The 576716-nt window shown below is 41.9% G+C and overlaps 8 protein-coding genes, 1 long non-coding RNA gene and 2 pseudogenes across 27 annotated transcripts; 3 read left to right on the plus strand and 8 right to left on the minus strand.

The window, feature by feature from the left end:
* The first annotated feature begins 5277 nt into the window (after positions 1 to 5277).
* SLC7A9 (solute carrier family 7 member 9) lies at positions 5278 to 36116 on the plus strand. Of its 2 annotated transcripts, XM_059903940.1 has the most exons (13): positions 5278 to 5344; positions 5967 to 6080; positions 7591 to 7738; positions 8018 to 8260; positions 8695 to 8820; positions 9057 to 9156; positions 9929 to 9973; positions 10462 to 10585; positions 11423 to 11526; positions 24206 to 24302; positions 25302 to 25451; positions 33707 to 33881; positions 35746 to 36116. In XM_059903940.1, exons 2-13 carry the CDS (start codon positions 5994 to 5996, stop codon positions 35808 to 35810), a joined length of 1464 nt encoding a protein of 487 aa, XP_059759923.1. In that variant the 5' UTR covers positions 5278 to 5344; positions 5967 to 5993; the 3' UTR covers positions 35811 to 36116. The 2 variants fall into 2 exon arrangements, with proteins under 2 accessions (XP_059759923.1, XP_059759924.1); XM_059903941.1 differs by lacking the exons at positions 11423 to 11526; positions 24206 to 24302.
* A 460-nt stretch (positions 36117 to 36576) lies between these two features.
* Positions 36577 to 117640, minus strand: TDRD12 (tudor domain containing 12). 4 transcript variants are annotated; one of them, XM_059905021.1, is made up of 32 exons: positions 117391 to 117640; positions 109026 to 109184; positions 102951 to 103087; positions 101270 to 101389; positions 96367 to 96422; positions 94884 to 94969; positions 90404 to 90593; positions 89846 to 89935; positions 80077 to 80174; positions 78562 to 78638; positions 75621 to 75701; positions 74143 to 74203; positions 73693 to 73800; positions 71353 to 71538; positions 69588 to 69744; positions 68978 to 69105; positions 67096 to 67287; positions 66722 to 66850; positions 65710 to 65827; positions 64967 to 65106; positions 64615 to 64835; positions 61680 to 61779; positions 50585 to 50772; positions 49650 to 49860; positions 48357 to 48449; positions 46208 to 46380; positions 40882 to 40991; positions 39722 to 39782; positions 39520 to 39633; positions 39280 to 39433; positions 39121 to 39195; positions 36577 to 38678 (listed from the first exon to the last, which is right to left on the minus strand). In XM_059905021.1, exons 1-32 carry the CDS (start codon positions 117412 to 117414, stop codon positions 38673 to 38675), a joined length of 3843 nt encoding a protein of 1280 aa, XP_059761004.1. In that variant the 5' UTR covers positions 117415 to 117640; the 3' UTR covers positions 36577 to 38672. The 4 variants fall into 4 exon arrangements, with proteins under 4 accessions (XP_059761004.1, XP_059761007.1, XP_059761005.1 ...); XM_059905024.1 differs by having other exon boundaries at positions 39111 to 39195; XM_059905022.1 differs by lacking the exon at positions 89846 to 89935.
* On the minus strand, positions 115039 to 115506 carry LOC132353695 (2-iminobutanoate/2-iminopropanoate deaminase-like; annotated as a pseudogene).
* Positions 117641 to 126340: 8700 nt separating the features above from the next.
* Positions 126341 to 133637, minus strand: NUDT19 (nudix hydrolase 19). The gene is made up of 3 exons (XM_059904171.1): positions 132748 to 133637; positions 128300 to 128507; positions 126341 to 127411 (listed from the first exon to the last, which is right to left on the minus strand). The coding sequence occupies exons 1-3, from the start codon at positions 133459 to 133461 to the stop codon at positions 127206 to 127208; spliced, it is 1128 nt and encodes a 375-aa protein (XP_059760154.1). The 5' UTR covers positions 133462 to 133637; the 3' UTR covers positions 126341 to 127205.
* An 8240-nt stretch (positions 133638 to 141877) lies between these two features.
* Positions 141878 to 144571, minus strand: RGS9BP (regulator of G protein signaling 9 binding protein). Its single transcript, XM_059905052.1, has one exon. It carries the CDS (start codon positions 143679 to 143681, stop codon positions 142968 to 142970), a length of 714 nt encoding a protein of 237 aa, XP_059761035.1. The 5' UTR covers positions 143682 to 144571; the 3' UTR covers positions 141878 to 142967.
* Positions 144572 to 144791: 220 nt separating this feature from the next.
* ANKRD27 (ankyrin repeat domain 27) lies at positions 144792 to 196946 on the plus strand. Of its 8 annotated transcripts, none has more exons than XM_059905839.1 (31): positions 144792 to 144902; positions 146288 to 146499; positions 151536 to 151608; positions 151764 to 151895; positions 159111 to 159221; positions 161136 to 161292; positions 162043 to 162197; positions 162642 to 162701; positions 163176 to 163229; positions 163336 to 163401; positions 163489 to 163565; positions 164385 to 164506; positions 165578 to 165656; positions 166156 to 166288; positions 170923 to 171015; positions 172079 to 172206; positions 172711 to 172793; positions 173624 to 173739; positions 174735 to 174827; positions 176240 to 176437; positions 178087 to 178146; positions 178237 to 178356; positions 179423 to 179467; positions 181453 to 181575; positions 189592 to 189789; positions 190476 to 190595; positions 191786 to 191947; positions 192992 to 193103; positions 193985 to 194063; positions 194252 to 194324; positions 195587 to 196946. In XM_059905839.1, the coding sequence occupies exons 4-31, from the start codon at positions 151794 to 151796 to the stop codon at positions 195818 to 195820; spliced, it is 3153 nt and encodes a 1050-aa protein (XP_059761822.1). In that variant the 5' UTR covers positions 144792 to 144902; positions 146288 to 146499; positions 151536 to 151608; positions 151764 to 151793; the 3' UTR covers positions 195821 to 196946. The 8 variants fall into 8 exon arrangements, with proteins under 8 accessions (XP_059761822.1, XP_059761821.1, XP_059761828.1 ...); XM_059905838.1 differs by having other exon boundaries at positions 146288 to 146430; XM_059905845.1 differs by having other exon boundaries at positions 146288 to 146430; positions 195591 to 196946.
* A 2673-nt stretch (positions 196947 to 199619) lies between these two features.
* Positions 199620 to 206274, minus strand: PDCD5 (programmed cell death 5). The gene is made up of 6 exons (XM_059905099.1): positions 206108 to 206274; positions 205155 to 205192; positions 202651 to 202712; positions 201080 to 201171; positions 200123 to 200194; positions 199620 to 199813 (listed from the first exon to the last, which is right to left on the minus strand). The coding sequence occupies exons 1-6, from the start codon at positions 206171 to 206173 to the stop codon at positions 199766 to 199768; spliced, it is 378 nt and encodes a 125-aa protein (XP_059761082.1). The 5' UTR covers positions 206174 to 206274; the 3' UTR covers positions 199620 to 199765.
* Positions 206275 to 206377: 103 nt separating this feature from the next.
* LOC132354052 (uncharacterized) lies at positions 206378 to 359738 on the plus strand. 5 transcript variants are annotated; one of them, XR_009499156.1, is made up of 7 exons: positions 206378 to 206539; positions 210502 to 210566; positions 211871 to 211968; positions 285053 to 285115; positions 295900 to 296052; positions 300810 to 300905; positions 359500 to 359738. It is a non-coding gene; the product is annotated as an uncharacterized LOC132354052 (long non-coding RNA). The 5 variants fall into 5 exon arrangements; XR_009499157.1 differs by lacking the exon at positions 300810 to 300905; XR_009499159.1 differs by lacking the exon at positions 211871 to 211968.
* On the minus strand, positions 294779 to 365998 carry DPY19L3 (dpy-19 like C-mannosyltransferase 3). Of its 2 annotated transcripts, XM_059905624.1 has the most exons (19): positions 365875 to 365998; positions 363961 to 364102; positions 361576 to 361709; positions 343447 to 343537; positions 337117 to 337238; positions 336223 to 336368; positions 334652 to 334775; positions 333977 to 334111; positions 323853 to 323984; positions 322373 to 322474; positions 319795 to 319868; positions 319474 to 319632; positions 315653 to 315775; positions 315161 to 315272; positions 314474 to 314530; positions 310048 to 310130; positions 302617 to 302749; positions 300041 to 300199; positions 294779 to 298538 (listed from the first exon to the last, which is right to left on the minus strand). In XM_059905624.1, exons 2-19 carry the CDS (start codon positions 364061 to 364063, stop codon positions 298377 to 298379), a joined length of 2151 nt encoding a protein of 716 aa, XP_059761607.1. In that variant the 5' UTR covers positions 364064 to 364102; positions 365875 to 365998; the 3' UTR covers positions 294779 to 298376. The 2 variants fall into 2 exon arrangements, with proteins under 2 accessions (XP_059761607.1, XP_059761608.1); XM_059905625.1 differs by lacking the exons at positions 343447 to 343537; positions 361576 to 361709; positions 363961 to 364102; positions 365875 to 365998 and adding exons at positions 338533 to 338560; positions 339489 to 339523.
* An 11467-nt stretch (positions 365999 to 377465) lies between these two features.
* On the minus strand, positions 377466 to 424486 carry ZNF507 (zinc finger protein 507). Of its 3 annotated transcripts, XM_059905622.1 has the most exons (7): positions 424346 to 424434; positions 422795 to 422888; positions 415059 to 417193; positions 413490 to 413607; positions 409742 to 409856; positions 381400 to 381534; positions 377466 to 381263 (listed from the first exon to the last, which is right to left on the minus strand). In XM_059905622.1, exons 3-7 carry the CDS (start codon positions 417189 to 417191, stop codon positions 380897 to 380899), a joined length of 2868 nt encoding a protein of 955 aa, XP_059761605.1. In that variant the 5' UTR covers positions 417192 to 417193; positions 422795 to 422888; positions 424346 to 424434; the 3' UTR covers positions 377466 to 380896. The 3 variants fall into 3 exon arrangements, with proteins under 3 accessions (XP_059761605.1, XP_059761604.1, XP_059761606.1); XM_059905621.1 differs by lacking the exon at positions 422795 to 422888 and having other exon boundaries at positions 424346 to 424486; XM_059905623.1 differs by lacking the exons at positions 422795 to 422888; positions 424346 to 424434 and adding an exon at positions 419306 to 419385.
* A 95128-nt stretch (positions 424487 to 519614) lies between these two features.
* LOC132353627 (bolA-like protein 3) lies at positions 519615 to 520103 on the minus strand (annotated as a pseudogene).
* Positions 520104 to 576716: the final 56613 nt, after the last annotated feature.

Genomic DNA, 576716 nt, shown 5'->3' on the forward strand with positions numbered 1-576716 from the left:
ATGATCCTATTTGAACAAATGTTTTAAAACCTTCTGATATCTTTGATAAGCTTCCCCAAATCAAATTCTAAATGAAGTCCTTTTGACCTCTAGCAAGCTTTGGGATTTTTCAGAGGGTCCCTTAAACGTCTCAAAGAGAGATATTAAACTAATTAGCATGTTAAATTACATGGGAAGCACTGTCAAATAAGTGGTGATAAACCATCTTAGGTTATATTGCATTGATGAATATATATGTTCTAAAAATTATGTGAAATTCCTAAAAATCTATGTCCTGATAAAATCCTATCAGTCATAATTCTAGCTATTATCTTAAAATATTGTGTCATTGAAATAACAAAATTTCCTTGTCAATTGCATTGTAATTAGATCTTTAACCATGCCATTTTGCCTTTGTCATTTATAGACAGTTATTATTTTACTCTGATGCTTCTGCAAAAATGCTCCATCTTCAAGAAGATTCATAGAAAGGACTTTTTGACAAATATCGGTTTCTGATAACTTTTAGTTCATACCATTGAACTGGGTAAGATTACAGAACTCTAATGGCAAGCCTGATGGCTTCATAAAACTGCTAACAAATGATCAAGATCAACAAGAATTACTTACATAGGACTGAATGAACTGATGAATATGATTATAATTTTTATGACTTTTTATCTGAAATGTTATACGGCTTTTTAATGTTTGTTTTCCAGATATAAGAAAGCCTTTCGTCTTAACGCTAACTATGAATCAGAGCAGTTTGGTAAATTATACCTTTGCAAGCAGAATTGAAACATTTATCTTTCTCCCTGGTCCCTCCAGAATTTGGAAACTCTTAGTAAGCATTCTTATTTTCATGACAATATAGTTATTTATATAAGTTCACTAAGAATCTGTTCTCTTTGTAACAGGACACATTAGTTGTATCACCATGGCTTTGACTGGAATGTCATATTTGAGAATTTGCATAGAATCAGATTTGACAGACAGCTTTAAGGAGCTAAGATTGACTGTGGAGCCATAAAGGCCCTTGGAAAAACAGCCTGCTTCCTTGCTTACACAGTTCCCAACAGCCTTGCCAGGTGAGTAAGGAAGGTCACTTTCTGGCAGGCACAGGAACTTCAGGATATTTGGGGGAACTTCAAGAAGAGAGAAATTCACCCGAATCTATAGGTATTACAGGCGAGTCTGATGACAAATCCTTGACATGGCTTCTTAGCCTAAAGAGGCTATTAAAAGTTCAATCTGGGGCTTCCCTGGTGGCACAGTGGTTGAGAATCTGCCTGCCAATGCAGGGGACACGGGTTCGAGCCCTGGTCTGGGAAGATCCCACATGCCGCGGAGCGACTAGGCCCGTGAGCCACAACTACTGAGCCTGTGCGTCTGGAGCCTGTGCTCCGCAACAAGAGAGGCCGCGATAGTGAGAGGCCCGTGCATCGCGATGAAGAGTGGCCCCCGCTCGCCGCAACTAGAGAAAGCCCTGGCACAGAAACGAAGACCCAACACAGCCATAAATAAATAAATTAATTAATTAATAAAAAAAAAGAAGATAAAAAAACAAACATTGACATAGAGAAATGTTCATGAGTGGTTGCAAAAAAAAAAAAAAAAGTTCAATCTGGAGGTTCCTTATGAAAAGTTCCAGCAAATCAGATTTAAAACAGCCTATATGGTCAATTGCTATTCTTGCTGAACTTATGTAAATAATCAGGTCAAGTTTAATGAAACTAAACTTATTTTGAAAACAAATGAGTGTGAATTTGGCCATCTTTGGTAGAAATGAGAGTGACTTTAGAGAAAAAAAAAATATGCTTCAATAGAAACTATAACATCCAATACATATAAAGAACACATACAACACAACAGCAAAAAAAAAAAATCATCTAATTAAAAAATGGGCAGAGGTATCTGAATAGATATTTTTCCATAGCAGATGATATACAGATTACTAACAGGTGCATGGAAAGATGCTCAACATCACTAATCATCAGGGAAATGCAAATCAAAATCACAATGAGATATCACCTAACACCTATCAGAATGGCTATTATCAAAAAGACTAGAAATAACAAGTGTTTGCAAGGGTGTGGAAAAAAGGGAACCCTGTACATTGTTGGTGGGATGTAAATTGGTGCAGCCACTATGGAAAACGGTATGGAGATTAAAAATAGAACTATCATATGATCCAGAAATTCCACTTCTGGGTAAAAACACAAACTTGAAAAATATCTGCACCACCATGTTCATTGCTGTATTATTTATGACAGCCAAGATGTGTCCAACCTAAGTGTCCATTAATGGATGAATAGATGAAGATGTGATATATATACACATATATACATATATATAATGCAATATTATTCAGCCATAAAAAGAAGGAAATCTTTCCATTTATGACAACATGGATGGACTTTAACAGCATTATGCTATATGAAATAAGTCAGAGAAAAACAAATATGAATGCTCACACTTGAATGTATCAACAGGATCCCTCCCCCCCAAAAAACCCCAAAACCAAATAAACAGAAAAACAAACAAAAAACCCAAAACCCAAACAAACCCAACTCATGGATGTAGAGAACAGATTGGTGGTTGCCAGAGGTGAGGGGTGGGCAAAATGGGTGAAGGTGGTCAAAAGGTACAACTTCCAGTTCTAAAATAAATGTCTTAAGAGATGTGATATACATCATGGTGACTATAGTCAATAATGCTGTATTGTTTGAGACTTGCTAGGAGAGTAGATCTTTAAAGTTCTCATCACAAGAAAAAAATTTTGTAACTATGTGTGGTGACAGATATTAACTAGATTTATTGTGGTGATCATTTCACAATATATACAAATATCGAATCATTGTACACCTGAAACTAACATGTCAATTATATCTAAAAAAAATGATGGACAAAGTTCTAAGGTAGAATTGCACTCTTCCAATAGCTCTTGGATACATATAGATAGAGATTGTTTCCCAGCTAAGATTTTTTAAATTGTGCTTTCCTTGCTGATTGTTTTACAGTCAGGCTGTAAATCCTTGACATTTAAAGACTTTGCACATTCCACTGGCTCTTTATGAGTTCTTTTGGTTGGGATTTTCATAGGTAAGTGAACACCTGCTATATGGTCTTTTGGGTCCCCCGCAAAGCTCTGAACTACTGTCAGCAGCAGAGGGAAGGAATATAAGATGAGTAAACTTAGGAACAGAAGAAAGTTTGAAAACTTGAAGCCAGGTCTGGGACAAGTTTTAAGTGGTAAAGGAAGAATTGGCATCTGTCCTGAAGGTTTGACTCTGCCCCTGACTCAGAGGACAGTGACTCAGAGGATAAGATGCCAAGAGGCTGTGGGGATATGGATTTACACTGCCGGGCTAAACGTGTCTTCATAAACCATTACAGGACCAGGGAACCAAATATGTACCAAATATAAGACGATAAAATGCAAATGGTGTTACCATCTTCAAACTGCAAGCATTTGTGCAATTGGAAAAAGCACAGTTTGAAAGTGAAGGTCGGGACTTCCCTGGCGGTCCAGTGGTTAAGACTCCACACTTCCACTGCAGGGGGCTTGGGTTCGATCCCTGGTCGGGGAACTAAGATCCCACATGCCACGTGGCTCAGCCAAAAGAAGAAAAAAGAAAGTGAAGGTCAAGAGCTTTAGCAGAAACTTAAGAAACAATGGAGTTGTATGAAAAAAAAAAATATATAACATGAAACTTCCTAGGAAATTAACTGTGAGAGGGAATTGACTGCAACGAGGTAAAACTTCAGCCATGTGGTAGAAGAGCTGGATGCACAATGAGCCAAAGGTCTTAAAGAATTGGGGAAAAAATTGTGAAGGCAAATCCACATTATTTTCCCTGAGGGGGGAAAAAAAACCTTATGATAATTGGTTGAACACTCACTCTGCTGGGGAAAAACGAAACAAGAAGAAACCACAGATTCAAGAAAAGAAATGCACACCAAGGACCAAAAATGAACCGAAGTAGATTTCTGACCCTCAGCAAGGATTCTCATGCCCAGATGTTCCAAACTCAGCACTTGACAGAGGCCCAAGAAGCCCACGGGATCCTCTGCATTAACAGAATGCTGACGCTTAATGCATAACCTTCTGCAGTTCTCACAGTTCTGTGAAGGGGAGTGCCAATACTAGCCCATTTTACGGATTCAGAACTCAATGCTTGGAGAGAGGCTAAGTAACTCTGAGACCATGTGGCTGGTGTGGGCTCACAGGACCCTCCCACTCCCTACCACCACCACCACCCCACCCTGCTTTCCTCAGTGGTTTCGGTTAGAATATCAGCCCTCTGGGGCAACCTTGACCCAGGGAGCTCTGCAAGTACAGATGGGCCAGACCTACCTCTGAGTGCTGCACTGTTGGCAAATGCTTAAGGGGTGCATCACGCAAGCCTGTGGGCAGGTCCTGCCTCCATGCTCTGGAGAGACAGCCCGTGAATGACCACTCTGCTCGGGCTCTGGCCATGGCTGGCAAGAGGATCAGGTGCCCTGATGAGCAGGCATGGCCCCATCAAGGGGGGCAGGTAACAAACTTCTACGTCAGGACCCTGACTCTGGGGAAGCAAAGGTCCCCCACATTCTCAGTAGGCTTTAAGAGATGACCCTGAGAAATCTGCCCTCCTCTCAGGTCCGCCTGTCCCAAAGTGCCCCCAAAGTGCACCTCAGTGACTCACCAACTCTGTCCTGTGACCTTTGGTCTCATCTGGATATCTGGGATGCTGTTAAATCTACCCCAGTGCAAAACTGCCAGAGGAGATGGGCGATAAGGAGCAATGCTTCAGGCTGAGCTCTTCCTTCCCAGATAAGGTCTCAGCAGGGGCCAGACAAGCTTGGTCAGAACCAGGGGGAGGCAGACCAAGGACCCTGGAGGAAATTCCTCAGTGGGGAGGGGAACGGCTCCCCCCATCCTGTGAGTTCTGAGTGCAGCGTTACTGTTTGTGCCACCTGCCTGGAGTTGTAAATAGAACCTATTAAGATAATAAAAGAGTGGGTTCCAAAGTTTATCTCCTCTGGTTCCAGTCTTTAGAGAGATTTCTCCTTCCAGGATGTAGCTGATCTGGGGGGAATCTGGTTAATTTTAAAACAAACTGGTCTGGACACAAATGAACAAAATAAGAATAGTTTGGAGAGAAACTGGCTTGCCCTACCCTCCTTTTTTTGTGTGGTGTATCCAAGCTTCATTGCTTAAAAAAAAAAAAGGTGTTTAATAATTACCTTTGTTGACCTCTGTACCTTCTGGCTTCCTCCTCTCCTGGGCACGAGACATGGCCATTCCTAGGGCACTACTGTGCAGAGGAAGGTGGTCAGCTGCCCCGGGCAGGTCCCTGGGCTCCTTGAGGTCAAGGAGAAGGTAAGGCCACCAGGTGATGGGAAGGCTGGCTGATCCCCTGGCCAGGGACCCGAGAGGGACTTCATGTGGAGAAAGGGAACAGGGAATGAGCACTAACTAGTTCAGCCTTGAACTGATTTTCCTCAGCAACGTTCCTGGCATCACTCAATGAAAAAAATATCTGTACCGTGGATCTATTGTGAGGTGCCTTCATTACTTGGGAAGTAATTATGAGCAAAGCCTTCCTTCCTCAGACTTGACTCCACTAAGGATATTCCAGTATGTTTTTAAATATTTCTTTTTAAAAGCCTTTGAAAAAAATGAGGTTGGGCTGTAGAATGACTTTCAGGCTTGTCACTGCTGAGGGTTAGGGCAAACAGGATAGGTGAGGGGGCATGGGGGTACCGGAGTAGTTTGGAAAAGATCTTGGAACCCCAGTTGCCCAGGGTCTGAACGGCAGTCAAAATTTTGCTGGGACTGAGCAAATTATCCCTAAGGAGTCGACAGCTGCATTTCCCCCAAACTGTAGCTAATCATCTGCTCATAGAATCAGTTCCCACAACCCAGGTGCGACAGCTCAGCCCCCATTTGCATCTTGTCCGATGGAGCATTTGCTGAGTGAACACCTGTGTCCTCCTCGCAGCCTCCTAGAATTGGCAGCGGGTGGAAAATGGAAGAGACAAGCCTGAGAAAAAGGAGAGAGGATGAGAAGTCGATCCAGAGCATCGAACACAAGACCACAAATCTCCAAAAGGAGGTAAGGCCGTCCTTAGAGGCAGGCCCTTCCCAGGTCCAGCCACGGGGTGCACAGCCAAGTCCCCCCACCCCATCTCTGCTCGAACGATTCCTTGTACTCACCTCTTTCCCTCTCGCCAGTGAACTCAGCATATTCTTGTGAGGTTAATACATGTGTGCTTCTGCGTGCTGGGTAAGCACCTGGAGGGGCTGCTGTTTGCTCAGACCAGTGGCCTTTTCCGGGATGGTCAGAGAGGACTTCTGATGTGGAGTCCCCTCTACAGCACCTTCACCAAACGTCGGTCCCTCTTACGTTCGAATACCTCCAGTGATAGGGAAATCCTATTCCTTCTTTTTTTTAACATCTTTATTGGAGTATAATTGCTTTACATGGTGTGTTAGTTTCTGCTGTATAACAAAGTGAATCAGCTATACATATACACATATCCCCATATCCCCTCCCTCTTGCATCTCCCTCCCACCCTCCCTATCCCACCCCTCTAGGTGGTCACAAAGCACCGAGCTGATCTCCCTGTGCTATGCGGCTGCTTCCTACTAGCTATCCATTTTACATTTGGTCGTGTATATAAGGACACGGGGAGGGGGAAGGGTAAGTTGGGACAAAGCGAGAGAGTGGCATGGACTTATATATACTGAATCAGACTATTTTATTCCTTTAAAATTTTTTTTCTTGATTCACGTATGATTTACATAGAGTGAAATGCACATCTCTTCAGTGTTCAGTTTGAAGTGTTTGACAAACTGGTCGCCCCAGAAAGTTCCCTCTTGCCCCTTTCCAGGAGGGCTCCACCCCCCGAGTTCTATCTCTGCAGATTAATTTTCCCTGTTGTGGAATTTCATAGGAATGGAATCATACAGGGTGTGCCTGAGCAGGGTCTCGTTGGTAGGAAGCGCATACTCTACAGAATGGCATGAGAGAAAGGTCACAGCCCCCGAATGTTTCTGTCCCTGGAGACATTGCTGCTCACCCCCTCACCCCCACTCCCCTGGCCAGGAGCCCCAAACCCTGACTTCACTCTTTGTCTGGGGGGGGGAAGCTCTGTTCTGCTCTGCCCACCTAAGAGGCAGGTCCCAAGGGCCTTTCCTGTTGGTGATTGATTGTCAAATCAGCCTTTATTTACCATCTGGGCCCCCTTTGTCAAGGGTGGTAAGGGTTGGCGCATGGAACCTCAGCCGGGCCTATGAACCGTACTGGATGTGAACCCTGGGCAGTAACAGAATCTTTCTGTTCCTCTATTTTTTCCTCTGTAAACTGGGTATGATAATGGTGTACCCGACTCATGAGGCTCTAGTGAGGATTAATTGACTTAATCTATACAAGCGAAGCCCCAGGAGCAGCTTCCTGGTGCTCTCCCTGCAACAGCACAGGGTGAAGGTGCCTGGGACACTTGGGGCTGCCCTGGCCACACCCAGAGTGGGAGGGAGGGAGGGAGGAAGAGGGCTGCGTCCAGGCCTCTTGAGCCCCACCGGGTGGCAGCACTAACTCTCCTCTCCCCTTCTCCACACCCTAGCTGGGCCTGTTCAGCGGCATCTGCATCATTGTGGGCACCATCATCGGCTCTGGGATCTTCATTTCCCCCAAGTCTGTGCTCAGCAACATGGAAGCCGTGGGACCCTGTCTCATCATATGGGCGGCTTGTGGGATTCTTGCGACACTGGGTAACAAAGATGCCCCGCCCTGGCGAGCACCTTCTGTTGAGTGTGGGGCTGCTATTGGAGCTCTATCTGTGCCTGGCCTTGCTGCTGCCTGGATCCCTTTCAATGCTTGTGCACAGATAGGTGTAAATCGGGCTTCACAGAATGTCCAATGGCCAGAGTTCAGGATGAGAGGCACCGTGATGGGCTCCGGGAGCATGTCCTCCACAGGGGAGAGGGGTTCCCTCGACCAGGGCAATGCCTCACGAGGGGCCCGGGGCCCCCTTCCTCTCTGTATTCCAGGCGCTCTGTGCTTTGCAGAGCTTGGCACGATGATCACCAAGTCGGGGGGCGAGTACCCTTACCTGATGGAAGCCTTTGGCCCCATTCCTGCCTTTCTCTTTTCCTGGACCAGCCTGTTCGTCATAAAGCCCTCGTCCTTTGCCATCATCTGTCTCAGCTTCTCTGAGTACGTTTCTGCGCCCTTCTACTCAGGCTGCAACCCTCCTCAAGTTGTCATTAAACTCCTGGCTGCTGCTGCCATCTGTGAGTACATGTGTGAAACACTGGGCAGGGGTCAGAAGAGACCTGGCACAGATGGTGTGGGGAGACTCGGCTCCCGCACAGCCAGAAAGAGGCCGAGTGGGCCTGGAGGCGCTGGTGAGGAGCAGGGCCAGGTCTAGTCTTGGGCCCGAGCCTGATGCCCTTTGCCGTCCAATCCCTGCTCTGCGGGGCCATCGGAGCTGTGAGGGACGGCTGGCAGCAGGCTGTCCCACAGGGGCCCGGCTGCTTCTCCATTGCTCCTGGGGGGAGGCAGCCAGGCCGGATTTCAAAGGTGCGTTTGATGGATGTGGCGGTGGAGAGGGGAGGCTGGAGGGGTGGGCCTGGGAGTGGAAAGGAGACTCTTTCCAGGGCCTTAAGAGAGGAGGGAGCTGTTGAGCCCACAGACACAGAATGTCGCCCACCTCTGACTTCCGCAGTGCTCATCACCACGGTGAACGCGCTGAGCGTACGGCTGGGGAGCTACGTCCAGAACGTGTTCACAGCGGCCAAGATGGTGATCGTGGTCGTCATCATCATCAGCGGACTCGTCCTCCTGGCCCAAGGTGACCTTTGGCTGGAGGGGAGTGTGGTGCCACACAGCACAGACCATCTGGAAGTCTTGCTCCTAAGCGTATCTTTAAGGCAGGAATTCAATAGAAACAATCTTTAGTTTCCCAGTTTTTCAGAGTGTGTTTAATAACCTGAGGTCATTAGTCATCCCCTGCCTTCACAGGCAGATGATGCAAAGTTCCAGTCTGGTCAGCTGACACCCACTTTTCACTGTCTGGCTTAATTACAGGAAATACAAGGAATTTTGAAAATTCTTTTGAGGGCACGAAACTGTCTTTGGGAGCCATAGGTCTGGCGTTTTATAATGGACTCTGGGCGTATGATGGATGGTAAGATGGCACACGTCTGGCTGTGGGTTTCTTTAGGCTATTTTACCGAAACCGTGTGGAAAGCAATGACTTCTCCTTTTGGGGGTTTGGTGGGAGCCTGACATTTACCTTCGCATCTCCCTTTTGTTAAGCACCCCACCCTCACGCTTCGGTTCTCCTTGGACCCCAGAGACACTGAGGCACCTGCCCCTTTCCCATTCGCTCACGTGCCACCAGCCCTTGACACGGTGGCCCGTGAGCCCACAGTGGTGGGACCCTGTGCCAGAAGCTTCACCAGACACACACGGGCTCAGCTGGGTTGGAGGCACTGAGGGCTGCCAGGCACTGCACAAGGCAAATATTCAGTAGCACTTCTATTTCCACCGTGCAAACACTAGGTTTAGTCGATGAGATTCTGTTTATGTCCACTGGCCATCCGGGATACTGGTCTTTCCCTCATGCAAAGCATCCGCAGGCTTCATTCCCTTTTCAGACAAAGAATCTTCCATTTTTTTCAAAGCACTCTGGGGACTCATTACTCCCAATAATTGTTGAAAATTCACACGATTCCCATGGAGGGCAAAGACCTACCAGCTGAAAGATGTGCAGATCTTAGTAGTCCCACCACCACCAGGGCTCTCTCCGAAAGAAATTGCCCCGAAATTCCTACAAGGGGAATTTTCTCTATGATGGAGTAGCTTAAATGAGACCTACATTTATTATTTTGTGTTTCATGATCTTAGCAAAGAAAGTCAAAGTTATGTTACTCACGTTACTTTTTTTTCCCCTCTAGGAATCAACTCAACTATATTACAGAAGAACTTAGAAACCCTTTCAGGTAAGAAAGCTGAGTCAGGGCCGGAGACAGTGGACAGGTGAGGGTATTTCTCTCCCCCAACCATAAAGTGGAGCTGCTCCCCCGTCATCACCCACCACCCCCTTCCACGCAGCGGATGGTTTCCTCATTTACACTCGTTAGAGCTTGGTTTTGTTTGGGGTAGTAGAATGGTTGCTAAGAGGAAGGAAGAACTCTAGCTTATTTTGCTTTATAACCAATTCAATTTTACTGCCGTGGAGTCTGAGAGAGGGAGAGTTCTTTCTCATTTGAAAATGTCACATGTCCCCACTGGGGCTCTGCTGTCCCACAAGCCCCCTGCTTCTGGGTGGACCTCAGGAAGGGCAGCTGTGACCCCAGCCCACCCCAGGGAGCAGGTGGAGGGCTGGCCGGGGCGGGTGGAAGAAAGGACTAGACGAAGACAACAATCTTGTGAGTCTCTAACAGGATGCTCTGGTCTGACTGGGTCCCTGGGTCCCTGCCCCTCCCAGAAACCTGCCCCTGGCCATCATCATCGGGATCCCGCTGGTGACAGGGTGCTACATCCTCATGAACGTGTCCTACTTCACTGTGATGACAGCCACCGAGCTCCTGCAGTCCCAGGCTGTGGCCGTGGTGAGTGCCCAGGGTCTCTGCGGGAGGGTGCCTGGTCTGTGGGAAGGGGACAGGCAAGGGATAAGTGCTCAAGTTGAAAGGCCCTCACCGCGGGGGAGGGAAATAATCGTCTAGGAGACCAGACACGGAGAGGATGAGCAGGTTAGGGCAGTACCAGAGACCCAGCTGAGGTTCCAGGCTGCCAGCAGGTGGCAGGTCCTGCTTTCCCAGCACACCCCGCCTGCCCGGGGAAGGCACAGAGTGTAGCTGCAGCTGGGCTGGACTTCACCAGGGTTGGGGCTTTGACAGGCAAGTGCAGGGGAGAGAAAGCGCAAAGGAGTCATTAAAAGAGGGAGTTATAATAATGGATTGTGGAATTCAAACTGGGGGAGGAGGGAAGAGGACAGAGGGATGGGTGTGAGGGCCAGGTGGAAAGGTGGGTGGGGTCCACGTGCTGGAGGAGGCCTGCGGAGCTGGAGCGGGACAGGAAATGAAACTAAAAACAGGCAATGAGGTGACAAGGATGGGGAGCGTGGAGAGATGCCGCTTGGTGACGGGCCACTGACCGGAGAACAGGCGGCTCAGGTGGGAGGGAGACCAGGTCATTCCGAGGGAGGGAGAGGCAGGGGCGTCAGAGGTTGCTGCAACACTGCGAATTATGCCAAGGAGCGGTGGAGAAGAGATTTCCATCACCATCCGCAGAGGAGGTCGTTTCCTCCCGACGGGCGCTCCACTTGTTCCTCCCGGAGGTGTCCGGGAGCCCAGCTCAGCGGGGCCGCTGGGAGGGCACAGCAGCTTGCGGGGCCGGTGGCTCCTGGGGGCGCGCGCGGTCTCAGGACGCACCCACTTCTCTCGCAGACGTTTGGCGACCGCGTCCTCTACCCCGCCTCGTGGGTCGTTCCACTCTTCGTGGCGTTTTCAACCATCGGCGCCGCTAACGGGACGTGCTTTACGGCGGGCAGGTAGGGCCAGGCCCCCACCCCGGGGCGGAGCGCGCACAGGGCGGTGCCAGGCCTGAGTTGGGCTGATGGAGCCGAAAGCGTGCGCGGACCGGCGCGTGGCGCGGGCCCGCGGTCCCCGAGCGAGGGAGCGAGCGAGCGGGGGTCAGTGCCGCCCGCCCCAGCGCAAGGCGGGGCTTCGCGACCCGGGTGAGCGAGGTTGACCCGTGGGACTTTTCACCGAATGAGCTTTCTTGAACATCTTCTCAGGTTAATAGATAACACAGTCTAGATCAGGGATTGGTAAACTTAAAGGGCAGATAGTGAAGGTTTTAGGCTTGCAGCCCGTGTAAACCTGTCATGTTCTGTCTTTGCAGTAGAAAGGCCAACAGCTGTGGCTACGGCCCACTAAAACTTTATTTGCATAAACAGGCAGTTTTCCAGCCCCTGCCGAGCCTCTGGACCCTATCCGGTGTAGAGACGGTTGCTTTGGAATCCCCTTTACGATGGAGCATAGTTTCACATCACCTCCACTCACGGGCTAGTTGGGGGTGGTTTTTACAAACACTGCGACAGGGGACATTCGTGAACACGTCTTTGCCCAGCTGTCCAGCGTTCTGAGTGGATAGAGTTCTGAGAGTGAAATTGCCAAACGTTAAGCACGTATACGCTTAAAAAAAAAGAGAAATACATGCCACAAAATCATTCCTTAGTGCTAGCCCTTTCAGTTCTTCAAAAGTGTTTTGTCTATTCTAGATTCTTTGCACTTCTATCTGAATTTTACAATCAGCTTATCGATTTCTACAAAAAAGCCTTCAGGGATTTTGAGTAGAACTTCACCTAATGTATAGATCAATTCGGAGAGGACCGCCATTTCAAAGTATTGATTCTTCCAATCTACGGGCATGGACTCTCTCCCCGTTTATTTAGGTCTCCTTTAATTTTTTTCAAAAAAAATTGTTTTGAGTAGCAGCTTTCAGTATACAGTATACAAATTCTTGCACATATTTTGTCGGATTTACTCTGAAATATTTCATATTTCTTCATGCTATTGTAAATGGTATTTTCAAAAATGTAAACATTTTCAGTTTCTGATGGTTTGTTGCAGGTATATAGAAACACATTTTAAACAGCTCTACTGAGGAATAAATACCATAAAACTCACTTTGTAATTCGACAATTCAGTGATTTTAGTAAATTTACAAAGCTGTGCAAACATCAGCACAATCCAATTCTAGAACATTTTCATCATTCCAGAAAGTTCCCTCATGCCTAGTATAGTTAATCCCCTTCCCACCTCCAGCCCTAGGCAACTACTGATCTGCTTCTGTTTCTATGACTTTGCTTTTTCTAGACATTTCATGTAAATGGAATGATACAGTATGACATTTGCATCTGGCTTCTTTCACTTAGCATATTATTTTTGAGGTTCCTCTATGTCCTAGCAGGTATCAGTTCATTCATTTTAATGGCTGAATAGTACTCTATTTTATAGATGTATATTTCATTTACCCATTCACCAGCTGATGGACATTTGGATTGTTTCCAGTTTGGGCTATTGTGGGTAATGCTGCTGTGAGCGTTCATGTACATATATGTCTTTTTTTTTTTAATGTTTAAGTGTGCTTTTATGGACATATACTCTTTTCACACAAATTCGATCATGCATTGCATTTTCGTCTGCGATTTGCATCTTCCTTGAATTAGCGATATATCATGAACATCCTTCCAGGTCCTCACATGTAGATCTTTTGCCTAGCAGATTCAAAAAAAATTGTTTAACATCAGTAATATCCAGGGAGACTGAGGAAAAAGATGCTCTCATCCACTGTTTATAGGGGATAAAAGCTTACATTTTGAAGGGAGAGAATGATGTACTCTCTGTTCTGAGGGAAAAAGGAAGGTCCATTACAGGGCATCTTCTCTAGTAGCAGCGGATTCTATCACTAACACCAAGTCCTCTCTCGTGAAAGAGTTGAATTCCGGTGAGTCCCTGGTTCCCTCTCATTTGTCTGCTCATTGCAGAAGGACCCATAACTTATGTTAGAGATCTCTGAAAAGGCTTTTCTAGCACAAATCCATGCCCGAAAACCCGGGTACCTTCACAGTGGAGCTACCCCAAGTGCCATGCGTGGCGACATATAAGTATCTTCTGCTTGGGGATATTTTCTCAGTAACAGAACACTTTTAATGCTATAGAAACAAAGTTGCCTTGAGTGCAGACCTGGAGGACGCTCTTTCTTTGCAAGTTCTATGGCCTATCTGCGGAAGGAAATTAGTCTGGATGAAGCTCCAGGGTGTCTCTGGGAACTCTGAGGGATGGCATTCCTACTCGTATCTCATTTGGCTCTGCTGCTAGTGATGGAGTGTCTCCTGCAGAGGCGGGGAGTGGCTGTGGCTCACCGCAGGGACAAGGGCACTGGCAGCAGAAGTTCTGGGAAGTGCTCCGTGGCGTGAGCCCTCCCGGAGTCCGCCATTAGCCCCACCAAAGAGCTGTCCATATAAGTCTTTGTGTGGACATAAATGTTTTCATTTCTCTGGGGTAGATTCCTAGGAATAGAATTGCTGGGTCATATAGTAACTTTGTGATTAACTTTTTTTTAAAAATTATTTTTAACATCTTTATTGGAGTATAATTGCTTTACAATGGTGTGTTAGTTTCTGCTTTATAACAAAGTGAACCAGTTATACATATACATATGTCCCCATATCTCCTCCCTCTTGCGTCTCCCTCCCTGCCACCCTCCCTATCCCACCCCTCTAGGTGGTCACAAACCACTGAGCTGATCTCCCTATGCTATGCGGCTGCTTCCCACTAGCTATCTATTTTACGTTTGGTAGTGTATATATGTCCATGCCACTCTCTCACTTTGTCCCAGCTTACCCTTCCCCCTCCCCATGTCCTCAAGTCCATTCTCTAGTAGGTCAGTGTCTTTATTCCCATCTTACCCCTAGGTCCTTCATGACCTTTTTTTTTTTTTCTTAGATTCCATATATATGTGTTAGCATACGGTATTTGTTTTTCTCTTTCTGACTTACTTCACTCTGTATGACAGACTCTAGGTCCATCCACCTCACTACAAATATCTCAATTTCATTTCTTTTTATGGCTGAGTAATATTCCATTGTATATATGTGCCACATCTTCTTTTTTTTTAAATTTATTTATTATTTATTTATTATTTATTTTTGGCTGTGTTGGGTCTTCGTTTCTGTGCAAGGGCTTTCCCCAGTTGCGGCAAGCAGGGGCCACTCTTCATCACAATGCGCGGGCCTCTCACTATCGCGGCCTCCCTTGTTGCGGAGCACAGGCTCCAGACGCGCAGGCTCAGTAGTTGTGGCTCACGGGCCTAGTCGCTCTGCGGCATGTGGGATCTTCCCAGACCAGGGCTCGAACCCGTGTCCCCCGCATTGACAGGCAGATTCTCAACCACTGCGCCACCAGGGAAGTCTGCCACATCGTCTTTATCCATTCATCCGATGATGGACACTTAGGTTGCTTCCATGTCCTGGCTATTGTAAATAGCGCTGCAATGAACATTTTGGTACATGACTCTTTTTGAATTATGGTTTTCTCAGGGTATATGCCCAGTAGTGGGATTGCTGGGTCGTATGGTAGTTCTATTTTTAGTTTTTTAAGGAACCTCCATACTGTTCTCCATAGTGGTTGTATCAATTTACATTCCCACCAACAGTGCAAGAGTGTTCCCTTTTCTCCACACCCTCTCCAGCATTTATTGTTTCTAGATTTTTTGATGATGGCCATTCTGACCGGTTGTGATTAACTTTTAAAGAAACTGCTTAACTGTTTTCTAAGTGGTTGCTCCATTTTAATTTCTGTAAACAAAGCACGAGAGTTCCAGTTTCTCCACATTCTCACCAACACTTGTATTTGTCTTTTGCTTAAAGGCATTCCACTGGGTGTTAGTATGTCACTGTGGTTTTTTTTTTTTTAATTAATTTATTTTTGGCTGTGTTGGGTCTTTGTTGCTGCACGCGGGCTTTTCTCTAGTTGCGGTGAGTGGGGGGCTACTCTTCGTTGCAGTGCGCGGGCTTCTCATTGCGGTGGCTTCTCTTGTTGCGGAGCACGGGCTCTAGAGTGCAGGCTCAGTAGTTGTGGCTCATGGGCTTAGTTGCTCCGTGGCATGTGGGATCTTCCTGGACCAGGGCTTGAACCCATGTCCCCTGCATTGGCAGGCAGATTCTTAACCACTGCGCCACCAGGGAACCCCTGTCATTGTGGTTTTAATTTGCATTTCCCTAATGACTAATGATACTGAGCATCTTTTTGTGTGCTTATTAGCTATTCATATATCTTCTGGTGAAATAGCTATTCAAATCTTTTGTCCATTTTAAAAATTGGGCTTCCTTTTATCTTCTTATTGAGTTGTACATGTTCATCATATATTCTAAATACAAATCCTTTATCAGGTATCTGATTTGCACGTATTTTCTCCCAGTCTGTGCCTTGTATTCTCATTTTCTTAGTGGTATTTTTGAACACCAAAGCTTTTAACTTTGACAAAGAGCAGTTTATCAGGTTTTTGGGTTTTTTTTCATGTGTCATGCTTTCGTTGTCATATCTAAGAACCTTCGCCCAACACAAGGTTACAAAGATTTTCTTTTCTGTTTTATCTTAGATGTTTATTAGGTTTAGCTCTTACGTTTAGGTATATGATCCATTTTGAGTTAATTTTGTATAGTTATGTACCTGTGCAGCTTGGGGGTTGGCCAGGGACTTGTGCTATATTGAATTATGTTGGATATCATTTTTATGAGGTCAAATCTAAGATTTTTGCTTACTGGTTTTTGAGTTTTCTATCTCACATAGACAGACCTTCCTCTCTCCTTTCAAGAATGCCCACCTATGTTTTCTTCTAGCATTTTACTTTAGCTCTTTGATCAATCTGGAAAGCGTCTTGACGTGAGGCATAAAACTCACTTTTTTCCACAAACATTTACCTATTGTCCACCCTTTCTCCTACTGGTTTGAAATCCAGCATTATCATTCCAATGTACTTGATTCACTTTGTTTCACTGTTAGTTTACTGTGCTATTATCATACTTATTACATGTTTCACAGCTTCAGTAATGTAAAATCTGGTAGGACTGGTGCTCCCACATCAGACTTCTCCTTGCCTGTTTAGCATTCCAGATGAACTTACAGTAATTTTGTCCAGTTCCGAAAGTTGTGCTTGCATCTTCAGTGCGTGGAATTTATATATTGATTTGTGGAGAACTGATGGAATTTAAAGAGTGAATTCACAGCATCATCTTGAGTCTAAGTCTCCCCTCCATCTAACAATCCCTTTCCTCCCAGTTTCACTGAATTGTTCTGGGAATTAATACTATGTTTATATCTTTTCAAAGTTCAAAAAGTAGTTTTTAATAATGAGTCTTTTTGGCCTGTGTATTCCTGACTTCTAATGTTATTGTATTGTACTCAGAGAGTGTGATCTTTACAATATTACTTCTTCAGAAGTTTTAAGACTTCCCTTATGGCTTACCACCATTTTTATAAGTGTTCCCATGGTCTTGAAAATAATATGTATTCTACTAACTTCTAGGTTTTTATGAGTTTTTATAAGTGTTCCCATGGTCTTGAAAATAATATGTATTCTACTAACGTCTAGGTTTTTATGTTATCGTTAAGCTTGTACCTTGACTGTTCAAATCTTATGCTCTCACAGTGGATTTGTCAAGCTTTGCCTCCTATGTTTCATGGGCTCCTGTTTTTTTAAAATTTATTGAGGTATAGTTGATTTACAATATTATATGTCCCACGGGTAAAAGTCCCAGGTGTACAACATAGTAATTCACAATATTTAAAGATTATACTCCATTTATAGTTATTATAAAATATTGGCTATATTCCCTGTGCTGTACAGTAAGTATATCCTTGTAGCTTATTTTATACATCGTAGTCTGTACCTCTTAAACCCCTCCCCACTTTCCTCTCCCCACTAGTAACCACTAATTTGTTCTCTATATTTGTGAGTCTGTTTCTTTATTGTTAAATTCACTAGTTTGTTTTATTTTTTAGATTCCACATATAAGTGACAATGTACAGTATTTGTCTTTCTCTGTATGACTTATTTCACTAAGCATAATACCTACCCTCCAGCTATATCCACATTGTTGCAAATAGAAAATTTTCATTCTTTTTTATGGCTGAGTAGTATTCCATTGTGTATATATGTGTGTGAGTGTGTGTGTGTGTGTATATATCATACCTTCTTTATCTGTTCATCTGTTTATGGACACTTAGGTAGCTTCCATAGCTTGGCTATTATAAATAATGCTGCTATGAACATTGGAGTGCATGTATCTTTTTGAATTAAGTGCTTTTGTTTTCTTCAGATATATACCCAGGAGTGGAATTGCTGGGTCATATGATAATTCTATTTTCAGTTTTTAAAAAATAATTAATTAATTAATTTGGTTGCGCCAGGTCTTAGTTGCAGCACGTGGGCTCCTTAGTTGCGGCCAGTGGGCTCCTTAGTTGCAGCTCATGGGCTCCTTAGTTACGACTTGCTGGCTCCTTAGTTGTGGCATGTGAACTCTTAGTTGTAGCATGCATGTGGGATCTAGTTCCCTGACCAGGGATCAAACCCAGGCCCCCTACTGGGAGCACAGAGTCTTAACCACTGCACCACCAGGGAAGTCCCTCTATTTTTAGTTTTTTGAGGAACCTTCATACTGTTTTCCACAGTGGCTGCACCAGCTTACATTCCCATCAACAATGTACAAGGGCTCCCTTTTCTCCACATCCTTGCCAACATTTGTTGTGGTCTTTTTGATGATAGCCATTCTGACAGGTGTGAGGTGATAGATATCTCATTGTGGTTTTGATTTGCATTTCTCTGATGATTAGTGATGTTGAACATCTTTTCATGTCTGTTGGCCATCTGTATGTCTTCTTTATAAAAATATCTATTCAGTTCTTCTGACCATTTTTTAATCGGATTGTTTGTTTTTATGATGTTGAGTTGTATGAGCTATTTATATATTTTGGATATTAACCCCTTATTCATCGTATCATTTGCAAATATATTCTCCCATTCAGTGGGTTGTCTTTTTGTTTTGTCAGTGGTTTCATTGCTGTGCAAAAGCTTTTAAATTTAGTTCCCATTTGTTTATTTTTGCTTTTGTTTCCTTTTCCTTAGGGGACAGATCCAAAAAGATATTGCTACAATTTATGTCAAAGAGTGTTCTGCCTATGTTTTCTTCTAGGAGTTTTGTGGTTTCTGGTCTTACATTTAGGTATTTAACCCATTTTGAGTCTATTTTTGTATATGGTATGAGAAAATGTTCCAATTTCATTCTTTTACATGTAGCTGTCCAGTTTTCCCAGCACCACTTATTGAAGAGACTATCTTTTCTCCATTGTATATTCTTGCCTCCTATGTTGTAGATTAATTAACCATAAGCATGTGGATTTATTTCTGGGCTCTCTATTCTGTTCCATTGATCTGTTTTTTTGCCAGTTCCATAGTGTTTTGATAACTGTAGCTTTGTAGTATAGTCTAAAGCCAGGGCGTGTGGTATCTCCAGCTCTGTTCTTCTTTTTCAAGATCATTTTGGCTATTTGGGGTCTTTTGTGTTTCCATACAAATTTAAAAATTATTTGTTCTAGTTCTGTGAAAAATGCCATTGGTATTTTGATAGGGATTGCATTGAATCTGTAGATTGCCTTGGGTAGTATGGTCATTTTAACAATATTAATTATTCCAATCCATGAACATGGTGTATCTTTCCATCTGTTAGTGTTGTATTCAATGTCTTTCATCTATGTCTTATAGTTTTCTGAGTATAGGTCTTTTATCTCCTTAGGTAAGTTTATTTCTAGGTGTGTTATTCTTTTTTTTAAAATGCAATTGTAAATGCTGTTGTTTCCTTAATTTCTCTTTCTGATAGTTTGTTGTTAGTGTATAGAAATGCAACAGATTTCTGTATATTGACTTTGTATCTTGTAACTTTACCAAATTCACTGATGAACTCTAGTAGTTTTTATTTTTATTTTGTAGTGTTTAGGATTTTCTATGTATAGTATCATGTTGTCTGCAGACAGTCACTGTTTTACTTCTTCCTTTCCAATTTGGATTCCCTTTCTTTCATTCTCTTTCTTTCTTTCTGTCTGACTGCTGTCGCTCAGACTTCCAATACTATGTTGAATAAAAGTGGCAAGAGTGGGCATCCTTGTCTTGTTCCTGATCTTAGAGGAAATGTTTTCAGCTTTTCACCATTGAGTATGATGTTAGCTGTGGGCTTATCATATATGGCCTTTATTATGTTGAGGTGTGTTTTCTCTCTACTCACTTTCTGGAGAGTTTTTGTCATAAGTGGTTGTTGAATTTTGTCAAAAGCTTTTTCTGCATCTATTGAGATAATAATATGGTTTTTATTCTTCAATTTGTTAATGTGATGTATCACACTGATTGATTTACAGATACTGAACCATCCTTGCATCCCTGGGATAAATCCCACTTGATCATGGTATATGATCTTTCTAAAGTGTTGCTGAATTCAGTTTGCTTATATTTTGAGGATTTTTGCATCTATGTTCATCAGTGATATTGGCCTGTAATTTTCTTTTTTTGTGATATCTTTGTCTGGTTTTGGTATCAGGGTGATGCTAGCCTCATAGAATGAGTTCAGAAGCATTCCTCTGTATTTTTTGGAATTGTTTGAGAATGATAGGTGTTAGCTCTTCTCTAAATGTTTGGTAGAATTCACTTGTGAAGGCACCTGGTCCTGGACTTTTCTAAATTACTGATTCAATTTCATTACTGGTAACTGGTCTGTTCATATTTTCTATTTCTTCCTGATTCAGTCTTGGGAGATTGTACAGTTCTAGGAATTTGTCAGTTTGTACTTGGTTGTCCATTTTATTGGCATATACTTGTTCATAGTAATCTCTTATGATCCTTTGTATTCCTGTGGTGTCGCTTATAACTTTTCCTTTTTCAATTATGATGATATTGATTTGGGCCCTCTTTTTTTCTTGATGAATCTGGCTAAAGGTTTATTGAGTTTATCTTTTTAAAGAAACGGCTCTTAGTTTCACTGATCTTTTCCTTTTTTAAAATTAATTAATTAATTTATTTTTGGCTGCATTGGGTCTTCGTTGCTGTGCATGGGCTTTCTCTAGTTGCGGCAAGTGGGGGCTACTCTTCATTGAGGTGCACATGCTTCTCATTGCAGTGGCTCCTCTTGTTGCAGAGCATGGGCTCTAGGCGTGCGGGCTTCAGTAGCTGTGGCACGCGGGCTCAGTAGTTGTGGCTTGCGGGCTCTAGAGCGCAGGCTAAGTAGTTGTGGCGCACAGACTTAGTTGCTTCGCAGCATGTGGGATCTTCCTGGACCAGGGCTTGAACCTGTGTCCCCTGCATTGGCAGGCAGATTCTTAACCACTGCGCCACCAGGGAAGTCCCTCATTGATCTTTTCTATTTTTCTTTTTTAATCTCTATTTCATTTATTTCTGCTCTGATATTTATGATTTCTTTCCTTCTACTAACTTTGGGTTTTGTTTGTTCTTTTTCTTGTCCTTTTAGGTGTAAAATTAAGTTGTCTGAGAGTCTTCTCATTTCCTGAGGTAGGCAGTATAAACTTGCCTCTTAGAACTGCTTTTGCTGCATCCCATAGATTTTGGATCATTGTGTTTTCATTTTCATTTGTCTCAAGGTATTTTTCGATTTCCTCTTTGATTTCTTTAGTGATCCATTGGTTGTTTAGTAGCATATTGTTTAGCCTCCACGTATTTGTGTTTTTTGCAGTTTTTCTCTTGTAGTTGATTCATCTCATAGCATTATGGTCAGAAAAGATGCTCACTATGATTTCAATTTTCTTAAATTTACCAAGGCTTGTTTTGTGGCCTAGCATGTGATCACTCCTGGAGAACACTGCATATGCACTTGAAAAGAATGTGTATTGTGCTGTTTTGGGATGGAATGTTCTATATATATTGTCCATCTGGTAATGTGTCATTTAAGGCCAGTGTTTCCTTATTGATTTTCTGTCTGGATGATCCATCCATTGATGTAAGTGGGGTGTTTAAGTCCCCTACTATTATTGTGTTACTGTCATTTTCTCCTTTTATGTATGTTAATATTTGCTTTATATATCTAGGTGCTCCTATGTTGAGTGCACATTTTTTTACACTTGCTATATCTTCTTGGATTGATCCCTTGTTTGTTATGTAATGTCCTTGTCTCTTGTAATAGTCTTTATTTTAAAGTCTATTTTGTCTGATATAAGTATTGCTACGCAGCTTTTGTTTTGATTTCCATTTGCATGGAATACCTTCTTCCATCCACTCACTTTCAATCTGTATCTTTAGGTCTGAAGAAGTGAGTCTCTTGTAGGCAGCATATATATGGGTCTTGTTTTTGTATCCATTCAGCCATTCTATGTCTTTTGATTTGAGCATTTAGTCCATTTACATTTAAAGCAATTATTGATATGTATGTTCTTATTGCCATTTTGTTATTCGTTTTGGGGTTGTTTTTGTAGGCCTTTATGTTCCTTCTTTTGTTCTCATCTCTTGTGATTAGATGACTATCTTTTTTTTTTTTAATTTAGATGACTATCTTTAGTGTTATGTTTTAATTCCTTTTTCTTTTTTATGTATGTATCTAGTATAGATTTTTGGTTTGTATTTATGTGAAGTTTATATATAGCAAACTGTATATATATATATGATTGTTTTAAGTTGCTGATCTCTTAATTTCAAATGCATTTAACAACCCTGCATTTGTACATTCCTCCCCTTACGATTACTGTTTTTTTTTTTTTTTTTTTTTTTTTTTTTACTATTACTGTTTTTGACAACATGTTTTACATCTAATTGTTTTGTGTATTCTTTAACTGCTTATTGTGGATATAGATGGTTTTACTACTTTTGTCTTTTAACCTTCCTACTAGCTTTGTACGTGGTTGATTTTCTACCTTTACTGTATATTTGCAAGGGCTTCTGTTTTTTATATCTTCTGACTGTTCTCTTTTTCAGTAGGAATGCTCCCTCTTTTGCCTTAAATTCTGATACTGATATTGCTGAATCAGCTGTCTTTCAGGCTGCTACTTTTGGTAACATGTCCCATCCCTTTTATTGTCTACTTCTCAGTGTCATGGGCTGTGGCTTGTGTCTCTTTCAACAAACCCAACCCGAGAGTCTCCAGCTGGGCAAGTGGAATCTGATCACACTGGATGTGATTACTGCTAGATTAATTTCTAACGTATTCCTTTGTGTTTTCTTGGCTTAAAAAAATCTTACCCTGATTTATTAACCATCAAATGTCCTTTATTCCTTTTTTTTCTTCTGCTGATGTGGATGGAAGTTATATTTCTATTCTTTTAGCAATTACCTTTAAAATTTAACATGAATACCTAGTAGAGCCTATCAGTATCTCAGTTCTCTTCCCTCTCTTGCAAGGGCTCTCCCTTTCATATCATCTAGTGTATCAGCTACACCTTGTTTATAATCCCAACCAACCCTCCAAAAAAATCCATCATGACAGAAATAAAAATCCAATACTTACATACATACCAAATGTGCTTTTCTGCTATTTCCTTAATGTTGCTTCTTCAATCAATTCCTTCTCAGTTCAGTGTCCTCTTTTGTTGTAGACTTTTTAATAGTTTCCAACAAGGACTGAAGAACTGTAAATGTCTCACAGTTATTATCTACAAATGTATTTTGCCAGTAGTCTTGAATGATAGTTTAGCTGTGTAGTATTCTAATCTGAAAGTCAAATCAGTTTTCCCTCATCACTTTGAAAGTGCTGTTTCTCATGCGATGGCTGTTGTTCTGATTGTCCTAATTTTGTAGCTATCTTTTAAATTCAGTAGCTTAAATTTTTTTCCCTTCCACTCTAATGTTTATATCTGGGCATGTTTTTATCTAGAACAGGATTCAGTCTGAAGGCTCAGTGTTTTTTGATTGTGTAGTCTCTCTGCTCTTCTTTGAATTTCTTACCCCATTCAATATACTTGAGCTTCTTCCTAGGTTTCTTCTCTTAATTTCATGTCTACATTTTCCGCTTCTCTATGCTTCATATTCAGTCTAGCTTTTACTTTTTTCACTTGTATTTGTCTGTTGTTGATTAAATTTTTAATTAAAGTAACTTTTTGTTTCCTTAGGAATTCTGTTTAGCCCTCCTTTCCTTTTTCTTTACCATTTTAAAGATAGCCTTTCAGATTCCTAAATCATCAGAAGTTCTTGGGGGGTAGACGGGGTGGCTCAGCCATTTGTTTGCATCTGCTGTGACTCACCCTTGATTTTCTGATTTTTTTAAAATACGGAGTTTGGATTTAGGAAGTGCAAGGCATGTGTGTGTTGGCTTCTGTCAGGTGCATGAAGCACTGAGGTCCATAGGCCCTGGACTAGTTTTTACATTTGTTTCTTGCATAAATTTCAGGACTCAGATCAGGTATCTCCTCCTTGAAAGGGGATCCCCAACCTCCCACTCCACCCCACGCCCCACAGGTGACCCCACTGCACCAGGATGCATTCCTCATTTAACCACCTCACTTACTTCTGCAAAACGCAGTCATCTCAAGAGGCTAGACTCCTACCTGAAGACACCAGGGTCATAACTCAGTCCCTTTCTCTGTGACCTGGGTAGTGATGCTCAGGACACACTTACATGGTGATCATACAGCAGCCTTCACCCTCATCAACTGACTTCCTTATTACTGCCCTTTCAGACTTGTTTACGTTGCAGGCCGGGAAGGCCACATGCTTAAAGTGCTCTCTTATGTTAGCGTCAAGCGCCTCACTCCAGCCCCTGCCATCATCTTTTATGTAAGTATGAATTCTGCCATAAAAACACCCCCTTAGGTCAGAGGGTCCCTCAGTTTGGATGATGAAGTAAGCTTGATCACTAAGCTCAGTGATTTTCAAATGACCCAGGTTCCCCCAGCCCTCAGTTATATAAATAGGTATATAAAAAAGTTCAAAACAATTCAAATAATTTACCCAACTTCTGCTCCTTGTTCTGAATTTATCCACGAAAGACACTGTTTGAATCTTCCGAGCTTGTACCCTCTACACTTCTTACATGCACATTTGTATGTTCTGAGTCCCTGGTAACGAACTGTACAAAAACCCACTAGCTTATGAGGAAGGAGAATAAGGCATTTTACAAGGTGGCTAATGACAACAGCTTCTCATTACGGTCCAATGATTCAGAAGTCATGGGACCCTTGTGATTTATAGGCGTTTGACATCTTCTGATTGGAATTTCTCAGTGAGGGACAGTCCTTGGCTGTATGCAACTGTTTTGGGCACCTCTGGACCATCCACACCCCAGCCTCAGGGCTAGATTCTTCCTCTCACCCCCAGAGGAGAGCCCCTATTCTCTGTCAACCTACTCCCTTTGAAGATGAGAAAAAGGACCCAGAATTACAAGGCCCTTGGAATTACAAGTCCAAGACTGTGCAGCTAACGCAGTCAAGACCAGACCTAGACAGCCTGGGTTTTATGATGCAGGGCCCTTTCCCCCAGTGAAAACTCTCTGGAAGGAAAATTCATAATTAGGAAGCTGGTGCAATATACATACACATTTTGTTTCTCCCCCGCTTAGACGAGCTACACATTTTCCAAGTCCTTTCCATCACACCTCGAAGAGCTGTCATAGCACCAGTCTGGTTTAACCCCAAATATAATGGGATACATAGGAGTTTGCTTTCACATTAAAGTGTTTATCCACAGAAAAAAACGGCTTCTTCCATCTTTTGTGAAGTGATAAGGTTAATGTTTTCATGTACTAATGACCTAAGAATGCCTTCTTCTTTCTTCCAGGGTATCATAGCGACCATTTATATCATCCCTGGTGACATAAACTCATTAGTCAATTACTTCAGTTTTGCTGCATGGCTGTTTTATGGCTTGACCATCTTTGGACTAGTTGTGATGAGGTTTACGAGGAAAGAACTGAAAAGGCCTATCAAGGTATGTTTAGTTCCCCAAATGTCACAAGTGGCTTTGATTTCCTGAAATGAACTAGGTAGAGGTGACTATTTTAACTTCTAGGAGCATGCTTTCAATTTTCAACCTGACTCTTCTCTTGAACATCATACTTTAGAGTGGAGTTTGCTCTTACTCATTTCATATTATAGATTATGATCCAGTCAGCCATTTCATAATTAATTAATTAAAGTTAGCAACAATACCTGTGACCTGCCTCTCTAACCAAAGTGAGATGTCCAGTTCTGATAGTTCCAGGACCTCTCATGAATACACTTTCTGGCGACCGATGGGGACTTCTGATTCTGGCCCAGACCCATTCCTATGCATGCAACCACTAATGGTCCGTGTTTGCAGTCTGTTTTGGGCTCCTTCCCACCTCCCTCCACGGCTGATGTGGGTCCATATACCAACGAGGAAGAAGAATGTATTTTATTTTGCTTATGTTACAAGATTTTTTGGTTTGTTTTTTGCTTTTTTAAGAAAACCTATGCTATTTATTCTTATGATAACAAGTGAAGATGTAAGAAAAAGGTAGGCAAGAAGAGGGCTTCAGTAACTAGAGCAAGAATAAAGATAATGTCTTTAGCTTCGGAATGTTGTTTCACAAATCTGGTTAAAAGTCTTTCTGGCACAGTAGCTTGACTATCACCAAGTCGCTGAAGTCAGAGAAGGCATGGAGCAGCCTGCTGGAATCTGGCAGTTCCATGTCAATCAGGGCATCAAGCAGGCAAAATCATTATGGTAGCATAGATTTTTTTTTTTTAAAGAATTTCACTTTTTTTAAAAAAAATTAATTAATTAATTTATTTATTTATTTTTGGCTGTGTTGGGTCTTCGCTTCTGTGCGAGGGCTTTCTCTAGTTGCGGCAAGCGGGGGCCACTCTTCATCGCGGTGCGCAGGCCTCTCACTATCGCGGCCTCTCTTGTTGCGGAGCACAGGCTCCAGACGCGCAGGCTCAGTAGTTGTGGCACGTGGGCTTAGTTGCTCTGCAGCATGTGGGATCTTCCCAGACCAGGGCTCGAACCCGTGTCCCCTGCATTGGCAGGCAGATTCTCAACCACTGCGCCACCAGGGAAGCCCGGTAGCATAGATTTTTAATCTGCGCAAAATCTCTCAAACAGAAATAAAAAGGATTTGAGAGAAAATAATGAAGTAAGGAGACAGGAAAAAAAAAAGAGATTAACATATGTACAACTGGAGTCCTTGAAGAAGAAAATGAAAGTAACAGAATTCTTTAAATTTAATTTTATTTATTTTTTTATACAGCAGGTTCTTATTAGTCATCAATTTTATACACATCAGCATATACATATCAATCCCAATCGCCCAATTCATCACACCACCACCACCACCTCCCCGTCGCTTTCCCCCCTTTGTGTCCATACATTTGTTCTCTACATCTGTGTCTCAATTTCTGCCCTGCAAACCGGTTCATCTGTACCATTTTTCTAGGTTCCACATATATGTGTTAATATATGATATTTGTTTTTCTCTTTCTGACTTACTTCACTCTGTATGACAGTCTCTAGATCCATCCACGTCTCAACAAATGACCCAATTTCGTTCCTTTTTATGGCTGAGTAATATTCCATTGTACATATGTACCACATCTTCTTTATCCATTCATCTGTCGATGGGCATTTAGGTTGCTTTCATGACCTGACTATTGTAAATAGTGCTGCAACGAACATTGGAGTGCATGTGTCTTTATGAATTGTGGTTTTCTCTGGGTATATGCCCAGTAGTGGGATTGCTGGATCATATGGTAATTCTATTTTTAGTTTTTTAAGGAACCTCCATACTGTTCTCCATAGTGGCTGTGTCAGTTTACATTCCCACCAACAGCTTAAAAGCTATGATTCAAGAAACATTTCCTGAAGTGGGAGGGAATGTGGGAGGGGAGACCACAAAAGGAGGGGGGACTTGAACCAACACGCTGAAAGGCATACAGTGTAACTGGGAAATCCGAACTAGACTGGGCAACAAAGAAATATATTCTGATAAAACTATGGAGTTTCTTTTAAAAAAAATGCTTTGGGTATATCTACTTCCCCTTTCCTGTCCTCCTTCACCCCAATTTGCTTATAAAGTAAAGGAAATAATACAGGCATCAGACTTCTCATCAGCTACACTTCATGCTGTAAGACTGTGGGCAACTTATTTAAGATATTCAAGGAAGAAGAATTTAAGTCAAGTATTTTATATCCAAATTGACCTTGAAGAATAAAGTTACCAACGAAATAACTCAAAGCATATATTGTTACATGAGACCTAAGGAATCGCTAGAGAATGAGCTTTAGAAACCAAAAAGTCATTGGCATAAGGTGAATATATTTAATTAAAGAACTAAGACTAAATGATGGGAGATAAAGATAGCAAAACAGTATATAAATATTAAGCACTGACAACATAATACAACAAAAATGGGAGACAAATCATATGAAAGTATGCCAGTTAAGGAAAGTATGTCAGAGAACCTGCCTTTGGATATGATTTAAAATTAGATGCTGGGGGGAAAGAGAAGAAATCCTAGCTTATTTCATTACTGCTTATTATAGATAATATCTAAAAAAGAGGAGACAAAGGTATTAATACCTACTATTTATAATGGTAACTCTCAGAACAAAAACAGTGTTTATAGATAGATATATCCAACACACATACCCACACACAAACACATCCACGAAACCATATCATAAAAGAACCTATATATAAAGACTCGAATAGGGAAACAAATGAGAATATCTTCCTGGTTGACAATTTCTCGGTAGAATGCTTATTAGAGTTTTTTGTTGTTACTGTTTTTTGCTTATTGATTTTTAACATCCCCAAACTTTATAGAATCTATGAATCTCTTAATACTCTTATTTCTAGTTGATAGTTATATGGAAAAAAATGAATATTTAAATTCCCCAAATGCAATACAATATTTTTAATACGTATGTGAGGAAAGTTTCAAATGGCATTCCAAATCCAACACAAGTCACAGTCGTATGGAGGCATATTGGAAAGTGTGAGGCATGTGTGTCTCAGATGTTGGGAAACATGTTATTGCATTAAAGGTAACCATTTACTAACAATCATACTAACTGGTCACCAGCAAGTCATTTTTAAAGCAGTTTACTTCCAGGTTAACACATGTTGGATATATATATGCATTTACTGTTTTTTGTTATATCTGAAAACACTGGTTAGAAGTCTGGGGTTTCATATGATACATGGTAATTTTCCCACTTAAAGGAAGTAGGCCCTGGTAAGAGTTTTCCCACAGAATGTCACTCTTTAAGGGCAGAAAACTGACAGCAAGTCAAAGATACTTTATATAGAAATATGAAGCAATATGGAGACCAAACTTATCAGTTGTATGAATAAACCAGCTTATTCAGTTTAAATGGGTTTAAATCAGCCACTAAAAGAAAAAAATTTTCAGGCAGGTTTACAGAGCTGTGAAAAATGCAAAGTAAAGGGATAGGCAAAGAAAAATCAAGCAAATGAAAATACATAGAAAACAGGGGTTGTGATCTTATCAGACAAGCACTCAGGCCCAAAACACAAGACAAAGACCATTTAGTAATGCTAAAGGCTAAAATTCACAATAAAGAGATAACAGTTATGAAAACCTATTCACCACGCCACACAGTAATTACTTTTACGAAACAAACTATAGGAAATACAAGGAGAAACAGACACACAAACTAATAGGAGACTTTAAAACATCTCCCTCAGAACAAGACAGATCCAGGCACATCACTAGTAAAAGTGACTGCAGATCTATAAAAACATAACAAGGTACATCTTAGAGATTCATTTCAAATTCTGAATCCCCAAAATAGCAAACATAGTGCATATGGGACAGGTCTGACCACTGACAATCTTTAATACCACAAAGAAAAACCCTGATTAAAAAATCAGAAATGGAGCTTCCCTGGTGGCACAGTGGTTGGGAATCTGCCTGCCAATGCAGGGGACACGGGTTCAAGCCCTGGTCCGGGAAGATCCCACATGCCGCGGAGCAACTAAGCCCACGCGCCACAACTACTGAGCCTGTGCTCTAGAGCCCATGAGCCACAACTACTGAGCCCACGTGCCACAACTACTAAGGCCCAGGCGCCTAGAGCCCGCGCTCCGCAACAAGAGAAGCCACCGCAATGAGAAGCCTGCGCACTGCAACAAAGAGCAGCCCCTGGCTCACCGCAACCAGAGAAAAGCCCGCGTGCAGCCACGAAGACCCAACGCAGCCAAAAACAATACATAATAAAAAATAAATACATTTATTTTTTAAAAAATCAGAAATGATACAGATCACATTCTCTGACTATAATGCAATAAAACATGAAATTAATTTTAAAAATTAAAACTTTTGGTCCAAAAGGAAATAGGAAATGAAAGTACATAAATTCCTAAAGATAACAATAATGAAAACAAGACATATAATCTATGATCAGTACTTGAAGGAAGTGCCACTACATTACTTACATCAATAAAAACGAAAACAAATTAAATAGGCAACTCAGAGGGCACGAGAAAGAACAACAAAGAAAACCAAAAGAATATAGAAGGAATTAATAAACATAAAGAAAGCACTTAAGGTTCTTAACTGGATTATCTGAGTTTTAGAATTTCACCATGAATTCAGATTCTGCTGGGGTTAGTTTTAGTAAACTATATTTTCCTAGAAAACTGTCCATTTCATCTAGGTGTTTGAATTTATTTGTATAGAGTTATACAAAATAGTTTATGATTTTTTAAAAAACTTCCTGTGTTCTGGAGATTATTTCTCCATTTTTGTTTCCTATTTGTGTGTTTATGCTTTCTCTCTTTTTTTTTAAGGTAAGCTACAGGATGTTTTACTGATTTTTCAAATTATTTTTATGGACTATAACACTGATACCAAACCTTGCAAAGATAGCACAAAAAAGGGGAGGAGAGAAAATCACAGACCAATCTCACTTTTGAATATTGATATAAAAATCTTAAATTAAATATTTTAACAAATAGAATCCAATTATATTAAAAACATATCATGACTAAGTCAAGTCTGTGCAAGGGTGGCTAAAGATTAGAATGAACTGGATTTAATTCATGGGGATATAATTCATCATATTAATATACCTATGGAATAAACCCCTATAATCACCTCCCACAGTTGCCAAAAACCACCAGATAAAATTCAACATACATTAGTGATAAAAACACAAATAGGAATTTATAACCTTTTCCTTGACATGATGGCACACACAAACACGCCCTATGGCAAAAAAGCAATTTTAATTGATAAGGTAACACTAGAGAGATCTCTGCCAAGGTGAAGACAAAAATGCCTTCCTTCTATTTCTGCTGTCGGTTAACACTGTTCTGAAGATATCAGCAAGGCAATTAAACAAGAGAAAGCAATGTGGAGCTTAAGGATTAGAAAAGACTTTCAAAAGTCTAACTTTCTCCTTTCAAAGAAAATAAAACTGTACATCTGGAAAACCCAAAAGGATCAAAGAAAAAACTACAAGAAAATATAGTGAAGTAATATGACATAAAACTAACACACTGAAATCAACAGCCTTCATTTATAAAAATGATATCCAATTAAAAGATAATGAAAGAGGAGTACTCATCCCCAAACCAAAAAACACCAAGCCATAAACTTAACAAGAGGTTAGACATCACAGTAGAAAAGTAAAATTCTCCTGAAAGACAGAAAAGATAACTTGAACAAATGGAAATCCATCATGTTCTTGGATAGGGAAACTCAGCATCATTGATTTAGATGTTTAATGAGATCGCAATAAAAAACACCACCTAATTTTTTTTCCTAGAGTTAGACAAGTTGATTATAAAGTTCATATTGAAGAACAAACTAGCAAAAATAGCCAGGGAAAATCTAAAAATAAGAAAAATATTAAAATATAGATTCTAAAATTGAGACACAGATGTAGAGAACAAGCCAAGGGGGGAAAGTGGGGGTGGGGGTGGGGGTGTGGAGGGTGGTGGTGGTGGTGGGATGAACTGGGAGATTGGGATTGACATGTAGACACTAATATGTATAAAATGGATAACTAATAACCTGCTGTATAAAAAAATAAATAAAATAAAATTCAAAAATTCAAAAAAAATAAATAAAATATAGATTCTAAAATTTAAATATCATGGTGCTGATGCATGAAGAAAATATAAATTGCTTTGCAATTCAAGAATGAAGAAAACCTTTCCCATGACTCAAAATCAAGGAGTAATTTTTTAAAAAGGGGCAACCATAACCCCCCGAAAATAAAAATGAATGCATTCAAAAAAAGAGAAGAAAGTTGAAAACACATATACATAAAATATCGGGGAAAATATTTGCAATCATATCACAAAAAAGGATTAATATCCCTAATTTAAAGAGTTACTAAAATTGAGATGGGAGTTACTAACAATTGAAATGGACAAAAGATATAAATGGACACAAGAAAATAAAATGACAGTTCAATGAAAAAAATGCAACGACACTTAAACATGAAACAAATGAACCCCAGCAAACTCAATTTTGTTTCTAATAAGAGAACGCCCACCAAAATTCTAACGAGATACCATTTCTTGCCTATCAGATGGGCAGAAATCCCAAAGTTTGGCCACACTCCATGGGAGAGGCTATGGGGAAACAGCCTTCTCAAACACTGCTAGTGGAATACAAATGGTATGGCCACTACAGAGGGAAACCTGGCAATATCCAGCAATATTACATATGCATTTACCTTTAGACCCAGCCATCCTGTTTTGAGGTAGTCTATCCCTAAGTGAAGTCGACAAAAATATGAAATATACATAAGCTTACTTGTTGCATTAATTGGTAATAGCAAAAGGTTCAACACAACCCAAATGTCAATTAATGGGAGACTGGTTGAATAAGTTTTGATACATCCACAAAGTAGAGTGGTATGCAGCAGTAAAAAAATGAATGAGTAATTTTATACAGTACTGTGACTCTCTGGAATATATTAATGGAAAAAAGCAAGGCGCAAAACTGTGTTTTATGCGTTTGCTACCTTTTATGTAAGAGGAGTGGAAGATGAACATGTGTATGTACATTTGTGCATATACACGTGTTTATTCTGAAAGAGAAATAATGGAAGACTAAAGCAAAATCAGGAAAAAATTTATATTAAAAAAATCAAATAAAAAAGGGAAAAAGCAAACCCCTAAAAACTGGAAACAAATGGAGATAAAGAAACCTTACTCTGTAACAAGTAGATGACATAACCACACAGAGAACATAATCACTAGAACTGATATTAAACTGCAGGACTTTGAATGCATCTCCCTTGTGGCTTATACTGTGCAGTTAAAAAGAACTGCAAAAAACTCTTAAACTTCATACTACTACTTACAGTGGTAGTATTGGTACAGTTATTTTGAAGTTTATTATAGGCACATTGTAGGATAAATAAAATAATTATGTGAAAGCCATTGAGAAGATTTTCAGAAGCATAAGGAAAGAAGGCATAAGTCTAGAGAAAGTAAGGAAAAAAGTGCAATCTTACATTTGAACGGAAACTATCAGTAGAAATTTACAAATTTTTTTCCCTTCTTGAAAAAAACTTTTTTTCTCTGTCCTTGTAAAAGAACACTGAGTACTCCCAACCACCCAGATTACGGTTTCTAAATGCCATTTCCTACCAAACGCCCTGGAGAAATGGGTGAATCCAGATCTGCTGGGACTGGATTCCTCTCCAGCCCCTGAATCCACTGATTGACTTTAGGGATTCAAAAGTGTGACAATCGGACCTTAAGTGCCTCATGATGTGTTACAAAAGGAAGTGCACTGCTCCAGCTACAAAGTATTTTTGCCTCCACAGCTAACTACTGGTTTACAGGAAACAAGAGGGACAGAGGAGCAAGTTATCAGGCAAAGCTAGAATGAAGACACTGTATAGGATAAACCATCCAATTCCTACGAGTTAATGACAAGGTAAAGAGAGGAGGGAACAAACAGGTTAAAAACAAAGTCGTCATCAGTTAGAGATGTATAATGCGTATTTTACAGGTAAAATGACATGATGGCATTTTCTTTACAGTCTAGGGAAAAGAAAAAGATGAAATAAGGTTGGCAATTTTACTTACAAATGATTGAAACTGGAGGAGGGGGGTGCATGGAGTTCATTATATTCTTCTTTCTGTCAAGTGTTTTGTTTTGAATGAAAATTTTCGAAAAGGAAATGAATGCACATGGCCAAATCATGACACCACTCTGTTCTGCCTACAGGTGCCCATTTTCATCCCCATCTTGGTGACTCTCTTATCCGTGTTTTTGGTTTTGGCCCCAATCATCAGCCAACCTGCATGGGAGTATCTCTACTGTGTGTTATTTATGCTGAGCGGCCTTATATTTTATTTCCTTTTTGTCTACTATAAGTTTGGATGGGCTCAGAAAATCTCAAGTAAGTATCAACTGAGGGACTGCTTTGCTGTTAGTAAAAGTGAGACAGGCCCGACATCCTGTCGCCTCATCTGTCCCGATTCTACCAGGACCTTCTTATCACAGGGTCTTGCGCAGCTAACAAATTTCATCTCCTCTTTGGGAGGAGGCATGACCTGTTCTCCTCAGTGTGACACCTCTGGGGTCCACCTGTGGCCTCTTCCTTTGTTCCCATCAATTCCTGTAACAAGCAGGAGAAGGAAGCACCGGGTTGTTTTCTTTTTTTCAAATGTAACATACACATAACATAAATCTTGACCATTTTTAAGTGTACGGGTCAGTAGTGACAATACATATTCACATTGTTGTGCATCCCATACCCGAGGCACTGCCTCCTTGTGCCTGATACCCAGACATCATCTGGGAGTCGCAGCAGCATCCCAGAGACACCCAAAAAGTGAGAGCTGGGACGAGGGCCTGAGCCTTCCAACACCAAGGCCACGGCTCTCGCTTTTCACTCAGCAGTACTGATTCCTTGTGTATTTTAGGAATGTTGTTTAAAAGTTCAGCTGCATTAGCCATTTTCATTTTGAAAAAGAAAGCAGTGATGGCAGAGTACATCAGAGGACGCTGAAGTACACCCAAGGGTGTGTTATATTCTACATGGCACAGCCAGCTGCACGGAACTCCATTCACAAAAGCCTGCCAGGCTCCCGAGCCCCTCACCAGACCAACAGTGACCCACAGCCTTGCCTGGTCTCCCTCACCCTAAACATGAGCTCCCCGGAGGCAGGAACTGGGCTGTGTACAATTTAATCCTGGGTCTATACAGCAGCCACTTAGTATCTGAGTAAATGTGATGAAAAATCTGCCTTCTTTCTCCTTCAGCTCGTCTCACCAGGGAAGTACAGTCATTCCTCAGGCACCCCTAGGTGGTTTTTTATTTAGATGCATACAACTTAGGGAGACATACAAGGTAGCGAAGAGCAAAAGCCAACTGGAAGCGGGGGAAGCTGGCCCTGAGACTCCATTTAGACTGAGCCGCCAGCGACGGGGATGCCTGCCTCCACTCCCTCTGCCTCTGTGTCCCCACCTGTGAAACTGGTACCACCTCTCACCTGACGGGAGTGTCCTAAGAGACAGAGAATCTGTTTCACGTTCGTTAACAAAGGGACAGCAAAACCAAAGTATGGCTTTATTATTTCCCAAGGACTTTCCCCCTTTCTTGAAATAGCTCCCCCTACCCGTAACCTCTTTACGCTGATCTAAGCCCGAAGCTGAGAGGGGTTGCAGGGACACTACTATAGAAACGAAAGAAAAGGTATTTTACTACCTGAAAAATGGCCACTTTTTCCCATGCCTCTGAAAATGGACTTGCATTTGATCACACGGACAGAGAATCTAGCTAGGATGACTTACAACCTAAAGGCCCGACATATGTCTTATTTCTCAGCTTTAGAATATTTAGCCAAGCTGTTCCCTACAGAAACTAAAAAGAAGTTAAAATTAAGGAGGTAAAAAGAATTAACAACCTGTATTTTAAACAAGATGCAGACTTAGTGACTTCAGACCAAACATTCAATCTTTGGTCAGTGGTAGTTAAATATACACATATAACTGAGTCATTCATATTTTTCCTGTAAATGTTTTGGTGGCAGTAAAATATTTAGTAGGTTCCTAATGCTTTAATGGGAAATAACTTATCTCCAAAGAACCACCGTAGCTCCCAGGATGGGTCTGCCCACCTCTACCCACTTGTGTCCCCTGAGCACAGGCTCTGATAGGAGACATCACCAAGGGGTAGTAACAGTATATCACTGCTCATTGATAAGCAAGGCGAAGCTAATTTTAAATTACGGTTTTCTGACTGCACTTCTTCCCTCCAGATCCTCTCACCATGCACCTTCAGATGCTGATGGAAGTCGTCCCCGCAGAGCAAGCTCCAGAGTAACAAAGCTCAGCCTCCTGTGGCCAAGTCTAAGCTGTGAAGAATTTATTTTTGTAAGCAATATTTGCGGTTGTTTCTTCCTGATGTTTTTCTTAAGAAAACAGTGTATTCACATGTGTATAATACTGTTATTTTTAGCTATCCTTAGTTCTCTGGGTGGGTGTTTGCTGAAGTTAGCAGGTGAGGGTGTAACCCAGCAGCAGGCTGGTGGTCAGGGACGGGCTGAGTCAGAACGGCCCCCACCACACGGTGACTCTTTAACAAGGGGCACATCACACCTACTTCAATAAAGGGAATTCTTTAAACTCAGTGATCAGAAAGGTGCATTATGTGTGTGTATATATATATACATACATATATATATATATATATATATATATATATATATATATATATAAATATAAAATTGGTGGAACTTTTGCTTTGATTGATTGAAATAGATTTTTAAAATACTAAAATACAAACGCTTTACTGCCTACCCATATTTCACCTCGGATGTATGTAGCAGGTCTGTCCCAGGCTGGATGTCAAGGCCCCCGGTGCAAAGCTGGCCGTCCGGAACCATCTGCAGCCTGTGTCCACAGGGGGCTCCGCATCACAGGTTCCCTGACAGCCTGTACTGGCATTTTGGTCAAACCAGAAAGTGTGGTGTATAAAATTCTATTTTGCATTGGGCACTCATGGATTTTCCTGACAAAATACGGTCTAAAAAGATGGAAAAAAGTAACATTTCTGTGAAAACACTGAAATTTTATTGATATACTGCAGAAGACATTCACACCAAAATTTACTAAGTATGTGAGCAATTTTAGAAGCATAGAGACGAAAGTACTTTTACCATGCATTTCAGAAATTTCCCCAAAACGTGCAATCAGTACATATTAATAGTAGAGAACCAAAAAAGCGATTAGTAATTGTTTACATTTCACAAGCCAGTGTCCTATGTCTTACAAAATGTTATTCAGAACTTCAAATAACAGTAAATGTCTGAAAAAAGAAACTGACATTTAAACATGTACCCTCCTCTGCCCAATACTTTCATTTAGCTGTCAGTGAACCACACGAGAGAATCAGTATTATATCTTCTCTGAGAGCACACACATTTGTGCAGCTCTACTGCTTGCTATTATTGTGTGCTGTTTTACGAAAGAGACAATACAACCGAGCACACACTGCAGGTGGCCAACAATCTCAAGGAAAGCCAGTGCAGTTCAGGAGGCCTGGCTGCCGACCCAAAGCCCTTCCCGGTGGAAGCAAAGTAAACCGGATGAGGCCATTAAAAGAGTTTTGCAGAATCAGAACCTTTGCCAGCAAAGACACCAGAACTTCACACTTCCCAAAGAGCCTGCCCTATTTAGCCAAGAAAAAGGAAAATCACTCCCCGTACACTTCATGTGCCAATCGGACACCTGCCAGTCAACCCACGGGAGTCACGGCGGCAGCAAGGATGCGCTCCTGGCAGCTGTCCAGGCTGGATGCCGCGTCCTCCCACCAGAGGGCAGCGGCCTGACCCCGCCCAGCAGCGCTCCGGGCCCCCGAGGCCAGGTGAGGCCCCACAAGGAGCTGAACGTCTTATTTTACAGATGAGGAAACTGACAGCCAGAGAGTGATCCATGCCTGCTCACGGGACACGACAGCTTGACGACAGAGTTTACCTCTCGTTTAATACCTGGGACATACCTGGTGGTTTCTACCTGGGACATACACAAACTTGGGCACCTGTGCTTTCTGATGTGTAAAAAGAAGAAAGATCTTGCGGGCAGTTCCAACAGCCTACCAATGCTCTTTCCCTCTTCTAGGCAAAGCCGCCAGACCCACACTGCAGCAGTGCACAGGGTGTGAATTTCCCAATAGCTCGCCTGTCTAACTTTTCCAGTTACCATGGAAAGTCAGGCTCTGGGCATTCCCCCACTTAAGCGGCAATGGCAATACACATTTCTTGATAACCTCGTGACCTTATTAAGGCACCGCAGCCTCATGCCAGGACGGCGTCATGAATGTTTTCAGGGCTCACCACATCCAGGTATTCGGAGGGTTACCTCCAGGCACCCCACATGACCTTTTCAGTTTCCACTGGAGAGAAACCTGTGTCCTATTTGTCCAGGACTCTGCAGGTTCCAAGAGTTCTTCGGAAGCACTAGCTTTACCTCCAGAAAGCCCTGGGTCAGGCTGCTATTGCTGAGGCAACCCCATTCTCATCCTTGGACTATCTCTTCACAAGAAGTAAACTTACCCTGGGTGGCTATCAATATCTAAAGAACACTAGGAGAATTAGTACACAGACAGTTAACATTGAATCTCAACTAACTCATGGTTGAAAAGGTCTGTTAAGCAGTGTGGGGTATGAATTTTAAGAAATCTCAATTTATATGCACAAGAGCAGGTTTTAAGAATGTACCAAACACAGGTCTAAATGAAAAAAATGAAAAACGAACTCCAGATGGTACAGTTCATTACCTGAACGCCACGGCGGGCGTCACTCAGCCTGAGGGCTGAGGCGGGCTTCACACCAGAGGCGAAGGGGGGGGCAGCCCCGCACTCGCTGTGTCTCTGCTTCCACCTTCCTTCCAGAGTCTCATCATCGGCCCATTTTTCAATCGGTTAAGAATTTCTCACTGTTACTAATCCCAGTGCCACAAGGTGGCACTTAGTAATACGTGATCCCTGAAGTGACAAAAGGTCTGAACGTGACTGCCTGTCTTCTCCGCTTTCGGTCACGAAGCATCATCCCTTTCTGTTCAGAGCCCTCTGGCCGCTCTGCAGGATTTAATTCACATTCTCATTCACTCTCGCTTTCGTCTTCATCTGAAGCTTTGTCACTGGTCTCAACCAACTCTACCACTTTGCAGGACGGGTTTTTAGAATTTACAGCTAAGAGAGATATTATTAAAAATATGTTACTAATTATAGATTAATTAGCAAGTCTCCCCCACCCCTCACCCCCCCATTATTTTGGTCATCGCAGAAAAAGTCCCTTGGGTTCTAGCTCTATATTTTGTGACCTATTTTATATTTTCATTATTTTAAGCAAGAAACAAGCAGGTAAAATTTGCCTGCTTATGAATAAATTATTTTCCTAGGAGAAATATTTGTAAAAGTGTTAGGAGGTATGTTTATAACCAAGAGTTGATACTTCCTCAAAGCAGAACATTTAGCACCAAGATCAACCACAAGGAGAAAACTAATACCTAAGAGCTTTACATTAAGACCCATTTCCACGAAGGCCACATTCCTGAAGTCAGCTGAGTGACTGTGTCCACCCCCATGGTGCTCAGGACCTACGACTCTCCAAGGGATGGGTGCCCCCTCTTACCCTGGAGAAGTGGCTATCCTCCTTATCCTCGTCACATTCTTCCCAGTGATCAAAATCAAAAGCCACGTTAGGATTCTGTTCAATATAACAGTTTACATTAAGTGAGAGAATAAAACATGCTCAGCGTGTTAAGCCCAAGCACAGCTGCTTTCAACTCACCCTCTGTCTGAGTAAGCCACACCAAGACTCCTTTTTCTCTTTCGGAAGAGTGATTATTGGTTCATCATTTTTCACTATGCATTTGCAATCATCTTTTATTATGTTGGCCTGCAGCTCCAAATCAGCCAAGTAAAATTTCTCTCCCACCCAGGCACTAGATTTACAAAAAGAAATGATGTCAGCCTTTTAAAATGTGAGAAATTATTTCTCTTTTACTTTATAAGCTATCCATAAACCCACCTGAAAACAACTCTATCTCTAAAGTATTTACATTTGTAATCTTTTACATTCCTTATGCTTATCTTCAATATGACCACATCCTCTTTTTGGAACCATTTTATTTGTGGGTGGAAGCTAGAAGAAAGGGAAGAGGGTTATACACTCATCTCTGTTTATTCACTAGGCAAGGAAGGAAAGCAGACCCCAGCAATGGTGAGCATACCTTTTCAGAGGCTCTGTAGTTTTGTTAATGGAAGCATCTCCAGTGTTTTCAGGTAAAGTTTCTGTACAAGAAGTCAAATTTTCCTATAGGTTATTTATATGTGACTCCATAATATATGTATATATATGTACTTTTTTGCATTTTATGCAACTTTTAGTTGAGGAACTACTCACTAAGACTGTAAGAGTATAAACTTCATAGTAACCAAAGTATCCAATTCCAAAGAATAATTTTAAAAAATTAAAATGCAGATCACTTAGTATAACTAATAAAACAAATATCAGACTAAGAAAACAAATATTTGCCTTGTTAAATATTATGATTAAACAATTGGGAAAGTAAACTCTCTGAAAAGGAACCATATATAATTATTGGCCACAGGATACAAATGCTCCAGTGTCTCTGCTATCTTAACCTGCTAGGGCCCCACTAACGATGACTTCCAGAACAGTAGCCAGTACACAAGGAACCACTGCTGAACGTAACATTGCCTAAAACAGTGCAATTTAAATTCTCAATCTGAAACATTTGAAGCTTCCAAAGACTTGAGCAAAAATGTTTATAAGCAGCTTTGTTAACAGTAGTCAAAAACTGAAAACAATCAACGTCTTGTAACAGGTGAACAGCTAAATAAACTGTAGTATATGCATATCACGGAATACAACTCTGCAATAAAAAAGTACCACTGCTACTTGCAATAATCTAGATGAATTTCACAGACATAAAGTTGAGTGAAAGAAGACACAAGAGTGTATACCGTGTGCTTCCAATTCAGCAACACTGATGGTGACAGAAGTCAGAACAGGGGTTACGGGCAGGGTTACAGACAGGGAGGGTGCGTAAGTAAGGGAGACCACTGGGGTTCTGGAAATGTTCAACAGCTTGATCTGGGTGTGGGTAATGGTAATACACATAGGAAAAATTCTGACGAGCTGTACACTTAAGATCTGTGCACTTGTACTGGATAAGCATTATACTTCAAATAACAAAAAAGAAAAAAGTTACCAAAAAAATTGGAAGCCGTACTGTCAAGAATAGAAAGTTAGGTAATATCAGTTTATGTCACCTTCTCTCTAATTCATCTGAAAGTGGAAACCCTAAACATTAGAAAATTTCCAAGCATTAACGATTTTAAGTTAACCGTCTTTTACATAACCAACCGTGTGCTGGGCTTTCTGAGTGTGTCTGGGAGTCAGCACCTCTCCCTGAGCCCTTGTCCTCTCGCTGTGTGCTCTGCAGACAAGCAGCTTCTTCTGTGGAAGAAGGCATCCTGGGTAGAAGAGGCAGAGGTTAACTGTGAGACAAGGAGACAGGCAAAATCTGGCTCCCTACAGGGACTTCCCGGCAAGAAGAGGGAGGCAGGCCAGCAACACACGTAGGAGGTGAAGTACCTCCTACCACGAGTCAGACCCGCACAGAGCTTACGGCTCATTTACAGATGATGGACAGGTCAGCCAGCTCTGGGCACTACTGCGCCCCTGGCAACGGGTGCAGAGTAGCTGATCGACACACACATACCATCCGATAAAGGCAGGAACTCATTTACCGAAATAAAATTCTTTCCAAATCACTTAGAGGACAGTATGCACTGCTCTCCACTTCAATGAGGATAACACAAGCCATCTCCTTTCCTCTCCTGCCCTAGCTTCCCATAGATACCCTCTTACCAGTCTGGATCTACTGCTAGAAACATTCTTTGCATGAAAAGGCAAATACTGCCATCTGTATCTTTCTATCTAAAACACACACACAGACACACATGCAAGTTTAAACACATGGGAACCTACTACATTCATTTTTCTACCCCTTATTTTATTGTACTTAATAAATGGAGATTATTCCATATCAGTATATAGAGGGCTATCTCATTCTTGTAAAACTTTTTAATTGTGCTTTTCTTTTGGTTGTTTGAACAGGTAACCACATGCATGTGGTTCAATATTTTAAAATAAATAGAAAGGTCTACACAGTGAAAAATCTACCTCTCACCTCTGTTCCCCAGCCACCAATTTCCTTCCTCATGGGTGACAATGTAATTCATTTTTTGTGCATCCTTTTTGAGATAATTCAAGCCTAAAGGAGCAAACCTATTGAACACATGTGTACACACACAGACACACACACACACACCTGTGGTTAGGGAGTGTGCGTGTGTGTCTCCAAGGGGACGACTGACGGACACCCATGAAGCCTGTGGCGTGCAGGGCAGTGTCCCATGTTCCAGCCACCCAGGCAGGGACCCCTCCTCACCGCTGTGCAGCCCCAGACGCTCTGCTGCCCACCCTCTTCCGCCACCACGGCTCTGATCTCCCCTCGACCCTCATCTCCTGGGGTCCTGTTCCCTCCACCTCTCACACTTACACAAGTTCTGACTCTCCTCCGACACCAGCAAACCAGAGCCTCCCCAGCCGCCTTCCCGAGCTCCAGGCTTACACCTTCACTAGCCTGAAACTCGTGTCCAAACCCACTCAGTACCTCCTCCTCTCCGAGCTGGCTGCTCTCAGTCATGAGGGCTCAGAATTATACAATCACACGGCCCTGTGTCTGCCAGCCACTCAGCCCTACGGCTTCCAGGTCTTCAAGCCCCCAGACTCTGTCCTCTTTCCCAGTCCGCTGTAAGAATGGCGCCATCCTCCTCGTCTCTGACCCAGACAAGCATCACAGCCCCCCTACCATCTCCCCAAGTGGAGTCCCTTCTTGGAGGCGGGCTCCCCCCGTAGATCTCCAGGCCTCTGCACGCCCCTCTACCTGTGATTATCACCGAGGTGCGCGGCACTCCTGTGCAACAACCACAGAATCACGTGTGCAAAGGGACTGAGCAGAGTGCTTTGTGCGGAGCTGGGGCTCAGCAGTCGTTGCGGTGTTTCCTATAAGCGATCAATCTGTCCTGATTAAATCGACGGAACTGCAGTCGCGTCTTCATTTTTAAAAGACTATCTTAAAAGTAAGCATGGAGCAATTTTTGTTTCCTGAAAGTGTGTAGAAAACAAAACATATCCTAATTCCACAGGTACCCAATTTTATTAAGATAGAAAACTCTACACACTTAAGGCTATTTTAATCTCTGCCATGTTCTTTGAAATTCTCCTACTGTCAGCAGTAATTCAGGAACCCTTCAAGGTCTCCAGGGGTCACAGCATTAAGTCCACTGGTCAGTTCTCAGTCCTCATTTCATTTGGCCTCACAGCACCTGGCAGCTCATGGCTCCCTGCTCTGCGAAACCCTTCCCTCACCCGCGGTCCTGGATGCCCTCCCCGCCCCCCAGCTCCAGGCTGCTGCTCAGGCTCCTCCCCCATGCCCCCACTGCCCGCCACCCCTCAACATTACAGTCCCGGTGCTCAGTCCCTCGCGGCCTCGTCCAGCATCCCGGCTCTCAATCCCAGGATCTGCCGACCAGGCCCCCTGAGACCACACGCCCACTACAGTTACATTCAGAAACCCGCTGCTCCTCACAACCTCCACAAAACCACCCTAGTCTGAGCCGCTGTCATCCTGTCCTGAACTCTGGGCACAGACTTTGTCTCCCGCTCCGGTTTGTTCTCAACACAGTAGCCCAGAATGTTCTGATTAAGCCGTTCCTCTGCTCAAAACTCTCTCATGGTTCCACCTCCTCCTCCTCCGAGCCCACCCTTGCAATGGCCACAGGGTCCAACAAGATCTGACCTCCACACCTAGATTCTCCCCTTCTTTGCTGCTCTGGTCACTGCACCTTCCTCTCTGTTCCTGGAACCAAGGAATAACCAAGCCTTCCCTCTGCCCACATGGGTCTACGCCTCGGTATCTGCCTGGGTCAGGCCTCACCTCTTGGGTCTTTGCTCACCGTCTCAGACCCCAAACTACCCTGTCTTCCCTTCTGTGTTAATCAGCTCCATCTCACATACCACCACATTATCCACTATGTATTTCTGTAACCTGTTTATCGTTTGTCTCCACTGAAATGTGAGCTGGCCCTTCATCTGTTTTGTTCACTACTGTATCCCCAGTAGACAATCAATAAATATTTGCTGAATAAATGAACAAATTTTAAAATTTCAACTTCACCTATTGGCAACTTCAGTTAAAAGTATTTATCTATTAATTAGGTCAACTGAAACAAAGTTAGACTGAACAAAATATTCCAGCATCCAAAACACACACAGAGCAAAATGGCGGATTAGGAAGCTCCAAGTTCCCATTTCCCCATAGACACACTGAAAGAACCACCAGAAGCTGTGTGAACCACCTTCCTGTTCCCCCACCCCCCCACCCCCAAAACCAGAGAGGGCAGAGCAGACTTCGTGTGTGAAGCCATCTGGGGGATACCTGAGGGACTATAATGCAAGATGCTCACCTCTGTTTCATGGAACTCAGAACACAGGCAGGAAAGCTGTGGGCACTGCTCAGAAAAGGCCACTACAGACCCATGGACACCCGAGGCAAGGTATGACGCAAGGAGACACACAACAGACCATCGAAGGCCTGGAGAAGCTAGGGGGAGACTCACTGGAAATTAGGACATTCAAAAGGGGACTGAGAAAGCCATGTGCAGCCGAGGCAAGACGCACGCTCAGAAAAGTCCTGAGAGGACCCTAAGCTTTCACTTCAGGCTGATTTCTAGCCGAGGACGTGGAGAAAACAGGAACCTTGTACACTGCTGGTGGGAACATAACACACAGCTGTTGTGGAAACAGTTTGGCAGTTCAAAAAATTAAACGTGGAATTGCCGTATGATCCAGAAATTCCAAAAGAGCTGAAAGCAGGAATTTAAACAGATATTTGTACACCAATGTTCACAGCAGCACTATTCACAACAGCCAAATATCCACTACAGATGAATGGATAAACAAAATGCTGTATATCCATACAGTGGAGTATTTTTCAGCCTTAAAAGGACAGAAATCCTGACACCTGCTACAACATGGATGAACCTTGAAAACATTATGCTAAGTGAAATAAGCCAGACACAGAAGGACATATATTGTATGATTCCATTTATATGAGGTACCCAGAACAGGTAAATTAATGGAAGCAGAAAGCAGAACGGAGGTTCCCAGGGGCCGAGGGAATGGGAGAATGGGCATTACGGTTTAATGGGTACAGAGTTTCTGTTGGGATGATGAAAACTTCTGGAGACTGTGGTGACAGTTACACAACAATGTGAACGTACTTACTGCCACTGAATTGTATACTTAAAAAACAGTTACTGTGATAGATTTTACGTGTATTTTACCACACTTTGAAAAAACAAATAAAAATGAGAAATTCTGTTATGTATTATATTTTAACACAATTTTTAAAAAATGCAATTTAAGAAATTACCGTTCACTTTGTTGGCTGTGGTAACAGCACTTCAGTCAAGTTTTTTAAAGGCTTTTGTTGCCCCACATCGTTGCCAACACTTGGTGTTTCCTTTCTCTCATTGCTTGTGGCTATGAAGCGGTATTGCTCCATTGTGGCTTTAATTTACATTTCCCTGATGAGTCATGAGTCTGAGCACCTTTTTGTACATTAATTATTGGACAATTAATGAATTGGACATTGTGAAGTGTCTGTTCAAATCTTTTGCCCCGTTTTCTATTAGGTGTCTGCTATTTCTTCCTGACCGAAAGGAGCCCTTAATGCGAGTCCTTCGGTGGATGCACATGCTGGGTCCATCCTCCCCTCTGGGGGTGGCCAGTGTACTTTCTCAGAGACTTCCACAGCCTCTCATATCCTGCTTGTGGATGTGAAAACTGGTACAACCAATTTGGAAAACTGTTGAGCAGTAGTCTAATTATGACTCAACAATTCCATGCCATTCGTAAGAAATGGAATACATTTATTTGTAAGTGCACCAAAGCACATGTAGGAGAATGTTTAAAGTGCCACTTGAAGTGGCCCAGAACTGGAAATTTCTCCCCTCGACAGAATGCGTAAATAAATTATATTCATACAATGGAATATGACGCAGCCATGAGAATCTATAGGTCTACAGCTGCATGCACAACATGGATGAATTTCACAAATAATGCTGAGTTAAAGAAGCCAGATATGAAAGAGACACATTGCATGATTCCATTCAAAGTACGAACCAGGGAAGAGCCACCCATGCTGTTTTGTGTCTGGAAAGCAGCTGCCCTTGGGGAGGGAGCAGGAGGTGTCTCTGAGTCATGCCCTGTTTCTGATCTGGGGCTGGTTTCTGTGCTCAGAAAATCCACCAAGCCACACTTATGACACGTGTTCTTTTCTGTATGCGTGCTGTCAATAAAAAGCTAACAAAAATTCATTCTGTAAGAGATACAGATGAAATATATTTGGAATTTGTTTTATAATAGTCAAACAAAAACAAAAATGTGGGCTGGGGTTTGGATAAAATAAGACTCCCCAAATACTGGTAATTATTGAAGCTGAGTGATGGGAACGTAGAGACCCATTAAACTATTCTACTTTCAGAGAAAATGTCCCTAACGCTTGTGAGTTACACCGCCACAAGACAGCTCTTCCAAAAGGAGACAAAAATCCACTTACGGGGTCTGGCTCACGCTTTCTTCAAAAGTTGGCACTTTAGCTCCTTTGTATAATTTTTTCAGCTGTTCTACATGCTCTGAGTTATCAATGCCCATTCCCGTTGACAAAATTTCAGCTCGAACATTATAATCAATGACAGAAGTTTTCAAGTTTGCAAGTTTTGTAATGTGCACCTTGAATGAAAGAAAAAATACGTTTGCAGGAATTACACTTAGAACTTTAGATGAGTCACAGACACCTGCACCGTGGCCTCCTGATCTCACTGTGCAACGTCTGATGCACCAGGGCATGTGCCACCACAAGGCCCTCCTCGTTGGAATCTTCCAGAACCCAGCCCCGTACTGGAGAAATATGATCAGCTGTGGGGCTGGGGCCAAGATCAAGTCCTGAGGTAAAATCCCAGACAAGACCCGTCCGTGATGCTGTAACCACACACACAATTCTTAGATCTTTCTGATTCTCCCTCCTGTGCTTTCACCTCTCCTAACAAGAAGGCTCCGGGTCTTCAGATGCCCAGAAAGCGCCCGCACCAAGGCCCTAAATCCTGCGTCCTGGACAGTTTCCTCCACTTGTTTTTTTCTGCAACCAAAACATTCTCATCCATTTCAGTTTACATAAAATTAAGTAAAGCACGAAAATGTGCAATTGTCTGATTCCTGTTGGTGGGAGGTGTGGCCCCAGGACTTTCACGGGGGTCGGAGTAGACCAGGCTCGCGCTGGCTGGGGTGTCTCCCCAGGGAGCGCGGGAATAGGAATGCACTCCCGTCCAGCGACAGCAGAAGAGCCTTTCTCCACTCAGCCTGGGGACCGAGCTGGTGCCGGCGGGAGAAGGCGGCAGGTGTGGGCTCTGCCTCCCCTCCAGCGTGCCATGAACACTGCTACACTTTGGAGCTGCGGAAGCATGTTTGCCAGGTGGGTTTTGGTTTTTTTGCTTCATTCTCTTAGCTATAGTTTTAAAAATCCTTGCTTAATAAAGTTTCCATTTTTTTCTCTGATGAAAAACCACGACAATATTGACTGTTATGACATTGACTAAGACCCCCGAGACCTCTTCATTTACCCGCACTGGTAGTCTCCACCTTCCCTTCTAAAAACCATATTCTCCTCTTACTCTTAAATCTTATACCCAAACTCTTTGTTCCACGTTAAGGCTTTTTTACTCTTATAAAAATAACTTTCAACAAAACAGTTTTAATGAACTGAATTTCTTAAAATCGTATAAATAATCATAATAATTAAGATTTAAGTCTAACAGAGCAAAACTCTGAATTGAAAAGTAAGAGTTCAGGGTGCCAGCAGAGCGGGGATGGTGCCGGCCTCAGCAGGGACGGGCTGAGGCCCCGAGTCACATGTCCTGGCCTCATGCTCAGTCCCACCCACCCCCACAGGGTAGGAGTCTGCTCACGGATGGAATTCCAGTGCCCCGTACAGGTCCTAGCACCCAGTAGGTGCTCAATAAATATCTGGTGGATGGACGAGGTAGGAACCGTGAACATAATAAAATCTGTCTTGGAAAAGCCTGAGGACCGGAATCCTCCACATTACTGACCACTCTAAGATCACTTACAGCTACGCCAGCGCACGGCCGCGCTTCTGCAGGGCGGTTCCTGTCCCAGGGCTTCCCACCTGTGCAGGCAGCGGATCCTGTCCCAGGGCTTCCCACCCATGCGGGCAGCGGATCCTGTCCCAGGGCTTCCCACCCGTGCGGGCAGCAGATCCTGTCCCAGGGCTTCCCACCCGTGCGGGCAGTGGACTGTGAAATCGGATACCAGTGCACAGCCACCACTTGGAAGAGAATTATAAATGGCAGAGACTGTCGCGTGTGCTAACAATAGTTTCATGAAGTTTCTGTCTCGGCTGTATGTGTGACTGTGTGTGATTTACACACACACACACACACACACACACACACACACACACCTGTGAGTGCTGGGTTACAATGTAAAAGGTCCCCTTAAACCAAAAAACCCATGACCACATTCATGACCCAAATAACATGGAAAAAGCTCTCCTTTACACAGAGCCTTTACCAAATAAGCCTCCGTTTATGTGAGGCAAATAGTTATTCAGGCAACAGGTTAGAATAATTTGGATAATTTTAGGGGCCCATTCAAACACATGTTTCTTTTCAAGAAAACTGCATACTTACCATTGGATCAATCCAAACCGTATTTCCTAAAGCCAACATCACTTTTGCATCATGCAGTTTCCCATTAATTTTATGATGAATGTACCTAGTAACCTGCAAAAAAACAAAACACTTAAGTAATTTATCTGAAGCTTTAAGAAAATACTTTATTCTGTATGTGCTCTATAGTTTTTCAAGAAGCTTTTCCATGCCTTTCATTTGAGCCTCACGACCACCCCACGAGGCAGGTTATGGAGGCCATCACACCCCTTCACCGACAAGGGTAACCGTCAGTGGAGACGAATGAGGACAGGTGCAAAGGTGAGTCCCGAGCACTGGGTGTTCCAGCTGCTCCAGAGGACGAGGTCACACACTGGGGCTGAGGGGCCCTGGTCCCCACCAACAGCAGAACTCTCTCTCCTCACTCTCTCACTGAGCTTCCAAAGAAAGAAACATCCATCCTTTAAAGACAGGTTGACAGCTGACAGAGGGGATGGGGGGCATGCACCCACGCTGGGAACCACGTGGTGTGACGAGTCCACAGCACAGACCTGTGCTTGGGACTCACCTCTGCACCCATCCTCATTCAGCTCCACTGTTTATAAGTAAACTTTTTGCCTTGCCAACTGCAATGGCTTCTGTCATATCCTGTTCATCAGACTGTATGAAATTTAGCCTTCCTTTGAAGAATCAGGAGCCTCGTTATGAACAGGACTTACTGCTCTGGTGATGTCCCTGCCGCGCCGAGGGCTGGGCCTCTCCACCCACCCGAGACGGCATGTGCCCCATGTCTTGGTACAGGGAGGCTTCTTCGCCTTCACAGAGCCTTATCCGCTCTACTTGGTGACATCCTAGTTACCCATTCTGAAGGACCCAGAGGGAATGGCCCCTCCTTTGGAAGCTTTTCTGGACTCTCTCTCTCTTTCCTTGCCCATCTTCCCAACCCCAGTGGAATTACCTGGTCCCTCCAGAGAGTGTCCATCACCTATGTGCCCCGTGACAGGGGTATCCACTTTTCTAAGTGCGTACACTGTTTATTCTCTTTAAGTAACAGCCAGTTTATTTTTAGCATAGTGCATATTTTACACCCAAAGTGTGTGAGCACTAATGACGACCATGGCCAATCACGCCCGGCCTCTCTTTGGGCTCAGAGCTAGTCTACACATAGCGCTGTTAAGTGCATTCCTGCCCAGAAACATGAAGCAGTTAACCCAAACCCAATACTCCAAATTCAAATACACCTCAATTCTGTGTATATTCTGGGTTAAATAAATTCTGAAAGTCAACAAAATATAAAAAGCCAAAATAACTCACCTTTGGATTCCATTCAATTTCATTGTCCGCGGGTTTCACTCTACAAACGATAAACTCCACAGCTTGCGGGGGCAGAGTGTGGAAACTTTCTGGGAGGTGAAGCAACTGGTCTCTTGCGATGAGTTCGGTCCTGCCTTCATCTATGAACTTCACAAGGACATTATCCAGGGCCCATGTGTCCTCCTTCTGGCTTGTCTCCAACACCTGAACCCTACAGGACAACAGTGGCCTCGGTCTAACACAGAGACCCAAAGGGACATAATCGTCGCCTCGGCTTCCTCGTTAGAAGCAAACCCCACAAAAGTTCCCTAAACTGCATGGCTTTACTCCATACTAGAAATAAAATAACTGGAGTCATCAAGAGCACTTAGCCATGATTTATTTAATTCAAGTATACCTATGTTGAATAAAGGAAATTCCTTTATCTGACAACACAAGAAAAATTAACATAGCAAATTAAATGTTCCAAGGTTCTCAATCTGGGCTATCACCAAGCGGGGACGGGTGGGGCATTCGAGGGACGTCGGTGCAAACAGGCACACGAGGCAGGATGGAACGCTGACAGCGCCACTTCTTGAGCTGACCTAGCGAACTTACGTAACCTCACCAGGGCTCAGTCTGCTTATCTGTAAAATGGGAACTGTGCCCACCTTATGGGCATTTCGTAAGAATTAAGTGAGTCGATGACGGTCCATATGTAAATGTCACACTGTCATCCACGCTCTGTGCTCAGCAGCCCCAGGGCAGATGAGCCTCGAGAGCACAGCTGAGCCGGACTAGGGTGGGCACGACCCCACCAGCACCCTCCTGGGAGGCAGCCAGGCTCAGTATGTGTACACCGGTCAGATGCACAGAGATGAAAAGAGGAATTCAACGCCACTTGAAGTTACCTTATGCTTCACAACCTCTTGAGATGAAATAAAGAGACATTTTACCTGTGGAAAACTACTTTTTCTGCTAATCCATATAATCCAAATTTCTCCACCTTTTCAACAGTTGTTTTATTACTGGAATCTTCAAAATACTCTTTCATTTCAGCGGTAAGAGTTGCATAAGGATCCAGATGTTTATCAACTACACGACCAAAGTAATTTGTTGCATTCAAAATATAAAAGGGTATTATCTGAAACATAAACAGTAAACATATTCAGAAAACAAACTCACTCTAACACACCATTGTAAAGCACTTGTACTCCAATAAAGATGTTAAAGAAATAAAATAAAATAAAATCCCTTCAAAAAAAACCTCACTCTGAAGCAAAGAGGTATCTGCAGAAGTCAGCACCTGACCTAAGAGCCCAAAGCACACAACAGGGATTTAAAAATAAACTAGGAAACTGACCAAAACACAAAATAAAAACCTTAGCATACACACAAATAATTATAGTTTCACTTTAAATCTAATGGAAGGGGTTTTGGGTAAATATTAGTCTAAAGCTTTATTATTAGTAAGTGTTCCTTTGTTTACTTTTTAACTGCACTTTATAAAAATCCTTAAAAAAAATAGCCTCCTCATCTCTTGAGCCCTTTCTGAAGTATTTCAGTAAGAGCCTGCTGTGTATGAGGCACGAGGGACACAGAGAGGAAGCATGTCCTACAGGGACCCTAAGCAACCATGGGTGGACAGATGTGCCACAGCTGGTGTGTGGTCAAGAAGATAACTCTTCACAGGCAAGCGTACACAGGGTTATTGGCATGTGTCGGGGTGTCGGCGTGCACAGGTATGCAAGAGTACGGAGGAGGCCTTCCAGACGGGGGGCAAACAGTATGCATTAGGGCAGGGAGCCCTGGCTACAGAGCAAGAGTGAGCAGACGGCAGGAGTGAGCAGTGGTTATTTGGTGGGCAGTGCCATCTGGGAGGCAGGGCAGGCAGGGGAGAGGTCAGCCCTTGTGACCAAAAGGTGCTGGATCTCACAGGGCTGACAGCCTGTGGCTCTCCCCTGTGCTCCCCTCCGCCCCAGCTTCATTGCCTGCCCCCCTCACACTCGCCATAAGCCTTGTCCTACTCCACAAACATTCCACATAACTCCTACCTCAGGGCCTTTGCACTTGCTGCTTCCGCTGCCTGGAATTTCTTCCCTAGATAGTCTCATGGCTGGATCCTTCTTATCATTTGGGCCTCAGGGCAGCTGACCCCTCCTCAGAGGGCCCCTCCCTGCCTCTAATTTCCAAAGGGCCCCGTGTCTCCCAGCACACACCGCAGAACTTCACTGCATTTCATCCTCTCCGCAGCACGGTCACCATCTTACTCACTGCTGACCATCCCCACTGGAAGGAGAGCCGGGAGAGGACAAGTAGCACATCTATCATGGTTCCCAACCCAGCCGTCCTCCAGCCCGTGGAGAATCTGCCTCAGTGAACCCCCAGTGCTCTTTTAAGCCGGCCCTCATCTTGGGCAGGGAATTCAGTATTCCTTCTAGCCTGGCACATGGCCTCTCCCAGGGAGTCTTCTCCCCTATGGTTTAGGGGCCCCAACAACCTGGCATCCCAGACAGAAGCCCACTGGGTGACAGGAGTCAGTGGGGAGGAGATGCAGGGGATAGGAAAAACTCTCACTACAATGTTATGAGAGCTTGGCAGGATATAACATACACTCCAACTGCAAATATATTTCCTGAAAGATGCACAAAGAAAAGTAACAGAGAAAATATACTAAGATGCCAATGGTGACTGTTTTAGGATGACAGGAATAAGGGGAGAGTTCCTTTTCCCCCACATTTCCTACGTTAGAAGGCTTTGTGTTCACCACACACTGATGAACAAAGTCCAGGCCGAGCAGGCATCAGTCTGTGGCAGTCCCCTCCACACGGCATCAGCACATCCACGACACACTGAGCTGGCAGAACGGAGGTGGCAAAAAGCAGCTTGTGGACTGGACTCTCCCGACAGAGGGGCAGAGCGTGAGGCCTCCAGATGGGTGACCCACTCGTCCTGGTTCCAGCACCGAACGTCCCGGGTGGCGGGAAACCCCTCAGTCCTGGGCACGTGGGAGGGTCCCTTCTGGCCACACACCTCCCCACCTGTTTCGATTCCCCTCTCACCAGTAATTCAGTTTGTTAAGGTTGCAGGACACAAGGTAAGATACAGAAATCAATCGCATTTCTAAAACAATTAGAAAATGAAGTTTAAGGAAAAACAACAATGACATCCAAAAACATGAAATACTAGGGATAAGTTTAACACAAAAACTAAAAGATCTACTGAAAATTGTAACACATTGCTTAGAAAATTAAAGATGACCTAGACAAATGCAGTGATATACCACGTTAATGGACTAAGAAGACTCAGTACTGCTAAGATGTCAATTCTTCCTGTACTAATCTATAGACTTGAAACCGAGTAGGACCCTGTGGGGTCTTCCCATGGCAGACCCCTCCCCCATATCTTCTGCTTTAGCTTCTCTATGAAGTACCCAGGTAATTGTATCTGTGCGTGTTTCCTGAGTTGTTTTACAGATGTGAAAACCCCACACCAAATAGAAGATGTTAACTACTTGATGACCAATGAGCACATAGCCCCCAGGCCTACTGGGGCCTAAGGATTGATAATGTTAATCCCCGTGACACCACTCTGTTATCTCACCATCAACCAATCAGAGAATTGTGCAGGAGCTGATCACCTACCCTCTCACTCCCCATCCCTCACCTGGCCTTAAAAATGCTTTCCTGAAACCCACTGGGGAGTTGGGGGTTTTTAAAGCATGAGCCACTCGTTCTCCTTGTATTGGCACCTTACAATAAACGCTGAACTTCCTTCACTACAACCTGGTGTCAGTAGAGTGGCTTTACCATGCACACAGGCAAGTGGACCCAAGGTTGGTTCGGTATCAGACTCAATGAAATGCCAATCAAAATCCCACCAGGATTCTAAGTATAATAGATATTGGTAACCTGAGTCTAAAATTTTATATGGACATGCAAAGTAATAGTCAAAAGGATACCGAAGAAGACAGGCAAAGTTGGAAGACTTACCCACCAGTTTTCAAGATTATAAAGCTACAGTAATCAAACCAGTGTGATACTGTATAAGGACAAAGCAACCAAGGAGCAGAATAAAGAATTCAGAAATCAGGACTTCCCTGGTGGTCTAGTGGTTAAGAATCTGCCTTCCAATGCAGCGGACGCAGGTTCGATCCCTGGTCAAGGAACTAAGAACCCACATGTGAGGGGGGCAACTAAGCCTGCGTGCTCTAGAGCCTGCGTACCACACCTAGGGAGCCCACGCACTGCAACAAAGAGCTTGCGTGCTGCAACTAAGACCTGACACAGCCAAATAAATAAATAAATAGTAAAAAAAGAATTCAGAAATCACATATATGGTCTCCTAATTTTTGTCAAAGGTGCCAATGTAACTTAGGGGAAGAAGAAGGTCTTTATAGTAAATGATGCTGGAGCAACCAATTATCCAGAAGAAAAAACCTTGCCTCCTTTTAAAAAACTCTGCCACATACAAAAGTTAACTTGAGATGCATCACAGAGCTAAATGTAAAACTATACAGCTTCTAGAATAAAAACGCTGGGAAAAATCTTTGCAACCATATGGTAGGCAAAGATTTCTTATGGCATGAAAAGCACAAAATACAAAATAAAAAAGTAAAAAACTAGGCTTCATCAAAATTAAAAACTTTTGCTTTTCCATTGGGAGAAAACATTTACAATATATCTGACAAAGGATATCTAGAATATATAAAGAACTGTTAAAATTCAACAGGAAGGAAACCCAAATAAAAAATGGGCAAAAATTCTAAACAGAAAGTTAACAAAAGAAGAGATACAAATGGCCAGTAAGCAGTGGAAAGATGTCTAAGATTCTTTATCACCAGGGTAACACAAATAAGATACCAGTGCAAATGCAACAGAGTGGCAAAAATTACAGACTGAGAATACCAAGTACTGATGAGAATGTGGACCAGCTGGAATTCTTGCATGCAGTGCTGGTCAGAATGTGAAATGGTACCACCTCTTTGGAAAACTGTTTGGCAGTTTCTTACAAACATACACTTATCATATGACTCAGCAATTCCACTCCTAGGTCTTACTCAAGAGAAAAGAAAATGTACTGTCAAAGATGTAACACAAATGATCAAAGCAGCCAGAAACTGTCAACAACCCAAATGTCCACCGATCTGTGAACAGACAAACACACAATGGAATCCTACACAGCAATAAAAGAGAACAACACAGGCGAATCTCAAAAGTAATACACTGAGTAATAGAAATCAGACTCAAAAGACCACATACTGTACAATTCCATTAATATGAAATTCCAGTAAAAGACAAAACCATAGTGACAGAAAGCAGATACCCTGGGAACCAGGGGTATGGGGGTATGTAATTTAAAAACTCCCTGCAAACAAAAGTCCAGGACCAGATGGCTTCACTGGGGAATTCTATCAAACATACAAAGAACAACTAATACCAATCCTTCTCAAACTCTTCCAAAAGATTGAAGAGGAGGGAACACTCCCAAAGTCATTCTATGAAGCCACTATCACCCTGATACCAAAAGCAGACAAAGATAATACCACAAGATAAAATCACAGGCCAATATCTTTGATGAATATAGTTGCAAAAATTCTCAATCAAATATTAGCAGACTGAATCCAACAACACATAAAAAAGATCATACACCACGATCAAGCTGGATTCATCCCAGGGTCACAAGGATGGTTCAACATACGCAAATCAATAAATGTGATACACTCCATCAACAAAAGTAAAGATAAAAACCACATATGGTCATCTCAATAGATGTAGAAAAAGCATTTGATAAAATTCAACATCCGTTCATGATAAAAACTCTTACTAAAGTGGTACAGAGGGAATATATCTCAACATAATAAAAGCTATTTATGACACATCCACAGCCAACATAATACTCAATGGTAAAAGCTGAAAGCCTTCCCGTTAAAATCTGGAACAAGACAAGTGTGCCCACTCTCACCACTTCTATTCAATGTAGTATTGGAAGTCCTAGCCACAGCAATCAGACAAGAGAAAGAAATAAAAGGTATCCAAATTGGAAGAGAAGAAGTGAAAGTATCATTATAGGGAGATGACATGATACTGTATATAGAAAACCCTGAAGACTCCACACAAAAACTACTAGAACTGATAAATGAACTCAGCAAGGTAGCAGGATACAAGATTAATAACATACAGAAATTTGTTGCATGTCTTTACACTAACAATGAAATATCAGAAAGGGAAAGTTAAAAAAAAAATCCCTTTTAAAAATAAAATACTTAGGAATCAACCTGACCAAGGATGTGAAAGACTTGTATGTTGAGAACTATAAAACACTGATAACGGAAATTGAAGATGATTCAATAGAAATATATCCCATGCTCTTGGATTGGAAGAATTAATATTGTTAAAAATGGCCATACTACCCAAAGCAATTTACAGATTTAATGTGATCCCTATCAAATTATCCATGACATTTTTCACAGAACTAGAATAATCCTAAAATATATATGGAACCATAAAAGGCCCAGAATTTCCAAAGCAATCCTGAGGAAAAAGAACAAAACTGGAGGCATAACTCTCCCAGACTTCAGACAATACTACAAAGCTATGGTAATCAGAACAGTGTGATACTGACACAAAAACAGACATATGGATCAATGGAACAGAATAGAGAGCCCAGAAATAAACCCACACACCTACAGTCAATTAATCTTCAACAAAGGAGGCAAGAATATACAATGGAGAAAAGACAGTCTCTTCAGCAAGTGGTGTTGGGAAAGCTGGACAGCTGCATGTAAATCAATGAAGTTAGAACACACCCTCACAACATAAACAAAAATAAACTCAAAATGGCTTAAAGACTTAAATATAAGGCATGACACCATAAAACTTCTAGAAGAGAACATAGGCAAAACATTCTCTGACATAAATTGTACCAATGTTTTCTTAGGTCAGTCTCTGAAGGCAACAGAAATAAATGTGAAAGTACACAAATGGGACCTAATCAAGGTTATAAGCTTTTGCACAGCAAAGGAAACCATAAACAAAATGAAAAGACAACCTATGGAACAGAAGAAAATATTTGCAAATGATGCGACTGACAAGGGCTTAATTTCCAAAATATACAAACAGCTCATACAACTCTAAAACAAGAACAAAAACAAATAACCCAATCAAAAATGGGCAGAAGACCATTTCTCCAAAGAAGACAAAGAGATGGCCAAAAGGCACATGAAAAGATGCTCAACATCACTAAATATTAGAGAAATGCAAATCACAACTACAATGAGGTACCACCTCACACCGGTCAGAATGGCCATCATTAAAAAGTTTACAAACAATAAATGCTGGAGAGGATGTGGAGAAAAGGGAATCCTCCTACACTGTTGGTGGGAATGTAAATTGGTGCAGCCACTATGGAAAACAGCATGGAGGTTCCTTCACAAACTAAAAATAGAGCTAGCATATGATCCAGCAATCCCACTCCTGGGCATATATCCAGAGAAAACTCTAATTCGAAAAGATACATGCACCCCAATGTTCATAGCAGCACTATTTACAACAGTCAAGACATGGAAGCAACCTAAATGTCCATCAACAGATGAATGAATAAAGAAGATGTGGTATATATACACAATGGAATATTACTCAGCCATAAAAAAGAATGAAATAATGCCATTTGCAGCAACATGGATGGACCTAGAGATGATCATACTGAGTGAAGTAAGTCAGACAGAGAAAGACAAATATTATATGATATCACTTATACGTGGAATCTAAAATATGACACAAATGACCTTATTTACATATCAGAAACAGACTGACAGACATAGAAAACAAACTTATGGTTGCCAAAGAGGAAAGGGGGTGGGGGAGGGATAAATTAGGAGTTTGGGATTAGCAGATACAAACTAATACATATAAAACAGATAAACAACAACAAGGTCCTACTGTATAGCACAGGGAACTATATTCAATATCCTGTAATAAACCATAATGGAAAAGAATATGAACAAGAATATATATATATATAGATATATATATATATATATGTATCTGAATCAGTCTTTGCTGTACAACAGAAACACTACATTGAAAATCAACTATACTTCAATAAAGTAAAAAATAAAAATAAAATTAAATAAAAAGAAGGGTCTTGGTTAGAGGGGTTCTGGGAAGGTGGCCGCAGTGAGCTGTTATATTTTTTGACTCTCTCTGAATCCCCCACATAAAGACAGACAGAGCAGTGAGACAGCAAAGCCAAAGCCAGGGACATACTGCAACAAAACGTAATTAACAAAATATCCCCATGGACCCCAAAATAAAAGCAGATGAGGATGATAACATAGGAGAAACTCCAGGTGACCCTGGGTTTGGCACTGACTCTTTGGATACAACGACAAAAGCACAATCTGTGATAGAAAAAATTGGAAAGTTGGACTTCATTAAAATTAAAAATTTCTGCTGTCCAAATGACACTATAATCATCTTTTAGTATCCATGGAGGATTGGTTCCAGGACCCCCTGTGAATACCAAAATTCTTGGATGCTTAAGTCCCTTACATAAAATGGTGTAAGAATTTGCATATAACCTAAGGACAGCCTAAGGATATACTTTAAATCATCTCTAGATTATTCATAATACCTAATACAATGTAAATGCTATGTAAATAGTTGTAAATACAATGCAAATGCTATGTAAATAGTTGCTGGACCACTGCAAATTCAAGTCTTGCTTGCCAAATATTTTAGATTTGAGGTTGGTTGAATCCACGGATAACAGGAGCTGACTATATAAAGAAAATGAAAAGACAAGCCAATGGCTGGGAGAAAATTTTTACGAAACACATATCTGATAAGACTAGTATCCAAAATATACAAAGAACTCTTAAAACTCAATAATAAGAAAACAAACAACTCAATTAAAAACTGGGCAAAAATCCTGAACATATTATCTCACAGATATTTCAGCAAAGAAGACATACAGCTGATAAATAAGCATATGAAAAGGTGCTCAACATCACATGTCATCAGGGAATTGCAAATTAAGACAATGAGATACCACTACACACCTAATTGAATGGCTAAGATCTAAAACACTGACAACGTCAAATACTGGCAAGGATGTGGAACAACAAGAAGTCTCATTCATTCATTGCTGGTAAGAATGTAAAATGGTATAGTCACTTCAGAAAACAGTTTTGTAGTTTCTTACAAAGCAAAACATAGTCTTACTATATATAATCACACACAACAGTCACACTCTTTGGTATTTATTTACCCAAATGAGTTGAAAACTTCTGTCTACACAAAAACCTGCACTTGAATATTTATCCTAGCATTATTCATAATTGCCAAAAATTGGAAGCAACCAAGATGTCCCTCAATAGGTGAATGGATAAACAAACTGTAGTATATTCAGCAATAAAAATAACCTATTAAGCCACAAAAAGGCATGGAAGAATCTTAAATGCAAACTGCTAAATGAAAGAAGCCAGTTCAAAAAACCTACACCCTATATGATTGCAACTATATGACATTTTGAAAAAGGCAAAACTACAGAGACGGTAAAAAGATGGGTGACTGCTAGGAATTCTGGGGAAGAGGTAAAGGGATGGACGACGGGTGGAGTGCACAGGGGATTTTCAGGGCAGTGAAAGTATTCTGTGTGATACTGTAATGGTGGATACGTGTCATCATACACTTGGCAAAGTCCATAGAACATACACTACAAGGAGTGAACCTTAACTTAAACTGTAGGCTTTAGTTAATAATAATTATCAGGGGGGCTTCCCTGGTGGTGCAGTGGTTGAGAATCTGCCTGCCAATGCAGGGGACACGGGTTCGGGCCCTGGTCTGGGAAGATCCCACATGCCACGGAGCAACTGGGCCCGTGAGCCACAACTACTGAGCCTGCGCGTCTGGAGCCTGTGCCCCGCAACAAGAGAGGCCGCGACCGTGAGAGGCTCGTGCACCGCAAGTGGCCCCCGCTTGCCACAACTAGAGAAAGCCCTCGCACAGAAACGAAGACCCAACACAGCCAAAAAAATAAATAAAGTAAATAAATAAATAAATAAATAAGTCAGGAGCTCTTTAAAAAATAAATTAATATTAAAAAATAATAATAATAATTATCAATATTGGCTCATCTATTATCACACATGTACCACAATAATGAAAGATGTTAATAATAGGGGAAACTGGTGGGGGGTGCCGGGGGAGAGTACAGGGGAACTCTGTATTTTCTGCTCAGTTTTTCTGTAAAACTAAAACTGCTCAAAAAAATAAAATCTATTAACTTAGATAACAACAACAAAAATAGCAGATGAGTAAAACCCACCCACATCACAAGACCTGCATGGCATCACTGTCTGTGCAGGAAGCAGCAGTGGGAGGTATGAGCTCGTCTGAAAGACTAGGACCAGGAGGATTCCACAAGAGGCAGCAGGTATTCACCGAAAACACGGTGGGCCGGGCTGACAAGGGCAGCTGAACCGGAAGGCTTTCACGCATTCTGATAGTGGGTGAAGGCTGGGCCCCTGTGAAATCTCCTAACTGTCCACCCAGGGACAAGAAAAATGAAGGAAGAAAAAGGCCAGATATACCTGGGTGAGGGGCACAGAGCCAGGGCATCTCAAAATTCTCAGAAACTGTGTTTTCATTTTTTTTTTTTTAACAAGACATGGAAACAACAGAAATGGAAACTCTGAAATTAGAAAAGTTATCCTGACCCACACCTCCTCCTTAAATTTAAGGAAAAGGAATTTTGTCAAAAAATGAGCAACAGCAAAGTATCAAGGTCAAATCCCATGTTAAGTTACAATAATAAAAAAGGGAATAAGAAGCAGAATAACAGTCCCTAGAGACAATGAAGGCCACCAGAAAAACGTACCCACAAAACAGATTAAAACTGTACTCCAATTTCAAAACTAGCTGCCTTTTAGATTAAGAAAATGATATATGATATAAAAGAACCACATAAATCAGAATTTTAAAATGTAGAAATGAGGTGATAGAACTTGGGAAAGAATCAGAAATTAAAGAAAAAAATCATTTCATCAATGAAACCTGTATTGGGTTGAATGGTAATCCATGCCTCCAGCCATGCCCCCAAAGAAAACTATCTCTGTGCTAACTCCCACGATCTGTGACTGTGACCTTATTTGGAAAAAAGGTGTTCGCAGATGTAATTAAGTATCTCTGGGTGAGGAGATCACTGTGGATTATGCGGGTGGGCCCTTTATCCACTGACAAGTGTGCTTTGTAAGAGGCACAGAGAGAAGAGGAGAGGGTGATGTGAAGATGAAGGCAGAGACTGGAGGGACGTGGCCACGAGGTGAGGACAGGCCAGGGAACGCCTGGAGTCAACAGCAGCTGGAAGAGGCAGGAAAAGGACTGTCTTCCAGAGTCTTCAGATGGAGCACAGCCGGCTGACACCTTGATTTCAAACTCTGGCTCCCAGGACTGTGAGAGAATAACTCTGTGCTGTTTTAAGGCACCCAGTTCATGGTATCTGTACAACAGCCCCAGGAAATGAGTACAGCACAGCCACACAAGGAGGAGCACAGGCATGAATGAACGTAACAGATTCGCCCTAAGGGAAAGGGAAGGTGAAGGCAGAACACTCAAACTCAAAAAGAAAGGAAGAAATAATGAAAAAAAAAAAGAGTCACAAGAAAGTGACAACTCAACTCAGCAATTCTATCTGCATCTCAGAATATTCCCCAAAGGAATAATCACGGATGATCTGAAAAGGTTCACGTAATCATCACATTATTTTTAATAGTCCCCAAAGGGAAACAACTTTCTAAAAATATATCTAAGAAATCCCTAAATTTAAGTGGTTTATCTATCTTCCAATTTGATCTTGGTTTTCTGAACAAACTGGCACCTTGAAATACGGCACCATATAAGAACCCTTAAAATAAGTGCCTACTGTCAGATTAACGGTGGTAATTAATACTGCCATAATTGCATTCTATTAAATTCTACCTCTTAAAGAATGAAAGTTGTTCATTAAAATGACCATTAATCATTGGACAAGTTCTTTAATAGGACTTACTTTTATGTATCCAGACACTGGTAGAGTTTGGTTGGATAACTTCCTTGGCATGTCTACTTCTGGATTAACATGGTGTCGATCAGGACAGATCCTTTTGTCTCTGAAAAAAAAGGAACAGGATTTTAAAACCAGGAAAAAACAATAACAATTTTCAACATGAATTTTAAAGTATTCACCAGGAAAATTAATCTAGAATCGAAATCAGAGAACTTGTATTCCAAATGCTGTAAAGTTAAGTAACCAAATGCTGTAAAGTTAATTAAATCCTTCAGATGACACTAACAGTGTGTAAATAAGTGGAAAGGGATCCTAAAATTTAACTGGCACTGAGTAAACTTAAAGGACAGAGTTGGGGCTTCCCTGGTGGCGCAGTGGTTGAGAATCTGCCTGTCAATGCAGGCGACACGGGTTCAAGCCCTGGTCTGGGAAGATCCCACATGCCGCGGAGCAACTAGGCCCGTGAGCCACAATTGCTGAGCTTGTGCGTCTGGAGCCTGTGCTCCGCAACAAGAGAGGCCGCGATAATGAGAGGCCCGTGCACCGCGATGAAGAGTGGCCCCCGCTTGCTGCAACTAGAGAAAGCCCTCGCACAGAAACGAAAACCCAACACAGCCATAAATAAATAAATAATTAAATAATTAAATAATTAAAAAAAAAAAAAGGACAGAGTTACTGCATTATTTCTCCAGACAGTCTTAAATGCAGTACGTAAATGAACAAAACATACTTCCAAAATAAAGACTGAATCAGAAACACATCACTATAACCCACAACAGAGGCCAATGAACCTCTAAACCAGGAGCCATTCCGTAACCCAAACTGAGAAATAGTTAAAGCTTCAGTTTTAAAATTCAGTATTTTATTTAAAGGCATAATGGAAATTGCTGCTAATAACCTGGATAATGTACATAATTCAAAGAAGCTAATTTCAATAGTTATATTAAAATTAAATTCAATCCAGTAGATATCTAACAGACATCTACTACTCAGTCCCAGAGATCCACTGATCAAGTATTGGCATCGTGTCTGAATCCCTGACTTAGGGATCTCCTGACTGTTAAGATATATCCATGTTCTCCAAACTGATTCATATAATCAATGCAGCTATCAAAATTCCAGCAATGTTTTTGAAGAAACTGACAACCCTTTCTAAAATAAACATGGAGATGCATTAGACTTAAAATGCCAAAACCACCTTGAAGGAGAGCAAAGTTGGAGGACTTAAATACCATTTCCCAAGACCCACTATAAGCTACAGTACTTAAAAAAGTGTAGTACTGGTCTAAGAATAGACAAATAGACCAATGTAACAGAGAGAGTCCAAAAATGGATCACATATACTATCGTCTGGTTTATGTCAAAGGCACCAACTCAGTGAGAACACAACAGTGTTTTAAATAAAGAATGCTGGAGCAAGAGATTATCCATACAGAAAAAAGTAAACCTTGCCCCATATCAAACACTATACATAAAAATTAATTCAATATAGATTATATGCCTAAATGTGGAAGCTAAATCTATAAAACTTCTAGAAGAAAATATAGAAGAATGTCTTCATGATCTAGAGATAGGCAAATTATTTCTTATATTAAAACGCAATAAAACAGTAACCATAAAACATTTCATCAAAATTAAAAATGTCTGTCCATTGAAAGACTCTTAAAAGAGTGAAAAGGCAAGCCACAGACTGGGAGAAGTTTCTCAATGCATATATGCATATCTCTGACAAAGCAGTTGTATCTAGAATAAACAAATTATTCCTATAAACCAATAAATACCCCATTTTAAAAATGGGCAAAAGACCTGAACAGGCATTTCACAAAAAAGGATGTCAAATGTCCTACAATCATGTGAAAAGCCATTCAACGTCATGAATTCTTAGGGAAATGCAAATAAAAATAACAATGGTTTCCCCCTACACCCCCATGAATACTAAGTGTTGGTGAGGATACAGAGCAACGCAAACTCCCTCACACACACCTGGTGGGATCATAAGATGACCAACCGCTCTGGCAAAGTTAAACACACGTCTACCCCATGACCCAGCAATACCACTCCAGAGTATAATATATACCCAAGAGAAACAGGTGCATATTTCCAGAAAAAGACACGTACAAGAGTGTTCATGGCAGCTTCATACATAATACAACTCACAGGCCCATCAAGAGTAGAATGGATATATACATCATGATATATTCATACAAAAGAATTTTTAAAAAATATTTATTTATTTATTTTGCTGCGTCAGGTCTTAGTCGCAGCACACGGGATCTTCGTTGCGGTACTTAGGATCTTTTGTTGTGGTGCGCGGGCTCTTCGTTGTGGCACGCGGGCTTCTCTCTAGTTGTGGCGTGCGCGTTTTCTCTCTCTAGTTGTGGCGCGGGTTCCAGAGCATGTGGACTCTGTAGCAGTTTGTGGTATGCGGGCTCTCTAGTTGAGGTGCGTGAGCTCAGCACTTGTGGCACACGGGCTTAGTTGCCCTGTGGGATGTGGGATCCTAGTTCTCCGACCAGGGATCGAGCCTGCATCCCCTGCATTGGAAGGCGGACTCTTTACCACTGGACCACCAGGGAAGTCCCCACACAATAGAATTCTGAGCCACAAAATAAATAAATAAATAAAATACCAATACGTGCAACAACATGGATGAATGCCACAGACAGTATTGATAGATTGAGCACACTACAATTCCATTTATATAAAATTCTAAAACAAGCAAAATTAGTCAATGCTGGTAGATAGAATAAGGGTGGTTACTTCCGGAGGAAGAGCAAATTGGGAAGGAGCAGGAGGGGATCTTGCAGGGGCTCCCTCAGAGCTGGGTAGTAGCTCACATGTGTTGCATACGCATATAACAATCATCAAGCTGCAAACTTATCATCTGTGCAGTTTACTGTATGTTACATGTCAGTTATAAAAAAGATGACTGGCTTACTTGCAAAAACCAAAAGCCTTAAGATACGGACAAAGAGGGCTTCTGGCTTTTTTATCTTCTTTGGCTTCCAGAACCCCTGCAGTAAACTCGTACAGCTCTGAAGGAATCTTGGTATCTGCTCGCTCCAAGTAGCGCAGGACACCAACTGCGTGGCAGGCATTTCTCTCCGTCAGCAGCAATACAGATTTGGTTTTTTTATCTCCCTGTTCTGCAGGAGAACCCTTAAAATTGGGGGTGAATAAAGGAAGTGGATCATCCATACCAGTCTAAATGATAAAACTTTCTGGACTCTGAATGTCATTATGTGGAAAATGCCAGTGAAATATTAAATGATAATATAAATCAATCAAACCTGTTCAGCTACACTCTGAAAACGATCAGACATGCAATACAGGCGTCCACCAAAAATTTTTGGCGAGGAAGGAAAGCTGAAGTGAATCACACACGTGGCATCGGTGATGGCCAAGAGTGGTATGCAATCATCTGTTAAGGCTGGAGAAAAGGATTCAGACAATTTCAAATGAAGCTGGAATTTTACTGCACATACTTTGCAGAACAATTCCAGGAACCATACTTCAAAACATTTCTTTACTGCATTTTACTTTTCAGATGCAAAGAAACTTCCTTCCCATTTCTTTTCCCAAAATTTCAAAGCCCAGTAATTAAATTCCAGAGAAAAGTGGTCTCCTTTTTAACTCAAAAAATGCCTCTATTACAACTCTTGGCTGCCCATATGGTTTTCACTTATTTTATACATTTTGACTTTTATATTTCCAATATTAAATTTAACAATCATTTACAATGCGCTTCATCATAGGCATATACATACGACAGTGATCCTTAAGCTGGAATTGCAGGGAGCACGGCTAGACCAAGGGCCGCTGCCTACGAACCTGAGACACTTGGATTCCACCTCAGTATCAAAATCTTAGTCAAGGTTAATTTTCACTTTGAAATTCACATTACTAATACATTCTCAATAAATCTGGGAAATGACGAGAAATTTGGAGAAGAGGTAAATAAATTAACGAATTGAAGACATAATTCCTATTAGCTCAGCCTTCTCTAAATACAAGTAGAAATTAAAATACTTACCTAATACAATGTGAGAACCAGAACTTAACTTCTTCTTCCACTGTTCTGAAACACTTTTTAAATTAAAAATCATTTCTTTATGCATTTTCAAGCAAAATATGGAACTGCTTTCTACTACCTAAAGATGAAACCAAAGGGGCCAGTTCACAGTCAGGAACATAAGCTTGAAGATAATTTTTCATCAATAATTATCGATACAAATCATTTAAAATTATCTGTGAGGGTCTTACCTCACTGATCCACTAATTCTAAGAATGAAATGGTTGTAAATTTAAAGAAATATATTTTCAAAATTCTATGGTTTATATCTAAAAACTTGCTCCAGTGAAGCACACATTATTTTGCTAGAACTATTTTCCTTCCCTTTAAAATAACATGTACATACATATATGTGCATGTATACATACTTGTGTGTATGTATATTTACCTACACAGATTATCTGTAGAGATATGTATACGTATACATGAAATTTATGGTACTATTGTCAAGAGGGTACTGTTGTTTTTCACTATACCTGCTAGTTCATTTTTGCTAAAGGTGGATGCACTACTGATTCTTTTGTATTTGGCCTCATTTCTACACATTAGCATTAATTTATATACAATTAGATTAAATAAATCTTTAGCCAATTTATTTGGCTTTTCTGGCTAAATGATGATATATTTTAGCATTATCGTCTCTATTTTCTTAAATAGAGGGTTCAGAAGATGTTGGCACTTCTTCATGAACCAGATCCTTTTCATGCCCTGCCAGGTTCCCCTTGTGGACCATTGGCTTCCGTGGGAAGGCTCCTCCCACACGCCTGGCTCCTCCTCTCAGGGTCAGGCCTCCTGCTGTCCTTTGTTACTGCCACCAGTGCTCTGTGGCAGAGCCCATTCTGACTGATACTGAACTTGTAAAATTTTACTTCCCTGTCAAATACGTAACTACCCCAAGTAATTCTCTGGTGACTCAAGATTCAACCACAGTTTAAACAAGCAGTAAGAACGTTTCATGTGTGGAAGGGCTCACCTTACACACTATTTCTGTTTCAGCTACAGAACCGGTGAAGATCAAGGTCTTTTGTGCCTGACTTGGAACGAAATCAAGCGTTTGGAGTAAAGTAGAGGTCTTTTCACATTCCAGGCAAAGATGTACTACCTGTTAATGAAATGCAGAAACAGTGGGATTTTTAAAAAATGTTCAAGGTGCTCCAGTTTTACTTTTTATGGCAAAGTCATAATTTTAATAGAAAAGAAGATATAGAAAAACAATATAAATTTAAATACACAATTACAGATTTGTATGTGAAATTAATGCTATAATCTTTTAATATTAGGCCATGAATAAAGGTTACTTGCTTGTGCTCACCAACCCCCCTACCACACACACCCAGGACTCTTTACCTGCTGGACGCTGCCATAGAGGGCAGCCTCCTCCATGGCTGTGATCACAATGTAGGGGTCGTTCATGAACTCTTTGATTAACTGCTCTATATGTCTGTTCCAATGAACTCCAACTGCAACAATCTGATGTGGGGCAGATTCTCTTTCTTCAACTTCAATATTTTTTTTAAAGTTATCTAATATAGGAAATATCTAAAAAATCAGCATAATTAATTTCATTTTTATTTCAAAAGAAACTAATAATTAGAACATAAAAGGTAAGGAATGTATATTTTCCGTTCTCAGAGTGGGAAAGGTCTTTAAACATGAAAGCAAAAGAAAAAACTAAAAAGGAAAAATGTTTATGTACAGACAAAATTAAAACAAACATCTAGGTAAATACGGGCAACACCGGTAACAAAGGATGAACAGCCTTATATAAAAACTTCTACAAACTAGTTAGAAAAAGATGATCCCAGTGAAAGAAAACAAGCGAAGGAAATGAACAAGCAGCTCCTAGACGAATGGGTACAAATGGCCAGTATGAATTAATGCTCAATTTAACAAAGTAATCAAGGAAATACAGATTAAGCAAATCAGATGCCACGTGTAACAATCAGCCTAGAAAAGAAAGCTGGACGAGGGCCTCCTACTGCCAGGGGTGCAGGCAGTGTGGCACGGAGGCACACTGCCAGAGGGAGTGCAAACCCATCTACACTTTCAGAGTGCCACTGAACAAGGCAGTGTTCCAGATACTAGCTTTGCAAATAAGAACTGAGACAGTCAGTAAGTAACAAAGCCTGGGCTTGACCTTGGGGCCACTGCTGCTCCCAAAGGAATGCTCCTGATCTTCATGTTACACTGCTTCCAACAAGTGCCTTAGAAGAATTCATAGCCTTTGGGGTTTCCCTGGTGGTGCAGTGGTTGAGAATCTGCCTGCCAATGCAGGGCACACGGGTTCGAGCCCTGGTCTGGGAAGATCCCACATGCCGCGGAGCAACTGGGCCCGTGAGCCACAACTACTGAGCCTGCGCGTCTGGAGCCTGTGCTCTGTAACAAGAGAGGCCACGATAGTGAGAGGCCCGTGCACCGCGATGAACAGTGGCCCCCGCTTGCCACAACTAGAGAAAGCCCTCGCACAGAAACGAAGACCCAACACAGCCAAAAAAAAAAAAAAAAAAAACAACAACAACAAAAAAGAATTCATAGCCTTTGATCCATTAATCCCCTTCCTAGGAATTTATCCTAAGAAAACATGTGCAAAAAGATGTTTCTTCAGCTACACACATACACACAAATGATGCTAAGTGTCCAAATATTAGACAATCAGAAAATAAATTATGTTATGTCCACAGGGTTCAATACCACACGGCCAGTAACAATCATGCTAGAGAACAGTTAGTAGCAATAATCACAATGCTGTGCACTGAAATGCAAGTTACAAACTAATACATAAAATAAGGTCCTGATATTATTAACTATATGTATCAATAGACACAGGAATTACAAAAAGGAAAGAAATACTCTAAAATCGTAACAGTGGTTACCTCTGAGCATAAGATTATGGATGTTGGGGTTTTTCAAGTGTTCTTCTCTATTTCTCAAATTTTCTAAAATAAAATTATTGCTTACATAACCAGAAAAATATTGATTATTTTAGAAAATTTCCCTGGGAAAGAAATTTTGCTCTTCAAAGAGAACTTCAACATTGGGTAGAAAATTCAGATAAACGTTCTCTCCTCTTAATTACAGCAGTTAAAGGGAAAAATGTTTTAGATTAACCAGCTTCTTCCCAACTAGACACGTTTCCTGACTCCTAAAAGACTTTAATTTTACATATATATATATAAAATATATATATATTTCTGCGTAGTAATGACATCTAAATAAATGCCATACTTACTTGTTCATTAGCTTCAGAGAATAATACTTCCACCTCATCCAAAATCAGGTGACAGAGTCTAAGAAATAACAAGCTTTGATATTTGAGAAGTCTCAGGAGGCTATGTGGTGTCGTAACAATTACATTGCCTACATTTTAAAAGAAAACACAGTTAACGCCTTAGATTTTCCCCAGGTTTTTCTAACATTTCCTTTGCTAAGATTCCACATACTTTCTAGAAATGCCTTTCAATGAAATAAACCCTGTGTTTCTTGCTCAGGTGGGTGTGAGAAGAGGCCTGCCCAGGCTGCCCCTGTGCTGTCTGACTAAATACCTGCGTTCCCACCAGGTTCTGAGCTCCTGAAAGGCAGGGGGTGGTTTTAGTCAACAGCTAATAAACAGTAAGTGTTTAATAAATAGTTGATAAATGAATGAAAAGGCTTAGTTTTCTCAGTAAAACAGATGTTAAGCCAAGAGTAAACCTTCACCACCTACGCTGATCGGTAATTGACAAGTGAGGTCTGGCTGATCATCACACAAGCCCGGGGTCAGTGTTGGCTCCCAGGTCTGCCTGAGCAGGCTTCCACTGCGTTCTCTAGGGAAAACCAAACAGCTTGGAAAGGATGCTTACACCCCCTTGGAAGCTTCATATTTTTGGCTTCGTCTTTGTGGAGTCCGATTGTTAATACCACGGGATGAACAGGCCTGGAGGACACGCTATAGTCTCCCAATAATTCAAAAATTAATTGGGCCTTTTTCCACCCAGGGCACACGATGACTGCCAGAGGCTGCAAAGACAAATAAATTCACACAATTTTGGACAAAGGTTAAGAATCAAAGACAGTGTATGTAAAGCATGCAGAACATCTCCCTGTACAGAGTAAGCACTACAAGTTTTTGCTATCATCACTGTCAGGCAGGTCAGAAAAGTCAAAATATCATTTCATTAGAATGGATTCAGACACACTGACTCAGATTCTGCTAGGGCTTAAACTATGCACAAGTATTAAATCATTTAGTCCTTAAAGTCCCCTTACAGGGTGAGACCTATTACTACCTCATTTCACAGATGAGGAGCCTAAGGGACAGAAAGGTGAAGTTTGCTGCCCAAGGCTGCACAGCTAATATTCAGTAGAAGCAGGATTTAAAGCCAGGCAATCTGGCTCCAGACCTCCTGCTCCCAAGCACAAGGATGAACTGCCTCCTGAAAGGGGCCTTGAAAAAGGTTAACATCGCTTCCTTAGGAGATTAAGTTCCCTATTGCACCATCTGACTCCTGCCCTCCACTATCCCACAGATATCTCTCGATATCTGCCTGCCAAACACCTTCCTGGACACATGCCCTCAATTAACTGAAGACAAGAATGAGTCTCCTCTTTCTTTTATGCAGATGCAGGCAAGCGCCAGCTTCCAGGGCTCACGCCTAAATGCAGACTGACCCTGGAGATGCAGAAAAAGCAGAATGGACACAAGGGGCAGACCTGGACCTTCCTTTCTGGCCTGGCCAGGGGTCTATCTCAACACAAGCTGCATCTCGTCAATGGGCTCAGCTGCTACCTGACTGAGTGATATAAATGTATCCATTTAATATTATTAAGTCAATACATCATAACATAGCCAACACAGATTTCCAAAGAGAACTCATTAAACTACACGGCATAATCAGAAAAATAAACTAGTATCTTTTCTAAGATGAAATTCTAATTGTCTTTTGTACTGCTATTTTTCACCTTACAATGAGTGATGGAACCATCTGTAGTGTATCTTGGGAGAAGATCTGAGATGGGTCTCATACACATCAGTTCACCTAACAGCCAAAACCCCTCACCATCATTTGACCCTCACATCCAATTTCTTTCCTTTCCATCATCCTTCTCAGCTATTATCTGATTCTTATGAGTGGGAAAAATAAAGTGGGATTATAAAACAGTGTGGGGTTCTGTGAAAATAATTTAAAGAATAAGGACAAGATGACAGAAATTCTAAATTCAAATCCCACTTCTTGTCACACTTGTCAGCAGGTAAGAACTTTTACCAGTAATTTTTCATGAGCTTAATTTTCTCACCTATAAAATAGTGAAAACAATACACAGCCTGACCATCTCAAGGGTTTGCCATGATAATTAGGCAAATCGAATCAGTGAGATAATCCTATAAACTGTACAGTCATCACTAAAAGCCAGGACTCTCCCAACTCAGCCGATGGCTCACAACTAGGGGTTCTCGGTAAGAATCAGTGTGAGAGAATCAGTGACTGTGTTGAGAAAAGAGTTTCTCATAGGACGGTCTCTGTTCTGCCAGTTTTAATGTAACTTAAACTTGACCAAAGGTTAGTGTCAAATTTAAAATAAATATTTAATCCACTTTGTTGTTAAACAAAAATGTCTTCAACTTACTCCATTTCTACTCGGTAATGACTTGTAGCAGCCCGTTGTTTGCAAAATCGTAAGCAGTGGTGGAAGGTACAACAAAGGGTCATTTCCACAATGAGAAATGACCACCACGTCACAGCCACGTGCTATGGGAGGCCAAGAGTAAGATTCAGTGTGGCTGGGGCCCGGAAACTTATTTCTCTGAAGAGCCTACAAAACAGCAACAACAACCAAAACAACAATAAAGCCCAGAAAACTAATAAACTCCTTCTCATTGCTCACTTTACCCCAATAACGAGTATACATTGCTTAATCTGGTAGTTTCCAAGACCTAACTTAGTAAGTCCCCCCTGAATCTTTTCCAGCGGCAAACTCCTGCTCAAAGACTCTTGCTTTTCTGGGCTCCAAACTGAAAGGATCCAATCAGCAGTCTGTTGAAGCACCAGGCGCTTAATGCTCACCAGAGCCAAGACGTGGCTTCTCCTCCTCCTGACCAACTGCTGGTGCATCAGCTCCACTTATAAAGTTTTTTAAAAACTTGCCTTTGTTTGTTTATTTTTCTATGTAATTCGCTGTCATCGAAACCTCCCAAATGTTCCACAGAGGAGAGTTCTCCAGCCACCCTGATGAGATCTGCCAACAGGCTGAACTGATCAGCACCGTCCTCTCTCTGAAGGTCTCATCCCCTGGCCCTGAACCCCAGCTGCACTCGGGACTGGGATCCCCCTGCAACATCACCCTTTTTGCTGCAACTTTCTCGGTTGAATTTCTTGGTTTGGTGGAGAACAAATTTTGGTAGCTTCTCGACAAAGGGTACAGGGGAAGGAAATTTGAGATTTTGCACGTGCGAAAATGTCTCCATTCTATCCTTACACTTCAGTAATGCTCTGAGTACAGACCTCTAGGCTGTAAATAACTTTTCACGAGAATTGTGGAGTCACTGCTCCTCTGGTGAACCGTGGAGAAGTCTGAAGTCATCCTGATTCCTGACCCCGCTGTGGGATGGGTTTCTTCTCTCTGGAAGCTTTCACGGTCTCTGAATCCCTCCAGCTCAGATGCTTCACAGCAGCGTGTCTACACTCTTGCTCCTCGGTTGTGCTGGGTCTGCGGTCGGCAAACTCTCATAATTTAGGAAGTCATATCCACTAAGTAAGGAAAGTGTCCATGTGTTATTCTCAGAATTTTCGGTCCTCTGCCGTCATTCTTTCTAGAAATTCCACTCAGATAGGAGACCTCAAATTGACCCTCAAATTCTCTTTTCCCCCCATTTCCCTCTCTTTGTCTTTGTGTTCTACTTTCTGATTGTTAACTTCTATTTTACCTCTCATATCTACTGTTTTTTATTTCTATGGCATTTTTAATTTCTAAGAGCCCTTTTTATCTCTGACTGTTCCTTTTTCTTTTCTTAATAGCACCCTATTATTGTTAAATCCAAGCAATATCTTCCCTTATCTCTAAGGATATCTATTTTCTAATGTTTTCTTCCACTCCTAACATTGTTTGTTTCTTTCAGAGTTTTTTTTTTTTTTTCCCCTAGGTTAAGGCTTTCTTCCAATGTCCAAGGATCCCTGATGTCTGCTCACATCGAGGACACTGAAAGCTGACTATATCCGCAGGCAGGCAGAGCTCGTCACTATGTGAGCGTCACACCACTGCAGGGGGACAGGCAGCAAGCATGCATTTTTACTGTGAGGATTCAGAAACAGCATCACCGCAAGGTCATTCTCTAGGGCCGTTCAGTTTCTCCAAACAGAGCCTCCAATCTCCTTCCTGAGAAACTGGCTGAAGATGTTCAGGAAATGAGGCAGGGAGTTCACTGTCCTCCCCATGTCACTCCTCCCTCAGGTGGTCAGCCATCCTCGGCTGCTTCTTTTCTGTCTTCCAAAAGCCTGTAAACATTTCTTGTCCAATAAAGGCTCCGCGCTCATTCTATTCATCCTTGTAGTTTTGGGTTTTTTTTTTTTTTTACTTTTTTTCAATATCAAGAGGGAAGTAGATAAAGATTTATGATCTAAACTGATGATCTAAGTGAAACCACAGGTCTATAAAGCAATTCTGAAAAGAATACTAAGAAGTACATTCTAATTGCCCTGACTACTTGTGCTCTTTCTAAGCCCCTTTTCAGAGGTGCATTTGAAAACTTATTTCAGAAAAGCACTTAGGTTTCTCCACAAAAGAATTATTCACTTATAAGAAGTTAACCTGGACTTTAAGAATAAACGAGAAATTAATAATAAAATCTTAAAAGAAAATTTCAAAAGCAAAGAAATTATATAAATGCAAACTTAAAACTGTTTTATTAAAAATCTTTCTACGTCAGAGCAGGTCAGTACTCCTTCACAAGTCTGGTCTGAGCCCCGTCACCTTTTTCAGGTCTGCCGAGAGTGGCGCCGTGTTGATGGACAAGCAGGGCTCCACCCTGGTCCGCAGAACGACCAAGGGCAGCCGGGAGCCCGACCTCAGCTTCTGCAACTAAGAACACAGATGTTAGATGGCTCTGCCCTGCGGTGTTAGCACAGAATACCAAGAACTTTATGGAAATAAAGAAGATATAAGAGTTTGGTTTCGGTGAAAAACCCTAAGTTTATATGCTTATAAAAACCCATCAAAATTACCAAAATAAAAGGAAGATTATCCACTACCCAAAAGAGCCATGTCTCTAAAGCAATAATTCATTAGATAATTTCTAAAAGGATGTCTTCAGGCAAAGTCCTCCATGCAAGGAGTTTCTCTTCATATCTCAAATCTAGAGGGAGGAAGGGGAAGGATTTAAAAAGTAAACAGTTTTCTTTCTCTTGCGGGTGTTTGCCATACCTGCTGCAGATCAGAGACTCCATCGGCTCTCAAAGGATCAGGATTTAGAAACTGCAATAATCTGTAAAATAATTAAAAGGATAATTTGAAGAAAAAAGGAGTGTTTATATTTCTTCAGTTGAGCTATTATTCTAATTCTTCCTTGATAGAGGTAAAATGAACTCTGTCTCCCAAGGCATGGCTATGACATTACTGCTTGTTCTGTTTTGCCTTGTCTATTGCTACATAAGGGGCCATGGGGGTCTTGCCAGTCTCATGCTTGCCCCCTCTCCCTCCCGCACCGGGCCCTGCTCTGTGGACACAGCACTGCCAATCCCAGGACCACTTGCTCTGGACATGGAGAAAGACTGCATGATCACTAGGTCATCTCATGTTTCTTCTACGAAACCCACTGCCTCCTTCCTTTTTTGCTGTTCGATCTTTAATCACTTCAAGGTTCCCTGGAACCCACCATAGACTGATAGAACAACTGATGTCATTTCACCAGTGGGTTCTAAGTCAAGGGCATGTAGCTAAAAGAAATGAGCTGCATGGATAACGCAAGGTCTTTGGTTCCAAGGAAAATAACCTGTTGTAGCACCACGACTTTCAGGTGTTAGGTGGAGGGATGCCTGGGTAAGAGGATGTCAACTCTGGCACATTAACAGCCACCCCCAGATCCACGGGCTCCATGGCAGCCTTCAGAGCCCTCGGCCCTGGACACGGTGAGGACCTCCTGCTGGGCAAGGGGACATCACAGGGCCACAGAGTGGCCTCTGGGAAGCCGGGACACCATAATGGCTGTCGGGTCAACACCCTCTCCCCAGTCATCTCAGGCCAGTTAGTGGACACAGTACAACCTACCCGCTTCTGAACTGTCTTAAACACTTTGTCACTCTGGTGGTTTCAGAGCAGCCACAGTTACTTGGAATGTAAGAGTGTTTTTAAGCTAGTAGTGTAAGAAATCATAAAAATCGGTATGAAAATATTTTGTGGATTAAACAGGTATAAAATGAAGTGATCACTCTATTGTTAACACCTTGTAAGTGAATACTTTGTGAATCTGGCAGGACAAAAAAAAAAAAAAAAAAAAAAAAATCCTGAAGTTCTACACTGCAAATAATTAAACAGTTTCTCCAGCAGGTGGCAGATCTATTTAACATCAGAAAACTGGGAAGCAAGCAAGCACCAACCCATATAAAATCAACAGCCCCAAAAGATCGACTATATATTATTTGTTTCATATAACTGTTCACTTGACAAGAGAATCAGGAACAGGAGGTAGAGAATGACTATTTACAGTGGAACAAAGCTTTAAACAGAAAGATCTACTCTAGTAAATGGAAAAGAAAAAACTAACTTGTGTGTATATATATTTATTTACTTTATGGGAATGCAGGTTTGAAATTAATAATAAAATCATATTTAAACTCTTCCTGCTTATACTTTTTTTTACAATTATTTCAATTAAAACTTTAGGCCAAGAAAAAAATCCGTACTTCACACAGCCGTTCTTCTCATTGTATTCTTTCTTCTCAGCCAATCTAAGTGGTTTCTCATTTGACTTCTGACATAAAGCACTAGAAATCAAAAATATTTATTAAAATTTCTGAACCCATTTATCCCAAACCTCAAAATACCGTTATTTTCTGGGAGAAAATTTAAGAAGTTCCACTGGAATAAGCTGATCAAGTTAAGTAAATTCTGTGAGAACTGCAACTGAGTCCTCTGAGTATGAAAACCATTTTGACAGTCCTGGGGCTGCCAAGAGGGAGCAAGCCCACTACATCCTCTCTTCCTTACTGATTACAACTAGAAACTTGGGATGAAGTACGCAACTACAGCGGAGAGAAGTCAAAATGTGAAAAGCCACCAGAGCTATGGAGAGTTTCCTGGCTTTCTCTTGGTGTTGGGCTGAGGGCAGCCTGAGTTGCAGAATGGCGCTGAAGATGCAGACATCAAGAACCCTGAGAGAAACTCTCTACCGTCATCCCTTAGTATCTACAGGGGACTGGTTCCAGGAGCCCTGAGGATACCGAAATCCACGGATGCTCACAGAAGATGGTGTAGTACAGTCGGCCCTCCGTACCCAAGGGACCTGTGTCAGTGCGGATGCAGGAGCTGTGAATAAGGAGGGCCGGCTGTATTTCAAGCCAGAGAACAGAGAAGGGCCTTAAACCAGAAGATGTAAGGAATCCCGACTTTCTCTCCTCTTTTCCTCTCCTGGCCCTGCCCCAAGGGCAGCTCTGATCACGGAGCTGCATGCTGCAGTGGTAATGGCAGTGCGGTCACTTAAAACCCTGAGAGAAAACTTCTCCCTCCCTCTAAGGAACCAGGAAATAGGGACCCAGTAGTCTAAAGCCTGTACAAGGAAAATCCCCCTCTTTTTCCCTCTCTTATTTCTATTGCTGTTTTATTACACAAGCAGCCCCAGTCACACAGAACTGCATGGTAGCTTCTCCACAAGAAACCATCTATATGGTCAGAGGAACAGGGAGAGAGAGCATCTAGAATATGGCGAATGTGAGGAAAATCCTGGAAAAAAAAAAGAGATAGAGAGCTGGGTGGAGGGGGGAATCCCTTATTTCTGTTTATGGCCCCAAAAGAAGTCCCACGCTCACCCCAAGTTGAGCATATTCAGAACAAACCCAAAACAGTGTACCAAAGACTTGGAAACAGTGCCGCAATCACCACCCACGGCAAGTGAGACAGAGTTTGAGGTCTGAACCTTAAGGAAGTGATGACCTCCTGCTAAAACAAACAACAAAAACAACAAAGTCAACATTCTCCAGAGGATTCTAAACCAGAGTCTCATACCATAATATCCAAAATATCCGGAATGCAATCCAAAATTACCTGACATACAAAGAATCAGGAAAATCAGATAGACTGTAGAGAGAAAAGATAATCAACAGGTGCCAACCCCAGCGCAGCTCAGAAGTGTGAGTTATCAAGCAGCTATGATAACCATGCACCATTAGAAAAGGAAAGGTGAGCACTGTTGAAAGGAATGATAAGAACCTTCCTTTCTTCTCAGCAAAAAAATACAGATTAGAAAAAAAATTAAATAAAAATTTTATTTAATTATGAAATATAATACATCAAATAAAAAATTCACTGGATGGGCTTATTAGCAAAGTGGAGATGACAGAAGAGTCAATTAAACACAGATCAGCAGAATTATTAATATGACAAACAGCAAGAAGAAAAGGTTGAAAAAATGAACAGACCCTCAGGGACATTTGTCTCATAAGAGTCTCAAAAGGAGAGCAGAAAGAGATGAGTGCAGAAAAAATATTTGTAGAATAATAGCTGAATACTTACCAAATTTGATGAAAAGACAGAAACCTACAAATGAAGAACCCTAATGAACCCCAAGCATAAGAAACGTGAGCAAAACTACACCAAGACATGTGATACAATAATTAAATTGTTCAAACCAGCAATAAAGAGAAACTCTTAAAAGCAGAGGAAAAAGACATGTTGCAAACAGAGGAACAAAGAAAAAAGAGGATGGTAGATTTTGCACTGGGAACAATATGAGCAAGCAGATGGTGGAGCAACACCTTTAAAACAAAGGGAAAAAGAAATTTAAACCTTGAATTCTAGCCTAGCAAAGATTTTGTTTTTTTAATGAAGCTAAAATATTTTTTCAAACATACAAAAGCTGAAAGAATTCATCACCAGCAGACCCATAATACAAGAAATAGTAAAGGAAGTCCTTCAGGTAGAAGGAAAATGGTACCAGATGGAAATCTGCATCTACACAGAAAGTGAAAAGCATGGATGGTAACTACATAGGTAAATACAATAAGATAATTTTTATTATTACTTATTTAAATCCCTCTAAAAGAAAAATCACTGTTTAAATACAAACAATAATAGATTCCAGCATTTATAACACATGTATACATAAAATGTATGACAACACTAGCATAAAGTCCAGAAGGGGAGAAATGGAAGCTTCCCATTTTAAGATCTTACACTATATGTGAAATGTATAACATGACAATACATCCTTTCTGTGATCTCATTAGTATCACTGACATGGATCTTGATGAGGACAGGGTTACAAAGTCTTTGATGCTCATCTTCAAAAATATAACAGACCATTCTTTGCTTTCCACCAACTTGAACTGTCATCTGGCCCTCATTTACCCATCCTTTACATCAAGACAATGTCACTGGACCTGCCTTACAGACACAACTTTGTCTGATAAGGTAACAAGGAGACGAGAATCACTACCACTTTTTGGTCAACTGTGCTGCTAGCCAGTTGTCAAACATTTTAATTTTAAATTAATATATGTTTAATCGATATTTCCAAGGTCACTCTTTTTTTGAAATTGAATATTCTTCTATCATCAATCTTATAGAATGCTGTATAAAACAATATTATACTTAAGTCTTTAGTCAATTACACTGGTTTTCAAATCATACCTTGCTGCTGGTATATCTGGATCGGCATATATGGTTATGCCTCTTTTCATTGGCCAATACACTGAAGATTCAGCACACTGTAAAAAATTTTTTTTCAGAAAGAATAATTATGCTAACATGATATACATTCTTGAGGAACCAAAATTCCATGGGAGATATTCTCATAGACAACCATCCCAGATAACATTCAGGCAACACAGATATGAAGAGACCAAGAACTGGAGAGCTGGGTGATTATGCCACTGCTATAACCACTAGATTGAAATGTCTAAATAGCAGGCAGCTGCCTTTTCATATAATCAGTATTTAAAATGTCCTGGAATTATTTTCACCTGTCTTTTCAAAAGACCTGGAGGGACAGGTTAGACTTGACCTTAACTATCAGAGTGTCCCATAATTCCAGATTTTTACACCCTTGTTAAAATGAGAATAAACACCCAATTTTGTAGAGTGGTCAGTAAGCCAAGAACAAGGATTTGAGTTTAAAAGTGTCTCCCACTTGGAAATTTTATTTGTAAGCCATGATTACTAAATCTTTATAAATTTAAGTAATTTATAAAAGTCTCTTCCGGACTCACATATTCCTTTTGGGAAACCCTCACATCATTTTATTCAAGGGAAAGCAAATTCAGGTAAATTTCTTATATTGCCCTTTGTTTTAGGGTCAAAGGGCATGCCTTTTATTTTTGTTTGTTTTTAAATACATGTTTTTAGTAGATAATACATGCATCTGGTATGAAATACATAAAATACAAAATCAAATACAGTGAAAATTAAGCCTTCAAGAAAATTAAACCACCCAGGTTTTCTATGCCTACCTAGAGCTATCTCCTGATTTTCAACATGGACTTGCAGAAATACTCAATGCATTTCAAGAGTATATAGTATATGTAACATGTTTTTTAACATGAAGAATAAAGCATGCTTTTTCTTTTCACTTAGTAATATCTCTGGGAGATAACAGTAAACATTGCAGCTCATTAATTATTTCCAGTTCTCCTTCTGGCTAATCAGCAGGAACGTACTTCTATGACCCTTTGCAGTTACATGATCATATGACTTGCTTTAACCAATGATACATAATCAGAAGTGATCACAAGTGACATGTGTCACTTCTGGGTAGAAGGACTTTATAGCAGGTTCATAATTCTCTTTTCCCCTCATCCCCCGCCACTACGATTATGATGTCCTAGGTGATGAACCCAGGTCCTTGAGTAAGGATTATGTGGAGCAGAACATCCCCCTGCTTCAAGAACGCATATTGTATGACTGCAAAATAAAGTTTTGTTGTGTTAAGCTACTGAAGTTAAAAAAAAAAAAAAAGAACAAGGACTTGACAAGGGAGGAGCTGGAGTTACCCTGTTCTTTTGAAACAGAGCAAACATGTAAACTTATATTTTTTCATGAATGAAACTATCACAGCCCTATTTTTGGTTCCTAGTAGATTTTAAAGGAGAATATTCTAAAATGAACATTATATGAACTTTGTATTTAATGAACATTTAAAAATACCACCTTATTTACATCTTTTAAGGAGATGCACTGTTGTTTCTTTTCTGATTTTTTTGGGGGTGAATCTCTCAGTGAATCCATATTACATTTTATAGCTGTATCTGCAAAATACAAATAGTAATAAAAATTATCTTAGAAAGTGTTATTAATAAATAGAAAATAGGACAAAAAGGATTATACTAGGGCTTCCCTGGTGGCGCAGCGGTTAAGAATCTGCCTGCCAATGCAGGGGAGACGGGTTCAAGCCCTGGTCCGGGAAGATCCCACATGCCGCGGAGCAACTAAGCCCATGTGCCCCAACTACTGAGTCTGCGCTCCAGAGCCCACAAGCCACAACTCCTGAAGCCTGGGTGCACAGAGCCCGTGCTCTGCAACAAGAGAAGCCACCGCAATGAGAAGACCGCTCACCACAACCAAGAGTAGCCCCCACTCACCACAACTAGAAAAAGTCCGCGCAGAACAACAGACACAACACAGCACCCCCCCAAAAAAAACCTTTAAGAAAAAAAAGGATTATACTAAAAAAATGTACTATTGTAAAACCTTAATATATAAAATTGTTATGGAATAGGATTTTTTAAAATTTAATTTAATTTATTTATTTTTAGCTGCGTTGGGTCTTCATTGCTGTGCGCGTGCTTTCTCTAGTTGCGGTGAGCGGGGGCTACTCTTTGTTGTGGTGTGAGGGCTTCTCATTGGAGTGGCTTCTCTTGTTGCGGAGCACGGGCTCTAGGCGCGGGGGCTTCAGGAGTTGTGGCTCGCGGGCTCCAGAGCACAGGATCAGCAGCTGTGGCGCACGGGCCTAGTTGCTCCGCGACATGTGGGATCTTCCCGGACCAGGGCTCGAACCTGTGTCCCCTGCACTGGCAGGCAGACTCTTAACTACTGCGCCACCAGGGAAGCCCTGGAATAGGATTTTGTGTTATACTTTACTTGAGGGGATTAAATTTAAAAATCTTGTTTCAACCCTTATTATTAAAAACTGTTTTAAAAATTTCTTTAATGGCTAAAAATTAACCATAATTTATTTTCCCAACTTGGCAGAATCTATTTTGCAAAGAAGGTCACAACGTGACTCCCAACGCATGCTGTTCTTACAATGTGACTTTCACACTTCTGCCACAGAGAGATGAGCTCACACTCCTTTCCCGATTGCCTGGGTGGGCTTGTAGACATGGAAGGGGTGTTATGGGACTTCCAAAGCTAGACCACAAAAACATCATATACTTATGACTTGCTCTCTTTGATGCTCACTTCTGAAACCCAGCCGTCAGGCTGTGAGGAAGCCCAAGCAACCACATGGAAAGGCCACTATACGTATTTCAGATGACAGCCCCAGCTGAGACAAAGCAGACTGCAGATCAAAGAATATTATCTGAGATAAAAGTGTCATTTAATAATGACACAGATCAATTCATCAAGAGGACATAAAAGTTCTAAACTTTCATGTACCTAAGTAACAGCTTCGAAATACATGAAACAGAAACTGATAGAACTGAAAGGAGACAAAAATAAAACAATTGCAAAGTTGGAGATATCAACACCCCTCCTTCAGTAGTTGATAGACCGGTTGACAAAAAAAATCAATAAAGACGGAGAAGACCTGAACAACACTATCAACCAACATGACGTAACTGACCTTTATGTAACGTTCTCCCCAACAACAGCAGCACATATATTCTTCTCAAGTACACACACAGCCTTTTCCAAGTGAGACCATATTCTGGGTCATAATACACGTTTAATAAATTTTAAAAGATTCAAGTCATACAGATATATAATACCCAACTGAGAATCTGGAACAACTTAAGGAGTCAATAAAGATAGATAATATAAGCAGGAAAAAGAAAAGCGATTAGAATCTCCAAGAAAAAATAAATGCTGTAATCTTATATTTACCAATCTTACATTTCAAAACTCAATTTAACTTCCAGGGGGCTTCCCTGGTGGCGCAGTGGTTGAGGATCTACCTGCCAATGTAGGGGACACAGGTTCGAGCCCTGGTCTGGGAGGATCCCACACACCGCGGAGCAACTAGGCCCGTGAGCCACAACTACTGAGCCTGCGCGTCTGGAGCCTGTGCCCCGCAACAAGAGAGGCCGCAGTAGTGAGAGGCCCGCGCACCGCAATGAAGAGTGGCCCCCGCTTGCCGCAACTAGAGAAAGCCCTCACACAGAAACGGAGACCCAACACAGCCAAAAATAAATAAATAATAAATAAATTTTAAAAAAAAATCAAAAACTCAATTTAACTTCCAGTTTTGATTCCAGCATGTAAGGAGTTTGGAATTCACCACTCCATCATAACAATAAGTAAAAAGCTAATCCAACTGAAAAATAACAACTCTTATTAGATCTGACCTAAAAAATGAGGTTGCAGGGCAAACCTCTTCCCCCACAACTGGAGAGACAGACGGGCGAAACAGAGAGTCACAACTGATGTCAGCAGAAATCTCCACAGGAACCAGCACTGGAGCAGGAAAATCTGAACTGTAATTGACCATTTCCTGGAGGCTCAGGGTGGGAAAGTAAGTTAACAATTCCAGGAGGCCCCCAACACTTTTGTGAATCTTACCTACTGGAACTCTACCAGGTTCTCATAGTGAAGATCATATAACAATCCCCTTGGGGCTGCCAGCAGGGGAGGGGAAAATTAACCAATTTGAAATATGCCACAGCATTCTGTTCTCAACAAGGCTGGGCCTCAGGAGAAACTAACCAGAGCCTAAACTACTGGGGCTTTACCAGAGACTAATAGCCTTGGGGGAGGGGAAATACCCCACTCTACCTATCTACCTCCTCCAGCCATCCTGTCCCCCCTAAAGCAGGAGAGGTGGAGGACTGAAAAGCACATGTGAAGGTCACAGCCCAGGGGCACAGGCTCGCAAAGATGGAGATCTAATCGTAGCATTATAGACTGCTTACCCTTCCTCTACATCATGTATTACAACCATTTCTCTAAAGTCCTACTTTTCACCCAGTATATCATGTCTGGTTTTAAACAAAAAAATAAATTACAAGGCATATCGAAAAGCAAAGAAGGTGACAGTTTGAAGAGATAGGGCAAATCAGAACCAGAGTCAGATACAGCAGGGATGTTGAAATTATTACACCAGAAATTTAGTACAACTATGATTAATATGCTAAGGGCTCTAATAGAAAAAGTAAACAATATGCAAGAATAGATGGGTAATATAAACAGAGACATGGAAATTCTGAGAAAGAATCAAGGAGAAATGCTAGAGATCAAAAACACTAATAGAAATGAAGAATGCCTTTGATGGGCTTATTAGTAGACTGGACTCATTTGTGGAAAGAATCTTTGAGCTTGAGGATATGCACATTAGAGAAGGAATAAGTGAAGGCAAATTAAAATTTTTTCTTTTTGAAAATAGATGTAATAGATAACAGTTTGTTCAAAATAATAGCGACAATGTATTTAATTACTTATGCATATACATATAAAAATATATAAATATACATAAATTACACACACATCTATGTACACTTATGAATGCATGAAATGAATAATAACAATGATACAATGGACAGGAGGGAGGAATTAGGAATACTTTGTTATTATAAGGTACTAGCAACTACCCGTAAAGAGGTATAGTGTTATTTGAAAGTGGACTTGGATTGGTTGTAAATGTATATTGCAAAATCTAAGGCAACCATTCAGAAAAGTGAAAAAAGAAGTACAACTGATATGCTAAAAAAGAAAACAGTATCACACAAAATGCTAAATTAAAGCTACAAATGACAAAAAGTGGAAGACAAGAACAAAAACAAAGGGAATGAATAGAAAATGGTAACAAGTTTGGCAAATATTAATCCAACTAAATCAATAATCACCTTAAACGGTATTGGTCTAAATACACCAAATAAAAGACAGAGATTGATATAAATCCTAGCAATGTTTTCTTAGGTCAGTCTCCCAAGGCAAAGGAAACAAAAGCAAAAATAAACAAATGGGACCTAATTAAACTTACAAGCTTCTGCACAGCAAAGGAAACCATCAACAAAACAAAAGACAACCTACAGACTGGAGAAAATACTTGCAAACAACATGACTGATAAGGGCTTAATTTCAAAAATATACAAACAACTCATACAATTCAACATCAAAAAACAAACATACCAATTAAAAAATGGGCAGAAGACCTAAAGAGACTTTTCTCCAAAGAAGACATACAGATGGCCAACAGACACGTGAAAAGATGCTCAACATCGCTAATCATCAGAGAAATGCATATCAAAAGCACAATGAGGGACTTCCCTAGTGGTGTAGTGGTTAAGAATCCGCCTGCCAATGCAGGGGACACAGGTTTGATCTCTGGTCCAGGAAGATCCCATATGCCACGGAGCAACTAAGCCCGTGTGCCACAACTACTGAGCCTGCGTTCTAGAGCCCACGAGCCACAACTACTGAAGCCTGTGCGCCTAGAGCCCATGCTCCGCAACAAGAGAAGCCACCTCAAAGAGAAGCCCATGTACCGCAACAAAGAGTAGCCCCTGCTCGCCACAACTAGAGAAAGCCCACGCATAGCAACAAAGAGCCAACACAGCCAAAAAAAAAAAAGAAAAAAAAAAAAAGCACAATGAGGTATCACCTCACACCTGTCAGAATGGCCATCATTAAAAAGTCCAGAAACAATAAATGCTGGAGAGGGTGTGGAGAAAAGGAAATTCTCCTACACTGTTGGTGGAATGTAAATTGGTACAACCACTATGGAGAACAGTATGGAGGTTCCTTAAAAAACTAAAAACAGAGTTACCATATGATCCCGCAATCCTACCCTTGGGTGTGTATCTGGAGAAAACCCTAATTCGAAAAGATACATGCACCCCAATGTGCAGCAGCATTATTTACAATAGCCAAGACATGGAAGCAACCTAAATGTCCACTGACAGATGAATGGACAAAGAAGATGGGGTACAAATATACAATGGAATACTACTCAGCCATAAAAAAGAATGAAATAATGCCATTTGTAGCAACATGGATGGACTTAGAGATTATCATACTAAGTGAAGTCACACAGAGAAAGACAAATATCATATGATATCACTTATATGTGGAACCTAAAATATGATAAATGAACTTATTTACAAGACAGAAACAGTCTGACAGACATAGAAAACAAACTTATGGTTACCAAAGGGGAAAGGGGGAGGGAGGGATAAATTAGGAGTTTGGGAGCAGCAGATATAAACTACTATATATAAAATAGATAAACAGAGAACTCCCTGGCAGTCCAGTGGTTAGGACTCTGCTCTTCCACTGCAGGGTGTACGAGTTTGATCCCTGGTCAGGAAACAAAGGCCCTGCAAGCCTTGTGGCACCAACCCCCCCCCCCAAAAAAAATAGATAAACAATGAGGTCCTACTGTACAGCACAATACAGTAGGCGATATTTCATTTTGGAATCTGTCTCCTAAGGCAAAGGAAACAAAAGGTCTTTAATATATATAACTAAAAATAGAACTGCCATATGATCCAGCAATTCCACTCCTGGGTATATATCCAAAGAAAACAAAAACACTAAGTTGAAAAGAAACATGCACTCCAATGTTCACAGCAGCATTATTCACAACAGTCAAGATACGGAAGCAACTTAAGTGTTCATAAACAGATGAGTAAAGAAAGTGTGGTGTATATGTGTGTATGTGTGTGTACATACACACATACACACATATACACACAATGGAATATTACTCAGCTGTAAAAAAGAATGAAAATTTGCCATTTGCAGCAACATGGATGGATTTAAGCTTAGTGAAATAAGTCAGACAGGGAAAGACAAATACTGTATTATATCATTTATATGTGGAATCTAAAAAAATAAAACTAGTGAATATAACAAAAAAGAAACAGACTCACAGATACAGAGAACAAACTAGTGGTTATCAGTGGCGAGAGGGAAGTGGGGAGGTACAAAAAAAAAGGTAGTGGATTAAGAGGTACAAACTACTACATAAAAAATAAATAAGCTACGAGGATATATTGTACAGCACAGGGAATACAGCCAATATTTTATAATTACTATAAATGGAGTATAAACTTTAAAACTTGCGAATCACTATGTTGTACACTAGAAACTTATATGTATTGTACATCAACTAACTATACCTCGATAAAAAAATTTATAGCTTAAAAAAAAAGCTGAAGTAGCTGTATTAATTTCAGACAGAGTAGACTTCAGAACAAGGAAAATTATGGATAGAAGCAGTATATAATAATAAAGGACCCAGAGACTTCCCTGGTGGCGCAGTGGTTAAGACTCTGTGCCCCCAGTGCAGGGGGCTGGGGTTTGATCCCTGGTCAGGGAACTAGATCCCACATGCATGCGGCAACTAAGTTCACATGCCACAACTAAGCCTGTGTGCTGCAACTAAGGAGCCCTTGAGCCACAACTAAGGAGCCCGCCTGCTGCAACTAAGACCCAGTGCAACCAAATAAGTAAATAAATAAATAAAATAATAAAGGACCCAATTCTTCAAAAAGACATTACAGACCTTAATGTGTATGTGCTTAACAAGACAGCATCAAAATACGTGAGGCAAAAACTGATAGAATTGCAAGGAGAAATAGATGAGAACACTGTTACAGTTGGAGACATCAACACCCCTCTATCAAAAATGAACAGATCCAGCAGGCAGAAAATCAGTTAAGAATACAGCTGAATTCAATAGCACCACCAATCAACTGGTCTTAATTGATATCTACAGACTACTTCATCCTACAGCAGATTATACCTTCTTCTCAAGCTCAAATGGAACTTACACCAAGACAGACCACATAAAACACACCTAAATAAACTTAAAAGAACAGAAATTGTACAATGTATGCTCTCAGACCACAGTGGAATTAAACTAACTTAATAACAAAAGGATAGCTGGAAAATCCTAAAATACTTGGAGATTAAACAACACACTTCTAAATAATATATGGATCAAGAAGAAATCAAGAGAAATTTTAAAATATTTTTAACTAAATGAAAATAAAAATACAACTTATCAAAATCTGTGGGATTCAGCAAAAGCAGTAAAGAGCAACTGATATCATTAAATGTTTATATTAGAATAGAAGAAAAAATTTTAATTAATAATGTAAGTTTCCACCTTGGGAAACCAGAAAAGAACAGCAAATTAAATGTAAAGTAAGCAGAAAAAAGGAATAAAAATCAGAGCAAAAATCAATGAATTTGGAAACAGGAAATCATCTGCCACAATTGATGACATTCCACAGAATAACTGGTCCATAATCTTCAAAGGTGTCACAGTCAGGAGAACCCAGGGAAGACTGATGACTGCTGCAGACCGAGGGAGGCCGGGAATTGCACCACGTGGTGCTGAGCTGCGTCTTTCTCCCACAAAGGAATTAGTGGGACAACTGGCAAAATTTCAATGGTAGCTGAGGGTTAGATGATCACAATGTATCAGCGTTAATTTCTGATTTAGATGGGTTGTACTTTGAATATTTTTGAGAGTACCCTTATTTCTAAGAAAAACACACTCAAGTATTGGAGAGAGCTGGGGCGTTCCAGTCGGCAACTTATTCTCAAATGGTTTAGGATAAAATCAAGTTCTTTGTAATGCTCTCCAACTTTTCTCGAAGTTTGTGATCATTCTAAGATAAAAGTTTTATTGAGAAAATGTAAGTAAACTCCAGGAAAACAGATTTTGATTCCTTTTCTGATGAATCCTAGAACAGTGCCTGACACACAGTAGGTGCTTCCTGAGTATCTGAGGACCTAAGACGTGTGGAACGGGGGTGTGAGAGCTAACCTGCTGCAGAAGTCAGGACAAGGTCTAGAATGCATAAGCCTGGGCAGAGTAAAATAATCATAAATATTTTAAAACTTAAAGATAACTGCCAAGATAAATAGCTAAGAAAAAATAAACGGTTTGCCTCTAGGGAGGGGCCTGGGTGAGAAGAAGCTGGACAAGAGAAAATTATTTTTCATTACAGCCTTTCTATACTATTTGACTGTTTAGCCAAGTATTAAAAAGTACTACACTTTGATTTTTGAAAAAATAAGGCAACTTCAAGAAGTATCAAAACTTAATAAAAATATAATTGAAATAGCTCCTCATAATAATTAACAAGAAAAAGGAAATCTTTGCTTGAATAAGTAACATCTAATAATTTTGTTTCTTACATGATAATCCAGTCACATCTCACATTAGCTTTCTTTTGTTTACCATCAACCTTTTCCTTTTCAAAAATATGCAGAGTTCATTCCAACACTGATTGTAATAAAGAAAAGTAGGAAACAATTATTGCCCAGCAATCTGGGGCTACTTGAAATAATATGTCTATACAATGGAAAGCTGTGCAGTGGTTAAACACGATCTAAGTGCCTGGTATTTTTCTTGCTCTCGTGGAAATGGAAAAAACACAGACGGAAATAACACATTCCCATTAGTAATGGGCTCCTCTCAGCAGAAATTCCCATCTGGGACCCCTACAGGAGGCACATCAGAATATGGGTGGGGGCCACACGTGCCAACATCCACCACACAAACTCTGCACAAGGAGAGCCCGTCGGCCCAACTCAGCAGGAGGGAATAAGGCCTCCCGGTGCCACAGAGGAGGGAGTGGACTGACAGAGTCTCACCTCAGAGAGGTTATACTGGATGCATTTGACCTAGAAAGAAGTGAAAAACCACTACAAAGAGGTAGGTATAGTAGGATCCCATTTCTGTAAGACACACCCTCACATCTGGAAAACTTTGGAAAAAAAAAACTGTAAAATTTTAATAAGTAGGTACATCAAAGGTGACAGGCTTTTAAAACTACCTGTATTTTTCTATGATGAACAACATTACCAAGGTAATTTAAAAAATTTAAGGTGCACGGAATATTTTAGTTGACTAAAGCTTTACTTTACCTGAAGTTCACAATGGATATATCTGAAATATCAATAGGTATACATACACCCAATGTAAGAGTGATCACAGAGGAATCACCACAGAGGGTGAGCCAAGCATCAGAGTGGCTGGCATGTTTCACCCTTGCCCAACAAATCCAATTCATTAAATACCTTGGAGATATGGAATTAAAGACTGGATATTTCTGATTTCATAAATGCCTCTTTCTTATTATTTTTCTAAATAAATTTATTTATTTATTGTTGGCTGCGCTGGGTCACTGCTGCACATGGGCTTTCTCTAGTTGCTGTGAGTGGGGGCTACTCTTTGTTGCGGTGCGCGGGCTTCTCACTGCGGTGGCTTCTCTTGTTGCGGAGCACGGGCTCTAGGTGCACGGGCTTCAGTAGTTGTGGCTCGCGGCCTCTAGAGCGCAGGCTCAGTAGTTGTGGCGCACGGGCTTAGTTGCTCCGCAGCATGTGGGATCTTCCCGGACCAGGGCTCAAACCTGTGTCCCCTGCATTGTCAGGCAGATTCTTAACCACTGCGCCACCAGGGAAGCCCCTGCCTCTTTCTTATTTTTATGCATCCTATTGCTTAAAGTAAAAATCAATCATAAATCCATATGTGTATTCTGAAGACAAATAATAATCACTGGCCTATGGATGGGCTGCAATAAATCAGTCCTACACATGAACAAGTGCCTGTTATGTTCTTTATGTTATGGTAAAATCCTATGGACTGCAAGGCAAATTATCTTTGTCAGCATCTACATCATAAATTGATTCCATTAAATTAAGGGAGAAAGAGAGAGAATTACCACAGCCCTTCTAAACAACCCCTACAATCTTTAGAAGAGTGTTCTTTTACGTTGCCTATGAAATGGAGAAGAGAACTCACCCAGGATCCTAGCGGTTGGCCCGAGGTCACCGACACCCTTGGGCCACGGATGCTGGAGAGACTTTGCCAGAAAAGTTAAACCACTTGACTCTGACAGAAAGAATACGTTTCAGGGTAAAAGCATGAAATAAAACCCAAAATACAAAAGTGGATGTAGAGAGAAACATTTAAAGTTGTTTGCATTGTCCGTGACTGACTCTTCTCATATTTTCATGCTAATAAATGGCTCTTTTTTAAAGTATCTAAAACAGTAAACAAAACCTTGTTTTGATAATATCTTTAAATTATGAACATATGGACTTCTGAAAATATAACTCCATGTTAATAAGAAATTGACAATAGTTTTTTATCCTGTTCTCATAAAAACAAACTGCAGCAGCTCTTTTAGAACCTCAAAACTTGTAACAAACTCACCAGGATTAAAATTCAAATATTAAATTCAGAGTCGAAGTCTCTGCCTCCATACGGGGAAAAGTCTGTACAACAATTTATATCAATACACTAAGATTCCTATAAATAAGACAGTTTAAGAGAAACATATTGGTGAAATCCACTCACTTTCCATCCTTTGAGAATCTTTTCCTTGCAAAAACATTGGCCAAAGAGCAAGTGCTGGATTGAGTTTACTGGAAAAGGATGCTGACTTTATACTCAATCTTGGTTTCTCTAAAGAATCAAGGTTTTTATTCTCCGTGGGTGACACATAACAAGCGAAGTTCTTTGCAACCAGATCATCGTTAACACAAACCTGTATAATTTTAAACATTTCATGAATAAGACAAATATACTCAGGTGACTGTTCAGAAAATAGGGCAAACTTAACCGAAAATTTCAATCTTCAGAAAAATTATTTTATAGAACATAATTTGATAGAAATTGATCTCTTGACTTCTGCTCTAGTAATGGTGAACTAGATACTTCTGACCAACCTTCCTGATAAGAAAAACAGTAAGAAACGGTACAAAATCTAAAAAACGTCTATTTGAAAGTGCTTGAGAACTAACATGACTTTGCCAGGCAAAGATCTGGGAAGAGGGTGAAGACAAAACACAAATCATAAAAGAAAAAACTGATAAATTAGATTTTATCAAAATTTTAAATTTCTGCTTTTCAAAAGATACTGTAAAGGGCAAACCACAGAAAAGGAGAAAACATTTTTAAATAATATATCTGGATGGACGTGTATCCAGAATACATAAAGAACTCTCAAAACTGAATATAAAGAAAACAAAACCAATTTTAAAATGGACAAAAGATACTCATGAAAATAGTATGGTATTGGCATAAAAACAGACACATAGATCAATGGAACAGAATAGACAGCCCAGAAATAAACCCACACATATATGGTCAATTAAATTATGAAAAAGGAGTCAATAATATATAATGGGGAAATGACAGTCTCTTCAAAAAACAGTGTTGGGAAAACTGGACAGCCACATGCAGAAGAATGAAACTGGACCACGTTCTTACACCATATACAAAAGCAAACTCAAAATGGATTAAAGACTTGAATATAAGATCTGAAACCATAAAACTCCTAGAAGAAAACATAGGTGATAAGCTCCTTGACACTGGTCTTGGAGATGATTTTTTGGATTTGACACCGAAAGCAAAGGCAACAAAAGCAAAAATAAACCAGTGGGACTACATCAAACTAAAATGCTTCTGCACAGCAAAGGAAAGCACCAACAAAATGAAAAGACTCTTAATGAGAGAAAATATCTATAAGTCATTTGTCTGATAAGGGGTTAATATCCAAAATACATAAAGAACTCATACAACAACAATAGCAACAAACAAACAAACCCCCAAATAATCCAACTCAAAAATGGGCAGAGGATCTGAGTAGACTTTTTTCCAAAGAAGACATACAGATGGCCAACAAGTACAAGGAAAGACGCTCAATATCCCTAATAATCAGGGAAATGCAAATCAAAACCACAATGAGGGGCTTTCCTGGTGGTGTAGTGGTTAGGAATCCGCCTGCCAATGCAGGGGACACGGGTTCGAGCCCTGGTCCGGGAAGATCCCACATGCTGTGGAGCAACTAAGCCCGTGCACCACAACTAGAACCTGTGCTCTAGAGCCTGTGAGCCACAACTACTGAAGCCCACGCGCCTGGAGCCTGTGCTCCGCAACAAGAGAAGCCACCGCAGTGAGAAGACCACGCACTGCAACGAAGAGTAGCCTCCGCTCGCCACAACTAGAGAAAGCCCGCGCGCAGCTACAAAAACCCAAGGCAACCAAAAGTAAATAAATTAAATAAATAAATAAATAAACCACAGTGAGGTAACACTTCACATCTGTCAGAATGGCTGTTGTTAAAAAGAAACACCAAGTGCTGGCAAGTATGTGGAGAAAAAGGAACCCTTATGGTGGGAATGTAAGTTGGTATACTCACTATGGAAAACAGCATGGAGATTCCTCTAGAAATTAAAAATAGAACTACCATACAATCTAGCAATTCCACTTCTGGCTATTTATCTGAAGAAAATGAAAACATTCACTTGAAAAGATACATGCATCCCCATGTTCACTGCAACATTATTTACAATAGCCAAGTTAATGGAAATAATCTAAGCTTTCATGGGTGGATGAATGGATAAAAAGAATGTGGTGTAAACGTAAAATATATAGCTAGTGGGAAGCAGCCACACAGCACAGGGAGATCAGCTCAGTGCTTTGTGACCACCTAGAGGGGTGGGATAGGGAGGGTGGCAGGGAGGGAGATGCAAGAGGGAGGAGATATGGGTATATATGTATATGTATAACTGATTCACTTTGTTATAAAGCAGAAACTAACACACCATTGTAAAGCAATTATACTCCAATAAAGATGTTAAAAAAAATGTGCTGTATATACATATACCCAATGGAATATGATTTGGCCACAAAAAAAAAAAAAATCTTTCCATTTGTGACAATACCTTAAGGACATTATGCTAAGTGAAATAAGTCAGAGAAAGACAAATGCTATATAATCTCCACTGGTATGTGGAATCTAAAACCAAAAGAAAACAAAATAAACAAAAAAAACACCTAAGCTCATAGATAAAGAGAACAGATTGGTGGCTGCCAGAGCTGGGGTGGGGGGGGAATATGGGGGGAAGGTGATGAACTGGGTGAAGGGAGTCAGAAGGTGAAAACTTCCAATTATAAAATAAGTAAGTCATGGGCATATAATGTACAGCATGGTGGCTATAGTTAATAATACTGTATTGCATATTTGAAAGTTACTAAGAGTAAATCTTAAAAGTTCTCATCACCAGAAAAAAATTCTGTAACGTGTGGTGTAAATGTTTGTGTAAGTGGGTTAATGTACATACATGTCTTTCCTATCTGTCTGCTGAGAGGGCCTGCAATCAATGACACCCCAGTAGTAATAATGAGCACACCTAGTGCCCTGATCTTAATATCTGAAGACCATTCTTCAATAAAAGGAACCACTTCTTGGAGAAGTGGCTGATTCTAGGGCTGGGACTGGAAAAGGACAAAATTAGCCTGGAGCATCCTGTGGTACCAGAAAGTAAGAGTTTTCAACTATGATGGGGCACGTAGAAAGGACACATCAGCCACTTTGAAGAAGCTCCTAACAACTAAATCTGCAACAACTTGAGCAGGAAAATAATGATAATGGTGGATTATATCCTCAGAGTAAAATAAGTATCCAAAGAGTCTATACTAAGATAAATTATTGAATCAATTAATAAATGGGAAGAAGGGTCAGTTCTTCCTCATAGATTCCAGTTAAAAATGCAGAAGGCATGATGGAAATGGGCAAACACCACAGAAATAAGTTTTGCAGACAAGAGTCATTGATGGCTATCTGCATGGTCTCCAAGTATCTCCCCATAAGATACTTAATAATTTCAAAAAGGAATAAACAGTAACTCTGTTGAGGAAAAACCTAGCAGACACCACCCTAACCAGGTGATCATGATTAAGATGACAAATAATAAAACATTATCAACATCATAAGCCCTGCTCTGACGTACTGAGACGGGCATCACTTCTGTAGCATTCTTGCTAAAAGCATGCAACAACTCAAGCTAAATCATGAGAAAACATCAAATAAAGCCAATTTGAGTAACATTCTACAAAATAACTGGCCAGTACTCTTCAGAAGTGACAAGGTCTTAAAACAGGAGGAAAGACAACTGTCACAGATTGGAGGAGACTAAGGAGATTTGACAGTCAGATGCAATGTGGGATCTGAGATCAGATCTGAAACCAGAGAGAGGAAATTAGTGGAAAAACCGGCAAAATTCAAATAAGGTCTGTAGATTTTTTTAAATTATATTTTATCAGTGTAAATTTTCTGGTTTTAATCACTGTACTACTTGTTTGTACGGTTAACATTAGGAGAACCCAGGTAAAGCACATACAAAAATCTCTGCACTATTTTGGCATCTCGTCTGTAAGTGTAAAATTGTTCCAAAACAAAGTTTTAAAATAAATACAGGTTTTAGATGCCCTCTGTGGGCCCTGAGCAGCCCTAGATCTGCAGCTCCATCCACCTCCACACAAGGTACAGAGCTGCTGTGTCCTCATACCACCCTTCATAAAGGGCAGCCAGCCAAAGGTGAACAGCTAATAACTGGGTGGAGGAAAGAGGGGGTTCACAGGTGAGGCCCACTTCCTTTCTACTTATGGTATCTGAATTCTTTACAGTGAGCATAGTCTATACAATGAGAAAATTATGGAAAGGAAAAAGCAGGGAACTAAAACCACACCAAATGTGTGTATTCAAGAAAATTACGTCCTCTTACAAGAAAATAACATTTCACACTCTTCGCTATAGGAATAATTTCTTGTCCATTACTAAATAAAATGCTGTCTAAATAAAATACTAAAGTAATTTTTTAAAGTATTAAAAGAAGAAAAACAGTCCTGGCTAACTTCTGATCTAAGCCAGACCTTGAAAGATTAAGAAAATTTATATGCTGTGTGAATGACATTGTTTTCCTAGGTGTGTACTGTTTTATTAAAATAAGCATTTTAAATAATATTTTAAGAATACAATTCTTTCACTTACCTCTTCATTTTTTGTAGTTACATAAAGGAAAACCTCAAAAGTATCTTCTTCCACAGCACACAATTTGGCTTCCACCTGGGTAGCTGCTAAATAGCATAAATCAAAACATAAAGTAGCTGATATTAAAAGTATGCTTGAGGGACTTCCCTGGTGGCCCAGCGGTTAGGACTCCACGCTTCCACTGCAGGGGGTGCGGGTTCGATCCCTGGTCAGGGAACTAAGATCCCACATGCCACACCGCGAGGCCAAAAAAAAAAAAAAAAAAAAAAAAGTATGCCTTAAACAACTATGACTATTTCTCACCTATTAATCTCTGCTAACCACTCACGATTACCCAGTGCCACAACATTCAACAGCTTCCTCCCGCAGAAGGGGTCTGGCACTGGGCAAGGCAAGGTGCAGGCTCTCCCAGCACGAAGTCAGCCATGTGTCCTCTGTCCCCCTCAGCCCGCCATCCTCCTCCTGCCACCCCGTGACAGCACCTCGAGCACAGTTCTGGGCCCTCTCTTCTTTTCCAGTGACTCCCAAACCCACGTGCCGAGTCACAGTCTTTCACCCGAGTCCATTCCACCCCTCCAAATGCCCCACAGAGCAGCTCCATGTGTGGGCACCAATAGGCACTCCGCTCCGTCCTTTACAAACGTATTGCATTTCACTCTTACCACAACACTTTGGGGTAAGCGCTGTTATCACTTTACAGGCGAGGAGGCTATGCAGACGTAGCAGGATGGTATTCAACCCAAGCACTCTGCCTCCTCCAAACCTGTGTCTCCCGGGCCCCCTGTGGGCTCACAAGGGCCCAAGCTACAAAACCAGAGGCGCCCCTCCCTCCCATTTCTCCCAGGTGCAGCGCCTCTGGTTGCTCCTTTACCCGGACAGTGGGGCAGTGGAGGAGAGGGGCCAGCACCCCAGGCAATGCAAACTCACTACTCCTCAGAACAGCCCTGGAGTTCGGCACAGTTATTTGGCTCAGACTGCCAGGGGTTAGGACAGATGTCACAAATGAGAGTCTACTTTACAGCCAAAGATATAAAATAAAAAGAGCACACTAAATAGGCGCTGAGACATTCTACACATCTTCATTAGCAATGATGGTGATCACACAGTAAGTATCCATTTACTACCCCTTGCTCGCTAAAAAAAAGTTAGGCATTTCATCAACTGTTGGTTCAATGAAATGCACGTACATTTATTTTGCAGTGCTGCAGCTTCTATGAAAACTAAGAGACAGGCATTATTATTGTGTAAGGGTCCTCACCCACATAGCTCCTTCCTGATTTCACCTGTCAATTACTGATGCCCACATCCACCCCAAAAATTCCAGGGGTGCAGAGTCACTGTGACACTTGGGGTGGAAGAAGCTCCAGGTCACTTATGAACTCCACAAAGGGGGTCAAACACCTAAGCACGCACATCTCAAACCCCCTCATCAACAGAAGGTGTCAGTTCAGAGCAGGCTACAGGGATCATGCACTTGCCTCACCTTTTAGGATGTTCTGAAAGTACCGAATAGCTGCACTGTCCCACTTCTTGGCAGGTCTGGAACAGAGAACAGAGGCAACTTCATTAAGTAAAAAGCTGAGGCCAGTACGCTAACATCATTTAGTAAATTATACACTGGATGTTTCTGATATTACACGTTGAACATATGATGCAGGTAACGGGGAGTCTGGCTCTGGCCTGGGGGTGATGATCCCAGCTGCACCCCACAGCAGACTTCTCTTCCATGCCCGCCTGTGCCAGTGCAGAGACTCACTGAGAATGGGCCCCTTTCTGGGGCTTCCTGAGCTACCGTGCCCACCTCCACGGCATCATCTGTCCCAACACCATCGTCCCATTACCTGCGACACCTGTCTCCCAGCCAGAACGCTAGCTTCCCAGGACAGGGGCCCTGAGTGAGGATTGCTCAGCACAGGCTGGCACAGAGCGAGGGCTCCACACGTGTTGGTTAAACCAACATTCCAAAAGTGGCTGTGGGAAACGCAGCCACTACTGTCTCGTGGTACCCCTCTCACCGTGTCCCATTTCTCCCTATCATCTTGTCCTTTCCTATGTGTGATATTGTGATTTATGATAAGAAATATATATTTTGTCATTGTCCCTGTTTCTGGCACAGAGTTCAGTGATGAGAGTGACAAGGTGACGAGTGGAAAGCACCAAGGTAACTTAAGAATGGGGGTTGGTTGCCAGGGGAACCAACCTTGTGATTAGAGGGTTGGAACTTTCAGTCCCACCAACCTGACCTCCAGGGAGGAGAAAGGGGCTGGAGGTTGAATCAATTGCCAATGGCCAAAGATTTAATCAATCATGGCTAGGTAATGAAGCCTCCATAAACACCAAAAATGGCCTAGGTTGGGAGCTTCTGGGCTGGTGAACACGTGGAGATGTGGGGGACAGGTGTGCCTGGAGAGGGGAGGAAGCGCCTCTCCCCACACCTTGCCCTGTGCATCTCTTCCATCTGGCTGCTCCTGAGTTATCTCTTTTATACTAAACTGGTAATCTAGTAAGTAAAATGTTTCTGAGTTCTGAGAGCAAATTCATCAAACCCAAGAAGGGAACCTCTCATTTATAGCCATCCCAGTCAGAAGCACAGGTGACAACCCAGACTTGAAATTGGCATCTGAAGTTCGGGGGGGCTGGGGGAAGTCTTGTAGGGTGGAGCCCTTAACCTGTGGGATCTGATGCTATGTCAGGTTAAGCTGCCTTAATTGCTTGGTGGTGTGTTAAAACACACACACACACACACACACACACTCCCAAACTGGAGTCAGAGTCATACTATGCTTTGGAAAGAAAATCGCAGGAGAAGCTATAGGCAGTGGAAGATCATGAAAAACCAGTATTTGGAAGCATGGAACAAAAATCAAATAAAGTAAGGTTGGAGTGACATGTTTTCTGTTTCTCCACTGGTTTTATGTATCAGAGACGCCATCACCATCCTCCAAGGGTTGTTTCAAAGATCAAATGAGGTAATGTACATAAAGCACTCAGCCCTGTTATTTTTATTTTTACTAAGATACCAAGCACATTACTTCAAGAGAATCACAAAGGGTTTCCGAAGGGAGGTATAAACAAACAAACAAACGAATACAGTGGTTTGAAAACCTTGCTGTACAAAAAATTACCTAATAAGCTTTTTGTTTTTTAACAAAATGTAGTAGATTCCTAATAAGGAAAAGGCCCAAGAGAAAAATCAATCAATCTAGTCTATGAACAAGTAAGTCAAGTCTGTCACAGGTTAATCAATGAGTCTGTGTGTCTGTGTATGTGTGTCTCTCTCTCAACACAGGCGTGCGCGCGCGCGCGCACACACACACACACACACACACACACACTAACTATGTGAAGAGATACCCAACTTCACAAGTCAGAAAAATACAACTTAAAACAAAATAGCATTGTCCGGCAAACAAGCAGAAGTTAAAAAGCCTGATGATATTCTGCGTTGTGTGGGGAGAGCAGCCCTTTCTATACCCAGTGATGGGAGTATAGACCACTAGTCCTTTGGAAGAGCAATTTAACAAAAACCGTAATACACATGTTAAGACAGACATTCCAGATGAGGCGCAAACACAAAACCAGCAACATCAAAGAAGGTGATCAAAACCCAGTAAGATCACTTACCTGAAGCCCTTCTTCGCCTACACTGAGGGTCTCCTAGGGTTGGGTGAGTCCATGGCTGGGAAGGCCCCTGGGGAGCACTGTGGTGGCGCTGGGAACGGGGTAATGCAGAGGGGGCGTCAGAAAGACAGGGGTCTGCCTCTGAGGAAGGGCTGGGCACAGAGAGCTGGCTGCTCTGCAAGAGGGACAGGAAGGGGGCAGGCGCTGCTGGCACCCTGGCGGAGCAGCGGCCTCAGCAGAGACCAGCTGGCTTATCAGTGTGGATTCCGAGGCAGCCGCAAGAGTGATGCATTCATCATCCCAAGGGAGCTACAGGTGATGAGGGCTGGGGGCGTGGAGGTGGGAGGGTCTCCACAGATCCCACAAAAGCATCCGTAAGAGAGGCAGCTTCCAAGTTCAGAGAGAACTTAGAATGCAACATCACTGGGACGTGCAAGTTGAATCAAAATCGTGCTGCTTCCCATAGCTTCTTCTCCCACAAAGCCACAGTGTTGGAGGCGGAGGATGGGGCTACCCCCAGGACCTCAGGTAGTGCTCATTCAAGACAGCAAAGATCACAGTCAGAACTCCGACACAGCACTGCCCCATGCAGGGACCCATCCTGTACAAACACTGGCAATGTGGTCAAATTACTAGACAGGGGTGTGTGTGTGTGTGTGTGTGTGTGTGTGTGTGTGTGTGTGTGATACATGTGTACACATGTGCATGCATGCATGTATACATTTCTGCATCTATATATCTCACTTTGATTTACCTATATTCTTATGAGAATGTACAGTGCAAAATGGTTTGGTAACAATCTAGCTGGTTATCAAGAGGGGAGTGGTTAAAGACAGCAAGTATGCCAACTGTATTCACCCAGGAAAACGACTGAAAGTAGAAGGGAATACGTGTACTGGCAAAGAACTTCAAAATACTAGGCTGGCCAAAAGGTTTGTTCTTTTTTTCCATAAGATGGCTCTAGTAGCACTTAATTGTGTTTAACTTCATTCGAAACAATTTTGTTAGATTGTATTGTGACAGCTGTCATATCAGCGTGCATTTAAAAAAAAATCAAAATTTTTTGGTGAATTTTTGTGTAGCCATTTTAATATTGAAGATGGAAGAAAAAAAGCAACATTTTCAGCATATTATGCTTTATTATTTCAAGAAAGGTAAAAATGCAACTGAAACGCAAAAAAAGATTTGTGCAGTGCATGGAGAAGGTGCTGTGACTGATCGAATGTGTCAAAAGTGGTTTGTGAAGTTTCGTGCTGGAGATTTCTCACTGGACGATGCTCCACGGTTGGGTAGACCAGTTGAAGTTGATAGCAATCAAATCGAGACAGTGATTGAGAACAATCAACGTTATACCATGCAGGAGATAGCCGACACACTCAAAATATCCAAATCAAGTGCTGAAAATCATTTGCACCAACTTGGTTATGTTAAGCACTTTGATGTTTGGGTTCCACATAAGTTAAGCGAAAAACACCTTCTTGACCATATTTCTGCATACGATTCTCTACTTTTTTTTTTTTTTAAACATTTGGCTTCCACTTTTTTAAAAAAAATTTTATTTATCTTTATTTTTGGCTGCACTGGGTCTTCGTTGCTGCACGGGGGCTTTCTCTAAGTTCTGGCGAGCGGGAGCTACTCTTCGTTGCGGTGTGCGGGCTTCTCATTGCGGTGGCTTCTCTTGTTGCGGAGCACGGGGCTCTAGGTGCGCCGGCATCAGTAGTTGTGGCATGTGGGCTCAGTAGCTGTGGCTCACAGGCTCAGTAGCTGTGGCACATGGGCTTAGTTCCTCCGCAGCATGTGGGATCTTCCTGGACCAGGGATCGAACCTGTGTCCGCTGCACCGGCAGGTGGATTCTTAACCACTGTGCCACCAGGGAAGTCCCAAATGCATAATCTTCCATCAGGATAACACAAAGACTGCATGTATATTTGATGACCAGGCAAAAACTGTTACAGCTTGGCTGGGAAGTTCTGATTCATCCGCCGTATACACCAGACACTGCACCTTCAGATTTCCATTTATTTAGGTCTTTACAAAATTCTCTTAATGGAAAAAATTTCAGTTCCCTGGATGACTGTAAAAGGCACCTGGAACAGTTCTTTGCTCAAAAAGATAAAAGTTTTGGGAAGATGGAATTATGAAGTTGCCTGAAAAATGGCAGAAGGTAGTGGAACAAAAGGGTAAATATGTTGTTCAATAAAGCTCTTCGTGAAAATGAAAAATGTGTCCTTTATTTTTACTCAAAAACCAAAGGCACTTTTTGGCCAACTCAATACATTCTTAAGTTAAATTTGCCAATAAGACAGTGTGTTCTAATTTTCATTAAAAGCTCCACGCATGTGAATATGGTATAAAAGCACTGAAAAAGGTCTGCAAGTTCAGAGCCTGAACAGGTCACAAAGGCCTCCCAGGAGGGAGGGAGGGAGGAAATGGGGCTGGAGAAGGATGTCATGGACTTTCTTTTAATGCTCCATGATCCGATGTATAAATGTTTCCCTTTACACTTAATTTATCCCTTTTTGTAAGTTAAGAAGCCAAATAGCTCAGAGCTCAGACCATACTCTAACCCCCTCACACCACAGCCTCTGGAGATGGGGCTACATGGCCAGGTTTGACACAGTGACTCAGAAGACACCTCCTGAAGGACAAAGAGACCTTTGAAATCGCTTAGCACTTCTCAAGAGGATCTGATTTCACATAAACATCATACACTCAATTTAAGACTTTTACTAATGATTCAGCATATGTTAGAAGCTGTACTTACACAATCTCAGTGCTGTCTTCACAGAAGTCAATGTGCAATGTGACAGGTTTTGTGCAGTATAGTCTGAATTTTTTTGCTCTGTAGGGAAGCCGCATAAAAGTTTCTACTGCAACTCGGATGCTTAACAGTGAAACAGAAACAGTTCCATGATTAAAAAAATTATATATAACATATTTCTTTAAAGTACACCTACATAATTAAAATACTTAACATGAAACAAAACACACAAAACATGATTATTTCTGTTTCTATTATAGCCACCAACAGCAGCAAGTGCTTGGAGACATTTGCCCAGCAAGGTGAAAACTGGTTCTTGGGGGCTGAGAAAAATCTTACTTTTTTATGTATAAAGCACAGATATACATATAGTACATAAAAGATACTCAGTAATCTTTGGCATTAAAATTTCATGGCATGGGGGCGGGGAGGCATTAGAAAAAACACTGTCTCCTTAGATTGAGAAACACTGGGTAATAACGAACAAACCTGGAAGCAAATTCTATTTAAGTTTTTAAAATAGCAATTTCAATACACGACCAGAATTACCTTGAAGCTTCTGTAAATAAGCAGATGTTTTAAGAGTTAGTATTTGTCAACTTTGCACAAAAGAGCTGATGGACTGAGGTTTCATAAGTTGTTCAGCGTTTTTATTTCCATTCTCCTTCAGGCAAACAACAGAGCACGTGAACATATGGTTTCGACATCAACAGGTTCTCAGGGGCCGTGTGTGGGCAGCCTGGCCACCTCGGTCGCGGACAGTTTAGAAAAGGCGGCTGCCCTAACCGCCCCTCCGGGCCTCCCTGCTCTAATCATACGACTCTCTTGCCCAAAACACACTAAACTTAAAACTCCAAATACTAAGAGGAAATCTCTCCAAACCATTAAATACGATGTTATTTTTAATAACCACTATGGTTATAAGGGTGCAGAACCACAAGCTGGAAAGGCACCTCCTTTTCCATGAAGACCTGCCAGCCCCGCTGTGGGAGCGGCTCCCTGACACAGACTCCCCATCAGGGCACCCGCCTCCCCTGCAGCTGGGACCGCGCTTTCTCTTTCGGAAGAAGGGTCCTCATGTTTATTATTTATTATTTATTAAACTGATATCCTCTGATTCTGGGATAGGAAACCATGAAAAAATTACCACAAACACCAAGACTGACTTGCTGACAGTGTTTTCTAGGGAACCGTGGTGTGTGGTCCTGGAGTCATTGAGGGTCACTCTGAACGGCCTCCCGTCTTCTGTGACAGTCACACCCTCACTCTGTTAGGCAGGACAACGAGGGACACATGCTCTGCTCTCTGCAATCTGAGGCTGTGCCAGCAAACCATCCCTTCTGTGGCAACAAGAAGAGTTTCTCTCTGCCTCCTGGTAGCCAGGTAACCCGAAGGACCCATTCCATCACCTGAGCAAACTCAGGGGACATGCCACGCCAGGCCAGGAGAGCAGCTGACAGAGAACACCTGCACTTTCTAGGAAGGAAGGCAGAAGGAGGGCCGGAGCCGCCTGCTGAGTCCTCATCCTGAGCACCTGCTCTTACATTCACTGCTTGTAAAACCTGAACCTGCAAGTCTTCCCTTCTTGAAGCTCTCGCCCCTTACTTTGAAAATTGACATTCTCCTTGAAAACTGACATTTGTCCCCTAAAGAGCATAAGGCAAAATAAATAATACATACATACTTTTTGGATTTCACTGGAATGTACTTGGCAAAATCCACAAGGAAACACTCTGTGAGGTAATGGTCTGCTGAAGACACTATTGACTTAATTACAGCCCTGCACCAGCACTTCAGTTCCTCACAATAAACCACACAAACCTACAAAATAAAAAGAAAACTTCAGTGTTAAAACCTCTAGTCATACTCAGAAAATTGTAAGATACTAATGAAAGAAATCAAAAATGACACAAACAGATGGAGAGATATACCACGTTCTTGGACTGGAAGAATCAATATTGTGAAAATGACTATACTGCCCAAAGCAATCTACAGATTCAATGCAATCCCTATCAAATTACCAATGACATTTTTCACAGAATTAGAACAAAAAAACTTACAATTTGTATGGAAATACAAAAGACCGTGAATAGCCAAAGCAATTTTGAGAAAGAAAAATGGAGATGGAAGAATCAGGCTCCCTGACTTCAGACTATACTACAAAGCCACAGTAATCAAAACAGTATGGTACTGGCACAAACACAGAAATATATATCAATGGAACAGGATAGAAAGTCCAGAGACAAACCCACACACCTATGGTCACCTGATCATTGACAAAGGAGGCAAGACTATACAATGGAGAAAAGACAGTCTTTTCAATAAGTGGTGTTGGGAAAACTGGACAGCTACATGTAAAAGAGTGAAATTAGAACACTCCCTAACACCATTCACAAAAATAAACTCAAAATGGATTAAAGACCTAAATGTAAAGCCAGATACTATAAAACTCTTAGAGGAAAACATAGGCAGAACACTCTTGACATAAATAACAGCAAGGTCTTTTTCAAAGCACCCCCTATAGTAATGAAAATAAAAACAAAAATAAACAAATGAGACCTAATTAAACTTAAAAGCTTTTGCACAGCAGAGGAAACCATAAACAAAACAAAAAGACAACCCTCAGAATGGGAGAAAAATATTGGGTTGGCCAAGAAGTTCCTTCAGTTTTTAAGTAAAAATAAGAGACACATTTTTCATTTTCTCCAAGAACTTTATTGAACAACGTATTCACCCTTTGGTTCCACTACCTTTCGTGATTTTTCAGGCAACTTCATAATTCCATTTTCCCAAAACTTTTTATCTTTTTGAGCAAAGAACTGTTCCAGGTGCCTTTTACAGTCGTCCAGGGAATTGAACATTTTTCCATTAAGAGAATTTTGTAAAGACCTAAATAAATGGAAATCTGGAGGTGCAGTGTCTGGTGCATATGGCGGATGAATGAGAACCCAGCCAAGCTGTAATAGTTTTTGCCTGGTCATGAAAGAAACATGCAGTCTTTGCGTTATCCTGATGGAAGATTATGAGTTTTCTGTTGACTAATTCTGGATGCTTTTTGTCGAGTGCTGCTTTCAGTTGGTCTAATTGGGAGCAGTACTTGTTGGAATTAATCGTTTGGTTTTCCGGCAGGAGCTCATAATAGAGGACTCCCTTCCAATCCCACCATATACACAACATCACCTTCTTTGGATGAAGACCAGCCTTTGGTGTGGTTCGTGGTGATTCATCTCCCTCGCCCCACGATCTCTTCCATTCCACATTATTATGCAGTATCCACTTTTCATCGCCTATCACAATTTGTTTAAAAAACGGAACACTTTCAATACGTTTCAGTAGAGAATGGATACGGAAATACGGTCAAGAAGGTTTTTTTTTCGCTTAACTTCGTGGAACCCAAACATCAAAGCGATTAATGTAACCAAGCTGGTGCAAATGATTTTCAACGCTTGAGTTGGATATTTTGAGTATGTCAGCTATCTCCCACGTGGTATGACGTTCATTGTTCTCAATCAATGTCTCGATTTGATCGCTATCAACTTCAACTGGTCTACCCAACCGTGGAGCATCGTCCAGTGAGAAATCTCCAGCACGAAACTTCACAAACCATTTTTGACACGTTCAATCAGTCACAGCACCTTCTCCATGAACTGCACAAAATCTTTTTTTTGCGTTTCAGTTGCATTTTCACCTTTCTTGAAATAATAAAGCATAATATGCTGAAAATGTTGCTTTTTTCCTTCCATCTTCAATATTAAAATGGCTACACAAAAATTCACCAATTTTGATTATTTTTTTTAAATGCATGCTGATATGTCACAATACAATCTAACAAAATTGTTTTGAATGAAGTTAAAGACAACTAAGCACTATTAGAGCCATCTTAGGAAAAAAATGAATGAACCTTTTGGCCAACCCAATATCTGCAAATGAAGCAACTGACAAAGGATTAATCTCCAAAATATACAAAACAGCTCATGCAGCTCAATATAAAAAAAAAAAAACCCAACCCAATAAAAAGTGGGTTAGAAGACCTAAATAGACATCTCTCCAAAGAAGACATATAGACAGTTAAAAAGCACATGAAAAGATGCTCAATATCACTAATTATTAGAGAAATGCAAATCAAAACTGCAATGAAGTATCACCTCACACCGGTAAGAATGGCCATCATCAAAAAATCTACAAACAATAAACGCTGGAGGGGGTGTGGAGAAAAGGGAACCCTCCTACACTGTTGGTAGGAATGTAAACTGGTATGGCCACTATGGAGAACAGTATGGAGGTTCCTTAAAAAACTAAAAATAGAACTACCATATGATCCAGCAATCCCTGGGCATATATCCGGAGAAAACCATAATTCGAAAAGACACATGCACCCCAATGTTCATTGCAGCACTATTTTATTGAGCTCAATATTGAGCCAGGACGTGGAAGCAACCTAAATGTCCACTGACAGAGGAATGGATAAAGATGATGTGGTATACATACACAATGTAATATTACTCAGCCATAAAAAAAGAATGAAATAATGCCATTTGCAGCAACATGGATGGACCTAGAGATTGTCATACTGAGTGAAGTAAATCAGACAGAGAAAGACAAATATCATATGATATCGCTTTTATGTGGAATCCAAAAAAAGAGTACCAATGTACTTACCTACAAAACAGAAATAGAGTTATAGATGTAGAAAATAAACTTATGGTTACCAGGGAGTAAGTGGGGGGGGGGTGGAGGGATAAGTTGGAAGACTGGGATTAACATATACCCACTGCTATATATAAAATAGATAACTAATAAGGACCTACTGTATAGCACAGAGAACTCTACTCAATACTCTATAATGGCCTATATGGGAAAAGAATCTAAAAAAGAGTGGATGTATGTATAACAGATTCACTTTGTTGTACACCTGCAACTAACATAACGTAAATCAACCATACTACAATAAAAATTTTAAAAATTAAATTAAAAATCTCTAGTCAATAATGAGAGAACTAAAAGGTACTCTCAACATCATCTCATACCTTTTACCTCAAAGATGCAAGGAGGCTGGATCACCCCAAGCTAAACGCTGCTTATTGGGAAAACAAGAACTCAGGGCACCTGAATTCTATTTCATTGGTTTTCTTACTACAATCACTTTGACTTCTTAACTAAGGAGAATTTTTAGGAAGTGAAATAAGGAAAATGCATTGCCTTACCTTCTTAAATCAGAAAACAAAACTTACAAATAATTGTCAGTCATGTGCCAGGACAACACGAAATCACAACCCCAGGCTCATCTTCCCGGTTCTGCTTCCCATGCCTGTTTACCACCCTCTAACATTTGTTTGCTATCAGCCACAACTGGACGTCAGTGCCATGATGAAGGGGATTTTTGTCTTTTTGTTTACTGCCATATTCCCAGCACCTAGAACAGTGCTTGGCAGGTACTGTGTCTTCAAAAACTACTCAGTGAATGACTGCATAAATACCTGCAGCCCCCTTTTAGGGAAACTGCCCTGCTAGAGTGACAGTGCTTGGCATCCTGACTGTCCCATGGGACTGCCAGGCCACAGACAGGCAAACCATATGCTGACCACAGGCTTATAAAGTGGCTCAGCAGGGAGAGCTGTGCCCAACAGGGAAGAAGTGGGACAGTGGAGATCCCTGCCCTTGGGAACTGAAGTTGGAAAACACAGGGCAGCTATTCTGCAAGGGATGTGCTCTTGAGAGCCTCACATAATTCAGGACTCAAATAATTCAAGAGAAATTGTGCCAAAGGATGGAGGGTATTTCTGTTTCATGCTTAAGTCAAAGACACCTGTAGCTAATAATTCACACAGTCAGTTAACTTTGAAAAGGTGGTATACTAGGGCTTCCTCTAGCCAATAAAGAGATAATTTAAGCATCAAGAAAAATGATTACAGCTGATGAATACATTAAAAGCCATGAGTTCAATATAGTACTTAAAAATAACAAGGAGAGAAAAACAAAACAAACCTCTAGATGTAAGTGTAGATAACTAGGCACAGGAAAATTAATACGGGAAAGAATCAAGCAATTTTTCCACCTTTCCAGTATTACTTCAGGAAGCCAAACAGTTCTAACAGATGAGGGAAAGTTCTCTATGGAAGAATTCCAGCTCATGAATGCAGAAGCAATGTGAAAATGACCATTTTGCAAGCATAAATGAAAGAGCTGATTTGGGCGGTGGTGGTCACTGGACAGCATTACTAGCTGACAGGAACCACAGGCGGCACTTAGGCTGCCGCCATCTGAATGCAGCAGTCAACCTCAGCATCACCAAAAGTGAGATTCTCTCCCAATTCAATACAAGAGGAACCTCACAGCACCAGTCATTCTTGGGGAAAAAAAGTGACTATAAATGTAATCAAAGCTTTATATTTATCAGTCTGCAGGAAATATAGGGGATGAAGGAAAAAGTTCACCACCACCACAAGGAAGCAACCAGGCTATACAGAACGTGGAATATTTTAAAAGGACAACTTACCTGGTTTCGTTTCTTCAACAAGTAAACGGTGGACTTCCCTGGTGGCACAGTGGTTAAGAATCCACCTGCCAATGCAGAGGACATGGGTTCGATCCCTGGTCCGGGAAGATCCCACATGCCGCGGAGCAACTAAGCCTGTGCGCCACAACTACTGAGCCTGCACTCTAGAGCTTGCGAGCCATAACTACTGAGCTCACGTGCCACAACTACTGAAGCCCGTACGCCTAAAGCCCGTGCTCTGCAACGAAGAGTAGCCCCCACTCACCACAACTAGAGAAAGCCCGTGTGCAGCAACAAAGACCCAACGCAGCCAAAAATAAAATAAATAAATTTAAAAAAAAAACAAACAAACAAGTAAATGGCATGGAAAAAATAATGTTTTTTTTTTTAATTTTTATTTATTTATTTTTGGCTGTGTTGGGTCTTCGTTTCTGTGCGAGGGCTTTCTCTAGTTGTGGCAAGCGGGGGCCACTCTTCATCGCGGTGCGCGGGCCTCTCACTATCGCGGCGTCTCTTGTTGCAGAGCACAGGCTCCAGACGCGCAGGCTCAGTAGTTGTGGCTCACGGGCCTAGTTGCTCCGAGGCATGTGGGATCTTCCCAGACCAGGGCTCGAACCCGTGTCCCCTGCATTGGCAGGCAGATTCTCAACCACTGCGCCACCAGGGAAGCCCCAAAAATAATGTTATTAATGATTATTTAGGGTGGGCTGAGGAATTCAAATCATTTCTAATTTTTCTCATAGTTTATAAATCTTTTCCTATCACACTATTATAAAAATTCAAATTCTTCTGAGAAATGACTAACCTGCAGAGAGGAGCAGACAATGGGCACAGAGCTGAGGGTGCAGGAAAGGAAGGAGGGGCCACAATGTGGAGTAAGGAAAATAAAACACCACGAGTTGGTCAAAGTCACAAGCAACCAAAAGGGAGGCACTGGCCCTAGACTGGAAACCCCCATGCTCCCTCTGCTAAGGTCCCTGTGACGGATCTAGAATGATCCTCTGGTTCCCAGCCCCAGGACGATGGCTCTATGCCTGAATTTAGATGACACTCCATCTCCTCTTGCCCCATGTGAACCTGATACAAGAACTGTCACTTTCCATGACTAGCCCGACTCTTATGCAACCAAATGAACCTAACACAAGGCAATGATCATAAGCAGTTGAAATACTCTAAAAGTTTTTATCATCTGAGTTGCTAAAACAGTCTACATTTTGAGTAGTATTTCAAGACATGTTGTTTAAAGCACATTTAGATACATACCTGCTCTTCTTCCAACATTAGTGGTTTCATTTCTAAATCTTGACACATGCTGTTATAGAAGTCATTCATGGCACTATTTAGTTTTTGATAGTCAACTTCACTATCTAAAATGGGACTACGTCCTTTTATAATAACCCAGAAGCAACTTGGATCTTCGATCTGTAAAATTTTTAAAAGACAAAACAATGCATGATTTAAAAGTGGAACCATAAAATAATAAACCTTAGAATCACAGTAACTGTTTCAAATTTAAGTGCTCTAACAAATTCTTGACAAGTACTTCTGTCTTAAATGGTCAGATAGAAAATAAAAGACCCTCAAACTATCACCTTGTATACCTTAAACTTATATAATGTCATATGTCAATTATACTTCAATAAAACTCGGAAAAATGATAAAAGATGCAAAGATAAAACTCTAAAACACGTAACCAATAATATGTAATTTAGAATCATGTGCTGTGACTGAAAAAGCAAACAGAGATCAATGTCCTTGATCTGTACTTTCAAAATATCCATAACAAAATACAAAAGCAAGGTTCAGAACAGCGTTTTTTGTACTCTATGTCTTTCATAAGAAAGAGAGGGAAATGTGAATGTATGTACATTCTGCTCATGTTAAAATAAAGAAATGGCAGATAAACCAAAAACATACAAATTATTACCTACAGAGGAAGCCAGGAATGGGGTAGAAGGAAGAGGGATGAAAGACTTCTCTGAATGTATCTTATTATCTATTAGTGTTATTAGAAACCAAGACTTTCATCATTAGAGAAAGAATACAAATATAAAATGAAAAGTTAAATTTGAATTGAAAATATCAGTAAGAGCTCATGATTTTTCAAACGTACTGTATTTCCTGTCTACTGAGAGAGCCTAAAAGCAATGACATCCCAAGATTTTGGATCCCAGATACCAGGTGACAGGAGTACATAAGCATTCTATTTTTCTGAATGTTTGAACATTTTTATAATAAATAGTTGGAAAAAAGAACAGCTGGCCATTCTGGTTCCAGTAATGGCAGAGTGGTTCATATGGACTAGCCCACCTGCAAGTAACAATGATAAACCCTGGAAAAAAAGAAAATGACAACCTGAAGGCACTGAAGAGTGACCAAAAGCAGGTGGGAGATTCAATCCTTGAAGGGAGGCAACATGGCTGGGTGAGACCCATGTTCATAAACAGCTTTTCCCCTGAAAACAGCCCCAGTCCTGGGGGTGCAGAACACAACTGAAGCAGAAGCCACCCTGTTTGTGGCTTGAGAAACCAGAGAACGGAGTCTGGGGCTGCCAGAGCAGCTGTACATGAAGGGGAGAAATGCTGAGCCACAGAGGGGAGAGCCCTGAAGTCTGCACACAAAACCCCTCAAATCCTCGGCAGAGCCTGAACTGCACGGTGAGACTCCAGGGAGTCCTGGGAGAAGCCACAGTCGGGAGGCTGATGGAAATACAGTTTCAGCTTCTGCCCACGAGAACTGCAGGACTCTGGGCACAGAGTGACTGCTCAAACCTCTGCACTAAGAGGCCACCCAAACTCACAGCATAAGGCCATGTCCCCTCTACAATGCCTGCCTGAGAAAGAACTACTTTTGTCCCAGCCAACACCTGACACAGGCCCTTGACCTTCCCTTGTCACAGAACTTACTGAAAAGGGCCTCAGCTGTGGAGCCTACCTATCCCTTTGGGATGTGTATGTATCTCCTACCACTCTGGAGTATTCCTTCTCAAGGACCTGATAACCAATTCCTTTGGGATGTAACCATCTGGAAGGACAGGGCCCCGGCCTCCCAGTCTCTGCGGGAATTCAGAAGCCTGGCCCCAGAGGCAGCGGACACAGCTGCCCCACCACAGTGACACTGACCCACCCTCTGTCATTTTCCACTGGAGCCCCTCCCCTCGTCCTCCTCACTCTCCCTTTAAAACGTCCGGTCACCTCCACACAAATTGGAACGGAACTCAGCTCCCTCCCTTACATCAGCAGTCACTGAATACAATCTGTTTTCACTGCTTTAACCAATGTCCGGCTTTGATTCTGTTTGACACTCATCACAGGAAAACGGAGTTTGGAGCAGGAGTTAAGGAGGCTCAGTAAACACCTCAGGCTCCCTGAGAACCCCTGCAGTGCCAGGCCTGAGGAGTAAAGACCATGTTGCAGGACAAAGAGAATGTGCTCTGTCAACAAAGGCAAAATCAAGAGGTCTCCAAAGAACTATAAACCAAGCCTCCCAAAGCGCTGACAGAGCACACAGTAGTTCCCAATCACCACAACCCCCAGTGTAGCATGAACAATACTAGACAGGCAAAGAAATGAGAATGCAGTGCACAGCCAAGGCAAAAAACAGCCAACAGAAAGTGAACCCAAGACTGCCCGGATGTTGAAGTGAACAGGTAAGGACTTAAAAGCAGCTATTATAAATACCATGTTCAAAAACTTAAGGATAAGATGGCTATAGTGAGTTTGTTTTTTAAAAAGGAGAATTTCACGTAAGGAATGGAAACTATTAAAAAAAAATAACCTTTGGAAAAGGGTAATTCTAGAACCAAAAAGTGAAACAAACAAAATAAAAAATTTATTAGTGGTGTGCTTACCACTCCTACTCAACATTGTGCTGGAGGTCCTAGCCAGTACAATAAGAAAAGATTGTCAGGAAAATGGGAAAAGAAGAAAGAAAAGTGTCTCTATTCACAATAAGAATATCTATGCAGAAAATTCTAAGGAGTCTACCAAAAATATACTAGAACTAATAAGTGACTGTAGCAAGATTCCAGGGTAAAAGGTCATATAATAAATTCAACTGCACGTCTATATTCCAGCAATAAAAATTGGAAATTTAAATTTTAAAAACAGTACCGTTTGCAATAGCACCAAAAAGCAGGAATTACTTAGGAATAAATCTAACAAAAAAATGAACAATTTGCATGCTGAAAGGTACAAAACACTGGTGAAATAAATCAAAGAAGACCTGTAATGCAAATATACTATGTTCATGGAACGTTAAGATTTTGACTTTCCCCAAAATGGTCTATAAAAAGGACTCAATTCCAGCAGGAGTTGTGAAATCAACAAACTATTCATGAAATTCTTATTGGAAGGGCAAAGGAACTAGAATAGCCCGTATAATTCTGAAAAAGAACAACATAGTTGGAAGACACACTATCTGATTTCAAGACTTAATGTAAAGCTGCAGTAATCAGAACTGTGTGGTACTGGAGAAAGCATAGATACATAAATCAATACAACAGAAACAGAGTCACGCATGTGTAGTCAAGTGATTTTCAATAAAGGCACAAAGGCAATTCAATGGAAGGAGGATAGTTTTTTCAACAAACGATGCTGGAACAATTAGATATATGCAAAAAAATGAACCTCGATCCATTCCTTGGATTTTTTCCATACAAAAATTAACTCACATGGATCATTTATCTAAATGTAAAATATAAGACTATAAAAAATGTTTGAGGAATACATGGGGGGAATCTTTGTGACTGTGGTTAGGCAAAGATTTCTTAGATAAAACACCAAAAGTATAATTCGTATAAGCAAAAATTGATAAACTGTACTTAATCCAAATTTAAAACTTCAGCTCTTTGAAAGACATTGTTTAGAGAAGGAAGAGATAAGCCACCAACGGGGAGAAAATATTTACAAATCACATATTCAACAAAGAACTTTATCCAATATATATAAAGAACTCTACAAAGTCAATAATAAGAAAACAAACCACCAAGTTAGAAGAATGGGCAGATCTGAACAGATACTTGACAAAAAAAGATGGAAGGATGGGCAAACAAACACCTGGAAACATGATTAACACATCTGTCATTAGGGAAATTAAAATTAAAACCACAATGAGATACCAGTAAACACCTACTAGAATGGCTAAAATGTATAAAACTGACAATATCAAGTGCTGGTGAGGATGTAGAGCACTGCTGATGGAAATGTAAAGTGGTACAGTTACTTTGAAAAAGTTTCTCATAAAATTAAACATACAGGTAATCCTACTGATTTACCCATGAAATAAAAACTTGTATTCACACAAAAACCTGTATGCAAAGTTCCTAGCAGCTTTATTTATAATCTCCCTGAACTGGAAACAACTCAAATGGCCTTCAACTGGTGACTGTATAAACAAATTGTCACATGTCCATACAATGGAATCCTACTCACTCCTAACAAGTGCCACAACATAGATGAGCCTCCAATGCATTACAGTAAGTCAAAGCAGTCGCACTCAAAGGCTACATACTACTGTATGATTCCATATGCACAATCCCATTTTTATGACATTTTGGAAAAAGGCAAAACTAATAGGGATAGAAGACAAATCAGTGGTTGCCAAGGACTAGAGGTGGGGGAAAGAAATGACTACAAAGGACCACAAGGCAATTTTGGGGGGTGATGGAACTGCTCTGTATTTTGACTGTGGTGGTGATTACATGACTATGCATTTTTCAAAATATCACAGAACTCTACATAAAAACAACAAAATAGTTTATGGTTAAAAAAGATATGTAGCAAATATGGCAAAATGTTAAAATCTGGCAAAGCTAGGTGATAGATGTCCAGGTGTTTATAATATTTTCTATACTTTTTTGTATGTCTAGAGTATTTCCTAATAAAAGTTGGATTTTTAAATTATTTTTCATCAAAAGTAATGATTTTTTTTTAAAGCTTCTTGTCTTCTGACGTGGCATCACCTATGCAGTATTTTACTAAAAATGTTTAACCTGAACACAATCATGACGAAACAGATAAATCCAGCTTGAAGGGTATTTTGCAAAGCAACTGCCCTTTCTCTTCATAAATTTCAATGACATCAAAGATACAAAAAAGCCAGAGAACTGACCCAAACTCAAGGGGAATAAAAGGCCATGACAATTAAATGCAATGTATAATTTTTTATTGGATCCTGGATCAGAGAAAACAAGTTACAGAATACATTATTGGCACAGTTGGAGAAATTTGAGTATGGATTTTATATTAGTGTATCAATGTTACATTTCTCAAGTGTGATAATTATATTGTGGTTATGTAAGCGAAAGTCTTTGTTCTTAGGAAACACACGCATAAGTATTTAGAGTTTACAACTAATTCTCAAATGGTTCGGCAAAAGAAGTCAACAATTTTATATACATATATTATTAAGAAATATGCAAATATGACAAGATGTTAACAATTGTTGACTCTAGGTATAGAGTATATGGTTATTCTCAATATTGTTTTTGTAACTTGTTTTCGAGTTTGAAAATCTTCAAAATATTAAGATGGGGAAAGATGTTTAAAAATATTTTTAAGGCATCATAGATAATTTGAAGTTTCTAGATTGTTTCAATTTTTTTTTTAATCTGCTACTAAAACCTAAAAAATGTAGGCCAGGTTCAGTTTTACCCGCCAGAAGAACAAGTGGCTCAAGCTGCAATTTCTTCCATGTGCTTTACCAGGCAGGGATGGGCTCACAATTCCTCCCACCCCGTCTCTTACACCAAAGTTGGGGCCTGCTGCTTCCCGCCAATGCCATACCAGCCAATGCAGTCACCAGCCTTACACATTTTTTTCCCTGCATGTCTACGTTATTTCCATTAGAAAAGTAATATCTGTATAATATTTTGGTCCACTTTCTTCTCCTTACCTCTACCATTCAAACTTGAATACTTTATTTTTACTCAAGTAAAAGTAGAATCAACTATCTGGCATGAGAACTAAATATCTCACATCATTAAATTAACAGGATTTAATTGAATTAAAGTGTGTTCTTTATTATTTCTCAGGAATAGTAACTCATGTTTCCTACATGTTATTTCCCTTTACTTTCATTTATCTGGGTAACTATGGAATGAGTGTCTCTTTTCCCACATTCAGTAACATGAGTGGGTGTGAGTATAATTTATAACATCAGTAATTGGACTCATTGTTAATCATCAGTTCATGTTCAATTCCCCTTAGTATATGGTATTTGCATAATAACTTCAGATATTTTTGTCAAGTTTACTTTCCAACATCAATTATAAAAATTAAGATGTTAATTTTAAAACGTTATGAAAATTCCAGACTAAATAGCACTTGGCCCACTTTTGGTCATACTGTCGTGAGAGGTCCCTGGGCAGCTACTGCTTCAATCTCAATCCAGTCTCCTCAGAACAAAGCAGCAACCTGGTAAGCAGCTCCAGCAGGAAAACCACTCCTGACATTCTGTTTGTGGATTTCACTGACGGTCCTGAAGTCATACACTCAGCCAGCAGAACAGCTGCTTCTACCACATTATTGAGGTCACAGCCTGCAGCTTTCAGAATCTCACCCCTATTTCCAAGCCTTGTTTAGCTCCTTCTGTCACCCCTCCTGGCACAAGCTGTCCCTTTGAAGGGTCCATACCTAGCTGTCTTGAAATGTAAGTGATCCTTTCCACTAACAAAGCTTGACTGCAGGACCAATGGCCTTGGGGCTTTCCCTGTGCTGCTCACCTTTCTGATCAAGGATGACATGACATCCCTTTCTCCCGCAGTGCTTCTGGGTCTCACTGCATTCTGCCTTCCTCACTTCTGACACAACTGCATGTTGCCTGGGCTGCTTCCTTTATATATATTTTTAATCAACACCTTTTTTTCCCTTAGCCGCATCCTAACAGGTCTGTAATGCTAGTTATGATGTTTTTATTTCTAAAATATATTACAAATACATAACTGTTAAAATTTTTTAATTTATTTTTAATCGTGATAAAATACGCATAAAATTTACCATCTTAACCATATTCAGTAGCATTAACTACATTCATATTGTTGTGCTACCTTGATCACCATCCATCTCCAGAACCTTTTTCATCTTGCAAAACTAAAACTCTATATCCATTAAACAGTAACTCCCCATGCCCCCACCCCAGCCCCTGGCAACCACCATTCTGTTTTCTGTCTTTATGAATTTGACTGCTCTAGGAACCTCATATAAGTGGAATCGTGCAGTATTTGTCCCTTTGTAATTGGTTTATTTCACTTAACATGATGTCTTCAAGATTCATCCATGTTGTAGCATATATCAGAATTTCCATCCTTTTTAAGGCTGAATAATATTCCATTGTATGTATATACTACATTTTGCTTATCCATTCATCTGTTGGGAAAAAATTTATCCACGTAAAAGCTAAATTAATCTGGAAAACTACAGCTGGTAATGGTACCACACTTGAGGAAATACTCCTATATTGGATAGAAAATTTGCTCTGAGTGTGAGCAGGGTAAGAACCGGCAGTGGGACCAGACCAGAGCTGAGGGGGTAGAGAAAAGGGTTCTTGGGTCCAACTGAGAAAAAAGGGGTTCCCAAGTTAGAGACAGTAAGAGTCCAGCAACTCCTTCCAAAGTTCTGCCCCAATGGATTTGCACATGGCAGCATCTGTACCCCCTGGAAGAGCCCTGTCTTTCTAAAGGAGAAATCAGACTATTTAGGGAAGGTGGTGGAGAGGAGCTTGCCAGTTACATCTCAAAACCCTAAAAGTCTCAGAGCAAATCCTCTGTAAGAATCAGCTGCTTCAAACGTTTGTGAATCTGTTGGTATAAACTACATAAAACAGGAGCAGGAAGGTTGATTTTTTTTTTTTTTCCTAAATGCCATCATGCTTCTCCTCTGCCCACTGAAGTATGATCTTTTCCAAAAAGTTCTTTATATTTCCTTTTCCCAATACCCACCCCTTTGCTCTGGTTTGTAAACTCCTTCCTGCAAGTACACACCGTGAACACACTATGTGCTTTCCCGGTCTCTGGCATCATTAAGGAGCACGCACCTCACTCAAAGGAGAAGCTGCAGTTCGGGTCACTCTGCGGGCCCCCTCCGGGGCGAACCCCCGCTGCGCCCCCGACTCCAAGGTCTCGAGTCCCGAGGAGCCCGCGTGGGGAGGGGGTGGCCGCCAGAGTCCTGGGGCGCGAGCGGGCAGGGGTCGCCACGAGTGCAGCCGGGACGGGCGTGTGTTCGGAGAGATACAGGTCACCCACGCCCCTGTCCAATGCAGGTGGGGACCGGCCGGAGAGGACCCGCGTCGGGGGAGAGTAATAGGTCAGCGGACCGGGGGCGCGAGGGGGGCCTCACCCAGCGCCGAACCGGGACCGGGAGAAGAGGTCAGAGTCCGTCCCTCCCCCTGAGGTTCTAGATACAGGACACCTACTTCAATCCGAATTTCGGAGAAACAACGAATGATTTTTTACTCTAAGTATATCCCAAATACTGCATGGGGCAGCCTTGAACGAAAATTTCCCGTTGTTTATCTGAAATTAAGCGTCCGGGATCTCATCCGGCACCCCTTCCCGCAGGTCCCCACCCGGGGCGGACCCTGCACGGGGAGCGGGTGAACGGCCGGGCTCAGGGGCTTCGCGCTCGCTCACCTTCAGCACCAGGACCTGGAGCATCTTCCCCGAGCCTCGCAGGCCACCCGGCAGACTCGCCCCGGAAAAACGCGCAGCGTAGCGGCCGCGCCCGGCTCCTGGTCTCCCCGTCGCTACTCCCTCGAGATGAACTTTTGGGGGCGAAAACGGAGTCTCCTGCAGGGCCGGCCTCCGCGGAGGCGCGCCTCCTCCCCAGGTCAGCGCCGCGGAGCCCGCGCGCCCAGCCCTGGCCCCGCAGGCGACGCGCCGTCCTCCAACCTCGACGCCGGCGAGGGCGCGCTAGGGCTCCCGCCCCGCCCCCTGCGCCCGCCCCCAGACAGCGCACACCTGGAGGATTCCAGAAACCACGTGGTGCGCCAACCGTCAGCACAACTGGCCGTCGCCCTGCTCACAGCGCTCGGGGGCGGATGGGGGGCGGAGCTGCGTGGGGCGTCACGTGGCTCGCTCCCTGGGTCCTCGCGAGCGATCACATGGAACCTTCAGTTTTAAATGTAAGTTTGAGTTCACGAGGTCAGGTAAACATGTGCTTAAAGCCCCAAGCAGGAAAAATGTGCTGCTAGTCTGAAGGAAAGCACAACGCAAGGTACATGAAGTTCACATGTTACTGAATGGGGCTAACCAGGCCTCGCCCCCCCAGTCACCCGGCCCAGATCACCTGAAAGCTCCAGACCTTGTCAAAAAAAAAAAAGGGAAATCACCAGGTCGAATTTAAACAGGAGGTCTCAGAGGCAGTTCCCAAGCCCCGAAGAAGATGCAGAGTACAGCCCTCTCCCAGTTTTTTGTTTTTCTTTATTTTTTACTTTTCAGCCGCACTTCAGGGCATGCGGGACCTTAGTTCCTCCACCAGGGATGGAACCCTTGCCCCCTGCAGTGGTAGCACACAATCTTAACCCCTGGACCTCCAGGGAAGTTCCAGCCCTCTCCCAGTTCTTTGTGTGGGGTTAACACTTTTTTCCTTTGACTAGGTACCATGCTACAATATGGTGTTTCCCAAACTTTTCACAGCATGCCTCACAGAAAATGAAAATATTTATATATCACACTGAGATGAAGAGTCAAGATTGTTGAAATGGGAACTCACTGCATGGCGCTCCAGCCACCCAGGCCTCTTGAGGCTGAAGGGGGTCAATATCTGTACCTGTCTCCCCACTCCCCCAATTAGTGGGAAGCACTTTTAAAGTAATGAAAAGATAAGAAGATGAAACATAAGAAGATGAAAAGATTTTAATAAGGTGCATTTTTATAAGATGGTTAAATCCTGGTACCAAAACCTGATCAAGATAACACAACTACAGACTAATGTAGGTGCTGAAATCCCATATAAAATGCTACCAAGTAAAACCCAGGACAAATTAAAAAAAAAAATTTAAGCCATGGCCAGGAAGGCTGTAAGGCTTATTCCAGGAATGCAGGAAGGTTTAATATCCGTCAGTCAGAAACATGGCTAGCTGATGGCACAGCAAGCAACCAAAAGCTGTCGTGAGCAGACTGGCTCTTGCAGGCACCATGGGGGTGATGATAGGTCTCTCCCATCACAGGAATGATATTCTCGTTCTGCAAAGGGCTTAGTGGAGAGTGATCTGTTCTTATATTTTTTTGCTCCCCACCCCCAAGAGAAGGGAGAAAAGGAGAGAAGACAAAGCGTTAGGAATGGCAAGAGGGGGAGTCTGAGATAGCAGGACCTGCCGTCATGCTCAGACCAGTCTCTCCTGTTGGTGTGCTCATGGTAGGGTGAGAGGTATCGGTAGGAGCTGATCTAAGTTTTCCAGTACTGACATAATTCTGAAAAATGGGCACCAGGAGGACACTCTTTGCTCCCCTCCCTCCCAGATCTCTCCCCCACCAAATGTAGTTCAAACGATCTTACCCTGGAGTCATCAATTCTCAAAGGCAGCCTATACTTGCCCCATTTTAAAATATTCTCCTTTTTACAAAAGAGGAATAAAAAACAAGTTTGGCTTCATCATTTTGTCAGCTGATTTTTTTAAAATTAATTTATTTAATTTATTTTTGGCTGCGTTGGGTCTTCGTTGCTTCGCGCAGGCTTTCTCTAGTTGCGGCGAGTGGGGCCTACTCTTCGTTGTGGTGGGCGTGCTTCTCATTGCGGTGGCTTCTCTTGTTGCAGAGCACGGGCTCTAGGCATGCAGGCTTCACTAGTTGTGGCACGCGGGCTGAGTAGTTGTGGCTCACGGGCTCTAGAGCACAGGCTCAGTAGGTGTGGTGCACAGGCTTAGTTGCTCCGCGGCATGTGGGATCTTCCCAGACCAGGGCTCAAACCCGTGTACCCTGCATTGGCAGGCAGATTCTTAACCACTGCACCACGAGGGAAGCCCTAGAAGAACTTTTAAAGTTGTATTTATTTTGCATCAGTTGAGAGGGAATGAACTTTTGCAGTTATGTCATTCAACCCAAAAGCAGAAGCCTGATGCCTGTCCAGGGTTTTTCCCAGACGCCTCAGTTATCTTTTATGGACTTGTTCTGTGCATCAGAGAAGGCATTTGTCATGGTTCCCACTAATAGTATACATCTGTCAGATTATCCTTGTTTCTAATGTATTTTTTCCATAGCTTAATATTGTGTTACTCACTGCAAGATTCTCGTATCTTCATTTTTAACTGTATATATCAAACTAAAATTAACTTTTATTTATTGGTTCCTATGATGAATTCCATCTCATCTGATTAGTACTCTCTAAGCTCTTCTTGCTTGTGTTCCCCTCTTTTTATTTTTAGCCCTCATGCAGTATTGTTTTTAAACAACTTATAATTAGATTTAATTTTTTCCAGTTTTGAGATATAATTGACATAGAATATTGTATAAGTTTAAAGTGTAAAACATAATGGTTTGATATATGTATACATTGTGAAATGATTACCACAGTAAGTTTAGTTAATATCCATCACCACCATCCATCCATCAGTTACAAAATTTTTCCCCTTGTGATGAGAACTTTTACCATCTACTCTTTTAGCAACTTTCAAATACATAATACAGTATTGTTAACTATTCTCATCATGTTGTACATTACATTCCTAGACCTTATTTATCTAATAACTGGTAGATTGTATTTCTGACCACCTTCACAATTCCCCCAACCCTACCCCCACCTCTGGCAACCACAAATCTGATTTCTGTTTCTAGGAGGTTTTTTTTGGATTCCACATATAAGTAAGATAATACAGTATTTGTCTTTCACTGTCTGACTTATTTTACTTAGCATAAGGTCCTCAAGGTCCATTCATGTTGTCTCAAATGCCAAGATTTCCTTTTTTTAATGACTGAATAGTATTCCATCACATACATATATAGAGATAAATAGGTAGATAGATAGATACATATATCTTTATCCATTCATCTGTTGATGGACACTTCCATCTGTTGATGGAAACAACTTAGGTTGTTTCCATGTCCTGGCTGTTGTAAATGGTGCTTCACAGAACATTGGGGTGCTGATATCTCTTCAGAATTTCTCTCAGATATATACCCAGAAATGGGTATCATATGATAGTTCTATTTTTAACTTTTTGAGGAACCTCCTTACTGTTTTCCATAGTGGCTGTACCAATTTACATTCCCACCAACAATGCACAGGTGTTCCCTTTTCTCCACATCTTCGCCAACACTTATCTCTTATCTTTTTGATGATAACCGTTCCAACAGGTGTGAGCTACTGGTATCTCATTGTGGTTTTGATTTGCATTTTCCTAATAACTAGTGATGTTGAGCACCTTATCAAGTACCTATTGGCCATCTGATACCTTCTTTGGAAGAGTACCTATTCAGGCCCTTTGTGCATTTTTTAATTGGATTGCATTTTTGATATTAACTCGTATGAGTTCCTTATATATTTTGGATATTAACCCCCTTATCAGATGTGTGGTTTGCAAATATTTTCTCCCATTCATTTGGTTGCCCTTTCACTTTGTTGATCATTTATTTTGCTATGCAGGAGCTTTTTAGTTTGGTGTAGTCCCACTTATTTATTTTTAACTTTGTTGCTTGTGCTTTAGGTGTCATATTCAAAAAATTATTGACAAGACCCATGTCAACAAATTTTTCCTCTATTTTTGTGGTTTCAGGTCTTACATTTAAGCCTTTAATCCATTCTGAGTGATTTTTGTGAGTGGTATAGGATAGGGGTCTAGTTTCATTCTCTGGACTCTCAATTCTATTCTGTTGGTCTATGTGTCTGTTCTCATGCCAGTACTATGCTGTTCTGATAGCTGTGTAATATTGTTTGAAGTCAGGAAGTCAGGAAGTGTGATGCCTCCAGCTTTGTTCTTCTTTCTTAGAATTGCTTTGGCTATTCAGGGTCTTTTGTAGTTCTATATAAATTTTAGAATTTTTTTTCTATTTCTGTTTTAAAAAAAAAGGCCATTTGAATCTTGATAGCGATTGACTGAAGCTATAGATGCCTTTGGGTAGTATGGACATTTTAACAATATTAATTCTTCCAGTCCATGAATGTGGGATATCTTTCCAATTGTTTGTGTCTTCACTTTTCTACATCAATGGTTTACAGTTTTCAGGATAGAGATCTTTCACCTCCTTAGTTAAATTTAGTCCTAAGTATTTCATTGTTTTTGATGCTATTGTAAATGGGATTGTTTTCTTTGTTTCTTTTTCAGATAATTTGTTGTTAGTGTATAGAAATGCTACTGATCTTTGTATGCTGATTTTGTACTCTGCAACTTTACTGAATTAGTTGATTAGATCTAACAGTTTTTCAGTGGAGTTTTTAGGATTTTCAATATATAAAATCATGTGTTCTGCAAATAGAGACAATTTTACTTCTTCCTTTCCAATTCTAATGCCTTTTACTTCTTTTTCTTGCCGGATTTCTTCTAGTACTATGTAGAATAGGAATGGTGAGAGTGGACACCCTTGTCTTATTCCCGATACTAGAGGAAAAGCTTCCAACCCTTCACCACTGAGCACGATGTTGGCCGTGGGCTACAAAAGTCATCTATGGCTTTTATTATGTTGAGTTCCTTCTATAACTAATTTGTTGAGTTTTTTTTTTTTATCATGAATGGATGTTGAATTTTGTCAAATACTTTTTACACATCTATTGAGTTGCTCATATGATTTTTATCTTTCATTTTATTAATGTGATGTAGAACACATTGATTTGCGTATTGAACCATCCTTGCATTCCAGGGATGAATCCCACTTGATCATGGTGTATGATCCTTTTAATGTGCTGCTGAATTCAGTTTGCTAGTATTTTCTTTAGAATTTTTGCATCTGTATTCATCAGGGATATTGGCATGTAGTTTTTTTTCTTGTAGTGTCCTTTGGTACCAGGGTAATTCTGGCCTTGTGAGTTTGGGAGTGTTCCCTCCTCTTCAAATTTTGGAAGAGTTTGAGGATTGGCCTTAATTCCTCTTTAAATGTTTGGTAAAATTCACCAGTGAAGCCATCTGGTCCTGGGTTTTTCTTTTTGGGGAGGTTTTTTTTTTTTTTAAATTACTGATTCAATCTCCTTACTCATTATTGGCCTGTTCGGATTTTCTATTTCTTACTGATGCAGTTTTGGTAGGTTCTATGTTTCCAGGAATTTACCCATGTCTTCTAGGTTGCACAGTTTGTTGGCATACTGTGTTCATTGTAGTTTCTTATGATCCTTTCTGTTTCTGTGGTATCAGTTGTAATGTCTCCTCTTTCATTTATAGTATTATTGATTTGCATCCTCTTTTTTTCTTGGTTAGTCTAGCTAATGGTTTGTCAATTTTATCTTTTCATAGAATCAACTCTTAGTTTTGTTAGCCTTTTCTATTGTTTTCCTCTCTCTATATCATTTATTTTTGCTCAAGTTTCTATTATTATTTCCTTCCTTCTGCTAACTTTGGGCTTGGTTTATTCTTTTTCAAGTTCCTCTAGATAACTAGGTTTAAAAACATTTAATCTAAGATTCTTTTTCATTCAATAAATTTAACCCATTTTCATGCATCAGCATGGTTGATATTTATTCCTACCTGAACTGTCTTATTCTAAGCTTTTGTTTTGTTGCCATTTTCATATTTTCTATCTTCTGCATTAGGGGTTGTGCTTTGCTTTTGACTGATTTGAAAAGTGACCATTCTGTTTTAAATTCTAATAGCCACTGTTGCATTTCAAAACACTTAAACAGGTATTATCACAAACCTGCAGTTATTGATTCCCTCCTTTCATTTTTTTTTTTTATTCCTCCCATAGCCACTTCCTGTTAATGATAACATAATCTGGGATTTTTTTTTTTAATTAATTAATTATTTATTTAATTTATTTATGGCTGTGTTGGGTCTTCGTTTCTGCGCGAGGGCCTTCTCCAGTTGCGGCAAGTGGGGGCCACTCTTCATCACAGCGCGCGGGCCTCTCACTATGGCAGCCTCTCTTGTTGCGGAGCACAGGCTCCAGACGCGCAGGCTCAGCAATTGTGGCTCATGGGCCCAGTTGCTCCGCGGCATGTGGGATCTTCCCGGACCGGGGCTTGAACCCGTGTGCTCTGCATTGGCAGGCAGACTCTCAACCACTGCGCCACCAGGGAAGCCCAATCTGGGATTATTGAACCAAATTATTTTTATAAGAAAGTTACTTTTTTTTTTACAAAATACATTAAAATTTGAATTATTTTTAACATTTGCAGTGCTTTTTAGCCATATTTAACTATTCATACTTACTTCCTGTAGTTTATTTCCACACTCACCATTAGGACTTCTACCATGCATTTCTACTTCAAAAGTTTTTATTTCCAATAATCAAAATTTTAATTATCTATAGTATTTCTATCAAATCAAATTTTTCAGAGCTCTGGAATCTTCAGAGTCCATATATAAACAAGGACTACTTCTGTGGCTTTCACACATGGTTGATATAAAATTACTGACCACACACGTCCTTTTCCCCTCAGAATATTATATATGCTGTCCAGTTTATCATGTTACTGTGTGATACACACTAAGAAGATTTTGTGCCTTTGTGAGTAATCTTTCCTTTTTCTCCCTGAAAATCTATGCATTCTCTGTCTTTGAAATTCAAAATGTCATCCAGGTATTGAACAATTTTTCTTATTTTTGCTTTGACCATAGCAGGACCTTTTTATCTGAAGATCAATATTTTCCTTCAGCTCAAGAAAACTTTGTTCTCTAAATAATGCTTTTCTTCTATTTATTTGTTCTGGAATTTTCATTTAGACATGCCAATAATCCACATATTAGATGCCCAACCTCTGTTCTTAATGTCTGTTTTTCTGAAGCTACAGTAACAAGGAGACCCAAGAACAAAAACAGTTCAGAGATCCAGGTTTGTCTCAAGGCAACAGAATGTGCAAAGGTTCTGAGGTGGGAAAGAACTCTGAGCAGTCAAGGAAGAGAAAGAAGACCCTTCTGATGGGATTATAGAGGGAGAGGGGTGTATGATGACATCAGAGAGAAAGGTGGCACCTTGTAGACCACAAATTTAGTGTTTAAGTGTCAGGAAAAGCCATGGAAGGGCTTTAATGAGGGCACTGACAGGACATGACTTAAGTTTCAATGTCAAGTTCACTTTTTCAGGAGGAATGCATTGTGAGGGGGAAGAATGAAAATGAAGAGACTGGCTCTGAAGCTGTTACAGTTGGCTAAGAAACAACTATGGTTTAGACTAAGGCGATAGCAGTGCAGAGGTGGGCAGATGGGAGTTTCAAGATAATTGTGTTTAATAGATCAATAGGACTTACTAGTCACCTGGATATAGGAATGAAGGAAAGGGAGGAATCATGAACGACTCAGATTTTTACCTTCAGTAACTGGTAACTTAACTTCCCTTCTGATACAGGGAAGGCTATGCTGAGGGAACCTGCTTAGGAGGGAAAAGTATAGATTAGGGAACAAGCTAAACTGTTTTAACAAAGAGATGATAAAATATAGTGGTTTATATAAAATATAAGTGTACTTTCATTTTCACATAACAAGCAAGAGGTGAGCAATCCAAGTGGCAGGCAGTTATGCTTTAACATCTGTCTTCTGTCTCTGGGTCCAAGGTAGCTGCTCCAGTTGCCACCATTTCCAGCCAGTGAGAAGAGAAAAGAGAAAGTGGAAGGCAAGCAATTTCCTTTTTAAAGAATGTGACCTACATATGCCCATATATGAGGGCTCCCCCCACAAATCATCCCCCAGGAGAGAAGAAGTCCCCTTACATTCAAGTCCTTATTATATTTCCCATGTTATAGGGCACTCTTGTTTTATATTAACAAAGAACTGTGAGGACAAGAACATATTAGCCTGATGCCAGCCCAGTTTTGGATTCTTACGGAGGTCATTCAAAAGCTGATCTTGCTCTGCCTCTTTATGTGAGGAAAGCATTGTTTCATCCAATGCTTGGCTGTGTTGTGGTTTCCTTGGCGACTGTAATACCAAGATGCGATGGGCAGACATATTCAGACCTCTGCTTTTAGTGACAGGCAACAGATGCCACTTGCTAGAAAAAGAATCAGGTTCTACTCTTGGCCATGGCACTAACTAACTGTGTGAATCTGTTTCTCAGTTTTCTCATCAGCAAAATCATGGTGTTCTTCCAATCATAACATTCTGTTTTCTGTGAGAATGAAAGAATAGTATGCCCAAGGCCAAAAGTGAGTAAGGAGAACGTCTATAGATTCAGAAGCCAGATTGAATGCTAATTCTATCTGTGGCTCTCAAAATTTTCATGTTGGAACCATTTACCAAAGACAATAGATTTTCCTCTAGATCAGAGTTCTCAAACTTGGCCAGATAATTCTTCACTGTGGGTGGCTGTCCTGTGCATTGCAGGATATTAAACTGTAACCCTGGCTTCTCGCCACTAGATGGTAGAAGCATCGCACTCTCAGTTGTGACAACCCAAATTTATCCAGACACTGCCAAATGCCCCTGAAGGGCAAAAGTGCCCGGATTGAGAACCACTGATCTAGATGTATTCCTCTAATCAGGATTAAATAATACACATAAACTTTAATTATCAATAGCTCTATTTTATAGGTAGGAAAACCAGAACATTTCATGAAAAATGAAATTCAATGTACAATGCATAATATAGTCAGAGATCTAAAATGAACTAGCGTCTAAACCATTTCCCATCTTTAATCAATAAACATTATTCCTCTTAAGAGGAGGTGAAAAAATTACCCATATTAAAAACACTGAAAACAAACACCATTAGTAAGCACCATTAAATGATGAATAGTTCTACATCCCTCTAACCTCTTTGTATTCTGTTAACTAGCCCTCCAAGGTAAAAATAATTATGGCTTTTGTTATGGCTTCATATTTCTTTACAACAGTCACTGAACTAATTTCCAATTTGGTAAACCTAATAACTCATGCCATTTAGTTTTAAACAGAATTATTTCTTAATCATCAAGCTAAAGTCATAAGAAAATAATGACACTGTCACTTGAAGGTCATCTCAGTCTACTGTTCACCATGTATCTAATCATACACCCTTAAATTAATTCCAACAGAAAGTCTAAGGAATTCATGGATCAATCTCCCAGCACATAAGGCAGAGTGCTAATACAGTTGAAAGACAATACAGTAGAACATCTTATTTAAACTTTTGATAACAAAACAATACAGAAGTGGAAACCCTCGTGAAAATTTTTTTCTCGTTTTGGTAACAAGATCATTAATACTTTATACTTGTGTGATACTGTAAGGTTTAAAGAATAAAATGAGAGCTCCGTAATACACTTGAAATATGAAAGACAGTATTAGAACTTACAGGCACAAAGTTCCTTAAGTTCCAGGCACGTCTAGTCAACCCTCATTTTTCATCAGGACAACTTCAAGGAGGCCAGCTTACAAAGAAGCCATTCTCTACAGACGGCTCTTACTCACTACATAGTTCTTAGGGTAAACATGTTTATACTTTGACTGAACTGTCACGTGGATGTTATAATCATGGCGATTGTACATCACTACTCGGTGAAATTTCTTGCCTTCTTTCATGATTTCTTCATTCTTTTTTTCAGTGGACATAAGATTTTCTAAAAAGTTTGAATCTTCTAAGTACATCTCATCTCCTGAAAAATAATATTTTAATTTTAGTGTTATTTTATAAAACATTCCAATATATTTGTGATATATAAATCAGTGTTTATTTTTATCTATTTCAGGTGTTTGGAACTGAGATAGTTGTTAAAAAATCCTAATTTTTTGTGCTTATCTCAATTTATTTCTTCTGTTTTTAATACCCCCCTACACTCCCCAGTTCTCCATTTTCCAGCCAAGAATTTTCTTTGGGTACATAAATATTTATGACTAGTATTTTTTCATCCTGAACTATAATTTTTTATACTAATTCATGACTCTCTTTATCCCATTCAATGTTAATGTTGGCCTTGATATCCATATATTTTTGGTGTTTCAATGTGGGCTGCTCTAATCATTTTAAGGTTAAATTACAGAAATTATTATTTACACATCAAAACTGCTAAGCTGTCCCGCTGTAGGATGAATAACAAATACTTTCACAATTCTGAGAAGTGAGATAAGCAGCCGTAAGTGAGACAGGTCACAAAACTCCACTGTTAAGTGGCTACAAAACCTCTATCCTGTACTCGCCCAACAACAATTGACCGCCAACAAACTCTCTTTCAATCAAATAAGTACAATTTACAAGTTTGCATAATTTAAAATTAAAATGTAAAAAAGTGAGCTAATATATGAGAAAGAACTTTGTCAGTGTCTAGGAAATATATTTATATAACTGTATATAAAGTAATGTATCCAGAATTTCTGGTTATAATAAATACTATGAATATCTTACAGACCTTGATCTTATTTAATTAGTACCTCTGTAGTATGTAAAACAGAGACTAATTCATGTCTCTGTGTGAGACAATACTGCCATACAGCCCAGAGCATTAAATGTGATTACTAACGAAAACATTGATAACTCACTGATTTACCTGGTAAAAGCTGGATTATTCCATCAGCAGTTAATAATGTGATCGGCAGCCATCTTTCCACCCCTTCTAATTCACGATCCAAACAAAATTTGTGCAAGTCAGAGAGAGAGGCAAAGTGTTCTAGTCTTCTTATTTCATAGAACTGTGGAGGTGCAAGCCAAATTTCCTTTGATATGAAGCTTTCAGTTGCCTCCGACGGAGATGACCACTGCGGAAGACAAAGGTAAGGCTTCCTGAAGTTTATCCTATAGACAACACAACTCGAGATCCTTAGATCAGTACCTAAGAGCTAATTGAAAATGTAATATTAATTCATTAATGTGTCTTGCTAGATTCCTCTGAGACAACATGAAAAGATTTGGTGAAGAAAGCTGGGTTGATCCCCTTCAGAGGTTGATTATTGGGACATTGATCCTGAGAACTAGTAAATAAACCAGGATAGATCACAAAGGGTTGACCTGGGAGCACTGTTCAGCATAAAAGGCAGGAGATGCTAGGAAGGCAAGGTGGTTCTGGTCACTCCTAAAGGAAGACCCTGAAGTATAAACTCATGACAGCAGATTGAGAATTTAGTGCCCATTCATTCCTCCCATAAATGGGCGCCTTGGCTAGGCACTGAGGATGTGGTGGTGGGTGAGACAAAGATCTCTCAGGCCCTAATAGGGCCTTCAGCAAACAAAATGTAGCGTGATATGTGCCATGTGTTACAATGAAGGTAAAGAGGCCGGAGCAAGAGAAGCTTTCAGGAAGGTCAAGAGACATGACTCAGTCTATCATCCCAGGAGTGTAATAACTGCATGGTATCAACCAGATAGCACTTACCCATTTCACTTAAGTGGCCTCACTGCTGTGACCTGCCCACTTTCCCAAGCCTTCCTTCCATACGCATTTAGATAAAAAGAGCTGATTCAATTAATATGAAATAACCCCAACAGGTCTTTCTTTAACTGGTTTACTAAATATCTCCTTACACTGGGGAAACTGATTCTCACACCCAAAACCGGGGAGTTAAGATTGACTGCCTTGAATAACTACAGGCCCAAAGTTTACGAGCTTGTATGAGAAACCTGAGAAACTTGTTAAATCTTCAATCTATGGGGCCCAGCAATCTATGTTTAATAAGCACCCTAGATTCTTCTAAAGTTGGCCAAGGCTACATTTTGAAAAACAAAGTTCTGGCCTCAAAGGACCACCCAATCTCTAAGGTATCCATGTGAGTTCAGTGGTAACAATGAAGATAAAGGGTTAAACAATAGGCATTAACTCACTTAATTCAACCTGTTCAGGTTGGTCTAGACCATAGGCTAAAATAACTTAAATAACTTATTGTTTATTGGTTACTTGTCACTAGTAAAACATTAGTTTTACTAGTTACTAGTAAAAGTATTTTGAGCAAAAATACTTTACATAAAATATTTCCAATCCTTAGGATAACTCTGCATACTCTCATTTTACAGATGAGAAAACGAAGGAAGCTCCTCTAATGAAAAAACCTGGGCTTCAAACTCACAGGGTGGTGGGGGGGGGGGGTGGTGCTGGCTATAAATTCCACTGTTGCCCCTCAGTTTCTGAACTTAGGCAGTACTGACACTTTAAACCAGATAATTCTTTGTGGAAGGATATTCAGCAGCATCCTTGGGCTCTATCCAGTAGAAGCCAGTAGAAGTCCCTGAGTTGTGACAACCAAGAATGTCTCCTGACACTGCCAAATGCACCTGAGGGTGGGATGGGTAAATCATCCCATGTTGAGAACCACTGCATTGAGAAGCCCGCACACCGCAACGAAGAGTAGCCCCCGCTCGCCACAACTAGAGAAAGCCTGCGCGCAGCAACAAAGACCCAACACAGACAAAAAAAATAAATAAAATAAATACATTTATTTAAAAAAAAAAAGAAAGAAAAGGGAGAAAATTTGAAAACATAGCAATAAATCTATTCAAAATAAAGCAGAGAGGAAAAAAGATGGAAAAAAATGAACAAGGCATCAGGGACCTGTGGAACATTATCAAGTAGTCCAACATACATGGAGTCCCAGAAAACAGAGGGAGGTGAAAAATATTTGAAGAAACAAATAATTAAATAATAAAACAAAAAGAAAACCACACACATCATAGTCAAATTACTGAACACCAATAATTAAGAGGAAATATTTAAAGTAGCCACACACACCAAAAACACAAACACACATTATGTACAGAGGAACAGAGAGTTAAAAGCAAACTTTTCTATGAGATGATGGATGTTCACTAAACTTCCTGTGGTAATTATATCATGGGATATGTAAGTCAAATCATTATGCTGTCACCTTAAACTTACACAGTGCTGTATGTCTATTATATCTCAATAAAACTGGAAGGAAAAAAAAGCAGACTTCTCAACAGAAGATTATGCAAACCAGAAAATAATGAAGCAACATTTTTAAGTACTGAGAGAGAAAAAAAAAAAAAACCCAAACTGTTAACCTACATAGAATTCTATACCCAGCCAAAATATCTTTCAAAAACCAAAAGCAAAATATTTTCAGACAAACAAAATTTAGAATATTCATTGTTTAGAATGAATTTAGATTCATTCATTCTAAACAAATTTAGAAGATCTGAAATAAATGACATATTAGAGGAAGTTCTTTAGGCAGAAAGATACCAGATGTACATTAAATCCACACAAAGTAATGAAGAGTGCTAAGAATGGTACATATGCAGGTAAACATAAAAGACATTTCCCCCTCATTTTCACAGTCTTTAACAGATTGACTGTTTAAAGCAAAAATAATCAGAGTGTATTATAGAGTTTATAATAGAAATAAAAGTCAAATGTATGACAACAAAAGCATAAATGACAGGAGGGGAGAAATGGAAGTATATTATTTTAAGGTTCTAATACTACACGTGAAATGAGAGATGTATATTGCAAACCCTAAAGCAACCACAAAGAAGTATAGTTAATAAGTCAATAATGGAGATAAAACAGAGTCCTAAAAATACTCAATTAATCCAAAAGAAGTCAGGAAAAGAAGAAAAACAGTGCAAAGAATAGAGGGGACAGATGAAAAAACTAACAGCAAGATGGTAGATTTGAAGTTAACCTTATTGAGAATAACACTGAATACAAATGATCTAAACACTCCAGTTGAAAGGCAGAAACTGTCATACCGGATAAAAAAGTAAGACTATATGCTGCCTACAAGAAACATACTTTAGGGCTTCCCTGGTGGCGCAGTGGTTGAGAATCTGCCTGCCAATGCAGGGGACACGGGTTCGAGCCCTGGTCTGGGAAGATCCCACATGCCGCGGAGCGGCTAGGCCCGTGAGCCACAATTACTGAGCCTGCGCGTCTGGAGCCTGTGCTCCGCAACAAGAGAGGCCGCGATAGTGAGAGGCCCGCGCACCGCGATGAAGAGTGGTCCCCACTTGCCGCAACTAGAGAAAGCCCTCGCACAGAAACGAAGACCCGACACAGCCATAAATAAAAAAAAATAAATAAATAAATATTTAAAAAAAAAAAAAAAAAGAAACATACTTTAAATATAAAGACACAGATTAAAAGTAAAGAATGGAAAAAGATACACTATGCTATTGCTAATGAAATGAAAGCGGCTATATTAGTATCAGACGGTAAACTTCAGATTTCAGAATAAGGAACATTGCCAGGGATAAAGAAAGATATTTCATCACAATCAAAGGCTCAATCCATCAAGCTTGAATAGTCCTATGCAGCACCTTACAAGGGAGCTTCAGAACACACGAAGCAAAACCTAATGGAACTGAAAAGAGAAAAAGACAAATCCGCAATTAGTCTTTGAAGATTTCAGCATTCCTCTCTCAGTACTTGATGGAACAGGTATATGATATGGAAGACCTGAGGACACTATCAACGAACTTAACCTAACTGACAGTTCTACAAACACTCCATCAAATACAGCAGAATACACATTCTTTTTAGGTGCAGAGGGATCATTCACCAAGGTAGACCATATTCGTGGCCATAAAACAAGTCTCAAATGAAACAGCCTCAAATAAATTTTAAAAGACTGAACTATGAGGAAACACTTAAACTGCTGGGGGTTGAAATGAGTTAATGCATGGCAAGTGCTTAAGAAGGAGCCTGGCACCTGATCAGCGCTAGCAGAGCTCCCAGCGTCTCCGCTGGCCTCCCACTGGAGAAACCGCGTGGGGAGACATCGTCGAGGCCCTGGGACTGTGAAGCCGGGGAAAGTAGAAAGCAGTTCACCAAGGTCATGGCTTTGGCCTGCTGGGCCGGGGGCCGGACCACCTGGGTCCCATGCCCGCTCAGTCGCGTACTGGCTGTATGTCCCTGAGCAAGCGAATTAGCTTCTCTGGGCCCAGCCTATCTGGAGGTTCCGGGTGGGCCTGGGCCTCCGGCCGCGGGTGGGGTCCTCATTCCCAAGCTCCCGTGGGTCCCCACTCCGCGCCGGGAGGACGCCCTACCTGGCAGTCCACCACCTCCACCAAGTCGGGGAAGACCGGGGGCGGCTCGCACAGGCAGCACAGAAAGAAGGTGGTCTCGAAGCGGCGGCCACGGCGCTGCGTGAAAGGCGTGAGCCAGGCGCTCCACTCGTGCAGCGCCCAGATGTCGGGAGTGCAGTCTAGGTGAGCGCACAGGCGCAGGAAGTGCTGAGGGTCTCGGCGGACGCGGGCACGCCAGTCGGCCAGGGCCGGCGGCGGCGCGAGGGCGCGACCCGGCTCGGGCGCGGCGGGCCCGGGGCCCCTGGGCCGCAGCAGCAGCACGCCCGCCTCCTCGAAGGCCTCGCGGATGGCGCAGATGCGGAAGGCAACGTCATCCGGCAGCGCCGCCTCGTCCCCGTCGGGGGCTTCGGGCCTGGCCTCGGGCAGCACCGGGAAGGTGGAGCGTCGGGGCGGCGCCGGGCCCAGGCCAAAGCGGGGCGGCCGGTGGTGCGGCGCGAAGAGGCGCAGCCAGTCGGCCGAGCGGTCTGCCGCGTCCAGCACCCCACCCGGGAAGACGTGCGCCCCGGGCAAGAAGCCTTGGCGCGCGGAGCGCAGCAGCAGCAGCAGCCGGAAGCCCTCGGCGGGCGGCGGGGGCCGCGGCGGGGCGGCGGGGACCGGGAGCGTCCAGCCCGCAGCCAGCACCACGGTGGCCGCCCGGCGCCAGCTGCTTGGGCCCGGCCGCAGGGGGCCGCTCATGGCGGGTGGCGGCGCGCGGCTTCCGGGCTCAGGGTTCTGGTGCGGCTGGAGTTTTACCCGGGCTTGAGGACGGAGGCCGGCGTCTCGCTGGGTGAACTCCCGGCAAGGTGCGCGCTGGGCGATCGGTGAACCCGGGCTGTTTGGCCTCACCCGCGCCTGCCTGTAAGGGGGATGTGCCAGCGCGGAGAAGCTCCGCCTCGAGTGCCCTTGTTCCCAGCCAGGTCACTCTCGCGGGGCAAGGGCTGTCACAGCCGCTTGCTAGGAGGGCCTCAACACCCTCACTCAGGACACTTGGACCAAGAGCAGGAATGCTTATGATCGCACAATGACCTGTCGAGGTAAAAGTGCGATGCAAACCTAGGCCTGGTGACACCTCCCCGACCAAAACCTGAGAACTAGGACTTTCTCAATTAAACAAAGAGGGCTTGTTTCCTTTGGCGGGGGGGGTGGGGTGGGGGTGGATATGGGGGGCATCCAAGGGCTAGGTGTCCGAGCTTTGCAGGCTCACATGAACCCCAGCAATGAGAAACTGATGCATGAACCAGATACCAAATTACAAATTTCACACTGCACAGTCTGAGTGTGAAAGGTCCTCCTTGAATCCCCAGACAAGCTCCTATCTTGTGATCTGGACACCTTTTATTGTCAGGGCACCTGGGAACACCTTAAGCATCTTAGGTCATTGGATAATTTCCACTTTCATGGGAGAATTTTAATCCAAGCCTAGAGATGGAAATTTCGCTCTGCTCCACCTTTAGAAAGAGCCTGTTAAAGCAGTCTTCTCTTTTATAGCTCCTTATTAGTTACCAACAGTTTCTCCACAATTGCTATTATAGTTGATCACGCATTTGTTATGTGTCCGGATGAACATATAGACTACTGTTGAGCCTCATTTTCAAACTATCATTTTAATGTGGGATATTCCCTGGGGGAGAATCCAGAGATGGCACCAGCAGTATTTAGGTTGATTTTTGTTGGCATCATTTTCTAAAGATGCAGATCCCTGTGTATTGACCACATCCCAGAAACAGGAAACAAGACCACATGTTTAGAAAAACACACAAGAGGCCAAGGGAGCACACATGTACTGGCAGGTTGGGGGAGGGGGGTGGAGTCTGCCAAATTTCATCCATCTTGAGTCTCTACATAATCCACAATTAGGGACCCCTCCCTTATCTGCTTTCCCACTGCATGGGTCTCTGCTCTGAGACAATCACTTCACAGTCTATTGTGGAGTCTAGGATGGCACCCTGGAGCCTGTGTTTTTAACAATCCCCCAACTTCTCCAGGTGATTTCAGTGCTTTAAGCCATGGGAAGCCATAAAAGGTGGTGACATGATTAAGTTCATATCTTCAAAGGTCACCCTGACAACAGCATGATGACTCAATTGGATGGGGCTGTTCTGGAAGCCCGTGGAATGTGCTGGGGAAGAAATGGTGAGGGTCTAAACTAGGAGAGTGGCTGTGAAGAGGGGATGAGGTGGGAAGAAGGGAATGATTCACTAGAGAGTATTTAGGAGGTAGACTTGAGGTAATGTGGTAATTGGTTGAATATGCAGAGCAAGGGAAAAGAAAGAAAGTTTTAGCTTGGGAGGTTGAAAACTCGGTGGCTTCAAACAATAAACATTTATTATCTCACAGTTTCTGTGGATCACGATTTCAAGAGCATCTTAGCTGGGTTGTTCTGTCTCAGTATTTCCCATGAGATTGTGGTGAGCATGTCAGCTGGGGCTTGATTAGGGGCTGAGGGATCCATTTCTACAATGGCTCACTCATATGGCTGTTGGCCAGAGGCCTCAGTTCCTCACCATATTGGCCTCTCCATAGTGCTGCTGGGATGTCTTTGAGACATGGTAGTTAATGATTCCAAGAGAGAGGAAGGAAGAAGTCATGATGCATTTCCTGACTCAGCCTCAGGAGTCACATTCCATCATTTCCACAATATCCTATTGTTACTCTGGTCAGCTCTATTCCGTGTCAGAGGGGACTACATGAAAACACCAGGTGGTGGGGACCACTGGTGGTCATCTTGGAGGCTGGCTACCACAGTGGATAAAAAACCATCGAAGCATTAGGAGAAAATAGGTAAATTCCTCTATAGTCTTTGACTCAAAATCTAGAAGCATAAGGGAAAAGATTGATCAATTTGACACACCATGCATATTTATAACTTTATTATGACAAAAGACACCATAAGAAAGTCCAAGATATAATAAACTGAGAAAATTATCTCTAATGCTTATCACAAAGGACTGAGAAGAAAAAACCTCCAATTGTGTAGAAAATGGGCAAGAGATATGGAAAGGCAGTTGATTGTGATTTATTTAAGGTCACATGTGCAGCAAGTGTTGGTTGGAATCTGTCTCCAGACCTATTGGCGTGTCCTCCGAGTGTCCTGCCCTGCCCTGTTCTGCCAGGGGCACAGTGCCAGCTACCCCAGGCCTGACAGTAAGTGCACACAACCATCCCCTACTAGGGCTAGCAGTTACCATGTGCCACTTGATCACAAGAGTTGAGTCACTTTGTTTATGACAACAGTTGCTTACTTCAGAGAAGGACACTTGAGTCTTGGTTCTTATGTTCCACTGGTCTGGTCTTCCCCAGCTATCTTTACAATAAGAAATGTTCTTATTTGATTTATCAGAACATGCATGATCCTAAAAGAAAAAAAAAAAACAACTTTCCAAACATGTCATATTGTTTCTTACCCATAGCTCCAAGTGGACTTTTATTTCAATCTCTACTTCACTGAGCCCAAATTCATTTCTGTTATCCATTATTTATCAAGTTTTTCAGTGGAAAAAGAAAGGAAGAGAATGCGGGGGCTAGCCATGGAGAGATGACTTCAGCTTGGAGAATCCACACTAGCAGGAGAGTTTGTTCAACCTGCCTAGAAACGAAGGCATGTCACTGCAGTTAAATGGAATTCACCTATGAATGACCAGCAACATCCAGTGCACCAAGAATCATCACATAAAAATGATTTCTCAAAATGTTTTTTGAAAAGGGTTTAGAAAAGGTTCACAATATGTTTTCTCAAAAATGCATAGATTCCACTTAGGTGACATTCTGGAGAAGGCAACACTGTAGGGACAGAAATCAGATCAGTGGTTGCCAGATCCTGGGGTGAGAGGAAAGGATTGCCTACAAAGGACATGCGGGAACTTTTGGGTGGTGATGAAAACATTCTGTATCTTGATTGCAGGGGTGGATACATGGTTGTACATATTTGTCAAAACTCAAAACTGCACACCTAAGAAGGGTGAATGTTACTGTATTTAAAATATACCTCAATAAGTTTGACTTTAAAAATGTACAGATTCCAACTTCTAGATCAACCTGAATTTCCCTCTGTAACCTTGACCTTTTTATTACATACCTTCTTTCATTGACAAGTTTATCTAGTTTTAATCTTCAAAATGATTTCCAGCAGATTTTACCTAAGTTATAGAAAGTTAATGTTTTCATATATATTGCTTCTTTTGCCCAACCGTCCCATTTTAGGCAGCCAACATTTATTGAACCCTGTGCCTGAAAAAAGTCTTATCTCAATATCCCTATGAAGTATACCCTATTATTACTCCCATTGTAAGGATAAGGAAATTGAGGTCAGGGAGATTAATGAAAATCTTCAATAAGAATGGATCTGAACTCAGGGGTACCCTATTCCATAGTCAGTGCTGCTAACCTCGATGCTATTCTGTCTTGATGCTGCATTTCAAAACGTGCTTCTGATTCCCTGCAGGTAAGATTCCAAAAGTTTTGCTTTGCCTGTCTGTGGCGCCTGGCGGGGTGGGGGAGGGGGTGTGTGTTCTGAAATTGTTTCTCATTATAAATGAGACCCTAACTGTTAAAATTTATATTTTAATAACTAATATTTTCTAGATGATAAGAGCATTCAAACTTTTATTGTAAAAACAATGTAACAATATTAAATAAAAATATATTGAAAAAATACCATTCATAATTCCACCACATTAACATACATTTTCATTTCTGTATATTTCCTCTTAGATCTTCTCTATGTGCCTAACACATACCTACAGACAAAGGACATTCAAATTTGCTTTCTGACAACAGCATGTTAGAAGGACTCTTGAAAATCGTTTTGCCAACAGGAGTTCTCATTTGGCTTATTTACGTTTGTCATATAAGCCTTAAGGTTATAACATTCTAAACTGAAACACCAAAGAAGCAGGATGCCCAAGATCTCACAGTACTGCAATGAAAACACCCGCAATCCTCTGTGTAATGAGATGAAAATAAGTAAATGAAAGAGAGGAATGCTTTTCCAGAAATCCATCTTGTGCTCATGGACAGAGGGCTGCAGCATGTGATCAGTTCCTGCACCTTCGGTCAGTTCCTAAGAGCCAAAGAAACAGTATTTGAACATGACTTTGATCTATATTGACCACAGCCAAAGATCGTTTATGTGGAGACCTACTATTCTTCCTGGATTCCATCCTGCATTAAAAGATGAGTATAATTGTATTGTAGAAAAGCACTTGGAGATTTATAATCTTGGAGTCTTTCTGAACATCTCTTTATGTAACGAAATATGTGAAGGGTAAATATGTTGATCAGGATATTCACTTCAATTTAAATGTGCATGAAGGACTTCCCTGGTGGCGCAGTGGTTAAGAATCCACCTACCAATGCAGGGGACACGGATTCGAGCCCTGGTCCGGGAAGATCCCACATGCCACGGAGCAACTAAGCCCTGTGCGTCACAACTACTGAGCCTGTGCTCTAGAGCCCGCGAGCCACAACTACTGAGCCCACGTGCCGCAACTACTGAAGCCCGCGCGCCTAGAGCTCGTGCTCCGCAACAAGAGAAGCCACCGCAATGAGAAGCCCGTGCTCCGCAAAGAGTAGCCCCCGCTCGCTGCAACTAGAGAAAGCCCGCGCGCAGCAACAAAGACCAAACGCAGCCAAAAAAAATAAATAAATAAAAAATAAATGTGCATGAAGAAGATTAAGAATATCTTAAAAAATCATAAGAGTTGATAGCTGAATCATTTGGGGGTGCCTTTTTCAACTAAGTTATAAATGCTGCACGTTATCTTTAATGTTTAATTATTAATAGCCATTTAGTTAGACGTGTCATTCAAACAGTAGACACGGAGCATTTAATTCCAACTAAGATCTGTTGCCACATACAAAACAGCCCATGCTGTGCTAGTTTCCCAACATCAGGCAGCCAATGCAATTATACTTCTGAGGGCACCAGGTCAGTTACAGAATAGGATTCTCTTAGACTCCATGACAAATGATGGGATTTCACATCTGTAATTTACCAGAATCAGTTTAGATTGCTGGGTAAAACAAACTGTTTAATAATCACTAGGCTTTCTTGGACTCAGACTTAGAGTCTGAATTTAAATTCCTAATCTAATTTAAACACTATAAATAAGTAGCATTTATACAAATTTGCTTTTAAGTCCAGACACTAATTCTGATGTGAACTAAAATCACAGTAAGCTTAGTTCATTCTGATTTTTAAAATTCATATGGAATTTTACCAACAGACCAATTTTAGACAAACTAAGATTCCGTTTCCATACACACCAAAACCAACAATGACAACCCCCTCCCCACCAAAACCCCAGACAAACAAAACAACCCTTTTTTGTTGAACTGCATTCTGTTAAATGTTTTAAGCCCTGGAAGGGAACTTTGAGTTAATCAGTCAGCCCCCACCCCCATCCCCCGCCCATTTCATAGATGAGGGAAGTGAGGCACAGGGAGGTCAGTGACTTGTCTGAGGTACTCGGAGAGAAAGGCAGAGCCCTGCCCATCACAGCTGGTCCCACGTTGCAGGAGGAGGCATTCCCCAAAGGAAGGCAGAGGCCAGTCCTACAGCACTTTTCTTTCTTAGCCTGCCTTACAGGCTCACACTTTGGGGCTTGTACCCTTCACAAACATTCATTACAGAACAGAGAACTGCATTCTGAGAAGTAACTGTGTAGCTAAAAATGTATCAATGTGCACATTGAAAAGGAAAATGCAGCATGATCAGGGTCCTCATGCAAACTAGAACTCTCTTCAACCCAGACTGCTTTTTAGTCATTGGACAGCACACATCTCTTATGTAGCTTACTGTAACCCTTAGGTAAATCGTGAAGTTTATGCTCTAATTTGACTTACCAAAAATATTTTCCCTTGTGGCATTTAAAAGCATACATTCTTAGAGAACAGAAAAAAGAATTTGCCAGGCATATTTTTCTTCTACAAACATTATCATGTTTTCTTTTTTTTTCTAATAGGAATAGTTGAAAGTTCCCGTGATAAGTGCCTTGGCGTTCCAAGTTCTTGTCTTCTCAGTATCAGATAAAGTTGTGCTATTTTTCCCAAAAGAGAAGCCAGGCATGTTTTCTCTTACAGGTATTAACTTTACAAGAGAGTTATAATAGCACTTAACTTTTGAGGTAAAGATCTATCCTTTAACTTGTACCTTTAATTTAGGAAAGTAGACTCTAACACTGACCATTATCATATATACCCTATATTAAATATTTGTAATTTTTTTAATCACTTGTATCATGGTATAAGATCATAACAAATATTTTTAGAAAATTAATGACTTTGATATCCAACATCTAAATTGAATCAGGCTTCTACCAGAAAGCAACCTCTTGAATTATACATAGAAATGAGAGCAGGGAGATATTGCTGCTATTGAGCAGCATATTGCTCAAGCAAAAAGTGATTTTGCTTACATCATACAGCAAAAGTCCTGTTAGGCAATGTTATAACTCCAAATAATGCCAAATATTACAAATGCTTAACATTTTCAAAGAGTTGTTTAGGTTAACATGTCCACAGGATAAATATGTTTATTGTAATTCAGCTTTTTTGGTGTGTGTGCAATACTTTATCACTAATTTCAGTAAGCAGAGGATTCTCAGAATCAGGTACACATCTGATTGCACATGTAAGTAAATACTCAAGGATCTGCCAAGTGGGTGGAAAGAGTGAAAACAAAAAAATTTGCTTGTCCCAATTGATCTCTATGGATTACACAACTTCCACACTTGATCTTAGCCAAAAGGCAGAGAAGCAATGGATTACACAACTTCTGATGGGTTGTTTCTTTAATAGATTCTGATGAATCATGAACAAAAACTCGTTGATAAGGACAAAGAATCACAGTTTTAGAGACAGTAGAATATATTTAGGGATATTTTCCAACACTGGGTCACAATATGCCCCAGCCTCCTCTTTTTTTTTTTTTAAAGATTTAATTTTATTTATTTTTGGCTGCATTGGGTCTTCGTTGTGGTGCGCGGGCTTCTCATTGTGGTGGCCACTCTTGTTGCGGAGCATGGGCTCTAGGTGCAAGGGCTTCAGTAGTTGCAGCACTCGGGCTCAGTAGTTGTGGTCTAGAGCACAGGCTCACTAGTTGTGGTGCACGGGCTTAGTTGCTCCACAGCACATGGGATCTTCCTGGACCAGGGATCGAACCCGTGTCCCCTGCAATGGCAGGTGGATTCTTATCCACTGAGCCACCAGGGAAGTCCCCCCAGCCTCCTCTTGCCTGAAAGAAATGAGACTTTGGGGAAGGTGACAGAGCTTCTGTGTTGTGTTGCATGTGGAATGAGGAAGAGGGGAGTTAGAAAACTTTCTATGTCATTTCTGAAGGTACCCTGGGAAGGCAGGTGTAAAAAGAATTTGACATGACCCAATTCAGTCACCCAGACTGGATGAAGCAGAAGGAGTTGCTTTTATTAGTTACTGTGATAGAACTCTTAATCGGCTTAAGACTTCGTGGCTCTTTTAAAACCATTATCACAGAGACACACAAAACAGATCCTCTGCTTTCACTATCTACAGTACTGGAATCTGTGTGCTCAGGAGGAGTGGGAGTGAGAGTGGGTGATCAAGGCTGGGAGGGTGGCCCGTCGGACTGGGTGCCCAGACAGCACTACTGCTGCTATTTGCTTCTGACCCTTGACCCTCCAAACTGCCCTTGTGAAAAATTGCCAATTCCCTCCTCCTAGTCCCCTTTCTCACTTCTGGGGTGAAAATGAGAGAGAAAAAAAAAAAAAAATCCATGTCACTTTTCAGCCAAACCAATCTCTGGGTTTTATTCCAAACTACCTTCAGAGTTAAACGCATCTGTTTTCTCAGCCTTACTTCCCCAACAAGGCTCTCTCTGATCCACAGGTGGGAGCTGGTGGCAGTGCTCAGGCAAATTCCAGCCTGGGACCTAAGGTGTTTTCCACATTTCCTTATTTACTGCCACAAAGAGGCTAGGGCCACCTAACTTCTGTCATCTACATCTGTGGTTCCAGTAGTTTATGCTATGATCTCCTGCCTTAAGAAGACAGATTTTAAAAATAGTTGGAGATGTATGTTTAGCAATCTAAGTATATAAGTAAAGACACTGTGTATGACTCATTGGCACCCGTATGAATTCGTGGCCAAATGTCCTTTATTAAAAAAAACAGTTTTGACAGTACACAATGTGGCTACAGGATTTTTCTAACAAATGATTTTTTTTTTTTTAATCTCCTTAAATTTGAAGTTAAAGCTGTTAGGTTCTAACCCAGTCTCAGGGCTAATTGGCTCAAGACCTCTGTGCCCAGTGATGCCACTTGACCCTCTCAGGGGTCAGCGTCCAGGTCAGGGAGCTGTGCAGCTCCCTCCAAAGCCAGCTCTCCTACTGGCCAGCAAGCAAATTCCAAGGGATAGACAGGATTAAGGGCTCCAAAGAGGATTCCCCAGCCCTCCCCCAAAGGAGGATAAAAAACTCTAGTCTAGTTCTGGAACAAAAATAAGCCCCAACCAAGGAGAAAGTGCCTGTTTAGATAGCCGGTGGCCCTTCCTAAAGCTTGCACCCCTTCCAGGCTGACTGGGCAGAGCCCTTTTCAATAGGCAAGGGTGTGCAGAAGTGTGTAATCGTGTGCTAAAAGAAAGCACGTTGCATGAACTTCTATGTGCACACTCTCCTAAGCTTAGGCCCCAAAGGATTAAGGTAATAAAAACTGCTTACCTCTTATTGCAATTTGTTTTCTTGTCTAGGAAACAAAACCAAGACACACACACAGGCCAAAACACACTTCATTTCACCTCACCCTCTTTCCAAACTGCCCCACCTGGAGAATGGGACTCACCGGCAGGAGTGGGGACACCAAGCTCAGACTCAGTGTAAACACGCCCCCGCAGCACAGGCGGTAACCTATTAACTCGGAGGAATCTCGGGTCACTACGAACGGTTTTCTATTAATAGGGTATAAAGCTCCTGCATACATTAGCGGTAATGACCCGGTGGCCCGCGCAAAATTAACTCCTCCCGGGCCATCAAGAGGAAGCCATGCTCTGCCCAGGCAGATGTGTGCTTGAAACGCGCGTATAAACATACACGTACACACGCAGGGTTTTAGAACCGCTCCCCTTAAACATGCCAGATCCCACTCCCATCCCTAGTCCTGGCGGTTGCAGATGTTCTCCGAGGGGTGTCCCCGGGTAGCGAGTAGTGGCGGCGGAGGTCGTTCGCGTACGGGTCAGCTCAGCTTCGCCACACACACGGCCAAGGCCACAGCCGCCAGCAGCACGGCGCTGAAGATGGTGGCGGCCAGGGCCTTGCTCAGGTCGCAGGGCCCCGTGCGCTGTTCTACGGCCACACCGCGCAACGAGGAGACGCCGGCGCTGGCGCTGGCCAGGAGCTCGGCGCCTGCCGCCTGCCGGGCCTGCACCGTCCAGCGGGGCACGTTGACCTTCATCTCCATATCCTGGATCATCTCGCCCACCTGAAGGATCTCCCGTTCCAGCTGGTGAAGGTCTTCCACGTCGAAGCCGCGCTCTGCCTCGTGCCGCAGGCTGCGGGCGCTCAGGGCGCGCGCCGCTACGCTCGCGGCGCCGCCTTCCACCCCGGTACGCACGAGCGGCCGCCGCGGCGCATGCAGCGGAAACTCGGTGCTCAAGGTCAGCGCACGCCGCATGTCCGCTTCCAGCAGGTCCAGGCAGCCGGAGAAAGCCACCCAGAGGCGCTCGAACTCGGCGCGTTCCTCGGCGCCCAGGCCCCGGTCGCGCAGCGGAGCTGTCAGTCGGGCGCGGATGGCCACCGCCAGCTCTTGCGCCTTCTGGCGCGTCTTCTGCAGCTCCTCTCGCAGGTTCTGCGAGTCCGCGGAGCCGCCGATGGTCAGCACCAGGTGGTGGTAGCACGCAGTCGCCTTATTGAGCGCGTCCAGTAGTGCCTTGCACTCCTCCTTCGTCATGGCGCTGCTCTCCGGCGCAGCCCGGCCGCCTGCGCCCCTCTCAGCCTCACGCCCTCAGCGCAGCAGGACACAGCCAGCCCCGACGGCGTCCCCTGGCCAGGCGGCCCGAGCACTCCTCATGGCCTGAGACGAGCTAGGCGCTGCCGCTGCTGTCGACGGAGCCGCTCAGGATCCACGACGTGCGCTTCCGCGGACTCGGCGCGGAGAGAGAGCCCCGTTAGCTGTTTCCCATCCCCTCGTCCATCCTCCCCAGGTGCGCTGCGTTCCTAGTCACACGCCGAATCTCTGCGCAGCCCTCGCCTCCACGGTAGCCACCTGCGAAGCCCGGGTTGCAGTCGCCATCCTCCTCCGGTGCAGTCGCCAGGGCTAGCCGGCCGCGGAGCCGCGCCCTCCGCCTTAGCTGCTGCCAAGGGCGGCCGGGTCGGATTTCTTAGGATCCGCCCACCCTCTCCCGTCCTCGCTGGGCGCTTCCATCCCCTGGACCAGGGATAGGCGGGGCCCCACGCGGGAGGTCACGTGTAGGTCCCCGTCACCCCCTCCGCACCCCATTACTGTCTGGAATATTAGCGCTCGTCAGATCCAATCCTCCTCTATTTTACGGAAGGGGAAACTGAGGCTCGATAAAAAAAAAGGCGGCTAAGATCACGCCACGTCCATGCAAGTGAAGGGGCTAGAACCCAGGTACCCTGACTCAGTCGGGCGCGGATGGCCACCGCCAGCTCTGAGACCCTGCTAGCGATGGAGTGGTATGCCTCGTAGGACTGGGCACCTCCGTCTCCCAAAACGAGCAGTAAAGGGCGATCTGCGGGGCGGGACGGCTCCCAGAATCTCCCCTTCCTAGTCCAGCCCGCTTTCCAGCAACAGAGCTTGGACCCCACCCCTTGGATCAGATCTGCTCTCGGCCCCGCCCACTCCCGTTCCAGGCACGCGCAGTCGGTGGCTCTGGGCCGGTCCAGCCTGAGTAGGAAGTGCTGTGTGCCGCCTGAGCCCCACCCCCGGCTGGGCGGACTCAATGATTGCTCTGCGCACGCGTCACTCTGAATAAAGACGACCTCTCATTGGGCTGACCAGAGATCTTGAGGCGCGGCTCCGCCCAACGGGGGTGGACGGTGGAGCAGATCCGCCGCGTTGGGGTGGTGGGCCTGAGGTCTGAACCGAGGGGCCGGGAGGGGTCGGCGCAGCTCTGGGAGGAGCGGGGAGTGCAACTATGTAGTCTTTTAAGTAAGTGTTCTCCCTCCTGTCTCCTCCCGCGCCCTCCTTCCCTCGGGACTGCTGCGCCTCGGGGCCCAGAGGCCGGGCGGGGCCCCGGAGCTGGAAGGGGGAGGGGCTCTTTCCTTTCCTCTGCCGGCGCCCCAAGCTGGGCTGGCGGTCTCCGGGTGGCCCCCAGGGCCCCGGCCCATCGCCGGGTGGACTGCCCCGCCCGCGCTCTCCGGCTCCTGTCCTCAGCCGGGCTCGCTCTGCCCCTCTGGTGTGTTTGCGGGGCTAGGGGTGGGGTTGGCGAAGAATGTGCCCTCTGACTCCCGCGGCTCCAGGACAGGTCAGCAGGTCCGGGATCCCGGGAGGTCAGACTTGGGGGCAGTGGGCAGGGCTGTCGCTCACGGACTGGGTGGTTTCCGCGGTTTAAGGGAGGCCTGGCGGGGCGGGTGGAGGGGAGGGTGGGGGTGGGGGTCCGGAGCCTCGGGTCGAGCTGTCGTGGTCACCGCGGTAATGAAAGAGCGGGGGAGAGAGGAGGGAATCCCTGCTAGCCTGCCTCTCATGGAGTGGGGTCTCGTCTTCCTGCTGGGTAAAGATTTCCCCAGGAAAACTATGAAGCACCAAGAGGTGTTCCGGACTCTGGGTCTGTTCAGTTCTTTTCGTTGAAAATAGACTGCCCATAGGCTCGAGAGCAAGGCCGTGCCGCTCTGGCCGCCCCTGGAGGTGCTGGGGACGTGGGCACTCGCGGCCCGTGCAGGGCCACGAGAGCAAGTGGCGCGTCTTCATTGAGGATTTAGGACATTCAGGGAATGAGGGGCAGGGGAGACTGTAGGGACTACTAGTTTGCCATGCGAGCTGGAATTTTTCAAGTTTGTGGGTTTTAGGGAGAGAGGCCCCTATTTTGATTAAGTAATGTACCCTCCCACCAGCCCTAGAGAAGAGCGGCAGATATTAGCAGGATATTTACATTTCCATGCCGCCTTGCCGGGCCTGGTGTTGAGGCAGCCTTCTGGGGTCCAGAGCGCTAGATTCAGGGCTCGCTCTCACTCAGCAGTCTGTCCTTTAATTGGTTGTTTCACTGGTGGTTTGTGGCCAGGGTTGGGTGGTACTCTGGCCCTTGGCCATTCTCTGAGGTGGAGGGTGTCAGCCACCTATGGGCCAGATGGGGCCTTGACAGAGGAAGAGTAGTTTTTAGGACAAAATGGGTAAAAGGAGGGAGAGTGCATCTCTTTGGGGAGCTCTGGAGACAGCAGAGGGAGATGAAGCTGCAGAGGTGGGCAGGAGGCCAGGAGTGAGAGGCCCTCCATGCCCAGCAGAGAAGTTGAGAGTTCATCTGGTAGGGAGTGGAGGGGAAGTCATTGAAGAATCCTGCACAGACTTCAGTGTTGGAAAGATCACTTTGTGTCTTTCAGGTGGACAGGTTTGCGGTGAATCAAGAGGCAGGGCCTGTAGGCCTCGGAGGGAGAAGTGCAGGATGGGAGGAGACACAGGTACTTCTCACGAGCCCTAGTGGCAGGAAAGCAGTTGGGCTGCTGAAGCTGGGTGGACACCTTGGGTGAGTTCTTCTTACCTTGGCTTGTCACCGGAAATAATCCCACCTGGCAGCTCTGCAGGGAGAGCAGCAGTAAGTGTCTGCATAGGGCCTTGGGTCAAGGTCTTGATTGTGCCTCCTTGTGGCTCTTGGACTGTGTTGCCCTCATGAGGGCGGCTGCTGGGGCTTTGTTCTTCACATGTCTGCCTCTGTTGGTGTTTCTGTCCAGGCTGTCCTTCTGTTTATGAAGTGCCAGGATTAGATGGGTGTCCAGTAATGTCCCCCTTTCCTAGGAGAGCAGGGGAATGTGACCATGCGATGATAGATACCAGATCTAGAAAGGATTCAGACCCGAACGATTGGATATGATTTGTCCTGAGGTTGCTTCCACATCCGACAGACACTGAGCAGTGGTCCTTGAAGTTCCTGCCCTCCTGCCCAAAATACTGGCAGGGACGTGGGTGCTGGTGGCTCCCCTGCAATTCTAGGAGCAGGGTGATGGAGTGGCATTCCGAGGGGCAGTTATGCTTCTCCAAACTTCCCCACTCTGTGAGTGGTCACACCCCTCTTCCAGCCCTGAGGCCTTCTCTCCTACCGTGATCCTCCACATTCCAGCAGTCACTGTGTTTAGCCAGCTCTGAGCGTGTTCGTTTTTATGGCTTTTTGCCAGTGCCTGCAGGACCGCCTGGGGCCAGCCCCTCACCCTCCCCTGCATCTGGGCGGGGGATTTCCAGCTCCTGTGAGAGATGATCCCTTCCTGGGAGCTTGATCTTTTTCTAACACGTCACTATCATTTTGTTCAAGTGGACCAGCAGTTACTGCATGCCTGCAGTGAGCCAGGCAGCGAGGCTTCATAGTGCTTTGAAGAAGAGCTTTGAGAGACATATGGACAGGAGCCATAGACATTACAGGCCAGAAGGACACAAGTGACTGTAATACCACACGTTACATCATAAAATTGCTTCCATTTGGTATTAAACATAGATGTATAAAAAGTTTTCCCTTTTGGCCTTTTCCTTCTGAGTCACAAATTAAGCCAGTTGGAGAATATGCCTGGTCGGGGTCTTTGGTCAGGGCCCTGGCAGGGCAGGAGAAGCCACAGCAGTGAGATTTCAGCAGGGAGTGCATCTCTGGGAGGTGCAGACTTTCCTGGGCTGGATTCTGCTGAGCCAGGCTGCACACTGTCACCAGATGGTCCCTGACAACCCAGACTCATCCGGGCTGGCAGGACGGTTGAAGACCACAAAACCACGAGTGCACACCACCTCCGAAAATGCCCAGAACGGGTCTGAGGCCTCACTTGGCTGTCTTGTTCAGAGTAACCTCAGATAACTCACGTGCAGGGTTATTTGGTATCTCTGACTAACTTCACTGGATTTTCTATAAATCATCCCATCATTTGCACTTAGGAAGGGGTGGAATTTTTTTTTTTTAAGGAGTTTTATATATGAGGATTCACATGTCTTTCCACTTTTACAAGGAAAAGTCAGTTTACTTTACATGTTATTCAGTATTTTAAAATATAAAACCAATTCTTACAAGTAAACTTGTCAGATTGTTTTAAAGCATGCACCGCTATATAAGAATTCAACTCTGGCATTAAACATTATTACATATTTTAACACTGGGACAGAAAGGTCGAGAACAGTGCTGGACAGAGGTCTCTGAATCCCTACTCCTGGACAGAGGATCCAGTCATTGGCATCCAGGAGACTGATGTCCAAGAGAAAGCATATGACTTGGATTGAAAACCAGCCAGCTCCATCTCATTCACCAGCAATGCTTGCTGAGAGTCTTGTGTGTTTACACCATTCAAGCATTTGAACTGAATGTTTTAATGTGGCATTCAGGGCCCTTCCCTTCCCATGCTGCCCCTCTCTGACCTACTGTGTTTGGATTCTTATTATTTCTCAGAGCTCATTTTCACATCTAGTCAAAAAACAGTTTATTCTTGAGTTTTCTATGCTCACCAGGAACCTGTTCCCAACTCCCGACCCTTTGGCCCTGCTCTGGTCCCTGCCAAGGATGCCTCCCACACTCCCCGACCCCTTCCCTGTTGCTCCCTTCTCTATCTCGTCCTTACCTCTCCTGGCACTGTTCTGTTTTTGTTTTGTTTTATTATTATTATTTTTTAACTCTTCTTGCTTCCCAGTTAGGTGGTTAGTTCCTCCATCAAAGCCCATCTTGGGGGCAGGGGTGTTGGTGCTCTGCCAGCATCTTGTCTGAGGAGCAAGGAGGAGTGTCCCTTCCCAGCTTTAGTCTGACCTTGTCGCATCCTGTTTCTCATGTGGTTTTTATGTAAGGCATCTTTACTTTTGTGCTCCTCCATGTAGAACCAGCTGTGTCGGGAACCAGGAAGAATTTTGTTTTCTTGTGACTCTGTCCTAGCAAAATTATATTATCCAGTTGTTCTGGTAGAGACTCATAAAAGGATTATCTGGGTTCCAGTAATAATTGAATTCAACAATTCAAATACCTGAATGGTTGCAGAGCTGGGGCCTGTGAAGGGATTGATTATACGTAGCCATTTTCATGCTAGGCTCTTCTCCCTAAGAGGATCTGCAGGGAGCTCAGGGGCCTTCTTTAGGCAGTCCCCAGGATGGCCTGCAGCTAGGACAGCTCAGGCTGGACCAGGCCAAGAGAATTTGATGCTGAGCCTGTGTGGCTGTCATGGGGACTTTTCCTTTAGGAGAAATGAAGTGTGGAGTCTGTGCATCTGTGGCTCATGAAATAACCCCTAATCCAGGCATAATTATTTTACATGATGAATGTAGTGGTTGAAGGGATGGGTGTTAGAATAAATTCTGACATCTGTCTAACCTGGAGTTGGCCAGCTGACCCTCAGTTTCTTCATCTGTGACGTGGGGCTAATGATACCTATGGTTATTGTGAGCATTAGTTATAGTTAATTATCTATAGTTATTGTGAACATTAAAATGGGATGAGGATGTATAGACGTCATCATAGTGCCTGACCAAGGATGCTCTCAAATGGTGGCTGTTTTTAACATTAGCTATAAGGAATAGAATTCATAATGCACTTATGCATACTGTTCTGGTGTTTTCCCAAAGAGGTGTTTGGGACTACTGTTACATAATGAGAAAGTAACTCAGTTTTTCACTCATATTTCATTCATCTGATTGTATCAAGCGTAAGTTTACTTGATGCTCTTTAATAGTTGCTAATTTTCTTCTTTTAATGAAGAGAAGAAGCCTCAGGCTCAAGTTCAGAACCTTTGGCAGGCAGTGGTATGTAGCCAGATTTTAAATAATGTCAATTGGATTTATAACGTTTAATTTTAAGATGATCTTAATGGGAAGTGATACTATTTTTCCATTTAAAGTAGTAATAAGGGTTCTTTTACAAATAAATTTTAAATGGGAGTAGGTGTTTAAAGGAAAATGTCAAACATTAACAATAGGGCCATTGTGTACAACTGTACAGGTTATTTATTGCACAGGTGTCCTGCCCAGGGGAGGAGAGGTGTTGGCAAACTAGGCTGATATATAGCCTATGAGTTGCTTACTAAGCCATGTGCCCTGGTACAGGACTGTACCTACTGGGAAGATGGGGTGCCTTTTTGTAATTCTCACAAAGGCACCATGTGGGCTAGCAGAAAGTGGCGGTACATTGGTGTGCAGTGTGGCAAAAATAGTGAAGGTAGCATGTAAATGGGAATCCTGCAAGACAGGTATTCATATTCTCCATTGTACAGACTGAGATGGAGGCTCAGAGAGGTGAAATGACATGGCTAAAACTCTGACTTCTTTTCTGTGCCCATTTTTCATATTCCTCTCTCACAGTTCAGTAAAACCACACTGATGTATGGTAAGGGGAACAGACCAGGGGCATTGGAGGCCCCATTCACAACAGGAGCAAATCTATACAGAATATATAAATAATGTCTAATAAAAGTTTTATATGATCTATGATCTTTAATGAAGAAAATTTAATTGGAGGACGTAAAAGAGGATGAAGGTGGAAAGACATACCATGTTCATGGATGATAAGATTCATCATTATAAAGACGTTGACTCTCCAGTCCATAAATTTAGTACAGTTCCAATAAAAATCCCAATAGGAATTTTCATGGAATTGATAAGCTGACTCTAGTTCATGTGATATCATAAAGAATTAGGAATAACCAAGTAACTTTATACATAAGGGTATAAGAGCGTTCATTTTAGCATTGCTTTTAATTGTGAAAACGTGGAAGCAACTTAAGTATAGGATATTAGATAAATAAATTGTGTCATGTTCACTTAATACTGTACAGCAGAAGTCAGTGAATGAATGGGAGCCGTATGGATCAGCACGGCTAGAACTTGAAAACATAATGGTGATTGAAAAGCGTATGTTCCAAACTACTTATAGTGTGATACCATTTATGTAGATTTTGGAGCCCATGAAACAAGACTTTAGGACTTCTCTGGTGGTGCAGTGGTTAAGAATCCGCCTGCCAATGCAGGGGACATGGGTTCGAGCCCTGGTCCGGGAAGATCCCACATGCCGTGGAGCAACTAAGCCCGTGCGCCACAACTACTTAGCCTGCGCTCTAGAGCCCGCAAGCCACAACTACTGAGCCTGCGTGCCACAACTACTGAAGCCCACACACCTGGAGCCCGTGCTCCGCAACGAGAAGCCACCACAGTGCGAAGCCCGTGCACCGCAACAAAGAGTAGCTCCCGCTCACCACAACTAGAGAAAGCCTGTGCACAGCAACAAAGACCCAACACAGCCAAAAAATAAAAAATAAATAAATATTTTTAAAAACAAGATTTTATATTATTTATGAATACGTGAGTTTAAAAAGGAGTGCAAACATGAGCAAGAAGGATATAGAAACCACTTCAGGATAGTGGTTGCCTCTGAAAGGGGAGGAGAGAATGGGATGGGGAGGGGCACATGGGGGATCCAGTCTACTCTGATATACTTTATTTCTGAAAAGAAAATCTGAGGCAAATATGGCAAAGTGGTAAGATTCGGTAATTCTGGGTGGTAGGTTAGCATTATTACTCTACTTTTCTGTATGGTAAAAATATTTCATTAAAAACATATGCATATCTTTAAAATGTTATAATTTGGGTCATGTATGATGTTCTAAAAACAGCTATTTTTTACTTTTGCAGTGACTTGGAGTCAAGAAGATTTTCTGAACATAATTTATACATTTAACCTGTAAAAAAAGTCATCTTGGAATTGGTGGGTTATCTTTGATCTTTCCTGATGGCGTGTTAGGTCTGTAGTGTAGAGTAATATGTGTCAGGGATGCTTTTTAGAAATTGTTAGATCAGGACTTTTATGTGTTAGGTCATTCTGAAAGTGGTCATTTACTGCTTTTTCCTCTCTCGTCCCAGGAGACTCTTTTTGCCCCATCTGAAGTCCATATGGCTCTGTATGATGAGGACCTCCTGAAAAATCCCTTCTATCTGGCTCTTCAAAAGTGGCGTCCTGACTTGTGCAACAAGGTGGCCCAAACCCGTGGCATTGTAAGTGCATCGATCCCGAGGGTGGTCCTTCTCCACTAGGCTTGGACCGAGCAGTGCTGACAAGGCCACAAATATGGTAGACTTCAGTTAAGTTTAGAGGGAGTCAGGTACAGGCCTGCTAAGTGCACCAAGCCGCAGACCATGCTCGGTATGTGAACGAGCAGAGAGGGACCGCCCCAAGCTGCTTCCTCCAGGCAGCCTCCTGGGACTGCACCAGCCCAGGGTGTAATCCTTTCTCTGAACTCTCAGCCCTTGTTGTCACTGGTCTCACGGTATTCATCTCTGTTTCTCTTGTTTCCATGGGGACCAGGAGGGCTTCTCCAGGGCAGAAATCATAGGGACCAGGAGGGCTTCTCCAGGGCAGAAATCATATTCCTCCTCGTCTGTGAGATGGGTGCTCACTCCCATAGGATAAGGGAATGTGTATACACACACATGTATGTCGCCTTCAAAGGCATTTCCTAAAGAGAAAGAACCGAGAGAACTTTTGTAATAGAGGCCACAACCTCAGAAGCCTACAGGAGCAAGAGAAGAGAGAAATCATAGTCTGCTGCCTGGAGGGAGGGCAGGCCCTGTGCTGCAGGTCTTTCTGGTTCCCAGATTGGTGAACTTGGCAGGCATCTTACTTACACACCGTGGGACACAGCGAGCTGGGCACCTTTGTGCCACCCATCTGCCTTGGGCCCTCTTCTTTTCCTGCGTTGTCCTCTTTTCTTCTCCTACTTGTGTACCTGCTTCTCTTGCCATGTGATACGATCTTAGGTGTGTCAGGCGGCTGAGGCTTTGAACCAATGGAGAAATCAGTTAACTCTGGTTTCTCTGCAAGCTTGGAACTGGCTTTTCCCCATACCCAGTCCAACCCTCTGCCCTCAGAAACCTGATTTTTTTTTCAAGTCCCTTCTTGTTTTTATGATTGGTTTTGTGATTAATATCTTTTTCCCAGAATTCTTTTACTTTGGATTTTAGAAGTCATAAACTTCGTTATAAAAAAAAATTAGAGAATAGAGCTGTTTCCAAAGAAGAAAATAAAAATCTCATAAAGCTCACCAAAGGCATTCACTGTCATCCATTCATTTCACAGTAGCTATTAAATGCTGCTGTATGCAAGGCACTATGTTTGATGTGGGGATTCAGCCAAAACTATGAATAGGCATCATGATCTTTACCCTCATGGAGCTGAAATTCTAGTGGGAGAGACGGTCACACTGTGGGTACCTATTTACTAATTATGGTAAGTGTCGCAGAGAAAAAGTAGAGGATGCCAAGCCATCATGTTAACTGGGAGGGCCTGACCCCACTTGGGAAATACTTCCTTCCCATCTTTGTTCTATGATATTTAAAAAAAATATTGTCTAGATAAGAGTGTGTCATCATATGTAACTTTCTCTTTTTAAAATGCTGCACCGCAGACCCCGCTGTTCTTTCTCAGGAAGCCCTGGGGACCTGTCTGTCTTGCTCATCACTGTGTCGCCAGCCCATAGCACGGTTCCTGTTGCCCAGTAGGTGCTTTTACAGCTGCAAGTAGTGAAAACCCAATTGAGTTCACTTTAGCAAAAAGAGAATTTTGAATCACTTTGGTCACCTTCCTTTCAGGTACACCGAGGAATGAGAGATGCTTCTTTTTTTTTTTTGGAGCAGAAGGTTTATTGCAAGGCCATGCAAAGAGACAAGGTGGCTCGTGCGCTGAAAAGCCTCGAGCTCCCCGAAGGGTTTTGGCAAAGCATTTTTAAAGGCCGGGGGTGGGGGGCGGGGGGGGGTCGAATGGTATGTGATCAGCTTGTACACAGTTCTCTGATTGGCTGATGGTGAGGCAGCAGGGTGGTGTCACAGGGGTTATCAGTCCTTAGGCTCCAGGAGGCCTGGGCTATGTGCTCGTGGTCCTCTAGTAGTTCTTCCATTTGTGGGGCAGCGTGGTTCACATCTGCAAAACAGCTCAGGAAATTTGCAGAGAGATGCTTCTTAAGCTGTGTCATCCTGCATTCCAGTGGTGCCCTAGGCCCCTTACTGCCGCCCCCACTGAGATCCATGAGGGGCTGCTTGGGGCCCACATTGGGCAGCACTAGATTTCAGGCCTTCCTTGGCCTCGTTCGGTGGACTCGAGAATCAGCAAGGCCAACTCCCCAGCACAGGTCAGCTGTGGGAAGGAGCTAGCTCTCGCCATCCTGCTCAGCCTGGCCAGGTGTTGGTGACTAGCCCCTGCCAACTGCTGGCCGTGTGATGGAGCCCCGGCTCATCCCTGTCTAATCTGTCGTAGTGCTCCTTCCGTGTCCGTTGGTTGAATGAAAAAGTAGAGTATCCCAGTGGCCTCTAGAAGAGCGCTCATCCTTTCTGCCACCGCTGAAGGACCCACGTCGCCTCAGCTGGTGAATGCTGGATTTCCTTCCATGGGGCTTGGCCTTTGGGCCAAGTTTGGCGGCCCCTGAATCTTCCCTGGGGATTAGAGTCCTTTACTGGACTATAAAAATGTGAAGTCACGACTTCTGAATGTGTGTATCCCCAGGGTTAACCGCCTTCCCCCTTCCCCCTGCAAGCCGAGCTTGGGCCCCGCCCTCACACGTCCCTCACACACGGCTGAGGGTGGAGGTTGGCTGGCCCCTCACCTGCCCCAGCCCCTCCTCGGGTTTGGCCGCCTTTGATGGGACTGCCTCCACGTCCTCCACCATCCGCTCTCTGACTGATCCGCGGAGGCTCCTCTCCCAACGTCCCCCCATTCCAATCCCAGAGGCCTGTGACACCCACACACTGCTTCTCGTGGTCACCTGTTCTTGTCACCATCCAGCTATTATGCACCGTGGCTTTTTCAGAGCCAGCTGGGCAGGCCTGCTGTACCCCTGGGTCTCTTGTCCATGGAGCTTTGGCGAAAGTTCTCTAGGTTTCCCTGGTGGACTGCGGGTGGGTCCATTTGCCTGTAGGAAAAAACAAAAATGACAAAAGGGGATTAAATTTGGTCCTTTTATTGTGGCCCTCTAATTATGGGGTACTCAGGCTTCTGAGGGCTAGCCTGAGAACCCAGCAGCAATGGCTTCCACGTTCCAGAGAACTGACTTTCCAGTAAATACCCATGCAGCTCAGCTAAGGGTGCTGAGGTCCAAATTCCAGTTCTCAGGATTTGTTTAGTACAGATTCAGGTGACAGACATTGAACATCTAGGCGCTGTGCTGGGTTTGCAGGGTTACACGGATGAATGGGGAACACAGCATGCCTTCAGGGAATCCCAGAAACAGGCTATTTGCAGCACAGAGGGATGAGTATTAGGACAGAAGTGGTCATGGGCTCCTGTGGAGTGGCTGACCCAGCCTGGGGAGAAGTCAGGAGGGCACCCTGGGGTAATAAGACTAATGCTGCTTCTTGCTTTTATTCTTTCTTTTCTTTAATGACTATTACTTATTTAAAAAATTTTATAAAGGGGCTATAATAAGAAGTTTTATTGTTAAGCTCTGAACTGAGTAGGTCCCTAACTTATGGTCTGCTTGGTCATTGTAAAGTTTGTGTCCTCCACACCAGCTGTTAAAACTCCATGACCTCGGGACTTCCCTGGTGGCGCAGTGGTTAAGAATCTGCCTGCCAATGCAGGGGACACAGGTTCGAGCCCTGGTCCGGGAAGATCCCACATGCCGTGGAACAGCTAAGCCCATGCACCACAACTACTGAGCCTGCGCTCTAGAGCCCGCGAGCCACAACTACTGAGCCCGTGAGCCACAACTACTGAAGCTCACGTGCCTAGAGCCCGTGCTCTGCAACAATAGAAGCCACCGCAATGAGAAGCCCACACACCACAACGAAGAGCAGCCCCCGCTCGCTGCAACTAGAGAAAGCCCGCGCGCAACAACCAAGACCCAACGCAGACAAATAAAAAAACAAACAAAAAAAAACCCAACTCCATGACCTCTGTTCCAGAGGCAGTCTGAACCTCCATCTCACGAGAGCCCCCGGGCGCCTGGCCCTGTCTCCGGAGGGCGGCTTCATAGCTGCTCCACCCCACTCCTCCGTGGCTGGCTTCCTCACCCCGGTCTCAGCAGGATCCTGGTGGAGACGGATGGGGCCACAGAGAGCCAGCCCTGGCTTGTGCTTGCAATGAAATGATCCGGGCAGCATTGTGGGCCTGAAAACTTTGGGGGAGTCCCTGAAATTGGAGGCCCCCAGCGCACTCAACAGATATTGATTGGCACCTACCGTATGGTGAGCAGTGTGCTTGGTGATGGGGATTCAGTGAAGCAGGAGCCGGTCATGCCTCATTCAAGCTAAGGAGGCGGAGAAGGTGTGGTAAACAGGCTCACAGAATGCAGTCACAGGTGTGGTGGGGTCAGGGGTGGGGTGTCTCTGAAGCACCTCAGAAGTGGCTGGTCCCTCGGAGGCCCTTCCTCAGATGGGACTATGTGACTCTTTCATCCATTGAGCTGGAGTGGGGCAATCACTTGGCCTGCGTAAACGTCCCCTAGGCCTGGTTCATGCTGTCCCCTGGCCTGGGGCCAACCCTCGGGTTTCCAAGATCTTCTTTCTGTGTTCACGGCTGCCTTGAGGCCACCTAGGAACCTTGAGGCCGTTTCTCAGTTCTGGCTCATACCTGAGGGCCTCCCGTTTCTTTAAGTTGCACTTTCATTAACATTTAAAATTTTTATGTTTTTCTCCCCCATTTCTTATTCCACATCTGCTACCACCAAGCCCATTCCCACGTCAGGACCTTTGCACATGCTTTCTTCTGACGAAAATGTTCTTCCCTTAGATCTTTAGTTGGTGGTTCCTTCTCTCCATCCATTCCTTGCTCAAAAGCCACTTCCTCAGAGACCTCCGTAACCACTCTACCTGAGTTAGCGAACCCTTGCCCCACTCCAGTCATTCTCTGTCCTGATTTTCTGCTTTATTTTCTGCATAGAACTTACTGATATATGGAATATGTGTTTTATTATTCAGAAATCTGTATCCTCCACTTAGAATGTAATATCCATGAGGACAAAGCACCGTATCTCCAACAGTGCCCAGTGTCATGAATATTGAATGAAGAAAAAACAGAAAAACCAAACTCAAATTTTAATAATTAGTTGAATAAAGTTGGCTATCTGAAAATTTAAAAAAAATTATTATGTTTAATTTCAAACAACCATGTACAAGTGGAACAAATCATACAATGCACCCAACGCCCCCATCACTCAGCTTCCGCAGTGCCCGGCTCGGATGCCAGCACATCTCACTTCTATCCCTGCTGCCCTCTCCCCTTAGCCAGGGGATCATTTTGAAGCAAATTCCAGACAATTATATAAGGTAGTCATGTGATTTCATCTGTAAATATGTAGGAATGTAGTTTTAAATGATAAGGACTTAAAAAAAAAATCACATACCATTACCACAGTTAAAAAATTCCTCAGTAACTCAACTGTTGTCAAATGTCTAGTCACTGTCGAAATTTCCCAGATTGTCTCATAACTTTTTTTTTTTTGTTTTCCAGTTGGTTTGTTTAAATCAGAATCCAAAGGTGATCCACACATTATTCTGGATTGGTAGGCCTTTTTTAAAAAAATTGAAGTATACTTGATTTACAGTGTTAGGTTAGTTTTAGGTGTATAGCAAAGTGATTGAGTTATATATATATATATATTTTTTCAGATTCTTTTCCATTATAGGTTATTACAAGATACTGAATATAGTTCCCTGTGCTATACAGTAAATTTTTGTTGCTTGATATGCCTTTTAAATCTCTTTTCCTCCTAACTTTCTTGAGCTAAACTTTGAGCAGAACAACTAAACTGTACCTACTCAGTGTGTAAAACTGGATCCATTTTGACATGTGTGTAGACTTGTGAGATCATCACCACAGTCTGTTTTTTTAACTATAAGCCCCACTTTCCTCATTTTCCTTCTTTCCTTACAATTCAAGTATCAAGGTCATTCATCCTGTGGAATTTCCTGCCTTCTGGCTTTTGCCGGTTGCAGCCCTGTGGTGGTGGTTACCATGGTCCTCTGGTCTCTGTATTTCCTGAACTTGGTAGTTAAGTCTAGCTCTGGGTCTGATTCAGTCTTGATTTTTTGCAGAGGGACAAGCCCGCTTCATAGACAGTTGTGATCTTCTATCAACGAGGGCCTCCCTTTTCTGCCGTGAGCAATTGGCGTATCCCTCGTGGGGAGAGAAGCTCTTTCTGACCTGCCTGAGGAAGCTCCTAATGACAACTGCTCTTGAAGGCCCCAGAGTTTCATGGTTTCTTCACAGAGGAAACTCTAGCAGATGCTGGGCTGTGCTCCCTGCTCCCAGCACTGGCCTGCAGGAGGCCACAGGACGGGGCTGTGGTGAGGTGGGGGGCAGGAGTTTGAGTCCTGGCTCTGTCACTCACTGCCTGCGTGCCCCTGGACAAGTTGCTGCACTTCCTTGAGCCTCAGTTTCCTTGTCTGTACAGTGGGGATAGTGCAGAAGCTGCTTGCCTTGTGCCAGGCTGCTTTAGGAGCTGGGGCTCTGAGGGACTTCACCACTTTGGTCGTCGTCTTCCAGGTGCACTTGAATCTGAGAGATTCCTCTTAAACGTTGAGTCCCTGGGCCAAGCACAGATCCACGTGTGGTTGCCAGCGCAGGTCCTTGCCTTTGCTGCGTTGAGCAAAGAAGCTTGTGCCCGGTCAGCATGGTGGCCACGGTGGGACCAAAATTCACGTTTCAGGTTGAGCCTGCCCCAGAGACACAGTCTGGCACCTGAGGCATCTCTGGTGGAGGTGGCAGCCTGCAATAGGAAACGGTATTTCTGTGGCTGGTAAAACAAACTGTGATCACAGTTCAGCTTAAAAAAGCATAGAAAGAAGACGGGAAGGAAACCGTCTTCATTTTGCTGCGTTTCTCATTCAGGTGGTAGGATTCCGTGTGATTTTTTAGTTTCACTTTTCTGTACTTGCCAAACTATCGTTTCTTCGTCTGGAATCATTCCTGAGCCTGCTGAGGACAGGGGGCCCCTGGGGTAGCTGCAGGGAGAGCCCAGCGGGGTGGGAGTGAGCCCTCCGGTCTGAGGCCCCGGGATGGAAGAGGCGTGTGCTGCCTCCCTCGGCTGGGTGTGGGCCTCAGCTTCCATCACAGTGACACCAGATCAGCTGCTGCCACTTTGGCCAGTGACCCCAGAGGTTCTCTCTGCCAGCAGGTCCCCGTGGCAGTTCCGCTGGAGCGTCTTTGGATGCCTCGTGTTCTGCTGAAGTTGTAAATGACACGTCTCTTTGAGTGTTCACCCTAATTTTTTTTTTTTCCAGGTGTTAGTACCCTGCAAAGGAAGCCTGTCAGGCAGTGTTCAGTCTGCTTGTCAGTTTGAGTCCTATATTTTGATCCCAGTGGAAGAACACTTTCAGACCTTAAATGGAAAGGTATTCTTTCGTTTCTTGTGGGTCAACCAGGGCCACTCACTCAGTGTTTGGGGGTGGGGGAGGGGAGAGGATCCTGCTTCTCACCCGTTCACGTCTGTGTTACATGATGGCTTTGATACCACAGCAGGCCAGCTGCCTTTGAGGGCGGAGGAGCTGGCGGTGGGGAGCAGGGTCCTGGCCGCAGCCAGGAGGTGAGGCGGGGCCGGGCACCTCTCCCTCAGCCCACGGGTCTTCTGCCGGCGAGTCGGGGAGTGGCTGGGACACCTCCCCAGAGAGGCCCTGTCAGAGCAAGCTGTTTATCCCCAGTGCCCTTGGGATCAGGGATGAATTTCTAATTTAAGAATTTTTTGTTTTGAAATCATCTCAAACCTATAGAAAGTTTCAGTAAGGTACAGAGAACTCTCACATACCTCCTTTCTGCCCAGATTGGTCAACTGTTAGCATTTTGGCCACATCTGTTTTATTTCCTCACCCCTATCCCCATCTAGCCATCTGTCTATCTCTCTATCTGTCTACACACACACATTATTACTTTTTCTGAACATTTTTCAGAGAGAGTAAGAGCTGCAGACACCATGTCCCTTTGCTTCAAAACAACGTGTGTTTCCTATGTAATACAGCATAGTGATCACACAGAAAATTTAGCATTGATAGAATACGCTTCTCCAACATACTGTCCTTTTTAAATCTTTTTTGGTTTTTTTGGCCGCATCCCGGCATGTGGGATCTTAGTCCCTGACCAGGGATCGAACCCACGCCCCCTGCATTGGAAGTGCAGAGTCTTAACCACTAGACCACCAGGGAAGTCCCAGCATACTGTCCTTCAACAAATTCTGCTAGTTGTAATACCCTATTATAGCAAAAAAGATCTATTTTTTTAGATCCAGGATCACGTCTGGGATCATGCAGTGTATTCAGTGGTTAGTCTTTTTAGTTTCCTTCCATTTGGAACGGTTCCTCAGTCTGTGTCTTTCATGACGTTGACATTTTTGTCTTGCTTTGTAGACTCTCCCTCAGTGTGGGTTTCTCTGATGTTTCCCATGATTAGATCGCAGTTATGCCTTTTCAGTAGGAACGCCTCGGAAGGGTGTTTTATCTCTCTCAGTGCATCGTGTCAGGAGGCACGTGACGTCAGTCTGTCTCATTGTTGATGTTAACTTTGGGGTAGGCATTCTCTTATTTTTTTTAAGCGGAAGCAGCTAGGTTCCGAGAGGGGGAGGTTCCATCCCTGGTCAGGACTGGCCGAGGTCCCCAGCCTACCCGCAGTCAGGAGTGGGGGCCCACACTGGTGTAGCTGGGGCCGTGGGCACTGGGGGGGTTGAGGAGGGATGGGTCCAGGGGGGTGGGTGCCAGTACACCAGTCTGGGGTGAGGGGTGGTCTGCAGCCCTGTGGCTCCCAAGCACGCTGCTGTTTTCCTGCCAGGGGTCTGCTCACCACAGCTGCCCGTCAGTTTACTTGTTCTCTTCCCGGTACCCAAATCTACCAAGAGAACAGAGGCACTGGGCTCATCGTGGCTGGTCCTCCCGGGCACCTTGGCCACGGCCAGAGTGATGAGCCATGGAGGGGATGCAGCGTGCATCCTTCGGCGCTGCCGGGTTGCAGCATCGGGTCATTCTGATCTCTTATTCAGAGAGGAGAACCTTCTTACTTTTTCCTTTTGTGGAGGGTACAGTGCTTTTGGGTTGCAACATGTGAAAAGGATCAGGGTACTATGTAGCTGGAGTGACAGGGTGAACAAAGAGGGAAGAAAAGATTTTAGCACCCAAAAGCAAGCTGGAAGAGTGTTGGTGCCCCCCGCAAACCCACACTGGAGCAGAGGCAGGCGGGTGGGGTGAAGTGCCGGATGCGGACCAGGCTGAGAGGGGTCGGCAGTCACACGGGCTGCCGGTGCAGTGACGGCTCTCTTGTTCCAGGATGTCTTTATCCAAGGAAACAGGATTAAACTAGGAGCTGGTTTCGCCTGTCTTCTCTCAGTGCCCATTCTCTTTGAAGAAACTTTCTACAATGAAAAAGAAGAAAGTTTCAGCATACTGTGCATAGCTCATCCTTTGGAAAAGAGAGAGAGTTCAGGTATTCTGGGAGAAAACCCCTTTCTCCTGATTCGGAGAAACGTGCTTGTTGAACTTCCTCCTGACGCAGCTGTTGTAAACATCCTATAAAATATTCAAGAGCCCGCTAGAAACCTGCATAACTGTTTACAATAATTCCCCCTAAAACTTAATCAGAAAGTCATCTTGAGCCAAGGTGATGTGGATTAGGCTGCTGTGTGTGGTTGTACATGTTGGATGTTACACACATAGACCTTAGTGGGAATGTCGCCCCCTGGAGTTGTGCAAAGTGGCAGCCCTGGCTTTGTCTCTGGGCCTCGGCTTTAGGGCTACCTCTTACAGCATTATTACCCACCCAGCCCCACTGCTGTGCCTCTTTGAGATCTCATTATTTTTACCAGATAATAATTCTTTTTACCAGATAATAATTCTTGGGTACCCCACGAAGTTGAGATAACAATTAATGTGCCAAACGCTCCTATCCGAGGCTCTTATTGTCAGGAATCAGGGCTTCCTCACCACAGCCTCACAGGTCATGCCTAGGGTCCCAGATAATTCAGGTTTGGTCCCAGGAGAGGGCTTCAAGAGGACCAGGCTCTCTGGACCCCCAACTGGGCTGCTCTTGGGCGATATCTTGAAATAAGGTCATCCCTCTCCTCCTGTGGAAGATGGAGCCTCAGATCCCAGAGGAGCAGGGCAAAGGGTTGTGGGACTTGCCCTGTTAGGAAACAGTGAAGCCTTCAGCCAGCCCGACCCTCTGTCTTGTTTTCAGAAGAGCCTTCAACACCCTCAGATGCCTTTTCCCTGAAAACCATCGAAGATGTGAGAGAGTTTTTGGGAAGACATGCAGAGAGATTCGACAGGAACATTGCCTCTTTCCAGCGAACGTTCAGAGAGTGTGAAAGGAAGAGCCTCCGTCATCACATAGTCAGTGGCCGTGTCTTGCTTTGCTAGGCGTGCCTTGTCTCAGGCCAGTTCAGAGCACCAGGATCCCTCTTGGTTCACTCTGTAACTTTGCTGCCTCCATCATTGGAAGTTTTGTTTAAATGTTTCTTTTTACCTATAAAAGTAGTACAGACCACTGTAGAAAACTTGAAAATCACAGAGAAGTATAAAAATGAATATCGTTATCATCTATGTTAACCCTAAGGGGGATTTTTTTTCCTACTTTTAACGCATATACCTAAAAAAAGTTGAAAAACAAATCACACACTTGATTTGATAAGCTTGCTTTAGGGTTTAGAGCTTGTCACCCAGGAAATCCATTTTGTGAAATGTTCTCTTTGCCCCAGGGCACGCTACACGTCCTGGGTTTTGTGTCGTGGCCTCGGATCATGAGGGTGACCTCTCTGTCTGCTCTGTGTTGCACAGGACTCCGTGAATGCTCTCTACACCAGATGCCTCCAGCAGCTGCTGAGGGACTCCCACCTGGTAAGCAGCACGACGTTCAAAAGAGAGACTTGCCAGAAAGAGAGACAAATAGCATATATCACTTATGCGTGGAATCTAAAATATGCCACAAGTGAACCTATCTACGATACAGAAACAGACTCACGGACATAGAGAACAGACTGGTGGTTGCTGAGGAGGAGAGGGTTGGAGGAGGGATGGAGTGGAAGTTTGGGGTTAGCAGATGCAAACTATTATATATAGGATGGACAAACCACAAGGTCCTACTGTATAGCACAGGGAACTATATTCAACATCCTGTGATAAACCATAATGGAAAAGAATATAAAAAAAAGAAGGTATATATATGTATAACTGAATCACTGTGCTGTGCAGCAGAAATTAACACAACATTGTGAATCAACTAAATAAACCAAAAAAAAAAAAAAGAGAGAGACTTACAGTTTGCCCACATGCTAGTGCATGCTCTGTAACTGTACTCGTCTTGTCCTCCAGAAAGTGCTCGCCAAGCAGGAGGCCCAGATGAACCTGATGAAGCAGGCTGTAGAGGTAAGGGGCCAGGGCAGCGAGGGGAGAGAAGACGGCAGTGCCGGGGGCTCCTTTGTTGCCCACCCCCCACTCACATGCCTTGAACTGGGTCCCGTTGATTTCACAGATGTATGTCCAGCACGATATTTACGACCTGATCTTTAAATATGTGGGGACCATGGAAGCAAGCGAGGTAGGTTCTCCATCATCATCATCCAGGACGGAAGCCCTGTTCTAAGCCTTTTAAGACATTTGAAGCTTCATTAAAATCTCTTGTTAGGATGCTGCCTTTAACAAAATCACAAGGAGCCTTCAAGATCTTCAGCAGAAGGATATTGGTGTGAAACCTGAGTTCAGGTAAGGGTTTGCGCTGCTGTGGCCGTTGTCCTCAGGGGCTGGGGCACCGTTCGCCATCCCCCCCCCACCCCCAAAGCAGCAGTGGCGGCACTGATTTGACGTGGTTCAGACCGTGGAGCAGGGTAGTTATTTGTGACCAAAGATAAAGGGGCTGAAGTTGGCAGACGACTGTTTCGGAGCTGGCGTGCTCCTGCACCCGTCTGCCAGCATCCGGTGAGTGGGAGCCAGAAGGGGTGGGGTCGTACACAGCTGGTCTCTGGGCAGGCACGCAGCTCACCCAAGTGGGCCCTGCACGCAGATGTCTCTCCTCACCTGCCAGTCTGAGGGACCCCTGCCTTAGGGGCATCTCCTTTTGGATTAAGTTTCATTTTATTACAGAAATGTCTAGGGACTTCCTTGGCGGTCCAGCGGTTAAGACATCGTGCTTCCCTGCAGGGGCACGGGTTCGATCCCTGGTTGGGGAACTAAGATGCCGCATGCCGCGCAGCTCAGCCAAAAAGTAAAAAAAAAAAAAATCTAAACTGTTTATGTCTAAACTCCCCCCCGCCCATTGGCCTATTTCACTCTGGGGCTAAGGATTGCTGATTTTTTTTTTCTAATTTTCTGGTGCAGCTACATCACCTGGCAGCTTGATTGGCACCTTGAAAGCTGCTGGGTTTTGCCAGTGACCCGAGTCAGATTACTTCTGAGTTTCTATTTTTGTTTGTCTTTACTTACGGTTTGCTGTAAGAAATGTGAATCTGAGGTATGGGATTAGATCCAAGAAGGAGGGCCCTCACACCGTGGTCTTATGTGGTCACTTTCCAAACTATTTTGCAGCTTCAACATACCTCGTGCCAAGAGGGAGCTGGCTCAGCTGAACAGGTGCACGTCCCCGCAGCAGAAGCTGGCTTGTTTGCGGAAGGTGGTGCAGCTGATCACCCAGTCTCCCAGCCAGAGAGGTGTGTGCTCGGGGAAGGGGCTGGCAGTGGGGTGGCTGCATACGTCCAGATGCAAACATCTGTTGAGAAGCAGTGCCGTCTTAAAGGGTCACAGAGATGGGTTGTTGTGCAGCAGAGCATTTCCGTGTGAGTGCCCCGGAGTCTGATCTGAGGAGTGGGTGCCTAGTAATGGGGGTCGGGGGGGGGGGGATAGGTGGGGCATCTTTAGGGTGAGAAAATGCTGGCAGAGAAGCAGCGGCCTCAAAAACGAGCCAAACTGGTGATGGAAACATGGGGGTTCAACTGTTAAGTTGTTCTCTCTAATTTTGTAAACATTCAGAATTTTCCATTATAAAAAGTAAAAACAAAATAAGAAAAAAGTAATGAGAAGGCAGATCTGTGTGGGCAGATAGGGGGTGATCTTCGAAGCGTTATTATCAATGAATGAAATGAACAGGAGTGTGTACGGTACCCTTCCAGCAGCATTGCGGAAAGGGGGGCGACTCTGTATCCATATATACAATGGGGAGATCATAGACTGTCTGTGGACAGGTACGGGGGAAGCAACAGCAGTGGCCTCTGGGAAAGAAGTCTGGGTGGCAGGGATGGGAGAGATGTGCACGGTTTGCTCTTTGTACTGTTTGAAATTTTAAATGTGTGAATGGATTACTTAAAATTTTAATGAAAAAAATAGAGTCAAGCTGCAAATCGGCATTAGACTCTGAGGTGTATAAAACAGAAATGATCCCAGGAGGAAAGAGGCTTTTGGCAGTGGCTCTGGCACACCTTCAAGTTGTATCCACCATTGCCGACTTCCTCGGGCTCTTTATCTGTCCCGGGAGGTAGCAAGGGGTGGTCTGCTTGCAGTTTGCTTCTTCTGCACATGTTCTGAGGATGCTAAGCATTCATTTTCCCCTGGAGTCTGACATCTATTCAGGACACTAGAAAGGAAATTGTGCGATTGAATTTCTCCCTGATGTGTCATCTTCCTGGATTGTGGTTTTGTGGGTTGGATGGTGGTGGGGAGTTGATAACACTTGTCGGTCCATTTGAGTCCCAGGATGGCTTTGAACATGTGTTTCTCCCTTGCAGTTAACTTGGAGACCATGTGTGCTGATGATCTGCTATCAGTCCTGTTGTATTTGCTTGTGAAAACAGAGATCCCTAATTGGTAATATTTTTTGTTAAAATGCTTTTTCAAAATGGCAGCACTGCACTGGGGTGGTTTTAGTGTCACTCTAGGAAACTGAGTGCCCCTTATGAGCCAGGTACTGCCCTGCCTTCGTCCTGCAAAGGGTGGCTGTCCTTCCATGTACAGGTGGGGAAACTGAGGCCCAGCGAGCTTACGTTTCTCATTCTGGAGCATGTGGCTAGTCAGTGGCTGAGTGGGAAGCAGACTCCAATTCTGTCTGGCGCCAAAGCCCGTCCTTTTCCCACAGAGATGCAAGTTCCCTTTATAATAACCAGCTTTCTAAAAGCTAGCCCATTCCAGGAAAGTCGCAAGTAGCTTTACTTATTTTCCTAATTGTGCTCCCTCTAAATAAAGATCCAGGGAGAAGCAGCCCTAGCTCCCTGGAGCTAACCGACTTGATGATGGAGCCAATAGCACTGTTTCTGCCAAAGTGTTAATTGGGTATACAACAATAAAACTTTTTTCTTTCTTTTATTAGGATGGCAAATTTGAGTTATATCAAAAACTTCAGATTTAGCAGCTCAGCAAAAGATGAACTGGGATACTGCCTGACCTCAGTTGAGGCTGCAGTTGAGTATATTCGGCAGGGAAGCCTCTCCGTTAAGCCACCGGTGAGACCTCCCTCCTTCTCTGCCCTTTCTTTGTGGGTGTCACGGCGTGTGTGTGATGGGGTTCTCAGGGTGGTGTGGGGGAGGGGCAGTCAGAGGTGCTCTCCCGAGAGAATGGGGCCTCAGCCCAGTGAGTGAACACTAGCACCCGGTAGGTTGTGAAAGTTTGTGCGTTATCTTGGCTTTCACATTGTTGATCTGCTTCATTAATCCTTGTCATCCTCAAAAGCACACGGGCAGAAGGGGAAGCTAGAAGCGGTGAATTGGGGTATCCTGATCACGATGGGCAAGAGATGAGATTACTGACGTCTGCAGTTTTCAGGACTCAGTGGCCCTATTATTATTTTCTTGGTTGGTTGGTGAGCTTTGGCTAGTGGAGGTGATTATGTTCCCATGAGAACTGTGAGACTCTTGAACCAAGATTGCACTGCTGGCTTATTTCACTGCATACCAACCAGCAAAACGTGACAGTACTCACAGAAATTGCAAAGTTGAAATCAATCGAATGAAGAGATTTCTGTATTAAAAACCAAGAGTCCTGGGACTTCCCTGGTGGCCCAGTGGTTAAGAATCTGCCTGCCAGCACAGGGGACACGGGTTCAAGCCCTGGTCCAGGAAGATCCCACATGCTGCGGAGCAACTAAGCCCGTGCGCCACAACTACTGAGCCTACGCTCTAGAGCCTGCGAGCCACAACTCCTGAGCCCACATGCTGCAACTACTGCAGCCCACGCGCCTAGAGCCTGTGCTCCGCAACAAGAGAAGCCACTGCCCCGCAACGAAGAGTAGCCACCGCTCACCACAATTAGAGAAAGCCCGCATGCAGCAACGAAGACCCAACGCAGCCAAAAAAAAAAAACAAAAAACACCAAGAGTCCTGAGGATGGAACATTCACTTGATCTTAATTTTCCCCTGATGTTAGAAGCTCCCAAAGTAATAAGTTGAAACATGTGGAAAAGAACATAGGCCTGTTCAGACAGGAGCACTTGGGTACAAGCAGTTCCCTGAGTTCATTCACTGTTAACATGTTTATATATTTTCTAGTCTTTTTCCTTGCCATGTATACTTTACATAATTGAAATTGTATTGTAGATAGCCTTGTATACTTTTTCCCCAAAATGAATAGTTCTATCTTCTTCTGATTAGAAAACTATTTGCTTATAAATAATATGTGAAATATAAAAAGTAGCAGCGAAGACAACAAAAGCCTCCCATAAACACACTAGTTGGGGATGACTTATTAACATTTTGGTATATGTCTTTTTTCTGCACTTATACAATTATATTTTTAACCAGAATTTGAGCTTATGCTGTACTTGCTGGCACGTAGCCCGACAGTATCATGGTGCTTGCTGAAGAATTAAGTTCTGCTCTGATTTGATTGCCCACACACATACGCAGGTGAAATTAGAGGCTGTGCATCTCATCTCAGATGTGGCTGGCTGTGACTCTCGCGAAAAGTTGTTTCTAATTTAGGGGGAAATCATTAACATTCTAGAATGCACATGTGTGTGTTCACGGACGCCTCTGCATACACACAGGTCTGCAGAGTCAGAAATGCCACTCGGGGCTTCCCTGGTGGTGCAGTGGTTAAGAATCCACCTGCCAAGGCAGGGGACACGGGTTCGAGCCCTGGTCCGGGAAGATCCCACATGCCGCGGAGCAACTAAGCCCGTGTGCCGCAACTACTGAGCCTGCGCTCTAGAGCCCATGAGCCACAACTACTGAGCCTTGCGTGCATGCCGCAGCTACTGAAGCCGGCACGCCTAGAGCCCGTGCTCCGCAACAAGAGAAGCCACAGCAATGAGAAGCCTGTGCACCGCAACGAAGAGTGGCCCCCGCAACTAGAGAAAGCCCGCGCCTAACAACAAAGAGCCAGTGCAGCCAAAAATAAAATAATAAATAGATAAATAAATTTGTAAAAAAAAAAAAAAAAAGAAATGCTACTCACTTCCAGAGTTGGGCAGCAAGATTTCTTAGTTTGAATTGTCTTCTGTGAGGTTCTAGGAACACGTGTTGTTCCCGTGGTGCCTGTGGAGGTTTTCCATCATGGCCCTGCCCTTCTGGTTCTTTCCTTCTGATGGGTCTCCCCTCCTGGACCCACTACCCTGCAGAGGACTTGCCTGATGCTCCTTGCTGGGGCCAGGGGTGCCCCTTGTCACCTGGAGGGAAGTGCCCACCTCTTGAAGGTGCTCCCGTCCCCCCTTGCTGCACCCATCCTGTACCACAGCCATCCTGCTTTCTTACTTTCTGTGGCATGTAGGCAGGAAGTCCAATGCTTGAAGGCCTTTGGTCAGAGAGTAGAGAGGTAGTTGACCAAACTCTAACAGGCAGCTTCTCACGCACACTTTTCCTTCAGAAAATATTCCAAGTGGGCTTGTGGGAGTGTTTGAGGGGCGGCCCCTCTTGCGCTGGTGTTGGTTTGCGTCCAGCCCTTGGGCAAGTCTGTTTGTCTCTCTGAGCCTCTGTCCCTCCTGTCTACACTGGGGATCGTGTTGTGTATTTCACCCCTGCCAGGTGGTTGCGAGGATCAAATGGCATATTTGAAAGTGCCTTTTCAAAGTGTGAAGTGATACTGATGCCCTTCCTTGATCTTGCAACACCTGCATCTGGATGTCTCTGTTTCCTGGCTCTCTGGTGCATCCTGCGTGGATAGCCCCAAGGATGGCCATGAGCTTGGGTGGGCAAGGGGGGGACACAGCCCAGTGCGCCCCTCTTGTCTGGGCTGTCAGACCCTGGTCCTGCCCTCCCGGATTGGAGGGTGGTTGGTCCCCCTGGACTTGCGACAAGGTTGCATCATCCTCTCGGCTGGCCATGGAGCCCCAGCCTTGGGTCTTGAGTGGCTCAGGCCTGAGAGATGTCCTTTTACCTTTATGGACAGAGCAGGTGTTGTGGCTTCCTTGTCTTTTGTGATGCCAGCGTTGGGATTCCGTCTGTGGCATTGCCTGTGCCTTAGTGCAGTTCCATCTAGGAAAGTGCGAGGCCACGGCTGCTTGTTGGTATTGATAGAATTTCCCGGGGAAAGAGCCCAAGTGTATCTCCACACAGCAGGTGAGGTTTCTGAAAAGCATTAAGGACTAAGTGTTAGGAAATCAAATAATGTTTTACTATTGACTCTTTATATACTATAATGTAGTTTCCCAGAAATTTTCTCCCCAAGACATAATCATACTTGAGATGACCGTAAACATTCTTTAAGCATGTTCATTAATGAAGACTTGAGCTTTTTTGAAAATAACCATTACTGGGATGACTCTAGATTTACCTTTGTGGACAGAAAAAAATGGAGGAGAACCTTGAAAGGCTCTCCACCCTTCTCTGCTCCAGCTTTGGAGGTCTTTTTCACAATACTGGGCTTCCAATAAATAGTATTTACCCTTTTCCCGAATTGGTCTTAGCTGATATGCTATCTCTTCTGGTTGCTCATCCTTCCCTGACCAGTCAGTCCTGGAAGACCTGCCTCTTTTCATCAGTGCCCTTCAGTCACCTAAGTGGAGGAAAGAGCCCCAAATTTACCTGAACAATAAGGTCGTTGATGTTTCTCTGATTTACAGCTCAGCTGTAAATCCCTGAATAAAACAGATTGATCGAGCCTTACACAGCATATACCGACTGGGAGCAAAGGTGGCTCTACGTCTGAGGGTTGGTGTTTGTTTGCCAAGACGCCCCCGTGAGGGCGGCTGGCGTGAGGGGCCCTGCTTGGCAGTGGGCCCCAGAAGTGCTGACAGCTCTCTCTTTAACTGGACCTCTTCATCAGAACCTAGGGGGCCACAGAGAGAAATGTTCCCATAATTTTCTCAGGGTTTGGTGAGTTCTTCTGGCAGCAGCTGGCTGGAAACAATTCCATCTGTCTCCCACCAAGATTCTTTTCAAGGAAGTTAATTTGTTACCAATTTAGTCACAGGTGCTCAAGTGAGCATTGAAGTGTCTCACTAGAAATGATTTCATAGAGAAAGGATACATTTTTAGATTTCTATATCTAGGTAAAAATTACCTGCACTATGAAGAACTGAGTTTATTCATTGGGGTGGACCCCATATTTTATTGGATTTTGGGCCAGTGGCCGTGTTGTCTGATGTCTTAGTAAGTATGTTCAAAAAGCAGGACCCTTCTCTCTCTTGCTGGTTCACACTGGGAAGGGTAGACCAGCCTGTCACATGGTTCCTCTGTGGGCCCAGGTAACATGCAGCGGACAGGGGCTCTGCAGGCATTAGGACAGATGTTCTGAGAGGAGGGGGAGGCCGGGACAATCCAGGTTTCCACGTGGGGGATGGTGCTGTGTGCATGCCACATTTCACACTGAGAGATGCCACATTCCACACTTAGAGATGCCACATTCCACACACACACACACACACACACACACACACACACACACACACGGAGCCAGCATGCTGCCCCCTCCCAGATTCCTGCCGGGAAGCTGTCATCAGAGCCCCACTTCCTGGAGAGGCAGACGGGGAGCCCCTCTCCCAGCCTGATGAGGGTCTGTTGTGCGGCTCCCTGGGGCAGAGAGAGGCACTGCCGGTCTTGTTTTGTGGGAAACAGCAGGGATCGTTCCTGGGTCCTCTGTTTTCAAGGATCTGCACTGACAGCTCATGACGTGTGATAAAACGGATTGTCGGCTTTTCCCGCAGGAGTCCGAGGGATTTGGCGACAGACTGTTCCTTAAGCAGAGAATGAGCTTGCTGTCTCAGATGACCTCGACTCCCATTGACTGCTTGTTTCAGGTAAGACACGCAGAGGTCCTGCGGGCACAGATGTGTGAGGGGCCCTCCATCCTCCCACACCTCTGTAGAATCCATCAGGGTGGTCCGCGTAGTTCAATGCAGGAGTTCGTTTTGTGCTCGAGGGAGGGATAGGGACGCTGGATCAGCTCGGCTGCCCGTCTCCCCCGACGTGAGCTGCGCTGTAGCCCCTCTGGGCAGCATAGCGAGGGCACCGGGCCCTGCGTGTGGAACCCTCTGCCCGGCTGTCCTCCTCTCCCCCTTTGGCGAAACATGGCCGGTCCTTCACAGTCAGCTCAGTGGCACCTCACTGGCAGCTCTGCCAGAACTGGTGCCTCTTCTCGGCTCAGGGAGCCCCAGTTGCAGATGTTTGTGTGAGTGTGCTGGGCTGGGAGCAAGGCACGTGGTGGTGGTTTGATCCTCAGGCACAGGCAGGCAGCTCCTTCCTCAGATCTGATCTGCCGCTGGGAGGCTGGCGAGGTTCCCTACGAGGCAGTCGTCAGAGGGCCACCCGGGGCCAGAGTGGGTTCCATGGAGGACCCAGAGCTATGCACCCCTCAGAACATCTCACTCCCTGTGGGGAATACATCCAGGCATCACAGGGGTGAGCCCTGCAGGTTTGCTTGTTGATGGGGTCTTGTGATAATTGCAGCTGTTCTGCAAACCAAGGCTCTATTAGATTACAAGACGATTTGACCCTCTAATGAGGGGTCAAAATCTACACCAAAGCTCAGGATGTATTGCCCCCCTACTCCTGTTGCTCTGGAAATTTTGTCATATTGTTGTTTTTTTTAGTTTTGGAAAAACCCTAACATTTATAAAAATAAAAGAGAGTAGTGCAATGAAGGAACCCCTGCGTAGCCATCTCCCAATCCTGTTTCATTTCTATCCCCCCCCCCCCACTTTTCCCCATCCACCCAAATTATTTTGAAACAAGTCCCAGAGAGCAAATTGTTTCATCCATCCATACGTAGATGTGTGTTTCTGTAAGGAAGCTCAGAAAATTCACACCTTGGAGAGCGAATAGTTCCTTCATATCAGTAGTGCTTTTGATGTCACTTTTTAGCACATCGCATCAGGTAACCAGAAAGAAGTGGAAAGAGTTCTGAGCCAGGAAGACCGAGATAAAGACGCCGTCCAAAAGATGTGTCACCCTCTGTGCTTCTGTGATGACTGTGAGAAACTCGTCTCTGGGTACGAGGGTCCTATGTGGGCTCAGTGCCAGGAAGGGGGAGACTCGGGGCCTGGGCGGAACTTTCCCACTTGTTTGCTGTGAGATTTGGAATAAGGAACTTATCCTCGCTGCACTCTGCTTCCTCTGCTGTGAAGTGGAGAGAGTAACGCCTGCCCCTTTGGAGAATCAGGTGGAATAAAGATTGTAAACATACCTGGCACCCTGCTCTGCTGCTTTACCAGGGGAGATGGGCAGAGGGCGTGCCCCAGGCTCGGAAAGTGGGTTTTAGGATGGGAGGACTGTCAGCTCCTGCCTGTAACCTTTTTGGTTTCCCCTTATCCTTATTGGGCTCTTTTGCTGGTTGTCAAGGCCTGGAGGGGTGGGCGGGGAGAGAGGCCCTGCGGAAGTCGGGGCTTCTGCTCTCTGGGACACGGTAGAGGAGACCCAGCTTGGATCATACCCGGAGATCTGTCTTCTTGTCCCAGGACCCTGGTGTATTTCTCTGTATCCTCTTTCTCTTTTAGGAGGCTGAATGACCCCTCCATTGTTACTCCATTTTCCAGAGACGACAGGGGTCATACACCGCTCCATGTGGCTGCCCTCTGCGGTACGTGGGCAAAGGGATGGGGCCGAGGGCGGCCCTGCAGAGAGAGGGTGGCTGCTGGGTCTCACCGTGTGGATGCCTGGTGCTGCCCCTGGGCTGGTGGTCCAGCCAGGGAAGGCTTGAATCTGCACTATGAGAATGGCCTCAGAATTGGGGTTCTTATACTCCTCCTTTAAAAAAATAACTTTAGTGTCTTTAATTTATTTTATTATTCTTTTTTTTTAAACATTCTTTTCCAGTATGGTTCATCATAGGATATTGAATATAGTTCTCTGTGCTATACTGTCTTTTAAAGTGCACATGCAAAAAAAAAATGTGCGCATTCAAGGTAGAAAACACAAACACAAACATCTGTAGTATCACCCGCCATCCTTCTGTCTCCCAGAGATCATTTTGATTCATGACTGTCTGAAATGTCAGCATGCTTGTGAGTGTGTGTGTATAAAATAGATGATGCTGTGGGGATCATACTTTTCTGTACGGTGCTTTTTTCACTCAGCGACATGCAAAACATTTCTCCATGTCAGTATTTTTTTACTGGTTGCACAATATTCCATCCTGTGGATTGATGCACCATGGACTCTTCTGCGGACGTCTAAGGCTCTTTTCTCCTACCTTCTGTGGCTGGGGGCTGGACTGGAGCCGAGTCCCCTCCAGGGGCCACCCCAGAGTGTTTGGAATCTGCAGAGTCTGACTTCACGTTAGCACTGGTTCCCCCCAAGCAGAAAAATGCCTCCCGGCGTGTCTTGTGCCGGGGGATGAGAGGGTGAAATAGTGCCGTGGCTTCGCTTGCAGGGTTTGGAAAGCCTGCTCTCTTCCCTTCTGTTCTGTAGGGCAGGCGTCCCTCATCGACTTTCTGGTTTCCAAGGGCGCGGTGGTGAACGCTACAGACTACCATGGCTCCACGCCGCTCCATCTCGCGTGTCAGAAGGGCTGTCAGAGCGTGACGGTGAGCAGCTGGGCTCGGACGGGCTGGGCTCTGCGCGCGGCTTGGCAGGGCTGGCCCCTCCTGTGTTCCACGCTGGCTTGGTCGGGCCGCAGGGAGGGCTGGGGTCTTAGGCACCTTGCCGAGGGTCTGCTGGGCAAAAGCTGTTAGGTGTAGATTTGAAATGTCACGGTAATATGGGGGAAGAAGGGTAGGGCTGTAGATTTTTTTTAATCTCTAAACTTTTTTTGGTATCATACTTTTTAATAATGAGATAGGATTTTCCTTCACCCACCCCCAGGATACTAGAAATATTTTAAATAGGGCCCCGAGATGGACTTTGCCGTAGACTTAACACCTACTGATGAGAAGACGGGCCAGAAACTAGAAAGGCAAAATTATTTTGCCAATCAGTGATGTTTCAATTTCAGCTTAAGTTGTTTGGTACATAAAGTGCCTCAGTTACTGCTAGTGATTGATGGGGGTTGTTTTTCTTTCTTTCTTTTTTCTTTTTTTAACTTGTATTGGAGTAGAGTTGATTTACAATGTTGTGTCAGTTTCAGGTGTTCAGCAAAGTGAATCAGTTATTCATAAACATATATCCACTCTTTTTTTTTTTTTTTTTTTTTTAGTAATCTCTAAACTTTTTATCAGGAAGGATGAGAGTGATGATAATATTTTTTGCTTTTGTTTTTTAAAATGTAAAAATTTTTTTGTTTCAAAGTATAGTTGATTTACAGTGGGTTAGTTTCAGGTGTATAGCAAAGTGATTCAGATATATATGTGTGTGTGTATATATATATAATGTTTTTCTCTCTATATATATATAGTATATATTCCTTTTCAGATTATTTTCTATTATAGGGTTGACATAATTTTAATTGTAGTGTAAGTAGATAAGGTTGAAAATGGAGACCAGCGACTTCCCGCTGTGAGGCTGGAGGCCGTGCTCCTGCGGAAGCACGCGCCTGCTCTCCTGGGCTTGCTGGTGCTCACTGCGCTCCCCTCTCCTTTGGAAGCTGCTGCTGCTGCACTACAAAGCCAGCGCCGAAGTGCAAGACAACAACGGCAACACCCCTCTGCACCTGGCCTGCACCTACGGCCACGAAGACGTAAGTGGTCCTTGCTGCGCCGAGGGCGGCCGTGTTTACCCTTTCTCACAGAGAAGAGTGAATTTCCAGTTGGCTGAATGTCGTATTTTATGTCGACAGTTATTGGAGCATTTGGCAGATAATTTTTTTAATTAAAAAATTTAAAAACACATTACAGATGCTGTATTGAAATAACAGAAATCAAAAACGTAATTGTCTTTTCCTGAAATGAAATCATGTGCATTCATCCCCGCTACCATCTGCTTCTTACCTTTCTTCATACTCAATTTTTACATTTTATATTTTTACAGAAATATCAAGGAATTTCATCATTTCCGTGTTTGCTTAATATTTAACTCTGTGTGTGTGTGTGTGTGTGTGTGTGTGTGTGTGTGTGTTACTTTTTTTCCTAACCACTCTCTCGCTTCTCTCCATGGTAATATCCGGGTAGATTTATACAGACGTGGGTTGAGCCTGGGTTAGGTGGTTGATGAGCGAAAACGAGATCATACCCTACACAATTTTATGCAGCTTATTTTCCTAACTTAATCATGGATATCCCATAGGTCAATAAATGTAGATCTAACCCGTTCTGTAATCGCTACACAAAGTCTATGACGTGTGTTGTGTCAGGGACCTTAAGACCACTCCCCAGTTCAGTGGTTTGCTAGGAGGGCTCACAGGATGAGCATATGGTTGTATTCATAGCTGTGATTTACTGCAGTAAAGGGACACCGAGCAAAATCAGCCAAAGGGAAGGTCCAAGGATGAAGTCCGGAGGAAATGAGGTGCAGGCTTCCAAGAGCATCTCCCTGTGGAGTCACTCAGGACAGCTTATTCCTCCAGCAACGAGTCGTTAACAACACGTGCAAAGTGTTTTCCACCCGGGAAGCTCATTAGGGACTCAATGCCCAAGATTTTGGTTGGAGGCCGGTCGTGTGAACACCCTTTTGCCTAGAACATTTCAACATTCCAGACTCCCAGAAGGACAGCAGGTGTTCAGCATAAACCACTGTTGGACAAACTAGGCCCAATGAGCCCCTCTCATCAGTCAGGGGACTGTGAGAACACTCCCCAAATCCAAGCTCCCAAGGAACATCGCAAGTCAAGGGGGCCAGCCTTGCAAGCAGGCCTTTCCAGTGATGGCGGTCTCAGGCCTGCTCTGGTGACTCCTTTCTGCACGTGATGTGTGACAATTTATTCAGCCATTTCTTATTGATTGACAGTTGGGTTCTTTAAAAAAAAAAAAACAGGAACGATGTGTCCTGATCAGGTGATCTGGAACCCTGGAGGTCTAATGTTCTGTTACTGTATGTTTGCTTGGCAGATGGCGCCTTGATCGAATTGGGACGTGGGCCGAGGCTGCGGGCTGCACAGATCTGCCCGAGGCCGGGCGTGTGAGTTCACGGTGGCCTTTCCCATTCTGTTTGCAGTGTGTGAAGGCTCTGGTCTACTATGACGTGCAGTCCTGCAGACTAGATATTGGTAACGAGAAAGGAGACACTCCCCTGCACATCGCTGCCCGCTGGGGTTACCAAAGCATCATAGAGACGTTGCTACAGAACGGAGCGTCCACAGAGATCCAGAACAGGCTGAAGGAAACGCCCCTCAAGTGTGCATTAAACTCAAAGGTAGCCTTTTTCATCTCGGAGCAGCAGTATGACTTTAAACAATATCAGCATCCGCAGCTTGGGTCTTGGCCGTGCTGTTCACACTGTGCATTAGTCCCCAAGGCTAGAACTTGGCCGCATCCTCTCTGCTGCGCTCGGGACCTGGTCGTTCATGGGTTTTACCTGTTCATCTTATTTTCCATCTTAGTAGGCATTTTTCTCAGTGTCATGCCAAGAGCTGCTCCCAGCAGAGTTTGCCCCGGCCTTTGAGTGCTGTTGGTTTCTGGGCAGGTGGAGTGAGAGGAAATGGGACGGTGGCTCCGGCCGGGAAGAGCGGGGACGGGGTGTTGGAAGCAGCAAGCATCAGCTCTGTTTTCCTGTTCCTTCACCCTCAGCGTCTAAAACTTTATTCTGATTTGGCCAACTTCGAACATCGTTGGGTGTAATTTCCTTCATAAATGATTCATTAATGAACTACTAGCACGTCCTGCTGGTAATTTCTGGAAGCACGTAGTTTGGGGCCACATGTCGTGCACTGCTTGCTCATGAGCAGGTGGGGAGCGATGGGAGCTTCCAGAGGCCAGGTCTTCCCAGCAGCAGCTCTGTTGAAGGGGTGTCCGCAGAGAAGCGTGTTTGGCCAACTAGCCAGAGGAAGCCTAGGGCCACGTGCGATGGCCATCCGAGGTCCTGAGGCCCAGAGCATCCCGGCTAGTGGCTCACATAGGTGATGCCGTTTTAATACAGGTCTCCAAGTGTCTCCCTTTGCACAGGCCCTACTTTCTGCCTCTTGATGTTTTATAATTTCCAGTCCTCTTCTAGGGAGTTCTTTTAGTTTGTTTATGTCTTCTTATAGGAGTAGCACAGTTTTTGTTTTTAAACCACTTTATTGAGGGATGATTGACATACAAAAAGCTGTACATATTTAGTGTATACAACTTGATGACCTTGGAGACAAGTCCACACGCATGAGACCAACACCACAATCTGTGCCATAAATACATCCATCACCTCCAGAAGTTTCCTCCCGCCCTCTTTATTTATAGATTATTATTATTATTTTGTGTGTGTGATAAGAACACAACATAAGACCTGTAGGAGTGTGGTTTTTGAAGGTTTAAATCCCTGCTCCTGACCCAGGGGCCTCAGCTGCCCATGCCCTCCCGGGGTCTCAGCTTTGTAGCAGCCAGAGCCACGGAACTGGGTGATACCACCCTTGGCCTGAGATGCCCATGAGGGGCTGAGGGCACCTCTGCACTGGAGCTTCTCCAAAGGCCCTTCCGAGGGAGCTCTGCAGACACAAGGAGCAGACGGCCTTCTGGGCTCAGCTCCGAGCTAGTCCCACTTAAGGCCTGTGGCTGCCAGTGGAACGGTCACACTTCAGGCCCGTGGACCACCAGCCCAGGCTGGATGAGGCAGCCTTTGAGGCCCCTCTGTGCCTGGGCTTCCCTTGTCCACTGAGCCATTCGTGGGGAGCACTGGCTCCTCCTGCTGAACTTAGCGTGGTCCTGAGTAGGTTCCCAGCCGCTCTGGGCCTTGGTGTCCCCCCTGTCTCTCTGAGGGCCTGGCTGGGCCACGTGGCTTTCCGAGGAGGTGGGTGCAGTGGGGCCATAGGGGCGATGAGACCTTGGCGACCCATCTCAGTACTTTTCGCGTCCCCTTTGGCCTCCTAGATTCTGTCCATGATGGAAGCCCACCATCCGTCCGTCGAGAGGGGGCAGAAGTCTTCAGAGGTAAGAGAACGGGGCTGCGCTTGCCGGCCCTACTTGAGACCAGCCTCTGTCTGGCCCTCACCCGCCCCTCACCGGGCTCCCTGGCTGCAGGTGCCTGCGCGGCCCCCTCAGTGCTCCGTGGATTCCATCAGCCAGGGCTCCTCCGCCTCCAGCTTCTCCTCCGCGTCGCTGAGCTCCAGGCAAGAGGAGCCCAGAAAGGACTACAGGGAGGTGAGGCCCCCGGACCGGAGGGCAGAGAGGGGCGGGGGGGCGGCCTGTGTTCTGGGGGCAGCTAGAGAGCCCCGGCCTGGCGAGGGCCACCCCGCCAGCCTGCTCGCCGCCTCTGGGGCAGCGTGTCTGCTGTGGTGAAGGTCAGTGCCCTCGAGGGGAGCCCGGCCAGCCTCACCCTGCTTGCCCTTCACGGACGGACGTGTGTGTGTGTGTGTGTGTGTGTGTGTGTGTGTGTGTGAGAGAGAGATGGGGGGCTATTCTAAGAAAAGTACAGGTAAAGTCACCTGTAGGTCCACTGCTTTAAGATCATTTTACGAAGTAAATTCTCTGCCCTTATCTCCCGCTCCGTCAGCGCCCCTGTTAACCTGATGTGTCTCGTTCCTGACTTCCTGCAGAGTTTACGTAGACGTGCACATGTTCTCACACATTGCGTTTTGTAAACGCTGACTCATAGCCTGTTTTGTTTGTTTGTGTGTTCTTTTCCGTCTAACCTACCTTAGACCTTGTCCATCGTCAGCCCACAGAGCAGACCGTGGCGTGGATGTGCCCATCCCCTGCGGATGGGGAGCCCTCACTGACTCCACCCCGGGCTCCTCCTCCCCTGTCACCTGCAGGCTGTGACCTGCTCTCGGAGGGTCCAGTAAGCCTAGCCCGATGCAGAACCACAGCAGAGAAAGCCAAGAGGCGTGCTCCAGAGCCTAACAGAGGCCTGGAGTCGTTCCTAGGGGGGTGCCTGCCCTCATGGTTCCTGTAGCTGGCAGATAGTGAGAGCTGAATAGATGCAGTTCTGAAGGGTTTCTGCCCTCTTAGGAAGCGCCTGTGCTCCCAGGTGGCTGTCGTCCCACCGTGCCACGTGAATGGCGGGTCATCTTACAGAACTTACACGGAAGGTGCACGCCGGCCCCTCCTGGTTGCCCTCTCTGAACAACTTTGGGGATGTGTTTGAAAGATACTGAATGAGATCAAGAGACAGGAAAGCTACTAGGTTTTCAGAAGGTTGTTTTTATTATTTCTAGTCTTATTGTATTATTATAATTTTCCTTACATTCTTTTTCCTTTTATTAAGGTAGAAAAACTTTTAAGAGCCATTGCTGATGGTGACCTAGAAATGGTGAGTTTTTAGAAGTGAATTTCAAGCAGCTTGCTCTCGGCTTAAGCAGCTGTGCTCATGTGTCTTGTCTCCAGGTGAGTCAGGAGCTGTCAGGGTTCTTTGTTCACGTTCACGCAGAAGGGGTGCATTTCATGAGTACTTGGTGATGGGATGTGACGTGCCCCCTGCAAGTAACGAGGCGGGTGGAATAAAGCTGCAGTGTGAGCCTATCCCTGCCCTTTAGACATTCATATTCCAGGAGGGCAGCGATCTTGGCAAGAGGACCAGCCTGTGTCCAGGGGCACAGAGTGCGGGCTCGGGGCCAGAGTCCACTAGCTGGGAGCAGGGTGAACAGACCGGGTGGGGAAGGGTGGAGGTGGCGAAGGGGAGGCCAGAGCCCAGAGGGCGTTGGTGTGGCCCTGCAGGAGTTGTGGGCGGTGTGAATCCCTGGCTGGGAGGCTGAGTCTCAGACTTGGGGCTCCAAGGACTCACAAGCAAGTGTCCGAACGAGATGGTGCTAAGGTGTCAGGGAACATCTATGATGAGATCACTGGAGACGCCCATGGGCAGTTCCCCTGGCTTGCCTTTGGCTTCCTGAAAGGAATTTGTTCTATCTTCCACTTTAAAAGGAGGGGTGAATTAGCGCTTACCAGATTAGGAGGCCTGAGTGGATCAGATTTACAAGAGCGCTTCACAGGGATGTGTGTTTCAAGAGTGCTTTTTGCCAGTGATGGAGCTTGAGGTGGTGGACAGAAGTTCCTGGCATCTGATCATCACAGCCTCCGGGGTATTAAGAATCGGAAGGTAGTTGGCAGTGTCTTAGCCTCTGCCCAGAGGCCACTGTGAATCCATCAGCCTGACACATGGTTACTCGGTGGGGAGGACACAGGCATCTGGATCTGGCTGTTGCTCCCCTTGAGAGACCAGCCCCAGGGCACCCACTGTTCTTGGGGGGAAGCAAAGGAAGAGTTCCTCAGGCTCCCTATGAGCCGCGGCGAGAGCCAGTGTGGAGAAGAGACTGTGACCATCCCTGTGTCATGATGCGTCTGCTCTGTGCCCGAGGGTGCCGCCCCTCGGCTCCCTTCCCCTGTCTTGTTCCTTCTAATCACCAAGAGGAACTGCCCTCGGTCCGGTCCGTCCCCGCCAGTCTGTTAGGTGAGGTCCCGGTTCAGGTGAGGCCTTTGGTGTTTCCACCCTGAGGAGCATCTGTTGTCAGAAACGTGGAAGGGACCTGGAGCGGGGGATGTTTGGGATTGCACGGGTCTTCCTGGGGCCCTTTGTCACTCCTTGCAGGCTTTTGCTGACTTCCTCAGTGCTCAGAACCAGGCCTAGAAACGAATTTATATTGTTTTCTTTTCTCACGTTTAATATCCTAGAAACTTGTGTTTACCGGAACATAAATTTGACCTCTTAGGGGTCTTTTCAGTGCTTTCACCTGCGGGCTAGGGCCTTAAAGTGGAAAGGACACTGGCGTGGCATCAGAGAGCCTGTGATGAGGTTCTGGCCACCACCTCCTCATCCTGTGGCCTTGAACCAGTGGCCCCCGGAGTGAGTCTCCTCCCCCGTAGGATGAGACGGACCGGTTGTTGAAAGCAGACAGTGAGATGACGTAAGAGGAGGTGCACACGAGATGCTCACGAGATGCTCCAGGACTAGGGCTCTAAAGCCGTCACCCTGAAGCAACACCGCTCTGCCCCTTTTTAAGATAGAAGAAAAGAGTCTAACGCAAGCTGCAGAAATGGGAGCTCAGTCTCTCTGTGTCACTACTGAAAGGACTGAGCAAGGCTTGAGCACAGGTGAACCCTGGAATCCTCAAGAGGATTCCATCATTTATAAGTTACTTTGGTGGTTGAGGAAATGTATCAATAGGTCCTGATTAGAGAAGTGTGTGTGTGTGTGTGTGTGTGTGTGTGTGTGTGTCTGTCTGTCTGTCTAAGATACCATAACTTGTAAAGAAGCTGAGGATGGGTTTTAAGTCCCTATTTCTCCTTACTGCCCGGCGCCAGGTGCGTTACCTGTTGGAGTGGACGGAGGAGGACCTGGATGAAGCGGAGGATGCTTTCAGGGTGGTGGATCTTGAATTTTGTCACCCCTTGTGCCAGTGCCCCAAATGTGCTCCAGCTCAAAAGGTTTGGCTTTTCTTCTGTTGGGGGATGGGGGTAGAGGGCAAATTCTTCTTTTTCCCCTTAGGAAAGTTGTCTGCTTCTCAGCCAGCTAACGGCCGAGTGGCTGGTTGTAGGTGTCCCCTGAGATACAGCTCAAGGTAGAGGAAAGTGGACACTCATGCAGGATCTGGCTCCGGCTGCCTGCTCTCTGAATGGGCAGATCAGGGAACAGGGTCACGAACGCGGGCTTAGTGTTTCAGTGGCTCTCAAGGCCCCTGAGTCACAAGGCAGGAGCTTATGAACAGACATGCCCAGGGGTCTCCGTCCATGTGGCTGTGGTCCCTTGGGAGGATGCAGGCAAGAGCCACTGCCCACTGCCTTTGCTCCCGTTGGTGCACCCTCTGCGGGAGGACCCTCCCTCCAAGCACAGAGGGAGTCCTGTGCCTTTTACCCTGTTTCCGCCAATAGTAATAGCTTGCAAAACACAGTACAATATCCCGACCAGGATATTACCACGGATACAATCCATGCGTCTTACTCATATTTCCCCGGTTTTATTTGTGCTTGTGTGTGTGTGTGCGCACATGCCTGCACGTGTGTTTATTTACGTGTTCTGTCTAGTTTTGTTTTTTTTTTAAATGGGGTATAGTTATTTTACAGTGTTGTGTTAGTTTCTACTGTACAGCAAGGTGAAGTAGAGTTCCCTGTGCTATACAGCAGGGTCTCATTAGTTATCTGTTTTATACATATTAGTGTATATATGTTAATCCCAATCTCCCAATTCATCCCACTCCCCCTTTCCCCCCTTGGTGTCCATACATTTGTTCTCTACATCTGTGTCTCTATTTCTGCCTTGCAAACCGGTTCATCTCTACCATTTTTTTAGATTCCACAAATATGCGTTAATATACGATATTTGCTTTTCTCTTTCTGACTTACTTCACTCTGTATGACAGTCTCTAGGTCCATCCATGTCTCTACAAATGACCCAATTTCATTCCTTTTCATGGCTGAGTAGTATTCCATTGTATATATGTACCACATCTTCTTTATCCATTCCTCTGTTGATGGACATTTAGGTTGTTTCCATGTCCTGGCTGTTGTACATAGTGCTGCAATGAACATTGGGGTGCATGTGTCTTTTTTTAATTAATTAATTAATTTATTTATTTTTGGCTGCATTGGGTCTTTGTTGCTGTGCGTGGGCTTTCTCTAGTTGCAGTGAGCAGGGGCTACTCTTCGTTGCCATACACAGGTTTCTCATTGTGGTGGCTTCTCTTGTCGCGGAGCATGGGCTCTAGGCGTGCAGGCTTCAGTAGTTGTGGCCCATGGGCTCAGTTGCTCCGTGGCATGTGGGATCTTCCTGGACCAGGGCTCAAACCCATGTCCCCTGAATTGGCAGGTGGATTCTTAACCACTGCGCCACCAGGGAAGCCTTGCATGTGTCTTTTTGAATTATGGTTTTCTCAGGGTATATGCCCAGTAGTGGGATTGCTGGGTCGTATGGTAATTCTCTATTTAGTTTTTTAAGGAACCTCCATACTGTTCTCCATAGTGGCTGTATCAATTTACATTCCCACCAACAGTCAAGAGGGTTCCATTTTCTCCATACCCTCTCCAGCATATATTGTTTGTAGATTTTCTGATGAGGCCCATTCTAAGTGGTGTGAGGTGATACCTCATTGTAGTTTTGATTTGCATTCCTTTAACAATTAGTGATGTTGAGCATCTTCTCATGTGCCTCTTGGCCATCTGTATGTCTTCTTTGGAGAAATGTCTATTTAGGTCTTCCACCCATTTTTTTTTTTTTAACTTATTTTTGGCTGCGTTGGGTCTTCGTTGCTGTGTGCAGACTTTCTCTAGTCGCGGCGAGTGGAAGCTACTCTTTCGTTGTGGTGCGCAGGCTTCTCATTGCAGTGACTTCTCTTGTTGTGGAACATGGGCTCTGGGCGCATGGGCTTCAGTAGTTGTGGCATGCAGGCTCAGTAGTGTGGTGCATGGGCTTAGTTGCTCCGCAGCATGTGGGATCTTCCTGGACCAGGGTTGGAACCCATGTGCCCTGCACTGGCAGGCGGATTCTTAACCACTGCGCCACCAGGGAAGTCCTTCCGCCCATTTTTTTTTTTAGAAATTCATGTTCTTTTATTTATTTATTTATGACTGTGTTCTTCGTTTCTGTGCGAGGGCTTTCTCTAGTTGCGGCAAGTGGGGACCACTCTTCATCGCGGTGCGCGGGCCTCTCACCATCACGGCCTCTCTTGTTGCGGAGCACAGGCTCCAGACGCGCAGGCTCAGTAATTGTGGCTTACGGGCCCAGTTGCTCCGTGGCATGTGGGATCTTCCCAGACCAGGGCTCGAACCCGTGTCCCCTGCACTTGCAGGCAGATTCTCAACCACTGCGCCACCAGGGAAGCCCCCGCCCATTTTTTGATTGGGTTGTTTGTTTTTTTGATATTGAGCTGCATGAGCTGTTTGTATATTTTGGAGATTAATCCTCTGTCCGTTGATTCATTTGCAAATATTTTCTCCCATTCTGAGGGTTGTCTTTTCATCTTGTTTATGGTTTCCTTTGCTGTGCAAAAGCTTTTAAGTTTCATTAGGTCCCATTCGTTTATTTTTGTTTGTATTTCCATTACTGTCCTGCGTTCTGTTTAGTTTTATCACATGTGTAGGTTTGTGTGTCCACCACCACATTCAAGGTACAGAACAGTTCTCTCCTTACAAGGAGAATAACTCATGTTGCCTTTTATAATCACACCCACCTCTCTCCCTGTCACCCCAACCCACCATCCCTGACCCCTGGCAACCACTAATCTGTTCTCCAGTTCTAATATTTTGTCATTTCAAAAATGTTATATAAAAGTCATCATACAGCATGGAACCTTTGGGGATTGGCTTTGTTCACTCAGCCTGATTTCCAGGTTGTTGTGTGTAATCAGCGGTTTATTCTGCATCGCTGAGCAAACTCTAAACACACCACTGGGCTAGAAGAATAGTTTTAATTTAATCACAGCATGAAGCAATTTACTTTTGTGTCTTTTTGAGAAATTACAAAAAGAGAAAAAGATAGTAGGCTTTAAAAGAGCAAGGAACATAAATTTATCCAATAAATTCAACAGATGCTGTAATGTGTAATTCAGTTTCTTGCTACAATTAATGAACTGTGAGGTGGGGGAGAGCAGAGTGGGTAAATGACCAGAAGGACAGCAGAGACACAGTAACTGCTTCCAGCCATACAGTCACTGATGGGCCTGAGGGCTGTGCTACTTCATTCACATCACATCCTTTGAAACAGCATCTGCCTTTTTAATCCCTTTGTTTTTCACAGCAGCCCACCTTGGGGAAGTCAGTTTTTGGACTGTATGTATCCAGCAGCATGCGGACAGAAGAAAAGTTGTACATCCCAATGTACACAATACCCTGTAGCTGAAAAAGCTACAAGTGAATGAAAAACTCAGTCATTTCAATATTCTTAGGTTAGAGACATCCATGGTGAAGCTTTTTTAATAAAGTAGTATTATCTTGCAGTACAAAGGATAACACCATTATATCTGTTTTGTAAAGTCAAATTAATTTTCTTAGCATGGGACATACACACTGAGTTAGACAGCTAGCACATGAATGAACACATGCTATGTATACAACGCCATTTACAACTGCTCAAAAAAAAAAATGAACTACTTAGGTATACACTAAACAAGACGTGGACAGGATCTGTATGCTGGAAATCACCAAATGATGAAAAAAGTCAAAGAATGCGTAAATACTTAGATATATCAGATCGTGAAGACTCAACCTAGTAAAGATGTTATTTCTCCCCAGATCTACAGTTTTAATGCAATTCCTATCACAATCCTAACAAAGTTTTTGTAGACAGTCTAGACAAGCTTATTTTAAAATTTATATGGAAAGACGCAGGCCCTAAAATATCTAAAACGATCCTGGCAAAGAAGAATAAATTAGGATCACTCTACCCAATATTAAGGCTAACTGTGTAGCTACAGTAATCAAGACAGTGTGGCCCTGGTGGAGGGACAGACACACAGATCCCTGGGACAGACAGAGAACCCAGAAATAGACCCACACATATATAGTCAACTGAGGTTGACTGACAGCAAGTTGGTGGGGGAAGGACGGCCTTTTCAACAAACAGTGCTGGAGCAAGTGGACATCTTCAGGCAAAAAAATGAACCTCAACATAAACTCACACCCTGTACAAAAATTAACTCAAAATGGATCACAGACTTAACCGTAAAATGTAAAATTATAAAACTTTTAGAAAAAAACAGGAAGAAATCTTTGGAATCCAGGGCTAAGCAAAGAGTTCTTAGACTTGACACCCAAAGCATGATCCATAAAGAGCAAATGGATAAGCTGGACTTCTAAATTACAAACTTGTCCTGTGGAAACCCATGCAAAGAAGCTATACAGGCAGATTACAGACTAAAAGAAAGTACCTGCAAAGCACATATCTGACAAAGGGCCAGAATCTAGAATATATAAAGAACTTTCAAAACTCGATAGTAAAGAAAGAAAACAAACCAATAAGAAGATGGGCAAAGGGAATGAACAGACATTTCATTGAAGAGCATTTAGATGTGGCAAATAAGCACATGAAAGGATGTTCAAGGTCATCACCCATCAGGGAAATGCAAATTATAGCCACAGTGAGATAACGCTATGCGCCTATCAGAATGGCTAAAATAAAAATTAGTGAAAAGTGAAACCACCAAATGCCAGTGAGGATGTGGGGTACTTGGTTCACTCATCCACTGCTGGTGGGAATATAAAAGCCACTCTGGAAAACAGTGTTTGTTGTCAGTTCCTTATAAAACTAACCATAGAATTACCATGTAATTAGCACATGATTCAGCAATTGCATTCCTGGGCATTTATCTTAGAGGAATGGAAACTTATGTTCTCTCAAAAACCTGTAAACAGATGTACACAGCAACTTTATTTGCGGTATCCCCAAACTGGAAACAACCCACGTGCCCTTCACTGGGTGAACTGCTAAACAAAGTACGGCAGGGGCATGCCACGGGGCGCTGTTCAGCGATAAAGAATAAACTGTTGATTACATGCAACACCTGGAATCAGGACATTTGGTAGTCTCCTGTTTGTGGCTTTGTGAATAAAGCAACTGTGAACATTTGTGTACAGTTCTTTGTGTAAATATATTTTTACTTGGGTAATTAACTAGGAGTATAATTGCTGGGTTATGCAGGAGGTATATGTTAACTTGAAATGACCAGTTTTCCACAGTGATTGTAGCATTTTTCATTCCCGCCAGCAGGGTGTGAGAATTCTAGTTGCCCCAAATCCCGGTAAGCACTTGGTATTTTGACTTTTTAACTTTAGCCATTCTGGTAAGTGTGCAGTGGTATTTCATCATGTTCTTCCCTTCTACTTCTTCATCTGCTTGTTTTTGATTTTTTTGAAGTATAATTTATATACAGTGAAATTCACCCTTTAAATTTAGCATAGCTTTTTAAAGAGATAACATTTTTAATCATCGAAAAGTGAACTAGATAACCCAAGTTTTTTTTTTTTTTTTTTTTTTAACAGAGATGCTACATTGCACTCCTTCTGGGTTACTTTTATTTATTTTTTATTTATTTATTTATTTATTTATGGCTGTGTTGGGTCTTCGTTTCTGTGCGAGGGCTTTCTCTAGTTGCGGCGAGCGGGGGCCACTCTTCATCGCGGTGCGCGGGCCTCTCACTGTCGCGGCCTCTCTTGTTGCGGAGCACAGGCTCCAGACGCGCAGGCTCAGTAGCTGTGGCTCATGGGCCTAGTTGCTCCGCGGCATGTGGGATCTTCCCAGACCAGGGCTCAAACCCGTGTCCCCTGCCTTGGCAGGCAGACTCTCAACCACTGCGCCACCAGGGAAGCCCCAATAACCCAAGTTTTAATCCTTGATCAATCACAGAAAACATTGACATTAATTCCACTATCAAATATATGATTCAACATCACAATTTAATGTCTGTTTTTAGTTCTATTGGTTTGTTTTGTTTGCCCTTTTAATTACTGATGGATTGTTCTTATATCCGCATGATTGGTTTTAAAACCATTGTGAATAAAAAGGAAGTTCCATGATAAAAATGAAGGTGAACTTCAGAGATAAGTAGCAAACAGTTTTCTGAGGTTTGACAAACGAATGTGTAACCACCAGCACAGTCAAAATATAGACTATCTCTATCAGCCAAAATATTCTTTCCTGCCCCTTTGAAGTTTGCCCCATCCCATGTTCCATCCCCTGACCATCACTGATCTGCTTTCTGACCCTTTGGTTTTGTGATTCCTGATTTTGATTTGCATTTCCCTGAAAACTAAAGATGTTATTTTATGTGCTCATTGACCGACCATTCAACTGTCTTCTTTTGTGAAGTCTTTTCAAATCTTTTGCCTATTTTTTTTTTAACATCTTTATTGGAGTATAATTGCTTTACAATGGTGTGTTAGTTTCTGCTTTATAACAAAGTGAATCAGTTATACATATACATATGTTCCCATATCTCTTCCCTCTTGCATCTCCCTCCCTCCCACCCTCCCTATCCCACCCCTCTAGGTGGTCACAAACCACGGAGCTGATCTCCTTGTGCTATGCGGCTGCTTCCCACTAGCTATCTGTTTTACGTTTGGTAGTGTATATATGTCCATGCCACTCTCTCACTTCGTCCCAGCTTACCCTTCCCCCTCCCCATATCCTCAAGTCCATTCTCTAGTAGGTCTGTGTCTTTAGTCCCGTCTTACCCCTAGGTTCTTCATGACCTTTTTTTTTTTTCCTTAGATTCCATATATATGTGTTAGCATACGGTATTTGTTTTTCTCTTTCTGACTTACTTCACTCAACATCATTAATCATTAGAGAAATGCAGATCAAAACTACAATGCGATATCATCTCACACCGGTCAGAATGGCCATCATCAAAAAATCTACAAACAATAAATGCTGGAGAGGGTGTGGAGAAAAGGGAACACTCTTGCACTGTTGGTGGGAATGTAAATTGATACAGCCACTATGGAGAACAGTATGGAGGTTCCTTAAAAAACTAAAAATAGAACTACCATACGACCCAGCAATCCCACTACTGGGCATATACCCTGAGAAAACCATAATTCAAAAAGAGTCATGTACCACAGTGTTCATTGCAGCTCTATTTACAATAGCCAGGACATGGAAACAACCTGTGTCCATCAACAGATGAATGGATAAAGAAGACATGGCACATATATACAATGGAATATTACTCAGCCATAAAAAGATACGAAATTGAGATATTTGTAGTGAGGTGAATGGACCTAGAGTCTGTCATACAGAGTGAAGTATTTTTTTTTTCTTTTGCCTGTTTTTTTTTTTTTAAGTTGGATTGTCTTGTTGAGTTGTAAGAGTTTGTTTTGTTTTGCTTTTAAATTCTGGTTGGTACAAGTCCTCTGTCAGATACACATATTTGCAAACATTTTTCTCCCCTTCTATGACTTGCCTTTTCATTTTCTTACTTGCCTCATGCAAAGAGCAAACATTAAACATTTTTATTGTCAGTTTATCAGACTTTTTTTATGGCTTTTGCTTTTTGTGTCTTATCTAAGAAATCTTTGCTTATCCCAATGTTGCAAAGATTTTCTTTTGTGTTTACTTCAAGAAGTTTAATAGCTGTAGCTTTTACATTTAGGTCTGTGATGCATTTTAATGTTTGTGTTTGGTGTGAGGTAAGGGTTGATGGGCAGTTTTCCCATATGTGGATGTCCAGTTGTTCCAGCACTATCTGTCAAACAGACTTTGCCTTCCCTGTTCAATTGCCATGGCATAAAACGGTATCATCGTAGGGGGCTTGCTTTCTTGAAAACGGAAGTTAATCCTTCGATGTATCATACCTTTCTAAAGTAGTAATTCACCTGTGGGCAACCCGATTCAGGACGCCGCTGTAATTCCAGATTTTACAGAGGGGCTGTGAGGGATGGATGGCTTTGGCTCCTTCAGCCGGCTTCCTTAATACTAACAACATTTCCATTTCCACATTCTGCACTTATTAGAAGCTGGCAAAGATTCCTGCCAGTGGGCTTGGTGTGAACGTGACCAACCAGGATGGCTCCTCCCCACTGCACGTTGCTGCCCTGCATGGTCGGGCGGACCTCATCCTCCTCCTTGTGAAGCACGGTGCCAGTGTCGGGGCCAGAGACGCAAAGCAGGCTGTCCCACTCCACCTGGCCTGCCAGAAGGGCCACTTCCAGGTATGGGTCCTGGCTCTTGGGCAGCGTGTATAGGGTTAGAACCTTACTTGGCAGGAGTGCTGCCGAGGGAAGGGTTTGCTTGCTGGCCCAGAGGACGGGCCCATTTCCTTCCTCCCAGTGCCGAGATTCTGAGATACACACGGTAGGACCACTCAGCAACAGAACACAGAACCCTGGGGCTTCTGGGGGTGGAGCCAACCCCCCTCCCACTGGCATTCACGTCTGGCAGCACAGAGGCTGTCATTCTGATTCTCACCCCAGCCGGGAGCTGTCTCTCTGACTCTTGGGTGTTGGTCATCTGTGCCAAACAGTTCAATATCTATTTATTTTTTCATTTTTCCTTATTAGTTCCACTGTAAGGTTTTTAAAGCTAGGAATCATATTTCAGGTAATGCCTAGCATTAGTTTTCTAACATGTGAAACTGGAGTAATAATTACAGCTCTCCACAGAGGAGACGGAATGATTAAATGAAAAACACGCATGCCAGGTACACCACCTCCACACACACAAGACCCTCAGCAAATGTTAATCCCTCCCCCTTCACTGGTCTGCTTTCTTCTGAGGGTCAGACATGGATCTAAGAGTCTTCTAGATAAGCTTACAGAAAAGTTAAAGGAATAGCAAGTTAGAGGATCTCTCCCTGCAAATTTTAATTAAAGTTGAACACTTTTCTTCTCTGGCCTAGGTGGTGAAATGTCTACTAGATTCTAATGCAAAACCCAATAAAAAGGATATAAGTGGAAACACACCCCTCCTTTATGCCTGTTCCAGAGGTCACCACGAAGTTGCGGCACTGTTGCTGCAGGTAAGGACCCCCTCACCCCCAGCCCAGGAGCTGCTGACACAGCTTGGTGATGGGCATACCGCCACGCGGTGAGCCTCTGGCAGTGCACCGGGGAGGGGCAGGAGAGGGAGGCCGCTTGGCTTTTGCTTTAAGCTGGCCCTGGGGTGGGGAGCTTTGCAATAACGGAGTCTCAGCGTCCGAGCTGCATCAGGGATGCAGAGTTAAGGACTGAGACGCCGTTTTGCTGAGGGTTTGGATCTTGCCTCATTTAACCAGGTCAGTTGAATTGTTACCCGCAGTGTGAGCTGAATGTCCTTTTATGTCACTGCTCCTTTTTTCCTCTCTTGATAAAGGGTATATGCGTTGACTGTAGAAGGAAGAATTTTTAGAAGTAGGGAAAAACCCGACTTTTCCATAACCCTGTTTCTGAAAGGCAACTAACTTTGGTGACTTTTTAAAAATGTACATAGTTTAGATCAGTATTGTTTTCTATATTGCTTGTTTTAACTTAACATAGAAAACTGTTTATTTTATTTATTTTATTTTTATAATTAATTTATTTTTATTATTTATTTATTTATTTTTGGCTGCGTTGGGTCTTTGTTGCTGCACGCGGGCTTTCTCTAGTTGCAGCGAGTGGGGGCTACTCTTCATTGCGGTGTGCGGGTTTCTCATTACGGTGGCTTCTCGTTGCGGAGCACTGGCTCTAGGCGAGCGGGCTTCAGTAGTTGTGTCACGTGGGCTCAGTAGTTATGGCTCGTGGGCTGTAGAGCACAGGCTCAGTAGTTGTGGCACACGGGCTTAGTTGCTCCGCGGCATGTGGGATCTTCCTGGACCAGGGCTCGAACCCGTGTCCCCTGCATTGAACAGGCGGATTCTTAACCACTGGACCACCAGGGAAGTCCGAAAACTGTTTATTAAAACCTCAGTTTTTAGTGGTTGCATAATTATGGATGTACCATGGTCTTTTTTTTTTTAAACTGTTTCTGCTCAATACATTTAGGTGACTTTTATTTTTTTCCTGTTATAATGATAAATGCTGCCATGAATATCTTTGTACATAAATCTTTTCTCCTCAGTATTACTCTTACTCCTAACATCTTAAAAAAATTTCCGACATACAGAAAAGTTGAAAGAACGTTATAGGGCACACCCATATAGGTACCACATCGATGCAACATTCCTTCTGATTGTGCCGTTTCTCTTTCTAGCATGGCGCCTCCATTAATGCTTCTAACAATAAGGGCAACACAGCACTGCACGAGGCTGTGATAGAAAAGCACGTCTTCGTGGTGGAGCTGCTTCTGCTTCATGGAGCATCAGTTCAGGTCTTGAACAAGAGGCAGTGCACAGCTATAGACTGTGCTGAACAGGTAGGTGGGAGCGCTTCATTGCTGAGGGCGTCCCAGGCTCCCTTACAGCTCACGGGGATCCCGTGTTTAAACCAGATCTGAAAGAGCAGTAGCCAGACCTCTGACTTGCCATGCCAGGCTGAGTAGGTGTGCTGGAAGTCTGTGAGTGTGGCTGCATCCCTGGTCCTTGGTCACCTGATCAGAGGCGGCCTGCTGGGGTAGTCTTCAAAGGCCTGGGTAGAGGTGCCCCCTACCCACCACAGGCCTCGGCGCCTCTGGCACACAGTCCAGCAGTTAGGTACTCATGGGGAAGGAGCAGGTTGACACAGCATCCTGGTCTCACCCTCCCTGCACTGGGAATACGCCTGTGGTCCTAGCAGCACGAGGGAGGGAGTGTGTGCAGTTAGTGAACAAACCTTGAGTTCTGTAAGGAGAAGTGTGATGCGCGGTTTACCACCCTCCCAGTGCGTGGACGTGCGCCATGGAGAAATGGTGAGGAAATAGGAGGAGACTAAAGGAGGGACCTCTTTACTGTTCCTCTTTTCATGTTGAATCTTTATCTAGTTTCCTACTCAGGTAGACGACTACTAGGCTGTTAAATGACACCACTGACATATTAAAGTCACCATAAATCCAACCTACTTATAGGCTTAGTATATTAATTTCTAATTTTCAATTGTGTTTCTTAACAGAATTGAAAAATTTTATACTTTCAATTTAGCACTTTCTCAAATGATGAATATCTTTTATTGAGCACTTACTATGTGCTGGGCGCTTGATAACCTCATGATAATTCTACAATAATAGATCATATTCTTGTCAACCCAGTTGCACGGAGCAGTGAAACACGGGCCCAGAGTACCACCTAGTAGAGGGCAGAGCCATCCTCCAAATGCAGTGCTGTTCTCCACCACTAGGCTTTATGGCCTCAAAGTTTTGTCTGTAGCTGCTTCTTAGCTTTTCTGCCCAGCCATGCCAACACTGACATTTAGATCAAAAACAGGCAATAACCTGCTAAGAAAGCATAAAAAACATTACTGTTACCTTTTCCCTTTCACACTGTAGAATTCAAAAATAATGGAGTTGCTTCAGGTAGTACCAAGCTGCGTGGCCACGTTAGATGATGTTGGAGAAACAGACCACGACGAGTATGTTACTGTCAAGATCAGGAAAAAATGTAAGAACTCACATCCTTTCTGTAATTCTCAACTTGGGTTTATTTGGAAGTTCATGAGTGGTTGGTTGCTGGTTTTCACTTAATTGTAAATGTAAAACATAATCATGACTGGGGGTGGGATACAGGCACCAAAGAAATGTATGCTATATCCTGTTTCATCCATCCTGTAACATACATTTCATCCAGAAATGTATGTAATATCCTTTTTCCTCCATTGTTTGGATACTGGCTTTCTGCTTGATTGTGATGCTCCCTAAAGAGGTAAGATGGACACTCTGGGCATTACCCTGAAGGTCAGGCCTCCACTCGCCAACCAGGGAGGAGGGACCACCTCTGGTAGTTTCTTTCATGTCTCATGTTCTGAATCCAGGCCTTTTTCTCAGCACTTCCTGGACATCTGGGGTAAATGCTACCTTTAAAGACTTCTTTTTTAATCTGCAGGTGTACAGAGGTAGATGGTCATTAGAACAGCAGCTGCCAAACGGGGTGGGGCTGAAGTATTTTCCTCTTTTTTAAAAAGTTGTTACAGTTTAGATGGGGTCCTTGTTCAACTTTTTTAAAAAATTGCAATTGTAGTTTGCAACGCAGTCATGTGAATAAGCCCGTTCACATATCTGGATAATCCTGAGGCTGTCTCACCCTAGTTGGCTGTGCCTGGGGAATATCAGTGTGTTAAGGACTTATCTTTGTTTCATGGGGGTTCACACAGTAATAAGTAGGTATCTACTAATACGTTTCTGTAATCAAATGCAGTGCTTAATTTCCTAAAGTTTGTTAAACTTTAACAAAAAGAAAGTTGAAAGTTTGCATCTGTGCTATAATTTTTAAACAATTCTTAAGCTAGTTTGGAAGTTTTCAGATGTTTATCCTTTTATCTACAGGGAACTCCAAAATGTATGATCTACCAGATGAACCTTTTACAAGACAGTTTTACTTTGTCCACTCAGTTGGTCAGTTTAAGTGAGTATAAGATTCGAGTTGATTTCTGTGCTTTTGACCTTAGCTTTACTTACAACTCAAGCAGGTTATATGCAGCTTTAATGGGTTATAAATAAATCTCCACTCATCAAATGCTTCCACCTCGTGGCCAACCAGAGTATTTTGCACCACTATCCCGAACGTTTATTTTAGTTTGTTTTGGGTTTCAGGGGAAGGACCTCAAGGGAGATTATGGCAAGAGATAGAAGTGTCCCTAATTTTGCTGCAGATTCTTTGCATGAGGTGAGTTATTAAACACTGGCTTATAATCTTACTTTTTCAAGCCTGAATTTTTCAAAACTAATCCATGGTAAACACATTTCTCATTTCATTATTCCCTTCACTGATAAGAGTTACTAACAATTAAAATGAGTTCCTTAGTGGCATGGTCATTTATTGTTATATTTAATAATGCATTTCTGAGCTGAGAAAGGAAAGTGAAGAAAAAGTGGGAAATAGTTGTAATGCATGGAAAGATGCTGTTTACAGTGTGCATACTAGATGAACTATCTCACATTTTACTATGGAAGCAAATTCACTAATGTGTTAATCACTAATGTAAGGAAGAAAACACATTTGTATACAGATGGGTAAAAAACTTCAAGTATGGTATAAAGTTGCTCATATAGACAATTCTGTATGTGGCCAGCTTCCTATAGCACTATTTAATTCTCATTATAAAAAGAAGCCTGCTTTACATTCTGTGGTGTTTTTAGGTGGCTCTTCTCAGAAAACATGGCTTGGCTTTGCTTTTTTTTAAATTGAAGTATAGCTGATTTACACTGTTGTGTTAGTTTCTAGTGTACAGCAAAGTGATTCAGTTACATATTCTTTTTCACATTTTTTCCACTATAGTTTATTACAAGATATTGACTATAGTTCCCTGTGCTATACAGTAGGATCGTGCTGAAACATGGCTTTTCTTATTGCTGCTTGCCAATATAATATATGCCTTATTTATGAGAAATAGAATTTATAGTATGTGTGGCATAGGCTTGTTGGAACAAATATACTGAAGTTCTAAATCTTTTAGAGAATTAGTGATTTTTGTTAAGATGACTAATTTTGATTTCATAGTTAATCTTCCATGGCTTTGCTAATAGACCTGCTGCTGGCTGGGAAACCTGCAAACTTTGAAGTCTGCCTGGGTTCAATCAAGTGTTAGCTTTTCCCTTGATAGCTGGGGGACTTAAGGCAGATTGCTTAACTTTTGCTGATCCTGTTTCCTCAGCTGTATGTAAAATGGGGATAACAATAGTACACACTTGTTTGTTAGAGTTGTAAAGATTAAATGTGAAAACATGTAAAGCATTTACATTGTGTCTGATACATGGAGTGCGCAAATGTCATACTTTCACTGCAGGGATGTTAAGAGTTGAAATTATGCCTGGAAAGTACTGAGCACATTGGATGGCACATAGAAGCACTCAAGGGTAGCTGTTATTGTGTGGGTTGTTTCAAGTATAGCACAAATGTGAACTGTTTGAATCATACCTTTTCTTTAGCCAGGGAGGCAAAGAGTCACTCGGAAGCAGAATAACCTGCCAGGCCAGAGCAGCTCTCAGACGGCTGACAAAGGAAACGATGGTCAGCCGGAGAGGCCTGGACCGAGACAAACTGCTCCCGGACAAAGGCGAATGCTCCGTAGACACGCAGTCAATGATGCGGTTGTACCCAAGGGCCCAGAGACTACTGGCAACCTGACCACTCCCCAAGAGGCTAGCATTTCCCAACGTTAACAGTAATAAGGAATTATCTACTGCCAAGAAGTGAGCCCTCAACAAGAAGATGCCAAGCATGAGTACAGCTTAGAACTAAATGAACTTACTGTTTGTCTTGAGAGAAAAGCAGAAAGGTCCTGAAAGCTTTTCTGTGGCTGATGGAAAGAATGCAACAACAAAAAGCTATCAATCACTATCTCTTTCATCTTCAAAGCTAATGGATACACTTGAAAAGGAAAGGACAAAAATTCCCGTAGTGTCCAGATCCTTAAGACGCTTCTTCTTATGTATTAGGGTTCCTTGGTTACAGTGAGAGGTTTCATCACCAGATTCTGACCTCCTTCTACTGAAAGGTGCTAGACCTCTGGGATGTGTATAAACTTGCAAACCACAGCTAAAAGGATTCCTCCCTCTGCGATAAGCTGAAGGAAAGCAATTTAGGTTTCATGGTACCGTGGAGGCCGGGCAGAAATGTTGCGTTGGAATGAAGGAAATAATAGGACCTGAAAAATGTCCCTTTGCAAGCAACACTTGAACCCAAAGATGCCTAAATGCCATTTTAATGCTCATTTTAGTTGAAAGGACACATATGACATGTTCTACACTATGTATGTGGGGAAAGTTGGGTATAATTTTTCTTCTAAAAAATTAAGTACAGATAATTGATCACTGCACTTATATACCTGTAGCAGTGTCTCTGGAAAAATCCCTTTCCGTTAAGAGCCTCCCTTAAATGTCACACCTGATGGATGGTTCCTGAACTAGACAGTAGACTTGGCACACCTTTTCTTAGTCTTTTGATTCAGATTCAAAACTTACAGCACAAACCAGGTCAAAGTTACCTTAAATTAGAATTTATTGCCATTTATTCCTTTTTATAAATTTCTATAGCTTATACTCTTATTTTTTTGTTACCAATTGGTCTAGAGCCGCAAACATGGGTTTGTCCAGAGTACATTTTCAAACAACTTTGTAATAGGGAAATGGTTCTGTGCACGTTCTTGGAAACATTTGCATTATGTACAGAAGGGAGGGGCTGATTATTTTTCTACAAAGTAATTTATGATTTTTAATTTTCTAATGTGCCTTGGACATGTGCCAAATGATGGAAAAGAAACAGTAAACTTTATGATTCTTGAGCGTGTCACGGTATACTTTTTTGAGTTTGTTTTGCTAGGGAGATGTGTTTCTCAGCCTTTCTGCTATAAACATGTGCTTTGTATATGGAAACTTCTTCCCCCATTGGATGGAGATACATTTTATTTTTCAGCTACAGATGTAAGTACGGCTGAAGCATGTCAACTGGATCATCGGGAGCAGATCATTACCCATGTGCCCTGAGTAAGGCTTACCTAATCCAGTAAGCCCAGTGTCTAGGGCCCCCACAAGGATGTTTGAATTTCCTCTAACATCAGAAGAGCAAAACCCAATATAACACAGCTTCTTAGCCCAAACAGGAAATAAGCACTGTTGCTTTGCAAGTTTCTTTGTTCCATTTTTACTCCTTTCCCCCACTTTTAAACAAAACCACCTTATTGACTTAAGTTGCTGTGCTTCTCTACCATCCTAATTAAGAAACTTGACCCTATGCAGTTTATCAGCACGGCCATTTCCAAGATGCAAATACGTATATTTGACATCACCTATTTTTGGAGGTGGTGCAATATAATATTGAAAACTTTCACATATACCCCCAGTTAATTTCTAACAATTGTCCTGGCTGGTAGAATTGTCAAATGAGGAGCCAGGTTCATGGAAATAAAGGGGCTAATTTGCTTGCACCGTCAAGAGCTGGGGTCAAGCCCTGGCTGGCGGTGTCACCTGAATTGGCAGATTCCAGCTTGGTGTGCCCTTCATCTAGAGATGTAAATACCATGAATGGGACTGTCAATCTTAGGGGAGAAGATTCCTTCTGAGCTCCTTTGGTAATCAGCAGGGTGAGCAATCTGAAGTGATTACCTCAATTATTTTTAAAAACACTTGTGTTTTTCTCCAATTACTTTCCCACTTAAAAATAAATTTGACAACTCAAATTGGTAATGCCCGAACTTCTATTTTGTGTAAGAATGTTCTGAATTCAAAGTTAAATTAGAAAGTTGAGAATAACCACCCCCCCCCACCCCGTGGACGGAAACGTACCCCACCCCCTTGATGCAGTCAAGAACCTCTATCCTTGTACAGAGTCACTTTCCATTCTCGCGTGTCTCTGAAGGATGGGAGGTTGACAATCTTTAAACACATTCACATCGGTAGCTGCCATCAGGACAGTGGTTATTCTGCAAGAGAAAGTGTGTAGCAAACTTGCTGAGAATTGTCTAGTCTCCCGCCAGCATTTCTATGTAAACGAGACATAAAACAAAATTTACCTGTAACTGGGATTTTTTTTTTCAAAATCCTTGATCACATTTTACTTTTGATGATTTACTCTGTTACTCTGAAAAATTTTTGATGTTCTTAATGGTTCTACTCATTCGTTTATTCAAGAATACTAGACACTTTATTCTAACACTGACTTTCTTCAGCATCTATGGTTACAAATTTCAATTCTCAAACATAGTAAAATCTCAAATATAGTTTAAACATATATCAGCAGTGTGCTAGCTAAAGCAGAGATTGGGATTTAGCTAGATTGGGAGATTGGGATAAACCACATTTCCCATCACTTTCCTGCTACTAATCCTATTCTCATTAAATGTTATGAACTTCCTCGAGGGCTAGGCCTCCCAGGACTAGGACATCTATCTACAAGGTTACACCAAACAGCTCACTTGAGAGTTCAGTTTATTTATTTATTTATTTTTGACTGTGCTGCGCGGCTTGCGGGATCTTAGTTCCCTGACCAGGGATTGAACCCGGGCCATGGCAGTGAAAGTGCCGAGTCCTAACCACTGGACTGCCAGGGAACTTCCTAGAGTTAAGTTTATGATTTAAATTTATGAGCACAGTTTTTCATAACCTGGTGGGAGTAAAGCACAATATAAGAGATGACATTTAAAAAAATATATATTTATTTACTTGGTTGTGCTGGGTCTTAGTTGCAGCAGGTGGGCTCCTTAGTTGTGGCAGGCGAACTCTTAGTTGCAGCATGCATGTGGGACCTAGTTTCCTGACCAGGGATCGAACCCGGGCCCCCTGCATTGGGAGCGCAGAGTCTTAACCACTGCACCACCAGGGAAGTCCCAAGAGATGTCATTTGCTTTAAGTTACCTGCAACCTTATCAGTGAAGACCCAGAACATTTCTACCAAAATGTTTAACCACTAAACTGTCTCAACTGGATTTGAATCATTAGAAATCATTTCTCTTACAAACATGTTTACTAGTGTTGAAGTATTATTACCCACATGTCTTATTTTGGTAATTTTTTTCCAATGGATGTTACCCTCTAGTTACAGAGGTTGTTTGGATAGGGGTCATATTTGTTAGATAATTTAGTCTCAATGCTTTTGAAAAGCATATTATAAATGAAACCGAAGCTAGGAACTTTCCCACATTAAATGTAAGTACTATCTTCAGGGAGAAAAATAGCTTACCTGCTTTCAGAACCTATGTCTTGAAAATATTAAAGTTGACTCAGCTTAATCCATGAGTCTTAAATCCCATGATGTTACCGGACACTGCTATTTTCTTTTTACTGAAGATGACTGAGCAGCTTCTATTTCTGCTGAGGCCATTTTCCCACCTAACACTAATGTCACAATTACAAAGGATATACTCATGCTGCTACACATGTTCAAAAGCTTTTGATAGGAAAGGAAAAAATTGAAAATGCAGGTCTTCTGTTCATTCTGCTATGGTTTTAAAACAAGTCTGTCCAAATTGTTTTATTTTGCATAACAAGTTTATTTTTAAAAGGCATATAGACAGTAAACAAAGTAAACATCCCATCAAGATCTTAACTTCTGCCAAGTATTCTCTGTCCTAGAATTGCTCCATTAAGTCCCAGTCTCTAGACATCTTAAATTCAATAATCGTCATCTTCATCAGAGTCCATTACTTTTCTTCTGCTGAACTGGGGGGAAAATTAAATGAGTATCATAACATGTTTCACAAAGCATAACTCAGATTTTCTGAGAACACAAATTTCTACCTACTACAGTGAGACATTTCTGTCTGTCTTTAAAACAACTTAGTGTTTCAAAACAATAGAAGAGCCTTGAAAATTAGGCCCTCAATATATGCAGCCTTTCTCCCCAAACCTCCCTGTGTTATAAAATGAAAATGTCTATGGGCTGAAGCATGTTTGATACAGTACATGCAGATGCAACGCTTATTTAAAATATCAATCTTTCTTTTGCCGTGTGCATTTGGGGAAACTTACTTTAACTGTTGTTTTCTTTTCTGTTTGTTGGCTTACTTTCTCGAGGATTTCTATTAAACCTTGTTCTGATACCTAGGATAACCATAGAGAAAAACAGTATTTTTTTAAAACAAAGAATTGACCTCAGCAGACTGAATGGTTTTAGTCCTTCCGGGGTGCGGGGGTAGAGGTCAAGAGGGAAGGAGAGTGGGACAGCGGGCTGAAGCCACTGGCTATAACTCTTGGTTTAAGTTCCACATAAAATCTGCTCTGCTAGTCTTCATTTGAGGGAGGAAAAGTATCCATCAGTTAGCTTCCTCGAAAAATACAAAATTAACAGGCACTTAAGAACACCTTCATCACCACTGTGTTAAGTGTCAGGGACAGAGATACACCTCTCTGCCCCTGAAACCTTGAGAAGCTTAAAAGCAGGAGACGAGTCACTCAAAAAAGATGAAGCAGTCGTAGTCTCTTCCACACACATTCTCAGTGTAAGGGGTTCAGGGCGGGCTGACCCCTGTAGGCTGTGGTGGCAGCAGAGGGCTTCCCAGTGCAGGTGGGGCTCATCTGGGTCTTGAAGCAAGGTCAGGGATGCAGAATATACCCATCATGGCATTACAGCAATGCACATAATAACCAGGAATTTTAGCACCTCTTCATTTGCAAAACAAGCGCAACTTTACCTGTTTTAATTAATATTACTGACAAACCATGTTTCCAGTGTAGAAGCAATTTAGGCTAGCTGACCCTAATAGTCACTGGTTCCATAGCAATGTCAGAAAAGGAAAGAAGCAGAGGATTTTAGAAAAGACAATTAGTTATCTTTTAGGAACGATGGTAGAAACAACTATTCTCTCCTTTAAAAACTGCTTCAACAAGAATTCAGTAACCAGAAAGAGATATAATTGACCTTCTGAAAATGTTTTGATAAAGTAGGTAACAACAGGTTAAAACTGCCTCAAGGCAGTCCAAGCTTACCTTCCCACTTAGTTGTCCATACCGTGCCATCTGTATAAGGTAATTCTCTACTGCTTTAGTTTTCTCAGGCTTTACAAGTGCTAAGTTACTTACTAAAAAGGAAAAAAATGTTACTTACTAAAAAGGAAAAAAATATATATATCTATACACACACACACACACAAAGTCAGAACTAAATGCACTTATATTACACCTTGAAACTAAGCACTGACATTTCCAAAGCCCTTCAGACTTACTCATGTCTTGAAACTAGCAAGGTAGATAAGGCAGATGCTATGGTTACTCCTCTTAAAAACGAGGAAAACTTGAGTTCAGCTGTGTCAACGTCAGTCAAGACCACACAGAGGTCGTGGCAGAGCCAAGATTAAACTTGGGTCCTCAGATTCTAAGCTCCATGCTTAAAAAAAAAAATGCACTATTGCCCTCTGAAAAGCAATTTATATATTACTACACATATATAATCATAGTGATTCATCTAAGCCTGCCTCTTCTAAGCTGGGCTTCAAGTTATAATACAGAAGATACTGGTTCATTCTGATGGCTCATTTAATATTTTTTTCTACATGATTTTTATGAAAAATTTTATTATGAAAAAACATACACTAAAATGGAGAATACAGGCATACCTCATTTTATTGAGCTTCACAGATACCGCGTTTTTCACAAATGAAGGTTTGTGGCAACCCAGCTTGGAGCAAGTCTATTGGCATCATTTTTCCAAGAGCATCTGCTCACTTCATGTCTTTGTATCACATTTTGGTAATTCTCACAATATTTTTGAACTATTATTATTCTTATATATGTTATGGTGATCTGTGATCAATGATTTTTGATGTTATTGCAAAAAGATCATGACTTGCTGAAGGCTCAGATGATGATTATCATTTTTTGGCAATAAGGTTTTTTTTTTTGCAATAAGGTATTTTTAAATTAAGGTATGTACACTGTTTTTTTAGACATAAGGCTATTGCACACTTAATAGACTACAGTATAGTATAAACTTAACTTTTATATGCGTTGGGAAACTAAAAAATTTGTGTGACTCACTATACTGTGGTGGTCAGGAACCAAAGCTGCAATGTCCCCCAAGGTCTGCCTGTACAATAAACCAGAGCCCCCAATCACCCACGTCGACTACCAGCAACATTTTGTGACTGACTCGATTTAAGAGTTGTTTCCTATAAATTTTACCTCATACAGTCGTCCCTTCGTACCTGCAAGGACCCCCTGAGGATGCCAAAATCCGAGGATGCTCAAGCCCTTATATGAAATGGTGTAGTACTATCAGCCCTCTGTATCTGTGGATTCTGACTCCACGGATACAGAGGGCCGACTGTATGCACTTGGAGATCATCTCATTGGTAGGAGAGAATGGAGCTGGTACTTCTAATAATGATTTAAGTACATTTCTTTAGGTTTATAAACTTAACATTTCTTACAAATAATCTGTATCTCACGTTTTAAGGTTAAACAAATATTTAATCTAGAGATAGCAACAATTTCATATATATCTCCCCATTCAAATAACTCAAGCCAATTTTATGGAAATAAAGAAAACTGAAGATGCTTACATCGGGCCCGGGCTGACTGATCCAGAACTTGGGCTAAGATACTGTTTCTCATTTCTGCTTCCCTACAACAAAAACAGGTCAAGTAAAATTAGAACTAAGCTGTCAGCCTTCCTGTTGAACATAGAAAAATGTAACGAATCCACTCTTATACTCAAAGGCCAGCATTATATTTTGTGAGTGTATATCTTTATATTTTGTGAGGTTGAAAGGTAAAACTTCACATTTACCTAATCAGAGTGGAGTTTCAGTTCAACCACGATTATAAACATTTATTAAGTACCTAGTGTGTGAGAGGTGCTAGAAATTTATAGTGAGATTTCAGGCAATTACAAGGACCAAGTGATTAATCCCTGTAATTTTCTTAGAGCTAAAGAAGCTGAGGTCCACGGAGGCAATGTTAAGGAGACACAGGTAACTGTGGCCAAGGTAGGACCAGATCCCATATTTCCAGACTCTCAGTTCTAGTTTTTGGGGTGGGAGGGGAGTTAAACTATAACTCTGCTTCTATCCTTGCATCTTCCTACCTATCCAAGTAGGAACTATTTCAAGTTCACAGGACAGTGGTTTCAAACTTTTTTTAAGCAGAAATTGTTTTTCAAATGAAGCCCTTCAAGGAACTTAATACGTAACACAGACAAAAGCAGAGATTCTTTGGCTGAATTCGAAGGGGAGCTCTGGCTGGCTGTGCCTACTAATTGCCCCCATCTGAGAAGCCCTGGGGTTCATGGAACACAGACTGAAGTCCACTTCCATAGGCCATTTCCTTATCACTCCTGAGTACTTCAACCCTGCCACGAACTTACTACATTTCACTAAATCTAAGAGGCCACAGAGTAGAAAACACACCGTAGTATACTGTATCTCCAAGAATGAAAAACACGCTAGATGAGGTGTCTAATAGGAAACCCTCACTCAAAGCTGGGGTATCATCCCAGAGCAACATCCTCAATACAAGGTAAACAAGAAATAAACCCGCTATGCAGAAAGGAACAGCAAGGAAGTGTGCGTGCAACGACCTTGGCCCTGAGTGGAGGAAGAAAAAAGTGTCTCTGAGAATTTGAACTTCAAGCTGTAGTCTTGCAGGTTTGCTGTCTGAATTCACAGCACCAGTGTGGAGAAAGGGGGAACCTCAAGCAGTGAATTTTAAGAGGTCTCAAGTTAGAAATGACCCACGTGATGGCAGAAGCAAAAGTAAATCCTCTTTGGAAGAATCCAGGACAAGAGCAATCAATTATGAGACACATTCGAACGTCAGATATGTTAGCATGTGAAAAAAAAATGCACATCTTATAATCAGTGAAATTCATGCGGTAGTTTTATTTTCTTCTTAGCACTATCCCAGGTGCTTACCATCTGTTTTCTCCCTCTAATGTAAGCTACATCAGGGCAGGAACCTTCTCCACCTTGCCTATCTCTGTAGACACAACACAGTGCCTGACCCAGAGCAGGTGCTCAGTATTTGCTGGATGAATGAATGAGTTAAAAGGCAACCCTGGGGGGTAGGGGTGGGGGCATGGGGAGTTTAATAGGCATAGTTTCAGATTTGCAAGATGAAAAAGTTCTAGAGATCTGTTGCACAACAATAAGAATATAGTTCACATGACTTATACTCTTAAAAAGAGTTAAGATGGTACATTTTGTCTTATGTGTTTTTTTTTAATCAGTTAGAAAAAAAAGGTAGCATGATGGGGTAACTGGCATTCATTCAATAAACCTGCCAAGTGTGAGGTTCTCTGTGATATTCTGGGATAAAATAACATTGAGAATAGAATGATAGTTAATACTATTGAGCACTTACTAAATGTGAAGCACTGTGCCCCTGCAATCCTCACCACATACCTGTGAGGCAGTCCTATGATTATGTTGGTTTTAAGGTAATCACAGTTTAGCAGAGAAACATCTATCAGTAATTGCAATACAGAGTAATAAGTGCTGTGGGGTTCCATACATGTTTATTTAACAAACATAATAACAAACAGTGATGATGATTTCTGGAAAAATCACTATGCCAGAAAGATCTTTAAGAGTCACACATCTATTAAGGTGACTGTAGTAAAAAAAAAAAAAAAAAAAATTGGTGAAACCATCCTTCAAAAAGTTCAGAGTTCCCACAAACATAGAGAACAGACCAAGAGATCGGTGTTGGGAGGTGGGCCAAATGAGTGAAGATTATCAGAAAAGTATAAACTTCCAGTTATACATAAGTCATGGGGGTGAATGTACAGCATGGTGACTATAGTTAATAATACTGTATTGCATGTTTGCAAGTTGCCAACAGAGTAGATCTTAAAAGTTCTCATCACAAGAAAAAAGTTTGTAAGTATGTGCGGTGATAAATGTTAACTAGACTTATTGTGGGGATCATTTCACAGCATGTACAAATATGGAATAATTACGCTGTATACCTGAAACTTACGTTGCATGCCAAGTACTCCTTAATTTAAAAAAAGAGCCACTACGTTAAAAACAAAAAACAAAAAACAGTTCAGAGCTCCAGCCCATACCTTTGCTTTGCTTCCTGTTGTGCTGCATCACCAGGGTCCTGAAAAAACAATTCTATCTTTTAGTAATTTCACAGAGGAAAAACACAGGAACTCCTATTTTCTTTCTGATACCTAACAGGCTCCTGCAGTGGTAGAGACGGCTTTACCAAATAATTAAAAGCCGGGCCTCACAAAAGTCAAACTGATAGCTTTCACTTACTACAGCGTTTTGATAAGCTTCTAAAGTCACAATCTAACAGAGTGTTTTAGAATACAAACCACCATTAGGGAGAAGAGTCCTTGCTCTACGAAACCGTGTTTTACGTGGTAAGAATAATTTCCGTAAAAGAAAATGTGCTTCGGTATTGGGGACGCTGCAGATTCAAACAGCCCTCCCTTCCAGACCATCCCGCTCCACCCCTAACACGTTACTCCCTTCCTCTTTGCAGTAGAGCCCTTACTTGGGCGTTTTATCTACGGGATTAGTTTGGTGCCTGGCCCTCCCCGGGACTGTTAACTCCATCAGGCGATGTTCCCCGCTGTACCCTCAGCACCTGGCACAGAGCAGACCCTTGGGTCGGAACAATTAAATTCTAGAAAACATTCAGCAGGAACGCTAGTCGAAGCAGGCTAGATCCACGAGCTAAGGGCACCGAGAGACCCGAGGGGCTGAGAATTCTGTTTGGGACCAATGCCTGCCCGGGCGAGAACCAGCCCCTGCCCGGGAGAGGCCCCCCCACCCGCCCGGGGCAGCACGTGGTCCGCTGGCCGCCCGAGACCCCGCACGGCGGGGAGAGTGACCGAGCCTGCTCCGAAGCGACCAGGAGGCCGCCGGCGACGGAGGCGGGGTCCTCGGCCGCGGGGAGAGCTGGGGCGTCGGCGCCTGGAGCCTCCGCCCGGGGCCGCGCCCTCCACCTCGGGAGAAGGCGGCGCCCCTCAGGGGACGGGCCTGGCGGAGGGGCGGGCGCGCTCACCCCGTGCTTCGCCTGCAGCTCGGCCAGCCTGTGCTTCCTCAGCGCCTCGAGCTCTTCCTCCGCCATGGCGCGGCCGTCCGGAGCGAGCAGCCGCGGCCAAGCTCCAGCCCACTCGAGAGACCGCTGGCAGCCCCTCAGCGCGCGCGCCGTCGTCCCCACTGCGCAGGCGCCCGCAGCGCCCAGGCATCACCAATCCAGCCCGGAGCCGCGCCGCGCGCCCCAGCCAGGGTGCGGGGAGAGGCCCGATTCCGCGATCGCTGGCCGCGGCTTGCGGGGCAGAACCGCTGCGCGGAGCCTTCCGGACTTCGGTTCCACCTCCCCGCTGCAAATCTGTGCTCTGCGCGCGCGGCCGCCAGCCGGGAAAAGATCTGGCTGCGTGTGGGAAAAGATAGTAACCTAGAAACAGGCCGTCCTCAACAAGTATAATAATAGGTAAAATTTGTTGGTTGCCTGTAATGTGCTAGGCTCATGTTATCTTCATTTACAGATGAGGATCCGGGCGCTTAGAAACGCTAAGTGGAGTGATGGAAATGTTATAAAACTGGATGGTGGTGATGGTTGCACAATTTTAAAATTTGTTCAGAAATACTAAATTGTACCCTTAAAGTGGGTTGGGGGTGGGGCTGGAGCAAATAGAGACTCTCTGGTCATCCTGACGTTATGAAGCCAAATTAAAACAAACTTGGAGGCTGAGAGTCGGCATCAGATGGGCCTTTCCTCAGAGGTTGGCTTGGGGGCTGTGGGATGTGGTGTGAACTCCGGGACACTCCACACATACACACACACACACACACACACACACACACGCTGTCCTGGGGCGCGCGCACACACACACACACACACACACACACGCTGTCCTGGGGTGAAAGCGCGCCTTTGGAGTGGGGACATTGGTGTGTGTTGGCCGGAATGTCAGGTCCCTAACCCTATGTCATGCATGTGCTGTCTTTTCAGTTGTGACAAAATATAAAATTTACCACTTTAACCATTTTAAGTTCACAGTTAAGTAGTGTTAAATGCGTTCACCTTGTGCAATCTCTAGGACTCTTTTCATCTTGTAAAACTAAAACTGTGCCCTATCCCCGCTTCCCCCCAGCCCTTGAACCATTCTACTTTCTGTCTCTGAATTTGCCTGTTATAGGTACCTATACAAGTGGAATCACAACATTTGTCCAATGTCTTCAAGATTCAACCATGTGATACCGACCAGGGTTCTTGGCCTTCCCCAATCAATAGAAATTGATCAGAGGCTAGACAAGAAATTCAGGCAAGGCTTTATTGGGGCCCCTGCTGCAGCAGGGGGGAAAAAGAACAAGTTAACAGTTTCCCTTGCTCACTCCCTGGGGCGGATGCGCTGGTTCCTTATATGGGGTGAGGGTAGGGGCGGGTCCAGGGGTCAGGCCAGAGGGGGGGGCTTAGGTGTTTTGCCCACCCCTTTGGTGGTGTTGAGTGCAGGGGGGCAGGCACAGTGCCCTGCTTATGCTCCCGACACCCTGTTTTTGCACCCAGCTCTTCAGAAGTGGCAGTTGGGCTTTTTGGTCTCTTTGTACCTTGTCCAGAATTTGCCCCAAATGCACAATGTGCACAGTTATTTTTAGTCCCTATAGCTTCTTTGTATTTTGTTGCTTGAGGAGAGGTTTGTCCAGGTGCAAACACTGCAGCAAAGGGTCCCAGGCCCCAGCCTGTCTCACATATTGTAGCGTGTGTCAGAATTTCTTTCCTATTTAATAACATTTCTCTCATATATATATTATATATATAATATATATATATAAAACCACATTTTGTTTATCCATTCATCACTTGGGTTGTTTCCTCTTTTTTTTAAAATTAATTTATTCTTATTTTTTAATTTATTTTTGGCTGCTTTGGGTCTTTGTTGCTGCGCGCGGGCTTTCTCTAGTTGCGGGGTGCAGGGACTACTCTTCGCTGCAGTGCGCGGGCTTCTCATTGCGGTGGCTTCTCTTGTCGCAGAGCACAGGCTCTAGGCGCGCGGGCTTCAGTAGTTGTGGCACACGGGCTCAGTAGTTGTGGCTTGCGGGCTCTAGGGCGCAGGCTCAGTAGTTGTGGCACATGGGCTTAGTTGCTCCACGGCATGTGGGATCTTCCCAGGCCAGGGCTCGAACCCGTGTCGTCTGCATTGGCGGGCAGATTCTTAACCACTGCGCCACCAGGGCAGCCCCGGGTTGTTTCCTCTTTTTGGCTCTCCTGAATAATGCTGCTATGAACATTGATGTATAAATATCTCTTTCAATTCTTGGATATAGAGAATCCATGTGTTTTGAATTTAACATTCTTAAACATTAAGGATGCTTTTTCTCTAATATGTAAACAGGCAAGATTTTGGGGGAAGAGATGATAAAAATGGCAGTCTGGAGTCGACTTCTATTTCCGGGTGTCACGTTTTGAGACCCTTTGTGGACCGGCTGTACAATGGGCCATGTGATGGGTCATGTGACTTCCACTCACAGGGAGGATGCAGCCCTACCTGGGCTGATGCCTGAGTGGCACACACCCATGAAGAGGGAAGGAAACCAGATAAGCAGAGATGGGGCTTCTCACCTCATTCCTTAAATAAAAAATACATTCTCAATGGATTAAATATTTAAAGGTTTAAAAAATAAGTCACAAAACAAAGATAAATTCTTTATGTAGTTGTGTGACTATTTTAGGGCAGATATGAAAGGACTCTCTGTCAGACCATTTGGGCTTCTTCATCAGCCTGTTCAGGTTTTCTGTTTCTTCTCAAGATAATTTTAATTGCTAGAGAACCATTCATTTCATTCAGGGTTTCACATTTTAGAAACATCTGGCTATCACATCTGTATCTGTGGTCATATCCGTTTTAGGGATTGTTGACTTGATTGTTTATTTGGGCTATTGTTTCTTTGTGTTTCTTGATTATGCTTTCCAGCTATTTTAATATTTTGCTGTTTTTCTTTTTTCCCCAAGGAACTGAAATTTATCAGTACTGATTACTTTCTTCTTTGTCTATTTATTTCTACCTCCTTTTCATATTTCCACTGTTAATTTCTTTCTGGTTCCTTCAGATGAATGTTTATTTGTTTATTTTTATTCTTTCTTGTTTAATAATGAAAATATTTAAGGAATGAATTTACTTGTGAGTACAGACGTGTGTGTGTGTGTATAGTGTTTTAAATTGTCTTATTTTTTTCTCTTTCACAATGTCTTAAAACATTTTCTTATTTTGTAAAGGTAATAATAATTTCTTTAAACCGTGGTCAAAATAATATCGTTAAAAAAAGTCAGTTATACGTGAGGAAAAGCAACTATTCCTGGCCCACTCCTACCCAACCCAGTCTTAGTTCCCCAAAGGTAAAACTTTACCTCCAGCTTGCTCTGTAGTTATTCCTTCATTTAGTCTTTTATTAACTATGTATTGAGTGCCTGCCTTCTATGTGCCTAAGTAACTGTTTTAGGTACCAGTGTATATAGAGGTGAATAAAAACAGGGAAGCATCACTGCATCCCCCCCTACATAGTACTGGTGGAGTGGAGATATAGTATAAATAGAAATAAAAGACAGAATATGTATATTAGATGTGATAAGTCAAGTTCTACAGAGGAAAAAAAGTCAGGTAGTGGGGATAGGGAGCGGTGGATCAGCGAAGTGTTCACTGAGATGGTGACTTTTGAAAAAAGACCTGAAGGAGGAGAGACAGAGAGTCACAGAGACATCATATGGAAGAGAATTCCAGGCAGAAGGAACGCAAGGACCCTGAAGTAGGAGCCTGCCTGAAATGTTTAAGGAACTACAAGAGAGCCATTGAGGCTGGACTGTAAACTGTGTGTGTGAGGAGAAGGCAAATGCAGCATCAGGAAATGAGTTAAGAGGCTATTTATTTATTTTTAAAATTTTTATTTATTTATTTTTGGCTGCGTTGGGTCTTTGTTGCTGCGCGCGGGCTTTCTCTAGTTGTGGCGAGCAGGGGCTACTCTTCGTTGCGGTGCGCAGGCTTCTCATTGTGGTGGCTTCTCTTGTTGAGGAGCACGGGCTCTAGGCGCATGGGCTTCAGTAGTTGTGGCATGTGGGCTCAGTAGTTGTAGCACACGGGTGGCTTATTTGCTCCACGGCATGTGGGATCTTCCTGGACCAGGGCTTGAACTCGTGTGCCCTGCATTGGCAGGTGGATTCTAAACCACTGTGCCACCAGGGAAGCCCCAAGAGGCTATATATTTAAATAACATACCTATGCTATGATGTCTTCATTTATATAGTTTAGACATTTTCTAATCCCCTGATGGATAGGGATTTGACACACTCCACAACTCCTATTTTTCTTCTTTAGTTTCCTAATACACATATTACTATTTTCAGTTCCAAACTTGTAGTTTAAGCAACACACTTACACCTTCTCTTTCTTATTCCATCAGGTATAGACAGTGTCTTTTGACTCCCAGCTTTAAAAGATGAAGATGCCAGCACCTCTAACCTTCCAGTAAGTTTGCATCCTTTTTTCTACATTCTCAGCTTCTGTTATCTGTGCTTTTTATTATCTGTGCTACACCTTATTCACATTCCAATCTGTAATCATAATTCAGTCTTTTTTTCCTTTCTTTTCATTGAGATATAATTGACCTACAGCCCTGTGTAAGTTTAAGGTGAACACCATAATGATTTGACTTAGATACATCGTGAAATGATCACCACAATAAGTTTAGTGAACATCCGTCATCTCCTATAGATACAAAAAAAAAGAAAAAAAGAAAAAAGAAGAAAAGAAAAAATATTTTTTCCTTGTGATGAGAACTCAGGATTTACTCTCTTAACGATTTACATACGTAACATAAAGCAAAGTATAATATAATTATATGAATCATGTTGTACATTACATCCCTAGGACTTCTTTACCTTATAACTGGCAGTCTCTAACTTCTGACCACCTTCATCCAATTCCTCCTCCCCTCAAACCCCCCTCCCCCCGCCTATGGTGACCACAAATCTGATCTCTTTTTCTACGAGTTTGTTTGTTTGAAGTATAATTGACCCACAGCACTATGTTAGTGCCTGGTGCACAACATAGTGATTCAACATTTCTGTACATTACAAAATGATCACCATGATAAGTCTAGTTACCGTCTGTCACCATACAAAGATATTACATTATTATGGACTATATTCCCTATGCAGTACATTTTGTCCTGTGACTCATTTATTTTGTAACTGGAAGTTTGTACCTCTTGATGTCCCTTGCCCATTTCACTCCTCCCTCCACCCCAGCTCTCCTCTAGCAACCACTTGTTTGTTCTTTGTATCTGTGACTCTGTTTCGGTTTTATCTATAACTGCTTTTCAGTTCACTTGTTTTGTTTTAGATTCCACATATAACTGAAGTCATATGGTATTTGTCTTTCCCTGTCTGACTTATTTTGCGGAGCATAATACCCTCTAGGTCCATCCATGTTGTCGCAAATGGCAGGATTTCCTTCTTTTTTATGGCTGAATGATATTCTGTTGTATACATATGCCTCATTTTCTTTATCCATTCATCCATTGATGGACACTCAGGTTGTTTCCATGACCTGGCTCTTGTGTATAATGCTGCAATGAAATTGGGGTGCCTTGTTTTTCTTTATCAAAGAAAACTGAACATTTCTAAACTCTCCATCATATCATGTGTTCTGACAGACTCTACTTTTCTTATCAGATACCTGTCTTCCTCCTCTCTCTTTAATCTGGACATGTTCCTCTCTAGGACTGTTGCATTCCTGTTGTTCTGGATTTCCCTTTGTTGCTATTTTAGGTTGTATCCTGTGTTTTGGATTCCCTGTTTTCTTTCCTGGTTTAACCCCTCATCTTTTTGAAGCACATCTTCAAGTAGTTGTCCAAGAAAAAGAGCTGGTAGGTGAAATTTCTATGTTCTTGCATGTCTGAATATTTAATCTTATACTTTAATTGTTTGGTTAATTATAAACTTATAGAAAAAAGAATTTTCCCTCTGAATTATTTTAAATTTAAAAATTTAAAAATTATTTGCTATTTTCCCTTATAGCTTTGTTATATATCGGTTGTATTTCTTAAATTCCTTACTTTTCATTTTGAAAAATATCAAATCTATAAAAAAATGGAAGGAATGGTGGAAAGAACACCTCTATGTCCTTCACATAGATCCACTAATCATTAAGATTTTGCCACATTTGGTATATCTTTCTGTCTACACACATGTGGTGTGCATGCATACACACACACACAAATGCACATACACATGCACAGTTTTTCTGAACCATTTGAATGTAACTTTCAGATATCATGTCACTTCACCCCTAAGTATATATATCCTAAGAACAAAGACATTCTCATGCATAACTACACTACAGTTATTGCACTCAATAGATTAATGTAGATAAAATAATATCATCTAACTGATATACAACCCACTTTTGTCTATCTCTAATTGTTCAAATAAGCTTCTCCACAACTGTTTGTTTTCTTGTCAATCCATGATTCAGTTGTGTTTAGTAGTCAGTCTCTTTGAAGGTATATCTCATCTGTTTTCTAACATTTGGTGTTGGTGATAAAAAATCTGAATTTTGTTCCTTCATAAGTGGTATTTTTTTCCTTCCAGAAGCTTTTAGAATATTTTCTTTTTTTCCCAGTGTTCTAAAATTTTGCAGACATGTGGGTCTTTTAAAAGACCTTGTGCTGTTTGCTCTGTAGGTACTTTCAATTTGAAAACTTGTAACTTTAACCTTTCGGAGATTTTGTTGTATTGCTCATTTGATAATGTTTCCCCTCTGATTTCTATCTTTCTTTATCTGGAATGCCTATAAAACTGGACCTTCTGGAAAGGTCTTCTGAGTCTCATTTCTTTTATGTCTCCCATCTCATGGTCTTTTTGCTCTGCTTTCTGGAAGATTTCTTCTGTTTTATCTTCTGGGCCTTCAGTTTATTTCAACATCATATTTTCATTCTATAAGAGCCCTTTCTTGTTCTCTGATTGTGCTGTTTACTTAGCATCTTGTTTTTGATTTTGAATGCAATAACTTCCTGATTATAGTTATGATTATAATTAGAAAAATATTTTAATTCTCTTCTATTTCCTGAATTAGTTCTCTTTCCTTTGAGGTTGTTTTTTTCCTGTTTGTGGTAATTTTTTAAGGCAGTCCTTAGCAAATTAATACAAATTTCTGTCTCTCTTTCTTTCCCTCCCTTCCCTCCTTCCTTCCTCCCTCCCTCCTTCCCTTCCTTCCTTTCCTTTCCTTCCTTCCTTCCTTCTTTCTTTCCTTCCTCCCTCCCTCCCTCCCTTGCTTCTCTCCTTCCTTCTTCCTTCTTTCTCCTCCTTCTCCTCCTCCTCCCTTTTCTTCTTTGTTATTTAATGGAAGAACTCTCAGATGTTTCATTTGCAGAGTTGATCTTTTGTGACCCTGCATTCTGAACGAGGGGAGGAGCTAAGGACTGGACTGTTTAAGACAGAGCCTTTGGAGTTATCCCAGTGTTTTTGGCCCGGTCTCACTTGCGTCCTCTGTCTTATTCCTCTCTCGAATTCTGTAGGGAAGATCGGCAACCTCCTCTGTGGTGTGTCATCTGTCATTACTTCTGTATCAGCTTGACACAGTCTCACAATTTTTTTTAAAGCTTTCTTCCACTGATGGACAACTTCCTGTTCTCTTTGTCATTGTGGATTTATTCCCATTTTAGTCCTTTACTATCATTTTTGTAGGGTCTTAGGGGGAAGAAGAGAAAAACTGAGTGGCCAGTCCATCATTTTGAAAATAGCACTTGTTTTCTTGTCTCCAACTTGCAGTTTTGATCTTTTTAGCTGGGAAGTTATTTAGGAGGCCTGTATCAGTCAGGATGGCCTAGGCTATGCTGTATAACAAAACTCTTAAAAATATTAATGGCTTAAAACGGCAAAAGTTTATTTCTTGCTCACCGAGGTTGGCTGGGGGCTCTGCTCCAGGTCTCCCCACTCTGAGACCCAGGCTAACAGAGCAGCTGCCATCTCGCTGTTACCAGTTGCCATGGCAGAGATAACCTAGTGAATCGTGCACTGTCCCTTTAAGTTTCCACCCAGAAATGACACCCATCATTTCTCTTCATATTTCATTGGCCAAAGAAAATCATTTGACTATTCTTAACATCAAAGGGGGTGAAGAAGTACAATCCTACCCTGTGCCTAGAAAATGGAAAGCTGGAAATGTCTGTTGAACAGTACAATGAACCACCAGAAGACTGTAAAATTTCAAGTGTTTGAATTCTAAAAACTTTTAACACTTGAATTAAAAAAAAATTGCACTGGAATCAGAGAAAGTAGGCTTGTATAAAATTCCTGAGATTTTTTCATTGCATTATTTGTGACTGATTTTTTAAAATGCTTTATGGGATTGGAAAAGATGTACCCTTTGTTGGTTGTAGACAAGTTTGACACATACACAACATGAAGCTATTTATATCTTCTGTATACCTGTTAATTTTTTTATATACCAGATCTATCAAAGACTAAAGAATTATTTCAAGTTCTTACCATACTATTGTGTTTCTATAGATTTCTCCTTGTTTTTATAACAGTTTTGCACTCATATTTACCTTGTAAGAGTTCATAGTAGATATGTATTTTCTATTTTGTTTAAATAACCTTTGTCTCAATTAATAGGACTTTTATTTTATTTATTTATTTATTTATTTTTAAATTAATTAATTAATGTATTTATTTTTGGCTGTGTTGGGTCTTCATTGCTGCACACGGGCTTTCTCTAGTTGTGGTGAGCGGGGGCTACTCTTCATTGCGCTGCACGGGCTTCTCATAGCAGTGGCTTCTCTTGTTGCAGAGCACCGGCTCGGCATGTGGGCTTCAGTAGTTGTGGCACTTGGGCTCAGTAGTTGTGGCGCACAGGCTTAGTGGCTCCACGGCATGTGGGATCTTCCCAGACCAGGGCTCGAACCCATGTCCCCTGCATTGGCAGATGGATTCTTAACCACTGCGCCACCAGGGAAGTCCCCTAATGGGACTTTTAAATTCTTGTTCCATTGCCACATATCTTCTGTACTCTCTTAGGATCTCAAAGTGCTTTTTATAATTAAAAAATTTTTTTAATTTTTAATTTTTTAAAAGTGATATTGAATTTGGTGATGATTTCCTGGATATGACACCAAAAGCACAGGCAACAAAAGTAAAAATAGATATATTGGACTTCATCAAAATTAAAACTTTCAGGACACTCTCAACACAATGAAAAGGCAACCTACAGAATGAGAGAAAATATTTGTAAATGATATATCTGATCAGGGGTTGATGTCTAGAATATAGAGAACTCCTATAATTCAACAATGAAACAAACAACCCAATTCAAAATGGGCAAAGGACTTGAATAGACATTCTGCAAAGAAGATATACAAATGGCCAACAAGCACACGAAAAGGTGCTGAACATCACTAATTACTAGGGAAATGCAAATCAAAACCACAGTGACAGGGAACTATAGTCAATATCTTATAATAACCTATAATGGAAAAGAATCTGAAAAAGTATGTGTATATATCATATATATATAGATATCATATATATATATATATATATATATATATATATATCACTTTGATGTACACCTGAAACTAATACAACATTGTAAATCAACTATACTTCAATTAAAAAAAACAAAACCACAGTGAGATACCACCTCACAACCATTAGGATGACTACTATCAAAAACACAGAAAATAGCAAGTGTTAAGGAGAATGTGGAAAAACTGGAACCTTTGTGCACTGTTGTTGGGAATGTAAAATGGTGCAGTTGCTATGGAAAGTAGTATGTTGGTTCCTCAAAAAATTAAACATAGAATTACCATATGATCTAGTAATACATTTCTGGGTATATACTCAAAGGAATTGAAATCAGGGTCTTGAAGGGATATTTGCCCACCCATGTTCATAGCATCATTATTCACAATAGCCATAAGGTGGAAGCAACCCATTCACCCACTGATGAATGAATGGATAAACAAAATGTGGTATAGACATACAATGGAATATACTCAGCCTTAAAAAGGAAGGAAATTGGAACAGGTGCTACAACATGGATGAACCTTGAAGTCGTTATGCTAAGTGAAATACGCCAGTTACAAAAAGGCATGTACTGTATGATTTCACTTATATGAAGCACTTAGATGCTATGGACTGAATTGTGTTCACCCTAAATTCATATGTTGACGCCCTAACTCCCAATGTGGCTGCATTTGGAGACAGGTTCTTTAAAGAGGTAATTATGGGTGGGGCCCAATATGGCTAGTGTCTTTATAAGAAGAGACCAGGGATGCATGCACACAGAGAAAAGGCCATGTGAGGACACAGTGAGAAGATGGCCATCTCCAAGCCAAGGAGAGAGATCTCAGGAGAAACCAAACCTGTCAGTACTTCATCTTGGACTTGTAGGCTTCAGGACTGGGAAAAAATAAATTTCTGTATTTTAAGCCACCCAGCCTGTGGTAATTTGTTATGGCAACCTTAGCAGATTAATATACCAGAGTAGTCAAATTCATAGAGACAGAAAGTAGGATGATGGTTTCCAGGGTCTGGGAGGAGAAGGGAATGGAGAATTATCTAATGGGTACAGGGTTCAAGTTTTGCAAGATAAATTCTGGAGATTGGTTGCACGACAATGTGAAGGTGCTTAACACGGCTGAACTGGACATTTAAAAATGGTTAAGATGGTAAATTTTATACTATGTGTATTTTATCACAGTTAAAAATAAACATGTTTTTAATTGTGATAAAATATACATAATATAAAAGTTACCTTCTACCATAGCCCTATTTTTCTCCTCTCCTTTATAGCAAAACTGAAAAAAGTAGTTTCTGTTTGCTCTCTCCACTTCTTCATGGCTCACTTTCTCTTGAACCGTTCCAATTAGGATTTTCTGAAACTGCCTCGTTCAGGGTTAACTGAGATAATTCCAATCCATCAGCAGCAATGTTGCTCTCGCTCCTCCTTGAGATACTTGCCCCGTGACCTCCTGGTTTTCCTCTCGCTTTTCCTTTGTAGGATGGGGCTCGCCCCTCCTCCTGACTTTATCTGCAAGTTACCCCAGGACTCTGCCCCAGGCTTTTTATACTCACCCCCTGGCAATCTCATCCAGTGCCGTCTATACACTGGTGAATTTCAGGTTCTATCTCCAGCCCACCCTCCCTTGGAACCCAGCGCAGAACATCCACCTGCCCACCCCACATCGTCACGAGGATGTCGACCAGGCATCTGAAATGCATCATGCCCCAAATAAATCCTGACTTCTCCTTCAGAACCTGTCTCCCTCCATTGTTTGCCATCTCAGTAAATAGCACCACTTTGCAACCAGATCGAAAAACAGGCACCCTCGTAATTGCGCACCAAAGATCTTGGAGTCACCTTGACCCCTCTCTTTCTGTTTCACCCCACATCCAACTCACCCGAATATCCTGTTGTCTGTCTTCAAAATCTCTCCAGGGCCTGGTTCCTCCCCGCCTCCTCTTCTACCACCTGCCTTGGCCAGGCAAGCTCCTCTCATCTGGATGACTGCGGAGGCTTCTTAGTTAAATGAACAAATGAATAAATGCTATGAGTGTTGAAATTAGTGATATGAAATATAAATGTGTATGCCCGAGGACGCCATCTGAAATGTAATTGAACGTTTTTCTCTGCAGGCTGCGGGTGAGAATAGGTGATCATATATCAGCATATGTAACCCAGAGAACTAGCAGTATCGCCACACCCCTCTCACCCAGTAGCGAATGTATACCTGGTAAAAGACCGCTAGTATCACCAGGAAGTCTGCAGACACACAGACGTGCATCTCTGTTGACTAACTGAAAGTACATTAGCATGGCCGTTAGAACTTTGAGAGAAATCAGAGAATTTGAGATACTGACCACGCGAATAACCAGATTATCGGAGAATGAGCTGCTTTGCTTAGGATGGTTGATGGTTCTGAGAGGAGCAAGTGTGGTCCTAGTTTCAAAGAGTATGGTGTATGACCCCACCACCCCACCCCCAAGCCGCATCCTCTTCCCATACCTATCTATCTTGGTAGCAGAAACAGCTGGAGTTTAATGGTCTATTTATTTATTTAGATTTGGCCAGAAGGGACACATCAAAGTTATGGCACTAAAATGTTTCTGCCCTTGGGGTGGATACTACATTAAAACATCCTGTTGCCGAGAAGAAGCAACTCTTGAAGTTGGACCGGTGGTGGGAGGCTGAGAGTGGGGTGGGACCAGGTGTCTTGAGACGAGTTGCTTACTGATGGGCGGAAGGTGTTAAACCTTCTGGGTGATGCAGTCTCCTCGGTACCACATGAGTCAGGTGCTGGCCATGCTAGGACGAGGCAGAAGCCAGAGCAGTAGCAAAACTGTTGGGAGGGGTCTGAAACAGAACTGGAGGAGCCTCTGGCAGTGGCTGTGTGGAAGGTAAAAAAAGGAGAGAGAGAGAGAGAGAGGGATAAAAGAAGAAGGAGAAGGGAAAGGAGAAGGAGGAGGAGGAGGAGGAAGGAGAGGAGGAGGGGGAGGGGGGAGAGGGAGGGAGGGGAGGGTCGCCACTCGGGGGGAGGGCTGCCTCTCAGCATCACTTCTGTGACCTATTTCAGGACGGACACAGGTGATGTGGACAGGTCATCGTTGTGTTTTCCATCACTTGCAGTGGCCGCACAGATAGTCCCAGTGTCACACAGAGGCAGAGCCTACAGAACAAGTCTGTCCCTCTGAATGTTCAGCCCCATCTTTCTCCTCCCAGGACAGGCCACCTGCTCTGCTCAGGTGCCCAGGGATCCCTTAGTGCAGAGAGTCCTGATATGTCCTGCCAGCAGCAGAGGGAGCCCACACTCTACCGAAAGGGATTCAGTTTCTCATTAGAACACAAAGCAGAAAATACAATAACGGTGTTTTTTGCCACGCAGTATGTCCTTACAGATGAAGCTTTAATCTCCCTCATACATCTCCGTTGCTGTAAATTCCTGCTCTATTATGGTACCATATGCCGTGATTCCCTGGGAGAAAGCCACAGTAAGCTTGGCGGCGAGCTTGGGCTTCTGAGCTGTTTGTGCCGCGTGTTGAATCACATATTATCTCACACTTAAAGGTATGTCTTAATAAGCTCTTTTATATCAGTTTATTAGCCGTGATCCTGCAGTTGATCAGTTTTGTCATGGAAGGGTACCACGGAGCTCAATGACAATTACGAGATGTAAGAGGCAGAAGGAAAGTTAGGCTCGAAACACAACAGAGTGCAGTTCATCTGATGGTCTAGCAGCTGCCGATTCGCCTTCTCGTCTGTTTCTAAGTAATAGATATTGATGCTTCTCTGCTCAGAGCAGACCTACTGTACATGCAGTTGCCCACAGTGCACAGAATGGCATTTTTTTCAAAGTCCTTTCCAGCTCACTGTTAAAGGCACAATGTCAGATGTCAGGACCCGCAAGGGTTACTCTTGGGGCTAAGCCACACCATCATTGTTCCTCACACTGTGCTCTTTCTGGGAAAAAGAAACATGTTCGCCTTTTGCCTCATTTCCCTCCCAAAGCAACTGACCAAGTTCTGAAACCACTCTTAGGAGGAAAAAAACCCCTCAGGTCCTGTATCCTTTATGATGACAGCTGTCATCTGTGCCTGGTGGGAAAGGGGGACCAACAGGAAACATTTAGAAAACAGTTTTTCACCTAAAACCGGTCATGGAGTCTTTGACTTCAGAAGCAGCTCCACTCAAGCTTCTGTGGCCACTTGCTGGGTTGGCAGCTTCTTTCTGAGGATGATCGCCATGCCACAGGGTGAGGGCACCACCGTGTTACCCTGACTAGGACCTCCTTCTCCTAGCTGGAAAGCTAACAGGCACAGGGCCAGTCTAAGAGCTTCCCAGGCCCCAGAGGCTTTTACTTTTGGATCCCCTACTACAAAAAATGTCAAAAAAATGGAAATGCACCCCTATCCCACATCATGATAATGTATAAATAAATAATAGATGACAATATGGGCATGGAAACTAGTTGATGTATTATGTCTCATCAAGTGTATTAATCCTGACATTGCATTGTTTTCTCTATAGTTTTGGGCTGATACGTTTTTTTTTCCTCCTAGGCTGTGTACATATCCTTGGGTCTTTGGAGCTCTCTGAGTTCTGAGCCCTGCTCCTTGAGGGGAGGGAGGGGGGCGGGGAGTGGAAAGGACTTGGTGCAGAGGATGGGTGCTGAATGGTTGGGGGCCAAGTTGAAGTTTGGTCCTAGCCCTCACCTGCCTGGTCCAAAGGGAACCAACCTCAGAGGAAATTAAGAGGACCCTTACCTGTCCTTAAATAAAACCAGAAAGATTCTCACCTGTTTGTAAAAAAGGTGCAGAGAACGGGAATACCTTTTCTAGTAACACGCTCATTCGTTCATTCATTCATCCCCTCATTCAAAAAGCATTTTTTTGGAAACCCTACTAAGTGCCAAGCCTAGTGCTCGGCATTTGGGAAATAAAGGCAGGTAAGATGCAGTGCCTGCCCTCAGGAGCCCAGAGTTCCTCAGTCCCTCTGTCCTGGGGCTGCTCTTGGTCAGCCTTCCAGGACCCACCCTTGCCTCCAAAGCTTCCACAGATATACTCCTGGCTGTTATGAGCTGAGTTGTGTCCTCCAGAAATTCCTATATTGAAATCCTAACTCCCAGTGCCTCAGAATGTGACTATATTTGGAGATGGGGCCTTTAAAGAGGTGATTAAGGTTGAATGAGGTCATTAGGATGGACCCCAATCCAATATGAATGATGTCCTTGTAAGAAGAGATTAGGACACAGATACACACAGAGGGAGACCACGTGAAGACGCTCGGAGACGATGACCACCTACAAACCAAGGAGAGAGGCCTCAGAAGAAACCAACCCTGTTGACATCTTGAATTCAGACTTCTAGCTTTCAGAACTGTGAGAGGATAAATTTCTGTACTCTTGTTGCAGCAGCCCTAGCAAACTAATGCACCGGTTCCGTAGGAGGCCCAGAAGACTCCCTTGACTCTTTCTCAAGAGAAGAAAGAAAAGACACTCAGCCAGCCCCTCCCCGACCTGGTGGAAGCTTCCGCCAACGGGCAGCCTTATTGTGCACTTACCCCAAACCCCCTCAGCCTCATATCTCCTCCGTCTGCTTCCTTCAGGTGCAGACACATCAGCGGGGTTTGGGGGGTTTGCTGAGGATGCGGGGGAGCAGGGTTAGGGGCTCCCTTTCCTCAGTCGCAGTGATTTTTCTCTCTAGAACTTCCTGTGTGTTGTTCTTCGGGGGAGGGGCTTTCACTCTGCTGCATCTACCCAGGCTCTGGGGGACATTCAGTCCTCATTTTTCTTTTCTTCGTCTTCTTTTTTCAAAAATATTTATTAATTTATTTGGCCACGCCGGCTCTTAGTTGCGGCATGCAGGATCTTTAGTTGTGGCATGCGTACTCTTAGTTGAGGCATGCAAACTCTTAGCTGAGGCATGCATGCAGGTTCTAGTTCCCCGACCATGGATCGAACCCAGGCCCCCTGCATTGGGAGCTTGGAGTCTTCGTCACTGGACCGCCAGAGAAGTCCCCCTCATTTTTCTTTTTTCTTTTTTTTTTTCTTTTTAAAAATTAATTTTTTAATTTCAATTTATTTTTTAAAAATATGTCATATATATTCACATCTCAAAATTCCAAAAATATGTAGCACACAATTCAAACTTTTTCCCTTACCTCTGTCCCTCAGTCTACCACCCCCCTCCACTCCCAGAGGAAATTATCTATTTCTTGTGCCAAATGACTTTCATTTTTCTTACAAGTTTGGGAAATAAAATCTCCAAGTTAGATACTATCACGGGAAATATAAACTACATGTAGTATTTAGGAAATCTGTAAATTAAAAAAAATTGCCTGGTTCTAGCATGTTTTTCCTTACCAATAAGATATCAGACTAAGGGGGCATCTCTTTAAAGGTGGTCATAATACCTGTTTTTAGATTGACTGTTATGTCTTTTATTATTAATTCAGAAGTCATTTATGACTTGTCTATTCAAGTTGAACTAAGGATATGACCACAGATTGTCATGAAAAATTACTTTGAATGTTTTTTTCCAAAATCACTTATGTATCTAAACTGACTTTTTCTATAAATCAATAAAAAAAATAGTAACAGAAAAATGGGCAAAGGACAGACAATTCAGAGATAAAATACAAATGTTCAGTAAACATATAAAGATATTTAAGTTCACAAGTAATAAGAAAAATTCAAATTCAGATGGACCTCTTTTATTCACCCGTCAGATTAGCAAAAAAAAAAAAAAAAAAAAAGGGAGAATATCCAGTGGTGGAAGGGTGTGGGGAAATGAACGTCATCACAGCATGATGACTGGAGTATAAGCTGGCACAACTTTTTTGAGGGCAATTAAAATTTTATATCTAGAGTTGCTTGTAGTAATCTCTCATGATCGTTTGTATTTCTGCAGTGTCAGTTGTTACTTCTCCTTTTTCATTTCTAATTCTATTGATTTGAGTCTTCTCCCTTTTTTTTCTTGATGAGTCTGGCTAATGGTTTATCAATTTTGTTTATCTTCTCAAAGAACCAGCTTTTAGTTTTATTGATCTTTGCTATTGTTTCCTTCATTTCTTTTTCATTTGTTTCTGATCTGATCTTTATGATTTCTTTCCTTCTGCTAACTTTGGGGTTTTTTTGTTCTTCTTTCTCTAATTGCTTTAGGTGCAGGTTAGGTTGTTTATTCGAGGTGTTTCCTGTTTCTTGAGGTAGGCTTGTATTGCTATAAACTTCCCTCTTAGAACTGCTTTTGCTGCATCCCATAGGTTTTGGGTCATCGTGTCTCCATTGTCATTTGCTTCTAGGTATTTTTTGATTTCCCCTTTGATTTCTTCAGTGATCCCTTCATTATTAAGTAGTGTATTGTGTAGCCTCCATGTGTCTGTATTTTTTACAGATCTTTTCCTGTAATTGATATCTAGTCTCATAGCGTTGTGGTTGGAAAAGATACTTGATACGATTTCAATTTTCTTAAATTTACCAAGGCTTGATTTGTGACCCAAGATATGATCTATCCTGGAGAATGTTCCATGAGCACTTGAGAAAAATGTGTGTTCTGTTGTTTTTGGGTGGAATGTCCTATAAATATCAATTAAGTCCATCTTGTTTAATGTATCATTTAAAGCTTGTGTTTCCTTATTTATTTTCATTTTGGATGATCTGTCCATTGGTGAAAGTGGGGTGTTAAAGTCCCCTACTATGATTGTGTTACTGTCGATTTCCCCTTTTATGGCTGTTAGTACTTGCCTTATGTATTGAGGTGCTCCTATGTTGGGTGCATAAATATTTACAATTGTTATATCTTCTTCTTGAGTCGATCCCTTGATCATTATATAGTGTCCTTCCCCTCATTTTTCTTGACCCCTGGCAGTACTCTGGCTCCCTAGAGCTCTGGGAGTGCTTTTCGGCTCATGCTGTTTGCTACCTCTTGCTACTTCCCAGTGTCTGTTCAGACTGTCCACTGTGCTAAGAGCATCTCTCCCACTCACCAGCCTATCTGCTGCCCGACCCACTCCAGTCCCATGGGGGATATGCCGGTATCCACCATAACTGTTGTAACAAGGGCTCTTCAAACAAACCAAACTAAAGAAACCCTGATATGTCACATTTGCCACTTTCTGTGGTGTCAATGCTCCCATCGTGGCCAGTTTCAGGCTACCAATGTGAGGTCCCTGAACAGAGGGCTGAATTGGGAAGAGGTGTCCACTAGCACACCATTATATTGTATTCCCACCATCAAGATACAATAGATGTAAATAACCTCAAGAGCAAAGAAGGCAGTAAACCACAACAAAATAAAGTAACTAGGAATGATGTTTGGAGTATATATTACTTTCATATTTGAATACAGTTTATTTAATTGTAAGCTCATATAATTTAAGTTTTCATAATGACTATGTCTAGCTTGCAGATTTTCCGAAAATTTAACAATTGACTCTTGCAAGCCAGTAGGAGCTGGCTCCAGCACACAGCTAGGGTGACAGTCCTCTGGGTGGAATAGGTGGTATGTGGATGTAGCAAACGGGGTGGGCATAGTGAGCCAGTGACCCTCGTCTGCGAGACCATGTGGATTGTGAATAAACACCCAACCATCTGGAAGCCTCCAGTGGGAATGAGTAAGCAGACAGTGCCAGGGCCATGAAACAATTACAAGTCCTGTGGCACAGACTAGTTCCTAGACAGTCCTAAGCCCTGCCTCCATGCCTTGATTGTGTGTTTTCCTAGGTGGCTCTAGGTGGTCTCTCCAGGTGCGCACCTTCATCCAGATAGCCATGGCCTTTCCCCTGGGCTACCCTGACATGCCCAGGCTTTCTCTGGGGCCTAAGTGACTTTCCTGGTCCAGGGACGCTATGGGGCACTGTGACCAGGACTGATTTTTTTTGGCTCTGCTGCATGGCATGCGGGATCTTAGTTCCCCCACCAGGGATCAAACCCGTGCCGCCTGCAATGGAAGCATGGAGTCTTAACCACTGGACTGCCGGGGAAGTCCAAGGACTGATTTTGAATAGTAAGGAGCAGCAAAACTCTGTGCCAGGGGCCCTACATCTCTCCTGTGGGATGCTACAGAACAGGGTAACTTCTGGGGCTGAACTGTCTTCTCTGACTCGCTCACATCTGTTTCTTCCTGGGGTTGTGTCAACATGATTTCATTCATGAGAAACTGATCCCTTATTCCTTAAATAATTGTGCATTAACTACAATTAACTACTATTGTAAAATCACCAGTTTACAATTAATATAAGCTTTATTAATTATTATTAATTAAACATGTAAAGATTCTCTTTGTGGACTTCCCTGGTGGTGCAGTGGTTAAGAATCCGCCTGCCAATGCAGGGGACACGGGTTCGAGCCCTGGTTGGGGATGATCCCACATGCCGCGGAGCAACTAAGCCTGTGCGCCACAACTACTGAGCCTGCGCTCTGGAGCCCGCGAGCCACAACTACTGAGCCCACGTGCCTAGAGCCTGTGCTCCGCAACAAGAGAAGCCACCGCAATGAGAAGCCCGCACACCACAACCAAGAGTAGCCCCCGCTTGCCGCAACTAGAGAAAGCCCACGCGCAGCATCAAAGACCCAACGCAGCCAAAAATAATAAATAAAAATAAATTAATTAAAAAAAAAGATTCTCTTTGTGATAGAATCATTTCAGAGTGAAAATCCAAAGATCAACTGGTTATTAAAATATATCAAACAAAATAGTCCTGGCTAGTATGTATTAATAGCAATAAAGTGATGATTTCAAGGCACATACTTCCTCTGCTGGGTCTAGAAGAGGAATACGATGGAAACAGTGAGCTGGGATTACCCAGGTCAATTAAACAGACACAAAGCAATAAATGCCCATCTTTCCAGGAAGCCGTCATAAACATGTAGTCACTATTCTATGTATACCTGCTGATTGATTAACTGATATTAAACAGCAAGTTATTCGGCGTGGGCTGCTGAAGATAAGACTGATACTAGGATTTTAATTCACAAATAGGCAAAAATCAATTTGTCTTTTTTTTTTTAAATTTATTTATTTTATTATTTATTTATTTTTAGCTGTGTTGGGTCTTCGTTTCTGTGCGAGGGCTTTCTCTAGTTGCGGCGAGCGGGGGCCACTCTTCATTGCGGTGCGCGGGCCTCTCACTATCGCGGCCTCTCTTGTTGCGGAGCACAGGCTCCAGACGCGCAGGCTCAGTAATTGTGGCTCATGGGCCCAGTTGCTCCGCGGCATGTGGGATCTTCCCAGACCAGGGCTCGAACCCGTGTCCCCTGCATTGGCAGGCAGATTCTCAACCACTGAGCCACCAGGGAAGCCCAATTTGTCTTTTTTTTACAACAAGAATTTATCTTGGTATAAAAGCTTGCATATATGATATATATCATATATATGTTTATGTATATATGTATGTGATCATATACATACATACGTGTATGACAGAGGGTTATGGGACTGAAATATCTATCTGGACGAAAAATGAGAGTTTCAGTGGGCTGACTGGCTGTTTCCAAACACTGTGAACATTTAGCTTCATGAAGACAGAGCGTCCTCATCTATGATTTTTCCCTCCTATCTTCTGGACTTGGCTTTCCTCTCTGTGCAGTGGCTGACACGTGCCTCCATGTGAATGGGGTCATTCCTGCTCACCTCCTGTGCAAAGGGCTGGGACTGAAGGGCTGCTCCTGGGGAATTCATCAAAGACTCAGATAAAAGAGGCTTTGAAAAGCGCAGAACACATTTCCTTTACTCTTGGCTGATAATTACTGCAAAGCAATTCATCTCAGACGTTATTTTAATAGACGAGTGAGTTCTTGGATATTCTCAGAGGACGACAGACAAAGGTGTACTAGCTCAGGATGGAGGACCCGGAGCTGCAGCTGTGTGCAGGCCGTGGGACCGGCGGGGGTGGTCAGAGGACGTTCTTCACTTTTGTCTTCTCTGGGCTTAAAGTTACAAAAAACTGAACAAACTGTGCTATGACCCCCAAATGTTTCTTCAAGGCTCAGCTACTATGGAATTCACTGAGACCTTCATTAGCTTATCAGTCAGAGTCTTCAATTTTATATTGTTTTTCTAAAAATCAAATTTATTGAGGTACAATTTGCATACCATAAAATGCACACATTTTAAATATATGGTTTAATGAGTTTTGACAAATGTGTACACCATGAAACCATATCTCCAATCAATATATAGATAATTTCTATCATCCAAAATACTCCCTTGTGCCCAGTAGTATACTGGTAAATATTTAACAGCAGGCTCTCTGGAAAAAATGTTATATATTTAACATCTATTTATTTAGCATATTAATAATTTAACATATTAAAAGTATTATTTAAAAAGTATTATGAATTTTGCTGATACAAAGGATGTTTATTACTAATTTATAAGTAATAACAAAATGTATTTTTTTAATCGTAAATCCCATACAGTCAACTGATTATCACAAAATGTTTTCACTGATTTTTCCAGAGTCTTGTGTCTGTAGCCAACCGAAGTTTGCAGTTAACTAGGGTAGTTCTGACCTGTTGGTTGCTATTTTCATTTACTTTAAGGAGTAAGACAAAAGTGAAACAAGACATATGTTGGAACATCACTTGTTTGTTAAAGACATAAACAACTTCTTTGCTGAGTTAGATTATACTTTTGAATGCCAGAAGAATATTGTCTTCATTTTTTGTGCTAGTTGTAGTGTAACAGCTATACACACTACTCACTTCTTTTTATTAAAGTATAATTGATTTACAATGTTTCAGATGTACAGCAAAGTGATTTACTTATATATATTCCTTTTCAGATTCCTTTCCATTATAAATTATTACAAGCTATTGAATATAGTTCCCTGTGCTATACAGTAGGCCCTTGTTATTTATCTATTTTATTCAATATATATACTAGTGTGTATATACACTAGTGTGTAATCCCAAATTCCTAATTAATCCCTCCCCCGCTTTCCCCTTTGGTAACCATAAATTTGTTTTCTATGTCTGTGAGTCTGTTTCTCTTTTGTAAATATGTTCATTTGACAATAGGCAGTACATGGAAGCAACCTAAATGTCCATTGACAGATGAATGGATAAAGAAGATGTGGCACATATATACAGTGGAATATTACTCAGCCATAAAAAGAAACGAAATTGAGTTATTTGTAGTGAGGTGGATGGACCTAGAGTCTGTCATACAGAGTGAAGTAAGTCAGAAAGAGAAAAACAAATACTGTATGCTAACGCACATATATGGAATCTAAAAAAATGGTACTGATGAACCTGGTGGCAGGGCAGGAATAAAGACGCAGACGTAGAGAACGGACTTGAGGTCATGCGGGGGCGGGGAAGGAAAGCTGGGACAAAGTGAGAGAGTAGCATTGACATATATACACTACCAAATGTAAAATGGATGGCTAGTGGGAAGGTGCTGCATAGCACAGGGAGATTAGCTCGATGCTTTGTGGTGACCTAAGGTGGGGTAGGATAGGGAGGGTGGGAGGGAGGCTCAAGAGGGAGGGAATATGGGGATATATGTATACATATAGCTGTTTCACTTTGTTGTACAGCAGAAACTAACACAACATTGTAAAGCAATTATACTTCAATAAAGATATTAAAAAAATAAGTTCATTTGTATCTTTTTTTTAGATTCCACATATAAGTAATATCATATGATATTTGTCATTCTCTGTCTGACTTCACTTAGTATGATAATCTTTAGGTTCATCCATGTTGCTGCAAAAGGCATTATTTCATTCTTTTTTATGGCTGAGTAATATTCCATTGTGTATATATACCACATCTTTATCCATTCATCTGTTGATGGACATTTAGGTTGCTTCCATGGCTATTAGAAATAATGCTGCAATGAACACTGGTGTGCATGTATCTTTTTGAATTATGGTTTTCTCTGGGTATATGCCCAGGAGTGGGATTGCTGGATCATATGCTAGCTCTATTTTTAGTTTGTTAAGGAACCTCCATACTGTTTTCCATAGTGGCTGTACCAACTTACATTCCTACCAACAGTGTAGGAGGGTTCCCTTTTCTCCACACCCTCTCCAGCAATTATTATTTGTAGCCTTTTAATAATGGCTATTCTGACTGGTGTGAGGGGGTACCTCATTGTAGTTTTGATTTGCATTTCTCTAATAATCCCCAGTGGCAGGTTGACAGCTCCATTTGGTTGATATCCTCACTAACACTTGGTATTTTTAAAATTTTAACCATTTGAGTAGATGTTTAGAGGTATCACATTGTGACTTTAATTTGAATTTCCCTAATGACTAATGACATTGAGTACCTTTTCTTGTGCTTATGGACCATTTGTATATTTTCTTCACTGAAGTGTCTGTTCAAGTCTCTGCACGTTTTTAAAAAGTGAGTTCTGAAAACCACCCAAATGTTCACCAACTGATGAATGGATAAATAAAATGTGATATATCCATGCAGTGGAATATTATCTGGTAACAAAAGGAACAAAGTACTAATACATGCTACAACGTGGATGATGCTTGAAAACATGCTAAGTGAAAGAAGCCAGACGGAAAAGGCCACATATTGTATGATGCTATGTACATGAAATATCCAGAAAATGTAAATCTATAGGGATAGTAAGTAGATTAGTGGTTGCCTAGGCCTAGAGAGGGTGTGTGTGTGGGGGTGTAGGTGGTGGTGGGGTGGACAGCTAAGAGGAGCAGTATTTCGTTTTGGAATAATAAACATGCTCGAGAATTGATTGTGAGGATGGATGCACAGCTTTGTGAATATACTAAAAGCCATTGAATTGTACATTTTAAACGGGTGAATTGTATGGCATGTGAACTGCATCTCAATGAAGCTGTTAGAAATGTGGGTTGTTTGTGTTTTTATTAGTGATTTGTGGAAGTTCTTTATACATTCTAGATACAAGTAATTTGTCAGTGTTTTTTTTTTGAAGAGCAGACGCTTTTAATTTTGATAAAGTCCAATTTATTAATTTTTTCTTTTACATTTAGTGCTTTTAGTTTTGTGTCTAAGAAATCTTCTTTGCCCACTCCAGGTCAGAAAGATTTTTCCTATACTCTCTTCTAGGAGTTTTATAGCTTCAGCTTTTACATTTAGATCTCAGATGTATTTCAAGTTAATTTTTACGTATAGTGTGAGGTAAGGATTGAGGTTCATTTTTCTCCATACAGATAATCCAGTTTTACCAGCGCCATTTGTTGAAAAGATTATCCTTTTGCCTTTAGAATTACCTTTGTGCCTTTGTAAAAACTCAATTAACCATGTGTGTGTGGATCTAATTGCTGGACCTCTATAAAGTTCCGTTAATCTATATACTCATCTTTTTCCAATAATGTAGCTTATAGTAAGTCTTAAAATCAGGATTGTGCATCCTCCAACTTCGTTCTTTTTCTAAATTATTTTGGCTATTCTAAATCCTTTGAATTTCCACATAAATTTTAGAATCAGCTTGTAAATTTCTACATAAAAGCCTGTTGGGATTTTGGCTTGGATTGCATTGAATCTATAAATCAATTTGGGCAGAATGGCCATCTTAACAAATATTGAGTCTTCCAATCCATTTACATTTCTCCATTTCTTTAGATCTTCTTAAATTTCTCTCAGGAAAGTTTTGTAGTTTTCAATATAGATGTCTAGCACAAATTTCATTAAACATATTCCCAAGTATTTCATGTTTATCTGATTACTATCACTATAGATTATCATTGATGCTATTTAAACTGGTGTTTCAAAATTTTGTTTTCCATTTATTTGTTGCTACATTCTAGAATGAGACATTGGTGACCATAAGAAAACTGAGAGTCAGATTCACCTTTGTGTATTTTCATTAAGCACAACATCTTAGTTTATGGCAATAATGTTTGTAAAACATCGTGTTAAATTCTGTTCGTGTGTGTGCATTCATGCATAAGACCTATTCCCTGATTTCAAGAAATTTGTTTGCTAAGACTGATTAAAAAGAGCTGACTTTCTAGAAAAATGGGTTCTCTCTTTTCTCATCCCCCTCTTTCCTGAAGGCAGGAAGTTCTTGGATGGAATCCAATTCTTTTGTCCCTTTATCTGTTTCTGAGCAAAATAAATGTAAGTGGAGTATTATAAAGAAAAACCAGAATATTCTCAGATGAACCAGGGCACTGAGAATATGCACAGGCTTTTCTTTCTTTATCCTATATTTTTCTGATAGGCTCAGAGTCTTATTCTAGAAACTCAGCCCAGTAGGAGAGCCAGCTCTCAGATGGCCTGAGGTCATTGGATGTCCAACCATTTGAACATGCTGTGTGATAAGGATCTTCTGGGAGAGATACTTCCCATATATCACCTGGAGTCCTTTCTGTCTGCCACAGTAGAAGCTCCAGAATGTACACACCCTTTGATACCATTTCCAACATGTAGTAAGTTAGTGCCCAGGATGCTTGGCTGATGTTCTCAAAAAACCCATGTGGAAGATATTGGAGAGAGGCATCCCAGGATAAGAACTAGATTAAGGGATGGGATAGCCAGGCGGCTTCCCTGGACACCAGTCTAGAGGGAATGCTAAGATATCACTGAAACACATCAGAAATGTGGTGCCAGTTAACTCAGGCTTCTATACTCAACTCTTCACATAACTGGCAACGTGTAAATTGCTCCTGTCGTGGTGGGAATTTACTTGATGCAATGGTAGCCTCTTATACTATCAGGCAGGCTACCCCAGAGGCGACAGAACCAAAAGGCTCACAGGCCAAATTAAGATGCTTGTTATATCCATTTTATTGAGTCAATTTAAAACATACAGTGAGAAACAAGGGAAAACAGAAAAGAGGCCCAATATATGGAAGGTGCCTGGGGTCAACCCATACTTGCCCTATTGGAAGAAGGCAGTGGTGTGGCCATAGCTGTCCCTCACAGGTGACCTGCTGAGCAGCCATGACTTTAACCTGCATGTCCCAGGTAGGGGACTCATGGGACCAGAATGCGTGGCATCAGTGGCTGTCATCAGTCGGGCTGACAAAGCTCAATGAGCTGACATGAGCTGTGAATCCTGAATAAGTGAGATTCCCTTGGCCCTTCCATGCTTTTCTATCTAAAGATAACATTGATTTGTTCCATCCTTTCCTTCTATGCTCACGAGACATAGGCTCTGTTCTTCTCTCCCATATCTCACACGTTCCTAATCTACAGACACATTTTAGGAGTTTTCCTACTGCTCTACTCATTTGTGTCTTTCATTCTATACACCAGAACTGAGTATTCTTGGGAATTCCCTGGAAGTCCAGTGGTTAGGACTCCACGCTGTCACTGCCGAGGGTGTGGGTTCAATCCCTGGCTGGGGAACTAAGGTCCCACAAGCCATGCAGCGTGGCCAGGAAAAAAAAAAAAAAAAAAAAGATTAAAAAAATAAAATTAGTTAGTAGAAAAAAACCCTGAGTATTCTCAATAATACAGCAACATCCCTTACAATCCACTCCTACTTATTCAATTCTTTGACTCAAATGCATCTTCCAGTTCAGTTACAGCCCACAGCAGAAACCTGGCATCTTCAAATAATCCACCCAGACTTCCCTGGTGGTGCAGTGGTTAAGAATCCTCCTGCCAATGCAGGGGACACGGGTTTGATCCCTGGCCCGGGAAGATCCCACATGCCGCAGAGCAACTAAGCCCGTGTGCCACAACTACTGAGCCTGTGCTCTAGAGCCCTCGAGCCACAACTACTGAGCCTGTGTGCCACAACTACTGAAGCCTGTGCGCCTAGAGCCCATGCTCTGCAACGAAGGGAAGCCACTGCAATAAGAAGCCCGCACACTGCAACGAAGACCCTGCTTGCTGCTACTAGAGAAAAGCCCGTGCACAGCAATGAAGACCCAATGTAGCCAAAAATAAATAAATTTAAAAAAAAAAGTTTTACACAATCCACCCACAGAACACAGGGTTCATTCAGTCCCAGAGTGAGACCTGGATCCAGACAATGTGGTTCCAGGCATTGTGTTTCTTTTCCATGCACTCGAATTGTCTTTTGAAGGGCAAAGTCCCTCTTTGGTGTCAAGAAACACGTGTTCAATTATCTTCTGTGCTTTATGTTGGAAGCATCATCCTTCTTTATCCGTGATATTCATTCCGGCACCGCGAGTCCCCTGCCCAAGATGTGCAGGTAAAAGGCACGGTGCTCAGAGGGTTGTCGGCCAGCTATGTATGGTCTAGGCCAGGCGTCCTTGCCCCTGTAGCTCTTGATAGAGTGAGTGTGTGCACGCCCCAGGCACCTACCGTCTACCAGCTTGCTCATCCTCAACTCTGGTCCTCATCAGTGGGGAAGGCTGATGCCACTGAGTGAAGCGGGACATGTCAGCATTGCCTAATCCAGGACTCAGGCAGCGAGGTCTTTCCAACCACCTCTGCACCCTATTCCAAGTGTGCTGAGCTGCCCCATCTCTTGAGCTCCAAGGTCTCTTTTCTGTTGTTTCAACACACACGGTGTGATTCCAGCATCTTAATTTGGTCGTCACCTCTAGGATAGGCTGCCATTACATCAGGGCGAGTTACCCAGGAGCGTTGCTCCTGCCGAGGTGGACGGTAGCCAGGAGTAGAAATGGAAAGCCCTCTTCTTGCCAACTGATCTAAGGGGTGTCTTTGACATTCGGTACAAGCAGCACAGACACCTACAGGTGCACAGCTGTAGGCGAGGCCAGCTTGCACTAAGCTGGGATTCTGGGCCTGCTTCACTGGAAACAAATGAGTTACTCTATTTTTTTTTTTTTTTTTTTCTTTTTTGGCTGTGCCAGACGGCTTATGGGATGTCAGTCCCCAGACCAGACATTGAACTTGGGCCATGGTAGTGAAAGTGCCAAATCCTCATCACTAGACCACCAGGGAACTACCGAGTTACTCTGTTTATAACCTATATTTTAATGGGTATAATAATCCTCCAAAGAAGTTGTGTAGTTTGGAAATGTGTATAAACTTATTTCTATATATATATATATATTTTTAAATTATTTATTTATTTATTTATTTATTTTTGGCTGTGTTGGGTCTTCGTTTCTGTGCGAGGGCTCTCCCTAGTTGCGGCAAGTGGGGGCCACCCTTCATCGCGGTGCACGGGCCTCTCACTATCGCGGCCTCTCTTGTTGCAGAGCACAGGCTCCAGACGCGCAGGCTCAGTAATTGTGGCTCACGGGCCCAGTTGCTCCGCGGCATGTGGGATCTTCCCAGACCAGGGCTCGAACCCGTGTCCCCTGCATTGGCAGGCAGATTCTCAACCACTGCGCCACCAGGGAAGCCCCTATATATTTGTTTTGAAAATCAAGGACTATCAGTTTGGAAGGGTGCCTACTTACAGACCATGCCCAGGTGCTCAAGAACCTGGTCTGACCCTGCAGTGGTGACCTCTGGTGCGGTTCCCCTTACGCCTGCCCTTCTCTCCAGGGCCCCAAGGTGGGGAGGAGGTGGGCTAGGCAGCCAAGGCTTGGGAGGGGGTGGGGTGCGTGTTTCAGCCCCCTGCACCTGCCGTCTTTCCCACTGCCTGCCTCTGCCTGGAGACCCCTCTCTGATCTTCCCTTTTCCTGCCAGCCCCTTCGGGCAGGGAAGCAAGGGCAGGATGAGAAGAGAGATCTCAGGTCCTTAGCGCTCCTGCCTTTCGGCACTGGACAGAAGAGCCCAGAACGTGCCAGGCTACAGATCCCGCTGGGGGTCACCGTTTCCGTCTGTGGCGAGGATCCCTGGCCGCGGCAGTCACATGGCAGCTGCGCTGGTCAGGCAAGGCCAGTGCCTGGTCTTGCCTGGACCCTGCCCAGCGCATTTGGGCAGTCTCCTTGCCACAGTCTAGGACCCTGGCAAGCTCTGGAAGAGGGGAGGGGCTGAGACCGCTGGCCAGGTGTCCGAGGCGTTGGGGATGGGCTGCAGCGCGGGGACTGGGAGGGAGAGGGCGCCCCCTCGCTGCGCGGTCACCGCCCGCGCCGGCGCCACTTACCTGGGAAACGCGCCCTTTACCAGCCACTTACGGGATTAATTTTGCAACAGAGACGCTGGCGCAATAGAAACCACATTGGGTTTTCGGCAACACCTTCCACTCTCCGGAGTGGTTAAACCAGAAGTGTTCAGTGGTTAACCGAGGCCGCGGAAAAGAGCCACAGCTAACGCCCGCTCTGTGGATGGAATCAAAACACTGCTGGTGACGCGCTGTTTTCGACCATGGGTCCTCCCCCACGCCGAGTGGGGAGTCAGGGGGTTCTGCCAATGACCCTCCCCGCAGCGGCAGCCCCAGCTCACCAAGCTCGGGGGTCGGGCTCTGAGGGTTCTCCGCGGTGATGGGGAGGAGAGGCTGGGGACCGCTACGCACAGAAACGTCGAAGGGTCTCTCTGTAACATTGGAGTTAACCTTCCTCTGGCCAAACCCTTGTTTCTGGGTTGCCCTCAGAAGCAGGCCTCCCTCCGGTCTTCTCGAGGCTTCTCCTGCGGTGGTCGGGCAAGCAGAGACTGGGCGGGAGAGTCAGAGCAGAGCCGGCCCCCTTGAACCCTGGTCGCCCTGCCCCAAGCAGGGAACATCTGGCATCTTCTTGCTCTAGGAAGCTGCAGAGCTCTTGAAGGACCCCCAGGCATCTGGGGTGCAGGCTTGTCTGTAAGGAGATCCCGGCACGGAGAAAGCCTGGAGGGAGACAGTATTATTTGGCTGCTTGACAGCGACATAAACATACTTGCAAAAGAAAAATATTTCTTTGCTGCTTGCTCTAAATTCAGGGCACATACTCTTACCACCACGGGGGGTGGGGTGGGGGAAGATGGGTTAAACCAAAAAAAAAAAACAATCTGCTAAAATAAATAAAATCATTATTTGAGCAGGAATGATGACCCCCCCCAACCCCCAACTCCACACCTTTTGGCATAAGTCTTGTGTCCCAGTCCCCAGAGGGGGTGAAAGTCAGGGACAAGCTGAAGAGTGCCTCCTTGTTTCCTAGAAAACCAGTAATGTATTTTCCAGGTAATAATAACAATATAGATAATAATACTTGATGAGTACTGAGCACATTTCATGTGCTAAGAACTCCACTCCCAACTCCAGGGGCACAGAGGGTTCAGGGTTGAGCAAATCAGCAGGTCTTAATCTCCTGGCCACAGGGACCCACCTGGAGCCAAGGAGGAAAGGTGAGACTTATGCTGAAGGAGTGGCTGGTTCTCTGTGATGAACTTTGGAAGGCTGGACCTGCTGCAGCCTTCTTGCCCCCAGGTGGAGCCAAGTGCAAGGGAAGTGTCCCGAAAAGTGCTGGGATTCACTGATTGGACCAACTTGGGTTACTGGCCAAAACAGCAGCAGTCCACTAGAATTGCTTCATTTATTTATGATGAGTTCAAAATTCCATGATTTGTGATAAAAACAGTAAGCTATCATCTGCTAACTATTGCTGCATAACAAATCACCCTAAAATTTATGGCTCAAAATGTCAACACTTTATTGTATCTTATGATTTTTTTAGGTTGTCTTGGTGGTTCCTCTGCTGATTTCACTTGGGATCAGTTATGGGGGCAGGTCAGCTGGGCTGGAAGGTCCAGGAGGCGCCACTTAGGTGTCCGGCAGTTAGTGCTGGCCTCTTGGTTCTCCTGCACATGGTCTCTCATCCTCAGTGGGCTAGAAGTTTCCTTAAGTGGCAGTATGGAGGCAGCATTCCAAGAGAAAAAATTGAAATTGCCACGCTTAGGAATTCACACAAAATCACGCTCACACATTCTACTACCCAAAGTAAGTCAGAGGATAACCCAGGTCCAAGGGCTGTGTAAACAAACTACCTCGTAATGGAAGGAGGTATAAAATATCATGGTTTTGTTCTTCAGTGTAGACAGCAATTTTTTCTGAGTATAACTATGTCCCCATCTGACAAATTTTGACATATGTTGCTCTTACTGTCCTTTATTTATAAGATGGTGACTTTTGTTTATTTTCAATTTGACCGGGAGAATGACTTTCAGTTTACAAGTCATTAGATTTTATTTATTCATTTTTTGGTTTAAGCCATCTTTTTTTTTTTTTTTTTTTGGTGGTCATAAGAGTATGTGCCCTGTTATTTGGGGGGATTGATTTAGGTTTTATTTGTAGCTTGGTATATAATTACTATTTTATATGTACCATGGACATTTGAAATGATAGTGTTTTTTTTCTGTTTAAAAAAATACAGAAATTAATAGATTTATTGGTTTATATTTTTCAAATGTCCTATATCCACTCTATTGTTTTCTCTATTTGTCTAGTGTATCATGGCACTTTCCTACAGGATTCTTATGGCAGGCAGAGTCGGGGGGCATTCTGTTGGGTGGGTGAGGAGGAACTGAAATAAAGAAATGATGGTTTTCATTGTAACCATAGTTGACTTCAAGGGGGAAAAACCCTCGAGTTTGTTTTTCCTAGGTCCATGCAAAACCCAAACACAAGCTTTCTGTATTTCACACCCTTAACAATGATCACAACCACAGAAAGAGTGCTTATTTTCAGAGGATGCCATAGAGATATTGAAGACAGTATTATGTGCTTCTTTGTTGGTGACGGACTACATAATTGACTTGGGGAGACAAAAGTAATATAGCAAAAATATAAGGCAAAACACAGGAAGTGGCAAACAGTTGTGAACCAAAGAGAGTGCCAGACATGAAGAGAGCTGTGGGGAGGGTTTGGGGTAGGGGGAGCCTCTGGACTGGGGTGGGGGTCTGGGCTTACAGAGCTCACTTGAAGCCTGGGCAAAGTTTCCTTTGACCTGAGGGAAGGGTTGCTCCTGAAATGCTTAAGGCACATAAGCAGTTAAAGTCGTAGTCACCGTTAGGCTTCCCAGTGAACCAGCAGTTTCCCATTTTTGGTGGAGCCTTGCTTTGAGTTTTTGGTGGCTGCCCATATATCTTATGAATGTTGATATACAGCACAACAAAGGTTGACCTTGAAGAGAGGTGTTGGGGTGGCCGGTTAGTTTTCACAGGCCAGGGACCTCATGGCTTGTCCTTGGTCTTGTAGAATCATGTGGTGATTTCTGTGGTGTCCTCAGAGAACTCATGTTCTTCATGTATAAAAATATTTTTATTAAAACATTAGGGTACAGCTCCAGTCATTGCAAACTGTAACTTACTTTTTTGTCTTCTGAAAATGTTTGCTAGTTGGTGGTTAAATTTGACCCTTTTACCTGCCAGGGTGATGCAAATCTTAGGCCACTTAAGAATTCAGGAACAGACTCCCTGTGGGATGTCTTTCTGTGGCCAAGGTAATGACCAGTTCAGCAAAGAGCCAAGCATAATCATGATATGGAATAAAATGCATTATGCAGGGTGGTTCAAACCCTGAGGAGGTCTTGAACTACGGTGCACATCTTGATTGCTAATTAGAAAAAGGTGTTTCAACCCAGAAACCACTGAAATATGTAAACTGAGAAGCATTGGTTATGGAAATGAAAATCAAAGGCATCAAGCTTTGCATTTTTGATTACATATTCAAATCACACAATTACAGTATATAAAATCAATTTTTACCATAGTCATAAGTAGTAATTAGACATAGACTTTTAAAATTCAAATCATATTTGTGTTAGATGAAATTCCTCCTAAAGATGAGTTCTTTACCCTCAAGCAGAAAAAGATCTGAATGGAAAACTGCTGCCTGCTTCCTTTCTTCATAGATAATCCTTAACATAGTTCAGTTATAACCTCTTTCAGCTTGAGGGTACACGCTGGGAAAGAAATGAAGATGTCGTCTTCCTTCAAATGTTGTACCATCTAGGTCCACATTTTCTAATCTTCAGAGCTTCCAACATTTTGCCAAGGATTTGATGCCAAAGAAGGGGGAAAAGAAAATGAGGGTGGGGTAGAGAAATGAATGAGAGCTGATTAAACAACAAAGACCAGCTCTTTTCCAGAGTGAGTAGGTAAAAAGAGACCAGAAACAGTGAAAACCCCTGGCACCCGGACTGTGGTCTCTAAATACCATTCCCTACTAAAAGGAAACAAAGCTTCTTGGAAAATAGTGAATTTCAGGTCTGGAGCAGAAAATGTGCAAACTGAGGCTGGAATATCTTGTTCCCAAATGCAAGGACATGCTCCAAAATGGATGGGAACGTGGCAAAAGGACACAGGAGCTAACTTGGAGGTATCAGCACTGGGCAAACCTGAGACAATTTGAGCATAACGAATGATGACAGTAATGGATTATAACACACTTAATAAAAAATAGTTTGAGGCAGAATAATACTGCCCCTCATACCCTACCCTATAAAAAAGAGTGGCACTTAATAAATGTAGAAGAAATGGTAAAACTAGAAAATCACTTTTTGCAACAAACTTTATAATTGATTCAGATAAAACTTATCAATGGATGCTAAACCATTGTGTAATATGTTGTTGCAACAGGATAGTCACACAATCTCAAAGTATCACCCCTGAAGGCTTATTAATTACTAAGGGGAAAAAGGGTCATTACAACAGAGAAATCTGGTAGATGCCACCTTAACTAAGTGATCAAACTTTATCACCAATGATGGGACCAGCTGATACCATAAGTCTTCTGATGAAGGGCATAACATCACCTGTGATAATCATTGCCAAAGATGTTTAACTGAGTCTAGTCATGAGGAATCCAAATCCAAATTTAAAGACTTCTTGCAAAACAACAGGCCTGGATTCTTCAAAAATGTCAGTGTCAAGAAAGGCCAAGAGAGATTTGGGGAACTGTTCTGGATTAAAAGAGAGTAAAGAGACAAAACAACTACATGCAATGTGTGATCGTTGGCTGGATCTAGGATAAGAAAAAATGAGTATAAACGGCACAATTGGGACAATCTGGGAAATTTAAATATGGGCTATTTATTAGTTACTAATAAATTTCTTGATGGCCATAACTTGTGTTTTTGTGTCTTTGTTCTAGGAGCTACATGTTGAAATACATAAGGATTGAAGTGTCATGATGTCTACAACTAATTCTCAGATAATTTAGCCAAAAAAAAAAAGTGTGAATTGCTTGTGTACATGTGTATAGAGAGACTGATAAAGCAAATGTGGCAAAATATTAACAAGTAGTAAATCTAGAAGAAGGCCATATGGCTGTTTAACATGCTATTATTTCATATTTTCTGCAGTTTTGAAAATGGCTGAAATTAAAGTTTGAGGGACGAGAGCTGGCCAAATCAGTGTGGCTCTTTTTCTCCATAAGTTAAATGAATTTTAAGTAAAAAGAATAAATTTAGTTGCAACTACATTTTTAAACTAATGTCATTATCATTGTAATAATACTTGCTTTTCTTAAAACAATGCATAATTAATTTTTGTGCATGTTTAATTTTTAAACAGAAGTATGTTCACATGATTTTTTAAAAAAGTATATAAAGAAATTTCTTTCCATCCTTACTCCCATCTGCTCTGTTTCTGCCTCAATTCCCCTCTACCATTGGTTTCTTCTATACCCTTCTAGAGAATATTTATGCATACATAAAAATATAAAATATATATTTTATTTTTCTTCCTTGCTATACAAGAGACCATATTCTACCTATGGTTCTGTATCTTGCCCTTTTTACCTATCAATGTCTTAGATATCTTTCCATATAAATACACACAGAGTTTTGTCATTTTCATTCTTTATTACAGCTGCATAGTACTCTACTATATGAACTTACCATATCTTATTTAACTTTTGACAAACTTTAGATTGTTTCTTGTCCCTTGCTACTGCAAACAATGCTACAATGAACACCCTTGAAGAGATACATTTTCACATATGTACACTGGTGTGAATACCTGTAGAATAAAATGCCAAAGTGGGATCACTGTGTCATAAGGGATATACTTTTGTAATTTTGGTGGCTATTGCTGATGGAGAAATAGAGGCCGCCAAGTTGAAAAAAATCTAACACACTCCACCTTTGTCATCTTGGCATCCATACTCACTTCGTTTATCCGTTCTTAAGTTCCAGATAAAAACAGTAGCAGAATCATGATTTCACCTAACAGGATGCAACTATCCCTCATAGAATCAAAGCACGTACTCCCTGGTCCTCAAAAACGGGTTCACAATCCTGTTTGTCACTTTATCCATCTTTAAGTGATGTTTATTCCTCTTCTACCTGAGTCACAATCCATCTTTGATACCCTGTAACTTAAAAACTGAGATACAGGGTTAACTACTGTTGTAGTCAGTTCGGGCTGCTATAACGGAATACCACAGACAGGGTGGCTTAAACAACAGACATTTATTTCTCACAATTGTGGAGGCCGGAAGTCCAAGATCAAGGTGCTGGCAGAATCAGTGTCTGATGAGGACCCTCTTCCTGGTTTGCAGATGACTGCCTTCTTGCTGTGTCCTTACATAGTAGAGAGAGGGGGGTGGAGAGAGAGAAAGAGAGAGAGAGAGAATGAGTGAGGACACAAGCTCTCTCCTGTCTCTTCTTATAATCCCATTCATGAGGGCTCCACCCTCATGACCTAATTACTCCCCCAAAGGCCCCACCTCCAAATACCATTACATTGGGGATTAGGCTTCAGCATATGAATTTTGGTGAGACACAAACATAGTTACCTATTGCTGTATAACAAACCACCCCAAAACATAGTGCCTTATAGCAACCACCCTTTTGTTTGTTCATGATTCTGTGGATCAGTCATTTGGGCTGGCCTCAGCTGGGTGGTTCTTCTGCTGGTCTCATCTGGGCTCACTCAAGTGGTTGTAGTTACCTGTGGTCCAATGGGGCTGAATGGTCTAAGATGACTTCACTCACACATCTGGTAGGTACTTACTGAATTCTTATTGGATTCTTATATTTTTTCAATTCATTCCCTTGAATTTTCCAATCACATCATCTCCGAATAATGATAGTATATCTCCTCCTTTCTAATTTTTATGCTTCTTTTTTAAAAAAATTTTTATTGGAGTATAGTTGATTTACAATGTTTTGTTAGTTTCAGGTGTACAGCAAAGTGAATCAGTTACACATATACATATATCTACTCTTTTTTAGATTCTTTTCCCATATAGGTCATTACAGAGTATTGAGTAGAGTTCCCTGTGCTATACAGTAGGTCCTTATTAGTTATCTATTTTATATATAGCAGCGTGTATATGTCAGTCGCAATCTTCCAGTTTATCCTTCCCCCCCTTACCCCCTGGTAACCATAAGTTTGTTTTCTACATCTGTGACTCTATTTCTGTTTTATAAATAAGTTCATTTGTACCCTTTTTTAAAGATTCCACATATAAGCAGTATCATATGATATTCATCTTTCTCTGTCTGACTTCACTCAGTATGACAATCTCTAGGTCTATCCATGTTGCTGCAAATGGCATTATCTTGTTCTTTTTTATGGCTGAGTAATATTCCATTGTATATATGTACCACATCTTTTTGTGTGTGTGAGTTTGTTTATTTTGTAGCTTTACTGGGGTATAATTGATATGCAAAAATTTACAGACATTTAAAGTATACCTCTTGGTGAGTTTGGACATATGTGTTCACCCGTGATGCCATCAAGGCAATAGACACATCCACTACCTTAAAAAATTTCCACTTTTTTTTTTTAGTTTTTTGTTTATTTTGTTACATGAGCTCTATCCCCCTAATGTATTTTTTTCTTCCAGTTTTATTGAGAAATAATTGACATGCAGCACTCTATAAGAGTAAGGTGTACAACCTGAAACTAACACAACACTGTAAATCAACTATACTCCAATAAAATTTAAAAAAGAAAAACATTAACCACACCACAGAATTTCCCTTCCAATCACTATTACTATTCCCTTCAGGGTTATACTGATTTGGAACATTGTAAATTAACTTAGCTTATTTTTGAACTTTAATCAAATGTATTGAATTATACTACTGTTTATACACACACACACACACACACACACACACACACACACACAAAGATTAAGGTGGACAGCATGTCTTGACATATGTATATATTGTGAAATTATTTTTTTTCTTGATTCCCAAATTTTATTTCACTTATCTTCCCATTTTACCACAAACTCTTTATAGTGAGAGCATTGCAAGTTAATAGGATATATTGGGGTTAAAAGCTTATTGCCTTGGAAGAGTTTAGGAAATTTTAGAATGTTTCTTAAAAACTCTGTACCACATCTTCTTTATCCGTTCCTCTGTTGACAGACATTTAGGTTGCTTCCATGTCTTGGCTATCGTAAATAGTGCTGCAATGAACATTGGGGTGCATGTATCTTTTCGAATTATATTTTTCCCTGGATATATGCCCAGGAGTGGGACTGATGGATCATACGGGGGCTCTATTTTTAGTTTAATTTTTATGCTTCTAATTTCTATCAACTAACTGCTTGGCTAGTGCTGCCAAGACAATGGTATGTAATAGGGGTGATGGGGCACCCTTGTTTTCTTTATGACTCTAGTGGGAATGTCCCTAGTGTATCCCCACCATGCTGATGCTGGTTTATTTATCATATTAGAAATAGATGGAACTTTCCTTATTTCAGTGTCTCCTTAGTTTCACGGATATGAAAACAAACAACATGGAAGTCTATTCACAGAATTCAAACCAATGTCCCATTTAATATTGGTGATAGACGTTCTCTATAAGAGAGCTAAGTCCAGGCCGGAAATGATAGCTGTCCAGGATCAGGGTCATGATGGTGGTAAAAGGAGAAGTAGATGAATCTGAGTTACATTTTGGGAGTAAAACCATTGATGAATTCAATGTGGAGTGTACAGGATAAAGAGGAATTAAGGATAATTTCTAGGTTTGATCTGACAAATGGCTCAGACAGAGCCAGTAACTCTTGATTGCTAAATGCAATGGGATTTTTCTCACTTTACCCAACACCTGAGCTCTGAGAACCTGCTGACCACTCTCTTCACCTTCTGTTCTGCAGCACTAGGGCTTCCTCCTTCACCGCCCTCACTGTTTCTTCTCAGTCTCTTGCTGGGTTCTTCTCCACCTGCTGGATGCCCAGGTTGAGACCCCCACGCCCAGCTCTGTCCTTAGCCATCTTCTCTCCCTGAGCATCTTTGGATATTCTCATTTCTCCCCAGGGTTTCATGTACCACCTGTGATGCTGATAGCTCCAAAAACTGTGTCTCTATCCCCATCTTGCCCCTAAACTCCCAGGAGAAGACCCAGTTGTCTACAGGATTTCTCTCTACATGGGTCTTCCGTAGGTGTCTCAAATCCTTCATGTTTGAAACCAGACTCCTTATATACTCCAATTCTGAACCAATTCCTATGTGTTTTTCACACAATTTCAAGCAATTCCCCAACACAAGATGGGTGTCCTACAATTCAACTGAATTCTGACGCTATCTACTTGGAGACAGCAACAGATCCCACGGGTTAAGAACTCAGTCCTACAAGACTACCCCCGCCCCCCCACCCTTCAGATGCCAACTGAAAGTTTGTCACTGGTGATTCTGACTGACTGGCTGTAGATGGGAGGTTCCAATGACCCCTTCCTTGGGTTTGATTAACTTGCTAGAGTGGTTCACAGAATGCAGAAAAATATTTTACTTTCTAGATTACTAGTTTATTATAAAAGGATATAACTCAGGAACAGCCAGATGGAAGAGATGTGGAGAGCAAGGTCTGGGAAAGGAAAGGGCTTGGAGTTTCCATGCTCTCTTAGGGTACCATTCTCCCCTTATCTCCACATGTTCACCAATCCAGAAGCTCTCCAAACCCCGTCTTTTTAGAGTCTTTACGGAGGCTTCATTACATAGGCTTGATTGATTCAATCATTGGCCATTGGTGATTGATTCAACCTCCAGCCCCTCTCTCCTCCCCAGAGGTCAGGGGGGTGGGACTGAAACTTCCAACCCTTTAATCACTTGGTTGGTTCCCTTGTCAACCAGCCCCCATCTTTAGGTGCTTCCTCCAAGTCATCTCGTTAACGTAACAAAAGACACTTTCTATCACTCTCATCACTTAGGAAATTCCAATGGTTTTAGGAACTCTGTGCCAGGAACTGGATGAAGACCAAACATACATTTCTTACTGTAAATGACAATATCACATCTACCTTCTCCCAGACATGATGGGGGTGGGGCTTATCATAGGTTCCATTCTCTCTGTCACCCTTTTCCCCCCCCATCAATCAGTCACTAAGTCCTAAAGATTCTACCATCTCAAATCAGTTCCTTCCAGCCTCTTTCTTAGTCTTGGTCATCTCTGTTGGGACTTACATGACCACACCCTCAATGCTGTCTCCACTTCCTTCCTGCATTGCTCCCTTGCATCCACCATTTCTGAACTTCTTTGTTTTCTTAGAGTGTTTTTAAAAAATCTATTGAGAAAAGTTTTGTGTTATAAGAGACACTTCCCTAAGAATGGATTTTTGCTGGAAAAACGATGAGCACAAGGACAGAATGCTGTGTCCTTCTTAGCTCTTTATTCTGACCATGGGAAATTGGGATACCAAGATTCCTTAACCTTGTGACTGGTGCTTTCTGGAACTTCATGTATTTTCAAGAGTATTTAGTTGAGCAGGTCCATTACAAATCATGTGCAGACTTCTAGCTTGAATCTGTCTTGGGCACCTGAAGTACACTCTCTCATTGATGAGGCTGAAATGCCTTGCCATTCCATAAGCTGCTTTCCTAATCCCATCACTTGACTTTCAAGGTTAACATTTAGGAATTTGTATGAGAAAATTTTATCCAGAAATAGTTTTTTTTGGCCGCACTGCACGGCTTGCAGGATCTTAGTTCCCCGACCAGGGATCGAATCCAGGCCCCCGGCAGTGGAAGCGCAGAGCCCTAACCACTGGACAGCCAGGGAAGTCCCCAGAAATAGTTTTAACTAATCACAGATACCAAGAACCACAGTCTTCTGCCACTGGCATTTTGAAAGGCAGAGGGAGAGGTGTGTGTCCTGAAGGCCCAGCTGTGGCAGTGGCTGCCAGCCTGTGGGGCTGCGTGGCTTCTAGAGCAGGATTTGGCAGCCTGGCCGGTGTAGGACTGGGGCAGGTGGGCTGTGAGACTGAGGCAGGGCATTGGGAATGCCAGAGGGAGACTGACCAACCCTGGGATTCAGTGTGAGAGTCGGATAGGGAAGGGAGCGGGGCCAGGAAGTTTGGGAGGATCTAGGGAAGGACGGGGGTGGGGGGTGGTGTGTGGATAGAGGCTGATATTCTCAGGGAGGGGGGGAGGAACCTCAGTTTATGGGAGTTCCTGGAGAGAAAGGGAGAGGGAGAGACAGAGACCCAGATAGGCACAGATAGATTCCATCAAGTGAGGGAGAAACAGCCAGAATCAACAAGAATGCTCACTAGGCAGAGAACATAATTGAAATGTCCCTACCTGTGGAATCATTCTAAAGTGGTAAAAGAAAAAGAAAAGGAAAAAGAAAAAAAACATATACTATATATATTATATATTATTACATATATTTATATATACTATCATAATATGTATACTATTATTACATAATATATATTTTACCACTTGAGAATGATTCAATATGTATTTTTTCTTTTTCTATATTCATAAAAAACAAATAACGTTTATTGAAGGCTCTGTGGGCCAGACACTGTGTTGTGTGCTTCAGGGCATTATTTCTTTTAATCCTACAGCAGTCCCACTTTACAGATGAGAAAGTGGAGTCCAGAGAGGTTAAGCAGCTGGTAATCAGAGGAGCTGGTGTTGCAGCCCTGGAGCCTGAACTGTTAACAGCTGCTCTGGACAAAGAGAGCAGTGACTAATGTTTCACCACTTGGGTAGGTTATTTGGAGGTACCTTGGACAGTTCTATTTCTGATGGTGATGAGTTTGAAAGAATAAATGATGAACTTAGGTGGCCAATTGATCCAGTTCTTGTTGCTGCCTTTGTCCGATTTGGGGCTGTGAAGGTGAGAACTGTTGAGCAGGTGTGAAGACAGTCAGTAAATAGGTTACGGGCATTTAAAAAATGAGGTGCCAGGGACTTCCCTGGTGGCCCAGTGGTTAAGAGTCGGCCTGCCAACACAGGGGACACGGGTTCGAGCCCTGGGCCAGGAAGATCCCACATACCGCGGAGCAACTAAGCCTGTGCGCCACAACTACTGAAGCCCGCACGCCACAACTACTGAAGCCCGCGCGCCTAGAGCCTGTGCTTTGCAGCAAGAGAAGCCACCGCAATGAGAAGCCTGCGCACTGCGACGAAGAGTAGCCCCCGCTTGCCGCATCTAGAGAAAGCCCCACCCAGCAACGAATACCCAATGCAGTCAAAAAATAAATAAATAATAAATTTATTAAAAAATGAAAATAAAAATAGGTGCTGAGTTGCATATGAAACATGACATCCCTGCCCCCAAGAAGCTTCTTATTAAAGTCACTTGAGGAAACAGCTCTTGATAGGAAGCCGATAGCCACATCTTTTTCTCTCCATTAGGGCACCCCAGTTAGGAAACTGGCCTTAAAATCACTTGAGAACTTTGTAAGATTTTAATGTCTAAGAATCCAAATTAACATGTCTCTGTCCAAAGGGTATGAAAAACTAATCTGAGTATAATTATCATATAATGTGATACCGGGGCAGGGACCTGGAGCCTGTGGACCTAAGTTACTAATGAGGGGGTGGGCTGTAGACCACTAACAGCTCCATCAGGGTCCCACTCGGAGCAGCTCAGGAGAGCAGCTGGGATGGTGACCCCTGGAAGGTCCGAGAGGGGTCAGCTGCGGCTGAATGTTGGCGGCCTTACAGCCAGGCCATGCAGAGAAATTGCTTGGAGTCCTGGAAGAAAAGCCACATTTAAAATTCAGGTTTGAGATGCTCTCAGGGGGAAAATGCTTGTTCAATGAGAGGTGTGACCAGGACAGCAGGAGCGGAGGGGGTCTGCGAACTGTTGATTGAAAGCTACCTGCCTCAACCCATCAGATCTGCCTTCAGGCCGCTCCAGGGAGCTGACCTGTGTCTTTTATTTGATTCTAAGGGATGGAGCCCACTTCTAATAGGGCATCAATAAAGCTTCAGGATAATTAAGTGCCTAATTGAGTGTCTAAATTCAGTTGAAGCAATTTACATGCAATCTTGCCATGTCTGGGATGTCTTTTTCACTTATGTCTAAGAAGTCATATTTTTGACCTTTTAGTTTGTTTCTTAAATCCCTTTGATACGACTGTGGCTGCCTTTGCATATTTATGACATTGGATAGGTTGCTGTGGCCACACTGTATGCAAATCAACCAGTAAATGCAGTAGAAAAATAATATGGAAATCTAAAAAGGTAAATAAATGGGGGTTAGAAAAGAGTTTAGACAAGAATCGCAGAAACTCCCTTAGTGAGAATGACCCTCAGTGGAGCACTGGAATATTTGGAATATTGGCACTTATTCCTGCCAGGGAGCTCTTGGCTTTTTGTTGGAAATTATGTACATTTTTATTATAGTCTTTATCAACAGACGTCTTCTCTTACCTCTGGGAAAAAGTTACTGCCTTTCTTCAGTATCTGTGCTTTGGTTCTCATCCGTCCAGTCAAACACTTATTAAGTGCTTACTGTATGCACTGTTCCAGCTGACAGTCTGGTTCTCGCTCTCAAATCTTGCCCCACACTCTCTCCTCCTGCTTCAGTCTCCCCCCCACCCAGCCCTCCCACCGCCAACGAAAGTGGCATCCTGGCCGGGCACAGCAAACCAGCCCAACAAGTGAATCAGGGGTTGGACTTGGTGAGGGGTGCGGGGGGCTCGGGGCTATTTCAGAAGGGTCCTTGGAGCTTTGGGGAGCACAAGAATTGTTCCCTTTTGTGCATTGCTTGTCTCTGTTCTACACCACCCAAGAGCCGGAGATTGCCAGTGGAGTCCACACTTCAGCTCTTCAGAAATTCATGTTCAAATCCCTTAGAAGGAGGAGAATCTGCCCCAATTAAGGCTTTATCTTAAAATTGAACATTACATTTTAAATAAAAAATATAAGATGTCAAAATGTGAGCTGTTGCCACTTAGTGTATACATCCCTATTCTGTGTCTGGGTTTAATATGGACAATTTCAAACATACATACAAGTTGGGAAAATCATATGACCCCCCACATTTCAGTAATTATCAACTTATAGTCAGTTTGCTTTCATCAGTACCCTCTTCCCACTGGATGATTTTGAAGCAATCCCAGACACCATATAATTTCATCTGTAAATATTTCAACATGTATTTCTAAAAAAAGAAAACATAAAAAAATCCACAATAACCCTTCTGCAATTCCTTAAAATCGAATACCTAATCAGCAAATGCTCCAATGATTCAACTGCTTTTTTAGTTTGTTCTAATGGGTTTTCAGAGAAGGTTTGTGATTGGCTGAGATGCCTGTTAAGTCTCAATCTGTATCACCCCCTTTCCCTTGTGTTGATCAAGACTTTTTTAAAATGGTAAAACCACCTGTTGAATATTATCGAAGATGTGTTTTGATGTCACAGAATGATCATCAGTGAAAAATTAAAATTGTTTTTATCAATTTTCACATGGTGGAAAACATACATAGAGAATTGCTTACAGTGGAAAAAGTTCCCCATCTCATCACCTTCCCTTCTGAGTCACTCCTCAGTTTTCTATTTAGTTTCTTTAGTGTTTACATCCGAGAGTGTAATTAACATATGTGGATCTCTGTTCCATGGATATTACACACTGGCTCCCATTGTGAAAGATGGGGACTTGGTGCTCTTACCCTGCAAATACTGTTCACTGGAAGACCTCATTTGTAGTTAAGTGCATCCACATGTAACCTTCTCAGAATGAGTGCTTGGCAGGTCAGTTTTCTAAATCTTTGCATATTTGAAAACACTTGATTGATAGTTGGCCTGGGTTAGGGGTTCTAGGGTGAAAATTGTTTTCTCTAAAAACTTTGAAGTCCTCTTTCCATTAAAAAAATGTAATTTGCAAGGTTAATTTCCTTAGCTATTATTACTATGTGCTCACATTTGAGTACTTATGATTTGAACAGTGCCAACCACTGTTCCAAGTGTTTTAATCAGTATCAAATTTAAACCTTAGCCCTATGAAATTTGCAGTATTATTAGCCACATGTACAGATGAGGTAACCAAGGCATGTAGCTTGTCCAGGCAGGATTTAAACCCCAGAACCTGCGTTCTGAACCTGGCAGCCTTCTTCTACCTAAGGCCACACCTCCTGTCGCGGACCCCCTTGCACAGCCCCAGTGCTCACAGGGTTCCTCCTCTGACCTCTTCAGGCCCGGGAGTAACAGCTTCCCAGGGTTGCTGGTCCCCATACCCCAGCCCACCCCTCTGAAGTCTGTTTGTTGCCAAAACTCAGCTTCTGTTCACTGGTGCCAAATAGAAACGTGGAGACAGAGTTTTGGGTAAAGTAGAATAGTTTTATTGCTTTGCCAGGCAAAGGGGGCCACAGAGGGCTAATGCCCTCAGAACTGTGTGTCCCACGCTGGAGGGGGTTGTGAGGAGTCTTATAGTGTTCAGGGAGCAGGGCGTGGTCAGCTAGTGGACATACTTCTGATTGGTTGGTGGTGAGGTAATCGGGAATCAGCATCACTAACCTTCTGGTTCCAACAGGTCTGGGGTCTACGTGCTTGTGGGCAGCATACAGTTGACTTCTTCCACCTGGTGGGGGTTTCAGTATCTGCAAAACAGCTCAAAGGACATGGCTCAGAATATCATTTATAGTCCTTGAGGAAGAACTAAAGGTTCTTGACTTTGTTTAATGGCTAAAGTATTATTTTGTCTTTCTTGACTGTTTTCCATTCTTTCTGCATTTTTTCACTTCTCTAATTAAATTTATTCTTTGACTACAGATTTTTACCGACAAAAGGCAGGTGGAGGACATGGGTGGCGGTCTATTCTGGGAAGGTCTCAGAGGGTCCTGCTCAGTTACATGTTCATTAAACAGCTTTTCTTAAACCTTCTGAGCACCCAGCAGAGACCACGACCAATGCAGTCACACGTCTGGGAAGTACCAGGGCTCAGATTCAACCTGGTTCTGTCAAGCTCTGGGTGCTTGTTACCCAGAAATAGGTTTAAGACTTAAGAAGACAATAGTTTAGAAGCTGTAGAAGATGAAAATGGAGAAAGTTTAGGTTAGTGTATTTTAATTTAGTATTGAAAATCCCCATATTTTAAAAAAGCAAACCCATTCTAATATTATTATAATTATCACACTGTTCATTTTGTCATTTTTATTACTGCTTCATATCTGTGTAGTAAAATAGTTGATCTAAGCAACTTCTCTTTTTACAAGTGTCATATAACTTTAAGTTCTTGTTTTACCATTTTTGAAGTGTTTTGAATACCAGTGAGGGTCTCCCTGTGGTACACCCCAGGACTGCCAGGTTCCCCCTCCCCAGTGGGTTTTTATTGTCATCACAGAGTGGAATGGCTATTCTCCAGAGTTTAGACAACTGATCCAAAGGGAAAACATTGTTTCTGAAAGAGTTACCATGACAACCTCCTTCTTCAAGGTAAGCATTTGAGTTTTAACAAAACAAAGGACTTGGCTTTGTATTAAATTGGTCCCCATGGCAGTGTTCATCACACCATGCATGCTGTATTAGCCGCCTTCACTCCTGGTATGCTTTTTCCCCTGAGATTTAGGAGCTCAGCTCATGACCGGGTGGCCACCTCCTTGCATCTTGGACTCAGACCAGAAGCCTGACCTCTTCTGTGAAAAAAGACCCATCTTCCTTAAATAAAGAAAGGCTGTTGGCTGGATATGGCTCCTTATCATGTAGTTACTGTTTCCTCTTTGAATACAGGCTCTTAGATTTGGAAAGAAAATTTTTTGCACTGGAATAGATGCTGGCATCTCTCTCCTCTCCACCTTTCTCTGATAAAGTATTTCACTTCTCTTGGTGGATTGGTCCATTGATTAGTTAGTAAATATAGCCTTGGACAACTGGTTATCCATTTGGGAGAAGTTACTTCTCTGCTTTCATGTTATTCACAGAAACCTTGATGGATTAAAAATAGAAGAATTTCTAGAGTAGCAGAAGAAAATATAGGAGCCTATTTTCATAATCTGAGAGATGGAAAGAAAAGAAACCTAGAAGCAATAGAAGAAAAAAAGAGTGGACCCCTCAAATTTAAAACTTATATACACAGCCACATCATAAATAAAGCTAAACAATAAATAACAAAATTGAAAACATATTTGTGACATATGGCAAAGCATTAATATCCATAACATGTAAAGGGCTTCTAAAAATAGATAAGACATATGGTAAAAGGTACTCAAGTTTATGAATCAAAGAGATATAAATAAACTAGCAAAAAAAAAAAAAAAAAAACCAACACTGTTGGACAAACCTAAATGTAAAAATTTAGAAAAAAATTTAGTGTTTGTAGGGGTGTCGGGGAGAAGTATTCCTGCTCTGTTGATGGGAGTGTGAAATTGTTACCGAACCAGGTCCGGCTGCTCACTGCTCAAAAATCAATATGCAAGAGAGAGAGAAAAATGTTGGTAGACAGGAAAGTTGCTTTTAATCAGAATGCTGGCAATCTGGGGAGATGGTGGACTCAGTGTCCTCCAAAAACCACCTCCAAAAGTTCTGCTTGGCCATGAAAGTTTTTAAAGGGAAAAAGGGAAGTAATCTCAGTTAATCATTGAAACGGGGGTCAGAGTCATTGCCATGCCCTACTGTGTGCAGGCTTGTGTGCAGGCTTGCTGACTTCTTGTGGCTTTTCTTTAGATGCTCTCTTGTTCACACAGTTTGTTCGAGAGATTACTGAAAGGGAAGCTAAGGAAGAGATCTGGTCATCTATTAATTACTTATTCTTCATTTCTGCTTCTTTGATCTATGGAAAGAACCAACAGATTAGGCAAGGTATTGTGTGGTCAAAAGATTCGAAAGGTGTGCTAGGGCTGGAGATGAGTACAGCATGGGGGTGCCTTGTGTCAGGTTAGTGACAAGACAAGGGGGCCTCCTGCAGAGAGCTTTTTTCTGCAAAGAACTCTTTCCTTCCAAAAGCTGCTTGCAAAATTACGCCCTCTTTGGAATGGGTAAATGTGACAGTTTTTGTCCATTTAAAATGCCCATGACTTTCAACCCCCAAATTCCCTTCCTAGAAATCTATTCTATAGGAATACTGATACAGATTCAAGATGAGAGTGTGCAGGGATGTGTGTGAGAGTGTGTCTGTGTACGACAGCGTGTGAATGTGGGAGTGTGTGGGTATGTGCGAATGGGAGTCTAACATCCTTGGTAATTTTGCTCACAGTCTCTCTCCGTCACTAGAAGCTCCTTGAGGGCAGGGTTCTTGTTGCTTCCATTCACCCCCTTGTCCCCAGCACCAGGGATGCAGCCCCTGCACCTGGCAGATGATCAAATATTGAAGGAATGAATGAACAAATGAATGTCAGGCGGCTGCAAGACAAAAAAAACTGGGGTTATATCATTAATATGTGATATGGATTTGGGTCAATGTATTAATGATACAGAGGGCATGATTCACAATGAAGATGTTCATATCACCCACACAGATGTAGTAAATTACTGAAGTTGAAATATACAAAGCAAAAAAAAAAAAAAAAGAAAGAATAAACTGTCATTAAGGAAAATCAGAGAGAGACACTTGAACACACGGTTCTCAACCTTTGACAGGTCAAACAGGAAAAACAGAAGGGTTAGAGGCTTTGTATAATGTTGACTTACAGATCCATGGAATTTTGTGCCCTGTGCATAATCACCTTCTTGTCTAAGGGTATGCGAAACTCTCCAGTTCCACACGGCAGGAGTACATTTTCTTTCTTTCTTTTTTAAAATTTATTTATTTAAATTTATTTATTTTTGGCTGTGTTGGGTCTTCGTTGCTGCCCGCGGGCTTTCTCTAGTTGCTGCGAGCAGGGGCTACTCTTTGTTGCGGTGTGCGGGCTTCTCATTGTCATGGCTTCTCTTGTTGCAGAGCACGGGCTGTAGGCGCACAGGCTTCAGTAGTTGTGGCATGTGGGCTCAGTAGTTGTGGCTCCCGGGCTCTAGATCGCAGGCTCAGTAGTTGTGGTGCACGGGCTTAGTTGCTCTGCAGCATGTGGGATCTTCCCGGACCAGGGCTCGAACCCGTGTCCCCTGCATTGGCAGGAGGATTCTTAACCACTGTGCCACCACGGAAGTCCCAGGAGTACATTTTCTAACAACAATGTCATAAAACGAAAAACCAATTACAAAAAGTTTATTTTAAAAATTCAAGGCCTGGAAGTTAAGCAAATAAGTCTTTTCAGTAACCCTCTGTCAAGGGTTAACTTCTTCCAAAAAGCAATTGTTGACTGAAAAACGCACACAACGTAAAAGTTGAGAATTATGTTTTATTTGACCACCAAAACTGAGGACTTACGCCCAGGATGCAGCCTCTCACCTAGCTCTGAGGGACTGCTCTGAAGAGGTAAGTGTCCTCCAGGATGTATAGGAGTTTCTGGCAACTAAGACCAGGTAGTCGGGAACATCAAAAGATTACTGCTAATTCAAGAAAATCAGACATCTCAAGGAATTAAGGAATTTAGCGCTTTTCTATGTATGGGAAATGCAAGAGTCTAGGCTCACTGAAAGCATTCCTTTGATATGCACCTCAGCTCTCTGGGGTCAGCATTCTGTGCTTTCTCATCCTGAGTCTCCTCAGGGTGCATTGTAGGGAGCGGCTGCTGTGGCTGACTGCTTGAGGGCGGGCTTCCTGTTTCTAACCTGAGTTCCCTCAGGGCTCACTGTTGGGGCAGCTGTAATGTGATGGCTTGATGGCTACAGCATCCTTTGTTTACTGACATGGCAGGCCCCATTTTTTCATTGACACAATTATGGACTCCTTAAAAGTTAGGACTGTGGAGGGCACCAGGCACCAGAGCTCATGAGAGATGCAGGCAAACGTTGCTCAGAGCAAGAGAAGAAGTGTTTTCATTATCAGGCAAGAGAGGATGAAAATAAATGAACTAGGGATTCAATAAAAAGCTGGAAAACCAATAAAACAAAGCCAAGAAAAATAAAAATGGAACTACTGGAGACAAAATTAGGGAACAACAAATTAGAGAAAAGAACTAAAATAGGATTTTTAATATGAGGAATGGTTCTCTGGAAAAAGTTAAAAATGACTTAGATTTTAGCAATGCTGATCAAGAAAAAAAAAAAAGGAAAACATTAGTAAATGGTAAAGGGCGTGTAAGCACAGAGATGGGAGGGGGAGATGGATGCCATTATAACACGTTTCCCCCCCCTCTCCCCCTTCTCTCCACAGGCCCAGGCATCAGGAGGTAGTGAGGGCCCTCAGGGCAGCCATCAGTAGTCCCTGAAGTAGTACATGGAATTGCAAATGCCAAAGTGTCACAGCCTGTCCTTATCTTTCAGTGGTCAAGGGGCAGATGCTGGGGTCATACTGGTCGGTCCCTCTCCTGGAAATGTATTTAAGATCCTTGGATTCTGGTCAATGGGGCATTCCTCTAAATCAAGAACATGCAAACTTGAGAGCCGTTTTCCCTAAGGGTGTGGAAAGAGCCATTCTGAGATGGGTGGGGACCTGGGACCCTTTGCTGCAGGACTTGCACCTGGACAAACATCTCCTCCAGCAACAGAGTACAAAGAAACTATAAGGGACTAAAAATAACTACATGCATGCCCAGTTGGGGCAAATTATGAACAAATAGATAAAAAAGGCCAAAACCCACCATCACTTCTTTTTTTTTTAACATCTTTACTGGAGTATAATTGCTTTACATGGTGTGTTAGTTTCTGCTGTATAACAAAGTGGATCAGCTATACATATACACATATCCCCATATCCCCTCTCTCTTGCGTCTCCCTCCCACCCTCCCTATCCCACCCCTCTAGGTGGTCACAAAGCACCGAGCTGATCTCCCTGTGCTATGCAGCTGCTTCCCACTAGCTATCTATTTTACATTTGCTAGTGTATATATGTCCATGCCACTCTCTCACTTCATTCCAACTTACCTTTCCCCCTCCCCGTGTCCTCAAATCCATTCTCTACATCTGTGTCTTTATTCCTGTCCTGCCCCTAGGTTCTTCAGAACCTTTTTTTTTTAGATTCCATATATACGTGTTAGCGTACGGTATTTGTTTTTCTCTTTCTGACCAACTGCCACTTCTAAGGTGCTGGGAGCAAAGACTGAGTACTGCGCATGATCCCTGCCCACAGCGCCACCAAGCGGTGGGCAGGCCACTTAAGCCACCCTTCTGGCCCGACACACTGGTCCTGCCCCTACCCTCGTCCCGTTTAGGGAACCAGCCTGCCCTCCTCGGAGAGGAGAGAGAGCAAGGGCACCTGTTACTTGCTTTTCACACGAGGGGTGCTGCAGCCTGAGTCCCATGAAGCCTTGCCTGAATTCCTCCTCTGGCCTCTTATGAATTTCTAGTAATTAAAGGGTCCGAGGACCTAAGTCAGTAACAACTCTGCCAAGAGGAGAGTGGGGACCAATGGAGAGAGAGAGAGAGAGAGAGAGAGAGAGGGAGAGAGAGAGGGAGAGAGGGAGAGAGACGCCAAGACCCTGTGGCCCAGAGCCACCCCAAGGCAGTGGCTGCTTCAGGACCTCGGCTTCTCTGATACCTTTTTTTTTTTTTTTGCCTTATGCAAAGTGTAATTTATAAAAGATTAAATAACAAGACTCAACAATAATATGAACAAGTGTCCAAGATTTTCTTTAACTCAATTAATGTGGGAACCAGGAAAATGTTCAAACTGGTTCAAAGTGCATTACAGGAACTGGGTATTTTAGGCAACTTTAATAAAGGAGTGTTAGGGTAGGATTGCCGGTTTAGATAGAAAACTGGTTCATCTCCTACAGGACTATACCCGTAGCATCTGGGATTATTTTCTTCACCGTTCAGAGATGATTTGCCTATCTAACTGAAAAAATCTAAATTCAGGTCTGCTGGTACAGAGCTGTAAAATAGCCCAATCCATAGAAGAGCAATCACAGGTGCAAGCCCAGCACTGCACTGAATGCACACTCAGCAAATCTCATTGGTCTATTTTCAAGCTGTGGATAGCTTTTACGATACTGAAAAATAAATCCCTCCTTAACTTAGTCTGAGAGGAGTTTTGGTACTCAGAGCCTAAAGGGCTGGTGGGAAGGAAGGGAATAGAACAGTCAGGAGGAGACAGGTATTTCCTCAGCTGATTGGAGGACCAGCCCCGAGCACACGTACTCCCATACAAGTGTCCCTTCCCACACTTCTAAATTGAGCTCTGTAAAAGAGCAACATTCGGACAAATATCAGTGGATTTTAGTTCATTATAAATTAACCAATCAAACTCAATCCACTTGTGTATTTGAGAGTCCACTATGTGACCACGATCAGGTCGGTGTCCGCGGGTTCCGCATCCATGGATTCAACAATTGATCAGATCCATGATTGGTTGAATCCATGGATGTGAAACCTGGGGATAAGGAGGGACCCACTATGCCTTTTCACATAAGGGACTTGAGCATCCACGGAGTTTGGTATCTGCGGGGTCCTGGAAGCAATCCCCCGTGGATACTGAGGGATGACTGTATACAGATGCAGAAGTACTCTAAGACCACCCTGCAAGACTTCATCGTTGAGGGACTTCCTTGGTGTCACAGTGGTTAAGAATCCGCTTGCCCAATCTCCCAATTGGGATTGACATATATACACTAATATGTATAAAATGGATAACTAATAAGAACCTGCTGTATGAAAAAATAAATAAAATAAAATTCAAAAATTCAAAAAAAGAAAGTTAAAAAAAAAAAGGAAGAAATATGTTTGGGAGGAGGCTATTCCCTCCAAACGCATAGCTGTAAAAATGGACATAAGGTGCTACATTATGTGGTTAAGAGCGGAGGCTTTCAATTTCTTTTTACAAATGGCAAGAAAAAAAGAGAGGAGAAACCTAGAGATAAAAAAAGAGACTTAAGAGATGTGTTAACCAAATGCCAGTTTCTGACATAGACCTTGTTTGGATCATGATTCAAATAACGTACTGTGGGGAAAAAATTATGAGACAATTGGGGAAATATGAACATGGACAGGACATTTGATGATGCTAAGAAATGATTGTTATAGGTGTTGTTATTTTTCTAAAAAGAGTCCATTTCTTTTGAAGATATATATTGAAATATTTACAAATGAAAAGATGAAATTCTGTGTGTGTGTTGGATAGGGGCTGGGTAGGGTATGGATGAAACAAGATCGGCTATGAGTTGGTAATTGTTGAGGCTGGGTGATGAACACATGGTGATTCATTACACTATATTATCTACTTTTTTATGTCTGAACATTTTTATTAGTAATAAAGGCTAGGGCTTCCCTGGTGGCGCAATGGTTAAGACTCCGCCTGCCAATGCAGGGGACACGGGTTTGAGCCCTGGTCCGGGAAGATCCCACATGCCGCGGAGCAACTAAGCCCGTGCGCCACAACTACTGAGCCTGCGGTGTAGAGCCCATGAGCCACAACTACTGAAGCCCGTGTGCCACAACTACTGAAGTCCACGCGCCTAGAGCCCGTGCTCCGCAACAAGAGAAGCTGCCGCAATAAGCCCTCGCACTGCAACAAAGAGTAGCCCCGGCTCGCCGCAACTAGAGAAAACTCGCGTGCAGCAGCGAAGACGCAATGCAGCCAAAAATTAAATAAATGAATAAATAAATAAATAAATAAATAAATAAATAAATAAATGATAATAAAGGCAAAAAAATCCCACAATAATTATTATTTCTCTCGATTCCATGTGTTGGCTGGGCTCAGCTGGGGGATCCTTCTGTTGGCCTCACCTGGCGTTTCTCACATGACTACAGTTATCTGGCAGCTGGAGGGTCCAAGACGGTCTCCTCACAGGTCTGGGGCCTTGATGCTGGCTGTCAGTGGAACCTCTCCCTCCACTTGGCCCCGCATCACTTGGGAGTCTAGTGCAGACTTGCTCACATAGCATCTGGAACATTCCAAGAACCGGAATAGGAAGCTGCAAGGTTTCTTCTTGCCTAACTGCACGTCTACTGTGGTCTATCAGCCAAACTTGCAAAGCCTAGATCCAAGTGCTGGGGAACCAGAGCACACCTCCTGAAGGGAGGAGCTACAAAGTCACATGGAAAAAGGGTGTGGCCTCAGGGAGGCATGACAGATTTGGAGTCTTACTTATCTCTTCTACCACAAAACCATAAAGTAGCTGCTATTTACAATGTTCAGCATGAAACAGGCATTTGGCACCTATGATACCCGCTTAATTCAGACAGGGCCAGGCAAATAGGAGGATTTTAATAAACACTTACTGTATTGAACCAGACTGAATGAATTTAGACCCAAAATGTTTCCTCTCCTTGTTTTGTAACCTTTATAACCTTACTTGGTACAGTCAATGGACCAAAAGCCCTGATAAAGATAGTTAAAGGATTGAGTAAAACCCTCTTCCGAATTTTTCATTCTACTTAATTTTAACAAACAGTGTATATATCAGCTAATGAATATTTCAGTCTTTCATGTATGAACCAAAAATGTAATTATGGATTTGATTTTACCAACGTTTGCTGCTTGCAGTAGTCTGTGATCACACATCGCATTAAATGAAAGGTGAACCCCATTATGGTATCTGGAAAATGGAACTTAATAAGTTATGTAATTATGGGGAAAATCTGTGCAAATTGCAATTTTTATTAGGCAATTTTCCATCTTCATCTAGGCTCTAATAGTCTATTAGGCTTGTGGCAGTTCAGTGCTTTTATTAAGGAAGTTCTTTAACTTCTTTTCTGTTTGGTTCCTTATAATGAAGAAATTGTATTTTGGGGTAAAATGGTCACAGGCCTGCTTTAACTTATCTTTTTCAATCTTATTACAATAGGAAGCTGAATTCTAAGTTAATTATTCAGCTAAAACTCTATTGATCCAATTTATGCTCATCTTATATAAAGACAGAGAGCTTAAGAGAATTTTATGCCAAGAAAAAAAAAATCTTACAATCCAGTTCTTTTCTATTTACTGCACCATGTTGAAATGTTGGCCGAAAGAAAAGAACTTAATTTAAAAATCTTACCAGGTCAGTTTTTCATCCTAAAAATGTTGTTTCACCTGTTTGGTGATTATGAAGCTACAAATCATTATATAGGATAGGAATTCAAAGTTGACACATGAAATTACCCATCACACTACCTTTTTCTACTTTGTGGTTGTTTGTGGTAAGATTTTATGATATGTAAGATCCAGTAATGCTATGTTTAGCAAATTCTCAGGTTTTACTGTCATTTAAAAATTTTTGTAGTATGTTTTTATTTTATTTATTTATTTAAATAAATTTATTTATTTATTTTTGGCTGCGTTGGGTCTTCGTTGCTGTGTGCGGGCTTTCTCTAGTTGCGTCGAGCAGGGGCTACTCTTCGTTGTAGTGCATGGGCTTCTCATTGCGGTGGCTTCTCTTGTTGTGGAGCACGGGCTCTAGGCGCGCGGGCTTCAGTAGTTGTGGCTCATGGGCTTAGTTGCTCTGCGGCATGTGGGATCCTCCCAGACCAGGGATCAAACCCGTGTACCCTGCATTGGCAGGCGGATTCTTAACCACTGCGCCACCAGGGAATTCCTGTAATATGTTTTTAAATTATGATTTGATAAGAAGAAAATGACCCTGTGTCACTAAGTATTAGGAAAAAGCTTTGTGGAAGGCTTTTCCAGCTTGCGTGGGTATTTCTATATGCAGCGTTGGAGATGGCTCAGGTAGCACAGGGCTGGATTCTGCTCCAAGCTCAGTTAGAGATTTAAAGCATGGGCTTGGCCTGGAAACAGAGGGCATGACAAATAATGGTAGATGTGAATAACTCCCAGTGCAACAGAACTCGCCTGACTAGGCCCAGGGATTTGCACACTTTTGGTTTAGTTTTGTTTTTTTTTAAATTAATTTTTATTGAAGTATGGTTGATTTGCTGTGTTGTGTTAGTTTCTGCTGTACGGCAAAGTGGTTTAGCTTTAAGAACGTTTTGTTCCAGGTGCTCATGTCTCCATAACACTTTAGGTTTTCGAGGATGTGAAAAACACATCTGTCTCTTCCAACAAACTCCTTTACATCTTCTATATGTCACCCTTGCAGATGGTGCAAACAAACTCTCACTTGGTGGGGTGGGGCTTCCCAAGAAAATAATGATGGGTTTCCTTGGGAATCAATGATCCAACAGGTTATTAAATTCGATCAAGATTTTGACTTCCATGTTGTAAGACCCTTGCTCCTTCCTCTCCTGTTAAGGTCATAGGTAACACTCATCTGATAACCAAGATTTAACTATACATGTATTAGTATCTTTCTTCACTAATCTGGGACATTTCATGGCTCCTCAGAGTCTGTGTTTGTCATCTGGCTCTTGATTTTGAAAGATAATCATCAGGCTGGGAATGGTATTCTAGGTGCAGAATAATTGTCCCTCAAAACCTTAAAGAAATTGCTCTGTTGTCCTATAATTAGAATTGTCATTGAGAAGTTTACTGATTCTTGTCCATTGTAGGAAATATTTATTTGGAAACTTCTAAGAGTTTCTCTTTCTCTCTCTCGCTGCTGTTCTGAATTTCACACACTGTGTCTTGGGTAGGTCTCCTTTGCACTGATGCTCAGAGGGCACTTTAATCTGCAGACTCAGGTGTCTTCAGCTACGGTTACTCTTCCTTCATTTTTTTCTTCTCCTCCCTTTTCCTCCTGGATCTTTGGCTGAATTGCTGTTGAAATTCCTGGATCTCTCTCTGGCTCTCAGCCTTCAGGCTTTCCATCCCGGTCTCATGTGCCTCCGGATCCTCAAGGAGCTCTCTCACTGGTTCCTCAGCAGTGTCCATTCTGTTGCTTGGCCCATCCCTTCATTTCCAAGATTATTACATGCTCTTTTTCATACAGCCCTTTCTTACTTTGTGGATTCCCAGGAACTCACTCTCTTTGCTCTTGCCCACTGTTTGGCATGGCCTGGGGAGAAGACTGGGTGGACCTGCCTGGGGGTTACTGCTGCAGTGTGACCAGCACCTGTTTGGGCACCTCCTGGAATGTGCAGCCCCTTCCTTTCCCAGCACCCTGACTGCTCCCACAGTCTGCAGAAGTCCACTGTTGTGCATGTTTTGGCCGGGTGAGTTCTCCTCCCATTCAGGCCCATCTGCCTTCTGAATTTCAGGGATTCTTCATAATTGCTGGTTTATTGAAGACATTTCTTCTTTTTTTGAGGACTCTGTCATAGATTAAAAAATACACGTATAGGTGTGAGTATGCGTGCGAGTATGCGTGCGTGCCATTTTTAGGCATTTGCCGTTAAAGGAAGCTGGATACACTATCTTCAGTCTCTCTGTGTTGTTCTGAAAATTTTTTTCCATTAAATGATATATTTTTCAGTATCCTAAAATAGTCTTTGAGAACAAGATTCTTAGTGGTTGCATGACATTTTGTTGTATGTCTCTACCATTGTTTATTTAACTAACCCCTTATTATTAGAATATGATTTTTGCTATCATATAAAGCTGTATAAGTATCATATACATTGTAACTGAGAACTTCTCGCCTGTTATTACCTTTTCATTTGTATCTCCTTGTGTTGTTATTCATATATCCCATCTCCTGTTTTTGGGGTTACTGCCTTTTTGTTTCTTTTGGAAATTATAAATCACATTTCTATTTTTAATTGAAATACAGTTGATTTACAATGTTGTGTTAATTTCTGCTGTACAGAAAAGTGATTTGGTTGTACATGTATATCCATTCTTTTTTATAAATCATATTTCTTTTTTTTTTTTTTTTTTTAAATTTTATTTTTTTAATGCTATTCTTGTCTGCTTACATTCTTTTTATTTATGTATGTATGTATGTATGTATATATGGCTGTGTTGGGTCTTCGTTTCTGTGCGAGGGCTTTCTCTAGTTGTGGCAAGCGGGGGCCACTCTTCATCGCGGCCTCTCGTTGCCGAGCACAGGCTCCAGACGCGCAGGCTCAGTAATTGTGGCTCACGGGCCGAGTTGCTCCGCGGCATGTGGGATCCTCCCAGACCAGGGTTCGAACCCGTGTCCCCTGCACTGGCAGGCAGATTTTCAACCACTGCGCCACCAGGGAAGCCCATAAATCATATTTCTAATGAGTAATTTTCCGTATGTCTCTTGGGGCACATGTGCAGGATTTCCTTTAGTTGTGGAATTACTGGATCATAGAATACGTGTGTGTTCAACTCTATAAAATTGCCGTGGTCTTTTCTAGAGTGGTTTGGCGGTTCACACTCTGAGCAGCAGTGGGGCAAGTTCCTCCTGGCCCGTGTGCTCATCCACCAACATGCGTCAGGCTTCTTTTTTGGCCAATCAGTTGGGTGGAAAATTGTATCTGTTATGGTCTGAACTGTGTTCCCCCCAAATTCACATGTTGAAGTCCTAACTAGCAGAACCTCAGAATGTGACCGCATCTGGAGGTAAGGTCTTTGAAGAGGTGATAAACTTAGAATGAGGTCACTAGAGTGGGCCCTACTTCAGTACGCCTGGGGTCCTCATTGAAGAGGAATTAGGACACAGATAATGAGCAGAGAAAAAAATGATGTGAAGATGCAGGAAGAAGACAGTCATCTGCAAGCCAAGGAGAGAGACTTCAGGAGAAACCCAACCTGCTGACACCTTGATCTCAGCCTTCCAGCTCCCAGAACTTTAAGAAAATACATTTCTGTCGTTTAAGCCATCAGTTTGTGGTACTTTGTTATGGCAGCCTGAGCAAACTAAATATAGTATCTAACTGTGGGGTTTTGGAGAACCTTTTATTATGGACATTTTCTAGTGTTTATAAGTAGAGAGAATAGTAGTATAACTGGCCTCATTTCCCCATCACCCAGCTGCATGTATTTACTGAAGTAGTTTAAGGCAGGTCACAGACATGGTATTCACTGTGGTCTTCAGTTGAATTTCCTGGATGTCTAATGAGGTTGAGTCAGGATTATGTTTATGGGTCATTCTTGTGTGAAATGACTGTTCCATGTTTTTGTTTTATTTTTGTTCTTAGTATTTTGTGTGTGTGTATGTACTTTTTTTCTATTGGGTTATTTGTATTTTCTTTTCTTATTGACTTGTAACAGTTCTTCACATAGTCAGGACATTAATCCTTTGGCTGCTTATATGTGTTGCAAGTATTTTATGGCTTGTCAATTCACTTTCTCTATATTTGATTTTAAACTTTTAATTTTGAGATAATTGAGGCTAATAGAAGGGTTGCAACATAATGCAGAAAGTTCTTGTTTACCCTTTATCTACCTTCCTTGCTGTTAACATCTTATACAACCTGCATAATATTTTTAGATGAACAAAACTTCTTAATTTTAATGTTCACATTAATATTAATATAAGAATATAATTTATATAATGTATAAGATAAAATAAAAAATAAAACATAAAATATACTTATATATAAACATATGTAGTATATAATCTATATTATTAAAATATATAAGTATACTAAAATAACTATAAATTAATATAAATATTATATATAAATGTACAATATATTAATATTAATATTTTCTTTTACAATTGGTGCTTTCTGTATCTCATTTAAGGAATTCTTCTCTACTCAAGGTCCTATGTTATCCTGTGCTAGCTCCTAGGCATTTTTAAAGTTTTGCCTTTCATGTTTAAACCTTTATAACCCATGAAGAGTTTCACCCATCAGGTAAAAGGTAGGGCTTCTTTTCTATACAGATCATCCCGATACTATTATTGAATGTTCCATCCTATGCCACCTCTGTCACATAGGGTTACCATATTTGCTAATGTAACAGGTGAGAAGGCATATCTAAGTGCAGGTTTAACGCACATGTCTCTTATGCATTTGGCGGTATCTCTTAAATAATATTTTCCAGACATGGGGTGAGAAGTGGTGGGCAGGGGAGGAATTAACAACTGCTGAGAACCTGTGATGTGCTGGCCCTGTTTGAGGCCCAGATGCATCGCTTCATTGAATTCTCATGATGGCCTGATGAGATGAAGAATCGTTACCTTCCCCATTCTCAGTGAGGATGTTATGCTCACAGAGCCAGCAAGTGGCTGAGCAATGGCTCTGGCCAAGCCTGTCTGGCTCCACAGTTCTGTCCCCTGCAACACCTTCAGGGATGGTGTATATGTCCCAGGACCGGTCTGGTGTCAGAGGTGGGGTGCTGCCTCTCTTATTGCTGAAATAACAGTGGTGGAGGGCTGGTTAGCCATATAGGACCCTAGTCCATGTGGAATGTCAGCTTTCTCCTTGCCTGACTCCTTTTCTACCTTCTCCCCATCATCAGGACACAAAGCTTTATTAAAAGAAATAACGTTGCTTTAAACACACAAAACTTTATGATCTTTCTAAAGAATTAAACCTATCAATCACAGAGATATTGTGATTTATAGGAAATATATATTTGGTCATTCAGATGACCCAAATGCATTTCTCATATATATTTGGTCTTCATGCACAGTCCCTGGCTCACAGCTCCCAAAACCCTTGGAATTTCCTACATGTTGAGAACGATAAAAGTTTCTTTTATTATGTGAACGAGGTGATGTTTAGAAGCACCCAAGGAAGGCGGCTGGTTGCCTGGAGAACCAACCGTGTGATTAGAGGGTAGGAATTTTCAGTCCTACCCTCTGATTTCTGGGGAGGCGAGAGGGGCTGGGGGTTGAATAAATCATCATTGGCTCATGATTTAGTCAATCATGACTGTGTAATGAAGCCGCCATAAAGACCCAAAAGGACAGCTTTTCGGCCCCTTTTCACATCAGGGAAACAGAATGCTTCTGAGTGCCACCTTGCCATGCCCTGGGCTCCACGAGGACAGAGCTTCTTTGTTTGGAACCTTGCCCTATGTATCGCTTCATCTGGCTGTTGATTCATATCCTTTAACATCCTCTTATAATAAATTGGTAATCGAGTAAGTAAATGGGTTTTCCTGAGTTCTGTGAGTTGTTCCAGAAAATTAATCGAACCCAAGGAGGGGGTCATGGGAACCCCTGGCTTATAGTTAGTTGGTCGGAAGCACAGGAGGGGGTCATGGGAACCTCTGGCTTATAGTTAGTTGGTCGGAAGCACAGGTAACAACCTGAGTTTGCTCCTGGTGTCTGAAATGGAGGGCAGTCTTGTAGGACTGAGCCTTTTACCTGTGGAGTCTGATTCTGTCTCTGGGTTGATCGTGTCAGAACTGAATTGAATTGTAGGACACCCTCCTGGCATCTGAGAATCGCCTATTGTTGGTGTGGGGAAGTCTCCACACAAACAAGTTGGAATTGGGTGCAGGAACCCTTTCCAATCACTGGCTATAGGAAGAAGTTGCAGAGACAATCTCTTGACTTAGGCAAAATATATTTTTTTAATCGATAGTTTTGTTTGAACAGAGTTAAACTTGAGTTTTTGTGACTTTAGGATAAAAAAGTTATGACTCTAAATTGTCCGGTGACATTTGGCAACAATTATTTTACATGTATGTCTGTTTCAACAAATTGGATGTGACACTCATTTGATACCCTAGAGCTTTTGAGTAATGTGCTTTTGGTATGTAAATGGTCTAGAGCCCTAAGGGCCTATTTCTGTGTTGCCTACACATTCATCTTCATTTATGTGCAGGGAGACAGCCTAAGGAATCCCAGTTGACAGAAGGGTCTTAGAGGGGTGTTTTAATCTCTTGCTTCTTGCCTCTGTAGACAGTGTGCATGAGCACATTTTTATCAATGACATGAATGATAAAAACAAAGTCTTGGGACTTCTGGTTTCAGCCCCAACATCTAAAGAACTTAGAAGAAATAGGTAAATCCACTATTTGGAGATTTTAAACTCTTCTGTCAGTAATTGATAGCTCAAGCAGGCAGAAAATCAGTAAGGATATAAGTGACCTGAGCATTATCAATCAACTTCATCTAATTGACATTTATGGAATACTCCATCCAACCACAGCAGATCACCAAGATAGACCACATTCTGGACCATAGAACACCCCCTTAACAAATTTAAAAGCATATAAATCATACAAAGTGTGTTCTCAGAATAAAATGTAATGAAACTAGAAATCTGTAACAGAAAGCTGGAAAGTAACAGAACACAATAAAGATAGCTGGAAAATTCCCAAATAGTTAGAAATGGAACAACATATTTCTAAACAACACATGGGTTGAAGAAGTCTCAAGACATACAGGTGGCCAACAAGTACAGGAAAAGATGCTCAACATCACTAATCATCAGGGAAATGAAAATCAAAACCACAATGTGATATCACCTCACACATGTTAGAAAGGCTGTTATCAAAAAGACAAAAAGTAACCAGTGTTGGCGAGGGTGTGGAGAAAAGGGAACCCTTGTGCACTGTTGGTGGGAATGTAAATTGGTGCAGCTAGTGTGGAAAGCAGTAATTTCAAAAAATTAAAAATAAAACTTCTAGAAGAAAACATAAAAGAAAGTCTTCTTGACTGAGAGTTGGTGATGAGTTTTTAGGTACAACACTAAAAGCACAACCCATGGATGAAAAAACTGATAAGCTGGACTTTATTAAAATGAAAGCCTTCTTTGTGCAAGATACTCACTCTTAAGAGAATGAAAAGACAAACCATAGTATGGGAGAAATATTAACACATATTTGATGAAGTACTTGTTTCTAAAATATACAAAGAACTCTTAAAATTCAACAATAAGAAAGCAAACAACTCAGTTTAAAAATGGGCAAGAGATCTGGACAGAAACTTTATCAAAGAAGATATGGAGATGCAAATAAACATATGAAAAGATACTCAACATCATTTGCATTAAGGAAATAGAAATGAAAACAACAAAATACCACTACAAATTTATTAGAATGGCTGAAATCCAAAAAACGGAATGCCAATTGTTGGCAAAGATGCAGAGCAAGAGGAGCTCTTATTCACTGCTGGTGAGAATGCAAAACGGAACAACCACTTCGGAAGACTGGTGGTTTATTTTGAGCCTAAACCTAGTCTTACCATATGATCCCGCAATCATCTACCTAAGTATTTACCCAACTGATGTGAAAGCTTATGTCCACACAAACACTTGCACACTAATGTTTATAGCAGTTGAAATCATGATCACTAAGAACTGAAAGCAGCCCAAAATGGAATATTTTCCATTCATCAAGAAAAGAGGCATGTAATCTCAAGGCACACAAAGATACGGATGAATCTTAAATACATACTGCTAAATGAAAGAAGCCAGTCTGAAAGGCTACATACTGTATGATCCTGATTACATGACATTCTGGAAAAAGCAAAACTGTAAAAATGGTAAACGGATCAGTGGTTGCCAGGGGTTTGAAGAGGTGAAGCACAGGGGATTTTTTTAGAGCAGTGAAACTATTCTGTATGACACTGTAATGTTAATTGTGGATACACAACATCATGCATTTATCAAAAACCACCAAGGGATTTCTGTGTGCTTTAAAGCTTGAGAAGCACAGGTTTACCATGACCCACATACTCAAGAGCTCTCCACTCCTCTCTTGCAGCCCTAAGACAGAGGGAGAGTGGTTCTGTCCCAGCAGTCAGCTGTTGCATCCCTCCAATTTCTGCCATTTCAGTTCAGGTCACATGCATGCTAAAGCTCTCCAGTCGCTCCGTCTAAAACCTGACTTGTACAGGGGTAGCTGGTTGCCACGTAAGAAGTCCAACTACACTGACACCACCATCATGTGAGAATGCCCAAATTAGCTGGATGGAAAGGCCACTTGGAGAGAGAGATGCCCCACCAGCCCCTAGCTATTCTATCCATCCTGGCCCAGGTGCCAGACATGTTAGTGAAGAAAACCTCAGATGACTCCAGCCCTAGACCTCATCTGAATGAAACAGCATGAGACAAAAGAAGCACCCAGCTGAGCCCACTCAACCCACAGAATTGTAAAGAGATAATAATAAATTGCTGTTCTTTGCTGTTAAGTATTGGGCTTGTTTGTAAGGCCACAATAGATAACCAATCCAGAGCTGTAAGGCTTTACCTTGATCTGGGGACTCCTGCCATGTTGCCTTGCTTACCCCAAAGAGAGAAATGCCTGAAATATCAGAGCAGACAATGGAAAAGGTTTGCAGGCAACATTCCCAAGTCAAGACACACAGTTACTCTAGCTCACTCCTCGCGCTTCTCACTCATTCTCCAGCAGCTGAAAGAATGAGCAGATTTAATGCATAGAGTACAGACATGTGGACACAGCGGGGGGGAAGGGGTGGGTGAGATGAGTTGGGAGGTTAGGTTTGACATAAATACACTATCATGTGTAAAATGGATAGCTAGTGGGAACCTGCTGTATAGCACAGGGAGCTCAGCTCAGTGCTCTGTGGTGGCCTAGATGGGTGGGATGGTGGGGGGGGGGGAGTCCAAGATGGAGGGGATATATGTATACATATAGCTGATGCACTTCATTGTACAGCAGAAACTAACACAATATTGTAAAGCAGTTGTTATACTCCAATTAAAAAAAATAGTCAATAGCTAGGTCTTCACTTCTCTTTCTAAGGGAAGAATTAAAACAACGTTCAGGTTATCAGGAAAAAAAGAGTGATGGCGTCATGCAGTTCTGAGGCAGGCTTAGAGAGCTACCCCCACTCAGTGATGACCAGAAAGGAACCAACGTGGGACTTAGGCATAGACGTTACAAAAATGGGAGTGGAGAGGACAGATACACACTTTAATAAGAATTAGATCACACAACTAAAGAAACATCTTTTGGGGACTTCCCTCATGGTCCAGTGGTAAAGAATCCACCTTACAATGCAGGGGATGCAGGTTTGATCCCTGGTCGGGGAACTAAGATCCCACGTGCTGTGGGGCAGCTAAGCCTGCGCGCCACAACTAGAGAGCCCGCGCGCCACAACTACAGAGCCCACGCACCCTGGAGCCTGTGCACCACAACTAGAGGAGAGAAAACCCACACGCCACAACTAGAGAGAAACCCATGCACCACAACGAAAGATCCCGCATGCCTCAACGAAGATCCCACATGCCGCAACTAAGACCCGATGCAGCCAAAAATAAATAAAATAAATAAAAAGTAAATAAATCTTTTTAAGAAAGGAAACATCTTTTTTTTTTCTTTTTTTGGCTGTGCCAAGGGGCTTACAAGATCTTAGTTCCCTGACCAGGGATTGAACCCAGGCCCTGGCAGTGAAATCGCCAAGTCCTAACCACTGGACTACCAGGGAATTCCCTGAAGAAACATTTATTTAAAACTTCTCCAAAGTCTCAAAGAAATTATCATTAATCTTAATCTTAGGGCATGCCTATGAAGCAAGAGGTCAAGCAAAACATCAAAGACAAGAGCATCAAACAACAGAAAGAGAAGGAAAGTGGCTCTTGGAGACTGAGTGGAGGGGAAAGCTTTTTAGAATGAAAACCACCTCAGAAGCACCTTAGAATCAAATCTGTCCTGCTGTCACGGAGATGAGATCCAAGGGAAAACCCATCAAGTGCAAGGGGCAAAGGCAGAGGCGAAACATGATTAGATGCTGGGTATGAAAGCTGACAGTAATGATGCAGCACACAGTGGGTTTTCCCGAAGAGAACAGAACAAGTGTAACAAAACCAAATTTGTAGATAAAACAGAAAGATCACTGTAATTTGTACACTAAAAGGATTCTCTTACTATAACAAGACAAATCAGTATAAATCCATCAGGACCAATACAAATCCTATAGGCATCAGGGTAGGATGAAATCATCTTGTCATGGGAAATTTTAGGTTGGCTTCAGACTTTCCTCCAAAACTCAAGATGCCAAAAGATAATGGAACAATTGTTTGCAGAGCGTGGTGAGGGAAAGCCTTTGAGCTAAGAACTCACAAATGCTTCTTAAATTATATGCTTTAGTTGATGGAAGACATATTAAAAGAAGAATCAAAATAAAGAACTTATGAATATGAAGAATGAAGTCTGTGGTGAGCCTTGAATCTAAATAAACAAAATTATTAGGTTAAAATGACTGGCAATTGTGGCCATAAACCAGAGTTTACTTATTAAAATGTTATTATTTTTGCGTTATGCTGCTTATTCAAGAAATGTAGGAGATCATAGAAATCTCAGCTAGGGCCAGCAGAAGTAATGGAAGCAGAGAGAATTGGAAAGGATCTCTGTCTTCTTCATTTTTTCTACAAGGGGAATGTCTTAGTCTATTTGGACTGCTATACCAAAATACCACAGACTGAGAAGCTTTTAAACAACAGATATTTATTTCTCACAGTTCTGGAGACTGAAATTCCGAGATCAAAGTGCCAGTGTTGTCAGGTGAAGGCTCTCTTCTGGGTTGCAGACTTCTTGTTGTGTCCTCACATGGGGGAAGCAACTTGGGAGTAGGGTGGGAGAGCCTTCATCCCATTCATGAGGGTTCCACCCTCATGACCTAATCACCTCCCAAAGGTCTCATCTACTAATACCATCATCTTTGGGGTTTAGGATTTTAACATATGAACTTAGTGGGGGAGGCGGGTGGAACACCTTCATTAACTTTTTATTTTTAAAGCTAATAAACATATTTTGACTTTTTCATACCACCTCCTAATTTTAGATAATCACAAACTTCAAGAAATTCCTTCTAAATATACATGTGACATGTCTAAATCACTTCTCTATTGGCATACTCATTTATGTACTTGACCTGACTGGTTATGAGAGTTTTATGTTGTCTCCTCCTGCTACTGTGCTTATCTCTCTCAACATGTATCTCCTATAGTTTTTCTTCATATATTCCAATGCTATGTTATTTGGTGCCTAAAAGCATCAGCTCATCTCCATCATTGTAAAGTCATCCTCTGACTTTTTAAGGCTTTTTGCCCATGATTTATATATTTGATGATAGTATTGCTACCCATACTTTCTTTTGTTTACATTTGCCTTGTATATTTTTATACATCCTTTTGTTTTCAATTTTGTGGTGTTCTTTGTTTCAAGTATGTCTCATATAAACAACATAGAGTTGAATTTAGTTCTTAGACCCTATTTTAGAATCTATCTCATTTAATAGGTTATTTCATTAACACTTTCATTTATCAAAAGAATCAATAGGACCAGAGGGACAAATGAATGGTATAGACCAGAGAGTTCATGATTATGCCCAAGTATATAGGGAATTAATTTTATGATAAAGGTAACTTTTCAGAGAAGTGTAGTGTTGAAAAGCCACTATATGTTTAAAAAATAGTTGGAATCCTCATCTTTTTCCTTACACCAAAATAAATCCCAGGTAGATAAGAAAAAAAAATGTAAAAGCAGTGATGAATGGTCAACGAAATACAAAAGGAAGTTTAATCACACAAATTAAGTAAATTCAAATTAAATCAATGGGGGCTTCCCTGATGGCACAGTGGTTAAGAATCTGCCCGCCAATGCAGGGGACATGGGTTCGAGCCCTGGCCTGGGAAGATCCCACATGCCGCGGAGCAACTAGGTCCGTGAGCCACAACTACTGAGCCTGCGCTCTAGAGCTCGTGTGCCACAACTACTGAGCCCGCGTGCCACAACTACTGAAGCCTGCGCTCCTAGAGCCTGTGCTCCACAACAAGAGAAGCCACTGCAATGAGAAGCCCGCGCACCGCAACGAAGAGTAGCCCCCGCTCGCCACAACCAGAGAAAGCCTGTGCACAGCAGCAAAGACCCAACGCAGCCAAAAATTTAAAAAAAAAAAAAAAAAATGAAATCACTTATTTGCACCCAATGATTAAAACATAAAAAGACTGATTATAGCAAGTACTGGTGAGGACGTGAGGAATTAGGTCCCTCATGTACTACTGGAGAGTCTGTGCATTGACACTGTGCTTTAGGACCAGCAATATCAATAAAATGTTTAAAGTATTGGTAAATTTAAAAGCATCAGTAATTTTTTAAAAGTAGAAAGCGATTCTGCTTTTAGGATCATCCTCTTGACACACTTAAAGAACAAGAAAAATTTTCAAGCATTTTTTGCATTAGCAAAAATATTAGAAAAATTCAAAGGCATCAGTAGGACACTGGTTAAATAAATTGTGGTATATCTACCATTTTGATTGCAAGAGATGTCATTCCAACTTGAACAAATTTTAGAAGGAAAGGGTCTATCACCCCGTGGGGTTCCTAGAAGGGACTGGAACCTGGGACCTGAATGCTGCTAGGATTCTCTCGGTCCACCACCACCTCTCTCTGCATGCTGGCTCACTCTTCCTGCCCTTGGAGGAGAACATGGGCTCAGGCAGCACTTGGGCTCATGCCTTCACAGCCAGCAATCAGGAGCTGCATATGAGGCAGTCTTCAAAAATACTTCCTGGTTTGGATCCAGAAGCTCCATTTCCATCGCCACTCACACCAGCGCGGAAGTGTTCGCTGGCGTTTTCCTCTGCTGGCAATACAACAAGGCAGCAGTGCTTTCTACGTGGAGGCTTTCTGACGGCAAAGAGGAGGAGGTGTTCCATCTGTGTTCCATCTTATAGGGAGACCCATCTGTGAGAGGTGTGAGTGTCCCACCGACTCATCCTGGGCGAAGACAACAGCGTGAGGGTGGAGTAGGCACTGGTGATTCCAGTAACAAATCTGTTCCCTCCGAGACTAAACTCTACTTCTCTTAATAAGCATTTTCCCACTTTTAGGTTGCAAGTTTAATTTAGAATTTTACTTGCAAATGAATCTCTAGAGATGGAGAGACCCTGAAAAGATAGCATAGTGTAATGGTTAGGAGCAGGCTGCTGGCTCGGCTCCAGCACGTACTAGCTGGGGGACCTGGAACAAATGCATTGGTTGAATTTTCTCATCTGAAAATGGGGTTTGTGATCATACCTTTTCATGGGGTTGTAGTGAGGATTAAGTCAATTGATGCGTGTATGGCGCCTAGAGGGATTCCTGGCAGAGAAATGACGCTATGGAAATGTGAAATGCAATGAATACAATAGAGAAAAGGAGAGAGTGAGTGTCTGAGTGCCTTTTATTCTTCCCCTTGCTGAAGGGTGTGTTGAATGCTGTTAGCCCACGAGTATTCTATCTTTGTTAAGCTGGGACTGGGGCAACAGTTTTGGAGGTGGAATAGAGAACTTGGCATCTGGTTCTTAAGTCTCTGGAGAGAGCGCCTCCTTCAACCCAATTTAGAAATTCCTGTGCAACACCCATAGGTCCTGGACTTTAAGCCTGATGCCGTGATTGGATGGAACTTTTGGTTATCACCCTTGGGGGTGTAAGTATATATTGCTTGTAGGGAAGAAGGGTGGTCTAAATATTTAGTGACAAGAAGCACAGACTGTGATAATCTTCAGTTTGCCAATAGTTCCACTTCTCCCCATTTCCGGGCTCATTGCAGGGTGCACTTTGGGGCCCGCTGGTGGTTGACTGAATCATGAGCAGAAGAGACATGAATCACTTCCAGGCCAGACTTTTTTTTTTTTAAACATCTATATTGGGGTATAATTGCTTTACAATGTTGTGTTAGTTTCTAATGTATAACAAAGTGAATCAGCTATATGTATATATATATCCCCATATCTCCTCCCGTTTGCATCTCCCTCCCACCCTCCCTATCCCACCCCTCTAGGTGGTCACAAAGCACCGAGCTGATCTCCCTGTGCTATGCGGCTGCTTCCCACTAGCTATCTATTTTACATTTGGTAGTGCATATATGTCCATGCCACTCTCTCACTTTGTCCCAGCTTACCCTTCCCCCTCCCCGTGTCCTCAAGTCCATTCTCTACATCTGCCTCTTTATTCTTGTCCTGCCCCTAGGTTCATAAGAACCTTTTTTTTTTTTTTTTTTTTTAGATTTGATATATATGTGTTAGCATACGGTATTTGTTTTTCTCTTTCTGACTTCCTTCACTCTGTATGACAGACTTTAGGTCCATCCACCTCACTACAAATAACTCAATTTCGTTTCTTTTTATGGCGGAGTAATATTCCATTTTATATATGTGCCACATCTTCTTTATACATTCTTCTGTCGATGGACACTTAGGTTGCTTCCATGTCCTGGCTATCGTAAATAGAGCTGCAATGAACACTGGGGTACATGACTCTTTTTGAATTATGGTTTTCTCAGTGTATATGCCCAGTAGTGGGATTGCTGGGTCATACGGTAGTTCTAATTTTAGTCTTTTAAGGAACATCCATACTGTTCTCCATAGTGGCTGTATCAATTTACATTCCCACCAACAGTGCAAGAGGGTTCCATTTTCTCCACACACTCTCCAGCATTTATTGTTTGTAGATTTTCTCTGACTGGTGTGAGGTGATACCTCATTGTAGTTTTGATTTGCATTTCTCTAATGATTAGTGATGTTGAGCATCCTTTCATGTGTTTGTTGGCAATCTGTATATCTTCTTCGGAGAAATGTCTGTTTAGGTCTTCTGCCCATTTTTGGATTGGGTTATTTGTTTTTTTGATATTGAGCTATATGAGCTGCTTGTATATTTTGGAGATTAATCCTTTGTCAGTTGCTTCATTTGCAAATATTTTCTCCCATTCTGAGGGTTGCCTTTTTGTCTTGTTTATGGTTTCCTTTGCTGTGCAAAACTTTTAAGTTTCATTAGGTCCCAGTTGTTTATTTTTGTTTTTATTTCCATTTCTCTAGGAGGTGGGTCAAAAAGGATCTTGCTGTGATTTATGTCATAGAGTGTTCTACCTATGTTTTCCTCTAAGAGTTTTATAGTGTCCAGGCCAGACCTTTTAACTCCTGGTGCAAGACCCTGCAAAGCCATCTCTCCCTCTGCCATAGTGACCAGGCACATCCCGGACAGGGGCTACTTCATCAATCAGTCTAGGAGGGAGGACAGCATGATGGAAAGCCCCAGTCAACCTGCTGGATATGTAGCAACAGTGGGAAATAACACTTCATCTCTTTAAGTCGCTGAGATTTTAGGGCTCTTTGCAGCAGAATTGAGCCTATCCTGAAGACACAGAAATGTGAAGGGAACATTTCACTTGTATAAAATCACCTTGCTCTCCATCTCACTGGTTTGGGGCCAAAACCCTTGTTAAGGCCAGAGAAGAACCAGCATAGTGCTGATACATCGTGGCTACCCAGAAGGTAGTTTATGACTGATTGGTGAACGTCATATTTTTCATGCTAGAAATTTGCTTCCATTGGACCTGTAAGGTCTCCACTAAGCTATTATTAGAACATAAATTGGAGCAGACTGCTTTGTAGTGACAGGAATATGAAAGTTGGTAACTTAGAGGCACTTCATTTCGAAACCATTTGGACAGCTCATATTCAAGGTATTACAGTCGGAGAGTTATGAGGAAAGATGAGCGTGGGAAAAGCAGACAAGTTTAAAATGCTGCTGCCAGAAATGCTCTGAGGGGATTCCAGCCATCTCAGTATTTACTACATGATGAGTGTTGAAGGGGGGCAGATGCTCTTGAGCGTATCAATGTCCAGAGACTTTGTTTTCTTATAGACCAGAGCAGGGGCTTAGTTAGGCTGCAGTGTATTAAAGTGTCGGGTGTCAAGCCAGCCGCGTTCCAAATCATTCATTTTTTTAAGAAAGATTTGCATTTTAATTTACTTTTTTATTGAAGTATAGTTGATTTGACATTGTTGTGTTAATTTCTGCTGTACAGCAAGGTGACTCAGCTATACACATATATAAGTTCTTCTTTATATTCTTTTCCATTATGGTTTATCCGAGGAGACTGGATATAGCTCCCTGTGCTATACAGTAGGACCTTGTTTATCCATTCTACATGGAATAGTTTGTATCTACTAACCCCAAGCTCCGAGCCCATCCCTTCCCCACCCCCCTCCCCCTTGGTAACCACAAGTCTGTTCTCTATGTCCGTGAGTCTGTTTCTGTTTCATAGATAGGTTCATTTGTGTCATATTTTAGATTCCACGTATAAGTGATATCAAGTGGTATTTGTCTTTCTCTTTCTGACTTACTTCACTTAGTATTATAATCTCTAGTTGCATCCATGTTGCTGCAAATGGCATGATTTCATTCTTTTTTATGGCTGAGTAGTATTCCATTGTATATAGGTACCACATCTTCTTTAAGCATTCATCTGTCGATTGTTAGGCTGTTTAAGTTGTTTCCATGTCTTGGCTATAGTGAATAGTGCTGCTATGAACATAGGGGTGTGTGCAAAATCATTCATTTTTGTAGTGACCCCTCTTCATTGCTTTACAAAACATTTCTTTGTCTGCTATGTATCACCTTTTTAAAGACTTCACACTTTAAAGTTTATCCTCTTAATTCATTTTCATTTTAAATACGGACTATGTTATTGCTATTAGTTCCTTTCATAAGAGCAGCGAAAAGGTGGGGGATGAAGTGGGCGGGGCAGCACGCTCAGACTTGCGTTTTGAAACACCTCCTGCACAGTATATGGAGAACAGATCTTTGGGCACAGGGCTAGGTGTGCACAGACAGACGGCTGCCGCAGGACTCTAGAAGAGAGGTGATGCTAGTTTGGATTAGGTTGTGTAAAGAGGGGAAGTGACAGATACCAGACATGTAGAAGAAGTAGAATGACTTCTGGATGCTTTAGATACAGAGCAAGGGAAAAGATAGCACAAGGATAGTCAGGTTTCTGGCTTGAACAGCAGGATGGATGAAGGTACTGTTCACTGAGGTAGATGGAGTGGGTTGAATGGTGGTCTCAGATGTCGTCGTCCCAGAACCTGTGAATGTGACCTTATTTGGATAAAAGGTCTTTGCAGAGGTATTTATAAGTTAGGATCTTGAGATGAAATCATCCTGGATTTTTCCAGGTCCTTCTAAGAGAAAGGCAGAGGGAGATTTGAGACGTACAAGGGGAACAGAGGGTCACGTGAAGGTGAAGGCAGAGACTAAAGTGATGCAGCCACAAGCCAAGGACACCTGGAGCCACCAGCAGCTGGAATAAGTAAGGGAGGATTCTCCCTTAGGTCTAGCCTTCTGAGGGAGGTTTGATTTCAGACTCCTGGACTCCAGAACTGTGAGAGAATAAGTTTGTTGTTTTAAGCCACTAAGTTTGTGGTAATTTGTTATAACAGCCCCAGAAACAAATACACTAGAGAACACCGAAAAAGAACAGGTTTGGAGGAAGAAATAATGAGCTTGTTTGGACATGCTGAACTTGAACTGCCTTTGATACAGCAAGGAAGAGATGTTGAATAGGCCAGTACGTACTTGTCTGGGCTGGAGAAGTCAGTTTGTGAGTCATATGCATTTAGGTGGTCCTGGAAGCGGGGACATGGTAAGCCACAAGGAGAGAAAATAAAGGGGAGAAGGGAAGTCCTGGGACCAAGCCCTGAGGGACTCTAACACCCAAAGGGAAAGTAGTAGAAGATATGCCTGCACAAGAGATAGAGAAGGGGAGGCCAGGGAAATAAGAATGAATCAGGAGAGCACTGTCTTAGAAAATAAGGGAAGCAGGGGCTTCCCTGGTGGCGCAGTGGTTAAGAATCCGCCTGCCAATGCAGGAGACACGGGTTCGAGCCCTGGTCTGGGAAGATCCCACATGCCGCGGAACAACTAAGCCCGTGTGCCACAACTACTGAGCCTGCGCTCTAGGGCCCACGAGCCACAACTACTGAAGCCCGCGTGCCACAACTACTGAAGCCCACGTGCCACAACTACTGAAGCCCGCCTGCCTAGAGCCCGTGCTCCACAACGAGAGAAGCCACTGCAATGAGAAGCCTGTACACTACAGCGAAGAGTAGCCCCTGCTTGTTGCAACCAGAGAAAAGCCTGCATGCAGCAATGAACACCCAAAAGCAGCCAAAAAAGTAATAAATAAATAAAAATAAAAATAAAAATAAAATTAAAAAAAAAAAGAAAATAAGGGAAGCGGGTATTTCAGTAAGGATGGAATGGTCACCAGTGTTTATTTTTATTTTTTATTGAGATATAATTGATTTACAATGCTGTGTTAGTTTCAGGTGTGCAGCAAAGTGATTCAGTTATATATATATATGTATATATATACATATATGTATATATATCTCAGTTTGGATAAATTTGGATATATACATATTCTTTTTCAGATTCTTTTCCGTTATAGGTTATTACAAGATATTAAATATAGTTTCCTGTGCTATACAGTAGGTCCTTGCTGGTTATCTGTTTTGTATATAGTAGTGTGTATATGTTAATCCCAAACTCCTAATTTATCCCTCCCCCACCCCCTTTCCCCTTTGGTAACCATAAGTTTGTTTTCTATGTCTGTGAGTCTATTTCTATTTGGTAAATAAGTTCATTTGTATAATTTTTTTAAGATTCCACATATAAGCGATATTATATGATATTTGTCTTTCTCCGTCTGGCTTACTTCACTTAGTATGAGGTCCATCCATGTTGCCGCAAATGGCATTATTTCATTCTTTCCTATGGCTGAGTAATATTCCATGGTATATATATATATACCACATCTTCTTTATCCATTCATCTGTTGGACATTCAGGTTGCTTCCATGTCTTGGCTATTGTAAATCGCCAGTGTTTAAAACTAAGAGAGCACAAGGACTAAAAAGGTTCACCAGGGGCTTCCCTGGTGGCGCAGTGGTTGAGAATCCGCCTGCCAATGCAGGGGACACGGGTTCGAGCCCTGGTCTGGGAAGATCCCACATGCCGCGGAGCAACTAAGCCCGTGAGCCACAGCTACTGAGCCTGCGCGTCTGGAGCCTGTGCTCCACAACGGGAGGGGCCGCGACGGTGAGAGGCCCGCGCACCGCGATGAAGAGTGGCCCCCGCTTGCCACAATTGGAGAAGGCCCTCGCACAGAAACGAAGACCCAACACAGCCAAAAATAAATAAATTAAAAAAAAAAAAAAAAAAGGTTCACCAGATCTCATGGCATCATTGGTGAGACCAGCAAGAGCTCTGCTAGTCAAGTAATCCTGCCAAATCTACCTTGGAATGGGTTGAAAAGTGACTATATGCAGCTTTTGGGGGGGAAAGGAGAAGGGCATCTGGACTATTCAACAACGGAGAGAAATAGAGAGATACATGTTGGAAGGAGAGGATGTGAGGGTTTAGATTGATTTGGTTTGTGCTCTTATTGGTTTGTTTCTGTCAGAAGAGTCATGAGTACACTGACAGGCTGATGAGAAAGACCCAGTTGCATTGAGAGGTTGACTGTGTAACAAAGGAGGGATAATCCATTCTGCAAGCATCTTGAGAAGGATCAAAATGGCAACAAAACCACAGGTGGTAGTGCAGCTTCTCTGTTGCGATAATAGGACCGTGCAGATGAAGAAGTAGGAGATGAGAAAGTTCTTGTGCCATGGCTTCTATTTTCTCTGTAAAATTGGAGACGGCCCCCAGTGATGCCTCCTGGTGCTCATGCCCTTGTGTAATCCCTCCCTTGAGTGTGGGCTGGACTTACTGACTTGCTCCCACCGAATACAATATGGCAGGGTCATGGGAAGCCACTTCAGATATGAGATAACCTGAAAGGCGGTGGCTTCTGTCTCGAACGCTCTTGCATGCAAGTGCACTTGAGGAAAGTCAGCTGCCATGTTGTGAGCTGCCCCATGGAAAGGCTCAGCAGGTGAGGAACTGAGGGGGCCTTCTAACCAACAACCTGCAAGGAACCAGACACTGCCAACAACCATGGGAATGAGCTTGGAAGAGGATTCTGTCCCATTTGAGTCTTCAGGGGAGACGCAGACCCCGTCGACAACCTGGCTGAAGCCCAGTGAGAACCTGAGCCAGAGGCATCCAGCTATCCACCCCTGGATTCCTGAACAACAGGAACCATGGATAACAAATGCTTTTTATGTTTTAAGCCACTAAGTTGTAGGGTAATTTTTTACACAGCTGTAGATAGCTAATACATGGTTTTATGTACTGAGAATGTAGGATGGGAAGGGGACTAGACGTTTAAAGAGGGGAGAAGATTTGAAATGGGTGTTGTGGAAAGTGAGAAAGAATGTACGTCGACCAGCAACACAATAGGATTTCTGGGCCAAGCTGAGGGCCCAAATGAGCTTAGCAACCATGGCTTTATGGTAGAACCAGTGTGCCTTCTGTCAGATATAATGAGGTTCTTCTTCTTTTTTGTTGGTTGGAAATTTTTATGATGCTTTGATGGACCATGGGAATCTAGCCCTCCTTTAGTCTTTCCATGACATCTTCAGGGACATGGACTCATTCAGCACATTTGCTGAGGATTTATTATGTGCCAGACACTGTTTATCCATTAACAAATATTTACTGGGTGTCTTATTGGTGGCAGGTGTTCTCGACACTGTTCTAGTGGGGGGCATGGAAAATAAGTAAACAAAATGGTGATGCAAACTCTAAAGGAAAGGAAGGTGGAAGGGATGGGGTGAAGGGGGCTCTTTTATGTAGGGGGCCAAGGCAGCTTGATTGCATGCAGGGGCTTCTGGAAGCAGAGGATAGAGCAGTGAACAAGATAAAGTCTTTGCCCTCCTGAAACTTACATTCTCATGGAGGAAATAGAAAATAGAACAAGCAGAAGTATAATCGTAGGCACTGATGGATGGTAGGAAGCAGCATTAGAGTGAGTAGGGCATGCCTCTGTAGAAGGTAATATCCGAACAGAGAGTTGAATGGAGGGAGGGAGGGAGTCTTGTAGAAATGGAAACAAGAGGGAAGAGAACCGCAGGCCTAGAGGATGGCACCTGGAAATGCTCTCATTATGGGACCATGCTTGGAATGGTCCAATCGTGGCCAGTGCTCTGGGAAGTTAGAGTTACTTTTTGCTGATGGCACGAAGTGTTTCAAAATGGTCATGGAGTTAAAAAAAAAAAAAAAGGGTGGAAGTGTCTATTAATAGATGATCTCATCACACCAGGGGTAAACATTTTATTCCGTTGGGTAAGAAGAATAATTACACAAGCCAAACTCCCTTTTAAGAAGTGTCAAGATTGTGTTAATAACAGCAGTAAATATTTATTAGGTGCTTACTCCATGCTTGACACTGTTGGAGAGCTTTAAATTATTAACTAATTTAATCCTTTCAGGCCTCATGGGATGAGACTATTGATTTAATCTTTTTACAGTTCAGGAAACTGAGACACAGTTTCCTGTGTTTATGTGTTTCTTGGCCAAGGTCATGCTGCTATCAAGTGGTGCTGCTGGGGCAGAACATTTAGCCCTTGTGCCACCTTCCTCCAAATCTCTTGGAAGGATATTAGAAAATATTAGCAAATAATATGAATTATAATTTAAGTTTAATGGAGTGGATTATATATGTGAAGGAAAATTAATTTCAAATATCTTAATGTAACAAGTACCATTAGATTTTGGTAGTCAGATAGAAAGCAGCTTAGATTTTACAGACGGCTCACTGGTTGTTTGGGTTAGAATTCTTAAAATATCACTCATTGAGTTTGTATATTATCATAAAATATCACAGAAATGTTAATGGGCTAATGATTTATGTTGAAACCTCAGCTGCTAATATGCCGAGTCTTTTAATATTGTCCTTCTGGAAAAACCCAAGCTGATCATGGACAGTAGTCATTCTTCATGTTTTATAATCTTGCCATTACGCAGCAGGCTCAAATAGTCTGCATTTTTTTTTTTCTTTGTTAGTTTTGAGTTCGTGTTATGACTGATTTTCACTTAATTAACTTAAAAATCGATTTTATTTTTTAGAGCAGTTTTAAGTTCACAGCAAAACTGAGCAGAGAGTACAGAGACTTCTCATATACTCCCTGCTCCCCCTGCCCCCAGACACCTTTCCCCACCATCAGCATCTCCCACCAGAGGAGTGCATTTGTTACAACTGATGAACCTACACCGACACATCCTAGTCACCCAAAATCTGCAGTTTACATTAGGATTCACCCTTGGTGGTGTACATTGTAGGGATTTTGGCAAATGTATAATGACAAGCATCCAACGTATATTTAGGGAGGACGCACTTCCCTAAAAATCCTCTGTACTCTGCCTATTCAGCCTTTCCTCTCCACCAACCCTGGGAAATCACTGACCTTTTACTGTCTCCATAGTTTTGCTTTTTCCAGAATGCCATATGATTGGAATCATACAGCATGTAGCCTTTTCAGACTGGCTTCTTCCACTTAGTAATACACATTTAAGGATCCTCTGTGTCTTCTCATGGCTTGATAGCTCATTTCTTTTCAGTGCTGAATCATATTCCATTGTCTGGATGTACGACAGTTTATCCATTCACCCACTGAAGGACATCTTGGTTGTTCCCAAGTGCTGGCAGTTATGCATAAAGTTGCTATAAAAATGGATATAAATTTTCAACGCATTTGTAGTGTGATCGCTGGGTCATATGGACTTGGTGGCAGAGGGAGTAGCCCTCTTCTGAGTGACACCCTTGCTTTTGGAGGAGGACAGTGGGAGAGGGTGGTAGCTTTTGGTCTTCCCAACCTGCTCTTCCTGGCATTGACCCTCAGCCCTACGAATAGGGCCTGCTGTTTTCAGTGTGCCATCCCTGAGCTAGAGCCTCCACCCGTGGGGACCTAGGTGGAAGAATGGAGCCCCATGCCCTTGACCACACTTGCCTGTAATCTATTCGTTGCAACATGCAGCTGGGGTGGAGGGGTAAGAAATGCTGGTGACCTGTGCCTCCTGCAAAGATACCGCAGCCACGAGCGGGGAGCTCGGGGAGGGAGCCCTGTGTCCTCATCTGCACCTGCCTTCCTGTCATGCTCAGTTGGGAGGGGGAGCACGAGGGGACAGGCTGTGTTCAAATGCCACAGACTTGTACTGTTTTTACCAAGTTTTACCAAGTTTTCTTGAATAAATGTTTTTTGTTTGTTTGCCGTATGCCCTTAAGAAAATTTCCAGAGACTTTAAATGGTTGGATTTAAAAAATTATTTTCCAGTTTATGCTTATTTCACTGGGGAGCAGGACCACAGAATTCCTCATGCTACCAGTATGGAAGTGGAACTCCTTGGAAAGGTTTTTGATAAAGTCAATTTTATTAAGACATTAATTCTCCAAGTGTGGTCTAAATAGCTACAGATAAAGTATGGTAAAGAGAGAGAAAGCAAGGGAGTGGGGGGGGAGATTGCGTTAAGGTTTACAATATGCACCTTCATTACAGAATACCTTCAAATAATACTATATCACTTCGGGTAAAATAAAAGAACCTTACAACAGGTGGAGAAGTAACAGTAAACAGAATATATTCTGACAAAGTGTAAAGAATTCAACTAAAAATTATGACTAAAATTTGGAGGAGAAGGGAAAAAGGGAAAAGTAGAATATGGTCATTGATTGTTGAATAGATAACAGGTGAGAATAAACAGACAACTGAGACACCAGATAGTAAAAGTTAAATGAGTTTTTCTCATTTATGCCTAATGAAGAGCATTAAAGGTATAAATACAAAGGTAACCAGTGAAACAAAATATAAGCTTTCCTAAATATAAAAAATAATTTTAGAAAGAAGTTGACATAGCATATAAAGAAACACAGTAAATATAATATACACAATAATTAAAACAATATGAGGGCATTAAGACCAAACATTATCAATCATATCAATAAATGTTAACGGGCTTGGGACTTCCCTGGTGGCGCAGTGGATAAGACTCCGCACTCCCAATGCAGGGGGCCCAGGTTCGATTCCTGGTCAGGGAACTAGAACCACATGCATGCCACAACTAAGAGTTCGCATGCCACAACTAAGGAGCCCACAAGCTGCAACTAAGGAGCCCACCTGCTGCTACTAAGACCCGGTGCAAACAAAATAAATAAATACATATTTAAAAAAATGTTAATGGGGGCTTCCCTGGTGGTGCAGTGGTTGAGAATCTGCCTGCTAATGCAGGGGACACGGGTTCGAGCCCTGGTCTGGGAAGATCCCACATGCCGCGGAGCAACTGGGCCCATGAGCCACAACTACTGAGCCTGCGCGTCTGGAGCCTGTGCTCCGCAACAAGAGAGGCCGGGATAGTGAGAGGCCCGCGCACCGCGATGAAGAGTGGCCCCCACTTGCCGCAACTAGAGAAAGCCCTTGCACAGAAACTAAGACCCAACACAGCCAAAAATAAATAAATAAATAAATAAATAAATAAATAAATAAATTCATTAAAAAAAAAAATGTTAATGGGCTTAACAGCTATTAAACCAATGAGTAAAATCTCTATGAAAACATATGGAATGATTTCTAGGATACATTGTTAAGCAAAAATAGCAAAGTGCAAAAGAATATATTCATTTTGTGTAAGGAAAAACAGAAAATAAGAAAACATACACATACCTGCTTAATTTTGCAAAAAGAAACGAAGAAAGAATAAACACCAGAAACTAGTAAAACGGATTGTGTATGGGAGCAAAGTCGGGTGGGAAGACTAATGGAGAAAATGACAGTTCTCTGAGTATCTTTTTGATTTTTTTGACTTTTGTAATCATATTAATGTTCTAAATACTAAAACAAACAAACAAACAGAACAGCATGGATGAGGAGGGGGGAAACCTAAAACTAGATGCAAACATAAACCCCTGAATCCAACTGTGTTTCGTAAGAATAACAACCACAATAAAGGGGGAAGTGATTAATTCGAGTAACATTTGAACGCAATACTTTGACTATATACCCTCAGTCTAAAAAACAAACAACCAAACAAAACCAACCAACCAAACAAAAAAACCTGCAAATAAATACTGAACTTTTCTGAGTTGGTTTGATTTTCATAGTGACTTACAGGCATAGCAATTCTGAAACTATTTTATGTGATTTTGGATTGATAATATTGGGAACCGGGGTTCTCACTGCAAAAGAAGAGACATAAATATTGATTTTTTGTTTGTTTTTGTTTAACTTTAGGGAAAGCAAGGAAGAACACTGTGGAGTTGAACTGGAAATGGCTGTATTGGCACAAAGTCATGTGTATGTATATATTTATGCACATACATATATGTATTTAAATTTTCTTGTGCTTGCATATATGTGCATGTGTATGTGTGTGTGTGTGATTCTATATTTCTTCACATAGTCCACTGAAAAAGCGTAGAAGCCATAACGCTCAATAGCAATGAGCACACCTTGCATCTAGTGTTTGGTTTCTAAACATTTACCATTTCCTATCAAAAGGACCAGAGCCCCTTAGAGAAATGTTTGGTTATAGGGCTCAGGAAGGAATCACACACAATGAGCACTGAATGTCTTATTGTACCGGAAAGAGAGGAAAGGTTAAGATAAATAATAGAGTGTGTAAAAAAGACAGAAGATCTAGCTTGAAGGACTTCAACTGTTCAAATGTAGAGGAATGTGAACATTGAAATAATAAGATCAGGGATGGGTTGTAAATCTAGTGGGAGGAGTTGGAATTGATGAAGAACAGGGTTTTTGGTCTCAAAATATCTCCCCACACATCACTTACTCTTTATCATTTCATAATTAATAACTATACAATGGGTAACTGGACAACACCTTTAACTAAGTGATCAAAATTAATATCATTGAAAAAAGAAAAATGGTATCATGTGTCTTCAGATGTGATGCCCTGAGAAGGACACAAAATCACTTGTTTAGTATCAGTCTCTCAACGTATTTATCAGTGATTACACTAAAATCTAAACAGACTAAACACTCCTATTGAAAGGAAAACATTTTCAGAATGGAGGAAAAAACCCAACTATAAGTTTATAAGAGACACATCATAAATATAGGAATACAGAAAGTTTCCAAGAAGAAGGGTGGAAATATGTATGTATACCATGCAAAGAGAATTGCTGTGACTCTGCTAATATCAGACAAACTAAGCTAAGGTAATAAGCACCATTTAGAAATTAAGTGGGGCATTTCATAATGTTAAAGAAACTCGTCCACCAGGGAGGCATAGCAATTCTAAATCTTAATGCTAGACATATAAAGGAAATTAACAGGAGTAAACAGAGAAATAGGCAAACGCAACAGCCACAGTGGGAGATTCTAACACCTTTCTCAACAACTGACAAGAAGAAGCAAAGAAATAAGTAATTATATATATTGAATATCTGAATAACAAAATTAAATTTGGCCTAATAAATATTAGAGCACTGTATCCAATAATAATGTAATAGATATCCTTTAATGTATATATATTTTTTGTCACCATTTTTTTAAAAAAATTTTATTTCTTTTTGGCTGCGTTGGGTCTTCGTTGCTGTGCGCGGGCTTTCTCTAGTTGTGGAGAGCGGGGGCTACTGTTCGTGGTGGAGCATGGGCTCTAGGCACCCAGGCTTCCGTAGTTGCAGAATTTGTGCTCAATAGTTGTGGCTTGAGGGCTCTAGGGTGCGCGGGCTTCAGTAGTTGTGGTGAGCGGGCTCAGTAGTTGTGGCTCGCAGGCTCTAGAGCACAGGTTCAGTAGTTGTGGCGCACGGGCTTAGTTGCTCCACGGCATGTGGGATCTTCCTGGACCAGGGCTCGAACCCATGTCCCCTGCATTGGCAGGCGGATTCTTAGCCACTGTGCCACTAGGAAAGTCCCTTTTTTTTTTTTTTTTTTTGGACTATTGAATGCCTGGTTAGTTTTGAGTGGAGATTTCATTTTCATACATTCCTTTTGGAATGTAGGTGAATCAGTTTCCTCGATAGGTAGTAGGAAGGGAAAGTTAGCTTGCTAAGCGCCATGATCTCATTCCCTTCCTCTCCCTGGGAGGAACTGACTGACTGTAGCTCACTGAGTATTGTTTGGCTATATGAACCTGATCTTAACTGCAGAATCCAATGCAATAAACCCTTACAATATGCTCACTCTGAGTGTCCATTGGGAATTTGAAGATGAGAAAGAAATAGTCCCTGCCCTCAGGAAATTCACAGCACAGTGAGAAGCATAGAAACTTACATAGTTCAGGATGACAAGTACTGTGTTAACTGTACGGACATGGTCTTATGAAAGTAAAGAACATCAAAAAGAGATGTCTGCCTTAAGAAAGCCAGACTCATGAGAACTCTTTGCCTTCAGAGAGTATCTTCATCAGGGGTCATTTGGTTATTAGAAACAGACACGCAAACTAGCTCAAGTCAAAGAACTAACTTATTGGAAAGGTAACAGGGGTACTTCATGGAACCCAAAAACAATGCATGAGGCCAGCCTCAGGGGGACAAGTAGGCACTTGTCATCCACAACCTAGTATTTCTCCCCCTGCTTCACTGGGTGGTCACACAGCCTCTTATGGCTACTTTTTGTGCCTGCTTCACTTTCTGGAGGCTGGCTTTGTCTGCTTTGGCATGCACAAAGCTGCCCTATGATTTCACAATTCAAATTGCCAGTGGAGGCCGAGTCGGGTCCTGAAGTCATATTTCCAGTTACACTTAGGGAAGATAACCGACTTAGGGTAAGACAGCTGTGGTGAGGGATCATGAATGTGGTCTCCTGCCTGTTAAAGAGGCTGAGGGGGCAAACTCTCTGAGAAGCAGATGTGGCAATGCAGGTAACACAGCTGCTACAGATGGGCAGACCATAGGTTTTTCAGACATCTCTCTACATGGCCAATTATCATAGTTGTGGCACTGGAAACAAATGTTACTTATTGTTTTCATGGCTTCCATGGGAAAAAAATGTCAAAAGAAATCTGTGGGTGGAAAAAAGTTACATACATGATATCTGCGACAAGTTTAGCTGAGATTAATAGTGCTTATAATGGGTTCCATGAAGGATGGCATTACCGATAAGATGATACAAGCAAAGTACCTAGCAAGCACTGTGCCAGACCTACAATAGGAACTTGAAAACGTGTTCTTCTCTTGTACTGAACATGCTTTCTCAGCATCTTCCTTCCCAATAATACTCTGGTTTTCCTAGCCATGTGATTTACATGCAATTTGTCTCACATTCAACTGCAGAGGGAGAAACTGATTATCCTAAATTGTCAACATAACCCATCCCCATGGTCTCAGCAATTGGTTCTAAGATGGACACATGAACCAGAAAAAAATTCCATTCTTTGACCTTTGACCTATCTCAGAAGTATACTCTCTCCCCTCTGAACCTGAACCATGCCAGCATATAGATCTTGAGAGCAACTGACAGCTAGTCTAGAAGCAGGAAGAGGTCTATGAGGATGGAGATAATATGTTAATACTAATTGAAGGAGCGCAGCAAAGTGGACAGAGAGGCCCACTTTCTGGACACAGCGTTGATTAAGCATCTCAAACTTAACATGGCCAATTCGTAACTCTTTATTCTTGCTCCTGCAGAAGGGCTGTTCCTTCCCCAGTATGTCAGGTCAGGATAGGTGAGACTGAGGTGCAATAACAAACAACCCTAAATCAAGGTGACTTAAAAGAACAAACGTTTATTTCTTACCCTACATGTTGAACGCAAGCTGGTAGGAAGCTTTGTTCCACACCTTCCTTTCTCAGGACCCAGGCTGCAGGAGAAGCAACCACCAACTGCGAGAGAGTTCTTGAGGATTTTGTACTGGCAGGTAAATGCTCTGACACAGAAGTGACACATTTCATTGGCCAGAACTAGTCATAGTACTGCGTCCAACCGAAAGGGAGGCAGGGGGAGGGGAGAACCAGAGATATTTGTTGAACACCAGTAATGACTATCATGCCAATCTTTTCCATCTCAAGAAAAGGCACTACCATCCTATACCCAGCTAACCCAAGTCAAAAAAAAAAAATCTAGGTGTTACCCTTGACTTTACCCTTATCCCCAGTGTATATTCCACCAGCAACTCCTATTAACCCCACTTCTCTTCCTTCTCCATCACTACCATTCTGTTCCCCAAACCATAACCTTTTAACTGGACTACTGAAATACCCTTATACTGGCCATCCTGCTTCCAATCTTACCCTCTGCCCACCCAAGTCTAATTTCCACACGGCATCTGTGGTAGGCTGAATAATGCCCCCTGCCCCCAATTTCCACTTCCTAATCTCCAGAACCTGTGAATATGTCATGTTACTTGGCAAAACGGCCTTGCAGATGTGTTGAAGGTTATAAACCTTGAGACAGGGAGATTATCCTTTATTTTCTGGTGGGTGCAATCTAATGCCACTAGCCCTTAAAAGTGGAGAACTTTCCCAGCTGAAATCAGAAAGATGCAGCAGACAGGAGGTAGAAGTGATGCAGCAGCGTGGGGCTCCGACACCTTGTTGCTGGTCCTGAGGTGTAGGGGGCTATAGCAAGGACCACAGAGAGAGCACTAGGAGCTAAGGGTGGTCCCCAGCTGAGAGCCAGCAAGGGAACGAGAACCTTAGTTCTACACGTGCATGGAAGTGAATTCTGCCAACAATCAGAATGAGGCTGGAAATGGACTCATCCCTCGAACCCTCAGAAGGGAACCTCGATTTCAACCTTGTGAGACTTTGAGCAGAGGAAACAGCTGAGCCATGCAGACTTCTGACTACAAAACTGAGAGAAAAACATAACTGTAATGTTTTAAGCATATGTTGGTAATTTGATATGGCAGCAACAGAAAATGAATAAAGCATCCATGGCTACTTCTTTTTGAAACAAAAATTAGATAATGTCACTACTCTGCTCAATCCTCCAATGTTTTTCTACCACATTTGGAGTAAAATTCATCTTCTTTACTATGGCATATGTGGTCTGATGTCTGCATACTTCTACCACTCTCTCCTTTCCCCATGTTCTCATTTCTGACCCTTAGTCGCACCAGGCTCCTCCCCCCTACTTGCCTCCTTCTTGCCAGTCAAATCCTAAATGCCATCTTCTCAAAGAAGCCTTTCTGAGCACTTAAAACCAAGTAACCCCCTAATTACATTCTATCACAACATCTTATTTTAATTCTCTTCAAACATTTGGCATTTTCTTATATTTTTTCTAATCAATTGTGTGTATCCTCCACTAAAATATAAGTTCAGTGAAACCATGGACCTTGTCTGTCTTGTACACTAATGTGTTCCCAGTGCCCATGGGTATCAATAAATATTAACTGAGTCCATTTAATCACTGGGACATTAGATTAAGTCATACCTAAAGGCCTAATGTGCTAATAAATTCCTTTTATGGTTTGAGCCAGAGTTAGGTTTTCTGTTAACTCTCAACATGAAACTTCCTAACTTTGTTTGCACTTAGAGGAGTTTTTATAGCTCTGTCTGAAGCATATCATCATAACCATTTTCACTCAGTACAACAGGATATTTTTATTCATGTTTATATCATAGGACCCTCCCTATCCTCAGGCCTCACCCTGTCACAGAGTAGGTGCTAAGTTCTCATGGAAGGAATCACTGAGCTGAATGATGGCATAGGGAAGGTTGTGTTCATAATGTTCATAACCCACCAAGCTCTTGAGATTCAGATTTTCTATTAAACAAACAAAAACGCTGCCCACAAAGACAGAGCAAAATAGCTGTACAGTAGGTCCCCTAACAATGGTTTTGTCCATTTGTACTACACCGTTAATTATCAACAATCCCCAAACACTTTCCTGGCCAGACAGAGAATCTAGCATGAGATCAGGCATTGTTAAAAAAAAAAAAAAAAAAAAAAGCATTAACAGCAGTGAATTCTGAATGAGCACAAGTTATGTTAATAATCTTAATAGCAATGATAAGAGAGATAGTTTTTCACAGGTGTCATTTCCTGGGGGGAGGGGGATCCACCTTTTCTTGCAAGAGAAAATGCTAATAGTTTCATTAAATTTATGAGCCTTAATTAGCACACTGCTGTTCTAATTACTGTGCTAATCCTGAAATCACATTCCTTCACTCCCCTCCCTCTCTTAAGTAGATTCATACACAATCAGACACTTCTGCTTTCTTTATGAATATGTGCTTTTTGGCAGGGCTTTGACATTTTTCAATAATGATGTTGCTTCCAAAAACATGCAGGCCATCAGCTTCTCAGTCTTTTTCTATGGCTCTTTTTTCCTCTCTTCTATACACATACACACCCAGAAACAGACACAAACACACCTCTCTTTGTGATGTAAATATGTAACTCAGAAATTACTAAGAAGTTGGTTTCCTTACAAGCTGTTCTTGTTAACCTCCTTCTGAGTCCCTAAAGGTTTTTGTTTTATTTTGTTTTGTTTTTTAAAGATATTTTCTATAGCAACATAAGAATAGCTCACATAGAATTACCAAGGGCTCTTTAACATGTCTTTATTATCTAATTTTGATGATGATCATGATGGTGATACCCTGTAGCTTCCACCTATTGTACTCACCATGTACAAAGTATTAGGTCTAGTGGTTTAAATGTCATGTCATTTAATCCAGTCAATGACCATATAGGTAATTATCAAACCTCTATTTACAAAAAAGGAAACTGAAGCTAATAGTACAGATAGCTTGTCCAAAGTCATATAGCCCCATTCTCTTTCTTCTCTTTGTGGGGCTTCAGTTACACTTACAGGATAAAGCGAAATGCTCTAATATATGTCTCATGCCCTTTCGTTGTTCATCCTTTTCTCCTTTATGTTTTAGCCTGAATATTTTCTTCTAGCCTATCATCTAGTTGATCAATTCTCTCTTCAGCTGTGTCTAATTTGCTATTTAACCCTTCACTGAGTACTTATTACATTTTTCAATTCTAGTATTTCCATTGTGTTCTTTTTTATAGTTTTCAGTTCACCTAAATTTTCCATCTTGTCATTTAATTTCTTGAATATAATAAGCAGTTATTTTAAAAGTCTATGCTTTAAACTTCAATATCTAATTAGACTGTGGTTCTGTTTCTATTTGTTTCTGTTTCAGTCTTGCTTTTTTATTATTCCTAGTTATTTTTGATTGAGTGCTAGACATTGTATATAAGGAATTGTAGGGATAATTTGAGGCCATGGATGAGGTTATCATCCTTCATAGCAGACTTATATTTGCTTTTGACAGGCAGATAGGATAATAGCCTCTACTCCTAGGAAAAGGTATAGCTTTTCTTGGGTCTCAAATTATTGGGGGGTTCACCATGGCCTCTTCATGCTGGCTGGACCCCAATTCCAACGTCTCCTCAGCACTATATAACCTCTGAAATCTCTGTTTAGCTCTGTTACTTATTAGATGTTCTCTGCTAAGCCATACATGTGCAGGTTATGAATTGGCCAAGGACCCAAAAGGACTTCTCAGATTTTCTCTTTTGCAATCCCCTCCTCTCTGGTACCCTGCCCTTCCAACTCCTACCAAATCTCAGCCATCGGAGCATCCATGAACTCCAATCTCTTTCTTTCAGTAAGACTGTCATTCTCTGCTTGAGCTCCATTTTCCCTGTGCCATGGTTTGGGAAAGACTTTAAGGGGAGAAAGCCAGGGTGAGACTGGGACTCACCTTGTGTGCTTCCCTTCTTTCAAAGATGGTAGTCCTGGATTTCCCTGGTGGCACAGTGGTTAAGAATCCGCCTGCCCTGCATAGCACAGGGAGATCAGCTCGGTGCTTTGTGTCCACTTAGAGGGGTGGGATAGGGAGGGTGGGAGGGAGATGCAAGAGGGAGGAGATATGGGGATATATGTATATGTATAGCTGATTCACTTTGTTATAAAGCAGAAACTAACACACCATTGTAAAGCAATTATACTCCAATAAAGATGTTAAAAAAAAAAAAAAAAGAATCTGCCTGCCAATGCAGGGGACACAGGTTCAAACCCTGGTCCGGGAAGATCTCACATGCACAGAGCAACTAAGCCTGTGCACCACAACTACTGAGGCTGTGCTCTAGAGCCCACAAGCCACAACTACTGAAGCCCGCGTGCCTAGAGCCCATGCTCTGCAACAAGAGTAGCCACCGCAATGAGAAGTCTGCGCACCACAACAAAGAGTAGCCCCCACTCGCCGCCAGTAGAGAAAGCCCACGCGCAGCAACGAAGACCCAACACAGCCAAAAATAAATAAATTTAAAAAAAAGAGGATGGTAGTCCTGTCAGTTGCTGCAAAATACTCTGTATTGGCCAGGCTGTAGTTTTCCTTTTTAACCTATCTGTGGATTATGTCTTCTTTTGCTCTTTTTCTTAATCAGGTTTACCAGGTGTTTTTTTCATTAATCTTTTTAAAAGATGCAGCATTTTTTGGTGGGGAGGAGTTGTTTATTCTACTATTTCCCTAGATAACTGATTTCAGTTCTTACCTTTTAAATTTTAATCTTCCTAGTTTCCTGATTTGTTAGTTTTAATTTTTTTTTCTATATGAAAAATCCCAAACTAGCTTATACTATATCAACTCATGGCCAACCTTGTTTCATCTACATGCCTCACAAAATTACTTTGATATGAACCCTATACATATATAATTCCACCTGTAAATATTTCAGTATATATTCTAAAAGATAAAGACCTAAGAAAATAACAATGTATAACAGTGTCTATATCACACCTAAAATTTTTAATTCTTTAATATCATCATTGTTCAAAGAGTTCTTCTACAGTAGAGTTGGGGTACAAGACAGAGCCAAGTTCAAACTGCCATCTTCCCAGAATCCTCCCTGCTATAAGGGCATGGCTTTCAAACTGACTATAAACTCACAGTAAGAAATACATTTGACATTGCACCCCAGAGCACAAATAACGACATGTATAACTGAAACAAATATTTCACAAAACAATACTTATATTTACCGTATTGGCTGTCCACTCTCTCCCTTCCCTTTCCCTCTCTCTCCCCCCTCCTCCCTCTTTCCTCTCTCTCTCTGAACCACTAAATGTTGGTTGCGACCCACTAAATTGATTTCACACTACACTATGGTTCTGTTGTCTGCACTTCGAAGAACAATCCTACAAAGCAAATGTCTAAATATCAAATTAACTGAAAAGGGGGACTTCCCTGGAGGTCCCGTGGTTAAGGCTCTGTGCTTCCACGGCAGGGGACATGGGTTTGATCCCTGGTTGGGGAACTAAGATCCCATGTGCTGCATGGCGTGGCAAAAAATAAATAAATAAATAAATAACTGAAAAGTTTTGAGATGAGGGGCAGAGAACTAGCATTTCATCTGCCACGTGCCTGCGTCACATGTCAAACCACTACACATTCAGTTCATTCATATCCCGAATCTCTCGCTTATCTATATTGTTTGCAATTCTTAATTTGCCAGACCATTCTAGCGACATGTACTTAATAGCTTTGTACTTAATAGCTTTAGTGTAAGTACACTGACTTATAAAGAGTCAGTACCGAATATTTGAGATCCCACTGCCGTTTTCCTCTATTTGGAAGTATATCTCCGTCTCCCTGACCATTTCTGCTTGGAATTTCAATATCTGCTTTGAACAACCTAACAGTCAAGCATATTTGTTATCTATACAATCTTACCAAAAATGTGAACCACCACCCATTTTCCTGAGTTACTAAAGATTGAGAGTTTAGTCAAGAAGTAGAAACAAATCCAAAGGTCAAAACAACAGCATTTATCTCTTTGAGGATAAATTCAGCTGACAGCAGCCTTCTCTTTAGAACTCTTAACTATAACCTTGAGGTTCAAGTAAAGCAAATAAGCAGCTATCAAACCAAATTTTGTGAAAAAAAGAAACCCCTTCAACATTAGCAAGTACAATTAAGACCTTGTCACATCCATCTTTTAGTGATTATACTTTATTTAGCACATATTTAATACACTTCAATAAGCCAGTTCCTTGGTTTTTGACCTTCAAAGAAATGAAAGACACTCATCTCGTGTAACTTAAAAGAGCTTTATTTAGTACATAATCTTCATACAATCCAGTACAACAAATTATAAAAGCTCTTTGTAAGATTCTACCCATACGATACTAAGTACAGAAAATCAATTGCCACAAGAAAGTAAGCCACTCTCTCATTCTAAAAGTTGTTTTCCATGAACAGACAAGCACTCTCTTCTATGCCAAAAGGTTGTCATATATAAAGCATTTCGGAGGATACTGGCCAGGATACATGATCTGAGAATATTTTGTCTTTCTATTAATTCCAACGTTTAAATGAAAATTTAAAAATGGACTATTTCTAGTTAATTCAGGTAAGTTTTGGCCAAAGATGAGCTAAAATTGTTACAAGGTTCATGTGGAATCAGAATAAACCTTTTTAGTTAATTGTAAAGATGCAGACCAGATGAAATACCTACATATGTCCTTGCCAACACCAGCACCAACCCAACACATACACACACACACACACACATTTATTTAGTTGATCTCACAAAGGTCAAGAAAATCACCTTTAAGTGGACAACAAATGGCCTAGATAACACCTAATTATGCTCCTGGCTAATATATCTGAAATGAATTCCTATTTTTTAAGTCTGTAATAAAGTGACTGGAACCTTTCAACTCTAGAAGAAGTAGATTAGCCACTGGGATCAGTATCTGTAGTTGGTCATTTAATGAAGTTAAAGTTGGTTAAAGTAGGCAATCATAACTTCAAATGTATAATTGTACATTCATTTGCTCATCTTTTGATGTAAAGCCGAGGCCTTTCCTTTGCATAAGGGTCCAATGATTACAGTTTTATTTTTGCATAAATCATACCACTAATATGATTTGGGTACTTTTTAATACCTTCTGATCAGTCTAGATTTTTTTTAAGGTGAAATGAGTACTAAAATAAATCTGTGAAGCAATCTAAGCTCAGAAATTTTCTTGAATTTTAAGTTCTCCCAATATTTTATAATTTTCCCAACCACAATTAATTTAAAAGTAATTTTTATTAGCAGCAACCTTTATCAAATCTTACCAAAGCATTCAAGCTAATTTTTGCAGAAATAACCCTTTCATTTTAGAGCAAAATTTCCTGGGTTTATGTTGAATCGTGTATTTACAGCGGGAAGTAGAGCATGCAGACAAGGTTGGCGCAGGCAGAGAACTCAAAGGAGAGAGCAGAGGCATGAGAACGCCAGGGAGCAGCCCCCAGTGGTGCTGGGCCGAAGTCAGCTTACAAGAGGGATGGACACTGTGAAGGGACCCGGTGAGTCACGTAAGTAAAGGCTAATTAAGAGCACTTACTGTACTTAGAGGTTCTTTTGAATGCTAACTCTGAAGCAAAATCAAGTGGTCTTTCTACCCATAAAATACAGCCGTAATTTGAGGATATTACCAAACATTAGCACAGCCACTGAGATCGTGTGGCAGGGAGCTTAGAGAGCCAGGGTCAGCCGCTTTTCCTCTCTTTCCTCCCATGTACTCCAATGAGAAGGTCATAAAAGAGAATACTGAGGAGCACTAAAGATATTTAACATGATTCATTAAGAGATTTGGTCATCAGGAAATAAAAATGTCAACTATACATGGTCACAGTGTTTTGGAAAGAGTGTATGTATGGATTCTGTCTTGCAAGATTTTTTGGCACTTTATATTTTTCACTAAAGACTGAACACTGAGTGTTTTGGCAACAAATGGCACCTAAACTGTGAAAAAAGGATTACTGTATGTGATCAATGTGGTGATGATAAGCATAAAAATTTAAGTACATGTTTCTTGTATACTGAAACTCCAAATACCCAAATGCATAGATTAATAATACAGGAATATTTAAAATAAATTGAAATATTTCTGAGAAGGTAATAGAGGGTTTTAAAAACGTAACTAGATAGTCTAACACGTTGTACCTTACATGTGCTTGGTTTCAATTAGAGTAAGGCACTCACTGAAGGATGGACTGACCCATGCTGTCAGCTGCAATAGGCATGCATCATTACTGGCTTAATTAAAGTTTTAGTACTGATTAAAATGTTTTATTATTGTATTATCCTAAACTGCAGTGGTCTCCAACCTTATTAAGGGATACAAGAAAGATATAATTCAGGAGTTTCAGTTGCATAATTTAATAACCCAGCTACTGTCAATTTTTTATTTAAATAAGTTTTGATAAAAGCCAAGTATCCTTCCTTGAACCCGACATGATAGTGTAAAATTTCTTTTTGAATACTGCTTAATAAGTAGTAGCTGAATAGAAAATCATTTGAACATGTGATATATCCATCTTCATGTCTACGGTGATTTACTTCAACACAATTGCAAGGAGAAATATTTAAATCATTTCCAACTGGCATGAGAGGTGAAAGTTAATTTCATTAGCCATCTTGATTTAATTAAATACACAGTATGCTTTTATCAGTAACTTTTACATGTCCCTATCATTAGAAATTAATTACAAAAGCAATTATCAAAAATTTTTTGAGCAGGTACAAGGTACACATAATCCTCTTCGTTGTTTACAAATAAGCATGACTTAGAGGCACTTGGTTACCTTTGAGTAAGAAAAAGAACAACCTATTAAGGGCCCTCACAGTAAGATTGGAGACCACAAATCAAACTTGGTATGAAAATGCTCTCTGCCAAAAATATCATAGTAGTGAGTTAGTTAAGATACAACATTTTAAAAATAGTAAGACTTTGCAAGGTTCTAGGCTGTAAAAAATACAAAGGCTAAAAACAAAGAGTTTACAAAATTTTGCAAACCCAGTAAATTTGAATGAGTAAGAAATGAAGAAGAATTTTCTTACTTGCAGGATAGATTAAATAGTATCAACAGGTTTTAAAATAGTAACACTATACAGTAACAAATTCTACTCAGCTACATAACATTTCTGCTGCCTTAAGGACTTACAATACGGAACTTGTAACACTTTTCTGTGTCCAGCATTAAAACATTCATGCACATGCGCGTGTACACACATACACACACTGACACGTACTCCTGAAGTGCTACACATTACATTTCAGATGGAGCACAACAAAAAATTTTAGATACATATGAAGACCTAACATGATTTTAAAAAAAATATTAAAAGCATAACAAATGAAAAACATTATAAAATTTTTAGGTGAAACAGGACAATAGAGAGCTTTTTAAAAAGCCACCAGTTGGTCTTCACTAGTGAAAAAATATTAAATAATTTAATTATGTATCCCCTCAATTCGATTCAACTATAGCTGTTGTAAGTCAATTAAAAATTAGAAGTATTTCAAATCTTGAAACAGGCTCTAGATTTCCAACATGATATGCAGCTGTTCAGGCTACCTATGGAACGCTTAACTGTTCTCCCCAACAACAAAATTCTAGATCACTTTTAGAAAGTTGAAAACATTTAGGCTAAAGAACATTAATGAAACAAGACAAAGACTGAAGCATGTGTAAGATACTTTCAAAGATGGTAACGCTTGTGTAAACATTTGTAGACTTAATCATATCACAGCTTTAAGGTACCGGTTACCTAATTACATTTGAAATGTTATCTATTGAGTTTCATTATGATGGAGTTTCACATATCAAAAATAGAGATTAAATAGAAAGCTCTGTTACTTGTTTCTGGATAACTTGTAAACGTGGAATGTTTTGTTCTGAAACACTCTAGTGAAGTATGCTGTGTAGGGGGGCAGGTTTCTTTTTATCTCTTCGCAAAAGCGAGGGTGGCCTGCAAGTTTCAAATCTGGATCGTTCTCTCCTGGGCCATCCATCATCTAAAGCCAAAACAAAACCAATACAGCTTGGAAAAAAATCTTATTTACAAAAGACAAACAAAAGTAGGAATAGGGATTGGGTTTCTTTAAGAATGACATGCTAGTGAACTTAAACTGAACGAATGTCAATGGCTGCTTGGAGATCATCTGGTCCATTCCTTTCCCCTTTGGAAGTGTGACCCTAGGCTGAAGAGCAGAGTTCGGTGTCAAACAATGTTCACCTTTAATGGCAAAGCTAGAAGCAGAACTTGGATCTCCTTGTCCTGAGGAACATACTACACCATTCCCTCTCAAAAAATGAAATACAGAGAAGAATTACTATGACCAGAGAAAGTTCTGCAACTCATTAGATGGCCTAGTTAGAAACAGTTACACACAAAGCAAAATTTAAATGCATGTATTTGGTCTGTACCTCCTCTGAATTCAAGATAGTTATGAACAGTTATTTTCCTTAAGCAAAAATCAAATCTCATATTCTTTTTTTGCCTCAGCTTTATTGAAGCATAACTGACATATAAAATTGTATATACTTAAGGTATACAATCTGATATTTGATATACATATACATGGTGAAATGATTACTACAATCAAGTTAATCAATACATTCATGTTGGTCAAAGGGTATAAACTTGCCGTTATGAAATGAGTAAGTCTCTGGTGACCTAACGTACAGCATGGTGACTAGGGTTAGTAATACTGTACTCTGCACTTGAAATTTGCTAAGACAGTAGATCTTAAGTGTTCTGAATCTCAAATTCTGTACAGTCAAGGTTTTATTTATTTTTTTCAGATGTAGGCTAGGTTTATCACTTTTTTCCCCCACTCATTTTAGAAATATCTATCAGCTTTTATACCAATAATTACAGCACACACCACCTCTAAAGGATGAAAATCTTCTGTTTTCTCTATCTGAGACCTGGCATAGCTCCGAAAACATTTTCCTCAGAAGGAAGAAAAGAGAAGTAGCTTGTTTTCCTGCTCAGGAGTGTAAGCTTGGCCACAGAAAGCCATCTTTGTGGAAGTGTGCCAGTGGACGAAAAGGGACACCCAACAAGAGAGCAGGGAGAGGAGTGAGATTCTACCACACAGGCTGGGAGGTGGGTGGTGGGTTGGTGCACCGCCGTCATGGCCACTCGTATAAGCCAAAATGACGCTTCGGAGCAGCGGTTTAAAAGGTTGAGGTTTTCTTTTTCACTTTAGTAGCAAAACCTTAAAAAATAAATTCTATGCAGAGCCTCATGGCACAGACCAGCTGAAGACAGAGTTGCTCTGTTTGGTGTGACAGTGGGGACAAGAGCTCCCCTCCCATCTCTCCCGCCCCTCCAGCCCCCGGGGCAAGTCACTAACGTGCCAAGGTAGGGGTTCTGCAGAATGCAACGGAGGTGAATGCTTGATCCACTGTGCAATTCTACAAGGTATAAAGGTAGTTACACTCCTTAGGACTCACACTGGACCCTCTCCTCCCCAGGGGACGCCCCGCACGTGGCGGATGGCGCGCTTACGTGTCCGTTGGCGATGTCCAGCAGGTCCCGCAGCCGGCAGCCCCGGCGGTGCCTGCGCTCATAGCAGATGCTGTCTTCCAGGATCACGTAGTCGGTGCCAAAGGACCTTAGCAGGGCGTGCACTTCCTCTGGGGCCCTCTTTGCATATATCTGATAGACCTTCAAAACAAGATAAAAATGGAATAGGGCAAAATATCACTTAACTGCTGGGAAGTTCGTCAAGGACTATCTATTGCTGCAACCTCCCACAGGGGCTGAGCCTAATCGCAGACACCCAGCTCCCCCGCCTCTTCCTGTGCAGGTCGCTCAGTCACCTGTAGTCCTGGAGTGTGTGTGAGAAATTCCCAAAAAAAAAAAAAAAAGTTGTTGGGATGGGGGAGAGTGCGTCATGCTGAATACATTTGGATTTAGACGCCAAAGAGATCTGGATTTAGGATGTACTGAGTTATGAATATATTCATCAGTAGATGCCAATTCTAAGAATGCTTCACCAAGGTAAATAATGCGATTGAGTAAATAAGACACCGTCTCTGCCTTTAAAAAGGGGACCTTTAGACTAAAAGGGTCCATTAGGGGTGGTGGTACAGTCTGGAGGCACAGATACTTGTAAGGAGACCCAGCTTCTGAGAGTGGCCGCTGGGGAACAGGACCCCCATAGGGTCCCTGGCCCCAGACAGGGGCAGCACCCTCGCTCTACTGCTGTCCTGCTGCACTCAGCTTGACCAGGAGACCCTACACTTTCTCTCTCTCTCTCTCATCCTTCCTGGAGGAAGAGCAACTTGCAGCGCCCAGTGGCAGTTCAACAGGAGGCACGCCTTCCCAGTCACCACCAGCTTCACACACCTTAAGTGAATACACGCAGATGGTGAGTGGCCTATATCCTGGGACTTGGCGCTGGGAAAGGTAGAATGGTGTGTGTGTGTGTGTGTGTGTCGGGGGAGGGGTAATGAAGAGAGGTGCTGCTTCCTTTGTCGCCCACTGATTTCTAATGATATGTCTCTGACTTAAGAGACTGGGCTCTGAGAGCCTAGGTCAGCAGGTCTGAACGGCTATGCTGAAATGGTGGGGGGGTTATCTGCTTCTACGGCTAACACTGCGAGGTCATCCTGCCTGCAGTCCAGCACCAGCCTCAGACTAAGGCGTTCCAAGGATCTGAAGGTCATGACTGAAGAAGGGCACTAGGACCTTCAAGATTATCAGTTTTTAGGGCATAAAACTCAGCACCTAGGCAGGGACTGGATCTTGGAGAGGACGGAACACAGGACTCCCCGTGCCTCTGACGTGTCTCTATCTGCATCTCTCTCGAGTCAAAGTGGCGGCCACCTCCTAGCTGAACTCTGGGGTCTGCTGATCCAGGTACCCTCCCCTCTTCCTCTAGCTAACTCAGGGCCATCTGGAACACTTGGGCTAGCTGAAAAATTCCCATTTTAGCAGGAAATCTATGTTAAGACGATTCTCTTAAAAATGGAGTATTTAGTAAAAATCATTTACTTTTAGGCTAGTTAAATCTCACCCCCCAAACAAGACTTTTCAACAAATTTTCAGCCACCAAGATTAAGAAGTGACTGATATAAAACATTAAAAAGTTTGAAACCACTGCTGGCGAGGACTAAGACAGGTACACTTCTGTAGCACTGACTGGAGTGTAAACTGGCATAATTCATACAGACTTGGTAATTCTACCTCGATTACAAATGCCCACACCCTGTGACCCAGCAACTTCACTTCTAAGAACCTCATGTGTGGACAGACACTTTGTGCCTGTGCAGAGCGATGCTTACACAGGCGTCTCATTTGGGAAATTGCTGTATAATTGCAGAAGACAGGGAAACAACCTAAACGGTCAAATAAAATTTGCCACATCCACGTGACAGAATATTATGCAGCTTTAAAAATGGCAAGGAAGCTGTGGATATGCTGATATGGAGTGATCTCCAAAATACATGAAGTGCCAAAAAAAGCAAGATGTAATTAGTTCTTTTGTTAAAAAGGGGGGGAAAGAATATGAATTCGTGTATATCTCCACACACACACATTTGTATATACATAAAATTACTGGTACTGTTATTTGCCTCCTGGGAGGAGAACCAGTAGCTGGAAGACAGGGGTGGGATGGAGACTTTTCACTATGTTCTCTTTTGCATGCTCTGAGCTTTTTTAACTGTGTGGCTGTGTTGCCTGTTCTCTCTCTCTCTCTCTCTCTCACACACACACACACACACACACACACACACACACGAGAAACAGCCCATTAAAAAATGTGACCACTATGCCGCTCCCCCTTTCCTTCTCTCTGCAGTTCAAAGCTCTGAGGACTCTGTCCTCTAACACTCTGCCCTGTACATCTCAAGGTGTTCTCCTCCTCAGTTTACTCTTCTACCCGAGAGGAACAGAAGGCCGAAACAGCATGCCTTTAACAGACGGGGCAGGCCAAGGTCTAGACTCTGGAGACGCAAGTCCTGACAGGCACTTCAGCTCTGCCTTCCCCTCATAACCCGCAGGCAGCAGGAGCCCCGGCTTTACCAGACACGGGCCAGCCCGCTGCTGCCCCACAAAGAGCTGGGAGAGGCGCTCACCGCTTTGGTTCGCTCTCTCAGGCTGCTGTCCTCGTAGTGCGGGTGGTTGGTTAAGGTCCTTCCCGTGCACAGCTTGACGCCGGCCAGTAACTGCATGCTTCCAGCAAACACAGCCTTCCTTGGAGTGTTAGAGCTAAAAGAAAAAGGTCATGAAGAACCTAGGGGCAAGACAGGAATAGAGACGCAGATCTACCAGAGAATGGACTTGAGGACGTGGGGGGGGGAAGGGTAAGCTGGGACGAAGTGAGACAGGACCACTGACATATATACACTACCAAACGTAAAATAGATAGCTAGTGGGAAGCAGCCGCATAGCACAGGGAGATCAGCTCGGTGCTTTGTGACCACCTAGAGGGGTGGGATAGGGAGGGTGCGAGGGAGGGAGACGCAAGAGGGAGGGGATATGGGGATATATGCATATGTATAACTGATTCACTTTGTTATAAAGCAGAAACTAACACACCATTGTAGAGCAATTATATTCCAATAAAGATGTTTAAAAAAAAAAAAGATTTTAGAGTCTAAATTAACCTCACTGCTAAGGCTTCCACGAAGATAATATCACACACTCAGGATCACCCAGCTATGTTAGGAAGGGCTATGAGTCGGGAAAAACACAGGAGGCTGCTCGAGATTCTGATTTACACTCAAACTGTTTTATGAAATTTTTCCTATTTGTTTTTGACAATGATTGGGAAGCTTCTAATTTACTGTTTTGATGGGTTTACTCTTATAATGAATTGTCTTAGGATGTGGGTATCTCCTGAGTCTTCTAGGCTAAAACCCACAACCCTCTCCTGCTCTTGTTGCAAAGACGCAGATTCTAACACGAGGCCTTAGAAGACTGCCAGGGCTTTTTGTATTAAACTTAACTAAAAGGGCTGCCTAGAGTAAAACAAATTATAAAGCCAGAAACTGCAGTTGCCATGAGTCAATTCCAAGGGTTTTTGGTTAAAACAAGAAAAAAAGATCACAGATATTACTATAAATTACTTTTTAGAAAAAAAGAATTAGTAAAAACAGAAGAACACGGAAAGAAGATTCTGAACTAGCAGATATCTTATTATCTTATCATACTCAGTATGAAGATGTACAATATTTCTGATGTGGAAGCAGAAGTACTTTATGTATTCCTTTCCTTTAGTCCTGATTACGAAAGACTACATGTATCTTAAGGAACACAGGGTATTCTGATATTAAATTAAGATTTCACTTTCCAATGATCACCAAGCTGTGATTCTCTGCCTCCCCGTGGGATGCGAGGGACAGTGATGGAGGGCCAAGGAAAGACTTCCTGATTTCTGTGAAAGCATTTTTCCTTTTCCCCCGGAAAAAAAGAATCTTAGTAGTTCATTTAATTCCCTTCCATTTTTTAAAAAACCTGGGAGCCACCTGCAAATCAACAAGGTGTCATTTTATTGTGAAGGACATAACGGCTGTTCCATGGACTCTCCTCAATGCAGAACTTCTGATAGAGGCCCAGGAGGAATACTGCAAGATATAGTCACCCTTCTTGTTTTAAGAACAAGGCGTGTATGGCTGCTACGGTGAGTTAAAATGATGGACATAGTTTTTTTGAGAAGGAGTCTAACTGAAATCATTAAAGCTCAACATACTTTGCAGAAAAAGCCACAGCAGGCCGTTCTCCTCAATGTATCTGGACATCAGGGCATGAAACTTGCTCTAGTGTTCAAGTTTCTAAGAGAAGCCTCATCATATTCACATATTCCATGAGGATGTTATACTTACTCCATTTTAATGCTAAGACTACAGCACGAATGCCACCCAACAAAGGCCTCTGGATGTCTACAAGCAAGGCATCCTACAGCTCAAGCTGAAACAGTTACAAGTAATTTACTTTTGGAAAATGCAAGATCTTCTAACAATGACACTCTTGTTCACTCGAATTCCAATAAGCTTTCTTAAGTGATAAAAAAGTGGACAGAATTACAAGGAGCACACAGGGAATGACACAATCTGCACCCTCCCTTATTCCTGTCAGACCCCAGAATGGATTACAAGAGAAAAACTTTTATGTGAACTTGGCTGTGCTTCATAGGATGTCATCATTCTGACAACCAGACCCAGGAACACAGGTATAAATAGATGTCTGCTCTGTCCCCCTGAACCAGCAATTTATAAGGAGTTCTTGACACGTGTCCCATGTGGTCAGGGAAATAGGAGGGTTTAAATGAAAAGAGGTGCACTGAGTTCCTTAGTGAAAGGTTTATATAAAAATTCCATTTTATTCAATGAATACTTACTAAACGCTTAGTCTGTGCCATATATACCATGCTGCCCTCATTTATAGTGTACCATAATTGCTAAAGACAATAAATACGGACAAATAAAATTAAAGAAAATGTCACCATTTTCCCAAACCAGTCTTCTTTCCTTCTGTATACTCTTAACTGGCACAAACCATTCTACTGCAATAAATTATACAATTAATGCCACAAAGTGGCTGCCTTTGGGTCCTCTGAACCAAAGAGATTTAGAATGCAGGGAGAAGATGAGTCTGGTCTCCATGCCTGGCAAAACATGAGGTAGAGGTGAGACCTAACAGAGAGAGAACCATCCTGGTCTGTACAGTCTTACTGCCTAAGAGTGCCAAACCTGTCTCTCTTCACAAACGACAAATCCAGCAGCTGAGCTGATAGTATCCATTCAAATCTTTAGGCTGTCTCAGCATCATCATTTTGAATATATAACAGGATTCAGCATCAGGGAGATGCACAGAGCTGTTTCTAGTTGTGGCAGAGATAGATGACTGGCCTGTTATCTATTCATGGCTAATGACAAAGGTTTCACCCGCCCCTTCCTGGGCTATCATCACAATACTTTGATGAGTTATACAGTTCACAAAGGTTTAAAATGTCAAAATTCCTAAACTGCTTGCTGGGGAGTTATAAGGTTATTCTTTATTCAGCCAAAAGTTATTACTGAGGGCCTACTATGTGCAGGGCTGGTGATACCCTGTCTTCAAGAAGCTTACTGGCTAATAGACCCAGCTCTCATTACAGGCAAACACTTCAAAACAAGCCCATAGTTAGTCCACCACATACTGACGACTGCTTTCTGTGGGCCTGCAGCTATGCTGGAAACGGAACACATCAGACACAGTAAATACGGCCTCTCTCCTCTGCAGGCTCTCAGAGCACTTGCTGCTCCCTGCCGCCCCAGTGGGTACGGTCCCCAAGGCAACAGCAGCCATCACCAGGTGAGCAAGTCATGTCACGTGACTACTTAGAGGAGTTGAGGGAAAAATGGAACAAAGTTCATTTGATTGTGACACGTTTTAATGTTTGGCCTCATTAGTGAAGTCAGGAAGTTTAAAAGAAACGCAATCCGTCTCAACTGCTGGTGCTACAGTCCTCTGGATTTTTAACAGTCTTTCACTAAAGGTCCTTGGTTTTATTTTAAATAGCAAAATACAAGTACCCTCATGGATTAGATATAATATTTCTTTGACAACGATTGACTTCCAAGCATACTAGAGATGGTGTTTATTCACTTGATTGTCTGATTTGGTTTTATATGCTAGCCCTATGGTAAATCTGGGATATTTAACTGCTCTCTTAAATATTTAAGTTTAGCCGTAAAGCAAATGCAAAAAGTAAAACAAGCAAAGTGAAACAAAATGAAAAAAAAAAAAATCACATTTTCTAGACTTTAAAAACCTAGATTCACAGTATTTTACATTTTCTGTGGTAAACTCAGTAGGCAAAGGGAGAAGGGATTCTTTGTCTTTAACTTAAAATATGCAGTATGACAGATGTAATGATGGGTATTCTTCCTTCACAGATACTTTTGCTGACACAGTCTGTGGTCTGTGTCTAAAATAGCTAATGTGCTTTTAACCACTGAATGACACTTCTCTATTATAGAAAAACAAAGCAATTTTTACCAATGTTTGAACAAATGATGTATAAAATGAAAGAATAATTTGTTTTTATAGTTCTCTGCCAAGCTCCATAGCAGGCTGCCCGACCTGCAAACAATTTATTCTGGAAGAAATGTCACTAAATAATGACAAGGACTCACAGGTCAAATGGATTTACATTATATAATTTAAATGTCATTCCAGGAAGACCTGATGGCATTCTTAACAAATAATCTCATTTATTCTTGAAGCTCTAAGCTTCAACAAGTTAATTACTGTTGAACTAATGGGGAAACTAAGCATTATAATATAATGTGTGAACATTTGTTTTATCTACACTTCAAAAATTTATAGAATTATGCAAATGCCACAAAATGATTCATTAAGTATAAAAGAGGCTTACAGGCATTGAAGGTCTGAACTTAACCAACATCATGTTTAAAATATACAGTAATTCTCTCTGCTTTGATTAAATGTGAAGGAAGTTTGGTCCATTTTCTCAGGCCCATTGAGAAAATATTGCACATGCAGGCTTCATCACTGGAAAGAAACTATTTCTAGTGAAAATCTCCTAAAGCCAAGTAGGTAAAATGTCACACTTCAAAACAGTCAAATCTACAGTCTATCTTAATTGCACAATGTCAAAGAAATGTTTCAGGAGCCAAAAATGAAACACTCGAAGGAACGAGGTATGAACTACCAATTGCTGTGGCACTTGGCCTTGATGAAGTAAACGTGCTTTCTAATCACACATAAAACCTGTAAGAGTACTAACTGGGTTTTGCTGAAAGAGATACCAGAAAGTAAGAAAACAACAAAAAACCAGGTTTTTAATCTTCGTATTCAGGAAACATCATCAGTAAAAAGGGGTTAATGTGAACACGTGCATTTAAGTCTGCTGGAAAACAGGGCGTGCAGCACCTCAGTGTAACGTGGAAGGCAGGTAACCAGCCCGGTGAACACACCGGCCGGGGTTGTGGAAGGCACGCGGATGTCGCCCTACTTCTCATAGGGAAGACTCTGGGGGCCTGACTGCAACAAAAGATCCTTGCTGATTAAAGAGAATTTAATCCCGAAGCGTCACGCATGGAGCCCCAGCATCAAGTACACGAGGCAGACTGGGAGATGGCGGTAGCTTCTTCTCAACACTTTACGCAAGAGTTGCCCTGTGCCAAAGTGGAGGGTCATTTGTGTCCCCTCGAGTTTCTGCAGGTCACTGTTCCTTGTTCTCACTCATCCCGGAGGGCAGGCAGCCATCCTGTAAGGGAAGCTGCGCTCCCACCCCAATAGATGCTCTCACGACCGCCCTGACAAAGGACAGATGTGAGTGTATCACTTTGGTTATCTGAGAACAGAAGCAGACAGGATGGGGAGGAGGTGTCCCTCACTAACAGTGCTGGGTGGGGACCAGAGGTCTGGCTGCTGCCCTTAGACAATTTCAAACAGATTTTCAGATACACTCCATGTATCCTTAGCCCACAGCCTTTTCTCTAGCACAGCTCAGACCTACTAATATCACAAACACTGTGTGACTAATCAAGGTAGTGGAGTGAAAGCAGAAGGTCATATTTTATGTTTTAAAAACAGAAGAAATCAGGGCAGGTTAAAAGAATAATAAATGCATGCACTTGTGTTTGGAATTGAAGTCTACAGACCAGAGCTGATTTAAATGTTGATTTAAACAAATACACTTCGTGTCTAAACAGACCCTATTTTGGCATACATTCATCATCACTTAAGCTTATTTCACAAACATGCCTAGCAGCTATTTTGCAAAAACAATAATTTAGATTTGAAGACTTTGAAGGGAAAACAGGCAAGATTAGATCACAATAGAACCAATTTTTTGGAACAATACAAATCCTTCAGTGCTGAGAATTTTTAAAAAGTGAAAAGAGTAAGTCTACATACAGGGAGAAGAACTGTTAGTAAAAGGAGAATGTAAGAACAAAGACCACTTCCCCAAATGCAGAGTAAAAGATTATCTTCTTTACACATGGAATAAGCTCTCATCCATAATTTTTCAGAACCAGAAATGTTATTTTAAATAATTTTCTGTGAGCAAAAGCATGAAAATAAAGGCGTTACAAAAAGTATACCCTGTTTGACACAGCCAAAGACAACTCTGCTAGGATAAAATTTTAATGACACTACAATTAATTCCTAAAAGGCTGGGGAGTAGAGGTGAGATGTTTTAAAATGCCAATCCAAGTAGATCCAGAAGATCTGCCACCTTCAGGATTCTACCAGACTGGGTACCCTACACCATTCCTATCAATGGTGCAATTTGAAAAACAGAAAATATCAGCCTCACTTTCAGATGCACATGTCATAAATTTCCGGTTGACTATAGCTAATGCAAAAGTAATTAGCTTTTCTTTATACGAATAACCCTCTTTTCCCTTACACAATAAATACTGAAGGAATTACTTACTCTATAATTGTCTGCCATGATTTAAAGTTAAATAAATAAAGACAAAGCACTACTTCGTACTCTCAGCACTGAAAATATATGAAAACTTATACTCATTGCATCTAGTCAACCCAGTCCAAAATTGGGACCAAAGCCACATATGTATTTTAGATACAAATCTCTATAAAATCCATGTATTGTACTCAAGAGACCTAAGCTATCAAACATTTACCATCTCTTAATACACAAGCAGTGCTCAACTGTACTGGTTAGTAAACATTAGTCACCAGCAAGTGCCAATATGGCTACTAAAATTCTAAGTGATGGAGACAATACAGCCGATGCTTTCAGAATATGTCACATAAGATTTGCGACACCTGTTTAAGTGTGAATAATTACACTGCTGCTTTTTGGTTATAAAATAGGGAAATACAGTATTACAGGGCACAGGAATGCTGCTCTGGGTAAAAAAGTTTATTTTTGCTGGTGGGAGGCAGGTTTCATGAACAAAACTTTGAAAAACACAAGTCTCATTCTGATGCTGAATGCTGAGGCAAAGCAACCGTGCAGGCAAAAATGAAAACCAATATAACATGAAAGCATTATTATGTTCAAGAAAGGAAAAGCTCTAGCTTTTGAATTTTAAATTTTCTCTAGGCCTAATCTTGGGCAATATGATTAGTTAAAATGAAATCTGCACTGAGCTAGTATGACTGTAATTAACTGTACTTTACAGTCTAATTTTTAAGTGATTAACAAGGAAAGAATATTTTATGTGTCAGTATTAATAGAAAATCTGAATGGTATTAAAACGAAAGAAATGACAAAGATAAAATTGGCAGAGAATATAAAACTTTATTTCCATTGCTGTCACTGGTTTGAAATGCATCCTCTGATTCTGTTTCCCTCTCCATATTGGTACTTTCCCTTCTTCACGGGATTGTGGTTAGAGAATATTTTTTGAATGGAAAGAAGTTATTTGCAAATATAGAGTTTTAAAGAAAAACTTGAGAATTGAATGTATCTTCATAATTAGATTCAGAAAAAACCCAAAAAACCAAAAACCAAATGAGGTCTACAGTGACTCTTCAAAGGCACTTTAAATTTAAAAGTTAAAAAAAAAAAATCCTCTTACTTAATCCAGTTCATCAGCTCCACTGTATCTGGATCATAGAATTCTCTCAACTCGGAGAGTTCATCCATCATTCCTGGCCAGAACTGAAATTAAAAACAAAACTAAACAAAACCAAAATCCACCCCCAGACCCACAACTATCACTAAGATTAAAGTGAAAAAGGAGAAACTGCATATAACTTGTGAACTAAATAAACATGGTAACTGGAATATTAGAACTACTTCACTTCTGCAGTCAACCTTCTAGTGTAAGTGAGATAAAGTCTGAGAAAAGATTCCAAAATTATTGTGAGCTGGAGCTAATTAGAAGTAGAGGTGTTGCCAACTTTAAAAAATGAGCTTTTATTTTACACTAATAAAAATGCTGTTGTATGTGGTGTTAATATCTAGTAAAACATTAATTTGGATAAGACAGGAATAGCAACCATGAGAAAGTTCACAGGATATGAGAAAAATGTGACTAACTAACTTCATGTAATTTATCTTTAAATGTAGAATGTACCCTGTAGAAGACAGCACCATTTTAGAGCTACAAAAATGCTTTGGAATACAGAATCTCATTTTATGCTCACAACTCCTCAGGGAGAAAGATGACGCAGAAGGCATCATCACCATGGCTATTTATTTTTCATTTTACTAGTCTGGAGACCTTGGCTCAGAGAGATAGATAACCTGAGTTGCTCAGATCAGAGTGGCAGAGTCACAACTGGAAACTTTTCATTGTGTGATATGGTGATTATATTGTTTAAACTAGAAATCTGGACAAATTGTTTGATGAATATTAACATAATTACAGGTACAAAGGGAGAGAAGAATATTTGAAAGTAGGACGGTCCAGGAAAATCTGGTACATCTGAGTATTATATTTATGCCACTGGTGCCTCCTACTCAACTTGAGTAACTTAAGCTATGCAGATATAATGTAAAAATACACTCTGAATCCACTGCTTTTCTAATATAACTTGTCTGTTTAATTCAACAATTAATTAAATGTTCACTGTTTTATCAAATGGCAGTTGGCTAAAAAGACTTGATCATCTAACTACATGCTAAGGTGAACTGCAGAACTCATTTCCTATATTGAAATAGAAGCCCAGTGATAATGTATATCTACACTTCATTAATGTTGCAAGTATAATCTTTTTATTTAAGAACCACTAACTAGAAGCAAAGTGGCACCTGACTGGTCTATGGCTGTTTTTTTATCCCCATCACTTTCTTATCTTGTCTTCTCATCTTTGGCCATTTTTACTACTCATTCATATCTTGTCTCCTGGGTGGGTAAATCAGGAAAATTGCTGGTGCTGGTGACAGAAAATCAGGTGTCAGCACTATTAGTCCTAGGTTTCAGAAGAGATGTAATAAAAATTACTGATTAAATGATACCTCTGTAAGATTCCAATTACCCATTATCCCTATTCATTTTGATAACAACAGAATACCAACTTTTAAATATTTTAATTATTTTCGTATAAAACATTTTGAAATCTGTGAATTCAATGGTTATTAGATATTTTTCTAGTTTGAAAGTTGCTGTTAATTCTGAAGATGTTAATATATGGTAACACAGTCTTATGATAAACTTCTTAAACAATGTGAAAACAAATGTTGAATTAACTAAATGCTGTTCCTAAATGATCAGCAGTAGTTTATATGAGATTTTAGGTATCCAAATAAGTTAACTAACACGAGAGCAATAATTTTATTAAACTCTTGATTATAGAGTGGAGACTAGCACATACTTTTTCCCTTTTAAACAGGATTATCCTAAGCAGACATATAGCAAAATAGGTATTATGAACAAGAAAATTTGAAATCCTCATTATAAGTGCTATGTAAAACTTAAATCAGGCTTTGAAATATTAGTTCATATTTCTTACAGATACATCTGTTCAATAGTTGGAAAACATATTCAGTTTCAGGGTAACCCCTAATATACATAAGATCTTTATTTTCTTTGTGATTTTGTATTTTATAAAACACAAATACAGTTTTGAGAAGCTGAAATACGTAAACTATTTTATACAGTGAAAGCTGGATGTGTTAGGATTTCTCCTGAAGTCCAATACTGAGAGAGGCGAGGCCACCTGTCTTCGGAAGGATTCTTCAGAATTACTACTAACTCTCTTACTCAGGGTACATCTACAAAGATTCCCTGAGGAAATGATGGCCTTTTCAGTGCTACCATTGGTTCTTCTACAGCAGTGGTTCTCAAGAGGGGTTGGGGGAGGAATTCTGCCACACCCGCAAGGGGACATTTTGCAGTGTCTAGAAACATTTTTGATTGTCACAACTGGAAGTTGGTGCTATTGGCATGTAGTGGGTAGAAGGTACGGATGCTGCTAAGTGTCCTATAGTGCACAGGACAGCTCCTAAGACAAAGAATTATCTAGACAAAATGTCAACAGTGCCGCTGCTGAGAATCCCTGTTCTCTGCAGGGGGTTCTCAAGTTTGATGGTGCATTAGCACCACCTGGAGGGCCGGTTAAAACCCGGATCACTGGACCCCACTCCCAGAGCTCCTGATTCAGCAGGTCTGGAGTAGGACCCAAACATCTGCATTTCTAACAAGTTCGCAGGTGATGCTGATGCTGCTTGTTTATTTCTTCTATAATGTCCTTCCTCAATGTTATCAAGAACAAGAGACTTAAGTCCTCAAGTAGCTATTAAAAAATCAACAAATTTTCAAATAAATATTTGAGACATAAAGGAACTCAGCCTACACACAGAGACAGTGGGAGAAGACTGTTACGGTGTGTGTATGTCTTTAGTGGTGAGACAGGAATGATGACGAGCTGCATCTTTTCTGTGAGGAGGGTGCTTTACCCCTCAGAATCAATGTGTAATAAAGCTATCTCATTCATCATTAAACATACTCTGCCTAATCCTTTTTTTTTTTTTTTTTTTTTTTTTTTTTTTTTTTTTTTTTTTTTTTTTTTTTTTTTTTTATAGCTACTTTATTTATTTATTTTTCGCTGTGTTGGGTCTTCGGTTCGTGCGAGGGCTTTCTCTAGTTACGGCAAGTGGGGGCCACTCTTCATCGCGGTGCGGGGACCGCTCTTCATCGCGGTGCGCGGGCCTTTCACTATCGCGGCCCCTCCCGTTGCGGGGCACAGGCTCCAGACGCGCAGGCTCAGTAGTTGTGGCTCATGGGCCCAGCTGCTCCGTGGCATGTGGGATCTTCCCAGACCAGGGCTCGAACCCGTGTCCCCTGCATTAGCAGGCAGATTCTCAACCACTGCGCCACCAGGGAAGCCCATGCCTAATCCTTAATTGTTGCTTTCCAGATGTTTGTAAGAAGTTTCATTTATTTACTGTAGAGCAATAAAATTCCCAGAGGCATGGTGGCAGAAATGACCTATTTCTATGTTTCCTAGTATCTGGGAGTTGGCACAGTGGTCCACCCATAACAGCAAATGTTTTGATAGATAGGAACACGATAGAACATAATTTTTTGAAATATTTACAATAGAATTATCTAACAGTGACTATCAAACATTTCTTTTAGCCTAAAACCCTTGCTTCAAATAAAATCTTACATGAAAATATAAGCAAATAAACCCAGAAGCTGAGCTGCCATAGCTGACCCTTTCTGTAGGAGAGTCCCACCCGCCTCCCCACTCCCTTTAGCTGCCCTCCCAAATCGGGAACTATACACAGTAGAGTTTGAAATCCATTGTTCTACCTTAAAACGAAGTTTGAAGAAAAAAATCTAAACTTACAAAATGTGTAAGATTTTTTTTTAAAAAGAGAGCATAAGAGCTCAATTGGATAAAACAATCCAAGCTACCTGCCCAGGTAACAATTCAAGCCTCTAAATCTCAAAGATGTGATGAAAGACTCACTGTCTCGTATGGAGGAGTCTCAGAATTGAAACACAGTTAATGCTGTTTCAGAAATTAGTCAACTGAGAATATGAAGAATTTCTTTATTTCCTACTGAAACTGAAGGACATAACAAGGCTAAACTTAGACTGTATTTATATGTGCCCAGCCCTCTTACAAAGATGATTTTAAGCATATAATAAAATATGTAGGTTAAAGTAAGATGCATTTTAGGATCTTACTCTATAAAACGCAGGTAACAGGGAAAACTAATTTTTCTCCTTTATTCACCTCAAAATAGGTCTGAAAACATCTTTATTTTCAGAATTTGCATCAGCTGACTAGTAAGTCAAAACCAAAATTAATTAGAATAATTAAATTGTAGTTTTTTTTGTTATAATGTTTTTACCTGTTAAATCCCATTTTGGGAAGTACATCACTCTTCCTATCAATGTCAACTGCCATAAGAAGAAGCTAAGTAGGTATTTGTAAGTATTTGTAAGTTCTGCAAACCACTCTATCAATGACACACAAAGTACACTGAGTCAAAGCAATTATTCTGCTAAATAGATTAAAGACAGGAATGAGGACAATCAGCCTTACCTTATAGCACAGATACAGCAGTATTAATATCGGTATTGAATATCGCATTATACATATCTATATAAGAAAGACATTATTTAGATTACAAGTGTTTAGGAATATTTTTGCTTTTACATTTTTGCTTTGTAAATACATTTTTTTTTAAACAACAAAAGTATAATTTAACAGAGCATGAGTCTCCGATATGCAAGACAACTGAGTCAATCATTCATAAGCTATTTGTAGCTCCTACCATATTGCCACCTAGTGAATTTATAGGGCAGAACAACCCAGAACTGCACTTAAGGGCCATTAATCATTACTGTACACTTAGTAGTAATTATGTTTATATTATAATAATTAACAATAATAATAATAGCGATAACTCTGGATAATGGGATTACTGGTGATTTTTAATTTTCCTTTTTGTGCTTTTCAGTATTTCCAAATTCTGTATAATGAACATATCTAACTTATGGTCTGGAAAAAAAATGATTTAGAAAATAAAGCTAAAATTAAACATAAAATCATTTAAAAATAATTCCTTATAAAATCATAATGTATCAATTATTTTTAGCTTAAAATTTTAGTATCCATTTTATCAAACTGATGTATGGACAACTGAAAAAAAACCAAAACCAACAGAATTGATAATGAAAGAAATACTAGAAGTCATAAAAATGAAATGGAAAAAGAGATAGCACTGACCCTCTTTGGGTTATAAAGATGGATCAACTTCAGAAGTAACTCCCATATTTCAGGGCTGCATAAGCCAAATGATGCAAACACACACATATGTGATGTCCAGAGGTACTTCATTCTGTAAGAAGAGAAGCAGGCAAAGGTCAACAGTGCTAGCTGTGTAGAAACCTGGAGTCTGAGACAGCTGTAAAGACAGCTGTATTATTTGTGATAGTAAAATCTTACTAAAACTATGCAGAAACCATTGCCAAGGAGTTACTTATTAATTCCATTGTCTTTTGAGAACCATCATATAAGTAAAAGTAGAGGAATATTGGTAATTAGGAAAAAAACTGGTTATAAATAATATTTTGTACTGGGAGAAGATAGTAAACAAGGACATTTTTATGGGAACCATAATCATTAATTAAGATGATCATCAGTTTGCAAATTATATTGCTAAACTATGTCAGGTAAAGAGTGGTCAAATAAAAAAATAAACAGATAAGACAAAAATACCTCATTGTACTCAATGCCAAGAATCCGAACAGAATCGTATGTATTAAATTGTAGGCAGTTTCTGGTTTCAGGCCGATTGTGTACTCTCCCATTTTATACATGGATTGCTGATTTGTAGAATAACTGCATAAAATAGTACATATACAAAAATTAAAGCTGGGTAACTAATTTTGATTTAGTTAAATCTTTCTTAAAGAAGAAGATACAAGGACTTCCCTGGTGGCGCAGGGGTTAAGAATCCGCCTGCCAATGCAGGGGACACACGTTCCAGCCCTGGTCTGGGAAGATCCCACATGCCGCGGAGCAACTAAGCCCGTGCGCCACAACTACTGAGCCTGTGCTCTAGAGCCCGCGAGCCACAACTACTGAGCCCACGCCCCGCAACTACTGAAGCCTGTGCGCTCTAGGGCCCGCGTGCTACAACTACTGAGCCCATGTGCAGCAACTACTGAAGCCCACGTGCCTAGAGCCCATTCTCCGCAGAGAAGCCACAGCAATGAGAAGCCCACACACCGCAAGGAAGAGTAGCCCCCGCTTGCCGCCAACTACAGAAAGCCTGCACACAGCAATGAAGACCCAACGCAGCCAAAAATAATAACTAACTAAAAAAAAAGGAAGATACAAGAAACCTATGCCTTCATATATTTAGAAATGTTTTATTTCCCTAAGATAAAGTGAATCAGCTCTGATCAATTTTGAATTTGTTTATGAGGCTAAAAGTGTCATAATATAAATGCATTAATAATTAGAGTAACTAAAATTGAACAAATTTCATTTTAATTTAAGCAAAACCTTAAAGTCCTTTAATCCTTTCAATTATAAGAGATAGCAAAGAATATATAATTTTGGAATCACTGAAACTACAAGAGATCTTTAGAGATGTCATAGTAGTTACTCATATTTTTCTAGTTTTTACAAATAAGAAGTAAAAATGTATCCATAAACTTGGAATTCAGTTCCTTTACGAACCAATGATCACATTTTTAACCTACCACAATACCTCATTACATATGTCTAACATGATTTTTTAAAATTAATTTAATTTTGGCTGCGTTGGGTCTTTGTTGCTGCGCGTGGGCTTTCTCTAGTTGAGGTGAGCGGGGGCTACTCTTCGTTGCAGTGTGCGGGCTTCTCACTGCGGTGGCTTCTCTTGTTGCGGAGCACAGGCTCTAGGCACACAGGCTTCAGTAGTTGTGGCATGCGGGCTCAGTAATTGTGGCTTGCGGGCTCTAGAGTGCAGGCGCAGTAGTTGTGGCGCACGGGCTTAGTTGCTCCGCGGCATGTGGGTTCTTCCCAGATCAGGGCTCGAACTGTGTCCCCTGCATCGGCAGGCAGATTCTTAACCAATGCGTCACCAGAGAAGTACCCTAACGTGATTTTTAAAAATCAAATATGGCTACATTAAGATGACTGCAATAAAATTAACAATAACCCTTCAACATCATCTAACACCCAGTTCACGTTCTATTTTCTATTTATTGCAATAGCTTTTTTCAGGTGGTTTCTTTGAATGAGGATCCAAAGCTTTCATACTGCATTTCATCAATGTCTCTTTAAATTATCTTTCAATCAATAAAAGTACTCCCCCATCCCCACTTTTAAGGGCATTTACTCGTTGAAGAAAATGCATCATTTGTCCTATAACTGTTCCTACCTTCTGGATTTGGCCGATTGTCTCCTCGTGGTGCCATTTAATATATTTCTCTATTCCCATGTTTCTTATAAACTTGTAATTAGATCTAGAGGTTAATTATTAGAGTCAAGTTCATTTATTTTGGCAAGTACACTTCATGGGGATATGATGTATTCCATATTGCATCACATTGGGAAGCACGTACTGTCTGGTTGTCCCCACTTGAATGATGTTGAGATGGATGAGTGGGTTCAGATTTGCACAATTTGTTGTCAAGGGGAAAAGGAAACAACAGCAAGGGCTGCCAGTTTAGGATAAAAATAATACTTCTATAAAGGCCCCACTTATCCTTCACACAAATCCAACGGACTTGGATATGTACAGTGCTTCCATGTAACTACAGATCTATTATTTCCTGGAAATCATCTTTTACACCACCCTAGATACATAAGAAAATTAAAATGATACTCTATGGTAATTTTCACCACTGGTGATAATCTTTACTTAAACGTTATATATCACAACCCAAACTCTGGCTTCCATTGATACTAAAAGATTACTCCAGACAAGAACATACCCTCTCATCCTCCCTTGATACCTGGGAGAATTCTGCAACACCTCTCCCAGTGCCCACAACTGAGCTGGAAAGCTCTATTAATCCCATGAGTACAGAACAGGGTATCCTTTTCAGTTATATACTGCACACTAATGTAGATGTGGTGTATAAACGTAACGGTACCATCCTTCCTAGTACTAGAAAGTAGAAATACTTTAAATACTTGGCATTGATAATATATCCTTCAAATTACTTAGACGTTAATTCACATTGAGACACTATAATTCTTAAATGGCTTTAATTAATGTAGTGCTTTCCTCTAATAAAGTCCTAATATCCCTACCTGGTAAAATCTTTATCTATAATCATATCCCAAATAAGCTTCCAAGGACAGCCCATAGATTCACACTGAGCATGGCAGACATTTTCACACAACACTGCAGGCCAACTGAACTTCCTGCTTTGCATGCTGTCTAGAGTCCTGTCGACACCTGGTGTGTCTGCAATAATATTAAGTTACACTGTCTAGAATAATTTCCATCTATTTTCATGGGGCTAAATTTTTATCTTGGACTCGGTATAAAAAGAACACTTCTGAAAGATACTAAGATAGTTTATAGTCAATGAAATAGCTTCATGGTTCAATGTTGCTTCATTCTTAATAATCATAAAACACCCCAACTGATCTGGGCTCAGTGTAATGACTTTCTCCCAGCACAGCTCTCCGGTGGCTGCGAATCACAGCTCACCAGCACCTTAATTGGCAAGATAACTACACAGGAAAAGGGTTTCCTTCTGGGCTTCATTACTTTTCCACAAATGACAGTAGCTTCAACTTCTTACACTTAATCTTCTTTCAATTTAACATGGATAGTAAATGCAAAAACCTCCATCAGCTTGATAGGTAGGTATTCTTCATACTCCCTGACTTTCTCTTTTAAGTAGATTAGCAGACATGCTAAGTTTTAAAAAACTGTCAACTAATATACTTAAGACTTTTAGTAGATGCTAATAATTATGGTCCATTCCAACTTTATAAGCCCTTAAACAAGATGTAACAAAACAAATAAACAATGGTTAACTCTTGACAGTTCATGAGAAATAAAAAAGGCAGCTGGAGAAAGAAAGGTAGAAAAACACAGGAAATTAATAATGGGAACAAAACAGAAAGACTACAAGTCAATAATAATAACACTTGCTAATGATAGCTAAAATCTACACAATATACTCTATGCATGAGGCACTGCTTTAAGTACTTTATGTAATTTTCACTTATTTATTTCTCACAAAACCCTGTAGAGTAAGTACTCTTAGTGCTCTCATTCTACAGAAATGGAAATGGAAATAATGAAGGGTTACGTAACTGGCTCAAAGATCACATTGTTCCCAAGTATGCGAGCCAGGACTTCAACCCAGACCTGTGTGCATGGCATCTACTACTTTTTACTGTCTCTTAACTACTCCACCCTTACCAACTGAGAGTACAGTCCACGCTAACCTGGGCACGTTCCCCCTTTAAGATGACTGTACTCTGTTCTGTATCTGATGTTTTGATTTTCAATTTAGCAATTTTTCTGCAACACAGAACAAGTTCATTAAAGCATAGAATTAGATTTCTGAAATATGCCATACCTGAGATTACGGAAGGCAACAGCTAATGCTGCAATCACTGTGATGGACAGAACAAATATATAGGCATAAAAAAGCAGAGTATCTGAAAGCCTTTCAAATGTATTAAAAGGCAGAAGGCCAAATGCTTCTTCACACAGATACAGGTTTGCATCAAAATCTCTAGGAAACAAAGGGAAAGCAAAGTATTAAATTCAGTACAAGATAAGTCAACCACCAACTTTTCTTCAAAATAAGCCTGAACTTAAGAACTGTTAACTTACATTTTAAAGACTCTGCTGATTTAATATAAAAAGCAAACACAGACTTTAAATTCAGTCATACCTTGTCGCTCCAAATCCAAATTTTGCCTTCAGAAATTTAAATATGTGTTCGTCTGACTTGAGGTTAAGAATTTTCTATCGGGGAGGGAGAAAACAAAAATTGCTATCAGTTCCTTATGCATGGTTTTCTGATAATTTCCCATTGAATACACATCTTCAGTGCTCCATTTCATAGGACTGTATGTGTGTGTATGTGTAAAATTAGTAAATGTTTATAATAGGTCTTAGAACTGAGAAATTCTAAGGCAGGGACTTTTTCACTTTAAAAAATTCTTTTATTGAAGTATAGTTGATTTACAATGTTGTGTTAGTTTCTGGTGTACAGTAAAGTGATTCAGTTATACATATATTTTTTTCTATTATGGTTTATATTGAATACAGTACACTGTACTTTACAGTAGGACCTTGTTGTTTATCTATTTTATATATAGTAGTATGTATCTGCTAATCCCAAACTCCTAGTTTATCCCTCTTCCAACCCCGTTCCCCTTTGGTAATCCTAAGTTTGTTTTCTATGTCTGTGTCTGTTTCTGTTTTGTAAATAAGTTCATTTGCATTATATTTTAGATTCCACATAAAAGTGATATCATATGGTGTTTGTCTTCCTTGTTCTGACTTACTTCACTTAGTATGATAATCTCTAGATCCATCTATGTTGCTGCAAATGGCATTATTTCATTCAAAAGCAGGGATTTTCAAACACCTTCTATTCCTTTTTTTTTTTTTTTTTTTAGCAGAATCGTTTTTGCAAACAAAATCTAGGCATAAGTTCAACATGCGAAATAGATAAAAGATGAGGTTCTTTGGTTTCAGGGAGAGGGAGACGGCTGAAGCCCAGTGAGTACAACTTTTTAAATCAGAAAACCGATAATATACATGATCTGAAACCTCAAATAGGAACATAGCCCACAAAGCCTACTTTGCTTTGGGTTTTTCTGTCTGCAGATACAACTGATATAAGACTCATTCAAAGACAATTCAAGACACAGCAATAACGCTCAAGGGGTGAAGAGACAAATGCCAGTGTTTATCATTAGTGAGTATAATTTTAATTCACATCACTTTATTTTTAATTTATGGCTTACAAAAATTCATATAATATAAATGGGTGAAGAAATTGTATCAGAAGAAAAATGACGATAGAAAAGAAAATAAGATTAATCCAGAACTGAGGTTAGTACACAAAATATATTCAGTAGAGATGAGCCACAAATCTGGGCTCATGCATTCTAGTAGCAAATACAAAGAGGGAAATAAAAGCATTTATGCTACTCACAGGGTCATAAGATTAAAACAAACCACTTGCTCAGAAGACATCCTTAGAATCCTAAAACTGAGACTCAAGAGAAATTTTCCCCATGGGTACAGTAAAAACAGCGAACAGTCTCAAAGACTATTTTTTAAAAGTCTTCTCATTGTAGGTAGCTGGCAGAACATCAAGTGTAATTCAATAGGCATTATTCTTTGGGGAGTCAAAAAATAGTGGTCCAGACAAGTAGCCCTCTCCTGGCTTAATCCAGGCACAGATAACTGAACATGTAGAGTGGTGAAACAGACGGACTGCATATCTTTTAGCCAGTCTTTCAGAAATGCTGATTGTTCTGCTCAAATAAGTTTTTTTTTAAAAAAATAAATTTTATTTATTTATTTATTTATGGCTGCGTTGGGTCTTTGTTGCTGCACGTGGGCTTTCTCTAGTTGCAGCGAGCGGGGGCTACTCTTCGTTGCGGTGCGCGGGCTTCTCATTGCGGTGGCTTCCCTTGTTGCGGAGCACAGGCTCTAAGCATGTGGACTTCAGTAGTTGCAGCACGTGGGCTCAGTAGTTGTGGCTCTCTGGCTCAGTAGTTGTGGCTCATAGGCTCTAGAGCGCAAGCTCAGTAGTTGTGGCGCATGAGCTTAGTTGCTCCGCAGCCTGTGGGATCTTCCCGGATCAGGGCTCGAACCCATGTCCCCTGCATTGGCAGGCGGATTCTTAACCACGGAGCCACCGGGGAGTCCCTCAAATAAGTTTTTGATAAGTAGTGAACTATATGGAGTTTAAGAAAATAGTGACAAGGACCTGGAGTGGAGGTGTTTAATGTGGCTGGCTGAGTGAAGGGTCTGTTTTTTCTTTGACAGTCAACAGACAGGGAGAGAGACTGCCATTCTCTTACAGAAGAGGAGTCTGTCATGTACATGCAGCTGTCTTCTGTCCCGAGACCAGCCTTCCCAGAGGGGCGAAATCATCTCAATTAATCAATGTGGTTCCGACAGTAAAGCCAGTTTATTTATGAACTTAACCCAATAAAAATCATGTCATTTTTTTCTTTTTTAGTACCATAGTACAGAAAACGCTCTAAAAAGTAGAAGTTTTAAATTTAGAGAAATACTTGTTTAATGCTTTTAAAGCTGAGTTTTAAAAAAGTTTAATAACTCAAAAGGTGGGTTCAAAGTAGAACATGTTAAAGAGCAAATAGAAATCAAGGACTAAAATCAAGAAAATAATCCCGTTACTGAAACAAAGGTAAAACTGAGTCTGTTTAAAGTAAAACTGGTAACTCTTTAGTAATGCTAAATTAAATGTCATTTTATTAACCTACCTTAATAATGTTGTTGAGAAAAAGTGTCAAACATAAAACCACAAATAAATGTAACAATAGTTTCCCAAGCCTATTAAGGAAGCTTCCAGTTTTCAGGTTTTTCTAGAAATTAAAAGAGTTGAGTTTCAATTTTTTAATTTTAATATAACTTCATAAACATTTAAGATGAGATTACTTAAGAATTTAAAACATTGGGTCACGCAACATATAGGGAAAATATGACAATTTTCATGAGGTTACATTGTCTTAATATTTGTCTTTTTCTAATAGTAAATGAATCACTTAATAATAAGCTCCATATGATGAGGAAATGTGTCCCAGTCCTTTTTTTTTTTTTTAAAAGACCTCTTCAACCAGAGTATGGAGTCGTCCACTTAGAAGGTACTCAGCATATACTGACTGAACTTGATCCACTGATTCATCTTTTTATTCACTGATTCATATATCACAGACTATAACCCATTAAATAAAAGACCTATATACAAAAAGTAAATTGTGCTCTTTGATACACAATAGTTTTCTTATAACCCTCAAATAACTTTATGGATTATCAAATATAATAATATCTAAACAGTTCAAACATGAGTGATGTTTATTTATAATTAAGGTTAAAAGGATAAATGAGAAGTACAGTTTTTAATAGTCAATTAAAAGCCTGTTTTTTAAAATCTTGTAAAGATTTGTCCATAGCAGCTCTCACTCAAAAGACTAATAACAAAACGTATTTATTCTTCCCAAAATGGAAAACAAAACAGCTTCTTAATATAGAAGTGCTTATGAGAAATGTTTCTCATATGCTTATAAGACAGAAAACAGGCTTTGCAACATTATTAAGGAAAAACAACTAACTCTTAAATTTTATGTAAATTTAAGAGATTTTAATTATATAATAAAGTCAAAAGATGAGGCCAATGTCAAACATGCTATTCTAGGAAATGTCCCAGTTTTTTCTAAAGGTATTTATTTGGAATCTCAAAATTCTCAAAACAGAGTTAATTTTAACTCACTTAAAAATCAATAATATGATATGGAAGGATAGGGGAAAGAGTGGTGTTACTACTTCAAATAACAACAAGGTGTCCACCAACTTTAAAGACTGTGACAAACACATTTCCACAAGCAATATGTTCTTCTCACTCTTGAGTTCACACATGAAAAAAGTCAACATTTTTTTCTCTTTTATTCTAACTTTAAACCAATGGCAGTCAAACAAGTGTCTCTGGCTAATCCTGAATTTAATTAAGATTCCAATTTTCTAAGAAATAATAAACATCAAAACAAAGGAATGGCAGATCAGAAAGCTTGAAAACAAATGCTATATATACCATGCACTTCAAAAAAAGCAAATAATGGTCCTACTGCTTTTTAGTGGGAATTTGGTCATAAATTTTCCTTTGTATACTATATGAAAACAAGGTCTAAACAACCACACAATTAAAAAAAAAAATTTACTTTGATTAAGGACAAAAAAAAATCCTACCTGAAGTTTCCTTGCAATTAACACCGAAAGGTTAAAACTGATAAGCAATGATCCAAGAATCATGGAATTAAAAAACTGAAGAGTGCAGACCAGGAGTAAACCTGTTAGCTGTATACCATACAGCCATGTCACCTGCAACAACCAAGGATTAGATGGTTAAACAGATTTTATCAAGAGACTCCCACATGCTGACAGGTTGGTCCCTAGTTGGATACATCTCAAGTTATAAATAATGCAGAAAACACACTGAGCTTCAAGTAATACAATCTAAGAAAAGAAAATAGTAACTCTTTATTTACCTTTTAATTACAGAACATTTTAAACTTTATAACATTAAGAAGAACAGGGATATATGAAGTAGAGGAAGCAAACAATGGTATAAATATATTCTAGAAATAGGCAAATGCTGTTTGTAGTCTTTTTCTTCTAAATTCCTTTACAGTATTGCCTATAGTATTTTATTGTATTCCAACAATCAGTATTTTTATCGTACTCCGTTATTTCCCAATCTTCCCTAATGACTAATGATGTTGAGCATCTTTTCAGGTCCTTATTGAACATTTACATATCTTCTTTGGAGAAATATCTATCTAATCTTTTGCCCATATTTTAACGTTGAAAGAGTTGTTAAGAATTCTTTATATATTCTGGAAATCCTTATTCAGATATATGATTTGCAAATATTGTCTTATATTTTGCGAGTTGTCTTTTCACTTTCTTGATGGTATCCTTCCAGGTACAAAAGTTTTTAATTTTGATGAAGTCCAATTCACCTATTTTTTCCTTTAGTCCCTTGTGCTTTTGGTGTTCTATCAAAGAAGGCTTGGGCTACTCCAAGGTCATAAATATTTATTCCTATCTTTTCCTCTAAACATTTCATAGTTTTAGCTCTTAAAATCAGGTCTATGATCTAGTTTGAGCTAATTATTGTGTATGGTAAGAAGAAGGGGTCCAACTTCATTCTTTTGCATATAGATATCCAGTTATCACAGCACCATTTTTTTTTAATGGGGTTTTCCAATTTTTTAAAAAAATTTTAAATTTTATTTTATTTTTATTTATTTATTTTTGGTTGCATTGGGTCTTCGCTGCTGAATGCAGGCTTTCTTTAACTGTGGTGCGTGGGTTTCTCATTGCAGTGGCTTCTCTTGTTGCAGAGCACAGGCTCTAGGCGCGTGGGTTTCAGTAGTTGTGGCACGCAGGCTCAGTAGTTGTGGCTCGTGGGCTCTAGAGCGCAGGCTCAGTAGTTGTGGCGCACGGGCTTAGCTGCTCCACAGTATGTGGGATCTTCCTGAAGCAGGGCTTGAACCCGTGTCCCCTGCATTGGCAGGTGGATTCTTAGTCACTATGCCACCAGGGAAGTCCCATCACAGCACCATTTACTGAAAAGATTACTCTTTCTCCATGATTATCTTGGCATCCTTGCTGAAAATCAGTTGACTGTTTATTTCTGGTCTCTCAATTCTATTCCATTGATTTATGTCTGTTCTTCTGCTTGTATCACACTGTCTTGATTACTGTAGCTTGGAAGTTAAGTTGTGAAATTGAAAAGTGTGAGTCTTCCAACTTTGTTCTTTTTCATGATCTTTTTTGCTATTCTGGGTCCCTTGAGTTGCCATATGAATTTTAGGATCAGCTTGTCGATTTCTGCAACTGGCATTCTGAGAGGAACCATGTTCAATTTGTAGATCCATTTGGGGAGTATTGCCATCTTAACAATAGAAAGTCTTCCAATCCATGAACATGGGAAATCTTTCCAATTTATGCAGGTCTTTAAAACTTTCAACAATGTTCTGTAGTTTTCAGGGTATAAGTCTGCACTTCTTTTGTTCAATTTATACCTACATATTTTATTCTTTTTGATGCTTTTCCTTCTACGAAGTATTTGTATCTTTTGCTCCCTTTTCCATAGGGGTGTAAATATTTTCCTCATTAAATCTGTAGGAACTCTTTAAGCATAATGACTCATTCAGGAATGCATTTTTTTAAAATAAAACTTTTTTTCTCTTTATTTGGATTATGATGTTTTTTGATGCTGGCAGTCTTTCTTTACACCAAGTAGGAATATTTAGAGAAAAAAGAGCAGTTTGTGTTACAAGATTGCACAGTTTTATAAATGTACAGTCATCCCTTGGTATCTGTGGGGGACTGGTTTCAGGACCCACAGTGGGTTAACAAAATCCTTGGGTGTTCAAGTCCCATGGTCAGCCTTCTGCATCCATGAATTCAACCAACTGCAGAGGATTGTATATATTTATTGAAAAAAATCTGCATATAAGTGGACCCACGCAGTGATACTCATGTTGCTTAAGGGTCAATTGTAATGATATCCTAGGTTCAAGAGAAACACTGCAGGTGATCAGCCAGAAATGTAATACTGAGCAGTACTGTATACTAGAAAGTTGTGGATTATTAGTGGTACTTTTGATGTTCCTTCTCAGGTTCTATTAGTTCAGAGTTTAGAAACAAGGCAGCAATAATACATTCTTCCTATACAGAATAATCAAAATTCTCTTCAATGGATCATGCTCATGCTCTTCATTATCATTCATAATTAAACATGGTTAACATTTTTTAACATTCATAAAATATCGGGGAGTATGATAAATGACTCACTTATATCAACTCATTCAAATCGAGGCAGTTGGTTCTAGAGTCTATGTTCTTAACTGGCTAGAACATAAGTACTGCAACAGAGAATCAGAACTTTGGTATCAAAGTGTGCTAACATTGAATGTTTAATGCTCCAAGGGAATTATGATGGTCTGTAGTTTTACTGATCTTTTGAAAGAACTAGCTTTTTATTTCACTAATTTTCTCTATTGTTTTTGTTTTCAGTTTCATTGATTTTTGTTCTTTTCTTTATTGTTTTCTTCCTTCTGCTTGAGTTGGGGTTATTGTGCTCTTCCTTTCCTAGTTTCATAAGGTGGGAGCTTGGTTATGCTTTAGATTTTCCTCTTTTATAATGTGTGTAGTGGTACGCATTTCCCTCTTAGTGCTGCTTTAGCTGCACCACACAAGGTTTGATATGTTGCATTTTTGTTGTCACTGAGTTCAGTGTTTCCTCAAGGCTTCCTCTTTGACCCATAGATAATTTAGAAGTGTGCTGCTTAGTTTCCAAATATTGGAAACTTTCTTATCTTTCTGTTGATTTCTAGTTTGAATCCATTGATTCAATCCATTGGGTATTCTGCTGTTGTTGGGTGGAATGTTCTATAAATGTTGGTTAGATCCTGTTAGTTGATGGTGTTGTTGAGTTCTATATCCTTAACGATTTCTGTCTGGTTCTCAGTTGTTGAGAGAGAGTGGTGCTGAAGTCCTCAGCTCTTTTTGGGTTTGTCTGTTTCTCCTTTCCGTTCTGTCACTTTTTGCTTCACATATACTGTGGCACTGTTGTTTAGTACATGTACATTTAGGATTGCTATGTCTTCTTGGTGGATTAATACTTTTATTAGTATATACTATTCTGGTAATCTTCTTTGCTCTCATGCCTACATTATCTGATATTAATATAGCCACTCCTACTTTCTTTTGATTAATATTTGCATGGTGTATCTTTTCCTACCCTTTTACTTTCAATCTACCTATATTGTTTGTTTGAAGTGAGTTCCTTGTAGAAAACAATTGGGTTGTGCTTTTTTAATCTATTCTAACCCATCTCTGTCTTTAAATAGCTGTATTTCGATCATTTACCTTTAATGTAATTTTTTTAACATCTTTATTGGAGTATAATTGCTTTACCGCATTGTGTTAGTTTCTGCTGTATAACAAAGTGAATCAGCTATGTGCATACATATATCCACATATCCCCTCCCTCTTTCTTGCATCTCCCTCCCACCCTCCTTATCCCACCCCTCTAGGTGGTCAGAAAGCACTGAGCTAATCTCCCTGTGCCATGCAGCTGCTTCCCACTAGCTATCTATTTTACATTTGGTAGTGTATATATGTCAATGCTACTCTCTTACTTCATCGCAGCTTACCCTTCCCCCTCCCCGTGTCCTCAAGTCCATTCTCTACGTCTGTGTCTTTATTCCTGTCCTGCCCCTAGGTTCTTGAGAACCATTTTTTTTTTTTAGATTCCATATATATGTGTTAGCATACAGTATTTGTTTTTCTCTTTCTGACTTACTTCACTCTGTATGACAGACTTTAGGTCCATCTACCTCATTACAAATAACTCAATTTTGTTTCTTTATATGGCTGAGTAATATTCTATTGTATATATGTGTTATTATTGATATGATAGGTCTTAAATCTGCCATTTTATCATTTGCTGTTTGTTCACTCTGTTTTCCATTTCTGTTTTCTTTTCTGCCTTCCTGTGGGTAACTTGAATATTCTTAGAATTCCATTTTTACTTATTTATAGTATTTTTGAATGTATCTCTGTGTACAGATTTTCAGTGGTTGTTCTGGGTTATTACATTATACATTCATAACTTATTACAGTCTACTAGTGCGGACATTTTACCAGTTTGAATCAAGTGTAGAAATTTTACCTCAATTTAAGTCCCTTTACTTTTCCCATTTACAATTGTTGTAAGTATTTCCTCTACATACATTGAGAACCATAAGACCATATTATTATTTTTGCTTTGGCTATCAAACATAATTTAGAACACTCAAGATGAGAGAGGAAGTTTATTATATTCATTCATATTTTTACTTTTATTTGCCTTTTCTCTCTTCCTGATGTCCCAACATTTCTTCGTTTATCATTTCCTTCTATTTCAAGAACTTCATTTAGCCATTTTTTTTTAACAGTATGTCCATAAGTAACAAATTCTGTTAGTTTTCCTTCATCTGAGAATGTTTTGCTTTCCCTTTCTTTCCTGAAAGATATTTTTGCTGGGTATAGAATTCTGGGTTGACCATTCTATTCTTTCAGCACCATGGTTTCTGATGAGAAACCCACCGTTGTTCAAACTGGTTTTCCCCTATAGGTATCATTTTTCTCTGACTGCTTTCAAGATTTTTTCTTTATCTTTATTCTCCAGAAGTTTGATTATGATGTATCTTGGCATTGGTTTATTTGGGTTTACCCTATTTGACATTAGCTCAGCTTCTTGATTCTGTAGGTTTTGCCAAATTTGGGAAGTTTTTGACATTCCTTCAAAAAGTATTTTTTTCAAATACTTTTTCCAGCCTCACTCTCTTTCTCTCCTTTTGGGGTTCTGATTATATGAATTAGACTTCTCGTTACAGTCCCATAGGTCTCAGAAGCTCTGTTCATTTTTTCCAGTCTATTTTCTTGTTCAAATTAGTTCATTCCTAAGTTGTCCTGTCTTCAAGTTCACCGATTCTTTCCTCTGACCATTCCAGTCTACTGTTGAGTCCATCTACTGAGTTTTTGGGTTTTTTTAAAATTTATTTATTTTATTTAATTAATTTATTTTTTGGCTGCGTTGGGTCTTCGTTGCTGTGTGCGGGCTTTCTCTAGTTGAGGCGAGCGGGGACTACTCTTCACTGCATTCTGTGGGCTTCTCACTGCAATGGCTTCTCTTGTTGAGGAGCACGGGCTCTAGGCATGCGGGCTTCAGTAGTTGTGGCTCGTGGGCTCTAGAGCACAGGCTCAGTAGTTGTGGTGCACGGGCTTAGTTGCTCCGCAGCATGTGGGATCTTCCTGGACCAGGGATTGAACACATGTCCCCTGCATTGGCAGGCGGATTCTTAACCACTGAGCCACCAGGGAAGCCCATCTATTGAGGTTTTTATTTTCATTATTGGAATTTTTCAGTTCTAAAATTTCCATTTGCTTCTTCTTTTTATCTTCTAAATCTCTGTTAAGAGTTCCTATTTTTCATTTGTTTCAAGTGTGTTTGTAATTGCTCAATGAGAATTTTTTTAGGATAGCTGCTTTAAATTCCTTGTCAGGTAATTCAACTTTTGTGTGCCTTGGTTTTGGCACCTGTTGATGGTCTCTGTTCATTCAAGAGATTTTCCTGGTTCTTAGTTTAACAAATGATCTTCAATTGTATTGTATTATGCTATGGAACTCTGAATCTTATGTAAATCTTCTGTGTCAGCAGACCTCCTCTGACACCATGCCAGCGTCATGACACTGAGGAAAGAAGGACACTGCCTCATTATTTCCAGATGGGTTTGGATGTCCAGGGTGACCTGGACATTTGACCTCCACTGACTTTTGGGGGGCAGGAGAAAGGGGTGTGTCACTACTGCTGGGTGAAGATGAAAGTTTAGGCTCTCTGCTGACACCATCCCAGCAGGGATGGGGAGGGTTGTCTCATTACCAGTAGGTTGAAGTTGAAGGTTCTCCACATGGCATTCATGCTTCACCATTTCTGGTCCTTTTGGCTTTTCTTGGGGCTTTTTTGGTTTGAGTCCATTGGTTTCTCCTAATTGCTGACTTTTCCAGTACCTAATCTGAGATATATGCAGCAAAAAGAAAACCCAGTGAACTCACTGCCATGTTCTTCCTCTGGTCTAGAGGTCTCTAGGTGTAGTCTACTTTCTTTTCTCCACCTCTCAAAATCTTCTTATATTTGTTTTTTACATATTGTCTAGGGCTTTTAATTGTACTTAGTGGGAAGAATAAGGAGAAGTGCGTTTACTTCATTTTGTCTGGAACCATATGGAGTACTTTAAAATTGCCTCTTAGGCATTGATCACTAATGTGTCTTGTTTTCACAACGGGTAGTCTCCACATTCTTAGTCTTTAATGGAACAGAATTATATGCTTAATAATAACATTTACTGTTCTGTTTTATATTTTAAAACCCTGTACACATTTCTCACTGAAAACTTGATCTTTTTTTTTTTGTTTTGTTTTCTTTTTAATTGATAAATTAATTAATTAATTTTTGGCCGTGTTGGGTCTTCGTTTCTGTGCGAAGGCTTTCTCTAGTTGCGGCAAGCGGGGGCCACTCTTCATCGCGGTGCACGGGCCTCTCACTATCGCGGCCTCTCGTTGCAGAGCACAGGCTCCAGACGCGCAGGCTCAGTAGTTGTGGCTCACGGGCCTAGTTGCTCCGCGGCATGTGGGATCTTCCCAGACCAGGTCTCGAACCCGTGTCCCTGCATTAGCAGGCAGATTCTCAACCACTGCGCCACCAGGGAAGCCCTGATCTTTTGATGGTAAGAGATTTTCCATCATCCATGAAGAGAAGATGACGTGTACTGAAAAAGACATTGCTTCTTGTCACCACATCAGGCTCTGAATTTGTATTACCTTTTTCTATATCAATTATTCTGACTCTTTCCCATTCAATATGATTAGAGATCAGTGATTCCAATTTATGAAGAAACTAAGGCTCCAAGAAGTTATATCACTTCACGAAGTTTAAAGAGCTAGTTATTTTCAGAGTTGATAGTAGCAACTTGGTATTATAACCCAGGATCCTTTCATTACAATACTGTTCCTCCTTTAATTCTGATAGTTATAACTACTTCTAACACCAACAGAGTTTCAAATATAAAAGTTCAACGAAGCTTAGAACTGAATATGAAATAAATTAGCTGTATTATTCTGTAGTTTTGTGTGTGTGCCAAAATAGTACCTTCTAATCTGTTTTCTAATTTTTAAAAAAAGAAAAAGAAATAGATGTTCATTACAGAAACATTAAAGAGATCTAAAGAACAAAAAGAAAATAAGAGCATCAATCACATAGCTGACTGCTAATACTTTAATGCATATATTTCTGGAAACTTTCCTCTCTCTATACATATGTTTTACTTTTTAAAAAAGGGAGAAGGAAAACTAATGGTTATATATAACTAACACTGTGTTACATAGTTAAGACGTGTTTATTTAACAATACCCTATTGCTATTGACTTAGGTCGTTTCCAGACTTTTCTTATTACAGTCCAGCTAAAATGAACATGTTTGATTATTTCCTTAGGATAAATTTCAAGAGGTCAAAATTTGGTGAAAAGACAAACATGTTTTCTTAGGCTTTTGATACCTACTGTGAAAATACACTACAGAAAAAATATACACTAAGGAAAAATTTTATATATATATTTTCAAAATGGCACAATATTATTTATTTTTATTTATTTCTTCTTCTATTTATTAATTAATTTATTTTTTATTATAAAATGTACAATGTTCTTTTGAACATACTTGTTAGAATGGGGGGAAAAGTGGTATCACATATGAAGAGACCAACTGGCCTAAGAGTGTATGACAAGAAGAAATACAGGGTTTCCCTGGTGGCGCTGTGGTTGAGAATCCGCCTGCCAATGCAGGAGACACGGGTTCGAGCCCTGGTCCAGGAAGATCCCACATGCCACGGAGCAGCTAAGCCCGTGTGCCACAACTACTGAGCCTGCGCTCCAGAACTGGCGAGACACAACTCCTGAAGCCCACACGCCTAGAGCCTGTGCTCTGCAACAAGAGAAGCCACCGCAACGAGAAGCCCGCGCACGGCAATGAAGAGTAGCCCCCGCTCACCGCAACTAGAGAAAGCCCACGTGCAGCAACGAAGTCCCAATGCAGCCAAAAATAAATAAATAAAATAAATATATGAAAAAAAAAAGAAGAAATACAAAGGTATCTAGGCACCTCTTCCCCTTAGCTTGCAAGTCTCCACGAACAAAGCATAAAGAGCTTACAAAACAGGAAAGCAAATATAAACAGACAGCAACAGACTCAGCTTCATTTGTACATGCAGCTTTCAGAGGCATGTGGGCTCTATTATCATTATCTAATACCATATATATATATACACATATACATATATTATACACCCACACACATATATATACATTTTAACTGGCTTATCCACCTGTTTTCTTTAATTAAAAATATTTTTAATTTTTAAATTTTTATTTTATATTGGAGTATAGTTGATTAATGATGTGTTAGTTACAGGTGTACAGAAAAGTGATTCAGTTATACCCATATAAGTATCCATTCTTTTTCACATTCTTTTCCCATTTATCCACCTGCTTTCTTTACTGTATTTTACCTTCATATCTTCCCCTCTCACACTCCATCCAAATTCTAGTCTCCTCATTTTTGGTCCACCTCTAGCATCTCATTTCTGTGAAACCTTTCTAGCCGAAAAAGAACTCTCCTCTTCTAGACTTCTGGCACTTACTGTTACTACAAATTGACATCTGTAGATATACCGACATCCTTCTAATTGTATAGACATCTTTATTTCCCAAGCTAGATGGCAAACTCCCTGTGGATGGGACAATGTCTTATACAGATTGGAATTTTCTGTAGTGCCTATCCTATTATAATGACTCAGTAGATAGATAATATATATGTGTTGGTTGACTTTAATGTTTCCTAATTCAGATTCAGTCAGTTTCCAAAGATTGTTGCATCTCTTTTGACATGGAATATGTGAGTACAACTCTTCTCTATTAGATTATATAGCTGCCTTAGATCTGGAGATAATATTTTATTATACTTGGAAAATATTTAAGTTACTGTTACTTTGGAATAGTAACTATGAGCAACTGAAAAACATACACAACACATTAAAACATATTTCTGCACATGACAAAAACCATGCAGTTAAATGACAGCAGCACACACTGCGAGACAAACAATGGTTTCCTTTATAATTTCCTTATTTCATATGTGACCTCTGACCAATCAATAGGGATTCACATCCCATACTGGTAAATGTTACTATGAAAATTTTATAAAGTACCACAGAAAAGTTGTTATACACCCATTGATTTCCTTGGGGAAAAAAAGGTGGGACAATACACACTAATACATTTTAAAATAGCTATCTTACATTTTAAAATTTAAGTCAACTCTATATAGGACAACTGATTTAGACATTTGTGCTCCAAATAAATCCATCTTTTTTTTAAGGCCACGCCACATGTGGGATCTTTGTTCCCTGACCAGGGATCGAACCTGGGCCCCCTGCAGTGGAAGTGCGGAGTCTTAACCACTGGCCTGCCAGGGAAGTCCTGAAATAAATCCATCTTTTAATGTAAAATAAGCAGAATAAAAATTAAGATGGTCAAACTAGGCTGCATAAATTACTCAGCTTCAACTGACTACAGCATATTTACATTATAGCTAAGAAGCAGCTTCAACTTTATCATTAAGCATGTGCATATTTTGAGCTCATTCTATCATATAAAACATTAAACAACAACCATCTCAACTGAGAAAAGAGAGCAAACCTTACCTTCACTGCTGGCAGCATGTCCAAGGAGTCCAGTATGAACAGCACTAATGCTTGCATCAGCATCATAAATTGATTAAATTGCCATGTTAGACTAAAGAGAAAAGTTGATATGAAAATGGCAAGAAGTGTCAGCCTCTGTAAAAAGAAAATCTTTGTATAATTTACATGTCTCTAGTAATGAAAAGCCTCTCAGACAAGTGTTCTCAAGAGCAGTCAATATCTCTATAAACCAAACAGAAAAACTATGAACTGTTGCTCTGAAAACTCTTGCATTTGTTATTTAAGTTCTAAATATCCTAAAGTGACACTTTGCATATAAATATTCACATACGGTATGTGTACTCCATATTATGGAGGCGATAATGCACCAAATCACATCTCAAGAGCAATGGCTTAAAAATTTGACAGTTTTGCAGAAATTTTGTGTGGGTTTGCCACAATTGTTTAAGGGCAGATAATGTAGAGTACATTTTTAACATCAAAAATAAAAACATTTTCTTTGCAAAGTAGGAACAGGTTTAGAAAAAGAAAACTTAATTTAACTCAAGTTAAAAAATTGGTCATGGAATAAGAACTATTAACATGCACTCGGACACTATGAACATCACATTTTCTGAAGCTTCTAAGATAAAATTGGAGAACTAAAAATATATACAAAGTATTATAAAAACTTACTTGAGAAAGGGGCTGTAAGTTTGGTCTCAGGAAATATGTAATTGCTGCTATCTGAATTGCAAAGAATGGCAGCGCCCAATTCTCTCTCAGTGGGATGGTAAACTCAACCCTTGTGGTATCTATTCTGCACAAGGAAAACACAAAGGGCCAAAGTAGTAATTTTTACTATCATTACCTCAAAGATTTCCTAAAGTGAAAGACATATTACATTAAGTATATTTAGATTTTGGTTCTTGGTTCTCAATAATTTGCCCTTATCATCATCATCATCATCCCTGCAACATAAAACTGGCATTGAGAAAATTTAACTAACCTGTCCACAGGTATGCAGTGGTAGAACTGGGGTAGAATTGGTCGTGCTTTATACTTGAGTCTTAATTTTGTCATTGATTAATAACTTTTAAAAGCTCCTTGACTCCCCTAGAATGTGAACCCCCAGAGGGCAAGTGTAGTTAAGTTTTCAACTTTGTACACCTAGTACCAAGAACGATCCCTACATATACTAGGAATCCAATTAATGTCTTTATTTACTTTTAATAGAAACAATAAATTTGACTTTAATTTATTCTTTTTTTAAAATTTATTTTTTGTTGAAGTATAGTTGAATTACAGACTTTCATTTACTCTTAGCAGGAATAATATGTTAGATTAAAATGTTAAGAGGCAGCATAACATAGTGGTCTCACACTCTGCATCTGAATTCTGACCAAGACTTAGCTCCATGTGTGCAGGTGTGTGTGTGTGTGTGTGTGTGTGTGTATGCCTTTATCTATATATAAATATATATGCCTATATAAATATTCTCATATATATATATATATATATATATACACATGCATACATAACTTAACCATTTAAGCTTCAATTACCTCACTTCTAAAATAGTAATAATAGTATCCACTCTACAGGGTTGTTAAAATAATACATATAAAGTATGATGTAAAGTGCTTGGCATAGAGTAAGCACTCAATAAGGTTATAATAAAAAGTAATTTGTTGAGGATTACAACATAAAATCAACATTAGAATTCATGTTCAAGTTTTAAGACTGCTACTGAATATTGGTGTTGCTTTTAATAGGTCAGGCAATAATTCGATATATCTCGAATATGTTTTTTAAAAATGCAATTTCATAATGCTCCAGGATTTGGAAATTAATAGATATTAATTAAATAATGTAAGAACTTCCTTACATTTGTACAGTGCTTTATACTTTGCTAATTATGAGCTGCATACAATCTTATTGAGGTTGATAATAAAGATATTAATAAACCTTTTAAGAGATGAGATTTGTGGCTGGAGAAATACCGATCACACAGCAAGTTGGTAACAGAATTGGGATTATTACAGATGATTCTCTTGACTTACAATTCAATGTTTTGTTCCTCAGCTGTAGATATACATAAGTAGGACTTCCTACCTTACTAAATAAGAAAAACTCCACTAGGTAACCCAAAGAGAAAATACTCCACACAAAATGTGGCAGAACAACCTTCTTTCAACTGGAAATGAAGTAACTTCATTTTACCTTATAACTTAGAAAGGGAGAAGGGAATACTTATTCCAACTCACCTATTTGTGACATACCAGAAAGCTGCTAAGAGTCCTGATAGCCACGTACCACTCAGGAGCCAGCTGGTTATGTAAAGAGCTGTGACATAAATTGCTTGGAGTCCAAATAAGGTGTAAATATAAAAATAAACTGGCTCTATATATTTCTGTAAGGGAATGATAAAAAACGTCTGTTAAAGAAGCCCTACTCCTTCTCATTGCCATTTACAAAATATGACAGTGGAAATTTAATATTCAGAAGCTTGGTATTAATTCCAAGAAATAAGCGTACATCACTCCTTCCTGTGTAAAAGTGTACTAGCAGCCTTTCTTCTCAATACAAAAGCAGAAAAGGAAGTCCCTGAGGATTCTGTCTTCTTTTTTTTTTTTTTAAGTATTTATTTACTTGGCTGCACTGGGTCTTAGCTGCGGCATGTGGGATCTAGTACCCTGACCAGGGATCAAACCCAGGCTCCCTGCATTGGGAGCGCGGAGTCTTCACCACTGGACCACCAGGGAAGTCCCTAGTTTCATTCTTTAGACGAGTTTTACACCTAACTTCATCCAGTATTACCTTATTCACATGAGAAGTGGTCACTGTGATTTGCTAACTTTCCAGGTTGTTGTTTTTTTATTTCAAAGATAAATGAGGAGTGAGCACATGTTTCCAAATGAAAATATTTATCAGCTTCTAGACTGCATACTTATAAGCCTGGAAGCATCTATATGTAAAAATATCTTATAAAATATAAATAAAAAGCAAAATTCACAATACGTATAGAGAAAATCAGGATACTACTGTTTTTATACCAAGCCAGTTGAAGATCAGAAAAACATATGTGAAACATTCAACTTAAAATGTCAGATTTTGACTTTCATCTAATATTAAATTCAATGTCGCAGAACACAACATACCTGTATGGGTAGAACTCTATATAAAATACTGAGAAAAACCTCTTGGTAAATATTCATTCGTTGAAGGAGGTTAACTGTCCTCATAGATTCGGTTTTGTTATCATATATTAAGCCATGAAAACCTAAGATTGATATTTGAAAATTCAGTTAAAGATCATTATAATTAAATTACTCATTCAAAACTATTCATAGATTTAGTATATGCCAGAGAATGTGCTAGGTGTTGGGGATGTAATAGGCCTATCCATGAAAAGCATACCATATATTAGATGGACATTATTTAAATGTTTACACAAACATAGGTAAATTATAACTTCTGTGATGTAATAGAAGAACTGTATGATTCTTCTACAGAAATTTGGGCAAGAGGATTTTATATTTCCCTGCTCTGCCTTCCTGCCATGAGACCTGTAGTACCTCCTTTGGGAGAGTATATGAAGCCTCCCTCCCACCCCCAGTGATGGGTTTGGCCATTTGACTTGCTCTGACCAATGGCAGGTGAGTGGATGTGACACAGGTCACATCTGAGCAGAATCTTTAAGAGATAATGCATGCTTCCACCAGCAATCTTGCTCTTTCCCTCTGCAGTGATAACAGTATGTTCCATATAGGGGCTGGATAATGAGAGTGAGAAATAAATCTGTTGTTATAGAATTCCATTGTTATATTGAGGTCATCTGCTACTTTAACCAAGCCAACTAATTAACAGAAGGTATGAACAGTTCACAGAAGAAAACATGCACACAGTCCTTACACATCTGAAAAGATGCTCAACCTCACTCCTACTAGAATTGCAAATTAAAACTACACTAAGATATCATTTCTCACCTAGCAGCTTGGAAAAAAATCAAGAAGTTTGACAATATACTCTGTTAGTGAGGCTGTAAGGCTCTTTCATACACTGTAGTTGGGAATGCAAAATGGTATAATCCCTATGGAAGAGAATTTGGCAACACCTAGCAAAATTACATGTGCATTTACTCTTTGATCCAGGAAGCCCACGTCTAGGAATAGATTCCAAAGACAGACTGGCAAAAAGACAAAATGACATAGGTACAAGGTCATTCCTGCAGTGCCATCTGTAAAAGCAAAAGATCAGAAACAATGCCAAAGTCCATCAACAGGAGGTGTTTTGGACTGAAATGTGTCCCCCCAAATTCCTATGTTGAAGCCCTAACCCCAATGTGTCTGTATTTGGATAGGGTCTACAAGGAGGTAAAAAGGTTAAGTGAGGTCATAGGGTGGGGCCTTAATCTGATAGGACTGGTGTCCTTATAAGAAGAGGAACCAACAAGAGAGGGCTCTCTCCCTCCCTCTAGGCACACACATAGCGGAAAGGCCTTGTGAGGACATGGCAAGAAGGTGGCCATCTACAAGCCAGAAAGAGGCTTCACCAGAAACCAACCCCGACAGTACCTTGATCGTAGACTTCTGGCCTCCAGAACTGAAAGAAAATAAATTTGTACTGTTTAAGCCACCCAGTCTGTGTTATTTTGTTACGGCAGTCCTACTAGACTAATACAGGAGTGTTATGGACTGAGACTTGATATGCCCCGCTATGTTGAAGCCCTAAGGCCCCCCCACCCCCGCAATGTGATGGTATTGAAGATGAGCCTTTGGGAGGTAATTAGGTAGAGACAAAGGTTATAAGAGGGGGACCCTCATGATGGGATTAGTGCTCTTATCAGAAGAGACACTGGAGAGCTTGCTCTCTGTCTCTGTCTTCCATGTGAGGATGCAAAGAGAGGTGGCCAGCAACAAGCCAAGAGAGTCCTCACCAGAACCCAACTGTGCTGGTACTCTGATCTTAGACTTCCAGCCTTCGGAACTGTGAGAAAATAAATTTCTGCTTTTTTAAGCCACCCAGTCAATGTTAGTTTGTTATGGCAGCCCGAGCAGACAAAGACAAGAAGGCTACTTGAATAAAGTTATGGTTACCCACACCAAGGAGTACTACGCAACTGCAAGAAAATAAGTAAGTAAATAAATAAGGAATATCATGATACTCTACTATAGAGTGAACAAGATTTCAGTCAAGTGAAAAAAGCAAAATAGAGGACAATGTATACAGTAAGCAGGGGTTTTTCTGTAATAAAAGGGAAAATATGAATATATAAAGTATTTGCTTATATTGAAAATACTAACTGTAGAAGAATAAACCAAAAACTAATACAAATAGTTACCTAAAGAGTGAGGAAAGAAACAGGGTAGAGGTGACAGGGATGGAGATGGACTTCCCTGAATGCTCCCTGTTGTATAGTTTTGACTTTGGACCCATGTAAACATTTTTTTCATAAGTATAAAAAATATATAAAAATTTTTAACAAAGCAATCATTGAAAACCAAAAGCAAGATAAAACAAAGAAACCTACTGAGTTGGTAGCTTGGTCACATAAAAAGAACTCTTTCCAGTGTTCTTGGGAATAGAGGAATGTGACTGTAAATTCCTAGTAGGCTACATCCTAAGGACAAAAAGAATTACAAAGACAGCTTGAACTGTTTTCAGGCAATCATACTGTTAGTAGCAATATTATCATTGCTACACTGAAAGTATTATACATAGCAGCATAAAACAAATAGGTGATAATGTCATAGAAGCCAAAATTTTCAACTTAAAGAAAAAAAGATACAAATATAAAGTCAAAAAAGTAAAAACCTTGTTATCCTAATTTTGAACTAAAAATAGCTATATTCATATTTTCTTTTAGGAAAAAAAATCACATTTCCTACTCTGCTCACTAAAGGTCTGGAAACAAGGACCAAACTAGTAGCAATCAGTGCCTCTAGTACCCAGATTGTGGTCTCTAAATAGCCACTAAAGAGAACTGGGGCTCCTTGGAGAAACAGCTGATTCTAGGTCACGAGTAGGAAATACACAAAATGGGCTTGAAACATCTTGTCATGCCAAATGAGTTTTCAAAGGCTACTGGAGTCATGTCAAAAAGACAGCAGTTGGTGGTTAAGAATCCACCTGCGAAGGCAGAGGACAAAGGTTCAAGCCCTGGTCCGGGAAGATCCCACATGCCGCAGAGCAACTAAGCCCGTGTGCCACAACTACTGAGCCTGCGCTCTAGAGCCCACGAGCCACAACTACTGAGCCTGTGTGCCACAACTACTGAAGCCTGCATGCCTAGAACCTATGTTCTGCAACGAGACAAGCCACCGCAATGAGAAGCCTGTGCACCACAATGAAGAGTAGCCCCGGCTCGCCGCAACTAGAGAAAGCCCGCAGAGCAACGAAAACCCAATGCAGCCAAAAATAAAAATTAAAAAAAAAAAAAGACAGCAGCTGATTTGAAGGGCATCCCACTGGCCAAAGACTGGACAACTTGTTATAAGAAGAATAATGCAAAAGATTGAAACACATGAAATATGTTAGAAATCCATGTGTTTATGATAATATTTAAAAAGCAAACCTTTAGGGGATGCTAGAGAGGTAACTCATTCTAAAACAAAGGGAAAGGATCAATACTTATCCCACCTTTCCTTTAGGAAATGACATTCTGGGTTGCCAAATAGTTGATGAGAAAACGTTTTTATTTAGAGAGGAAGTCCATCTGATAATGATGGAAGGAATTACAGAATCAGAGTATCATCATGCTATAGTCCTTATGCAATGAACAGATTTAAGTAATGATCATCAATGGTGATAAACCTAGGTGAAAGGCTAAGAACTTAATAATGGATGGCCCAGTCTAAACTCCAAAAGAATGAGCTGCACATTATGTACCCCCTGATGTGGAAGTATACAACACCATCTAGGAAGTATTCTTGCCAAAAAGCAGAACCTAAATCTGAGCAAGCCTATAGATCTAACTGCCAATTAAGAGGAAATTCAGACAACAGAGAAACACTGAATGGCACCATTGGGGCTCCACCAAAATCCAGAAAGTAGAAAACTCTCAGACAAAGCAATCAGTGTTTTCAGTGAAGAATTACAAGAAAAAAAGATGGTGAGAAATCTATAGCTTAAAAGAAACAAAGACATAGCGAAAGACTGCAATGTATGAGCTTTATTTGGATTTCAAAAACATTAAAAATCTATAAGATAAGAGGAAAATGAGAAAATTGAGTAGATATTTGATATTAAGTAATTTCTTAATTGTGATAATGACAACTTGGTTATGTTTATAAAAGGGAGTTGCCATTCTTTAGAAAAATATACTGATATATTTACACATGAAGCAATATGATGTCTTGGAGTTACTCCAAAATTATCCAGGTTGAGGATGGTGGTAGAGAGGAAACAAGATTGGTCATAAACTGGTAACCACTGTAGTTGAATGATACTTGAGTGCAAATCCATTAGAGGATTCTCTCTACCTTTTTATATGTTTGAAAGTTTCTAAAAGAATAATCTTAACAAATAAATGAATTGAAACAGATCAACCAGAGTTCATAGTGATACTAAGAAAGAAAATACTCATTATTCACCTTTAGAGCAGAGTTTTTCAACTTCAACACTACCGGTATTTTGACATTTTGGCCCCGATAATTCTGTGTTGGGGGGACTGTCCTGAGCACTGCAGGATGTTTAGCAGCATCTCTGCCCTCGACTCACTAAATTCCAGTAGCACACTCACCCTCTCCCCCCTATAGTGTAACAATCAAAACCATCTCTGGACATTCCAGATGTCCCCCAGGGACACAACTGCCCTTCAATAAGAACCCCTGCTTTGGGGAATGCTGGAGAAACAACTCATAATTTTGAGAACTTGTAAGTACAGCTGATTCTCATTACTCACCGCAGTTATGTTCTATAAAATTGCAATGAAAACTGTATTAGCAATACTGAATGAGTAGGAAACACAGGGTTACTTTCCTACAAGCTTCTGGTCATGCATTTTCATCAACTGATCAACACATGACCTTGATTTATATGAGTTTTTGTCTAAAGACACCTTTAGTATATACTGTTGATTCATTAACATTTAACTCATGGCCGACAGCACTCTAACTCACACCTGAACAAAGCTTATCTAACACAAGGTATTTTCTCTGTATGCCTTCACCACAGCCTTCTTGCACTTAGGAAAACTAGACAGCACTGCACCACTATGCTTGGGGGCCACTTTAAACAGGAAAATCACCAACAAAAACCACAAAAATGCAAAAAAAACATGGCACTAAACAGACTGTGAAAAGGACTCTGTAGTCTGATAGCTGAAACACGAAAGCACTGCATCACCTTATTTGGCCTCAGCTGGGAACACACACATCAAGCAACTAAAAATTTTCACTGCTGTGCACATGCCTGTGAATGACTGTGAAAGCACCAGGACTATTGATTCTGGGGTTACAAATAAGTTTCAGAGAGTAGGTGAATTTGCAAATATAGAATCCATGAATAATGAGGATCAACTGTATGGGGGAAAAATCAACACTTATCCTGCCTTTTTTGATAAACTGTAGCTCGGGGTAATCAAATAGCTGATGAGAAAAAGGTTTTCTATCTAACAGAGTTCCAGCTAATAAATGCAGGAGGAATGAGAGTCACTTCTGTAACTCTATTGAAATAATGGACAGAGGCAATAGTCATCAATGGCTACTAAAACCATTAAGTGCAAGGCTGGTGGGTAATTCACCTTATTATGTGTGAATGCAACTATCCACACAGGAATCGACTGATTAGCTTCTATGGCACTAAAAGAAAGGCAACCAAAATTTCATGTCTCCTATCGTGATAAAATTAGAAGTACAAAACATCGTCCATGAAGAATTCTTGCCAAAAATATATGATTCCAAACAAAGCATAGAAAAAGGCAATTCTGTTATGTGCACCCATATTAAGCTTATAAAGCATATATTGAGTAGGAGAGACCCTTTTGGAGGGTTCCATTAAATGGAGTAAAGGTAAAGAGTATGTGCTCTAAACCACTTAGAAACACAGAAAATGTGGGAAAATGGTAACTGCAAAATAAAGGAATGAATGGGGACACTGGGGACAAAAAAGACAACTGTAATTCTCATTTGTACTACCAAAACGTCTCCTGTTTTCAGACAAAACTCCTTTCACATACAAAGGCCTTTTCCAAAATGACCATGAAAACAATTAACAGCAAAACCAAGAAACTGTGAACAGATAACTTGGGATGGAGTAGAGCTGAGAAGCAAGGAGAGGAGAACTACATAAAATATTACATAACTTCTTCCAAAGCAAAACATTTTCATGGATTGATTATATTAACAAGGAAAAAAACTATACAAGTTCAAAGAAAAACTACACAAGATCTATAAAGCATTTAGAATGCATTAGTCCAAAAGTATATTTTAGCAGAAATATTGTAAAGAATGCAGTAGACCCCAAATAAAACTATTAGCTGTGATTACCTTGCATGAGGGTTGGAGCCTGCAGCATCTGCTTGTAGTAGGAGTAATACAGTCCACATTCTGTTCTGAATGAGATTTCTCGCTCCACTTCCTGAAATAAAGTTAGGTCTACTGGGTTTACATGACCTAGTTTTGTTTAATTATCTATTGTCACTGTAGAAACAGGATATAGAACTACAACTTAAAAAGAAAAACACAAAAACAAAAACCTCTGACAATAGTCTTAAGAAATCTTGGCAAATAAAAACAATAAAAGGCTGATAATTATTGAAGCTGGGTGTATATTATAGGGGTTTATTTTACTGTTCTCTCTATTTTTGTGGATGTTTAAAATTTCCTATAACAAGCCATTTTTAACAATGGAGAAAACTAGTTCCATTTAAGTTAATGTTTCAGAGTTAACGTTTTTCTTTAATTTCATACAAATTAAAACCTTAAAAAAGTACCACCATTCTTATGTAATATTAGTGAGAAACAAAATAGGGACAGTAGAAAAAAGTCTCTCAAATAAAAAGAACTATAACTGCGTTAGACAGCTGCCTAAAAGCTAACAATATTATATAAGATTAACAATTTTCTTTTTATTCTAAGAATACAAGGTATTCTTAGTAAAATGGAGCAGACCTTTTACATGTGAATTTTACTTTGACAAGTGTATCCTTGGTGGAAAGATGTTCATGTAGGAAAATGGATACAGGAAATATTAAACTGCTTTTATATAAACATTCAATTTTAGAAGAACTGAAAATTTAAAGTAGTAGCTATTAGTCGATTTGGTTTTAAGGTGCTTTTATGAAATTTAAGATTTAAATCAGTAATATAAAATATGGAGGCAACTGGTAACAAGAATGGGGAAGACTTTCTGGAATAATCCTATTAATACTCTTAGATCCTATATTTCATATATATATATAACAGTATAAATGAACAAAAAATTATAACCTATGTCATTATAGATTCTTTTACACCAGTGTTCAAAAAACCAGGTTCTGCAACACATTGTCTAAAATGTAATACCATCTATGTTTTTTCCTATACAGTGGATCCATATTCCACAAACCCAACTTTACTGGGGGAGGATGACAAACACTGAATATCTTACTTTCCAGTGGATAAACTTCTTTTAGCACATCTTTGTTTTCCCCTACCTCCAATTATTTTTCAAATAGTAATAAACATGCCATTAAAAGAACCAGTCATGCTATTTATCTTCAGATCTGGAGATTATTTAATGTACTTCCTTCTGCCCTTAAGATATTTAAAGAGGGACTTCCTTGGTGGTCCAGTGGTTAAGAATCCGCCTTCCAATGCAGGGGACGCGGGTTTGATCCCCGGTGGGGGAACTAAGATCCCACACGCCACGGGCCAAAGAAGAGCCCACGCGCCCGCAACTAAGACCCGACGCAGCCAAAAATAAATAAATTAATTAAAAAAAAAAGATATTTAAAGAAATATTTCTCTTACCCTTTAAAAAAGTATTATAAATTAATTCACGAATAGAGCATTGAAGAAATACTCAACTATCAAAGAGTATAAACATCCACTTACTGATATTAAAACAATTATGTTTCATCGTTATTAACTCTTTTTTAAAAAAGCAGAAGGCACAGGGTAGCAAACCTTCTTATATAATGAGCTTCCTTTCACAGAAAACAAATTTATCCTTGGGAAATCAAACATGAGAAAAAAAGGCTCATCAGGTTTTGAAATTTAATTTCATTAGCACACTTGCTTTACAAAAAGGACAACAGAAAATGATGTAGCTCTTTTAGCTTTTACATTTGCTACTGATTTGTGTTGTATCTTTCATACCTGTAAAGTTTTATCTTCTTATCAGTCACATTAATCCATTCACCTTTAATCTTTGGGAAAAACTGCTCCACTGCTTTTGATAACATAAAACTAAATTGGTATTAATTGTTTCCAGAATGTTCAACCTCCTCCTTGGTCAGGTAACCATAGAAACTATGAATTGACATTAACTAAGCAAATATTATCTTTTGTCCATGCAAATAAGAAAAAAAACCACATTAAGTATATTACATGCCTTTCCTTCTCTCCAGCTGCCTTAAAGTGTTCAAAGTGTGGCTGCCTTCAATGGAATACTCTAACATCAAACCCTCATGCCCAAACCGAACTGGAGGACTAAATCAGTCATTCACATGTAGGGGGCTCCCTATCGGACATGGTTCTAAAAGGAGACTGACTTCATGAAGATGCAGAAAGAGAAAAAAAACTGCTCAAAGTACTAAAAGTAGAAAGCCACTTTTGTGCCCCATCTCTCTCTCTTTAACATACCCAGAATGTGTAAAGAACAGAGGGGATCCTGATTAGTAAAAATGCCTTTCAACATGATTAATTGGTAATCTTGGCACCAGCTGTATAGAACCAAATGCTATACTTTATTAGACAGACACTTGCAAGTTTTACATCTGCTTCATGCTAAGAGAACATCTGCTCTACTCAAACACTTTTCCAGTTTTTATACAGCAATTTATACTTTGCCTGGTGGATAGTGCCAATGAAAAGGTACACCAATAGAAGTTACCCTCTGAAGAACACAAAATGAACAAATACTTCATATTTTAAATTGCACAAGTTCCACAGGGGAAGCACTGTTGAGAGAATAAAAAACATCGTCTCTGAAGATGACAGAAAAAAGCAGAAAGACAAAATAATTGTATTTTTAAGAAATTGTACAGCTAAAGCCATTTAAGTAGCAGTTAATATAGTAATTTAATAGAAGTACTAAAAGGAAATTGGCGTGAAGAAAAAAAAATGACTAATTAATGTTGCCAGGGCATGCAACTAATGATTTGCATGCCCTGGCAACACACAAAAGGTAACAAGCCCTTTTAGACAAATGACACCAAATTTGCAAAGGAACCATATCATTAGTTTAAAAAAATCTCATGTAAGTAACTTTTGTTTATAAAAATTGCCCCCCCCCCCCCAAACAACTAGGCAACTGGTAGTGGGGAAGCCATTGAAAGATTAACATTGGGGCTTCCCTGGTGGTGCAGTGGTTGAGAATCTGCCTGCCAATGCAGGGGACACAGGTTCGAGCCCTGGTCTGGGAAGATCCCACATGCCGCGGAGCACCTAGGCCCGTGAGCCACAATTACTGAGCCTGCGCGTCTGGAGCCTGTGCTCCGCAACAAGAGAGGCCGCGATAATGAGAGGCCTGCGCACCGCGATGAAGAGTGGCCCCCACTTGCCACAACTAGAGAAAGCCCTCGCACAGAAACGAAGACCCAACACAGCCATAAATAAATAAATAAATAAAAATTTAAAAAACTTTAAAAAGAATATCACCAAACATTCCGAGAAGCAACTGGCCCTGAATCTGATCAGGGACCAATTCTAATCTCTTAATAAAAAAAAAAAAAAAAAAAAGAAAGATTAACATTAAAGATAACATTAACATTAAAGATTACATTAAAGACAAATGTAATCTTTCAGAATTAGGTTAACAAATCATCTCACCAAGCAACAGTAGCTCATGATAAGACAGCTGTTCTTAAAGTTCTGTACAGGGAATCATGCCCTCAGCAAACATATTTATGGCACATACATGGTTTATTGTCTGGTTAAATTCATGTCCATCTGTTAGAATGGAATGATTCTTGCCCTAGAGTTGATTAAAAGCCATGACATGTGACAGCTGCCAAGCAGTGTTTGTGACTAGGTCAGACTATTGTTGAAGTGACAGTATTTCCACTGGGCTTGGCTGAAGCAATTATTAGTTGTGGTTCTACCATAGTTACCACCGTGCGGATTAACCCTATTTGGTCTAAAGATTCCTTGCTTTGCAGGAGTATTCAATGGGAAGATGTGCAAATTCTATAAAATCAAATAAATAAGAAAAAATGTTAGCATAAGGAAAAAAGACTTAAAAAATTGAGTGACTTGAGTACTTTTGGCCAAATGAGAATTACCTTTCCTTATAACTGAACGTTTATTTGCTGAGGGAACAAAAAGGTGTAAGAATTCAGTCCTTGATCCCAAGGAGTTTAAGTTTCAATGAGAAAGAACAATGCATTTTTTAAAAAAGAAAATGACTGTTCAAGGAAAGACAGGTATCAGTTAGAAGGAATGACAATTCTTTGCCTATTAAACTAGCCTCCCCACTGGATTCTGTGCTTCTAATTGGTATCTTCTTCCTCCAATCGATCTTCATCATTCACTCATTCATTCATCCATCCATCCATTCATTTATTCATTCAACAAATACCTAGTGACCACCAACAATTGACAAGCATTCTTTTGCTGGGAGATTTAGCAGGGAAGAAAAGAGACACAAATCTCTGCCTTCATGGAATTTATAATCTAGAGCAGAAGGAGACGGGAACAAATAAACAAGTAAAATATAAAAAGGAAAGCAGAGAAGTGGTATAGGGAGGGAAGGGGGTGGTGCCGTGATCCTGGAGGTGGGCAGGGAAGGCCTCACTGATGAAGTGACACTGACCAGAGACCGGAAGAGGTGAGGTAGTGAGCCATGTGGATATCTGAGGGGAGAGCCCATCAGTCAGACAAAACAGCCCACATGCACCCTGGAGATCAGCTAGGAAGACAGTGTGGCTGGAGTGGAGGGAACAAGGAAGGGGCAGTAATAAGGTTGGGGGGCTGTAGGGGCAGAAGTAGAATCTGAGATGTAATGTGGGGTTAGGGGCTGGACCACTGAGTCTGGGAGACACAAGGACTCTCAGCTCGTACTCTGAGCTAGAAGGTGTGTGTGCAGGAGGTGGGGAGGTCAGGAGTTTGGTTTTAGACATGCTGAGTTTGAACGTGAAGGGTTTTGAGCAGAGACATACCCCGCTATACATTTAAAAGAATCGCACTGGCTGCTGTGTTCAGAATAGATTCTACGGGGCAAGGGCAAAGCCGGGAAACCAGGAAGGGGGCTGCTGAAGTAATCCTGGTAGAGACAAAGGCGGAGGTTGTGAGAGGTGATCGGATTCTAGATACTGTCAAAAGAAAACTGATTGGGATTTCCTGAAGGATTTAATGTGGGCCACATGTGCCTACTTAATTTAATTACAATTAAAAATTCAGGGGCTTCCCTGGTGGCGCAGTGGTTAAGAATCCGCCTGCCAATGCAGGGGACATGGGTTCAAGCCCTGGTCCGGGAAGATCCCACATGCTGCGGAGCAACTAAGCCCGTGCGCCACAACTACTGAGCCCATGTGCCACAACTACTGAAACGTGCGCGCCTAGAGCCTGTGCTCCACAACAAGAGAAGCCACCACCACGAGAAGCCCGCGCACTGCAACAAAGACCCAACGCCGCAAACAAATACATACATAGATAAATAAATTTATTTAAAAAACAATTAAAAGTTCATTTTCTCAGTTCCTGAGCATATTTGGATAATGGCTAGAGTATTACCACAGCACAGATAAAGAACTCTTCAGCCAACAGAAATTTCTTTTGAATACCATTGTTCTAGTGTTTCCCTAATCAGTAAGATCTTAACATTTGGTCTTAGATGTATGCATGCTATATTTAAACAAAAAATATGCATCTAGTCTTTTAAATTTCACTGAGATAGAATTCACATACAATACAATTTACCCTTTTAAAGTGTACAAGTCAGTGGCTTGTACTATATTCACAGAGTTATGAATCCATCAGCACAATCAATTTTGGAACATTTTCATTACCCACACTCCCGGGCTGTCACCCTGCAAATTCCACACGCTCTCTAACCCTAAGCAATCACCAATCTACTTTCTGTCTCTTTAGATTGGCCTCTCCTGGAATTATTGAATATGTGTCCTTTGCGCCTGGCTTCTTTCAATTAGCATGTTTTCAAGGTTCGTCTATGCTGTAGCATGTATCAGCAATTCATTTCAAAACTGCTGAATAATATTCCATCGTATGGATATACCACCTTTTCTTGACCCATTCATCCACTGATGACTTTAGAGTTGTTTCCTCTTTTTGGCTATTATGAAAGATGCTGTTATGTACATTTGTTTACAATTTTTTTGTGGATATGTTTTCATTTTTCTTGGGTATACCCTCAGGAGTAGAATTGCTAAGATTATGCGATAACTCTGATTGAGGACCTGCTGGACTTTTTTCAAAGTGGTTGCATCATCTTACATTCCCACCAGCAGCGTAGATGGGTTCCAACTGCTCCACATCCTTGTCAACAGTTGTTATTATGCTTTTTATAATAACCCTGCTAGTAGGTGTGAAGTGTTATCTCACTGTGGTTTTGATTTTAATTTCCCTGGTAGTTAATGGGGCTGAGCATCTTTTCATGTGCTTGTTGGCCATATGTAAATCATCTTTGGAGAAATGTCTATTAAGTCCTTTGCTCATTTTAAATTTTAGGTTGTCTTTTTATCATTAAGTTGTAATAGTTATTTATATTTTCTAGATACAAATCCCTTACCAGACATGATTGGTAAATATTTTCTCCCACTCTGAGTGTTGTATTTTCACTTTCGTGATGGTATACTTTGGAGCACAAAAGTTTCTAACTTTGATGACGTCCAATTTAACTACTTTTCCTTTAGTCACTTGTGCTTTTGGGTGTTGTATCTAAGAAAGCTTGGCCAACCCAAGGCCATGAAAATTTATTTATGTTTTCTTCTAAAAGTTTCATAGTTTTAGCCCTTACATTTGGGTCTATGATCCATTTTGTGTTAGTTTTTGCATGTAGTATGAGAAAAGGGCCCAAATTCATTCTTTTGCATGTAAATATCCAGTTGTCTCCAGACCATTTGTTAAAAAGACTATTCTTTCTCCATTTGTCTTGGTACCTCTGTTGAAAATCAACTGACCATAAACGTAAGGTATATATTTCTGGACTCAATTCCATTCCATTGATCTATATGTCCATTCTTAAGCCAGCACTACACTCTCTTGATTATTGTAGCCTTGATATTGCAGGTTTTGAAATCAGGAAGTGTGAGTCTCCCAACTTTGTTCTTTTTCAAAATTGTTTTGCCTATTCTGGGTCTCTTATTCCACATAAATTTTAGGATAAGTTTGTCAATTTCTGCAAAAAATCCACCTGGGATTCTGAGAGGGATCATGTTGAACTTGGGGAGTATTGCTATCTTAACAATATTGTCTTCAATGCATGGATATGGTTTAAGTTTTATACTTTTTGGTTAAATTTATTCCTAAGTATTTTACTTTTTGTTGATGTGTAAGTGGAATTGCTTTCTTTTTTTTTAAATAAATTTATTTTATCTTTGGCTGTGCTGGGTCTTCGTTGCTGCACACGGGCTTTCTCTAGTTGTGGCAAGCAGGGGCTACTCCTCGTTGCAGTGTGTAGGCTTCTCACTGCAGTGGCTTCTCTTGTTGCGGAGCACAGGCTCTAGGCGTGTGGGCTTCAGTAGTTGTGGCGCACGGGCTTAGTTGCTCCGCAGCATGTGGGATCTTCCCGCACCAGGGCTCAAACCCCTGTCCCCTGCATTGGCAGACGGATTCTTATCCACTGCGCCACCAGGGAAGCCCTGGAATTGTTTTCTTAATTTCATTTTTGGATTGCTCACTGCTACTGTATAGGAATACAATTAATTTCTGCATATTGATCTTGTATCCTGCAACCCTGATAAACTCATTTATTAGTTCTAATAGTTTTTTTTAGTGGATTCTATATACGTGTCATCTACAAATAGAGACAGTCTTACTTCATGCCTTTCATTTCATTTTCTTGCCATTATTTCCCTGACAAACTGTCTAGTACAATGTTGAATACACGTGGCTACAGCAGAAATCCTTGTCTTGTTCCTGATCTTAGGGAGAAAGCGCTCAGTCTTCCATCATTAAGTATGCTCTTAACTGTGGGTTTTTGACAAATGCCCTTTATGAGGCTAAAATTCTCTTCTATTTCTAGATAGTTGAGCATTTTTATCATAAAGGTTGTCAAACTTTGTTAAATGCTTTTCCTGTGTTTTTTGAGATAATCACATGGTTTTTATTTGTGTATTCTACTGATGTGATGGGCTCACCTACTCTATTCCTATTCTGAGTTACGTATGTTACAAAGAATTGACGTTGAATTTTTTTCAAATACCTTTTTTTTTACATCTCTTGAGGTACTAACATAGCAAAAAAAAAAAAAAAAAAAAAGTATATATTTCCCAACAATCTCCTTTGCATTCCTGGCAGAAGAATGACTTTTTCATGGTGTGGTATGCTTTAATGTGCTACTGGACTCTCTTTACTAGCATTAATTAGGATTTTGGGTCCAATATTTATAGTGGGATTAGTCTCTGAGTTTTGTTTTTTAAATATTATCTAGATTATATGCAGTTGATCCTCATTATTCATGGATTTCCTATTTGCAAATTTGCCTACTAGCTAAAATTTGTAACAACAAAAATGACAAAAATCAATACTTGCTGTATTTTGCAGTCATTTGTAGACATGTGAGTTGCCTGATGTGCATGGTTCCCAGCTGTGGTCTGCCTCTTGCTCCAGCTCTCATACAGAGATGATCAGAGGATAAAGACAGTAAGGGGGGGCTTCCCTGGTGGCGCAGTGGTTAAGAATCCGCCTGCCAATGCAGGGGACACGGGTTCGAGCCCTGGTCTGGGAAGATTCCACATGCCGCGGATCAACTAAGCCCGTGAGCCACAACTACTGAGCCTGCGCGTCTGGAGCCTGTGCTCCGCAACGAGAGAGGCCAGGACAGTGAGAGGCCTGCGCACCGCGATGAAGAGTGGCCCCCACTTGCCACAACTGGAAAAAAAAGCCCTCGCACAGAAATGAAGACCCAGCACGGACAAAAATAAATAAATAAAAAAAAAAAAAAAAAAAAAAAAAGACAGTAAGGGGCAGTTGCAGCACAGTGCGAGAAGCCCCAGCTCTGGGGCCAGTCACAGAAGGTTTGAATCCCAGCTCTGGCACCAGTTAGTGGATGGCCTCAGGCAACTCACTTAACACTTCTGAAACTCACTTTCTCTTTTGTGAAAAAAAAGAATCTACCAGGAGGAGTTTTTAGGATTTAAGATTGTAACCTATGTGTGATATGAGTGTGTCTATACATATGTACATATTTCCCCAGGAGCCATGGTTCAGTATTCGCTAATTCACTATTCTCAATGACTTTATAGAACATAACTGGTGGGAATAAGAACTGACTGTAGTTATATTCTGATCCTCAGTTTTGGTGTGTAATACCTGATTTATAGCAATAATTTGGAAGTTTTCTTCCTCTTTAGTGTTCTAGAATGGCTCAAATAGCATTGGAATATTTTGGTTCTTTAAGAGTTTGGTAGAATTCCTCCATAAAATCAACAGGGTCTGGTATTTTGGGGATGGGGGATAGGTAGGTACAATATTTTTCAAGTGTTCTCTATCACATCTATAGAAATAATTGTGTTTACTGGGGCCATTTTGGTAATTAATGTTCTTCTAGGGACTTCCCTGGTGGTCCAGTGGGTAAGACTCTGCACTCCCAATGCAGGGGGCCTGGGTTTGATCTCTGGTCAGGGAACTAGATCCCGCATGCATGCCACAACTAAGAGTTCGCATGCTGCAACTAAGAAGTCCGCACGCCACAACTAAAGATCCTGCATGCCGCAATGAAGATCCCGTGCGTGCCACCACTAAGATCCAGCACAACCAAAAAATAATAAGAATAAATAAATAAAATAAATATTAAAAAAAATATTCTTCTAGGAAATCACCCATTTCATCTATTCATCTAATTTGCATAAAATCAAACAAAATAGTCTCATGTGGCTCTTTCTTATTTCATGGTCTCTATGGTTATTTCTCTGTTACCATATTTCATGATCTCTGTAATTATTTCTTCTTTTTTTTGGCCATGCCACACGGCATGTGGGATCTTAGTTTCCCTATCAGGGATCGAACCTGTGCCCCCTGCGGTGGAAGCACGGAGTCTTAACCAATGGACCGCCAGGGAAGTTCCATCTCTGTAATTATTTCTGTGTTATTTCTTATTTTGGATATTTTCATTTCCTACCCCATCTTTATCTTTCTTTCGTTTCTTTAGTTTTCACCCCCCCAAATAACCACTGATTTATGAAATGTTTTCCTACTTTCTAGGTGATCAATTTCTTTTACCTTTATCCCTCCTTCTGTTGTGAGATTTCATAAGTGGAATAATTCATTTATTTCATAATATATTAATTATTTCATAATATAGTATTTACAGCTACAAATTTTCTTCTGAGTACTCTTTTAGGTACATTCCATAATCCTGAAATGTGGTTTTCATCATTTTCTAGATTTCATTTATAATTTCTATAAATTCAGTTTTAATTACCTGTGGCCCAAAAGTTACTTTTTAAATATTTTAAAATTTCCAGATAGTAAGCAATTTTTCTTTTTAATTAGTTATCTGCAATTTTTATTTAAGTGAATGAATAAATTAACAAAAGAGGATACTGTGACCTTTATGCCCAAAGTCAGGAACAAGCCAAGACTATGCGCTATCACACTGTGATTAGAGAATACTGTCCATATAATTTCTGTATTTTTGGATCTGAGATTTTTCCTTACGGCTTAATTTATCAATGTTTTAGTGAATGTTCTGTGGATACTGGAGAGGAATGTATATTCTCTCTTTAGATATTTACAGATTAGATCTATCATATTCAATATTTTCACTAGGTCTTCTATATCCTTACTTACTTTTGTCCACTTGCTTTTATATGAACTGGAAAAGAATTAAAACTCCTCAATACTAATGTATTTCTATACTCTTCTTGCATTTCCTGTGGTTTCTGCTTTGTAAATATTGCGATTATCTGATGCATGGATAGTCATACTTGTGGTTTGTATCTTTATCACTGAAATATTGCCCTTCTTTGCCTCATTTAATACTTTGTCTGATACTTTCTTTCCCCTTTCTGCATTTATTAAGTCCTTGTCCACACCTTTGGCCTAATCTGTCTCAGAAGGATTCTTACTGTTCTGGGAGGATCTTATGCATATATGATGTGATTTGGATTTTGCTTTGTGATCCAGAGTTTTTATTAGGTGAGTAAAACCCATTGATACTTATTTAATCAAAAATAATTAGACATACTTGTGTTAATACATATTGTATCATGTTTTTTACTGCTCTTTAGAACAAATCCTTCACTGATCTGTGTCAGCTTGTTTCAATATGTGTGTGTGTGTGTACATGTCTTTAATTTGGAAGGTTGATGTTTTTGTTCTAGGGGTTACCTTTCTTTATAACTTCAGAGGATAACTTAATTCTTTGTTTCTATGGCTAGTATCTACTGACTTCCTGTAACAAGTTATGACAATCTTATGAAATTTATACTTCTCCCCTGCCCAATTTTACTTGATATTATTTTTCTTGGAATTTTCTTTATATATACTGTGTGTGTGTTTCTTGACATCACTTTTAGTTGAAACTTTTTGACTTTTAGCTATAAAAGATACATCAGGATACTTCCACCATCTTTTACCTTTTCTTTCCCTTCCTCTTCTAACTTGTGTTATGTAATTATTACACTGCTATTGTGTTACTATTACATAATAACATTATTATGTTATTACATTATTCATATCATATATATTTTTTTCTGTAACTATTTAGTCTTAGTCCTACAGTTAAATTTCACAATCTTTCTAACATTGTTTTGCCTTTTATCTCTTGACAGGATAAAGTTTTTCCTCTACCAATTTCTCCAGGTGTTCTTAAAAATACATATTTCTCAGAGTCAAAAACATTTGAATGGCGCTTTATATATGATGGAATAACTGGGTTAAAATACATAAATCACTTTCTTTTACGTGAGTCCTTTGTAGACATCATTCAAGGTCTTTGAGTAACTACATGTTACTTGGAAAACTTGGAAGCCAGACTGACCTTTGTTTCCTCATATAGGTAACTTGATCTTTTGTCTGGATGTCCAAAGGTTTCTTACTATTTAGGTACAGCAATTTCGTAGCTATATCCTGCTAATGATTTTTCTAGGCCAAATGTTCCTGGGACCCATCAAGCCCGTTCAGTTTGTAGATTCAAGTATTCCTTTATTTTTGGAAAGTTTTCTTGAATTACAGATTTAAACATTTTTTTCCCCGTTTCATGGTTTTGCTTCCTTTGGGACACAAATTATGCAATCTTGCTGTTGTCTTCCTTAGCTGTCACTTCTCTCTAATATTTTAACTTTACTATTTCTATTTCATTTTGTTTACTTTCATCAGTCCTGTCCAACTTTTCTCTTCTGTGCTTTTTGCAGATTCTGGTGTCCTGTGTGTTGCTTCCTACATAGTCATGATTTCTATTATGGTTATATCTTTAAATATTCTATTTCTTGACTAAGTTCTGCCAGCTCATGTTTCATTTCCTTTTATCTTCCTACAAATCTCGTTGAAGATGGTATATACATTCTTACATTCCTGCTTTGAATTCACCTTCTACAGTGGCAAATGCTCTATTATGTTTTTTAACGTGACATGTTTGGCCACAATCATCACGCTTCTGCTGTAAAAGTTTTCTGGTTCTTCATGTATCATTTGTTCTTGTTTTTCTCTTCCCTTTCTCTTGCAGTGTCATTGTACAGATCCTGTGCTAGTTCCTTTCTGATTACTAGTCATTTCTAAATGTGGCAAGTTCTTACCAAATCAGCTACATGTAGGGCAGAGGCCTGGGACATAACTCAGGCCAGCAAGAATTTTTCTGGTGATACAAAGTGGATTACAAGAGTGAGCTCTTTAGTCTTTTCCTCATTTTAGTCTTCAGAGATCGGCAACTTCAGGGCTGTTGAAAATGCAAGTCTTCTCTCTTTATCCTGGTCTGCTTAAACTCTACTTTTACAAAAATGGTTTGTCTCTGTGATTACTCCTTTCAGCCTACCTTGTTTCTCTTTCACACCAAAGTGTATACAGGAAAGCTTCTGTCATTACTCCTCACATCTAGTCCCATGGTCTCACACGGGGGACCACTGGTTTATCCCTCAGGATATGCCAGTGACTTTGAAGGACTAAACTTCGGCAGCTTTATCTAAAATCTGCAGCTTTGAGAGTTCTCTCTCAGCATCTTTCTACACTCCTTGGAGTTTCACTGGATTTGGCAGCCCTTCCTCATATATTGTGGTTCCAGATTACAGACCTCTCTTAGTTTCATCAAAGAAGGAATCTGAATATTTTTCATTTTCTTTCATTGCTCTGAGGTAATTCTAAAAAAAAGAAGGAACTGACATCTTTATCCTGCTGCTTTAAAATGAGAAGTTAAGTAAGCAATTTTAGGGGTCTAACCACACAATTAGAAACAATCTACCCCAAGTTGGGAGCATGGAAATAGTGAAATGACCAAGGGTATAAAAATGTCAAAAATATTAAAGTATATAGCTATTCATTTATATAATAATTGTGAGTGTTTGTGAAAACATATAATTGTATATGGAAAAAGCACATGATGATTGTAAAAACTATCTATATTGGGGTCATAAATAAGTAAAATATATACACGTACAGGATGAAGAATGGAAGGGAAAAATGAAAATTGTTTTTTGTTAATGGTGAATACTAAGTAATGTTTTTCATTAAAAAAAGTTTTTGTTGTTGTCACAGTATGGTGTGTGCAATAAAAAACACAATGTTCCAAAAAGAAAAACAATCGAGACCATACAGAGATTCACTCCAGCACCTACGAAACACAAATCATTAAAAATGCAATGACTGGCTCCCCACTTGCCAGTACTAACTATGTCCTATCCCTGGAGGCAAGCTCCAAAGGTGCATCCTTTTGCTCCAGTTCCAACCCAGGTTCTTTACAGCAGCCAGGTGTCTCCCTGCCTCCCCTGCCTACACCACTCCCTCACCCCTAGAGGTTAACTCTACTCCAACAGACCACTGTCTACTCAGCACTGATGATGTGCCAGGCACTGTAACGGGAGCACAGCAAGTAAGAGTATGGGCTTTAAACCCTTTAGTTTGTTTTGTTTATAATAAAGAGCAGCAAAAAAAAAAAGCAGGTTGCATTTAAAGGACAAGTTAGAGTTAAAATGTTTGGGCTTTGGAAACAGCCAGATTAAATAAAATAAATGTAAAATGCACCTATAACAGTGCCAAGGACATAGCAGACATTCAATCAAGGATATTAAAAAAAATCTCTTATACTTTAAATTTCGCAGCAAGGGCAATATAACACAATGGTTAAGACAACAGGAAACTAACTTTTTAATTTAAAAACTATGCTAGGAAAGGATACTACATACACATTTTCTGTGACCATTTAAACCAACATCTTCTTCTTTTCAGCTTTCAAGTTCCTCTGTCCCAGGGTTCCCACATACGAAATACTAACACTGCTATGAACATTTAAAAAAATTACTTTGAATGCATAAACTGAATGTATGATTAGTCTATTTTATTAGCAATATTTTTACTCTCTGAATAATTACAACTAATTCAAAGTATTCAAAAGATCAAAGTATTTACATAAAAAACTAGTCTGGCAATTTTGGTAAGTTATAACTCAAATAAAAAAGGGAAATAGATTTACACTTCTCAAATATTCCCATCATCCCCCAGGATGAAAACGATGTAAAGGAGTAAATTTAGGAAGGCGTATAAACTCTGAAAATGAGCTTTCCCTTTGGCTAAATAATACCGTTGATCAGTAATGGCTGATTTCATTGGTTTATTCACAGAAAATGTATAAGCACTTTAAAATTAAAGTTCAATTTAAATAAAATTTAAAATTTAGTTCCTCTGTTGCACTAGCCACATTTCCAGTGTCCAATCACTACATCAGGCTGGCAGCTACTGTACTGGACAGTGTAGATTTAGATCATTTCCTTCAGTACAGAGAGTTCTGCTGGAGACCACTGGGTCTAGATAATTCTAAGATGAAAAATAAGCCAGCCTATCATCTGGTTTGAGAAATGATTACAACATCTGAGGATTCCTCTTGTGACACAGGGGTGAAAAAAAAACAGAGAGAGCTTGAACAGAGAGGGAGAAACGCACCAAGACTTTGAGCTCAACTTTAAGTGTAAGGGGTGGGGGTGGTGCGGGGAGGCCTGTGAGAGGGTGCGCCTGTCTCCCAGCTTCTCCCAGCCTGTGTCTGAGGCAGAGACAGAATCTGGCCTCCGGTCTCTTTCTTCTCACGCTACATACTCCTCAAACAATCCTGCCCACACAGCTACAAGCTGGTAACATGAAAAGGTCCATTTCCAACACACACGGAACTCCTGCCTTCAGATCCATAAATCCAGCTCCCCTTATTCCGTATCTTTACTTGGATTGTTTTGAAAGTGACTCACAATGTATCCAAACCTGAACTCATCATTTCTTGCCTCACTGCCTCCTGCATATAAAAAGAATGTGGTTGGCCTTTGTCTCCAGTTCCTGAGAGGTAGCCAATAAACCCTTGAATTTCCTTGTGACAAGAGTATCTTTGTTATCATGGTGGGCTCCTTGGCCCACATCTGACAGCTTGTGCTAACAGGTGACTCAGGGTGGGCCCCTAGATGTTTTTGCTAAGGAGATGACTCAGGATGGGAGCTGGCCAAGCCAGAAAGACCAACCGTATGCTTAGAGGGTTGGCGCTCTGAGCCAACAGATATCAGCCCGACCTCTGGCAAGTGGAGAGCAGCTGGAGATTGAGTTCAACCTTGTGGCCCATGATTTAATTAATCATGCATATATAACGAAACCCCAGTAAAAACTCTCAACACCAGAGCTCAGGTAAGCTTCCCTGGCTGGCAATACTCTACACATTGTCGCACACTGATGTGCCAGGAGGGTAATGCATCCTGACTCTATAGGAAAAGGACAATGGAAACTTGGGAGTCTGGGACTCTCCCAGACTTTGCCCAGTGTGCCTCTCCCTTTGGCTGGTTCTGATTTGTATCCTATTTCTATAATAAAACTGTAATTATAAGTATAGAGCTTTCCTCAGTTCTGTGTCATTTTAGTGAATGGATAGCCAGTTGGTCAGAAGTGACAGTAGCCTGGGGACCGCCAAAGTTGTGACTGGCTTCCGAAGTAAGGGTCAGTTTTGGGGAGGACTGTGCCCTCAACCTATAAAGTGTGGCTTAACTCCAGGTAGCTGGTCAGAAGTCACTGTACTCTTCAGATTTTCTCCTCCCACAGGGTTCATGATCATAGCGAATGAAGATCTACCCGTCTATCCTTCTGCTAATGGGAGAAAGAAGGTCATCACTGATAATTCTTCCTCCTCAACTGCACTCCACACAAACGATGAATCAGTACATCCTTCCAACTCCTGCCCGGTCTACAAAGCCCTACATGGCCTGGCCTTTTCTTCAGGTTTCTTGATGATGGGGTATACCTATTTAAGGGTGCTAGTAGGGCCACGTATAAGCTTTAAATTAAAGAGCTAAACTTACAGTTTAAAATTATGTGATCTCTTTCACCATGTCTCCTTGCTATACAGTTACTAGCATTTAATTTTGACTTTATGCCCACAAAGGGAAATTTCAGGCTTTATTCAAAATGCTTGTACTAATAAATAAGTTTTAAATTTCTTAATTCCAGGGAATCTGTTTATAGGTACTCCATTTTAAAGAGACAGGTGAGTAAAATTTTTCTTGACAAGAAAAACTACCAACTGTCACTGAAGGGTAAGAATTATTATTTTTTGGTACCATGATTATTTGTATAAAGATATGTCCATGCTGTATCTAATAAAGTAATATGACAGGTTTTAAAAATAAACATACTAGAAATTACTCATAAAAATAAAATTTGTCATTCAAAGCAGTCTCCTTTGGAGATTCATTCCAATAACGGAGCCAAAGCTCAAAATATTTTGGAAAATTCTCTTTGGGAACTGTCTTTACATTCTGTATAGATACTTCTGAATATTCTCATAGATGATAAATCTTTGCCCTGTGAAAGTCAATTTTACCTTTGTAAGCAACTAATCATTAAAAGCTATGGTGGGGGGCTTCCCTGGTGGCGCAGTGGTTGAGAATCTGCCTGCTAATGCAGGGGACACGGGTTTGAGCCCTGGTCTGGGAAGATCCCACATGCCACGGAGCAACTAGGCCCGTGAGCCACAACTACTGAGCCTGCGCATCTGGAGCCTGTGCTCCGCAACAAGAGAGGCCACGATAGTGAGAGGCCCGCGCACCACGATGAAGAGTGGCCCCCGCTTGCCGCAACTAGAGAAAACCCTAGCGCAGAAACGAAGACCCAACATAGCAATCAATCAATCAATCAATAAATCTTTAAAAAAAAAAAAAAAGATATCCCCATCCCTTAGGTCTCCTTCCATGGAATCCTAGAATTCCAGTTCTAGAAGACACTCAGCAATCACATCATTAACTCTTCTCCTTTTAAAAAAAAAAGCCATGGTGGGAAATAAGGTAAAAGATCATGACATTTTTGATGAAAAGAAAGGTACATTTGGATGAAAAACACTGGCAATGTGCAGTGTTTTGGATGAAAAGCGCTGGCAATGTGTAAGTTTTAAGTGATATACTTGCTCTGAACCAAAGCCAAATTAAAGGATGTCGGGGGGGGGGGGGGGGAGAGAGAGAGAGAGAGAGAGAGAGAGGGAGGGAGGGAGGAGAAAGACAACAAGGAAACTGGTATTTAAAGAGTCACACACTCTCTTGAAAATCTGATGACAGTTATGGCTTCCTCTCCATCTTTTGCTTATACTATTGGAAAGGTACACCACATCAACGTCATCTACGGAGCCAGATTAAAACTCCTTGGTTTAGAACAGTAGCTTTGGCTTTCTTTTTCTTTCTTTCTTTTTTTTTTTTTTTTACTGTACCCAACAGGAAAAAAAAAATTTATACTGTGACCCAGTTTGTACATACATACATATAATTAAAATAAAAGTTTCACAAATAATTATCAACCTTACTATGTGATAGTATTCTCTTGTATTTGATTTCATTATGAAAAATGCTACTTATGACCTACTATACCAACTTCACAATCTACAGCTTGAAAAATACTGGTTTAGAGTAACTGATGCATAATATGAATAAACTAATGAAAATGGGAAAACTCACTTGATTATAAAAATTCTGATGTTATTTTAAACTAACAAAGAAAAAGTCATTTTACTCTATAGCCAAACCTTTCAAGAGACTGGATTCTTTATGGCAAAACGGAACTGTCTTGGTCATTCATCTAAATGGCTAATTAACTACTGGAGACACTGATGGGTAAATCATACAATGTTCATACCTTAATATTAGAAAACCACAAATCATTCTCATGTAAAGTAGCCAGGTAGACAGATGTAAGAAGTCCAATGCAAAGGGCAACAGTTCCACCAATTGTAAATGACAGAATCGTCCATAATCTTCTATTGGTACAACCTTTTAGAAAAATGAACAGATGAAAAACCAAGTCAGTAAAGGATTTAGCAGTTAATAGTTCTATTTCAGACTGTCAAACGTGCCAAGTTCCAGCTGCCTGTCAGTGGTGAAGCTTTCCGTGTCTCCAGCAGACAGCTAGGGGTTCCGTTTTGTGATTCCACAGACCTTTTTATACTTTTCATACTTTTATTATAGTTTTATTTCCCCACTGTATCTAACTGTTCGTTTGTCCATTTTGCCAACTAGAATGTAAGCGTCTTGAGGACAAGCATACTATCTTATTCATCTTAACACCTAGGACCTGTGCTTGACCTAGTTTAACTACTAAGTTTCTTAAATAGAGGAATAAATGGATTACAGATCTAAAATATAAACAGTCTTTTAGATCATCTACTTACAATGTGTGGGTTATACATTAAAAGCTACTCCCAAACTTGATTACTTAAAATTTTAAACCCCATCACACAAGTTAAAGGAATATAAACGAGGAAACATATTTACAGTACATATAAGAAAGGTTAAATATCCTTAATATAGGATACTTTCAGGACAATAAAAAAAATGAATATTTCAGTAGGAAACTGATTAAGGACATGAACAGGCAATGCACAGAAGAAAAAATGGCCAATAAACTTAATAGAAAAAAAAAAGTTAGTATTAATGAAATGCAAGGCAAAACGAAGAGCTATAACTTTTACAATACTGGCCAATTTGATAGCTTAAAAATGCTTAGTACTCTGTTTTGGTAAGGATACAAAAAATAGACTTTTTTTAAAAAAATAGACATTTTTTAAACACTGCTGGTGTTAGAATAAATTGATACCTCTCTGGAATGCGACACGGCAATAGGAAGTAAAAGCCACCAAAATAAGCACCCTATTTGACCAATAATTGTAAATCTAGGCATACACCCCAAAGAAATAAAGTTTTAAACAAACATGTGGCCACAAGGATATTTATCACAGTTCAGTTTGTACAGGTAAAAGGTTAAAAATCATCTAAATATTCAATAAGAAATTAAATAAATTATGCTACAGTCACACAGTGACTACACACTGACAAAATTTTAAAAATACATTGACTGACGTATGTTCATAACACAAGAGAAAGATAGCAAGTTACACAACAGCGTGTAGGATCTCAATTTTGAGAAAAAACACATCTGAATGCCTGTAGGTGTACATGTACAGAGAACAACATTTAGACAGCAAGATAATCAAAGTGTCATAGGTGGTAATCTCAGGATGAGTGGGTTTGCGGGAGTATTTTTTCCTTCATTTTTGCTTTTCTTTAGTTTTCATTTTTTTTTCTGACATGAATAAATACTGCTTTGGTAAAATGAACAGTCCTCAAAGTTATGTTTTAATTTAAAAGGACAAACTTGAACCTGTATTTGTTTTTATATAAGATTTTCAGAAAGTACTCTGTATTGTCCCAAATTGCTGATGGCTGAGTTGGGTGGCATGACTGATCAATACAGATTACTTTTATTTTATAAAACTGTTAACCCCCACCAAAAAAATAAATAAATAAAAAATAAAACTGTTACCCCAAATTACTTTACTAGCTCTAGCTGCAGCTGATGTAAACTCTGTCAGATATCCAAAATGGCTGATGGACATGGAATTTTTCATGCTTTTAAAAATCCTGACCATGCTTAGCCTAAGAAAGCAACTCGGGAAGCAAGAAGTTGGTAATTAATGCCATCTGATGTATGGCTTAGCAAGAGTCTTCAACATTATTTAAACAATTTACCAAATTCTGACCACTTTTCCCACCAAAAAAAAAAAAAAAAAAAAAAGCAAATTAGAAAATTTCAGGAATTTAACTGAAAATAAAGAATGAAAGAAAGTTTGATTCATCTTTCAATACTTTAATGAAATGAGAAACTCACCCATGGTAAGGCTGTCTAGTTGTGAATAGCATACACAAACCAGAAAAATTAGAAGTAGACTAAAATCCGAACAGTGGGAAAAAGTATTACAAAAGTCAAAGGATCAGACTGGCGTAACTATACTGAACAGGCAGCTGAGAAGCAAAGGGCTATAATCAGAGGTCTTTTATCTAATCATAACTGTAAAACAAATATCACATTGCAATCAAATCATCTGTAAAACTAAAATATCCGGGTAACAGAATAAGTTTCTTCACCTACTAGGTCTCACCAAATTTTTATCCTATTGGAGAGTGATTATTTCAATATGCAGACAAAAAAGCAATCCAAAATGCTGCTTTAATTTAAATCACCTACTAGATGGCAATTTATTTTCCAACTTCACATTTTCTTCTTGTGCCACGTAATCCTCTGAAACTTCTGTGGTTTGTATTCCTTTTCTTTGCCTGATGGATATCATGGTGTCAAAGACTCACATGCATTGTTCTTCCAACCACTCCTACAAACAACACAGAAGTAAACCACCATCCATATGTCAGTACCCTCTCTGCCAAATACAGCCTGTGCTCATCTGTGTTTTGGAGACTTTACCTGAGCCATTTTCCCTCTCTTAGCACGCCCTCCCATTTTCCCATCCAAACCTTAACCAGCTATCAAAGCTACTCTCAAGACACAACACAACTATTTCTTTAACACGACCACATTTATGAAGCGCCTGTCCTGTGGCAGGCACTGCGAAGAGTTAGGAGCACAGGTGAGCATCACAGACAAGCCCCTGCCCTTCTTCCAGGAAGCCTTCTTTCTTGGGATGAACCAACCCCTACTGATCTCTCCCCTTCCCGAGTCATAGCAGTTACCACGTATTTTGTCACATAGTTAGGTCGTTTTATATTATTTTCTATAGTACCAACCATGGAAAAGGTATTAAGTAGTAAATTTGTTGATCGTTGATAGTCTGATTTTGAAGAACGGAAACACTGTTTTGTCTCCGGTATCTGGATTTTGATACTGGTGTTCCTTCAAACAATTCACACTGGAAGCTTTAGGAATATGCCTCAGTGGTGATGGCGGGGGTGTGCCAATCAGGGCAGCTGCTACACCAGGCAGCAACAGTGGGAGTGACGGCAGGGAGCAGGAGCCTGGTTTGGAAGCAGCAAGTGGGAGGCAGGGGAGTGGTGGCAGTGAGTAAGCTGGCTACAGTCCCCCGGAACATCCTGCGTCACTCCTCCGACGAATGAACAGCGTTTAACTAACTATTTATTAACTATGACCGGTTGCCGGACACGACTGTCGGGGCAGTTTATTAATTCCTAAAGGTAAACAAGTTGCTCTACTGAAAAGAACACACCAATCAACGTTATACAATTCATCCATTCATTCATTCATACAAAAAAAAAAATCTCAGAAGCAAAAAGGTGCAAGCACTGAAAATGGAGAATCTGGAGCAACAGGGAAAGGAGTGTGGGCAAAGTCGTACCTCTAGAGATGAGCTTACCCCCAAATTACCTCATCCTAGAATCATGCCCTTTCTAAGGGCCCCAAGCGGAGTTGTAAAAATCCCACAACTGATACAATGTAACACGTTAGGACAGAAGGGCAACAAATGTTTAAGTGCCAACTACGTGTGATAATTGCATGAGCCCAAGAAACAAAAGTTTCCCCATCAAATTACAAGGAATGCCATCTTAAATGTTTGAAAAGGGAAATGGGAGCGTGTGCTTTTTTTCTCCATTGCTTAGAAGAACCAGCACGTACTGGGCATCCCGGGACGCTGCAGGGCACATTATTCAGCTCACCTCCGCACCCCAATCTACACCACCGGAGTCCCCGCCAGACGCTGAGGGGCCGGATAAGTTCAGTAACTCGCTCCGGCTCACCTAGGAAGTGGCGTGGCCGCCGAGGCCGGAGACCACCCAGTCCTTCCCTCCGCCCGCATAGCCAAAGCAAGAAGTCGCCCGAGAAGGCGCCCCGCCCTCCACAAACTTGCTCTCTCCCAAGCTGCCGCCCCCAACCCCGCACGTCGGGAGGACAAGGGGGCACCCAGTCCCACACCGGGTCTCCGAAGACGCCGTGAGGGCCGGAGCCGCGCCCCGACCCTGAGCGACGCAGCGGGGTGGCCCGCGGGCTTTCGGTCTTCGCGGCAGATTCAGCCGAACGCCGCCACGCAAGGGCGGAGCGCCACCCGCCCGCCGGACAGTCCGGGGCCACTGACGGAGCCTCGCGCCCGCGCGTCCCCTCGCGCTACCCGCGGCCCGACACGCAGCCACAGACCTGCGGCCTCAGCCGTCCTCGCGCGCGGCTCCGGACCCGGAACGAGGGCGGCCGGCCGGCCGGGGGCGCAGAAGGCCGCGGGGGCGGGGCCGCACTACGGCCAGCAACGCGCCGCGGGGACAGCCAGAACCCAGCAGCCGCGGAGCTTTGTGCTGCACCTTGGAAATGGGGGCTGGGGGGAGTCACCGCCCCGGGGAGGGGGCGCGCCGGGGAGGCTGGGCCGCTGAGGCCGCGCCTATAGGTCCCGGGAGCCGTCCGTCAGCGCGGGCTACCTCCCCCTCCTGGGGCGCCCCGCCCCGTCTCGTGCGGCGCCGGGCGGAAGGAAGCGGCGCACTTCCGGCTGCCAGGCTGTGCTGTCGGCTGAGTTCCGCTGCGTCCAGTCGCTCCCGGCACCCCTTGAAGAGCACTGGACCTCCGCCACCGACCGAGGAGCCCTAGGCCACCTTCGCCCATGCAGACTCCCGCCACCCCCAGGCCAGAGCTAGCGGCGCTGCTCGGGGGAAGAGGGCCGGGATGCGAGTAAGGGTGGCATCAGGTCGGACCGCGGGGTGGCGGCACCACTTCGGCCCCCGGATGGGGAGGGTGAGACGGGCCGGGGGCCGCGAAAAACTCTTTCTTGCGCCGGTGCCCTCCTGTCTCTTGTGCTGGTGGATGTGGAGGGGTCAGTAAGGGCCCGATTGACGGAAGCAGTCCGATCACTCGGACATCTCCCAGCTTCCCGCGTTGCCAAGGCCTGGCGCGCCCCCTTCTCGGGTCTTGGCAACACCCCCAGGCCCCAACTGCCGGTGATCTGTGTTTGGAAGTCTTACCGACTGCCAGTGAGAGTACCTACAGAGGTACTTTCGCATCTCCAAAGACGCGCCTCTTTTTGGCGAGGGGGGCAGGGCGCACTGTCTTCTTCACAATTTTGTGTAGAATACGTTTCTTTGTCTTCTTAGTCTCCTGTGTTACTCCGTCTCCAAACTAGAGTGTAAGCCTTTTCTGAGGGCAGTTGCTGTGTTGTATATGTGGATATCTTTCTTAATCACACTGCGATGAACAGTAGGTAAAGCTTTTTGTCAGCAGATTCTCAGAGCACATGTTAACTGATTTTTATTAAGGAATGGTCCTCTGGGTCTTCCACCTGTGAAGAGGACTGCCCATCTGTCTAATTCCAGGAATTACTTCAGCCAGGTGCCTTTCCTTGTTACCCCTGTTTGATATTTTCCTCCTCCTTTGTGTGTCTGTTGCTGTTAATAACAAACACACATTCTGTGCCAATGGGTTGAGGTATCTGCTGGTGGTTTTAATAAAAATAAATGTCAGCTGTTTTTTCAGATGGCATTTGTCATGTTTAACATGATTGTTGGTGTCTTTTTTTCATGTTATGGACTTGAGAACAGGGACTGTATGGTTATAATCTTTCTCTTTCACCTTAAGATGCCTTACATAAAATACATTTGTGTGTTTAATAAATACATATGTGAATTGATTCCTCCTTAAGTAGAATTCCCCCTCTCTTCCCCACCTTATTATATAGGGTTTTTTCTTAAATTGTCTCGCTCACTGGGGAAAAAAATGAGTCTGTTGTGAAACATGCATCCCTTGAGAAAAGGAAATAGTACTTGTTAGCAGCTGCTTGTTTTCATATGAAATGGCTTTACTAAGCAAAATAAAGCTTTGCGAGAAATAGACATCCACTGCTGAGGGTAAGTCTTGGTAATAAATAAGTTAATTAAGAATGAATCCCTTCTGATACAGCAACCATGGGGGTGATGGGTAATGAGAGGAAGACCTTTGCCCCCATTGAGCTCTGGTCATGGGCTGTGACTGCAGAGGTCTACAGGAATACTTGTTTGCATTGTGTTTTGAAACCCAATGGGATCTGGCTTTTCCTCTGTTGGGGCCAGCAATAGTTACGTTGTGCTGGAACAGTTCAGCTCAGAAGTATGGCCTGGAAACCTGTGGCATCACTATCAACATCATCAGGGAGCTTGTTGGAAATTATCAGGTTCTACTCACACCTACCGAATCATAATCTGTAGGGGTCAGGGACCAATAATTTGTTTTAAGAAGTTCTCCATGTGAGTCTGTGTTCAGCAAAGTTTGAAAGCCATAGTAGGACCTTGCTACTCAAAATATTGTCTGTGGCCCAGCAGTGCTGGCATCACCTAGGACCTTAGAAATGCTGGCTCTCCGGCTCTCCCCAAGGCCTACTGAATCAGAATCTGCATTTTAATATAATCTCCAGGTTATTTGTATGTACGTCACACTTTGAGAAGCACTGCACTAGAAGTCATTAATGTCTTCTTATGGGAAGTCACATCCTTCCCATAAAAGCATCTTGCGTTGGACCAAGGGAGAGAGCTCTCCTTCTCCATTGGCTTTTTCCTGTCTGATGTATGATGTTTGTTCAGTTTTAAATAGTTTGGTTTAGTAGTGTGAACGCTCTGGTTCACTCCTGTCTTCTGTGGTAATAGACTCTCCCAGTATTCCTCCTCTGTCTACCTTTCTGGCATTCCTTTTCAGTCTCATGTAAACTCCTCTTCCTCTCTGGCTCATGGCTCCAATTTCCAGTGATATTCTGATGACTCATAAGTTTTTATGTCCTGGCATAGCTCCTGACAGCCAGGTCCCATATGTCTAGTGCCTATTGGAAATTTCCATGTGTGCAGAGCGCTCAAACTCAACTCGTTAAAAATTAAACTTTTTCTAATCCCCAAACCTACGTTTCATCCCATGTGCCCCCTTTTCCTAATTGCTGTCAATAACTTAGGAGCCAAACTTGATTCCTCCCTATTGTGTAACCCATATATCCAGTCAAACCTTGAGTCCCATTGGGTTTATTCCTAAATATCTCAGAACTTGCCCAACTTTTCCCCATCTCCATTGCCACTACTGTAATCCAAGGCACCATTTTTTTGTCTGGATCATTTCAATAGTCTGCTAACCGATTGCCTTACCTCCATTCCTGCCCTCTGGCCTTGTCTACTCAGTCCACCCTCCATATAAAAAACATACTGATCTTACTAAGATACAAGTCTTTTGGTGGCTTACTGGCTTTGTATAAAAAGCTCCTTAACAAGCTTGAAAGTACTGCTGAGTCAGGCTCCATTCACCTCTCCAGCCTCATCCCTACTTCCTATTCATAAATTTCAAAGTTTTTATAAGTGCCTGACTTAACTACTATTCAGCCTTTAAATTTCAGCTTAAATGATCCTTGCTGCTTGATATTTATACACTCCCCTCTCACTGAATCACAGCTGTTCTGTGTGATGCATAGAATACGGTGGAAGTGACCTTGTGGGACTTCTGAGGCCAGGTCATAAAGACATCCTAGTTTTAGCCTTATCCTCTCTTGGATTGCGCACTTATGGGGGATGCCAGCCACCATGTTGTGAGGACACTCAAACATCGTGTAGAGAAGGCCTCATGGGCGGCACCTGGCCTCTGGCCAGCAACCAGCCTGCCACGTGAGTGAGCCACCTAGGAGGAAGATCTGCCAGCTCCGTGTCATCCATGCCACTCCCAAATATCTCATGCACAGATATGATAATAGTAAGTGTTTATGTTTGTTTTAAAGCCACTAAGTTTAGGGGTAATTTTGTTACACAATGATGGGTATTCAATATAGTAGTCATCCTCTGTATGGATGTATCATAATTTATTTAATGTTCTCCTCTAATTGGACGTTTAGATTTTTTCTAGCTTTACCCTATTACAAGCAATGCATAGAGAATATCCTTATATTTATGTAATTCTTTAGGATATATTTCTAGAAATAGAATTGCTAGAATTTAAGATAAACATTGGCAAACTACATTACAAAAGGTTAAAAATTGTATTACTTTACACCTCCACCAATGTGCATTACGGGGCTTATTTCTCCATGTCCTTGCCAACAATGGATGTTTTTCATCTTTGCCAATCTTAGGCGACAAATGATATATCATTTTAAATGTATTAGTGAGGTGGAGATATATCAGGACATTATTGGCTGTTTGTATTTCTTTTTCTGTGATTTATGTTTTCATGTTCTTTGGCCAGTCATTGATTTAATCTTTATATAAAGGGATTAGTTATAGATTATGGATTTCAACATTTTTTTTTTGGCCGCACCACGTGGCATGTGGGATCTTAGTTCCCTGACCAGTGATCGAACCCGCGCTCCTTGCAATGGAAGCGCGGAGTCTTAACCATTGGACCGCCACGGAAGTCCCTGATTAACTTTCTGTTGTATACCTTGCAGATATTTTCTCAGTGTTGTGTACTTCATATGGTGTGTTTCGCTTTGCATTGGTTTTCCATTTTATGTTATCAAATCTATCATCTTCCCTTTATAGCTTCTGGGTTCTTCCAACATACTTAGGAAAACCTTTACCATCCCAAGATTGTAAAATTTTAAAAATACTTTTTCCTAGTTTTAAAAGATATTGCATCTTTTTAATATGAAGAGAGAGATCTGACAATTTTTTTTTCTAATTGGAGAATCAGTTGTTTCACCATCATTCTTACCTTACTGATTTGAATTATCTGTATCACATACTAATTCCAGTACGTATGTGGCCTATTTGTAAACTCATTATTGTGTTTAAATGATTTTTAAAAAGAACTAGTTTGCAGCAGTTCTACATACTGTATTTCTTTTAAACACATGTTCTGGCAAGTTTTGCATATTTTCTTGCTCATATAAACTTTATAATCTTTTACCAGTTTCCAAGAAAGAATCCATGGAGATTGTTTTACTGGAATTGTATAAAAGGTAAAGAAGTCTTTGAGAGAAATGAGATCTTTACAATACTGAGTATTCTTTTACAGAAACACATATTCAGTTGAAGACAGTTTGGCCCACTTACACATATTTTCGCAACAATAGTTTCATGCAATTCTTATTTTGCCACCTTGTCCACAGGGTTGGTTTTTCAAGTGTCTTAATAAAAGTCAGAGCAGCGGTCCCCAAACTTTTTTATCTCACAACTTCATCAATCAAAAATTTTTGTCCTCTCCGTGTGTGAACGTGTGCACGTATATGTGTGTGTATACATACATATATATACACATTATGTATTGCAATATATGGAAATCCTAATATGTTCTTCCTATATCCCATGGGTTGTTTTATACACTCGTGTATGACCCATGTCAGAGAGCTCAGAGATCAGCTGTGTCTACGGCATTCTTTCAAGCCTAGTTTGGCACTCTTGGTCTTAGGCAATCCATGCTGAGTCCTGGAGATCAGCTTTCTCAGTGCTCACAGATCATTCCAGAGTTGCACAGGAATCAACATTACACCTGAGTCCTTCCCCGTCCCCGCCCCCCCAACACCCTGCCTTTAAAATACTTGCCTCCTTCCCTGGGAGATTCTTAAGAAAAGGTATTATGTAATATGTTAGTTACTTTTTCTGTCTTCCTTTGTCAACTTTGTATTAACTAGATTTGTAATAGTTTAGAAGAATGAAATTTATAGGCAGATTAGCATAGGTGCATAATTATCCAAGGACTCTATTAAATAAAGTTAACAAAATATTTAAACATTGTCAGTGTTGGTTCATTTTCTTCAACACCTGCTACTCTTCTTCTCTCTACTTGTCTGCTGTTTCCACCTACGCCTTTCTTTTCCATTTCCATGGTTAGAATAACTATTGTATGTTTTTGAATAAGGACATGAATAGTCAGGTTATCCAATTAAAGCAGATGATGGTGCTTTATCACATAATAAGCTTTTGGCAAAGTGTGATCATTCCTAGAAGTTGGCTCTTCTAGTCCACAAACCAGTGGCCTTGGCTGGTCTTTCCAGTTTGTTCCCTTGGACTGTTCTAATGTCATTCCTTGCAAAACAGGTATACATACAACAGGTGTCTAAAAACCCTAGAAATAGACATTTCCTACTAACAGATGCCGAGGTATACTGTCTGACTTGGGATTTTTTTTCTGTTTTTTGTAGGACGAAGTAGGACTTTCAGCCAGAAATGTATGTGTTTCTAATACCCTCAAATTCAGACATTTTATCATGCCTTAAATTATGGCTGATCTAGCACTGGGTTGGATTTTCACTAACACTTACCACGTGCTGTCCCCAGATCTTCCTGAGTCCACTCATGGATGTTGATAAACTAGCCTGAAGGACTTATGCTTAGGAATTCACAGGCTTGATTGCATCTCACCAGGCCTGAAAGCTGCTAGGACTCAAAGGACCCCAATAGTTGTGTGGAGATTGGAGTAGGTAGGCTCTGTCCTTTTGTGCTCCCCATATGATGGAGGAATGAATACAGCTACCTCAGAGGTTTTTAATCAGTCTCTTGATGGCTTTAAATTTTTTTCAGTCAAAATACCAGGAAACAAAGTTTGTTTCCTCTCACAGCTGTCACCAACCAGTTCATTTATAGGAGCATACATTCTCCGTGGTGATATTACCCCCTCCGCCCACAATAGGGAGAAAATTGGCTCTTGGGGGTTGAAAAAAACCTTATTCTTTTAATGTATAAAGTGTAGATATACAGTATATCTAAGGTATTCAAATTTCATGGAGGGGGGTGATCAGGAAAAAAAAGTCTAAAAAAAAGTTCCTTAGGGACGTGATAATGAAAAAAAGGTTGAAACGCTGATACAGATTAAGTTTTGGTGGTTGGAACACCGGCCAAATTCTAGAGGTTAACTTTTGTATTTTCACTATGCATAAGTGTATGTGTGTGTGTGTTGGGGGCGTGGGGGGAGACTGGAAATAATGTTAAGTTACATCAGTGGATAGTGGTTAAACGCAAATGCTGGTTTGGATTTTATCTTTGCCCCTTCTGCTGTTTTCCTACCTGGTCATATGTCTCCTCGGTGCAACTAGGAGAGCTACATCCCAGGCCCACAGGACAGCACCCCATATGAAGAGGTTGGCTTTAGGGCTGGACTGCAGGTATGCTTCAGAATTAGGATTGCTCTGCACCTGAGTCCTGCAGGTGAAACAGTCCTTGTGAGATGGTTAGAAGACTGAGTTCCATGTGAGAGCTTTGCATGGTCTGAGCCAGGCCATTTCTCACCGTTTCCGAGAACTGTTACCTTTCCCTAATGGTCCAGTGCATGGCACTCAATCCTGTATAGTTAGCGGCTGATTATACTGAGCGTATACAACTTGAAATACCATTCTCTTTCCTTGGGCCTAAGTTTTGCCAATGCTGCCCGCTTATCAGCTGATTTAGGGAAAGGGCCATTTTCACATAGTCCTTAATGGCGGTTTATAGGTGTGAGAGAATGATTATATGAACTTAATGTGATGGTAACAGGGTAATGTTCTGACACTTTCTCCCAGGCTGTTGTCTTTTAAGACGTGACATGAATTGTATACAATATTCTAGGTACCAGTTTTGTCTTTTTTGGGTATATTTTAAGAGATATGATATTTTGTTGTGAGTATCCTTCCTCAAAACACAAAGCAGTATGGCTCTTAGAGTCCTTTCCAAGGCTAACAGGTAGCTTTGATACCATGATTTATAAGGGCGTTTAATGCGTCCCTGCCCCCAGCTCACACAGTGAGTGCTCAAACCATGATAGGAACCACTGTTTGAGCTCACAGATGGCCAGGCCCTTTATACACATGGTTGCTGATCTTCACAACAACCCTACAAGGTTTAAGTATTACCATCTGTTTTACTGATGAAGAAACTGAGGCTCAAAAAAAGGTTGAATGCCTTACTCAAGGTCACATGGCTTTGAACCAACACCATCCAGAAGCGTCAGAACTCAACTAGGTATCTTATAGACGATCTTCTCATTTAGTCCACATAACTCTCTGAGGTTGGTATTATAAAATCAATTTCACATTTCAGAAAATAGAAGACATAACTGAACTTACAAGAGGTTCAAAGAGGTAAAGCCAAACTATATTCCAAACCAGCTGAGGTAGCAAAATACCCACTCAGTGTGCAGCTGGCAGGCCGTCCACCACCCACGTCCTCCCCTTGCTTCAGATGGGACACAGTGACCGCTTTCCCATTAGGAAGATCCACACTTACTTTTTTCCTGTGATTACAAAGTGAGTTTTAACAAGTGTCACGTAGTACACTGGAGCCTCTTTATCAGCATTTGCACACGGAGCACAGGGGTGCTCCAGCTGGGCAGATTCTGAAGAGCCTCATTTTAGAGTTTTTTAACCTACAGGGTGATACCCTGCATGGATTCCAATCTCAGCATTATGGAAAGGCACGACCTCACCAATTGTATTCTCATACTTCATATGGAGAAGGGCTTGGAAAATGAAGATAACTTGGAAACTGCTGGTTTCCTACAATTATTTAATTATTTCAGCATAACTATTTTTTGTAGAATGTGAGCTGTAGAGGATCAGAAATACAGCTTATGGTCTGAACCGTATCCTGCTGTACTTTTTCTCATTAGCCTGAAATAGAATTTTCTAACACCTTTTGTGGTTGGAAATACTAAATTTAAATGGATTGCAGATACAAACAAAAAAGAACAAGATGTAGATTGATGTGTCTATTTCAGTAAAATGCAGCCACATTATTGCTGAAGTATGGATACTAAAATTAATAAAATGACAAGTAGAAAAAACCCAGAAATCTGGAGATGTGCACTAAGCCTTTAAATAACATTAGGTACTAATAAAAGACCTGAAAAATGAATAACTTGTTTTATTTTGTTGAGGGTCTCTTCAGGTCATAATTTTCTATTGTGTACATATTTAAGATGACATACTTTATTAATAACTCAAAAAACATTTTACAATTACTGATACCAGTGGCAATGGCATGGATAATTATTCTTAATTTTTCCTTTTAACAGAGGATAAAGCTGAGAAATAGAAAGATAAAATAGTTGGGTCTATTTTATCAGCTCATGGTCAAGGATTCATTATTTTCTGATTTGTGTAAATAAAACTCCATCCACCTAACACATCATGTCCTTTTCAAACAAAGGCCCCATCTACCTCAGTGTTATCATGGAAGTATCTGTCTTACATTCAGTTTTGCAAACTGTTCCCGAATGGTGCCTTTACTCTCTGGATTAAGTGACACAACTGGTGTAAACGTGGTTGAGTTAGGAAACAAAACACCACCAATATCTTATGATTTTGTTCTATAATGGTAAGAATTTATATTAGATGCCTAAAATTAAACTTTTAATTCAAAGGAAGATCTACTAGAATCAACTTTCGTAAGGCAAACAATTTAAACAGGAATTACTCATACTGGGAAAAAAAAATTAATAGATAAAAACCAAGTATGTCATAATCTTACAAACACTTTATGGTCTAAATGAGAAAACTGGATGCAGTATATTAATGTACCACCAGAAAAATGAGGTCTACAGTCCCCCAACACAACACACAAACTAGATTTTGCTGCACATCTAGGACTCTGGAAATGGTTTAAGCATCTTACAGTCATTTGGATTCTAAGATATAAACCAAAACATACTATCTATTGTATGGCACCAATTAAAAACAGAAACTCCTCTGAGAATTTATAGGGCCAAAAATGTTCATTTTACATCTTTGCTGCTTGATTCGGAAGAATCTATGTAGGCGAATACTGTGACTTTTTCTTAATCTGCCAATTTAGTCAACAGTTCTACATCAAAGCCAACTACAACCGCCACCCAACCCCAGAATCTGGTTTTAGAGTCAGACAAGTTATTCATTATAAAGAGGTGTGTCTAAGACTCTTCTTTATATCCTGGATTATGCAAGTCAATGGTCACCGCAGTTGAGTGGATTAGCTGCCACGGTTACCTCCCACTGCAGTTAGATATGCCGGTGGCATGACCACATCACAGAAAGGGTGAAGCAGAGAGGGTACCATCAGCACCATAAGGTTGTCAGGAGGAAAACAATACTTTTTAAAAGCGGCATTATTTATTATTTAATTATGTTGTTATTTTCAACAAATTGTGTTTGGCTTTAAGTAGTGGAGATGATAAAATAGTTAGGTTGAAGTCATAAATTATGGGTAGGGCTGTAGAAGATAAGGAGACGAAATAATATATTTATAAAATAATGCTATATAAAGCTTTCTTTATAAGCTTTTTTTTTCCTGGGAACTTTAGAGCACAGATCATACCATTGTTCTAGGTCACAGGTCAGCAAACTCGATCAAACGATTTACTATTAAGCAGATGGTAAATAATTTGGGCTTTGTGGTGCATACAGTCTTTGTAACAACTACTCAGTGCTGCTGTTGTACCTCAAAAATAGCCATATACAGTATGTAAATGACTGGGTGTGGCTGTGTTCCAATAAAACTATTTACAAAAATGGATGGCAGGCCAGATTTGAAACAAGGGCTGTCAGTTTACTAATCCTTCTATACCACCACTGTCCAACAGAAATACGATGTGAGCCACATATGCAATTTAAAATTTTATAGTAGCTACATAGAAAAACAGGTGAAATTAATTTTAATATTATTTAACCCAAAATATCCCTAATATCATTTCAACAAGTAATCAATATAAAAAACAATGAGATACTTTTTAAAAAAACGATGTCTTCAGAACTGTTGTATATTATACACTTAGCATCCTAGTCATATTACAAGTGCTCAATAGCCACGTGTGGCTGGTGGCTACCAAACTGCACATGTTCTGGATCTTTCGTGCTGAGATTTCTACAACTATCCGGAGGTTAGTGACAGTGTTGGGATTTGGCTCTTAAAAGATAGGACATAATTATGTTGCCCCTGGGGAGATAGGACAAGGGATTAAAGCTTTTGGGGAGAAATATTTGGCCTCAGACACTTGCAGCCGAGGTAGCCCAGGATTCTAGGGCACAAATGTGTAACTAGACCAATGATACAGTCAGATGATGTTAGCTTCACTTGCCAATGCAACGGATCAATGCAAGTGCAAAATGCTAACTGCCGTTAAGAGAGCTACTTTAGCACTTTGACTACATCAGAATTTAAAGCGTATAAGGATGTGATTTGGAAGATAAAGTGAAGAACTGTGTAGCAAGGAAAAAAACTACAAAATTAGATTGAATTAAAAAAATTTTTAAAAATTTATTTATTTTTGACTGCGTTGGGTCTTCATTGCTGTGCGTGGGCTTTCTCCAGTTGCAGTGAGCGGGGGCTACGCTTCGTTGTGGTTTGTGGGCTTCTCATTGCAGTGGCTTCTCTTGCTGTGGAGCACAGGCGCTCTAGGCACGAGCTCAGTAGTTGTGGCTCGTTGGCTCTAGAGCGCAGGTTCAGTAGTTGTGGCACATGGGCTTAGTTGCTCTGAGGCATGTGGGATCTTCCCGGACCAGGGGTTGAACCCGTGTCCCCTGCATTGGCAGGTGGATTCATAACCACTGCGCCACCAGGGGAGTTCCTAGATTGAATTTTTAAAAAGATTAAAACAATCTAAATGCTTTTTCAATTACCTTTGTGTAACACAGTTTAATGCTAGTCATCAATAGTTTAACATGTTACCAAAGGGTAATCATAAGCCTTAGTTTAAGCCGGGGGAAGTTCTTCATTATTTAAATCCAAATTTCTAAGTGATTAAATCAACATTTCCAAAATAAGAATGGATATAACTTTTTGTTAATAAAACTTAGAGGCAAGTGTTTTTAACAAAAAATTTATTACCAAAATACAATATTAAAGTCAATACATGACAAACTTCTGTAAAGCAAAATAAATTATTCTAACATTGTACAGTATTTCCAAAGGTAGTTAAAGAAGCGCTAAGACCTTGCTTCACTGTTTGTTGAACAGATAAACTGTTCTACCATGAAAACAATCCTAGAGTTTTAGGCGTTAAGGCATGCAGCTTGATGTGCAGGATAATTTTACAAAATGCAAATCATCCTATTTTAATAAGATACAGTGTCAGAATTAACTGTAGTCTTTACATGTCAGTGTTCCAGAAATTTTTAGACTTTGGCTATAGAAGCAATGCCATAGTGTTACACAATACTTATTTCTTAAAAAAATACATGTATTCATGTCCATGAATATCAAACTCAAATCTCTATTAAATATATTTTATAGAATATTACTTAGAGCACCTTGCTGTACAATAAAAAAAGATTAAATAAGTGTCTATGAAAACTAAAAATATAATAAGTCTCAAAAGAGAAGCCTGCTTGTCTTTGTCAAGCCAAGTACACCGCAGGAAGATACAATGTAAACATAGGTGCCCACCATTTGCTTTGTGAGAAAAGACAAAGAAAATAATAACAAAGCCACTGATAGCTACCTCAAATAGATGAAAGATCTAGAATAAAGGCTTCCATCAGTGTCACTACACTGCACTGGCTGGACACAGAACTTGAAGTCTACAGGTCACCTGGAATACAGGCATGGTACTGTTAGAACACTGGGGATACCGACCACATTCTGGATTATTAGAGAAAGAGAGAAAATGATAGAGCCCTGAAAAAGTATTATTTATAATGATCAGAATGCATCATCTTCCCCCTCCCCACCTTTGCCTTATCCAGTAAGTGTTTTAGAAACTATTTTCACTGTCAAATCTTAGAATTGTAAGTGTTCAGAGTGGAAAACAAATACTGAGCTTTACATGGCAAAAGATCTAGTACCAGTAAATGTTATTTCTATAAAGGGAATTCCTGTTGATTTTTAAAATATATATTCTATAATTAAAATTGCATATTTAGTCTTCATCATATTCAATTGTTCTTAGTGGGGAGGGTTAACTTAAGGCTTGCCACAAAACCATAATGGGAAGGTACACAACATCCTTGGTATATAGTTCCTCCTATAGGCCAAGAGAAAGCTTTTGAAGATATTTTAGGCTGGAAGCAGATGAATATTTAAAGACTTTTGAACTTCTGGGTTAATTTTTTCCCATGAGCTAGGGAAATTTTAAATTCATGATTCCAAATGGAAAATTTAAGTAACAATCAATGGAAGTAGTTTAAGGAAATGAAGAAAGTTAATTTAAAAATACACTGTTGAAATTTTGGGAATGTTTTTTGGTTATTAGTATTTTCCAAATGATTATATAAAATTAAAGCCAAGGAAAATTTATAAAACAAAAACTCTTCTAAGGTTGTTAATTTTCAGAATAATAGATTTTTATAAAGAAACATTGAGTCAGAGCTACCAGTAATGAAAAAACTAAGTGGGAACAATATAGTAATAATGGAACCATTTAAAATATTTTAGTTTATTTTTGAATTTGAAATGAAATACAACTGTGTTTTAATTCTGAAAACAGGAGAAAATGAGAAAACCCACTGCATGTGGATTTGGGGGATATAGTTTAGTATATATGAATCCATTTTCTCTTTTAAAAACCAGATATCAGAAATGGATTAACTTTCACAAATAAACTAAAGCTACGTAAATTAAAGAGTTGCAAACTTACAATCAACTCTGTTTGTTCATATATCATCATCAAATTAGATTTTAAAAAGCAAATCAAAAAAAAACACACAAAAAAACCCCACGTAAATCAGACAGTATTTCAGGTTACTTGGCCCCACTTAAATAGTTCCTAATGCTATCTGAAAAATGTTAATTCATTCGATTCATACCTGGACTTTGGGAAGAGAATTCTTTCCTAAAATGTGTCTACAGAGTATCCTATTCAAGAAATTCTGTTTTCGATGTTTTCTAAGCTTTATGAGAGTCACAGCCTCAGCTCTAGAAGATGTTAGAGTCAAGTTCAGAAAGAGCACCGTGAAGACGGTGCACCGCATGGTGCACCGGCCGCCTTTTGACTTGTAGGCAGAACTGACATTAACAGAACAATGCATACATAAGTGATCACAACTACAAAAGCAAAACCAAAAAACCCCCCCGTTCTCTTCACTCTTTGAAATGCACTGTAATACAAATGCGTAATTAATGAGAAGATTACATCTATGTGATGGCGAGTTTTAGTTGGCTTCCCATGTGTCCTATTGCACACCAACAAAATACAATTTCCTGGATAGGAGAAACCCAAATAGTTTTTGTTTGTTATTAAACGTTTTATAAACAACCTGAATTTTTACTATATTTTAGCCACATTTGGTTATATCTCTTATGCTAAGAATAACTAAATAAAAAGCTCCAGGAAGTAAAATCTCAATAGTAGTACTCATTTTAAGGGGCTTTTGAATTTCATTCCTCTTCCCACAAATGATTTTTATTTAACAGTTCAAACTACTTCCAAGGTCTGATGAGCAAATGCAATTTTTCCTACTTTGTTGTTTTTAGACAACAAGCTTGGTCTAGTTTAGAAGAGTGGATTAGAAGGCCTATGTAACTATTGAGAAGCTGGGGTATTCCATCAACACTCTGAAAAGAACCTCTGAGAAGTGCACTGTGCTCAACCAGTCACCTTTTTTATGAACCTTGAGATTTGGTTTGAGGCTGGTGGGAATTCACCTCTTTCCTCCTGTGCCCACAAGACATTCACTGTAAATTTAAGACAATAATTTACTTTGTAAACGCCTATTTACAATCTAGATTTGGATTTAGAGGTCTCTTTTCTTTTTTTTCTTTCTAAAGAGTAAAGTAATATATCTCAGATTGAGTATATGATTTCTTCCTATCAATCTGGCTAAAGATTTAGGTTGATCATCTCAAAGCCCTGTAATGATCTTTTCTTTCCTTGTTGATACCAGAAAACCCTCAGACACGTGCCTCCCATTTCTCACAAGAGGGTTGTCATTCATGTCAAAATTGAGAATGAAAAATATTAAGCTCTGCTTAAGATTGTGACACTTTCATAACAGTAAGTTTTAGAATAGTTCCTGAAAAGCCCTTTCTTAACTCTTTTGCTTGCATTTCTACACTATAACAAGTTTTAATAATAAATACACTCAAACTAAGAGGTAACAGAGGGTTATTATAAGAGTACATCTTTGCTGCCTCCTCAACCCACTTCTCCTCACTCAAAATGCTTAAATATTATTACCCCTTATCCATTTGGAATTCCTTTTATTACATTACAAATTTTGTTCCAAAGTCACATCTGTCATTTCTTCAAAAATCACACCAACTATTTCTTCTGTGCCTAGTAAGTTACTGGACAGCACAAAGGGCAAACTGGTTTAAAGGATTCCTCTTCTGCTGTTTTCCTCTTCAGATAACTATTCCACCTAATTTGTGTTTAGAGTTGTGTTGTGGTCCTTATTTAGGATGATGTTTACAATTTCACCCTCATGCTCCTTCATATGATCCAAAAGATTTTCTTTGCTGGTAGACTCGAAACCACAAATACAACAACAGAAGAGTAAAACGCAATATTCCACGCCAGGAGGGGCCAGACTGGAGTTTTTTTCTAAACTATATGAGGTATTACTTGTAGGGTTTAGTTTCTCATTCTCATTGGTACCTACGACTTCACTGGGAGCCTGGGAAATCAGCTCTGAGGATGACACCAAATTTTCTGAACTTCCAGTGAGAGAATCGGCTCTTTCTTCACTGCTGTTTAATACAGCCTTTCCGGAGGATTTCCCCTGAACTCTTAAAAACAAAAGAAAACACATCAAACCTTAAGTTGCTTATAATGTAGACTAGCAGATTTAATCCTAACTTTATATATAATGCATATATAATTATAAATAATAACCTATTTATATATAACAGTAAGACCAAATACCTGCCACTTTGTGAAATTGCATCATTAATAGCCTTGTTTACTTGTTCATAGTTATAATTTTGGTCACTGGCATGCTTCCACATATGAGACTTCAAAGAAGGAGGATGGCTGCATACATACCCACACAAAGAGCATCTGAAAGATATGAAGTAAATCAGACGATCCCATATCATTTTTAGTAATTACAATGATTCTGTAACAATTATTAAATTTATTCTCCTGAAGACTTATTAGACATCACATTTCACTGAATCTAAGATGCCACTGATTATAAGAGATATTGATTTCAGAGGCTAAAATGTCCTAGGGTGGATATCTCAGAATCAATGAAACAAAGTATTTTACATTATAAAGAATTTATAAGAATCAGGACAAACATCCCAAATTACTTTAGCTATTACAGTATTTGGAAAGATTTCTAATTTAGTAATAAGAAAAATCTTTGCTCTATATTATTTAACCACACCCACATACACAAATACACAAAATCAATACTCTATACCACTCTATTTCTTAAAAAAGCAGAAAAGAATTAAATAATTTTCAACATGAACTCTGTGCTAACTTACAGATTCACAGAAAATGTAAGTAGTCCTGAAATGCTTCAACAATTTAGATTTCATAAGTAAAACAGATAATTAATAATCTTAAAGTTTCTATTCAAAATAATAATTGTTTCACATAATTGGGTATACTTTGTAAAGTCTGAACTGAATGAAGTAGTTAAAAAAAAATTAACAGACTGGGCTTCCCTGGTGGCGCAGTGGTTGAGAATCCGCCTGCCAATGCAGGGGACACGGGTTCGAGCCCAGGTCTGGGGAGATCCCACATGCCGCGGAGCAACTGGGCCTGTGAGCCACAACTACTGAGCCTGTGCGTCTGGAGCCTGTGCTCCGCAACAAGAGAGGCCGTGATAGTGAGAGGCCCACGCACCGCAATGAAGAGTGGCCCCCGCTTGCCGCAGCTAGAGAAAGCCCTTGCACAGAAATGAAGACCCAACACAGCCAAAAATAAATATAAAAATAAATAAAAGATTACTATTAAAAAAAAAAAAAAGAAAAAACCAAGGGAAAAAAATTAAAAAAAAAAAAAATTAACAGACTGTTTTTTACAGCATGTTTAAGGTTTACCCACTCTCTCCCCTGCATACAGTTCCTCCTATTATTAACATCTTGCATCAGTGTGGAATATTTGTTACATCTGATGAAACAATATTGATACATTAACATTAACTAGAGTCTACAGTTTACATTAGGGCTCACTGTGTTGTATAGTTCTATGTATTTTAATAAATGCATTATGCCATGAATCTATCATTATAATATCATGCTGAATAATTTCCCAACCCTAAATATCCTCTGTGCTCCACCTATTCATCTCTCCCTTCCCCCAATCCCTTGGAATCACTGATTCTTTTACTGTCTCCATAGTTTTGCCTTTTCTAGAAAGTCACATAATAGTTGGAATCATACAGTATATAGCCTTTTCAGACTGGTTTCTTTCCCTTTTCCATTTGCATTTAAAGTTCCTCCATGTCTTTTCATGGCTTGAGAGCTCCTTTTTCCCCCTCCTATCACTAAATAATATTCCACTGTATGAATGTACCAGTTTGTTTATCCATTTCTCTACCGAAGGACATCTAGTTGCTTCTAAGTTTTGGCAATTATGAATAAAGCTTCTATTAAACATTTATGTGTGGTTTTCGTGTGAATATAAGTTTTCATCATTTGGGTAAATACCTAAGAGCAGAATTATGTTTATCTTTTTAGGAAACTGAAAACATACTTTTAAAAAGACATTTTTATTAAATACTTAATTACAAACTTAACAAAAATCAGGTAAGTTACCTGAACTCTTCTTCACAACAAGACAGTCAGCAGATGAGTAAAAGAACCACTTTGGGATATGCCAGAGCATTCTGTTCTTTTGTTTGTTTGCTTGTTTTGGTGGGGGTGGGGGGCACACCACGCAGCATGTGGGATCTTAGTTCCCCCACCAGAGATCAAACCTGTGCCCCCTGCAGTGGAAGCATGGAGTCTTAACTGCTGGACGTCACGGAAGTCCCAGAACATTCTGTTCTTAGCAAGGTCTATTCTCAGGAGAAATTATTTAACCAGAGCCTAACCTACTGGAGTTTTATCAGAGCATATCTGACCGGAGGGAAGGAAATACCCAACTCCAGCCCACTCCAGCTATCTTGTCCACCAAGGGTTGGGGAGGGAGGGGACTGCAAGTACAGTTCACAGCCCAGACACAAAGGCTTACTAAAAAACTGAGACCTAGTTATGGACTACAGAACATTTCCCCTCCCCCCACTTTTAACAACCACATTTCTAAAGGCCTATCTACAGCAGTGCCTTTTACCCAGTACATCATGCCTGACTATCAAGAAAAAATTACAAGACATACTAAAAGGCAAAAACCAAAGTTGAAGAGACAGAGCAAGCAAAGAAACAAGAGTCAGATATAGCAGGATGATGGAATCATCAGACTGGTGATTTAAAACAATTACGATTAATATCCTAAGAGCTCCAATGAATAAAATACACAGCCTGGGAAAACAGATGAGCAATGAAAGCAGAGAGATGGAAATTCTAAGAAAGAACCAAAAAGAAATCAAAGAGATCAGAACCAAAAAGTGATAAAAAATACATAAGAGAAATGAAGAGTGGCTATGATGGGGCCTATTAGTGGACTGGATACATCTAAGGAAAGAATCTCTAAGCTTGAGGATATCTCAATAGATAGAAACCTCCAAAACTAGAAAGCAAACAAAAAAAAAGGACTGGAAAAAACAGAACAGAATATACAACCACAAAAGGGACAATTACAAAAGGTGTAATCTATGTGTAATGGGAATACTAGAAGAAGAGAGAAAGGAACAGAAGAAATACTTTAAACAATAGTGACTAGATTCCACATGCAGGACACAATTAAGAGTCCACATGCTGCAACTAAGGAGCCCATGTGCTGCAACCAACACCCGGTGTAACCAAATAAATAAATAAATAAATAAAAATTAAAAAAAAAAATGAGCAGAAATAAGACCTTCTCAGACAAACAAAAATTGAAGAAATTTGTTGCTAGTAGATCTGTCTTGTAAGAAATGTTAAAGAAGTTCTTTAGAAAGAAGGTAAATGTTATAGATCAAGAAACTTGGGGACTTCCTTGGTGGCGCAGTGGTTAAGAATCCGCCTGCCAATGCAGGGGACACGGGTTTGATCTCTGGTCCAGGAAGATCCCACATGCCACAGAGCAACTAAGCCCGTGAGCCACAACTACTGAAGCCCACGCACCTCCAGCCCATGCTCGGCAACAGAGAAGCCACTGCAATGAGAAGCCCACATACTGCAACGAAGAGCGGCCCCCGCTGGCAAAACTAGAGAAGGTCCACACGCAGCAATGAAGACCCAACGCAGCCAAAAATAAATAAATAAACAAATTAATTAATTAATTAAAAAAAAAAACTTGGATCCACACAAAGAAAGGAAAAACATCAGATAAGGTATAAGAAGGATAAAATAAAAGCTTTTATTTATATTTATTTATTAAGTTTTTATTTTTTTAACATCTTTATTGGAGTATAATTGCTTTACAATGGTGTGTTAGTTTCTGCTTTATAACAAAGTGAATCAGCTATACATATACATATATCCCCATATCTCCTCCCTCTTGCATCTCCATCCCTCCCACCCTCCCTATCCCACCCCTCTAGGTGTTCACAAAGCACCAAGCTGATCTCCCTGTGCTATGTGGCTGCTTCCCACTAGCTATCTGTTTTACATTTGGTAGTGTATATATGTCCATGCCACTCTCTTACTTTGTCCCAGCTTACCCTTCCCCCTCCCCGTGTCCTCAAGTCCATTCTCTAGTAGGTCTGTGTCTTTATTCCCGTCTTGCCACTAGGTTCTTCATGACCATTATTTATTTATTTTTTTAAGATTCCATGTATATGTGTTAGTTAGTTAGGTATTTGTTTTTCCCTTTCTGACTTCACTTTGTATGACAGACTCTAGGTCCATCCACCTCACTACAAATAACGCAATTTCGTTTCTTTTTATGACTGAGTAATATTCCACTGTATATATGTGCCACATCTTCTTTATCCATTCATCTGTCAATGGACACTTAGGTTGCTTCCATGTCCTGGCTATTGTAAATAGTGCTGCAATGAACATTGTGGTACATGACTCTTTCTGAATTATGGTTTTCTCAGGGTATATGTCCAGTAGTGGGATTGCTGGGTCGTATGGTAGTTCTATTTTTAGTTTTTTAAGGAACCTCCATACTGTTCTCCATAGTGGCTGTATCAATTTACATTCCCACCAACAGAGCAAGAGGGTTCCTTTTTCTCCACACCCTCTCTAGCATTTATAGTTTGTAGATTTTTTGATGATGGCCATTCTGACTGGTGTGAGGTGATACCTCACTGTAGTTTTGATTTGCATTTCTCTGATGATTAGTGATGTTGAGCATTCTTTCATGTGTTTGCTGGCAATGTGTATATCTTCTTTGGAGAAATGTCTATTTAGGTCTTCTGTCCAGTTTTTGATTGGGTTGTTTGTTTTTTTGATGTTGAGCTGCATGAGCTGCTTGTAAATTTTGGAGATTAATCCTTTGTCAGTTGCTTCATTTGCAAATATTTTCTCCCATTCTGAGGGCTGTCTTTTTGTTTTGTTTATAGTTTCCTTTGCTGTGCAAAAGCTTTTAAGTTTCATTAGGTCCCATTTGTTTATTTTTGTTTTTACTTCCATTACTCTAGGAGGGGAGTCAAAAAGGATCTTGCTGTGACTTATGCCATACAGTGTTCTGCCTATGTTTTCCTCTAAGAGTTATATAGTGTCTGGCCTTACATTTAGGTCTTTAATCCATTTTGAGTTTATTTTTGTGTATGGTGTTAGGGAGTGTTCTAATTTCATTCTTTTACATGTAGCTGTCCATTTTTCCCAGCACCACTTATTGAAGAGGCTATCTTTTCTCCATTGTATATTCTTGCCTCCTTTATCAAAGATAAGGTGACCATATGTGCGTGGGTTTATCTCTGGGCTTTCTATCCTGTTCCATTGACCTATATTTCTGTTTTGGTGCCAGTACCATACTGTCTTGATTACTGTAGCTTTGTAGTATAGTCTGAAGTCAGGGAGCCTGATTCCTCCAGCTCCGTTTCTCTTTCTCAAGATTGCTTTGGCTATTCAGGGTCTTTTGTGTTTCCATACAAATTGTGAATTTTTTTGCTCTAGTTCTGTGAATAATGCCAGTGGTAGTTTGATAGGGACTGCATTGAATCTGTAGATTAATTTGGGTAGTAGAGTCATTTTCACAATGTTGATTCTTCCAATCCAAGATCATGGTATACCTCTCCACCTATCTGTATCGTCTTTAATTTCTTTCATCAGTGTCTTATAGTTTTCTGCATACAGGTCTTTTCCCTCCTTAGGTAGGTTTATTCCTAGGTATTTCATTCTTTTTGTTGCAATGGTAAATGGGAGTGTTTCCTTAATTTCACTTTCAGATTTTTCATCATTAGTGTATAGGAATGCAAGAGATTTCTGTGCATTAATTTTGTATCCTGCTACTTTACCAAATTCACTGATTAGCTCTAGTAGTTTTCTGGTAGCATCTTTAGGATTCTCTATGTATAGTATCATGTCATCTGCAAACAGTGACTGCTTCACTTCTTTTCTGATTTGGATTCCTTTTATTTCTTTTTCTTCTCTGACTGCTGTGACTAAAACTTGCAAAACAATGCTGAATAATAGTGGTGAGAGTGGGCAACCTTGTCTTGTTCCTTATCTTAGTGGAAATGGTTTCAGTTTTTCACCATTGAGGACGATGTTGGCTGTGGGTTTGTCATATAAGGCCTTTATTATGCTGAGGTAAGTTCCCTCTATGCCTACTTTCTGGAGGGTTTTTATCATAAATGGGTGTTGAATTTTGTCAAAAGCTTTTTCTGCATCTATTGAGATGATCATATGGTTTTTATTCTTCAATTTGTTAATATGGTGTATCACATTGATTGATTTGCGTATATTGAAGAATTCTTGCATTCCTGGGGTAAACCCCACTTGATCATGGTGTATGATCCTTTTAATGTGCTGTTGGATTCTCTTTGATAGTATTTTGTTGAGGAGTTTTGCATCTATGTTCATCAGTGATATTGGCCTGTAGTTTTCTTTCTTTGTGACATCTTTGTCTGGTTTTGGCATCAGGGTGATGGTGGCCTCGTAGAATAAGTTTGGGAGTGTTCCTCCCATTGCTATATTTTGGAAGAGTTTGAGAAGGATAGGTGTCAGCTCTTCTCTAAATGTTTGATAGAATTTGCCTGTGAAGCCATCTGGTCCTGGGCTTTGGTTTGTTGGAAGATTTTTAATCACAGTTTCAATTACAGTGCTTGTGATTGGTCTGTTTATATTTTCTAGTTCTTCCTGGTTCAGTCTTGGAAGGTTGTGCTTTTCTAAGAATTTGTGCATTTCTTCTAGGTTGTCCATTTTATTGGCATATAGTTGCTTGTAGTTATCTCTCATGAGCCTTTGTATTTCTGCAGTGTCAGTTGTTACTTCTCCTTTTTCATTTCTAATTCTATTGATTTGAGTCTTCTCCCTTTTTTTCTTGATGAGTCTGGTTAATGGTTTATCAGTTTTGTTTATCTTCTCAAAGAACCAGCTTTTAGTTTTATTGATCATTGCTATCATTTCCTTCATTTGTTTTTCATTTTTTATGATCTGATCTTTATGATTTCTTTCCTTCTGCTAACTTTGGGGATTTTTTGTTCTTCTTTCTCTAATTGCTTTAGGTGAAAGGTTAGGTTGTTTATTTGAGATGTTTCTTGTTTCTTAAGGTAGGATTGTATTGCTATAAACTTCCCTCTTAGGACTGCTTTTGTTGCATCCCATAAGTTTTGGGTCGTCGTGTTTTCATTGTCATTTGTTTCTAGGTAGTTTTTGATTTCCTCTTTGATCTCTTCAATGATCTCTTGGTTATTACATAGTGTATTGTTTAGCCTCCATGTGTTTGCATTGTTTACAGATTTTTTTCCTGTAACTGATATCTAGTCTCATAGCGTTGTGGCCAGAAAAGATACTTGATACGATTTCAATTTTCTTAAATTTACCAAGGCTTGATTTGTGACCCAAGATATGATCTATCTTGGAGAGAATGTTCCATGAGCACTTGAGAAGAAAGTGTATTGTTGTTTTTGGGTGGAATGTCCTATAAATATCAATTAAGTCCATCTTGTTTAATGTATCATTTAAAGCTTGTGTTTCCTTATTTATTTTCATTTTGGATGATCTGTCCATTGGTGAAAGTGGGCTGTTAAAGTCCCCCACTATGATTGTGTTACTGTCGATTTCCCCTTTTATGGCTGTTAGCATTTGCCTTATGTATTGAGATGCTCCTATGTTGGGTGCATAAATGTTTACAATTGTTATATCTTCTTCTTGGATTGATCCCTTGATCATTATGTAGTGTCCTTCTTTGTCTCTTAATAGTCTTTGTTTTAAAGTCTATTTTGTCTGATAGGAAAAGTGCTACTCCAGCTTTCTTTTGATTTCCATTTGCATGGAGTTATCTTTTTCCATCCCCTCACTTTCAGTCTGCATGTGTCCCTAGGTCTGAAGTGAGTCTCTTGTAGACAGCATATATACGGGTCTTGTTTTTGTATCTATTCAGCCAGTCTATGTCTTTTGGTTGGAGCATTTAATCCATGTACATTTAAGGTAATTATCACTATGTATGTTCCTATTACCATTTTCTTAATTGTTTTGGGTTTGTTATTGTAGGTCTTTTCCTTCTCTTGTGTTTCCTGCCTAGAGAAGTTCCTTTAGTATTTGCTGTAAAGCTGGTTTGGTGGTGCTGAATTCTCTTAGCTTTGGTTGTCTGTAAAGGTTTTCATTTCTCCATCAAATCTGAATGAGATCCTTGCTGGGTAGAGTAATCTTGGTTGTAGGTTTTTTCCCTTTCATCACTTTAAATATGTCCTGCCACTCCCTTCTTGCTTGCAGAGTTTTTGCTGAAAGATCAGCTGTTAACCTTATGGGGATTCCCTTGTATGTTATTTGTTGTTTTTCCCTTGCTGCTTTTAATATTTTTTTCCTTGTGTTTAATTTTTGATAGTTTGACTAATATGTGTCTTGGCGTGTTTCTCCTTGGATTTATCCTGTACGGGACTCTGTGCTTCCTGGACTTGATTAATTATTTCCTTTCCCATATTAGGGAAGTTTTCAACTGTAATCTCTTCAAATATTTTCTCAGTCCCTTTCTTCTCTTCTTCTTCTGGGACCCTTCTTCGAATGTTGGTGCATTTAATGTTGTCCCAGAGGTCTCTGAGACTGTCCTCAATTCTTTTCATTCTTTTTTCTTTATTCTGCTCTGCAGTAGTTATTTCCACTATTTTATCTTCCAGGTCACTTATCCATTCTTCTGCCTCAGTTATTCTGCTATTGATCCCTTCTAGAGAATTTTAAATTTCATTTATTGTGCTGTTCATCATTGTTTGTTTGGTCTTCAGTTCTTCTAGGTCCTTGTTAAAAGTTTCTTGTATTTTCTCCATTCTATTTCCAAGATTTTGGATCAGCTTTACTATCATTATTCTGAATTCTTTTTCAGGTAGACTGACTATTTCCTCTTCATTTGTTAGGTCTGGTGGGTTTTTACCTTGCTCCTTCATCTGCTGTGTGTTTCTCTGTCTTCTCATTTTGCTTAACTTACTGTGTTTGGGGTCCCCTTTTCGCAGGCTGCAGGTTCGTAGTTCCCATTGTTTTTCGAGTCTGCCCCCAGTGGCTAAAGTTGGTTCAGTGGGTTGTGTAGGCTTCCTGGTGGAAGGGACTAGTGCCTGTGTTCTGGTGGATGAGGCTGGAACTTGTCTTTCTGGTGGGCAGGTCAGCGTCTGGTGGTGTGTTTTGGGGTGTCTGTGACCTTATTATGATTTTAGGCAGCCTCTCTGTTAATGGGTGGGGTTGTGTTCCTGTCTTGCTAGTTGTTTGGCATAGGATGTCCAGCACTGTAGCTTGCTGGTCGCTGAGTGGAGCTGGGTCTTGGCGTTGAGATGGAGATCTCTGGGAGATTTTCGCCGGTTGGTATCATGTGGAGTTGGGAGGTCTCTGGTGGACCAATGTCCTGATCTTGGCTCTCCTGCCTCAGAGGCACAGCCCTGACACCTGGCCGAAGCACCAAGACCCTGTCATCCACACGGCTCAGAATAAAAGGGAGAAAAAAAAGGAAGAAAGAAAAAAATAAAATAAAATAAAATAAAGTTATTAAAATAAAAAATTATTAAAAATTTAAAAATAAAAAAAAATGAAAGAAAGAAAGAGGAGAGCAACCAAACCAAAAAATAAATTCACCAATGATAACAAGCACTAAAAAGTATAAAACAAACAAACAAAAAAACTGGACAGACAGAACCCTAGGACAACTGGTAAAAGCAAAGCTATACAGACAAAATCACACACAGAAGCATATGCATACACACTCACAAAAAGAGAAAAAGGCGACCAAAAAATATATATCGTTGCTCCCAAAGTCCACTGCCTCAATTTGGGATGACTCGTTGTCTATTCAGTTATTCGACAGATGCAGGGTATATCAAGTTGATTGTGGAGATTTAATCCACTGCTCCTGAGGCTGCTAGGAGAGATTTCCCTTTCTCTTCCTTGTTCGCACAGCTCCTGGGGTTCAGCTTTGGATTTGGCCCCGTCTCTGTGTGTAGGTCGCCTGAGGGCATCTGTTCCCGCTCAGAGAGGACGGGGTTGAAGGAGCAGCTGATTTGGGGGCTCTGGCTCACTCAGGCCGGCGGGAGGGAGGGGTACGGAATATGGGGCGAGCCTGCGGCGGCAGAGGCCAACCTGACGTTGCAACAGCCTGAGGCGCCATGTGTTCTCCCGGGGAAGTTGTCTCTGGATCACGGGGCCCTGGCAGCGGCAGGCTGCACAGGCTCCCGGGAGGGGCGGTGTGGAGAGTGACCTGTGCTTGCACACCGGCTTCTTGGTGGCTGCAGCGGCAGCTTTAGTGTCTCATGCCCATCTCTGGGGTCCGCGCTGATAGCCACGGCTCGCGCCCGTCTCTGGAGATCGTTTAAGCGGCGCTCTTAATCCCCTCTCCTCGCGCACCAGGAAACAAAGGGGCAAGAAAAAGTCTCTTGCCTCTTCGGCAGCTCCAGACCTTTTCCCGGACTCCCTCCCGGCTAGCTGTGGCGCACTAGCCCCCTTCAGGCTGTGTTCACGCAGCCAACCCCAGTCCTCTCCCTGTGATCCGACCTCTGAAGCCAGAGCCTCAGCTCCCAGCCCGGACCCGTCCCGGCGGGTGAGCAGACAAGCCTCTCGGGCTGGTGAGAGCTGGCCGGCACCAATCCTCTGTGCGGGAATCTCTCTGCTTTGCCGTCCGCACCCCTGTTGCTGCGCTCTCCTCCGTGGCTCCAAAGCTTCCCCCCTCCGCCACCCACAGTCTCTGCCTGCGAAGGAGATTCCTAGTGTGTGGAAACCTTTCCTCCTTCACAGCTCCCTCCCACTGGTGCAGGTCCCATCCCTATTCTTTTGTCTCTGTTTTTTCTTTTACCCTACCCAGGTACGCGGGGAGTTTCTTGCCTTTTGGAAGGTCTGACGTCTTCTGCCAGTGTTCAGTAGGTGTTCTGTAGGGGTTGTTCCACATGTAGATGTATTTCTGATGTATCTGTGGGGAGGAAGGTGATCTCCCATCTTACTCTTCCATCATCTTGAAGCTCCTCTCTCCCATTTCTTTCAGATTTTTTTTTTTAATGTGGACCATTTTTAAAGTCTTTATTGAACTTGTTACAATATTGCTTCTGTTTTATGTTTTGGTTTTTTGGCCAGGAGGCACGTGGGATCTTAGCTCCCCAACCAGGGATCGAACCCGCACCCCCTGCATTGGAAGGCGAAGTCTTAACCACTGGACCACCAGGGAAGTCCCTATTTTTAATTAATCTGAGAGATAACAGTTTGTTCAAAATAATAATGGCAACAATGTATCCGATTATGTATGCTTATGTATGATTATGTATGTGCACACACACACGCTTATGTATAAGTGAAACGAATGAAAGAAGTGATGCAAGGGATGGAAGAGAAGAATTAGGTTATTTTATTATAATGTACCTGGACTACCCATGAAGCCAGTATATTGTTACTTGAAGGTGGATTTTGATTAGCTTTAAATGTATACGCCAAATGCTAGGGAAACCATTAATAAAAAGTTAAAATGACGTATACCTGATATGCTAAGAACGGAGAGAAAATGGAATCATATAACATGCTCAGTGAAAACCACAAAAGGCAGAAAAGGAGTAGAAAAAAATAGAACAAAGAACAATAGAAAACAGTAATAAATATGGTAGCTATAAATTCAGCTATATCAATCATCATTTTAAATGTCAATGGTCTGAATACACCAATTAAAAGATGGAGATTGTCAGAGTGAATAAAGAACAAGACCCAAGTATATGCTGTCTATAAGAAACCCACTTTATAAAGACACGTATCAATGAAAAGTAAATGGATTGACATAGATATACCACATTAACACTCTTCAAAAGAAAGCAGGAATAGCTATATTCATTTCAGACAGAGCAGACTTGAGAGTAAGGGAAGTTATCAGGGGAAAAAAGGTGCATTACATAATGACAAAGGGGTCATTTCTCCAAGAAGGCATAATGATCCTTAGCATGAATGTGTCTAACAATAGAGTGTAAAAATATGTAAGGCAAAAAACTGACAGAACTGCAAGGAGAAATAAATGAACTACTATTGTATTTAGAGTATTAAACACCCCTCTATCAGGAATGGACAGATCCAGCAGGCAGAAAAATCAGTAAGGACATATCTGAACTCACCCCCATCAATCAACTGGATATAATAGACATCTACAGACTACTTCATTCAACAACAGCAGAATACACATTCTGCTCAAACACACATGAAATATTCACCAAGATAGACCACATTCCGGGCCACAAAACACACCTTAACAGATTTAAAAGAATAGAAATCATGCAGTGTCTGCTCTCAGACCAAAATGAAACTAGAAATCCATAACAGAAGGATAATTGGAAAATCTCAAAATACTTGGAGATTAAACAACACACTTATACATAACACATGGGTCAAGGAAGAAATCACACAAAAAAATTTACAATATTTTGAACTAATAAAAATACAACTTATCAAAATGTGTGGGATGTACCAAAAGCAGTGCTTGGAGAGAAATTTGTAGCATTAAATGCATGTATTAGAAAAGAAGAAAGATCTAAAATCAATCATCTAAGTCTCTACCTTAGTAAACTAGAAAAAAAGAGCAAATTAAATCCAAAGTCAGTAGAAGAAAAGAAATAATAAAAATTAGAGCAGAAATCAATGAAATTGAAATCAGGAAATCAACAGAGAATATCAACAAAATCAAAATCTGGTTCTTTGAAAAGAACAATAAAATCAATAAGCCAGCAAGTAAACAGGATACTTAAGAAAAAAGAGGGACAAAAATTACTAGTACCAGAAATGAAAGAGGGGACATCACTATAAACCCCACAGACACTAAAAGGATAATCAAGGAATAATATGAACAAGTCTGCACCCATAAATTTGATAACCTACATGAAATGGACCAATTCCTTGAAAGACACAATCTGCCAAAACTCACACAAGAAGAAACAGACAATCTGAAGAGGGCTGTATCTATTAAAGAAATTGAATCAGGTCCAAAACAGGAAGTTCCAGGTCCAGATGGGTTCACTGGTGGATTCTACCAGACATTTAGGAAGAAATTATACCAATTCTCTACAATTTCTTTCAGAATATAGGAGCAGAGGCAATACTTCCTAACTCATTCTATGAGGCCAGTATTACTCTAATACCAAAACTACACAAAGACATTACAAGAAAAAAAAGAAAAACCTATAGCCCAATAGCTTTCATGAACATAGATGCAAAATCCTTAATGAAATATCAGTAAATTGAATCCAACAATTCATAAAAAGAATTATATACCATAACCAAGTGTAATTTATCCCAGGTATGCTGGTTCAACATTTGAAAATCAATCAACATAATCATCACATTAACAGGTAAAGAAAAAACATACTAAACACATCAACAGAAGCAGAAAAAGCATTTGACAAAATCCAACACTCATTCATGACAGAAACTCTCAGCAAACTAGGAACAGAGGGGAATTTCCTCAAATGGACAAAGAATATCTACAGTAAATCTATAGGTAACATCATACTTGATAAGAAACTAGAAGCTTTCCTGGTAAGTTTAGGAACGAAGCACAGATGTCCTCCCTCACCATTCCTTTTCAACATCATAACTGAAGTCTTAGCTAAATATATATGTACTTTTTTGTTCACAGATGATATGACTGTCTACGCAGAAAATCTGAAAGAACACACCAAAACACTCCTGGAACTAATAAGCGATTATAGCAAGGTTGCAGGACACAAGGTTAATATACAGAAGTCAATTGCTTTCCTATATTCCAGCCATGAACAAGTGGTATTTGAAATTAAAACATAATACCATTTACATTAGCAGTCCTGAAAATGAAGTACTTGGGTATAAAACTAATAAAATATATACAACGTCTATATGAGGAAAACTACAAAACCCTGATAAATCAAAGAACTATAAATGTGGAGAGATTCTATATTCATGGATAGGAAGACTCAATATTGTCAAGATGTCAGTTCTTCCCAACTTGATCTATAGATTCAATATGATTCCAATAAAAATCCCAGCAAGTTATTTGTGGATACTGACAAGCCGTTTCTAAAGTTTATATGGATAGACAAAAGATTCAGAATAGCCAACACAATATTGAAGGAGAAGGACAAAGTTGAAGGTGTGACACTACACATCCATGGAATCAGTAAAAGATCAGTGGTCACCAGGGTTTGGGCCACTGAAGGGGAATGAATAGGTGGGATTCAGGGGATTTTTAGGGCAGTGAAACTACTCTGTATGATACTCTAATACTGTAATGGTGGATACATGTCATTATAAATTTGTTCAAATGCATATAGTGTACAGCACCAAGAGTGAACCCTAATATAAACTACAGACTTAGGATGATAATGATGTGTAAATATTGGCTCATCGATTCTAATAAATGGCCTACTCTGGTGGGGAATGCTGATAATGGGGGAGGCTATGGATGTGTGGGGCAGAGAGTTTATAGGAAATCTTTGTACTTCTGCTCAATACTGCAATGAACCTAAATTGTCTCTAAAAAACAGCCTATTAAAAAGAGTTGACAGTTGGGACTTCCCTGGCGGTCCACTGGTTAAGACTCCACGCTTCCACTGCAGGGTTTGATCTCTGGTCAGGGAACTAAGATCCTGCATGCCGCGTGGTGTGGCCAAAAAAAAAAAGTCATTGTGAACACAGAACACAGCCCATAAGCTGTGATGTTTGCACCAGTATATGTTCATTCTTTTAGGAAACAGAGAAAGAAGAAAAAGAAATAAGATACCAATTTTTTTTTCTAAAGGCCTACCATTCCAGTGGCTGAAGTCAATAGAGTAGCCAGCTTCTTTGTATTTAAATGAGCTTGAACCTTTAAAAGTTCCAGAGAGTTAAAAAAGGCTTTCAAAGTCTTTCTATGAAGTTAGAATAACACTGATACTAAAATTTGGCAAGGGCAGCAGAAAAAAGAAAACTACACACCAATCTCACTTATGAGTATCAATGCAGATATACTGAATAAAATGCTGGCAAACAGAATCTTCCAGTACATTAAAACAATAATAATACCATGAAGAAGGGACACTTATTTTAGGAATACAGAGAATTTAATATTAGGAAAAGTATTATTATAATTCACTATTTGAAAGGATCAGAAGAGAAAAGTCATATTTTCACTGTTGTCATTGAAAGTGAATCTAAAGAAATTCAGTATCCATCTTAACAAAACGTTTTATTATGGAAATCTTTAAGCAAAAAACTAAAGTAGGAAAGAATAATGAATCTCCACCACCCTGCTCCAATAATTATCGACATTCTGCCAGTCTTGTTTCATGTATTCCCCCAACTTAAATTTCCCTGATTTTTGCAGAAATGTCTTATTTGAATGAGGCTCCAAACAAGATCTATACAGCTGTCCCTGGGTATCTGCAGGGAACTGGTTCCAAGACCTCCCACAGATACCAAAATCTGAGATGCTCAAGTCCCTCATATAAAATGGTGTAGTACTATATTGCATTTGGTTGGCATATATCTTAAGTCTCTTTTAATCTGTAATAATTCTTCTTCCTTTCCCCCATCCCCCTCATGCCATTCATATGTTGAAGAAACCAGGTCATCTGCCTTCTAGAATTTCTCATATTATGAACAGTACTGATTACTTTCTGTTAGTGTTATGTTCCTGTATTCCCCACATTTTTTGTAAACTGGTAGTGAGATCTAGAAAAGGGTTCTAAACCTTAGCACTTGACAGTGGGCTAGATAATTCTTTATTGTGGGGGCTGCTCTGGGCATTGTAGGATGTTTTTAGCAGCATCACTGGCTACTAGCACCTTCTCTCCCTGTTGCGACAACCAATAATGTCTCCAGACACTGCCAAATGTCTCACCTGGTGAGAACTACTGATGTAGAGGTTTCATTAGATTCAGGGTTAGTTTTTTTCATTTCTATTTTTTTTGCAAATATACTTCATGGGTACAGCTGTGTTCCCTACCACATTTTAGGAGGCACTTGGATCAGGCTGATAACACTTAAACCCAGTTAACACTCAATAAAATTTCTCACCAAAATACAGTAGGTGAATAATTCTACAAATATCTATCTATCTATCTATCTTCAAAAATATATCTCTTTCAACCCCAAAACTAGTATAAAGCTTAATGAGGGAACACCAGAATCATTCCCATTAAGCCCAAGAACAAAATAAGGATGGTCACTATCCCCACTATTACTTAGTGTTGTGGAGCTACTAGTCAGTACAATTAGGTAATAAAAGAAAAGGCACAAATATCATAAAGGAAAGGTTGAGAAAATTATTTGCAGATAATACAATTATATACCTGGCAATCCAACAGGAATTAAAAACTTTTACAAGTAATAAGATAATTCAATAAGTGTGTAAAGCTAACATCCTGTATAGATAGATCAACAGCTTTCCCACATAACAATACTGAAAGCTAGGAAAGGAAGAAAAAGATCCAAGTTATAAGAGCAATGGGAAAAAAAAAATACATAGGAATAAGCCTAGCAGTAAGTATGCGTGTTATGTGTGTGCTTGTGTGTATGTAGGCAGTCCTTGCTGTGTATGGTTCTGATATGCATGGATTTTGGTTGCTATGGCTTAGTTAAATGAGTCTCCTAACAACACTGTTCAAATGTCATAGTACATTAACTGTGAGTAACTGCAGAGTACAAACTTCACCGGGAAGTCTTTGGTCCTCTATGAAAACAAAGGTGCTTTATGATCAGGGACTAATTATGTCGTTTCTTTCAAAGTCTGTCAGTGATTAGTCACTCACTTCTATTAAGTCACTCACTGACAGCAAAGTATGTAGTTACGTTGCCTCCTTATATCCCAGTGATAAACCCATGTAACATTTTACAAAAATGGATAATCCAAAAGAGAGAACTGGCCAAACAAAATGGAAGTACATAGAGCAAGAAACAGAAAAGTGGTAACACTGGAAGTAAAATTAGACTCAAATGTAAATGGAGTTAGAGAACAAATAGCTGACCACAGGAATGCTGACACTGCCACCACTGAAGAAACTCTGGATATGCAGCCAGAGGATCTCCATGAAGATGAACTTAATGACATAAATAAGGAAAGTTGTTCAGGGAGGTTATGCCAGTGAAAAATTTCGTATTACAGAAACTCTCGGAGATGTTTCATGATATTTAAAGAGCAAAGGATAAAACGTCTTTGAAAGTTGACCCATACTTAGAAAGGAGTATGACAACTGGCCAACACACAGAAAAGCTGCTCATCCTGTGCTGTAACGCCTACAATGAGAAGGCAAGCACTGCGCAAACTACTCTTGAGAAGTTTCTTATAAGAAATAAAACACTTTAATTCTCAATGTTTCTAAATTTTAAGTTACAGTGTACTAGGTTAATATTACTTTTAGTATTTTTCATTTCCCTATATAACTGACAGAAAAGTTTTTAATGTTTTAAGAAAAATGTTTAAAGGTAATCGAACAACTGTAATTTTCACCATTAATTAAGATGGCTTTGCATGGTTCCAGCTTGCACAGTCATTTTTAAAGTCCCATGCTATTGCACAAACCGAGGACTATCTGTGTACTTAATACATACATATATGTGTGTGTGGATATACACACAGGCAAAACAAGAAATGTACACAATAATATACATGGAAAAAACTTTAAAGGGACAGAACAGATGACCTGAAAAAATGGAAAAGCCCATACCTTGTTTGTATCAAGTTGTTAATTCTTTCTAAATTAATCTAGAAGCTTAACATGATCCCAATACAAACAGCAACAGAATTATTTTAAGAGGAAACTATGACAAGCTGATTCTAAAGTTCATCTGTGCACGTATGTATTACCCAATCAAAACCTCAAACAAGAAACTGAACTACCCACAAAATCCACATACTTAACTTCATTTCCTTATCAGCATTTCTCCCACAGAATTTGTAATACTTTACGTATATGACTGAAACAAATGATTTTTGGTGAAACATGTAAAAGAGTGGTATAACATGTATATGCAATTAAAAAAAATGATAAACACTGGGTTCATAATACTTGCTTAAGGGAGAAAATTACCTCTAACTTAAGAGCTCTTTGTGGGTTCCTCCAAGATCTCATACCTGTTCCTCCTCAAAAGAGGCATCACTTCTCTGAATTTTGTATTATATGATTTGTTTACTTTTTCTTAGTTTTACCTATATGTATCCCTAACATATTGTTTATTCACATATTTTTGAGCATATAAATAGAATCACACTTTATGTATTCTTGTGTGACTTGTTTCTTTGTCTTAGCTCAATGTTTCTGAGATTCATTCATGTTAATAGATATAGCTCATTTACCTCACAGGCTACCTGCTTTACTTTGATTTTTACCTCTGCAGTTTCTCAGTTTCCCTGATAGATGAACTATACATATAAACATTGTTTTAAATATTTACCTAGCATTTTAGTTATCGTCATTGGGAGAGTTGTTCACTTTATCTAGTTTGGTATATTGTCTAAAATGAGAGCCCCTGCTTTTGGATGTTTAGTTAAAATTGCTAAGCCAATTTCTGTCCTAACTCAACTGGTCAGCAAATGCGGTCTTTATTTAAACATTTCCCTGATTATATAATCTATTTCCCTTATACAAAAATGCAATATAGGACTTCCCTGGTGGCGCAGTGGTTAAGAATCTGCCTGCCAATGAGGGGGACATGGGTTCAATCCCTGGTCCGGGAAGAATCCACATGCCACGGAGCAACTAAGCCCGCGAGCCACAACTACTGAGCCTGCGTGCTGCAACTACTGAAGCCCGTGCGCCTAGAGCCCGTGCTCTGCAGCAAGAGAAGTCACCACAATGAGAAGCCCACACACTGCAACAAAGAATAGTCCCTGCTCTTCATAACTAGAGAAAGCCCATGCCCAGCAATGAAGACCCAACTCAGCCAAAAATAAATAAATAAATAAATTAAAAAAAAAAAAAAAAAGCAATATACAGGCAAGTTAAGTACAGATTCTAAAGAATCACTTGCATAATTTCCCAGTCTTTTTAAGGTACATACATAGATCTGAAGCAAAAGTGGAAGCATACTACAGATTTTTAATCCTATTTTTGACAATGTTACATAGTACTTTCTCAAGTTAAAAGTTATATATTTTCAATGGGGTTTAATGTTCCACCCTATGAAAGTGTCATCACTTAATCATTCTACTATTAGTACAGAGAATGTTTTTGATCTTTTAAACATTATAAACAATCCTGTAACAAATATGTTCTATATCTATATGTATTGCTGATTATTCTGTAGGATGAAGTCCATTCCCCTCACCCCCATAATCTTTAAGAATAATAAAGAAAAAATGAACACTCATAGTTAAGATATAGAATATTACCAGTATACCTTTGAAACTCCCTGTGTGCCCCATATTGATTGCCCCCTCTTACTTTCCGAGAGGTAAGAATGTTCCTGAACTGTGGGACATTGCCATTTTTAAGGCTTTTGACCTGTCAGCATTTACTACATTAGGGAGACACCAGGTATGATGAAATAAGCACATTTAAATTAACAATGGAGGGAATTCCCTGGTGGTCCAGTGGTTAGGACTACGCACTTTCCACTGCAGGGGGCACAGGTTCAATCCTGGTTGGGGAACTAAGATCCCGCAAGCTGTGTGGCATGGCCAAAAATAAAAATTAAAATAAATAAATAAATAATGGATATTTATAGAAGTAGTGAATCACATATTCCAGAAGTAAACACTCAAATTATTTTTAGAATAGTGTGTGGAGGACAAGTACACCTTAGAGTTTTTGAGAAAAGCTAAAATTTATGGTGAAATATTATGCATGGTCAGAAATGCTCTTTTCTAACAATTCAATGTAATCTATGAGCTAACCTAGAATCTACCACTTTCATTAGCTTTCTTAAGTAAACAATGCATATAGATGAAGCTTTTTACTTTCCAAATTTCTCTCTCTCATTCTATTGGACAAAGACTTATTTCTGTAAAATTTGCTGTTCATCAATATCCCTTAATATGAAGGCCTTAAAATTTTTTTTTAAGGAGAGGAAAGGAGAGATAAAGCAAGAGCAGTGTGCTGAACAACTAAGTCCTAATTCTATGAGTACCTACCTTAGCCTGGTACAAAGGTTATTCTGAAGGGACACTTATAATGGTGAATATTCATTAAAAGATCTAAGTATGAAAAAAAAAAGTAGGAACAATCTGATAAGGGTAAGCATTTACTAAAATGATTTTTAACTGATTAGAGAAGGGATACTATAAGAGAACCTCAACTTCGAAGTTATGTAAAGGTGGCTTAAAATATATTTTTACTCCCTTTTTAAGAATATATTTCCGTTAGCTAAAATATTATTTTCTCATTTTCATTCCTTCTCCACTTTTCCTATACAATTCCATGGAGCAAACCAAATTCTCTTAGTTAAAAAAAAATTAGAACAAACCACTATTATACTACTATCTTGTTTTATTCACTTTGCTGCACTTATTTTCTGAAATTATAGTTTACTTTTTTATTATCTATATTCTTTCATGAAGGTGTAAATTCTATGACCACGTGTTTTGTTGAGTCAGAAAAAGAACAGGAAGTCAATGTAGAAACCTGTGATATTGTGATTTATAATAATATATATTTGGTCTTAGTCCCAGTTCTTGGCACAGGGCTCCTATAACCCTAGGAATTGCCTAAGTGATGAGAGCAGTAAAGTTTTTTGTTATGTTAATGAGGTGACTTTTGGAAAGCTCCTAGGTAAACTAAGGATTGGGGCTGACTGCCAGAGGAACCAACCATGTGATTAGAGGGTAGGAACTTTGAGTCCAGAGGAGAGACTGGAGATTGAGTTCAACCATCAAGGCCGATGATTTAATCAATGGTGCTTATGTAATGAAGTCTCCATAAAAACCTAAAGGATGGTTCAGAGAGCTTCCGGGCTGGTGAACACATGGAAGGGCTGGCAGAGTGGCATGTCCAGAGAGGGCATGGAAGTTCCACCTCTCCAGAGTTTGCCCTCTGTACGTCTTCATCCGGCTGTACATCTGTATCCTTTATAATAGCCTCTCTAGCAAATTAATCAAACCTGAGGAGGGAGTCACGAGAACCTCATTTACAGTGGATTTAAAACCTGATTTACAGTCAGCCAGTCAGAAGCACAGGTAACAACCTAGACTTGTGATTGGCATCTGAAGTAACGGCAGTCTTGTGGGACTGAACCCTTAACTGGTGGGATCTGATACTATCTCCAGGTAGAAAAGTGTCAGAACTGAATTAAATTTGCAGAACACTCAGCTAATATCTGATGAGAATTGAGTTGCTTGGTGGTGTGGAAAACATCTGACATCGGAAAACCCAAGGTTTCTCAATCTGGCTAAAAAACCGACTGAATTTTTCTATAGGCTTTCTCCCATCGATAAAGGGTCAGTTACTTTAATCCCAGAACCCCACAGAGATAAGGATGTGGTTAAACTACCCTATTTCCCTGGCCTGGGGCCTTACTTGGACATTACTCCAGGTCTGATGCAATTAGGAACAACTGTTTTGAGAGGTCAGGCAGAGGAAAGCAGAACGTGGATGTCCTGCAATATTCGAGGTGTGACTTGAACATACATGAAAAGACTGCAGTAGAAATTTTGCAGTAGGGTTTGTCTTACCACATTCAATTAGTTTTCTATGCTTTTAAAGGAATAAATAACTAAGGCCCAGAGAAGTAGCCACTTCAAATTTTGTGATGAACCCAAGAACTCTTTATGCCACTGAGAAAAACAAACTCCTTTAGTTCATTCCTTCCAAACAAAACATATTTTTTCCCTCCAAATTAAACTATCAGCTAAACTGTTTTCCTTAAGACAAATTGAAGTTTTTCAAAGACTTGAGATTTTCCCCAAGCCAACACAATTGACTAACGATTCAACAAGCCTTCCGATTAAAAGAGATTTAAGAAGTCTGCAAGTATGGTGGAAGTGATAGTATGTGACTTCCAAGGGTAGGTCATAAAAGGTAATACAGCTTTTGCCTACTTCTTACCTAAGCATTCACTTTTGGAACTAGCACACCTGGCAAGTCCACGTGGAGAAATCATGTGCGTGTTCCAGCTGAGGCCCCAGCCGACAGCCAGCATCAACCCCCAGACTGGTGAGGGAGCCTTCAGATGCCTGCAACCCCAGCCGTCTCAGTCACCTCCAGCCTTCAAGCCTTCCCTCCCGAGCCCCAGACCTCAAATGGAGCAGACACAAGCCACCCCTATAGTGCCCTTTCTGAATTCCTGACCCACAGAATCCCTGAGCAAAATAAAAGAGCTGTTGTTTCACACCACTAAGTTGGAGGTGGTTTGGCATGCAGCAGCAGTATGGCCCACAAAGAGTTCTCTCTGGCCAAGCAGGTACAGGCAGAGCAGCATAGCTGACAGGAGCAAGGGTTTAAGCCCTGGCTCTTCCACTTCTGAGACCATGGAAAATTGTTCAGTCCTTCCAGCCTCTGTTTCCATATCTACAACACTGGGGTAGTAACATTCCTAAGTACTGGGCTGTCATGAGGATTAAGTGAGCTGACACATATTGAGTACTTAGCACATTGCCTGGTCCATGAAAAATGTTCTAAAAAAATGTTAGCTATTATTATTACTGTTTGTAATATATTTATATTTATATAAAGACCAGACTTTTTACAATGACTGACCACACACAGGAGGCAACACTGTCATTCCAAATGTCATTTCCATTGCTTAAAACCTTTCTGGATTTTTTTTTTTTTTTTGATGTGGACCATTTTTTAAAGTCTTTATTGAATTTGTTACAATATTGCTTCTGTTTTATGTTTTGGTTTTTCGGCTGCGAGGCATGTGGGATCTTAGTTCCCTGACCAGGGCTCGAACCCGCACCCCCTGCACTGGAAGGCAAAGTCTTAACCACTGGACCACCAGGGAAGTCCCTGGATTTTTTTTTTTTTTTAAAGATTTTTCTTTTACTTTTTGTGTCATATTAGAAAATCAGGGTCACTAACACATAAGCACACAGGTTTTTTGACCCAGTTGATGTGAATCCCTTAAAATCAGGGTCATTATTTTATAAGCACACATTTTTACCCCTCCCTTCATCATCTACCTTACTCACAAGGCTATTTAGAAAAATCAGCATCAACTTCAGAGTATAAAGACATAGAAGCCCTAACTACAAAGAAAAAGATTAATAAATCTGATTACATTAAAACTAGAAATCTCTGTTCTTCAAAAGACACCACTGAGAGTAGAAAGGCAAGCCACAGTTTAGAAGATATGTGCAATATACATAATAAACAAAAAAACTTGTATTCAGAACACATAAAGAACTGCTGCAAATCGGTCAGTAAAAGGCAGACCACCCAATAAAGAAATGTGCAATTAACAAATGAAAAGATGCTCAACCTCATAAATCATCAGGAAATGCAAATGAGAACCACAACATACACACCTACCCGAATGATCAAAATTCAAGACTGATAATACAAAGTGTTGATGAGGGTATGAACTGGTACAACCACTGTAAATTGGTATAACCATTTTGGATAACTGTTGACAATATCCACCAAACCTGAACATAGCACACCCTATTACCCACATATTACACTCCTAGGTATAAACCAATGGAAAAGGAACCATTTCATATATGCACCAAAACATATGTAAAAGAATATTCAAAATGGTGTTATTCACAATGGGGGAACATCTGGCAATAATCCAAATATCCATCAGTAGTACAATAAAAAAATAAATTGTGGTATAATCTTACAATGGAATACTACACAGTAATAAAAAGGAATGCATTAGTTCTACGCTGAATTACACACAATGACGTTGAGTGAAAGAAGGTAGAAATAGGGACTTCCCTGGTGGAGCAGTGGTTAAGAATCTGCCTGCCAATGCAGGGGACACGGGTTCGATCCCTGGTCCGGGAAGATCCCACATGTCACGGAGCAACTAAGCCCATGCGCTACAACTACTGAGCCCACATGCTGCAACTACTGAAGCCTGCGAGCCGCAACTACTGAAGCCCACGAGCCACAACTACTGAGCCCACGTGCCACAACTACTGAAGCCCACTCGCCTAGAGCCTGTGCTCCGCCACAAGAGAAGCCACCGCAATGAGAAGCCCGTGCGCTGCAATGAAGAGCAGCCCCCGCTCACCACAACTAGAGAAGGTCTGCATGCATCAGTGAAGACCCAACATAGCCAAAAATAAAATAAATTCATAAAAAAAAAGAAGGTAGACATAAAAGAATATGTACTGTATGGTTTCATTTATATTAAGTTCACAAACAGACAAAACTAATTTATGATGTTAGAAGTCAAGATGGTGATTACCTGGTGGGGAATAGGGGCAAGTTAGTGAGTGGAAGGGCCAGGAAGAGGGTGCGGCTGAGGAATTGGCAATGGTTTATTTCTTGGTCTGAGGAGTTAAAAGGATGGGTTTACTTTGTGACCATTTATCAAGCTGTATGCTTTTAATTTATGCATCTAACTGTATGTTTTTAACTTACGCAATTTTCACGATATATACTGCTGTAAGTTATAAAGTCTATTTCAAAATTTTAAAGAGAGGCAGAGACTTATCAATCAAATGCAATGTTTAGACCTCCTAATATAAACAAAATAACCCTAAGAGGATACTTTTGAAACATTTAAGGAAATATTGGGTATTTTTGGACTGGGTATTAAAATAGGATTTGTATTAAAAAATCAACATACATATCTGGGTAGCTCTTCTACTTAAGGAAGAATATTACTACATATTTATTTTCAAAATATAATAAACTTATAGAACCAGAGCCATTTTACAGATTAAAAAAACTGAGGTATACAGATAATTACTAGTCATTTACTGAGTACCTATTATGTGCCAGGTAGTGTGCTGAGTACTTCAGTCCAAAGACCATGTACTTCCCTCTGTCATGTTGTCCCTCCTACCCTCCGCCTCGCCAAGTACTTTTGGAACCTAAGTACCAATACAATTATGTTTCTAAGGGAAAATGGGTTCAATGCCACATAATCAGGAGGAAACTTGGGAACCTGAGGAAAACGTTTTGTTGTCCCATCTTCCATCTCTAGCCAGTCATTCACAAAGGTGGTATTGGGGGAAGGAAAGCAGGGGGAACTCTAGTACTGCAATATTAAACTAAACCGAAGACAATCCAATACTTGAAAATTCTGAATGGACCTTTTAGTAACTTTTGGGGTCAGTGTTATAAATATCAAGTATAATAGTAACTGGTATGTGGTTTACTCAGAATGTTCCATAATAAAGCACTGAAAAACAAAGTCTGCTGCATTTGGTAGGACTGGGATGGGATGATGCCTTTTTCATCTTTCCCTGTCCTAACATGGGAATGAAAAACAGCTCTCTTCCTTCTGCACTGAGGACAGGGTTTCTGAGATGACCTCATGACTTCATGAGCAGAAGAAAGGAACCAGGCCCTTCAATGCTCCAAGTAACATGCTCGGTGCTTAATACATATAATCTCATTCAATCCTCCCCCAGATTTATGAGCTGGGCAGTATTCTCACCAGGTTCATATGGGAAAGGAGGGTTAGCTTAGAATAACGTCCCCAGGGCCCCCGGCTGGGCAGAGGTGGTGTATGGTCCAGGCCTGAGACTAGAGCACGAGCGCTCCCCGAGACGCTGAGTCGCCTTGCAAGGCAGTCAACACAGCACGGGGACCTCAGCTGTGACAGTATTTCTGCCTGGGTACAGCATCTCTCTTGTTTAAAAAAACAAAAAAAACTAATAAGCCTCCTGTCCAGGAAAAGAATTACTCTGTTTCCCAAATGATGAGAGGCCAACGTTTTTTGTGTGTATGGTTAGACAATGAATCGGTGAAAAGGGATAAGGATAAAAACTGGGCCCAATGACTATTAGACAGCTACCATTTATGGGGTGCTTATTATGTGCCAGGATCTTACATATGGTGTTTAATTTAGTCCTTACAACAGTCCTGTAAAGCAGGTGTCTTAATTATCCTCATTTTAGAAATGACAAGGCCAAGCATAGAGAAGTGAGACAGTTTGCCCAAGGGGACAAATGCCATAAGTCAGAGAGCTCAGATTCAGTCCCAGGACTATGTGCTCCCAGGGCTCTGATACATGAACCTATACTGCCCAGATCACACGAATGGGCTCAGTGAAGGACCAGAATGGCAACATAAAAGCAAAGGCAAGAGAAAAGAATAGTTATCAATACCGCAGAAAGTCTATTACATAACAGGCACGTTAAACACACACAATCAACCTGTTCTGCCCTCATGCAAAGACTACACGTGGTGTAGCGAAGCACTCTCACTCTATAAGAAATTTATCACTGCTACTTGTGAGCATGTTTCTTTACAAAAAGTAGGGAATCAGAAATGCACAGGGTAGGCACCCTGAGGAAACAAGTCTCAACTCTGACCATAAGTGTACTAGGCAGCAGAACTGAGTGAAGCACAAATGAAATAAGCCAGAAAAACTACTGTGATTAAATTAGATATCAAGAACGCTGTGCATCCTAGCTAACTAAGCTTAAGGCAAACAGTATGTGACAATGAAGAGAAAGTCCCAGAAACATACTGGAATAGAACATGTTAATCCATAATGCTGTGTAGACTGCAAATCCCACGAAGACAAAGAAGTATAAGTATTTAAAGTATTTAAAGAAGGTTAAAAGAAGAGTCACAAGATTCGAAGGTTGGAAAATAAGTCTTACGTAAAAGGTAATAATTACATGGAGGGGTTGGTATGACAACATTTTTTCTAAGGCACTCAGGCCAAACCCAGTGAGACAGTGTGAACAAATCTGGAAAATAACATACTGAGACTTCTCTGATGTAACAGGAAGAAGATTCTCACAGGATGTTGCCCACTGGAAGGAAGCCCCTAGGACAACTTGCAACCAATCCTATGAGTGTGAATATTTTAAGAACATGAGAAAACATAATCCCTAAAATAGCAAAAGCTATCAAAATGAGTCTTTTAGCTTAAGACTAATCTATTCAGGTAGATGTGAAACTCTCTTCTACAGAACCAGAATCAATCATTAACCTCTTTCATAAATTTATCATAATTGTATATTTGAGAGTTTACTTGTTTATTGTCTAAAGCTTCAAGATGGCAGGGATGATACCTTTTTTCTTTTTGTCCTCTGTGAAATCTGGGCCACCGTCAGGATGGGATGATACCTTTTTATTGGGACTACAGTCTAAGAGTCTAACACAGCCCCTGGAACATAATATTTGCTCAATAAATATTTCTCAGTGAATTTCAACAAACAGTCTAGTTCTAGACCCAGAGAATGTTATCTTATTCTTGCCTGGATTACATGGTATGTCATTAAATTTAAGAACAGACACCTGAAATATAAAGATAAGGCTTTCTCCTTATATCAGATGAACTAGTGTCCTCCATTTCCATCATGCTCTCCTAAATATTTTCTAGTGTAAATGATAAATGATACATGTTAAATACTACCTAGCACTCTTCATCTACAGTGTATGGCACTGAGCTATTGTTAATAATGGTTAATGGCCTTAATTATACTCAGGGGAAAAAATCTTTCTTAGCAATCCCAGTTTTAAAAATATTTGAAATAAAAATAGAGACAATGACACAACATCAAACACCTTCCATGGAGCTACAAAACTTTTTGCAAAGAGATACACTGCCTGCAAAGTGATTATAAATAAGTTTGCTGGTTAGCGAATTAAGTGTGTATTAAATATTTAAAACCATATACATATATATATAGAGAGAGCCACACTATGCGATCAAACAATGGCATTTTAAGGCATAGTCTGTCAGGTTTTCATTTAGATATTAATACAGTAACTTTCCCACAGTGACCTGTGTCACACCTATAAAACCTGGGGAGAGTGTTAAAACACGAACCAAGTTTTGTTAAGGGGTTAAAAGAGCTCATGCCACTGCCTAGCACTCACTATTGGCCATGGTGACTGGCTTAACTCTGAGTGGAAGCTTGATGTTCCCTCACAGCTGCAAGTAGAACAAATTGCTCTGTGACAGCTGGACAAACTATGCAAAAATATCTGCATCTTTCCTATACTTAAACAACAAGCAGTTTATTCTCAAGGGGCAAAGTTTATTTAAGAAGTAATTATTTCTATTTATCAGCCTATCTTGATCAACTGAGAATGCCTATATTTTCTGAATACATATTAGAATTGGCTTTTGTAAAAAATCAAGTAACAAAATTAAATTAAATGACCTTACTCTACACATGATAGATTTATTTTCAAAAACAGAATCTTTCATAGGGAATTTTATTGCTTTTAAGTTTTAAGAATCTTTTGCTGGAATATTGAGTACTTAACTGCCAAATTATTGAAATGTACTCTAAGCACTGAAAATTACTATGGTAGTTTATACCCACATGAAACTGACGGATATAGACATCTTCTTATATTGCAACTAGACAAAATCTAGTCAAAAATAAGCCTATCATCCTAAGACTCAAGCTTAAAATTCACATTCTTTAACAAAGTAAGCAATACTCATGAAACCAGGAAGTGAAAGTTTCTTCGTGCTTAACTTATGTTTAAACAACTGCTATGAATTTTTAATTACTTCTACTTTTTTCTTTACTATAGAGTATTGTAACACAAGTATTAAAACTCTAGGATCATCACACTTACCTATAAGGCTTATCAGAGTTATGGATTCGTCTGTGGTTTCTGACACCAACGTACGTTGTACTTGTATAATCACATACATCACATCTATACTGTTTCTGGACCGAAGACTTATTCCCTGGACAAAGTATTTCACAGTTTTAGTGACGTGCTTTGATTAGATTAAAATGACAGCATTTACATTCCATTGTAAACAATATTTATACCACACAGTACTAACATTTCAATGAAGGCTTTCTCACTGTTTAATAAAGTTAACAAGTTTGAATGTAGCTTTACAGGTTCTCCTACATCTGCACTATCAGTGAATATAAAGTGAATATCATCTGATCTGTAAACATAGATACATTGGGTTAGCTTCTATATAACCTTGTACAAAATTCTAAAATATAATGAACCTGATGCCAGCTGCCCTGCTGATTGTGTAGCAGGTGAATTAACCAGAGATACACAGTTAATTTGAAAGGTGTTAGTCTAATCAATATTGGATATATTGTCTTAAGGAAACATTGATTTGTCAACAAGCTGTAATTTAATACTATAATACAACATTATAAAGTATGGCTACAAAGCATATCTAACAAACTCAATACAAAAAGCCCAAAGCTTTTTCACTCTGTAGGTTTCCTTTGTTTGTAACTGTCAGCTATCAAAGCAACAACAGAAGGGAAAGCAATGGCAAAGTATTAAGTGCTATATAATGTAGTATAATTATACCTAGTAAACTGACAGATTACAAGGACTAACATGAATATGCAGCTCTCCGAAATCCAGGAAACATGGATCCATGGGAACAGGCCTTGTCACTAAACTCACTCTGCAACAACAGGGCTGGGGAATTCAAATCAGGGTAAGCTTGAGGCAATACAAGCAGAATGAGTTGATCATAGGAAACTGTTCCTGAAGATACTCAGTGATTTATTTACAATTCTGTCAGCACAAAGTCCACAGCCTATTCATAGCCTGACTGCTTTATATTCAGAAACAAAGCAAGCATAGAAGCTGAAGAACAAGGCACGACAGGAAGAAAGCTTAGGTAGAACACTAGCACACACTGCATAAAAGTAAAATTGGTGATACAAAAGAAAACCCACATGGAAATTTTAACAAAACAAAGAAAATCCTTAGGTTAAATTTAAGCTTTCTAAAATTGAAAATTTCTTTTGCTAATAACTACTTTTGCCAGGCAGAACAAAATGTCCTGATTTCCTGGTATAAATCTGTAACATTAATACACACACTAATCATAATTATAATGTAAGTATCACTCTTAATTGGTAGGTTAAAAACTTGGACTTGATTATAAGCGGCACTGCTCCAGATACAGTTAAAAAAAAAAACAAAACTCTGAAAAAATGAAGTGTGAAATATTGGATAATGGTTTTGTGTGAGGAATATTACAGATCAATGACAACTAATAAAAATGACAGATGGAAAAACTTAATATAGCACAGAATGCGAGCCTGTGCTACTTCAAGCAACTGTTTCCAATGGAAAGAATATTGGATTTAAATTTCAAAAACTTGGGCTTAGTCTCTGCTCTGCCACTTAGTACCAATGTGATCATGGGCAAATTATTTCACCTCTTGAGGACTCAGTTTATTCATCTACAAAATGGAAACACTGGAACCTCCCAGCATGGTTTGGTAAGCCCAGGAGCATGCTGTACTCCTCCTTCACTGCAGTCTGTATGTTACCTGCATGTCTGTGTCAAGTCCGACCCATCACTAGCTGGAGACTCCCTGAGGGTAGGGATCTGCCTGTTTTGCTTACACAGAATCCCCAGGGCTTGGCAAATTATAGATTTACAATAAAGAACAATTTAATTAAATTTCATGAAGAAGCATCATATGAAAGTGCTTTGCCCAGAGCTCTCAGAGCACCTGTGGTGTTTGCTGACATACCTGTCAGTACAGTTTTGTGTTCCTCACTGGGCTGGGTACCTCGAAGGCAGTGACACGTCCACTGCACTCCAAGCACCTAGCACAGTATCCAGCTCAAGATGGGCACTCCACGCCTTCTGGCAGAACAAATGTCTGAGGTACCATTACATTGGATCTCTGAGTCAAAAACGTGCCACAAGTTATCTGTGCTATTGTGATGGACGCAGACTGGGAGCCACAGAAGCATGCATCTCCCCTCTTGTTTAATTAGTTTATTAAAGGGTTAAAAAAGTTTTGATAAACATGAATTATTTTTATCTTCTTTGTGAGCTAAAAACTTGTTCTTCGGCCTGAAAACAAGATTTTGAAAGATCTAATACCAAATCAATAAAGTATCAGTATAGATGTAAGTACACAGGAGGTTATCAGCCGTCTGAGTTGTTACACTACCACGATAGCGAACAGCAAATAGAGCCAAGTGGGGGTGTGAGGGTGGGGAGGAGAGGCATGGCAAGCAATTTAAAATCCATACGTGTAGCCCTAAGAAACAGAGCATGAGCCACAAAGAAAGGAGGCTGCAAAATGGAATGTGGTGGATAGACGCTAATGCCACGAAGCTCAAATTGGTTATTTTAATTTTGAGCTGACATTTCAATCTTTTTAATTCAAATTGTGCGTTTTAATTTGTTAACCCATTTGGCCAGTTTTAAATTATTGTTTTTAGAGACGGTGCTAGAAAAGACATATTCTACCGCTGGTAGTAACCACAGGTGGTGCCACTGAGTGAGTAGTACTTACTTTATTCCTTCATTAGAGATTTATGGCCCAAAGATATCAAATGTTTTAATGTCTCCTTTAAAGGGGATATGGAAACATAATGAATTAAAATAAAAGGAGGCATTTAGGGCTATTTTGTAAAAAGGAAACAAAACAGTTTTAGCTCAGCCATCTATGGCAGGAACAGATGCTATGTCATAAACTCCTTTTGCTTTGGATAGTTTTACAGGGATGACATCTGTTTGACAAGGGAATTTTGGTGCTACAGTGGTATCAAAATCAGTTCTTTCAGAAACATTCTAGAATCAGTTTTGCTTTCTGGGGTATAATTTAATGAAACATTATGGTAAAGCATTTTACTCTGCAGTTGTTCCTAACTTTAATTCTTAGGAAATCTAAAAAGGAAAGTCACCCCAGTATGTTTTACTTCTCATAAACACTATGTACTACACTTGAGACATTTAAAGTATATCAGTTTAAGTGAGCTGATGCAAGGAAGCACAGCTTATTACACTTTAATTCTCCGGATGTGGCATCCGCCTTTTCATGGAACTCTAATTAAATCTTTTGATTCTAATATTCCTATTAGCAGAAACTCGGCCGACTGGTACCTAACCAGTACATAAAAACAGCCTGTGTTGTGTTTTTAAATAACGCAGATGAAATCTGGCAGTTACACTTGGATAAGACTAAGATCACAGCAGGAAGCCTCAGTTAAAGATTGAGGTGGGGGTCTACCATCTGCAAAAGCTACGTTCTCAGTGGGTCAACTGGTACTGAGAGAGGAAAGGAGGCTTTCTTTCTGTGCTGCAGCCTCCCTGGCTTGCTGGCATGTCATCTCAGGGTTTCTGCTGTACTTTGGCTCTTACAGGACAGCACACATTGCAGAGTATATCTACCTATACAGTTGAGGCTGAGTACTTACTAATATAGTACTTCATTTAGTACTCAGAGATAAGATTCACTCACACAGTTTAAAAATAGAGGCGAATAGATGGAGCTTTAGTCCTGAAAATAACCCACATGACAACGAAGGGCATTTTTTACTTCATATGCTAGTCAATATCATCTATACAAAAAAATGCAGATACCTTCCTGAACACATTTTCCATCAGTTTTATCACTGGAAATTCTTGACTCATTAGAAGTTGCTATTGACAAGGTATCTGGAAGACTGTGTTGCTCTCTCTCATGGTTCCTCAGTTGACTCTAAAAAATTGAGAGAAATTAATATGTAATTTTCAATAAACATACTTATACAGTTACTAGGAGGCTGTAGAAGGAGTTAACTGCTTTCGTGGCCTAGTACCTAGAACACACTACTACCAATATTTAAAAATCAAACGTGTTAAAAGATTACTTGAAACATTTGACAGCTTATGGAAAGAAATACACTAGGGAAAACACAATCTTATCAAAAAGGCAGTTCCTCTTTTCACATTCTCTGAAAGGAAGCCACCACTGTCCGAGGGAGTGCTCATGCATGGCATGTGTGTGCTTCCTGAGACACTGGCGAGCCCAGAGGGAAGGGCAGAGTGTTCAGGATAACTCAGCACTTGCACAAAAACAAATCCAATCAGTTAACTTCTGCGCTTCAGCTGATTTCTGCCTTTAAATATCCACTAAATTTGTAAAAGAGACTTAGTTGGAACTGAGACTCCAAGGACATCTTCCTCCTTACGCCCACACCCATGAATCAAGAGTGCAGCAGCAAAAGAAGCTCCTGGAACTTGCCTTTGCAGCCTATTTGGATGGCTACTTGTCCAGTGGCCAGAGGCCATTTCAGAATTTCATGAGAGCAATCCAAGAGGCAGTGAATCTCAGACTCAAAGGCTTTTTAATTCCTGCTTACCTGTTTACTACCAGCTGGACCCCAATTCTGGCTAATCTGAGAAAAAAGTCGACATCCCAGTTAGCCCTTTACAATACACTACCCACCCCCCCACACACAAACAGTCAACTGGCATATTGAAGAAAAGTTCTAAACCAATGATTCAATGAACACAAGTTGCCTTTACAAAAACAGTGTTTTCATACTGGTTGTTGGTTTTAGGTAGCACTTAAAATGAAAATCACGGTCTAAGTAATCCTTGAAAGTACTGTAAACTTCCCATAAAATATAACATACATGGCTCTATTTCCACTGCACTGTCTTTCATTAAGTCCCATAGTCCATTTTTGCTTGTGCAAGGATATAAATCACTGTTGATTGGTTGTGTAGCAGCGGAAGTGAATGACTTGCATTTTGGGGCCACGTAAGATGAAAAATAGGTATTTTTTTGCATCGATGACATAGGGTTAAATTTGTGTAAGTCAAATGTGTGTACAATGTCCCTCCACTGTACATCCCCTTGTAATTCCCTTGCACTTTAAAATCAACACACATTAAAAAAAGATATACACATGGAAACACTAAACCAATAAACACAGGGCCTGTTAAGGAGGTGGCAGGCAGGGGGAAAAAGTCCTACACCAGACGACCCAGATTTCAGTCCCAACTTTAATACTAATTAGTTGGGATCCCATGGGCAGATTACCAAACTTTTCTGGGGCTCAGTTTCCTTACCTATAAAATGAGGTGGGTGGACTGTATCTACAAAGCTCCCTCCATGCTCTAAAATTCTAAGGTTCTCCGAATGATTTCGTGAACCAATGCTTACCTTATAATGGAAGGATTCTTCACACTGCTTGCACTGGTATATTCTTGTTTTACAGTGGTTGATCATGTGGCTCTCCAGGTCTTTGCTGTTGTCAGCTATGTGCTCACAGATAGGACACTGATAGGGCTGTCTCTGTCGATGGACTCGCAAGTGCTGCTTGATGTAGCCCTTGTTTCCGCTGGTGTAGTGACACAGGCGGCAGCGGTAGGGCCGGTCAGCGTTTGGGATGTACTCCACGACGTTGCTTCCTGACAAACTTGTATCACCGTTGGGTTGGCACTGGGCATTATCCTGCAACTCTTTCAAAATGTCATCGTCGGAAGCGTTTTGGTCTGTCCTTTCCCTTAATTTTTCAATCACGGTGAGTAAGGACATGCTGATGCCTGTCTTAACTTGCCCGTCTGACAATTCCTGCCTACCCTCTGGGAGTGCTACTAAGGTAGAGTTGCTTTGGTTGAAACTAGTCAATCCCTCTGAAGAGTTTTTAAGTGGTGACATCATTTTAGAATATGCTGCCAACGTACCATCTACTTGCCTTTGTCCAGTGTCTGGATCTAAAAGCTTTATATTCCCGTAGTGCCCAAGGTTGGCTCGTGTTAGCTCTGCAGCTCTTATAGGCATGGTGACCAGGGCTTCTGCAGCTAATGAGTGTAGTCTGAGAGACTCAGAATTTGTCCTTCTTCGGCCTGGTGGGGCATTCTCATCAGTAGCCAGTCCTTTATTTATTAACTCGCTGTCTTTCTTCTCTGTATTGCTCCAGCCTATGATCAGCCCCCCAATATCGACAGTACATTTATCAGCATGATAGACTTCATCTCTTCCTTCACATCCAATCTTGGCTTCTGTCTGGCTCAGGTTTTTCCCCTCTTCAATTTCAGCATTCATGAGGAAATGTTTCTGCGAAAGAGTCTCTTCAGCACTTGGCAGACGCTCCACTATCACATTAACATGACCTTTTTTATTTGGGCTACTGCTAATGATTTTCTGTGCTGATGAAAGTAGGCTATCAGCAACCACGTTCTCCTCTGCATCCGAAATCACCTCCAGCATTTCTTCCTCATTAGGGTCGAGGGTAACTGACTGACTTAGATGAACGCCCCCTTCCACGCTCTGTTCTAAAGGAGACGAAGATGATAATGGTTCTGAGCTGCAAATTTGCACTTGTACTGATGGCCCGTTATGGATACTCAGTTCATTGTCTCCAATTGCAATGACTACTGCGTGGACCCCACCAGGTGCAGCGGCCACTGAAGAATCCAGCAAGCCTAGGGGTTCATTTTCATTTTCAAAGATTGGATAGGAGCAATCAACCTCCCCAGCATGTTTCCAAGCATGTGTTTTCAACATTCTCTGCTGGCCACAAGTGTAACTACAAAACAAGCATCGATACATGCCATACTGTTCGTAGGCATACCACTTCCTCCTACCCATTTCTGCCACAGATGTCGTTTGGATGGTATGAGTCTGTGGGCCGTCCACACTTACTGGGATGTCAGGAATGGTTTCATTATTTCTTCCTGAGGTTCCCTGACACAAAGAGTTGGTGGGGCTTATGCACTGTTGGGCTTTGGATTGAGTGTGACTGTTGGCATCGTTTTCGTGGTCATTTACCACATGAGCTTCAAGTTCCTCTTGGCTTTTAGATGTAATATGGCACTCTGCGCACATTAATATCACTTCATTCTGCTGACCGTGTTGCTTGATATGATCTTTTAACACAGAAAAAGATGATGACAGAAACTTACAAAGGCTACACTGGTAAGACATAGCCTTCCCATCGTTCTGGGCAAGAGAGTCAGGGGTAAAATGTATTTGTGACATCTCAGCCCTTCTATTATCAGCAGCAGGTGACTGGGTTACTTTAGCTGGAATCTCACAAGATTCTTGACTTTCAAGAGAGTGTGTTGCAGCACTTGAACGTGACCGTTTTTTGCCAATTAAAAGACATTTTTGTGACTTTTCATGTTCCACTATCTTGCTTAACTTCTGAATAACATGGATTAATGGATCTGTTTTAGTTTTTCTTTTTTCATCAATTTCCAGTGATGAACTGATGACAGTTTTGGCAGTCAACATAGCTTCCTGTTTCCCGATATCTGGCACCAACATGGCGACACTGCTGCTTTCTTCCATATCTAAAAAGGAGAATATATGACAGAAAGAATCACCAGGTTACAGGATCATTACAGGCATATAATTCAGGAAATCTAAACTACTCTTAGATTTAAGCTAATCTAAGTATTTTCTAACCTGGGAGTTCCATATCAATATACCTGGCTATCCTCAACAGAGACTTAAATTGCTTAGAATTTTTCTTTGGAATGCTGTCCCCTATCAAGACTGATGATTGAGATGTTTCCACCCTTCATTTCTTTCTTTGGAAATGACTTTAACAATCTACATCTCCTTTTTTCTTCACTTTCTTTCCCCTAGACATCTAGCTGGACCTAATCAGTACTCCTTCTCTTTTGCACAATGCCAGAAAAAAAAAAAAAAAGACTGCTATTCCATTATCAAAGGAATACAGCCATTCCCAGGGCATGTGGAACCACCTCAAGTTATTATGAAATACTATTCTGTAAAGTCAACACATGATTGATACAATTCTTGGGAGACAACTTCTTACACCAAATATAATTGTGGTTTTATTACTAAAAGCATGTTTTTGTTTTTGTTTTTATTTTTTCTCCCTAGATCTTTGGAATTGTGAAAATATGGGCATGTAACCTATTGTAAAGGGCACAGAGTATTTTGAGAAGTATCATGCAAATGAAACTAAATAAAAGCAATGATCCAGTTCCTTCTTTTACTTCCTTTGATTTATTTTCCTGAAGATAAACCACAAACTATGCTGCGGTTTTTTCTAGAGGTCATATTAGCAGTCAACTATTACTCATACACACATACATTTTTTTTTTCTGAAAGGGAAAGGGGCATCGGAGAAGGAAAAAATTGATATTCTAGTCGTGTTTTAGGTCTAAAAAAAGCACAGAGGCCTTAAAAAAGTCATTTCCTACAGGTTATCTGTAGGTTCTAGTAATGTGTTATGGCCGAGGAAGTCATTAACATAAAATGCTTATCTTTCAGCCTAAATCTTGAATACTCTATTTCCTGGCAGTACTTTCATTTCAAACATTTCCTTTGGCTTAAAGTGAGATTAATTTGTTGACTTGGATCACATTTTTAAGTTTAGGCTTTTTTCCAGCAACAAGTTTTGTTTTTCCACATTTTAGGTGCATTCTGGAATCTTACTCACAACATTCAATAAATGCCAGCAAAATTTCTAGTGGCACTAGCTATAGACCAAAGATCATACTATTCTTAAACCTCAGTCACAGGCTCTGAATTCTTTTCAGGAGGTGAATCATGGCTCCTCTTCCCTCGAATGGCTGAATCAACATATAGGGGCCCTTTAGCCACTGCCAAGATCATACCTAAACTCCCACAAGACCTCACCAGTGCTCTGACCAGCTGCAGGCCCAGTTCTCCCCCATCAACTGACAGCAGTTATGGCTTTTCCTCTCATTTTCTACTCTTCGTGGCACACTAACTTTCTATACCCAGACCCATGTCATGCAAAAAGGTAAACATTTTACTCTCAGCTTCTTCAGTACTACTTCTTCCCTCTGTCCTGATACTCTGCTCTGTGCGATCAGCTTTTTTCTCTTCCACTTCTAGCTGCACTCCCAGCAGGGAGTGCATTCCACAGCCATTACAACAATGACAGCTATGCCAGCTCCCCAAGGCCAGTGGCCCTTTAGCCACTGTCTCCCCTAAACAACCTGAGGGCATTACCTCTCAAAAGACTAGCTCCTTTACATCTTTCTCAAGTAGAAAGAACAGAAATGTTTTTAAATCTCTACACTCAACCTTAAGTCACTAAAGAAGGGACTGGTGGGGGAAACAATTTGTTTCTTTAGAAAAACCCTTTGTGACTTCATAAGTCACCTTATTGCCCGAGAATTCCACATTTTTAGGCCAAGGGAAGCTTTGGCTCTTCATGTGATTACTGATTTCCCTCTAGGGTCATTCACTTAAGGCTTTATTTCTTTCAATTCAATTGTTAAATGCAAATGTCTTAAATAATAGCTAATAGGAATCCCTGAACATTTAATTTCTTACATAAGATTTGGTGCACTACTATAGATGGAAGGTCTCCTTCCCATGAAATGTGACATCCATGTAGGCTGACTGATAATCTGGAGGTTAACCAGTGAATATTTGCTCAACAGACTTTGCACACCCACCGGGTTACAAAGGTGACTCATTATCCTTCTTCTATTTAATGACATAATAGGAGGGAGACAGAGCAGTGCAAACTTGCTCCCTGTGGATATTTCAGTGTGTACCTTAAAAAGAAAGCAAAATGAAGAAGAGGAAGAGTTCATCTTATCTCAAGAAAAAGACTAATACAAAAGAATCTGACAAAACATTCAGATTTTAAAGCTGTGTCTGCTCAGGCATTAAGAGCTAACGGAAATTTGCAGCAGATGCTCCAATTTTCCCTGAACATTTATGTAAGTATCTCATTTTAGAGGCTGCATACATCTGGGGATAAGTACAGAAATGGCACTTATAAAACAGATATGACAACATAAAATACATCAAGAAACACCTGAAAAACCATTTGGGGTCCACATGGCAAAGTCGATGCACAAGTCTCATTAAAACAAAAGGCTTTGTTAAAAAAGGTTAGATAAACAGCTCATACTAAAGTATACACAGAGAGGAAGTTAAGTTGAATATTGGCCAACTCAAAATTTTCACCAAAATTTCACTTAGGCCACCAATGTGCATGTGCGTGTGTGCTGAATACATATGGGATTACATGTTGTGAAGTAAAATTTGAATAATAAAAGAGATAAAAATAAGGAGTACAGATTCAATCCTAGTGGCTCAAGATTGCCGACAACCTGTATTATGATAATCCGCATACTATCCATGACCTCCAAGAAGAGATCAAGCTGAATGAAACCTAAAAAAAAAAAAAAAAATACCAACGGGGAGTTGGGGCGAGTGAAGAGGTTGAGGATATAAAGTAAGAACGGCAAATTTTCTAGCTGGAATCATGAGTATCTAGGAGTTCATTATAATATTCTTTCTACTTGTGTAAATGTTTAAAATTTTTAAAAATAAAAAGTTAAAGGACTTCCCTGGTGGCACAGTGGTTAAGAATCTGCCTGCTAATGCAGGGGACACGGGTTCGATCCCTGGTCCGGGAAGATCCCACATGCCGCGGAGCAACTAAGCCCGTGCACCACAGCTACTGAGCCTGTGAGCCACAACTGCTGAGTCTGCGTGCCACAACTACTGAAGCCTGCGTGTCTAGAGCCCGTGCTCCGCAACAAGAGAAGCCACCGCAATGAGAAGTCTGTGCACCACAATGAAGAGTAGCCCCCGCTCGCCGCAACTAGAGAATGCCCCCGTGCATCAACGAAGAACCAACGCAGCCAAAAATAAACAAACAAATAAATAAATTTATAAAAAAAAAACCATTATGTACAAGCCACCAAGCCAAGTACCAAGAAGAATGGAGAAAATTTTAAATTTATAGTACTCACAGAGTTTAAAACTGAGTTAAGTGGATAAGACTAACATATTTAGAAGTTAAAAAGAATTAACAGCTTTAAAATAACCCAGCAGTATACAAGATGAAATAGTCAGAAGGCAACACCCAATGACCAAATCCTAACAGAGACTGAAGAGCTCATTTTGGTCTAGGAAGGGAAGAAAAGGCTTCTTGAAGAGGTAAGATGTACACTGTATTCCAAAAGAAGAGCATGCTGGACGTTACCCATTTGCCCCTCTGGACTGTCTCCTCTTTTCCACTCTGCTCTCTATCCCAGGAGGGATTACATCATTAGGCTCCCACGCCCCCTGGTTGAGTTATGCCAATGGGGAGCCATGAGAGGAGATCAGAAGAAGGCAGCAAAGGGAGATCAAGACATTCATTTCCCTGGTTCCCTCCCTCTAGGTCACCTTGAAGTGGCTGTGTTCCTCAACAAAAGGCCATTCTCTCCAGGCAGGCTATTCTACAGGACTCTCCCTTCTCCTGATGCTGCGAGCTCCGGATGACAGAATTATTCCTGTGGTTTGCCTATACAAATCCTACAACTTTATAAGTATCTTTGTAAATACATCCTCCTTGAATTATCCTAATTTGAGTGTGCCATTTTGCTTTCTTGGAAATTTGTTGACAAGAAAGCAGCCATAACATTAGATTTTCAGAAGCGAGAATAAGCATGCTATCTAGGGATTAGTGAAAAGATCAATATGGCTGAACAACAAGGTTTACTAGGATGAGGAAAGACTATAGACATCAACAAAACACAGGTTTTCTCATTTGGAATCTTTAGACATAACATTCGACCAAATATATCAAATTGTTATAAATAAATAAATAAATAAATAAAAGTTGTATCCCAAGCCAGAAAAGTTCTACAACCTTCTCCACTGAGTCTCAAGTCTTCCCTAAACAACGGAATCCCATAGGCAAAAGCTAATAATTAATGTCTTTCCCAAAAATAAAGCCAAATTATTTCAGTTGTCTTTATTTCCTTACAATTTGCTATTTGGTTTATTTGTACATCTAATTAGTTCCTTTCAGTTATGGCCGTATGGTTATCATACGTAAAATCAAGTTGAACAATTCATGGGGGCTTGGGTGGAGCTAGAGAAAGGCTGTAATTTTCTGTGAACATACAAAGACAGTTCAGTTTGTTATATAAAGAATCTTTTCTTTCAGACTAAGAATTTGTTCTTTCCAATTAGAAAAAAATTGTGTTATAGAAGTAATGGCCAATTCCTCGTTCTTCCACATTATCGTAATTGTAAAATATAAAATATCCATTTTGCTCCAGCCAAAAGAAGGCAGGGGACATAGCTCATGGGTCCCTCTCCTAGAGGAACCTCAGCTGTGTGACCTTAGGCAAGTCACTGTTTCTGAGCATTTTACATTCTGCAGATGTAAAACAAGAGTTGTGCTGGATGAACTTTCATGTTCCTGTCCTATAAACTGCCTATAAAAAGCTACCTTGAAACTGCTTACACGTTATTTATAGATTTACCTTACTAACATCAGCTATAATTTACTTGAATTAAAATCTCCTTAGCTTAATTATTAATTGCCCACAAAGAAAAAACCAAGTGTAAATATCAAAGTATATGAATTTCATAGTATAAAATTTCTTAGCTGGCATCGAGCCTGAGAGAATATTTGAATTTGGCAGCTGCAATTAAGACATAAGGTCTAACTAATGTTAACCAATATTCAGATTTAACATTTACTGAGCACCTATAATGTGCCAAGCAATGTGCGGGAGACTACCAAAATAAGTAAGAGGGAACCCTTGCCCTTGAGGTGCTCACAGACCAGAGAGTAGTGCCAGTGTAGATTCTGTGTATTACTCATGAAATTCCTGGTAATACTGGCCTCTTTATTTGCAGATAAGGAATCTGAGGTTCACAGATGCAAAGTAATAGCTAGTTTAAGAATTGGAATCCAGGCCTATCTGATTCTAAATCCATCCTTTCTCAATACACCAATTTTCCTCTTAATACTCAGTGTGAACAAAAAAATGTATTAAGTATAAATACTGAAAAGAGCAACAGCCCCTTACAGCTAGGCAGTATCAAACATGTTATGTCTGAGCTTCATTAAGTCTTTGGGACAGGCTAGGTGGGTGTTACACAATTCTACAAATAAGGAAACACTCAGTGCAGTTTAAGTGACTTACCCAAGGTTACATGGCTGTTAAGTGGCAGAGCCTGTGTCTTTCAAATCAATTCCTGAAATTAATACAGTCCCCTGGATCGATCTTCAAAATCCAGCTGTGGCCAAGAACGAAAGTACATAGTATCAAACATTTCTCTTTCTTGGTGAAACACAAAGTAATGATTTTTTTTTTCCGGCAGTGAAAAATTGCCCAATATTGCATGTCAAAAAGAAATTCAGAGGAAATGTTCACGCAACCCATTACGTGACGCAAATTTACATAATTTACCTAACAAGCAGATTCCAGGATTTTGCACCAGTTAGAAAAAATAGCTCTGGAAACTTCTCCAATAATTGTGTATTTTATGTTTTAGCTCAGAATTTATCTAATTAACTCAAAATACTATTGGTTTTACTGATAACACTTTCTCATAAATAAGAAACTATAAATTGTATATTGCCATTTTAATCTTAACCAAAACTACAATCTAAAGGGTGACTGCAAACTTCCAGCAGTTCTACAACTGAACGGCATCATGAAAGATAAAACGCAGGGTACTGACCTACATATCTTATAAGGCACTTTCCTGCGCTGGTCCTACATTTCTTTGCTACTGTTTCTTATACTACCTAGAATGAATCTAAAAGATCAAAGAATGGTATTCATTTCACCTAGAATGCAACTTTATCGATTATGGTTAAGTAAACAGTTTACTGCCAGGGCAGAAAGCACGTATTTGGCTTTCCCCTGAAATTAATTTTAAACGAGTTAGTGAAGTAAAGAAATGAAGAGCCAGGCTTTCTCTTTTAATCAGTAATGCAACCCATACATTGAATCAGAGCAGAGTACTGAAGAAAGTACAAACTCAAAGAACAAATTCAATTACTGATAAATCCAGTAATTGCCGGATAGGAGAGATGCGGCCTGACAGCAAATTACAGCCCACTGCAGTACTAAAAAGATCGCCTACGGGCTGGGATGGTGGCCTCTGCCTAATTAATCATCCAGGCCTTCCACACACAAACCATTCACTACGGATGCCCCCAGGTCTTACACGGCGGGAGCTTTTCCCAATGATCTCAGCGATCTCTGGGGAGACCACTTCATGGAGGAGGCTCGAAATAGGTGCAGAACACCAGAACGGCGTCTATGTACTAGCTTTTCCTCCACCAAGCAGTGGCTTGGGAGATGCGGGTTGAGAAAAGAAATCAACAGACGCGGTGAGGACACCGTTGTTCGCTCCATCCCGACAGGCCTAAGGGGTTTCACACGTGCAAAGGGGAGGGAAGCGACACCCGGCGGGTCTGCCTGCGGGCCAGGCTGGTGAGAGTACGCGGGCAGCGGCAGGTTCCCCCCCACCCCCAGGTGCAGGGCAAGCCCGGGGTCTCCACAGGCCTTGCTGTGGGCGGCACAGAGGACTGAAAAGGGACACGGAACTTGGGGCATGTGGCCAGCATCGGGCGGGTGTCTGCAGGCTGAGGAAGCCGGAGCCGGTAAAGGCCTGAGGGGAAGACGCACATGGCCGGCGGCGGCGCTAACAGCGGGCGGAGGGGCGGCCCCGGGGCGCGGTACCTGCGGTCGGGCGGCGGCTGCTGCTTCCGCGAGCCTCCTTTGGCCGGCCAGGAGCCCGGCCGTGCCCTCGCCCTCGTCCTCGCCCACCTCTCTCCCTGCTCTTTTCCCTCTTTTCCCCCGCTTTTCCCCTCCTCATCCGGAGCTCCAAAATGGCGGCGCTGGGGACGGATCACGTGAGCCGCGGGCAGATCAGGTGACCCGAGTGGCGGGCGGAGGGGGCGGGGCGATGCTCAGGCCCCGCCCATGGGCATCCCGGGGCGCCGGGCTGGGCAGGCGCGAGGAGGATACCCTGCCCGCTCACTGCAATCCCCGGCTCCTGGGTGCGGTTAAGGCGCGGGTTGTCGGGCTCCCACGGCCCAAGCGTGGCCTTCTCAGTGGTCGTTGGGTCTAGAAGTCAGTGAGTGCTCACTTTGGAGTCTCCCCACGTCGCCCAAACCTGCTGTGGGCTAGGTTTCCTTTCCCTCACTGGCTCTCAGCAGTGGGCGTGGACATTCTTTACAGCCCTATGCTTCTGAATTTGTTACAGCTTTTGGTTGGGCTATACTTTTTTGTGGTGTTCTTGGCTAAAATGTAGAGGTGCTACCTAGGTTCATGGCTGGACTTCAAGCGTGCCTGGTGAGGGGCAGAGCTGGCCCTGGGAAATCTATTTGCTGGAGAGATTGAGGATTTTGAGGGAAAGAACTCATCCTGAGAGTTGTAACACCGGACTTGGTAGCTTGCTTCACCTGGTAGCACAACCTCAGTCCTCTGAGGGCACCATGGTGTTGGTCATTTGGATCTGTTTTATGACATACATGCCAGCTTTATAAGCAGTCCTGTTTCCATCCCCCTGCTGACAGTAAAATGCAATGTTAGTTAAGCGTTCCACCCAGCTTCAGGAATGCTGGACAGGTTTGGTGTATTGGGAACTACACAGCAGGGTGCTTGGATCCAGACTGAGCAGGTGGGCTGTGAACAGTAGGAAGGAAGTAAAACTGAAGATTCCAGTCATAGTAATGAACTTGTTCATTGAGATACGGGCATACCTGGGAGAGATTGTGGATTTGGTTCTCTGACCACTGCCATAAAGCGAGTCACATGAATTTGACCTCAATTGGTTGCCCAGTGCATATAAAAGTTTTGTTTACACCCTACTGTAATCTCTTAAGTGTGTAATAGCATTATGTCTAAAAAACAGCATACATGCCTTAATTAAAAAATACTTCATTGCTAAAACATGCTAACCATCATGTGAGCCTTCACATTCATAATCTTTTTGCAATAATAACATCAAAGGTCATAGGTCACTATAACAAACATAATGAAAAGTTTCGAAGTATTTTGAGAACTACCAAAATGGGATGCGGAGACATGAAATGAGCAAATGCTGTTGAAAAAAATGGCACTGATAGACTGGCTTGATGCAGGGTTGTCACAAACCTTCAATCTGCAAAAAATGCAATATCTGCAAAGCTCATTAAAAAGAAAAAATGAAGCACAATAAAATGAGTTATGCCTGTATCTCTTGGGGACTTCCAGATGTACTTAGAGACCTTTGCAGCAGGCTGGACTCTCAATTATCAAGTGGGAGAAAGATCCAACAAAACCTTGTCATTGTTCAGAGAGGTCAGTAATTCCTGAGATACAGTAAATATCTCAGGATACAAATTCACCTGAATTTGGGGGGTTGGGAAACCAGCAAATTTAGAATTCTGCTATTCCACAGAATTCTTTGCCAATTGGACCAAATAGCTAAGAAGAAGGAAAAATAAAGGGTTGAGTAATTTTTTTCAATAAAAGAGACTGAGCAGGAGACTAGCATGGAAGGGTGGAAGGAAAAAAATTTGAGGAAAACCAGAAATACATAAAAGGAAGAATGTGAGAACAAACAATGTGCAAATTTCTTTTTTCTTCTTGAGCTACTGACACAAACAATACTTGTTTATAACTATCTGAAGAGAGGCTTTTCTTTAGTACTGTCTTAACTGTAATGTCCATGAATATGAAAGTTGACAGAACAGGAATCAGAGAATTATTTTACCAGAGCAGAGTGCAAAAACAAAGTGGAGAAACTATAATCTAGGGAAAATAAGGGAATTCTAAAACAAGTGAGAGGTTAAGTATATCTCTGTCTGAACTTCCTGTGGTTGTCTTTTCTAATATTCACCAGCTATTTTGCAATGTACCATTTCCAGCACAAGGTTAGACAAAACTTCTTGGCCCTCTTCCTGGCTCAGAGGTGTGGCCTCTGACTGGTGTTGGCTAATGAATTGTGTGCAGAAGTGAGGGCTGCCGCTTCCATCCTGGAACGTTTAGTTGCCAGGGCAGTTCCCTCCAGAGTGCCCTTTCCCTGCTGGCTTGATGACCAGCAATGTTTGAAATGGTGGCCACCCTGTCAGCCCACATTTTAGAGTGGAGGTGATGAGCTGAGCCCCTAGCTGACCCACAATGAATATATAGAATGGAGAAGTCACTGAGGTTTTGGAGCTGTTTGTTACCACACCACGACATAACCACTGCTGACTGACACTCCTCTTCCCTACACTGAAGTAACTGGAAGAGACAGAATCAATAAGAAGAAACCATTACAGGCAGATAGGAATGTTAATAAAAGAATTAGGACCTTCATTCCTGAAGACAGAGACGGTATAAGACACAGAATCTAATAGAAAAACCTAGGCAACTTCAAAAAGCCAGTGGAGCAAAACTTCAGTATTTCTCTTTCCTACACAGAAGCTCTCCAGAAAATTACGGTAAACGTTTTTAGGTCAGGGGAATACAAAGACATTCAGGTATAGTTCCACTGAACTTGGGGACATCTCACCGAATCTCTTTTAAGCACCTTCCACTTGCCACGGAATGTCATTTGTCATGATTTAATTAACCAATCATATTAAGATTTAGTGTTATAGATAGGAAACTTGCTTACTCAGTTATCTAGTACCTACTCAGTGGAATCGGATTTTCTCTCCAGATGAGAGATGACCCAGATAACTGAATCCTTATCTCCACACATCTCATTATTCTACTTTGGGATCACTAATTAGCTGATGAGCTTAAAGGTTTCACTTCTACAAGTGTCACAGATCTGTATCTTCTAAAGTGACCAGGTTGCCTGATAATACATGGTGTGTGCTTGACAGCTCAAACCAGAGCACTGTTTAAATTTGGGGAACATTCAGTACAGTGCAGTGAATAAGTTGCCAAGGCAATGACTGGTTATAAACTGAATGAGACATTAACCAGTTGAAACTTGTGGAGAAGGCCAACTTGTTCCCGGACATGATACTCATGAAGGACACCTCGTCTTTGGCGTAATAGGATTAGGTTAGATTTCTTTTGAAGGGATTAATCATGTACGTTTTTGGCACAGCACAGAGAATTGGAGGAGACATGTTAGCCTGCATTTCTTTTAGTTGTAATTTTTATCGTGACCTTTAAAAAATATTCTTTGGATATACTGCCTCAAAAAAAGAAAGATTAATACACCCACAGACATAGAAAACAAACTTATAGTTCCCAAAGAAGAAGGTGGGGGGGGGGGAGGGATAAATCAGGAGGATGGGATTAACATATACTCACTACAATATATAAAGTAGATAACCATCAAGGACCTACTGTATAGCACAGCAAACTATACTCAATATTTTGTAATAACTTATAAGGGAAAAGGGAAAAGAATATATGTATGTATATATGTATAACTGAATCACTGTGCTGTACACCTGAGACTAACGTGACGTTGTAAATCAACTATACTTCAATTAAAGAAAACACACACACAAAAGGAAAGATTGTGGAAGGGTCAGAAAAGGCAGGGGACTAAAAGGGGAAAGGAAAGGGATGTGGTGGTGTGAGTGGAGAAGATAAACACAAAAATTTTTCCTGACTTTCTATTTAGCTCCTGTGGGGCTGTGAGCAGGTAGGCTGCATCTTTCTGATGTTTTCATCCTGCCTGTAAGACAAGAAGTTCAATTTATCCTCTTTTTTTAGCTTCAGATGTCTGGTACATGGAAGTACAGAGTTTAATTATAGGAGTCCTCTGGGTTCAAAATGGGACTTCATCATTAAGAATAATGGCAAGGCTTGATTTTATTAATGAATGAAAAGATTGCTTGATGTAAGTTAGAAGGAATGTAAGATTAAAAGACGTGATATATTATTATATATACTGCTGTCAGTAATAAATTAATATTAGCGCTAGGTTCCTTACACTTTGCATCTGAATGTACACCTAGAAATACTTCATAATTATAGTTCAGGTCTCAAGAATCATCATAAATTATCCATCTGTCATTCATTCTCTGCTAAAAGCCACAGACCTACATCATTTCAGCAGCACATTGACATCTAAAATCTCTGGTGCTACGAGGCACACATATTAATTTGTTTCTTATTGAGGGCCAGAATAAACTAGAAGGATACACTGATAATGACCAGGAAGAATTGGAAAAAGAGCAGGGGGCATCTATTCTCAGAGTTGGGGTTTGCTTCACTTTCAGCTCAGCTGTTTTTGGGTCTGAGCCGCTAACTGGTTTAGGAGAGGCCCACGAGGAGCTCAGACTGTCAGAGGACCTGAAGCAGCCCTGCAGTCCTGGCGGTGATGGAATTCTGTAGAGTTCCCTTGGTCCCTGGACTCTTGTCTTATACCAGCACCTGGGAGTAAGGACAAGAATCAATGGTGGCGACATCTAGTGGCCTACCTGGGATGTGCAGTCAAGCCACAGAACACTCCAGTGGGAAGCAGGACATTTGCCTTCTCCAGCTAACTCAGGCCTGACCCCTGGTTCCCTGAATCAGTCTAAGAGTTTGCTTTCTGGCAGAGCTGTCCTGAATTCATGTTGATTTATGGTTGGGGTCCAGGAAAGGCACCAGCAGGCTGGGTGTGGAGGTGGAGCGGGGCTGCTCGTGAGGGTGTCAGGAGGCTCCCTTCAGTCTGGTCTGCGTGTGCCACAGACTCAGGGTTGGGCAGAGCTGCACGGAGGAGGAGGCAGCTGGCCTCCGCCAGACTGTCTCTCTGCTTCAACGCAGACTGGTTATTGGAGCGCTCAAGCAATTTTCAGTCGTCTTTGTCAATAAAGTCAGTCTCTTTTCTACCGGGGGAATGGAAATGAGATTTTGAGGCCGCCAGAGGGCTGTCTCCTTGGGCCACTTTATCTGCCCAGGATCCTCAGCTGAGTTGGGTGGCAGCTATTTGCTGTGTCCAAAATCCTGTTGACAGGTAATACCACCTGCTTCTGAACAAGACAGTGTGATTCTAATAGGGTACCGTTAAGTTCTTCTCACAGAAACGGTTTCCTTAACGCAGTGACCTTTATTGATGAGAGGGGCAGAGGAAGAAAATGAAAAGAAGAAGGAGAAGATGAAGAAAGACACTAAGAGGAAAAGTAACTGCTAATCAAACCAAGAGGGTCTGGCTGAAGGGTAATCCTGTGACCTCCAAATGTGTCGTTTGTTATTTCGACAGCTCCTCTTGAGGTGATAGACTAGGAGAAGCTGCTGGCATCACCATCAGCTGGCTGGGAGTTCCACCTCTTGCTTCCTTAAGACATCGGTAAATGGATAACCACAGACAGTAAGTAGACTACCTTCTAAGGTCCTCCAGTCTGAGCTCTTCATATACTATGGAAGACCAGGCATGAGGAACATTGTTTGATCTTCTGGGGTGTTTCTTTCATTGAGAAAGAGACATGAGTGAGAAAGGGAAGGGAAAATGCATATGGCACCTAGAGATGGACCGTACTGTAATTGTCATGCCTTTTCTGGCCATGAGGCCGAAACTAGTCTTCACTGGCTCCAGCAAGACATAAGATTGGGAGGATCCAGCTGAGGTCTATTGTGAGATGGAAGTGGTATATCCAGAATCAGGCATGCGTGGGGCTGCTGCAGGGCACATGTGAGCTTCATGAGCAGGTGGCCAGGCTCCCATATCATCTAGCCCTCTTGCACTAGCACCTCTCCCTCAGCTCACACCTCTCGGTCCCATGGAGGGAGAACCCTGTGCCCAGCTGATGGGAGGGGAGAAGCCTGAGCTAAGGTCTTGAATAAATCAGCTTGGTATGTGGAAGAATATGGACCAACATGAATGGAAGTGTGCAGTAAGAGTGAACACAAGGCATTTGTCTGGATTGTGAAGGTGCTTCTGCCTGGCATGGAGGGCTTGGAGTGGGGAGTAGGGAGAGCTTTGCCCTGAAAGGCACGCTGGGGCTGAGGCTGACCTAGCAGAGACAGGCAGCAAGCATCTATTGGGGGCCCTCGTGGTGTAGGGCCCTGTGTTAGGGGCTCTGCTTCTCTTGTTTCACACATCTTTGTGGACTCGGCTCTGCAGTCATTAATTACGTGTGTAATCCCTGCCTCAGCAACTGTCTACCCTGGCAGAGAATGAGCTCCAAGAACCCAGGGAGCTTGCCAGTTTTGTGCATCAATATTCCCCCTGGCCTAGAATAGGACCCCGAATGCAGTTACACTCAGTAAACACTCGTTGACTGAATGAAGAAGTGATTTCATTCAGCAGACATGCTCCCAGATCTGGGCTTTATTTGAGGAGCTACTTGAAAGCCGTTTTGGGGAAGCGCAGCAATTTGATTGAGAGCTGGGGGCTTGGGAGAGAGAATAAAGACGGTGTCCGGTTAGGGACCTGGGAGTTGACTCCAGAGAGGCTCTAAGAATCCAGGCTGTGGACTGGCTCTCACCTGAGCTTCAAAACCTATTAGCACTCACTGGCTATGTGATCTGGGGCAAGGTACTTAACCTCGCTGTGCCTCTGCTACTTCATCTGTAAAATGGGGATAGTGATACCTATCTTGCAGGGCTACTGAAAAATTTAAAGGACATAATGTATAGGAAGCACTGATATGCCCGATCGATAAACAACAAGTATTATTATTGCAAAGGTTCAGACTGGAATGATATGAAATGGAAGGAAGAGATGGAGGTGAGACTGCGATCGGAGAACAAGTAGCATTTGAGGCTAATTGGAACTAGGGTGTGCGGTGGAGGGCCAAGGAGCACCTCTGTTCTTTCAGCGTGCCCTGGGTGGGAAGGACAGACAGCTCTGGGCTCCAACACCAATGGCAGAGGCAAGCACGGAAGTCAGAGGACACATGGAAAAGAAGAGGCCAGGATCACCAAGCTACGCTACAATAAGCTCATCAGTTGTGGAATTTGATGTGAGCCCAGTTAGTCATGTTACATACGACTACGTGCGTTTCCAGCCTATTTTTCCTAAACGTGGATTTTTTTTGGCAACAGAATGCGTGCTAACACCCTAAGATTTAGTTACATTTTGGTTAAGAAGTCCAGAAGACTTTGGACTTGGCTTTGAAAAATTGAAAGTGAATTGAATTTGCATTATTTAAGTGGCTTATTCAGATTAACACTGCTATCTCTTCAGATTTAGAATTTCAAAGACTCAAGATTTGATATTTTAGCAGCAACAATGACATCTAGGGGTTGGTTTGTACAGGTTTAATCTTAGATATATGTCCTCTACATTTTGAAAAATAGGGGTGCTAACACATTGATTCCATTTAAAATGTCTGGACCGTGTGAACTTGGTTGGTGGCCAGGGCAACACTGATGGATCAAAGTAAGGAAAAAGCTGGAAGTAACTTCTGCTGTCATCTAAGAAAGCGACTTTCTTTCTAAAATTGCAGCACTTCTCAGTTTGCTGAATATACTTATTTCCCCCCTGACTTTTTTTTTTTAAACTAATTAATTAATTTATTTATTTTTGGCTGTGTTGGGTCCTCGTTTCTGTGCGAGGGCTTTCTCTAGTTGCGGCGAGCGGAGGCCACTCTTCATCGCGGTGCGCGGGCCTCTCACTGTCGTGGCCTCTCTTGTTGTGGAGCACAGGCTCCAGATGCGCAGGCTCAGTAGTTGTGGCTCACGGGCCCAGCTGCTCCGCGGCATGTGGGATCTTCCCACACCAGGGCTCGAACCCGTGTCCCCTGCATTGGCAGGCGGATTCTCAACCACTGCGCCACCAGGGAAGCACCCCCCTGGCTTTTTAACCAGCGATATGGCATCCTTCTCAGCTCTCCTGTTTGAGCCTCGACCACTCTTCCTATGGGTGACAGAACTGTCTTCCCTGCATGGAGAAGGGCTGGGACCACAGGTTCTAGCTCCTTTCAGGTTTTTCCATTCTTTGATGAGCCAGTGGAGGGAGTCTGACTGTTCACCTCTTCTCTACCCTATGATTTTACCAGATTCTTTTAAATGGGCCATTCTCTTGACTTTGTGGCTTTGACTGTCAGACTCAGAGGGAGCTTTTGGTCTGTTGTCAGATAGTCAACTAACAGTGGTGATTGAGCATCTTCTGGGTACAGTCTTATCCATGTGCATGTGCACATTTGTGTGTGTGTGTGTGTGTGTGTGTGTCCCATGGGGTTCAGGTGGGATTGATAGGGGCCCCAAAGGCAATACACCTGGGTTAAGTCCATGAAAAACATAGTTTATTTAGAGGACACCAAACATACATGTTAGTAGGAAATAAATTATACATGAAAACATCTATGAACATACTGGAAAAATTCACAAATATTCAGATAATGTTTAAGGTTCCTCACAGCATGAAAATTCTCTGATTTTTGTGCAGATTAAAATTAGTACCCTGTTATACTGATGCATAATAATGTTGGTAGCAGCACAAGAATTATAGTTGTTTTTTTTTTTTATGTTCTAGTGAGAGCAATGCAAAATAGGACTCATCTCCATTGGTGGGTATGAGTTGACCCTCAGTGTTATCAAGCTGTGAGGCTCATTTCTGGTTTGCAGAACTGTACAGAATGAGCTGAGTGTTGGGTACCACTCTGGAAATGCACACCCTGATCGTTTAACTTTTTGATTATCTTAAGATGGGCTGGGAAATCCTTTTGTTCCAACCCTTGCTGTTGACCTTTCCTTTTCTCTCTTTGTCCAGTTTTCTGCCATAGCAAGCTGAGTGTATAGAACTGATGCATCACCAGGCTGTCAGTTTCACCTTCCAAATAATCCTCAAATCTTTCCCTTTCTGGTGGTGCCTAAAAATCTCCAACGCTTCTAATAAAGATCCAGACCTTTACCCAGCCTTCGATGTCTGGCCTGATGTCCCTGGCCACTGCCCCAGCGTCGGTCCCATCACAACCGCCCATCCTTAGGTGTTTTTTTTGTTTCCCAGCTGCACCGAGCCTGGTGTCCTCCTACCTCCTCCCACTCCTCTTCACGTGATTATCTCTTACTCTTCCTTAGGTCTCAGAAAAGTGCTGTCTTCTCAGGGAGGCCTTCCCTGACTTTCACGACCAGGTTAAATCCCTTTACCCTTTCTTAGAGCCTTGTGCCCTTTGGTCACAGCTCTTGCCATCGCTGTAGTTTATCTGTATGGTTATTGCATCCATGTCAGAACGGATGGATTTTGTGATGTCAGCCAACATGCTGTGTTAGTGTAGTGCCTGGCACTAGTAGATGCTGATGAAGAAACAAACGTTGAATGAATGAATGATAAATATGGTGGAGTTTGTCTTAAGTGACTGAGATTCTTGTAGTGCTTCAGCTTCATCAGTCCAATATCAAATCACTCTGATTTAGTCCATCTGGGCTATTATCACAGAAAACCATAGACTGGGGACTTATAAACAATAGAAATTGATTTCTCACAGTTCTAGACGCTGGGAGGTCAAAGATCAAGGTGCCAGCAGATTCGGTATCTGGTGAGCACCCACTTCCTGGTTCATAGCCATCTTCTTTCTGTGTCCTCACACTGCAGAAGGGTCGAGGGAGCTCTCTGGGGTCTCTTTTATAAGATCACTAATTCCATTCACGAGGGTTCCACCCACATAATCTAAGTACCTCCCAAGAATCCCACCTCCAAATACCATCACACTGGGGATAGGTTTCAACATATGAATGTTGGGGGAACATAATATTCAGTCTATAGCACTCCATTTGGTTGTGCAAAATAGAGAACTAGATGATAGACAATATGGGTTAAATTTATGTGAGTTCTAAGACCCACTGAGGAAAATTTGATTTAAATGAATACTTCACATCATGGGGTCTCAGTGTTGAGTACAGAAAATTCCAATTACTTGAGTAGCCTCACTGATCAAAGGTCCTCCTGCTTATTAACACTGAGATGCTGTAGAATAAAGAGGCATCTGGTATGGCCAGTTTTGCATTGATGAAGTTCATCTATGTTAGCTGAGAATTCTTGTGACCCAAACCCAGGCAGAGTCCAAGAATGGGAGTTGCATTCTCACAGCTCTAGGGAAGAACTATAATACATTCCACTCTCTCTTGGAAAGAATTTTCTAAAAATCATTTGCCTCACTAACCTCAGGTAGGTATAGTCTTGATGTTTTATTTATAAGGGAAAGATGATCAAGTAACATCTTAATTTGGAGCAGAGATTCGTTGCTTATAATCTACTTTGAAAAAAATAGGAGTAAACTCAAGGAGACGTAGTGTTAGCGCCCAAAGGCTTTTCTTGGGGCATTTTCTAATTGTTTTTGTATTTATCCTAGATTTCTAAGTCAAGAAAAATGGCAAGCATAGAGGTTAAGGGCACAGATTCTGGGCCATGCCTGGGTTTATTTCCTGGCTCCATCACTCACTAGCTGTATAATCTTGGGCACATCACTTTGCTTCATTGTATCCTAATTCCTTGCCTTTAACATGCAGAGAATAACATTCCAGATCTCACAGTCAGTAGTATCATGTGGGTTTTATGACTGAATACTCTAGAGAGTGCTTCGAGTATGCCCCTGTAGAAAGCATATTTCAGCCTTAGCTATTATTCTTCCGTGAGAAGTGGAGGGAGATGTGCTTTTGCCTATTCCAATGCACGGATAGAATTTGTGGTTTGCAATCTCTCTCATCCACTTGCTTTGTTTTAAAGCACCTAAGGTATGTGTGGTGCTAAATAAGATGCTATAGGGAGCATCCCTACTTTCAGGAAAGTTATGACCTAGTTGGAGAGAGAAGGGCCCTTTAAGCACAATTGCAGAATGTACTGAATCTATTTATTCAGTCAACAAATATTTCTTGAGCACCTACTGTATGCCAGGTGTTATTCTAGGCACGAGGAATACTGCGGTGGAAAGAACAGACCAAATCTCTGCCCTCGTGGACCTTAGAATCTAGTGAGGGAAGATAGAAATAAACAGGTAAACAGGCAGACCAATAAATAGCATGACTGCAATCTATGAAGAAACAAGAGCAAATGAGAGGTTAGAAAGTACAGGAGGAGGGGAGAGTCAGTCACTGTTGTAGAGAAATGGAGTGTTCAGGCAAGGCTGCCTGGAGGTAGACCAGAAGGATGAAATCTGGGAATTGATTGTTTCAGGCTTGGGGGACCACAAGGTGGACAGAGCCTGGGCTGAGCTACACCAAGCACAGGAAGGCCAAGAAGCAACCCAGAGAGTCTTGAAGAAAATGATGGGCGTGGACCAGGGGAGTGAAGGAGGAAGGCATTTCTCTATTCTGTTGATGGGACCCAGAGAAGGGACACCAGAAGGGGCAGTGCTGCTTATTCCTCCCTCACTGTTGTGAAGGGTGTTGGGACTCTGTGAGGTTCCTATAGCTTGTGCCCCATAGCCCAGCACTTGCCATTTTCTGCGGCTGGTGCCAGGTCAAGCTAAACCCCTTCTCCTCTCCCTCCCAGTACTGGGAAGCTGAGGCAGGTGCAGTGATGCCAGCCAGGAGCCCAAGAGCAAATGGGATTTTAAAGTTGTTAGGGCATTTTGGCATCTAGTTCCCCGAGATGAACAAAGTGTCTTGTCTGGTAATTGCAATTAATGGCTCTGCTATTCAAGCATATCCGTCAATAAATCTCCTCTAATAACTGATTGGGCACAGTTGTTGCCATAGTTATGTCTCTAAATTGAGCCCGGGGTAGTTGGCCACGACACTGACCTTACAGGGGTCAGGGCTGCTTCCTGACTGTATGACTCCTATCCCAGGAATTAAAGTTATCCTCCGAATGACTGGCTTCAAGCCAGCTGAGAGACAAGCTCAGCCCCTTGCCTTAACTGCTTGGAGATTTCCTGTAAATCTTTTAAATGCGAAATAAAAATCTTTGAAACTCTATAACGTCAACAGTTGTAGTAATTAATCCTGCCCAACCCACTTTTGTACAATGCTGGGATGTAGTTAGCGGGAGACCACCCATCAGATCTGTGATCACGGGTATTATTCACGGCAGGCCTCACCTCAGCATCCCTGCTGACGAGGTCAGAACCTCACCATGCAGTCCTTGTCTTCAGTGCCTCTGTTCTAGAGAATTCCTTCCCCCAGCCCGAAGTTCTGTCTTTAGGGGCCTTTCCTTTCTCCTGTGGGCCATTATTCTGCAGCCATCATGTTGGCTTGTTTGGTTAAGGGCTTGGATTTCTGAGGCTCCAGCCACTACTTCAGAGACCTGATCTGGCCCTTTTCCTCCTCAACTCATGGCAGGCCTAGTGTTTCAGGAGATCTTGGATTTCTAGGGTGCCATATCAAAACCAAGTTGGGAACACCTAATGAGGTGGGGGTATTTTTAAATGTGTCTATTTATATGTTTGAGATGATTGCAGGTAATTACACAGAAGGTAGAAGAAGGGATCTGGGGGCAGAAGTACTTGGTAAAATAGTCTATCTTAATTTATATCTGTGTAAAACCCTGGGTGGGGGGAGGAAAGACAATGGAAGCTTATTTCCTGACTCTGGCTAGGTGCAAGGCTTGATTTAAGTTTTCCAAACTCCATTTTTGTTGCTCCCCATTTTTGCCTTCTTTCTCTTCCTTCACTGTTTATCTCAGAATGAATGTCATAGGATTTTAAGGCTGGAAGGATCTTAGGGAATGGGAAGAGCAGTGACGTTGTGTGAACGAGGGGCCCGGAGAGCAGAGGCGGGGACTCAGCAGTCCTGCCGTGGGCCCAGTTTCTGCACCACCCTCCTTTCTGGGGGGGGTCCCCCTCACATGGTGAGGCAGGGCTTAGCACGTTACCTTCCCTTGGTGCCTTTCTATGAGAAAAAGGGAGAGGAGTTTACATACGCCAGAAATCTACAAAGGTATCCCTCTAAGACTAAGTAGTCCCGGTTTATTGTTTTGCCTCTGACTTTTTCAGTGACCTCCAAGTATAATAAAAATGATGGTGTCTGTTTTCCAAATGGACAAAGTTTGTAAAATTCCCTGGGTCAGTGCAGGAACACTTAATCTTTTCAACTGTAACATTTCAAATTAATAACCAAGAGGAAACTAACCAGCCCAAGTGTGGGTTCAGTGGGAAATGCATGTGCTTTTATTTCCCATTTTTAATTTTTTTTATTAAAATTTTTTTATTGAATGAAAGATTCTTTAAATTCTATAGTGCTTTACAGTTTTCAAAAGTTTCAAAATGCATCTGCTTTTAAAATGCTGCCTATCCGTGGCTTAGTATTTTGGTGGATGTTTGATGGAATTTGAATCATTAAGCAATGTCAAACAGAATTTTGGCTTCACTGTTAATGATGTGGCATTGAAGGAGCTATAAAAATAGCAAGAGATTTGTTTTAATAAAAGGGAAAACAGAAAGTCAAATGAAATCCAGTAAACCAATGAAGATGAACAGCTGGAAGCACCCATGTCCTTTCTTCACCTCCCTTTTCTCTCTGCTGGGTGCTCCTCACCACCCCTACTGAGGTATTCCACACAGACAGCCAATGAGTGCCCAGTGATCCTGGTCCATTTCTGAGAAATGGTGGGAGGACTCCTCACCCATCGCCTTCTCCCAAACTGCGAATAGCTCCAGGTTTCTAGATTCTGTTCCAAATGCATTTCTTCTGCATCCTGGCTAGTGCTGTTCAGTGGGCAGATCTAGTGGTCATCCTTGTGGTATCTAGGCTTAGAGAAGAAGCGAAATGCACACAATCTCTGCTGAACTTTGAGTTCCAGTCGAGGGCAGATGGCCGATGGCCGATGGGGCTGTCCACCGCCATGCTGTGTATGTCCAGAGTGCACTTGGCGTGTGCCTGGCTAGCCTGGCCACATGCTGGCACCAGGAACAGGAGGGCTGGCTCTCGTCCTCCCCACGTTGGGGACTATCGGGAGTGAGGATCCCTAGAGAGAGAGACAGAACACAAGGAGTTGCAGAGGAATTGAAATGAGAACTGACAGCTAGGGAAAGAGTCAGAGGAGAATGAAAGGAATGTGGAGACCAGAAAAGAAATACAAGTTCAGGCTGGATCAGAGCAGAGGAAGCATCCAGGGGAAGGTGTGCTTCCAGCACCTTCCCTTGACTACCCTTCCTCCTCTGTCCCTCCTCCCTTCCCCCCTCAGGAACTTCTTTATCTCTTCTTCATAATTTTGGCTTTCCCCTTGAATTACAGTCTAATGTTTTATTTTTATTTACACATTTCAAGTAGTTAACACATACATACAGTATAAAATTCAAGACAAAAGTGGGTATACAGGGAAAACTGTCTCCCCCACCTAGATTACTATTCCCCCAGTTCTTCTACAAAGGAACCATTGTTAACAGTTTATTGTATTTTTTGCAAAGAGATTCTATGCAAATACATACATCCAAAGCATACTGTATACACTGTTTTGCACATTGCTTTTTTCCGCCTGCTTCCCCACATGATCTTGGAGATTGTGCCATATTGGTTCGTAGAAATCTGCCTTGTTGATTTCAAAGGCTGCACAGTATTCCATTTTATGCACTTACTGTAATTTACAAGTCTTCTGTTGATGGACATTTAGTTTGTTTCCAATCTTTGGCTGTAATACATTTCCTTGTACAGACATTTGGTGCACTTGTATGTATATATCTGAAAAACAAATCTTTAGATATGAGATTGCTGGTCAGAGGGTATATGCATTTTAAAATTTGAAAAATATCACCACATTTCCCTCTTTTCTAATTTACAGTACCACCTTGCCAAACCAGTGGGATCAAAAGTTGATCTTTGACAATCTGTTAGGCAAAACATGTATCTCTTTGAGTGAGTCGGCTCCTTGGCATTTCCTTCTCTGTAAACTGTTCGTTCGTGTTAAGGGTAGTTTCGATAAATCCATTTGGAAGAGAGTCAGGTTCAGAGAGGTCACCAACTGGGAAAGATTTAAGAAGGAGAGGAAAAGAGCCAAGTGAGCTTTATGAAAGAAAAATAAACTCAGGGACTATTTCTTTTTCTAAAGAAACCACTGTATCTGGATTATGCCCTGTCAATATGCCAGTTATGCACAGATGGCTCTTTAGTTTGATGGATTGACATTTCTTCCCCTGGACTGTGATATAAGAGCCTTTCTTCTCACAGACCTGGTACTCACCATGCCGTCCTAGCATTACTGGAGTATGTTTTCATTGCAAATTGCATATAAAACCCATTGTTTCATTGCAAATAAAAGTTTAGATTTACTGGGACGTGACCACAATGTGATATTTTCATCCATAAAGCCCTCAGTTACTTACGTGCTTTAGTGCATTAGACCGAAGTGAGCCGTCTCATTTTCAGTGAGTGACCTTGAGGTGGCAGCAACATTACATTCAATTCTGTGAGGCACCAAGTCCATTACAAAGTGAAAGTAAAAATTGCAATAAATCAGAATAACACTGATTGTTATAATTTTATTATCAGAGCATTAAGTCAATAAAACTTATATGAAATGTCATTTGCATTGTATACAATTTTTACTAGTTATCCAGTATGTCTTAAAAGCATGTTTAAAACAACAAAATGAAGAAATCGGTGATAAATTGTAGAAAAGCTGGGATTTGTCTTGCGCTGTAGTAAAACTAAATTCTCTTTTGATTCTTTACATTGTAAAATATTCTTTTTGCAGACTTTTAACTATACCATAATGCCTTATATCTGCCCAACTGCATTTAGTGTCCTATTGTCTGATAACTTATTTTCCTGAAGGTTGTCTGGTCCTCTTTCATTTATGATTTTATATAGGAGGGTCATCTAATATATCGTATCCTTTCAGGAAAGGAGAATGTGGGTTTTTTTAAAATAATGAGGAATAATGAAACTTATTTATGAAGGAAGTCTGAAAAATTTATCGAAGAATCTCTATAAGAGAGACACGCAAATTAAAAAAACCCTGCTTAATAGCATATTCATTACCAGGGAGCTTCCAAGTAATGAAATAGTTGTGTAAAAGGCAGGGTATTAGGTGATGTAATATTGCTTATATCAGGTACAATACATGATTACTATGCATTTTTGTCTTGTCAATTGCTATTAGATTATCATAGTATTGCTGTGTAATTACTTAAGATGCAAGACACTAAAAATGTTTAGGCCTATATTTTTGCGACTTTTTTTTTTTTTGCATTTTATGTGATGGATTGCTGACATGTAAGTTATAGGAAGTTGGAAAAATGGATTCTGAACGTGTCCCTAGTTTGATAATATTAATGATGTTCTGGTTATCACTTTGGCCTTGGTCTTGATTAAACGTTTTTCAGAAAATGCAAAGTTAAGGCACTCTGCTGTAACGTGAAGACATTGGACGGGAAGTCAGGAAGCTTGCATCCCCCTTCCAGCTCTGCCACCATCAAGTTCTGTGGTCTCAGTTAGTGGCTTGGCATCTCTGAGCTTCAGTTCTTTTGTCTGTTTGGTGAGCTGGCCTTGGAGTAAGTGCATATATGCAATTGTTCACTCACTCAGCAGACATCCACGAGTGCCAGCTATGGGCTGGGAACTGTGTTGACGGTTGGAGATCCTAAGATGAATGAACACAACTCAGGCCCCGAGGAACTCACAGTGCAGTGGAGAAGGAATGTGTATAAGCAAAGTCTCAGAGCATGCGCCATGTAGGGTGTAGTGATGGGGGTCATGGCAGGTGATCATGGCTCACATAACAGAACTGAACACTTACTCTGTACCAGGCGTGTGGTGAGTGCTTTACATGAGCTGTTTCTTATAACCCTCTCCCTAACCTCATGTTGCAGAGGAATTATGACCATCCCTGTATTACAGATGAAAAAACAGAGGTGCAGAGAATTGACCCTTATCAGGACACTTATCAGTTAATAGATGATGAGCTGGGATTTTTACACAGGCACTCTTCATCCACATGCCATACATATCCACGTGTTCCTTTTCTTCCCTTTTATCTCACTCAGAAAATGCCTTTTGTCTGAAGAATGTAATGGACTGCTACTCCATCTCTTGGATGATACTCCTAGGGGAGGGGCAAACATCTTAGACAGAAGGAAACTGAAGCACAGAGAACAGTAAACAGAAGTGACTTGGACCTTATTCAGAGCCTGGGTCATCTGTTAGTTGCATGGCATCTGCATGGCCCTCGGGTTCTTTGCTAACTCAGAGTGTAAAGGAGTCTTGGGCATCTCCTTTTGGAATGATTCATACCACTAAGAAGTGGAGTCACGCAGTGGTTAGGAGCAGACCTCTCAAGCCAGACTGCCTGGGTCAATCCCGGGAATAAGACAGTTAATGTCTCAGCCTCGGTTCATCAGCCCTAAAATGGAAATATCAATCACGGCTCCCTTGTAGATTTGCCCGAAGATTAAAGTAGACAATCTCGGTGATGGCTCGAGCCCAGAGTCTGCATGGTAGAAGTGCTCAATAAGTATTTTCCATAACTGTTATTATTACTGATGGTCTTTTCCTCCTGGGCAATCGGCATAAATAGATATGTCAAAGGAAATCCAAAACAAAATTAAATTAGAAGCTCACATTTTATCTCAATGCAACTGATACAAAGGTCAAAGTAATGTATAGTTAAATGTAAATAATAGAGAAATGCCTTTTGGTAATGGCAACCAGCATTGTGAATCTCAGATAAGTTGATTATTAGATAAGATACTATTCCTCTCTCACAAGAAGTATTGATTGAATTTTGGTGACAGTGTCAATTTGAGGGGGCTGATTGAATATGTTGGAAAATGTTTGTGTAAAATTGTCTAACAAGACAAGTTCTGTGAATTGCACTAACAGCTGCATGTCTTTATATAGTTCAGAATGGACCTGCCTTCTGCCTGCTCCTTTGTGTGCTGATATGTGTTTCACCCTCTTGGAGCTGAGAGTTTGGCCATAACCCAATCCTCTGTCTGTATTGGATTCTAGAGCAGCTCTTGTCTGTCAGTTGTCACAAAGCCACATATTGCCTTGATAAAGCTTATTTACTTGTTATGGAAGCACCTCACAAACACATCACCAAACAAAAGTCCCACATGGCTTTCTCACACTGGGTTCTTTGAGAGAGGCACAGGAGAAATACCCTCTTTTGGAAAGTGACTGTATTTGCTTGAAATATTAGACCACAAAGTTTAGATCACAAAACACGTAAAAGCAATTCATGGCTCTCCAGGGCACAACCTTTCAATGTGCCCATGTTGGTGTGAAACCAATGAGCCCTGCAACTTCTGGCCTTGGCCTACAGGGCCACAGGGCCAGGAGCAGAAGTTCCACTGTGATCAGTTGCCAATGTGCATTGAATCAGATGCTCAGGGTGGCCTGGTGTACACTTCCCAAACCTCCTGACAATATTTGTCAGCTTATAGTCATCTTTCTGTTTTTGGTAGTTGAGAGGGACCATACAGCTTGTCAGAAAACCAATGGAGGGCTTCCCTGGTGGCGCAGTGGTTAAGAATCCTCCTGTCAATGCAGGGGTCATGGGTTCCAGCCCTGGTCCAGGAAGATCCCACATGCCGCAGAGCAACTAAGCCCGTGCGCCACAACGGCTGGGCCTGCACTCTAGAGCCCGCGAGCCACAACTACTGAAGCCCGTGCTCCTAGTGCCCCACAACAAGAGAAGCCACCGCAATGAGAAGCTCACGCACCGCAACCAGAGAAAGCCCGTGTGCGGCAACAAAGACCCAACACAGTCAAAAATAAATAAATAAAATAAATAAATTTATTAAAAAAAAAAAAAGAAAATCAGTGGACAGTTTGGCTTCTGGTACTTTGAGGGAGTGTCTCTTGCACCCACACACATACTCAGACACACACACTCATGTACACTTATGCACATAACACTCACAAACACATGTGCATATGTGTGCCCTCACATTCTTTCCTGACTTCTCCTCTAAGCTAAGAAAGCCTTTCATTCTCATCATGAGTCAAAACCATGTTATTGCCACCCAAACCTTTTTTTTTTTAACATCTTTATTAGAGTATAATTGTTTTACAATGTTGTGTTAGTTTCTGCTGTATAACAAAGTGAATCAGCTATGTGCATACATATATCCACATATCCCCTCCCTCTTTCTTGCGTCTCCCCCCACCCCATCCCACCCCTCTAGGTGGTCACAAAGCACAGAGCTGATCTCCCTGTGCTATGCAGCTGCTTCCCACTAGCTATCTATTTTACGTTTGGTAGTGTATATATGTCCATGCCACTCTCTCACTTTGTCACAGCTTACCCTTCCCCCTCCCCATATCCTCAAGTCCATTCTCTAGTAGGTCTGTGTCTTTATTCCCATCTTGCCACTAGGTTCTTCATGACCGTTTTTTTTTTTTCCCTTAGATTCCATATATATGTGTTAGCATATGGTATTTGTTTTTCTCCTTCTGACTTACTTCACTCTGTATGACAGAGTCTAGGTCCGTCCACCTCACTACAAATAACTGAATTTCGTTTCCTTTTATGGCTGAGTAATATTCCATTGTATATATGTGCCACATCTTCTTTATCCATTCATCTGTCAATGGACACTTAGGTTGCTTCCATGTCCTGGCTATTGTAAATAGAGCTGCAATGAACATTGTGGTACATGACTCTTTTTGAATTATGGCTTTCTCAGGGTATATGCCCAGTAGTGGGATTGCTGGGTCGTATGGTAGTTCTATTTTTAGTTTTTTAAGGAACCTCCATACTGTTCTCCATAGTGGCTGTATCAACTTACAATCCCACCAACAGTGCAGGAGGGTCCCCCTTTCTCCACACCCTCTCCAGCATTTATTGTTTGTAGATTTTTTGATGATGGCCATTCTGACTGGTGTGAGGTGATACCTCATTGTAGTTTTGATTTGCATTTCTCTAATGATTAGTGATGTTGAGCATCCTTTCATGTGTTTATTGGCAATCTGTATATCTTCTGTGGAGAAATGTCTATTTAGGTCTTCTGCCCATTTTTGGATTGGGTTTGTTTTTTTGTTATTGAGCTACATGAGCTGCTTATATATTTTGGAGATTAATCCTTTGTCAATTGCTTTGTTTGCAAATATTTTCTCCCACTCTGAGGGTTGTCTTCATCTTGTTTATGGTTTCCTTTGCTGTGCAAAAGTTTTAAGTTTCATTAGGTCCCATTTGTTTATTTTTGTTTTTATTTCCATTTCTCTAAGAGGTGGGTCAAAAAGGATCTTGCTGTGATTTATGTCATAGAGTGTTCTGCCTATGTTTTCCTCTAAGAGTTTGATAGTGTCTGGCCTTACATTTAGGTCCTTAATCCATTTTGAGTTTATTTTTGTGTGTGGTGTTAGGAAGTGTTCTAATTTCATTCTTTTACATGTAGCTGTCCAGTTTTCCCAGCACCACTTATTGAAGAGGCTGTCTTTTCTCCATTGTATATTCTTGCCTCCTTTATCAAAAATAAGGTGACCATATGTGCGTGGGTTTACCTCTGGGCTTTCTATCCTGTTCCATTGATCTATATCTCTGTTTTTGTGCCAGTATCATACTGTCTTGATTACTGTAGCTTTGTAGTATAGTCTGAAGTCCAGGAGCCTGATTCCTCCAGCTCCATTTTTCTTTCTCAAGATTGCTTTGGCTATTCAGGGTCTTTTGTGTTTCCATACAAATTGTGAAATTTTTGGTTCTAGTTCTGTGAAAAATGCCCTTGGTAGTTTGATTGGAATTGCATTGAATCTGTAGATTTCTTTGGGTAGTACAGTCATTTTCACAATGTTGATTCTTCCAATCCAAGAACATGGTATATCTCTCCATCTGTTTGTATTATCTTTAATTAAACTTTTTTAAAATTGTCATTTAATTTCATACATTGATGGAAGGTAGCTTTCATTATCTCCTGTCAGCAGCCGGATGTTCTGATTAGCTCTGTGCAGTTTTCATTGAGGTAGCAGTTGCAGCTGAACCTCAGCAAACCAAGGTTCACCCTCCATTGAGACTGTGACCACCAGAGTTGTCTTGCCCTGACCTTGTGGGAAGGAAGTTTGGAAGTGAGCTATTCTACCCATCAAATGTCCCCTTGTAAAGGGAGCAGGGACATGCATTTCTGAAAACTTCCTGGTATCAAAGCTGGCACACCCTTTTCCCTTCTGTTCTGGAAAGAAGAGGAGGAACATGGAGAGGGTAACCACAGACTTTTCAAGGTAAGTGGCAAACTCTAATGCAGCTCAGTGAGCATGCTCAGAGATCAGACTTGGCTCAGCCCAAGGTTTTAAGTTCATCTGAGTCAATAAGGGAGAGCCCACGCACAGACTCCTGCTGGGGATGGTTCTTTTTCAGTCCCCTAAAGAAGAAAATACCTACTTTCCTGGTGTTGTCACACACAGGAGGACTTTTCCATTTACAGTTGAGATGAATGAAGTCTGATGCCTTTGGTCCTAAATTCTTACTCCTCAGGTTCAGTCTGCCCTAGGCCAAACTCCCAGAATGTACTGCTTCTTTCAGGACTCTAAATTATCTTGAGCCTGAAAGGAAAGAAATAGACAGGCCTAGTTTTCCCAAAAAGAGCAGGGGGCAGAGAAAGGTTGAAAAATGGATTGAGCTCTTCCCTGGAATGATCCAGAAAAGATTAAAAAAAGGCCCATTATCTGGGTCATTTTAGCAAGATGAATTCAAGATTTCAAGATGGTAACCTGATTGAACTCATTTTCTTTATCATCATCATCATGATCACCGTGACAATCTTCTTTTTATTTTAAGAAAAAAGTGTTTAAATGCTGGGAGGGATTCTGGCAGCCCACCTAGAACTGTAACTCACCAGGTTAACAGGCTGCAGTGTTTCATGCAAAACAAATCACCGAGCTGGCACTGAGCAATGTGAAATCTAACTGGCTAGAAACCGTGTCTCATTAGAGGCCATCCACACAGCAAGCTAATGTACTTGAAAATAGTCACGTGATTCCTTCACAGGAATCACAGAAGTGATATTTGCTACTGGGCAGCCAATCGATTCCCTCGAATCTGTTGGCAGTTTCTCTTCTTAGATATTTTGCCTCTTCTAAAATCTCATTCCTCCTCTGAACCCTCAGTTTATTTTTGCTCACACACTTCCACCAAAAACACTAGAATCCTCAACAAAGACACTCTGTGAAGTTGGCTTTAAGATGCACTGGCATAAGTATAAAGTCTGGATCCCCCACCAAACAGCTGAGTTAAGGCCTCTCCTGCCCTTTGCACATTAGAAACAAACACATATCTGACAGAGAAAGGACCTGCCTTTGGTTGAGTCTCCACAGAGTGGATGTTTACATTTATGCCAAGATTTGTTCCTAACCTCTGCTCAGCATTTGTTTTTCTGAAAAAGTAGGGGAAAAATCATCATGTGCAAACAAAAGCTAAAACATTTGCAGAGTTGAGTGCTACTGGCACTTATATTTCTTATGAGTTGGCTCCTAAACTCCAAAAACAACAAAAACAAACAAACAAACAAACAAACAAAAACCCCTTGCCTCTCTCCAAAGAATGATGGGACAGGGTTTATCATTACTCCTGATGCACTGATAACTCATTTCCATCAAAGAGTTGTTTAAGCCAAAAAACTCCAGAAGTCACCCTGAATTTCTTTGTTTCTATGCCTCCCACGTAACCCATTAACAAGTCTTGTTGGCTCAATCTTAAAAAAATCCCAAGTCCAGCTACTTCTTTCCACCTCTACTGCCATCATTCCAGGTCACCATCATCACTTACCTAGCGTCTGTGAGAACTTCCTCTTTAGTCTCCCAGCTGCCACACCTGCCCCCTGGAATCCACTTTCCGGACAGTGGCCAGAGTCATCTTTAAAAAGCAAAAGTCAGTTCCTATCACTGCTCTGCTTAAAATCCCTCAGGGTTTCCTGATGCCCTTAGAATAAAACCCAAATTTCTTGTCAAGGCTCCTTCCTCTTACCAATTTTGTCTGGTACCCTTCTCCCCCTGTGCTTTAGCCATGCAGACCTCCTTTCTGCCCCAAAGTCACTGATGGACCTTTTCACAGGCTGTTATGGATGCTCAGAATGTTCTTTTTTTGATCTTTGCATGGCTAGCTTGATCTCAGCCTGCAGGTCTCTTATTAAATGTCACCTCTGCAGAGAGACCTTCGCTAACCACTCAGGCTACACTAGAGGCCTTTTCGACTTGTCAGGTCTCTCAATCACTCCATCCTGTTTTGTTTTCTTCACAGCATTTACAATTTTCTGAGTCATCTTGTCTATGATATATTTACAACTTAATTGTTGGTCTTCCTTTACTAGAATGTAAGTGCCAGGAGAGCAGGGACCTTGTTGATGTTCTTGGCTGTGTAGAAATTCAGCACCTAGGACAGTGCCTGAGCCTTTGTACACCCAATGAATGAATGAGTCATCTCAAGTCCCCAAGGCCAACACATTAAGGCCTTGAGTTCTCTTTCTTTGTGGTCTTTTTCTCCACAATGGCCTGTTGATTTATATCCCACTCTCCTGTAAGTTTTTAGCTGAGCCAGTCCTTCCAGTTTTACTTTGTCCCCACCGGCTGTGTTGGGTCTTCGTTGCTACGTGCAGACTTTCTCTAGTTGTGGCAAGTGGGGGCTACTCTTTGTTGCGGTGCGCCGGCTTCTCATTGTGGTGGCTTCTCTTGTTGCGGAGCACGAGCTCTAGGTGCATGAGCTTCAGTAGTTACAGCATGCGGGCTCTAGGGCTCACGGGCTTCAGTAGTTGTGGCGCGTGGGCTCAGTAGTTGTGGCTCATGGGCTCTAGAGCATGGGCTCAGTAGTTGTGGCGCCTGGGCTTAGTTGCTCCATGACATGTGGGATCTTCCCAGACCAGGGATCGAACCCGTGTCCCCTGCATTGGCAGGCGGATTCTTAACCACTGTGCCACCAGGGAAGTCCCCAGTTTTACTTTTTATTCTTTACAAAAAATAGCCTTGGAGTTGTGCATCTTGTTGCTCTGTCATTGAAGTCATTTCATGCAAAGCCATCTGTGACTGTTCCTCAATATCAGAGCAGTGTCCAATGTTAATATCCCAGTGTTTGTATGCAGGACTAATCTGTCCTAGGATGACAATGAATCAGAGGGGAAATGCTGAAAAACACACTCGAGGGATCTTAGTCCCTTGGACGGCCCTTGCAAAGTCAGGAGAGGCCCCCTTTGCTGGAAAACCAGCTTTCTTGCCCTTCTGGGGAACTGGTGCTGCCTAGAAGCTGCACAGCTCAGTCACTGCAAGGAAACAAGGTGCAAAGGGTGGGAAAGTGGGCACTGGAAGAGCTTCCATGGAGAAGGGTTTCCCAGCACTCCCTGGTGGACAGCCACGGTAGAGGCAAAAAAGCACCTGTGCTTTAGCAGGATAATTTTTCATAATATAAGTTGCTTTTTTAAAAAAAAATTTTATAAGAAGAGTAGATATGTATACATGACTGGCCCTTCACATTGCCACTGAAGGATACCTACTGCTCTAGCCAGAGAAATTCCTACTGGCCCTAGGAGGTCAGAAACCATCATCCCTCTGGAAGGATAAACATTCTATCCAAAGCAGGCTATTTCCTCAGACTCCCAAGTTCTGAGGTTTTATGAACTGATTATTAGAAAGAGGAGGCAGAGATTTTTCTGCTGGGTAAAATCAAATGGGGAGATGGTTGCAGGGAACTCAGGGATGGAGAAAACAAAAATAATGAAAATCAATAGTGCATCTGAAGTGATCTTACAGTTCAATCTGAGCAGTTCTTTGCACATGTAATTTGTGAGAAAATTCATTATGTCATGGTGGCAGCAAACACATTCCATATAAATGCACAAATGCTCTGCTAATAGCCACCACCATCCCCCGGTGTGTTGTGGAGAGGGTTGAACTAAAATCTCAGTCATAGAATGTTAGGGCTGGAAGGCCATGAGCCCATTTTAGGGTTGAGTAAATAAAGCCCAGAGGGGGAAGGAGATTTTCTAGGGTCTCAAAAATCATTAGCTACAGAGCTGTACCTGCACACAAGCCTCTGTCTCCTACCCTGTGTTCTCTCTGCAGCCCTGATGCCAGCTCTACCTCATCCCTGGGCTTGTGTTTTGCTCACATGTCGACTTGGACATGGCCCTTGCACTCCACAAGTCCTTACCCCCAAAGGCACTCATGAGCACTGGGATGGCAGAGAGAGTCATAGCACGATGACCTTCTAGCATCCTCAATAGAAAGTTCTGATTACCAATGACCACTGTTGGTCATTCCCAATTGTCCTATGTGCAGTGCCCAGCACCTGGCTCTTCATCATATCAGGATCCAAAATTTCTCTCCTCTTTATGCCAGACTGCTCAGATCTTTCCTCAGTCCTACCCTCAAACTCACAAACCCAAATCCAATGCAACAAAGCATTCTCCAGTTGACAGGATATGCTTTAGAGGGCAGTGTGCTTGCCATCTTTATTACCTGAGCATGCTCCTGGAGTTTTACCCCCAAACCACAGGCAGCTTATCAAAGTATTTCCTCTAAACAGATCAAGTTTTTCTCCAGGAGAAAATCTGAAATGAAACATTTCCCTCTTGTCCTATATTCCTATCACATCGTGGAGACTCTTAAGCTGGCTTCCCAGGGGCCTCTTTCAATCTCTCTTTTCTGCTCAGGGAAGCTTATTGGCAACTTCCCTGTTGTGTATCTGACCTCCTGGACCAGAACGATGATAATGATGGACCACATTCTCCACTGCCTTTGTGACAAGGTGTGACTGCCCCCCCCCCCCGTTGGTATGCCAAAGTCCTCTCTCTTCATACCCATGCATGGGTGGGGCTCCTCCCCATGACCCTACTAGGTGCCCAAGGGTCTCCTTTGGTTTTACAGTAGTCTTAGAAGATACTGCAGGGAGTTGTTCTTTAGGGGGAGCTGGCTGGTGACTTGCTGGTCCCCACCCTCTTGGTGACTGTGTGTGTGTGGGGGGGTGGAGGTGTCTACTACTGAAGACACATCATTTGGGCATGAAGATCGTGGGGTGGGGACCTGCTGGTGAGGACTCTGCCTGGTGAGGCTCCTAGGTGTCTCAGTATCATCCCTCCGGTGTCACCCAGCAATTCCTCTCTCTTCTATCAGGGGTGTGGGAGGGCCTGCTTATCACAAGGTTTTCCTCTCTTTTCCCTTAAGCCAGGCCTCTGCTTCCTGCCCACATACCACTCTGTCACCCATTCCCACTCCAAGCATCCTCGACTCTTCTTTCCTGTGGTCAATCCCAAAGCTATGCTCCTTTATATAGAAGCACAATGATCTGATCTCTGTTTCCTGGAGGGTCTGGGGAAGTTTACCCTGCAGCAGAGGAAAGACCACATGTAGATTGAGTTTTCCTACGCAGGGGGTGACCATGGCCCCCCCCTCCCCCTCTACATGCCACACTCCTATTGGGTGCAAAGTGTTTTATATATCTTATCTTTAATCCTCCACAATGAACCCCAGGGTGTGGATGCTATCATCCCCATTTTAAAGATTAACAAAGCAAAGGTCTGAGGGGTTCTGATACTGGCTGGAGGTCACCCAGCCATTGATGGCGGAGCCAGAGACTGAACCCAAGCCTGCCTGCTGCTAAGGACCCACATGGCTCATAGTGAGACCCCCCAGGAAAGAAAGCTCTTCCTCTTCTTTTAAAAACAGACAGACACAGGCAATTTGGAACCGAGTTGTTCAGAGCTGCCATCTGTTAAGAGGTCGTACCATGGCACTTGCTGGAAGATGAGTCGTGGAAGAAAATGTGGGTCCCCCAGGAGGAGCAGTGCCTGCTCTGGGCTCCACACCTCAAGGTGCTGCCCCTCTGGACACCACTTCCGTGCTTTCTGGTACATAGTCTATCATTCAGACCCTGGATGCTTGTCCCCTCACAGGTGATTCAGGCTTGAAGAAGGCACAAATGTCCCTGCATGGTTGCCAGGTCCCCAGACCACAGTCCCTGAAGCCTTGGTAGACCTTGATTGGACCTTGGACCCCTTGAGAGCCAGTGGACATCAGTCTTTAGCCAGGCCCGGGTTGCCACTCCTGAATGGTGAGTTGCATCATTTAAAGATGTTGAGTTGACCATGAAGATCAACATGTGACAGAAGTGTGCATTGACATGTGTCCTTATGGACTTAACATGTATACAGTGTGTGGCTGCACGTGTGTTAACAGCGTTGAAAAGAGGGAAGTTCTGAAGCCACAGCTATCGACTCACTGTGGGTGGAGGAGGAAGTGGCCACTGCAGGGCTGCCAGCCAGCTCTGCTGTCCCAGGTTCACACTCCCCGACAGCCTGTGAAGGCAGCGCTTATGGTCGGGATCACGCGTCTCTGCGCTCAGGCTCAGACTGCGAGGAATCCGAGGCCTCAACCAGCCACTGGAGTCCTCCTGGCAGTCTCTGAGGCATGGGCTGCTGCCAGATCACCGCTCCCAGACGAATGTGTGAGTGAGTGCTCTAACTCAACCCAAAAGAGCTTTTTAAAAAATCAAAGGCAAATCTTTAGAAAGTAAGGGGAAGATGCTTTTGTGAATTATTTTTTTCAGCTCCTGGGAGTGATCCGAAATTTCCAGTTGAATCGAACCTGCTAGGATTTCCTGCTCTGAGTTCTGCCCCTTCCTGAGGTCCTGGGCCTGTTTGGGCCAAGCTGCTGCCGGTGACAGAGAAGTGGCAGGTTCTGGATGTTTCTGCCCTGGGTGCCTGGTTGTGGCCATGGACAGATAAGGGCCTCGGGACACCATTACTTTATTTTGCCCCAAATCCACCCAGAACACAATTCCACTTGAGATTAATAGCCAGAAAGGCCTAGTCTAATATTTATAGCTAAAAATAAACAGTGCAAAAATCTCAGCATCTTGTGATCTATAAGTGAAACTAAGGCAGATAATTTAGAACTCTTAATTGAATATATGAAGACACTTATGGAACCTAACGTGGGGCTCCATGAGACTACTGGATGGGGTTTCCTAGAAATCTCCACAATCCATGGGAAGCTTATTAAACACAGGAACCACATAGCATTTCTCCTCATTGTGGTTATTTGATTACCAGGTTTTTACTTTCCTACACTTTACCCATGCTATTTTCTTACAGCGCTACGCCATGCCGAGATTCTGACAGAATCCCACAGGGAGAGGCACAATTAAGACTGTTATGCAATAACACATTCCTTTGTCTTTATGATCAGCATATGTATGGACATCCACAGTGGGGAAAATAGTGCTGAAGTCGGTTTTCTGAGTTTGGCTTTTATTTTCGCGGAACCATATTTGCGGATTTTAGCTATCCTATCATAAGCCAGGGTATTCTATACCTCAGCACTAGGGTAACATTAAGACACTGACTTCTAGGATAATGACTATTGCTTCCGCAGCAGTCTGCTCAGGTTTTTGACCTCTGAGGCTATATCTGCGTAATTCCAAAACATATTGTCATTTCAGGATAAAGCTTGAAAAAAAAAAGAAGAAAAAGCAATTAACCAGTTGCCTAGCGTTGTATAGATAAAAAGATCTAGATAATCAACCTAATCTTTGATTTGGCTTATTGATTAATTAATTAATTAAACATTTATTGAGCCAGGCTTGAGCTAGGTGCTGTCATGCTGTCTCTGATAGTCAGGGGCCTGGAAGGTAACTTGCAAATGTTGATCCTGTCTGGGGAGTAGCGGGGAGAAGAGAGGATGCACCACACACCCTTGTCAGCTGATGTGAGGAGGGCCTCTTCCTCATCTACTTCTGCACCAAAACGTGTGCCTTTGGGAAGTCAGAATGTTCCGTGCTGGACCATGGCCATGGCTGTCCTGTAGCAGCGGGTCTCTGTATGGGGGGGATATTGAGTATACAGATGCGCACGTGCACGTGTATTTGTGCACACACGTGCCCACCCAGATGCGGCCATGAGGATCAAGATGGGCAGGGTGGTTCCACTGTCAGTGTTGGTGTTAATTAGTACCTACTCCATGGAGTACAAGACTGTCACATCCACCCAATTATAAGATGCACATACCCTTTGACACAATTCCTCATCTTCTAGGAATTTATCTTAAAGATATACTCACACATGTGCCAATGATGACTATTCAAAATATTTATTTATTATTATTCATTTATTCATTCTCCACATATTTAATGAGCTCTTGCTGCATTCCAGGTCCTGTTCTAGGCAGTGGAGAAACAGCAGTGAACAAAACACACTAGCTTTTACCCTCCAGGAGCTTATATTCTAGGCAGATGATAAACAAAGCACGCAAGTAACGCATACGTAGTAAGTCAGGTAGGAAGACCATGCATCCCAGTTGCCTGGGATGGTCACATTTACGTCCTCATTATAACTGTCAATAGCACCCGCTCCTGCTCTCGGAAGTGTCCCGGTCTGCATGATGAATGATATGGTCACCCTGAGGGGATGCTGACATGTGCTATGAAAAAAAATAATGTTAGAAAAAGAGGGAAGGAGTGACTGCAGTGGGTGTTATTTTATGTATTGTTCACTGCAGATGGTTTGTATTAGCAAAAAATTAGAAACAACCTGGATGTCCATCAATTGGAGACATTAATAAATTGTTGCATTCATGCAATAGGATACTACGTCGCTGTCAAAAAACAATGAGACAGAATTATGTTTACTGCTATGGAACAATCTCTAAGATATACTAAGTGAAAAGAGCAAGATGCAGGACAGTATGTGTAGTTTGACACCACTGTGTATATAAAGAAGAAGGGTGTATATACACGGGCGTGTTTGGCCAGGCACAGAAAAGCTCTGAAAGGACATAAAAATCTGGTAGCAGTGGTTGCATTTGGAGGGGGAAATTGGGATACTGAAGATTAGGGATGGAGGAAGACTTGGTCTTCACTGTATAACTAGTTTGTATTTGTTGACTTTTAAAAAGCTGTGTAAATATATTACCTGTTAAAAAAATAACAATAGGGAAGAGAAAGAAAATATCTCAAGTCCAGCCGGATATGAAGTGCAGGAATCTTCTAGGGCAGCGGTTCTCACTCAGGCCACATTAGAATCCCTTGAATAAATTAAAAAAAATACAAGTAACCGGGCCCCACCCTCAGAGATTCTGATTCGCTTGCTTGTAGATGGACCTGGGGGCAGGCGTGGAACCCTACATCCACCAACAGATGGAAATCTGTTGCAATATGTTGCAATGCAACATTGCAACAATGTCTGTTGCAATGCAATAGTATACTATTGCATTGGTATTTAAAAACGAAACTTGCCCAGGTGATTCTAATATGCAGCCGGTGATGGGAAGAGCCACTTCTCAAACTTTAACGTGCACACGGATCACCTGGGATCTTGCTAAAGTACAGTGTCTGGTTCAGTAGATCTGGGGTAGGTGTTTCTAACAATGTTCTGTGTTCCTAACCACTCCCAGGTGATGCTGATGCAGCGGGTCCATGGACCACACTGGTAGTAGCGCAGGGCTAGAATATCTCTGGCACAGAACAGATAGTCCCTGCGCCTCTGCTTACACATTTTTGGATGTTGCTCACTCCTTTTTGAATGTTGCTGTTTCACGCAAGAGTGGGTGCAGATCATTAGCTTTCCTTAGTTGGAAGATCTGAATGCTGCTAAAGTGGTACAGGATCCTGGGCTTAAATCTTGTATGTCTATTATTCTTCTAGGTCTTCTGTTCTGAGAGGGCAGGTTGAGGTATAGTGTAATGATTCATTCATTCATTCACTCATTCATTTATTTGGGGAGCTGAGTTTCATGCTATTTCATGGGTGATCTTGGGGGAAGCCCCTCTGCCTTTGGAAGTTCAGAGAAGGGCACCGATGGAAGGAGTAGGTGGCTTTGAGAGGCACCCTTGGGAGGCACAAAAGACTTTTTAGCCAGGCGAGGAAGTGGCTAGGAGGTAGAAGGATTTCCATCTGTTGGTGGATGTAGGGTTCCACGCCTGCACCAGGCAGTGACTTGGTGTTCCGGAAGATCCTTGACAGAGGATCTGTCACCTTCCTGAAAGCGGAGGTTGCCTTGGCTGGGCACCAGCAAAACTGTGGCTTTCACCAGGCAGGTAAAATATGAGCACGTGTCCATTGGCACGTGGTGGCATCTGTCCCTGGACAGCCTCAGTATGAGCCTCTCATGGGCTCCCGATGGTGTCCCAGGCCCCCTCAAGCCTGAGGGTTCATTGTTAGGGTTGAGTGAAAAATCTTAAGAAAATGGGAATTGGTACTTTTCTTTGCCAGTTTCACAGACTTCAACCTGTAGCCACTCAGAATGACTTTGCCCAATTGTAGGACTTTCCCTTTTCTACGTGGGCAGGCAAAGCATCTCTGTTTGGACATTTTGGACCCTTCAGTGAGGAGCAGAAGCAAAATATCTGGGGGTGGTTTGTTGCTGCAAGGAAACGAGAAGAAAAATCACCTCTTTCTGTGCAGAGGGACTGCCTCAGAATAGAGCTGGACCTCTTGCATGGTTGCAAGAGGGGGTGGGAAAGCACGGGAGACACAAGCAGATCATTTCCCTACAGGCTGGCTCTGAGGGGAAACTGTCTCTGCTTTCACTACTGTCAGAAGATGCCTGACGGCCTGGGAGGCAGCCTGCGCATGCCCCGTGCATTCCTGTCCTTGCCCACAGGCTTCCCTTGTCCCGTGATGCTTTTCTCCCCTGTTGCTGCTAAATCCTCCCTCTTGGGAGGAGCCCTCTTCCAAAATGCCTCCTGACCTCCTGCCTGCTTTCTCCACTCCCCACACGAAGAAGCAGGCCGAGTCCATCTCTCCCACTCTCTACCTTCAGGACTTCTTGTGCACCTGACACTGCTATGTACCCAGGCATCTCCCCAGGGTCTGGGCTTCCAGTCAGAGCCCCAGGCAGCCTGTCTCCTTTGTCAGGCTCATGTCTCAGGCTCTTGCATCCCTGATCCCCCAGCACCCAGCCCGGAGCCTGTGTGTAACAGCATTGCTGGATTTAATTGTCAAGGTGGGCAAAACCAAAAGCAAATCAGAGGAGATCAAAGTAATGCTTCTACTCACAGATATAAATACCAGCCGGTGGCTCCTGGCCCAGGGAGAGACCCTGGATGGGATGAGTTCTTTATTTTGCAGTTAGTGGAAGAGAACTGAGCTGGAGAAATGATGCTCTTCGGTCGGCCATAGCGGTTCAGGGTGCCCTATCTACCCGCGACCCAGATGGAGGCCAGACTCAGGGCAGAGGCCTGCAGTGTGAGGCCAAGGGTTGGTGTACAGGATCCAGTGGGCCAAACACGGAATCAGAAGCAAATTTGGACCCAGAAACTCAGAGGTAAGGTCCAGACTCAGTAGAGGTAGTTGTGGACCAGCAGTAAGAATAGTCCCCAAGGCCCATGGTTGAATCAACAGAACTTTCCTTCTTCAGTCTTTTTCCTAGCCAAACCAATGACCAGGTGGGTTGGGCAGTTTAGAATATCCTGTGTTGTACCCCTCCACTCCCCTCAATTCTGGGCATCGTGGATTCCTGGGTTTTCTGTGGTTTTCATGTCTCAGTGGCTGTCAACCCCTCGAGTGGAGACCGAGTTTTATTCCTAGTATCTCGCATGCAACACATAGTAGATGTTCAATGACTATTTTTCTGAATGACTCGGTGAATTTATACTATTTTACATCAACTCCAAGTGCCCTGATTTCCTTTGCTTGATTTTGGGGGTTGATATTTCTGACCCCGGACTGTATTCTGGCTTTGCTGAAACCACCAAAACAATATCGTAGGAAAGGCTTAAGCCTGTCCCCCGACACTTACCATATAGCCCAGCACAAGGCATATAGTAGGCCCTCAATTAATGCCAGTACACTCAACCTGCAAGAAAACATCATCTGTGTTTTATTTGGAACAAGTCAGTATCACCTTAACCGGGGTTGCTGGCTTGCTGTTAAGGAAATTGCTTTTCTACCCAGTTGGAGCCTAAATCAGTCAGTCCCCACTGACCCTCAGGCCAGAATCGACTAAGTTGCCGTGTATGGGTCCAACTTTTGAAAGATTCAATTTTCCTAATTTCCCTCCAGGTCCTGAGCTGAGTCAGTGACTGATTAGCTCTAGAAGAGTCATGTGCTGGTTGTATTTATAGCACTAATTAATTAATACAGGTAAAGAGCGAGGAAGATAAAGTACTAGCAGAGTGCAGTGTCTTCAAATGACTATTAGCACCCAGGCTGGAGACCTTTGAATGTGAACGTATGGGCAAAAAAGTGCCATCACAGGTGGAGCCTTTTAAAAAGCATCAGCTTGATTACGGAAGACATAAATTAACTGGAGGAAGTAGTGCTGTCAGTGACAGACTGTCGTCAGAATCCTCTGCCGTTAGGTTTCCATTTAAATCGACACATATGGCGAGGGATTGTTGGAGGGTTTCAAGCATATACGTGCACTCACTCTCCCGCAGGAATAGGATGCCTCGGTTCCAGTGAACTTGGTGGGTGGTATGATCTCCCGGCCCCCATGTTTTTTTCTGAACAACAGGAAAAGAAGTGGTAAACTCTACAAGGGTTAGGGGGCTGAGAGGGGGGCTTGCTTCATTTTATTGCATTCATCAGAGTACCTGAAACCCTTCAGAAATGTCGTGTTGGCACAGATGCCTGGGAAGAGCTCGTAGCATCAAGGCCTGGCCTGGGGAGCATGTGATTGGAGGAGAGCTTGGAGCAGCCTTCTGGGTTCTTCACATCGTGGGAGAAGGCATGGAGAGAGATTTGTGCCTTGCTGGGGTCCCAATGTCCAGGAGCCCCACGAGAGCAGCTGTCACTTCCTGTTTTCTCTCAGCACCCAGCTCAGAGTCATACAAAATGGAAAGGAGGCCTGGGGATGGGTTGAGCGATGTAAGGCCAAGTTCCAGGCAGCTTCAGAAGCTCTGCTGAGTCCTGAGTCTGTTCTCTTCTGACTTGGCCTCCACTTGAGTGGAAATGCCCATCAATCCTAACTGAAATTCTTCTCCTCTGAAGTGCTCCAGGCAGCCCAGAAAACAGCCCTGGGGACTACCTGACAGGAGGTTAGGGCCTTTGGGGTTTTGGGGAAAGAGCCTGCCCCACCAGACCCGCTTGGGCCCGGAAGCATCTCAGCGAGATCAACACCAGCCTATGTATAAGTTAAAAAAAGGCCTCCTGGGCTTCCCTGGTGGCGCAGTGGTTGAGAATCTGCCTGCTAATGCAGGGGACACGGGTTCGAGCCCTGGTCTGGGAAGATCCCACATGCCGCGGAGCAACTAGGCCCGTGTGCCACAGCTACTGAGCCTGCGCATCTGGAACCTGTGCTCCCAACAAGAGAGGCCGCGATAGTGAGAGGCCCACGCACTGCGATGAAGCGTGGCCCCCGCTCGCCGCAACTAGAGAAAGCCCTCGCACAGAAACGAAGACCCAACAAAGCCAAAGATAAATACATTAATTAATTAATAAAATTGTGCAATCTTTAAAAAAAAAAAAAAAAAGGCCTCCTGCAGGTGAGCACAGCATCACTGGACACAGGGCTTGGTGCGCAGAGCTCAGCTGCATAAGTGCCCTTAGCAGGGCACCTTTGTGCACTGAACAACCAGCGCAACTGTATGAAGTGGTCGGTGTCTCAGGTGGGGCTTCCTTGTAACCACCTTTGCTGGGTAGAGATGGAGAGGAGCACCACATCTAGAGGGGCCCCGGGAGAAGGGCCCCTAGACTCTTGCTTCCAGAATCAGTTGACTGCATCGGTTGTAGTCTAATCAGTAAACCCCTCCTGCGCACGGCTGCAGTTGCAAACGAGCGGCTTGATGAGGAAGCCAGGCCTGTACTTTCTGGGTCTCTGCCACCGCCACTTTTACTGCCTTGGCTGGTGTCCACTTCCCTGCTGGCCCTCCTCCACTACTGGGGCTGCTACTTCTGCTGGAGGGGCCTCCAAAGCTGGGGCAATGGCTCCTCCCTCCCTCATGCCTGCTACTTTTCTTCTAGAGCTTCCAGATCACAGAGCCTAGTCCGAAGTGGGCCAGCCAGCACAGGAGTGTGGAAAGTGCAATTTGCAGGCCTCCAGCTCCAGCGCTAGGGAGGTGTGCCAGGAGGGTGACTTTTACCGAGAGACAGTATTCACTGTGCTACCCATTCACTTATGCCCGTCTTGTTTTTCTTTGTGGCTTAAAAGTTGAAGATTAGAGAATACAAAAAAAAAAAAAAAATTTACTATACACCTACTAAGCGCCAGGCACTATGCTAGGTCGTGGAGATGCAGTGATGAGGATTCCTGTTCAGATGAATCTCACGGGCTGGGGAGAAATAGTCAACACTGTGAGGGCGTTCCTATGGTCAGGGACTGAGCCCAGGATCTACATGGATTATCCCATTTAGTTCTGACAACAACTCGATGAGTTTTCTTTTTTTTAAAATAAATTTATTTATTTAATTTATTTATTATTTTTGGCTGCGTTGGGCCTTCGTTGCTGTGCGCGGCCCTTCCTCTAGTTGCGGCGAGCGGGGGCTACTCTTCATTGTGGTGCACAAACTTCTCATTGCGGTGGCTTCTCTTGTTGCGGAGCACGGGCTCTAGACACGCAGGCTTCAGTAGTTGTGGCACGCAGGCTCAGTAGTTGTGGCTCACGGGCCCAGTCGCTCCGCGGCATGTGGGATATTCCCAGACCAGGACTCGAACCCGTGTCCTCTGCATTGGCAGGAGGATTCTTAACCACTGTGCCACCAGAGAAGCCCTTGATGAGTTTTCAACTGAAGTAACAGGGGCTCAGGAAGCTTATCCTGAAATAAGTAACTTACCCAATATCACATGCACTGAGAGGTTCACTGCCATCCCTTGAGAATTCATGTGAAGTCCTTGCTGTGTGAATGTGGGACAGGGCTTTTATTTGCCATCCCAAGGGAGGAGCCTTTGAAAGACCTGTCTTGGACTTTTCTGTTTTTTTTTTTTTTTTGGCTGTGCTGTGTGGCTTGTGGGATATTAGATCCCCAACCAGGGATTGAACCTGGGGCCCTGGCAGTGAGAGCGCTGAGTCTTAAAGACTGGACCACCAGGGAATTTCCTTGGGCCTTTTTTAACGAGATACCAGCAGGCTCTGACCACAAGATGGGTAGGCCCAGCCATGGTGGTCCCTGATGCTGCTCCGTGTGCTAGTACCCTTGATGGCCCATTCCCAGTGCCCCACCAACCCTCACTGGCCCTTCCCTCCTGGGCCTCCTGGAAGAGTTATTGGCACTCCTGTCTGCACCTCGTGGGAGTGACATAGTTGTTATTCCTGGTATTTCTGGCCTGGAGCCTCTTGTCTTCCTGGTGGGTGCTGGAGAAGGCCCTCAGCTTATCCATCTTTGTGTCTCTTGAATCTGGCACAGCATCCTGCACCTAGCAAGCGCTCAGAAAGACATTATTCATGTAAATCACCTGTATTAAAAGACAAGGCCATGCAACCCACATTTGGCAGTCTTCAAAAGTAAATTCAGCCAAAAGATTTGAAAGCAGGGACTTGAACAGATATTTGTACACCTGTGTTCATGGCAGCATTATTCACAATAGCCAAAAGGTGGAAGCAACCCAAGTGTCCATCAGTGGATGAATGGATAAACAAAATGTGGTATAGATTTACAATGGAATATTATTCAGCCTTAAGAGGCAAGGAAATTCTGACACAAGCTACAACATGGTTGAACCTACGCTAAGAGAAATAAGCCAGTCACAAAAAGACAAGTACTGTATGATTCCATTTATATGAGATACCTAGAGTTGTCAAATTTATAGAGATGGAAAGTCGAATGGTGGTTTCCAGAAGCTGGGGGAGAGGGGGATGGGGAGTTACTCTTTAATGGGTACAGAGATTTAGTGTGGGAAGATGAAAATATTCTGGAGGTGGGTGGTGGTGATGGTTGAACAACAATGAATGTATTTAATGCCCCTGACCTGGGCCCTTAAAAATGGTTAAAATGGTACATGTTGCACTATGCACATTTTACCCTCATAAAAAAAGTAAACTCAGGATTCTACAATGTGGCATCCTGGTGTGTGATGGCTCCTGACCTTTACAGCCTAAGAATCCTGCTTAGGAAAGGGTGCTGGAGACAGTGAGTCTAGCCCTGTCTCCATGAAGACTATGAATTCCAAGGCTTACTTCTGGTTGTTCAACTAATGAACTCATAGCCACTGGGGCCTTCATTTGAACCCCTAGAGAGGCACACTGGTCCTGCTAAGGTAGGGTCTCTGAAGGCAAAGTGAGTGTTTGCACAGAGATGTAAGGTGCACTTTTTTGGTTAGGCTTAGTAGCTTGCCCTGAGACAATACCCATCTGTACCCATCAGGATTCCTTGCTAACAGGCACGTGAAACTAACTCTAGTGATTATCAGCACATCAGGAATTTACTGGAAGCCTCCCAGACAGCTCTAGAGAGGATGGGAAAGCTGGAAAACAAGGCTCAGAAAAGGAGCGGAGTCAGGTGGCCCAAGACGTCGGCATCGTGTAGCAGCTTCTGCAAATCCGGGCACCAGAGCTGGAGCTAAGGGCTCCCTGCCTGCATCACTTCCCTCAAGACTCAGGGCCTGGGTTAAGCAGCCTGGTTGGCGAACCTGGACAATGGGTCACCTCTTGGCTGGGAGATGGCAGGACACTCGAGGGAAAGAGAAGTCTCGAAGAAAACTGGGGACCTGAGAGGAAGGGCACTAGAGGCTCAGAAGCCACAGTGGCAAACGTGCCCTTGAACAACCGCCCCTTCCTGCTGAGCAACCCAAGGCCACTGGGGCACTCCTCCATCACACCCCTGCTGTGAGCTCCAGAAGGGCCTGGGGAGCAGGAGGAGAAGAAGGGGCCTCTCTTTTGTCCTCCCCTGGGCCCAGGTCAGGGGTGAAGGCCCAGTCTGGTCCTGGACATGTCTGCCCCAGCTCCTGGGTCCCCATCCTCAGGGCGTGGGAGGACGTGGGTGGGCACTGTTGTCTTGGCTGGTGGGGCCACGATGCCATCTTCCAGCTGTTGCCTCCTGGTCTGTCTGGGGTAGAATGTTTACTACTGTATTTAATTAAAACCCTATAAATCTCTAGGAATAACAGAGCAGCAGTGCTTGGGGCCTTCTTGAATCTTTACAGACCTGGTGGAAGGAAAAACCAGCTGCAAACCAGTGCATGACCTCGTTTGCCCTAGAAAAATGTGAATCTTGGCTAACTTTTCCCTTCTTCCCAAACATGGAGTAAAATGTTTACTTCCACATAGACTTTTAAATGCACCACTGATGCACTCACTCCCCAAGTATATCAGCAGATTTAAAAGGTTCATAAAAATTCCCTTCATATGGCTACAGTAAACTTTTGTGCAATTGTTCTTCTGTGAGATTAGTGGTTCACAGACCACCTTTTTAAGTTTGATCACTGATTTGTCTGAGAGCTAATTATCAGCAGACCGGGGAATGATGAAGTTTATTTATTGCCAAAGCTGGTGAATCAACATACCCATTAAGCCTCCGGGGTCTGATATCTCGAGGACCTTAGTCCTCTGTGGAGCATGAAATGCCATTCTCTCTCCCCCTCCTCGTGCTCTTGTCTCCAGCATGTAGCTTATCAACAAGCAGCTCAATCTGGGGCCAGCTCAGCGTTCCCAGGGTGCCTCGTGGGGCTTGTGGTCTACGACGTCATCTGCAGACACATGTGTTACCCAGAAGAAAGCCCTTCACAAGGTGCTTATGCCCAAAAACCTGACTGGCAGGGGCTTAAACACGCAGGCAGTAAATTGAGTCCTGCTCACAAGGAACGAAGTTTGAAGACATTATTGGTCACGTACAACGTCACCCATGGGCATGAGGTCTGGGGGAGGCTATGATTCAACCACGCCAAGTACCCTCTCCCACCAGGGCTGTTGCCTCTGTGTTGCCCTCTGCCAGGTCTGCTCTTCCCCCAGGTGTTCACTTGGCTAAATTCCTCGCCAATTTCCAGTGCATGCTCAAACCTTGCCTAGTTTTTTGTAATTATTTTTAATTTTGGTAAAATACACATAACATAAAATTTATCATCTTAACCGGTTTTAAGTCTGCTGTTCAGCGGCATTAAGTACATTCAGATTGTTGTGCAACCATCACCACCATCATCTGCAGAACTCTTTTCATCTTGCAAAACTGAAACTGTGCCTATCAAACAGCAATTCCCCATTCCCTCCCCTGGCCCCTGATGACTTCCATCCTACCTTCTGTCTCTATGAATTTGACTACTGTAGGTATCCCATATAAGTGGAATCATACATGTGGAATTGCTGGATCATATGGCAATTTAATTTTTAATTTTTAAATTAAACCTCTGTACTGGACGTTTGTACACTTTTCCGTAGTAGCTGCACCAGTTTTCATTCCCACCAGCAGTGCACAAGATTCCTTTTCTCTACATGTTCCAATACTTGTTACTTTCTGGTTTTTTTTTTCCATAGTAGCCATCCTCCTGGGTGTGAAGTGGTATTTCACTGTGGTTTTGATTTGCATTTTGTTAATTATTAGTGATATTGAGCATCTTTTCATGTTCTTATTGATCATTTGTATAGCTTCTTTGAAAGGAAGGTCTATTTGAGTCCTTTGCCTATTTTTTAAATTGGATTTGTTTCTTTGTTGTTGAGTTGTAGGAGGTCTTTGTTTATTCTAGGTATTAACCCCTTATCAGATATATGATTTTCAAATATTTTCCCCCATTCCATGGGTTGCCTTTTCATTCTGTTGATTGTATCCATAGATGAACTGAAGTTTTTAAATCTGATGCTGTACAATTTATCTACTTTTTCTTTTGTTACCTAGAGTTTTGGTGTCATATCCAAGAAATCATTGCCAAATCAAATGTCATAAATTTTTTCCTATGTTTTCTTCTAAGATTTTTTTTAGTTTTAGGTCTTATGATTACGTATTTGGTCCATTTGGAGTTAATTCTTGTATGTGGTGTAAAGTAAGGGCCCAATGTCATTCTTTTGCATGTGGATATCCAGTTTTCCCAGCACCGTTTGTTGAAAAAACCACCCTTTTCCCATTGAATGTTTTGGCACCCTTGTTGAAAATCATTTGACCATATATACGAGGGTTTATTTCTGGGCTCTCTTTTCTATTCCATTGGCCTATATGTCTGTCTTTACGCCAGCACCACACTCTTTTGATTAGTGTAGCTTTGTAGTAAGTTTTGAAATCAGGGAGTAAGAGACCTCCAACTTTGTTCCTCTTTTTCAAGGTTGTTTTGGCTAATACCTCACCTTCTCAAAGAGGGCTATACTCAGAGCCTGAACAAGGGTGAGTAAAGAGGTGCCCAGGGCATGAAATATAAGGAGATGCTCACTCTCAGATGCTGACCCTGCACTTGCATGTCCCAGAGAGTGAGACCTCCTTAGATGCTGTATCCTGGGCACCTCCTTGCTCTCCTCACCTTAGTCCCTGCCCTGCCCTACTGTTATCCTTTTAAATTCTGCAGGCCATTCTCTCCCCCACCTGACAATCCTGCTCCCCTTCCTCAGCTCTGTGTTTTCCAAAGCACTCAGCACCTTTTAGCAGACTATATAATATTTATTATATTTATTGCTCTTGTCTGGCTCCCTTCACTGGAAAGTCAACACCACTATGGCAGCAATCTTCCTTGGTTTGATCCTCTGATGTCTGCAGTGCCTAGGGCAGGGCTCAACACATGGTAGGTACTCAATGTTTGTTGAATGAATGAATGAATGAATGAATGAATAACACTGCCATGCTCTGGCCCTTGTAGCCTTGTCAGGCAGGCAGGATAGACAGCCCATCCACAGGAGGTTTCTCCTGCTAGTGACAGGGCTAAAGAGTAAAGATCTGAAGAACACAGGGCCTCCTGCCTCCGTCATTGAGCTGGGAGCAATTGGGGGAAGTGGAGGGAGAGTGTGAGCTGGTGGCAGCAGCTGACTTGATGACTTCATGCTGCATTATGATTCTGTGATGGATAGTCTGGTCCTCTCTGCCTCATGAGATGACACCAACGAAGGTCCCTCTCCTGCCCTGCCCTGTGCAGACCGCAGAGCAGCTGCCTACAAGCCAGCCTTGGCAGTGTCTTTGCTTGGACCACTCAGGCAGCTCCGGGGCCAACGTCCTCCAGCTGTATTTCTTACTGTGAGGGAATTTGAGCCAAGAAATTGCCCTCAATTTAAGACTGCTTGACCCCAATTTTATCATCCACCTTTCTTTCAATATTATCTTTGAAGTTATTTTATGTTGCCATGTTGAAGATTCTGCCCTTGTTGACTAAGCTAAAACCAACCTTTGTATATATGTATATAGTTTTCCCCTCAGCTGAATTAAAAATGTTGCACGAGTGGTGTACTTAAAGAAACGTGCATGAGTTTTGGCTTCTTTGACTAATTTTCTCCCCCTAGGTAATGTCCTCCTTTTGAAGTCCATAAGGACAATTTTATATAATTGTTTATAACTGGTTTAACATTTCAGTAGTACTTACTTTGGTCCAGGCACTGTTCTAAGCCTTTCCCATGTCGGTCCTGTTATTAACCCTATTTTTCAAAGAGAAAAATGAGGCACAGAGAGGTCACCTGTCCAAGTAATGTCAAGGTAACTTGCAGTAACTTGCCCAAGGTCACCTAGCTATTAAGTGGAAACCCAACTATTGATGATAATTCCAGAACCCAAAGCAAGTTTCTAACTCTGAGTCTAGTTCAAATCATTTGCTTTGGGGGACTTCCCTGGTGGTCCAGGGGTTAAGACTCCACGTTCCCACTGCAGGGGGCACGGGTTCGATCTCTGGTTGGGGAACTAAGATCCCGCACGCCCGCGGCACAGCCAAAAGAAAAAAAAAAATCATTTGCTTTGGTTCCGGCGCTGCAATTATCTTAAGTGGATTGAGAATGAAAACAGCAAGAATAGCCCAACTACCGACCAACTGGTTATTGTAATTGGACGCTGGTTGTCTGAGGTTGAGCTGAAGAAGTCTGGGCAGCTTAGAGTGAGGGTCTTCCCTGGAGAAGAATCATTGAGAGGGGAGGGAGTGCAGCTCTGCCTGCCTGTCTGACTTGGGGAACTAAGTGCAGGTGGTAGGTTGGGAGTGGGGTCTGAGAGGACCCTGGTTCCCCACCCTGCTGATGAGGTGAGGACTTAGAGAAGTGGGGAGGAGACTCAGTGTGGGTGTGTCTATTTACGCCTCCTAGCAGCTTGCATCTGTGACGCCAAAGCAGAGATTTGTCCAGGAGGTGGTTCTAAGCACTGAGTTTAACTGAGATGCACCGACTTCAGACTGGGCCCCCTCTTACTGAGATTACTGCGAGAGTAAATGATTTATTTACATATATATATATTTTTATATATTTACTTTTTTACTTATTTATTTATTTATAAAATTATTACTTTCTGATCCCTCTAACCGGACCTAGGGACAGGGGAGAGAGAGGATTACAGAGAGTCTTAGCAGTGTGCCATCAGTCTGGGAGCCAGGGGCTCCTAGGGAAGGGATTTGGCTGAGGGAATTAAGAGATTCCAGGGTTAAATTTTTTTTTTTCTTCCTTTCATTTCTTCCTATTATCTCCAGTCTTTAGAAGGTTTGTTAAACACTAAGTTCAGGTGAGTAGAATGAAGGGACTCCAGCCCTTCCTTCATTTCCCGAGGCCCTACCAACCTGGACTTAGTGTTTAATAAACTAGTAAAAACTGGGGATAATAGGAGGGAATATAAGAGTTCCTTAGGCAAGAACAGAGAAACTCATGGCAATGGAAAAGGCATGAGTGGAAAAGTGGAAAAGGCAACAAACACCAGATAAGAACATGTCAGCTCTCCCTGGATGTCCACAGCCTAACATGGGAGGAGGGAAGGATCCAGGATTGCCTGACTTCTCATGAGATGGGGGCAGGGCATGGATATCATAGCAAAAGAAGACCTTGGAAGGCTGAGAACAAGGTCACATGAGCTCTTGTAGTCCCTGGAGGGAGATGTGCTCCCAAGGACAGTAGGTTTTCTCCTGCTCAGATTTGGTCCTGGTCCAGCTCCCATACATTGTAGGGAGGAAGGTGGATCTAAGCAAGACCTGAAAGAAGAGTTTTTCAGGAAAACAACACTAACAATGGCGAAACCTGTAAAAGAGCAAAATCACCGGGGCCTAAACAACAAAGAAACCTCAGAGGACATTGTGGTAGCACTCCCCAGGCAGCACTGTTCTGGAGCCTTCTACTGATGAGTTACCAGATAGGGGTCATCACCAAAGATAACCACACAGTTTTCACAGCTCGAGGGGCCAGGCAGTGTGTAGGGATCCAACACACAGTGGGAGACTGCAGTGGGAGGGAGGGAAAGAGAGCAAACCCAGGACAGGCAGGGATGCTTGGGGAGCCCCAGAGCCTGCAAAACCACAATAACGATTAACAGGTGCTGCAAGGAAGCCAAACAGACTTGTTGATGAGCACACATGTACTCTGTGGGAACTTCAGAAAAAGTTGGGGAGACTTAGGAAGGTTCTGGAGTACTACATTAGCAAGATTCAGTGAAAATGGTATCTCTATTTACATCAAAAAAATTGGGGTAAGACTTGCATTCAGTGAAATGCACGTGTCTTCAGTGTACCATTCTGTAAGTTTTGACAAAAATATACACCTGGAACCAACACCACAGTCAAGATATGGAACATTTCCATTACCCCAGAAAGTTCCCTTGTGTCCCATTGCAGTGAATCTTCACCATTCATAGCCAAATATTGCTCGGATTTCTATCACTGTAGATTAATTTGATCTTACACTTCAAAAAAAGAATCATATAGAATGTACACTTTTGTGTCTGGCATCTTTCATTCAACATGTTTTTGAGATTCATTCACTTTATTGTATGTGTTGGTGAATTAGTATTCCATTGTATAACATTGTGTAAACAGTTCGTTTATCCATTCTTCTGTTGGTGAATATTTGGGGTTGCACTTAGCTTTTAGCTATTATGAATAAAGATGCTATGAACATTTGTGGACAAGTTTTGTGTGGACATAAATTTCATTTCTCTTGGGTAAAAATCTGAAAGTGGAGTTGCTGGGTCATATAGAAAGTGTACGTTTACGTTCCTACGAAACTGCTAGTTTTCAGAAGTGATTGTACCTTTTTAACCCCCACAAGCAATGTATGTTGTTTTACATCCTCACCAGCATTTGGTGGTGTTAGTTTTCTAAATTGTAGCCACTCTATTGGTTGTGAAGTGGTATCTCATTGTGATTTTAATTTGTGTTTCCTGATGGTTCATGGTTTTGAGTACCTCACATGTGTTTTTTTTGGCCAGTCTTTTGTGAAAAGTCTATTCAAGTCTTTTGTTCATTCTAAAAATAGAATTATTTAACTTTTCATTGTTGATTTATATGAGTTCTTTATGTATTTTGTATACAAGTACTTTGTCAGACATATGAATTGTGAATATTTTCTTCCAGTGTGTAGCTTGTCTTTTCATTTTCTTAACAGTGACTTTTGATGAGTGGGAATTTTTAACTTTGATGAAGCCCAATTTATCAATCATTTTTCTTTCAGAGGGAGTGCTTTTTGTAGAGACCTTTACCTACCAGAGGTCATGAAGATATTCTTCTATGTTTTCTTCTGGAAGTTTTATAGTGTTAGCTTTTATAGTTAGGTCTATGATCTATGTCAAGTTAATTTTTTGTATAGCTTGAGATAGGAATTGAGGTTCATTTCCCCCCATATGTTTATTCAGTTCTTCCAGCACTATTTGTTGGAAAGGCTTTTATTTCCCCAATTGAATTACATTGGTGCCTTTATTGAAAATCAATATGTGTGGGTCTATTTTTGGACTCTATTCCGTCTCATTGGTCTAATTGTCGATTATGATCCTAATTAATATCAAATTAGGTCTTGACTGCTCTAGCTTAACCATTAGTTAGGTAACATGAGTCTTCCAACATTGTTCTTCTTTTTTAATATTGTTTTGGCTTTTTACAGGTTCTTTTCATTCCCATAAAATTTTTAGAATTTATAAAGTCCTACAAAAAGTGTGGATTTTGAATGAGACTGTATTGAATCTATGGATCAATACCTAGTCTTCAATATTGAGTCTTCTAGTATTAGAAATCAATCAGTATTGAATCTTTCAACCCACGAACATGGTATACTTTTCCATTTACTTAGGTCTTTAATTTCTGTTGTAGAGGTTTTCAGAGAAAGGATCTTGCATGTGCTCTGTTAATGTATTTCTAAGTGTTTTATATTTTTGATGCTGTTTATACTTTAAATAGCATTTAAAATTTTTTATTTCCAATTTTTTGCTGCTGCCAGTATACAGAAATACCATTTATTTTTGTATACTGACTTATACTGCAACCTTGCTAAATCTACTTATGTTCTAGCAATTTCTCTGTAGATTCCTTAGGTTTTATAATATAAACCACCCTACTATCTCTAAATGCATCCAATTTTATTCCTTCTTCTTTGATCTCTGCTTTTTTCGTCTTATTATATTGGCTAGGATATCCAGGATGCTGAATAGATATGCTGAGAGAGGACTTCCTTGCCTTGTTTCCAATATTAGGGGGAAGCATTAAATATTTTACCAGTAAGTATGATGTTAGCTGTAGATTTTTCATAGAGGCCTTTTACCAGATTGATGAAGTTCCTTTTTATTCCTGGTTTAAAATTTTTTCTTGTAAAAATGGGTGTAGAATCTTCATAAATTTTTTTTGCATATGTACTTAGATGATAGTTTTAGTTCCCTATTTCTGTTAATATAGTGCATTATACTCATTTATTTATGACTATTGAACCAAACAGCATTCTGTGAAAAAGTCTACTTGGTCATGGTGTATTATTTTTTAATATATTACTGGATTTTATTTGCTAATATTTTGTGAACAATTTTTGTGTTAGTTCATGAAGGATATTGATTGGTAATTTTCCTTCTTTTCTCTTTCAGATTTAGAATCAGTGTTTTTCTGTCTTTATAAAACTAGTTATGAGATATTCTCTTATGCTCTATTTTCTGAGAGAGTTTATGTAAGGTTGATTATTGTCCTTGTCTTAAATATTGGATAGAATTCACAGTGAAACCATTTGGCCTCAAGTTTGTTTTTCATTATGAATTCAACTTCTTTAATGGGAGTAAGACTTTGCAGATTTTCTATTTCTTCTAATATCAGTTTTGGTAAGTAGAAGCTTTCAAGGAATTTGTCCATTTCATATAAGCTGTCAAATTTTCTTGCAGTAAAATTGTTCATAATACTGCCTTGTTATCATTTTAGAGTCTGTAGAAACTGTAGTGATGTCCCCCTTTTCACTTCTGATATTGATAACTTGTGTTTACTCTGTTTTTCCTTTCTTAGTCTTTCTAACATCAACTTTGTTAATCTTCTTAAAATATAAATTTTGGTTTTGTTAGTTTCCCAATTATTTGTCTGTTTTTTATTTCATCAATGTCTCATCTTCATTACTGCCTTCCTTATAATTACATTAGGTTAAATTTGATTTAATTTTTCTAGCCTCTTAAGATGGAAACTTTAATCATTGATTTTAAATCTTTTTTCCTTCTAACATACCCATTTAAAGCTAAAAATCCTCTCAAAGTACTGCTCTAGCTGCATCCCACAAATTCTGATACATTGTGTTTTTATTATCATTTAGTTTAAAATAGTTTGCAATTTCTGTTTTAATTTTTTCTTTAACCCAAGGATTATTTAGATGTGTGTTGTGAATTTCCAAATATTTGCAGCTTTTCCACTGTGGTCAGAAAATACACTGTTTAAAATTTCAATATTTTGAAATGTATTGACACTTGAATTTGACCTAACGTATGATTTATCTTGGTGAACATTCCAGGTACACTTGAAAACGATGTGCATTCTACAGTTGTTGGGCACCATGTTCTAAAAATGTCAATTAGGTTAAGTTTGTTGATAATTGTTTTTCACATATTCTATATATTTGTTGATTTTTTTGTCTAGTTGTTTTATCAATTACCAAAAAATGGATGTTAAAATCTCCAGTAATGATTATGGATTTCTCTACTCTTCTTTTAGTTTAGTTGAGTTTTGCTTCATGTATTTTGAAGCCCTGGTATTTATTACACTCAGTTTTTTTTTTGTTTTTTGCTTTTTTCTTTGGCCACGCCATGCAGCTTGTGGGATCTTAGTTCCCCAACCAGGGATTGAACTCAGGCCATGGCAGTGAAAGTGCCGAGTCCTAACCACTGGACCGTGAGGGAATTCCCTCATACTTTGGATTGTTATGTTTTTCTGATAAATTGTCTCTTTATCACTGTGAAAGATCCTTATCTGTGGTTATATTCTTTATTTTGAGGTCTATTTGACTGATATTAATATAGTCAAATTACCTTTCCAGTTGATTTATTGTCATTTTCCCGTCCTTTCACATTTAACCTAGCTATTTCTTTTCATTGACAATGTCTCTTATAGATAGTATATAGCTGGATCTTGATTTTTGAATCCCATCTGTTCTTTTTGATTAGAGAGTTTAGTCCATTATATTTAATTTAATGATCAATAGTCTGCAAGTCTGCCATCTTGCAATTTGTTTCTAGTTGTTCCATCTAATTTGTATTTATTTGTTCTTTCTTTCCTGGATACCTTTGCATTATTGTACTATTTTTTAGCATTGCATTTTAATTCTTCTTTTTATACATTTTAATACAAAGAAACCTATCTCTTTGTTTGTTTTGTTTTGTTTTAATTGACCAAGCTAGCAATTACACTGTGCATTCTTAACTCACCACAGTCTATTTTGAATTAATCTTGTACCTCTTCATGTGAAGTGTAAGACTTTAATAACAGTAAAGTCCACTTACTCCACCATCCTTTGTGCTATTAATATCATTTTTATATATATATTTTTTGGCTGCGCCACAGTATGTGGGATCTTAGTTCCCAGACCAGGGATCGAACCTATGCCTCCTGCTGTGGAAGTGTGGAGTCTTAACCACTGAACCTACAGGGAAATCCTAGTGTCATATTTTTAATAATACTTAATAAACCCCCAACCTTGTGTTACTATTTTTTTTTTGCTTAGAGAGTTGTCTTACAAATAAATTAAAAGAGGAATAAAAAGTCTTTTATACTTACCCACATATTTACCATTCTGATGTTGTTCATCCTTTCTTGTAGATCTGAGTTCCAATCTGATGAGAAGTCAGCTGTCATTCATATATATCATTGCTCCTCTGTATGCCGTGAGCCTTTATTAATTGGCTGCTTTAAGACTGACTCTTTATCTTTAGTTTTTAGCAGTTTTACTTTGATCTGATCTAGGTGTAGTTCTCCTTGTATTTATGCCATTTGGGATTCACTGAGCTTCTTGGCTCTTTAAGCTCACACTTGCCACAAAATTTGTGAAAAATTTGGTTGTTATTCTTTCATACAGTTTTCTATCCCCTGCCTTTCCACCTTGGACTCTGATTACATATATGTTGGACTACTTGACATTTTTGCCACAAGTCCTCGAAGCTTCATTCATTTTTCCCCCAAATATTTTTCTCTCTGTTCTCAGATTGAATACTTTCTATTGATCTGTCTTCAAGTTTACTAACTTGTCTGCAACCTCCAATTTTCTGTTAAGCTTGTACCAACAGAGCTTTCATTTCAGTCATTGTATTTTTCATTTCCAGAATTTTCATTTGGCTTGTTTTGGTACACACACACACACACACACACACACACACACACACAAACACACATATAATTTTGGGGGGATATATCTGCTATTCACTCATTATGATTATCTTTTCTTTTAAGTTCCTGAACACATATTTATAAGGTTTCTTGAAAGACTTTTTCCTGTTAATTTTAACCTGTGTGTCATCCTTGGGTCAGTTTCTATTGAATTATTATTATTAGTATTATTTTAAAATTATGGACACATTTTGCTGCTTCTTTCCATGTCTAGTAATTTTTGAGTGAATAGTGGACATTGTGAATGGTACACTGTTGGGATTCCAGATTATGTCATCTGTTGTTAAAGAGTTTTAGCTTTTTCTGTCAGGTAGTAACATTGCAAGTGGATCCTTTCTGCCCATTAGAGTTGGTTTAACTTGTTATTAGGATCTATTTTAATTTTGAACTTGCCTTCACTGTGGATTGTGTTCCTTAATTGAAAGACATGAGCTTTGAAAGATCTCAGCTGGAGGCTTGGAGTATTCAGTGAAGTTTCTCTACCTTGGCTTGGCTGAAACTTTAATATCCTACAGCGGTGCACAACTTCTAGTATCACCATACCACTCTCAGCTCCATAACAGGAGACATCTGCTAGGCTTCCTGGAATGTCACCCTGTGCAATCACATTACAGCCCTCAGCCAAGGTCCCATGGTGAACCCTCCACTAGATTTACAGGACCTGTCTTTGTGAAGCACCCTCTTTTCTATTATTCTGCTCTACACTATTCAGCCACTTCAACAGCCTAGAACTCTGATCTCTACCTCCTTAGGCTAGTGCAACTACTGTTCCATTTGTACCACTCATCCTTGTGCCAGGGCAGAAAGGTACTCCCAGGCAAAAAGCCAGAGAAATAATGGGATTCACCTCGTGTGTATGCCTTTTCTCAAAATTACAGTCCTGCACTGTCTGTTGTACAATGTCTGAAAACAGTTGCCTCATATATTTGTCTAGTTTTATAGTTGTTTTTTGGCAGGAGGGCATGTCTTATATCAGTTATTCTGTCATGGTTAGAAGCAGAAGTTCTCCAATTTTTTTTAAAAGAGAAGAGTTATTTAAAATATAAATGCTGCTGGTTTTTGTCTATGTCAGTGCTTTAAATTTTAGCAGGGCCTGTTTAATTTATGAATAGATTAGATGTGACTTAACTCTTTCTCTGATACTTGAAAGGCCTTTAATAAAGAACCAACTCTTTTATTTACCACTGGAGATACAGATTAACATTTATATTAAGCTATTAAAGAGTGAGCCCTGGGTGGGTTGTCAGGAAAGCTGAGCCCTTTCCCTGGCTTTGCCACTATCCAGAGGTGTTACCTTGGATTTCTGGCCTCAGCGCCACTATCTGTAAAATGAATTGAGTGAGTTGTATGCCTTCAGGTCCCTTCTAGCTCTGATATCTTGGGACTGTCATATAGAATTCTGAAATTTCACTCTTTCCTGATAGCAAGCTTTTCTTAGCGGGATGGATGGCAGAGATCCTGGGTATACTGAGCCCCCGAATGGTTGGAACAGGCAAAAAACAAAAAAAGTGGCTCTTGAGGTAGAAAAGCCAAATTTTATCAATTGACAATTTTGCATAAACCAACCTTCATTATGAAAGATAAGAGCATCAGTAAAAAGGATTCATGGAACCAGATGTCTACCATATTTTCTAAACCTTTAACGAGTGATGGTTGTCATTTTTTGAGCACCTGTTGTGTTCCAGGAGCTGGAATCAATACTTAGATTCTCTCTTTCTTTCAATCTTGCTCTCACTCTCACTTTTTTGGGGATACTTTAGGTCCTTTTTTCCCTCATAACAACTATCAGGGAAGTCTTACTGTTCTTATTTCATGGATGAAAAACCCGAGGATCAGGGGGATTTAGCAACTCCTTGAAGGTCACGTGGTAAGTGCTGTGGACAGGATTTTAACCCAGGTTTTTCTAACTTGCTAACCACTGCTCTCCTAATACTACTGGGGGATTTCTGTTTTGACACCAGTTGACTATAATATTGGCTGAAAGAACCCACAGCTTCTTTCTAATCCCTAACATAGGTATATAGTTTTACAGTTGGCAAAGCAATTTTGTGTATAAAATGCAATTTGATTTTTACAAGAACATTATGATTATGGTCCCTTCACAAATCAGGAATCTGAGGCTAAGTGAAATTCTCCAAAGAAACACTCGTTGTTCAGTAAGTGGTGAAGCCAGGATTTAAATTGAGCTCTGGCTGCCTCCCAAGCTCTACATATGATCTCCTTTAGTTGGGTCATGGTTAGGAACAGAGCTGAACTGATCAAGGCAGCAATAACGACTGGTCGAAGGTGTTCAGGAGGTATTACTGCTTCTGGGAGAGTAAATTGGTACATCCACTTTGGAAGACTGTTTGCCTTTATCTACTAAAGATGAACATGTAACCTAACAGTTCCTCTCCTAGATATAAACCCAACAAAAATGTCTGTATATGCATAAGAACGTGCACAACAGTAACCAAAATGACCACCATGAATAGATTGAATACATAGCATATTAGTTTGAACTGCTGTAACAAATTACCATAGACTGGATGGCTCATAAATGACAAAAATTTATCTCTCACAGTTCTGGAGGCTGGAAGTCTGAGATCAGGGTGTGAGCATGGTCAGGTTCTGGTGAGAGCCCTTTTCCAGATTGCAGACTGCCAACTTCCAGTTATGTTTTTACATGGTGAAAGAGGGCAAGAAAACTCTCTGGAGTCCCTTTTATAAAGGCACTGATCCCATTCATGAGGGTTCCACCTCATGACTTAATTACCTCTGAAAGTCCCCACTTCTTAATACCATCGCTTTGGGTGTTAGGATTTCAACATAGGAGTTTTGGGGGGATGTAAACATTTAGTCCATTGCACATAGACTGCAGAATATTCATATAATGGGTTATTAAACAGGAAGAAAAGTGAATGAACTACTATTACTTGTAACACCTTGGGTGACTGTTTTTTAATTAAAAATTTTTTATTTTATTATTTTCTTTTATGTTTAAAAAATCCTATAGTGCTTTACGATTTTCAGAAGTAAAGCATGATTTCATATAATCCCATAGTAACCCTTTTTTAAATCCCCACCTCTATATTGCCCTATCTCGCTTCCCTCTCCCCACTGGTAACCACTAGTTTGTTCTCTCTATCTGTGAGTCTGCTTCTTTTTTGTTTTATTCACTAGTTTGTTGTATTTTTTAGGTTCCACATATAAGTGATATCATACAGTATTTATCTTTCTCTGGGTGACTCTCTTTTGAAAGAAAGAATCCAGGCACAAAAGAGTACACACTGTATGACTCCATTTATATAAAGTTCAAGAAATAGGCAAATATTATCTATGTTGTTAGACATCAGACAGTAGTTACCTTTTGGTGGAAGGGTGAGGTACTGACTGGTAAGGGGCCCAAACGGGGCTTCTGGGGCTTTCTTGACCTCAGTAGTAGTTGCTTGAATGTAAGTTTACTTTGGGATAATGAATTGAGGTGTACGCTGATGACTTGTGCATTTGTCCTTATGTATTTTTTAAAAAAAATTATTTTATTTATTTATTTTGGCTGTATTGGGTCTTTGTTGCTGCATGCGGGCTTTCCCTAGTTGCGGCGAGCGGGGGCTACTCTTCGTTGCGGTGCGCGGGCTTCTCATTGCAGTGACTTCTCTTGTTGCGAAGCACGGGCTCTAGGTGCTTGGGCTTCAGTAGTCGTGGCATGTGGGCTCAGTAGCTGTGGCTCATGGGCTTAGTTGCTCCACGGCACGTGGGATCTTCCCGGACCAGGACTCGAACCCGTGTCCCCCGCATTGGCAGGCAGATTCTTAACCACTGCGCCACCAGGGAAGTCCCATATGTATGTTGTATTTCAACAAAGGGAGTTTAATGAACACAAAAAAAGAAGATATCAAAGTTGAAACTAAATGGTTTCTTTAAAAAAATCTTGGTGTAGATGCCTTTCTGGGTTTATCTATCTTATAGAAAGCAATTACTTAATCTGACTTGTAATCTTAATTAAAATTTTAGAAAATATATAAAGCACAAGTGACTTGGTCCTGCAGTTCACCTCATTGCTCTAGTTCTTAACTAGGGGGTTTTTAATCATCTGGTGTAAGCTGTATAACTTGAGAGTGGCAGTTATTAAAATTCTGGACACTAGTGTATGAAAAACTCACCTCTAGGAATCATTTTTGTGAACCTATCAGGTTCTGGAGATGCAGTGGCCATATGTAGTCTGGATGCTGAAAGAAACAAGGCATTTGACATAGGTAAGTGGCTATACTCTCTACTCAAGCTGTTAGTGAACTCTGGGCATCATGTCTTGGTCATTGGAATTGGAGATTTTTGGTCCAACCAGAGATTGAATTTCATGATGCTTTGAAGTGGACATTTGCTGCATTTTACCTCCCAACATCCACTTCCCCTGGTTTTACTGGGTGGGGCTCCCACTTCACTTCTCTGAGTCCACATGATTTGGTGAAGCTTTTGCCAAGGGAGAGGCATGTGACCCTGTCTAAGCCAATCAGTGCGCTCCATCCCTCTGGCTGCAGTGATTGGCTCAGGCATGTGCACAGGACCGAAGTCAATCTGGACCAATCAGTTTCAGTTCTGAGCTTTGGTTTGGACTCATCTGTAGGCCATTGTGTTATGTAGACCTGAGCCTTAGGCTGCCAGGGTACTCCACTGAGCTGGGGAAGAAGGTTACCCCAGGAAGCAGAGGTGGAAGTTGGGAGTGGTAGGTCTCTGATTCATTCCTGCCCAAAGCCAACTCACCCTTTGGACTTTTCACTCATGTGAGCCAATGCATTCTCTTTTGTTTCAAGTCAATTTGGGTTGGATTTTCTGTCACTGGCCACCAAAGGTGTCCTAATTGCTACGCCCACTTTATTCTCTCTGGATGGGTTTTGTCACAAGAATGATAGAAATAATTCTCCTGATCACCCTCTCATGGCTGTTGAGAACAATCCTAAGCTCAAGTGCTTGGAAAATTTCTTTGGCCTGAAGACAACAACGACAATGGTGATAACAATATTGGCAAAACCCCAGGCTTTTCCAAACTTCTCAGCAGTCACATGGCAAGTTCACACCATCTTCTGTTGGCAAGATGTGGCAAATATTGCAGCTCGGCGGTAAGAGTGAGAAACCCATGTCCCAACCAGTTGGGTGGCTCTTCTGAGCAGGCTTAGCTCTATTTAAGCCTCCCAAACTTTGCTCTGTGTGTGTGTGTGTGTGTGTGTGTGTGTGTGTGTACATGCACGTGTAGGAGGGTTTGGACTCTCTTCCTCTTTTGTTATGAGGAAGAACAGGGAGCAGATTGGAACAGGTTGTAACACTTCCGCACGCCTGTGTCCCGGTGCTTATATCATAGTGCTGTCTGCAAATTGGCATCTGGATCCCATGCCTTTTTTTTTTTTTTTTTTTTTTTTTTATTTTTTTTTTTTTTATTGATTGATTTTATTTTTGGCTGTGTTGGGTCTTCGTTTCTGTGCGAGGGCTTTCTCTAGTTGCGGCAAGCGGGGTCCACTCTTCATCGCGGTGCGCGGGCGTCTCACTATCGCGGCCTCTCTTGTTGCGGAGCACAGGCTCCAGACGCGCAGGCTCAGTAGTTGTGGCTCACGGGCCTAGTTGCTCCGCGGCATGTGGGATCTTCCCAGACCAGGGCTCGAACCCGTGTCCCCTGCATTGGCAGGCAGATTCTCAACCACTGCGCCACCAGGGAAGCCCCCCCATGCCTTTTTGATTTATGTATTTATTGTAAAGCAGCCAAATTTCAGAGAGAGGAGAGGAGATTCTAATTTAATAGTAAGAGCAAGGTGTAATTTCTTATAAAGGGAGGGAAATGCACCCGCATGCTTATTTGATGTCAGAATATTAGACTGTTCAAGATTTTTGCCACCCTTTTAAAAATTAAGACATAATATGTCATTTCACCAAATGATTATCTCAGTGTTTTATAAGAGATGATCATTTTATTTCTGAGTGGGAGTTTAAATTAGGTAGGTGTTACATTAGGAAAGAAAGATAACCGGAATAAAAAACCCAACCTTTCAAACAAACAACCAAGCAAACAAATCCCTTAAGTCTTATCACCAATCACTTTTTCCCCTTTTAAATTGGTTAAAAATATTACCTAAAGGCCAAGAGTTTGCATGCCAGAGTTAGAGGCCGTTGCACAATATTAGGGCTGAGATGATGAGCACCTGTGATGGGGCCGCTGGGAGGCTTGGATGCGTCAATGGAATAATTGGAAAGTGAAGGGTGAAAGTGGCTACAGCGGTAAACAACCCCCAGAACTTCCCCGGCACAGGGCTAGGTGGGCCTTACTTGCCTGACTTGCATCCAAAGCTCCCTGGGGGAAACGGCCCCCATCGTCTTTGTAGGCATGTTGTCCACCTTGGGGACCACCCTCCCCGGCTTCTCTAGACATAAGGTAAATTTATTCTATCAGGTTAAGTGATGCTGTTCAACAAAAAATCAGTGTGTGGTGGCTGTGGGGGCAGCAGGGGCCACAAGCAAGGCCTGGGTCAGCAGTGGCCTTGTTCCTACCAACCCCCGGGGCCTGGCACAGAGTAGGGGCTCAATCACTGTGTGCTGCAGCCCTGGGATTCCACTTGTCTGGTTTTGAAATTTGAAATTCTGTTCATCTTTACCCTGCCCACCTCCACGGCTCCCACTTCTATCGGCATCTGCTCTCTTTGGGTGCTAGAGTTCTCGAACCCTCCCCATCACTTCTGGGCAGACTGGTCTTGCCCTGGGTGTGCTGTGACTTCACAAGGGTGGGCTGGGAGTTCAGACCCTGATTCTAGCCCTGAGTGAGTGATGTGGAGGCTATCTCAAACTCACACCATGCCTCAGTTCCCCCTTCTTTCAAAAGGGATATAATTATATTTATCTTCTTACCTCTTACAGACATTATAAAATTGAAATGATAGATGTGAAAGGAATCAGGAAAAAGGTTCTATGCAAATTCACCACTGTGACTAGCATTCTCACTATTCCTTTTAATATTAGGTCCCTAAATGATCACACCCTTCTGTTCAAGACATGATCTGGGAACAGAAAGAGAAGATAAAAGCTGCATCTACCTGCAACTTCGGAGTAGAAAAATCTCCTTATTCTCTTTCCTCTTTCAGAAGAGAACTTGATGTGATCGGGTCATTGCATGTAAAATACTTTAAGAACGTGATCTGTACTTCATCATTTTAAAATTCAAACATTCCTGAGCCTTTTTTTCCCTCACCCCATTCATATTTATCTTCTTGGTCTTGCCTTCATTGGGCACCACATTTGTATTGATAAATTGTAGGTGGTAGGAGATGTATTGATGGGATGGAGACAGTTCAAAATGTAGAGTGCTGTGGCTTTGCATATCATTACACCTAGCTAGCTTCTTGCCTCCTGAAAGCTGTCGATTTGTGCATTATTGCTCTTCAGGCTGATAAATGACAGTAATTGTTCTTAAGTTGAAGAGCTGGTTTAATATGCTGCCTGGCCTGGGAATTTCCTGAGCACCAGGGTTAAACTTGTGCTCCACTCGAGCTAGCAAAATGGCCCTTTTTTCATCTCAGACTATAGAGTTAATTGAATTACTCGCTATTCATGCAGTGTGTAGCCTTGATTCTAAAGATACCATGAATGGTAGGGGGAAGGGGAGACTTTCTAGGGGGCTCCGGGTAACCGTGGGCCCTGCTTCAAGGATATGACCCCTTCCCCGAGTGGAGGGCAGTTCACGTTTTGTCGTGCAGTTTGCTTTCCTGCCCCTCTATTTGTTGTTGGTCATTTTGGAGTAGTCTTCTGAGGCTACCCAAGCCCAGAGGGCAGCAGGATTCCCAAAGATGCAAAGATGATTTCTCAGAGGCTTTTTTTGCATATTTTCTAAAATTTGGAAATCAGAGCTTGGAGTTGCTTGCATTTTATTTTGTTGACTTTTTAAACTTCTGGGTTTAAACTTGTGCTATGATTAGGGTGAAGTCTGAAGTTGCCACTTAGATGTGGGGCAGCCCCAGGCATACCTCATTCTGTTTTCCTTCCAGGTGACTCCGCCTCTAATTCAACCATTGAATCCAAAGGGCTCACCCAAGCCATTCAGAGTCAGAGGACCCTTCCTTGGACCAAAGGTGGGGGAGGAATTAACTGCAGGAAACTGGGGAAGAGAATCTGCCCCTCAAGGAATGTCTCATCTGAATCTGGCGTGTGGACAGAAGTTTCTAGAAAAGTTCACTCAGCAACCTCATCTTCATCCCATCTTCACGGTATCTCTGGGCTGGTTGTCCAGGTCTCCCCTGGATGGAATGAACGCAAAGGCAAATGCAAAGCAAGCGAGAGACCCAGCTTGCCTCATTTACCCTCTAGCACTGAGATGACTCAAAGCACCAACGAGATTCAAAATTCCCCATTTGCTTCTGTTTGGGAATCAATGTCCACTTTCCCCACTCACATATCCACGTCCTGGCAGGTTAAAACCATGTTATTTCTTTTATAAATGTTCAAGCTTGTGTAACAGTTTTTGACATTACTAGTGAATACCCCCCTCTCCTTTTCTCTCTCTTTCCTTCTCTCTGAATGGAAGAGAATATTTGGTACCAAATGGTGTTCGATGCCCTACCTGGAAACATTTACCTTGTTTAGATCCAACTTAAGGAAAGTTTGGGATGCAGCTTCTGCATGCCCTTTCTTTGATCTCAGTTCTCAGATGGGTCCACTGAAGCAGGACTGAGGGATGCGATCCCACACCAGAACAGCCGGAGTAGGGAAAGACTCCCATTTAGGGGCATTCATCATTTCTCATCATAGAAGCTCATAAAAATCCATTTTTTGCTATCCGACAAGGTATGAGATAATGAAGGAAGATTGCTTAAAATGTAAATCATTTAGATCTGTTGGTAACACTGTTTAGAATTAAATTCATGTGTAATAGAACTTCTGATCAGAAATGAACAGTTTCCCCGACAAAGCCATCATGAGTTCCATAATTTCATATGGTTGCTTCCAACACTAATAAAGTTGGTGCAGTTCACTTGATAATGCTCTGGGCAGAAAAAAGATCATTTTTCCTAGCTCTGTAACCAGCAAACTTGACTGCAGATCATTCACTCCAGTTCTTCCTGTCTGGCGTCCCAGAAGAGTACATCTCGTAGATTTACTGGGCTGGAGAGAGGCGCTCCTGCTTCCCCTACCCACGACTCCTCCCTGGGTGGGAGAAGACCCTCCCTGAGGTCTAAGAGTGGCCTGCTGAGCCCCCCAGGGCCTGACGAAGGCCAGGGTCCCTCATTAGTCTCTGGGTCTGTGCTGCTCTCCTTCCTCTGACCCACATCTGGGGAGGGCTGGCCTGGAGCCCAAAGGGTTAACAGAGCTGGGTTGCTCCAGGGCTTTGTTTGGGCTCATCCATGAAGCCCAGTGCCCTCCGGAGTGGGATGGGGACCGCTAGTGGTATGTGACATATTTTGGTTGCTACAGAGACATGGCAGTAACTGATATTGAACCAAATATCATTCCTCTTTCAACCCATTTTCAAGGTTTCTGATTATGTCAAAGAGAAAGGCTTATTTGGTGTGAAAATGTCTTTAATACCTGACTCTCTTGTATTTGCTAACCTCCTTTTACGAAAAAAAGGAGAACAGGCCTTGGACTCAGAAAATTCTTCATGGGACAGTATCCAGCTGCAGCTAAAAAATGCCACTTTGAAAAAAATGTTATTTATTTTATAGTTATGTTCCATGCGTGACAAAAGATACTGATTTCCCTTTGTGGTAATGATAAAGATTCCTTCTAAATATGTTTCTTTAAATAACAAGAGTTTATTTAAGAATTATATTAAGTATATACGAATCCAAGTGATGCTGGTTTATGGGGAATATCCTGAAGGTGTCATGTGAATGGTAGTAGTCTGGGAAACTGCCATATTACTGTGAGGTGCTGGTGGCAAAAGGGCGGGGTACTGCCCCTCTGGAACTCTATCATTGCACCAGAATTCACTGTAACTCAGTGCAGATTCAAAACTACTTTAAAAATACCACTGTCTTATTTTCTGTTTGAAAAAGGAATCAATATTCTTTGTAGAAAATTTGGAATATATAGAAAACACACACACAAAATACAAAGGAAATAAAAGAAGGGAAAGTAAGGAAGGGAAAAATCCCCTAAGAGCCCATTTGCCAGAGATAGCCATTGCTAATGTCTTGCTTTATTTTCCTTTTGTCTTTAGGCATGCAAACATACATAAATTTCTTTTCCTTTAAACAAAACTATGGTTACAGTGTATGTATAGTCTGTCAATCTGTTTCTCTTTTTTCACTTACATTTTCCTATGTCACAATTTTCTGTGGTGCCAGGTGTTTCACTTTTGAGTTCAAGTCAGTCTGATACTATTTATTGAAGCTCATTCTATGCATTTGAGATATGCCGGTGCTCAAACAAACACCCCAGCCTGGAGGAGTTTACATTCTGATACGTTTGGAAGAAGCACAATCATTCAACTAATCCTTTGTGGTTGGAGATTTACAGCGTTCAAATTTTTTTGTTATTGTAAGTAAATAATGCTGCAACCAGCATTCTGGATCCTGACATCCTTTGCACATTTCTATTTCCTTTGGAGAAATCCCTAGAAGTAGACTCTCTGGACATAAGGAAAGGGGCCCTTCAAAGCCTGTTGACACATCCACTTTACTTTTCATGTGATTATTTGCCATTTGTATGTTCTTGTCAGTGAAGTGTCTGCTAATGTTTTTTGTTTGTTTGTTTGTTTTTTGCCCATTTTCAGATTGGATTGTATTCTTTTAACTGTTGGGTTTTTTTTTATTTTTTTATTTTTTTATTTTTTTATTTTTTTTAAACATCTTTATTGAAGTATAATTGCCTTACAATAGTGTGTTAGCTTCTGCTTTATAACAAAGTGAATCAGTTATACATATACAATATGTTCCCATTTCTCTTCCCTCTTGCATCTCCCTCCCTCCCACCCTCCCCATCCCACCCCTCTAGGTGGTCACAAAGCACCGAGCTGATCTCCCTGTGCTATGCGGCTGCTTCCCACTAGCTATCTATTTTACATTTGGTAGTGTATATATGTCCATGACACTCTCTCACCCTGTCACATCTCACCCCACCCCCTCTGTTGGGTTTTGAGGATTCTTTATATGTTCTAGATCCTAGTCCTTTGTTGGGTATGTGGTTGGCAACTATTTTTCTCCTAATGTGTAGCTTCTCTTTTTAATCCTCTTTCACATGTTTTGCAGACTCCAAAGTTTTTAATTTTGATGAGGTCCAATTTGTCAATTTCAAGTACTTTTCTTTTAAGCCTAACTGTATGCGTGACTTAATAATGAGAATCAATGCTTCATTAAAATATATATATTTCCTGAGAACCTACTAAGCCCCAAGCACTTGTTTAGGGTGGGAGATACTGTGGTGAGAAAAATGTACTGTTCTTGCTTGTATGCAGTTAGATATATAGTAAAAATATAATTTCACAAGTACTTATATAATTGTACTGGGGAAAAATGCTCTCAAAAAAAAAGAGTAGGGATTCGGAGAGGATGAAACAGAGTCTGAAAAGACCTGCTTCTCTGATAAAAGCATCATTTACATAGAATGAGAAGAATGAGGAAGAGTTGGCCAGACAGAGAAAGAGGCATGGGCTCAGGGACTAGCCTTGGAGTGGAAGGCGCTTGGCGTGTTTGAGGCATAGGACAGCAGACGTGGCTGGTGGGAGGCATGGACCAAGCAGGCAGGCTTTGTGGGTCTTGGTGGCAGTTGGGACTTTATCCTGAGAACGGCAGGGGCCAGTGAAAGGTTTCAGAGGATGAAGGACCTTGTGAACCACTTACTGAACTTTGCAAGGAACAGCATCACATTCTTTGTTTTACAGAAATCTCAACTCTGCATTCATGTGAAGAGGAAGTTGGATACTTAGATTAGCTGTTGACTTATTTACAGATCCTGAGGTCTAGAATACTCCGTACTTAAAAAAATCACTCTAGAAATTTCACTTTCTAGAGGTTAATAATTTCATGTTATGCAAAATGGTCTAAGTTATGAGGGAGATACAGTTGCCTGGAGGAAAATGAAAAAGCAGCTCTGGCAGCCTCCTATAAGTTAGATGACGTCAAGGATGGCCGAGGCCTGAGGTTTCGTGGGCCCAGGAATCAGGGGTTGGACTGCTTCTGTTGGTTGATGTGTAATGCTAGGACCTGCTGTGCACATGGGGGAGGGTTAAGGCTGAGGTGGGAGGTGGAGTGTGGGAGGGGGGTCTGGCTGTGGACAGCAGGTTGGCACAGATGAGGTTTGGAAGTGCACATGGTTACTGGGTCTTTGTGGGGTCGCCTTCTCAAATTTGCTTCTGTGTTTGGGGACCATTTTTTAGCACCTTGAACTAAGCAAAATTTTGCAAACGCCCACCTCCTGGGAACTCGCTCCCCCCACCTGTCTCGGGTAGCCTGGCTAATAGCAGTCTTAGGGCTGTGTCGAGACAAAAGGACAAGAGTAACGAATATAAAGGGCTCTCAAGGCATAACGTGTGCCCAAAATTCTCACCTGTAACAGGCGGGGGATGTACACCTTCCTATGCTTTAGTGGCACAGACACTTAGCCTGGGCCTGTGGCCTGACCTGTGAGGTGCTGGAAGGCCTCTGTTGTTGTAGAGCGTGTTTTGGACCCTGACAGTGTCCCAAAGCTGTGTTGGAAAGTGGGGGTAATGTTTTAGGGGTGCGTCCCGTGCCGCCCCAGGATGCACCCAGGGCTGTGCGAGGTTGTTGGAATCTTGGGTCCCCAGCACCCTCCCCCCTCCCCGAGAGAGAAGGTGGGCATTGGGACGTGTGTGAGCTCCTCCGAAACTGCACACCCACTGAGTTGGCTCTTATGGGGGTGGAAAGGAATAGGCCAGTTGTAACACCAGCTGTCAGCACCCAAACTGCTTAATTTCAGAATCATGCCACAGACAGAATTAAAAACACGACACTTGAGTTAAAGTGAGCTAAAGGAACAAAGAGAAGCATTTTTGACACAGAACAGAGTGACAATATGTAGGAAGCTCTGTGGGCCCTGGGATCCCTGGAACAGGGTCTCTCTCAGTGATGCCCGGGAGGCCTACTGGGTCTATTAAACAAACAGATAACCCTTAACCGCTTGCCCATCCCCATCTTAGAGTAACCAATATCTTCGGGTGTATTTTACTCATCTTTTCCCTTGCTGGTCTGTCATGTGAAATTTGGCCAATTGTTGACTCGGGGATGCTGCAAATCCACATTTATTTTAACTGTGTAGAAGATGTGAGAGGGCAGGGAGGGGAATGCTGTTGCCTGTTCCGCCTGCCTTCCCTGAGGACGGAGGTGCTCCGGTTTCCCCTTCGTCTCTAGGACTCAGCCCCTCCCACTGGTTAAGATGTTCAGCACGAAGTTCCAAGTGGAGTGGACCGGGAAGCATTTAGATATTCCACTTGACTCTTACATATATATTTAAAAGTAGACACAGCTTCAAATGAAATGCAAAACAGCAGCTCAGGGTAGCGGCAGCCTCTTTTCCCTGTCCCAGTATTTGGAACGTGTCTGAAATACCTAATGGAAAGAGAGGCCTTAGTCACCAGTGGACTTGGAGGGTTTTATCAGCCTGTGGGCTGCTACCTCCTTGTCTGGAATGAATCTCCCTCACTCTGGGCCCCTTTGGACACTTGATGCTTCTCCTAGGGCGGGTCCCTGCCACTCTGCCGTCTCCACGTTCATCCCACGGGCATTTGCAAGTGCCTGTGCACAGTTCCTGGGGAGACCAGAAGTGAGACATGGTCCTTTGTTGTTTATTTCCATGCCTCTCTTTCACCCTCCCCTAGGTGGGCTGTGAGCATCTTGAGGGCAGAGGTAATGTCTTATTTACCTGGGTATCCCCTGGGCATAATTTATTGCCTGGTACTATCTGTGGGCACCTGCAGAACATGGAGTTGGAAGTGATGTTGGGAATGCTGACCTCTTTTCTTTCCTCTTTCCCTCTTTGCTTTGCTGCCATCTTGGACTCAGCATCTACTCCTCAGCCAGCGCATTTCTGGGCTGCCTCTCTGTGCCCAGCACGTTGCCAGATGCTGAGGCTGGGTGATGCGGTCAACCTGGGTGTGTGTGTTGGGGTGTCCTGGGGCTGCCCTCACCATGGGTAGAATTTCTGGCTCTGTCTCTGTGGCTGTGGGCTGCTAAGACCCCCCAGATAGGGTAGGAAAGGTAGTGGGGAGGGATATTTAGGACCCCTGCCTCTCCCCAAAGGAGACAGTAGGCTTACACATTTTGGAGCACTTAGGGGATTCAGTGCACATCCAGATTTACTAGTCAGGAAAGCCTGTAATGGGTGAGCCAAAGGCTCAGATTTTTAACAGATAGAGTTTAGTTTAGGAAGGGGATTTGCGGGTGGACACAAGGTCCAAACAAGAGATCGGAGTTCTCATACCATGGTTGACACAAACTTCCAGCATAGTTCAGCCAGAGCTGGGTCTCTGCAGTGTCCATGCAGGGACCAGTGCAGACCACTAAGCTCACCCATGATCTCCCCTTTCGCTTGACCTTATCCCCTGGAAGGATGGAAAGTTGTAGGAATAGGACACAGGGGCATGGGGCTGGGGGAGGCGAGCACATCATGTTCTAGGGTTTATAGGGCTTTCTACCTTCCTCAGGGGAGTTTCTGGAATCACCCCAAGGCAATGCTCCAGCTTTGGCACCGGTCTTGCTCCTGGCCAGAGCAGGTGTTTACCTCGTCCCCCCCCACCGCCCCCCGCCCCCGAGGTGTCTCTCTCTCCAGCCCTCCCAGCCACGTGGGCACTGGGCCCAGCCTGAGCCTCCCCCTTCTCTCCTCAGTGAGCTGCTTCCAGGAATTCTCACCTTCCCCAAACCACTAGGGGAAGCCCCTCCTCGCCTCATTTGACTCGATTACATTGCTTCTTCCTCTTTGAAACTCAAAACAGAGAAGTACACTGTGGAGGAAAACTTATTTTTTCTCTCTTCACTCTGGAAGCCAGCCTTGATCCGAATGTTCCTATAGCAACATTAATTCTCCAAGTTGCACCTACTGTATAATAAGTTATATATATAGAAGACCTACTGGGATCCAAATACCCCATATGTGCAAGCGAATGAGTTAATGCTGCCGTGAGAATTAGCAATGTTCTGTTTCCTGATTTTCATACTTTTAAAGTTACAACCTGCGTATGCTGGGTGCTTTGGACGTAGGGTTTGGGGAGCAGTGGATGTGGGTGCAGTTCTGGCAGAGACCTGCCTTCACGGCAGATCCAAGTGTGTCTGGAGAATCTTTGAGTCTCGAGATGGAAATAGACTTGGGGACGCCAGTGTCCTTCCTAGTCACCCTTGAACTTTTCCTTGAGCTCAGCTCTGGCTGTCTTGGCCTCCATTGTTATCTGATGGTGAAGCTGGGCAGCAGGTGTTTGGAGTGAGAGAAGGAACAGGTAAGACTCACAGAGAGACAGGGGCCAGTGTCTGATGCTGCTTGAGTCCTGGGGCTGGGGGATATGTAGGTGATCCTAGGCCAAAGTTTCTGCCACCCCCTTTCTCCACGAGTTGGTGGAAAATATAGAGTGTTGCCTCTGGGGAAGGTCTGGGTCCCTTGTGGGTCTCCTGGCCGTTGTTTATATTGGCTAGGCTATGTAGTGTTAGTAAGAAGGTAATGGCCATGATCTTGGTAAAGATGAGTACGGTTTACATTGAGAGCCATGTTCTGGGCCAGGCTGGTGCTCAGCATTTCTGTGCAGTGTGTCCTTTACTCTTGGAACAAGTTCTGTGAATCTCCCATTGTACAGATGGGGAAGCTGAGGCTTAGATTCAGTTAGCCAGCAGTGCTGGAGCTGGCGTAAGACCTCTCAAGCCCGTGTTACCAACAGCATGCTCTATTCCTTGCTCCAGCAGGTGTGATGGGGGGCATGCAGACCTGGTGACTCCTTGGCCTGCCCTTGCCTCTTTAAGACTTTCCTTGCTTCCTTCACCTGGGGCCTTGGAGCCCACAGTTTGTCTCTAACGCACAGGCTAACCCTGCAGTGCTGAGATTCCCGATGGCAGGATGGGATGTTCTGAGGTGGGTCATGACATGCAGGGAGACCTGAGGACTCCTTGGGTACATCGTGTAGCTGGCTGCCCCTCTGCTCCAGGGCCCAGTGGACGTGGGTACCTGGACACTCCTTGTCTGGCAGATCAGCTGTCCCTCATGATCCCTGGCCCTGGTCGCCCTCAGGAGGCTTGCATGCTGAGCTAGCCCTTGACCATGGCTCCACTGGACCTCAGGCTAGGACGCAGAATGCAACCAACCACCAGAGGGCGCTACCTTTCAGTCCGCGGGCTGCTCTCAGATGCGAGCTCAGGTGTGAACGAGGGGTTTTAAAAGAATTACCTTAAAACCAGAGAGCGAAGAGTCCAACTTGTTTCTGACTGTCCTTCCTTCCTGCACTTGATGAAAGGCCTTTTCCTACTCTGCCCACAGCCAACGGATACCCTGAAGGGGTGTAAAACTCAATAGACACTCACGGAGATAAAAAAACAAACAAACCTGTGAAAGTTCTTGGTTCGAAATCTTCTTTTATCGCCCTGGATGGAAGTGTTCCTGGAAAGCTATTTTGAGAAATGAAACAGTCCATTTGTCCCCTTGTAAAGCTGAGTTGAGTCCTGGGAGCCCTCTGTGGCCCTGCCTGTGCCTCTGGCCCTCCCGCCCTGCGGGGTGCCCCTAGGATGGATGGGGAGCAGTGAGAAGCATGCCAGGCTGCTCCCGGGGCCCCAGAGCCTGGGGGCGGCCACCCTGTATGAACTTGCATCCACCCAGGGGCCATCCCCCAGCACTGCTCCCTGCCGCTCTCCACTCCCCACCCTGCCGCCAGGAGGCACAGGGCCAGTGAGATGCATGCCAAGAAGTGTCCAATTTGGTGCAGATGGTGGGGGGACCACAGGGTCCTTCCTGCTGACACTAGCCCTGAGGGGAGACCCCGGTGGACAAGACATAGCTTGGCTCAGGGTCTCATGGCCTGGCAGGCAAGCCTAGTGGGGGGGGGGATGGCGGCTGGGGTGTGGAATCCAGCTCTCATATTCATCGTTTTCCCCACCTTCTTCACACTGACTGGACAGGATTCTTCTTGTGGAAGTGATGGCCCAGCAGAGCACAGGGAAATGTAAGTCTGTTTCTGACTTTCGACGTTCAAATGTCTATTAGTTAGCTTGGGCTGCCATAACAAAATATCACTGACTAGGGGGCTTAAACAACAGAAATTTATTTCCTCACAATTCTGGAGGCTGGAAGTCCAACATCAAGGGGTTGGTTTCTTCTGAGGCCTCTCTCCTTGGCTTGTAGATGGTCATCCTCTCCCTGTGTCCTCACATGGTCTTCCCTCAGTGTGTATCTGAGTCCTAATCTCTTCCTATAAGGATTCCAGTCATATTGGATTAGGGTCCACCCTAACGAGCTCATTTTAACTTAATTACCTCTTTAAAGGCCCTTTCTCTAAATAGTCACATTCTGAGGTACTGGGGGTTAGGACTTCAACATATGAATTTTGAGAGGTACAAAAAGCTTGATTGATGTAGCTTATTAAGAAAAAAATATTGGAAACCCTTAATAGTAACTTGATTTATTTTTGCTGTAATATTTATTACTATAAAATAACAAAATTTATTAACACTTATGTGGAGAAAAGGGAACCCTTGTACACTGTTGGTGGGAATGTAAATTCGTGCAGCCACTGTGGGAAACAGTATGGAGATTTCTTAAAAAAGTAAAAATAGAACTACCATATGATCCAGCAATTCCACTGCTGGGTATATATCTGAAAAAACCAAAAACACTAATTTGAAAGGATACATGCACTCCCATGTTCATAGCAGCATTATTTACAATTGTTAAGATATGGAAGCAACCTAAGTGTCCCTCAACAGATGAATGATACAGAAGATGTGGTCTATATATACACAATGGAATAGTACTCAGCCATAAAAAAGAATGACATTTTGCTATTTGCAGCAACATGGATGGATCTGGAGGGCATTATGCTTACTGAAATAAGTCAGACAAAGGAAGAAAAATATTGTATGATATCACTTACATGTGGAATCTAAAAAATACAAAATTTAGTGAATATAACAAAAAAGCAGACTCACAGATATAGAGAACAAACTAGTGGTTACCAGTGGGGAGTGGGGAGGGGCAATATAGGGGTAGGGGAGTAAGAGGTACAAACTATTAGGGATAAAATAAGCTACAAGGATATATTGTACAACACTGGGAACAAAGCAAATGTTTTATGATAACTATAAATGGAGTATAACCTTTAAAAATTGTGAATCACTATACTGTACACCTGTAATTTACATAATACAGTATTATACATCAACGATACTTCAATTAAAAAATTTAATAACACTGAGTTCTTCCCATTTGCCAGGCACTGCGGTAACCATGTTCCCTGCATGATTTCTTTTATCCTTATAACCACTCAAGGAGAAAGATAGTAATATTCTTGACTAAAGATCTTACAAAAGTAGATTTAAACTCCTCGTCCTTGTAGCTTTTAGACAACTCTAAAACCAGGTCTCATTTACAAATTAAATACAAACAAAATTATAAAACCAATAAATTTTAAAATAGAAATATTCTTTAATGGAAAGGATAATACTGTTTTGCTGAAATGAAATCACAGCTTATAACATGATTATGGAACTGAAAATGTGACCCAGATTTTTCCCAAATTGTTAAGATTACATATATTGAGGGTGGGGTGGGCTGGGGATATCACTGATTCAGTTTTTCTACCACTTGTGTTCTGCTTGAAGCATCACTGGTGACTGGTCTGGGGGTTCTTTTTTCCTTGCTCCCTTCTTCCTCGACCTCCCTCATTCCTTGCTAAAGAACCAGTGAAGACAAGATAATTTCACAACAACACATGAAAATTAAGCTTGACGAGCTGTCGAGCTTAACAAGAAAATGTCATTGATACAGTCTGAAGAATCTGAGATATCTAAAATTTCACAGCAATACGGAATCTGAAGATGTGACCCCGCTCCTCCAGCATGGGATGTGGATCCAGAGGGAAGAGATAGGGATGGAAAGAGACCAAGAAAGTAGGAGAGAAGAAAGAAGAACAGAAGGTGAAGACTCCAGGTGTCCACCTGGGTGGACGCTGTATGGACTGAGGGGTGACTCAGTGGAGAAAAGAGTGGACGTGTAATATGCTATCTTCTCTACTTTTCTGATGGGTCCCAGGTCAGTCTTTCAGGGCACACGCCCCCCTCCCCACTCAGTGTTTGGAGTAACACAAGGCTGACGCCTCCATGAACAGAATCCTATAATTCTTTTTGGCCTTCCCTCAGCCCCAGGACCCATTCACTCTGCCCCCACTTTTTAGTCTTTGCTGATTTGAAGAGTGTGCTTTTCTACACCCACAATGGAAAACACAATCTTGGGATGGAAATCATACGATAGTTGGTTCCCCAGATGATCCAGAATATGTATTCATCGTGTCTTTTTTTGTTTAATTGAAATATGGTTGATTTACAGTGTTGTGTTAATTACTGCTGTACAACAAAGTGATTCAGTTATACATCTATATACATTCTTGGGAATTCCCTGGCGGTCCAGTGGTCAAGCTTCCACACTTCCTCGGCACGGGGCACGGGTTCCATCCCTGGTCGGAGGACTAAGTCCCACATGCCACGTGGTGTGGCCAAAAAAAAAAAAAGTTTACAGTCTCTAGACAATAACAATGTTAACAAAACTAATAATTATTTCTGTGATAAATAGTATAAAATAAAAGTGTTAAAAAATAAAATATTCTTTTCCATTATGGTTTATCATAGGATATTTTCATTGTGTCTTTTAGATGGATTTTCGCTGATGTGAAAATACTAATAAATAAATAAATAAATAAAAATTACCAAAAAGAGTTATGGACCCTTGAGACTATATCCACGGACCTCAGTTTGGGAGTCTCAGAGTTTGCCTAAAGGAGGGTCGTTACGATGAGGGAACACTAGCCTCAAAGATAGAGGGAGTGGATTTTAATTTCGTGGGGCCGTTCACTGGCTGGGTGACTTCAGAATTGAAACTTCAATCCTCTGGTTCTCAGTTTTCTGAAAAATAGCGGTGCGCACAAAATGGCGGGGAGGGGCAAATGTGACCCCAAGGACACATTAGAGTGACCTTTGTCAGCCAGGGTGGGCTACACCAGTGGACGGTGTGGTACGGGGCACTGTGGAGGGGACCACAGGTGTGCAGTGTCGGGGGCTGGTCCTCCCGTCCCAGGGTCTGGCAAGGGGAACAGCTGGAGGGGGCAGGGGATCTGACTCCTGTTGGGGCACAGGAAGCCTGCGTGGTGCTCAGGGACCCCAGAGCCCAGCCTTCCTGGAGGGGGCGTTCCTTGCTAGGATAACCTGGGACAGAATTCCCCAACTAAACAAGGGTTGAGGCCTGTCTTTAGGGCAGAAGGAAGGCTCTGGGGGCTCAGCTACGCATCTCTCCCTGGAGGCCATCTTTGGAGGCCCCATGACATGCAAGGGTAAGCAGTGTCCTCCAGGACCTGGACACGGGTGAGAGCTGTGAGTTCACAGCTGCGTGGGTTGGGAAGGGCCCTTGGAGTTAAGTCAGGTGCCTGGAGTGGGGAGAGAACAAGGTAAGATGAGGCTGCAGAGATGAGTGAAGGCCAGAGCCAGGTAGGCTAAGGTGGGGGTCTTGCCCTCACAGTGGGAGGTGGCCCCCTTGCGTTCCACTCTTCCCAGCGTGGATAGGAGGGATGCAGGTCCTGGACGGAGAGCCTGCCTGGCCTCCTGTGACCGGCACTTCTTCCCCCTCCTCCGTCTTCTGGAACTCTGGTGGGCTCTGCCTGCAGCTCCAACAAGGACCTGAATGGGGTGTCCCGCCTCTCGCTGTCACCCTCCAGTTCTCCAGCCTCTGAGACTTTGCTGTCCGCAGCTGTCAGCATGGCCAAGTGCTGTGAGCATGTCGCGTGAATGTGCAGTGGGCGGGAGGGGGATGATGGAGGGTTGGAAAGACAGGAAATTGGAGCTGGGACCAAGCCCAGGGGAAAGGCTTGGACACATATACTCACATCAGGTGTGATGGGAGGTACCTGGGGACCAGTCTGCTGCAGGCACCGTGGAGTTGGTTCCCATTCCCCCAAAGGAGCTTGGCCACCCTCTCCCCTTCCTGCAGGAAGTCTGCTTCTCCCATGGCTGGAGCAGTTTCTTCCAGAGCACAGCTGCTGTCTGTCTGTCTGTCCATTAAGTCAGAGGCTGCAGAATGGACTCTTCTAGCCACCTGCTGCCCTCTTAATGCGGGGTGCATGTGAGACCCAGCTCAGAACAGTTTCCACCCCAAGCTGGCAGGGACCCAGGTTAACTAGGTGACTCTGGGCCAGTACAACAAATTTACTGTTATTCCTGCTTGGTAATTAACACTCTTGCTGCCTGCTCCAGCAGCCGACGTGAGAGAGATTTAAGGGAATATTTTAATCTGAAATCTAGCGGCAGAGAGATAAGAGTGGCGTGGTGAGGCTGGGCTGCAATCGACATATTTATCATCCGAGGCTGACCATCCAAAGAGCGAGTTCTGCTCGTCACTTCAGACGGACAGCTAATCACTCTCTGTGTCTATGATTTCAATTCCTGTCCTTCGTGGGGTTGTGGTGAATTAGCTTGGTGCCATTTTCTAAAATATCAAGCATTTTTATACATTAGGTATAGTGAATGGCAAATACTTGATGTAAAGTCTGCAGTTTTACTCCATAACCAGATTGTAAAATATGAACTGAATTAATCATAACGGCGAAGACTAATGGTACGTTTTCTCTTATTTTATCTTTAGTGCCTTTCAGATCATGTTTTAAAACCTTCCCCGTCTGGCGTTGGGAACGCAGCCGCGGCTTGGTGGTGGATAGCAAGAGGCAAAGGTCAGACCGGAGGCTGCACAAATATTGTGTGCTGGATTTATTGTTTTAATTAAGAGCGTGGCAGTTCATCATAAACTGTTTATGGCGTTTCTGCACAGTGCAGCATTTTGAAATCAGCTGTTTTAATGAAAACATAATGTCATATCTGTCAAAGTTCTAAATATTTTGAAAGTGAAATATGGAAACAAGAACTTTGATTCTGGGCTTACCGAGATTAGCTCACTGAATTGCTTTTAAATCCCTTAAGAGGGTCACATCATGGGTACCGTATGGTTTCATGTAGGTGACTGGGGAAAAAAAAAAATTCTAGGAGGTTCTCAAGCTGGTTATTTAATAGTGAAAATACGAGTTGAAGGTTAATGTATCGAAAAACAAAACCATTACGGTTGGCGTTGGGGTTTTAGATTAAAGATGCAATAATGGGTGTGCAGGGGCCTTGATGCCGAGTTGTCCGGGGAGGCCTAATTGTGCCGAGAGGGAGCCGGGAGTCTCGCAGGGTAGGAGAGAAATGGAGGCGCCCCAGTCCTTTTCCAGCGGTGAAGCTTCGACGTTGCCAGGTTTGCAACTAATTATTTACAATGACCTCAAAGTTGATGAGGTCTCATGGACTTTTCAGGCTGAGCAGTTTGCAGTCCTAGTAATTCCCTCTCATGGTCGCCGGGCATCTGTGTAGACATGTCAGCCATCCTTGGTTACATTTGTTAGGGAGTCGGATAAAATATTTGTCTAATCTGGAAATTGTATTTTTAGCTGTACTCTCACTGGAAACAGAAATTAAGCTTGTCATTAGATGCCGGGCCACAGGAGTTGACTGAACAGGGTAATGTATGTTATATTCTGTGCTATACTTGGTCAAGTTTCATATATATCGTATTCCACATTATTTTATTAACTTTAATATCTGCACTTCCTATTACCAGACATGCCCCTCATTCAAAGCACAGAGGCACAGTTCTCTAATCAGAAGTGACAGGCTATATACTTTCTCTCAGCCATTACTTGGTAGCCTAGAGCAAAGAACTCTGTTTCCTTGAAAATGTTTTGAATTGGGTTATTTTTATTGAAGTATTAAAGTAATTCTTCAGATTTTAGGCTATTATTTAAGTACTTTTGGGAGAATACAATAACCTCCGGATTCTATAGGCTTTGTTACTTTAACAATCTGAGCTGCTAAATGCATCTTTTTAATGCTGGTTATATAAGTGTCTCAGAACTCATCTGACCAGCGGAACCTAAGAGCGTTCAGGTAATTATAGAAAATTAGTAGGCTAAATTAGTTTAGGAAAGCACAAAAGTATAATATTAAAACTGCTCGCACCATCTAGGCCCTGCTGGCCAGATTTTCAGCAACGCATTAGCACTTCTGATTATTTTATCTTTGTGTTTTGGTAATCTGGTTGAAATAGCCAATAGATTGGTTAAGAAAGCTGAACTGGGCATGGGTTGGTGCAGTCTGAGAACGGACAGATAATTTCAACGCGAATTCCAATCCATGATGTTGGAGGTGGCGGTAATGGCAAAGGTTAGACTCTGCCCTGTGAGTTTGAGTAGGAAAACCCATGGTTGGATGGCCGCATTATTGGGGACTTCTAGGGGGTCCCAGTTCAAGACACAAGGAGGGTCTCAGGGGCTACTTTCTGGAAGTGGCTCCATTTTACCAACAGAGTTATAAAGAGGAGACTATTCCCATGCACTCCCTGAACCAGTGTGCTCATGACACCTATGTGGCCAGAGTCTTACTGCACTTTGGATGCCCAGTGATGGGTAATGTATGTTATATTCTGTGCTATACTTGGTCAAGTTTCATATATATCGTATTCCACATTATTTTATTAACTTTAATATCTGCACTTCCTATTACCAGACATGCCCCTCATTCAAAGCACAGAGGCACAGTTCTCTAATCAGAAGTGACAGGCTATATACTTTCTCTCAGCCATTACTTGAGAGAGGTTTCACCAGAGGTGTCACCAGAGGTTTGAGGGAAAGGACTAGACTTCCCTGAGCACTCAGCACTCCCCAAACCACAGTCTTGGGCATGTTGTCTTATTGAATCCACCTTGTATTGCCCTCCTCTCCTGCCAGCAGAGGCCAAAGAGAGGATCCCATCTGCTCAAGGCCAAGTTAGCAAATGGCAGAGTTGAGATTGGAACCCAAGTTCAGGGTCAAGATTCTTCCACTTTGCCATGCCATGCCATCTCCACTGAGCCCAGTGAGAAAGGTTCCACCTCATCTCTTCCCTCTTGTCAAGTCTCAAGGTGGTTTTGTTTGCAGTTGGTCATTTCATATGTGACTCAGAGAGGAGAAGGTGTCAAGAAGCTTTTAGGAAGAATAGTTTGCAATATATATCTAACCAAAAACCAAGAAAATCAGTATGAGACCATTGGAAAAATACCTGGGTCCACAACCCCCTCATATGTCCATTAGAATTAAATTTCCAGTGTGGGAAAACTGACAAGATTAAGCATGTACTAAGTGCAAATCCAGGAACCTGCTAGATATCCTGGGACATATTTGGAATTCATTTAAAAAAACAAAATTCTAGCCAGTAATCTAGGCATTCTGCTGTGGGATCAAGTACATGGAACCGTGAACTTCTGACACTTGATAGGAATGTGTATACAAAAAATATGGAAGTGTATATTCTTGGCAGAGGTGTTAAAGCAAATATGACAATGAAAGGCATGAAAAGCCGAAGGCTAAACATCACATAGAACCAGATGGGTGTCACCATTTGGTGACCACTCTGGATGCCACGGTTCTAGCCATTGAACCAGAGCATGTTCCAACATGCTGAAATGCTGGCCAAATGGCTATAGTTGTTACTGCTACTAACCCACATGTGTACACTAACAGAGTGAGCTTTACAAATACATGAAGTCTTATATCTTTATAATAACCTGTTAGACTGGCATTGGTACCCGCATTTTACAGATGAGGAAATTACATTTCTTTGATCTCTTAGCCCAAGAGATCCAGTTAAACAAAGCACAGTTTAGTTAGAGACAAAGGGAGAAAACAGTTTTTTAGCAAAAGTGCTTGGAACGTCCTTTATTATGTGTCCTGCTTGGGAACTGACTTCCTTCTGCCGTGATTGACTCTCTGTGGAATGGCTTGTCACCAGTGGCAGAGATAGGGGTGTTCACCAAACATTCCCCTCTGTTCTGCCAAATTTCCCAGCTTCCTTGCAAATACAGAGGGTGCGCCTTATTCTGGTCAAAGGGCGTCTTCCAGGTGAAAGCATCGAAGTGCCTGTCTGGCTACCAATGGCTCACTTCCTCTGCTCACGTAGGCCTCTGTTAAGAGGTGGGAGCCACAGGATCAATACAACCTGGATCCCTGAGTCACGTGGAATGTAGACAGCTGTCCTGTGAGCCTCCCAGAAGCTCAGCGGGTTTTGTGAGAGCAAGAAAGTACCATTGTTGTGTTAAGCTACTGAGCTTTGTGGGTTGTTTGTTACAGCAGCACAAGCCTATCCTATCCTGGCTTACAGAGCTCTCTAGGCACTGGCTTTGGCAACTCCTCCCCTCTTCTCAGGGCGCAGAAGTGGAGGCTCTCCTTCCTCCTGCCTCTGCCTGGTTGGCTTCCCATCCTCTTCGCTTTCGCTCAGGGATGACTGACTTTCCACGAAGCCATTTGTGATCTTTGTATTAGGGACGCGGTATAAAAATGAATTGTATTGCTTGTGTAGATGTCACCATTGGCTCCTCCTTGCTGAAACTGACTGAAACAAGTGGTTGGAGTTCCCACCAGAGGGTAATTTATATTTATGTGAGCTGCCACCAACTCCTTATTTCGTTTGCATAAACTACCCAGGACAGAAGAGGAATCTCCCTGGACCCTGTTTATCTTGCGAAAGTGGAGCTTGCTCCAGAGGGTGGACCACTCCTCACACGGGCCTCCCTCCATCCCTTTCAGCGATGAATAATCAGTCATCAGGAGAGGGGATTAAAAAACAGATTTATTGCTATTTCTAAAAGTCAGAACTAGAGGATGAGTAAACACAACAGATATATAAGAACGTAAGTAGAAACACTATTTTACAATAACATGTCCTGAAACGCATTTATGTACTGGAAACTATGAAAAATAGCTCTCTTTAAATGATTTAACATTTGCTCTTCCTTATGTACAGTTGAGCTTCCAGTGGGAGAACAAAGACGCTCACAGCTCTCTTGGCCTTTGTGAGACTCTTCCTGAAAACCTTCTGGAATGCTCCATGAAGCCAGTGTACGGTTTAGCAGGGCTAGGGGCTGTCCTTGGCACACATGTGTTTGCATGTTGTCCTATCTTCCAATCTCCCCCACACAAGTGGGATCACTACTGGGGTGCAGGGGATCCCATGGCCAGAGTCAGACAAGAAGGTCATCTGGAACAAAGTCTGTTAATGAAGTTTCCTTCTGGAGAAAAAGGAGAGAGTGTCTTCTCACCAGGAGCCTGCACTGTGTCTGTGATTGAGCTCCTGTGAGAACTTCATGCTCAAGGCCACTCTGGGTTACTCATTTCTGCTGATGGTGGGGATGCAAAGCTTTGGGTGGAGGAAAGCTAATTTCATAGCTTTGGCCCTTTTCGGAGGCCTCATCAGGTGGGCTGTGTGGTTGGCTGGATTGATCATATGGAAAAGGATTCTAATAAAGCATCTTAGACATATTTCATAGTCCTTGGAAGCAGGTAATGTTTGTAGTTTCTTAAATGGTGGATTGTTTGGAAGGGTTTTACCTTGGGGATTTTGAGGACCTTAAGGACTAAGGGGGTGTGAAGCTGGCAGAGTGAACCTCTGCAGTGACGTGGCCCAGGGTTGGTGACAGCTGCACAGTGTCAGAACAGCGTAGAAATGAGAAGCCCACTGACACAGGGGATGAGGACTTCCTAGAACTGACTTCTTCTTAAAGGCACCAGCTGCTTGTTTTGGTGTCTGGGTGACTGTGTAGGTTTTTAAAATTTGGTCCAGGGAGTTCCCTGGCAGTCCAGTGGCTAGGACTCAGGGCTTTCATTGCCGTGGCCCAGGTTCAATCCCTGGTTGGGGAACTAAGATCCCGAAAGACGTGGGCGCGGCCGAAAAAATTCCCCCAGTGATTGGGGAATGGTAAGAGAACAGCATGTTTGGAACGGAGGATGGAGTTGAGGGCCCAGATCTCAGATACCTTTGATACAAATCTCTTCTGGGCATAGCTTGGATACTGGAAGTATGGTTTTTGCAACTCCTTCCCTTACCTTTGTGCAACTAGTCAGACTTTCTTTCCTTAAGAAAGTGATCTGAATGAAATTTACAAGTGATCACAAAATTCCCCTCAGAAAAATAAGGACAGAATTTGCAATATTTAGAAATGAGATTTAGACTGTGTGACTTGTCATCTTTGTTTTGTGTACACCAAATCACAAACACGAATGTGTGTGTGTGTGTGTTTGTGTGTGTGTTTGTATGTGTGTATGCATGAGTGTGATGCCTCTGTGTAATTCTCAGATTTGGAAATTTGTGACAGAAAAATAGGATCACATAGGTGTGTGCTTGTTCTGCATATGTTGAATCTCTGGTTCCAGAATTATCGAACTGGCTTCTTTTTCTCTCCCGCAGTGGCACTGAGCAACCTCCATACTAATGCAATATTAAGGACCGCATAATTAGCCACCTTAATAAATTTTTCCAAGATGGATAGGCGATGTTTGGCTTTCTTCAGAAGAAAACCTTCCTCTAATAGTATTCTGTGGGAATCTACGGCGAGAACAATGAACAGAAATATCTGGAAATATATTAAGATATATGTGCATATATTGGACATTAGCACCATACACTAAGCATATTGGGAATATGCTTCAAAATATTTCAAACATTGTTGACCTTTGTTATATAATCCCGGGCTCGGGGAAACATTTGCATAGACTTAGCAATATATTGTAAATAACTACATAGGACAGTGTGTATTTTTCCTTAAGATGCAGTATTATAAGCAAGACATTAAATTATGCCTATCAGACAAAGCAGCCGGATCTCTACATTTTTTTATAGCACATTCTATTGGGAAGACATCCCTGCTTCTAAAAAGCACATGCATTAACTGCCTGATTCATGTGGTGACATGTGGCATATCCAAATGCGTTATGGATCTCTCAGGAATAAAAACAACATAGCAAAACCATCACCTTGGGATGTTCATTGAGTGAATATTTTACAGACACACTCTTTTTATATTTATATAATAATTTAGTGTTATGACAATTTTTTTAGCAGAGTTGGCAGTTTTTCTTTTTTATAATGGTATTATATTTGTGAGCCTATTAAGTGCATATGGGATAAACTACAGAAAAAAGTATTTTTCATAATTCCTCAGGGTGCTTGTAGCAAAAAAAAAAAAAAAGCATATTGGTTTAGAAAAATGTTAATAAAAGGTCAAGCAGAACTTTCCAGTGCTTAGCATGACAGCAGTGGCAGTTCTGAGGCCTTTTTTGCATTGTATATTGAGGCGACGTGGGGATTTATGGGGCTTCCAGGAGGAAAACGGCACCTAATGTCCTTTCTGAAAGCGAGACTGACCCTTCGCCAGGGCTTGTGAGTTTTTAACAAAGAATCAAAACAGCGTGTTGCTTTTCCCTCTTCATCCATGTCTCCTCAACAATGAGCCCAGGCTGGTCTCTGGCTTGGCCTGGGTCCCCAGGAGCTGGCATTGGGGGCTGTGAACGGGCACCTCTCCAGCTGGGCATCTTTTGAGGAACTTGGGAGCGAATGATAAAAATTGGGGTTCTTCTCCCCTTTTCTATCCTCAGCACAGTCGCCCCTCCAAACCAGAGGGACAAGGCAGGTGCATCCGGAGGGCTGAGGCCGTGCCCACCCGCAGAGCAGGAGTGCCACCCCATGTGGGACCTCCCCTGCTTTCGCCCCCCCCTCCCCCACTTCCGATTTTTCCTGCAACTGGGACATCAGGTAAGAAAATGGAAAAATGCTGCATTTCTTAATATCTTTCTCTTTTTCCTTTCAAAGAATTTATAAAAGCACAAAAATAGAGCATGGTCATTTGGGGATTTTTATTTAGCAGTTGCCTGCATTTTAGCATGTTTCAGGCAAACCTATCCACTGTGATTCCGGCCGGCCTCAAATTACGCTTCTTCAGGATAGAAATGTTCTCTGTGAAGAAGAGGACAGGGAGCAACTGCCTTGGAATGGAGCCAACCTGGGTCCCCAGCAGTGGAAGCCCAGGTACCCAAGCGCCTGGACCGGCAGGACACACCCTCCTACGCCATTTCGTGGTGGCCCTCGGGAGAAAGGTGGAAAAAAGTCACGGGATCCGTAGGAAATGAATAGGTGATCTATTTTCTCAGGATCTGCCTGATTGTTTTGCGAGTCTTACCGGCTTTTGCATCCCATCGGCTCTGCCCTTAACGTGTCATTTCACAAATGACAGCAAAGGGGTTGTCAGAGCCCAGCCACGGCTCCTTCCTGCGGGAAGATAGGGGCTTGTTGGGTGGCAGTGACTGGTCCAGCAGGCGAGTCTCCCAGGGCTGGGGGACGAAGCCTCTAGCGGGTCGTGGCATCTGAGCAGATGCCACACAGCTGTCAGGGCTCTTTTCCACCTGTGATGTTCACTCTGGGATTCCCAGGTACATCTTTACTATGTGCCAAGCTCTCAGCTGGGTGCCTGGGACACCAGGGTTGGTGAAGCACGCTGCCCTTGCCCTTGTGGGATCAGAGATGAATCCAGCTGTCACCCTGTGAATACTGATTTATGGCCGTGGTGAGGGCAATGAGGACAAAGCACTGGGCATTGTGACATGTGAAACGGCAGGGCTGGCGCTAGGGGGGAGGCCGCTGAGGCGGGGTCATCTTTATTTTAGAATTTGAGATTGTGCTCATATGGATTTTTTCTCATTAATTTTGATTTTTCAAAATATTGTACTTACCCTAATTGCGTGTTCTGGTGCCTCCTTAAACTCTGAGGTGAGTGCCTTACTCTCCTCACCCTGTCCCTGTCCCTGTGAATCGGGGCGACTAGACCAGGCCTGGGGTGGGTGGAGAAGGTGCCCCCGAGGAAGGGGGGTTGACCTACAACCAGACGCATGGCTATCACGTGACCAAGGAGAACATTCCAGAGAGACGGGACACATGCACTCAGTTGTAGATGGAAGAGGGTTTGGTGTGCTCAATGTGAGGTGGAAGCAAAGGCAGAACGGGAGGTTGGGTGAGCCTCCAGACTTTCACCTCCCAGCAAAATGCCCTGTGCCCTCCGCCCGTGGCTTCCTGTGAGTGACACACTGCCCCTCGCCCCTCACCGATGCCTGGTTTTTGGAGGTATGAGTAGGACGTGCTGGGCAGCAGATGTGGCCTTGCACAAAACAAGATCTGCTCTGTGGTCCCCATGCGAGGAGAGACACGGAGCGGCCCAGCCAGCTCCTCTGGGCCACCAGGCACGTCCAGGCCAGGGAGTCCAATTAAGCACGTTCCTCCAAGGCCACTGTGGACCTGACACTGCTTGGGAGAGGCCCTGAGTGCCCAGCCTGGGCGGGCCTCTGCTGCCCGCTCAGCTCCGCTGGTCTGCGTGGAGCTACACAGCGCGGGGCGGGGCGGTGCCCCGCTTGCTGCATCCTCCGGTGTTGCCTCCTAGCTCGGGTCTTCTTCCCCGGGCGCACTGTGAACTCCCCGGGCCGGAACTGCCTCGCTTCCTTTTCTGGTGACCTCCTCAGGCCTGAGGAGGGTGAGGGTGCTGCAGGCTGTCTGGATACACCTGCCAATCTCCAGCTTCCCGGTTTTGTCCTCGGGTCCTTTAGTGGAACAGCTTGAAGGGGGGCGTTCTGGACTAAAACGTGCGTGTCTCCTCGGTGAGCCCGAGTGTGGTGAAGGTCACTGCAGGGGTACCCTCATGGCAGCGGCTGCAGGAGGGGCACCGCCTTTGTGGTGTTTTGGCAGGCTTAGTGTTGGTGCAGGCCTCATCCTTGTGTTTCCAGCTTGGGGGCTCGTCCCTGGTCGTGGAAGCAGCAGGACGCAGACCCTTCCCAGAGCACGTGGCCTGGTGGGAACATCCTACACTAATCCTGGGGAGTGGGCGTGGCTGTGTCGGCTTAGGAATCTCACGCTGGGGTAAAAAAAAAATATGAGTCTATCATCTCAGTGTCTATTAAATGTGCTTATCTGCTTCCTAATCTGTGTCACCTCTCATCCCTTAGCCATTTTGGGACAGAGAGAGTTGAGGAGTCCTTGCTGGACATTCTTTTTTTTTTAATTTAATTTTATTTGATTGAAATATAGTTGATTTACAGTGGTGTGCCAATCTCTGCTGTACAGCAAGTGACCCAGTTATGCACATACAGACATTCTTTTTTTAATATTCTTTTCCATGATGGTTTATCCTAGGATATTGAATATAGTTCCCTGTGCTATAGAGTAGGTCCCTGTTGTTTATCCATCCTACCTGCTGGACATTCTATTGCCACGTCCGGTGATGGTGGAGCCGCCTGAGCGCTGTGTGGGGACCTGTGGGCTCCCTGCGAGGACCCTGGGATGAGCCAGTGGAGAGGCCTTTCGAACTGGGGGCAGCCTTGTACCCACCCTATGCTCCCACCCCCGCCTCCTTGCACAAGGGAAAGGAGGTACTTGGAGCACAGACCCTTAAATGGGGGGCTGCCTTCCCTTGCCCCCCATCCGTGAGCCCTCCCCATCCTCCAGGGCAGAGCGACGTACACCTGAGCATTCAGCAGGGACTCGGCCATCAGGCAGTTCTGGTCCCCAAGAGGAGGGGCAGGAGCCCCAGGGCTAAAATTCTGGGCTCAGTGTGTTGCAGATAGGGGTACTCACCCCTTCGTCCCCCTTCCTGCTCTGGCCAGTGGCAAACAGGGCTTCTCTCAAACAGGGCACAGCGATGTCTTTAGCCCTGGTTAATGAGGGGCTTTTGTGCTCATTACGTCATTAGAGTCTTGGGACAAGCCTGGGTAATTAACACCCTCTCGCAGATGGGGAAGCAGAGACCCAGCTTTGTCCAAGTTTCCCCGCTGCCAGGTGAGTAGCATGTGCTCAACTTCCCGCCCACCTGCCTCTGCGCTGCCGCCGTCCCCGAGGGCAGCCTCTGACTCTGTCGTGTTTTTCCCCAGCAGCACTTGGGGAGTGTCTTTCGCAAGGTGATTTGTCATGGAGGTAAGAGCCACCCAGACTGTGGGCATGGTCTTCTCTTTCACAGCAGATGCTCAGTATGAAATTGATGACGGCACTTGAATTCGACCCGGAAGTGCAGTGTTGCCTTTGGATACGAAACTGGGAGAGAAACAAGCCATTGGATTGTGTTTGCACCTCCCTTCCACTCTCCCCTGTGCCTTCCTATGTTTAGTAAACACTTGTTCAGCGTCTACCATGTGCCAGGCATTGCCCTGAGCGCCGGGGCCGAGCAGTGGATTGAGATGCTCACAGACGAAACGTGTGTTCTTAAGGCGTCTTTTAGGTGAGCTCCTTTGTTGATGCAGCCAGAGTGGAAAGGAAAGGCCTTCTGACTTCATGCCGTGGCTGCCTGGGTGTGGTGATGTCCAGGCTGGGCTGTGGCTTTTGGTCAATTGTGATACCTTGGGACATGTCAGAGACTGCTGGTCCTAAGATGTCTGTGGTGGGCTCTGTGTGTCACTTCCTAGGAGACCTTTCCATGCCAATGCAGTGGGTTCTCATAGCACTGTGCCCAGGGGACTCTTTGGGGGATGCCCTTCTCTTAGCACATACCTTACTTGGGACAGATGGATTACAGTTAAGTGGTTGAGGGGACCCCAAACTAGAGTCCCAGTATCTGTATCCACACAGGCACCTCCTTCTCTGGTGCCTTTGCATCTACTCAACCAGATGATGCCTCTGGGCATTAGGGCGCTGATTGAACTCCTGATCTGCCTTGCACAAAAGAACCCCCCTGCCCCTATCGTGAGCACATGGTCCTCTAGATACACACAGAGCAGGCAGATCCAACTTTGGGTGAGGATGATGGAGATCACAAATTCTTCTCTGACCTTTCTAGAAACCCCTAAGAACTGTTTTTCTCATTAATGATCGATAAGAAATTGTTAAATGGAGAAAATTAGCAAAACCAATCAGCAAAAAATATTAAAAATTACTTATATATGAAATTAACTATTAACTACATTCGCCTCGTAAATTACTGTATAAAATGTGTTGACAGTGCACTGACTTTAGAAAGACTCTTACATAAACAGAGTGTGAATAGAATAGTGTCGAAGTACTGAAACATGAACTGTATAAGGAAGTATTGGTTTGCATCTGCTAATGCCAAACTCCCAAACTAGCAGATGCAAACTAGTATGTATAGGATGGATAAACAACAAGGTCCTCCTGTATAGCAAAGGGAACTATATTCAATATCCTGTGATAAACCATAATGGAAAAGAATATGAAAAAGAATATATATATATGTATAACTGAATCACTTTGCTGTACAGCAGACGTTAACACAACATTGTAAATGAACTATACTTCAATAAAACAAAAAAAAAGTATTGGTAACTGTATATGAGGTATACCTGTTTATCTGTATCGATTATCCACACAAATTCAGTACTATGGATGCAAAAAGAAATTACTTGTAGTCTCACCTGCCATTATTTTTTGGAGGTACACCCCTATAGTTGTTTTCCTATGTGTGTAGAAAACATAGTTACATTGTTTGTAACTTGCTTTTTATTACTTAGCATTATGTTATGAACATCCCTAAATGTTATTAGGTACATTTGTATAACATTATTTTTAAGGACTCTATTGTATGGAGAATATATATAATTCTCTACTCGTCCATCGTTGGGCGTTGGATTTGTTTCCAATTGCAATGAACAACTTACAGCTAAATCTTTATACACATCCATAATTGACTCCTTTGGAAGTAGAATCTTTGGGTCATGCATTTTTAAGGATTTTGATAGTATTACCAAATTACCCTTCATAAAGGTTACCCAATTAACCCTATCATCAGTGGTGTTGAAACGATTCATTTCTCCCCTCCTTGAAAACACCATATATTATCAATTGTTTTTATCTTTACCAATATAGAAGCAAAAATGATCTCTCATTTTTATTTCAATTTGCAATGTCTTTGATTACTAATAAGGCTGAATATCTTCTATGTGTTTGTCATTTGTATTTATTCTTTTGTGAATTGCTGCTCATGTTCTCCATACATTTTTTTCCTGTTGAAATATTTGTCTTTGTTATTCATTTGTGAGAAAGCTTTCTACATTAGGGGCATCATTAACCTTCTCTCTGTTATAATACGTTGAAAATATTTTTTTCCTGGTTTTGGTTTACCTTTCAATTTCAAAGTTGCATTTTTCACATATGGATATTTTAAATGCACAATTCAAATCTAGCTATCTTTTATCTTTCTAGTTTCTGCCTTTGGAATTGGTCTTAGAAAGAGCTTCCCCATTACAATTTATATAAATGGTACTTCTGTAGTTTCACTTAAAAATTAAAATCTTTAATTCCTATAGGATTTGTTTTGATATGTGGTGTGAAGCAGGGCACTGATTTAGTTTGATTTTTGAATGAGTGGTAGAATGTACTTACAACTTCATCAATTAGCCATCCTTTTCTCACTGATATAAATGCCTTCATAAATGTACGCATATTTGTTCGCTATTTTTAATTATTGTTGTTTCCTGCAACATATTTTAATACCTGGTTGAGAAACTTTCTTTTCATTTCTCCATCTCTCTTTTCCTTTTTTTAAAAAAAATGTTTCCTGGACAGTTTTTATACTTATTCATGCTTTCAAATGAAATTGGAAATCATTGTGACAAAATCTCAAAAAGTTTTGATGGAATTTGGATTGGACTTGCATTAAATTGCAAGATTAGGTGGGGGAAGATCGACATGTTGACAGTACAGAGCCTTTCTGTCCAGGAGCTAGTGTATCACCTTTCATTATTCACTTGGGCACTGTTTTATGCTCACCCATCATTTCCTGTAATATTCTTCATACAGGTATTACACATCTGGAAATAATGTCATTAAGAGCCTTAAAAATTAATTCCCTTAATAATTCCACCTTTAGTGCTCAGTCTTAACAATGTGAACAAAAGTCTATGCATAAAGATTTCAGTCACAGCATTATCTACAAAGATTTAAAATCAGAAACATTTAAAATGAGCAATAATTGGGGGATGATTAAATAACTTTTCATACAGTCAGAAGTTGAAATACTATGCAGCCCCTAAAAAGATATTCATGAGATATTTATGGAAATTGTTCTAGTTGAAACGTTACATAGAAAATCAGGAATGAACATTATATGGACACTTTAAAATGTTATATGTATAGCTTCTACATGCATTGTAGGATGGTCACAGAATAAGAGAAAAATGTACTAAAATATTAATAGGAGCGGTTAGATTTAGGAGAAGGGTTATGGATGATGTCTATTTTTAATTTGGGGTTTTCTGTACTTTCTCACTTTTCTGCACTTCGTATGTATTGATGCCCTAACGAGCAAAATGAACGTTTATGGGAAGTGAGCCTGCAGACCGCGCTTGCAGCTCTGGCGGGCAGGCAGGCGAGTCGGGCGGCGCCGACAAGTGCAGTCCCTTACGCGGCCGGAGGGTGGCAGTGTCTGCCCGCAGACCCACCGCGCGGCCCGCTGACCTTTGTCAGCCTCGGCGGCCTCTCGTTTATCACTGATCACAAGAGTGGAATGAACATATTTACTTGTGTTTTGCTTTCCACTTATAATATCTAGTGGCATGGGAGGGAAATGAAAACAATTGTTCATAGGGGAAATTTATGAGCTTCATCTGGCTGCGAGATTTCCGCAGTTGCCCTGCGCCGCCCAGGGACTCGGATTGCTTTTCGCATCTTCAGGCGAGGAGGCAGGCGCGTTTCCATCTGCCGAAACGAGCTTTAGTGTTCGTCATCTTGGGTTTTAGAGGCAGTTGCCTCTGAGCAGCAGACTTTTCCTGACTCCTTTTCCTTCCGCTTGAGTTTGAGAGGAGCCCCAGGTTCCCCCCTTTGGGGCTCTCACATCATCTTCTGGGGTATCAGAGTGGTCCCCACTTCAAGCCGGGCCCTCCACCAGAAGTCCAGATTAGTCAGGATTTTCCGACTATCCAGGGGTGTTCTAAAATTCCTTCCCCTCAACGAGCTGGGGTGCGGCTCTGCCGACCCCTCACGAACCTTAGGAAGTCTCTCCAAAGTCATGGTATGGGGGGATGGGGTGGGAGTGGGCCAGTCCCTGCCCCCATAGTGCTAGCTGCATCCTGAGACCTGTTATCTCATATCCAGCGTGGAGGCTGGGGAGCCTGGGGTAGTGACACCTGAGAACTGAGGACTGTGCCTGGGCGGAGGTGGGACGGTTGGGGGTGGGGTGGGCTTCCTCCCTGTCCAGCAGAGAGCAGGGCGGCGGGATGGAAGCTGCTGGCTGTGACCAAGGAGAGGCCAAGTCAGTGAGTCTGTGATGTCTTCAGATCCCTTGAGTCTCAGGCTCATGGAACTTGCTCCTAGGAACCTGGAACCAGCTCTGCCTGAAGCCCTACCCGAGGCAGGAACGTCCAGGGACTGAGCTGATCTGTCGCCCTGATGAATAGCCTCCTCGCAGCCTGTGGGCCACACCCAGCCTGGCCAGAGGGTGCCAGGGGCTTGCCCTCCAGGTGAGGCCGGGAGGGCTGTCCAAGGAGCTGGGTGTAAAAAAAGAAGCCAGGCTGGCTGGACCAGGGACGCGTAGTAACAGAAGCGTAGAAGAAGGAGGTGTGAAAGCCACAGGAACTACTGACATGAGCACATTACTAGTGAGCTTTGATGTGGAGACTTTTGCATCACTTGATGCACGTGTGTGCATGTGCGTGTGCGTGTGCGTGTGTGTGTGTGTGTGTGTCTTTGTGGGGTTGCTAATATTGTCTACAGTTGGAAAAGTTGTTCATGGTTATAAGGGATCTGGGATTCTGTTTCTTTCTTTTTCTCCGTTTCCTCCCTCCCTCCCTTCTTTCCTCCCTTCCTCCCTCCCTTCCCTCCTCCCTTCCTCCTTTCCTTTCTTGGCTTCGGGAGGTTTTCCTAAAGTGACTGTGCCCTTGGGATCCCATGAGGGCAGAGCTCGCAGGGTCTTAGCACCCGGCCAGTACAGCCTCCTCGTGGCTGGGACCCCTCCGGCTCTGTGCCTGCAGGGGTGTGACAGTGTGTGGGTGCTGCAGTGAGAAGCATCAGACCAACAGGTGAGCCTTTGACACCAACTGGCCAGCACAAGGGCCTTGTGGGGCCTTGGCCAAGGCATACCTCTGCAGCTGCACCCCCAGCACCCATAAGTAGGACCTGAGCATCCCTGGGGCTATCTCTGCATCATCACTGAGGGATCAAGTCTTCATTCAGCCAGAGCTGGTTGCCTCCAAAAGGGAAGAAAGGGAAACTGATTCACTCTCTGTCTTTGAGTGAATATGCAAAGACCCCAGGTTGTCATCGGCGAGGACCCTGATTTTACATTCGCTGGTAGACAGCGGTCTGGTTCTGTCTTGATGTCTCTCACCCACAGGACCCTCCCTCAGCTCATTACAATCCACCTCATTTTCCCAGCAGTCTTACAATCAAATTACTCAAAATTGCACAGCTTTATGGCACATTGCTAAACTCCAAGATAAGCAAATACCCAGATAATGAACAATTATTTATGACAAATTATTACCTTTACATATAAGATGAACCATTTCTGTTAAGTTCGGTAAAGGTGACAACCCCTCCCTGAAAATGGGTGTGTGGTTTTCACGTGGAATTGGACAAGTGCTGGTGGAAGGTTGGGTCTGGAGGGTGCTGCATCTGCGCATGCTCTGCGGGCTGTTCCAGAAGCTGCATTTACAGGCTGCGGGGAGCCTCTGGCCGCTGGGGCGGGCAGTTCACTCTTTTCACCAAAGGCAGCCGTACTTGCATCCCAGCTTGGAACTGGGCAGTTTCCATGAGGCTTACCACTTTCTCCATCTTCCTTGAATATGTAAGGATGAAAGCACGAAAGAATGTGACATGTTTCACTAATTGCATTTGCATGTAAGTGTTCAAAATAATATATTATTTGAAACTGAACTTTTCTTAAATTATTTATGGACTCACTAATGTATGTTTTGGTTATTTCACCCCATTTCCACTGTTCTTCTTGTGAACAGAATCGTCTCCCAGCTAATTATAACATACAGTATTTCCCCAGCAGTCTTACAATCAAATTATTCAAAATTGCATTTCTTTATTGCATCTTGCTAAAACCCAAGACAAGCAAACATCAAGATAATAAACAATTATTTATTGCAAATTATTACCTAATATATAAGATTAACAGCTTGTAACTATTAAGATTAATACATGTGGTAAACTGTATTTATTATACTTATTTTGTAGCAAATATCTTTGTATAAAACATATGTTTACGTATTGCAATTAATGAGAAAAAGTGTAAGATTAACAATTTATGTTGGGTTTTGTTTTTAGATTTATGCACACTGTAAAACTTATTTATTGCACTTATTAAAAGTATTTAATGATGGACTTTTAGATGCTATATTTTTAATGTGCAAATATAAACTAAAGGAGTATTAAATTACAAAATGGAAAATTATAACCGAAGTCAAAGAATCTAACTATTTTCTGCTATAAATCTGCTTTAAAAAGATCATCACTGGAATTACTGAATCTTTCAATAGTGGCCTTTATGGTACATAATGAGTTCCAATGAGTTATCCTTTGAAAGGTTTTTTTCATCATTAAACTAAACTCAACATTTTGCTCTTAGAGATAAATGTAGCTAACAGCACAAACAGTGGAATCATTTCGTTTTGTGACGAGAAGTTGAAGTAACATTGGAGGGAAGAGGTGCATGGCCGGACGGGTCCCCTGAAGGTGAGGGAGGCAGCAAAGGCAGAGGCTGGAGTGGGGACAGCGGGGCTGAGAGGCGATGAGCATCCTGGGCGCCGAGGGGGAGAGCCTCACCTTTGCCACCCTGGCTCGCCTCCCGGGGTGGAGACAGGGGCAGGTGTAGTCTTTGCCACAGAAGTAGACAGTGACGCACCCAAAGGTGGTGGTGCTCAGACTGTGGAAATAGCAATGAAGCACTGGCTGAGCCTTTCTTGCTTTCCCAGGGTGCAGAGGCCCCACTGCTTTGCTAGGAGGGGGAGGTGTATTCCAGAAGGCAGAGCAGAGGAGCAAAAGAAACCCCTTGGGAAAACCTGCCCAAGTTTTGGGCCACTCATTTTCAAGAACTTGGAGGAACAAGCAATAAAAATGAGTAATTCCTGGGTTTTCTATGGAAAGCAGTCTGCTCTAGCCAAGGGCTGCTGAAAACATGAAGCAGTGTATGCCCTGCCGGCCCGTGGCCATTGGCCTATCCCTCATTCCCGAGTCTGGGGTCTCACCCCACCCCCGGTGCCTGTGGGTCCCTGAAGAAGCTGGGGTCGGGGTTTGAACACAGACAGCAGAGACCCCAGACCTCAGTGCCTGTGAGCTGCCCTGGGACCCCAGACATGTCCTTGTTCCTCTGGCCTCTGGGTGGGGATTGGCAAGGGGTGCAGGCCTGCCTCTTTCACGCTGCATGGAGGGGATCAGGGAGCCCTAGGGGAAGTTGAGCAGCTTTATTCTCACCTGTGCTAATCCTTCTTAGGAAGACAAAGAAGGAAAAGGTGGAGGTGGGGGTAGGCAGGAGAGGAGGGAGAGAGGAGCTTCCAGCTCCCAAGCTGCTCAGATCTCTTCCCTGGTGGAAATTTGGAAAATCCATTCTGCTTACTCAGAAGGCAAGTGTTCATTTTCTCAGCAGCTTGTGTTATTTTATTTCAGATGTTGAAAGTTTTCCTCCCCCCTCGCCCCGAAATAATTATTTCATTAGTAGTGAGGACACATACAAAATTTCCTTGAAAAAGTGTGTAGAAAACGTAAACCTCTGTCATTTTATGAGAAGCATCATGGGTGCAGTTTGGTGCTCTGGTCCTGGGGCGCACCAGTAGGCATCCCCGGGTGCCTAAAGGGAGGTTGGTGGTGGGCTGTTGGCTCTTTCTCCAACCTGGCTGCCTGTGACAGAGGGCAGGCTGGCAGCCTTCCATCTCTGCCGGGTTCCCCAACTCTCTCATAGACGTTCATTTATTAGCCCACCAACTCCCTCATTTATTCATTTGTTAATGAATCAACTCATTTGTTCATTAATGAATTTATTGGTCAGTTAATTTAGCAATTCCCTCCCTCCCTCCCTCCCTCCCTTCCTTCCTTCTCTAATTCCTTGTTGGTTCATTTAGTAAGAAGTGTTTCTGGCTGCCTCCTGGGAAAGAGCGCCCCGCTAAGTTTTTAGGGATGTGGCGCTGGTCAGAAGTCTTCATCAGAGTTCCTCAGTAGATGCTCGGTCTCCACTCCCCAAGGCTCTGCTCCTGGAGTTTTCCCTGGGGACTTCCTCTCCAGCGGTTCCCATGCCAGGGGCTGGGGGCCCACGCTGGGATCACAGCTCAGAGAACATGGGGGCTTTGGCTGTGGAGAGGTTGGTAACAGAAAATCCACTCTCCAGAGGAAGGATCCATGCTAGACCTTATTTTCCTCGGGAGTCTAAGGAATTAAATTTTCTCCGGTGCCCCTAAGGGTTTACCACAATTAGAAGATTCAACCTCCCAGTAATAAAAGATGCTAATGTTAACAGCAAAGTGGTCTTATTTTAACCCACCAAATTTGTCAGTGTTGTTTGTGGACTTGTCAGAGGCAAGGAACCAGCAGCACTGCTGGCTGCCGGGGCGTGGGGAGGAACAGGAGAAGTTACCAGGAGGGTAAAGTACTCTTTCTTCTGACCTAGGGAGACCCCTCTAGGGGTTTATCCTGAGGACATTATTACAAATGAGCATAGCAATTTACTATAGGTGTGTTGTTACAGCATCTAGTATAAAAGAAAGGTACTGATGAAACATATATGTTTAACCACCAGACTAGATGAATAAATGATTTAAATGCAGCAGACGGGTGCAAGAACCAGGGACGCTGGAATGGTGAAAACCAGGAGTCAAGAGCTGACTAAAATTTGGTTTCTTTCATAGAGAAAGGACACATCCGGGCAAGGAGGAGAGGTAGGGCGGAGGAAGGCAATCCTCACCTCTGAGATTGTTCCCTGGTTCCCTGCAGGGAGTGGTCCTGGGCTACTCCTGGTTTTTCATGTTCCGCTAATTCACTCAAGCAGTGCATTTCAAAAGCATTTTGGAGTGCACAGCCTTGAATGCCACAATTCTACTTTTAGGAAATGTCTGCGGGGAATAATCTTAAATGAAAACAGAGAATCATGTACAATGATGTTTACTGCAACTTTATTTTTGACTTTTTATTATAGAAAACTAAAAAATGTACAAAAGTAGCATGAACAGAAAAACAGACCCCCATGTACCCATTCCCCAGATCCAACTCCCGGGCCCCCTCCTGTCCCCTGGTTTACTGAAGCAAATCTCAGGTACCGTGTTACTTCCTCCATCGATGATTCAGAATGCATCTCTAACAGATAAGGACTCCTTAGAAAAACATAAGCACAATAACTTTATCTCACTTTAACAAAAATTCCTTCATATTGTCAAACATCCAGGCAATGGTCAGTTTTGTCTCATAATCTTTTTTTTTTTCTTTTAAGCTGTTTTTTGGGGGGTTTGAATCAGATAATTTCCATCCATTGCAATTGGTTGACATAACTCATCTTTTTTCATCTCTAAGTCCCCACCTTCTCTTTCTCTTTTTTCCTTGGAATTTATTTTTATTTTTATTTTTTTACCCTTGGAATTTATTGAAGGAACTGGATGAATTGTACTATTTCCTACAGACTTGATTTTGCTGATTGCTTTGTTTTTGGGTCACTTATGTTCCTATGTCTCTTGTATATCCTGTGACTTTGTCACCAATAGAAACCAGAGATATTTCCATGTAGCATTATAGCTATTGTAGGTGCCTCGAACTATAATTTGTATTCATCTCTATTTAGAAATTATTGGATCTGCCATTAGACCTTGTTATTTGATAAGCAAATGAATATGCACATATAATGATATTTTGGGTTTTGCCCATTTAAAAAATTCGACTGATTTTTTTTTTTAAACTGATGAGTTTTGAGAGTTCTTTCTATAGTCTAGATACTAGTCTTTTTTAAGATATACAATATTTTCTGGAACTTGTCTTTTCATCTTCTTCACATGGTCTTTTGAAGAGCAAAACCTTTTAATTTTGATGAAGTATACTTTATCAATTTTTCCTTTTATGGATTATGATTTCCTACCAAGTCTAAGGACTCTATGCCTAGCCCTAGATTCTAAGATTTTTTTCCCCATGTCTTTTACTAGTTTTGTAGTTTTACATTTTACATTCAAGTCTGTGATCAATTTGAGTTTATTTTATAAGTGTTAAACTTAGATCAATGTTCTTTTTTTTGTTGTTTTTTGTTTTTGCCTATGGATGTCCAGTTGCTCCAGAACCACTGATTGAAAAGGCTGTATCTTTCCTTCATTAGATTGCTTTTGTGCCTTTGTAAAAAATCAGTTGCACATACAAGATATGGAAGCAACCTAAGTGCCCATCAACAGATGAATGGAAAAAGAAGATGTGGTATATATATATGCAATGGAATACTACTCAGCAACAAAAAAGAATGAAACCTTGCCATTTGCAACAATGGATGGACTTGGAGGGTATTATGCTAAGTGAAATAAGTCAGATAGAGAAAGACAAATACCGTATGTTATCACTTATATGTGGAATCTAAAAAATACAACAAACTAGTGAATATAACAAAAAAGAAACAGACTCACAGATACGGAGAACAAATTAGTGGTCACCACTAATTAGTGGGAAGAGGGAATGGGAGAGGGACTCTGGGGTAACGGATTAAGAGTTACAAACTATTATGTATAAAATAAGTTACAATGATATATTGTACAATATAGGGAATACAGCCAATATTTTATAATAGCTATAAATGGAGTATAACCTTTAATAATTGCGAGTCACCACATTGAAAACCTGTAACATATAATATTGTGCATCAACTATATTTCAATAAAAAAAATCAGCTGGGCATATTTGTGTGAGTTACTTTTGGACTCTCTATTCTATTCCATTGATATACAGTTCTATCTCTCTGCCAATACACCATATTTATCACTGTAGCTGTATAATAATGTTGAACTTGGGTAGACCAATTCCATTCACTTTATTCCTTTTTTCCAAAATTGTTTTAGCTATGCTAATTCCTTTGCTTTTGAAATTAATTTTAGAATACCATTGTGTGTGTATTATATATGTCTTTGTCTTTCTAGAATTTTGATAGAAATTGCATTAAAACTGTGTATCAATTTGAGGAGAATTGATCTCTTTGTTGAGTCTTCTAATCCTTGAACGATTATTTAGATCTTCTTTGATTTCTTTCATCAGCATTGTGTAGTTGTCTGCACAAGCCTTGCACATGTTTTGTTTGATTTACATCTTAATATGTTATTTCTGAGCAATTATAAATGTATTATATTAAAAATTTTGGTGTTCACATGTTTACTGCTAGTATATAGAAATGCAGCTAATTTTTGCATGTTTTCTTGTATCTTGCAACCTTGCTGAATTCACTTGTTATTTTTAAGAGAATTTTTGTAGATTTCTACATAGATAATCATGTCATCTACAAATACTAATAGAAACAGTTTTCTTTCTTCTCTTCTGATTTGCAGTCTTTTATTTCCCTTTTTGTTACATTATTGCACTAGCTAGAACTTTCACCAATATGTTAAATAAGAGTGGTGAGAGTGACACCTTGCCTTGTTCCAGATCTCAGGGGAAAAACATTCAGTCTTTCACCATTAACTGCAATGTTAGCTGTAGGTTGTTTATAGATGCCCTTTATCAAGTCAAGTAAGTTCCCCACTATTCCTAGTTTTTTGAGAGCATCATTCTTTTTTAAAATATCATAAATAGATGTTGAATTTTATCAAATACTCTTTCAACATCAATTAATATCATCATATGATTTTTATTTTTTAGCTTGTTAATACTGAACCAGCTTTGCATCCATGGAACATATCCCACTTGGTTACTGTGTGTAATTCTTTATATATATTGCTGAATTCTATTTGCTAATATTTGTGAAGGACTTTTGCATCTACATTCATGTAGTTTCTTTCTTTCCTTCCTCCCTCTCTCCCTCTCTCCCCTTCTCACTCCCTCCTTTCCCCTCTCTCTCCCTCCCTCCCCCCCTCTCTCCCTCCCTCCCTCCTCTCTTTCTTTCTTTCACAGTCTTTGGTTTTGGCATCAGAGTAATACAAGCTTCATCATATGAATTGGGAAGTGTTCCCTTCTCTTTATTTTCTGGAAGAAATCCTATAGAATAGCATTAATTTTTCTTTAAACACTTGATAGGATTCATCAGTAACACTATCTGGGCCTGGAGGTTTCCTTTTTGGAAATTTTAAATAACAAATTCAAATTTCTTAATCATTATAGGGCTATTCACATTCTTGTTTTCATATTGGGTGAATTATGGTAGCTTGCGTTTTTTGAGGAATCAACCCACTTAGTTTTAGTTGTCATATTTATGGGTATAGAGTTATTTACAGTATTGCCTTATCATTCTTTTTATATCTGCAGAGTTTGTGGTGATATCCTCTGTTTTATTCCTATTAGGACAATTTGTGTTTTCCTAATTTTTTTTCTTTTTTTTTTTTTTTTTGGTCAGTTTGCCAGAGATTTGTCAATTTTATTTATCTTTCCAAAGAAGTAGTTTTTTGTTTCATTGATCTTCTCTATTGTTTTTCTGTTTTAATTTCATTTATTTCTGTTCTTACCTTATTATTTCCTTCCATCTGTATGTTTCCTCTGGGTTTATTCTGCTCTTCTTTTATATGTGGGGGCTTAGATTATTTATTTGAGACCTTTCCTCTTTTCTAATGTATGCATGTAGTACTATAAATTTCCCTCTCAGCACTGCTTTAGCTGTGTCCTACAACTTCTGATTGTTGTATTCTCATTTTCATTGTTTCATTAAAAAAATTTCCCTTGAGACTTTTTTCTTAATCCATGGGTTGTTTAGAAGTGTGTTGTTTAGTTTCCAAGTGTTTGGAAAATTTTCTGTTATCTTTCTGTTATTGATTTCCATTTGGCTTTATTGTGGTTGAAGAGCACACTCTGAATGACTTAAATTCCTTCAAATTTGTTGAGATATTTTTCATGGCCTAGGATATACCTTATTTTTGTATATGTTCCATGGACACTTGAAAGTAATGTGTATTCTGCTGTTGTGTGGTTTGTTCTTTAAATGTCAATTCATTCTTGGTTGATGGTGTTGAGCTCTTCCATATCCTTTTTGCTTTTCTGTCTAGTTTCTGAGAGAGGAGACTTAAAGCACTCAACTATAATTGTGGATTTATATCTTTTTCCTTTCAGTTTTGTCAGTTTTTACTTCTTATATTTTGCAACTCTTTTGTTTGGTATAAACACATTTAGGATATATACATATTCTAAGTGTATACACAAGTATACAAGAATAATGTATATAAGAATGCATTCTTGGGACTTCCCTGGTGGTCCAGTGGTTAAGATTCCACTCTTCCACTGCAGAGCCCACTGGTTCAATCCCTGGTCAGGGAACTAGGATCCCACATGCTGTGCCACACGGCCAAAAAAAAAAAAAAACAAAAAAAGAATGCATTCTTGGTGGACTGATCATTTTATCACTATTATCCTTTTCTATCTATAGTAATTTTCTCTGAAGTCTATGTAATCTGATATTAATATTCTCCTTTTATTTATTTAATGTTTGCATGATATATTTTTTTCCATCCCTTTGCTTTCAACCTGCCTATGTTGTTGTATTTGAAATGAGTTTCTTGTTGACAACATGTAGTTGGGTCATGTTTGTTAATCCATTTCTGCCACCTCTTTTAATTGGTATACTTAGACCATTTATATTTAATATAATTATTGATATATTAGAGCTTAATTCCGCCATTGTCTTTCATTTGTTTTCTGTGGTTTGTTTCTCTGTTTTCTTTTTCCTGTGTGCCTGTGGGTTACTTTGAACATTTAAAAAATTCCACTTTGATTTATCTGTAATCTTTTTGAGTGTATCTCTTTGTGTAACTTTTTTAGTGGTTGCTCTAGGCATTACATTCTTGATATATAACTTATCAGAGTCTACTGGTATCATCATTTCACCAGTTTGAATAAAGTATAGAAACATTACCTCCCTTTAACTACCTTTATTTTCCCCACTTATAATATTGTTGTTTAAAATATTTTCTCTACGTACATTTAGAACTACATCAAACAGTGTTGTAATTTTTGCTTTGATCATCAAACATGTTTGGAAAACTCAAGAGAAGGGAAACTTATAGTATTTATCCACATTTTTGCTCATTGTATTCTTTCTTCTTTCCTCATGTTCGAAGGTTTTTTTTCTTTAATAGCATCCTTTCGGTTTACAGAAATTTTTAAGCCTTTCTTTTAGGGTAGGTCTGCTGGGGACAAGTTCTCTTAGTTTATTTTCACTGGAGAATGTCTTCATTTCCCTTTAATTAATGAAGGGCATTTTTGCTGGGTATAAAATTTTGGGTTAGGCAGCCTTTTTTTCAGCACTTGAAGAACATTGTGTCACTTCCACTGGCCTCCATAGTTTCTGATGAGAAATCTACTATTATTCTCATTGCTTTCCCCCAGTATTAACATATTGTTTTTCTCTGGCTGCTTTCAAGATTTTGTCTTCGTCTTTCACTTTCAGAAGTTTATTTATGGTGTGTCTTGTATGGCTTTTTCTGTATTTATACTGTTTGGGTAAAATTAGCTCCTAGAATCTGAAGGTTTATGTCTTTTGTCAAACCTGGGAAGTTTTCAACCACTCTTCCTTTGAATACTTTTTTTTTTTTTTTGTAATGAAAAAAAATTTTAGTTGTCTGTTGCCTTTAATTAACATCTAAATAGATACCATATTCTTCTATAATTACAATATGGAAATGTCTATGAATAAAATAGATAAATTTTTTGTCATATGCCTAGGAAAGAATGGTGGCAATAAGATTCATCCAAGGTTTCAGCAGCAATATCTATGCAGCCAGGGCGTGGTCAGTGTTTGGGGACAGAGGTAAATATCCGCAATCCATGCATACATTTGATTTCTTCTTTTAGTGCCTGATGTACCATCTGGTGCTGCTGGACAGTTTTCTTCTCCTTAAATTCTTCCGATTTGATTTGAATTTCATACATTGCCCCACAGCCTCCTGAAATGTCAGTGACTTTGATAGCTGTAGCTCGAGGAAACTTTTCTTTGAGAATTTGGGTCACTTTGAGCTCCCCCTCAGTCTGCGAGGCAAACATGCACTGGGCACAGTGGAGAAGAGGAAGCCGGCAGGTTCCACAGAGCAGAGGTGCTGCCAAGGCTGGGCTTCATGCTGCCATGCCTGGCTGATGTGGCCTGCTGTCTTAGGTTGCCGTGTCATTCTTTGAACACTTTTCAGTCCTGTCCTCTTTCTCCTCTCCTTCCAGGACTTTGGTGAAATGAATGTTAGGTCTTTTGTTATAATCCCACAGGACCCTGAGGCTCTACTATTTTTTTCAGTCTATTTTTCTCTCTATTGTTCAGATTGGGTAATGCCTATTGGCCTTTCTTCCAGTGCACTAATTATTTCCTCTTTCTTCTACATTCTGCTCTTAAGCCCAACTACTGAGTTTTTTTTTTTTTTGGTACTGTATTTTTCAGTTCTAAAATTGCCCTTTGGTTCTTCTTTATATCTTCTGTTTCTTTGTTGAGACTCTTTTTTCCCCTCATTTGTTTCAAATGGGGTTGTAATTGCTCATTGAAGCATTTAAAAAGTGATGAGTGCTTTAAAATCTTTGTCAGATAATTCTAACATCATTTTCATATTGTTGTTGGCATCTGATTGTCATTTTAAATTCAGTTTGAGACCTTTCTTTTTTGTGGTATGATGATGACTTTTTATTGAAACCTGGGAATTTGCATTATCTTCGGAGATTCTGGATCTTACTTAAACCTTTTGTTTTAGATGGTTTTCTCTGCCACTGCTCTAGTAGGGGAGGGGGGGATGCTGCCCATTAGTTTTGAGTTCACATATTTTGCAGTTCTGTTTGGTGCATACACATTTAGGATTGATATATCTTCTTGGTGAATCAACGTTTTTATTGTGATGTAATGTCTCTGTCTCTGATAATTTTCTTTGCTCTGAAGTCTATTTTATCTGATATAAATATAGTCTACCTCCAGGTTCCCCACTCTGTTGCCTTTGGAGGGAATAGGATCCTTACTACTTTTGGGTGTGGGTAGGAAAACTGGCTCCCCATGTGGGCACCACTGATAAAATGATGACGTGGCCTTGTTTGCTGGACGATGATGAAAGTCTTGATTCTCCACTAGGCCTGCTTTGACTCCATCAAGAATGGGAGGGGTGTTTTTGTTACTGGCAAGAGAGAGGTGAAGTTCAGGCTCCCCACGGCCTCCACTGACACTGCTGGGAGAGGGAGCCCAGTGGGGATGAAGATCCTGTTTCCATACCTGTCCTTCTCTGACATTACCTCAGTGGGGACTCTGGGGTTCCTTGTTATAGCCTCTTGAGGATGGAAGTCTAGGCTCCCCCATTTGGTCTTCGTGGATATGGGTATGAGTGGGACCAGAGTTTTTTGTTTTCTTTTCTTCTACTGTTTGGGTGGAGTAGACTGGTTATTGTATAAAAGTTTTTGGTCTTACTAAGCTGCTCCTTTCTTTGTCCTTTGACTAGAGAGATCAGGCTTTTGTTGGGGCTTTTGTTTTGTGTCTGTGCCTGTTGTAGCTTCCAGATTTCTGGCTTCTTCTATTCCAAGTCTAACATATATGAAGCAAAAGGAAAACCAAGGGAACTGACTACATTTCTTGGGTCTTGAGGTCCTAACCCAGTCTGCCTCTGGGACCAGTGAGCAGCCTCGCTTCTCTGATCACTTTACCCCTGCGGTTTGTTCTCTGTCATTTGGCACATGGCCTTTGGTGCTCATTCATTTATTTATTCATTTATTCTTTCATTCAGCAAAACTGGCTGTGTGCCTATTCCTGCAGATATGGTGACTAAAAGATCTTAAGTTATAGTTAGTGGAAGAGACAGTAATCACAGTGTCTGAGAAGACCCTATGATTTCCCCTGGCTGGCCTTGCTTTGCCCTGGAGGAGGAGATTCTAGAGGACAGGGTCTGGGCCTTGCTTCTCCTGCCCAGGATGAGATGGGGCTCCCGGTCACAGTCCCAGTGGGAGACAACTGGAGTTTTGGTCCCATCAGGACACACTTACTCATGTACTGAGCGTCTGCCACTGCTGAGCCCACACTGGGCAGGGATGTGAGATGAGAGAGGTGAGGCCAACTCCTGGCAGCTCCAGGCCTGGGCAGGGCTGGGACAAGGCTGTGGCAACAGTTAATGCCTTGAAAGCTCACCCTCGAATGGAAGATGCGGGTGCTAGTGGTGGTGGGGGATCAGGATACGGCTTCCTCAAGAAGGAGGCTTCTGGGCTGGACCTGGGCAATGATTGAAAAGAATGCTCGTAGAAGGGCAGCCTAGGAGTGGGCTCTATTCCCTGCCCCCATCAGGTGGAGCAGCTGGAAAAGGGACCTGGGGGACCCAGGTTCCCACCGGAGCCACCGCCCTAAGGCTTTCCCTCCCCTCCCCATGGGCATTGTCTTCCTCCTGCCATGACACCCCCACCCTGATCTTCCCCCTCCCCTGCGGGCACTGCTCTCCTGCCCACGATGCCCGTCTGGGCCCTGCATTGTCTCGGGAAGATGTGTGCTCACCCGGGTGGGTTATTATTAGCCTGCGATGAAGTGAAAGGCCCTGAATGGGAGATGCCGAGCTCCTGCCTGACATCATGGCCGAGGCAAGAAGGAAATGATTCATTATGGCTACAAGGCGTGCTCTAATTTCATATAACGAAATAAATGACAGTCGTATTTTGGGCGCCACCACGCGCAGATAGCATTGTTCCCTGACTGCCTCTCACCCGGGCTGCAAGGAGAATTAGAGCAGCCTTTGTGCAGAGAGATGAGGGGCTGTGGGTGCTTGGGTGGGGGCAGGTGCTGTGACCCTGGGAGGATGAGTGAAGTCACTGCTCAGTGGCTGGGGTGGCTGGGGACAGGGGTTCCGAGACCTCTCCCACAATCAAGGGCCCCGGCTTGCTGAACCCACTCTTGCTTCCTGTGCACCACACACCCCACCTTCCATCCTCATGGCTCCTCCAGACCCTGCCTATCTATCCAAGTCAGTCCCAGCTCCGGGCCCCCTCCTCCAGGAAGCCCACAGTGATCTCTGCTTTTCCAATGCTGTGTCTACGCATACTTTCTCCCCCTCTTCAGGCTTCTGGGCTCCTTACACAACCACATGAAAACAGCTTTAGGTGAGGCTTCCTTGGCTGTGATGGTGGCCCCAAGTTCAGAGTCAGTGTACCTTCACCTTCTGGGGTAGGGAATTCCCTCAAGAGCTGAGCCCCATAGCAGGGCAGCTGTCACGGTGTGTGCCCTTCAGGGCGGGACTGGCTGCATGATTTGTGGGGACCAGGGTCAGATGAAAATTCAGGGCCCCTTGTTAACAAAATTAAGAATTTCAAGACACAGCCGCAGATTCTTAAACCCAGTGCAGAGCCCTTCTGAGTGAGGGACCCTGTGCATTGCACAGGTGGCAGCCTCTGTCCATGGCTAGAGAGAAGAGACACAAAGTTGGAGCCTGGGGTCCCCCCGGTTACAGCACTGGTCTTTTTCTACCTCAGCTGTGGCCAGGACAGCTTGACGGGGTGTGGGGAAGGCCACTGGATCAGCCAGGATGCAAGCACCTTCGACAGGCTTCCAGAAGTGGTGACAGAATCTTATTTCCCCAATGTGTTTCATTTGTGGTCTGGAACCTAAGATAAAAATAATAGAAGAAGAGGATAACATTCAAGGGCAATTTCATCTCCGGGCGTCTCACCAGGAGAGGAAGCCTCAGGATCGCTGGACCAAGGAATTCTTTTTCCTGCCATATTTGCACACAAAATGGTCTCGTTTAAAAATGCACATTAAGAGTCATGTCAATCATAGACACTTGGAAATAGGTGCTGCCTTGACAGGGAAACAGAACTTTTTCGTGGAATTTAATTCGTTCAAATACCTTTTTCAACTGGGTTGACAGCTGGGCCGTGGAGAAGGGAACTCACACCCTCATCCTGCTCCCGCTGCATGTGGATGGGCCCCTCCATCCACCCCCCACCACCCCCGCAGAGGTCACTGTGTAGAGTGTGCCAGCAGTGAGCCGCCTGAGCTGGACAAGGCCTTCTCTCCCTGGTCTCTCTATTGTTCTCCAAGATCAAGTCTCAGCATCACTCACAGACCAGAAGAGGGGGGCTGGGCATGCCAATTCCCGGGAGGGCAGATCCCTGAGTCAGGGCCTGCACTGGGGTTTTAGCCTGCCCAGGATCCCTTACTAGTTGGCTTTCCCTGGAGACTACAGAGGTTGCAAACAGATGGCCCATGGGCTGTCTTCAGGTCGAGGTAGTTCCCTCCTTTCTTTCTCTCTTTCTCTCTTTCTCTCTCTTTCTTCTTTCTTTCTTTCTTTCTTTCTTTCTTTCTCTCTTTCTTTCTTTCTCTCTTTATTTCTTTCTTTCTTTCTTTCTTTCTTTCTCTCTTTATTTCTTTCTTTCTTTCTCTCTTTCTTTCTCTCTTTCTTTCTTTCTTTCTTTCTTTCTTTCTTTTTCTTTCCTCCTTCCTTCCTTCCTTCCTCCCTCCCTCCTTTCTTTCTTTCTTCCTTCCTTTCTTTCTTTCTCTTTCTTTCTTCCTTCCTTCCTTCCTTCCTTCCTTTCTTTCTTTCTTTCTTTCTTCCTCCCTCCCTCCCTCCTTCTCTCCCTCTCTCCCTCTCTCCCTCTCTCTCTCTCTCTTTCTCTCTTTCTTTCTTTCTTTCCCTCTGCATTCTTTTAGCAAAACCTGAATTAGGTTCCAGCCTTTACAAATCACAAGTTTGCACATAAAAATCCAAATTTCTGACTTCTCTTGAAAAAAAATCCAGAGATTCCCACACGAACACGACTGGGGTGCCGAATAAGGCTGCTCCTTTCAGATGAGGCCATGCTCTGTAGTTTGCCTTGGTCCCCACAGCTGTACCTTCTCCCAGCCCTGCTGTGGGTGGCGGTCCACACAGAGTTGGATTTGCACTGCTGTATTTCTTACACCTGGCTGGCATCACTCCTTTGGGTTGCCTGCCTGGCTCCCATAGGCGTTTTGCCTCTTTTCTCCTCATTTAGAAGCTTCTGGTGGTGCTTTGCTGATCATAGATGGCCCAGTGACGGGGGGTGTAGAAGGGCATAGATGGGGAGGAAGTGTCCACACCATGTATTCCCACCCCTTCCCTGTGTTCTGTGGAAGTGCTTGACTTATGCTGATGATCAAGTTACGAGTCTAGACGTTTCTTATTGCTTACTGAGAGCAGAGTGGGGGCAGGGAGAGAAGGGGGAGGGAGAGGGGACAGTCGACAGAGATTTTGCCGACTGCCCTTGGCCCCTACTTGCTGAAACGTGAACTTGCATCATTATGATCTTATCTTTGAAAAGCACGCTCCCTAAACTGTGTTCCTCTCCTCCGCCTGTTCCCGTGATTGGCAGCTGGAGCAGCTTGTAACAGGGCACACCTGGACCCTTCAGAACGGACAAAGCCTCAGCTCCATGCAGCAGCCGCTTCCTGGAGCCCAGCTCACGCTCTGCCCGAGGCCTGCCTCCCTGGCTGGGGGGAGGCTGGAAGGCAGGGATGTTTTCTGAGTGACCTCCACTGAGGAAGGGCAGCTGAGCTGGCCGCTGTGGCTGTCTCGACGGGACCTATGCCCTGTAGGACATCCATAGGTCCAAGAGTCGAGAGACAAAGTCAAGGCCCAGGAGCCTCTTGCTTATGGCTGCTTCTTGTCCTTGGGCCCATGAAGAAGGCTGTGCCTCCCACAAACTCTCTTTGTCCCTCAGGCCATTCTATAGGGCGCCGTCTCTGCTTCCCAGCAGCTGTTGGCTTGCCTTGACATTCTGGCGAGGCAGGGACAAAGTTTTCATATTAATAGGAAGATGGTGAAAGCAAGGGCAGGGGGCTGCCACAATGTCCAACTGAGGTAACAACCCACCTTTCCAATATTACCTTATTAATTGGCCGTTCGGTAGACTGGGGCCCAGTTGAATTAGATAAAGGGTAATGTATGCAGTAGTGGGAATATGCAGCCTTCAGCATCAGGTTAAATGTTGCTTTGCACACAGCCCAGGGCCACTGCTTTCCAGAAAGCCCCCCCCCCCCCCCCCCCCCCCCCGCCGTGTGGTGGATTGGAGTTTAGCTGCACCAGGTACAGAGGGTCCCTTTGCTGAGAGTTTCTGGAGCTGGGTTTATGCAATGTGACCGCCTGTCTCAGGGATGTCCTTGCATTCTGGGACCCACATGTGGCCTTCACTTGGGAGGGGGAAGTCTGGGGGTATAAGCGTCACCTGAGAATAGGCTTCGGTTGCCAACTTGCTGCATTACCAGGGGTGCCCCGGAGTTAAACTCTAGAAGGGTCCCCCATATCGCTGAGAAGAAATTCTCTTGATCTGTTACATCATTTCCTTTGGCGACTCTGTCCTGATTCTCAGAAAGGTTGCCATATGGAAAACCAGGCTGAAGAAAGCCGTTCCGTCTGAAGGTCAAGTGGATTGGGGAGGCGGCAGGTGGCCTGCTGGGGAAGGACATACACTGACCTTGAAATGCCAGCCACGTGGGTCTGGGACCTTCCTACCCAGACTCTGGGATGGTACCCTTTGTCCACGGTCAGGGCTTGGGTTTCCAAAAGCACACAAGTGCCTGAGCCGGCCCAGGGCTCCCTTGTGCCTCTCCTGCAGACCTGGGAGCTGTGGCATCGCCTGCCTGCTGGCCTCTCTTCTGTGGCCCGGGTCCCTCTGTAAGTCAGAGCCTGAAAGAAATCACCGTCCACACCTGCCTGCCTCCATGGCTCTGAGTGGAAACCACCAGGGTAGTGAGGTGTTTGACAGTTTGAGCAACTCTCCAGCAAGAAAGGGGTCCTGAGGGAGGCTGAGAAACCCTATGAAGCCAAAAAGCTCCACAGAGCACCTCAGCCCTGATGGGGGACTGGCCATCACTGCCCGGCCCTCAGGCAAGAGGGGAGCCCAGCAGGGCAAGGCAGCTCCACTCTGTCCTGGAGGCCCCAGGCTTTGGACTGTGGGCTGCTCGTCTCCCGGGCCCTTGGGCTTTGACAAACTGATCCCGGTTTGCCCAGGACTGTCTGGGTTTTGCTACTGAACGTCCACATCCAGGGAGCCCCTCGGTTCCACGCAAACCGGATGGTTGATCACCCTACCTGGGCACGGTCCGGGAGCCAGAAGGGTGATTAGGGGGTAAAATCCGGGCTGGGTGGGGGTGGTCCAGATGTGAGGACACGCCTGTAGAAGAGGTAGTTGCCTTTGACAGATGCTTCATGCATGTCCTACACTTTCCCTGCATAGGCAACCCTGTGACATCATTGTACACATGCACATGCAACACAGAATATGCACATGAGGTCCCCATTGTGACAGCAGCTGTGTCAAGATGGCTTTTCTAGTCATGGTGGCAGCTGATGTTGAACAAGTGGGTGTGTGTGCTGGCTTCTGGGCTTGCTCGTGTACCCTGTTAATGAGGTTGGTCGTCCTGCCACTTCCAGGAGGTGGGGGACCTTACTCTCCTCACCTCTTAGAGGAGCAAACTGGCCTGGCACTTGCCCAGGGTCAGTATGCGTGGAGCTGGGCTTTGGATCCTGGCTGTCAGGCTCTACAGCCTGCACGAGAACCTCTCCACCTCGTGGGAAATTGGTGACATTTTTGGAGACGGTGGTCTTGGAAGCAGCTCGTCTCCTTGTTGGAATCTTGTCCCCCTGCAGCACCCTCCGCTCATCCTAACTCCAGGGGTTGTGACAAGGATGGGGCATGTCCCTCCACCAGCCCCCCGGCACAGAGCGGGTGGTCAGTACGCACGCGTTGAATGAACGTCGGGGTCTGCACGTGGAGCCCAAGAAGCCTCTCTTCTTCACCGGCTGCCTGGAAACCACGTGGAGCTTGGAGTCAAATATAGACTCAGACATGTCATCACTGTGTGACCTCTTTGGGAATTTGTGTGGACCCTTTGATCTGTGGTTTTCTCCTGGTAAAATGGGGAAGATAAAAATGAGCCTGCCTCATAGAGTTCTTCTGAGGCCCTGAGACAATGAAGCCCTCGAATTCAGAGCCCTCCATACAAGTGTCAGCTACGCCTGCCCCCATCTGCCTGCCCCGCCCAGGGATGTCCCTTCCCTTGGGCAGTGGGGAGGAAGCCTGGACTCCCCACGTTCCGTCTCTCTGCTGTGTCTCCTCATGGTGGCCTGCGTGGGCACTGGTACCCAGGGCCACAGCGGGGAGAAGGCTGGTGCTGTAACTGTACAAAGCTGCTATGGAGTTAGCAGGGCAGGAGGGAGGCCTGGCCCCTGGAATAGCAGAGGGAGTGACCACAGTTTCACGTGTGGAGAGGGGCACCCAGGGCTTTGGGTACACCTGGTGGGGAGAGCCTGGCACCGACACCTATGAGCACATGCGTGGAGACAACTATCGAGAAGGTCAAGGGTTCAAGTGACCACGGCTACTGTCCATCAGGTAGGCCCGGAGCCATCCATGCAGTGAAGGAAGGAATGGGGCAGAGAAAAGGGACAGAAGGTAATTCTCTGCCTGTGGAAACCCAGCCTGATGTTCCAGAGCCAGTGCATAAACTATCCCCTCCATGAGGCCTTCTTGTGTTCCCCTTACTAATCTTTTCTTCATTTGGGTCCCCAGACTTCTTGCTCCTCTGTTTAGCTGTGTTTTATCTTTTCATCTGTCCTTCTCACAACTTGAGGCTCCTCAGAGGCAAGGCAGTGTCTGAGTCAATGGTGATTCTTGCTCCCAGGAGCTGGCAAGGACACAGAAGGGAAAGGAAATGGAAGTGGAGGTGCCCTCTGGGGACAGCTGGTCAACCCTCCCTCCTTAGACATCTCGTCCACATGCCCACCTGGGACAAGGTATCAGATCCAAGTAGCAAGATATAGTGAAGCTCTGCATCTTGCAGAGTCCTGGAAAAAACAGTGTGGAAATTTCTGGGTCTTGCATTGGCATTGTGGGCTGCAGTCATAGCAATCAATGTAGTCTAAACGGTGAAGCAGATTTACTCCCTACGCAGTTGTTTCGTCTTTCATCTTGTATTCATGTGCCCTATACACGTGCATATGTATGTTGGTGGATTGCCATATCAAAGGACAAAGACAACAGCCCAGCAATCGGCCTGGTGTGCACGGCCAGATCTTGTGACTCAAAGTTGCAAGAGTTAAGGTCTCGACACCGCCCTGCTTGAGCTCATTTGGAGTATCTGAGACCACTTATACATTCTTCTGAGATCTTTGGTGGAGGTGTTTTTTCTTTCTCTTTTTTCTGTGTTTAGGGAAGAAGCTTGTGGGAGCCCTTGGATCCCCCATAATGATGGGGATTATAATGAAACACATGAACGAGTTGGCACTAGAGCTGGGAAGGGTGAGAAGTTCCCCCGCTACAGGGCGTACAGTGCGGGCTGGGGCTGTTGGCTTCTGTGGAGTTTGACACTCTGAAAATTGGACTCTCCTCAATGCCAGCACTCCATGGCATGCTCTGGAAAGAGAGCGGAGCAGGGCAGAGTGCCATATGGCAGTAGGACCCCTATATTAGTCAGCTCAAGTTCCCACAACAAAATACCGCAGACTGGGAGGCTTAAACAACAGAAGCGAATTTTCTTGCAGTTGTGGAGGCTGGAAGTCTGAGATCAGGGTGCCAGCATGGTCAGGGTCTGGTGAGAGCGCTCCTCGTGGCTTGCAGACACCACCTTCTCCCTGTGTTTTCACATGGGAGAGAGAATGATCATTAAAACAGAAATCTGGTCCTGCCACTACCCTGCATAAACGCTTCCAATAGCTCCCCATTGCATTAGAATGACCCCCTACCTCTCATCACAGCCTCCACAGACCTGCGTGATTCGGACAGGCCTGACCTCTGACCCCACGCCACTTCCTCTGATGCTTGGGAGCCTCCAGCCACTGACCTTTTGGTTCCTTAAACTGGAGCCTTAACATTTGCCGTTCCCTCTGCTCGCGAAATGCAATTTGTCACTTGGGTCTTGACTTCCTGATGGCTATCTCTCTGTCACACCACAGCTGTTGCATTTCTTCAGAGCTCTTACGTCCAGAAGGCTTCATCTTCTTGTTAGAACGTCAGCTCCATGAGGGCAGGCATCTCATCTCTCTTGCCCAGTGTCGCATCCGCAGCACCAGAGCAGCGCCTGGCCCATAGGAAGTGCACCGCCAATATTTGACGGATGAACGTACCTTTCAGAGCCTTGCTCTTGGAGATAGTGTAGGGGCACTCAGAGTACCTTCAGAGGCCCCCCTCCCCCTCCGCCAGCATTCAAGGTCATCCATTCTTCCGCTCATGCTTTCCTCCTTGGCTCCCCCGCCCCTCCGTCCCTCCCTCCCGGCCCCATGCTTTGCAGTCACTGGCTCCAGTTACCTCGGACCACTTTGCAGGCTCCAAGCGCACTCACGGCTCTAGCCGCACGCTTTTGCAAAGGCCTTCCCAGCTCCCTGAAATATCCAAATCAGAATCTTCCAGAGGGTTCGAAAAAAGTCCTGTTTCAGGAATCTGTCCCTTCCCCGTACCCATACTCACTCCCATCCCCTAAGGTGGCATTTGCCTTCTGAGGAACCGAGGTTGGTTCATCATTCCACACTGCTCCTTGGACGATACGGGCCGTCCCGGTCCCCCGGCAGCTGAGCAGGAATTGGGTGAAGAGGCTGGTGCTTCAACAGTGTCCCCTGCATGTGTGGCTGTTCCCTCTCTTGCGTTTCCCTGGCACTTTGTTCACACGGCACCAGGGGCTCAGAGTCTGCTCCGTTGTTCATATTAGTTTACTCATTCTTTCACTCACTGAGGCGTCCACGATGTGCCGGGTACCGTGATAACCGCTCAGGATGCAGGGAGACGTCCTCGCCCACAAAGGGGAGCCGGGTCCTGCATTTCTTGGAGGCGGTGCCCATGATGAGTCCTGTGCACGGGCCTGGATGGGTGAGACGTTGTCATCACATTGTCGTGTGAATTGATTTTCGATTGAAGAATTTTTAAGAAGCACACAGACCACCACCATAATAAGAGGTATTAGTTTCAAGTCAAATTTTGTTTTGAGAGGCTCAAGAAAATCGAACATTTGAAGATAATTTGAAAAATCCTGCAAAACAAGGGTGGGGCATTGCTGTCCTGGCTTTGGACCATCTCCCTGGAAAGTTCTGGCTGGGAGACACAGGCCACCCAACAGGGTGAGGGACAAGCTGAGGGCTCTGCCTCTTCTGGGGCCAAGGGGAGGGGGTTCAGAGGAAAATTCTCAGGGGACAGGAGTGAGCACTCAGGACAGGAAGCCACGGCTGACCAGCAGCTGTGCACCCCCAGGACGTATGCGTGCCTGCCGTATGTGTGCCTTGTTCACTGGGGTCTGGATGCTTCCGGGTCCTCTCTGGAATCCAATTCCAATTGCTTTTGGAATCTTCCACAGATGTTCTCTTTCCTTGGAAGGATGTTTCCTCATTTCCTTGAATCTTATCTGTCCTTCGTGAAGCCTCCTGTGACATCCCCCCCACCCTCCCGAGTCTCACTGCCTTTGCATTCATCACTCTTCCCGGCTGGCGAGTGTACAGACCAGAGACTTGGGGGTCGGGGGACCAGGGCTCTAGCCTTAACCGGGGCTCCCCCCACTGTTCCTCTCAGGCAGTTCTGGAACTTCTGGGTCCGGCTCCATGCAAACCAGGGATACTGCCATCTACACTGAGGGCTTACACAAAGGTTGTTTATCATTCCCTTTCGTGCCCTGGTTAGAATACAGTTCCCTTGGGATCCCGTAGAGCCATAGAGCCCACTGTGCTTTCATCCAAGCTGTTAATAAATATTTGTGTTGGATTTAGAAAACAGATAATAAATGTGAAGATGATTTAAAAAATAGAAAGGCATTTCTTTTCCCCAGAATTCAACTTCTGGGAAAGTTCATTTGGATGATTAAATGATTAATAATAGGCAAGGGCATTTTTTGGGGGAAAAAGAGAGGTGGAGAATTTGTATTAGATATTGAAACGCATTTTAAAGCCACAAAATAGATCAAGATAACAAAACATAAAATCCAAACGCAGACCTGTCATAGCCCAGGCTGTCTAGAAAATAGGGCTTGAGGCAAGGAAGAAAGTGCCGATGTTTTATTTGGGAGGCGCAAGCTGGGCAGAGAGAGTGAGGCGGGGGGAAGCAAGGCAAGGAGGGACGGGAAGCCACGTGCGGTCCTGCGTGGTGACGGACAGACACAGCAGGTGTCTCGGTAGGTGGCTTTGCTTGGCTCTGTGTTCTTCTCCAGATGGGCTGTGCCCGCAGAAACTCCGACTCTGAGCAGCTGGGAGTGAAGGCGAAGAGGGAATTTGTGTGCCTGGCTCCCTCCCATCTCCTGTTTTCCTCTGGTCGCAGTTCATCCCCTGGGTGATATCTCCTCTGCATTTCCACGATGCAGCTTCTGGGTTGCACCTTTGGCAGCTTCTCACCGCACCAGCCCCATACCCAGAGGTGAGGTGTCTCCTGCAAGTCTGCAAGTCTGCAAGTGGCCGGAGATGCCGGAAACACGAGGTATGTGGCTTGGCTGCTGGCTACACGGTGGTGACCAAGGCGGGGGTCAGGGGCTGGGTTCAGGCACAGGAGGTTCTCACCACAGGAGCAAAATTTAAGGGAGTGAAAACAAACGGCAATCAGGCTAAATTATATTTGAATGCAGTATTGAAAAAGTCAAAATTAATGCAAAAACTTGTGATGAAGAAATATCTAGAAGATGTGGGCCCTATAGGTCTAGCCTGCTAGATTCCTAAGTAGGTGAGTGTTGGTACAAATTTATCACAAATAAGGATATGTAATACAAATTCCAATTTGCATGTGGCTAGTTTTCACCAAGCATTATAAATGCTTGAATGAGTAAATGTGCCTGACTCTCTCCCATTCAAGCATTTATTGAGTACTTATTGCATACAGGTACCGTGCAAGCAAGAGATCACCCATTGCTTGCTGCTGTGAAATCTACCATCTAGCAGGGAGAAGAGTCATATTAGATTAATTATTGCACAGACCATTTATTGATCAGAATCTTGATAAATATTTTGAAGAAAGAGAACATATAGTGAGAGACTCACCCGTCTTGGTGGTCAGGGCAGGCTTCCTGGAGGGGGTGGCATTGAAACAGGGATGTGAAGAAAGAGGGATGAGCAAGATGTGGTTGGCCAGGAGGGGTGGTGTCCTCCCTGAGCACTTCCTACAAGAGAGACCCCTGTTCGCCAGCTTTGGAAGGGTGCCATGTTGAAATGGTAATAATACGCTGGAGAAACACATGGATGGGAAGTTGGAGAAACGGCCACTGTGAGTCTGAATGGAAGCCCTCAGCGGGCACGCCCGGTGGGCGACAGGGGCAGGAGACTGGGTCCAGGGGAGGGGCGGGGGCGGGAATGGACACACGGAGGCTGCTCCCACGGAGGTGTGGGCACGAGGCCACCAGGCAGAGACACAGGAGTGAGGAGGTCAGAATCTCAGGGCATCCTTACATTTAGGAGGCCCGGGAAGGGATGGTCGCAGAGGTGGGGGAGGAGCAGGGTGAAGCAGGGGAGAAGGGCCCCTCAACTCCAAAGACAAGAGGAGCTGAGCTGGCAAGGGGCTGGGGGAGGGCCTGGGGACAGAAGGACAGGGAGGGCCCCGCTGAGCTCTGTGCCTGCCTCCTCTGTGCAGTGTTCCCAGGCTTGGAGCCACCCTGGGGGAGGCCCGTGGAGCTGCGCTGAGCAGAGCCCACGTGTGACAGGCTTGTCCTCCTGTTCCCTCTTGGTGGCAGTTGGGGGAGACCCTTTGGGAACGTCAGCGGTCATGCCTGGCCTGCTCCCGGGGGTCTCTGGCTGGGGGCAGATGTGGACTCTGCCCTTCTGGGAAGAAGGGATACTCGGGTTCCATGGTGGTCTGCGGAGAACTTCCCACTGGCCCAGCACCCAGGCCACCATCCTGGCCACCTGCAAAGCCCTGTGGGCTGGCCTCAGTGCTAGAGTCTTTCTGCCTCACCTGCACACCAGGTGGAAGACATCCTCTCCCTGTTAGACTCAAGTGACCTGCCGCCCGCCCTCAGGTGCCCTCCCCTCGGCAGTCCTCCCTGTCCTCCCTGCAGTCATCAGACAGCAGCTGGACCTGGTCTCCTCCTTTCCCCAGGCCCGGGGACTCCTCCTAGGAGAGATGCTTTCCAACATGCCTCGTGGTTGGCAGCAAGCGTAAATGGTGGTGAACCTGTAGGTGATGGGGACGAGTTCTCAGCCCACCAAGTCAGATGTACCAAAGGGGGGACATACTCTAACTTTTTTATGTTGCTATAAACATCGTGCCAGTGGTAGAAACTCAAGCTAATCAATTCTGGAGAAGCAGTTAATTTGGAGTTCCTCAGTCAAGTCAGGGATTTCCCGCCTTCCTATCTAGGGGACGGAGGAGCTGGCTTGCTCGCAGGCAGTGGGGATAGTCAGATAGCCTTCGATGCTGCTGCCTAGAGATTTCTCACTGGTCCGTGATGTGCCCACACCTGCCAGCGCCTCATCCTGCCGAAGGTGCCCCCGTGCTGCTTGCTTTCTCCCCCAGCGAATTGCACTTTCTTCCCGGGTGCGTGGGAAAGGTGGGTGGCCTTCCAGAGCTGCTCCGGAGCCCCTGGGAACTGGGAGGGGCTGATGGAGACCTGCCAGCTCCAGCCCCACAAGCCCATCTCTGTCCCATCCTTTTCGTTGCTGCTCCAGGGAGTTGAGCAGTCTGTTGGGTCGTGCTTAGACTGAGCTAGGTGGGACCCAGGGTCTTGCTCAGATGCCCACGTGGGCCGCGGGCTCTGTACTGTTGCCCCCCTCTGACTCTCTCCTCTCCCCTAGACCAATTTTGACTTGGTGAGGGAACACCTGGATTGCACATTACTCCTCATTTTTTCCCACCCATTTGTCAACATTTGAAAGGCAAAAGCAAAAAAAAATTTTTTTCTGAAAAATTTTCTTTAGTTTATTGAAAGTATTTTTACAAAAAGAAACCAACAGAAGTGATCTAATTGTGTTGTGAAATCCCAAGTCTTCATCCCTTTTTCTTGGCTTTTATATACAAAGATGCTGCTTATTTAGCGTGTTCTGTTCTTCATTTTCTCTCTTGTCCATGCCTTTGTTTTTAACTTCTCTACAACAACAGATGTGTTGCACTGAGCTGCCTACGCAGTGGAAGGCGGTATGGGGGGAGCACAGGGGTCCGTATTTCACGGGGTTGGTTTTTCCTCATCACGGGTCCTGCTCCTTGCTTCCCTTGTGGTTCTCAGGCCCCATGATCACACGCCACAAGCCTCCAAGCCACAGCCATGCTGAGGCAGGATTACCAAAACAATGTTCACGTGTAGGTGAGAGTATGCATCAGCTTGAGAAGAATTGCCTCTCAATATCTTTGGTTCTGAAAATGTAAGTAAAACGTAAATAAAGCAGGAGGATCACAAAGAAGGGAGTTATTCCCTGCCTGTGTGGATGGAATGAACCTTCGGGGGCCACCAGGGGCTTCTCTTGGTAGCCTCAGTAGAGCTAAGGAAAGCCAGAATGTGGAGGTCTGCATCAGAAGTGGGGCTGGAAATGGGTGACGAGTCTAGGGTTGAAGAAGAGACTGGTGGTTATGGTGGTCTTGGGCTACCTGCCCAAGTTACTATACGCATCCATCAAGATTTGGGACCCAGGACCTGAAGGATGCCATGAGACTGTATGATGAAAGGGAAACAAGATTTTGCTGACGATCTCCTGCGTATCAGGCACTGCAGATGGAGACAGTTATCACCATTCTCCTGCCCTTGGATGGCTCCCAATCTAGTGGTGGAGACAGAACTACAAACAGGTGAGTGCATGATAGCCCAAGGTCTAGCTCTTGCCTGCGTGGCTGGATGGCTGGATAGGACATTGAGAGAGACATGAACAAGGTACAGAAGTAAAACCAAAAGAGAGAAAAATTCACTCTGCTGTGGATGGGGTGGGGGTGAGGTGGGGTGGGGTAGAGGGCTCTAGTGAGCCTGGCATTGAGAATACTCAGACTTGGCATCTAATCCTGGCACTGCCACGGGCACTCTGTCGGTCCTAGAAACCACTCCCAGTTTCTGGGTCTTGTTTTCCCTGTGTCTACTAGACTGATGATTGATTAGACCAGAGGCTGTTAACTCAGATGCCTGCAGGGGCCAGTTGGTAAAATATCTGGGTGCAGGGCGCTGGGAGAGGCTGGCACACTGGGGTGGGCATCATTGTTAAATGGGAAAACTGCAATTCCATCCTGGTCACCTGTGCCATGTGGCAATATGGGCCCAGTTTGGCCAGATCTTTCAAGTTTCCAAAGAAACTGGGAATATGAACGTTTGTGAGAAATCTCCAAATTTTTAAGTGGCAAGTATTTCAAATAAAAAGGAAAGGCAGCACTGCACGAGGCAAAAAGTCTGTGGGTCAGATTTGGTCCCAGGTCTTCCAGTTTTTGACCAGGGCACTGGGAGCTCTCTGTGGGTTTTCCCCACTCTGTTGGTCTGAGAATTACTGTTAGACCATGATTCTCTGTGGCACAGAAATCCTGCCAATGAGGTAAAAATGCATTGTGGGGCTCCCACAAACCAGGTGGGCATATGTGGCCACACGTAGGTGCACCAGAAAACCCAAGGACAGTCTCGAGAATCTGGGCCCAGTCCTGATACCCCCACTTCCTCATTAGGTGGCCCTACCTGAAGGCCTGGCTTGTTCATCCTTCATTCATTTATTCAACAAATAATTATCAGAGCTTCTTGGTGCCAGATCCGTTGCAAGTACAGTGGACATTTTAGAATTTTCTAAGATTCTTCATATCGATGGATTCACAAACCAGGAAAAGGAGAGCCGTGGCTCTACGGCTACTCCTTTTTTGGCCAAGGTTATCTTAAGGTCGTGGAGCCCTTCGAAGCTGGGCAGCTGCCTCCTGGAACCCGGCAGGCAAGCCCAATCCCTGCCCTGCAGCTTTGAAAGTCCGCACTCTGCTTGTTGAGTTTGGAACCCGTTTCCTCTGGGCAGGGCCAAGTCTTTGCAGAGGCGAGAGGCTGGACGCGCTGGAACAGCCAGTGCCTTGGATACACACCTGGCCCGGCAGCCCTTCTGGAGTGGCCACTTCCCAGGTTGCAATAATTCATCACAGGCGGGTTCACAAATGTACTTAAGAAAGAAGGGATGATCTATTTTGTACATGCTCCTTAAAGGGATTCCATTTTAGCTCCAATTGAAATTTTTACCTTTTTCAGGGGAATTTATTGACACTGTGCCTAGCTCAGCCCTCGTTTCGGCATCCTCCTTTTGTCTGCAAGCACACTCACCAGCCGCTTAATTTGTCATAGCCCTGGAGGTATCAGAACTAATGAGCTTTGTTTGAATAGACTTTTTCCAGTTCATCTAGCACACTTTGGGGTAATCACTCAGTTTCTGTTTGCTTCTGATCCGAGGCATTGTGGGAAATATAAGAAAATAATGGTTAAAAAAAGCAGTATAAATGGGTAACAGCACATTTTCTGCAAAGCCCTGAAGACGTTATTTTTAAAATTTCACCACTTATTGAAGTATTGAGAGTACTCTAAGTACGACCATTGCAAATATCAGAGGAGAATCTGATAAAATGTTATTTTTCAATTAGCCAGGAGTTTTCTACTTTGCCTTCCTTAAGTAGTTCATAGCTAACAAATCTTTAAACAATCTAACCTCTTAAGGTTTGGAAGTGGACAGATAATAACCGTGAACACATAACAGTGTGCCAGCACCGAGAATTTAAAAATCTAGTACAGGGATTACATACAGGGATGCTTTTTATTGCTCAGACAATTGCGTTTTCATTTCTCTAAAGCAGCCCCTCATAGTTCCTGTGTGCCCACCAAGCATGTGGTGCAAGGTCTAGGGAATGGAGCCTGGGGGCAGGGGCTGCACGCGTAGTGCAGGCAGGGCGGGGAGGCGCTGCTTTTAACCCCCACTTTCTGGGTGGCACTGTCATCTGTGCCACCCAGATCGGCAGGCTGTGTCTAGGGCAGGCTTTCTGTTTTTAAGGATTACTATGCATGTTGCCAACGACCGGAGTTGTGGTTTTTAAGGACTGTTGGGAATCTGTAAAATGGGTCAATTCGGCAGAACGTTGGATGCCCCCAGACTCCCTGTTTGGGGCCGGGAGAGACAAAACAGGGTGTGTAAGAGAAGCCGCCTCCGTTCTGGGAGCTGCCTCCTGCAGATTTCCGAAACAAAATCCAATAAGCAGACAGACAGGTCGTCTTTGTCCGACTAAGGATGCTAGGGTGGCCTTTCCCAGCCGGAAGGGAAAGCGCAGGAAGATGAGCGGGTGCATTTACGCATGCGCGTCACGACTTTCATCGTGGTAGGTGGCGGAGGTGGCTCGGGGAGGGGATGTGAAGGTTGGGCATTGCCGTCGCTCAGTGGAAGGGGCGGGGAGCATGCTACGGGGTCAGCTGGTCAGGTGAACCGTGTTACGGACGAACCTGCATTACGTTCAACTCAGTCTGTGTCCCTGTGGATTGGACAAGATTCATCTGCTTCCTTTCGCAAACGAGGAAACCAGAGCTCTTTGGCAACCTGCCCCTTGATCACAAGGTGGCAAGGGGCACGACTTGAGCCCGGGGCTCTTTCCATTTCGTCACACATTTGGAATCCTCCCTGTGTCACACCTGCTAGGGTTAGTAAGCATCACCGCCACCAGCAGCTGCAGTAGCCACAGCAAACTCTTAGCAGCGTCCAGGGAATCTGAGACCCCATGCCAGGCGCTGTGGGGTGTTCGAGGGGAGGCAGAGGCCCCGGATCTTTGGGGACTGAGGTCTGAGGCCAGGGCAGATGCTGAGCGACAGTACAAGAAGCAGTGAGAGCAGGGCAGAGGTGGATGCAGGACAATCCTCCTAGTCCGAGGAGAAGGGAGCCACCAGCCCAGAGCAGGGTTGTTAGGAAACCATTGACCGAAACCGCCCGCCTTGGCCAGGCACGACAATAACCCCTAGCATGAGCTGTCTCACAACAGGAGGTCGGGATAAGGAGCCCTGTGCTGCTGCTGAAAACTAACCCAGAGAATTCGGGAGAGGTCAAAATGAGGGAGGAGATGCCAGCCCATAATATGTCTGGCCAACCTTGCAGAAACCCTCATGCTGGAATCCATCTTGGCTGAGAGATGCACGCCACCGGGAAGGGCCCTGAGTCAGACCAAATACGGGCCCAAGCAAGATGACTGGCCAGAGACAACCCGGAAGGCTAACTCCACCGCCATAAACCCTGAGACTGCGAGCCATGTGGCAGAGCAGTTCTCCTGGGTTCCCTGACCCTGTTGCTCTCCACTTGAGCACCCCCTTTCCAATAAAGTCTTTGGCTTTGTCAGTACGTGTGTCTCCTCTGCAACTTATTTCCGAGTGTTAGACAAGAGCCCACTCTTGGGTCCTGGAAGTCAGCCACCTTGGTCTCTCTGGAGCTTTGATCCCCTGAGAAAGCACCAGGCTTGGGGGGGATTGTTCTTGAAGAGCCACTGGCAGTGGCTGAGGACCCTCTGCTGGAGAAATCAGTCTGGAGGGACATGGGTGGAAGGTTGGGGCCAGGACAGCCAGCTGGGTGGGGAGGAGTTGGGGCAATCCTTTGGGATGCAAGGCTCCTGGGAGGCAGAGACATGGTACGTTTTGAATTTGGAAATGACACTCTGGAGGCTGAGAGAGGGGTGGATCGGACTGGCTGGGGCTGCAGAGAGGAGAGGAGGAAGTTCTCCTGGGCCCTATTGCTTCATCTATAACAATGAGGTTGTTTGGTGTCTCAGCTGCATAACAAAGCACTTCAAAACAGTGGTTTCAGGGAACTACCATTCTGTGGATTGCTGGGCAATTGTACTGTCTGGGCCAGCCTGGTTGGTCTGGGCCTGCTGGGCTTCCTTGTACACTCACAGTGAGCTGGCAGGTTACTGGGCAGCTGATGGTCTAGGTTGGCCTCACTCGAGTGTGTGGAGGTGGACCAGTGCTTGGCTAGGGCACCTCTATTCTCCTCTACATGGGCTCTCATCCTCCGGGGTAGGAGTGGGCTATGGGTCAGACAGTGTGCACTGCCCTCTCTTTTCCCCACTTCTGCCATTGGCTGGGCCTCTGATCTAACCCTTTAATTTATGCTGACATGCAGAAGTAATCTCTCTCCATGTGTGGGCTTGGAGTGAACTCTCTAATAATAATAGATATTATTACTGACACCACAGTTATTCATGAAGTCCCTGTGTTAAAGTGGAAAAGAAACAACACAAGGACAAATTCCATGTTGGGGACATTCTTAATTTTCTTCTTTTTTTTTTTAATTGGAGTATAGTTGATTTACAATGTTGTGTTACTTTCTGCTGTGCAGCAAATGAATCAGTTATACATATACATATATTAACTTTTATAGATTCTTTTCCCATATAGGTCATTACAGAGTACTGAATAGAGTTCCCTGTGCTATACAGTAGGTCCTTATTAGTTATCTATTTTATATATAGTAGTGTGTATATGTCAATCCCAATCTCCCAATTTATCCCTCCCTCCCTTCCCCCTCTGGTAACCATAAGATTGTTTTCTATATTCATGACTCTATTTCTGTTTTGTAGTAAGTTCATTTGTACCATTTTTTAGATCCCACATATAAGCGATATACGATATTTGTCCTTCTCTGTCTGACTTATTTCACTCAGAATGACAATGTTGCTGCAAACGGCATTATTTTCTTCTTTTTTATGGCTCAGTAATATTCCATTGTATATATGTATTAATTTTCTTCTTAAAAAATGTAAAAAAATCACGTTAAGGAGGATCAAGTCTGTAACTTTGCTAGTCCCCAGGGCCAGCCAGCATCTCAGTAGTAAAGCCTGATGCATGTGTGTCACCTTAGGCTTTCCAAATGCTGTTATCTGCATTCTCTCTTGAGCCTCCAAACCAGCATTGTGAGAAAGATAGGAGGGGTATCATATAACCCTCACTTTATGGTTGAAAAAACCGAGACATGAGGAGAGGAATGTCCAAGGTCAGTTGCAGAGTAGGGAACTCTGACTCTAAGTTTCACTGTTTTTCCCTTTTGCTTCACAATCCTGACTCATCATCAGTAGTGGCCCACTATGACCCCTGGATCGTTCTCTTTTCTAGTGAAACTTATTTGGCTCTTATTTAACAGTGTGATGCATTGCTTTTGGGTACAGATATTCTCTTAGAAGACTAAGTTTTGGGTTGTGAGGTATCCAATAGCTAATTTGAAATGAAAATCATCTTATTTGCATTGTCATTGTCAGAATCTCTCTAAGGTACATTGCCAAGGACAGAGTCAATGAAAAATAGCCCATGAACGTTGTCTCTGTGCATCTCTTTCTAATTTAATTGGGCTCTCCCTTTTTCTGGAAAATTTCAGAGACAACCACACACATACCCTCTCAACAGCTATGCTCAGGAAAATTTTCCTATAATTTGAGATTTGTTTCACCCATGTTTTCCTAAAGGCCTTGAGAATATTCCACATGGTTTACCCCTTCCAGCCCTGCAGATGACTTGGACTGCCTTTGATGTGCAGTTCCTCTCTGACAGCACCCATCCATAGCGTGAAGCTGATGTGGAACTCAGGAATTGCAGTCAAGTAAGGACTGCCCTCAGGCTGGAGGATGGATGATCTTTCCCTTCCCCAAGGTCTAAGACAATCCCCTGTGAACATGGGGATATTCAAGTGTCAGTAGAGGGGCTCCCTTACCCTGGGGGAGCAGAGAGTGAGCTCTAGATGGGCATTCTAGTCTTAGGTCACCAACTTGCTGTGAGGCTTTCTTTAAGTCATTCCACCTCTCTGATCCTTCATTTCCTCATTGTAAGGCCACTCCCTGATTCTGAAAACCAAAGCTTGAGAGGGTGAACCAGGTGCTGGTCTCTTCTGCAGGGCACGTTGTCTTTTTCTGCCTTGAAGAGAATTTGGTTATTCAAGTAAATTTGAGGCATCCTAGACCAAATTACCAGGAGTGGTAATTGGGAGGTATTAACATGAATGTCGGTGGTTCTAATTTCATGTAATCAGTGGCAAGATAGACATTCTGTTAATTTCATAGTAAATTCTTACAGCTTAAATCATGAGGCAGAGTGAAAAAAATAGATAAATATTGCCTGAACAGACTCAAACTTGTGATATTACAAAAAATGATTTCCTAAATTGTTAAACCCTGAGCTCTCTGATTCATAGATTTCCCAAAGCCAACACTTCTCTTTTCTCTTTAATACTCTGAGCTTATACACTATAATCCCTTTGATGAAGACAATACTGGAATATTTTAAATGACTAGAATCATTTATAAGACCCTTTCTCAAATGTCATCTCATTTAATCAAATCCTGGTGATGGACTTGACTTGGAGCAGCAAACCGGCCTGGATTCCTTCCTCATGTAGCCACCTTGCGGTGCAAAGGCAAAAAGACCTCTGCCTGGGCCTCTCCCTGCCTTTGGGAAGGTGAGTGTTTATTTTCAGGAGATTCAAATGATATAAACATCAAAAATAATAGTTCTCCCTTTTCAGCTCTGGTATGGGCCTTTGGTAAGCTGTTTCCCAGAGCTTGGGAAGTAAAGACAGCAGCCCCAGCCAGTGGGGCCTGATTTCAGGTGCCTGGACCTCACAGCCACTTTATCCCACCACCATCTCTGCCCTGAAAAGAGGTTAGAAGCTCCTTGAGGGTAGGAATCATGCACTCTTATTTTATTAGGTTCTTCCCAGGGCTTCCTAAATGCATCTTAAAATTATTACAGAGTGAGTTTCTTAGAAAAATATATTTTTACCAATTTCATTTCCAAGGTGCATTGCACTACTGTCCTAAAGTGGAAGTTTTTTTAAAATAAATTTATTTATTTTTGGCTGTGTTGGGTCTTCATTGCTGCGTGCGGGCTTTCTCTAGTTGCGGTGAGCAGGGGCCACTCCTCGCTGCGGTGCGCAGGCTTCTCATTGCGGTGGCTTCTCTTGTTGCAGAGCACGGGCTCTAGGGCTCACGGGCTTAGTTGCTCCGCGGCATGTGGGATCCTCCCGGACCAGGGCTCGAACCCGTGTTTCCTGTATTGGCAGGTGGATTCCCAACCACTGCGCCACCAGGGAAGCCCCTAAAGTGGAAGTTTTGTGACTCAAGGCTGAACCCAGTCCCTGTGCATTGTCCCCACTGCCACGTAATCCTAAAAAAAGAGAAAAGACTCACCCTGGTGTTTACATGATGATATGAAGTCTTTGAACAGCAAATTTAATTCTTCCAGCACCTGCAAGGCAGGCGGTATAAACTCTCTGGATGCGCCAACAGAAGCTCTGAGCTCACGTGACTTGCCCAAGTTGCTACAGCTACCACATGCTTCGGAAGCTACATTCAGGCCACACCTCCTCAGCCACAAGGTGGAGCGTAAATAATTCAATGCAAGAACAGGGCGTTATCCAGAGATTCCTGGGTTCCTGTGGTCTCTGTCGTGGCCTCGACAGTCAGGAGAGCCGGGGCAGGGAGAAGCCGGAGTGTGGGAGCTGAGTTTTTTCTCCGCCAGTGATCAGCAGTGAGTTATCGGTTGCTTTGGGGAGGCATTTGGTTGGGCACCCGGCGCAGTGCCTTCTGCACCTCACTCTGTAAGGGTGATGGGCACCGGCAGGGGGCAGCTTGAGTGCACTCCGCAGGAGAGGAGCACATCTTTCTCTCTCTAGGAGGCGCTGTTGAGCTGCTTGAGGCCTTGGGAAAGTCCATCTAGAGAGGGAACACATCCCAGCCAGGGGGAACAGAGGGGTGGAAGCCCAGGCTTGCACATAGCAGGGAAGGGCCCAGCCTGCAGCAGCAGGGATCAGGGGTGGCCAGGCCAGCACACTTGAGTACAAGTCTTGGGCTCGTGCTTTTAGGCATTTATTTAACTTCTCTAAAAGTCCAAGGATTGGAAAAAAAAAAAAAAGGTGAATCAAGGCTGGTTCTAGAACCTGAAAGCCACTTGGGGATGAACCCTGAGCTGGGCCAAAGCCCACAAGTGTTATGAGCAGTGGTGGTCACCACAGGGTGGGGCTCTTAGGCAGTGGTTAGTGCAACACAGGGAGGAATTCAGGGGCCCCTGTTACAGTGTCTTTCTGACTATCATGAGGGTTAAGGGGATGATCTGCCCTTTAGAATCTTGAGGTGTGTCCTTTACAACCATTCAGCAATGAAAACGCATATATCCATCAAAGGTGTGGACCTAAGATCACAAGTTGGGGACCATGATAGATTTGGCCATCAAGTGCTTTTATTTGGAATGGTTCTTTTATTTACTTTAAAAATGTGAATCAACATGAAAAAAATGAAGGAATTCTCCGAAACAGTCCAGATTCCATAAAAAATTCGAAATATCTTGCCATATAGAGCGGCTTGTCTTCATGGCAACATCTATTTGAGCAGAGGTGCAGTTGCCCCTTCAGAGGGATCGTGTGTTTAAAGTTAGCCACGGTCCTCACCCCACCCTAGTATCCCTGGCATTGGGGCAGGGTGTCCGTTGCTGTTTATATTGTGCCTACGTTGTTGATTTTCTGACAGGAGATGAAGAACTCTCTGTTTCCATGTCTCTACCCAAAGGGGAAATGGGAAATGGTCTTTTCTCACAACCAGTCTTCTTCCCCACTGTGTGACTTCCCTGGACCCAGCAGCCATTTGCTTCCGAGAACATGGGGATAAACAGACTTCCTTAGATGAAAGAGTGGGATGAAGAGATGCTTCTGTGATGTGATGTCTCCAGATGTGTTCAAGAAACCCCTGGGGACAGGTTTGAGGGGATTCGGCAGAGGCACCAGGGGAGGACCTGGGAAGACCTGGGTTAAGTCAGGTAGAGCTTATTAAGGTACAGCTGGTTGAGGGCAGCTGGGGTTTCAACAGGACCCAGAATCAATTGCTCAGAGTCAAAGAGTTCATTAGGTGAGGCTCAATTTACAAATCTTAAAATGGCAGTTTTTCATTTGGCAATGCTAATGTGTTAATAAGTCGGTTATGAATGCAGGGTTAAATGAAGCAGGCACCCAGCTTGTGTGTGCTTGTGCGGGTGTGTGTGACACACCATGTGTGGTTTCTTGGAGTCGGGGAAAATCTGTCAGCCTTTCTAATATTGAGTTCGTTTTGACAACAGAATAAGATGTATTTTGAACACATGTCCGTCCTGCCTTTTCCAAAGGGGGGCTAATGAGAATGGGGCCCCAGAGGAAGGAGGAGGGTGCAGCTGGGTTTCTTTGTGGGGTATTTGCTCACTGGGCTTCTTCTGGGGATAAAGGCTTGAGGCATCTGTGTGCCTTCTGGATGCCGATGGCTCCTTGGGCTAGTCCTGAGTGTCAGAGAGGGCAGGGCACCTCCCTAGTTGAGGCGTATTTTGGACACTGAGCTTGCTTGTGAAAGGTGAGTACCAAGCCAAATTTCCACCCCCAGCCCCCAAGACAGGGTCCTGCAACTCCATGTGAAATGGGAAGCAATTTGGTCAGAGTAGCCTATGGAATAGAATCAATCCTTTAAACCAACTGTAGAAAAATGCAAATTTAAGGCAAGCAATTAAAAACAGATAGAAATTAGAGATTTGGATTTTGCCGAGCAAGCTTTCTACAGCCACTGTCAGATCTCTGTGCAATTCCATCATTGGTGGCCAGACTGGATTTTGATAAAGAGCCGCAAAATCTGTCCCTCTCCAGCTTCTGCGACTTGCCACACACTCCATTCAAGCTGAAGCATCCGCACAATCCCTTGCATAATTTGGAGTTAATCATTTGTACTTCACAGCTTCTGAGAGGCCTTAGACTTGGGAGGTGGGGACAGATTTGGCTTTTTAATCGTCTTGTATATTGTGCAGCTTGAGATAAATGACACCGACTGTCTGAAATCTACATTCTTGCTTCTGATGCAAAACTGTAATTAATTTTGTGCAGTGTTTCAGAATTGATCGTGGTCACTTGAATTTCTAATTTTTCATTCACTTCAAAGACCCTGAGTTTTTTCTTTCCCCTTTCCTTAAAGGAATGTGCTCTAGCTACAGAACGTTCTGTGATGCTGGTCTACTAAACGACTCTCTTATGCCTCTTTTTCAGTAAGGTGAAACAGAGGTCAAGGCCTATGGCTCCTGTTTATCTCCCAGTTTGTATTCAGATGTATTTCCTGATTTATAGGAAATACCATCAAAACTTATTAAATTATAACTAAGTAGTTCAGAAGCACTTAACGTATTATAAAAAGCTCAAAAAGCTTCATTCACACATCCTATTCAGTATAAGACAATTAAGCACAACTTAGGCAATAATTACCCTAATTAACTACACTATAATGTTTGTATTCAAGATTATGGCAACATTGTATCACTTCACTATTTAAATAATAACAAGGTTTCCTAATTTCTCTGTATTGATAGTTGTTGTATGTGAGTCTTTGTTTGGTATATTTCACTGTAAAAATATTTGTCAGTGAAAGATTGAACAATATGAATGAATTTGATTATGCCATTGTCAAAAGCCCCATGCATCACAATTCCTTGTTTTTAATCACTACTGTAAACCTTGCAGCCAGAGGGCATAGTTTTAATTTGGGTGTCTTACTAATGAAAAGAAAAAAATAATTGTTTTGCCAGGATTTAATAATAAGCAATAAAATCAGCCAACCAGATTTTACCTCTGCATTCAATCTCTTTTTTATTATAAAACATTTTTGTCCTTTTTTTAGATTACAGGCGTAGATACTGAACATTTTACTAATAAATATTTCAGTTTGCTTATGGAGGCTAATGCTGTCATCTGAATATGGAATTATATTTCTTTCATGCTTCATTATCATTTCATGGTAGTAATGACAGTGAGGCGATGGAATATTTACAGGCTTTTCAGAAGACATTTATCCAGTACATTCCCTGAAGGGCACCTAGGCTTAAAGATACATTATCCTTTTGAAAAGCTCTGCCCAGAATCCCAATTCCTGAATCAGCCAATCAGAACTTTTTTTTCCCCTTCAACACAACATACTGAAGAAGCCTCCCTCCCCTCCACCCCCATTGGTGGGCCATTCATCCTGGAAGTTAAGAGGAATAGAGTTGGGGGAAATAGGACTGTGACCTCTGTTGCCACAGTCTGTGAAATGGGCACATAAGCTATGCTGTCACTGTTGCCTTGGGCTCTGGGCATGACTGTTCTGGTTTTGGCAAAAGCGATTCTTCTTCAATTTAAATTATTTTCTAGATGGTTTCCAAGACTCTGGAGTTGTTTGTCTTGTTAATTGATGCTGCTATTGAGATTACAGATGGTAAATCTCAGGCTTTGGGGGATCTAAAGGGGAGTGAACCTGTGGTTATGAGTGGTTTGGGAGGGAAGGTGTTTAGATGATGGTTCTTCTGAGAGGTGGGAGTGACCACGGTGGAGGGCGGTGGTTGTCCGTGTCCTGTTTTGGTACTCAGGCCATGGGTGGGGCCTCCATGGTGCCCCTCCGTAGGGTGTTTGGGGACTACAGAGAGCTGGCAGCCATCTTTAAGCCTGGTGCCCCATCGAAGGGGGCAGCTATTCCCCGGTTCCCGCCAACTGGACAGACCCAGGCCCAGTATTGTCAGAGCTTCTGATTTTTCAAGGGAACCTGGAAATCAGGATTTTCCTGGGAAATATCCTGATTTTTAAATATTGGCAATTAGTTCAAACATTTATGAACTACTGTGCAAACCTAGCAAGGCCGTGGCCTGCACTGAGGACTGTGAGCTGCCAGGTTTTGGTGTCTGGTCGAGGGACGCTGAGAGGACACGCGTGTGGTGTTCTGGACGTGCAGTGGAGACAGAGGAAGGTTATCCCGGGTCCTCCTGCACCGGGCTGGCCAGTGAAGTCTTGGAATATCAGGCTGTTGGCCTGGCTCTCAGGTCTCATTATTCTCACTGCTTAACTTGACCACTGTGTTTTGGAAAGGCCTTTAGTGGCTAATCTGATAGGACGTTTCTCCCTTCTACAATTTTTCTCTGGACCAATCGATGTTTGGTGGGACTGTGGTGATGGCTATCTCATTCGTATCTGTGTTCTTGTCGACACAGCTCTCTTTGCTACTGTACCCTAGCTTGTGGAACCTCGAGGCCTAGAGAAACTTCCTGAAGGATCTTGAGCTATTTCTCAAAAAAGGTGCATCTTTTGTGCTATTTCACAGAATTGAGTGAAGTGAATTGGACTCAGATGCAGAACGTAGGAAAGCCTGGTGCTGCGGGGGTCCTGCTGGTTCCTGGGTGCTGGGCTACACTGGGTCCTAAGCAGCTGGGTGCTCAGTGGGATTCTGCTGCAGGAATCTTCTCTGCAGCCTGCAGCCCTGGGCTGATGCTCCAGGGCAGATGGCAGTGAGGGTTCCTCTGGCCCAGGCATTCGCTGTGATGCAACCAAGATGCCTGCGTCCTTGTCACTATGTCACTATCATGGCAGGGTGAAGCTGGAGATTTGTCCAGAGGGGAGTGAGTAAGCGGGGTGTGTGGGCCCCCGCACAGCAGCTGCCTTGGAGCCAGGTCTGAGTTACTGCTGTGGCTCTGACAGGCCCCCGCTCTACCTACCGGGAGAGAATCACTGCTGAGTGTCCCAAACCCAGTCTCGCTGGCAGCCCAGCACTCACAATTCAGGAGAAAATCGTGATACTCGAGCTCTCCCCCGGGAGAACAAGGACACCAGTTTTCTCAGGCTTGTCCTTCTGCAGACGTATCTATATTTAGGTTTCCATATGATTAAGAAGCAGCAAGATGTGAGACTTTCTGGTCTATGAGAGAAGATGAGTCAGTCTGGCCATAGTTGACTTGAAAAAGAAACAGAGCTGGCTATTCTCCCCACCTCCCCCCAAGTGCATTACGTTTTTCTGTTCGGGGATGGCTGCCTAGCCAGGTGGAGACTAGGACCTCCAAACTTCCACCGTCTTCTAGAAGAAGCCCCAGCCAGGTTGTGGGCAGGTGCTGATGTTCTGTGTTCTGGGAGCGGGAAGAGATTTGTCCAGAATCCCCTGGGCCATGGTCCCTTGTGCTGCTGCCTTGGTATCCAGCCTGAGATATACCTCCCCAACTCCCTCCACCTCCCATTTAGGCTGCCATATACCGTGCCCCAGAATCCAGACATGGGGGCTTCTCACCTGCTCAGGACCTGAGGTCCAAAGCTTCCTCCAGTGATCTGGGCTCTGGGCTCAGGAGGCTGGGAGTTTGAGGAGGGGCTGGATGGAGGGTGGACGGGGCTTCTGTGTGTAGCTGAACTGTTTTTGCTTTCTTCTCCCTGGTCCCACTCAGGTTCTGCCCTGAGTACTTTCACAGGGACGCCCTGACTAAGACTGCCAGATGAAAGATAGGATGCCTGGTTAAATCTGAATTTCAGATAACTCATCATTTTTTTTTCCCCCAAAGGTCTATGCTAGCATTTATTGAGTACTTACAAAGTAAGTACTTTACATGGATTATCTCATTTAATTCTCATAAAACTCCATGAGATAGATGCTATTTTTTTAAACTTTTTATTTTATATTGGAGTATAGGTGATTAACAACGTTACGTTAGTTTCAGGTGTACAGTAAAGTGATTCAATTATACATACACATGTATCTGTTTTTTTTCAAATTCTTTTCCCATTTAGGTTGTTATATAATACTGAACAGAGTTCCCTGTGCTATGCAGTAAGTCCCTGTTGGTTATCCATTTAAAATATAGCAGTGTGTACATGTCAATCCCAAAGTCCCTAACTAATCATTTTTTAGCATACCTATGTCTCAAATATAATACTAATATACATACTAATATACTATAGACATACTAATACTAACAATTATTTTTTTAGTGTATTATTTTAGTATTTAGTATATAGTGGAACTTTTTTAGCATAAGTATGTCTCATGCATATTTGCGACACTGATACTAAAAATTTATTTGTTGTTTATCCGAAATTCAAATTTCACCAGCTTCCTGAATTTTTACTTGTGAAACCTGGCAATGCTAACCCCGAGACTCTGTACACTGGAGACACCATGACCCTGCTCCTCACGGCTGCTTGGATAGGGAGGAACTCTTGATCCTTTTTGCATAGCTTATGGCCGTCTGTTTAGAGGCAGGATGGAGGTTATGCTGGAATTCTGTTGTCTCTCCAGGAATGCTTAAACTAGTCCATGTTGCTAATCAAAGCTCACACTGGGTTTTTGTGAGCTGGGTGGATTTCTGCTGCACTAATTCCTATTTCTGTAGGATACAGGAAGGTGCCTGCAGAATGCCACCTGTAGCCCTGTGTCCCCCAGCATCCACAGAGATCCCACAGACATGAAATATGCTCACCCGGTACCCAGGGAGAGCTCTGTCCACGTTGTTGATGTCTGCTCTGGTCCCCACAGGGCTTGCCTGGCAGGGGAAGGTGGTGGCAAAGCCTCCTAGCAGGTAGCAGATTAGCAGGTGAGGGGCCTTCCTCTGTATTCCGTCTACCTCCCCCATACCCAGCACCATAGCCCCACTCACCCTCTTTCAGCACAGGCCAAGGTGTAGGGAAATGTCCTGAGGGGTACACACCAGCCTTTTAACCCATGATTGTCCCTTGTGAGTGGGGTCGAGGGTGAGTGGAGAAACATCTACCTTTATTATTGGGTTGGCTAAAAGTTTCGTCAGGGTTTTTCCATAACATCTTATGGAAAAACCCGAACGAATTTTTGGCCAACCCAATATTTTGTTTCCTTCCATATCGTTTGAATTTGTTGCAAAAAGCATGTGTTATTTTTAGAATATAAACACCATTGATGATCAAGAAATGCTTTTGCCCAATGGCCAAGGGAACACTCTCCTGACACTCCAAATACATCTTCAGACTTTTACCCACTCCTGGTTGGGGATGGTGGTGCAATCACGGCATAAAAACCAAATCATGATGATAAATGTGGACCCAATTCGTCTTTGCCAGGATTTGAACTCCTTACATTGGAGTTGGAAGGAATAGAAAACAAAACTCGGGGCGGTTCACCCATCCACAATGAAATGCCCGGAGAGGCTGCAGGTACATGTCTCACTCCTGTGTGCCCTTTTCTCGCACAGAACTCCTTCTTGGCAAGGATGTCTTGGTGCCCACCAGGGATGGGCAGTGCCACATCCAGCGGGACTCCGACCCAAGTTGTGACTGCAGGTTATATACTGCTGTGTCAACAAACAGCCCTTTCCCCTCGGGGTCAGCGTGGGAAATGCTCCCTGCCCAGCCCACCACAGATGGTCCAGGGCGCAAGCGAGGTCAAGGTTGGAGGTCCCCTGTCCCCTCCAGCGTCTGCCCGGCCACTGCCAGCATTTCCCAGGCCGAGAAGGAGAGGCCATCTTGAGAACACACATCATCTTTTTGACGTAGGGCTCCAATCACAAAAAGCCGTGATGGCTACTGCAAATGTATCGATTTGTTTTTTCTCCGTAGACCCGGGTGCTGTTTGTAGGTAGAGGGGGAGAAAGCCTGCGAACAGAGTGAAATCTACTTCTTAGAAGCCTGGGTTATCAAACTCATTAATCTACATGTCAAGAGGCTAGGAATGAATAATTGTGTGTAGAATTTATCTGCCAACATGATAGCTACTTTTCAGCATTCTCCTAGGAGCTCCTCCATTGCGCCCCCTGATTATACGCTTTGTCTGGTCTGCCCGAGCCTGCCGGGTGGTGGGGATGCTGGGGGAGCCCTCACTCTCTCTGAGGACGGGGACAGGCTCTGACCCACGCCACGCCAGACTCATGGGTGCCCCGCAGTGGCCCTCATGGCAGAGTGGTGGCTAATTAGACACAAATGCCAGGCCTGTCTTGTAGGGGGCCTCTCTGTCTGATTGAGTGGAAAGCTATTGCTGGAGTAGGGCTGGCTGGTGGGGTGTTCTCAGCACCGTCACTGGCCTTTGCCCCTGTTAGAACTGAGTGGTTTGGGTAGAAGGTGGTCCAGGTGGGCTTCCTAGATCCTTGGGCTCTGGGGTGGAGGCTTAACCCACAGTGGATAGGTAAAGGTCAGGGACAACAGCAAAAGAGGGTCAAGGTACTCTCAGAGCTGAGTGGACAGGAGAGAACACTGCTGGCCTTAGGTTGTTTTTGGGTTTTGTTTTTTTAAATTGAACAAACTATGGTTACCAAAAGCGAAAGGGAGAGGGAGGAGGGACAAAGTAGGAGTATGGGAATAACAGGTAAAAAATGACTGTATATAAAACAGATAAGTAGCAAGGACTTACTGTATAGCACGGGGATTTATACCCAATGTCTTGCAACAACCTATAATGGAATATAATCTGCAAAAAACACTCCAAAACAAAAAACCGGCCTTAAGTTTTAAGACTATACGACTGATGCACCTGAACGTTCAAGGGGCTGATGAGAGCCCGGCCTCATCCCACCCGGTGCCCCTGTCCAGCCAGCGGGCAACAGGACGCCGCAGAGGGACATTGCAGAGAAGCGCTCGCACCTCTCCCTGATGTGGGGGGCATCAAGTCACTACTTTCCACACTGACCCCCTTGCCAGGAGCCTCCCCAGGCAGCCCCTGCCTTGTCAGCTACATTTATGATGTGCTCATAATTAAATGTCCACGAAGCTCATGGCGTGCTGACCGCAGAGGGGCCATAAGCAGTAAGATAAATGAGACCGAGAGATGTAATATTGCTTCACTTGTGGGCTTCGGCTGATGTTAAAGATTGTCAGTGGTAATTATTAATATGTGACCTGGTTGAGTCTTTACGTGGACAATCACAGTTTTAATAAAGTGGTAAACCCCGTGGCCGCACATCCTGCGTCTGACACCCTCACTTTTCACTTGCGAATTTTAGAAGAGCCCTCCTTCCCTCTGGTTCACAGGCGATAGAATTACCCATTAATCGAAGCTTCTGCCCAAATGCAGTTGATGCAAAGCCTGGCAGTGATGGTAAGTCCAAGTGTGACCTCTTCAGCGCCACCACTTCTCATAGGAGGGGCGACAGAGAGTGAAGGCCAGGTGAGGAGGGTGGGGTGAGGGGTCGCCTGCAGAAAATACAGCTGGTTCATTCCCCCAAGGGACCGCTGCTCCCACCTGCTGTCTGCACTGAGGTGTTGGTGTGGCAGACACCACTGGTGCTCTGTCCGGACCCCTCTCCTCTTTTTAGCAGCTTCTGTGTGTTTTGCTCTTAGCTCCCCCGTTCACCATCACCCCTTTCAGTGCCTTTTTGGCACTGAAGCCTCCTGGCCTGTAAGGAGAGTTGGAACTGCCTGAGGGAATTCTGTCATCTCCCAGCACCTGGTGTGGCCCATAGCCAAGGATGGTCAGTGTAGGAAGAAAAAGGCCCAAGTCTTTGCCTGGAAGAGGGAGGACAAACTTTAAGGCATAATTTTTGTTTAGGAAGTGTTGGTCTAAATAACTGAGACATTGTTTGAAAAACTAAATTTAAATGTAAAAAACTAAATGTCCATTAACAGATGAATGGATAAAGAAGATGTGATACACACACACGCGCGCGCACACACACACACACACACACACACACACACACACACACACTGGAATATTACTCAGCCATAAAAAAGAATAAAATTTTTTCGTTTGTGGCAACATAGATGGAGCTGGAGGGTATTGTGCTTAGTGAAGTAAGTCAGACAGAGAAAGACAAATACTGTTGTTTTCACTTATATGTGGAGTCTAAAAAATAAAACAAATGAACAAATATAGCAAAACAGAAAAAGACTAACAGATACAGAGAACAGACTGGTGGTTGCCAGAGGGGACAGAGTTGGGGGGGGGAATGGGCAAAATGGGTGAGGGGGATTAAGAGCTACAAACTACAAAGTAGAAAAGTTACAAGGATGTACTGTACAGCATAGGCAATATAGCCAATATTTTATACTGACTTTACATGGAGTATAAGCTATAAAAATATTGAATTACTATGTTGTACACCTGAAGCTAATATAATATTGTAAGCCAAGTATACTTCAATTAAAAAACTAAACCCCCCCAAAAAAACCCCAAAAAAACTTTTGAAGAGAAGTCATATTAAGTAAAAATTAATAATAATCCAAATGTAAGATCCCAGTTTATTTAATAAGTGTCTAAGGATGAGACAAAGAAGACACAGGGTCTGGGGGAGGAGAATAAAAATACGTTAACTATGATGTGTTAATACAGGAGTTAAATAGAGGGGTTAAATAATACTTTTATGACACTTAAAACCATTTAATAACTGAATTCTAACCTGGATGACTGTTTATTGAATACAGTCACAAACAAAATAAATTTCATAGATCAAGGATAGGCCAGAAAAAGAAACATAAAAAGGAAAAAAAAAATAGCAAAAACAAGATATACAAGATATTAAGAGGCAAAACAAACCAAGAAAATATGGGAACAGAATACTGGCATCAGAAAAATTTGAACTGAGGGTAAAAATATTAGTTATAACAGAGAAACTATTTTTATTGATGAAGGGCATATACTTTCTTACATTTATTCAATAAATACTGGGCCAGGAGCCTGTAATTCAATGTTAAAAAAGGCAGATGAGATTCCTATTTTCATTAGGCTTACAGTCTAGTAGACTGAACTAGTCATGGTCCTGTCAAATAACATTACAGTGAAATCCAGTAAGCAAATTGTTAGGAGTACAAGAAGAAATGGAGAGATTCACAGCTGTATTAAAAAAAAAAAACCTTAAGTCCTCTCTTTTGGTATTTGGCAGATTTTGTAGGCAAAGATTCTAAGGATTCAGATGATTTCAAATAACAAAGTTGATTCTTAAATTGACATGTTTCCTAAAATGAAAGATTACATTAGGGCCAATGAAATAGTCACAAAATACACAGCTTACACTGGCTATAAAATAATGAATACATACCAATAATCAAAAAGTATACAGATATCATATTTTACAAAAAAGTCATTAAAATATTAATTACCAATTCTAAAATAACTATTAAAGCCTCTCTGAAATAATTCTTAGGCTAATGAAGAAATCAAAGCTATACTTAGGGACCAATTAGAAAATAATGGCAATGAGAATTCCATATATCAAAACTTATGATGTTTGGTCAAAGACGTACTCAAGGTAAAATACATACATAGCTTTAAATATCAACATTATTAACATAGAATAAAAATAAATTAATTAAGCATTAAAGTCAATACATTAGAAAGACAACAACAAAATAAACCTAGGAAGATATTGATAAAGACAAAACATGTTAGTGAATCAGGAAACAGATAGTAGATTGTCAAATCTAAGACTGTGAACTAGGTAAAGATATTTGAGTAAATATTCAAGTAAAATAGAGTGAGAAAACATATAAAACATTAGAAATAAAAAAGAAGAAATATTCATGTATTCCAAAAAGTTAAAAAAAATGGTAGAAAATATAGTATATATTAACATAGAAAATTTTGTTGGATGATTTTCTAGGAAATTTTAAATTACGAAATATTTTTCCTTTTTAAAAAAAATTTTTATTGGAGTATAGTTGATTTACAATGTTATGTTAGTTTCAGGTGTACAGCAAAGTGAATCAGTTATACATATACATATATCCACTCTTTTTTAGATTCTTTTCCCATATAGGTTATTACAGAATATTGAGTAGAGTTCCCTGTGCTATACAGTAGAACCCTATTAGTTATCTGTTTTATTGTATATATAGTAGTGTGTATATGTCCATCCCAATCTCCCAATTATCCCTTCCCCCCTTAAATTACAAATTTTAATTGTAGAATAGTTGAATAACAAAGGAAGAAAGGAAAAGAATGTTAAAACAGATGGTTGTGTAGGAAATCCACTTAAACCTCCTTAGAGATAGGGGATCATTATGCTAATAATTATAGATGGAAAACTTCCCAATTCACCTTACAAGCATAATCTTATACCAAACCCAACAAAAATAGTAAGCAAACAAACAAAACCTATAGGTCAACCTTACATGTAAACATAAATGTAAAAGTAATAAACAAAGAACACTATATCTATAGCTGAACTTTATTGAGGTATAATTGATATACAAAAATTTATGCACATTTAGTATTTATCAGTACATCTTGATGAGATTAGACATACGCATATACCTATGATACTATCACCACAATTAAGGTACTGAACATATCCATCACCTCCAAAAATTTCCTTGTGTTCTTGTGTGTGTGCGTGTCTGTGTGTGTGTGTGTGTGTGTGTATGTGTGTTTGGTTTATATTAAAGAACATTTAATATAAATTCTATCCTCTTAATATATTTTAAAGTACACAATACTGTATTGGTAACTGTAAGTACTATATAGTACAGCAGATCTCTAGAACTTATTCATCTTGCATAACTGAAATTTTACAGCCATTGAACAACACCTCCCTATTTTCCTTGCCTCCCAGCTCTGGCAACCATCATTATATTTTCTGCTTCCATGAGTTTGACCATTTTAAATACCTCATACAAGTGGAGTCATACAGTATTTGTCCTCCTGTAACTGGCATATTTCACTTAGCATAATGTCCTCTAGGTTAATCCATATTGTCATAAATGGCAGGATTTCTTTTTTTTTTTAAAGGCTGAATAATATTTCATTGTACATATATACTACATTTTCTTTATCCATTCTTCTGTTGCTGGGCATTTGGGTTGTTTCCATATCTTGGCTATTGTGAATGATGCTACAATGAACATGGGGTTACAGATACCACTTTGAGATCTGGATTTCAATTCTTTTGGATATATACCCAGAAGCAGGATTGCTGGATCATATGGTAGCTCTGTTTTTAATTTTTTGAGAAATCTCTATAATGTTTTCTGTAGTGGCTGTACCATTCTACATTCTCACCAGCAGTGTATAAGGGTCCCAATTTCTCTATGTCCTCACCAACACGTATCTTTTGTTTTTTTGATAATAGCCATCCTAACAAGTGTGAGGTGCTATCTCCTTGTAGTATTTATCTGCATTTCTCTGATGATTAGTGATGTTGAGTATCTTTTTGTATACCTGGTTGCCTTTTGTATATCTTCTTTAATGAAATATCAAGTGTTTTGCCAATATTTTACTTGGGTTATTTTTGTTTTTGTTTTGCTATTGAGTTGTAGGAGATTATTATATATTTTGGATATTAACTTCTTACTAGACAGATGGTTTGCAAATTCTTTATCCTATTCTGTAGGCTGCCTTTTCATTCTGTTGATTGTTTCCTTCTGGTGCAGGAGCTTTTTAGTTTGATATAGTTCCACTTGTGTATTTTTGGTTTTGTTGCTTATACTTTTGATGTCAAATCCAAGAAATCATTGCCAAGACCAATGTCAAGAAGCTTTTTCCTCCTTTCTTCAAGGAGTTTTTCAGTTTCAGGTCTTATTTTTAAGTCTTTCATCCATTTGGAGTTGATTTTTGTATATAGTGTAAGAAAGGGGTCAAATCTCATTCTTTTGCCTGTGAATATATAATTTTTCTGGCGCTATTTGTTGAAGAGAAATCCTTTTCCCATTCTATGTTCTTGGCACCTTTGTCGAAGATCAGTCAACTATATATACGTGAGTTTATTTCTGGGTTCTCTATTCTGTTCCATTGGTCTATATATCGTCTTTATGCTAGTATCATACTGTTTTAATTACTATAGCTTTTGCAATGTATTTTGAAACCAGAAAGTGTGATGCCTCCAGCATTTTCAGGCCAATATCCATGGTGGACATAGATGCAAAATTCCTCTACAAAATTCTGGCAAACATAACTTAACAGCACATTAAAAGGATCACACATCATGATCAAATGAGATTTATCCCTGGGATGCAGGGTGGCTTAACATATGAAAATTAATGAATGAAAGAAGGGTAAAATTTATATGATCATCTCAATAGATGCAGAAAAAGCATCTGACAAAATTCAGCACCTTTTCACAATAAAAAAATCACTCAACACGTTAGGTATAGTAGGAATATACCTCAACGTAATAAAGGCCATATAGTACAACCCCACCACTAACATCATACTCAACAGTGAAAACTGAAAGCTTTTCCTCTGAGATCAGGAACAGGACAAGGATTTGATTCCCACTCTTGTCACTTTTACTTGACATAATACTGGATTTCCTAGCCACAGCAATTAGGCAAGAAAAGGAAATAAAAGGCATCTAAATCAGAAAGGAAGAAGTAAAATTGTCCTTGTTTGCAGATGATATGATCTTATATATAGAAAACCCTAAAGACTCCACAAAAAATTGTTAGAATTAATAAGCAAATTCAGCAAAGTTGCAGGATAAAAAAATCAACATACAAAAATCAGTTACATTTCTTTTTTTAAAATTTAATTTAATTAATTTTTAAACATCTTTATTGGAATATAATTGCTTTACAATGGTGTGTTAGTTTCTGCTTTATAACAAAGTGCATCAGCTATACATATACATATATCCCCATATCTCCTCCCTCTTGTGTGTCCCTCTCACCCTCCCTATCCCACCCCTCTAGGAGGTCACAAAGCACCAAGCTGATCTCCCTGTGCTATGCAGCTGCTTCCCACTAGCTATCTATTTTACATTTGGTAGTATATATAAGTCCATGCCACTCTCTCACTTCATCCCAGCTTACCCTTCCCTCTTCTCGTGTCCTCAAGTCCATTTTCTACGTCTGCATCTTTATTCCTGTCCTGCCCCTAGGTTCTTCAGAAACATTTGTTTTTTTAGATTCCATATATATGTGTTAGCATATGGTATTTGTTTTTCTCTTTCTGACTTACTTCACTCTGTATGACAGACTCTAACTCCATCCACCTCACTACAAATAACTCAATTTCTTTCTTTTTATGGCTGAGTAACATTCCATTGTATATATGTGCCCCATCTTCTTTATCCATTCATCTGTCTATGCATACTTAGGTTGCTTCCATATCCTGGCTATTGTATATAGAGCTGCAATGAACATTGTGGTACATGACTCTTTTTGAATTATGGTTTTCTCAGGGTATATGTCCAGTAGTGGGATTGCTGGGTCGTATGGTAGTTCTACTTTTAGTTTTTTAAGGAACCTCCAAACTGTTCTCTATAGTGGCTGTATCAATTTACATTTCCACCAACAGTGCAAAAGGGTTCCCTTTTCTCCACGCCCTCTCTAGCATTTATTGTTTGTAGATTTTTAAATGATGGCCATTCTGACTGGTGTGAGGTGATACCTCACTGTAGTTTTGATTTGCATTTCTCTAATGATTAGTTATGTTGAGCATTCTTTCATGTGTTTGTTGGCAGTCTGTATATCTTCTTTGGAGAAGTGTCTATTTTGGTCTTCTGCCCATTTTTGGATTGGGTTGTTTGTTTTTTTGATATTGAGCTGCATGAGCTGCTTGTAAATTTTGGAGATTAATCCTTTGTCAGTTGCTTCATTTGCCAATATTTTCTCCCATTCTTAGGGTTCTCTTTTCGTCTTGTTTATGGTTTCCTTTGCTGTGCAAAAGCTTTTAAATTTCATTAAGTCCCATTTGTTTATTTTTGTTTTTATCTCCATTCCTATAGGAGGGGGTTCAAAAGGAACTTGCTGTGATTTATGTCATAGAGTGTTCTGCATATGTTTTCCTCTAAGAATTTGATAGAGTCTGGCCTTACATTTAGGTCTTTAACCCATTTTGAGTTTATTTTTGTGTATGGTGTTAGTGAGTGTTCTAATTTCATTCTTTTACATGTAGCTGTCCAGTTTTCCCAGCACCACTTACTGAAGAGGCTGTCTTTTCTCCATTGTATATTCTTGCCTCCTTTATGAAAAATAAGGTGACCATATGTGCGTGGGTTTACCTCTGGGCTTTCTATCCTGTTCCATTGATCTATATCTCTGTTTTTGTGCCAGTATTATACTATCTTGATTACTGTAGCTTTGTAGTATAGTATGAAGTCAGGGAGCCTGATTCCTCCAGCTCCGTTTTTCTTTCTCAAGATTGCTTTGGCTATTCAACGTCTTCTGTTTTTCCATACAAATTGTGAATTTTTTGGTTTTAGTTCTGTGAGAAATGCCATTGGTAGTTTGGTAGGGATTGCATTAAATCTGTTGATTGCTTTGGGTAGTATAGTCATTTTTACAATATTGATTCTTCCAATCCAAGAACATGGTATATCTCTCCATCTGTTTGTATCATCTTTAATTTCTTTCATCAGTGTCTTATAGTTTTCTGCATACAGGTCTTTTGTCTCCTTATGTAGATTTATTCTTAGGTATTTTATTCTTTTTGTTGCAATGGTAAATGGGAGTGTTTCCTTAATTTCTCTTTCAGGTTTTTCATCATTAGTGTATTGAAATGCAAGAGATTTCTGTGCATTAATTTTGTATACTGCTATTTTACCAAATTCATTGATTAGCTCTAGTAGTTTTCTGGTAGCATCTTTAGGATTCTCTATGTATAGTATCATGTCATCTACAAACAGTGACTGCTTTACTTCTTCTTTTCCGATTTGGATGTCTTTTATTTATTTTTCTTCTCTGATTGCTGTGGCTGAAACTTCCAAAACTATGTTCAATAATAGTAGTGAGAGTGAACAACCTTGTCTTGTTCCTGATCTTAGAGGAAATGGTTTCATTATTTCACTATTGAGAATGATGTTGGCTGTGGGATTGTCATATATGGCCTTTATTATGTTGAGGTAAGTTCCCTCTATGCCTACTTTCTGGAAGGTTTTTATCATAAATGGGTGTTGAATTTTGTTGAAAGCTTTTTCTGCATCTATTGAGATGATCATATGGTTTTTATCCTTCAGTTTGTTAATATGGTGTATCACATTGATTGATTTGCATATATTCAAGAATCCTTGTATTCCTGAGATAAACCCCACTTGATCATGGTGTATGATCCTTTTAATGTGCTGTTGGATTCTGTTTGCTAGTATTTTGTTGAGGATTTTTGCATCTATGTTCGTCAGTGATATTGGTCTATCATTTTCTTTCCTTGTGACATCTTTGTCTGGTTTTGGTATCAGGGTGCTAGTGGCCTCATAGAATGAGTTTGCTATATTTTGGAAGTTTGTGAAGGATAGCTGTTAGCTCTTCTCTAAATGTTTGATAGAATTCACCTGTGAAGCCATCTGGTCCTGGGTTTTTGTTTGTTGGAAGATTTTTAATCATAGTCTCAATTTCAGTGCTTGTGATTGGTCTGTTTATAGTTTTTTATTTCTTCCTGGTTCAGTCTCAGAGGGTTGTGATTTTCTAAGAATGTGTCCATTTCTTCCAGGTTGTCCATTTTATTGGCATATAGTTGCCTGTAGTAATCTCTTATGATCCTTTGTATTTCTGCAGTGTCAGTTGTTACTTCTCCTTTTTTATTTCTAGTTCTATTGATTTGAGTCTTCTCCCTTTTTTTCTTGATGAGTCTGGCTAATGGTTTATCCATTTTGTTTATCTTCTCAAAGAACCAGCTTTTAGTTTTATTGATCTTTGCTATTGTTTCTTTCATTTCTTTTTCATTTACTTCTGATCTGATTTTTACGATTTCTTTCCTTCTGCTAACTTTGGGGTTTTTTTGTTAATCTTTCTCTAATTGCTTTAGGTGTAAGGTCAGGTTGTTTATTTGAGATTTTTCTTGTTTCTTGAGGTAGGATTGTATTGCTATAAACTTCCCTCTTAGAACTGCTTTTTCTGCATCCCAATGGTTTTGGGTCATCGTGTTTTCATTGCTATTTGTCTCTAGGTATTTTTTGATTCCCTCTTTGATTTCTTCAGTGATCTCTTGGTTATTAAGTAGTGTATTGTTTAGCCTCCAGGTGTTTGTAATTTTTACAGATTTTTTTCCTGTAATTGATATCTAGTCTCATAGTGTTGTGGTCGGAAAAGATACTTGATATGATTTCAATTTTTTAAAATTTACCAAGGCTTGATTTGTGACCCAAGATATGGTCTCTCCTGGCGAATGTTCCATGAGCACTTGAGATGAAGGTGTATTCTGTTGTCTTTGGATGGAATGTCCTATAAATATCAGTAAGTCCATCTTGTTTAATGTATCATTTAAAACTTGTATTTCCTTATTTATTTTCACAAAAATCAGTTGCATTTCTATACACTAAAAGTGAACTCTCTGAAAAGGAAATTAAGAAAACAATCCCATTTACAATTGCACCAAAAAGGATAAAATATTTAGAAATAAACTTAACCAAGGAGATGAAAAACTTGTACATTGAAAACTATAAAATACTGATGAAAAAAATTAAAGCAGACACAAATAAATGGAAAGACATCCCATGTTCATAGATTAGAAGAATTAATATTGTTTAAATATCCATACTACCCAAAGTGATCTACAGATTGAGTGCAATCTCTATGAAAATTTCAATGGCATCTTTTTACAGAAATAGAAAGACAGTTCTAAAATTCACATGGAAACACAAAAGACCCCAAATAGCCAAAATGATCTTCAGAAAGAAGAACACTATTAAAAAATAATATGGGCTTCCCTGGTGGCGCAGTGGTTGAGAATCTGCCTGCCAATGCAGGGGACACGGGTTCGAGCCCCCGTCTGGGAAGATCCCACATGCCAAGGAGCAACTGGGCCCATGAGCCACAATTACTGAGCCTGTGCGTCTGGAGCCTGTACTCCGCAACAAGAGAGGCCGCGATAGTGAGAGGCCCGTGCACCGCGATGAAGAGTGGCCCCCGCTTGCTGCAGCTGGAGAAAGCCCTCGCACAGAAACGAAGACCCAACACAGCCATAAATAAATTAAAAAAAAAATTTCTGGAACTCCTATCAGTTATACATCAAATTTCCAGAACTTGTTAAAAAATATATATATACCTTGACCAATAAGGCCTTATTCCAGTATTATAAAAATGGACCAAATTAGGAAATATGTAATTAAAAATTTATCATATCTATAGGCCATTGGAGAAAAATATGTAATCATATGTCAAAAAGATATTTGATAAAGTTCAACATCCAGTCTTTCCGAAGGTTATGATTAAAATAGTAATAGAAGGCAAAATCATTACACTAGTAGTTCTCAACCAGGGAAAATTTTGCCACCAAGGGGACATTTAACAACATCTGGATACATTTTTAATAGTCGTGATTTGGGGTTGGCGTTACTAGTATCTATTTGGTACAGGTCAGGGATGCTATTAAACATCCTACTATGCACAGGACAGCTTCCTTCCCCCACCCCACCCCCCAAAGAATTATCCTGCTTGAAATATCAAAAGTGCCAAGGTTGAGAAATCCTGCATTGCATGATAAAGATACTCTATCTGAAAATGACAGCCTATACCATACTCAAAATAGAAAACTTAAAGGAATTTTTGTTATAGTAACAAACAAAGCCTAAGACAGTTACACAATGAACATTATAGTCAAAGTAATAAAAAATTGTGGAACAAAGATTGGAATGGTCAAATAAAATTATTGCTATTTTATGACAGTATTAAAAAACCCTAAGAGCATTGTCTGAAATATTCCAATACCATATTCAATAATATGTCCAATTATAAAACACATAGTAGAAGTCAAAAGATGTCCTATATAAAATAAAAACAGTAATAACAGAGATAAAAGAGAAAGAAAAATATTTTATTTATATAGATGACACAAAATAGAAAATATCTGAAAAAAAGAAAATAATTAAGAAGTGGGTCAGACACATATGAAAGAAATAAAATTTTCCTGAGGCTTGTGTGGGAAGACTTAAGTACATTGAGATCTCCCCAAATTGGTTATAAATAATTCTATTCTATAAAAAATTTTAATTGGATTTTTTGGGAATTTTACGAAATAAATCTAAAGTTAATATGGATGAATGAATATACTAGAGCAACCAATAATTTATCTATCTAATAAATTAATTTATAAAGCCACAATGGACAAAAGATGATAGTGGCCCCCAAGTAATAAGTTAAATCAATGGAGAGAAGCAGAGAGTTAAGAAATAAGACTAACTGTATTAAAAAATTTTTAATGTAATTTAGGTGCCATTTTATTTAAGTCAGAGGGGACACATTAAAGAGTATGCACAGGGATTCATATTGTTAAAAAAAAATCCACCAAGATGATGTAACAATTATGTACCTGTGCCCTTAAAAATGTAGCTTCGGAAAATATAAAACAAAAACAAATAGAAAAACAAAGACAAACTAACAAATCTGCAATCATAGGAGGACAAATTGCATACTTTTTAAATAAATAACTATTTTAAAAATAGAATTTAATTGGCACAATGAACAACCTGGTACTAAGAAACGTCTAATACTCATTCTTTTCAAACATGTATAAACCACTCAGACAAATTGAAAAAATACTTGACGACACAGGAAATCTCAGCAACTTCTAAAAAGTAGAGATCGTATAGACTTATTCACTGACCAAATGAGGAAATAACAACTCAAGGAGAGAGGAAATAGATCCCTATGATCATAAATATAAAAATACTTATAAAAATTCTTGTGTTAATAAGCAAATAAAAAGTGCAAGCTACAAACTATTTAAAAATAAGCAACAGAGCATTAAATATTAAAACCTGTGAGATGTGGCCAAAGCAGCAATTAGAGGAAAATTTATGGACTTAAATGCACACATTAGAAAATGAGGGGAACTGAAATCAGATGGACCAAGCATAATATTCAGGATACTAGAAAAAGAACAAAAAATTTATCAGATCTCTAGAAAGTAAAAGAAAGTAATAAAGATAAAAACTGACATTAATAAAACAAACAAGAGAAACAAAGCCATTAGAATTGATCAATAAAAGCTTCAAATGTAATTAAGAAAAAAGAGAGAGTATAAATAAACAGCATCATGAATAAGATAAGGGGCAGTAACTACAGATACAGAGGGAATTAAGTTTTATAAGATACTTCCTTTATATTAATAACTTTTAAAAAGTAGATGAAATGAATGATTTTGTTTAAGAAAACCAAATTACCAAACTTAGCTCAAGAAGTCATAGAAAATATAAATATGTTAATTTCTATTGAAGAAATTAGAAAGCTAGTCAAAGATATACTCTTCTAGAGAACATCAAGCTCAGATGGCTGTTCTTTGCAGCCTTGTCAATGACAAAAGACTGGAAACAACCAAAATATACATGTACATGATAGAAGGGTTAAATAAACTATGGTAAATCATACTGAATAGCAGTTGTAAAAAAATGAAGTTGATTTATATGAATTGATATGGAAAAACAACCCAGATAAGTTGACATTTGGAAAAAGTAAGTTGCAGCACAATATGTATTGTATCATATCAAATCCCCAAACTCTCTTTTTAAAAGTAAATAATGCTGTGTCTTTTTCACTGATGTGTAGGTAAGTGTATTGTGAGACAGCAGGACATTGATTAATGTTCTGGCTAATTCTGAAGCTGGATTCCCTGGGGTTCAAATTCGGATTCTGCCACCTGGGTGTCCCTGGGAAAGTTCCTCAGTCCCCGCCCCCTCCAACTTCCTGTCTCAGTTTCCTCTTTTGCATAAAAGGGTAAAATAGCTGTTGCATCTACTTTGTAGGCTGTTGGGACGATTATACAAGTTAATATATGTAAAGCACTTAGAGAACTGCCTGGCATGTGGTAAGCACTCATAAGTTAGCTATTTTTACTATGAAAAAAACTCTGGGTTTCCACATATCAAGCTGATAGCAACAGTTATTTCTGATGAGAGAATGCAACTGGAGGTTGAATAAGGGTTTGGTCAAAGAGAATTTTTGCTTTGTCTGGATTGTTTGACTTTTATAATAAGGATATATACTATTATTTCTTTTGGAATTAAGATAAATGGTATTTATTAAAAAATCAGTGGGGACAGTAGAAATGATATCGGGACAACCATTTAATCATTTGAAAAAAGTAAAGATAGAGCCTTACCATAAAGTTAGATAGTCCCAGATGTATTAGGGATTAGACCACAAAAATGAAACCAAAATAGAATAAGAATAAGGTAAATGTTGATGTAATAGTGAGGACAGTCTCATTAACATGACATCAAAGGCAGGAAAAAACTGATACATTAGATGGCATAAAAATATAAATTGTTTTTCAAATAATGTCACAAATGAAATTAAAGGGTAAATATACATATCAAAGGGATAAAGCTATTATTTATAATATTAATAGATTTTATAGATTAATATGAAGTAGAAAAAAGATAGAAGAGAATAAACAGGCAATTACCAAAATTAGAAATATAACTGGACAATAAATACAGGCAAAAATTGTTTAACCTTATTACTTTAGTAGTAATCAAAGGTATGCAGCTTTGAACAGTCTTAACTTATTGTCAGAAATTTAGAAAAAATATTATAAATGCTGAAGGAAGTTTGATGAAGATGATTTTATTCCATATTAGATGAGATATATTTTATGCAAGATAGTTTTGCCGTAAGCATTAAATGTCTTAAAAATGTGTATATTCTGATTGATTTTCTAGAAATTCAAGTGGAATAATCACAGATGGGCACACAGATCCACATATAACCATGTCCATTGTGGTGTTATTTAAATTAGCAAAAAAATTGAAAACTACTTAAATATCCAATAATAAATTGTTAAATATCTCCTCTGCATTTAGTCATTATTGTGGGTTTTTATGTTGTTCCTTCATCTGAAACATATTTCTCTGCCATCTCATTTCGTCTGACTTTCCGTGTTTGTGTTCTCCTTTCTGCTGGCTGGAGTGCTGTAGCTCCTCTTGCTTCTGGTATCTGCCGTCTGGTGGGTAAGGTTGGTTCCGAGGCTCGTTCAGGCTTCCTGGTGGGAGGGATTGGGTGCCTGCCCACTGGTGGGTGGATCTGGGTCTTGTCCATCTGGTGGGCAGGGCTGTGTCAAGTGGTGTGTTTATAGGTGGCTGTGAGTTCAGTATGGCTTCAAGCACCCTGTCTGCTGATGAGTGGGGCCATGTTCCTATCCGGCTGGTTGTTTGGCCTGGGGCTTTCCAGCACTGGAGCCTGTAGGTTGTTGGGTAGGGCTGGGCCTTGATGCCAAAATGGCGACCTTTGGGGGAGCTCACACTGATCAATATTCTCTGGGGCCTCTGCCACCAGCGTCGTTGCCCTCCCAGTGAGCCACAACTGACCCCACTTCCTCAGGAGACCCTCCAAGACTCATAGGTAGGTCTAGTCCCGGCTCCTATGGAGTTGTTACTGCTTTGTGTTGGGTCCCAGTGTAGGTGAAAACTTGTGTGCGCCCTGCAAGAGTGGAGTCTCTGTTTCCCTCAGTCCTGTGGAGATCCTGCACTCAAGGCCCACTGGCCTTCAAAGCCAAATGCTTTGGGGATTCCTCCTCCTGATACCAGACTCTCAGGCTGGGGAGCCTGACGTGGGGCTCAGGACTCTCCCTCTCGTGGGAGAACCTCTGCAATATAATTATTTTCCAGTTTGTGGGTTGCCCATCCGGCGTGTATGGGATTTGATTATGTCATGAAAGTGCCCCTCCTGCTGCCTCATTGTGGCTTCTTCTTTGTCTTTGAATGTAAAATATCTTTTTTGGTAGGTTCCAGTCTTTTTTATGGATGGTTGTTCAGCAGTTAGTTGTGATTTTGGTGTTTTCATGAGAGGAGGTGAGCTCAAGTTCTTCTACTCAGCCCTCTTTTCTGGAATCGAGGGGCTGCTTTTGGTTTGGGTGCTTGCTGCCTCTTCCCTCAGTGTGTGCTGACCATTATCCCCTTGATATGGGGTGTGCAGTTACAGCGGCCCTTGGCCTCTCCTGGGACACTGGGGGCAGGGCTTGGTGCTTGCTCATGGATTCCCTAGGAGCAGGTGCCATCTGTGTCCTCCCAGGACAGCAGGATCAGGGCCTGGGGTCTGGTAGTGCCGGCCCATGCCCGCCTCTGGAGCCCATGATGGTGGTGGTGACTTGCGCCTGCCCTGGGAGCTCCTGTAGGCGGTGTCCTGTTCCCTGGGAGCGCTCACAGGAAAAGAAGCTCTTATGGTAGTCCTGCCCCTCTCCTCATGTGTCCCCCAATACGGAGCCTTACCTCCCCGGCAGGCCCAGGCTTCTTCCGCGTACACCCTTAGTTGCCACAGCCCAGCCTCTTCAGGCTGTTTCCCCACAGCCAGCCCTGGTCCTCTCCCTGGGTCCATCCTCTGAAGCCAGAGCTTCAGCACTCAGCCCCTACCCACACTGACAGCGGAGTGTCTCAGGCTGGGGCGTGCAAGGAAGCAGTGCCGACCCTCTGTGCAGGTCCCTTTCCGTGTTGCCTTCCACAAACCCGTTGCTGTGCTCTCCTCCTAGGCTCCGAAGCTCCCCCTCCATCCTCCCTGCCGGTGAGGAGACTTCCCTGGGTGCGGGAACCTCTCCTCCTTCACAGCTCCCTCCCTGGGGCGCAGGCTCTATCTCTATTCCTTCTTTTTCTTTTTCCTTTAGTCCTACCTGGTTACATGGAGGTTTTCATGTCTTTTCAGGAGTCTGAATACCCTTCTGTAAGTATTCAGTAGCTGTTCTGTGTGAATCGTTCCACCTGTAGATGTATTTTTTTTTTTTTTAAATTATTCATTCTGGATTTTCCACATTTCACACTGTAACTCCTTGATTTCTTTTTTTTTTTAAATTAATTTAATTAATTAATTAATTTATTTTTGGCTGTGTTGGGTCTTCGTCTCTGTGCGAGGGCTTTCTCCAGCTGCGGCAAGCGGAGGCCACTCCTCATCGCGGTGCACGGGCCTCTCACTATCGCGGCCTCTCTTGTTGAGGAGCACAGGCTCCAGACGCGCAGGCTCAGTAGTTGTGGCTCACGGGCCCAGCTGCTCCGCGGCATGCGGGATCCTCCCAGACCAGGGCTCGAACCCGTGTCCCCTGCATTGGCAGGCAGACTCTCAACCACTGCGCCACCAGGGAAGCCCTGTAGATGTATTTTTAATGTTTCTGTGGGAGAAGGTGAGCTCCACGTCCTACTCCTCCACCATCTTGATCCACTAAATTGTTAAATAAATCATGGTGCATAAAGTATGGAATATTATTCAGCCATTAAAAATAATGCTGTTGAAGACTATTTACTGGTATGGAAATATGTTATGAATGTATGGAAGAACTGCAAAACGTCAATAAATATAAAGGCTTAATTTTATAAAAAGATAGGAAACCCCACTGTATGTGAATACATATAAAGTTATCTCTAACTTTATCTCTATTTATCTCTAAATACTGTATGTGTGAGTAAATAAACCTAGATAGAAAAGCACTACAGAGTTAAAATTTATTATCTCTGGGCAGTGATTGCATTTATCATTCTCTCTGTGCTTTATATTTATTTACTTTATTTTGTTAAACATCACAAAAGTACACAAACACATTCTTGTAAAAATGAGCGTACTACAGATAAAGCTGAAATCCCTCAGACCAACCCCTCCGTCCTCCCCTGTATCTCCCCAACAGGGACTCAACATTACCAGCACCTGTCCCTCTACAACTTTTCCTACACATTTACATACATGTTTTCTCTCCAATATTTTGGCAGTTAAATCATTAAAAAATTTTGTTTGTATTTACTCTGAAAATATTGATTAGATTTTATTTTCATCTCTAGATTTAATTGAGATCTTCTCCCAACTATTTGTTTCCCTACTTCTTCTCCCACTGTCCCCTGCCACCTCCTGTATAGTTATCCATTGAAGTTTTATTCCCCGTTTGTTGTATAATTTTCTTTCAATTATTTAGACTGAACTATAAATTTTACCAATTTCTTTGTGCACTACTTTTATCTTCCAATAGTCTTGGGTCTTACTTCATTTTATCTTGCTTCAATACTCCTTGTAATTCTTCCAGGAAGGATTTGTGTGTGGTAAACTTCGAGTCATTGAATGATTTAAAATGCTTGACTGATATTTTGGCTGGATATAGAAATGTAAATTCAATATAATTATTTTCTCAGAAATTTTATAATGTTGCTCTTCAGTATTCTGAATTGCTGAGAAGAAATCAGTTGCCAGTGTGATCCTTGTTGTTTTTTGTTTTGTTTTGTTTTGCTTTTTGATCCTTTTTCTTTTACAGGTAACATTTTTTTTTTTCTGGGAGAATTTAGGGCTTTTACTTGGCTCTCTGAATTTCACAGATGTAATTTTAATTACAGTTTTTCCTTTTATTCTGTTCAGTATTTATGGACCGTTTCAATTTAAAGACTTGATTCTTTTTCTTCAGGAGATTTTTCACATATTATTTCTCTGCCTTTTTCTTCCATTCCATTCTCTCTGTTTCGCCTCTGGAATTAAGAAGATCTCAGGACTTCTGGATCTACCTTCAAAGTCTATCTTTCACCATCCCTCCCTTCCTTCCTCCCTCTCTCCCTCCACCACTTCCTTCCTTCCTTTTTTGCTATCATTTTGTCCTGTGTTTTATTCTGGGGAATCAGTATTTCAGTGCACTAATTTGCTTTCCACGTGTGTCTATTCTCTATTTAACCTGTTGTTGAGTTTCTTCTTTTAAATTTTAACTGTTATGTTTTTCTTTACAAGATCTCAAGTTGATTGCTTGAAATAGCCATTTTCATAGTTACTCTGAAGATATAGTATTTTGTTAATACTTCATTTAAAGTTGGTTTCTACTTGTCTGTTGACTCAATTTACACTTATGATTTTTCTGTTTATTGAATTTGGTGCCCCTCATTGTTTGGCTAGGTTTCCTCAAATGTTTGGTGTTTTTTGGCTCCATCATTATCTCATAATTAGGATCCTCAGTTAATTTTTTCATACTTTTTAGACTTACAGTTTAATGAATTTTGACAAGTGTAGACAGTGTGTGAATACCACCATGATCTACATATACATTATTTCTTTTAACCCAAAACTCCCTTGGGCTCCTTTTCAGTCATTCTGCTCCCCCTACCCTGACAACTACCGATTTATTTTCCATCTGTAGAGTCTTGCCTTTCCAGAATGTGACATAAAATGAATCGTACAATATGTATCCTTTCAAGTCTGGCTTCATTCACTCAGCACAAGGCTTTTGGGCTTCATCCATGTTGTTGCAATATGCCCATTGCTTCTTCCTTTGTATTGCTAAGTAGAATTCCATTGTATGGTTGTGCTACTGGTTGATGAACAGTTGGGTGGTTTCTAAATGCCAGTGATCATGAAAAATTACATATAAGTTTTTTTGTGTGTGTAGACCTATGTCTTCATTTCTCTTGGGTGAATACCTTGAAGTAGGATGGCTAGGTCATATGGTAATTATATGCTGAACTTTACAAGAAACTGTCAAAATGTTTTCCAAGTGGCTATGACTTAAGAATGTTGGGATAATCGTAGATTCATATGCAGTTGTAAGAAATAAAAGAGAGATCACATGTACTCTTTACCTAGTTTTTCTGCTAGTAACATCTGGTAAAACTACAGTGTAATATAACAACCAAGATATTGACACTGAACTACTCAAAAGATACATAACAGTTCTACACTGTAAGATCCCTTACCCTGCTCTTCCACATCCCCACAGCCAGCTGGCTGGCTATAGCCCTGACAATCAAGAATCTGTTCTCCATTTCTATAATTTTGCTATTTAAGAATGTTATACCAATGGAACTATATACCTAGTATGTAACCCTTTGGGATTGACCTTTTTTCACTCAGCTTAATTCCCTAGAGATGTATCAAAGGTGTTGCATGTAATCAATACTCATTCCTTTTTTACTGTTGGGTAGTATTCTAGGGCATGAATGTACCACAGTTTGCTTAACCATTTATTTGTTGAAGGGCATCTGGGCTGTTTCCTGTGTTGGCTATTACAAATAAATCTGCTATAAACATTTATGTACAGGTTTTTATGTGAACATAAATTTTCTTTCTTTGGGATGAATACCTATGAGTACAGTTGTTGGGTCATATGGTAGTTGCATCTTTAGTTCTTTAAGAAACTGCCAAAGAGTTTTCCAGAGTGGCTTACCATTTTGTATTCCCATCAGCAATGTATGAGTGACCCAGTTTCTGTGCATCCTCACTTGCATTTGGTATTGCCACTATTTTTTATTTTGGCCACTTTGATAGGTGTGTAGTAATATCTCATTGTGCTTTTAATTTACATTTCCCTAATGGCTAATGATGTTGACTGAATTTTCGTGTGCTTATTTGACAGCTGTGTGTACTCTTCAGTGAAATGATGCTATGCCTTTTGCTCATTTTCTAATTCAATTATTTGTATTTTTACTGTTGAGTTTTGAGAGTTCTTTCTATATACTAGAAACTAGTACTTTGTTGGATATATAGTTTGAAAATATTTTCTCCCTATCTATAGCATATCTTTTCATCCTCTTCACATGGGCTTTTGCAGAGCAAAAATTTAAAATTTTTCTGAAGTCCAATATATAAATTTTTCCTTTTATGATCATGCTTTTGGTGTCAAGTCAAAGAATGTTTTGCCTAGCCGTAGATCCTCCAAATTTTCTCATATTTTTTTTCTGAAAGGTTTATAGTTTTGTCTTTTATGTTTAAGTCCATAATCTATTTTGAGTCTTTTTTTTTTTAAAGTGTGAAGGGCTTGGTTTTTGCCTATGAAATTTTACTTGTTCCAGCACCACTGAATGGTGGTGTTAAAAATCATTTGTGCATATTTGTGTGGGTCTATTTTTGGGTTCTCTGTTGTGTTCTGTCTGTGTGTCTATCCCCTCCACCAGTAACACACTGTCTTGATTGCTGTAGCTCTATAGTAAGCTTTGTTATCAGGTAGAGTAATTCCTTATTTAGTCTTTTATTTGTTATCTTTATTCTTTTTCAAGATTGTTTTAGTCATTCTAAGTTTTATGCCTTTCCATATAAATTTTAGAATTTATTTTTTCTGTATAAATTGATAGAAATTGCATTAAAACTATAAATCAGTTTGGAGAGAATTGATATCTTTGCTATCTTGAGTCTTATAATCCGTGAATGTGGTATAACTTTACACATATGTAGATCTTTGATTTCATTACTAGCGTTTTGTAATTTTCAGCATTTGGATCATGGATATCTTTTGTAAATTTATACCTAAATATATCATTTTCCTTGGAGTGATTTTATGTGGTATTGCGTTTTAAATTTTGGTCTCTACATGTTTATTGTTGATATATAGAAATGCAATTGATTTTTGTGTTGATCTTTTATCCTGTGACCTTACTAAACTCATTTATTTGTTCTTGGAATGTTTTTGTAAAACCCTTTCTCTGTAGATAAGCATATCATTTTCAAATAAGGATGGTTTATTTCTTCCTTTCCAATCTGTATGCCTTTTGTTTCTTTTCATTTCCTTTTGCAGTGGCTAGAACTCCCAGTAATATGTTGAATAAATGTGGAGAGAGTGACATTCTTGCCTTGTTCTTGATATTAGAGAGAAAGCACTCAGTCTTTTGCCATTAAGTTTGATGTTAGCTGTAGTGTTTTTGTAGATGGTATTTATCAAGTTGAGATAGTTCCCCTCTAGTCCTAACTTGCTGAGAGTTTTTATCCTAAATGGGTATTATATTTTGTCATATGTTTTTCTTTGATTGATATGATCACACAGTTTTTCTTCTTTAGCTTATTGATATGGTTGATTACATTGACTGATTTTTGAATGGTGAACCAGCTTTACATATCTGGAACAGATTTCATTTTGTCATGGTGGGTAATTATTTTAATACATTGCTAGATTTGATTTGCTAATATTTTTTTTTTTTTTAGAAATACACATTTATTTATTTATTTATTTATGGCTGTGTTGGGTCTTCGTTTCTGTGCGAGGGCTTTCTCTAGTTGTGGCAAGCGGGGGCCACTCTTCATCGCGATGCGCGGGCCTCTCACTATCGCGGCCTCTCTTGTTGTGGAGCACAGGCTCCAGACGCGCAGGCTCAGTAGTTGTGGCTCACGGGCCTAGTCGCTCCGCGGCATGTGGGATCTTCCCAGACCAGGGCTCGAACCCGTGTCCCCTGCATTCGCAGGCAGATTCTCAACCACTGCGCCACCAGGGAAGCCCGATTTGCTAATATTTTGTTGAGCATTTTTGTGTCTAAGTTTGTTAGTCTGTAATTTTCTCTTTCTTTTTTTTACTATTTTTGTCTGGTTTTGGTATAAGGGTAATACTGACCTTGCAAAATGAGTTTGGAAGTGTTTCCTCTTATTCTTTTTTTCTGGAGTAGATTGTATGGAATTTGTGTCATCCTTCCTTCCTTCCTTTTTCATTATTTGATTTCTAGTTTGATTCTGATATGGTCAGAAAACATACTTTGTATAACATAAATTGTTTTATATTTGTTGAGGTTTGTTTTATGGTCCCATTATTTGGTTTATGGTGAATATTCCATGAGCCCTTTGAAAAAATGTATATGCTGCTGTTGTTGTGTGGAGTATTTTATATACAGTAAATCCCCTACATACAAACCTTCAAGTTGTAAACTTTCAAAGATGCAAACGTGCGTTCGCATGTCCAATCACGTAAGCTAGTTCACATATCTGGCGTACATTGTCACGTGTGTGCATCCTCTACAAGTGGTGTGCTTTTGTGTACTTTATAGTACTGTATAGGGTACAGTAGTACAGTATCTTTATTTCAAGCCCAGGGTGTTCCGATGCAGGCGTAAAAGCAGCAGTGGTGTAGCTTGTACTGCTAAGATGCGCCAAGCGATAACGATGGAAATAAAAGTGAAAATAATTGAGAGAGTGGAGTGAGGCGAAAAGATGGTAGACGTCGCTTGCTCTTATAACATGAATTGTTCAGCCATCGGCATGATTCTAAAGAACAGGACAAGATCGTGGAACATGTGAAGTCTGCTGTGCCAATGATGTCGACAATAATAGCCAAGAAGTGTGGAAAATGATGGAGGAGATGGAGAAACTTCTCAGAGTGTGGATGCAGGATCAGCATCAGCATCGAGTCCCGCTCAGCTTAATGCTGATTAAAGAGAAAGCTAAAAGATTTTATGAAGACTTGAAGAAGAAACATGGCGAAGAATCAGAGGGTGCATCTTTTAATGCCAGCCATGGCTGGTTTCATTGGTTCAAGACTAGAGCCAACTTTTACAACATAAAAGCAAGTGGTGAGGCAGCAAGTGCAGATACGGTATCTGCCTGGGAATTTCCTGAAATGCTTTGAGAAATTATTGATGAAGGCGTGTATTTACCCAAGCTGCTTTTTAATGTGGATGAGACAGGTCTGTACTGGAAGCGGATGCCAGACCAAAGTTATATCAGTAAGGAGGAATAATTGATGCCAGAGTATAAAGCAGCAAAGGATAGGCTAACTCATGTTGTTTGGTGGCAATGCTTCTGGTAATATGAAGCCGAAGGCTCTATTTGTTTATCATTCAGAGAACCCAAGAGCCCTTAAAAACATAGCCAAGTGCTCTCTTCCTGTTGTGTGGAAGAGTAACACCAAAGCCTGGGTTACACAGGCCATTTTTCAGGACTGGTTTTTCCACCACTTTATCCCAGTGGTAGAGAAATATTGCTTGGAGAAGTATGTCCCATTCAACATTCTTTTACTGCTCAACAATGCTCTGGGCCACCCCCCATTCATGGACGACTTTCATTCCAACATCAAAGTAGTACATCTGCTACTGAATACTTTCAAGAAATATTATTTACGTCACATTTTTGGTCAGGCAGTAAAGGCAAGTGGTGAATCAGGAACAACCTTGTGACAATTTTGGAAGGACTATAACATCTACAAGGTCATAAAAAACATTGACTTTGCTTGGCGTGAGGTTATGGCCATCACCATGAATGGAGTTTGGAAGAAACTTTGCCTGTGGTTTGTTCATGATTTTCATGGATTTGAGGTGGATGAGGAATCCAAAGAGGTCTTCAGCAACTTAGTGACCCTCAGTGAGAAGCTGGAGCTAGATCTGCAAGAAGACGACTTCACTGAATTCCTTGCTGTGCAACACGTGGAGCTTACTAATGAAGACCTGATGGAATAGGAGGCCCAGAGAAAGGATGAAGAGAGACAAGAAGAAGAAGAAGTAACTAAAGAACCGAAGAGATTCATGATGCAGGAAATGGCAAGGGGATGTTCTTTATCTGAGGAGGCACTGTTAGTTTTTGAGGCACAGGACTCGAATGTTGAATGGTACATGAAGACTGCAGCAGCTGTTCAGAATGCAATCCAGTGCTACAGTGTCATCTATGATGAGAAAAAAAAAGCTATTACCCAGACATCACTGGATCATTTTTTCAAGAGGGTAGATAGAATTGAACCTATCAAGGAACCAGAACCTGTGTCATCAACGTCAGGCGTGAGTGAAACTGCAGCTTGCCCTCCGTCTCCTATTGCTGATGATCTTTCAGCTCTACCAATTCCCACCTCCTCTCCCTCCTCCAGTCAGTAACTCTTCCTGCCTGTTCACTCGATACCAGCCCCTATATGCCAGCTGTTGTACTGTATTACTGTACTTTTCAAGGTACTGTACTGTAAGATTAAAAATGTTTTCTTTATGTTTGTTTTTTATGTATTATTTGTGTGAAAAGTATCATAAACCTATTACAGTACAGTACTATATAGCCAATTGTGTTAGTTGGGTACCTAGGCTAACTTTGTTAGACTTACAAACAAATTGGATTTACAAACACACTCTCGGAATGGAACTCGTTTGAATGTAGCAGACTTTCTGTATGTAAGAAAGAACTTGTTGGTTTATTTTGTTGTTCAGATCTTTTCTATCCTTGCTAAATTTTTGTCTGGTAGTTTATCAGTTGCCAAAGACATATTGAAGTCCCCAACTATAATTGTGTATTTATTTATTTCTCTTTTCTCTTAAGCACTATCAATTTTTGTTTCATGTATTTGAAATTTTGTTGTCTGTGCACAAATTTGGGATTATTTTGTCCTCCTGGTGAATTGATCCTTTTGTCACTGTGTAATGTCCCTCTTTGTCTATAGTAATTTTCTTGTCTCTGAAGTCTACTTCACTGGATATTAATATAGCCACTCCCACTTTTTAGAAATTAATATACTATCATGGTATATTTTTACTATCCTCTTATTTTTTTTTAACATACTTATGTCTTTGAATTTGAAGTGAGTTGCTTGTAAACAGCATATATTTGGGTTATTATTTTTATCCACCCTTCCAATCTCTGACTTTATTTGATATATTTAAGTCATTTACATTTAAGGTGT

This window comes from Balaenoptera ricei, chromosome 19, assembly GCF_028023285.1.
Source record: "Balaenoptera ricei isolate mBalRic1 chromosome 19, mBalRic1.hap2, whole genome shotgun sequence".
Taxonomy (NCBI): Eukaryota; Metazoa; Chordata; class Mammalia; order Artiodactyla; family Balaenopteridae; genus Balaenoptera; species Balaenoptera ricei.

Bases quoted from the DNA above. Each gene is read 5' to 3' on its own strand.
- RGS9BP (XM_059905052.1), bottom strand. From the start codon at position 143,681: ATGACGAAGGAGGAGTGCAAGGCACTACTGGACGCGCTCAATAAGGCG.
- ANKRD27 (XM_059905839.1), top strand. From the start codon at position 151,794: ATGGCTCTGTATGATGAGGACCTCCTGAAAAATCCCTTCTATCTGGCT. The intron at 172,207-172,710 runs GTACGAGGGTCC...TTTCTCTTTTAG, and splicing joins TGTGAGAAACTCGTCTCTGG to GAGGCTGAATGACCCCTCCA. The intron at 181,576-189,591 runs GTTTGGCTTTTC...TGCACTTATTAG, and splicing joins AATGTGCTCCAGCTCAAAAG to AAGCTGGCAAAGATTCCTGC.
- NUDT19 (XM_059904171.1), bottom strand. From the start codon at position 133,461: ATGAGCGGCCCCCTGCGGCCGGGCCCAAGCAGCTGGCGCCGGGCGGCC. The intron at 128,508-132,747 runs GTAGGGCGTCCT...TGTCTTCCGCAG, and splicing joins TGGAGGTGGTGGACTGCCAG to TGGTCATCTCCGTCGGAGGC. The intron at 127,412-128,299 runs GTAAATCAGTGA...ATTATTTTTCAG, and splicing joins AATAATCCAGCTTTTACCAG to GAGATGAGATGTACTTAGAA.
- TDRD12 (XM_059905024.1), bottom strand. From the start codon at position 117,414: ATGCTCCAGGTCCTGGTGCTGAAG. The intron at 39,783-40,881 runs GTTGGTTATGTA...CTTCTTGTACAG, and splicing joins CTCAGAAAGCCCAGCACACG to AAACTTTACCTGAAAACACT. The intron at 39,434-39,519 runs GTGGGTTTATGG...TTGTAAATCTAG, and splicing joins AGAGATAGAGTTGTTTTCAG to TGCCTGGGTGGGAGAGAAAT.
- SLC7A9 (XM_059903940.1), top strand. From the start codon at position 5,994: ATGGAAGAGACAAGCCTGAGAAAAAGGAGAGAGGATGAGAAGTCGATC. The intron at 8,821-9,056 runs GTGACCTTTGGC...GCTTAATTACAG, and splicing joins ACTCGTCCTCCTGGCCCAAG to GAAATACAAGGAATTTTGAA. The intron at 25,452-33,706 runs GTATGTTTAGTT...TTCTGCCTACAG, and splicing joins AACTGAAAAGGCCTATCAAG to GTGCCCATTTTCATCCCCAT.
- PDCD5 (XM_059905099.1), bottom strand. From the start codon at position 206,173: ATGGCGGAGGAAGAGCTCGAGGCGCTGAGGAAGCACAGGCTGGCCGAG. The intron at 202,713-205,154 runs GTATGGGCTGGA...TTTTTGTTGTAG, and splicing joins CAACAGGAAGCAAAGCAAAG to GGAAGCAGAAATGAGAAACA. The intron at 201,172-202,650 runs GTAAGCATCTTC...TTTCCTTTTTAG, and splicing joins TCAGTCAGCCCGGGCCCGAT to TAAGTAACTTAGCACTTGTA.
- DPY19L3 (XM_059905624.1), bottom strand. From the start codon at position 364,063: ATGATATCCATCAGGCAAAGAAAAGGAATACAAACCACAGAAGTTTCA. The intron at 334,776-336,222 runs GTGAGTTGGAAT...TTCCTTGTGCAG, and splicing joins TTCTGGTATGTCACAAATAG to AATAGATACCACAAGGGTTG. The intron at 319,633-319,794 runs GTATGACTGAAT...TTTGTTTCCTAG, and splicing joins TTTGGATTTGGAGCGACAAG to AGATTTTGATGCAAACCTGT.
- ZNF507 (XM_059905621.1), bottom strand. From the start codon at position 424,481: ATGAGGAGGGGAAAAGCGGGGGAAAAGAGGGAAAAGAGCAGGGAGAGA. The intron at 409,857-413,489 runs GTATCTGCATTT...TACTTTGTCCAG, and splicing joins TGGAAAATGTGTTCAGGAAG to GGAATAAGTCTTCGGTCCAG. The intron at 381,264-381,399 runs GTATTTGGTCTT...TTTGTTTTTAAG, and splicing joins GCAATTTCACAAAGTGGCAG to AGTTCAGGGGAAATCCTCCG.